This window comes from Larus michahellis, chromosome Z (genome assembly GCF_964199755.1).
Source record: "Larus michahellis chromosome Z, bLarMic1.1, whole genome shotgun sequence".
Taxonomy (NCBI): domain Eukaryota; kingdom Metazoa; phylum Chordata; class Aves; order Charadriiformes; family Laridae; genus Larus; species Larus michahellis.
The window spans coordinates 13,017,962-13,464,215 of NC_133930.1; the positions used below are offsets into that span (position 1 = coordinate 13,017,962).

Here is a 446,254-nt window from a genome sequence, read left to right on the forward strand (position 1 = left end):
TCCAAGGTACATATGTAAATTTGACTTTCCCTTATAAGGCATATTACTTGTACCTACAAATCTTTATTATGCAAAAGGTAAAAAGGAAATTTTTAAGTGGATTATGTCGACTTATGGCCTTAGAAGTAATTTTCCCCTAATGTATGCCTAACTGATGTAACAGGTTTCAATAATTCTTCCTGTTTGGTCCAGGAAGATAAAGCATATGTTAACGGATGGAACATAAAAAGTAAATCATGGTTCTTCCATTCTGCTCCCTAGAGTCTCACAAAATTCCTGTGAGATCTGAGGCAAATAACTTCAAAAGGTGTTATATTCCTAAAGGTGAAGTCTATAAGTTAATCTTTTACAATCCAATTTTCATAAGAAGGGACCAAGTCTGCGAGATGTCAGGGCACATCAGTCAGTGGCATTCTTGTACTTTACTATATTCCTTCAAAGAAACCACCTCATGAGCTCTGTCCTGAGAGCTATGTCTCAGGTCCCCACCTGTTCTCTCCCCACATATGCCTACAACTCTAGCTTAATATTTCAACTGATTTTAAGTTAAAATTTGCAATTTTCCTCTTCTTAGGCCTTTTGCAGTAACCATTGTCTGTTAAATGTTCTGCAGATCCAGTATGCAGCTCTTGGTGCCATTGAACAGGAGCATGTAGTGACCAAGCATCTCTCTAAACAGAAAGGCAATGTTCATTACCAGAAACATGATATCAAGCGAAGATCTATTTTTCCCTAGAATCATTCCAGCCCTTACAGGGGAATGAGACATGCTTGCTTTATTCATACACTTCCATCAGCCTTCCCTATTTAAGGTAATGAGCACCTTGCATGTTAAGCTTGGTCTTGAGCCTCTGGCTTTTGGTCTAGTGGCTGAATTTACTCTTCCCATCTGTAACTATAGTCAGGTGTGTGTCTCAGCTGTGATGTGGTAGCTCCACCATGCCTTCTCCACTCCTAGGAGGAAGCCTCTGGTATCAGATGAAAGATAGGAATAGCTAACAGGCGCATGTGCTCAGGTGAAGTTCCTTACCTGCCTTGTGGTTTGCAAAAAAGACTTTTTTTAGGGCAGCATGATCCAGCTGTGATCATCAGGCCTTACCCATCTTCTGTATTAGAGCTGGGGAGAAAGCCAACGGCTGTAGCATACATTTAAGTGCTTACCAGTCTGAGTGAAGGCAAATTTTGACCCTTTCACCTTGCCTTTAACAGATGGAAAGTAAACTCTTTCCACCTTTCATTCTTCCTCTACATGAATATTCAAAATCTTTCAGTTTTCAGGATTCCTTTCATCTGAATTTACAGGTCTTGACTTTCCTTAAATGAAAATAGGGAGACATCTGGACACAAAATCATAGAAACGTAGTAGTTTTAGTATCATTCCCACTCTTAAGTATTAGCTAATACATGGCTGTTAGGAGCCTTTCTCCTCCTTGACTGCGTTAGCCCCGCACACCTGAGTAACTGACACATTCCACAATGTCAGGAAAGTACAGTAACTCGATATTCATCATAGCCTCAGATTCCTGTTTATCATTACTCTACACTAGGCCCTTAACAAATAAAAAGGGAAACATCCTGTCTCAAAGAGTTTTGCAACATAAAACAGCAGGAAGAGCCCAAGAGCAGATGGCAGAGCATGCAGAGTACAAAGAAGGAAATCAGAATGCTAGTAGCTTCTCCTGTCATTAGATCTCACGGATGCTCTTGTGAACCTGTTTGCATGGACACAGATTGGGGCACGACAGGGACACAAGAAAAGAGAAGCAGAGTAAAAAGGTAAGAGATGACGCATGCAGCCCTGAGCACTGCACTGAGCTCAGCTGGGTAAAGCACATTCCTGGTGATCACACAGCAGGAGTTGTGAAAGACTTTTTACAGTTCCATGCATTTTTCAGCATGGGTTTTTCTTCTAGCAGTATGATGCACTTTGAAATCTGCTGGAAGCTAAAGCACCTGTCATCGATCGGAATGTTATTTTCCCATTGCAAGTATACCAAACAGAAGATTTCTTTGTTACAGAGGGGCTCTGTTGAGAAGAGAAAACAAAACAGAGTCAAGGGAGGCAGTCCAATCCAAAGGTTCCCATCCTTTTGCTCACCATCTGTGTAGTCAAAGATAGCAAAGGCTTCCTTGCCATTGAATAATGCAAACTTGGGGACTTCCTTGACGTCACTGTGAAGGGTGGGTGGTCTATGTGAGAGAGCTGGCAGCATGCCCGTTATCAAACATGTTAGAAGATCTTCAATGGTAAAGGATAAAAGGTAGTTCACAAAGAAACCAAGCAAGTCTTTAAGCAAACATGTGTTGTCCTTACCTTTTAAAAAAATATTTTACAGAAGTTTATGACTTTTCTAATAAATGGAAGCTCACATGCTGAGCTTGAAATCCATAGAGATGTGCAGACAATATTTTAAAAACCAAACAGGCATCCAGAGAATAAGAACTATTTTTTCATATAGATAGGTATAAAAAGACCAGTTTCTGTTTCTGAGTTTCTTTGAGTCATCCAAGCTCCTAAAACAGTGATGGAAATGCTGGAAGAATTACAATGTCTTTCTGTTCCAATTCCAGCCACAAATTCTGTGAGGAAGAGTGATATTGTCTAAATAATTTCCTGACCCTTTTCAGAAACAATGCAAGTTCTTGGGAGTTCAATATCTGAGAGTCTCCTAAAGCCTGAGTCTAGAAAAATGACATTATTTTTTTCTAAGCTAGTTGGCACCAGGATGAGACTGAATGCAAGAACAACAAATACTAACTGAGCCATCTCTGTTCAGGGGTTTTCATGGCTTTATCTGGCATCTGATTCAGCATTTCTAGAAGTCAGGGGAAGGGTTTTTCACAACATGGGAGTTAAAAGAGATTCTTCCATTGGATTCATCTGCTAACAGAGCCTCCTTTCTTTACTTTGGTGCTGCACAGTCCTAAATCAATCCTCCTTCACACTAACAGTTTCTGGAAATATATTTATCCTTTCCCTTCCTTCAATTAATTTTAGATTTCACCTGAGGGAAATGGGGAGATTAGGCAAAGGTGGACACAGAGCGAAAGAAGAAATGGTAGGAAGGAAAAAGAGAATGAATTCCCTGTGATCCAGTCCTTTCCTTCAAAAAAGGCACCCACCAATTAATGGAAAATTGCTTGCAGGGGTCTGCAATCTTTGGTGTTAACTTCACCAAGGACTGATACCAGATCTACAATCTTTCCCCACAGAGAAAGGTCAAGACTGTAGGCCAGTGTATTCTTACAGGTGAAAGTTGGCAGGTCTGTCGTCCCCAGTTTTTTGATGTGTTCAGAAGCACCACGAGGTAGCAGTTGTTCTTTGAAGAACTTGGTGAAATGGCTCAGAGGTTTTGCTGGTGGCTAAATAATTTGATAATAAAGTAAAATAAAAATTGACTTCAGCACAGAAAATGCAGATGGCTATTTTTAGTGTTTACAAGTATATCCTGAAAGTAACAAATGAGACAGAATGTCTATAGATAAGGTTACCATATAGGGATTATGAATATCTCAAGTACATAAAAAGGATGGTTTCCAAAACCACAGTACAAATTACTTTAAACAGGTGGTATCAGCACTAATAACCTGTATGGCTATGCAACTCTCCCTGGCATAACCTTGCAAGATTGTCCCTGGAAGTTTGTCAGTAGTGATATCCTAGTCATCCTTTTTCAGTGCTCACCTCAAACTGATCAGGATGTGAATGTCATAGCAATTATATGGCTCCCTCACTGCTCTCATGGTATATGTCAGCCAGCCATTTGTGAAGCAGCCCTCAGATCAGAGAAGATCAAAGTAGCCTTAAGCCATCCATACGCACATTTCTGTGATTTGTGGCTGCACGCAATCTGGCCCGCAGTCTCCTCAAGGCCCAAATTTGAGATGTATTCAGCCTCTTTATTTTCCCTGGTCCTCAAACGATTTGCGTCTTTAAAAGTCAGGTCTTGAGCAGCTGACATTGTTGTCCCATACACTGAGTCTTCTGAAATTATAGCACCTGTGGCTAAAATCATGCAAAGAAAAAAGTCAGGCACAAGTGGAATCTGTAAGGAAGAAGATCTGAAGATGGATGAAGAAACAGAAAGGAGTCAAATAATATTCCTTAAATAGTAATGAATGACTAACTCAGCTACCGGCACCTTTACAGGAATGTGACATAGTACAATCCAAGTGTCATCTAAAATAGTTTATGGAGTAGAGAAATATGTTTAAAAAACATCTTAGAAATGTACGGTTCAAAGATGTAGAATGATATGTAAATCCCTTGGCATTTTTTTATTCAGCCCAATCTTACAGCCTCCTGTTTCACAACTAAAAATCCTACCCTCTGTCTCTCAGTGACAATGAGTATCACTGAAAAAGTCATAATTCACCATGCCCTAGAATTTGTCCTGTCCTGCTTGCTGTTTTTGCTAGCCTCAGTGGAAGACAAAACAGAGAAAAAGGCTTTTATGCTCTACCAGAATACAAACTGACTTTCCAAGAACTGTTGTCAGACGTAAATCTCTCATGATCTCACCACTGTATTTATCATAACAACAAAAATATAAATAGCAATGAAATAATATTTTATATCTCTGTGGCGCCGTTTAGTCGGTGAGACCAAATGTTTTGCAATTAGACAATATGTGCACTTCCAGTAGCTTAAAAAAATGAAAGACATTGGTTTGATATTGGTAATGCAAAGAGGTCGTATGTTGGGTGTAAATAGTCGCTTACTCACATTTTTAAACAGCTAGAGTAGCAGAACACCTATTTTCACCAGAAGTTATCAGATGCATGAGTGACTCACTCTGGATAGGAGAGTGGACGGTCCTAAAAAAGCTAATAACCAAGGGAAGACAGATTTTATGGTAGACTCTGCAGGAAAAAGAACCCTTGAGACCTCAAACAGTGTTTAGAAAGTCAAAGCTGCATTTAGTGTGGGAGCTATGAAATTATGCACACGTATAGTAAAACAGATGGAAAAATCTTACGGTATAAATAATCAGAAACAGCAAGAAGATGGGAGAAGGAAAACTATGTTATCTCTACTCCACAGATGGAGGATTAGAGAGATTAAGGATCTTGCCCAAGGAACCAAAGCCTAGATTCAGGCCTCTGCTTTAACCACTCAGTAGACTTGAATGTGCAACATGGATATTGTTAAGTTCTGTTCCCTTGTCTCTGCTATTGTTCTAGGAGAGGAGATAAAATTGTCATTGCTGTACCACCAAGAAACTGAGAAATTGGGGTTTTTTTCCACATGGAAATTGATAGGTCTGCAGTCTTGTGTCTTTTCAGCTCCAAGACTGAAGAATAAAAGTTAAAAAGCTTATCCAAGGTCACACAGCACATCAGTGGAACTGAGGCATCCTGATTACTTACATCCAACACTAATTATGGGCCCATAGGACAGTGTGTTTAGCTGCTACATCATGTCATGTACAGGTGTGCTACTGGGTTAGAACAGTGAAAAGTCCACATAACTCAGGTAGTTATAAAATGCATTTCATCATCTGATAAAAGAATATACAGTATTAAAGTAAGGAAAATATTAAAACAAATATATGGACAAAGAATGAGCCTGGTATGAAAAAAAGCAAGTTTTACATATACAAAATACCAAGTAAAACACTCCATTTCATATTGGAAATGCTTCCTGAAAATTTTAGAGAACATAATCCTGTCAAAAATATCGGCTTTGCAAATGAAACAGAATACCGTTTTGAACAGCAGTATTCCCTTAAGCTTCAAGACTTTCTAATAACCCCTGCACTGCATTCTGTCTATATACTTCATCATCTTCTTCACATCCCAGCATAAGTGACCATGCGTTGAACTTAACCCTGTAAAGAGAATGACTGTAAGGAACAGGTTTCCTTCAACATATCTGTAAAGATAAATGATGCTTTTCTGTTGAGTATGAATACTACAACAGCAAAAGGCATGAACAGAAAACAGAAACAAAGCAAACACAAATAGCAACTCTATAGAATTGACTACAAACTGAGTCAAAAAAATTCCCTCAAGAACACAACACCAAATGTAAGAAATTATCCAAGCAAGTTTGGGAATTTAGAGCTGGGTGGAATCAGGCTTACTACAGTAAGTAAAGTGTGGTCTCCCGTCTCATGCAGGAAAATGCTTTTTGTAAATAAAACCACTTGAATCTATCATCCAATTTCCTTGTAGCTGAAAGAGCTTACAGGACTCTAAATCAGCTAACTGTTTGTGATAGAAAGCAGAAAACAAAGCAGAAAGAAAAAACTGCTCTTTGGCAAATGGGCTGAGGGATTGGGGGGGGAGCGTGACCATGGGTTTGACATTAACTGTCATGAAGAAATGCAGAGCAGGCATTTTTTCACTAGTAGTTTTACCTGACCAGCAGCTCCTCTTCCAAAGCCTGCTAGCTGGTAACAGTGGTGTCACACGGACTTGTCTATACAGCCTAGGCTAGGTAAAACAGTAAAGGACCCATTTAAAGACCAGTCATTCCTTTGGAAAAGTCATAGCAAAATGGGAATAAGTGCATTTAGATATACTACAGGCCACCTTTTTAAAAAACAATTTGTATGTAACAGCTAACCTTAGCAGAATTCTCAATGTTTTAATGTACATTAAGCTCAGTAATTGTATTAAATACAATTACACATACCTGTATTAACTCTTATAGATAGTATAGCCTTTGATAATTTTATCAAAATGATCTTATGTATCAAAAATGGTATTTTTTTAGGGCACATTCAAGAGAAGGAAAATCCTGAAGGAAAATGCAAATTCACAGCAAAGTCATACAGACTGAATCCAATTTTAATTTGTTCACTCTGTTAAATCTGAAGCTTCTGGTTACTCACAAGTCTAACATGTCATAGGTTGGGCTCTGTTTTGTACTTGGAAATTCACAGAGTTTTTAAAAATGGAATAATATTTATCAAGCATAATTAAATATTACAAGCTCTTAAATGTGTAAACATTGCTTCAGGTTTTTGGTAAGACCTTAAGATGAGTTCCTGAACGATTTGTGATTTCTTGGTAATATATGACCCATGATTACTTTATCTATTTCTGTCACAGAAAAATTATGGGAAAGAAAGGAGAAAAAACATAAATCAGGCTGATTTCTTTTTAAGATGAAGTAACCAGTTGCTTTTTCTATTATTATTTTCTTGTGCCTTTTTTAGAAAGGAACATTGCCAAATCATGGGATGAATGCCACTGACTTCAGCAAAGTTAATCCTGCATATACTGTGGTAAGGCTGATCCCATAAATCACATATTCACTAGGAATGCATTAACAAAAACAGTGATTTCCAGCCTTTGCAAGTCAGGCAGGTAGACAGAGCCTGAACGTCACTGTCCTTTCCCTGACATATGACTCAACCTACTGAACAAGAACAGATCCACGGTATAACATGCATGCAGAAGACCCAGCAGAGCTTAACATGCGTGTGCTACAGAATGCACGCACACGAGTAAACCTCCTGAGGGGCTAACAAGAAATAAGGCTATTACAAATTCCGCTTGGGGCATAGGCCAGAAGAGTTGCTCAAATGGGCTGTATTCAGGATATGGGGTATTGCCTCAGCATCCATTCATAGGTTATGTGTTGTTTTAGGGAATCATTACCTTTGGGGACAGAAAAATTTATAAAGTTCCTGAACTGAACTGAAAATATTTGGCATACTTGTAGAAATGGTTGCCATGCTTCTACTGTTCTCCAGATATCCGCTTATGATGACAGTTAGCTTGGATAGATGTTGGGCAAGATGGCTGTTCTGTTTTTGGACATCTGATCATGCAAGACCACGATGAGTTAAGTTACAATAAATCAGCTCTACCCAAATATTAACCTGTTTGGATATCTTTGAATATAGTTTCAATTTCCCAGCCTTATATCAGTTATTCTGTAAACTTAAATAAAGTACCACAATATGATAAAATAAACTTCTATTTGGATGTATGCGTAGGTGTTCTCCGTGTTTCCTCCTACTTTTTTCAGTAGATCTGAGATTTCAGTCCAGCCTGTGTCAAGGAAGAATTCACAGAGAAATGGCTAGGACCTTTTCCTTCTAAGATGCTGATTTTGCCTTACCAGTAATTGATTAAGATGAGGAAACATGGAGAACACCTACACTTTTCAAAATATAATGGTAAGAGCGTTTAGAAAACCAGTCTGAGCTTAACCTTGGACAGCATTCCCTCACAAATACAACACCAACTGTCTGGTATTTCATGGCATTTATGCACCATACAGCAATATTTTCAGAGGGGATGTGGTGTCCATTTTTGAAAGAGATTAGATTTCCCATTTAGATATTTAAATAAATAAGTTGTTCAATATGATGTGCAGCCACAGAAAAAATACTCATTCACAGATTTCATAGCAGAAGCCTAAAACAATCGGATATTGAATACAACATTCTTTGGTAGATGAAGCCCTAAAATCCCAATTTAGCTGTATTTAAAGGATTAGCTCTATTCAAAGGGTTAGCTCTATTCAACATGTCTGAAACCCTATGCATACTACACAGAAAACTTAACTGAGGTACAGGTAAAAGCCATGAACTCCTGAAACAATTAATTGTTGTTTATGTCCTGCTGTGGGCAGAATGGCAGAGCCATCACTCAGGTTTTCCAAGCCAACTGATAAGACAACCTTCCCATGCCAATTCTGAGGCTGAAGATACGTCAGTGTGGAATCACTGAGGTCACTTCTCTCCTTTGTTATTCTCCTTTTTGGCCCTCTCCTAGATTCAAAATTGTTTTAGAGCTAACAGGATTTACAATCGTGTAAATAAAGGACATTATATTAGCTTGCATATCAGATATGTTTGTTTATTCTGTCCAAGGAAGAGCTAGTAATAGCATTTTCATGACATCAGAGGCGAAGCAAAGGAAGCCATTCCAACTAATTAATCTCAGTATTGTTTATAAAGAAATATATGCAACTGATCTGTGTAATTGTTCTAAGGAGTCACAGTTTGCACAGTATGTTTAAACAACGTATGACTATTAAGGGCAACTTTGAGGATGCATTTTTAATTTATCAGTGCAGGGTACTTTCCAGAGTTTATCAGAAGTGTGAGGCCTGCAATGGTGGAGATACAGAAAATTTTCAGGCTTGTCTATACTTAAAGCACAGCTGAGTTTGTGGAGTAATGACAAACCTAGTCTAACACCCAGTAATTTATGAGCTGCATAGCAAAGAGTTAAGAGCAAGCATTAACATTAAGATGATTAAGATACCAGATTTCCACTGCTATTCTAAAACTTTGGGCAAGAGACAGTATATACTGTTTCGATTTTCTTCTACCTGATTTTCACTTGAATATTTGCAATTTCTAATCAGTGATTTATTGAAACTACAATACATTGTAAGTGTACAAACACTGAAAGCATAACTAAAAAGGGAGATAAGTGTGGGAATTAAATGAAATAACATTGTTTCATGTGAAGAAAGCTAAGTGTCTGTCCAAAATTCACCTTTTTTAGTAAGTCAAGATTGAGTTTTGTGAGCATTTGGGAGCAGATCATTTAAGTTAAAATTAACTTAATTATTTCTTACCCTTCTAAGAAATTGTATTTCTAAGCTTCATTTTTTCTATTTAACAAACATTTTTACTAATCCTTCATAGCAAATCAGTAACAGCTCATACCATTACCACCACAACTTTTTTCACCACCTATACTTTGTCAAACAGTCACTGCGTATTTTCTCTAGCTTGCCTTCTGTCAATTCTGTCAATAATTTTTAATTGATTTTTACATGTACGCTGGGTAGATAGGTCAATTCATGTTTAACTGATAGTTGTGTTCGTGATGCTACTGAAAACAAGACTTGGCTGGGGAAACTTCAGGGCTATGGTGTGGAAAGGATGTCTGTTATCTCTGTACTGCCTGGCTTGCTCTCTGTTTTGCAGGGGCAGTGCTATGCTGCTGTAATGCTGCTTTGCTATCTAGTAGTTAAAAACTAGATGTGCCTTTCACCTTCTGTACCTTATAAACTTCTCTCACTTCCCTACCCCATTGCCACCCCTGAGCCTAAGCCTAAGCTGCCTCCAGGTGACCCATTTTCTCCTCCGTGTCTGCAAATCAGCCACTCAACCCTCCTTAAGGCCTCCAGCCTTTCAACAATGCCCTTCGGTGGGAACACTACTATCATTTGCAGCTTCCTCTGCCTCCATTCTGAGGTCTTCAAATCCCTTTCTCTCTCTCTTTACCCGGCTTCCCTGCAGCAGCTGACCTGGCATCCTCGGCCAGCCCAATTGCTTCACCAAAATACTTTTTGCTGTCTGGTGAGAAGAGAGGCAAAATATCTGAGACAGCTGATTTCTTATACCAGAATCCAGAAAAGAACAGGCTTCTTTTTGTTGTTGTTGTTGATTCCAAAGACATCTTTGAGCTTTTTTTCATAATGTTTGAAGCACACCAAAAATAATTCAGAAAAAGAACCCTTTGTTAGGCCGTTGCCACCAGCGTTTGAAACAACACTGCTCATGACTGCTGACCTCAACAGCACAAGAGCATCAGCTAGGCCTCCAACAAACAGAAAAAAAAGTATTAAAAATCACTGCTGGTATGATAAATTAATCTATTTTTAGGGCTTTTCATTTTCTTGCCGGCAGTTGAGTTTATAGTGGAGGATACCTCCAAAGTCTCCACTGACTTCTAACGTTAAAATCTAACCTTGAACACCTGCGTGGCACCAGCAGGGATGGCCTTCCTTCACGCTGCTCAAGGGGGAGAAGGGCTGCCAGCCCAGCCCGGGTGTCCCACTGCCTCCATAAGCACTTGCAGCCCTCACACTTCACCCACCTCCTTCTCCTCTGTTTTTCTGCGCTTCACTTTGGCTTGTTGCTCTCACACACTGTGAGGGGCAGGGGTGGCCATTTTGTTGGCTTCCAAACCATTGGCAGCCAAGGGAGGTGGCAGCCATTTTGTGTGTGAGGTGGTTCATGTGTTGGGAGCTTTCTCTTAGATCTCCAAGAAAAATTTTAAAAACCAGGAACAGTAAATTCTGTGAATGCTGCTTGTGTTGTGACTTTCCAGATAATTTCTTTTGGCTGCCAGCTGAGCTAGGTAAGAGACCTGCTCGCACTGACCTGTGGCCACCACACAGCTGCTGGAGCTGTCACTCAGCCAGTCTGTCCTTGCAAAACCTGCTGAGGGTAAGGAGCGGGGATGACAGTGGAATTCCTGTGTTTATATGGGAGCTATTTAATCGAAATAAAGTTTTGCTGTCGTATCTTCCTGTTTTCAGAAGTTATCCAGCCGTTAGCTTCCTAATCAAAAGAGATGTGGCAGCATGCCACAGAAATTGGGTCTTCCTTCCAGTGTGTAGCCCAAAGTATTTCCAAACCCCAGACTGTGCCTAGAAACACACACCTCAGGTGAAAAGCTGCCTTTTACACTATATACATCAGAAAATACATTCATTTAGAAGAGCTATACCCAGAAATAACAAGCACTGAGACCAACAGAGCACTTTGGAGAAAATCCCAACAAGGAGTGAAGCCAACAAAAAAAACCCCCACGGGTCCATGGTTTCACCTGCTGTTCAACAGGTAGATACATGTCAATCAGGGAAATATCACACAAAATTACATGGTAGGATCCTCGTGTTTTTAAACTAATATCAGAATTTCCTTTACAGCATACTGTAAATTCAAAGGCCTCGTACATACAGTGTTATAAATGTCTGTTTTACTATACAGTAGAAATGAGTTAAAGAGGTCCTCTGGGTACTTTGGTTAGTGACATAAGTGATCCTTGTCCTGTCACACCACTTCTCAGCACAATAGGAAGCAGAATACCAAATACACTGGATATCTGACTGCCTGGCATTACTTACTGAGGATTAAAAAGGAATTTTTGTTCCTCTAGATTTCAGTTTGGGATTATTGATAAATGATGACTAATGCAATGTCTAGGAGGCCTATCAGCAATCTTAAGAAATATTTTATGAATTTCAAGGACCCAAGTGTAATATTCCTGACTCAGAGCTGATTGAAGGCTTCTTAGCAGCCGTGGCTATACTGTTCTTCTCTGCATTGTAGGTGAGGGGCATGCTCCTGACTTGGATGAAGCTGCTTATGTTGTGGAAGGGGAATGGTCAGAGGAAAGAAGGCAGAAGGCCAAGAGTTTGAGGATCCTGCCATGAAAAGGAGACGCTACAGAGTGACTGTTGTTGCTGAGAGGTGGCAATGGTTCCCTTAGATGCAGCTGCTGCCCCATGAGTTCTGGCCCTCACCTCTGGCAGCAGGAGTGTTTAACAGCTCCTACAGCATGGGAAAGGTAAACAGTGAGGCCATGGCCATTTTTTCACACCAGCAATCCACTGCCCTGGTCATCTGCCAACTGTGCTAGGGCTGTCTCTGGACCAACTTCTGCAAACAATCCTTGAAAATCAAGAGCTCCTCATCAATAAGGATATTTTCCATGATAATTTGACAATAAAAAGTAATCAACTATATTGGCTAAAAATATATCAGCTCACTGAACTCAGTGGTCCTTTTCTTTTAATTCTTAAGTGAATCTGAATCAGATGATCATGACCTGACTATGCTGTGTTATCCAGGATGTCAGGGTTGAGGCTCACAGCAATCCTTTCTGGCTTTAACATCTATGGAACTACAATTCAACTCAATATTTATTATAATTAAATGTCATGTGGGTGTGGATTTGGCTTAATTTCAGGGAACATTTCAAGGCAGTATAGTGGTTTGATGTGTCTGTGAGCTTCATCCTCGTACATATGGAACTGCAGTTCAGCTGAGGTCATAGGCACAGTGCAGAGACTGGCAAACGCTGTAATCCTTCCTGCCTTGCATGAGTCCTGGATTCGCCCATATGTGCATATCCCAAAGGTCAGCTGAACATGATTGCTTCTAATCAAATTTCAGGCTGCAGATTTCTACCCATGTCAAGTATCTACATGTCTCATTCCAAAACCCTTTTGTGAAATGATTTGTTTTGTATAGATGCAACCTGAAACCGAAGGAAATGTTCATATTAAAGTTTGTACCAAACCACCAAGATTTACTTAATCTAAAGCCAAGCATGAGCCTTGTCGTGGTTTCAGCTGGGATGGAGTTAACTTTCTTGCTTGCAGCTGGTAGATGTACAGTGCTATGTTTTGGATTGGGATGAGAAATGGTGTTGATAGCACAGTGGAGGTTTTAGTTGTTGCTAAGCAATCAAAGCCTTTTCTGCTCCTCACACCACCCCGCTAGCGAGCAGTCTGGAAGGTCACAAGAAATTAGGAGGGGACACAGCCAGGACAGCTGACCCCAGCTGACCAAAGAAATCCACGCCATGTGATTTCATGCTCAGTATGTAAAGCTGAGGGAAGAAGAAGGAAGAGGGGGATGTTCAGAGTTATGGCGTTTGTCTTCCCAAGTAACTGCTATGCATGATGGAGGCCTGCTTTCCTGGAAATGGCCTGCTGATGGGAAGCAGTGAATGAATTCCTTGTTTTGCTTTGCTTGCATTTGTGGCTTTTGCTCTACCCATTAAACTGTCTTTATCTCAAACCCATGAGTTTTTCTCTCTGCCTATTCTCCCCCATTGCAACTGGGGGAAGTGAGTGAGTGGCTGCGTGGTCCTAGTTGTCAGATGGGGTTAAACCACAACGATCCTTTTCTCACAAGTCGGCATATTGACCTTGATATTCGGATCATATCTGAGAATGGATGTCACCTTATGCATAAAAATGTTTTCCTCATAGCTAATGATGGATGCTAAGTGTGCAGTTTTTCACTTCCTTTCCTGGTGCATGACCAGACGCTTACATTTACCAGCCTGAGGAGTTTTGTTTTAATCAAAGGAAAAGTGGGGTTTGGGTACTGTCACACCTTTATTGCGTGGTAACGAATATCCATGACAGGGGTTGTTGGCTTTTTATTGAAAAAGACATCAGCGATGTCACCTCTGTACATTTCATCTCTGTAATTGTTCTTGCCCTTGAACACAATGCCATGGATATAATAACCTAAAAATGAATGAACAGCTTTTAGAAAAATTATGACTGTTAAAAAATGGACCTCATTTGCACATACAAAAGCAATGACTACATGCATTTGCTGCTTGTCACATGTCCCCCCAGATAACTTACATCAAACATCAACAACATAACATTTTTCCAAAACTAAAAGCATATTTGTAAATTTAAAAATAGAGAGAAACAGAATCTTAACTTGATTAACTAAACCTTACCTCCTACTCTAATTGTATCAAGGTGTAGTTCTACTTTGTGTTTTTCACAGGAGTCTTTGAGGTACAAAAAAGGCTAAGAAATGTTTCTTCTTTCCATACTAATGAGGAGCCTATATCTTTTCTGTGCACTCAAGTGAAATCAAACAGAAATGCCGGCCTAGCCAACTGGAAAACCAATTATTTACACAGTGCGATATGCAAATATCTAGAATCAAATTTTTCACACCTGAATTGTGAGCTTAATTGCATTCATTTTTGAAAGCCTAGGAACCTGAGCTCCAGTTTGTAAGGTATTTATACATAGAAATTAGACAACTAGCTTCATGCTTAATGCTAAGAGAAATTTTTGCAAGGTTCATGGATCTTTAACAGTTGGGACTTTATTTCAATATCTGTCAGCATGCCTGCATCAGACTGTTTGCCACATTTACTCTTCCTGTAGTACTTGATGTATTTTTCTTTGTGAATTTACTTACCTGTTGATGTGACTTTTCCTGTCTGCGTTGAAAAAGGTTCCAGTTTCTTGTGTTTGGCTGACTAGTGTTTGATGGCTAATGTTTGCACGTATGTATCTGCACTTCACAGCAGTCCTCCAGTGCTTTCTCATTGTCTGCTACCTTCCTACTTGGTTAACTATGCACATACCAACGACTCTTCTACTTTTCCGCACTTGGGGTGCTGGAATCTCAGATTGTGGAGGACAAAGATGAAGGAAGGAAGGAAGGAAGGAAGGAAGGAAGGAAGGAAGGAAGGAAGGAAGGAAGGAAGGAAGGAAGGAAGGAAGGAAGGAAGGAAGGAAGGAAGGAAGGAAGGAAGGAAGGAAGGAAGGAAGGAAGGAAGGAAGGAAGTTAAGCATCTGTCTGATGGCTTGTTTTCACACTGAGCAGTGCTGTTCTGATATTGTGGCCTGCCCTGCAATAGTACCCACAGGGCAGAGGCAGCCAGAGGCAGCTCTAGGAGTTGATGAAGAGACAAATGATTACACACAAGTGCATGTTATTACTTTTGGTTTCTCAGAGACCACAGTAGCCTCAGGCAGTGCAACGATCCAGTGATATACATTAGTCACAGAGAATACTGCCTGCTCAGAGGGAAAATTTTCTATGCAGCACCTTCCTCTGTGCATCACCAGAACCCTTCAGGGCACACAAAGCTGCTGGTGACAGGACATGACCTTCTGCTTGAAAGTGAGGTTTTGAGAACACTGCTCAAAGAAGATGGAGACTCCCTTTTTACAAGGAGCCACATGGAAAAGACAAGGGGTAATGGGTACATGTTACTTCTGGGGAGATTCCGATTGGACACAAGAGGAAAATTTTTCACAATGAGAACAACCAGCCATTGGAATAATCTCCTCAGGGAAGTGGTGGATTCCCCAACATTGGACACTTTTAAGATTCAGCTGGACAGAGTGCTGGGCCATCTTGTCTAGACCATGCTTTTGCCAAGAAAGGTTGGACCAGATGATCCTTGAGGTCTCTTCCAACATGGTATTCCATAATTCTATGATATTTTCAAGTTCCATGTAGGAACACTAATCCTCTCTGAATTTGTTGTCCTTACCAGTTGCCATCTGGGAACAACTCTTGTTCTTTGCCTCCATTAGAAATGCTTTACTTTCTTCTCATCAAGTAGAATTAATTGAAACTAGAGCAAGCAAGCAAACACTCACAGGGGACATACAGTGTTCAAAGTTATCCACTTAAGCACACCCTTTTCCTTCTCAGTCCCTTAAACGCACACTCCACTGTCAACCTGTTGCTTCTCAGGAAAAAATAATACATCTTACTGTGCAGGACTCTTGCTGAAAGGCTTCGGTGGAAGGGGAATGGCAAGTAAGCTTTTTTTTTTTCCAAAACAATAGCAACAATTTAGTCACTGTGCGCATCCACCATGGTTTTTAGAGCAATGTCCCTTTTTTTTCTACGTATACACGAGTTTGTGACTCTGGTGTTGGAGAAGCTCCTGTAGTGAGCAACCAGGCCAGTAAAGACACCAGAAACGTCTCTTTAACCACATTTCTTTAGAACATTTCATCCTGGTGCAGCAGGCAAAGTATGGTTGCATAAGTGCCATTAATACATTAATATCACATGGGAACAAGCAGGTAAAGCCACCAAGAACCTCCCATACCTTCTACGTTTTATGGCCCACGTTGCTGTGCTGCTGCTATAGCCGTAAGATTGGCATGGCAGAGATCCTAAGATCATCACAGTTTTATATTTTTATCATCTCCATTAAACATGACAGATCTGCAGCACAGTGCTTTCCCAGCATGTTCTGCCTTTTTCCTGTGCTCAGAAAATGAAATTATTTCAGAAACAGTTCATTCCTTGTTAGTATTTTTGTCTTCTTCCTGGTGCCATCACCTCATTTGAGCTGCTAAATGACCTGTCAAAATGGTGTGTGCTTTCTATAGATAAATCCATTCAGTGTGGAGATGTCAGCCTCTTTGTATGAGAGGCTCCTAGGGACTTGGCAGACAGAAGTGTTGCCTTCATGCTAGCTGACAGCAACTTGAAAATGCTTTGGTACACCAAAAGGAGATGAACCAGTGAAAATGTGTAGTTTGACCACAAGTCCTTCAATTCTGGCTGATTCCAGCTGGCTCTGCTATGTAATCACAGCACACCACAAGAGAGGATCCAGAACACAAGACAGCTAGCTCACCATCTGGAAAAAGCACCATAGGATTCCTGCCCAGAATGCTATGTGCTTACTTTGAAATAGGCCCCTGCTGTCTTTATGCCATTGTTGTAGAAATTAAGTAGGAAACAGCTGGCCATGTGGACACAGTTATTGCAGAATATCACTTCTGCAATAGGGTAGCAAAAAAGGTCACTGAAAATGTCCATGTGAAATGAGCTCTCCATATGCACATGACTTTGTCAGCTTGCAACATCTATTTTGGAGGTGGAGCTCAATTGCTTTCACTGTTGTCTTTTGCCTCCCTAGTAAGTTAAAAATCAGCAGCAATGTCAAGAAAAAATCTTGCACTTGTTGCAGGGCTAATAATGGAAGATAAAGATAATATGTTAAACTTTTTGATGATTGTGCATTCAAATGGCCTTATAGAGAACTGTTGCTCAGGACAAACTAGTTCTTCATGTCTGAGCTCCCCAAGACATAAAAATTAAACAAAGTTAGTCAGCTTGTCAAGATAAAGTAAGTTATAAAAGGAAATATTTATTTTTTTTTCTCGTGGACATTTTAGAGTATTTTAGAGAAGAGCTCGTTTCAACTCTGCACTTTGACGGAAAAGTCAAACTTCAGTAGGAAGGAGAAAATGCTGAACTCCTTAGAAGAGTGACTTAACCCCAAAGAATGCTCAAGTATGAGGAAACTGGAGCAGGCAAATATATACAGATGGCTTATTGTTTGTCTGGATTTCGGTATCACTTATGCTACCAGAAGTAAAGATTAACACATTTGGATCTTTTTCAAGGCCTCTGTCTGCCTGCTTCCACCATCATGCGTCCCTGAAGACATGAACTGTAAGTCAGACTGCCCGCAAAAGGGAACTCTGTGAAGGGTTATGCTAAGACACTGGGGAGTCTGTGGCTGCTGTACTAATCACAGTGTCTAAACTCAGGGACCACAGGCTTTCAGCTCTCAGAAAGGGGTGATTAGGCACTGAAATCAGAGCGAGGAACAGAATGATCATTTTACTATTCTCAGCAACCTCAAGAATGTCCAAAAGGGGTGGCTTGACCACTTTGCTGAGGACACACACTTAGCGTAAGTCCCATTTTAACTCTAGGATCAGCCCCTTTCATTTTTTTTAACGAAATGAAAAGGATGCTTGCAAATATGTAAATGCGTTGTCAGATTTGCATTGCCTGATATAGGGATTTTCTGGTTGCACAATAAGGTAATAGCTTTTGATCAGTACTCAGTAAATCTCTGCCTGAGGAGAAGGAGCTAGATGTTTTTTTAATAGACTCAAGTTTGGCTCTAGGGTTGATTTAGATCAGTACTGCTACAAACAGACAGGCCTGCCTAATTGCTATAGGATGTATTTTAAATGCTCATGAATGAATACACAGCAGATTTGAGAAACAGCTATACATTGGAGTCTGTGTACCGTAAGCGGTGCCTGGATGATTTGCATGCACTCACACTACATAGGAAAATAACTCATAAGTATTTAGATGCAGGTATTTATATGTGGAAATAATCATAGAAAAGGCATTTCCTTCCTCAACAAATGTATGTATTTGTGTTGTGCAGCAATGTACGTATCACAATTCTAACGTTAAAAGTGTACAATGTATGCATTATTTCTCCAGCCTCAGTATTTTAGTCTAGTTTCTTAACCATCCATAACATCTGTCTGACAGTCCATTTGACACTCCACTAATAGCTTTTGAATCTGTTGGATGATTTCAAACACATTTTGTAATTCCTCTTCACTTCCTAAAAATCAATGGATTAGTGCTGCCACCACCAAGAGAAAGGTTGCAGGGCAATACCTGTTTGGATTTCAATGCGTTACAGCAGGCATTAATTTCTGCATAAGAAGGCATTAGAGAAGATGGGAAAGAGAGGAAATACTGGGAAAAATGAATGAGATGCTTTAAGGTAAATACGAGAGAGCAAAGAGTGATTTTGTGAAAGGGTCAGGGAGTCGGGGTTATTAAAAGGGTAGCATAGCATACTGTATGCTGTAACCAACATTTATTAGTTCTCCTGTTTGTGAAACAATTTTTTTCAAAAAAGCTGAAAGCAAAATAGACATGTTTGGATTAAATTCTGTATTTTCTGCTATCTGATAGCAAATGTTCTGTGTCACTTTTTATACAAAGCAAGCCTCCTAGACAACTTAAGGTTTTTCAATTAGAGCAATATACCAGCTCTCTATTAGTGCTGTGGGAATACGTTCAGGAGACAGGAAATAATTTCTATGAGAAATGGTTAGCACTTCAGCTTGATTAAGGGTAGCACTGTCAGGGTCAACTTTCTGTTGCATGGCTTGCTGTCCTCACTATCATTTTCCTTCTACTCACATGGAAGTGAGAAGTATTTTAAAACTGTAAAACTATGTGAGAAATAATCACCTCCAAAATTCCTCCTGGAATGGCTAGACAGATTTCTTATGACACAAGGTGCTGGCAAAAATCGAGATGCATTGCTTCATGTCCATGTACTCTTGTGAAAGCTCTAAATCTGGCTTAAAACCAGGTATTTTTATCTGAGTGAGGAACGCATCCTTTACCAGTTAGACTTTGCATCTTTGTATTCTGCCCTGGCCCTCTTAATGAAATTGCAGGAGGGGTTCTCACCATGCTGAGATAAAGCGGTATGAGGAAAAAGAAATTGCAGGAGATTTTGCAGGTGAACTAGATATTCCAGCAATGCCAATGCAGTCAGCAGTAGTCCCGCAGTATTCCCATCTCCAAATACAAGTTTTCAGAGCTGTGCAGAGTCACAAATGAGTTGGAGCAGTAGGAAGCTGACAGTAATCTTCCCTGGGGCAGAGTTACGTCTGTGGTCATTGCCAGGTTCATGCTGTTGTTGTTACAGCATTGAAGTATCTCTCTCAGGAAAGTTGTAAAAGCTATGCACAACCTGCAATTTTCCTTTTGTTATTCTTCATGTTAGGTGTGCAATGTATTATGCAACATTCACTTTGGCCCACTGTAGTGTGTTGGCATAGGAAAAAATTCCAGAGCGCCAATTTTTTAATTGCGTCATGGCCCATTTTCACAGATTGACTATGTAATGGGTTCTAATTTGCTTTTCAAAAGTACCCAAGACATAGGAATATTTGACAGAAATATTCTGGAAACCCATTGTAAAAAATGCTATTTTTTTCACAGACACTGCATGAATTCAAATAGGAATCTGGCATTAATATAGGCATTGTGCTTTATGGTTATGGTTAAGCTTTTGCTTCAGGACACAAAATAATCACTTAATAATATAGATAGTAAAAAATTCCTCCTCTGGGAAGATTTTACCTGATGAGATTTTTCTCAGCTTTCTTTATCTGATCACTGCAGAACACAGAGTAAATGATATGAACTAAAAAGATCCCCTGGAAAATCTGTTTTCTTTCTCATTATTATTATTCTCCTGAGTAAAGCAGCTATAGTTACAGAACTGATATTAACCCAACATCCACATCCAGGCTTAAAAATGAAACCTTGTTTCAAGTCAGTTGAGTGAGCTTATTGACTTCTCTGTATTCCTCTTACTGCCTTATACCAGGGAAGAACTGAAACCCCAGACAAATTAACGTTCCTTAGTTTTGTCTTTGACGCTGAATACCAGTGGTCAGACAGTTCGGCTGGCATGTTTTTCTCACCTTTAAAAATGCTAAATATCACCTTCTTTAAAAGTCCACCCTTCCTCATCCCCCCACCCTCCTCCCCAATCCCAAGATTTCCTCCAACTAGCTAGTAGAGTGAATTTTCTTTCCATTGCAAGGAGGAAAACAACTAAACAAGGGTCTTCCTGTCCACTTGTCAGAAAGCATTCAACAGAGAACTCCCACCAGAGACCAGATCCAGCAACTGTCCAGGACAGCTGCAGAAAACTGAAGAAGCAACTGAATTTTGAAGGCCAGGTTATGGTCTCCACGTCAGCAACATAAATCCTAAAAATTGTTTCAACTGGTAATACTTAGCGGTTTCATAAGCTCTATGCCTTCCAGAAGTGCTGAGTCCTTTTAGCATGCACTCCACAGGCCAGGAAAGCCCATGAGGCACTTGCTGCTCCTCTGTTTGCAGCACTACTATTTCAGTAACTAAAGACTGGTCATCAAAATCTCTTGAATGTGCAGTTCCTAGATGTGCTTTGTTAAGTAAATCAAAATAAAACTGATGATTCCTCTCACATGCCACTTTTACTCCCAGTCAGCTCCATCAGTTTCACGGAGGGAATGAGGATAAAAGTAGCATTCAGCCCTGTGCCAAAATCAGTTAATAGTATGTGTAGTTTTTTCTTAATTGAAGAAGTTAATTTAGTTAACAATGTACCAAATATTTTGCAGCATTAATTTATTTATGTCAATTCAATTTTAAAAGTCTCTGTTAGAAACAGCTAAATCAAGTGTTTCTCAATTAAAGAAGGCTCTAATTTATCTGCAATTTAATATGGCTACATATTATTAGCTTCACTTGTGCTTATGTGCATACAAAGGAGTAGGCCTATGGGAAAAATCGTTGTTGGGTACGTTTCATGTCTTCTCTTCCACCTCTGTGTCAGACCAGCTACAATGCAAGCAGGGGATTTTATGTGTGAGTTCAAAAAAGGTGCTTCTCCTTTTTTTTTTGGTGTGAGTTTTGGACCTTTTCAGACCAGAAAAGAACATCAGAAAATACCTCTTGTAAACAAGAAGTGGTTAAGTATTTTGCTTGGAGACAGAGTTCCTATGTCTTTGGGAACAATGTTACTTGAAACGTTTGTTATCTCTTCCTCTTTTAAACAGTTCGGTAAAGAGACCTTAAACCCAAGGTTCACAGTGATATCAGCAAAAGGTTAAGATAATATTTTTAGATTATTTTTTTCATCAATGATTTCAAAGGGGAAAAGCAGCATAATTTAATTTTAATTGCTGGTCCCATTTCCACAGAATGGTGTGTATTGATAAAACAGATGTAATCACACCCTCTCTGAACACCCTTACATACTATAGTTGTGGACAAGGGTAAATGAACCAGAACAGAATAGGAGGAAGTATGGGTTACATGAAAACACTATAAACTGGTGTGTAAATACTTTATCAGAAATGTGCTTTTATACAATGCTGTTTGAATCATTTGGCAGTCAGTCCTCCAGAGGCTAATAGCTTATTTGCTCTTGGTCCCCCACAGTCCCAGTGAGGCAGCACTGCAGGTGTGCTGGAGGTCTGTGAGGAAACGAAGGCATCAGCTGCATCAGCAAATTACCTCCATCTTCTCTTACCTTGTGCAGGAACAGAGGCACCCTGGAGGATCTTGCAGGGCTTCACGGTGTTGTTAGCTGCAACAGCTCCCCTCTGGGCCATTGCTTAGGTGTGGCTTGTTGGAATACAGCAAAGCTTTAGCCATTTTCTTTCTGTCCTAAAGTACATCTCACCCTGTGAATGCAAGACCCATCTCCATGATGAACAGGCCTGCTGGAATGGTGTCTGAAATCATTTGCAATGGTCTCTTGGTATTCAGGGATGAGTCAAGTTTTGGTGTGTCTTTCAAAAAGACCAATTTGAATATGTGGCTTTAATAGTATAAAGAAAAGGCTATAAAGGATGGACAGATGAGAAAGCAGACATGAAAGAGTAAGAGGGAAAGACTGGAAGCCACTGATGTGAAAAAAAAGATAAAAGATCCAAGCCAAGTAATCCAGGCAGCCAAAGAAGCTATAATCCTGGGACAAAGCATAAAGGAACTTACTGAGCTACGTTTTCATAGTACTGGAAGATTCTGAATAGTTTCTAGTCAAAAAAGAAGCTGATTATTTTTCCCCTGAAAAAAAATGGCAACATTTTAGATGTTTTGTGAAAGAAAGGGAATAAATGATACTGTAATATACAGCCCAATATAATATACAGCTGTAATATGCAGTTTTTTCTTTATTAGTGGTTAATTAAATAAGCTGAAAACATCCACATATAGATTCAGATTCAGACCAAAATGAAATGAAAACAGGTTCTTTTCCCAGCAAAAGATCAAATAAAAAACTCAAAAATGTTCCAGGTTATCTGACTTAACACAAGTGTTTGCTTAACACAAAATCAAATGTTTCATTTGACGACTATTTAGTTCACCTTTTTCACCCTGAAAACCTGAAAAGTTGTAAGTATTTTGTCCAGCTGCACAGCTGATATAGGCATTTGACCTAGAGGACAAGTAGTACATTTAGAAATAAATCCAAGAAAAAAGCCAGGAACAAATGCTGAAATATTTTCTGTCCCTTCTATTTTTCTGTGTCTCGGATAACAAAACAATTGCTTTAGCAATTCTACTTCGAAATCCAGAGAGAAAGCTATCTGGTGCAAGGAGCTAACCTGACATCTTTTTCAGTGTTTCAGATCGCTGTTGCTGCAAGAGTAACAAAGAAAAGCATGTATTTGAAAATGCCTTTAAAAATCTTATAATGGGTCTGTTCTCATAAGTGGATGAATTAGAATATAGAACTGGACTGAAAAATTCCTTATGGGTTTACAAGTTGCAGCAAGTCTCAGGGGAGTTAGATTCTGAGCTATAAACCTGCCAAAGTACACAGATCTATGTGGTGTAGACAACATTTGGAAGCTGACAACTTTCCACAACAAAGACACCTCTGATACTGAAAACCAGACCCCTCTGGTTTTGTCTCCTGTGTTAAATCACACTGAGCATAGGCTTAAATGTAAGGTAATAATTAGAATTTTAGGAAGAAGGAAAATTCCAGATAACAGTAGAAAACCAAAAAGAAGCGTAGTTGGTCTCAGTTTAACAAACTTAGGAGGGTTTCTTCCTTGTTTCCTTTGATTTGCAAACTCCTGTAGAAATGATTTAATGTTCATTAGTGTTTTAGACGTGTTTTGCAAAAATATTTATTCTTCCCTTTCCTTGTCCTTTTCCTCTGTTTATTTCAATGCCAAATGAAAAATAATGACTCCAACTTACGCTACCATTCAAAGCAGTTATTGTGAAATGGGTCTAGGACAACATGCTTGATTGTCCCCTCGCTGCATGGATTTATATTGGCTAGCATCAAGACAACAGAGATGGTAAAGGCTGAACCCAGCTTTGTTTCCTTCCATCGATAGACACCTTCAGCTGTTTCTCTCTCCCACCCACTCTTAAAGCCTCCCTATATTTAATCGTCCATTTACATGAAATCTCTGAACCCCAGATATCTTTCATACCCCTCCACCCCTCTGTCAAATGTAGCTGAAATTAGCCAGCTGTTTCAAAATTTGCCACTGATGGACAAACTATTGGAGTACATAATCCTATTCCTTTCATAAACCAGGCAAGCACAGGGGAAGGCCTCATGAGGCCCCTCATTACAGAAACTCTTCCTTTAAGTTTTAGCTTGCTACAAAACTCTTGCTTGAAACTTTGCATGTTTTTCAGTAAAAAATGGTCAAGGTAACATTATTTAATATATTTACCTGATGTTTAAGTAATTCCTTTGTGTTACATGCTTGAAAACAGAGCTGGTCAAAACAAAAAGGAAATGGACTATTTTCCTTGCAGAAAATACTGTTTGTTTTTTTAAAAAAAATACTGACAGAAAACATTTTTTTCAGTTCAATAAGATGTAACAGTCACTCAGAGGTTTTGAAGGAAAGAGTATTATGAGCAGGGCTCATCAGTCTTTTTCACAGTGTGGATGAACATCTTTCAATCAGCCTCACTTATAAAATTTTTCACATGTGATCATCAAATCAGGAGTAAGAATGGCAACAAATACAAAACATATCAAGAAGTTTCAGAACTTGGAATAGTCATTGAAAATTCTTTCACTCTTTAACATATTTTGTTTTGATAGTATTACTTCCGAGTGTTTGTGAAAAATCTTGCACATGGGTGTCTTAAGGGCTAAATTCAATGATGGGACAGTGGAAATAATTCTACCAAATTTATTTTGGTAGATCATGTCTTGAATGACTTCTAAAGGTGGTCCTTTATTTTAAGAGCTGTGCTTTCCTTTTCTGAATACTACAAACCATAAAGAGGGTTGTGCAAAGAAGGATGGTCAGGGAAGAGAAGAGAGCCCTCATTTCCATTAAAAACTGATGCTTCTTGACTATTAATTTTCCCTCTCAACTTCAGAGAAAATCTACAAATTTACAGAGGAAGCAAGATTTTTATAGCATACAAAGCACTTAGCCCTGACTCTTTGAAAATAACACCTAGATACACAACCTAGCTCTGTTTCCACTATATAGTGAATGTATACTCAGTATTTCCAATATATATATGGCATGCTCTAGCAGAAGACAATGTGTTGTGCATGAGAATGCATTGATACAATTTGGCTAGATTTATTAAATCAATGCAGTATTTAGCTGGTATAACATTACCTCCTTGATTTTTAAACTGTAACCACAATAGGGAACAATTTGCTGCATTGTAAGAACAAGACAGTTTGCAAAGCTGCCCAGCTTCCTGCCTCCCACCTAGGACAATAACCTTCTTGGGAATTGTGAAATAATCCCATTAGCCCTGCAACAACAAGGGAGCCTACGCAACATATGAAACAGAGCACTGGAGCAGTGTAAATGTAATGTCAATATGTGGGCATTTAAAATTACCAGAGCTGCAGACCTGAGAGGTGATGTTTTTGACTGGAAGTTCTGCTTCAGATTGCATATTAAACACAGGTGTGATTCAGGCAATGACTTCGGTTTGTTACATTCACGGGCTTGGTGGGGCTTCTTGAATTCCAGGAGCAATTCTTAACAGCAAAAAGGAAATTAATTAGGATCATTCTTGACTTTCTAATGAAAGGAGCACATCAGTTTCTGTATTAGTATTTAACTTTGTTAAAAATAATGCCTGTGTTTGGGTTGGGTTTTTTTTTCAGAATTTCAAACTTTCACATACAGTTTTCTTGCTGTTTGCAGTGTTTTCACCATATATGCATTTGTAAAACTACTAGTGAGAAGAAAGCACTTATCAGAAAAAGGACATAATAATCAGCTTTTTAGTGTAGTAACTAAGGATTTGGGGCTTGAAGAGGATTTGTGGACTGACTTTTTTTTTAATCCTTCTGTTTTCCAAATTATTAGTGATTTTGGATGCATTGTTTATACTTGGGCCTGCTTCAGTCAATCTAAAGCAGATATGACTTTCTCAGAATAAGGTTTTGCCACTGGAAAAGTCAAATTACCGCAAAGTACCTCAATTAGGCACCCCCCCAAACTGAGAGATTTAAAACCACCAGTCCTTTTTCATCCATAATCTGCATCTGGAAGCATTTTAACCCAACTAGCCTATTCTATTCTGATGCAAGTAAGTTACGGCATTTGCCCCACAGTCAGGTTCAGTCTTTAGCCAAATCAACAATAGAAACTCAAGGGCTGCATCGGATGCCTGACCTGTCACGGGACTGATTGACTTACGTAGAGTTTCAAAGAACTTACTCTACAATGAAAATTGAGCTGGCTTTCAGCCAAACCAGTAAAACATTCTTTGCGAGGCAGCAGTGCTCCTTGTCAATGCCCTGTGGTGGGTGGTGCTTCATGTCTGCGTAGGACTTTCTCACCTTTGTGAAGCCTTATGTAAAACGGAGTTACAATCAGCGTTCGAAGATCTTCTCCTGTCATGTAGCTCTCTTTGCTGCCTAAACACAGTACTGTAGGTCTACAAATAACACAGTCAGCTTCAAATTTTACAGGCCTGTAGGAATGGGAAGAATTGTGCTGGCATCATGGGATACGTACGGGTGTGTCTTTGCCTCCTCCCTCTACAATGGTACTATCCTGTTAACATTAGCCTGCCAAGTTAGGTACATTATGTTCTAGCAGAACACAACCTCCTAATAATGTTTGTTTGACAGACAATAAACTTTATTTTCAACAGGTGGTCTTGTATGGGATTGAAGGCTGCAATATTGCAATTGATTTTGATCGTTCTTCCAGTCTGGGAGGTTAGGCTCTGAGAAATCAGAGAGAAGCCAGTTATTTCTACCAAATATATATATATATATATTATTCAAAATGTCCTAAGGAAAGTTATGAAAAAAATAATCATGACACTGTGTGGTATTTGCTAATGGACAGGTGACATAAGCAATGTCCTCTGAAGGAATGCAGTTGTTTGTGGTTATTTACATTTCTGCCGTGAGCCAGCAATAAAATCAGAGCCCTGTAGCATTAGAGAAAGGTACTTTCTCCCTTAGTAGCAGTCCGTGCAGCAATAAGGGGGTAAAATGACACTAAGTGAAGGTCAGTAACAGAGGAGCAGAACACAGCACTCCTCCTCACCACAGCCTGGTGGACCAAAGGAAAGGCCCCTGGGCCAGAGGCTTGGCTGAGGCTTTTTTCTCCAGGCGTGGACAACCCAGGTGGACTCTTTAAAACAAGACAACAGCAATTTTTAAAATAGCTTTAAAGTAAGAGAAAGCAAGCACTTAGGAAAACTGGCAGGCAAAGGAAAGGAAGGAGGTTAGGTATGGAGTAGAGGGACTAGAGAGGACGATGGAGGAAATAAAGGGAAAAAATGACAAAGTGAAAACAAGCGATGAAAGGAGGGACTATAGAAAGGACTGACAATGTAAAGGGGTGAAATAAAACATGATCTCATGTGCAGACACTCATGATTAGGAAAAGTTATTTCTCCTTCATTTTTATTTCCTTGGCAGAGAAGGGTGAGCTGTAGGGAGGAGGAAATTAAGTGTTTGCTGCTGGTGCCGATGGAAAATTTCATTTCAGCTGAAGCTCAGGCAGGGGAAGAATGTCACTTGGTCAGACCCAGGTCAGGGTTTACAGAGCAGTGGTATCTGTGTTGGAGACAGAAGCCCTTAATACCTGTCTTAATTTTCAGGCCCTGACTAAGGAAAGCAATGTTAATGAGGCTTTAACATACTTGCTACTGACATGTGACATGCATCTATAAATATTTAAAGAATGATGGGATCACTTAACCACTCTTTCTTTGCTTCAGCCTCAGTTCCCATCCCAAACTGAATTGGAAAATTTTTTATGGACTTTGGCTTGTCTCAGTTAAATTAACCCCCCCGCCCCTCTTTCTATACCTCCTTTCCTGTCTACTTCTTCTGAATCATTCTCTCGAGCTGTGTCCAGGCTGCTTTCAGCTCTGGCATTGAACTGCAGCTTGTCACTAAAGGCATCCTGGCATGTACATAAAAGGGATCTGGAGGTGGAAATGACCACCAGTTAAATCACCTCATCCTCTAGTCAGTGCAGGATTGTTCCTGCAGCACACTCCCAAGGGCTTGGGGTTTTAATGCTTTGAGAAACAGAAATTCCACCACCACCCCCTTTGGGAGGGGTGCCTAAGAGCTAATAGATCACACTCTTATGCAATTTTTCCTGATACATAGCCTGCATTTTCCTTTGTTTGATGTCTTTACTCCGTTATTCCTATTTATAACTGGTGCTGGGTGAATCCCAGGTGGTTCTGAGGTTTATTTCTGTTTTAAGAAGGCATGCAAAAAGGTAGAGACTAGTCCACATTCTTTAAACCTTTTGGTGCCTTCCTGACAGGCTCCGTTATTTCTTCCCTAAAACTGCCCAGGACCCAGTAGAAGGCCTCATTTCTCTCTAACCCGGGAGGGTAGGTAGTTGGATACTGGCCAGGCCTCTGCTCTGGTAAATCTCTTCTGAGAACAGAGAACAAAGACCTGATATCCTCTATCTATAACATGCCTTTTTCTAGTCATTACCCAGTAGCCTAATTCCTTCAGTTTAATTTCCTGTGCTCATCTAGCTGTTGCCATGCTTTTTGTTCTTCCTGACGTAATTGAGGGGGTTTATCAATACCTTTTCATTGGACCAGTTCCTTTGATGCCTGAGCATGAAAGGTACTTCTTAAGTATTTTTTCTTAAGAAAGAAGGTATTTCTTAAGCTGCTATTCCGGTCAATATCCCACAAAACACTGCAGTAATCAAATGGCAGCAAGTGGGATCCTTTCCCATGTTCTGAAGAGGTCTTGCATGAAAGCATACAGTCAAAGGCTGGGAATTCTTCCTTTAGACCCTCCATCCTGCACAAGTGCAAGTACTGCAGAGGAGTCTCAGCATATCCCACACTTCAAGGTTGCCCAAGCAGTAGTTCAAAGTAACTGTTACTGGTGATCCTTTTCAGCAGGGGCATATCATACAGCGTGTAAATTCAATGACAGACAGTGCTGTCAGGACTTTCTCACTATCTGAAATTCTTCATCACAAGAGCAGCTTTCTCCTTCTTCAGATGTCAGAGACATTAGTCCAGTCCTTGATTCACACATCTAATTTGGCCAGGATACATAAATTACACTCAGAGGGTCTGTTCCTGCTGCTGTCCTTTTAATAAATACTAGTTGCCAGAGCTGTAACAAGCTCCACGTCATACCTATCTTCTGTTCGGTTTGAAGAGGGATTTAAATCCACAAACTAAATCCAGCAAATCCATTGCTGTCAGAATGGCCCCTGTGCTATAGTGTATAATTTGTCTTTTCACTCTTTCCCTTTGAAGGCTAAATGACAATAAAATAGTTGCTCTGCTGTAGCAAGAGAAATAAGAAGTGAGAAATACCTGCTGTAGCCCGGTAGTCTAGGCATTCAGATATGGGAAAATTATTTTTAAATGCCTTTACTTAAGGCATTTTCATCTTTTATACAACAGTAAATGAGTTCAGCAAGACACTGGTTCACAAATAGCATTAATGTTTAAATTATTCTCTTAGGAGGTAGAAAAACTGCAGTTCTATCCCTGATCCAAACCCAGGACACTGTTTTTCCCGCAGTCACACTACTACACTAATATTAGGCAAAAGGCAGGAGGAAGCAGCACAAGCACTGCTTCTCCTGTATGTTTTGTATGGTTTAAGTGTGCCATTAGCCCGCTAGATCGCAAAGGGAAACAGAAGGAGATATAACAGTTGTGAAGCTTTCTGGCTCATAGACAGCTCACTAGTAGTCGATCTTTGGTGGTTGTTCACACAGTGAGTAGTAGGAATAGAGTAGTGTCGTGGTTTAGCCCCAGCCCTGCCAGAACCAGGACAAGTAGGCTGGGGAAATTGCTTTAGTACTGTAGAAATGTAGATGGGAGAAGAACAGAGCTTCCATAGACATGGACTTCCTAAGTCCCCTTATGTCCTGGACAAACATAAATCCATGGTTACAATTTTAGCCATCTGGTAGTTTTTACACTATATACATATATATCGAAAATTTGAAAGCCAGGTTTTACTGTGTAAGTTGAATGGCAGTGTCAAGAAGTAATAGACACTGGTAATAAACCACTGCACTGCCAGAACAAATAGCTGGACAGAGTAATTACTCGTACAAATGGAAATAGGATCTTCTTTTTTCTGAGGCAGAGGAGTGAAGACCATCAAACCAACCCTAACGTGAGTCAGGAAAATTTACCAAGAGTAGTGTATGTACACAGGGAGACCCTTTTTGGCATTTGGCATTACAGACTGTAAATTATGGTTATTCCTACGAGGCAACAAAAGAGGTTCTGTCAGTTGTACAATTACTTTTTATTGGCAGTGCTCTTTCAACTCAAGAAAACATTGGCTGAGGTTCAAGACCAAGATTTGGCTCAAATGCCACCATAACTTTTCAGAAATGTGATGAATGTTCCCTAAGAAATAGTTTCCTAAGAAAGCCACAAGAATGTGTTGAGCTAGGTTACAGGATATCTAGAATGATATCCAAAAGTTGCTACCACTGAAGATCAATTGCCATAAGTAATTTCACCAAATGAAATTTTTACCTGTGAGACTGTCAGTAGTCTGACAAAAAGATACCTGACACACTTGGATGAATTGTTTTGTAAATATCAATGTATGTATATATGTACACAATTTATCACACGTACCTCAAGCATTCATGTTGAAGGATATTAGACAAGAAAATCTAGTGACAGTGGAAGAAAGTCCTGCCACTGTGAAGGTAATGACATGCACTAATAGCCTGAGGGTCATACACTGAACATAAATTGAGTCAACAATCGCTCGTGCCATATTTCCAAACCTGAGCGAAAACTTTATTTTATTGAAGCTGATGATATTTTTTTCCATTGCTGTCAATGAGGGCAAGATGTCAAAAGTTCCTCCTGCTGTCTTCCCTGACAACATATCCCTACAATATAGCAGCAGTAAAGCATGTATTATTACTGATCTCAGTTGTAGTGAACTTAGAATATTAGTAAACATTAATAAACTGATCTTTAGTTTATCCTGACTAGAATATTAAATTGCTAGAAGAGACTGGAGATGAGTCATGTAAAATGTGCACTTTTGAAAAGATCACAAAACACCTTTAATGATTACTGCAGTTATCAGGAACACAAAACATAACTTGTACAATTTTTTTCTACAGTGCTTTATATGGAAATACTGGAAAATTGCTAGGTATTTCCAGTGAATTCCTGTTTGCAATGGGATGAAGACTTAAGAACATAACCATCAAGCAAAAGCAGGAGAAATAGTAATTTCTACCTGTAAAACATTCATACAATTAGAAATGTATCTCTGAGGAGGCAGATTTAAAGTAATCTCAATTCTTACATATATCAGGAAGATCTTCTACAATTTTGAAAAGTTAATCTCTTTGCACCTTTAATCAACTGTACAAGCTGGTAATATTAATTTCCTTGCTGGGAGTATGGAGTTAATTAAATTTAGTGACAAATTTAGAGATTTACCAGTGAAAGGCATTGCAGCTAGGAAAGTAGCTCAACCCTCCCTTAACTGAATGGGTCTCTCCAAGCCTGTATTTTTGCTCTTTGCTTTTTTCTTTCCTGGGCTGCAGAAAGATTTTAGGTTCATAGTTAACCCAGAGGATGTTTCCATCTATCAACTCTCCAGTGAATTCTTGGTACTTGTGGTTTTGATACAATTGTGATCAGATATTTCTTCCTCACACTCATTTCCAAGTTATTTTAGATTATAAAGGCCTGGCACACTCTCAAGCACAAATCTTAAATTTGGCAACATTGCTACAACAGACACATGCACACAGAAAGAAGAGGGCTAGACACAACAGGATAATTTGAAGACTGTATGTAAAAGCACAGGAAAGAAACAGAATTGAGTTCCCCTGATTTGATAAGATTGCTGCAAAACGAACTTGTAGCTTAGTAAATCGTGTAAGTTTTGCCTCTCTGCAGGCCATAAAAATCAATGCTTACTAGTTAAGGTTCCAATGTATTTAAATAATTTGGTTCCTATTTAATTGCATTTCAGGAGGACTGAGAATAAATGGAAAAATATCCAAAGTTTGTTTATACTGATTAAAATCTTCCCCAGACCTTAAAATACCAGGGGGAATTTTCTTCCCAAAAACAGGTTAGATTGATTCCTGATTTAATCAGTTGCTAATCGTCATTAAAATCAGGGGTTTACGTGGTATCTTAGACCCAGAATAACCTTCCTGTTATTAACTCCATACCACCTGATAGAAGCCTCTATATGAAACAGACCAAGAACATAGTAAACAGGTGACAAAAGACACCACAGAAACAGGTGATAACATATTCCTACATCTTTAATGGAAACATTTTGTTACAATTTAGGTTATGTGATATTCTTGCATTTTTAAAATGTGTGAAAGAAAATGCACAGAATAAAAAGTCAAAGGACACCAATGAATGTAGATACTTTAAATGATCAAGTCGTAAAAGAAATAAAATACATTACACAAATAAACAAAGGTTATATCCACAGTCATGAATACGCACTCTCCTCTACACAAAAACAACAATAAATAAAATCACATTATATGCAGATAGTTCTACTTACATCAGTACAACATACTGTGCAGCTTTCCATTTGTTTTCTACTAGACTGGTAGTAGGTTTCTCTGTTGTCCAGTATTTTTACATTAATAACGAACAGTATCACCGAAAAAAGGGGACAAATTTAACGTCCACACCGTCTATCCTGAGTCCTCTTAGTTTTGTGATAATTACACCCTACGCACAAGAAACACACCAAATTCTACCCATTGCCTTCATCCTGCCACTCTACTGAAGTCTTCTCAGCGCTTTTAAGACCTGCACATCAAGATGACATTGTTAACAGGTAAATACCCGACCTAAGGGCACGGTATACCCTGAGCAGGTCCTATTCACCACTTACAGCCCGTTTCAATTTTAGGTAAGGGGTCTATGTGGGATTTAAAAGGTGAATAAGCTTTCTGCTGAGTCTCTGAGAAAGCAGATATTGAATAATAAATACAGGGTACTCTGCAGAAAGAGCCCGATTCCATCCCCTGTGCAGTCAATAGTATCATCATGGGAGTATAATCAATCTCTGAGCATCTTCCCCCTTCTCTCTCCCTTACTCAATTGCACAGATATTTTCCCTATATTCTCAACGGATCTTTTCATCCTTTGCATACTATACTGCATAAGTCACCACAACATCTGCCACAAAGCTACATCAGGGAGATACTAAAGATGGGAGGACACATTTATCATCTCACACGGCACAAAGATAAATGACCACTGATTAGTAACTGTAGTATTGGCTTTTCAGTGGTGGCTCGCTCGTTCCTCTGTCACACTGCACACACAGATCACAGAGAAAGAGAAGTCCAGATCACCACCAAGTATGAACCAACCTAGCCGTGCTCATTATGTCTGCTGACGGTTCATTAGGAAACATTGGCAAAACCTCTGTTCATAGTTTGGGGGGGAGAATTGTGTGTTCCCTGTGCATACCAGTTGAGATTACAAAAGAAACCATTAAAACAAGATTATCTTTTAAAATACCCTTTTTGGTATGCTTTCTTTGCTTGCTCAAGTGTCCTCTAGAAACATTCACATGACAGAAACACCAAGCAACAGTTCACACAGAGTGGATTTTAACCTTTCAAAGATTTAACACCTAATGAATCCACATAAGATTTCTGAAGTACTATAGCTTAACATACAAACTTTAACAGTGTTCTAATATTTAGAATATTTTGCCTTTGATGCAGAATATTAACTTAGTGGTTAGTGAAGCCTCTCGTTTCAAAAGCTAGTTTTGTATGCTGTAAATTCGGTGTATGTCAGTTAGGAGGCATTCTGAAAGGTAAATTCTGGAAAAAGTAACAGCGTAATAAAACAGTCTATGTAATGATACACTGGACATAACTAAACAGTAGCTCAAGAAAGCCTCAAAACCATGGCAGTGTTACCTTCTTGATCAAAACCAGCAGCAACCTCACGAAAACACCAACATTAACCTTTATCCTTTCCTCCTCTATGGGTGAGATAAACCGAGAGCTGCGTTTATGCCAGACTTAAGGCTTCACTGGGGCAAACCCCAGCACTTACGCTTCCTGTCATTCTCTAGGAGAGAAGAGACACTGTCAAAGCCTGCCGCACAGCTTGCTGACCGCTGCAGACAGCCAGCTCTGAGGTCTCTCACAAACAGCTATTTGTTTTGCTTTCAACAATCGTTTTCCATCAGTCTCAGAGCTCGGATGTTAAAAGGTATCTGAGAATGGAAAAAATACAGGCCTCAGGACATGTGAATTTATTTCTGCCTCTAAGCAGAGATATGCACAGTGCAAACACTTCTGTTCTTCCACTTGAAAGGTTTCACACACACACAAATCCTTTTGTGCTTTCAACAGCAAGAAGAAAGGGGAGGGCGGAAGGAGAGCAGACACATACAATGCATCTGAAGATGAAACTTTTTCCAGCATGTCCTTAAAAATGTATTCCAATAAGTAACTTTTGTGTTTCTTTGTTTCTAAAAAGGGCTAAAACTGCCTCCAACAAAAAACCCACTTTGCTGAAAGTTGTACCTTCACTGCTCACTGTTGTGAGGCAAGTTACTAGGGCAGGTTCCTAACCAACAGAAAAGGTAATGTACGTTTAGAAACTCGCATTTCTGTTCTGCCCTGCTCTGGGGAGTGTGGTCACTAGATTTGATGTCATTTTATAGCAACAACAATTAAAGTAAAAAGAAGAAAAAAAAAAAGACTGGCTGGCATCACCTGACATCATGTCACCATGCTTGGATGACTGCATTTTCTGTGAGCCCAGTGGCACCCAGTAATCATTTTAGCTTGAATGGAACTGCTTCTATAACCAAAATTTACAGTGCCAGCCTTGGGTGTTTTTAAAAGGACAGGATGCCAGCTGCAAAATTCAGATTAAACTTCACAAAGTTTTTGGTCAATCCGATTTCTCAACTTTGCTTGGTTAAAAGACAGGCAACGTCAGATGAGTGTGGGTCTAGATCTCAGATAGTGGCTGGTGTGGCCACGGGCCAAAGCAAGGTGTGCTTGGCAGCTGAGCAGCACTGCAGCAGTGAACAATGGCTGAAATTTCGTAAAAAAAACCACCTCTCACTGAAGCATTTCTGACTAAATGATGGAAAATGGCTGTCTCTTTTCAAAGTACTTCTGAAGCTAGAGAAAAGAGCATGAAAAAAATAGGGAATTCCAGAGTGTTCACTCTACCCTGGGAGAAAATGAGAAAAAATAACCTCAACTGCTTTATTTTAAGAATTAGACCAGTTACATGGCTACTCTGAAGCACAGAGGAGGGTAGTGAAGGATGTGGAACTGTCTTGAGCTCCGGAAAAGGTGGACTGGATTGCCAAAGAAATTTACGACCAGGACTATTAGCTTCCTGTCTTTGATGTCTATTCTTGGCTTTCCAGGAGCATTATGGCATTCATGAGGTGAAAATCGCACTGGAGCCAAGGTCAGCTAAGGCTGATGCAGCCTGTTCTACTGCAAAGCTGAGAAATTCACTCTGAACTGCTTCAAGATGCTGAGTTTAAAGCCCGAAGACACTTCATGTAGGGCCTGAGTTTACTTCCTCTGAATCAATGAGAGGGTTTTCTTGTCAGCTTGATGACAGTGTGATAGCACCTCCAAGCAAGAAAATGAATCAGAGATCAACCTCCCAGTAAAACATGCTGTCAGGGAGTACACTCTTATTTTGTCCAGCACAAATGTTCTCAAAGCATTAGCTACACCTTAATAACTCACCATTAAAGAAACAACAAAATAATTTCAATAATGCAATAAAACATTTCTTAAAAACAAATTAAAAATAGATGAATACAATTTATTTTCAGAAGTGAACGAATATAACTCTTTCATAAACTGAATTCTGGCCACAATCTTGCAAGGCGCACAGCACACTCAATCAAAAGTTTTAGCAATGAGTGAAGGTTCTCAGAACTCAGCTGGGTTTGGTCTTCAGTGAAGCACATCACAGAAGGAACTGGTAACTAACTGGTGATGGTGGTAGTCACAGACAACTCAGGACACACAAACTGTCCATAAACAAAACTTCCAGAACTACCAATGTCCCAGGACCAAGCACCTGATTCTAAAGTTGTGGGTCTCAGCATACTAAATCACAGGTACTATTGAAAGTTTTGCTTCGTCTTTGTCAACTTGCATTGGAAGTCTACGCATTGAAGATAAGAGGGTGGAAGTCAGGTAATTTGTCCACAGAATTCTCAGCTATTAAGCTGACAAATATTTGGTAAATTAAAAACCGCTGAATTAATTAGCAGAATTTGTCAAACTTTGACAAACAATAAGTATGAAGCCATTGAAGTTCAATTGCAATTTAACAGACACAACTGTAAGATTTAGCAATAAATATACGGCCTATGGGGACAACCTTTCTCTGATTCAAGCATATGGCAAGCTTCCTGTTGGTTCAGCCATGGCCAGGAGCATACCCTTTGGTCCCAAGTGAGCAAAGCACTTAGAAGCCAAAGTTGAACATATTTTAAGTGCATTCTAAAGTGCTGAGCTGAGTCAAGGCCCTCCTTGTGCTGCTCTGTAATACAGACATATGTTTGTAATACGGGCAATTTGTTGAAGCCAAAAATGTAGGTTTTGAAAACTCTTTTGAGAATCAATTATTATTATTATTTTGATTAGACATTCCCTTACAAAGTTTGAAGCCTAAACATTGTGGCATTGAGCTAATGCAGATGAACCAGAAAGGAAAAGTGCATTAGCTGGTAAAGAATCTCTTTGCTGAATAATCTAAACTCAAGGCAGTTTTTGATCTATGGTCCTAGAAGACCTGGGAACTATTAGCAAGAGGCCTGTGAAAGGCAGCTAAGAAGAGCAAGTTTATTTATGCTATACAGGAATCTACTTATGTGAAACGTCCTAAATGATCTCCACACTTCCATGGGAAAAATGCACAGGTAGGTGTGCACCAGTTTAGGAAGATTAAAGTCCATTGATCTAAAATGTTTTAATGGGCATGAAAGGGTCACCTCTCTTAGGAGGTGCTGGGATGTAAAGCTGTGGCTAGGCCTCCTCACTGTCCCAGCCACAGACATCTCATAAAAACACTGCCTGAGGCCATGATTGAAAACCCTACATAAAATTGGGTATCAGAATTATTATATTTTTAATTAAAAAGTGACCTTGCACTATACTTTTTTTTCCAAATATGTTTAGTTATAGTACGACGACATAATAAAAAAATTGTCTTAACAATTTATTGTCCCAGACAGATCTCCTGGCTCAGATCTTCTGGTCTGACCTGACTGTGCATGGCACAGGAAAAATGCAGATCTACGCTACTGTCTTGCTCCCTAACTAGTGACTGTTTGAACATTAGTTCATGCTGCAAGGCAAGTCATAACAAACATAATTTTGAAAAAAGTTTATGCTTCAATCATGCCTTCTTTTCTTTACTTATTTAGAAAAGTTCTTACCCTTTTTCTGTGGCAAAGCAGTCAAATGGAGAAAAGAAAGTAAAAATGCTGAAAGGCATATTTGCAAAACTAGAAGCAGATCAAAACCCCCTTGGAAATGATTTAAAAAACACCAAACCTTAGGCATGCCCAGGGGCTTGACAAACTCAACTGCTTGAAACAAATTCCAAAAACTAATCAGGAAGCCTTTTTTTCTCCCCAGCTCCACAGCACCATGAATGCTGCTCTAGCCTACATTCTTCTCCAGTGCCCATGAGATAAGGAGGCTACTTCAGAAAACTGTCCATTGAATGCAGTGTTACTTTGGCTAAGGCACCTTTGCAGAAGTCATACGGGCCCAGACTGGGAAATGGGATGACGGAAATCTACCATGTGAACAACAGCTGTTACAGTGAGTCCTAAAGACACCAAATCTACCCAGTCTACAGCCACCACCTACACTGGAGATGCCCTCAGAGTCAGGAAGCCCTGCCCTCTGGCCGCCTGGGACACGGGACAGTATTTCACAAAGGTGGGTGGTGAACCCCTGCATATGCTAGGAGATAAGTGAACCATAAGAAAAAAAAAGTCCAAGGAAATACTCCGTGGGGTATTTCCTCATCAACAAATAAAAGGCAGCCGAAAGAAGACAGAGCCAGATTTTGCTCTTCATTCACTTTGAGCTATCCCAAAATGGTTTCTCTGAACTGGTACTCTGGCTTTTCAGGGCCTGGAAGTTTTGTAGAACACCGGCTTCAGTGTCAGTTTTGAGATTAACTTTCACTATGTTTTTGAGATTAACTTTCACTATCTTTCACTATAACTGCTGAGACCAGAAAGTTCTGCTTACGAAATCAGAATAGGATAAACCAAAAGATTTCACGCACTAGAACCACAGTCATAGCTAAGTTTTCCCAGACAATATTTCTATGGGTCCTCCTCATCACATTTATAATTGGTACTGTTTATTTCCATTTGTTGACTAGAAAGCGCAGAGGTCTCCTTCGTCTAGTAAAAAATAACCTGTCAGCAGCTGACTCACCACAGATCCAGTTTTGCTCCTGGTAAAATCAATGGCAATAGTCCCAGAGACATCGATGGCAGCAGGATTAAGGTCAGCCCTAGAGCAGTGTTTTACCACCCTGATTCCTGAAGGTAGTTCCTTTAGTCTCACTGACTAATGCAGAGCTATTTAACAGGTGAAAAGTTCATTATTTTCAGGATCAGGGCCACCATCACACAGACAATTCAGTAACTGCATTTACATTGTTTAAATAACAATTTGAATGTTGCACATGCCTGGAGAAGAAAGTGGGGCAAAAAGTCCATTACTATCCATAAAGTCATTTCTCCTTCCCTAAATACCGGTTCTAAAACGTATTTACAGCTGTTGACTTTCCCTGCATGTTACTCCTATCTTAAAAAAATGTCTTCAAAACATTCTCTCCCTTAATTTTTAATCCTACCAAAGCAAAAATAGATACTTTAATAGAAAAATACAAGATAAAAAATATCCTAAAAATAAAATGGTAGCATGGAATGTCATTTTTACACAAAAAAGATCCCCTTTTGAGTTGCTTCAGCTATACAAACACTTTCATATTTACAATTTTGGATGCAGTCCTGTTCTCACTGAAGTTAATGGGATTTTGCCATTGACTTCACCAGGAACAGGAACAGGCTCTACATGGACTATATTTACCTCTCTGAAAAGTCACGGCAGTGGAGAGAAAAGAGCATGATAAAACACATATTAGACTGAAGACTCAGCCAGTCCTCTCCAGAGACCTGACTGTCTTCTCTCTCACTGTTTCACACCAGTGAAACTCCTCCTCCTTCACTGGCGTTCTACCTAACTCCCAGCACCTAAGAGTGAGAATCAGTGCTTTTGATTGCGATACTACACAAACAAGGAATGTTTGTATGTATTTCCACCCGCCTGACTTTCTCAGTGGAGTAAATTAGACCCCAGTGGAGTTAATTACACCCAAGTGCCACTTCCCTCCAAGAACTAACTCCATACACCCAATCTTGTATCCCCTATAATCAATGGCAATGATTCAGTGATGCAGGATCATACCCCAAATGAATCCCTTTTTTCCTTTTGACAGCAACCAGCACCTGTGCCTGTGAAAGCATGTTTGATACCCATGGGTGAGATGCAATTAAGGAGGTGGTAGAAGCTAAAAAAATAAAAAAGGGAACAGAATGAGGCATTCCCCATCAACTAAACCCAGATCTGCTGCCCTTGATATATGCCTGAAGAAATACTGTCTTTACACATTAAGTACATCCAATAACATCAAATTGCATCATTTTCTTTTTTCATGAGATGAAAGGCCATGCGGCATAATGTGATTAATAAATCATTCCTGAGCTTCTGAAAGAAATTAAGACAAAATTACGGCTTAAAAGAGTGAGTTCTTCAAGAGCCTCCTCTTTTTACACTGATGTCTTTGGTTGTGTCCTTTTCCCTAATTCTTTTTTTCCCCAGGAAGAATGGGATTCTTTTTCTTCTTATTCTTCTTTATGCAGCAGAAAAATGAGATCTAATGGAGTCTTCACGTAACTGCCGATGTTTCCCCATGTTACAGTCCTCCTGTCGAGTTCGTCTCTCAATAGTTATTCTGTATTTCTTTCTGCATGAAAGGAGAGAAACAGAGTGAGAAATCCTTCTCCAGCTATAGAATAACAGGACGTCCCTTATAAAGAATGCCTGTAGGGGACAGCTGGGTGCCAGTTGAAAAATGAAATGTGGCAGAATGTGAAACCCTGGTCAAAGATTAAAGTAGTTTGCCTTGAAACATTTTACCCAGGCTCAAGAATGCCTGTTAGTTTCTACACGGCAGTCTCAAAGCACCAAGACACAGACATTTGCTTCTTTGAAAATTTCTGATCTAAGTGATTAGGAAGTTTTTGTGAAGTGTCATGTGAACTGTGTCACATCACTGCCTTATATTGATCAAAGTCAAATTTCTTTCCAGTATACGAGGGGACACTTTCTGCAGAGTTCAAACAACAGATCTGACTCTTTATTCAGTTGTGTTTCTCACTGAAACTATCTACTAACTAACCCTCCCATCTCCCTCTGAGAAAGCTTCTATGTTTGTAATGTCAGAGGAGGTAGTATGATGAATTAAGAAGAGGGATGTAGAAGACAGATAAGAAGTAACTACAATTGCTCATGCATCAAACGGTTTTTCCTGTGTGTCTTCCTCTAGGACGTTTTGAAGAATTCTGTTATGTTACTTTATACGTCAAACAAGCCCTCTGTCTGTCTTTCAGTTTGCCCTTTAGTACTGAAATCTCCCCCCAAAACCATAAGAAGATTCATATTTCTATTTTATGCACTTACGCTTCTACTGAGTTTCAGGACTAATTTCTCAGAAGGGCATTAGCCCAGCCCCATGCGCACACGGTACTGCTTGTGCAGATGCATGACGAAAACCTTGTATGCCAAGGGAAGCTCTGCTCTGCTCGCATGTGTAGCAGGAGTAAGAGCTAGGCATGCAGCAGTGGAAGAATGATTTTTCAAAACACCAAGGTTTTAATTTGGCTAACATGGCTCATTAGGAAGTGGGAACCTACAAGTTCTGAAAAGATTCCCCAATATTTGTGTCTGTATCAGTAGGCTCCAAAATAACTTGAAAAACCTATGTTCTTTACTTCATTTATGTATTTTTAAGTCAGATCCTTCCACAGGTCGGAGCATGCACAGTAGCAGCTATGCATGAGGACAGGTCCACATTTTAGAAATGTAGTGCTCTAAGTTTAAATCCTTTCAAAGCTATGTATTAGAACTGCTACACAGATCTTTTAACAGTTTGCATGCACACTTAAAGCCGTGTTTGCATGCTCATTCGTGGTAATTACACATCCAAATTAGATGTAATCAGAAAGTACGTATGCAGTCTGAAAGGTACAGAAGCTGCAGATACAAATTATTTCCAGGACCACAATTCCTAGACCTGCATTTTCTGAAAATCTGACTCATACATCCTGTATATGTTTTGTTTCACATATTTACTGTAATGGTGGAATTAGAGAGTTGTCCCTACTCCTGCTTTCACTGGGTGCAATCAGATCTCCAGGATGAAATTCACTCCTGTGTCTTTAGATGTCTTAAATGCGCACAGCTATCTGACAGAGTACCCGCAAATTCCTTCAGTCGATGGAGAGAAACAGGAGTTTCTAAGAGGCATTCTTCTGACCTGGTTTAGCTTTTACATAAGGACGACATGAACTGCACCCAAAAAAATGCCGTAAATCCAAAGACTGGGTGTTGAGTTCATGTGTGTACATCTACTTTTACACACTCATTTTTGCTCACACAGATTTCCAATCCAAATCTTTGTGTCACGTGACTAAAAGTTCAAGTCCTGCTCCTACAATGATGATTTGCACAGTTTCATACCAGCTCAGCATGTCTTTTGCCTCATTCTTGTCCTCATACACCAAGTCCCTCCCAATATCAGCCATGCTAAAAAACACACCTAAAAACTACCACCTCAGATTGAGAACGTATAAAAGATGCAAAAACCTCTGATGACATACACTATAAAGGCAGACTTGTGTTTTCTTTTTCTTTTGTCTTTTAAAGACAGTCTTTAATCAGTGCCAGCTAACTTATCTTGTTTCAAACCCAAATAACATACTATATAAGCACCAGACACATGCAAGACTACAACTGATGTGCAGAATTTCAGCTGTAACTGCTTGGATGAATAATCCTGAATATCTTTTGAAACCCTGGAATTGTGCTGGTGAATTGAAGCAGTTTTTGCTTGTTTAATTTTGTTAACATTTAATTATAAACAGGTATTTTTATTGGATAAAATTATTTGATTGTTATATGCAGAGGTTAATTCTATTCTTCTACCTACCTTTTCTCTTACCATAAGAGGATAAATTATCATATATATAAAATGCTGAACATGTATAACTAATTTATTCTGTCAGTGTCAGATCAACTCTCAAGACTTTAGATTTGCTGACTAGCAGTGTAAGAATTATTTTACTTAAACAGGAATAAACCACCGGTCACCCTGCATTGACTGCAGCTTATTAAGTTAAATGCACAGCTTTGAAATCCAAATGCTCTCTGATACCAAACCAGAAACCTTTCTATATTCCAGCACAATTCCACACAATACTCAAAAACTAAGCATGGTACCAGGCAAGTCATATAAATCTCTCGCACAATCACAGCCTGCACAATTGTGCTGGCAAGGAGTACCAAACAAAGAAGGCTTTCAAGGCCAGGGCACTTTAGTATACTAAAGAACTGTGAATGACTGGAAGGAACTCACAGGAATTACTTCCATGAGTAAAGTTACTCAGAGATGTACATGGTTACAGGACGAGGCCCTGAGTCAGTAAAATGATTTGGATGTACACAAAAGGACAATCAAAGTGTGTTCACTGTCTTTGGTGGGAATGTTACTACAGATTATCATGGCACCTCTCTGTCTCACATCAAGGATGTGCTGCCAGAAGCTGAGAAGTTTGCGTGATGAGTGAAGAGTTTACAGAACTTTAAATGAATTGGACTAACCTGAAAAAGTAAAAAGCCATAAGCAGTCCTGCTCCGAGCAAGGCGCCCACAACTATTCCTGTAACTGCTGATTCTCCTAGACCACCTGCTTGAAAAGGGGAAAAATAAACAATCGCGGTTCATATTGAGAACTATTTGCATTCGCATATTGGAAAATACACACAACTAGGAAATGACTGCCCAGGATCAGATAATAACTAAAGCCTTTCAGAGCTCAGGAGTCTATGGGAACCTCTTCCTTAGTTCCAGTTTCTGCATGTTTATTTTTTGTCCTTGCTTTCTTTGGGGTTAAGGAAGCCCCCAACATCGGTGTCACATGAAGACACAATTCTAGAAACGTGAAACACAGGAATGTTGTCAGGAAACTGGTCTGGACGGCTTGGTCTGAATCATAACACAGACTGAGATTACAATGACGCGCATAATAGGACTCAGCACTGAATACACCCTGAGTCATTATAACAGAAACAAACTAATTTCACCTGGTTTAGCATCATAACCCTCTATCACCCAGGTTTATTAAAATGACTGTATGATTAACCAAAAGCTTATCAATTATTTTTTTTTTTTCTGAACCTATGCTGTTCCAAGTTAAAGCCATACGTGCTGTGCATTGTTCCAAATCTCAACAGAGGCAGAGCAGGGACACAGTAGCTAAGGGGAGCCCAAGTAGGGACTGTCGCTCCACAAAGCACAGGGCAGCTGAAGAACAATGGCATTTTCACATTTTTCAGCCCACTCCCCTTTCCATGCCTACCTGAGTTTGCGGAAAGGAATCCAGAAATATTAAGGAAATTAAACTGCTCGCTCCCCTTCATTTATCCTTGACCCCCGTGGGGGAATTCTGTCTGTACATGAGGATGTGCGGAAGGAAGAAGGTGCATAGCTACACCATGCTGGTAAGGCCTGGAAACAGCGTCTACAGCATGTGTGTAGGCACAGGTTTTTCAGGGATCGGAGAATTATCAGGCTGCAGATACCTTTTCACGGTAGGACTAGCAAATTTGTTTCCTGTGGAAAGCTGAGACCACCCTTTGCCACTGAGGCACCACTATCTTCTCTCCCTTACCTCCCTGCAATGTCTTGCTCAGTACAACATGGTCTGCAAAGTCAGTACACTGGACAACAAGGACACCTTCTCTATGGAGGGTAGTCTCTGCCTTCTGGATTCACAGGCGTTGCCCCATTCAACTGACTTCACTTCTTCTTAGCCTACTGGGCCCCTCGCAGTTCCTTCTCATAGCATTGAAAATCATTCTGCGCTGGTAGAGCACTGCTCCCATCAGCACTGGCCTCCCCAGCTGCTAATTATCAATATGATTATTCTCTGTTGGGTGTTTCAGTTATATCCATCTTTCTGGCTAAAAGAGATTTTACCTTTTAACCCCTGGAAAGTCCTAAAGCCTCCAGGGCCCTGGGCTGTGCATCATGATTACTGTCATGCTTAAGCTGAGGGAAGTGAGTCAGACCACATACTATCCACGGCTGCCAGACCTTAACTTCCCAAACAGTCAGCAGAGAGACACAGTCACGATGTCTCAGTTGTACAACTGTGCTAAGCCATCTAATAGGGCCCGTTATGTTGCATCACCACGTGGATTCCTCTCTCTGTCAGCCTGGGCAGAAGCATTAAGTCACTAAACTTACATGATTTACATGGTGTATTGTTTGTGTGCTCCGAAACCCGACTTTCATCTAGCCGCAGCCTGCCGTGATTCCAAGGATATTTCACATTTGATCGAATTTCAAAACGCCCCTGCTTTCCATAGTAGTCCCCGATCACCTATGCAAAAAAGAAAGGAATGAAAAGATTTTCCTATCAACTTAGGGAATTAAAACAAACAAAGAGAGCAGCATCACTCACTTGGACTCCTGTGGCAGGATGCTGAATCACAGCAGTGGAGCTGAAGGGGTCTGTGGGAGGTTATGTAGTGCATGCCCTGGCCCCAGGCAGGATCAGCTGAACAAAAGCATTCCTGACAGATGTTTATCTAACCTGTTGTTAAAAGCCTCCAAAAATGGAGGCTAGACAAGTTCTGTAGGAAATTATTCTGGAATTTAGCTATCCTTACTGTCAGTGGTTTTCCCTAACATGTAACCTAAACCTCCCTTGTTGCAATTATCCACCACCACTTATCAAATTGCCAGTGGTCACAGAGACTCTTCCTTTCCCAAACATCACTTTGCATATTCACAGCCTCTTATCTGGTCTGCCTTCAGGCTTCTCTTATATGTTCACACAGAATATTCCTCCTGCTGTCCCTGGGCTTTCCTCAATTGCTCCATAGTGGGTTGAGTGCTCAAAACTGACACCCAGATAAGGGAAAGTATCATTTCAAGTACTTTGTGTGCTGAGGCTCCCAACTACACACTCCAGCCTGGACTTTTCTATTTTGCAAGAATCTGGAGGTACTTGATCACGTTCAGCTAAAATCTTCAAATCTTCTGAAGAACTACAACAGAGCCTGTCATTCTCCACCTTGTATTTCTGCAGTTGTTGATATACACAGAAAGGGCCTTTCATGCTTATTATTCTGGTAACGTGGACTATTATTTCAGACCAATTCATTAAGATACTTTAGAATTTCAGTCCTGTCCTCAACAATAAATCCAGGCTTTTTTCAAGACAACATATGCTGGGTCTACTGCAAAGTCACAGGACTAAATTGTGCTAACAGTAGTAAGTCACTCATGTAAAATAATTCCAAAAAAATCTTTGTACAGTGATAAAGGCCAAATATCATGACACTGAAGTAGTCAGAAGTGATGGCAGAAGCACATCAAAAGACATATTTGTCCTATCATGGATAAAAACCATAAATTAATATACTGGGTTTAGACTTCAAGCCACTGATAGCCTGTTCAAATCTTTCAGCTAAATTTCATTTTGAAGGGAAAGAGTTAAAAGATAACACCTGCCCTGATTAAATACATAGATTTCCTGCTAAATCTCTCCATGGAGATAAATCCTTAGAAGAAAGACTTTTTTCAACTGTTGTTCAAAAATAAACGCATATTCAGTAAACTGGAAAAAGTAGAGGGGAAAAAACCTCAGAAACCATTTGCAAGCAGCAGACTATTCATAAAGAGATTGTTTAATTTATCAAACAGGAGTGGGAGAGTCCTCTACTAGCAGGGCTTACTAAATACAAAAGCACAGAGAAAGGCTCAAGAAGGACAAACAGCTATAAGCCGTGGCCAAACAGATTCAGATCAGAGTTAGGATATGGATTTTTAAGGAGCAGGAGTGGTTAAACAGGGGCACGCACACTGAGTCAGCAAGCAAGGCAGTCCCTGTTCTTCAGTGTCTCCAAAAGAAAAGCGAATGCCTGTTGCAATGTGAGCTGTACTCACATGTAAACTACAGGGCTCCAAACAAGGTAAGAAACCTGCCTGCCTGTAACACAGCAGGGGTCAAACTAGGTAATCTGCTGTTTTCCTCTAGCTTTAAACTTCGTGAACGGACCTGGGAAAACAGCTCTGCCATTCATCTGGCGCAGTTCAGCTGAGAAACATTCTGGTACAGACATAGAAAAAATTGTCAAAATGAATAAAATTAGGCCTCAAAGAAACAATGTTTTTAGAGTGAGGCATGAGGGTAGAAATGAATATAGAAGACACAAGTAACAAGTAATCACATGTAACATATGTTAATTGCATGTATATTTACATACATCATAAACAAAGCAAAGGGAAATTAAAATTTGCAGTATGTTAAAAGCAGAAATGTAACATCAAAGATATAAAAGACAGTTTAAATTGCAAGTGAAAGAGCAATGGAAGGAAGGGTAGGAGAGGGGTATTAAATTGATAAATGACATAAAAAGCTAATGGACTGAAAGAACAGAAGAGATACAAGTTGTTTCAAGCCAAAGTTATCCCAACCAATTTCTGTGCTTGGCTTCAATTAATGATGATTACTCCTACCCCTGGGAGTGTCTGCAGTTTACTGCTGCAGTTTTTCAGTCACTTTTACATACCAAAACACACTAGACATCCTCATCCTCATGCTTTTAAAAAGGCTTCTTGAGTTTGTCTCTGCTGCAGCACTGACAGGAACAATATAACTTCAATGGATTCAAATCCACACGTAGAAATGTCCAGCTCGGCTCTACTGCTGCTTTACGTTTGGGCTTGATGAAATAAGGGAGGCCAGCAAAGCTTAGCTTGATGCTGACTTCGCAACTAACAGAAGCTTTACACTGCAGCTGGAGTTAGGGCAATGTACACATGAAAAAACCCAGCCCAGTCGTGCTATTCTCTACGTGCAGCTGGCGCTATGTCTCATAGACTGTTTTTCACAGTCTGGCTGCCTCCACTCCTGATGCGTCCAGTGCAATTACCCACATGGTGTATACGGATCCATCTGATTAAAATGTCTCTTAAAGACTGAAAACAAGGCACTCAGATCTTACTGCCTGATAAACAAGGTGAGGCAAGGTCTGCCCTCCTGCCTGTGGTTGACCACAGGGTAAGATTAAAATACATATACTTGCTGTGTTTATACACCAGGGTAACTTGTGCATCCCTGTTGCCGTAAGATTAATCTTTCCTCTTACCAATGAATCTTGCTCATTTTAAACAATGACTTATAATATTCAAAATTTATCAGTGCTTAGCTAGCTTGTGAGATTTCACTCTTTAAATTTTAAAGACTCTAGTGACATGTGAAGAAAGACGTTGAAGAAAAGAAGTTAAGAAACTTTACAAAAACTTAATGATAACTACTTCAAGATAATTATTTTACAGAAGGGATTTGGTCTCCAGGTTGGTAAGATTAAGCAATACCATTTTCATGTGTATATTAAATAAAGAGATGCCCACCAAATAAACAGATGATACTGTGTTACATTACACTGGCTAATTCATCAGCGGCCAATTGCAATGGTGTCTGTTTCCTTACCTCCTGTGTGCCTGCCTCTGGGTCCGTCATTCCAATCACAGAGAAATCCCCGTATCTGTCTCCATTGGCATCAATGGACACCTGCCCTGCAATGCCTGAAGAATGGCATGTGAGGAATTAGAAAATTAATTAGTTAAAATACCAAGCCCTTCCAAGAAAAACAGGAAAACAGTGCACAGGTTTTTACAGACCGATATGACAGGAAATCTCATCAGTCTCTCAGCATTTTTGTTGGCATTCCAAAAGAAATTGTAATTTCATCTCGGTGTCTGCATTCCTGAATTCTTAACATTTCTCCTTTTAAATATCAAATGTGTGAGACTGTTTGGGGAATACGTGAGAAAAATCTAATCCAAAAGCCAGCACGCAAGAATAAAACACAAATATATTTAATGTGAATTATTTACAGAAAGCCTAACCCTGAAATATCTAACAATGACTCAAATAAGGAGAGTCCAGCTCATGTGCTGCAGGGGATGCAGGGGCACAGCCCGACGTCCCGCAGACTGATGGGGTTGGTGCACCTCTGAGGGGATACTGGAGGGGGCATGGACAAGGGGCAACATGTGCACTATATGTGCATTTACATAGGATCAACTGCATAATATGGTGCTGTTTGTTGTATATTTTAAGATCCCCAGTTCAGTTCCTTCTTTACAAGTTCTAGGAAACTTTAGGGAAACTGGCAATCATAGACTCATAGGATAACTCAAGTTTGAAGAGGCTTCAGGAAGTCTCGAGTCCAACTTCCCGCTCAGCGGTTGGCCAGGAAGTCAGAATAAGAGGATGCTCAGGGTTTTATCTGGTCTTCAAAACCTCCACGGATGGAAACTGCACAACCTCTCTGGGGCAACTTGTACCAACTGTCACAGTGAATAAACACTTCCTTGTATTCGGTCTGAACCTCTCCTTTCAATGTACGCCCTTGTGTACAAAGAACACGGCTCCAACTTCTTCCAGTGTAAGTCAAACAGGTTCTTGAAATCCACCAAGCCATACCAATTAACTATGATGAAGACACTGTAAGACTTTCTCCCTTCAGATATTCTCAAATGTGATCTCCCACTGCCTGACACCAAACGTAGCCATTTACACCAGAGCAAGTCAAGCAGGTACCATTATACATCCATGTTGCACCAACTACATGACTAGACCAGGCACAAAGCAGTAGAGAAATCAGGTTCTCAGTTACTGTAAATCAGAAGACAGAGGTCAGATATTCAGCCAAAGTATAAATTCCCCTCAACATACCTAATGATAGTAAACATGCAACAGATTAAACAGATTAACACACCTCCATTTATCTTGTCTCTGCTCCCATTTAGCGATGCCAGGAATGTTTAAACTTACTGTGATTTTCAAAACATGTAGCGGTCATAAAAAAATTATTGTCAAGCATCTGTTTCACTGTAACAATAATCAAACAATTGCAAATTTGATTTTGCAGGAAAACAGAATGGGTATAAAAACCACTTTGCTGCGAAAGCACTGGAAGAGGCCACTATGAAGAGCTGCAATGCCCTTGCCTACATGGCAATTTGGATTCTGGTTCTGACAGGAGGCGTTAATTGGAACAGACACCATTGCTGGCCTAATAAAGCCAAAGTTCAATTTTTGGAAGTAGGCACTAAAATTTGCTGAAACTGAGAATTCCTGTTTGTTTGTGTTTTTTTTAATGGGAAAGACTAATTTTAACTTTTCCATCTGAATCAAAACAAAGAGTTTGAAATGTCGACATTTCCTTCGATGTTCTTCCTTAAGAAATGTATTTAGGAAATTCTGAAACAACCTCAATGAAGAACTGCATTTGGATGAAGGTGGAAGGATTTTATCTGTACTCTCTTTTTGTTCTATTCTTTTAGATACCTACATACAGAAAATTTTCCTACTTTTTCAGAGGAAATGCCAATGAATAGAAAACATTCTCCACAAAATGTGCCCTGCAGTCATAGCAGGGTATCTCTAACAACCCAAGCAATAAGAAATCCTTTTGATCGTCTCAGCCCTATCCTTTCCTAAGCACATGATGCCTGTGCAGTTGCGGCTGGCAGACTGTGAACACTGCAGGAAACAGCATCCACATCCCGTTGGAGTTCTGATGGGTCACCTATTCAGTGCAGGCTGTAAAATGAGGTGCCCAGGCAATTAGATACCTAGACGTCAGCGGTTAAATTAATGCCATTTAATGAAATTGGAGTTCTCATCATCAAGGACTGCAAAATTTTAAGTGAATTATAAAGCTTCGCTCCTGCAGTGGAGCCTGGTGGGTGCATGCACGGACTGTACTCTGCGATGCTGCCTCTGCTTCAGAGAGGGGCTTACAGGCAGAATCAAGGGACGTGATCTTCATAAAAGGACTGGCTTGCAAGACATCAAGTTACAAGACTCTTTCAAAATCAGTTTTATCCCTGCAAATTATGTCCAGTGAAGTACTGCCAGAAGGGAGGAGAGGGTATATGACTTATGTGGCATTTTGACCTTTTCAACTGCACCCTCACAACTCAGTTTGACAGTTACATTTTCAGAAGAGCTGTGACAGGGCAGCCAGCAACAACAAACTGGTTTTCACAAGTCGGAAAAGAGAATATTTTTTCCTCCTGTCTGTTTTTACAAGAAAGGTGTGAGAATCAACCATGTAACGTGCATAGTAGATTCTGAACACATGGTACTATGAAAGACTTGAATGGGCACACCAGCTGGTGGCCTCCTGGAGCAGAGAAGTAGGAGTAGAGAAAAGACAGACACGCTGTGCTGGGGTATCTGTTCGTACACAGGATAGCCAAACAGTGAGGCAAATCCAAAATCCCTCTGTTAAAACTGTGTGTTTTGGGAAGACATGGATGCAAGGGAAGTAGTGGGACATCAAGCACAATCTCTAGCTGGTGCAGGGCTCCTTATGGAACAACTGCAACCAGCATAACTTGATGCAATCCCTGTGTTGCCTTAAGCTGCCCTGCAGACCTTTTTTGCCTTGTGTTCAGGCCACAATTTGAAAACAGAAAAGAGGTTTGGAGTTGCTGTCCTTCTTGCCATCCTCCGCTAAATCCAGTGTGTTCTTGGAGCAGAGAACCTGGACACTGGGGTTCTTCCTACACGTTCAAATTAATCATTCACTTCTTATCTAGGGGAAATGTTTCCTTCTCTTAGGCATTTTCATAGGAAATCTTGCCAATCCTACACCAAAAGAATGGATATAATCTCTTATAATAAGAAAAGACTAGGAATATTCTAAGAGATGACATATGAAACCAATAATCCTGTTTCTTTATTATGATTCCTACCTGTCAAAAGCACTCACATTGCTTTGCATCAGCAGGGTGACACACAAGTGCCAGTTGCACTGAGGGACTGCAACCTACCGGATTCGGCACAGAAAGGCACAGTGCTGTTCAGCTGCTGCCTCTGAGATAACACACACAGCTCCTGAGAGTAGGCTGGGGGGAAATCCTTCCAGGGCCCAAAGGAGCCCCTTCAAGAAACAAAAAAAAACAACGCTGGCACCTGCTTGCTTCTGCTTGCTGCTTGCTTGCTGCTTGCCATTCCCAGGCTTTTAAGATAAAAAAGTCAAATGGAAAAAATGAGGCAATCGCAGAGCTAATAGATGCACAAGAGTAAAGTGAGCAGCTGTAATCTTTTTAAAAACAAAGAAGGAGCCTGAGAAAATTATTGGCATTTCTTTAGAACATCAGTGAGGGTCATTAAATTGTTCGGAGTTTTTTGAGATGAATAAGACCTCAAGGGTTGGTGCAGAAAATAGTGTGACCAGTGAGGTATGTGATGTGTATGGTTTCAAATGGCTATTTTCCTCTCATTTAAGAGTGGAATGGGCATGAGTCCTTGCTCTGCACACAACAAAGACCCGTGTTTTTTGACTCTGAAAGCTGGAATTCCACATTGACTCTTACCTTCATATGTTCTGTTTCGTGTTTGCTGAACAATTTTTTCTCCATCTTTCTTACTGAAACCAAACTTCAGAACTTCCTGTAAAGCTAGAGCATAAAGAAGAACAGCATCATGGAATCCTTCCACAAACATGTTCACCTAAAGAAAAAAAAAGAAAAAAAAAAGCAATGGTAATTGACACATGAAAAACTTTTCTTCCCTATGGAACTGGTTAAGTAGAGGGAATCTCCAAATTAAACAAAATGACTAATTTGGAGGGTTATTTTCTCAACTGCTGGAACACAAAGGAATGTGTCTCAAAAAAACCCAGGGGAGAAAATGGCAACTTTTGACCTGTTCTTAAGAACAGTTAAGCACTATCTGGTATTCTGAACATTCAAATCACACTTTAATGTTGTGTCTGAATAGCCCTGCAGATAGGGGAGAAATGTGCAGATCACAGTTCCCATGCCCAGATGCACAAATGCTGCAACTGACCACGTGAGATTCTGTAAGGTGCTGAGCACCCTCATCCCACAGCACCACATACGTCCTCCTCGCCCTGTGCAGGAGACTTAGCACCTCTCAGATTGGGAAGTATGTTCTGCCATGATTTTTTTGGAGAGCACCACTGGTGGATTTGCTTGTTTAATGATTACCACTTCCATTTCTGGCCCTTGTTCAGCTGAGCATCTCTCCGCTAGCAAAGGAGCAATGGAGGAAACTACTCACCCTCTACAGTAATGCATTCTCTGGAACTGCCACAAGAACATTTTCCTGTCCTTTACAGTTTTTTTCATAAGCAACATGAAATGAATGCAATGTTGCTTTCTATCCCTAATATAAAAGAAGACTGCTGCCAACCAGCTCTGCCTCCCACGAGTCTACATAGGCAACCTACAGCTTTTGGTCTACATCACTGTAACAAGAACAGCTAACAGCAGATTGCTGCAGGAACGTTACAGGTTTGTTCACAGGAGACTGGTGTGCTTCACTGATGAAGCAATAATTATTTTAGGAGCTGAGTTCAGTTGGATACCCATCTGCAGAAGCAGACACACATGGCTTGAGCAGCACAGGTATTTCTCTTCTGTAAGCAGCAACTCACATCTCAAGAGTGCAATGCACCCTGGCTTGATGCACAATAATTCAGAATGAATTATCTTTCCAGTTTGCAAGAAAGATGTTCCCATTTACTCACAGTTTCATTACAACGGAAAAGCTCCTGACATCCTAGCAAAGGTGTAATCAACACGTATACTGCATTACGGGATCTCTTATTGCCATTTCCAGTGAACAAGCCGCCTCCACAAATATTCTCCTGGATAGAAACAACATTTAGTTTATCTTCCGCTTCAGTGTATCTACACTATTTAAAATGTTGGTAAATAAAGTGATACTCTAACTCTCACAGCTTTAACTGGACATTAAACATGTTAAAAGATAAAACATGTAGCCAGTTAAGTAAATAACTGCTCCATAGATAAAAAGTATTACATAGTTGATTGGCTAAGCTGAACTATCCAAGCCCCTGCTAATGTAATTACATGCAGGACATTCCTTCACTCTTAAACCAGTTGCCAACAGTAAGGGGAATTTTGGAATTATTTACTGATAATACAAGAGTTTACATTGCTCTCACATTTAAAATGGGAGGTTTAGATAACTCCAGCCTATGTTTCATTACGAAAATGCATGAACAGTTTAGGGGAAGAGCTACAGAAGGCGCAGAACAACTCAGCTCAGTCTGACAGCCAAAGACTAAAAGGCAGCTGCAGTTATTTTGACCGAGGAGAAAGCATGAAAGAAAAGGTGAAAGTCAGGCTTTTGGTGGAATAACAAGATCTGATGGCCAGAGTGCACACTAGGACAGGCTTTGCCAGCAGGGGGCTTAGTTTTTTAGAATTGAAAAAAAAACCCAAACCAAGAAACCACAAAGTTTGACAACTGCTTCATGTGCCAGCGTTAGAGTCCAAGTGGCCTGTGGATGATCAAACATGGGCTTTCTTGATGTGACACTCATTCTCTCAGGAGAGAAATGAGTCTCTCTAGTTGCTTTATGTCCTTCTGGCTGATTTACAGCTTGTGGCTGGCATCCATTTCAAGGAAAGCTATTTGTCACTTCCTTTGTCCATGGCAAAGACCTCTCAGTGTAACACAGCAACCTTCAAAATCCATTTTGTCAGCTAATTTGCTCAATCTGAAATCTACCCGTGCCACCAGCCTGAAAACTTTCCTGTAGACACTGCAGATTTGCCAGATAAGCCCTGTCAAAACCCACTTGGCAGTTTGGGAGGTTACTACCATAGCCCCTCGCCTTGACTCTTGGCGCAAAGCCCTGATATTACATACAAAAAATCACATTAGAAAATAATCAGAAGGTCTCGTGTGCCACCTCTCAGCTCCTTATGCACAAAACCCAACATTTTATCTTATGTTGTCAAGGAAGGTGAAACTGATGGTAATTTACGCCATTTCAAATCTTTTTCTAAAAAGAGTGATATTTACTGTTTGCAGGTGAAACCACACCTACGCTCCCCAGCCAAACCATATGTCGGGCACAATGGCTACTTTTCACATTATTCCAGGAACATGTTCAAGCACCGGTTCAAGATGCCATCAAGGGCATAAAGTTTTCCTGCATATCATCTTGCTTGATCATTTAGAAGTTGCCACAATCCTACAGAGAGAAGGGGTTGCACAATGTGTAGGGCTGCTCTAACCGAGAAAGGAGAAAACATCACAGGTGGGAGGAATGCTACAATGTGAAGTAACAGCTGCAGATAATTCTGAAGGGATTGCTCTTTATTCCATTTTCACCTGTCCTGAGTTCACTCATGTTCGCTTTGCAGCCCTGCTGACTACAACAGATCCTTTGAATAAAAAGAGTGTAAAATTTGTTCCATCTGATACCTCTCCTCACATATTAGAACAGTGTCCCAAGCCGTATAATCCCAGGACTTCCTTTCTGGACAACATTAACTCTGCTAATGATACCTCATGTACCTCATGGCTATGAAGCATTTTCTTTTTTCTTCTTTCTTTATTATTTCAACATAGCTTCTGTTCTACATTCAGTCCTATCAGAAATGATGAAACAGACTGACACTATATTTTCCTCAACAATTATTACACTTTTTGACCTGTGTTTATTTGAATTTTAGAACGCCTGACAGTCAGAATAAATAATACTTAACAAAAATGCCCATCCTTCCTTTGCTGCAGGAAAAGAGTTAAAAAGGGCTAAAAGAAGTATATGTTCCATGACTGTTTCAAATAGGGATGAGAGTAAATAAGAAGATGTCTTCACAGGATGCTTGAAGGTCTCCACAGTAATTAATAATGTGTGGTTCAACATAAGAGAGCCCTCAGGACAAAACTAAACAGATCATTAAAGGTATTAAAGATCCACTAATCCTGTAGGTAATTAACAGTTCTTTTAGTTGAGCTATAATAAAAAGCAGAAATTTTTGATTATAGCTTTTTTCATTTTAATTTATGTTGTCTTTCTAATTACAGGTGAGAGCTGAACTCCAAATGCTGTGATCATAATTTGCACATCAGGTCCATTGAAATGTAGGTCACCCTGACCCACACCGCACAGCAGAGCCACCCCTCACCGCGTGTCATCAGGAATGCAAGCTGCAGCAGAGAAGCTGACAGGTTTGCTGAACATCTTTGGAGGCTGCAATACAAATATGTGGAAAACGCCCTGCTGAGATACCTTCGGTATTACTTTCACATCCCATTCAAGGCACCATATAACTAAAGAGCAGGTAAAGCTACCCGCGTAGCTGGATGAGATAAGCATACATTCACACCTTTTATTTTCCTACCTTTCTACTCTAATTAACCATCTTCCACCAGAAAAAAAAAACAAACCAAAAAACAACCAAACCTCTCCATGGAAATCACATAAATAAATTTTACACAGTTCAAAGTTATAGTTCCCCAAGCAGCTATAGTGCGACCACACTATTCATATATACCAAGGTGTTAACAGCATACACAGTAACGCAAAATACTACCGACATGGAAGACGGCCAAGCAACAGCTATGCAGGACCCATAATTTTCCATATCCTGCCCACTGACTGTTAAGTAAGCTTATTCTCTTCCACCTGGAACTGACCGGCTCTGAATCACAGCAATTACAGCAATTCATACCACTTCGATGCTAGGTGTGCGGGATCATCATCACTTTTTCTCTACTGCAAAAGCAAACAGCTAACATTCCCCAAACTCGGCCTCTGCATCTACTTCCCAGTCCATCCGCAGTGATCATGCAGATCACTAAACTTGGGTTCAGTCATCATGAAATGGTCAAGTTTTCAATTCGTAGTGACGTTAAGGAGGGGGGTTAGCAAAACCTCCACCTTGGACTTCCAGAGGGCGGACTTTGGCTTGTTCAGAACACTGGTTGAGAGAGTCCCTTGGGAGATAGTCCTGAAGGGCAAAGGGGTCCAGGAAGGCTGGACACTCGTCAAGAAGGAAATCTTAAGGGCCCAGGAGCAGGCTGTCCCCAAGTGTCACAAGTCTAAAGGGTGGGGAAAATGGCTGGTCTGGATGAACAAGGAACTTCTGATGGGACTTAGGAATAAAAGGAGGGTTTACCACCTTTGGAAGGGACAGGCAACTCCGGAGGAGTACAGAGATCTCGTTACGTTATACAGAGAGAAAATTAGGAAGGCAAAGGCCCAGCTGGAGCTCAACTTGGCCACTAACATTAAGGACAACAAAAAAAGCTTTTATAAATACATCAACCAAAAGAGAGCCAGGGAGAATCTCCATCCCTTACTGGATGGGGGGGGGAAAGTTGCAACTAAGGACGAGGAGAAGGCTGAGATACTTAATGCCTTCTTTGCCTCCATCTTCAATAGTCACACCAGCTATCCCCAGGGTGTTTGGCCTCCTGAGCTGGAAGATAAGGATGGAGAGCAGAACAACCCACCCATAATCCAGGAGGAAGTAGTCAATGATCTGCTTCTGCACCTAGACATACATAAGTCTATGGGGTCAGATGGGATTCACCCAAGAGTACTCGGGGAGCAGGTGGGAGAGCTCACCAAGCCTCTCTCCATCATTTATCAACAATCCTGGTCAACAGGGGAGGTACCAGATGACTGGAGGGTGGCTAATGTGACACCCATCCACAAGAAGGGTCGGAAGGAGGATCTGGGGAACTACAGGCCTGTCAGCCTGACCTCGGTACCAGGAAAGATCATGGAGAGGATCATCTTGAGTGAGCTCTCACGGCAAGCGCAGGGCAGCCAAGGGATCAGGGCCAGCCAGCATGGGTTTAGGAAGGGGAGGTCCTGCTTAACCAACCTGATCTCTTTCTATGACCATGTGACCCGCCTTCTGGATGCGGGGAAGGCTGTGGACAATGTCTATCTGGACTTTGGCAAGGCCTCTGGCACCGTCCCCCACAGCATTCTCCTGGGGAAGCTGGTGAATCATGGCATAGGCAAGTGTACTCTTCGCTGGGTTAAAAACTGGCTGGATGGCCGTGCCCAGAGAGTTGTGATTAATGGGGTAAAATCCTCTTGGCGTCCAGTCACCAGTGGTGTCCCTCAGGGCTCAGTTTTGGGGCCAGTTTTGTTTAATATCTTTATCGATGATCCGGATGAGGGGATTGAGTGCACCCTCAGTAAGTTTGCAGATGACACCACACTGGGTGGGAGTGTTGATCTGCTTGAGGGTAGGAAGGCTCTACAGAGGGACCTGGACAGGCTGGATCGATGGGCCAAGGCCAACTGTATGAGGTTTAATAAGGCCAAGTGCCGGGTCCTGCATTTCGGTCACAACAACCCCAAGCAACGCTACAGGATTGGGGAAGAGTGGCTGGAAAGCTGCCCGGCAGAAAAGGACCTGGGGGTGCTGGTGGACGGCCAGCTTAACATGAGCCAGCAGTGTGCCCAGGTGGCCAAGAAGGCCAACAGCATCCTGGCTTGTGTCAGGAATAGCGCGTCCAGCAGGAGCAGGGAAGTGATCGTGCCTCTGTACTCGGCACTGGTGAGGCCTCACCTCGAGTGCTGTGTTCAGTTCTGGGCCCCTCTGTACAAGAGGGACATTGAAGTGCTGGAGCGTGTCCAGAGGAGAGCTACCAGGCTGGTGAGGGGTCTGGAGACCAGGGCATATGAGAGGCTAAGGGAGCTGGTCATGTTTAGTTTGGAGAAGAGGAGGCTGAGGGGAGACCTCATTGCCCTCTACAGCTACGTGAAAGGAGGGTGTAGAGAGGTGGGTGTTGGCCTCCTCTCCCAGGTGAATAATGACAAGACCAGAGGAAATGGTCTGAAGTTGCAGCAGGGGAGGTTTAGATTAGATATTAGGAGGAATTACTTTACTGAAAGAGTGGTCAGGCACTGGAACAGCCTGCCCAGGGAGGTGGGTGAGTCACCATCCCTACAGGTATTTAAGAAATGTGTAGATTTGGCACTTCAGGGCATGCTCCCGTGGCAGAGATTGTAGGAGTTTGGGTTTTTTTGGTATGTGTATGGTTGGACTTGATGATCTCAAAGGTCCTTTCCAACCATGAAGATTCTACAATTCTATGATTTTCAAGTTGTCAAAATATAGTCCCAGCCAAAACCAGTGAGGACCCTGGGGGACTGCATAGGGTGTACCCACAATTTTTGCAAAATACTTGACTTGATGCTCAGGTGAGCTAATGCCCACTGAAAGTCCACTGATATTTCACCCTCTTTCAGATTAGTCCATAGGGATGAAATTTTAAGCAATCAAGTATGGAAGTTTGATCCTATAAGCACATGAAGCTCATCTAACCTCAGGACTATGAATACTTCATGAACCCTCATGAATTTTAGCAGTAGTGTTATACTGTATAACTATAGCACGACACAGTAAAATTATGGCAATGAAGTTCAAAGACAGCAACACATCTTTACAGTTTAGGTAGATGTTTTTCTACTATCTCATGCTCTTTCAATGCATCTCCATAAAATAGTCTTTTTTCTAAGCAGTTGTAATTTAACTGTCAGTTCTCTCTTTTTAATCCTTCTTCAGCAAGCCGACTATAATTACGGTCCTTCCATTATGAGCTTTTCCAAGAAAACCTGACATAGCTAACTTTTTTACATGCATTTCTTGACCTGTATCTTCAGTTGTCTTCTGTCAATTGACTCACTACCCAGCATTAAACTCTTCACCTACTTTTGGAGCAGGGACTTTTCTCTTTGATACCATTTGATGATGTTACATGCTCCCATTCAGGACATCGCCACTGCTGATGCTGTTGTTACAAGTATTCCCTTATGTTCCTGGGATGCCCAGGGGCCCTCAGGAGTTCATTGATGATGTTGCTATGCCCTTGCTCTGAGCTGCACAACTCCAGAACAACGTGCTCATGATCCCCATACAGTAGATGACAGGCAGATACAAATGACTTGGTTTTAATTTATTTTTTTAAGATAAAATATGATCGTTACAAACTGGTTTTCTGCTAAACTTTTAGTTTGCATAAACTCAATGAGAAAATGTAGATGGAAGTGAGATGTAGACTGAGAATGTGAAGCTGGGGGAAGAATATCCTTAAATCTAAGCATTACCTGGCAAATAGGTGAAGTGCATTTCAAACCAATAATGCCATGTCCAGTTTCAGCTTTGCAGTAATTTAGTGCAATAACACTATCACGTACCATCCTGCATGTTACCATCATATCAAGATTATCACAGCTCTCATTAACTCACCATCCAGCTCCCAAGATCCTCACATGATTCCTTAATGCCATTATGCAACAGAAACTCACAGAGTTCCTAAATCTCACCTGTGGATAACAGGTACTCCCAGGCATCACTAATACCTAATCTAAATCTACTCTCTTTTAATTTAAAACTGTTATCCCTTGTCCTAACACTACAATCCCTGAAAAATAGTCCCTCCCCATCCTTCCTGTAGGCCCCCTTTAATTACTGTAAGGCCGCTATAAGGTCTCCCCGGAGCCTTCTCTTCTCCAGGCTGAACACCCCCAACTCTCTCAGCCTGTCCTCATAGAGGGTGCTCCAGCCCTCTGAGCACCCTCGTGGCCCTCCTCTGGACCCGCTCCAACAGTGCCATGTCCTTCTTGTGCTGCGGGCTCCAGAGCTGGAGACAGTACTGCAGGTGGGGTCTCACCAGAGCAGAGCAGAAGGGCAGAATCACCTGGCAAATCAATCTGTCAAATCACAAATGGCTACAGGACTGGTGCCCTCTTACCTTTGACCAGGAGTATTACTGAAAAAACTACCTGACCCAACCTGTTTCTGCAAAGATCACATCACTGTGAAACCAGCCCCGCAACTGGAAAGACGGATAAAGCTGTAAAACAGTTAATCACCTAAAACTAAAAATACAGCCTGTTCGCTTGGGGAACCAGACTGCTTCCCTAACGGAGCTGGACCTTAGTGGTCCAAAGAAACAGGAAGGGAAAGAGAAAAATAATAGAAACACATGCCTTCTCCAGAGAAGGTCATTTCCTCAATATTTAATTCACAACTGAGAAAGAACATATGGCATTACGCCAAATTCTGGGCAACGCAGCTGTAGCCAAGGATAGCCTCCTACTGTATTCACTGATACCAACTCTCTATAAATACATAAATACATAAGCTGGTACCTGCTCAAGAACATGTCAGGCCAGAGCTCAGGACCTGGGTTTCTAAATGATGGATAACTGTACCAACACTCTTTTGTTATTTGGGGATGGAACCCACATCTCTTCCTAGAAAACAAGGATGAGCATTCCCCAGCATAAGAAGATGTCACATAATAATAAATCCTTGTGCATATTTAAGAGAGATTTATTCAAATTGTTGCATCAATTTCATCCTTCACAGCAAGCCAGTGTGCACGTGGAAACCCATACTAGACTTTTCTTACAGGGGAGCAGGTGACTTTATGATGTGAATTCTGCAAACTGAGGCTTATAATCTGCTTTAAAATTACAGTTTAAAAGTTCAGCACTGCAGTTGAACAAGACGTCAGTTCCCTTTAACTTTAAGGAGGCTTTTGCCAACAAGACTGCCTGCTTGTGTCCATCTCCTCACCGCAATTTATTGGTACAGCAGTAATGCTGAGCTGGAGATGGAGGAGAGGAGATGGAGACCTGCCCCCCACCTAAGCACTCTGCACAGCAGGTAATGCGGCCCCAGCGTGAGGACTTCGCAAGGGCAAGTTGAGAGAGAAGGTACAGGCAGAAAAACCAGGGCGGTGATTACATCTGGGGAGCAAGCAGCAGTCACAGCCCATCAGCTGCCCACCTCCCCCACAGAAAAGCCTGCAAGCACCATTTGAAAGACAAGATGTATAGAAAGATCCCAGCTTTTACTGCACTTTCTGTTTGATTTGGACATAAAGACGCTCTGCCGCAGCTAAGTCCTTTTCCTTCAGGGTGAGACCGTGCCTTTGCCTGGCTGCACTGCTCAGCCATGCATCTGACCAGCTGGTACAAGAGCTGATGTGCACCCCGAGCATGCCAAACCATTGCCACCCTTGCTCCACATAGACAAGAGGATGCTTACTGCAACAGGACTGGCATACCACCAGTCACAAACTCCCATCCACTTTAAAGCCAGCTGTAGACCAGAAGCCAGACCTTCGTTCCACAAAAAGGTCTGCTGAAATAAAAGAAATTAACAAAAGGAAAATAAAAGTAAATTAACAACCAATATCTGGGATTTACTTTAAAAAGGCTGCCAATTTCAGGGAGCTAAGGGATTTTGTCAAGTGAAGGTTATTTTCTTGCTAGGGAAAGAAAACTAACCACAAAGACAGCTCCTTTGCTCTTGTATCTCATCCTCATTCTTCATGCTCTCTTCCTTGTTTTTCTTAATAACCCACTCTTGAAAAACTGGTAGATTTACTCACTGTCAGGTGGCTGGGGCAGCCACAAGTTGCTCTTTTGTTTCAATGGTGAATTGAAGCAGAAACCTATTCAGTCCCAGGCTGCAGGGGAGCTGAGCTGTGAAATGCCAGCTAAAACAGGGCAGGGCACAGCAACAACCAAGATGCAAGGGCACAGAGGAACCCTTCCATCCCACTGCCTGCGAGAGCTGCTCATTCTTTGTTTGTTTATTGCTTGCAACACTCTCCTGTGATTATCTAGAAAACAGCTTTAAACCCCTCGTGCCTGCTGCCAACAGGCCAGGCAGAAATCTTTCAAGATACAGCCAAAATTTGCTCCTTCCATTAAACACAGAAATGGGAATCGCCACCTCAGCAGATTTAGAGCCTTACCCACAGTCAGCTCACGTCAAGGGGCTCTTACAGTCGCTGATTTGCACGAACTTTGGACCAAACCCACAGCCTGACATCACTGGGTCTCAGGTGCCTCCAGACCTCCAATGGTGCGGGCAAAGCAGGAGGGGGATGAGCTGAAAGCTGCCCTGCTCCGGGAACTGGGGGCACCTCTGGGACCAGATTTTCCTCCTGCAAACCTGTGCGGGATTTATTCCTGGCTCTATCTAACATGCTCACTGATTCCTTCTGCAAGTTGGTACCAGCCACTTTATCCCGCTGTGGTTTCAGTTCCTGTATTACCTTTTAATATTGGTCTCAAAGGAGTGCAATCCATGTAACTAAGGACCAGCACTGTTTTGCACCAGAAGTGAACTACTTACAGCATAATCATTTAGGGGAATTTTTCCTTTACGTATGCTTTACACACATACTATTCACCATAACGTAATTCAGCTCTAAAGGGCTCCAGGCCCTATCAAGGAAGAGAACAGAATTAGAGAATGCGTTAATGTGCTCCTGCAGTTAAGGTGAAAACCACCTTCCCGTGTTCGTAATACACCTCTAACTCCAGATAAATGGCCAATGCAAAGGATTGGCACACAGCACTGTATTATCATTGCTTGAATACTGAAGGGATCTTTTCTGTAAAAGGTACAGCTGTCATTTAAAAATGAACCATTCTACTTTTTTTAGGATTTCCTGCCTCCTAACAAACTCTGTAGTGATTCATGTGATGAGTTACAAAACTATGTTCAGAAATCACACTTCTAGTCACAGTGGTGAAACACAAGAGATATTAAAGAAGTTACTCTTTTCAGCTGAACACACACAGAAATTAAAGTGTGCTTGTTTTAAATAGATTTTTCTAAGGACCCCATTGGTAGTCTGATGATAACCTGCTATACAGTTGTAATGAATGCTTACATTTTAAGTTAGCATTATGCAACCGTTGGGACATTTTAATTGCAGATAAACACCTAGTAACCAAAAAAACCCTCCAGTCCTTTCATTAGATATTAAGTTGTAAATGTCAGTGAGCAAGTTTGTTTTTCAAGCAGGAAAATATTTCAGTTTTCAGGATGACAGAGTCACTCATCTGAAAAAATCAGTTCCACTTGCTAAAATAAGCTAACTGGCTTAAATAAATGCAGAGCAAGGACAAACAGGAAGGACATTTTTTGTTAAATGTTTATCCTTGTACAATGTGCAATTGTTTTGGGTTCTGGATTTCTAACATTATCACCAAACCACAAAAATCATGGAAATATTTTATTTTTTACACTAAAAACTCTCAAGATCACATCAGTTCTCATGCAAAACTCAGAGAAAAATCACTATATCATCACTGGTGAGAAAACTCACATGTTCAAACTGAATTTACCTGCACTACACCAGCTGGTGAATAAATAGCATGAGGGTGGGCTAACGGAATCTTCAATGGGGTAAAAAGCCATTTAATGAAACAACCATCTGCTTTCTGCTTTGCAGCAGGTTAGCAAAGGCTACCTAGCAGAGCGTTTGCTTTAAATACAGTCTTAAAGTCTGGATAAACACGGATGATTTAGGCACAGCCAAAAGCGGTGCTTAGCTCAAAAGTATGCTCGGAGCTGGGATTAGTCATCTAAGCTCCTTATTCAGTACCAGGCAAAAATGAGGCACACAAAACAAGGATTCATAAGCACCAGCACCCTGCCTCACCCTTACCAGCAGAGGAGAATGAGGGATGGATGTGACCCCGTTGCTCTCACGCAGGCAGGTAAGGAACTCCCCGCTGCGGAGACGCAGTCAAGCCTTTACGAAAACCCCACAGGGAGCCAGTCCCGTCAAATCCTCTGCCCCTTTTATCTAAAAACCCCGGGGGCTATGACTGCTGTGCTAGCATGAGAGAAATTCAGGATCAAATCCTTGCTTTCAGGGAACCTGAACTCCACCCTTCCCCTGCCCTGTCTGCAGGGCATCCCAGGGTGCGCAGCCCCGGAGCTGAAACCCAGGTGCTGGGGGAGAGGGGTGACCTGCCAATACCTGGGGTACCTCTGGGCTGGGAGTAAATCATTTGCCAGAAGAGCCCACCTGAGGCTGAGGTTGCCATGACGAATGATCCTTTTATTAAATACCAGGGTAAATGGGCATACAAACTTGTAAACCTTGGCATGGAACTAATGCAAACCCTTACGCTGCTGTTAATCATGGTTCCATTCCACATAACTTAAAAACTAATGACTTGTTTTTATTATTTTCTTTCCGATACTGGATATTTGACAAGAGGTGTTCAGCTGGTTGATTAACCATCCCTTCGCTGGCATACCTGCAAGGATCCCACTAGCAAGGGGAAAGGAAAGGTACAGCAGCTATCTTGAAAGGTATTTATGTGTACCTGTCAGCAGGCAGTAGTGTTCCAGCTACACACCCGCAACCTGTCCTCCCACCCTCCAGCAGCAGCACGGTAGTTAACACCTCAAAATCTGAGGATTTACAGTCCCTCCAAAAGGCAAAACCCCCACTCGTTTAGCTTCTTGTTTCCTTATTGACTGTCCAATCCCCGAGATCCTGCTTCATTTCGCTTTCTACAGTATTTTGTAGTCTGCAGTCTGGTGGGCTAACTGGATGCATTGCACAAATGTGGGTCCCATCAAATGTAAATGTCCTCCTGCCTACTGAATGTTGCCTTGTTCCCAGCCACCGAGCAAAGGGTGCCCAGGGCTCCTCACCTACCCTCCTCCCATTGTCCCGCGCCCCTTTCTCATGCCCCTCTTATTCACTTGCTCTGGGACACAGACAGTCCTTGTCTTTTCAATATGCCTTGATATATTAGTTCTTCTTGGAATGGACTAAACCTTTTGATTTTTGTCTCAGGCTTCTCTTTCTAATGAAAAAAATATCTACTATAGAGAGAAGGCAAGTTGTGAGTATCCTCCTGTGGGTTCCTATGGCTCCATGCGTGCACAAGAACACCACTGCCTTTATTCACACAACCCATCCTCACAGGGTAGCTACATTAACCCCTCTGCAATAGAGGAATTGCTAAATATCCACTGGGGGGAAAAAAAAAAAAAAAAAGAGAGCTGGCAGAGCAGTATGCTGATCTTCTCTCACAGCCCAGGCAGAGCATGCCTAAGCCCTGCTGCCTGCCTTTGGTCTGCCAGCGCTGACACACCTGAGTGACTTGACTCACCCTCCTCGTAAAAGATTTGTCCCTCTGGAGAGTGGGTCATTCTCAGAGCTACGTTCATGTTATTTAACCTCCCAACAGCCTTAAGAAATGGATGTGCTAATGTAGCAAGAGACCACACAGTTGAGGTGTTACTGATTGCCACTTATACTGCTCTTCCAGGAAGACTTGTCACCCAAATGTCATAAAGTTAGACCTGGCCCAGCTGTCATTCGGGATCATTTTTACCATTATCAATAGCTCAAATGAGCACAGGAAAGCTTCCCTCAACCACCTCACTGTGGGATCTGCCTCTATGGAAGCAACACCTCATCTGCCCTGGAGCTCTCAAACAAGGAATATGCATTTCTGGCCTTGAAGAACTGTCCTTCCTTTATGCCCCTAAACAAAACGTGGCTCCTTCTCCTCAACCCTTGCCACCCTCCCGATCAAACTCTCCGATTAAACTGAGTAAGCCAGACTTCAAACACTGAACTCTCAATTCAGTCCATGTTACCGCAATGTGAGGCCACCAACGCAGGTGAACCCTCCCGCAGCACCCGCAGTGCCGAGGCTGGAGCATCCCATCAGTCACCTGGCAAACACATCACTCCCATGAGAAAACTGCTTCCAGCTGCCTGCACAGCACCCTGCTTTTGGCTGCAAGGGCATCCTGACACTGGACTGCCTCACCTGAACCTCCCACTTCCTGCCTTGTTGAGCTGAAGGCTTTTTCCAGTTAAAAAGGAAACTTTCAACTGAGAGCTATTCTCATAAGCTACTCAGGGAACAAGGCTTGTAGAAGAAAGTATTAGCTGCTAGAAAGTCAGTTTGCAAAGGTCTTTTGGTTTTTTTAGTGACATTTTGTGCAAAACAAGGTGTATAGTGTTCCGTTGCCTTCATTCGAACATCTCAGAGCCAAACCTGAGGACCATTTAATACCAGTATCAAAAATCCTACAAAATTTACATAAAAACAAGACCTCAGTGGGATAAATTAGCTTTTGGATCATTAGCAATGCAAATAGCATGGAGAGGCATTAAAAACAAAAACAGGTTATGAACTTTGCTGGAAGATATATATTTCACACTTTATTAATGGAAAATAAGGTGTATTTCTAGCAAGTACTTCAAAGGGAGAGTGCCTTGCCTGTAAATGTCTGAGTGTCTGTTTAGTAAAGTGGAATGTGAATATCTGTGAAACCCAAGTGAAAACATGGGGCTATGGAAAATATACAACATATATAAGAAGATCAACTCTTAAACTTCTACATTCCCAGAGAGTTCAGATGTTACTATTTTCAGATATACCTACAGTTTTATACTATCTTCTCCATGGTTTAAGACAGCTTCAAAAATGTGCTTAGACAGGCTAGAAAAACTAAACAGAAATCCACTGGAAGAGAGAAGTATAATTCTTTCTTTCTTTTACTGTCTTTTATGACATCTGTTAATGGCAAAAAACATACTATTACACTGTAGTTTTGCCTAAGAACCCAATGTGGAAGACACTAGTCTTTCACATCACGGAGAAAGCATTAACTTCAGCAAAAAAAAAAAGCATCTGCTGTATTCAACAAATTTAGCAGTCCAGAGTTCAACACTGCTCTTACAGAAATTGAAGAAACTCTCATTAATTCCAAAGGGTGAAGGGCTGGTTGCGAAAATCCTAAATATGTTTTACTAATAGAATTCATCTTGTTAATAAGCTGGCATGTGAACCCGTTTTTTCCGGCTGCTGAAAGCAGCTTGTGGTTTGCTTTTATTCTTTCGAACACAATTAGCAAAGCACTCCAGCAGCTGAAAAGACCTATTCATTTGAACAAATCATTCGTTGGGAGGGGTTTTTGTTGGCTTTTTTTTTTTTTTTTTAAAAATCTCCTTAAAACTCTCTCCCATCCTGGTGTAGTCAGAAGAGACACAAAAGCCTGCCTGTCATTAATCTTGCCTGCCTGTGCCTGAAAAAAGACAAGCGGGACGTACACTGCTGAATACGTTACATTTTCAGTGGCTCTCTCAGTGACAGGACTGAATTGCTCACTTCTCCCAACTCTTATCTTAGCTGGTGTACAATCCTAATTAAAAGGCTGACGTAAGGAATACACACGGGAAAGAGTCTGGCACGGATGTTATGGATGAGATGATAAACTTTATGAGCACAGCTACCCCCCACATAGCTTTTGTAGTTAGCTGTTGGAGCTCGAACAGTTGCTCTTATGCAGATTATTTCTCATTTCAGAGGGCTGAAAATGTTAAATAAAACAGACTTGCCCTTTCTAATAGGCAGTAGCATCTCACTGATCTAATTAATCTATGTAGCTCATTCTTTCACTGAGACAACTTTACAGGCAAATTGAGCTCCAGTTCCCTTCTCCTGCGGCTCATTTTCGTGTGAAAAGGGCTGTGGATAGGGTAAAACCCACGCATCCACCTCGCAAACAATGCTGTCATGTAGTTAACACAGCAGAAATATTTGTTTAATTAGTTACATTTTCAGCTTTTAAATGAGAAACAAAAACAAGCCATGGGTGGTCTGAAACCTCAGAAGAGCAAATATCTCAGGCTGTAAAATCATCCCAGCTCAGAATATTGGTCTGGACATAAAAAAAGCATTTATTGAATCGTAGGCCTGAGTCAGGAACAGAAGGTGCATTAAGAGCTTCCAAACTGCAGGCTACTGCCAATTCATTAAGTGTTCGGCATTATTTAATAAAAATGGCTTATGCACATACTTTAACTGAAACACTATTTATTCATAAACATTTTTAACTAGAGTATCTGTTGGGAGTTACTCACACACCAATTCAGAGACAGTTTCAAATTCTTCCTTCACATAAATGCATGCAGTTCCCATTGCTGCCTGCCTCACATAGGCTATAGGTCTGCAAGCACAGCTTGTGCTGTATTTTGCAATTAAACCAAGGATCTCAGCTGGTTTATAGAAACCAGGACATGATGTTGTTAATGTCTTGGTAAAGCATTAGCACTACAGATGTAAGAAAACTGCTATAATTTGTGTAATATTATTAAAGTGATTCTACCGTCCTTATGCCTAAACTCCATATCTGAATGGATTTCTGAAAAAATTCCTCTTTTTTTGGCTATTTTGGCAGCGAAGTCAGTCTCCAGGTAGGCATGAGATAAAATGGTCAGGCTGTCTACAGAACTACAGGAGGTATCTTGAAAAAAAAATCATGACACCATTAAATGCTGAAATGAGGGCTGAACAGATCTGATGCTTCAGCCCACAGTTCTTTGGGTTACATTAGCATGACAGTAACTGCCTTCAGACTCTAAAAGTGATGACCAAGCAAACTAATAATATTTGCTGACGGACTCAGGCAGCTGTTGCAACGGGATGTTGCAATGGGACATTGCAGACAGGGAACGTCATCATTTTTAGCCCCATTCTGTGCAACTACTACCTACCCAAACCCTTCTAAGATGCTTTCTCAGAACCTCTCTGCCACTCTTATTTTTGATGCTGTTTAGTTAAAAGGGGTTTAAGGAAGCTTTTCCCTTCACAAGGGAGATTCCTGGAGGAGTCAGAGAAATCGCCCTTTCCACACTTTCCTGCTCACTCCCAAGGCGCAGGTTCTTCTGCCTTCCCCCCTGCAGAAGCACAGCACCCATGCAGAAACAGCAGCAGTTTCTGACCTGGGAAGGACATACCCACAACAAGTTTTTCGCTTTTCCGTGTGATTTCACAGCTGGAGATGAAGATGGCCAACAACAATCTTTGACCTGTTACTCATCCAAGGGCCATATGTGTTCTCCATTCCCGCAATTGGACAGCTGCTGCTTTAGGACTTTGCCCTTTCTGTCTCCCTTATCTTTCCTTCTGTCATCTGCTTATTTTCCATTTTTATGATATTCTTTTTTGGTAGATAATAATGCCTTTAGGAATACTGCTGGCAAAAGGCCAGGACAAAATGGCAGCGCTAACAACTTTTGTTTGAGTTAGGGTCACTGCGAGATAATTTAGACCAGGGACCTGGGGCCCCATTTTCCCATGACACTGGAAGAATCCACGCAGAGAAGCAGAAACACTGAATGCTTCAAATTCAAACCTCCCTGAATTCATCCTCTTGGGACACAGCTTGCAGAAAAGGATGAGGATTATATTTCAACACCCGTGGACAGGACTTGAGATGGACCGTACCACCAACTATCTTTGCGCAGTTTTGTTTTCAGGAGCTGAATCCAGCAGAGAAAAATCCATCTCTGTCACTTCCCACTCACTCAGCTGAAGGACCTCTCCCAAGTTTCCCTTAGAGGCCACAGCCTTGCTTAGCCAACACCCAGGACAAAACTGCCACTTCCACCATGCTGCCAAAAAAAAAGCACTGTTAATGAGGTGCCCACTACCCACATATATTTCAGAGAGGAACTAGCTGGCCCTCAGTTTGGCTTTTTATTTTTCCCCATTAGTTTTTAAAATGGATTTTTTTCTTAAGCCTGAAGGCTGCCCCAAAATGTTTCCTTTACAAACACAGCAGCCGGACAATCAGTTAAGGGAGTATGAAGCACCTCTTTCCCACTGTCTGAAGTGGGGAAATGTAAAATTCGTCATAAACAATGAAAAGCAAACCTCGTTCCCCCACAACCATTGATCTGTAGCTCCTCCACAGGGAATCTAGATCCCTACAGCCTCCACCACGAGCTTCCCGTGAGTCAAGGATTGCTGTTTCAGATGGCAGGAAGCCATGGTAGATGTCCATAGATCACAAGTCCTCCATCTGCCCTGACAAGAAGAGACTGGGAAGAGCGCAGAAAGCCAAGTGGGAAAGGAAGAGCAGGAAGAGGAGCAGGAGAGGCAGCAGCAGCAGGAGGGGCGCCATGCTACTGCCTGGCCCTAGCAAACACTAACATTTTTGGGTGAGGGAGTGCTTGGAGCAAGATGAAAAGCTCTGGATCACAGGTGGGAACAGGATATAGGGAGAGGCAGCCCTCAGAACCAGGCAGAAGGTGGTCAAGGACAAGGCAGTAGGGAGCAAGGCACCCACTCTGGGACAGCCAGTACAGATGGCTGATTGCACAATCAACCATGGAGCAAGGAAAGAGAAAAGAGAACTTCTGGCAGTGGGTATGCAACTGTGCAAGGAGTGTCCCCAACAAACACATTAGCCTGCAAAATCTCCCCCCTAATGGCACAGGGGGATTTGCTCTCTCGTGGATCCACTGCTGCTTGACCTTAACAGTGCTTGCACCTATCCATGTCTATCAACGCTGAACTTGCATAGGGTTTGCAGTGAGTCCGCATCCTAAAGAACAGCAAAGCATCCCGCCCTTGCCTGTCTCCAAACCACCCACAGGCAGCACCCTGAGCTCTCGTCAGTTTAACATTTTTCTCATCTGAGGAGATGTCACACTGCCCAGACTAGAAAAGCCACACAGCTGTGGATGACTGGCTCTTTAATATTCAAAATCACATTTCTCACCAACCACAACCAAGAGCACATGGCAGATTTTGAAGGTACATAGCTTGCTAAGTGACACCTGCAAAAGGGCACATAGAGGGAAAAGGGAGGAACAGCACAAAGTACAGTCCTCTGCCTTGTTCAAAACTCATTTAGCAGGTTCTTCAGAAAGCAGCTCTTTGAACTTGGCAGCTGGGGTTTCTCCAGTAACTCAAGGCAAAAAATGCCAACAAAAGACTATTTCTGCCTGCCTAGACTTTGAAAGTTTCACAAGAAAAAATATAAGCTAGTGATGTGATTCAAAAACCACTTTAACTAAAATATTTAAATAAAATACATTCAAATTCTAAGAAGCACAGGTTTTCTGAAGACAGCTAAGGTTATACAATGAACTGCAGGAAAGGTCATTTATTAACACAACATTCAAGTTCATCAGCTTGTGCTTTGAACTAAAATGATGCCTCCACCTGTGAGGGACACAATGCTTAAAGCAAAGAGATGAGGTAGGTGCCTCAGTGGGAGCTGGCAAACGAGTGGTTTGGGTTGCTTTCTTGAGTTTCAGGCATAAATTCCTAGCTCTCATTTCCTACAGGTAAAGACTGACCAAACTCTTCAAGCTTTTTTTCTTTATAAGCATATTTGGAAAGTTTACTCCCCATCATGGGGAAGGCTGACTGTCTGGGAAGTACTTGTATCAGCATGCAGAAATCCCTATAGGTATGTGCTATACATTCTTGCTTTCACAGAAGACTTTTCTATGAAAACACCTGATGAACTAGCTTGGTAGCTCAAAAGCAATTTTCAGAGGCATCTTCCTCCTACATTTAGAGAGATTAAAAAAGATAAAAAAGAGACATGCTTTCCCATATCCATCTCTGAATGACAATGGCACTCCCCTAGGCTTAAAACAACTCTTAAGGACTATACTGATATTTTATACAGTTTAAAATAAACAGCAACAAGAACCTAAATATGCTTAGTTGGGAAATAAGACCACTTTTCTCATTCACATAAAGAAAAATTTCATTGGATGCAATACAGAGAGTGTAACTTGCTGAAATTTGATTCTACAAAAAAAATTATTGGGAGAAAACAAAAAAGAATATAGTTCTCTGCCTGTTAAAAAAAGACAAGTGCTTGGTGGGAGAGGGAGAGAGACACAGCAATCTGCCTTTCCCCAGCCTTCCTGCTGATGAGCAAGGGAACAAGCACAGGACAACTGGTCATGGATGGTGGTGCACCTTGACCATGTCTATTCTTGCTATTTGCATTATCCACAAAAAAAAAGGAAAAAATGGAGAAAAAAAAAAGAAAGATATTATATAGTGAACAGTGGGATTTTACAACTGAACCCAGGTGACTGTCCTGATAAGGTCTCACTGCTACTTTTGCTTTAATTAGGATGATGTTTTTGAAGATGCTAAGACCTGAAGCCTGTCATCAAGCACTTACGTAGTCATCCTCGTGCAGACCTTGCTTCTGAACAGAACTTTTCACCTCCAGGGAAAACTTCTCAAACTCAGGCTTCACGGTCCTCAGCAGAGTGACAGTTTGGAGGTATGAGTATGCCTTCTTGGCTTCAAGGTCATGTTTGTCTCCTCTTCTCCAAGAGCCATTTCCTAAGGGGAAAACAAGAATATTTCCAGCTCCAACTTAGGTACCATTACAGGATTGCCTTCCTTTTTCCACCTGGAAGTCCCCTGTCCTGCACTATGGGGAGATGGCAGAGTAAAAGGGAGAACTGAACCTGTTCCAAGATGTGCAGGAAACCAGGCAGGGAGGAACGGCTGGTGGGAAGTAAATGTGCAAACAGAAGGACAACTTTACTCCCATGCTGTGCTTGCTTATTTTTAAAGGGTGGGATGAAGCCTAAGTGTGAGAAGACATCTTAGAGCAAAAAACATGTGCCAGATCTCAAACGCAGAAATATTTAAGTTAGAATAAGTGAGGGAGGATTCGACCACAAAGGTTTTTGTTACATATCACTCCACCAGCAACACTCTTGGACAGTCAGAAAGGCACCAATAAAGTCAATAGTATGATCGTCACCAGGCATGGAAGGCAGATGGTGCAGCTACTTCTCCGACAGCTCTCCCACTGCGGTCAAGGAGCAAACCATGTGTGCAGTGGCTGCCAGACCAGCCCTGCTCTTAGTGGAAAAGAAACACTTAGAAATAAAACGGGATCCTGTGCCTACGCTGTATTTACACGTGTTTCATGTCACAGCAGGGAACAATTTAACTCAGACCACCAGTAAAGTAATCAGATTTTTAAAAATCAGGATAGCTGACTGGTTGTTAATTAGCAGAGGAGTCCTGCCTAACAGGGCCTGACCTTAGCAGGTCCTAAGACCCCGATCCAAAGCGTTATGAGGTTAGTGGAAATGCCCATGTTGCTCTGCACCAGGCTTTGTGCTATTCTACATAAACAATAAATAAAAGAGGCATAGAGGGAACATTAATAGCCCTAAGCAGTGTGCCTCTAAATGCTTACAAATAATTAAAAGCTAGACAGTCTTTTTTCAACAACAAACCCCATCACGGCTAAATGAGCCAAGGTAAAGACTAATCTTAAGCTCCCAAGGGCAACCTGGAGGCACACGGGACCCTGAGATGAGAGAGGACGTGGCTGCTTTGCTTGGGTTGAGGACCATGGTGTCATTTAGACTAAGAGAAGCAAGTGGTTTGGGAGTGGAGATGCTAACGGAGATGGAGTCCAAGCATCAAAGCCACGGTGCTCCTTGCACAGTACTACCAGCTGCATCGCACACCTGTAACAGCAAGTTAACAGGCAGACAACCTGGGTCCCCCCAAAGCAGGTGAACACAGAGCCTGCGCTTTGTCCTCACAGAACTGCTGCTGGGACTTTTTTTTCCCCCCCTTTTTCTTTTTTGACAACAAATGTAAATGGAGAATTGCTCTGCTTCCTCAGGGCGCACAGGGGAAAGAACAAAGGACCTGCACCTCTCTGGAGGACAAGTCTTTCCTCCTGCTGCTTTTGGCTCCAGGGCAGCTCCTGTCACTCCCAGCACAGGATGGGAGGCACAGGACCACCCAAGCCCTTTTACCTTTCTTTTCTACCCCAAGAAAGCCTTATTTACTGCAGCTCGGCACCAGCTAGGACTGTCATCTTTATAAATACCATGAACCTTGCTAATTCTTAATTTACTTTCTTTTTTCAGAAGCGATTTCATTCTTTTAGGAAGAAATTGTACTTTAACTGGTCAAAATTACTTGTGCCAGGACCCTGTTCATCAGACCTGATGGAAACACTGCAGCACAACTAACATCCCACCATCCGGTTTTGCCCCCAGAGGCAGGGCTCTTCCCTCCAGTGCCTGCACGCTGACCTTGTTACTACTTTTGAAAAAGAAAGCGACACACTTCTGGCAACTGTAAGCTAGCACATCTTGCTGGCTTCCCCGCAAGAGGGTACAAGCCCTGCCAGAGCCTCAAAGCTGAAAAGCCTCTGCCCCAGCTGCGTACCTGCATTTCGGAGGTGCAGTATACAAGAAGTACAGCAGAGACTACAGCACAGAGGGCTTTGCTATATCTTAGTAGTTACAAATGGAAATGGCTAAAAAGAGTGAGATCATAGACACAAAAAAATGGTAGTGCTGGTAGAATGTGAATAGGTTTCTGTCCTGAACGCCATACATATTTATTTTAAAAAAATCATGACACTGGGAGCAGGGAAGGTACACTTGCATAACAGCGTTCCTAGAATATTTCACATATTTAAATTCCTTTATGGATTATTTTGCAGGAGGTTGTCTTGCCACAGTACTTATGTGCAATTATTGCAGCCTTGGCATTTAATACTTCTGCTCTTCTGAAAAATTAAAAATATTCAGAACAGAGGGCAACAACAAACTGCAATATGGTCATCTGAACTTGAAGGCAAAGTGCCAATTTGCCAATCACACCCCCTCTTCGATTTTGTACCTTTTATAACATAGATAATCTAGTATCTCCAGCTACTGGGAACAAGGAATTTTGGGAGAATTTCTCTACATTTCTCTTTTGTGCTTGCTTTCCACATGTGATGACCACCTGCGCAAAAGTCAACTCCTGATGCACAGTCATTTCACTCCTCATGGGAAACACACCCCCAAAGAAACAGAAAAAATTGGTTTAAAAGAATTATTACTTAGAAATGTCAGGATATGCCACATCCTAACTACACTACATCCAAAGACAGAGAGTTTTCATTAATCCCTTGAAAAAGCTACAAGAAGACTGTGATGCAAAGGAGGATGGAGCTGAGGCTCCCACGTGGTATCGCCCCCATCACTGTGAGGCTGTCCGCGGGTGCTGCATTCCCTCCTGTGACTCCAAAGGGAGCCCAGCTCACACACAGACTTGTTCCTGAGGCCATATGAATCACTTCTGATGCACTTCTACTCTGTGAGATGAAATGCAGTAGTAGCGCAGAGGTAACAAGCCACCACTGGCAGCCACAGGGGTTATTTGATCAGTGGTTTCTAGTAAAGTCAAGCCTGCAAAGCTCCCAGGGTCTACAGAAGGGTCAAAACTTCAGGGTTTTGTGATTGCTGATACGTGTTGACCTTGAGCTTTTTGCTTTGGTCCCGATTAAGGCTGCAATGCCAAATGGTTTTGCTTATGCCACAAGGGATACAGTCACTCCAAATTCAACTCAGCAAAAAGAAAACCTTGATTCGAACCACTGGCTTTGATCTTATTCTGCAACTTTGTCTTTTAGTTATTTAAGTAATTTCCTTATTATCCTGAAAAACTTGGCACTTCTTTACCTAACCTATACAATACATGTAGCAGTATCTGTACTTCTGTATGTATCCCCATGTCTGAATTCAAACAGTTACACAGATTCATTATAGAGCTTTTCAACAAACCACACTGCTTTACTGTGAAATAATCCCAGAGGCTGTACATGGATAACAAAAAGTTTATGCACAACTTAACAAATGATTCATTAAACAAAATACATCATCCTTTTGTGAATTCAGTTGGTCCTGTTCGTCAACATTTTGAGGCTTGAAAGAAAGCAAAAAACCCAAGTTTTCGTTCTTTGTCAACTCCCACTTGATTTTCAATTTGAAATGAATTTGGTTTTGTAGTGGATTAGTTAATGCAGCCTGCAGGGGGGGGATTATTTTCTCTGCACCTGCAACAGAGGCTGCTCCTTTCAAAAGCCATGTTGACACTTCAACAAAACCTAGTTCTCAGGCATGAACTTGCTTCAGCTTCAGTCATCTGATGTTGTTTAAAATTCAGCAAATACGTTGCTACAGTATTAGTTCGCTCTGTAGCGGCTGAGAGCAAGTTTAGTCCCTGACATGCACTAACATAGTATCAAATGTAACTGATAGCAGTTATATTCCAAAAAGCAAGTGTATTTGATTTATATCTTAAAGTCATGTTTTGATTTGACAACTCATATCCTTTTTACTTAGGAGTGGAATCAGACACTTTTATCCATGCTACTCTAGTAAATTTGGACTGTCTGTGTCCTGTCCAGTGATTTCCCTTCAACACAACACCGCTGAATGTTTTTGCAGATGTAGTTTCTGATCAAAAGCTGCAGCGGATTAGACGTGTGAACCGCCAGCACAGAGATGACTTCTGGAAACCCAGGTCCTGCAGCTGCCCACAGCTCCGGCCACTGCTAGTGCTTCCTTCCAGCCATCTGCACCGACTGCAGGCCACCGGGCAGCCAGGAATAGCCCTGTCCTGAGATTTGGTAGTCACAAGGCTGGGGATGGTCCAAGCCACCTAGAGCTGAGCACACACACTGCAGCATGGAGTATCCACACCTGGCTGATGTAACCAATGTCTCCGTCTGGTGCTGCTTCCCCTACAAGTAACTAAATAAGTAATGCCTATAGTGCATTTGGCATTTTGTGATCCACCCAGTGGCAACTACAGCCACAAGATCCTTGCCAGCAATACCACAGCCAAAGTGGAAGGTAACTGCAACAACAGGGAGACGCAGTGGTGTATTCTGGACTCCATGTGGCATATTTTGAGGCTAACAAATCTAAAAATATTACCAGGCTTACAGAAGACTTTGCAACATACTTGGGCACAAAAAGCATTACCATATGACGAGCTGTTGAAGAGTTCAATATTGAAGAAAGCGTAGTCCCCATTGGTCATTCCTTGCCGATGAGCAGCCAACATGATGTTCCTGATTGTGTCACCGCTGGCACACATGATTACAACTGGTGGAAGAAAACAGAAAACACAGATAAGAAGCAGTTCAAGAACTTCAGGGAACAGCCTGTTAAGCATGAAAGCTGCCAGAGACAGTGACCCCAGCTGTCTTCCCAGTGTTGCAACAAACATGACAACGCAGATGGCAAACAAAACTGACTTCCCAAACACCTGACAGAAGACAGGTACCAAACACAAGAGGGGCTTCCTACTGCCTTGTCTCCTCTGAAAATAATTAGAGCCTCTGTGTGATCAAAGTTTTTTTACCCCTGCAACATGTGGTAAGACCTAGCTTCAAATTTCTTCAACTGCATGTATTCATAGAGTCAATTGCAACCATAAGCCTCTGTTGCTACTTCTAACTGGACACAAGACCATCTGACGAATTAAGGTGATACAACAACATTACCATTTTAATTTCCATTCCATTGAACAGTTTGGTGTAGATTTACCTTAACTAAATTTTAGACATCTGAGGTGTAAGTATCTGGACTAGAATCTGTTGCCTCTCTACGGTTAATGTAGAGCAGCATCTCTGCAGCTATCCAGGGACAGTGGTACGAATCTCTCCAGAGACCATATAATAAGCCTAGGAAACAACCTTTGATGGGATGCTTAATATTCAGAAATGGGAAAAGCGAGTGCCACTTTCTGAGCATTAAGATTAAAGGTGGTTACAAGATTAAACGCCACAGACCCTCATTTATCACAGACCAAGAGACAAGCAGGGGTTCTGCTGCTACAACGGGACCTACAATCCCAGAGGTGTCCTCCATGTGGACACGATGATCCACACTGTGACAACAGTGGTCAAGAGGTCTGTTCCCCAGCCTGCTGGGCACGGGGAACTACTCCCCTTGCTACCCCTTCTCTCTGCAAGGAGAAAGCAGGAACTCAGGTGAGGTCTTCAGCCATGAAGACACCTCCCATACTGAGCACTTTATACCATAAATTTTTATATAGGTTCACAGGACTGTGGGTACAAAGCTACTGACATCAGAGAGAACAGTAAAGCATTCTATCAGTGAATGCTTTGGGGTTATATTCCACAGCAAAGTTGTAAGAGATCCTGTTGGGACGATGACTTGAAACCAACTGCACGCACATTTCCAAGAACACCGTCACGCATGGCAGGGCTCAAAAGCTACAATAATGTACGCAAATATTTTCACCCCAACAATAAAACTGAATCAAAACCACATTCAGCTTTTCTGGGTAGAAGTGTTTGCTATTATAAGAAATGAAAAGGCCAAACAGGCCAAATCTTTTCGCACACAATGAATCTTCTCCCATCGCTTTTTTGGTTGGATGCCATCACAGGCATAAAGCTCCAGATGCGCTGCCGGGGTGAGTCACGTACGGTACATCCCCACACTTCAGGAGAGTTATACCATGCATAGCTCTGTCCTCCTGATTACAGCAGAGCAATATAATAATTTCCAGAGCAAGAGAGCAAGACATATTTCATGACCATTGTGAAGTATATTAGCATGAAGGAAAAGAAGAAAAATAATTTTCTTAAAATAAAATTTGGATCAAATCTTTTCCAGACACACATCAGGAACAAATTTGTCTCACTGTTCCTAATTTCAGTATAGGTGAGAGATTTCCTTTTGAAATGTTTCCTTGCTGGCCTCCCAATTCTCCCTTCACTTTGCCTTTATAATTCACATCTATCATAAAAATGTACTCTGTAGATGGAATCAAAGAGATTCCCACAACACCAGTAAAAGACCTCGAGCAAAAGGAATAAAAAAAAAAGTGTGTGGGGAAAAAAAACTACTTTAAGATACATTAAATCATATTTTGTAAGCCTCTAAAGGAATGTAAGGGAAGTAATATTAACTATTTGGATGTGCTTTTTACCCCAGCAGGAGAGCAGAGATTACATATTTCAAGATTTTGAAACAAATAAACTATGGGCATGTCTCTCAAAATCTTCCAAAAATGTGAATTAATCTGCATCTGTACCTCACTATTGTGTACATACAAGTGTGTACGTGCAAACACACACAAAATGTTCTCCCTCCAGTATAATACACACAGACCACAGTGATTCTAATACTAATATTCTGAATTTATTGACGAGGATTATTGACTCATCCTGCAAATACTTAAGAGTTTAATTCCAGTTAAAGGAATAAGCATTCCCTTCGCTACGCACATCCCTTGGACTATGTGTTTGGGCAGAACATGTCTAAGCACAGTCCTGAGTTTGTGGCCATCGTGGCTAACCTGAGCCTACCGCATCGAGTCTGCAGTGTGGCTAACGGAGCCTACTTGAACTAGGAATGAAATTCACTGAAGACACGTTGTTAACCTTTATCATTGTATTTTTCATCATGATTTTGTTGTGGCTCCAGGACTTGAGTCTTTTGGAATGGCTGCAGGGACTGAACGGGCAGCAGCTGGCAAATACGCGTACATGGTTGAGGGTCCCCTGCCTCTCAGGCCCCCAAGAGCTCAGCGCAAAGCCCCAGCCAGCAGCAATACAGTCCACGGGGCCAGCCTCTGCCCCAGCTCCCCACGGGACAGCTGATGGGGCAGCTTCTCTTTCAACCCTGGCAGAGTTTCAAGCAGGAATCCCGTATCTGCTTGAAAGCTCGCTCCCACTCCAGGCGACTCATGGAAGCCCCACCACTCAGGTGCGACCACCACTAACAGCAGTCTCTGGGGACAGAGAAGGTGCAGGGTCAGAGCACAGGATGGTGTCACAGTAGGTACAACACAGGAGCCCTTAAAATCTGGTGAGAAAATCAACCAACCACAAGCGTTTCTAGAAAGTGCTTTGGACAGTGCCCTGATGCCCACAAGCCCTGCTGCCCCGTAGGGGGGACCTCCAAGTAGTCTCCAGGACAAATGAAGACCTCATCTGGTCAGCTAAGGCACCTGGTGCATCCTTCACATGATAGATGACTTCTAAAGTACTGGGACAGCCTGAAAGGTGTTGTGAATGGCAGAACCACCCCCTCAGGCCCAGAGGAACGTGCCAGGCAAGTCCTGTGGTCAGTCTTTAAAGTCTGAAAGACACAAGTGGAAGCTGAAGGGCCCCACTTGCTGCATTTTGCAGCAGCAGCATGAGCCAGAAGACAAATGAAGAGGTGAGATGGAGGGAGGGAACCCCACAGGGCACAAGGTGGGGAATGAAATATGACAGAGGGCTGCTTTTGTTCAGTCATTTGCAAGTTACAGAACGATGTAAGACCAAAGGTCTCAGCTCATCAAAGCATTTAAGCCCAGGCTGAAAACAAACCTCTCTTCCCTGACTGTCAGCGCGGGCTGATGAGCCGGGTTTGCCTTTAACCACCAGTCATGCTCCCATAGCACAGCCACTGCCCCCTTTGACTAAGGGTGAACACTCATCTTTTCATGCCATAAGCATATTGCCGTGCTCTTAGCATCAGGAAAGCCAAACACACACACAAAAGTCAGGCTGATTAAAAAAGAAAAGCATCTTTCCCTACGTAGCGGTTTCCTCTGGCACTTACGCATGTCTTTCTCTCCGTTCAGTGTTATTTCCCTGAACGGTACTTACTAGGAAAGCTCTATTCTAAGCACCTGCTTTAGTGAAGAGAGAATTAAAGAGCCATATACGATTAGACCTCAGTTCTCTCACACATGCTCCTGCGCACATTAAGTATTTCACAGCAGTGTAACGACATCAGCAGCGCAAGGCTGCTCCGTCCACAGCCTTCAGCACTGCAACACCAGTCACGCACGGGATGATCTTTATCAGTCCAATTTTGATGCTATTTTTACATTCTACAACCAGGGATGTAAAAATCGTACAAAGCACTTTGTGCATCTACATCTCTTTCAGAAAACAGCTACGGACTTTCTTTAACTTGATCCTGCAGTCCACTCCTGGAAAACACCTTTTCTTTTTTTTTTCTTTTTTTTGCAATAACTTACCAGGGAAGCCTATGGCTGCTAAAAGCCTCTAACAAAAAACACCTTTTTGATAAGCCCACATACCCACACATTGGTCAGCAAGATCTCGCTTTGAAACACAAAATCTAACTACAAATTTGCACATCCCAAAGCACTTTAAGCGTTTTACTACTTCATGATGCAAAGCCAGTTCATCCAGCTCAGAGGTGACTTCCCAAGATGTTTTACAAGCCATTTATCTCCACACTGTTTTGCTAACAGTTGGTGGCAATATTACTGCACACACTCACAGGGTTTTGCATCCACACATCCCCTGAAATTACTGCTTCCCCTAAATGCATTTGTTATTTATGAAGCACTCGACAGGGCTCCCAACGGCAGGAGCGGGGAAAAGGATCCCTGCAGCAAGACACAGCAGGGTGTGAAGAAAACATCTTTGCTTAGACTTTGAACTTACAGAGAATCACTTCAAAAATCTCAGAGAATAAGCAACAGATTTGCTGCTCTGCAGATGCGGGCAATTTTGGGTAAGCCAGCCTGCCGCAGAAAGCTGATTTCTTACTATGCCACAAAACCCTGCCAGCGTGGTCCCCGAGGGTGAGCCTCCTCCCTCTCTGCCGCGGGAGGCAAAGTTCTAATGAACTTCTGTGGGCACAGCTTTTGCTCGGGGCAGCTGGCCCCCATCCGCCGGGGGATGCCTGGCCCGGGGATGCCGGCACAGCACAGCAATGAGTTTCCCCGCGGGTGGGAACGTGATGTGACTCCCCCCTCCCGCAGGACCTTCCCTCCCCGGTGCTCCCATCGCCCCAGCCACCACCGGACGCCGCCGAGGAGCCGAGCCGGCCGCCCCGCCGCTACTCACCCCTCTCGCCGGTCTGGAGGGTGCGGACGACGTCGTCGAGGTCGAGGTGGCGGCTGCTCTCGTCGAAGCTGTGCACGGCCATGTGGAAGGCCTCCTCCTGGAAGACCACATGGACGCCCTCCATGGCGAAGTAGCAGCTGCGCTCGGGGTTGCTGTCGCTGTAGAGCAGCGTGGCCCGGCTCCACTGGTGATGGCGGAAGAGGGCCAGCAGCATCTCGCCCATCTTGGCGTAGGCGGGGGCGACGCGGGTGAGGTGCGAGTACTCGCCGCCCTTGGCGCCGAAGCCGGCGGCCAGCGCCCCCGCCGACAGCATGGGGACGTCCCAGTGGGCCGCCAGCCGCGCCACCGGCGCCGCCGCGTACTCGCAGACGGGCCCCAGCAGCAGGTCGGGGCGCCGGCGCTGCAGGGCCACCATGTCCACCAGGCTGAAGAGGGCGCGGTTGCCGCAGGCCGAGTCCTCGTAGGTGAGCTGGAAGGAGTAGCCGGGGGGCAACCCGCCGCCGCTCTCCCGCAGGCTCCGCACCGCGTACTCGATGGCCGGACGCACCCGCCCCAGCGAGAAGAGGTAGGCGTCGTCCTGCGGCAGCAGCACCAGCACCCGGATCAGCTTCTCCTCCTCCGCCTCCGCGCCCGCGGAGCCGCCGCCCAGCGCCGCCCGCGCCGCCAGCAGGCAGCAGCAGAGGCTGCCCAGCAGCCAGGGCGGCATCGCGCCCGCCCCCCCCCGCAGCCGCCCCGGCTCCGGCAAAACTTTTGTGCTTCGTTCCCCCCGACCACCACCACCACCACCACTACTACTACTACTGCTAATACTACTACTACTACCACCACCCTCCTCCTCCTCCTCCTTTCCCCGCCCGCCTCGAAATTGTTCGGTCGTGCTTTATTTCTCAGGTGTTTGGCGAATTCACAACCTGCCCCAGCCGGCGGGTTACGGACGGAGCATCTCAGCTCTGCTTTTCTTATAGATATTATTATTATTGTTATTATTATTATCTTGCCTCCCCTCCCCCCCGCCCCCGGCCGGGGCTGCCGGGCTGCGCCCTCCCCGCTTAAGTAGCGCGGGAGCGGCGGCGGCTGTCCCTCCGCAGGCGCGGCGCGGCGCGGCCGGGTTTGTGCGCAGGGAGGAGCCGGCCCGGCCGCTCCCGCCCGCCCCGCCCGCCCCCTCCGCGCCCCCGCCCGCCCGCACACCTCTCCCGACGGCCAGGGCTGCGGGCACCGAGGCTGCCGGCACCGCGGGGCGGGCGGGAAAGGGGGCGGGTTGGGGAATGTCCGTGTCACATACAGAACACTTACGGACGGACGTCTGTACATCTGTCCGCCCGCTCGGCTGCTGCCCGACCCGCCGAGCGACTCCCCGGGGTCGCGGAGTGAGGGATCCCACGGCACTTTAATTTTTTAAAATATTTTTTTGGGTTGCGTTAGCTGCACTTTACTGCGTATGGGAAGCATTTGACACACCGTCCCCGTGGACTCAGGGGTCGGTGGTCGGCAGGGCTGGGGGTTTTGGGGAAGGGGGGGGTTGCAGCGTCAGCACTGGGGGATGCAGCAGCTGCAGTATACCAGCAGGGCTGCCCGGATCCCATCTCCTCCCCCCGAAAGGTGCCCGTGCTCAGGGACAGCATCCCCCCGTAACCCTATGGGGGGTCCGGCACTGGATCCCAGACCCCTGCCTGTATCCCTCCGGGGTCTTTCAGAGATCCCCATGCCAAGGAGCCCCAGATGTGATTTTATGTCGCTTCCCACTCGCTGTGTCTCAGAGACACAATTTCGTATCCCGAGCAAAGGTTTCCCCAGTGAAGGAGACAAGTCCCATTCTGAGATTATTTTCTGGGGGGAAAAAAAAAGGAAAACAACTTTCTGAATTACCTTGACCTCACTGGTCAGACCATGTTAAATGCATCCCTGATCAGCTCTACTTACTGGCCATAAAGCTGCTATGCTTAAGATTTTGTTAATGTCCACTTAAAATGGACACTCCTGTTCTGGAAAAAAGAATAAAGTCAATGCGAAATGTGCAAAATGTTTTGTGAAAGAGGCTTTGGAATACCTGATGTTTTTTGACAGCAAAATCCTGAAGGATAGCTCTCTGTGGAGTTTTCTGTGCCCCGTAACAGCACGCATCCTCAAACCCAGGGCAGGGCTGCGTGGTTTGATGTTTTATGGTTACTCAGAGAGTGCCAGGTTTGCATTCGAAAGGTGAGTGAGCTGCTCCCGGCTTTACAGAAGGGGTTTGTATAGTTCAGCACAGAGGTCGTTGTCAGGGCAGTCTGTGTAAACTTACTTTTGTTGCTGCCTTCGCTGTGCTGTCTATGAATGGGAACACTGCACTCCTGGGGTGACCATCTGCTCACCTTCAAAATGCCTCGATTAAAAAGAAAAGAGAGCTGGAAACGCTAGTGCAATTACAACTGAGAAGTGGAATAAAGAGAGCAGATAACGTGACGTACAGAAATAGTCGTCAAAAAAAATCTTTTTTTCAGGAGCGTGTATCTCATGGGGATCAGTAAAATAAAGAAGCTTAGAAATTCAAGGATGGGTAGCGTCTCTGAGAAATGTGCCTCTCATGTAGTTTTATTTGATTACTGAATCGAACTTCAGAGTGCTCTTGAAGATTACATAAACATCCACCCTGGTGAAGCTGGTTTTGTATGTTCCTGTACTGTAAGTTATGTCAGGCATTTTTTGTTGTAAATGACTCCATATAACATAGTGGAGATTAAGCAGAATGTTACAATATACAACATGCCAGCCATCTTCACCACAAAGCTTGCAAAAACATTTTCTTAAGACACATTTTGAAATGCTGACCTTTGTAGTCACTGCTTTATGGTGACCCTACAGATGTGTTTACAACACTGAAATCTGGACAGATCTCTCTTGATTCCCTCCTTCCCCCGCCAAAATATCTTTTTCATTTTACGTGTGAGCTCCATACTCTCCTAGCCATCTTATTTGAGATGTGTAAACAGAACGGAAGAGATAGTAAGCCCATAAATCACAGGGCTGCCATCCCTTCACACTGGCTGCGCCTTGTGAGGTAAAGTACTGCTGGGAATGAATACGAGTGGGAGAAGTAGGGCCAGCACAAGGGGAAAAAGAAATAAAAGGCATCTAACCAGCACTGGGTAGCAGTAGTAGCATAGAGACCAATTTTGATGCTTTCAGACAAAGATCTGGCCCGCAGTATGTGGTCCTTACTCGCCCAAGCAATTGCATTCAGCCTTCTGGGAATCACAGTGTCTCTGCGGGCCCAAAGTGTCATGAACATTTCAGTTGTTCCTCTTCACCCAAAGCAGTTTTATAAAGAAGAATCCCAGCCTGTGACTGATTTATTTTTCTCAGCCAGAAAGTTATGCATGAGCATGTACTTGTTAATCCCAATTCAAAATGTCACTTAATCCACTTCATCATTAGTTCACTTACAGTATTTTCCATAGCTATAAATCCAACATTTCTCCACAGACATTATTTTTCTCAGCTACATAAATGCTTTTTTAATTGGAACAAATCCTGCAGTTGTGAATCAGTAGCAGGCAGAATGCCCGCGGACTGCAGGGAGAGCAGGGATTTCAGACTGGCCCTTCAGGACTAAGGTCATTTCAGACACGGGCTATTTTCCCCCCAGGAATAACTCATACACCAATCAAGAATCACTTGACTCGCTCCAGCTAGCATTAGCAACAGTCTGAACAGCCTGCCACAGATTAAGAAAATTCTGCACAGACAGGTTCACTGAAAACATAGTCCCCCCTAGAGGTTGAAAAGATGAAATATTTTAATACCATCTGTACTGCAAATATATCCTGCCATTCAGACTTTCAGGTTCTTCCTTGTTTTTCGAGAAATCTATTCTCGTTTTTTTTATTTCAAGGAATCTATATGATTCTGGAACACACCTAAGGGATTTCTTACTGTGACATGATGTATTTGGGTGTCTCTTTTCGCAATTTGCAGTCTTACCACTGTACACTAATGCTATGTAAAAATGCAATGCAGCTTTTAGGTGAAAATACTTCAGCATGAAAACTCAAGATGAGGAGATCTGATGCTAAAAAAAATAAGTGGGAAGGGGACATATTTACTTGATCTTTTAATTGACACCGGGTTCTGTGTAGATACGTATACAAGAACTACAAAATGACAAAACTACAAACAGAAGTCGTGAGCATACATACGATACATACAGTGATAACACTGTGTGCAACTCATTACTCTTGCTATCTTAACAGCTTCCACTTCACAGCATGGAGTAAGGTAAAGGTGGGCAGGTGGATGTCATTTTTATTTTACAAATGGGGAGAACAGAACTCAGGAAGGCAGACTGTGATGTTCCAGAGGTCTAGGGTGATCTCGAGATCATCCCTCCACTACACTGCCTATCTTCACTGCCCCTGCTAAAATCATGGCTTGATGGTCCTCAACAGTCACACAGTGCTACACCTACCCATTCTTTCCCACCAATACCGAAAGGTGAGCTGAGATGCAGCCCTACAAGTGACGTGCTCTTCAATTACGTAAAAGCAGGTGCTAGGATGAAAAAGACTGACACCCCCTCCGCCCCAATTCATCGCAGATTCTGCTGATGTTCCCAGGGAGTATTTCAAAAGCACTTACTCTTTTGAAACATATAAATTATGGGGCTAAAACCCAACATGATATATATTTATATAACCCAATGTAACCCAGTCAGTACTTGCTGCATTTCTTCACATCTACAGGGTAATATTGAATGTGAGGTAACAGGGTGAAAGACAACAAATTACAGAATCTTTGCAGAGACAAGACATTCAAGGCAAAATGCAGGAGAGCTGCCATGGCTTACAGAAAAATACTGCTCTCACAGTTGTCTTAGGAGGCCCCAGTCTGGTGTAAGAAGAATTATGACAGATATGCATGCTAGGGACATACCCTGATTTATCAAAATTAGATTACTGACAACTGGTATGAGTTACAGGAACTTCAGGAGGGCCCAAATTAATACCTTGGGACGATACAAATCACAGTCAGCAAGTGTGTCTTCTAACAGTCTTATTTCTGCGCCCCATATAGTTATAGCAAAGGAACTGGATCCATACCTTCATTTCCATCAGAAGACTTTGGAGACGCCCTGAAGCACTGCCCTTCACTGCATGCAGGAACAACATTAACGACCTTAAACCAGAGATGTCTCATTAGTTGTTCCATGATACACTTTCAGCCACCTCACTCCTTCTTCCCTTCCTTTTCAGGTCAATCCATCTGGCATTATAGCAGACATAAAACAGTTTTGACATGTTTTATGTAAGAAAAAGCTGAAGATAGGCAATAGATTTGCTTGTGATGTTGTGAGAATAGCCCTATTTTACAGTAGCAGCCCATAAAGACAGCACGTTGGAATTACATTCCATGTTTCTTTTCCAATGAATGCCCTAGTCTGTGTGAACAATAACTGTCCATCTTAGTAATGAATGTGTCTAAATGTATGATATGTTGCCAAGGAAATACAGAATCATTCAGATTCATGTTAATTTTAAAATATGAAGAAATAGTTTTTCATTTCTATGATGCCACTAAAATTGGCCTGAATTGTATATAGCATTTTTCAGTTTCTAATAGTTCATCACCCATCTCAGTTATCCTCTGATAACTGCAGGAAGAAACACTGCAAGTTCTACGAGGGACAGGCAAAATCATCTTTTGAGTGTTTTGAAATAAGAAAAGTGTGCACAAGATTATATTTCTGTTGGAAGTTAATCTCTTCAGTAATCCTACCACTTCCAAATTGAAGTAGTTGCTTTAGGGATTATTACAAAGCACATTTTTCTTTCTCTCCCTATGACTAGTATTAATGAAAAATAATTGCCTGTACTTCTGCAGTCAAGGCATGTACGCAGCTGCAACAGTAACTTTGCCACACCTATGCTTTCATTTCCAAGTTGAAAGAAAGCTAAAAAAGACATGACTACGGAAAAGGTGCGTAGTTTTCAACAAACAGCAATAAGAATCTATCTTAGCTATTGTAGTGTTGTTAGGTCTACCTATGCTAGCCTGCTTGATACTGCCCTTTATGTAATGGCATTACATACAGCCATTGTATATAAACTGACACTGTTTTCAGTTGCCTATCATTTTAGTTGAACATTAACAGTTTGGGTTCAAGTTTTCAGGATGTATATCTACCATGACGTTTTTTTCTTGTTCTTACTCTAAATTTAGCTGGAAAAGCTTATCATTCCTCAAGAGAGTAAGGAAATATTTATTGCCTTACATCTATAAAAAACTCTGGCAACTTCATTTTGACTTTGGCCCTTCACTTTCGGGGGATGGGGGTCAGGGGGAAGGAAGCTTGTGGGTGAGGGACAGGGACACGAAAATGTGTTTGCGTTTAACCAGGTGTGAATTCTAAGGTTAGAAAGATGTTCCTACAAGCAGCAAAAAGTTAACAGCGTAAATACATGGTTTCACCTCCCCTACATGCACACCATCCCCTTGCAACCTGCTTATCACATTGCACCTGCACTGCCCATCCCCAGCAACTGAGCTTTATCCCCATGCCAACCCTGTACCCAACTGGTGACCCAACGGCATGTGCACTGCACCATGGGGATGAACACACTTGCCCTCAGCCAGGACTTGGAGGGACCTCAGCTGCTCCAGACTGCTGAATGAGGGTACCAGAAATAACACCGGGAAGCCTCATTGTTTTTTGTTGTATTGCCCAGGGCAAAGCTGGACTGATTCCTCTGCCTCCTCCAGAGACATCGCGGCACTGGCAACTCTCCAGGGACTGCTGGGCACAAAAATTCCTATCTGTGTCCTACCACAGATTTCCCAAAGCACTTCACATGCTTCACAGAAAGAACACACCCCGGGTAACAGGAACCAGGAACCAATCCTCACATTTTATATTTAGTTTGGACAACATTCAGTTTGGACCAATTTTCTAAATCATTCTGATTAATAATAAGATAGTATTCTATATTTGCTTGGTATTTTAATTACAAAACTGTGCTAGGGAGAATTTAGTCTTCTTTTTTTTGTATAGATGTGCATCTACAGAACCCAATCTCAGACTGTAGCCTCTGAAATAACACTGGCAGCAAGCAGCAGAATAAGTAAATTTGTAAGAGTTCAAAGGCCTAGCAGGAATCATGGACTCATTTGTTAACGTGGCCTTATTAAAAAGAACCAGCTGAGCATCAGTTGCCAGCATCGGCTTTGAAGGTCATTAGCTGTCAATAAAAGCCAACACAAAAGAGGAAATTTGAAATGACTGATCAGGCTAAGCATAACCCAGGTCACAAGTGGAAATAAGAGATTTAGGCCTCAAGGGCAATGGCATTACTCATAAATCCACAAATGAAAAAGTGCACTGATTGTATAGCACAGTTATTGATGTGGTGCTGGTGTCATTTCTGTACCACATACAAACAACAGCCAGTGCTCCTGTGGGTTTATTGCAAATCTGTGAATACTACAATGCTCTACTGTGAAATTTGTTTTGGAGTGGTGTTGAAAACTGTTAACAGAGGCTGTAATATAGAGATCTTAATTTTGAGCCAGTCCCAGGTGTTGGTCAATTGAGTTTAAGTTTTTTTCTTTATTTATATGGGAATTACTTGTAAAATTCTTAAGTGTAATTGAAGTATAAATTCAACCACCAACAAAGTTCAGGATTTTGATTTGCTTTATCTCTTGAAAATATTTAATGTGCTACTGCCATTGGAAAGCTATGCCTGATCAAGTGATTTGTGATCAACTGAACTTCAAGAAAAAAGGAACAGAATTCCCCAAAAAGGTCGAAAAAAAACAAAAGATTTTTCTCAAAAGGTCGAAAAACAAAACAGTCAAGTTCCACCTCTTTGCAGCAAGACTAAAATTACCAAAAAAAAGGCTGAAGAATGTGGATTTTTCCCATGAAATTCTTTGCAAAAGGAAGTCCTTGCTTTTGAGTCTACAGACTAAACCTGTGCCTGAAACTTTGAGAGCAATGATGAAATGTGAGGAATTGTTGCATTATACTTCAGATGAAACCTTGTCTAGCTCCTATTGCTAGGTGAAAAAAAAAACCCTGTTTTATCTTTTGCTCTAAAAGTCCCTGAACAACAGCAAAATGCCGGGCACAGCAGGGCTTACATTGTCATTCTGTAAAAAAAAGGGACCAATATCCTGAACAACTGGAAGCAGGTGCCTCCAGTAAACAACGTGTATCTCCACAGAAATGAGAGGCCAGTTCACCAGACTCCACTGACTTGATCTGAACTCTATAAGGTTACTCCTCGGAAATGTTGGGTTTTCACAGGGTGAAAATTATCTTTCCTTGCTCTTCCATAAATCGTAAAGACTAAACTTCTTGTCATGGCTGTTCAAGGAGGAATAATACTTCTTGCCCGCCACCTGCCACCACAGACAACATACAACATGGGCAAAATGCAGCTTTATGCACAGCAACAGTTATTTATATTAGTGATTAGTCTCTTACAGCACATGCATGGTTCCACTGAAGCCTAGGGAACGACATACTGATCATTAGTTGACAACAAAACCTTCATGAGAACTTTTATTTCTAAGAAGAAAGATGTTTTTGTATTTATTTTCAATTTGAACAAAGTACCCTCACACATCTTCTGTTTTTCCAAGTACTTTCAGAGATGACAGAAATATTTAGAAAGCAATTATTGCATTCTTTTTAAAAGTGTAACCTTATAAAGTACCCTTGACTCATATTGCCTCTCTCCAAAATGCACCTTCCTCTTCTGCCTAGGCTACACTGGAAAAGATTCACTTTCTTTAGGCAACCAATTTCGATATTTATAGGTAATATCTGGGTTTAGGGTTTAGATAATATCTGAGGTATACAACAGACCCTTTATGCTAACTGCACTAAATTAGGATAAATCATCTTGGTTTGGATCAAAGTGATGCTGTTATTTTTGCTTTTGTTTTCATTTCCTTGTCTTAGAAGAACACCTGCAAAATTTTCCTCTGGGATTTTGCTAATGTAAATACTTGGCACTCTTTCCTGGGCTCAGTTCAGCCTTGAATGGTCACCGCTGAAGTGCACAGGACAATGGCCACAGGACAATTTCTCCTCATGCGTATTTGTCTCCACCAAAGAACCACATCATAGTTTGAGATAAGTAGTAAGCACTGAAATACAAACCTCTGTTGGGCCTTACCAACACCGTAGCAATTCTATCCAGAGGACTTAAAAAGCTTTGGAGAGCAAAGATCATTTCTGCTTGAGATTTAGTAACTCTACAGTAGGTACTCATATTCCTTGCAAAAGAAGTGTTAGAAATTTGTCATGGTGTCCTGCAAAAACAGAGTTTGGATCAGACAGATCCACTGCCAAGCAAAGGGTTGGATTGCTGTTATGTGTAATCTCAAGACAGGAACTACCCTGATGTGCTACTTTCACATGTATTTCCATATAAATGGAAGAGAAATCTCATGACATAAAGAAACCAGATATCTACACTTTGTCTGGATATTCACCACTACAGGCAGCACCCATTTACATAGTAATATTAGCCCAGGAACTGATTAATCTTTAAGAATATTCCAAGGGAAAATGTGGATTATTTTTTAAGATAGATCAGTACATTGATATAGTTTCCAGTTGTGTTGGTATGGCAGAGCGAGAGATCTGAACAGAGAGAAGCAAGCTGCCAGAGACAGGAGGCAGGAAACCCTTAGAGATGCCATTAGCACTGAGGTCTCCCTATGTCTTTTTTTTTCTACATGTCAATTAATGAATAAATTATGGGGGAAAAGGGGGGGGGCAATTTTTAATACTATTGACAGATCTTGTTCGGGTGACTTGATTTTTCTTTTTCTTGATTTTGGGATATTGTGTTACAAGCTCTTGAGCGATCATTGGCTTTTGAGGGAAAGAGAGAAACACTTTAAAGTCTTTTTAGGAAACACTGAGTTGAAAAGGTCTCCAAGTTCATCACACCTCTCGCTCTGCTATTAGCAGCAGTCATATGGTCCTCCATACAAAAAATGCACCCAAAGAATGCCTTTTATGGATGGATCCAGCTCTATTTTAAAACTTGTTCTTGTTTTGACCAGCTAGCCCCTCTTTTGGACAGGATTTCTGTAGTACAGTGCTCTGACTCCTAGGGACTGTCTGTAACTTCAGTTCATATGAAAGTGAAAAAGAAACCAGGTCCTTTTTCCCTCTTCAGCTGAAAAGCACCCACTTAACTGTTGGTAAATATACTGTATACAATTTTATCAAATGTCATTCCAGATACAGTAAGAAGTAATGTCATTTCATCTATCTCTACATGGGAGGAGGTGGGGTTTCCATAAACTTTCAAGAGATTAATGCAGGAAAACCATATCAAGTCAGGCTAAAAACGGCTTCATTTTGTCTACCCCCTGTTATCAGTAGCACAACGTAGTGAAACATTTGTATTCTAGTTCCCACCCAGGCTGGCAGCCTGGAGAGCTGCAGCTATGCAGGTAAGATTGTCCTTGTGCTACTTTCAGCCGTGATGTGAGGCTCAGATGAAGGACTGATTTACAAGCTATCAAGATCTAGGCCCATCAGGTCATCATGCAGTTGGGCACCGTGTGTCAGAGCCCCACCTGACAGATTAAAATTGTTTGCATAATCCCCACAGAAGCCTTCAGAACTCAATTCAGAAATCTGCCCGAGATGTAGATATTATTGCTACCCATGCATAAAAGTATGGAATAAAATAGCTGCTGTTACAAGAAGTACAGCTTTCTATTAAAACAACAGTTAGTGGCTTAAAATACTAAATTAAAATATTTAATTAAAAATAAAAATATGTTCTTCAGGAGTTCTGTCATTCTCAGTTTATTAAAGCCCTAATGCAATAAAAAATTAACACATGGATTTGGGGGAATACACATTTTTCATTTGTCATCACATCACGGGAAGGGGAACAAATGAGATTTCCAACAGAGAAGGACAAAGGCCCCAGGAACAGATGGGTGGATGGAGGAAGACACGGTAGAGTAATGAAAACAGCACAGAGCAAAAAGTGGGACAGCAGTAGTCAACAAAGTGTTATACACCAAAGCAAGTCAAAACAGGAGCTCTTACACTTAATGAAGAACCGGCCATTTCATGCATTAGGTTAATGTCACAATTTGACTGAGCTGGGTAAGAAGTCAGCAAACAAAATGGACAGAGGTTCACAGGTTCTAGTTGCTGCTGGAAGGCAGGAACGCGGCAGGGCAGAGCAGATCACTTCTTCAAGCTGCCAGAAGCAGAGGAAGAGGAAATGGAGGTGTCCTTGTCCCCTCTGCAAAGACAGAGCGGACAGTTTTGGAAGTGTGGTTTCCTTTGCGCACTGACAACAGAGACCTCTAGGAACAGACGTCTTCTTTTTGTGTGCAGTTTACCATGTATTTCCTAAGAGCCTACTTGTTCTTCCATTTAGTTGTGTATTTTGCTTTTGCTGACAGCATGAGTATGTCAGCATATGACATACACACACACAAAATTACTCCTTGAAAACGTTTAACTCATTCCCCTGTATGTACACTTGCAGACTAAGGTCAAAAGGACAGAAACATTCCTTATACTTGTAAAAAAACACAACCCTCTTCCATGTCTTTTGCTGCCAAAGCAGACAGAAAGAGCAAACATATGCAACTGTGGAAATGTTAGCAGGAATTAGATCTCTTTCTGAAGAAGTAAGCAGTTTTACACTTCTTTTTTCCTCTTAAATTTTCCCAGCAGTTTTCACATTAGAAAAGAAGGACAGAATATATCAGGTTTTATTTCTTCTTTCTTCAGCTTTAATTGTTACACCATTCTTTTTTAAATACCAGACGGATCTTTTTAGGAAGATGAGTTTGGCCAACTTTGTTCTCTCAAAGGCAGCCAGGAGCTGGTCTGATGTAGGACAGAGCAGAGCAAGATCCCAATGTAATTTGTAGCTGAAGTGGGACTGCTCTGGTTTTTGTGTACGACTGTTCTTTCCAAAAACAACGGGACTGCTGTGACTCAAAAGAAAAAAGCGCAAAAAAGAATGGCTTCAGGTCACATCCATTCTGGCAGCAGCAGATCTGAAAGAAGGGTCTTTGGGGACTGGTCTCCATCCCCTAGCCAGCTGGCTGGCTTGGGTTCTGCTGCCAGACTTTACCGTCCCTCCAGATGTGCCAGGACACCTGCACGTGTGATTGCTATTTATCCCTGATCTGTCATTATGATTTGAGTGTAAAAGGTGTTTCTACTAAACTAGGCCTTTTGACAGAACCAGGCTAGGGGGCAGCTCCACGTGAAGTAACTCCAAGAGACTGGAGGGGGTGTTAATTTCTGGCGTAGTGGAGAAAACAGCTCCAGGTGAGCTGCAGTAACAAATTTGGTATTCCAAAGCAGCTGCAGCGAAAATAGTATATTTGGCTCAGGTGATATGGAGAATAAAATAAACATGTATATAAACAATATATATTTTTTTTTACTATTTTTCCTTCTTCTCTCATGGTTTACCCTTGGTGCCAACATTAAACTACACCTTTGTTTAAAAAGCTGCTTGATCCTGTGATGTTTGTGAAAGAAAAGCTTTACGTACAGAGCCTAGCCGCACAGGCTGCGTTAAGTATGTGCTGCGTATGATTAACGTTGCAGTGCTTTCTAGGTATGGGAGAATCGCGTGAAGACAGAGCAGAATTGTGACAAAAAAGCCGGCAGACATTAGAGAGTCATGAGAGCAATGAGAGGTGCAGCTAGCCGTGACAATAATCACTCTATTGAAACAAAAAGGTCTGTACTAGTATAGGCTGCACTAGTTTACTGAACACTTGAGTGATTAGGTGAAACTGGCATACATGTTTGAAAAAAATATACTTAGCAAGCAACTATCAGCCAGCCTGTGTTAAACCAGAAGGACATATCAAGCTGATTCTATCTTGTGTTTGGTTCTTGTCTAAAAAGTCATTAGGTGTATGAAGGAGGAAAGAGTACATGTTAAAAGTCTGTGTGCATGCCCAGATGAAAGAGGGCTGACAAAGACCTCAAAATTGTTGATGATCATAACAAACTGGAGAGGTAGTTTGAAGTCAAACAATCAATTTAATAATGTTCAGTGCTTTGCCATTCAGGAAAGTATATAGGAAAGCAGAATACAGCACAGAACAGCTCTGCAGAAAAGGTTCTGCTTTGCCCTAAACAAGCCACAAACTGAAGGCGAGCGAGCAATACGGCGCAGTTACATTAGCAGAAATGTTGTATGTCAGGTCTGAGCAACAGTCCTCTCCACTCTGCAGGATATTCCTCTCTATACTTTGAGCATTATTGTTTTGAGAGAAATGCAGACAAACTGGAGAGTTCAGAAGGGAAGGACAAGAGTCTGGAAACATGTCCCCCTGAGACAGGTTCAAAAGTTAAGTTTGCTTAGTCTAGAAAAGAGAAGACTGAAAAGGGATGTTGTGGTCCCTCCATATGGAGCAGATGTTTTAATGATACCGATCAGCTGTTTTTGCTGTTCCATGCTTTGCGAAGGTGTCCCCTATCCCATTCTTCCAGGTAAACTGTGAATTAATAAAACTTTGTTTCTCCCCTTGGAATATCTTTTTCCTCTGATCAGCATCTAACAATGGAGTCCCTCAGGAATCCATCTTCTGGCAGCTACTGCTAACTAAGGAGAGTTTTCTGTCCTCTATCCCTGCAGTTATAAAACCTTGAAATGATTTAGCAGTTTAGCATTATTTTTAGTAAGATTCCAAATACTTCTAAGGGAAAAGGACACAAAGAAAAAAACACTTTATATAACTTGTCACAAGTGGTTTGACAAAATTCACAGTTAAGATGTCCTTGTTTTCATCAGCTTTCATGTGTTTCTTTATCTGAAGCAATGTTACTGGATTGTGTCCATGAAACATCATTAAAAAGGGATGTTAATGAGACGATCACCAGAACATTTGAGTCATGGCTAAATAGAGACACTGAGCACATACTTTGCAAATAAAATTTCACTGGAAATGTGTGAAATTAAGTCATAACTGCAATGAAAAATATGGTCAAAGGAAACAAAACCCTAGAATGCAACATCTGCTTTCCCTGTGTAATCTGCCATTTCCCCAAAAAATTGCCTGACAGAGCACTTGCAGGAGAAGCTAATGCAAGAATTTTTTTTGTCCTTTGCTATTTGGAGATCATTTCCAGTGATGTGAGGTGTGATGGAGATTGCTTGGAGTAAGAAATTGAATTCAGAAAATCAGTGGTTATGGACTGCACCAAATTAATGACTCGGAAATGCATTTCTTGCTTCCAATCACATTATGTAGGAAATTCCTCTATGTGTCACATTGTGCCATGGTGTGGAGGACTCTGCTCACAGAGAGGATGAAGGAACAGTTTGGTCTCCGTAACGTGCAAATCACTGCTTTTTCTGGCAACAGCATCCGGAAGGATGTCTGATCGGCTAATTATTTTTTCTGCTAATTATTTTTTAAATTTCATAAATTATTAAATTTAACTTTTCATTGTATAGATGTTATGTAAAAATATCTGTGGTCTGCTGTTACAAGCACAGAAAAGACTATTATCAGGGAAAAAATATCAGTGATAGGGATATATATAGGGAAAAAGCCGTTCAGAAACTGGAATTTCATTATTACAAAAATATCTGAAATAAACCACACTCTCAGACTTTAAATTCTGAAAGACGCACTAAAATGAAGCATAATAGTTTTTTGTTAGGGAAAAAAACTTACCAAAAAAGTATTTTGGATTCTGGAAAATTCCCTATATGGGCAAAAAAGTTTTATGTAATAGAATAGCTTGGTGATGTTCAGTTATAGTAAAAGTTAGTTTAAATTTAGGTACAAAACCCAAGGGTATGTCCAAGAGCCAGAAGTTCAGGAAAAATGTTGTATCAATTGGATTTTTAGCATTAGTTCATTGTAATGGTTTAAGTTGTGATTCAGGACAGTTAAGGACATATGATTTTAATTTCTTCAGTTTATCACCCCTCCTCCTCAGTATATGAAACTGCTAACATTTTATTTGCCTTTTTAAATGACTGCTGCCTCACTGTTTTATCTTCCATGAGGAAATGGAAGGCAGGAGCTCTATATCGCTATCTCACAGCCCACTCCTAAGACTGAGAGTGGAGACCAGAGTGGGAGTCACAGATCTGCACAACTGCAGACAGCACATCTTTTTCTGAGACCAGTAGCCAAAAAAAGACTTTAAATTAAAAACATGCAATGTGCTGTAATACTGGGGGTGGGGGTGTGCAGTTTATCCTGAAGGAATCTTAAAGTATCTAGATACGTCACTTGGGTTAATAATGCCCCCCAAAGATGACACATATGAGCTCTATGAAAAGAACACAGGAAAGATCTGAGTTTAATTGAATGTATGCACACCTACTACTTTTCACGATGTGAGATAACAAAATATTGTTGACTCAGCTACACGTATGCTACAACTTATTATGCAAGTGAAGTAGGGGTAAATCTGAGATGCAGAGGAAAGACATAAGTTAATGGTATGTTTTTTGTGAAGAAGCAGAAAGCCAAATCTGATTCTATTAGTGAACAAAGCAGGGAAAAAAATATCACCCAGCATCTCACTTCCTTAAAAGGCCCAAGGGTTCCTAGTAGGAGTCTAATGCTAGTCTGATTTCAAAGAGTGAACCCTGGTTTTAAGTTTCACCTAGAATATCTAACCTGTGATCCCAGTATCTGTAACTATCAGAACTGAAACTGGGTATCTCCTACATTTGACCAAATACAACCTTATTGTGTTTTACTCAAAAAACCTGCCTGGTAGTAGAGAGCAAACTGAACCTGAGTAATTTGAATGCATTATCTCCACAGTTGCATGTATGAAGGAATGGTGGCAAGAGGGGCAAGTGAAGAGGACCTGCACCCTGGGACACAGGTGGGACATGGCCATCACTGCGCAGTGTGCTTCTAATCTTGAGAAGGTCAGTGGGATTTATGCAGTTAGTAAGGTTTTTCTCCCTAGCAAGCACAAGCATGCATCTCTTCTGGAAGCAGAAAAGTGCCCAGTAGGTATGGAAAAACCCTTGTCACCATGAAGACTACTGGACTACACACTGTACAGGCTGTACATGAAGCTGTCATGGATATAGAAACAAAAGAAAACTGGTTTCCTTCTTTGCATGAAATATCAGTTATTTTCTTATCCTCAGATAACTATTTTCTTTCAATAATATGGCCACAAAAGTTGAAAAAATATCAAAAAGCCAAGGCTTAAATTCAGTTTTCCTAGCATGTTCCTGCTTGAATCAGGGCTTCATTTATTTTCACAGGTATTTTAATTTAATGTCATTTTCTGTATTTTTTTATTTAACTTCGCGTGTTGTTAAATTTCTGAATCTGCACTTCTAAACTTGCTATGCCGGACTTCTAAAAAGTCTACTGTTTTGTTTTACCAGACCAGCTGAAATTAACACAGCAGAAAATGGCACAAAAAGATTTCAATTCCAAAGCTGATGTTCCCATATTTGCATGATTTTGTAATAGAAGCTGATAGCTCTTCACTTGATGTGGGCTTATGGAAATCCACTAGGCCTTTAATTCAAAAGATGCATTTTGAAACCTGCATGTACATGAGTGGCTTTCCTCCAACTAATTTTCAAACTAGGTGGGAGTTCGCAAAGTTAGCAAATACTCTACTGGGAATAGAGTTGATGTAGTGTACCCCAAATATAAACATACCCAGATACTTTATTGAGTGTCTTCCCCTTCCCCAGTTCCTTGTATGTTCACTTAGTTTTGTTTCTCACCCTTTTTCACTCTCTTCTCCTTTTAAAAATTCTCGTTAGCTTTTTTTTAAAGATTTTCCTTTCTGAAATTTTGATTCATTTTAAAAAATTTTTATTTTCTTTTTGATTTCATTTTGAGTTTTAGTTTTCCTACATGAAATATAAGCCAATATGACATTGCAGTTCCAACCAAACTTTCCAACCACATTTTTTCCAACAAACTTCAAATGAAGCAGAAAATCCATTCATTCACTCGGTGACAATCATTAAAGCACACTGAAATCAATTTCATCTGGCTTAAGAGTCCGGTTGAGTTCAGTTACACATTTTTAACTGCGCTGCTTAAGAGTGAAGCCAGTAAAACAGTCATTTAGTTTTGTATTTTATGCCATAAATCCTGTTTGCCATAAATCTAAAGCCAGGAGCAGTGAGCAGGGCAATCTGCAGGATTAGTCTCTCATCAGCACAGCGTGTTTCGCTGCTGCCATCTTCCGGCAAAAGCGACAGTTCTCCCGGTTGCTTTTGAAATATTTAATCATCTTTTCTCTCTAACAGTATCGGTATAGGGTTTTGTTCATTTGGTGGTTAGATAATTTATCTATAAGTTTTGCAATGTGGTGTCTCTTAGCCAGTTGCAATTCGCCCCCACAAAAAGATTTTAGAATTTATTGCAAATCTAAAAACTAGTATTTAAAAGCAAATATCCTTTGTATTACCAAACATTGCAATGCTGACCAACATCTCACATATATTATTGAACGTACCTGTTTCAGAAACGTTTTTGACAATATTTATGCTGCTTGTAGTTTAGACAGCAAATAAATTATTTGGATCTAGACCTGATTCTGTCCTTAAGTTCATATTTACTACACCTTCTCATTTTACTATTTAAAGATATAGAAAAATATTTGTATTATACATCCTACATTTGTGGTCAAATAAAGTGGTGGTGTTCTCTCAACCATCCTTCACCCCTACACAACCAGTATTGGAAAGCTATACAATACTGCCTATTTTTCCTGAAATTTTTTCTTACAGCACTTAAGTCTGTGGAGTCTGAGGTGCTCTGATGTTCACCTAAGCACATTTTAGCTGTATTTAGCACTCCAAAATCCCAAATAGTTGCTGCAGATGAAGAGGAAGAGGCTGTTACAGGAGGCAGAAGTGTCAGGGGCTCTGCAGGCCAAGCCAAGCCATAGCTCTGACCCCTGATTTAGTCTCTTCAAAGTAATGACGCTATGACAGGATTTCTTGAAAACTTGAAATCTTGTAATAAACACCCTTCTTACAAAGAAGAAAGGCTACTGTAGGAGTTCACTGAACACACCAAGGCCCTTGGGACAGACCACTCTGGGAGCCCAGGCCCACCATGAGAATGTGCTGAGAGAAAGCAACCTTCCTAAATGAAAACATGAGTTATTATCATATAAAAACAACAGTGGGCAGAAAAGGGGAAGAAAGTTACAAAGCAAAAAGCTGCATCTGAATATCACATCCTTTTCTCAGAGATGTCGGTAGCCTCCGGCCACACTCCAACTCCCGTCCCCCCCGCGCCCGCCGGTGCCGAGCCTCCTCTCAGGGCAGGGCTCAGCACAGCACTCCTGCCGTCCAGGTGTGAGGAACAAGTTCCGGTCCGAATGAAATAGGCTCAGGCAGAATCCTCTGTGAAGCACATTTTTATTTACTTTGTTGCAAGAGCGGGTGACCTAGCAAGTAGGCACACTTCCAGTTCTTGAAACACACCTTTTTATTCCCTAATCCCGGCCGAATTTTTCCCTCCCCTGTTTCCCATTGGTTGGGTACTCCAGGGTTCACAGGCTGTCCGAGCCGCCTAAAATTCTTCCCGCATGTCCTGCCTCTGTTTACTTCTCTTTATGCTACACCTAAAGGGATGATCTGACTAGTTTATTTCTTTCCTTTTTGGTAAAAGATTGCTCAATGTCATTAGCCCTGGTTAAATGTTTGACTGCCCTTCTAGACACTAATCCAGTAGGAATCAGTTTGTCCTTTTGTCTGTGTGATAAGAGATGTTCTACGAGCCTTTGCTGGAGCCTCTTTTAGTCATTCCCTTATCGTGTCACCTCTGATGGAAACGGCTTTTCTCCTCTGCAAAAGCAATACCTCCCTTTCTTACACAGGTCTGACAGAATTTCCTCAGAATATCTTCCACTCTTCTGCCCCCTTCCCCTCTGAGAAAACAGACATTGGTCAATGCGATTTTTATTTTATTATATTTTTGCCTCCTTTCTGAAGATAGTCCCATACTCAGTCCCCGGGTGCCACCCCGGCCCTCAGCTCCTTCCCACCCCCTCGGGGCCCTATGGCCCTGACAGCGGGGGAAAGCTGGTTAAGTTTCTCCCTCAGGAGGGAGGTGAGCAGGGATGAGCGCACGCAGGCCCTCGCTGCCCCGTTTCCCGGGTGCTGACAGGGCTTCCGCCATCTTGAGCTGCTGGGTCCCCTCGCAGGCGGCGTACCCTCCCGCCTCCCCGGCCGCACACACTGAGGAGCCGCGTCCCGTCCCGGCGCGGCCCTCCGGCCCCATTGGCCCGGATACGGCAGTTCAGGTCAGGTCGGTCCGGCCGCCCCCGGTTGCATCAGCTGCGGCGGCCGGGACGCGCCTGCGCGGGGCCGTTCCCGCCCCTTCCCTGCTGCGCCGCGAGGCTCCGCGTGTGGCAATGGCGGGCGCTGACAGCCAGGTGGGCCCGGCGGCGGCCGGGGGTCGTGCTGGAGCACCGTCTGTCTCCTCAGCGCTGCCCCCTCTCACCGCGGGCCGGGGGGGTGTCCTGAGGCGGGGCCTCCCCTTGTCCCCGCGTCAGGCCTGGAGGGTGGGCGGCTCCGTCAGGAGGACGGGTCCTGGCGGCAGGAGGGAGCTAGGCCTCTTCCCCCTCGCCCTTATCGCGGGTGGACGGGTGTTTCTCCAGCGCCGGGGGAGCAGGGTGGAAAGGCGGTGGGGTTTACTTGAAGGTAAAAGAGCAGGGGCTGGGCTGCGGGTTCGTGGGGCGAAGGGGTCGGGTCTCTTCCCTGTCGTGTGGGGCGGACAGGGGGGTTAAAGCGCCTTAGGTGTGAGCGACCGCTGGAGGATGAGGAAATTGTGCTCGCCCTCCTCAGGTAAATGCTGGGGAAGAAAAAAAGGCGGACTGCGGAAAGAAGAAGATGAAGGAGGTGGCCGGCGATGGAGGGCGGACGGAGGTGAGCTGTGCTTGGGCCGGGGGGGTGGGGGGAGTTGAAGGTGCCAGTCTTCTGGTTTTATTCCATACTGATGCAGTTCATCTCTCTGAAGTATTTAATCTGGAGTTGCAGTTACCTTTTTTCCCGCTATTATTTTACTAAAGTTTGCCATGAAGTGACTTCGTTGCTTTTTACACCAAGTTATGTTGGTTTAATGGGAGAGCGGTTCTGATTTCGCTCTTTTCACCGTGCCTCTGTTTGCACCAGGGGGTAGGCAGCCGTTCTCTGGGATGAGGAAAGCTGGCTGAAGGTCCTCTGCCTTTTCTGTCTTCGTGGTGGGTAAACACAGATCCCTCTGGCTGTGCACAGAGAGGGCCAGCTGCCAGCCAGCACTAATCCTGAGCCAACCGTATAGCTGTATAACCTTGGTTATGCCCACTGATAGCCCTGATGTCATTACATGACGTGTGAGCTGGAGTCAGTTCCTGTCCAGGTGGCTCAGAGTAGAGGTGTTCCTGGAGTTTTTTGATCTAATAAGAAAAATCTGGTTTTATGTTTAACTCTTACAGTGTTTTCAAATTGATTTTTGTTCTTGTGGAGCTTATCAAACAAGTGTTTAATAAATGATGTAGTAGCTTATTAACATATGTGTAGTTTATTGAACAGGTGTACAGTGGTACATTTTAAACTAATAATTTTCATTAAGCTGAACTCTTATTACTGTATAATTAAGACTACAGAATTAATCTGTAATAATAATGATTAATTATAGATATAGCACATATATAGATATGGTCAGCAGCTCATGAAAAGTATATCCATTCTATTTGCATTCTTGACATAATGTGATATTGGATTACTGTAATAATCTGTTGATTTTTTCCTTTCTCTTTATTCATTGTACATAGCTGAATCCTTGGCCTGCATTTATCAATGAACGTTTGGAGATGTACAATAAACTTAAAGCTGAACATGATGCACTCCTTGCAGAAAGAGCTGCAAATGACAGTAAAGCCATTAAAGTTACATTACCCGATGGCAAGCAGGTTGATGCTGAATCCTGGAAGACTACTCCTTATCAAATTGCTTGTGGAATTAGGTATGATTCTATTCTTTGATACACTCAATCCTTTTTAGACAGCTCTATCAGGAGGCTATGGCTGTGAGGGTATGGGTAACGTGTAATTTCTCTCGTAGTCATTTATCTCAGCTCTTCTCAAGGCATCTTGTATGTAATAAACTGGAGGTAACCAATAGGGTTTTAGATTTGGAATGCAATTTTTTTAGCCTTATGAACATACAGTTTCAAAATTAAATACGAATATAATTGAGATCTTTTGGACACATACTACTAGCATATTTTTCCCTGCAAATACTGTCATTGCATTAAGAAATAACTTGCTAATAAATTTACTCTCTCAGATTGAATGTTAGTACATGGAAACTAGTTCTCATCGACCTGGGGCAGATGACTGCTGGGTGATGTTTCAGTTGATTTCAGGGAGAGTTAGCAGTATAAGTATCTTCCACTTTCCTGCATTGTTGCTTGCATGGGAGAGTATTGCACGTCTCTGAGCTACTCAGACTTGCTGTGGAGTAGATTTGAACAATGCACACTGGATACCCTAGCAGTTAAAACTACAAAAACTGGGTGATTCCTAGAGGTAAAATGCATTTTTTTCTTGCTTAGGTGCCTTGTCATTGCAGCCTTCTTTGCTTTTGTGATTTGGGATGAATGAAAGTGGGTTTTTGCCTAGTGGAAACAAAACTGTAAAATTACTACATCAAAAAAGGTATTTGATAATTTTTAAAAGAGAAGGTGTGTCTACTATTGCAATAGGATTTTGAAGTCAGGTTAGTACTTTGAGGTGGCTGCCTCTAGGTCAAGTATGTTAATGAATATATGAATGTTGAGTATACTGCACAGCTTTCTTCCCTCATCTCTGAGATGTGAGCAGGATTTTAATGAATTTTCAAGACTGACTGCTCATTTATTTGGATTTTGTTTATGACATTGTACCCCCTGAAAATCTTATATCAACATGGAGGGCAAATTTGGGGAACTTCTACTTGCTGATTTCAGAAGATTATATACCATGTATTTATTCTGTAGTCAAGGTCTAGCTGACAACACTGTTATTGCCAAAGTGAACAAGATGGTTTGGGATCTAGACCGGCCTTTGGAGGAGGACTGTACCTTGGAGCTGCTTAAGTTTGAAGATGAAGAGGCTCAAGCAGTGAGTATCTTCTTCCAAAATTTGTTTGCATTAAAATTTGCATTAAACTCAGCCTCAAGTAGTTACTTGCGTCTTTGCTGTGTTCAAAAGAGGAGGAGATGGGAACAGGTTTGCTGTGTGTACATTTGCATTTTCTAATAGTTCCTTACAAGGGAGTTGCGGCACTGCAGATAATGTACATTCTGCTGTGTATTTGTAGCCAAGTCTACTAGCAGTTGCTGTAGTTTATGTCAACTCTGTTCTTGTTAAAATTTTATATTTGCAGCCTTGTTGTTAATGTAAAGTAGGTCTTTTGAACTGATCTCTTCAGCACTGACTTTGAAAACAATAGTGCAAAAGTACTGTCTATATACAATCAAAAAAGTACTGAGTAGGCTGCTCTTTTACTTTGTACATTTAAAAGTATGTACTTTTGTCGTGGTTTTGGCCAGATTGGACAATCAGAATGACAGATGCCTCCCACCTCCAAAGAAAGTAGAGAAAGAGATAAAGAGATTTATGAGTTTAGAAAAAGAACTAAGCTACTTTAATGAAAATACTAATAAATAATGGAATAATAAATAATAATAAAATAATAATTTTTTTTAAAAGTATACAATATATACAAAACCGTATCCAGCTCCCAGGATAATGATTGCGTCACCAGCAGGCACAGGGAAAGTCCCAGACTGGAGTCAGCAATGGACAGGAGCTGGATTCTGGATCTGAAGTCAGGAATGCTCGGATCGGGATCAAAAGCAGACGAACAGACAGGGTCCTCATGAGATGTTGGCCATTGAAGAAAGAGAATTGACCTTTTGATCCCTTAGCTTTTATACTGAGCGTGATGCAGATGGGATGGAATATCCTGTTGGTCAGTTTTGGGTCACCTGTCCTGTTCGCTCCTCCCTGCGGGTGGGACCCCTCTATGTTTTTCTGTTTCTGACCCTCTAAGGGGCAAATAACGAAGTTAGCTGACCTTGGTTGTTATAGCAGTAAGTATAAGCAAGAGCCTCTCTGCTTACCAGTCCTTGGTATAATCCGGTCCTATCACTCTAAGAGTGAACAGTTTCTGAACAATATGCCGTATTTCAGACTTTAGTCAGTTAGAAGAGGCCCAGCTAAAGAGTAAAATTACAAAACAGAAAAATTGGTTCTGTTTTTCCTCAGACCAGGACAACTTTATTTTGTCTGCTCATTCATATAAATGTGGATAACCAGTAAATTTGTAAATACTCTCTTTAGAAAAAAATCATTTGGTACAAGAAGCCATCAGTCAAACTCATCACAGGGGTCTTGCATTCAAACGTAGGTTTTTTATATTGGCTAAATGATGCCTTCTGTGAGATTTATGTTTCCTGGTCTGTGCAAGCAAAAGCAGATAGAAGTCCTATAGATTTGGTTTTAATTTGTCAAAGCTTTGGGTGTACTACAAGATAGAGTGTAATTTCTAACTTTGTGAACAGTTCTACTTCGGCGCAGGATTTCCCACGCATAAAATCTTTGGATTAGGACCACAGCCTTATGTTGAAATCTGATTGAGTGAAGTTCATAGAAAAAAAAGTTTCTTAATTAGTTTCCCAACTTCTTGACAATAATTGAATCATTTCAACAATAGTTGAAAACAGAAATTACTTGCTGCCAGGCTGTAAACAATTTTCCAGTATTACCTTTTGGAAATATTGGTGCTTAGGATGAGAGTATTGCTGTTCAGGTCACTTCTGTTCTGCAGACTCTAATGTGGGATCTGCATCAAGTATCCTTAAAAGCAGGTGTTTCAGAAAAGGTTTTAAATAAGATACTCAGAAACGCATTGTGCATGTTCAGACTGATCCCCTCTGTTTTTTACTTCCACTAGGTATACTGGCACTCAAGTGCTCACATAATGGGTGAAGCTATGGAGCGAATCTATGGTGGCTGTTTGTGCTATGGCCCACCAATAGAAAATGGATTTTATTATGACATGTTCCTTGAGGAAGGGTAGGTTTTGTATTCTTTTTAGGAGCGGGAGGATGGCAATCACAGCAAAGTTTCTGTTATCTGCTTGTTCCCAGAACAAAGTCATCTGCATTACTGCAGATGGCTTTGTTCTTTGCAGTGTCCCCTATTCACAAGCTAGTGTATTGCAACTGGATCAGAAATTGCAAGTGAAAGCAAGTATAACTCACTATTGTGTGTGTGTGTTTATTTTAGGGGTGTATCAAGTAACGACTTCTCCGCTTTGGAAGCGTTATGCAAAAAGATAATGAAGGAAAAACAAGCCTTTGAAAGACTGGAAGTTAAGAAGGAAACACTACTTGAAATGTTTAAGGTAGGCTGTTGTAAGAGGTTGTTTCTAGCACCACGCAGTTAATTCTTTAGGTATTTGTAAGTTTAGCTGCATGTTCTGTTAGCAGTGGAGGAAGGTCTCTATCAAATTAACTCTGTAAGGTGGTACGTTCCTATAACCTCATTTGTGATATTTAACAAAAAAAATGAGCGAAGGTGTAATTCTTAGGTTCTGGGGAATGTGCGTTAGATTTTCTGCATCTGTGAGAATTCTCATTCTTTCCCTGGGTGACCTTGGCAAAATCTCTGAAGCCACACTCTTTATTCATTTCCAACAGATGTAAATTTGCAATATGTTATGTGCATTTATGTTATATGCCTATAATATATCAGCTGTTAGTAAAATGCTGTGGTGATACTCTAAGTGCATGTGCTGATGCATTCAGAAAGCTTCATAAAACATTTTTTAGAATGAGGACTTCTGAGAAAGTCCAAGCAACACTAAAAGCTGATCCTTTCTCTTTAGCACCTAGTTGCATGTAATTTTCTGGCATTCCTGAGGTAGACGTTACTTGGTTTTCACTCTCATCAGGAGAATTACAGTGTCATTGGGGTTGGAAGGTATCTCCATAGCTCTCCAGTCCAATCTCATGCAGAGGGCATGGGGTCAACACTGAAATCAGACCAGGTTTCTGAGTGCTTGTCCGGTTGGGCATTCAAAACCTCTAAAGATGGAGACTTCACAGCCTGCATTCTGGGCAGCTTGCTCCACTACTTGACTATCTTTCTGTCTGTCTTTTATAATCCTCTTTTGATACAGCATAGCATCAGGATTGCAAATAATTTAAACTGCTTTCCAGTTCTCTTGCTTCACAAGAAGTTAACAAATATGTATGCTGCTTTTCTTCTCAGTATAATAAATTCAAGTGTCGCATCCTGAATGAGAAGGTCAATACTCCAACTACAACGGTATACAGGTAATTACACGTGCATCGTAATATTACTGGATATATCTTTCTGTGATGGAATATACCAAATGAATGTTTTCCTATTCTTAGGTGCGGTCCCTTGATAGATTTGTGCAGAGGGCCTCATGTCAGACATACTGGCAAGATAAAGACCATAAAAATTCATAAGGTAGGTACTGAAAATGTGTTGCTGTCTTTGGGCAGTACGATGGTGGTTTATCCAAGAATGTACCGTAAAATGGGTAACCTGGCCAAAACTTCAGTGTAACAAATTGGGAAAGGGTTGTGTGCTAGAATGATATTCAAATGGTCTGAAGCCCAATAAGGTTTCCAGGGCAGATGGCAATGTGAGTGGGGCTAAAGGCTTCGTTGAACTCGTATCAGAGTTTATGGTTTTTGCTCAATTGATGGTTATAGCTGAGTGTGAATAAACAGTTGGAGTAGGATGCCTACAAAGAGACCAAATAGGCATAAAAAAAACCACGGGAGAGAGCTTGAAACCATTTTTACGTATTCTGTTCACCTGTTTTTTTCTGGATTTTTTCTTAACCAGTGCTCTGAATTTAAGATTAAAACTCCTTATGCCTTAGTTGTTCTACATTAAGTATACTGATTTATTAATAATAGCATGTCTTTTCATAGCAGGCAGTACTAGTAAAATGTGGAGGCTCCTCTTCTTCAATGTTTCGTTTATTTTTGCGTGCAGAATTCTTCTACCTATTGGGAAGGCAAGGCTGATATGGAATCCCTCCAGCGGATCTACGGAATTTCATTCCCAGATGCAAAAATGCTGAAGGAGTGGGAGAAATTCCAGGAGGAGGCTAAAAGCAGAGATCACAGAAAAATTGGGCGGGTGAGACAGTTTTTCTGGTGAATGTAACCCCTTAACCAGAAGCATCTTGAGGACAGCATATACTTGCTGCCACAACCAAGATGTGACACGATTGTATTTTCAGTCGAGTTGCAAAGTCGGGTACTTTTCTCTCAAAGAGCATCAAAAGTCCTGAAGGAAATAACTTCGTTTTAGAACTTTTCACTGCTTTAAACATGATGACATGCTTATTTCACAGATCAGTCAGGACAGAACATCAGCACTTCGGTCTGCAAAACATGAAAACTTCAGTGTGCGAGCAGTGGTCACTTCTATGCAATTTGCCGCAGGCTGTTGACTCACAGTTCTTTTCTTCTGTGTCATTTCAGAATCCATTTCTGTGGTTTTTTTGTTGGTTGGTTTTTGGTTTTGTTTCTTAGATGGAAACCCGTGTCAGATAATTGATACTCCTGGACACTGTTAAAGATTGCTGCTTTTTTGCAGCAGTCCTCAAGCATGTGCACAGTTTGTCACAACATGAGTCCATTCATACATTCAGTTCATGTGCAGATAGTTAGAGAGCTGTAGAAGCAGAACTAAACGTTATGTGTCAGTGTACAAAGGGAGCTATGTGGGCACCATTAGGAATTAGACATAAACATGAGGTTTTGGAGCATCAGTAACAAAACAGGAAACTGAACAATCTCCCCTCTAAGTACTGATGGAGATATAAATACTAGTGGAAATGCATCTGATCTATTGCTTTTCTTTTTTTGTTTGTTTGTTTTTTTAACTTTGATTAGTGATGCCTAGTCAGTAGTAATTCATTTGTGAAAATTAAGTGAAAAAGGTGGTGTAAAAATACTAAGTTTTTCAAATACTGTTTTTTTGCAGGACCAAGAACTGTTTTTCTTTCATGAGCTCAGCCCTGGTAGCTGTTTTTTCTTGCCAAAAGGAGCTTACATTTACAACACGTTAATTGAATTCATCCGGGTAAGTAATGTCTTTTGGAAATCTTCTGATAGAAGAAACTGCTTAGTTTTAGAAAAATACATAACAGCATATTACATACAATGGTATTAACAGCCCTTCATTTCAAGTTAGTTTAATCTCTTAAATCTGGAAGCCACAGAACTATAGAAACCTCGTTTCTGAATTGGTCTTCTCACAATCTTTGCTAATTTATGTTTTTATCAATATTTTATACTTGCAGTTAAAGCAGCGATAACGATGCTTTATAGTATGAATTCTTTGACATCTAATAGTACAGCAAAGCTCACACTATGGCTTTTCCACTGATTCATATTGATTTGTTTTAATAAACTTACTAAATTTGGCCTTGTAGAACTATTTGTTATGAAATTATGTGTAGAGAAAAAAAGTCCTATCTTCTTGTTGTAATATTTAAAGTCGGTCTTATATATTTGGGCTGCAATGTACTGTCAGGTGTCATTGAATAATTAGAGACTGCTGCTTTGCTTGCAGGGAAGAAACATGTTCTTCTTGCTTACTACAGGGGAATTGTGGGGGGAGGGGTGGTGCTTGTGAAAGCAATGTATCCTAGCATGTCCTACTTGAATTTTTCTGTTCTTTTCTCGAGTCATGGACTTTTGTAGGGCAGCATTTGGATATTTTAATGGTTGCAGATTGAAGTCTAGTATCATTACTTTTATTTGCTTTACTATTTTTTTTTATGTACTGGGTCTTTTGTTTTAGAGCGAGTATCGAAAACGTGGATTCCAGGAGGTTGTCACTCCAAATGTTTTCAACAGTAAACTATGGATGACTTCAGGGCACTGGCAGCATTACAGTGACAACATGTTTTCGTTCGAAGTGGAGAAAGAAATCTTTGCTCTGAAGCCTATGAACTGTCCAGGACACTGGTAAATATATAGCAAATCCAGTTTACCAAAGATGGTGCTGATTCAAAGAAAAAAAAAATACTGTTTCTTTTGCTGGCTTAATTGTAAAGATGGCTATGTTCAGGTATCCATATGTGACATGCTGTCAGGAAAGATGTAATTATGAGTCGTCTTGTCTACTTGCTCTCTTTACTTGAGACACTGAGAAATGTCATTTTTCCATCATTACAGTGACTGTGTTTTAAACCTGAAGCTTACTTTGGTACTGCAAAATCTGGTGTGTTGTCAATTTTGTGGCAATTTAGGCATTCCAGTTTTAATACTCAGTTTTGGGAGCTGTTTGATCTTCTCTCTGTGAGGTGGGGGAAATCTAGCAGCTATAAAAGGATATCTGTATTTGTTTTCCTGACAAAACTAGATATGAATTATTGTTGTATTCAGATTACATCGTTGGCATTATGGGCATCTGCTTAGGTACTGGCTCCTTCTCATTGGCTATTGTTTGCAGAATTTTGATTCTGGATAAGCTTCAAGTAATAACCTTTTTCTTCAGCCTTATGTTTGATCACCGTCCAAGATCATGGCGTGAGCTGCCATTACGGTTGGCTGATTTTGGTGTTCTGCATCGCAATGAACTGTCAGGAGCTCTTACAGGACTCACTCGAGTACGCCGATTCCAGCAGGACGATGCTCACATATTCTGTGCTATGGAGCAGGTATGGGCTGCTGTTAAATGAAATTGGTTATTAAAATAAGATTAACTGATTTTTCCATGTTTGAGACTTTATTTCTCTTCTCATAAAGATTGAAGAGGAGATTAAGAGTTGTCTGCAATTCTTGCGTACCGTGTATGATGTCTTTGGATTTTCCTTTAAACTGAATCTCTCCACTCGTCCTGAAAAGTACCTGGGAGATATTGAAGTGTGGAATCAAGCTGAAAAGGTAAACAGTAGTTTTATTAACTTTTTATATGAAAGCAGGGCTGCAGCTGGAAGTCCTGTAAGAACTTATTGCCTTCTGGGAGGTACAGTGACAGCTGGACCTGAGCAATATAACTTTAATAACTGTCTTCCATTCAGTCTGGCTGCTGTAAATAGCTTACTCTCCATACAGGTGCAATCTCCATGTCGGAATCAAATTACCTGTATCTTCTTAAACTTTTTGATCATTAAAAAAAAAAAAAAAAAAAAAAAGGAAGAGAATAAATTTTGGCAGCCCCTGTAATAAGACTTAGAGCTATCTTCCAGGAGCCAGGTTGCTTTCACGATGAAAGGGATGGGGTTAGCCCCTGCAGGTGCAGTGCTGGGGAGAAGGAATAGACATTAAGTATATCAGGGTGGATCCCCCGTCAATATTATCTACAAACTTTGAATCTAGCATAAAAAGTTCTTGCATCTTAGATAATGCTGCGTGTTTGGCTTCTTTCAAAATGCATGCGTTAATTTTGTTTGTTTAAATTTGAACTAAATTAATTTGTTTTTTTTGTCTGGGGCTCCTCCAAAAATTTCCTTTTTCAGAAAACAAATGAGTTGCAGGAGTAACTGAGAAGTACTGAGAATCTGGTAGTGTCACATATCTGTAGCAGCAGGCTGACCTGATTAGAAACAGCAAATGGTTGAGAAACACTGAGTGTATGTGTCCTTTATCTCTAGCAACTCGAAAACAGCCTCAATGACTTTGGTGAGAAGTGGGAGTTAAACCCTGGCGATGGAGCTTTCTATGGACCTAAGGTTAGTATGTTACTAACCCCTCGCTGGGTCAGGCTTTTAATTCTGTTTGGATGAGGCAGACAAAAGTTATAGAATTCCTTGCTTTCCATTGATACTACCATAATCTTGGCAGTAGACATAGGATGCAAATACTGTTCTTTGCAGTATAGCGGATGAACAGAAAAAAAAAAACAGTTTTCATGTGTTTAAAAAATGATGCTAAATGTCATTTTTCCCCAGGAAGACAAGTTTTTGGCATCTATTTGTGCACAATGTTTGCCAGATGACTTCAAATTTATATATATATCTGACCAAGACAAACTCATTCTGATTAATATTCTGCTCTAAGTTGATTAAACAAACACAGATGGACAGTAAATGCTGTTAATACATAAAGAATGTTTTTCATGTCTTATTATGAGCAAGGGGGAGAAAATAGTATGGTGATGCTCTTGGGTTTTATTCATTATCTTCTTGGTAAAGACAACTTCTATTTTTCACTTACTGTCATGCACATTCCCTTCCAGTGTAACATTATAACTCAATTTTTTCAATGTCAGTATGCATTTCTAAAGCATTGGTGCTGTTTAGGTTTGACTGGAGGATATAGAACAAAAACTGATTCTTAAACTGATGACCTGGTACAAGCTGAGATTGTTAAAAACTAGTATCGGGAAGAGGGCTTTTTTTTTTTTTTTTTTTTTTAAGTTATCTAATACCATTTTAAGATGCTGTACAGCTGAAATTTTGTTTTTTTTTTTTTTTCCAGATATGTAAACTCTGACATACTTGAAAGAGAAATAATACTCTGTGATCTTGGTTTTCACATAGATTTAATACTCATTTCATTAATTAAATTCAGTTTACATTTATGGACTATTTGTCTGCTGCTTAAACAAAGCTGATTGGTTTAGTGGGAGACATGAACAGAAGGTGGCACTGTAAGATCTGCATTACCAGAGAAATTGCTGCATTAGAAATAATCCTTGCAGCAATAAGTAAATCCTAATTCATGAGAAAAACAAAAATAAACTTACTAGTTAAAAGAAATTCTTGAAAAATATTGCCTTTACTGACATAGTTTTGTAGCTGTGTTGAGTTGCTGGTGAGTTTTGGTATTTTAAGATGTCCCTTGCATTGGTTTTCTGGTTTTGTTGGTTTTTTTTAAAGCTGTCTCTTCAGTTTGCACAGATTAAGCAGGGCATTCTAGAAATTTCCTGATATCTTTTGAGCATAAGGACAGACAGCCTTACAAAATTACTTGTAACTCTTTCCTTAATAAACCTACACTACATTAATCTCCGTATTCAGTCATCTAGTAAACTGATTCTGATTTCTCTCTTTGTATGCTAATTGAATCAATTTCATTTTATGGGTTGTAGGTGAAATGTGTTATAGCAGCTAATCATTCATAATGTGAAATGCAAACAACATTTAGTAATTTCCTCTGTTGATTTGAAAGAAGGCAAATATCTACAGGAACCTTTGTTAACCTTAATTAACTTTATACTTGCTGCTAATACACTCTAGTCAAAGTAAGGTGAGCAAATTCGTATATTTTGCACTGGTTTTAATGCAAACTAGTTAAATTAACGTTTTTAAGTTAAGCTCTACATCTAGGGTACCTTAAACTACTTGGATTTTTTTTCCAGTCTGTGAGTGAGTGATTTGAAATTAAAGAAGGTAGCAAATAATTTATTTTGATAGAAGCTCTTTGGTGAGTAGCTGAATGATGATAAACTCTGGCATCTGAACGCAAAATTGAAAGACGTTTAGAACTTCAGTTAATAAAACTGTGGTCTGTTTGTTTGATGTATAAATTAAAGTAAGGCACACAGCCCCAACATATAGCTGTACTGGTAAACATATGAGTAAGAGAGCAATGTGATAGATAAATAAGGTCAGGACACTATAAATCTACTGTTTTCTGTCCATCTCTCTGTCTAACTTGTATCTTAAGCATACTTAGGATTAAAGTGTAAGATGGAATAGAAAGAATAGGCTTGACTGTAGATACTCAAGTCAGATCAAGTGTCCTTGATTAATATGATCCCTACTGGTAAGTGGACCGTTTAACGGTAGGATTCTCATCCTGTGTCCGTGCCCAGAATTCATAACATAGGCTACAAGGTATTCAAGTACTGCATAATAAAGGAGCATAAGTTTGCCAGTTTGAGGTTGAAGAAATCTCATTTTTGTCGAGAGATGTTCAGTTCTGATCTTGCACTTGCTCTTATGTGCTGCTGAATTCACTTGGTGAAAAGGCCCATGAAAGTCCCAGATTGAAACTCATAAAAAATAGCATGAGGTATTAAATGTAGTTCCTCCCTGAAGTAATGTCTCTCCACTTGCTCAACCTTTTCTTAGCTCTAACATTTTTTGCATCCAAACCTGCAAATCATTTAAGTCCTAAGGCAGGCTGAAATAAAAGTATGTTGCCTAAAACCAGCTATAGTTCCTCTGCATTGAGTGAAACCTTCCATCTTAAAACAGTGAGTTTGCTTTCAGAAGGACATGCTTGTATCATAAACTGTAGTAAAACTTGTGCCTTTTTGTTTCGCAGATTGACATTCAGATTAAAGATGCCATTGGCCGCTACCACCAATGTGCTACAATCCAGCTTGACTTTCAGCTGCCAGTCAGATTTAACCTCACCTTTGTCAGGTAAGCACAGAGGCTGGTGGTTTTAATAGCTACATAATCTAACTTTCCCGTCACCCAAAGGCGTAAGTTTGCATCAAGAAAAAAACTTACATTTAAAAAAAACACCCCTTTCTTTGCAGCCATGATGGTAATGACAAGACAAGACCAGTTATCATTCACCGGGCTATCCTGGGATCTGTGGAGAGAATGATCGCCATTCTAACTGAAAACTATGGAGGCAAATGGTAACGTTGAAAAGTAGATTTATTATTCCAGTATGAGCAAACACTTTATGTAGAAGAGAAATTAGTCCCAAGCATGCAAGAATCAAGAGGGTTTGTTCAACTTGCTTGCTACTACAGAGGTGTGCTGTAGATGTACAACAGGCCAATTCCTTCTGAACCACCTTCTGTAGCTATTAAATAATTCTTGATCTTGTAGCCTCTACATGGTACCACTCATGCAGGTACAGCATACAGCTTGTCTGCCCAAGGTGTGTATCTCAACTTTGCTCTTGCAGCTGGGCTGCCTTGCAACGAGTCGTTTGTGTAGGTCATCTCCTTTACTTGGTGCAGTGTAATACCTGATGGGGATGACCCCTCTAATTGTAAACAGACTCAAAAGTAAATGTTTTCCCATGATTAGTTAGTAATAAGCTCAACAACCCAGTTATGATTTGTTGTCTGTTCTAAAACACAACTTCAATCTTCAAAAGTATTTTTGTCCACACTGCAATTTATTTAGATACTCAGCTCTTTTTGGGAGATAAATTTTAATGCATGTGGGGCTGTCATTGCTTGTGAACCTAATCTAAGCAGTTGGCTTTACAAATCTCTCGTGTATATTTTAGTCCTATCTGTTAATAGGATTTTTCATACTAAAAAAATACTGAAAGCTATATAACTTGTTTTCTTTGTTTATTGAAGGCCGCTCTGGCTGTCCCCGCAGCAAGTAATGGTGGTACCAGTAGGACCAACATGTGATGAGTATGCTCAAAAGGTGATGTATATGGTTTGGGGCGCTTTTTTTCAGTGTATTTTATTTAGTTGAGATACTAAATTTAATGATTAATAGTATTTATCCCAGATAAATATTGTAAGTCTTTGCATATAACATTGCATCATTTTTATATTACAATTAGCTGCTGAAGTGGTAGACATATATTAAAGAGGACCTGAAATAGATTTCTAAACAACAGATGCTGGTCTTTGTGAGGCTTTTATTTTCAGAAAACTTATTTTTTCACTCTAGCTCAAAAGTTGTCTTACCCTTCAAGTTCTAGTCTCCCATGGCCATGTGCATCTTGCAAAAGCAGTAACGAAGATGAAGATGGGTCTTTGCATATTTAGCATCCAGCAAACCACCTCCTCTATTTCTTTCAAGCACATTATACATAAATAAAGTATGTATAATGGGAAAAAAGAAAAAGTAATAAAAATGAATTTTCTAATCAGAAAGCCCCACCACCTTGCTGTCTTTCACAATATCAAACTCAATTGCTATTCAGCCCAAAACATTAGATTCACATCACTGCTTACTTATTTAATGTGTATGTACTTGCATGATAGCTGACCTGTTTCCATTTCTTGAACTGGGCTCATCTCCAATGCCTGAGCCAATGAGGGTGCCTTTGTTTTAGGGGTCAGACGAGCTTAAGTGGCTTAAGTCTACAAGTCATAGTTCATTGTTGTGAATGAACTCCTATAGTGAGTGGAATGGAATTCCAATGAGTTCATTGGAATGAACAATTCCAATGTTGTGAATTGTCTCCTATAGTGACAGTTTAAATACTTTTCCTCCTAGGTCAGGCAGCACTTCCATGACGCTGGATTAATGGCAGATGTTGATGTAGATCCTGGGTGCACACTGAACAAGAAGATCAGAAATGCTCAGCTTGCACAATACAACTTCATTCTGGGTAATGTATAGTGCATTTGTTACCTTATCCTGGCTGACCTGTTGCATAGGTTATAGGATTTGATCTTTCTTCTGTGAGCAAGGCAGAAAATGGTAGTCTGTTTTAGGTCGCTTTGTTCCTAAGAGTCTCCATCCCAGAGAGCCTCTCCTGCCTACATGATAGGCATTCCTGGCTTGTATAGCTTCACTGAAATGGGGTCACTGTGGCCCAAGGCATTACTGCTGCTTTAGAAAAATGTCTTTGCTGTCTTCCGGTCAGCAATGTGGAGACACGTATAAAATCTGTTGCCCTTTGTCAGTCAGATTGTTAAGCGATTTTATGTTCCCCCAATAATTTATGCTCGTTTCAAGTGTAGCAAAAGAAGTACCGTATTTTCAGTGCATTCAGCTGTGGTGCACTTCTGATCTATACGTGCATGTATGGAGAAAACTGTTCCACAAGAGGGTGGTGTAGGGAAAATCAGAAACTGACCCTGAAGTATGTGATCTGAAGCACCACATTAGTCGTGTCATGTAATTTGAGTCTCTAGCATTGACCCTAAAACTCTCTGGGTTCCATTATAGTAGAAATAGCCTTTGACAGAGAAACGCTACCCTCGGAGTAATTGACAGAATCATGAGTAAAGTTCTTTTGTTCTTTAAAACTTTAAGCATATGATACAGATAAGACACCATCACATTTTACCATCAAGACCATACACAAATGATCAGCCTATCAGGAAAAAAATCTCACCTAAATTTATATTAAGAGGTTGTTTCAAAGAGTTGTCCCACTGAATGTAGGTTGGCTACCAAAGAAATGCAATCTCCTGTAGCTACCTCCAAGTATATTATATGAAATCTATATTAGTAGTGAGACATACATATATTATCTTGGTATCTGTATCTTTATGTTTAACTAAAATAGCTTTAGGATTTTCCAATAAACTGTCTTGCTGTTTCTGTAAAGAAAACAAAAGCTATTGGTTACTTACAACAAAGTTGTCTGTCTTATCTTTGTCTGTGGAGTACTCTGTGTTTATTTCTCATTTTGACTTTGTGGTTCTCTCTAAGAAGTCAGTCAAGCTAAACTTACTAAGTTTACTTTTCTCTTTAGTCATATTTTGCTAAGTTGCTATTCATAACATACTAAAACCTATTAAATGTTACGTGATTAAGTAAGGCTATTGGCTGTTACAGATCTAAATGGGGGGAGCTGGGAGGAGGGCAAAGAAGGATTTGATGCGTTGGTGAGCTTTTTAGAATTTTTGTTCAGTGTGCCTAAGTTTTAAGGGAGTGGGGGAAAAAAGAGCTTGCTAAAGGTTGAGTTCATTCCTTTGCATGTTGGTTGCTTCTAGTTGTTGGTGAGAAGGAGAAGGCAAGTGAAACGGTTAACATCCGCACCCGAGATAACAAGGTGCATGGTGAGCGTACAATTGCAGACACCGTGGAGAGACTGCTGGAACTGAAACACTCTCGCTCCAGGCAAGCTGAAGAGGAATTTTAACACCATCTGTTCTACCTGGCATTAAAAAAGATACTAGTTTTCTTAATTCAGTTAACCACAGAGTTCTTGTTCTGAACCAGATTTGAAATATATTTCACATTGGACCTCTTGCTCATTTTAGCAGAGATTTTTCTTTAGTCAGAAATGTCTCTTTTTGTAAAAATGAGTTTTTCACACACCTTGAAGTAAAATTTTCTGGCCTCTGACCAATGACAGATGAAGCAAGATGAAGTGACTTTCTGTGACTGCAAGGGAAAATGGAAATGGTAATCGGGGATACCTATAGCATTCTAACTACCCTGTTAAGAATAAAATACATTCTGGTAACAAATGTGTTTTAAGAGAAGACCTCAGACTCAAGAAACCACATAGTAATCATGTGCTGCAGCAGCTTTTGGAGTGTCTACTTTAGCAAGGAAAGTAATACCTTGCAGTCTTGTATGCTGGTCTTACACCAGTTAAATGCATTGACTCTGAACAGCTCCCAGTCACATGAAGGGGGAAGCGAACAGAGGTCTCCCGTTTCCAGTGTGGTTGGTGCCTCTGCGAGTGTCTCAGCTCTCACTGTGTGACACTCCTGCCTGCCACAGAGCACCGAGCTGCTAACTGAAGCCAACTAATACCCTTTTCCAAAGGCAGCATCTGAAATGTGCTGGCTCTACGGGTAAGGCCGTTGAAGCTGTAAAAAGGGGATAAGACTGTCTGGAAGAGGTCGGGGATAGCAGGGCCAAAACAGCAGCTAAGAGAACCAGGATTCTTGGGAATGGAGAAGTGTTTCTTTTCATATCCTTGAGCTGTCCTTTCAGTAGCACTGTATGTGTCACAGCAGAAACAAGAATGTACTGAACTAAAAAGGGTAATGATTATTTTTTTAAGAAAAGGGCTATATTTTTCAATTTCACGGGTATAGTCCCCTTCAGTAGAACACTTCCTATGCGAGCCTCTAGCCCAGGGCATCATGTACTCAATTAGCAGCCCTTTCTGTCTCACAGTTGAGGGATCTTATCAGTTGGTGGGGGGTTTGGTTTTTGGTGTTGCTTTTTTTTGTGTATCTGGCTCACAAGAGGCAAATGTCTGTTGCTGACAAAAAATAAAATTAAGGTCTGAGGTTTTTTGGTTTGGTTTTGGTTGTTTGGTTTTTTTTGTTAACTGAACTGAACAGCTTCCGAAGATCATTGATAACTGTTCCTTTAAAAAGAAAGCTATTGCTACAGCCTTAGCAAAGATCAGACAAATCTGAGGAGACGTTTGAACCATGCTGTCTTTGGAGAGCCTCCACTTCTCTCCATTTCCTTTATTATCTGCATAGAGGCATTTCATCTAGCCTTTTCTCATTTTTCTCAGGCGTGATGGTAACGTTATATCAGCACTTGAACCAATTGTGAATTCAGTCTCACCAGGCCACAACCCCAGGAACTCTGAGGGCAATCTATTTAGTCATCCTTTGGTTCATTCAGACTAAATGTTCCATCTAACCTCTGTGTGAAAAAAATAAGGGGGGGAAATTACTTTTCACCACCTTTCTGCTTTCAGAATTATTTCAGTGAGGGTTAATGTGTTTAAAACACCTTAATCTTACTTTCTGTATTTTACTGTATTTTGCTGTGGAGTGAGTGTTCATGCAAAACAGCAGAATCAGATGTCATCCATCTCTGGGGCAGAAAGACTTCATCAAATGTTGAAACAAAGCCGGAGTAGATACCGGTCCCCTGGGAGAAGGAGCCACGAGCCCCGTTTCTCTCTAGGAATCGTGCCTTAAACCTTTCCACCAGGCTGGCGCATTTGTTGACTTCCACAGAGGGCTCTGCCTTTTGTTTTGCAGGGATCCATCCCTAGGCACACTAGCATTAAACCGCTGTAGTCACGTAGTGAGATAACAGTGCTGTAAAACACAAGCCACTACTATGCATGACTCAGTAGGTGTCTGTCTTGGACCTCCTACAGAAACCTCACTTACTTAGACCGTGTTTTTAAACTTCTACATACACACTTCCACAAATGGGCTTTGTCAAACTGCTGCAGCAATTACACCTGAAATGACCGAGGCCCGTGTGAGTATGACCCAGGGAGGCTTTTCCAACACCCCAACCCAGGGTCTACTGAGCGACTTCGGAAAATCCGCCCAGTTGCAATGTTCCCTTCCAGCCTTCACCTGGAGTCCCTGGCTAATGGAGAACCTCCTGCACAACTGCCTCAGCTATGCTACCAAATAACATGTCAGGAATTGTTGTCTGGTTCCAAGGACAAAACTCTCTTTTCCCTCCACCCCCCTGCTGAAGGTGCCGCGTTCGGGCTGCCTCCTGACAGCGGTGTCCTCCAGCTGCCTCCCCCGGCCGTGCCTAGCCGTGCTCTGCAGGGAGTTACAGCCTCAGCCAACGTGATGAGCATGGTTTAATTACCGTACATCCACAGCTAATCAATCATGCTTGTTCAGACAAGTATTTCTGGGCTTGCTGTGTCAGGGGGTGCTAGGAAAGCACAGGTGCCTGCGTGAGGGCTCATGGGGTGGCAGGTATTTGCTGTCCCCGCTCTGCTAGCTCAGATGCCACCTCAGATGACAAAGGAAATGGCGATTTGAAGTTCAGCTGCACGTGTCAACTCCAAAGAGGGACAGTGAAATCCTTGTTCTCATATGTGCCAAGAGCTGCCAAGTGGGGTCTTTGCAGCTCCCCTCTCTTCCCTGCCGCAGCCCAGCAGCCTGTTCATAGAATCATAGAATCATGGAATGTGTTGGGTTGGAAGGGACCTTTAAAGGTCACCTAGTCCAACCCCCCTGCAGTAAGCAGGCCTGACCTTGCTGGCCTTGAATGTCTCCAGGGATGGGGCCTCCACCACCTCTCTGGGCAACCTGTGCCAGTGTCTCACCACCCTCACTGTAAAGAACTTCTTCCTAATGTCTAATCTAAACCCACCCTGCTCTAGTTTAAACCATTGCCCCTCGTCCTATCGCTACATGCCCTTGCAAACAGCCCCTCCCCATCTCTCCTGTAGGCCCCCTTCAGGTACTGGAAGGGGCTGTAAGGTCTCCCCGGAGCCTTCTCTTCTCCAGGCTGAACAACCCCAACTCCCTCCGACTGTCCTCATAGCAGAGGTGCTCCAGCCCTTTGATCATGTTTGTGGCCCTCTGCTGGACCCGCTCCAACTCTTGTCTGAGGGCTCCAGAGCTGGACGCAGCACTGCAGGTGGGGTCTCACGAGAGCAGAGTAGTGGGGGAAAAATCACCCCTCTCGATCTGCTGGCCACGCTGCTTTTGATGCAGCCCAGGATGTGATTTGCCTTCATGCTCAGCTTCAAACCCCTGGGAGAACACCATTTGCTTCTGAACAGTAATTGATACCGCCTTTTTTATGCATCCTTTTTTCGAGCATGATACCATGAGCTTAAATGGATTATCTGTGTCACAGTCAGAGAGAAGTAACAGCAGCAATGGGGCAATCCAAAGAGAATTTGTACAAATCATAGTTCACTGATGGCCAATCTGTGCAAGCCAGGGCTTTATGCCAGTCGAAGGAACAAATGCTGTGCTCAAAATGACAACAGAAATCCAGACTAGAAATTTCAACTTCCCATCTTCAGCTCTGCCCCTTCATCGCAGGCTCATTCCTCTTAAAAACTGTCCCGGTGATGTGGCAGCAAGTCACATAACATGATTAATATAATAGTATTAATGCAGTGCCAAGGGACCTCAAACAAGATCAAAACCTCGTCGTTCAAAGCCATGCACAGGCAGCCTCTGCTCTGAGGAGCCGGCGATTTAATTAGAGGGTGCACCAGGAGTGCAGAGCGCCGCAGCGACTCGCCCTGTGTCATTCTGCTAAAGCCTGCAAGAATTGGACCTTCAGCCCGGGAAACCAGGGCTCTGCTCCCCACCCCGCGCTGCTGCTCCTCTTTGCCTTGCCAAGCAGCATTTTTAATTGGATTGCGCTTGTTAGGAGAAAGGGCGACCACGCACGTGTGCGTATGTACGCATGCGGGGTCTGTGCGCACCAAACAGGCACGGCACAAGGGGATCACTGTTTCTTGCGCTGCTCGTTTTTAGCAGCTGCCAGTACTCACTGTCACAGATTTTCACATCAGAGCCGTAAGTGAACTGCGCCATCAGCCACGGGAAAAAAAAAAAGAGATATGGTCAAAAGTTTTTATCTTTTTACCTCGCTGTTTACATTGCATCTGTAAAAAGCCCCGCTGCGAGTCCATGCGGCATTTGGTTTGTGGGTCGAGACAGTGACTCCCTGTTCTCAGTGGCACCACCTTCACCTCAAATCTCAAACGCCTTTTCCCCCAAGCCCTGAAGGGCTGTCCTGGCCCAGCAGCCGCACAGCATTTCTGGATACTCACAGTACCCCTTTGAGGCTCAATTCGGCAAAGCTCTGGGGCCCTACGTTACCTCTGCTAAGGCTGACAGCAGCATCAAGCCTTCGCCTCCTCCAGACACTTGCTGACCAGGTGTTTGACACCCAGTCCCGACTGTGTCACCCACTGCGTACAGCTCTGCGCCACGGGTTCCTTCAGACTGTACTGGTTCTGTCTCAGGGTCTGCAGGAAAGCACTCTCACAAGGGCCACGCTGCCCCAGTGGCAAGAGGAGCCCTAGGAGCCCAGCGAGGTGCTGCTTCAAAAGCTGCAGAAGGAAAAAAATCAATCAAGCCCTTCTCTGCTCTACCTTGGCTTATGGTATTTCAGGCCCATTATTGATGCAGTGCTCAAAATACCACCAGTGCCTTTAAACAGTTATCATCTTCAGTTCTTCAGAATACGACAGTCTTCATAAACTATCACAGATAACCAAGTCCAGAAAAAAAACCAGACCAAAAAAATCCAACCCACTGTTTGCTTCTGCCCCACGGCTGATCAGCAGGGCTTTCAGACCTGGTACACCCACCAAGCAGGCAGTTTTCATCAGACATCATGATCAAGCGTAATTCTAGAGGGAGATGAATGTGTGCTGAGGCTTTGCAGCCCAGTTTGGGGTTATTTCTCTAGACAACCCTGCACAGTGTTTAGGCACCAACTTTGGTGGCTGGGAGATCTCTCCAAGCTACTCGCAACAGCTTGATCCCTCTCCCCAGTAATTTATCAGCGACTCTTTTTCTCCTTTCTGCTCTGTTCTGTATGAGCAACTTCAGAAGCTGGGTGAGTTGCTACACAGCTCTGGAGTGTGCAGGAAGATCTCTATTATACACTTGAAAAGGCAAAAGCATCAAAAGCCCGACAGCTAGCAATTTACTTTTTCCCTCCCTCCAATAGTTTTCAGTCTTTATGGTGGAGGTGGGAAGATTTTTATCTCCACAGCTCTTTGTTATTGTTGGGTTTCTGTAGCATCACAACAAAGGCATTTACACTTGACAAGAACCATTGCTGCTCAGGAAGCGGGAAGAGCTGGTGGCGGGGAGGCGCCGGGCGGGAAGGGAACATCACAGCCCTTGGCAAGGATCTACCCGCTGTCATAGCAGCACAAGGATTTCACAAAAACAAATCTCAATAAAGAACTGCAGCCCAATAGTCATCATCCTCAGATACAATTCAGTGCAAGATAGGCTGGTTTTGTTTTCTCCACCTCAGCTGCAAATAACATTTGGGTCTCAGTTACCCTTTTGTAAATGCGGAGTGAGAAGACTGAGGACTGAATTTCCTCTAAAAAGAAATTATTTGTTTCAGTTACCCACATTCTGTAAAGGGCTTAGCTTGCTGAATGTGTTCCTAGCCTGTACTTGGTTTTGACAGCCTTTTTGCTTTGGGTTGCAACCGTGGTCACCATCAGTACATCTTTAACTGCCCCAGGCAAAGTCTGGCAAAGTCTGCTGGGCTCCCATCAGTCAAGCAAAACTGTGTTTTGAATTCACCTACCTGCTGTCTATCTCACCTTTAGTAGGGCTTTTGCTACTGACTTCCGTAACATCCTTATTGACAAGTTGATGAAGACTAGATAAATGGGTATGAGGTAGACCGAAAAGTGGCTGAACTGTCAGGCTAAAAGGGTTGTGATTAGCAGCACGAAGTCCAGCTGGAGGGCAGTGACTAGTGGGGTACCCCGGGGCTGACAATGGTACCAGTACTGTTTAACATCTTCATTAATGACCCGACGACGGGGCAGAGTGCAAGCTCAGAGGGTTTGCACTGGGAGGAGTGGCTGATACACCAGAGGGTTGTGCCACCATCCAGAGGGGCCTCACTGGGGCTGGAGAAACGGGCTGCCAGGAACCCCAGGCAGTTCAACAAAGGGAGATGCAAAGTCCTGCACCTGGGGGCAGATAACCCCCAGCACCAGTACAGGCTGGGGGCCTGTTGAGTGGAAAGCTGTCTGGGGATGCTGGTGGACAAGGTGAACAGGAGCCAGCAATGTGCCCTCATGGCAAAGGCAGTCCACAGCATCCTGGGCTCCATTAGGCAGAGCACCACCAGCAGATCAAGGGGGCTGACCCAACCCCCTCTGCTCAGCATGGTGAGACACATCTGGAGTGCTGGGTCCAGCGCTGGGCTGCCCAGTGGAAGAGACATGGACATACGGGAGAGAGTCCCATGAAGGGCCACAAAGATGAAGAAAGAAGTTTATTAGGGAGAAATCACTCACATTGCTCCAGATGTGATGGAAAGTAGCAGGTGGCTAGAAGAGTGAAGGTGAAGGCTGGCAGGGATATTGTGAAAGGATGCACACACAGATGTTTGTCAGAAAAAAACCCTGCACTGTTATCAGAACAGTTTTCGAATTGGGAAATTACAGTCATGCAAATTTCATTCCAGGGATACTTAGCTGAACATCTGAAGCTTCATTCAAAATTATCCAAAGCTTTGTAAAGCCTTTTTTGCGAAGATGGACTGAATTTCAAGAAAAAATACGTTGTAAAGCAATTATGGTTTTGCTTCTCATTTGAAAAATGGGGAAAGGGCGAGCTTCTGCTGATGAAAATCTTAGGAATTGCTGTTCAGTTTCATTCAGCTGCCTCTTCAAAGTTGCACGACTTGGTATTTGAGGTAGAAATTTTATTCAATGCATCATTTTAGGACTCTTTACAGATCACAGAGATAGCAATTTCATATGAATCATGATTTGAAGTTGCATATGTTAATAAATAACACCCAGTGCCATATAACATATAGCACATAAAGGCTATTTAACAGTGAACAACAATAATAAATGATAGCACAGCTCATCAGTTACCACGCAGTATCCCTCCAATCTTTATGGGGGGGAAATGTAGGCACAGAAAGGAAATTAGACAGGACATCGGAGTTAACAGCATCATTTCAGAAACACGTTGTTACTTCTCAGTACTTGCCAGGAGCGCACACAGGGTCAAACAAATAGACACAGGTCAAGGTTTTGATTGCTTGTCAGCTTTCCACTAACAACTACAGCTTTGCCAAGACTTTACTTTGAAAGGAAGATGTTAGCTATGGCAATATTCTTCTTCTTTTTTTTTTTTCACCATGGAAAAAAAGAAATCACTTTCTCTAATAATATGTCATTTATTCTAAAATATTTCAGTTTTAAAAACGAATTCTGAGCTTCTCACAGTCGAACAAAATATCTTTAGTGAAGTCTCTTTTTATCCATTAAAAAACTGCTGACCAGCTCCAGTTCTGAACTGTCTAGAGATTCAGAGTCCAGCTATTATTTTATAAGCTAGAAACCGCTGACATTTGAAATAATATCTGATATTATCTCATATAGAAGGTGGCATTTTCAGTTATAAGATGGCTAAATAGACAGTGAGCTCATATCATTGAAGATAAGCATTCACAAAATTGTCAATTCAAATTATTCCTTGTTCACAAGCTTACACAGTGGTAGCACAAGGGGAAAGTGGCAAGTCCTTCTCTGCAACAACGAAATTCCTTCTCTTAAGAAAATTGCACACATTTTGACTTCGTTTTACCAGTCATCAATAATTACCACTGCTTTGGAGTGGTCCATGGGCGTTTTGCCCGACTCCAAACCTATGGCTGTGCTTTTGGGATCCATCCGGAGGGACCACAGCTCAGCACTACACAGAGAAATCCGGGGCACCTGGATTTGTAACAGGGTCATGGTCACCTGCCTCCTCTCACAAATTTCTGGCACTCCAAGTTGCCACCTGCTTTCCCCTCCAAACCAGCAGTAGCTGGGTCTGCTTATAAAACATATACTTTCCCTTCTAAGCTGTCACTGAGCAAAACAAGAGTAGTCTCCTCAGATCAAAAGCAGCTCTGTTCCTGGCTTCAGCTATAGAGATCTTTAGGATTATTTGCTCAATTAAGGCAGCGATAAGGACAGCCAGCTCCCATGCCAGCCTTCCTTCCTTCCTCTATTTGGTTTCACTCTGTATGAGCCATGGCCAACCAATGGCCCCTGTGGATGAGCAGGAAAGCTCTGGATTAACACCCGTGTGCACCAAGGTGGCAGCCTGGGCTTGGGCGGCACCTTTTCCAACACGAGCCTGGAGCACAGCATCTCCCACAGCAGGCTCCCCTGCTGATCAAATCTTCAGGCACATGGCAGTATTGCCTCAGGAAGGCTTTCAAAACCAGGATCTCCCGCATCATAACACCCTCAGATGTGCTAAAGTGTTGCTCAGCCTGGGCTCTGCAAGGAGACAGTGCTCCTGCCTGGGTCCAGAAAAGCAGCAAGCCCACAGAAATCCCTGCTGGTCCCTGTTGCTGCTGCCACACATCAGAAGCAAGAGACTTTTTTCTGCTGTGTCTCAGCACACGGTCTACAGAAACATGGTGTGTCACCTCCGGGGACAGGTCGGTACCATCCTCACTCCATAAAGTTCAGTTGCTTCCACAGCCAGGCTTCACCCAGCTGTGAACACTGGGCCTGCAAGCTCCTGGCAGACAGCTTCAGGGGGTGCCCTAGGAACACCTCCCGGGTGAAGCTTTACAGTCAGCACAACAGCCACTAGTGTGAAGAGAAGCCAGATGGAGTTTTTTCTCTGCCGTAACGAATTCCTGGAGTCTTGCTGTTCCCATGTGCTGGTCTGTGGCTGGTTGGAAGAGCAGCTGATTAAGTTTTCAAAATTCCTATGATTTCAAATGCATAATTAGAAGTGTCAAGAGGTAACAGAGAAGCATGTCATGCAAGGCATCTCCTCTACAAGTCTCCTGTTTTGCTTTCTTCGCATTTTGGATGCTTAAGACGGCAACCGGCCAGCTGACCCCAAGATGTCTCAACGGTTATGCTAATCAAAAGCTGAGATCAAGGACATTTCAAAGCTGCTGTTGAGCATGTTTTGAGCGTGCCTTGAGGTTGAAACTTCAGTAAGACAAAGGTTAGGGTTGTGGCTTTTATTAGGCTGGTTTGACAAGAACCAACCCAGTAAAAGCTACAACCCTAACATAGCTTCCTTCCAACAGACGACAAGCTTGGCTGGACTGAACAAAAGATACCTGTGAAAAAATTCATTCCGCCCCATAAAATATTTTGATTGTATAAGCTACCACTATGTTAAACACAAGCACATTCAGAATTCATCATAAAAATAATACACAAGGGAAACATTAACCAAGCACTTTCATTCCTGTAGAGGGATATTCCTGCCATTAAATGTCTTTATTGGTGATCTGGAAGAAAACAGAAAAACAGTGCTGAGAATATTTGCAGATGACACAAAAATTGGCCAGACAGTAAATGAAGGAGATAGATTGGCTAGATAGGGTGAACTGGGTCACTTGCTAAAGTCAGTGGAATTTAAAGATCTGCTTTCATAAAGGAAGAAAAACTAAAATCAAAGATGAGCGTTCACACAGAAGAGGGGGGTTGCATGCTGAAGTTCATGATATTGGAAAACAGCAGGATGGTAATGGCAACTGAATTTATGTTTATAACCTAATGCAATAAGTAAAATTTGACCCTAAATAAATAATAAATACTAACGTTGCGTGCAGTGACAAGGCCAGATTTGCAATACTGTAGCAAGTTTATGTGTCTGCACATGGAAAGTGAAATTTTTAAGGGTTCAAAAACAGAACAGGAAAAAAAATGAAGTCCATGACATATGCCTTGGAACAACTGGAGAAACTCGGTGCATTTATTTCCTTTAAGGGAAGGCAGAGAGGTGATCTGACCCAAGTTTGCAAGCACCTCTCTGTGGAACAGACTTCTAATGGGGGCTGCACCCATTCCTGGCACTGAAAGAGCACAGTCCTGAGGTGGGAAGCAGAAGGTACAAGAACGGCAGCTAGCAAAAGGCAAAAAGCTTGAAAACATGTAGTAATGAAACATGACGTTAATCATGAGTTTCCATCATCCTAGCAGCCCAACTCCTGAGCAAACAAGATGTTTTGATTTCACTGGGACACAACCCCCACATAGCTCAAATGAAGAATATACTTTTCCTTTGGTCAGAACAAGTACTGTCAAGGATGCAACGCTCTTCTTTTACCAGCAAACTTAATTCAGTAACCTAGGGTAAATATTTACAGTCATTCACCAAATGTAAAGGAAACCAATAAACAAAGACAATGAAAGAGGAGAAAGAAATCCGGTGCCGGTGTAGCTCTAATCTGCAGTAGATTATGTGCTCCATACACGGCGTACTTTCATCTCAGCAGGCAACTCCCATCTGAGAGGGAGAGGTGGCATGGGCTACTGCAGAGCACACACAGTGTTCTTTCCTCGGAGACTTATTTTATTGTTTCCCCTACAAAAGGTCTTCAGGCCCAAGCACATGACAGCCCTCTGTGTGCAGAAACAAGGGGAGTCGGTCAGACAAACCCTATAAATCTGTTTGGGGACTGCTGGTAATTGCTTCCTGAGCCAATTCAGCATCAACTTGCCTTTGCCGTTGGCTGGTAAAACACACTCGGTGAAACCAGCAACTTTTGGCTTTGTGCTCAGCAGATTTCCTGTATAAAACCAACACAATGTGCCTGGCCACTAGAAAAATAGCTTTTCTGAGTAACTGTTTCTTTCTCAGCTGACTGATCATTTATTTAAAAAAAAAAAAAAAAAAAAGACCATCCAGGTTCAAGATGAAACTGAGATGTTTCCCTCTGTGCTGGAGAGGGGACTGCTCCTTGCTCTCAGCTGACGGCCTGAAATATCACATTATACTGTCTGTGCTGACAAAATTGTCACTCTATAGTGGAAAACTCTGCCAAGCGGAAAGACTGGAAAGGGAAAGCTCTGGCATCCAGCAGAAACCTGCACTTAAGGCACTCACACCACGCTGCAGCTAGGTACCTGAATCCAGGCACGTGGCAGCTGACGGATGAACCAGCCAATACAGCTTCTGTCCTGTGAACAGCACCCACCTACGTTCCCCAACAGAAGCATTTCACTTCAGAAATATCAAAATTATCACTTTTGACATCAGTCATGATTTCTCATGGACCCTGACATAATGTGCAAAATGTTTCAAACACTCCCAATACTCCACTTCTCAGCAGCTCGACTTTCTAGCACAGCTTGTCCCCGTTGATGCTCAACAAAAACTTCACACTTACGCAGACAAACTCATTCTGCGCCTAGGGCAAGGGTGACTGGCTGTAGCGGATGGAAATTTTCAGCTCCAGTCTTGATTACCCTTCTGCAGTTTCAGGCCCAATAAGGGTCACAGCCACGGCAGTCACAGCAGCAGGATAAAAGCTCCCCAGGCAAAGCTTCCTTTGTCTTGGCAGGACACTTCTTGCCTCCTTACATGCTTGTCACAACAGCAGCCAGTGAACCCAGAGACACGGTTTGCTCAAGGGATTTGTTGAGCTCGGCAGACAATGGTTTTGTGTTCCCCATCTCACCACTCTTTTGGATACTGTGAGTCCTACAAGGGGTGAAAGACACATTTCCCATTTGGAGGGTGACTGCAGGTCAAGCAGACTGAAGCTGGGCCTGAGTGGGTGTTGAAGAGGCAAAGGAACAGCAGACCAGAAGCCCCAGCATCTTTGCTCAGGTTTTACGACCCTGCCTGCTCCCAGTAGGGTCCCCATATAAATGAGGGTACCCTCATCAATCCCACCACGTGTCCCTTCGGGAGGGGAGCATGAGCCAGCAGGAAGCTTCAGCCAAAATCACGTTAGTCGAACATGTAACTACAATAATTACCAAGACCCATTTCTTCTCCCATTAGCTCTAGCAGGGTCTGGCTGCTGCAACATCCCCTCTGCCACCTTGCCTAAACACACACTTGGAAGACGGGCATGATGAGAAATGGAGTGACCCAGGAGCAACGGGGGGCTGACAGGTTCCAGGTCACAGGCAGGGAGCCCTGGCGAACAGGGGGGGACGTCTGCTGTAAGCAAAATCCTGCTTCATCCTGGGCCCTGAGGATGCTCACGGCCTCCCCTCAGCTCAGGTGCAATACCTTTAGTTTTGTGTGGCTGTGAAGCCAAGGCCAGCGGGGCTCACAGCTCATCAGACGGGCAGGAGGAGTAAAGTCAGTCCCTTTTCATCGAGGTCGATGGCTGCTGGGTCAGGGCCTGGCACAGCTGGGGCCAGAATCTCACCGGTATCTCAGCACGTTCGTTATTCCAGTGACTTGCTTCGACTGCCAGGGCCAGGGCTGTGTCCCGTGAAGGCTGGGGCTAGGGACGGGTAGAAACGAATTTGCAGTTTTCCTCTGGAGAAAAATGCCATTCAGTTAGCTTTCAGATAGCAGGCGTTGCAGCAAAGGACAGTAATTTTGTAAGCCAGCACTTGTTACAAGTCTGATTCAGGCTCCCGTATATTATAACATGACAATGTATTTTTACTTCCAGAGCCAAACAACCGAATAATACACTTCCAAGTGAAACACATTGGATAAGAGGTAATTTAATCTCCACCTTCATTAGTTCACCTATTGTATGAAATAGATAACATGCAGAACACACAGAGAACAGACTCTCCATGGCTGCCATCTGCGTAGATAAGCAGGCGGGGAACTTGAAAATTCACCACACTCCCTTTCACAGAGAGTCCTCATGGGTTTGTAATACAGCGTTCCCTCTCTGCTAGTTCATTAATTGGCTTCCCTCACACTGGAGCTTTCCTTATGGTGGTTTCCCATTAGTTTTTCCATCACTCCAGCATGCCAGCATTCCCGGTGGGAATCTCCCCTGACACCAGCGCTACAGTGAACAGCCATGCCCTTTGCCCAGGCAGTCCGGCAGGCAGGACCACAGACGCGGCATTAGGAGAGAGCAGCCCCGGGCGGCTGTTCACATCCCAAGGGTTACTGCTGCAGCAAAGCCGTGCACTGCCTTGAAACGCTCCCACGTACGGTGACCTTCACCTGCCTGGGACTCCTCGTTCGCAAGGAACTGGCTTGACCTCAGATGCAGCCTCTTCTTGCTTCCAGCTTCCCCCAGCCTCTACACATGCAGCACGTTCTCTTCTTGCTAGCAGATAGTATTTACGCAAATCCAAGACAACCCTGAAGGGTTTAAAATCCAAGATTCACCCTTTCTTTCATTTATTGAGACTTCATGCTGAACGAGCGGGAATTCAGGGTTTTGTTCTGCCTTTATGGCATAATAAGAGCTGACTCTTACACCGTGTCCTTTGCTCAGTGCCTTGAGCACTATATTGGTCTATTAATTAGGAAGCCGGGTTCAACCCCTTCCCTTTCGTATCTGGAGGGAAGTCAGACTGTGGCCTCTCACAGTCTAGGCTTTGGGGCAGAACTCTTTGACTGATTAGCCTTCATGAGCCTCAAAAGTACTGCTCTCCAGCCAATATAAGGAGAAGGGATACATCATGTCTCAGCCCCCAGCCAAGGCCATTGAATCACTGAATCCAGCTGAGGACAGCTGCCAAGGACCATGTTAGAATGACAGAATCAAAGAATTGTCTAGCTTTGAAGGGACCTTTAAGATCATCAAGTTCAACCATTAACCTAACACTGCTGAAACCACCACTAAACCATGTCCCTCAGCACCACGCCTACCTGTCTTTTAAATACCTCCAGGGATGGAGATGCCATCGCTTCCCTGGGCAGCCTGTTCCAGTGTTTGATAACCCTTTCAGTGAAGAAATTTTTTGCTAATATCCATCCTAAACCACGCCTGGCACAACTTGAGGCCGTTTCCTCTTGTCCTATCTCTTGTTGCTTGGGAGAAGAGACCTCCACCTCCAGGCCAAAAAAGCGCAGTGAGCCATGCCGCACAGCGCAGCAGAAACTGCTCATCAGGCTGCATGCTGTGCTGCAAGTCACCCAGGGAGTGCCTAATGAGCCTTTGCAAAGTCGGGGGAGCTTCAACTCTGTTCCTGCAAAGTCGGGGGAGCTTCAACTCTGTTCCTCTCCCTTAGAGTGCCTGTGCAGGGATGTGGGCTGGAGATCCACACTTGCTTTGTGAAGTGAGAAGGAGCAACTTCCTGCAACGTAGGTAGGGTGTTACGAGGCTGAACCCACAGATGGATGCACGGGTGGAGTTCGGTCAGTGAGTGCAAACTGATGGTGCTCACTACCCAAGCATATATGCCTAACTGCGATGCCTGCGCTCCTGGGCTGGCACCTCAAGGAACTGGGTTAGTGTGGTTAAGTTTCTGGGCATCAGCATCAGCAGTTCTTGCAAAACTTGAGTATTGAAAAGATTCCAGAGGCTGGGGGGCTGGAGGAGCGGGCACGATCATATTGTATACAACTCTTCAGGAAAACAAAGATATCCCACAGTAGACATGCACACATCTGCTGCCAAGGAGCTAAGGAGCATCTGCTGGGACTAGAAGTGGCAATATGTCATCTAATTCATAGGAAATATCTAAGTCTATTAACGTATATTTTTACTTAGCAGCATGCTTTATACTACTACTTTTTGCCTCACCCTTTTTAACGATCTCTTTTATGTTGCAATACCAAGCATCAAAATAACTCAATGATGAGGATTCCCCTGTAATAGAAAAGATACTATTTAAGCTTTTTTTTTTCCTTGGAATTCCATCTTATGAATCTTCTTGCACTGGAAACATAAAATACCAGAGACATCAGACATAAGCAATGCCATTTATTGAAGCTTGAAAAAAATATGTTATTGTAGTTTGCTTTTTAAACCTTGAAATGTTAGAACAAGCAGTGAATGTGCGAAATACACATTTTTTTTCCTGAGCAACCTGTTGAAGCTGATGTGTCTCAGGCTAATATGATAATATAATGACATTGTGCCTCTGTGCTTAATACTCTATTCAGTTTTGAGAATAGTAACCATGTGGGTTAGGATCATAAATCCATCTTTACTTAAAAATAGTTATGTCATAAGAAAGGAATCTTGCTAAATGGACGGGAGAGATGACTGCACATATTATTAGCAGAGAGGAGACATTAGGCTAATGAGTGCGATGTAGGAACCTATGTAAAATACTGCAGTGGCACTGCTCAATTAAAACAGTTCATGTTGTGGTCACAGCCTTTTCCCTAAAGTTTTAAGCTGAGCAACAGTGATGACTGTGCTTCCCTGGGTAGAAAGATTATTTTGATTAATGTCCATAATATAATTCATTCACTTTTATCCATTTCAAATGAAATTACAACTCCCTGAAGAAAACAATGAAGCCAGAAATGGTTTTATTCCACACTAGCCATAAGGAGCACCAGAAGGGACAACTGTCCCAGGCACTTTTCCTCCCACCTGCCCCGTATGCACTCAGTCAGCTCCTTTTTCATTAGCGGACATACGTGATGGCCCACTTGGGCTGACCTCTGTGGATACAACATTGCAGGTACCTCTGAGCACAGAGGAGTCTGACTCTGAAGTGAATCTAACTTTGTCCTGCCCAAATCCTAGAAGGTGCTTCTGGGAGCACCAGAAGCATCTGCATTGTCCACCAGGCCAGGGCGTCTGGCCACCGGAGAACTGCCTTGGATGCAGCAGTACAGGCTCTGCTCTAGACAATGCAGCCCGAGGCCAAGCCCTGACAAAATGCTTCCTGAATCAGATGGGACACCTCCATTGCTTCACATGATTTAATATTTTTGTGTCCAGTGGAATAAGAACTGCCCAGATTTCTATTGCTCCAAGGGTCAGTAGCCATTCAGGACCTCTGAAGGATCTCATAAGCATGCTGTAAAACTTAAAAAAGCATTATGTCTGGCATTGGCCAGCAACACCATATACACGTATTATTTATAGAGTATGTGCATGTATGCTATGTACACACATGCATGCACATGCACCATTGTAAGTCATCCCCCACATCTGTTATAGTAGCACCATATTTTTAACAGTGGATTTTAAGTTTTATCAGCACCTATAACTGGGGTTATATCACCACCACAGAGGTTAATAAATCTAACCTTACCATGCTGCATAGCCTGAACTCCCAGAGACTTCAAGTGATGAAGTGAGCCTTTAGCCAAAGGTCACAAACCTATGAAAAAGGACAATTACACTTGTGGCCATCATTAGGTTAATATGTTATAGCCAGGCCAAATATTTCTATTAACTTTCATAAAGGTCTGTCTAGAAATAGGGCTATTGCTAGTCACAGCTCTGTAACCATAGTGACACTTGGATTCATGGCTATGTGTCTCACTCTACACTGCATAAAACGTGACATTTCCCTGTATTACAATCTCAAATTGTCAAGTAGCTAGGGAGTAAATCTGAGATTTTCAAAAGAGCATGAAGAACCTAGGTGTCCATATCCTACTGAATTTCAAAGGAATCTAAATGTCAGACTCTGTACAGCTCTTTTGAAAATGCCCGGCTTTGCTTCAAAAGGTCCAATCTAGTCTACCTAGAGTTTTTTTCTGCCATTTTCTTAAATATCAAAACAGATATGCTGTTTGGCTAGTGCTCTCCTAATGCCTGAAGCCCAGAGCTCCACAGACCCTCTGGGTCTCAGGCTCCTGCCCCAGGCACCCTCACCTTCACTACGATCAAGGATTTGCACTGGGGGAAAAGTTTGCTGTGAGTGAGGTGACAGAGTACTCATGTGGATGTGGGCTTACACTCTACTGGGAGATACTGGATTAAATGATAGCTCTATCACTCAACACAGGTGTGAATTACAATCTATCTGTTAAGATGGTAGATGCAAACAGCTTTGCTTTCATGGTACCAAGAAATGCTGCTTAAAATGTATTCAGGAACTTAACATCCCATATTTGGTGGGGTTTTCAGGTTACAGCAAGACATTTGTAGCAGAAGAAAACTGGCCAGGACAGGCTATTGCTGAGGTATCCTTTAGAGGTTCAGTCAAGTACTAAAGGAACATTTTTTCTTTTGAAAAACCCAATGTTTCAATTTGGCCTACGTATCACAATCAGTTATGATAAAACTCTGCTTTTAAATTTATGAAGTGAGCAAACAATTTAGAGAAACACTGCCACTTCACCTTGATTCCCAGGAACAGAAAAGTGAGTGAGCATAGAGGGATCTGGCCCACAGCACAGGTCTGTGTCTGCTGCCCCGTCGGCCGCCTTCACCCAGCACTCTTGAGTAAGCGGTGCTGCTGTTTCAAGTGGCATTCGGAAAATAAATGGAAAAAAGAACAAGTAAAACATCCATTTAAAAAAATAAAAAAAAACTTGCAAGCTTGTTTCTAGCCTCTATGCACGCCTAATAAGTACTAGCTGCTGGTACATTGCAAATTACGTTATGAATTCTGGACTATTACAGAGACAATTTGAAGGAGTAAATTAGGACTGATAACCCTAAGGGATGTGTTTTCCCAGTTTTGATCACAGATTTTCATTTATGTTGGGTGGTTCAGGAAAAAAAAAGAAGAAACATAAAACCTGTAAACAGAAGCCCTACTCAAAGCAACTAGATCAAAACCAGCTAGTGCTGAGCAGCTTGGTTGTTGTTTTCTTGGTTTTGAGGTGATTTTCTTCTAGATTTAGTGTAATTTTGTTGTTTGAGGCCTCGTTGATCCCAGTATCTTGCTTTGTTACGAATTCGGGGCTGCCTACACGTGAAGCAGCACTGAGTCTGTATTGATGGCAGCGTGCACTTCCCGATGCCTTTCAGCCTCTGGCAGAAGTGAGGCGACAGCTGGTCTTTGCCGCAGGGTAGCCCTGTGGTGGAGAAGATGAGAAGAATGAGCTATATTTTGCTGACAAATTATCTGTATTTCTAGAATTTTAATGCTTTATGCCAGACAGGCATGCCTGTTAAGTCTCTTACTTATTATGGCTTTCTCTTCCTTTGTATTATGGGGTCAGCTTGATCCCACTGAAATTTTAGGACTTTTAAGCGAGCGGGTCCTGTTAAACTTCACATGACCTTCTGTCTTGGAAAGCACAGCAGTCTTTTATTACTGTGCAGTGAGGCTTTGCTTCTGCAGCAGACATAGCTGATCTGCGTTTTTCACTTTAATGTGTCTGCTTTTAAGAACCGCCAGAGAAAGCCTAGCAACAGTGATTTGCAAGCCTGGTATTTTTGCGTTCTTGTAATAGAATTCTTCTTTAAGAGAAGCGCAATGGGCCGGCGGCGTGCTGCGGAGCCACGCGGGGCAGGCAGAGGGGCACGTACAAGGCACGTGTAACTACGTGTTCAGCTTGACTACGCTTCAATTTCTGCAGCACCAGAATAAGCCAGGGACTGGAACTGCGTGTATTACTGTGCTGACAGGCCCGTGGCAGCTTTAATACACTGAGATGTGTCAGATTTAGTTAGATATGACAAAATGGGGGGTCCTCAGCTGTGAGAAGAGATGGCTAGAGGGAGAGTCAAGGTTTACCAAAGGTGGTGGATTAGGCGAATGCAAGGCTGTTGTTCAGCAAATCTCTCAGCACCAGAATTAAGGAAACTCAATGAAACTAGTATGAAGGTAGTTTAAAACAGATAAAAGCACTTCTTTTCACAGCAGGCTGTGAAACTCTGGAACTTGCTGCCACAGGAGAGGGTGGAAGCAGACAGCATTGCAGGGTCAAAAAGTGATGCAACATATTAATGGAAAAAGATCCATAAATTTAAACTAAAAGGCACGCCTTAGTAGTCCAAATATGTCAGTTGGGAATGCTGGAGGAATACCACAGAAATGAATCAAACGAAAGGATTAAACTCCCGCATTCTCCCTCACTAGCATCTTCTACTGCATTGCTGGAGACACAATATTGGGTTGCCTGGACCCCTGATCTACCTAAGAGGGCATTCTTAAATTTACTAGCACCTTGAGCTTTTCTTCACAGAAAGAACTATTATTAATCTGCGTAGGTAATATTTATCTGAGTCTGTCTTTCTGAACATGAGAGGGACAAGAGATAAGCAGACCAATTCAACCCTCGGGCAATACATGTGCCAAAGACCTTTGAAGAGCAGGAGGAATGATGGATCACTCCCAAGTGTATGCCAGATCTGCACTGCCCTCAGGAGTCAACCTCTCGTCTCATTGCCAGATGGGACCCTTACTACTGACTTGCTAAGAGGGAAGAATCTTCCTCCCAAAGGCCTTTGAAGGCTCTTCCAGAGGGACTCTGAGCTGTTGGTGCTCTTACCTGAGGGTAGCTGCTGGATATCACAGTACACAGACTACAGACAGCCTTCAGTAAGCTTCCTCCCTCCCTGCCACTTTGCCTGCCACATCTACACAACTGGACTCCTGGGGCCTTGAAGGAGAGAGGTACAGGACACCCTGAGTCACAAGAGGACTTCTCTCCACCTCTTCGTTTCAGAGGCAGTCTCACCCTGTGGGACACTGAATCCATAGTGCAAACACTGTATTTGGGTTCCCTGCCAGACACATTACAGTGTCTCACTTTGCTTGCTTGCCCTCCCAGTTCAGAATTTGATATTCCATAGGGCTATCTGTCTTAAGAAATGGCATCTGTTCAGACTCACAGCACATCCTTCCACAGCCCTCAAAGCAGCCTGTGAGTTACCTGAAACAGGTCAATATGAGCAAACCGATTCATTTAGTTGTGGCACCATAAATTAGGACGTGTGTTTGGAGAACTCCATTCCCCATCATGGCAACTCAAGGCCAGTAGGGATGGAGAACGTGACAACGGGATTCTGCCAACAGTGCAGCTGAGCAGTAGCGAGCTAGCCTGACCTATAATTACTGAGCCTGTAGTATTCACAAGCTGATAAATAAGGTCAGCTTCCATTTTTTACAGAATCTCAGCAAAAACGGAAAGTTTTTTGGAAACTGACTGATGCAGGTGTATTGTCATACCTGTACTTTTCCTACAGTCTTGCTGATTGCATTTCTGATACTCTGTGGGCTTGGGTTTATTCACACACATACTGTCATCTTCAGTTTCATTAGTTTCTGTATTCATGCACTTCACAGTTCTTCGCTGAATGCCCCCTCCACAAGAAACAGTGCACTGAAAGAGAGTAATTTTAACATATATAAAAGTCTTTTACATAGAAATCGTGTAACATGCCAGTGTTTGAGCTGTTATGAGATGGGAAGCTAAAAATGCCGTATGATCCAGAACCAATGACAGTAAAGTACTTTATGTACTGTATTCTTCACCCAGGCACCTCCATGGGGCATCATGGCCAGATTTGGCAGGATACAGTGGAGGGGTAAATGGTATAAATACAGCATCTTGGAATGTGTAACCAGGGTGAGATGGCTGTTTTCTATAGAGGAGGGTGAGGATGACCTGAAATGCCACTCCTACAAAGTTAGAGAGTAGTAATCCAAATTAGGACTGCACACTGGCATTTTTTGTTTCCTCTGTTTTCTCAGCATCTAAACTAAACATGAATAATCAATTGCAATGTTAGGTCTAGAAATGACCAAGCTGAAGATTTAAAAAAAAAGCTCAGTGAGATGCTTTTTCTTTGGTGACATTTACACTGTGGTTACCCTTTCTTTATGACCACAAAACAACTGCCAGATGCTTGTTCTGGCTGCACACAGATGGCCATAAAAGAACATTTTTCCGTACTATTCTGTAAATGTACTTAATTCTTCTGACATCCCAGAGCACCTGAGAACTCCAGTTAATTTTAAATTCTCTTTCTCTTCAGATAAATAGTGGCCAGCAAGATAAATACTGCAACAGATAGAGAATGCCAGCTAATGAAGCATTAGGAGATGAAGACAGGACTAACTGCAAATTATCCTCTCTCTAATGTACATCTCTGTCTAAGACACAATATTACTGGTGTGAAGTACATTAAAAGATCTTAGGTACTCTTGTGGCAACTTTAGATTACTGTTTAAAATAGGTTTCTTATAAAGTAAAATAAATGTGATTAATAAATCAGTACAATAGCTGATATACATTTTGTATTCAGTTGCTTATTTTATGCATGTCCCAACATTTTCACTTCAGTATTTAAGTGTTAGAGTTACACTAACTCTACATTACATTACACTCATATTCCATCTAATGGCTTTATGTCAAAAACAACTCGTTAAATTTTCTGGGTTAAGTGACTCTCCATTATTTTCTTATTTGTGACACCTGGCTTTTGGTGTTCTTTCAATGTTCTCTTCTGCTTTGAGGGCTATTTGTAATGTAAGAATAGGTTTATTATGGAAACTGTAGGGCACATTTTATTAGATATACAAGTTTCTTTATAACTAAACATGTACTGAAGATACTGGAAGGTTCCCCAAAGATACACCCCATATTTGTCAATTAGATTTCCAGAAGCCGAAGTAGAGGGCTATTGGTCAAAATTCAAAATTTCTGTTTGTGTGGGCAAACGCAGTATTGTTGGATTTGCTTAAAGGGTCACCTCCCTGCCCCTTCCGCCTCACTCAATAGTCTTGAACAGTAAAACATTATGATGACTGGAGAGGCTCTGGAAGCACAGACAGATCAAACAGACTGGTTGTACTTGGAAGAATTCAGATAGGCATGTAACAGGGACTTCAATTAGCAAGTCATACTTTTCTCTCCCTCTCTAAAGATGCTCTGTCCTGTCATCCTCTTGAAATGTTACCTTATTCTATATCTAACTGAACACAGTTCAATTTACTACCCAGTAGCCTCTTCCAGTGGAAGATTTCAAATGAGTACTGGAAGAATGTCAATAGTAACTCCATTTTGTTAGAAAAGGAAAAAATAAAACCAGCTGTCCATCCAACAACATCTAACACAGCAACAAATGTTTATCACCTGAAGAAAAAGAGATGGGCTGGATCTGAAATGTCTAGTAATATTTTCGAAAGATCTTCTTGCGTAGCTCCAGTTGTGCATAAGAAGCTATACTTTCCATGGGCACTGAGATTCACAGAAAAGTGGGTAATACGACCAAAGAAGGTCAACTCATCACAACAAATAAACCAAAAAAGAACTGAATCCTACCGAGCCCCATGCCTGGCTAATCCACTTCGTACAAGGTTGCCTGTTACATGATGCAATGCCATTAGGTCTTTTTGTCCAGTCACAGTAGCCTTCTTGTGGGCAGTAGATACGTCGCTTTTGCTGGCCACCACCACACGTTCTCGAACACTAACAAAAGAGGTGCACAAACCCATGAGGAGGGAGGTGGGAATGGAAGAGAACCCAGAAAGAAACCACAAAGACAGTAGGAAATGTTCTTAATTTAAAAATGTGGAGCCACAGGTAACAAGAAGCATGTCACTGACCCATGTGATTTAGAAAGATGTACGGGGCAGCTTGCATACCAAGTCTTACAGTCCACATATGAAGAAAAGCTCTGCACTAAAACATTTATTTCATCGTATGCTTGGAAAGAGACAGGGAAGAAGCCATTATTGGTCCAAAATATTTGGTATAAAGCTGCTCCTGACATGTATTAATGCAAGGAATATAGGACAACACAGATGTGGCAACATAAACAGGCAACGCAGAACTGCTCATGCAGCACCATTAGCCACAGTAACTTCCCCAACAGGAATGAGATTGGAAGTCACACGTCTGCAGGATTAATCTGCCATATTTACTGAAGACACTAAAAGTTCATGAGATGCACCATCTCATTTTTATGAGGCAGCTGGGGACATTAAAATTCACCCGATGCATACAATAAATTAACTATTTGGTAATAAAAGTGTCATACAAAGACAGTGTCCCAGGCTATTTTTAAACATTCTTTTGTCCATATTCTATTAGTCTATTATTATTTACCAATTGATTTTTTACCAGTAGACCTTGAAATACACCAAAATTTTCATACTCTGACATGAAATAAGGTGCCAAAGGCACCAGATATACTTTGAATAATGCATTGTTCCTATGAGGAATTGCATCCCTATGGACAGAGGACCAGAGCTGACAGCTGATAAATGAACCTTTTCAATTCAATTCTACCCAGTTTCCTCAGCATGAACAATACTGCCAGGGTTGGACAAATGGTTTTGTAAAACATTTTAAGAGGCAAACGAGCACAATCATTTGGCTACTCTTATTTTTCAGCCTTTTCTGGCTGCTGTGACAGGAAACCCACATACTGCACACAGGTCTCCTCCTTATTGCAGGTGTGACATTGCCATTGTGACAACGGTCTGTAAGGAAGCAATGTGATTCCCTCCTTTGAAATCCAAAAGCATCAGGTCCACAGTCCTGCAGACACTGTGCCGCTTTCTCCAAAGCTGCTTTTAGTGGGAGCAAACACTGAAATGTGATCAGATCACATGCTTTAGCTGACAGAAATATGTGCCTGGCTGCCTATGAAAGTTTGTTGGCATAGATTTATATTACAAAGTGACCCAAAAGTCAGATTTATCTTATGTCTGACCCATGTCTCTGGCCCCATAACATTCCAGCATGAAAATGTAAAGGAAAATTCTAAATTAATCATAATGAGAAAGCAAGACTAAAACGGCAGCAAAAGGGATCAGTCTGAATGAATCACATTTACTGATCCAGTAGGATAGCTAAACCAAATCTTCCAGGCCATCTGCTTCTCTGTTTTACGGTATGGTCACTGACAGCTCTACCTGTGTATCGCATGCAACCTCAGGAATGATTTTTGGGAAATCTTGCAAATGTCTGTGATAATTTTTGCTGTATCCATACACAAGGAACTGTAGAGCCTCCAAGCAGCATCAGCTGCATGTCCTCCTCTGAGCAAAAGTTTACCAACAGCATGGGATCTAACAGTCACTGTTAATTCACAGCTAACTGCTCATTCCCAAAGCTTCTTTTATAGAACCATACCTCATTCCAGGTCTCCACACGCCACTGCAAGCAAGGCTCCATGTTACAACTAGTGTTGAGTTGTGGCTTATATCCAAGTAACTGGCAATGGAAAGGCCTGAGAAGTCGCTTTTCACGAACATCAATGCAGTGAACATCTCGGGTCTTGAAACCGCCGCTGCAGTTAGCAGAGCACTGTACAGAAAACAGAAAGGGGCACATCTCCAAATGATGCTCTGCTGAGGGGCTGTCCCCTGCCCGGCTGCAGAGGAGGAGGAGAAGGACAGGCTTGAGCTTTGAGCATCCTGACTCACCGAGGAAATTTCCAGGTTACCCCAACAACAACCTGTTGCTAGGCTTAAAAGCTGCGGTTTTCACCACAGCAAATCAGAACACGCCATATAAATATTTCCCTTTCTTTACTGGAGTATCTACTAATAACACAGATGCATATCTAATTAGGAAATCTTGCCAGCTACTTAAAAAAATGTCATAGTGAAAGAATCATAATGCAATAAATACAAAAAAGCAAATTCTATATGCAGGGAAATTGTTGGTTCTTTACTTGTTTCTGAGGGAGAGAGGGAGGAAAGAGGCATGGTTGCGTGAGCTGATTTCTCGTTCAGCCATGGAAGAGGCAGGTGTCCATGGCAGAGGACTGCTCAGGCTGGCAAGACTGCCCCTCGTCTTAGCCCAGATCCTGGAGTTGCTGCTGATACCACTGGGAGATGGTGGACTTGTCCCACAGTAGCAGCTCCCACCCTCACTCTCCTCGCTCCTCCACAGCACCAGGAGGATCCGTACCCCAAGAGCAGCCTGGGCGTGAGAGAACGGGACAGGAGAGACACCCTGAGCCTTGCTCACAGCCTGTGAAATCGCTTCTCAGCTTGGAGGACTACTGGTGAGCCACGCAAGCCCCTCAGTCTCCTCTTTCTCCCCAGAGCTTGCTCCAAGGCCTCATGTAGCAGCACCAGGTTCTGTCCCCACATACCAAAGCCTAGGACCTCTCCTGCTCCTGAGGATGAATTAAATTTGCTACCCCAAGGATAAGGAAAAATATACGTTTAATTATTTTGTTTTCATCCAGCATTAAAGCAAACTCTGACTACACCACTGAATAACCTTGGATCAGGTTTCATGACGCAATCTAACAACTGATGCTGTTCTCCTTTGCATAAGGCATTCTTCAGTTGAGCAAGGAATCTAAATATAATACTGAAGGACGGATGAAAGGGGAGTCCATACTCTTGTTCATAGAAGTTTTTGTCCTTCTGGAAAGAAACAATGGACAGAAGTGACTGGGTAAGAAACTGAGTACAAACAGCCTCAAAATACGTAAAATTATATTTGGTATTAAACTCAGACTGCAAGATCTAGTCTGAAGCACTTTTCTTTTAGGGGAAGGTAAGAATTAGATGTGAGTAAAGGAACAGAGAAAGTTTTACTACACCAGCAGGGGAATATATCCACCTTGCTGTGATAAGGTACCTTAAAAATGTTAAAATGAGTAATAAGAAAAACAACTGCCCCTTGCAAAAGCAAAGAAAAATAGCCATTTTTATATATGAAATTGTAATTAGGTTTGTATAGTTCAATTGCTGGAAAATAAGGGTACCTAACACAACAGAAATCTGCTAGGAAAAGCCTTTTGTCTCAAACTGACCTCACAATTGGACTGGCACTTTAAAACGTTTGTTTTCCGTAATATTTTATCGTTAAACCTGATTTCTAGCTACTTTCTGTGACACAACTATCATCTACTTGTTCCAAGAGGAATAACATTTATGAAGAAAAAGTGAAGGTGAAATATGCCCTACCGCAATTGGGACTGCAGAATATCTATGTATCATTTTAAATTAATTTTGAAGGCTTAAATGTGGTTATATAATGCCTTGGCCTTGCCTGGACTTTCTAAACAAGCATGTATTTCATGTATGCATCAATTCTATGGCAAAGAGCTCAATAATATAATGCAGGTTTTGTAACCATAACCTTTTCTGCAGACTCTTCCTTGTATGACTCTGCCCTCTAGTCCAAGGGTAACAACATTGTCTGTAAATATGACACATATTAAGAAAGTTTGAGAGATCTTTTTCTTTATTAAATCAACATTATTTCTAATAGAATTTTGCAGTTTTTCTCTTGTGAGTCTTTAAAAATAACTCACTTTGAAACCCCGATTTTAGATAGCACGAAGACAAAATGTAACAAGTTTCAAGAAGTCACCGAAGTTGTTCCAGGTATTCATCACACATCTTACAATACCAAAAAAGAACTCAAACGCTATTTATTGGGTTCCACTTACCACCTTGGACACTCTTCTGTGTCTTGCTTGCGTACACAACAAGCACCAAATAAGACCCTAGACATAACAGGCATTGTCCCCAATACACTTTTTCTTTAGTTTTTGTAATGTAAAACTTAAAGAGATTATATGAATGGGGAACAGACCATGTCATGTAAGAGATGAATACACACTGGCAAGGGTGAATAGGAACACGCCTAGTCACTCTCCCAAACTCCCGTCTGCTTTTTAAAATTAGGATAAACCCCTGGAGGTGGAGATCAAAAAGAAGCCACATGCAAATACGTAGAGCTTTGCCCTATGATCACAGAATATGGATGGTGAGCCCTGCTTCAGCTCTAGACGCCAGAGTTAATGAGCATGACCCCCCCCCCAGAGGAAGAACAAAATTCACAGCAGATGCGTTTCCATAAATAACTTGTTCAGGAAATTAGTCAATTAGTGTTAAATGTTCAACTGGAAATCATGTATGCATTCACTGAGTAAATAATTATTTTAAAAATGAAGTATTTAGAAATCCCTACTCTTTCAAGTTAGCAAGTTTAGTGTTCACACACAGCTATGAATGAAGTTACCTTGCTCCAATTTCCTGTTTTCCAGCTAGCGCATGGGCGAAGATAACATTTTCTTGCAGGATCAGGCTTTTTTGTGTGCTGACAGTGAGATGTGCTCCCGCTGCTGCATTCCACGTGTCTCCAGAAAGCCCCTATTCCACAGGTGGTAGAGCACTGCGCAAGGGCGACAGGAAAGCCCAAGCGCCAACGCAACGTTAGTAAATCATTCCAGAAACAATCCAGGAACCTAAATATAAATATCTAGAGCCATTTCAGATGACCTAGGTCATCTGAGATGCCCCAAAGAAGATTTCAAATTCACCTAAATCTTACTTAAGGTTCTGAAGGAGGGCTTTTTGTTGATTTGTCAGGAAAATATCGATTATGATTTATACCATGCACTGCTCTTTGGCAAACTCCTGCTTACTGAAACATACTAAATCTGTACCAGCTGTTCTACTGTTTCGTTCTGTGATCTCTGGGGATCCAACGCAAAATGTCACTGCATCCAGTCTTCATCACTGTTCCCTCTCTCTCCCTAATGCTGCTGATGAGATATTCAGCAAATTGAGCGCATGACGCTGAAAACCAGAAATAAATTGTGCGAGACTCCTGGGAAAAGTGTGCAGGAAAAGGATTCTTGAAACCAAGAATTCAGAGAGTGGCTAAGTGTTTCCAACATTTGGGAGGGTTTTAGTGTCTCAGGTAAGAGAATATTGATCATGCCAGTCCAGATCCCAAGAGTGCACACTCTTCACTAAAAAAGTCACTGTCATTATATTCTGAAGCAGGAAGAGGTGAAAAGTGGCTGGAGACACCCACTTACCTTTTTCTTTCTTAAAAAGGGAGGGACAGTGAACTATACACATAGAGTTAAAAACAACACATGCCAAGATGCCTGCAGTTGGTATGACAAACAGTATAAATAATCGTGGATTAAACAGCATAATAATGAAGACAACAACTGCTATTGCGTGGTTTGAACCACCTAAACAAAAGTGGGAGAGTTAAACAGGGAAAGCTGAATAAGTGTCCTCGGAAAGCTGAAGTTAAGGCAGGAAAGAAAAGACCTTTGACGACACAGAGCTGTTACCAGATTCAATCAGAGAAATGGAAAAATGGTTAATGGTAACAACAGAGAATTCTTGAAAAACCGGACATTATGAAGAGTGTGAATCTGCAAGGCCTCTGCAGCATGCTATCTCCAGCTTCTGAGATTCCCAGGCCATCTGCCCAAGAGGCCACAAAGATCCGGTTAAAGGGGACTGTGTCCAGTTCTGGGCTCCCTGTGTCCAGTTCTGGGCTCCCCGGTTCAAGAGCATCAGGGAACTGCTGGAGAGGGTGCAGCAGAGAGCTACCAAGATGATCAGGGGACTGGAACACCTCTCTTATGAAGAAAGGCTGAGGGATTTGGGTCTTTTCAGTCTGGAAAAAAGACGACTGAGGGGGTATCTTATCAACGCTTATAAATACTTAAAGGGTGGGTGTCAGGAGGATGGGGCCAGGCTCTTTTCAGTGGTGCCTGGGGACAGGACAAGAGGTAATGGGCACAAACTTGAGCATAGGAAGTTCCACCTAAACATGAGGAGGAACTTCTTTACTTTGAGGGTGGCAGAGCCCTGGGACAGGCTGCCCAGAGAGGTGGTGGAGTCTCCGTCTCTGGAGACATTCAGAACCCGCCTGGACGCGTTCCTGTGCAACCCAATCTAGGTGACCCTGCTCTGGCAGGGGGTTGGACTAGATGATCTCCAGAGGTCCCTTCCAACCTTATGATTCTATGATTCTATGACTGAGTACCGCTCTTCAGTTTGGACAGTCACATATCTATCCAAGACAACCTGTCTCTTCAAGAGGATGGTGTGTCCTTGCCTTGGTTGCTAACAGTTTGATGGGTCCCTCAAAACCTGTCTAACAATAAAATTTTATTGAAGGGCTGCTTCGTCTTTGACCGAAACCCCATTCTCAGCATTCAAGCTCCAGGGATGATGCCGGGCAGATCATACTTACAAAGCTTTATGTTCCTTTTTGAGGGACGTGAAACACAGCAGGATCCTTTCCAAAAAATGCTGTGTGCAGGAACAGAGACAAGAGACAAAAGCATGATGCTGTAAATAACACTGAGAGAAAGCTTTAGCTTTCCTGACCATGGTTTCATATTCCACAAAGGACGATGACTGGAGGATGTACAGATACGTGCTTGCTCTGAAATCCAGGAAGAGTTAAGAGGCAGGCCTACTGCTTTTCCCTTTGGTCATTCAGGTACCAAGAGTTCCTCTTGTCACAGCTGATGTCTCTCACAGAGGAAGGAGGTGCAGGCGACTTTTCATGACCAAGAACAGACGTGCATAATGAGAAGATTTGACTGTAATGGAGTATCTTTGGTACCCAGAAAACTCTTAGAAAGGGAAAACGACAGCCCAGAAGACCTGGGAAAGTGACAGGAAGAAAGGTAAAAGTTACAGACACAGGCACCAGTGTCACTGGGCACTGTTTTGCCTTACCCTAATTAGCACTCTCCCTTGGGAGGTAGCGTGTCAATAGTGTTAGGGGACATGTCACAACATTCTGTCTCAGTAATTATCACTAGTTTTGGGAGCTATTTATGTACTAGTACAGACATACTCTAAGGAGCAAAGAAACATCATTATATTGGCAGTCACTAAAAGAGAAAAATAGAGAGCATAACAAGAGATTTATCTATGTAGGTACAGTGGTCTTGATATATCAATGCCTTGGAGAGATGCCATCTAAAAACAGGCACAAAGTTTTACTAAAGACGGTAAATGGAATGCGCAAAAATAAACTCAGAAAACTGTAGACTAAAAATGAATTAAAAGTAGCGAACAATAAAAAATGGTTCTGTGAAATGTTAGAATCAAGGTGTGGGGGGGAAATACAAAACTTTTATTTCATGAGAAAGATAACAGCTGCCTTCTTTACAGAATCACAGAATGGTTGAATTTGTAAAGGACGTCCGGATGTCACCTTGTCCAACCGCCCCTGCTCAAGCAGGGCCACCTACAGCCAGTTGCCCAGGACTACGTCCAGGTGGATTCAGAATATCTCCAATGACAAATTCTCACCACCTTTTCTTCTTTGAACTTGAAAAATAAAAAGTCAAATGTGCCAGGCTTCACATAAAGTTAATTTTAACAAGGAACAATAGCTTGAACAAGAATAGAAAAAGATTACTAAAACATTAAATAATAGTAAAGTTAGATGCATTAAGTATCCTCAAATTGATTTGATCAGCTCTGTGAAACTGAATGTATTGACCTTACCTAAATATTCATTCAAGTGTTCTTGAATAATCTTTGAACTGTTGAGAATTATTTTTCACTATACATTAGGAAAGTCCCAGAGGATTAGAGAAGAACATCTTCCTTTATCTTTAGGAAAAGAAAAAGGAGGATCTGTGGCCTAATGGAACGCTTTGTCTAACTTTACTTCACAAGAATATACAAGAGAAAATTATTAAACAATCAAGATCAAAATGGTAAATACTAACGAAGATGATAAAGCAATAAAATAGCCCACGTGGACCTATCTAGAACAAATTGTTCAAGTCAGTCTAATATTCTTCTCTGACAGGAGTCCCTGTCTTAATGAAAATAGAGAGCCAGCTGATGTGATACATTTTGACATGATCTCATAGAGCATTCTTTTAGCAAATGATGGAAACACAGCCTAGGTGAAATAATTACAAGATTGGTGCACAGCTAACCAAAAAAATGTAATAAAGTGGTTCTCAGTGATTCAGTGTCAAAATGAAAAGACATTTCAAATATGGTCCTGTGGGGCTCTGTTCAGAGCCAAGCTCTCCTCAGTGTTTTCCTTTAACTACTTGAATGATGAAAGCCAGCATGCACTTACAACATTTGCAGATGATGCCAAGTTGGAAGAGTTGGCAGGAATGTTGGAGGACAGAATATGAATTCAAAAACATCTCGCCAAGTTAAAAAATTGTAAGAAAACAGTAACCCGTAATTGAAAAACATCTGCAAAATACTACATTTAGGGAGAACTTCTTATACATACGTACATATATATACACACATATACACGACAGACAAAACTGAGAACATCCACTGATTTAGAATTACTAGATTCAGGGATCCAGAGTTTACAATGGACCACAAATTTAATATATCAAAGTGGGATGGTTATAAAACAAGAAAAATCTCATCCCAACATTCATAAAGAGGGTCATATATAAAGTGATAGTAATTATTCTGTTTTATTTGCCAAGTGTCAGCTGGGGCCATAATGAACATCACTGCTGAAGAAATGTATGATGAAACTGAAGCAAGTCCTGAGGAGAACAACAAAGTCACCAGATATTTAGAAAACAAGGAAAATCTGGAAAGCGGCAGATTGTTTTGTTTAGAAATCAGACACCAAAACAGTTATTAAGAAGAGAATTCTCTTCCATGGCTGTATATGAAAAATAGAATCTTCATTTTCAGTGCAGAAGATGTTGGTTATGTATAAGGAAAATACTTCTAATGGGGGTAATGAATGACTAGGACAGATGGCAGCGTCTCTGCATTATAGACTTCTGGTGGAGACGTGCTGTGCTTGGGAGCACAACCTTTGCCTGGACTTTCTCTCGTAGTCTAGCTGTGCTTTAACTCCACTGCCATTAGATACACTAAGTCATCTCTTGCTGTCCTTTTTATCCCTACATTTCTGCATTTCCATAAATGTGCATCATGCCAGGCAGACCCAAGAGCAAATAGGTACAGAGAAACAGACCTTTGATAGCCTTCTCCATCAATACAGAGACACAGAGGCAGATCCGCACAAGGAGGTTTCCACATCTGGACCCTTGGCTGTACTGATTAGCTTGATTAAAAAAGGCCATCAGAAAAATGAGGTAGCTGGTTCAGATACCAAAGTCTCTCACCCTAGTACCACGACTTGAAGAAAACAACATCCATTAGCATGTTTACATGAAAATAAAATTTTACAGTGTGAAGGATATTAAATAGAAATTTGTTAAATGTGAGTAGGCCCCCTGATGACTATATTGTTTTATAGTTGCTAGAACTGCGTGGCTGCCCCCTCACCAGCCCTGATCCCACAGTAACTACTGTCTCAGGACACAGCAAGGCAACAGGACAGAAACCTAATGGTCAAAAAGCCTGGTGCTGCGTATTGGTAAAGGAAAGTCAATAGTAACATACAAAAAAATCATAAGGACTTCTCGGGGGCCACAGAAAACTTTGACATCTATTTTGCTCCTGCACAGAAAGCAGAAGTTACCTAAGTATTATAACCATTCAGTAATGACCAGGCATCAGGGGAAACTCGGGCAAGTCATCACCTTTCAGACCAAGTATCTTCCAAATGCTTTACACCTCAAAAGAGTTTTCAAATGCCCTGTAAGCTGTGCTTCTTTCATTTAGTCAGAAAGTTAACACCTGTTAACACCTGGTTGAATTTCATTACCTTTTTGATTTCTAAAGTTCATTTTGGCACAGCCAAATGCAGATAAAATAATGGTTCATGTACATTCAAACAAGACAGAGTACAACACTGTAATTACCAGCTGCTGGATCCAAAGAATACCGTGCGACCACAACCACTCACCTGACCAGGTTCCAACACACAATCACCTAAACTTCAAAGGTGCAGAAATCCACATTATAATATCTCCCCATGCACATGCGGTGGACAAATTATGAATCCCGGATAAAACAGTTTAACTTTGGACTAATATTCCTATCTTTGTAGATTCAAACTGGTTTTACCACGCTGAATGCTGCAATGAGTTTGGAGGCATTGGCTTAATGGTGGATACAAACGCTGATGGTGGGATGAGATAGAAATGCACAACAAAAATTTCTTACGTTAATAGCCAACTCAAAATATGTTTAAGTATCCATGGTATTAATGTGCTTTATACAGTAATAAAGCTAGTCTACCCACATGAGCCTGGGCACATACTGAGTTAGAAAACACATGTAATTTAGGGAGAAATGGTATGTAGCTCCTTCTCTACCCTGGGATGAATCCCATCAGGCCCCATGGACTTATGAACATTCAGTTGATACAGCTGGTTCCTTACCATTTCAGTGTCCAATTATGCATAATTTTGCAGAATCCATAGATACAGACACATTCTATGTAAACAATCTAATATTTGATATTCCAGGTTATAAATTTTTTTGTGTGAGAAGTATTTCATATGAATGTATGACACTCATTTCAGATAACCATTACAAACAAGAAGCTTTATTTCCTTAGCGGTGTTTCAGACAGCTGTTCACCCTTTTCAATTCTTACGAGTTAAAAATAACTTACCTCACTCCAGTTGCCTACTATCCAGTAGGCATCACCCGGCAAATCATTGGGTGTTATTAGGTGGCTGTTTTCTGTGGCATTCATTAAAGCACCCTCAGATGTTGCACTTTGGTTCCTGAGAGCATGAGCAAGAGCTGACGACTGTGTGCCGGAGGTTACGGTGTCAGGTAGCTTCATTTCTCTTCTGTTGTCAGTCTGGTCTCTTGGTACATGACCAAACACTGTGGGCATAACTGTAACTGATGCTTGTGGGGTAGTTACTTCTACAAGAGGCACATTGACTTGCAGACTGATATAGTTTGCTGTTGTTGGAAACACCAGCCCTTGTGCTGCTTTGCTAACAGGGAGGAGTGTAGAAGGCTCTTGGTGATGAGATGCTGGTGGGGGCTGAGAAGTCACGCTCTCATTTTGAAGGACAGGAGAGCTGGTATCTAGGGTTGTGCTCCTGGTTCTGATTTCAAGATTGAGTTCTGTGCTGTAAAGGAGATCAGTTGGTTTCTCACTGCCTGCAACGGACCCATCAATGTCATCAGATTCTTCGGTTAAGTAATCATAGTTGGAAGTTATTTCTGGACTACTGGTAAAAGAGGAGACAGGAGTGTCCTCACTTCTTTGCACCTCACTCTCCACCGTAGAAACTAGCTCATTGTCAGAAATACTTTCAGTATGCCTTATAATTTCAGTACTTAAGCTATTATGAAAAGGCCATGAAGTAGTATTTTTATGTGAACTATTTTCAGTAGAAACAACCAGATAATTGTAAACATCACTTGGTCCAGCAGAATGATTTTCTAATGTTTTGTTGGCTGTTCCTTCTTTTTCTGAGACATTACCCAAACCAGAGGATGTAGGCAAACAGGGAGTTACATTTTCAGGCTTGGGTATTTTTGTTGTTGTATGGGACCTTGGGCTTGGCACAGGTGTTCTGTGAGGAGGACTCCGTTCAGGATTAGTAGTTGTTTTTCTGATTATGATCTTTCCTCTTCTGGGTGCCAGTGGGGGTATCAGAAATCTTCCAGTAGAAGGACATTGCTGGAGACCACACAGGGCCTTAGAGTTTGGTCTCTTGGAAGTATCACATGGCTCATCATTATTTTTGGCACAAGTGACATTACGAGTCCTTATTCCACCACCACAAGTAACTGTGCACTGCAAACGGAAGAGAATGAATGCATCTCCCCTCTTTATTCTGCTGCACATACCAATAAAAATAAATATCAAATGGCATCTGTTTATAATAAAGAAGCATTGCTATAAATAATCAATAATAAAGCTTTTTCTGAGGAACAAGCCCTTCATTCTAGTGATGTTCCGCTATCATGGAGCTCTTTCCAAATTTTTAGAACAGTAAATGTAACTTTGGGGAAAGAGCAGTGGAAAAAGACTACATGATAAGGACAAAATATGAAAGGAATATGCTAGAATTTGATTTCTTCAGCAAATCACGAAAGTTGTTTAGCCAATACCTTTCCACCAGCATTACAAAGAACAGGCTAAAAACCTGCCATCAAAACCATAGCTGAGTGCCTCAGTGCTGGCTACTCACACTGCCACAGACCCGCTGTGATTATCCATGCAGCTCACAGATCCTTGTTGACTTTATGGAATGGATTTTTCATTCAGTCTTAATGCAACCAGCACACGCTGCCAGGGCCGCTAGCATGTCTCTCCTAAATTACAGACCACTGAAAGCAATTAACCTATCTGGCTTCTATTTAAATGGATGCGCTGTTTTGTATAAAGGATGCTGAAAGCTAAGGAGAACCAGTTTTTCTGGGACGTTTTTCATCCTCAGCCCCACAGGCACGGCCATGCCTTCAGCAGCTGTCGCTCCACTGAGGACTTTCTGAAATTTCAACGCACTTCTCTGGTTTGAGGTACTAAGGCCGGATGACTGGTTATGTGCGAATGGAGAAGTTACGTGCAACCTCCTTGGTGTGAATGGAGATGTTACATGCAACTTCCTCAAGGAAGTCTTCCTGGCACGTGAGGGAGCCTGACCACCTAATTCAGCTGGCTTAAATCAGGTGCTCAACATGAAGTGATGAACACTCCTATTGCCAGTACTTCAAAGCTCCTGGGATACCTAACCCTTTTTAGAGCTAGCCTAGGTCACGGGGCAGTACAAACACCAGTGATGTTGTGTTACTGGGGTCCTCTCTGTTGTTAACACCTGTAAAATAACATCAGCTCTGCATCAAGAGCAGGGAAGAACGCAGGGTAACCTCAGAGTGGATAAGTTCCTTAGCTATTCTGTCTGTCCTCCTTGCACTTCCAGCTGTATAGCATATTTAAAGCACTCAGAGCTATGCAAGCTTACATCAGCTGCAATTTGACCTCTGAAGTTATTCAGTACAGTATTTTACCTACTGAGGAAGACAGCAACTATTAACACTATTTTGCTCACACAAAAATACAACACAGTTATTTTGTCAGACTTTGCCACTTGGATGATTTAGGTTAGCATTTGCGTGAGTTAAAAGGAACATCCAACCTCATTACGTTTTGGGGTAATGGCTGTCTCCCAGAATTAGCTTTGAAAAATCTCTGCTTTAGATTATGGCAATATACTAATAAGACATTTCAGAATGGCTACAACATTCTATCCTCATTATCTGCCTAACTAAGTATATTCAGTTTATAAGATACAGAATTATTTTCAAACAGCCAGATAAGCTCAGAGCAAAAGGAAGTTTTGCCGGTGTAAAATCTCTCCCATACATTTACCAATAAAGAAGATTCTGAAGTTACAAGTCTCCTGACAATCTTGTCATTTGTGCAGGTGAAATAGTTTGTCCTACACTCCCTCCCGAATTTCTACAGATGTAGAAATTTATTTTTGTCAGTAACTTGCAAATATATTCCAACAACATACGAGCACTGGCCGTATTCTGTAACAGCATACCACTTCTATACAATTGTACTGCTAGCCATGTAATTCTAGTCTATTTTTTCAGAGGCAGTTAAAACATGCTGGCTATTCACAAAACAATCAACATTCAGTGATGAAGGTCTGTGAGCATCATAAACTGAATACTGTCACAAAATTCTACTACTTCTTTATCTGAATCTGCTTCCCCAACACCAGGGGAGGGGAGGGGAGAAAATTTTCAGTTGGAAGGGACCTACAATTATCATCTTGTCCAACTACACGAGCAATTCAGGGCTGACCAAAAATTAAATAATATTATTAAGGGCATTGTCCAAATGTCCTTAATAGCTTAATTTTTTGCTGTGGTCTAAACCAAAACTCTTGAGGTATTTCTGTTTTTAGTCAAACCTGAATTTCAAGGAAGGGGAAGGGGAAAGGGAAGGGGAAGGGGAAGGGGAAGGGACCTACAGTGATCACCTAGTCCATCTGCCTGACCACTTCGGGGCTGACCAAAAGTTAAAGCATGTTATTAAGGACACTGTCCAAATGTCTCTGAAACACTGACAGCCTTGGGGCATCGACCAGCTCTCTAGGAAGCCTGTTCCAGTGTGTGACCACCCTCTCGGTAAAGAAATGCTTCCTAATGTCCAGTCTAAACCTTCCCTGGTGCAGCTTTGAACCGTTCCCATGTGTCCTGTCACTGGATCCCAGGGAGAAGAGCTCAGCACTCCCTCTCCATGTCCGCCCCTCAGGGAGCTGTAGAGGGCAATGAGGTCTCCCCTCAGCCTCCTTCCCTCCAAACTAGACAAGCCAAAGTCCTCAGCCGCTCCTCACAGGACATTCCTTCCAGCCCTCTCACCACCTCTGTTGCCCTCCTCTGGACGCATTCAAGTCCCTTCACATCCTTCTTAAATAGAACTGCACACAGCACTCCAGGTGAGGTGGCACCAACGCTGAATACAGCGGGACAGTCCCCTCTTTTCACCAGCTGGTTGTGCTGGGCTTGATGCACCCTGGGATGCGGTTTGCCCTCTTGGCTGCCAGGGCTCAGTGCTGGCTCACATGGAGCCTCTGCCCACCAGCACCCCCAGATCCCTTTCCCCAGGGCTGCTCTCCAGATGCTCCTCTCCCAGCTGTACTTGTGCCGGCGTTACTCTGTCCCAGGTGCAGAATCCGGCATTTGTTCCTGTTAAATTTCATCCCATTAATCATTGCCCAGTGCTCCAATCTAAATCCCTCTGCAAGGCCTGCTGTCCCTCAAGAGAGTCAACAGCACCTCCCAGTTTGGTGTCATCAGCCAACTTGCTAATGGTGCATTCAACTCCTGCATCCATCCAAGCTCATTGGTCTTGGAAGTTTTGAAAAACTTAGTAAACTACATTTTTATTGGGACCTGAAATGGAAAATATTTGTTGTGCATTCATTGTCATGATTGTTGGCTACACTGATAACTGAACTACCTGTTTGAGGACAACCATGACCAAGTCGTACCACAACAGAATCATACTAAAATAATTTTAAAATTTCACATGACTCGAAACCTACTTCTCCCCACTACAGAAGAAGTATCTCAGTGCATTTTTAGTTTTCATGGAGAAGTAGACTTCCACATGTTGGGGACCCTGAACTCTCCTTGCCTTCAATGGGAAGTGAAGTTGTGAAATACCTGTAGATACCAGCAACCTAACATAAAGAAATCTAAGAAGCACAAGGTCCTTCCACAGATTAAAACCTATGATAAAGCGCATCAAATGAGTGCTCCCTACTAACAAACACTGCAAAATATGTTGCAGTGTATTTAAATAAATTTAATATACTGCAGCCATCATTTTGATGACCTCACATTCTGCTGTTCATCAGCTGCCAGTGAAGTAACTACACAATATTTAATTAACTCTTGAAGGATTCTAGTGTTTTTCAGGGCTTCAGATTAATAGTAGAAATAAAAGGCTCGCATGCTGTGGCAAAATCAGCAGAGTTATGAATGCAAGAGATATGAATGTAAAGAATGTAAAAATGTTTCTTTGTAGGCCTAAAGACACAACACAGAACCTCCTCCCATCTGGTCCATAGCAGTAATGAGTATTACACAGATTTTTAGCACACAAACATGTTCTGTTCTACAGTCCCAAAAGCTCAGCAAGCCAAACTTCTAGAAACAGCCAACACGCAACACTTGCCAAGGTCTTTAGCAAGCAAAGCATTTTTTTCTCTTCTGCCCAAAGGTTTTCTGAAGACACCTTAACAAAAACAAATTTTAAAAAAAGGCAGATAAGCAGGTCATTGGTCCTCTCTGCTGACTATAATAGGTCAATTTGAAAAAAACACTCAATATTACAGCTGACATTAATTTACCTCAGTCCAGTTGCTCACTGTCCAGTCAGATGGGCACAAGACATCTCTGTTGCATGACAGATGGGTCTTTGGTTTAAGCAGGTGCTGGCACTCTGTGACAGCCAGTGCCTGCTCATCAGATCCCACCGTCTGGATGCAAAGAACAGTTCGCTTCTTCTGGCCTGTTGGGCCACACGTGGTTGAACACTTCTGCCATTCTCCTGCCCACCATCTGAAAACCAGAGGGGTAAGAAACATCAGAAAACAACCCATCACAAGCACGTTAGGAAAAAGGTCAGAGATGACAAAGAAAAAGAACTACTAATTTAAATTCTGGGTTCAGATATATGCTTTTCATATTAAGTGCAGATCACTCAAACTTTCCCATTTGCCCCGTGTTCCAGTACCAGCCAGTCACTAAAAGATGCCGATTCCCAGGCAACAGTAGGTACCAAGTATTATGTTTCTACAACGCACAAGAATCCACTGAGTAGATAGATGGTCTTTCAAATACAAATTTGAGGAACTGCTAGCAAGTTTAGTAATCTATTTACTCTATCCTATTTTTTATCTGCTTATTGTGACCTCAGTACAAAAAGAGTAAACAAGTAAGAATCACTGGAGGGTGTATAATGACAGCATAGAGGTGGAGAATGTCGCCTCACACATGTCTATGAAGCCAGTACTGCACGAGTGCTCAAACTGGCCATGTGTTAACTCTAGAAGGGGAAGTGGCAAGGCACACACACACAAAAACCAGGCTAGTCAGAGCTCTGCTGCATGTACCCACATGGGATCAGTGCTCCGCTGTGGTGTACCTCTGGGCCTAGTGTCTGTGTCTGCACTAGGCTGGACTTTTCTGTACTTTGTTCCTTCATTAAGTAAAAACGATCCACTTATGCGCCTCTCTCCTGATTAAAGATGGTCTTCCCTAGTGTGCTATGCAATGTTCCTCCAAATGAAAGACAAATGTTTCCTCTAGTACGGTATGAAACACCTGACTGACAAGAGCCATCCCCTTTATACTTGGCTTACCTTAGCCTTTCTCCAGCTTCATCCACCTATTTCTTCTCATACTGACCCAGAGCAGATCAAATATCTGCATGCCTGCCTTCCATGATAAGAAAGGAGGGCAAAAATTTCTGGGTTTCTACTATTTGAGAAGAGTTGGCATCAACTCTAATAGGTAATAGCCTAACCAGAGGGGATGTGATACTGGACCTGTTCGTCACCGATGCAAGTGAGCTAATTCGTGACGTCAAGACTGGAGGCTGCCTGGGCTGCACTGATCATGCACTGGTGGAGTTTGTAGTCCTGAGGGATATGGGTCAGGCGAAAAGTCATGACCCGGAATTTTAAGAAAGCAAATTTCCAGCTCTTCAAGGAGCTAGTCAACTGGACATCCTGGCAAACTGCCCTCAGCGACATGGGAGCAGAACGGAGCTGGCAGATTTTTAAGGACACTTTCCATAGAGTGAAGAACTCTCGATTCCCAGGTGTAAGAAATCAGGAAAGGAAAGCAAGAGACCAGCATGGATTAGTTGAGACCTGCTGGTCGGCCTAAAGGGCAAGAAGGAAATGCACAGGCAGTGGAAGTAGGGACAGGTATCCTGGGAAGAGTACAGGGACACTGCCCAGTTGTGTAGGGATGGGGTCAGGAAGGCCAAGGTGCAGCTGGAGATGAACTTGGCAAGGGATGCAAATCAAAATAAGAAGGGCTTCTACAGGTATGTCAGCCAGAAAAGGAATATCAAAGAAAGTGTACCTGCCAGCCCTGATGAACATGACTGGCAAACTGGTAACAACAGACAAGGGAAGGCTGAGGTACTCAACAACTTTTTTGCCTCAGTCTTCACTGGCAACTTCTCTCCCCACACCTCTCGAGTGGATGGACCACAAGACAGGGACTAGGGGAGAAAAGTCCTTCCCACTGTGAGAGAAGATCAGGTTTGTGACCACCTGAGGAACTTGAACATATGAGCCCATGGGACCTGACAAGATGCAACCCACAGTCCCGAGGGAAGTGGCTGATGTAGTTGGAAGCCATTCTCCATGACATTTGAAAAGTCAGGGCAGTCTGGTGAAGTCCTCGGTGACTGGAAAAAGGGAAACATTGCACCCATTTTTAAAAGGGGTAGAAAGAAGGACCCCGGGAACTACTGACCTGTCAGCCTCACCTCTGTGCCTGGGAAGATCATGGAATAGATCCTCCTAGAAGCTATGCTAAGGGACACGGAGGACAGGGAATTGATTTGAAACAGCCAGCATGACTTCACCACGGGCAAGTCCTGCCTGACCAACATAGTGGTATTCTATGATGGAGTGACTACATCAGTGGACAAGGGAAGAGCTACGGATGTTGTCTGTCTGGACTTCTGTAAGGCCTTTGACGCAGTTCCCCACAACATCCTTCTCTCAAAATTGGCAAGATAGGGATTTGATGGGTGGACTATTCAGTGGATGAGGAATCGGTTGGATGGTAGTGGTCAATGGCTCAATGTCCAGATGGAGATCGGTGATGAGTGGTGTCACTCAGGGGTCTATACTGGGACCAGTACTGCTCATCATATGTTCACCAAGGACACAGACAGTGGGATCGAGTGCACCCTCAGCAAGTTTGTGGATGGCACAAAGCTGAGGGGTGTGACTGACACACCTGAGGGGTGGAATGCCATCCAGAGGGACTAGGACAGGCTTGAGCAGTGGGCCCACGTGAACCCCATAAGGTTCAACCAGGCCAAGTGTAGGGTCCTGCAACTGGGTTGAGGCAACCCCCGGGATTAACACAGGCTGGGGAATGAAGGGATTGAGAGCAGCCCTGCAAAGAAGGACTTGGGGGAACTGATGGATGAAAAGCTGGACATGAGCTGACAATGTGCACTCACAGGCCAGAAAGCCAACTGCATCCTGGGCTGCATCAAAAGCAGCGTGGCCAGCAGGTCGAGGGAGGTGATTCTGCCCCTCTGCTCTGCTCTGGTGAAACCCCACCTGGAGTACTGCATCCAGCTCTGGAGCCCTCAGCACAGGAAAGACGTGGACCTGTTGGGGCCAGTCCAGAGGAGGACCACAAAAATGATCAGAGGGCTGGAGCACCTCTGCTATGAAGGCAGGCTGACGGAGTTGGGGTTGTTCTGCCTGGAGAAGAGAAGGAAAACAAAACAGGGATTTATTTATTTCCACCTTTCCAGACAAAAAGGTGGAAAAAATTGGTTTTGGCTTACAACCAACACCATTCTATTGTATTTTTTAGCTTTTAAGTTCAGTAAACTTGAAGCAAAATAATCTCATTCTGATACATACATCAAAGTTCAGTGTCCAGTTTTATAACAGGTTTTGCTCCTTGCTTTGTTTCCCATCTTACTGCACTTCTGGCTTCTTCAGTTTACTGACAATTCACCTCCCCTTACCTCTGTATTTTCTATGTTCCTTCTCTGTTTCCTGATTAATTTATTCTTCAGTTGCAAATGAGCTGTCACTGATCTGGAAGGCACTGATATCTATTCCTAATAATTTAAAAAATAATAATAAAGACTCAGAGCAATCAAGCTATGCACACAGCTCATTTCTGCAACCACCTGGTCTTCTCTGGGGAGCCTACACCTACGTTCCTTCTCTTTACATACTGTATTTCCTTTTAAATTACCCTAGAAGCCCCCTGGGGCACAGACTGTTTTGCTATATGCTCTAGAATGCAGCCTGTTGCCACCACAACCCTGTGTGAGGCCTCTGGACATTGCTGTAATAAAAGAACAAATTGTTTTTCTCCTTCCCCCGCCTGCCTTTGGGTAGCTTCTTGCTCTTCCTGGCTTCTGTAAACAACAAAGGAAAACTAAGAAGTGGTTAAAGACAAAAAGCGAGCACACCTCAGCAGAATACAGCAATAAAAAGATAGAAAAACATATTACCACAACCTGAACCAAGCCATTTCAGGGTTGTTTACATCTTTGGCATCTTCTTTCCAATTTTATAATCTCCAGTATCTTGTGAATTGCTGACGCTTTGGCACAAACGCAACTTGAAGTAGGTGAATTGCCCTATTAATTTTAATGCAACCTGATCACATATTTCAAGCTACAGACATGCTAACCTGACAACCCCTCCCTCACTGCTTTCAAATGGCTCTGAGTGAGGGTTCGACAGTTTGAAGGTTTAAATACCGAACTCCTACCAATATATTATCAGAGATATACATATTGGTGTATATATATATATTGTAATATATATATATTACAGAACCTATCTTGATCAGCATTAATGGGGCATGATTAACTATTGCATGCAAAACATCTTTCAAAAATTATGGAAGAAAGTAAGGTGCTCCAAAGTAGTTAGGAAATCCCAGAATCAAGATTTTTCTATACGAGTCCTTCCTCATTCAGTGCAGGTAACAGACGGTACCAGTGAGCCAAGCAGTTAATTGCCTGGCGCCTTGTTTACCACATACACTTCAAAAAACTTGCTCTGACTGAAAATTTATTCTTATCACTAACTGGAGTTTTTGACAGTGCATTTTCCTATTTCCATTCTAGGGTACACGCACATGCCTTAAACACTCAAGCATGAGAAACTTAACGTGGAAGCACCTGCACTCTTGTCTCTTCATGTTTGACACTAAGGACTTTTGAACTGTGGCATCCCAGCCAAAGGAGAAGAAAGGCAAAGCAAGGATGGCAGAACACCTACCATTTGCCTGTACTGGTACAGGATGCCCCAAAGCAGGTCCTGGACCACACAGAAGGGAGCAGCACCCAAGTGACTGCTTTGCCAAACACTATCTCAGAGCTTCTGCTGTCTCGTCATGCTGCAGAGTCATAACCAAAACTGGAGGTGAGTGCTGATTGCACATCCAGAATTGACGTAGCAATACGAAGTCCAAGCATGCAACTTCTAAGCTGAAACAACCAAGCTGTTGGACCTCCCAAGTGTCAGCTGGAGTGGAGGGCACTGCCAGACAGGCTTAGGTTTCGGCAGGTTATAAACAAGGCTTTCTTTAGATCACACACACAGAGAGATGCTTGGCAAAGAAAAGGATATGGGAAAGAAAGCTAGTGGGCAGCTATGCTGATTGTGCTGACAGACTGGGATGAGCTGGTGGAAACTGAAGCTTGATGGCAGCCACTGTTCAGTACTTGTTCCTACCCCTGGTTTCCGTTGGCATTTACCACTACAGCAGCTGAGTGGTTCTTAAATAATAACGCAGCACCTAGTCCCTGCAAAGTGATGGGAATGTCTTATCTCCACAGCCAGGCACAGCATGGAAAAATTGTGGTAACAAACAAACAAATAAACAAAGAAAGAAAACGCACGACTTGGGTAATTAGTTTGTGTGAGCGCTAATTTTCCTGAGGCAGTCTGAACGGTGAAAGCATAACCTCAGTTAGCTTTCATCTGCAGCTGTGAGCGCTCAGCTCTTCTGCAGTCCAGCCTGGGACAGAGGTCGGGAGAAAATCTGATTCTCGCAGGTCGCATTCAGCTGCCTTCAATGAGACCCATCTCTTTTCCTCCCACGCTGAGTTTACAAGGTCTGTAACAATTAAGGCAGGGCCAAACAGCCTTGTCCATTATGCAACCCTCATCTATTCCTACATGACGTGTACTGAATGAGGTGTGGACCCTTGCTGAAAAAGTAGTAGCATGGGATTTTGGAACCAAAGTTTGCTATATTCATGCCAATGGGGCTCAATGTTCCCTCCTTCCCACCACATTGTTGGAACACCTAAAGAAAGACTGTCGTTGCTCACTATGTATTTGTATAGCATCAGGCACAGCAGATACCAACAGGGCACTGATTTTCACTCCATATATTACAATAGAAACAAGGTCTCCTATTCTTATTATGCTGTCGGAGTCTACTAAGTAGTCTGAAAGCAGGACAATACAGTAACAGCAGATAAAAAGCAGGAGATACCAGGTACTCATAAAATAATCTATTTATGGTTACTCTGTTCAAGTGGGTAGTCAGGTTAAAAAGGCTCCAGGCAATTTGCTTTACAGGGGAGAGCAAAACTTTTATTCACAGCACTGCAGGTAGTTAAAATCTCACTCTTTTTCGTCAAGTAGTATCTGTTGATTTTTATCATTAACACCTATGGAGATAAACACCTGCCTACCAAAAAAACCATACAAATGGAAACCATATTCCATAGCATAACGTGGAAAAAAGCATGCATTTATGCCACTGTCTTGTTGCACTCCTGCTAAGCAGTATCACTCAACCTTTATATAAGTGGTTATATGACACAACTCTCAACTGTTCAGCCATCTTTATTTTGTTCTGAGTGTGACCCTGTGCTCCACCACCAAACTGACCTTTATCTCCTGTAACCCTGCCCAGGCGATAACCACCCGTGGTGGTCATAATGGCTGTGTCTGGTCGGGATGGCTGCATCCAGCCCAATGCGGTTTCAGGGAGACAGACAAAACAACAGCCGAAGGCTATCTTGAGAAATACGCCCACCTAACTGCAATACTGGTACTGTGGCTGATATGCAAATATGACTACAAGTCAATCCTCTTTCTCCCATAAATAGGGAACAGCCCAAGAGCCCTCTGAGCTCTCCTGCGCGGCAGAGGGCTGCACACCAGGGTCTCCCCTTGAGTAGGGACGCCTCTCAAAGTTACTTCTCAAAATTAAGAGATTCTTGGCCGCAACAGATCCTTTCTAAGTGGTTTATAGCATGCTAAACTTTGAAACCTTAGCTAAGTGATATAAAGGACTGATTGTGCATATATAATCCTTTAGACATAAACCGTTGACCTAGTCTGGGGCTAGGATTGGGTACAGCCGCACCTAGACACCTCCCTAAGAAGAAGTTTAGAAAGCAAGGGGTTTTTTTCTGAACCTTGACTTAACAGGAAGGTTTCCCTGACAGCTCTGTCTGACCCCGTCCCCTATGTAGTAAATAACCAAGTGTGCCTTGCCATCGAATCTTGTTAAAACACTGTCACACATTTACTATCAAGCTTTGTTAAATTGCTGTTTTATAGCAATAAAACTGCTTCTCTCTTTGAGTGAAGTGCATCACTCCATCTGCGACACTGGGTCAACATGTGGCATACATGTATTGCAACATTTTAAATATTTTGTTTTGCTCCAGATTCTTCTAGCAGAAAGTGTGGAAAAAATAAATGCAGACCAAATCAGGTAACAAACAAGAATGTTATGACTTGGACTTCTCAGAAGCCTGTCATTTAAACAGTTTATAATTAACTTCCTGAAATTATTAATGAGATAAGATCTGGTTTATGAGAGTCACAAATATTACAGTAATGTTATTCAAAGAATAGCTATTGTTTGATAAATTATCTAATTCTGATTTAGTGGTCTAGTAGCTAGTTTCATGGTAGCATGTTTTCCATCAGTGGGATTTAGCAGATCATAGGAGGGAGGGTCATGCAAGGTAACATCCTTTTTGTTTTAGATAGGATGTTCCCATGAAGAAACTGGTTTGCTGTTGGGAAGCGTTAAGATCATCAAACAGTTTCAGTCCTGCGGCTACAGCACTAGCCAAAGGTCCTCTGCAGTGCTGTGTTTGATAACACCATCCTCAACCCTAGCACAGAATTTAGCCACCTCTCTACAGAACACTTGTTCTTCCGCAGCTTCCCGTGAACTCTCAGTTATGCTGCATCACGCTGTATGGGACAGTCACACCTTCCTCCAACATTCAGATTTTCTTTAGAACCAACAACTAACCAAACTGCGCTAAGTACTGTCTTGCATTTCAGATGGAGATGTGTAACTATCTGTCTGAATTAGAGGTGACGCATATGTCACAGAAAGTAAATACCAACTAAGTCCCATGCTCGGACAGCGGCCTGGAACATAGACCAGATCTACAATATGAAGGGGTTGGGAAGGGTGGGTAGGAATTCATTCTTCACTGCCATCGCTTCCAACAGAACTCAGGGCCACCAGCAGAAGCTAGTGAGAGACACAGTCAAAATAATTAAAATGAGGTGGTGTTTCATACCATAGGCATTAAAGCTTTGGAACTTCTTGCAGAGGAAGTTGTACATGACGGAAGTTTCACTAAGTTGCAGAGGAAGGCTGGAAAAGTACTTGGAAGTGAGGTTACTGACTACAGACAAGTCACAAAAGCCTCTGGAAATGCTTTGAATTAAAACCAGCTGGAAACTGCAAGAGCATTAGAAAGAGATATAATGTATGCTTGCCTTGCCTTTACCCTTCCTTAGGCATGCAGGCCCTGCTGGGAGCCAGAACAGGGACTTAGACAGGCCCTTAGTCAAACTACTACAGTCACTTTTGTGTTGCTAAGAGAAAAACAAATACACAACGTGACTCTAGAACTATATACGTATGGGTTTCCTTTCCTACACTGCATTTTGTCAGTATTTTGCTGTCCTCAGAAGGATAACTAGTGCTTTCCTCTGCAGCACAGAAGGAGCTTGCAGCACCACTCAGGCTGGCAGAATAGGAGAGCTTTTCCTCCTGGCCCACGGAAGAGCTTGGTTCACATGTCACATAATTCTACAGTCTGCCCAACAAGGGACAAATTCTGCCCCCACGTATGTGGGTAGCCTCAGCTCTTAACTAGTCAGCTAGTTAATAATCCTGATATACTGTCAATTGATTTCCTAGTAGTCTACAAAGAATTATGAAATGCTGGTAGTTTATGCTTTTAACGTCATTTATAGGGGCTGCAAGTGCAAAGATGTAACTCCCAGAGGAGCCATCATATACTGTTGTGAAGATACTTGCAAACAACTAATAAAAACAACAGCCATGCAGAGTTTTTTACATTAAGCCTTCATGAAATTCACTGCTGGCAAATGTAACGCGATACACTTTAAGGGAATCATTGTAATGACTTTGATTTGATTATGATTTAACTAGAATTGCTAGGAAAAGACTGGTATATCATTGCAAACAGCATAATAAACAATTTCCGAAGACAATGAAAGACAAAAGCAAGATGTTCTAGTACCTAAAGCATGAAAGCAAACCCAATATTGATCCCTTCCAGCCAATCTGTGCCTATTTTACAAGCCCGCAGTTCTGCTGTCACGCAAAATGTTCCCTGTGGTTAGTCTTCCTAACCCTTTTCACTAAAATGGTAGAACAGAAAAAATAGAGATGAAGATGAATTAAAATAATGTTACGGGAATGGAAAAAATTATTCCAATGTGATCACAGAATGAAGAAAGCTGCATTTTCCTGAAAGGAAAAAATAAGAAGGGACATGATAAAAAGATGCTAAATAAGTGTTATAAGTAAGGTATAATAATTAGAGTTATAGAAGTGGGCCTTTCCACTCATCCTCCCTCACAAAAAGGACAAAGGAGTACCAAAAAGTACTGAAAAACAGCATCAAAAGGCTTAAAAAACCCCCTCCGCAAGTTAGTTTTTGGAACACACAGTAATACATTATCACTCGAGCTAAGACAAGAATAAAGTTTTTAAAATAAATAAGAATTTATGCAGTTTTCAAGCACACCTGCACCTAAACTGAACAAAAAGAGTGCCTACACAGATGAGAGAGCAGCCTCTGCCATTCCCAGCATAGACTGCTGAGTACCTTGCATTGGAAACTTCTTAGGGCAGGTCACTCCTAATCTGTCCGTTACTGGGTTCCTGCCACCTTGCTCTGAAACGCTTGGGAGCTCTCACCGCCACAGGCCGTGGATGCTGCTAATCTGGTATTAGAACCAACATTTTCCTATAATAAATAAGGCTGCTATTTAGCATTACCAGAGCCCCCCCAGTATCCGTTACCTGGGCGGACAGTCCTTTTCGTAGCATTTCTTTTGTCGCCCGTTTGGCTGTGTTGCAGGGTCACAGAAGGAGTTTTTGATCGCCCCACCTCCCTTCCGCATGCAGTGGGCAATCTGACGCCGCACCCCTGAGGGAGAAAGACACACAACAAATTAGCAGTAATCCATACAGGCTGGGCATGAACTGTAGAAATCCTTAGCATTGAGGAGCACACACTGGTTGTATTCCGCATCCCAGAATACAGCATCAGCCATGAAAGTCAGTTCTGCTGAATATCTGGGCTAAATCAGGTATAAGCATCCTCTCATCAAACTGAAAGGGTGTTGAGCAGAGCTCTTTTGGATCAGATAGCTCAAGCAACACATTAGAAAGCACTTTTCTTAATCTCAATTTAGTTGTCAGCTGCAGAAAGGGCTCCTGCAGGAGCAGGTTTAAAGGGTTATGAATGGTTCTTGACATTTCCCACAGATAAGGAACATCACAGCGTCAGGCTATTCACAGCAAGGGTATTTTTGCTAATCTTTTATTTGTACTTCTGGGAAGGCAGTTTAAGCAGAACACAAACTGGACTGTATCAGCAAAACTATAACCTTGTGACTCTTAGTGCTGATTTCCACCTTTAAGAATTTTTGGTACAAATCTTGACTGAAAATGATGATGCCGTAATACCAGAGAGAAAATCTTCTGTTTTCTAAATCAGTAATAATAGGTAATGATGAGAAACACAGAGACATCCCATAGATAAAATTTGGGTTCTTTCACAACAGTTCCACTTACAACCAAAATACTGCATTACCCTACTGTGAATCTAAAGAAAATCAGTTTCCAGGGCCCTGCATTCCACACAGTTTAGCAATAATTTGAGGTCAGTCCTGTGCTGCAAACACAGTATAAAAAAGTATTGCAATATAACAGTTTGAAAGGTTGTAGCTAGACCGATACAGAGGTATTAAAATAGTCGCATTAGGCCCAAACAAGTCCCAAGACTGAAGAAACCTTATTAACTCCAGTTAAATTAATTGCGCTGTTATTAATTCACAGCAATTAATATGCAGATGGTAGGTCACTGTATCTCTGTGACTTTTATCTTCCTCCAGGGAAGCAAAGAGCCGAACAGTGCTGTTACTATGGTGTCAGGGATAAGTGTTAGGCTATTCTGCAGAATATTTAGGAATCAAGTTTTTCCTTGCCTCACACCTCCTAATAACTAGTGAGGGAAACTATCTGGAAGATAAGAACAGTAATCTGCAGATTACAGGTCCATAGATACTTGGGAAATATGAAAATATTGCTCTTTACTACACATACTTATGTTCCTCTATACAGCAATGTCCCCATATACGGCAATTAAAACATATTTCCTAAAATTTCATGCTAGCATTATGGTTATCTTGCTTTAAGTAATTTCACAGCATTGAAATTTCTTTCCCTTTCCAAAATTTAACTATCTACTTATAAAAATAAATACAGAAAAACCAGAATACCAACTCTAATATGGGGAAATCCAAAGGTAGCAGCAGAGGTAGCTTTTGTTGGAAGAACTAGGCATGGACTGCGAGTGTGAAGGGGAGGCTGTAGTCCAGTATTACTGAAAAAGGCCTCTGCAACACAGGGAAATTAAAAACTTTCTAGGCATATTCGAGTGATTCCATAGAAGCAGATGGAAACCTGTACCTCATTTTTCTTGCACTTCAAGGCATCAGGTCTGTAACACTGTGAGGAAATGCTATAGATTTTAGGGTACTTCAAGACTGGCAACTGAGACATATAGGACAATTTCCAACAACAGCACAGGCTGTGATGACTGAGTCTCCTCCAGTCATACGTGAAAGCTGACTTACTAGAACAAGGATTAGTTGCACCTGGAAGGGAGGATTAAGGGACTGCAGCCCTGTGCTCCCATTAATACTCTTCGCCGAGGCATTCACACTCCAGGGTACCTGATGTGGAAGGAGCTGCAGGACTCTGCAGCGCGGCTGGATGTGGCTCTCCCCTGTCCCTAGGGGGCTTGGAGCAGCAGAAAGGTCTTTGGCTCACTGCAGGATACCCACGGAGCAGGGCTCTCTTTTATACTATGAAAAATGTAACTGGAATAGTTAGCTACCTTCCTGCTAGTTTTTAAACAAAGCAGTTCACAGAAATATGTTTCTGTCCCTTTCAAAATCATGATATGTTGCTGTTGCGAGTGCAAATAAGAGAAGTCTTTTGCCTTGATAAATTTTTTGTTGTCATTTCAGCTGCTGTAATTCACTTCAAAACCACTACAAACCTTTGCAAAAGTTTTGCTTCGGGGCTGTACATTCTTATAAAATACTTGCTGATCGCTGGCACCAATAAACTAATTTATTCACACAGACAATTTTTATTATGGAAGTTATGTGAAGTCCCACTGCAGTTTCAATATCTGGAAAGTTCTGTGCTGGATGTATATACTTATAGAAACCATCAATGCACAGATTTTTCATCATGACTGTGTATAGTTCAGTTCCAAAGTTGGAAGGAATCCTATATGCATATATTGATAGACACATATATATGTCGGCATACATATAATGACAAAATGAAACACAGCTGTTTTTTCAGCTTGAAGAAGTTGAACAGAAAATATTGCAAAAGTAGAAAACTAGTCACCTCACACTGACCTTGCCCTACCAAACATTTACACAGTTGCATAATTTAAATATGTAATATCTTATTTATGACACAGATTAAAAATTCTAAATATACTTAAAAGCTCACTAAAATTGGAAACCTAAATCTGAGAGGGTAGCTGTTTTTCTCCCTTCACCTCTTTTACTTCTCTCTGACCTCAGCATTAACTAGTCCGTCCTGACAACTGTTTTGCACCCACAAAGATGCTGGCCGTATTCTTCAGGACATGGTCTCTCTGGTCATAATCCCACTGCAAAGATCTTGCTTTTTCCTCTGGAGTGGGAACATCCCATTCCGTTCTGCTCACCTCAGCACTCACTGCACTGTAGGCATCACCACCATCACTTCACCATCTCCCTCACACTGACTCACTTGCAAGTAAAAACATAACGTTAGCTGAAGCGGCCCTTCCCACACCCATGTTTCTTTAGGCAGAAGTGTACCATCTCAGCTCTGTGAAAAAAACCCTACAAATATTTCTGGGGGGAAAAAAAAAAAAAGAGAAACCAAGAATGACAACAGCCAGATCAAAAAATGGTCTTGATTTCACCAAATCTGCTGAGAGATTGCTTCTTCCTCTCTGTGCCACCTCACCCCTACTGCAGGACCTTTTAGATGGGAGGTTGCCCCACTTGGCTCCTGATTTCTCACTTAGATTGCAAAAAAAGGTGTCAGTTTAAAAACATTTGGGTTTGGAAGGTTTTTGAAATCTGTTGGCTGAATGGTCCTCATTTGGGGCAAAATTAGGCTGAGAACAATAGAAATGAAGGACCAGATGCAAATATACAAAATGTGTATTCAAAAGAACATTTACATTAGATTGTAAATCTAATTTGAACATGTAATTGTCACAGTTGTGCATCAAATCAGATACTCATCAAGGAGTTCATTTTGGTATTATTCACTCAATAAATTATATGCGGTGCATGCACATGTACACAATCTTTGCATTCTTGGTGTTATAAAACACGGACCCATAATAGCAAAGGAAAATAGAGTTACCTTTGTTTTCTAAAATCAGTGCTACAAGTTTAGCACTATATTTCAGTTCAGGAACACCTGGAGGTAATTTTGCAAAGTAGCCCTGAAAACAGTTGTGAAAGATTTAGAGGGCACACAACAATTAACACCCAAACAAATCTTACTGTTAAGTCCTTTTGCAAAGCTTTGAAAAATTGCCAATTACTGATGTTATCTATAGAGAAGTAAATTGTTGAAGTTGCCTAATATTCTCCCTTAGTTGCAGCTGTGTTGCACTTGCCTTCTTGTTAGGTTCAATGCCACCCAAAGCTAGTTCTAAGAAACGTGATTAAAGCCTTCAGACAAGGATAAAGGATTTATACTTGTAATTCCTAATTGACCATTATTTAAAGAAAAAATAATGGGTAGTTGGTCTAGAAGAAAAACCTCAGCGAAAAAAAAAACCTTAGTCTTCCTATAAAAAAGCTTAACGGCTTCACATGCTGTCTTGACAATAGGCTCTGGAGAGATGAGCTCTTGGCCAGAGGGTGCAGCAGTTTGGAGGATACCATCCAGTTTCCACACATCCTGACTGCAAAGCAATTTCTTTCTGCATAAAGCCAACGGCAGGCAGGGAGTCAAACTGCCCTGCGGTGAGGACAGAGCAAGGCTTATGATTTTTACTATAAACTATGCCCTTCAGCATTTCCTTGCTATGAAATGGATTGCAATGTAATTACTGAACTACTTTCTACATTCCTAATGGCTATCAGGTGTTGCAGTGTGTTCTTTTCCCTGCATGCAGTATTACGTGTGTTTGCTACAGAAAATACCCTGGAGGTACTTAAAAGACGTGTAGACATAGTGGTTATGTAGACAGGTAGACTAAACCATGTAGACACGGTTTAGTGTTGGACTTGGCAGTGTTAGGTTAACGGTTGGACTTGACGATGTTAAAGGTCTTTCCCAACCGACATGATTCTATGATTTTTCACACAATATTTTTTTCCCTGTTAAATGGTGTTACTGTAGACTGGCCAGACCCACTCTTCAAGACTACAAAACACAGGGGCACATGAAAGAAATGAAGGAAAACATGAGCACGTTTGCATCTTCTCTTTCTCAGCTGTAATGGAGCTGGGGAAGGATATGGGTTAGGGCACAGCGTGGTGCTACCTGGAGGCCATGAATCTTTTGGAAAATACCTTTAGGGAGCTGCCCTGGGTTAATTCTGAGAAGGGACAGCTTCACGCTACAAGACATTATTCATCATTGGGATTTCTTCCAGGTATGTCTGCCTTGGAGAAGGAGCTGTATCATAGGGATAAACCCATATTTTTTCCCTAGGACAGACAACGTTTTCCTGCATCAGCCCATTCCTGTGCCTGTAGCCCCGTTTGTCACTGCCTAACTCAGCTTCTCTCTCTTGGCTCCAGAAAGCATTTGTTTGCATTGTCCTGATCTCTGAGGCTACAAAAGGCCAAATTGCCCTTGGATTTACTGCTACCTTATTGACCAGTTGTGATGAGAAGCCCTGTGCTGAATCTTTAGGCAGGTCCATGTTTGCCAAGACAACAAAATTCCAGGTAAGGATCAATTTCTCCTACTGGCTGTGGCCATCAAAGTTGGTTCAATAGTTCACCTTTCATGGCCCTCCCTTTTATCCTGAAAAACTACTATTGGTTTCTTATTTACCAATTGATAACTTAAAAATTCCTGGAAAGTTATTTTAGACCTTTAGTCTAACTCAATGCAACTTTTCTTATCTCCTTGACCCCCACTGGAGGCTTGTCTACAGTAAGACTTCCCATGCAGCACACTGATAGCAGAAGATGATCTTGCCTACTTCAGTGTGCTTAATCTTACAAACCTTTCAAAACACTTCAGCTCCTGAGATTGGGCACAACAGGTCTGTTGCTGCCCACAGCAAGGAATTCTTAATCTAAGCAGAGTGTACATCCAGATAAAATCATCTCATCATTCAAAGCCAATGAATGATGAGAAGGCTGCGGAAACAAGAGAAGGCTGTTGCTTAATCCAGCAACATTGGGGACATTCAGTTCTGCCTTTATTTTCCCTCCCGGTCCTGAACTGAACTCAGGGGGATCAAACCACAATAACACATGAATGTGTGAGGCTTTCTGATTCTAGGTCAACAATCACTACCATTCCCATATTCCCTGATAAATGTAGCAATACTTTAGAGTTTCCAAATTTCCATAATGATGGAGAGCTAACATTTTCCAAATACACCTTCCCTTCTGCTATGTCTTTTTTTTCTTATGCAGTAAAGCTCCAGGTATTTCTGCTGATGTGTTTCTGTTCTGATCATCCGGGCACAAACCTGCTATATTACTGCACCGGCGTGGTGCTCAGGAGGGCCAGCTAGCTCACGTGCAATGCCAAGCTGGTGTAACAACAGCACAGCTGGTCCACATTCAGACAACCAGAGCACAACCAGATTAAGCATCCCGTACCTGCAGAAGACTGCAGACAGACTGTAGTATCAGAGCTCCCCTGCCTCAAATGATGTATTGAAGCTCTGTGGCAGGGTTTCCCTTTTTTGGGCAGGGATAAGCAACAATGCCCTGATTACATCCTCCTTTAAACCTGTTCGGCTGTTTTTATAGATGTGTGTATCTCAGAGGAAGGAGAGCAAAGGGTCTATTCATTTCTTTTCTCCTGCCCAGGAAGGAATGGAGGGAACTGGGAAGGTTTCTGTGCCCTTTTTGAACTGTGATGCACCTCTTGGTCCCCCTGCAAACTCACGGCAGTAAATCCACAATATGGCCCAAAATATAATTTCTACTTATGCAAAGAAAAAGCCAATGAGCTCAAGAAATATTTATTAAGAGCTCAAAGACAGTAAACAGGGGAAGCCACTTATTAAATAAAACCTGAAAAAAAAACCATATCCTGCAGTCCTCTATTTAAGTAATCCATGTGGCAGTTAGAAATCAAAGCGAAGTCACACAGTTCTTTAGCCAGGAGGTAGTACACAGGGTTATAATTTACTTACTGAGAAACAGTTCTGGGAAAAGTGCAGCTGATGTAAAAAACCCCAAAACAACATAATAAACAGCCTCATAACACTTCCCCCTTGCCCCCCTTTCTGTCATCATACCAATTGTCACAACCAGGTATCAGAACTAAAACATACAGCATGCAATCAAGCAAAACACTTGTTTTGGGTACTATTTAAAGATAACGCTTTGAGGTTTGCTAACCAGAAAGCACATGGTGCCTTGTGCTGAGAAACTCTTGTCAAAAAAACCAAACCACACAAATATTTGCACAAACATATATACATATATATATATATATGTATGGATGTAGAAACATGTCTATAACACGTCCATTATATATATATATTTTTTTTTCTTTTTTTAATATAATATAGGAATATTATTGGGATGGGGTAATTCATACTATTGAAAAATTCTTCTTTTAATCTTCTAAAATTAAGGTTATACAATGCCTTTTGTTCAAACCACTGAAAATGCACTATTTTAGTGTCTTCCCTGACAGGAAAGATGAAAAAAATTTTACTCCTGTGATCACCACTGCTTCTAGACTACCAATTGGATTTGTTACATTTGTTTGTCTTTTCCTTCCCTTCTGGAAAGTAGTTAAAGCAATAATTATCAAAAAACATAAAAAATACCCTAGCATTAGAAAGAGAAAAGGCTTATTTCATGTTGCTTGTCCAGTGGCGTTAACATTGATCTTCTACTGCTCTGTACAGTTTTCACACAAGTGGTCAAAGAACAAGGTTTGTGTCCTATCGCCAGGACTTCTGTCCAGTGAAATGCAGGAACTGATTCACATGGGAAGGCTGCAATCTCTTCCCCCTAAGTGCAGACTTCCTTTCACACACAACATTTTTATCATATTTTAAAAATTATTCCCACAAAGGATGGATAAAAACCTTTACTTTTGTGAAGAAACCTTCAGTCTTTTTATCATTATTGTTGGTTTACTGAGAGCATTAACTTCATCTCATTGATCTGTTAACTACTTTAAAGAAAGTTTTCCCACTAGCTTTTTCTGTGTGTTACCAAAGGTAAACTTCTAGACCTGTTGTTAGATCCTCCTTCAGGGTCGTCATTCTGCTTGTCTGGTTTAATATGCTGCACAGAACTACAATATAACTGCAGCTGCTCCCAAGCCATTGTGCTGAGAGTGGCAAAGACATAGAAGTTCTCAAGACTGATTTAAATAAAGTAACTATTGAGAGATGCACAAAAAGCACTGTTGCTTATCGAGGCAGGGCAGAAACAATATTTTTTGTAGCGAACATACTGGAAAGAGTTGGTAGGGAAACAAGAGTAAGACTTTTATGAGTATTGCTGGGAAGCAGGGTTATTGTGAACAATATTGACAACAAATTAGAGGAAAAGAAAACTGTAGTTTTTCATTTTGGTTCACAGAGGTTGAGAATTTTAGGGCATGAGCTAGAGAAACCTAGTTGCCTTAAGTGATTTAATAGCATTTTATTTTAAAGTCAAAATACATAACTGTAACCGTGTGATTTGATTTCCTGACAAATGCAGATTAAAGAACCTTACCTCTTTGAGAACACTGTCTGGATAACTGAAGGATGAGATTTGCCAGTAGCGCAGAAGAACAGTAATAGAAAAAGGAAGTGAGGAATTACCTTTTCCACAGGTAACACTGCAGGCTGTCCAGTCTCCATACTGCCAAAAATACTCTGGCTCTCCAATCTCATTCTCATGACTTTCTTCTTTACGTATGGTATATTCATACTTGACTCCAGGGTTAGTTTCTTGAAAAAGTAGCTGGACAATGAGTGTGGTTTATTTAATTACTTATGATTTTAATAACCTACTGGGCCAAAGCTTTCAAAGTGTGAGAACAGAAAAATCAACAAGGTTTAAAGTAGCACATTTTGGAGCCTACTACCACTTCAGAAAAGCAGACTGGCAAAACTTCCATTTGTGCGTTAACAGTGGCATACGTGTATCTTTCTAAGACACAGCTGTTTGCCATGCACTTCTGGAAGCACAGGTGGGAGTAAGCAGGTCAGCATAATCGGTATCCTATTCACTGTAAGAAAAGATAATGCAAAGTCCATCCAAGGCACTGCCAAATGTGCTGCTGATTAAGAGCCATTGCCTATCACCATTATAAATTATAATTTCCCTACCCTTCTGAAACAGATGTTACAAAACAACCAGCAGATCAGAAAATTACAGACTTTATTCAGACACTGCTTTAGTATTATTTTTCAGTATTTCTGGAGTAAGAAAGAAAATTCCAATTGAGAAGAGCCACTAAAGAAACTTAGTATTTGGCTGATGAGAGGGAGAAAAGAAAAACATCATCAAGAGATAAGACTTCAGCAAAAAGACTTCTACTATTTCTCCTAATTGTGTCCTTGACCTTGTTACTGACAGTAAACACTGAGCACCTATATGTGCCTCTTCACCAGACTTTCAAAGTGTGAAAGCAGCTCCCACCTTTAATACTTTTTTTATACTTTTTATATTTTTATACTTTTTAATACTAATAAAAAAGCTCACACCTTTAATACTTTTTTTAATTGCATGCTGCATACACAAGTAAACAAGCCAGGAAACATACATTCAGAGAACAAAGGGGCAATTTAAAACTATTTTTGCAGACTTAACAGAAGCTGTTAAAGTAACATAAAGTAACATAAAAGAAAGGGAGCAACCTCAGTGGATGCTAAACGGATCCATTTCACCTACCACAAGCTATTAATCCATCAACCTAATGCTACGTTTTCTTGCTCAGTGTGAGCAGTCACTGCTGTCAGCCTTCCCTAGCTCTCACTGCTTGTTCACAGCCTGACATCAGCTCCCTTTTTGTGATGAATAGTTACTTTTCATCTGGCTCCGTTTCACATCACAGCCACGTGTTGGTCTAAGGTGGCACAAGAGACAGGGAAGTTTGGGCAAAGGCCTGACCAAATACAGGTGTCAGGATCCCTGTCATAGTGTCAGTACTGGATAATACCAGCCTTTAGTAATCATCAGACTATGACACTGGACATCTGTGTTTAAGCAGGATGAACAACCCCCTCACACAAGGTGTTTATTTCTCTCCAAAAAAATCAACTGATTTTTTTTTGTAAGGCAGCATGCTAATAGAGTGATCTATGTACAAATATAAGTATTTTTCCAGCCTCAGTTTCAAAGGCCCAGCACATTCTGCTGCCATTCAAACCCAACAGGTTCTGCTAGCGATCTCCTATTTACCTGAATCCATATTGATTCATTGGTGGGTCCTGGAGCAGTCAGATTTTCTAGATCCCCTGTTCTGTCATACTGAAATATCGTGCCTGCCACTTTGTATTCACCGTTCCACTGGATGATAAAGCCTCCGTTCAGGTAATATTTTTCTGGGTCTTTGCTTCGCACTGCAAGGAAATTTCCTGCTTCTGCAACTTCCATAACTTTGATTCCCCTCGCACCTTTTGGAATTAGCCCAATATCAACGTACCCTAAGAGAAAAGAAAGGTACATAGTGGTGAAGAAAAAAAATTTCATTGCATTTTACTTATGTATGAGATTATTAAAATATCAGCTTTGCTTGAAGATACACACAAATGTGCTATCACAGAGCTTGTATTTCGGTTAGTTAACAGTGCGACTTTCCAAGCCAGGTTTTCCAGGATCGGTTGGGAAATACGAATATGCCCTGTGTTTAGGCAATAACAGTGGCATTTAGAAGGGATATGGGGCTGCACCAGGGGAAATCTGCTCCACAGATGAGCCTCAACATCTCCATAATCATACCCAAGGGCTGTGGCATACTGCAATGTGAGTAATCTGGAGAAAGACCAGGGAGTCCCAGCAAGTTAACAGTCTATTGTGGGAAAGGTTTTTTCAATTTGCAATGAATGTTTTCATCTGTCACCAACATACAGGTATATACATAATTCCATGTACCTTCTCTTAAGTCATTTAACTTCTCCATGGCTGTTTCCCATAGATAGGCTGGCTACGAAAAACTGAATATTATTGAAATGCTTCTAATTTACTATGATAAGTTGAACACATTTTTATAAACTACTGATTTTCACAAGGAAGTCCAACAGCTCTTCATATACAGAGTTATCTGCAAAAAGAGATTTTTGGTATGCGTGTTAAGAATGAACCCAGAACACCTATTACAGAATTTTGTTTGCACCACACGCAATACAAGACATCAGGCTCTGTGCTTCCCACCTTACAGGGACCTGCTATTGCTACTGAACTGTAAAAATAGGAAGTTCACATAGAAAATTAGAACACAAACTCAGACAGCTTCCTTGCTATTGCTCCTGGCTGGGCTTTAAAAATTGGACGGATGACAGGGATGGTGCCCTGGAGTGTGAGCTGCAGTTTGTGATGGTTTACTTCAAGATTGGAACATATGTGGTTCCCAAGTTCTCATCACACACCGCTGAGGTCATGAATTAAATTCTGAGACTCGCATCCCATTCACCCTTCTTGTGGAACAAGCTTATCAGCTTTGATTACTCACTCACATGAGTGAGAGAAACCACACTGGGCATACTAAGTGATCTTCAGTACCAATGCCCTCCACCTACCAGAAGTACTTATATGCTGTACAACAACCTGCTGTCATAAATAAGTGCCCCAGAGTCTTTAACATCTGAATTTTCTTTGCTGCTCTCAGTATTGGTTCTAATGTCATAAGTTGGTTATGGTACAAAAAAGGATCAGTCTACTTCAGGCCCCTGCTAATTATATTAATAATACATAATTATATATCTTTTTTCCCCATTAATAATTAATGTTCAAAAGGGAGAGTTTTCTGGATGTCACCTTTGCTAGTTTACTAGACTGAATGCGGAAATCCAAACTTTTCAGTCTTTAATAAGTGAAGGGAATAATAAAAGTGGAGGATTACGGAATAACTTCTATTATAGGAAACCAGCGCTCTAGGTCTATTACAAGTAACCAAGGTCTAATGATTCTCCCAAACGTTCTATTCATTCAATGCAGAGGAGACGTGTTATGAACACAGTGTGGGATTGTGTAACTAAAGACTTGATCAGAAGGCATACTCACAAATGGGCCAAATTAACACAGCGTGGAAAATCTTAATTGTGTCACGTCCTGACAGCTTGGCTTTGCAATGTTGGTGCCCTTTTCCAGTAGTTTTTTTTCAGATGTAATTAGAATAACATTTATTCAAAACACAAATTATATGAAAAGCAAAACATAATTTTCTTTCTGTTTTAAGATAAAAATTTGTATCCTCTCAAGGTTTTGCATAATTATTTTTGTCTGAATCACCTGCTGTTGCTCATAAACCTGATTTTAAATTTATTGCAACTGTCTGGTGATAGGCGTTGCCATTTGGTCAATGTACCACGCTTCTTTCTCCCCGGCCCTCTCTTTTTTTACTAGCTAAACTACCTCCTGATTTCCCACAACCTCATGCTAATCCCCAATGGATGTTATCTGCTTTTGAAAGCAAAGCTAATCAGCAGCAAGCTTTTGAGTTTGTCACTCAACATAATAAATTTTTGTTTAAAAATGATGCGGATGGTGTTTATATAGTTGTTCCTGGTTATATAGTTTCATCTGATAAGGATCTAGAGATCTGAGATTCAATAACAGTCAAAATGTCAGCTACCTAACCTAGATGCCGGGCTCATTAAATCCCGGAGCATCCATATTGCGGGTGCTACCACACACCCGTGAAATGGCAACTCTCAGATGTTATTAATCTTTCCCTTTTTAATTAAAATTAAATCTATATGCTCCTTACACGGACGAGAGTACAATGTGAATAATTCATGCAACCCTTGTTGTAGGCACAGCTCTACCAGGACTGAAGAGCTTGTTTCTCTTTTCCCATTGCTGTGAGAGAGGAGTAATTTCACTCAGGTGGTTAGCACAGTATTGCAGATCGGATGATAATCAGATTTGGCTATTTCTCCTTATCACAACAGCTCTCATCCTGCTCTCCAGTTGGTTGTATCTGCGAGCTGCTCTCTCTTAAAAATACACATTCCTGAGGCACAGTTTTTCTCTAATCCAGGCTCTAGGCACTACCAGAAGAATATTATGTGGAAAACTGCACAGGTTCCCAGTGGCATATTGGGTTTGCAAGTCAAGGTATGGTTGCACACAGCCTTCCCATGGAATAGAGGGAGCACTGCAGTGTGTGATGATAATGGGAAAAAAATTATAGTCCAGAGACAGTCTCCCAGGTGATGATCCAGGAGACCTTCCAGTCTCTCAGACCAGTACTTGCATCATGGCTGTGTCCAGTTTCCATCTCAGGGCTAGGTCCCAGCACGTACCACATCTCTGTCTGCACTTTGGCTGCATGGAAAGGAAACAGGGGTAGCAGAGAGACCATGGCCATTCAGTCCCAACCAAGCTGGTCAGCAGATAACTGGACCAGGCTAAACCTCCAGGTTCAGGTGAGTACAGCCAGTTTCCTTGTTTGCCCATCACCTTGCTAAAATTCAGCCCTTCACAGGAGTGACATACACCTAAACTTTCCTTCTGACTGGCAGAATAAAACACCTCCACCCCTACTGTACAATCCCTCATTTCCTATTTTTCATAAATTTAAATGCATTTTCCCCTTGCTACTGAAAGTTGGAAAATTCATTTCCCCCTACAACACAAAAGGGTGAAGACAGGACAATTACCCATCCTTCTGACCACCACTTGCTTCCTAGCCACTCCTTCCCAAGCAGATCCCTTTGTCTGCCCCTTACAAGATCATTCTCCTTTTTTGTTACCCATTTATCCCACTCTCCCTTCACTTGCCACACTCTTTGTCCTACCCCAGCACTTCTCATCCAGCAGCACAATTTATTCTCCTCCCAAATGAGCCTGCACAACCTGCAAATGTCATATTCCTTTGCAGTCATCAACAACATGAATAAGAACAGGGATTTCCACTTTTAAATACTCCACCTCAAAATAAAAGCAGGCTCTTCTACCTTAAAAAAGGGAGAGCTTGTGACTTCTTTGTCCAGGCCTAGACCTTGTTTTTCAATGCCCTGCTCATGTTGCAAGCTCTCTGCCATAAGAGTTCATCTGACGGAACTTAAATGACTTTCCAGTGAATCTCCTGAAAATGACAGGTGCAGACCAGGTACTTGCTAACAAGGAGCAGACCCAAGTACTCGCTCATATTCATGTCAACAGCTGAGACCATGTGCGCACATCAGACGTCTTATTTGTTTTCCATCATGAAACTCCAACTGAATCCATTACACAGATGATGCTGCCATTCCTGCAACTGTATTGGGAGCCCCTGGACCGCTACTCCCATTTTGCATCCACAAGAAAGACAAAGAATTTTAAAGAAAATCTAAGTAATAATACAGATTTTAAAACTTTTCTTTCTGAACATGAGGCAGTAAGACTTCAGGTAAAACCGATCACTGCAGTGAAAGGCTGAATTATTAAAACTCTTTCCTAGTGTTTCATTAATCTGACCTGGCAACTTAGTCAACTTGCAGACAGAATACACGTTGCTGCAACACCAGACCCAAGAAAGGCCCTGCTGCACTGAGGGTCTGAATAAAGCTTTAAATCAAAATATAGTAGCTTTGATTTTATATTTCTCTGTGCCATTAATCATAGAAAAAACTCTTGAAATCTTCCTGCCAGCAAGTTTTGGTCCAGTTTTGTTACCTATACATAATTTATGAGCCTGAAGTCTTTGTGTTTACATAAACTGTTCAGTAGCCACTCTTCCATAAATCTGTACTGCAAGACAGAATACCACAGCACCCGTCAGAGACAACAAGAAGCCAAATATTGTGAACAAAACCACTTTCCTATTCTCAGTTTAACACCTGTGAACACCAGCGAGACCCACACGTTGTCTTAAAAGCTGAGGAGCTCACCAACCTCTGCCTTTCCTGACACTTTTCCTTAGTTTGTCTGCAATGGAGTCAACGTCTGTAGAAGGGAAAGAATCTGCAGAATCAATGCATTTTTTACTGAATCTAAGAAAAGCGATGAAGTAATTTTACTTAACACTGAGTATCCCTCTGCATTATCTGTCAATGAAGCTTATTGAATCTTCGGGAAAGGAAAAACCAAGTGAAGATGAAACACAAAATGAATTTAAACAGAATAAGAGGATAAGAGGCACTTATCCTCCTGCGCGTTACAGTACTGGACTTTTTTAGTAAAACTGTTATTTGAAAATAAACTTCACATCATCTGCAGCCTTGGAAAATCCATACACAGTCAAAGGCAGAGTGAAGTTTAGAGTAGCAGAAGCAAAAGATCAGAGGCTGGAGGACTACTGTAGCATTGGAGGAGAGGGAGCTCTAAATTTGGCTTTGTAAGTCTCACGCATGTACACAACCAGCACTGCTGCATGATTGCAGGCATCTTCACAGTTCACCTGTGGGATCCAGAGGGGAGGAACGCAAATCCAAGTACACAGTACAGAAAAAAACCTGAAATATGAAAAGTGCTTTTCCCCCCAACTTTGAAAAAATGTATCAAACCAGTTCTAAGTTATTAGCACGAATCATATTTGTGCACAACAGAGTTACTCTTTTTAAAAAACTCACAAAGCCAAAAGCCAGTTAAAGCCATGCTTCATGGCAGTTTCTCCCTCCTCACTAGCACGGTACCAATTATTGCTCTTAAGACTTCTCATCGCCGCACCAGCCTCTTTCTTCAGCCGCAGACCTCCCTCTCGGCACACTCCTCAGTGCCCCATCTTCGCACCTCTCTCCCTCCTGGCATGGTTTCCCATTCAAAGCTCATCCTGGCTGTCTCTTCCATGTCCAGCTCACTGCTGTGGTTCTCATTAAGTTTTAGTCTCCCACTCCCTGTCTAGACTCTCTGGCTCCCATTCGTCCCACACAAGGCAACTTAAAGCCTGAATGTCTCACTGCCCTCAGTGAAGAAAGGCTCAGTCCTTGAAGGGCTCATTCAGACCACCTTAACCCTGCAGGGAGTTACTCTTCTCCCCTTTCAAGCTGTAGGCATCCTGCAGAAAATTCTAGAGCAACCAGAAGTGCGAAGTTCTGCATGGACAAGAGGTGGCACATGGTCACCAGAACCAATGGTATCAGATTGAAGACACTCAGAAATGAATCCCCAAAACAATCACTCCAGGATTTTCTTGGTGCTTTACACTGTTCAGAGATTTGGTCCAGATTTTCCAAGATGGTAAATTACATTCGTTTTTTAAATGCACTTGCTGTTTTTGGTTTTATTATTCCTGAGTAACTTGTGCAGGGCCTGTTGGTCTCTGACATAATTTTTATTAGATAAGGTGAACTTAAAAAGCACAGACCACAGATCTTTTCTGGCAGAAGCATGATTCACTGCGAAACATCCATTTACAATTTCCTACGCAGATCAATCACTCAGTTTGCAATGAGAAGCACTTAATCCTTTTTATGTAGAGAAATTACTTCTGCAACTGAAGAGTTTAAAAAAGGACCCATTTTACCAAATCCTTCACTTTGATTAAACGTCATCTTCACTGTACGACAAGCAGAGCCGTCTCCCAGGCAAACTCCACACTGGTCTTCAGTTGCATTGGAATTTATCTCATAATCACAGCCAACAGCCTAGAAGGAAAAACAGTTTCAGAATAAATGTGGCTTCCACAATAAAATACTCACAGCTCACATATCGCTGTCTTCAGTGTACCCCGCTCTTCTAAGAAGGGGGAGAATCAATTTTGTGGAAGAGTATATATCCTACATAAACAAACTAATAGGAGAGATTGTTATATCTAGGTCAAACTCATGTGCATTGCAAGGTGAGAAACAAGCAAACAAGCAACCACCACCAGCATGTCACGAAACATACAGAAGTGACCAGCTACTTCAGATGGAAATGTGCCACCCAAATGGACTCAAAATCCAGGATTGGCCAATACATCTAGGATTTGTGTCTGCTTTCTTATGTCATAGAAGGATCCATGGATTCCCACGAATACAATGCAGTATCAGAACTGAAATCTCTGTGTCAGCTTTTTGTGGCTGTCGGACAGTGCAGAACCTCTAATGCAGTCAAACCTCTGGGCAAAGAGAAGCTCTTCATCAGGCATCAATTTTTATACACCTGACAGCTGCTTCTTCAGCTTGCCGGGATGGGGGAAAAAAGAATTCTAGTAAAAACTGATTTTCCAGTTCATGCTTGCTACAGGGAGAAAGTGAGAGAAAAATTTATTCATACTGAGTCAGGACAAAACTTCTCCCTTGCCCAAACCAAAAATTCTGTGCATTAATGCTTTTTAACTTCAACAAAATCTTCATTTGGTTTTGGTGTGTTTTTTGCCTCTCCTTAAAAACTAGCAAGGTTTCAGAACACAACCTGATGTTCAACACTTCATTGTTGTTAATAGTATCTAAGATATCCGGAGGCCTGTGATTTAGACAAATAGCCATAATTCTGGTGGTATGTAAAGTTTTTCTCATCTGATTATTCTCAAAATAAACTTTCAAGCGAGATACCTGCCAATTTCTCTAACACCCTCTTGATGTATGAAAATCTGGGTATCCCCTCTTTTGATTCTGATTTTATTTTACCACCACTAAAAGGTAAAATACATCAGGTTCAGTAAAACGTAAAATACATTTAGCTCAGCTACGGTAATCTTCTGTAAGCTTCTGACAGGAAAATCCATCTATTAGACTACTCTAGGTATAAAGGCTCCTGCATTTTCTAATATTTTTCTGTCATTTTCAGCTCAAGAAACATCTTAACTTTGCCTCTATGCGCCAGCCATTTAACGAATAGCTAGAGAAGCTGCAGAAATGGAAGCAAGGAAAGGTCTCAAGTTACAAAAGGTGTTAAACTACGTCGAATGCATTTCTACAGAGGATTCAAAAAAGACTCATCCATCAATTCATGGCCAACACTTAGCCTGCTCTGAAAAACAATGGCCAAAAAGTTCTGCAGCAGCCTTAGCTTCTCTCTCAGTGAAGGCTACTTTCAGAAAAGGGAAGTTTTTGTAAAGTCTTTCACCCTGACACATCTCGGCACCAAGGATCACATTTATGAGCAGTACAAAACGTTACAGAGATAAGCACATGTTAAGAAGGTGACTACATTTTTTACCCCAAGCATGTCACTATTCAACCAAGGATGGATTTAATGAAATATTCAAAGTACACAGACGCCACTGCGATTAAGTGCAGGATGCTTATTTATCTTGCCAAGTTCAGATCTGACTCATCACCTGCTTTCTACAGATGCACTGCAGTTTATCAATTCCTAAGAATTTAAAGAAGTAGGTGTGTGGCTATTTTCTTAAAGTGATGCATTCTGCAGTATATTTACTATACTATCAGTATGTTTGTTAATCATTTACAAACAGTTTTTAGAGTCATTGTTATCAGGTTTACTATTAGACCAGAGGAGTAACCAGGCTCTCTGGAGAGTCCTGAAAATTGACATTTATTTTGTATTCCATCCACATACTCACTATTCAACAGAAAGTTGGAGAAAATCTGGAAAGGGAACCCTTGCACTTAACGTTTTGCTATCATATAATATCACTAATGAGTGTTCTGGATCTCCTCTTTTGAACTTCTTTAAAACAATTACTTGTCTTCAAATTGTACCACTTTTGCCAACTTAGCATTTTCTGGTAGAAAATGCATGTTCTTGAAAACGTTCCTGTTCATCTTTATTTACTGTTCATGCTTGTTTGGGTGGTTGCACCCAGAAATAATTTATCTAGTTCAGGCTGTCAAATAGACATTTTGAAATGAACATCACTGAGCATATTTCCCTTCTGAGTACTGTGTAGTGTAAAAATCCCCAAATGCTGAACAAATTAGTCCTGAACTGCTGCACTGGCATTAGCAAATTAGTCTGGTAGCCAGCACCATGGTATCATCAATTTCCTGCCTTTGGGGTGCCAATTAGCGTCACTGCATGGGCTGTACTCTGTACCAGCTCAGTCAGGGTCAGCTCAGATCTTTCCCATTTGGCCACACATTTTCTTTAGCAACACATCCGTGGCATCAAAATATGACATCACTATGACACGAAGGGAATCCCTTTGTCCTTTCCGGTAACAACAGAAGCTTGTATTTTGCCTTTCCTCTGGTATTTGAAACATCGTTTGTGTCTGATCAGACATCACAGCCTTACCTATCCATGCGGCAGGGTGGGGTGCAGGGGTGCCCAAGAATGAGGCACCGCAGACAACTGTGGCAGGGCAGGCAATTCACCGTGTCTCAGTCAATAAAGCCTTCATCTCATTCCCTAGCTCTGGGGTGCTGCTGGTGTTGCAATGACCTTTATGCAAAGACCATTAATGACCCCCACAAAGTATATATTCTCAGGTGTCAGAATAAACAGCACCAGCAGTCATTCATTCTAAGTACACTTACATGAGCTTTAATTTCCAGGCCATGTTTTACTTTCCCGGTCCAGTGAATATCACACTACTTTTGTCATCCATTAGATTCATTTCTAGATGCTTCCTCCTCATTGCTTTCCTCATTCTTCTGATTCTTCTAGATACGCACTAGCCATATTTTCTAAAACCGCCTTAAATAACATGCCACAAATTTCTCCCAAATTGCCTCTTAAAAGGGATCTGGAGACTAAATGCAGGTTACAAAACAAGAAAAAAAAATCAGTAGCATCTTTTGCACTCCTACGTCCTTGTGCACCCTCTGCCAGCGAAAGCTGCTGTGCGACAGCACAACCAGTGTGTGCCATGGCACGTGCAGCGCAAATCAGCATCCCTCCACACAGCCCTTTGCCGTTGCCCCATTCACCAACAGCCTTTCTGACGCACCTGAGACGAGCTTTATTTCTGGTCCCAGTACACAGTGCGGAGGCAGAAATAATGACCTGAACTGCATTACAGGAAGGAGAAACAATTTATTTCCTGCTGCTCAGTGACTAAAGGGAACACAGCCAGCAATATTACCCTTTTGTCACTTCCAGAGGGAGAGACTTTTGTGTCAGATTGGCAGCAGGGGGCGGATACAAAAAGACCTTGCTGTCACTGAAGGGTACAGCCTGGACGTACTGCCTGAATACCAAAGTTACGTGGATGCTACATTGTGCTGTTAAGCTCTTCCTTCTGTTTGTCTCCCCAGCTGCCCTCCAAATAAAGAAATTACGGTCATGTCACGTTGGCCATGACGTTGGCTTGAATGGGGAGAAACGTGTCCCGATTTGCCTGTTTCTCTTATAATTTGCCTAGATGGGTCTGAATCAATGTCCTGTTGGGGTAGCAGTCTGAGGAGGAGATTGAACCATAGGTAGTGAGAGGTAGAAAAGCTACTACAAAAAAAAAAAAGAAATGTGTAATCTGCTTTTCAGCAAGGGAAAAAAACACCTTCCTCCCTAGTACTACACAGCTGTGTACTTCTCCAATACAATGTTAGTCTCTCAACGCAACAGTTGTGAATTACCACAGAGAACAGCTCACAGATTTGCATGATCGAAGGTCATTTAAGCCTATTAAAATTCTGTGCAAGAGATGAATGCTTGTTAGAAACAGCAGAGACCCAGGACCTGCACCCTCAGCGTCTGCACACTCTCAGTGCACATACCACGTTAAGCCTTCACTTTTAGATGATGCCATGGCTTGTATTTGACCAAATTCCTCAGTCGTGTACGTATCACTGCTCAACAAACATACTCTGGTGGCAATACCTTTGCTAATCAACACTGGGGGAGCAACTGACTGTTCTAGAAAGAATTAAGAGTGCACTTGTAATGTATAATTTAAAACACAGGAAGACAGTATATGTGCTTTAAAGATCTTCTAAAAAAGGGGAAAAAGTAACACTCAAAGAAAGGATGAGCGTGGAGGAATATGGTGAAAGAGCAAACTAGTCATGGTATATCTTGATGATTTTAGATTAAATTACTGACAGATCATGTTGACTCCCTCTACTCAAAGCTGTTTCTAAGTCGGGTATCATGACAGGAGGGGATCTAAGAAGGTACTGAAGGAAGGCAAATACAATAAAAGCATTAAGGGAACCGCATCTCTCATCTCCTTATTAGCAGCACCTAGAAGAAAAGATGGTTGCAACTGCAGGCACGTAGCTTTGAGATCCCACTTTGCAGGCGCTGGCTCCAGCACTGAGTGATCTAACAGCCTTACATGTGTTTAGGGAACTCCTCTTCTGTGTACGGACAAAGCTGAGAGGACCTAACTATTTTACATGCCAGATCCTCAAATGAAGCTTGTCTTTGAAATAAGGCAAGTTCTAAAGGAATACCACACCAACACCTGACCGGTAAGGCTTCCTTCTGCACTGAGGCATAGGCAGAACTTCTAAAAAATTAGGACACATATATTGAACAAATTGCAAGGGCCAACTGAATCAGTGCTAAGTCTGTACTTACCCACTTGCAAATGCACAGTATGGCTTTGCCAAGGTGGCTAGGAAAGCAGTGACATTGAATCTGAGTCTATTTTGTTTGACATATCCACTAGGAAAACTCTGAACTCTGTTGTTAAAAAAGAGGTACTCTGCACACCAAACACATGAGCAATACGGATAGTGGATCTAATGTATAACATCTCACCATTTTAATTTTTTGCTCAATTTCAGACTTAAGTGAGGCGTTATTTTAGTACTCAGAACAAATGTGAAGTGCTTTTGTGAGATATAGTACTGAAAACCAGAACAGGGCTTTAATAGACGTTGCCATTAATGTTTGTGAACTCCTTTGTCGTATCATTAGCAACATGCTGCTACTGGAGTACAGGAATGATGTACCAGACTAATTACATTAAATGCATTTTCAGATTTATTCACTGTAACCTGTAATGTATGTATTAACTAGCTGGACTAAAACACTAGTGAATTATACAGAGATACTTGAAAAAGCTTCTTCTCAAGTGTCACGTTGGATACCTATTTCAGATAAAATCACATTGTCTTTCAGAAATGTGAGCTATTTGGCTAACCTATACATCATTTGGTCTCATCATCTCATTTGGTGGCAGTTGCATGATTATATTGTTCAGTCTGGGATTCTGACTCCAATTAAATCTGTTTGTCAGAAGCAGTAGTCAACATGTGAAATGCTGACAAATCTGTGTTTAAGATAGCACCAGTGCCTTGGAGGAAATTTTTTAGAAAGGCTTTGAGTCCCCAGACTATTAATATTAAAGTATATCTAGTATCTACAAACTGCAATTAGATGGCACTTAGGCCTTTCACCATGATAATCAAAAGGCCCACCCTGGCTCTCAGCAATGTCAAGCAGAATCTCTTGACTGCAAATTTGAGCAGAATCTTGGTAATTCCCTTCCACAAATTCATGTCCTGCAAAGAAAGCTTAAAACAAACCTTTTATTGCTGCTTTCTGAGGCACTGGCATTCTACTAAAATAGAGTCTTCAAAGTCTTCAGAGACGATATACCAGTGACCTATTAAAAATGTGGACTTTTCATCACTAGAAATCTTTAAGAAAAGAATGTAAAAATGTCAAAAAATGAACATGATTCTGTAAAGGGACGAAACAGATGATTTCTTGAAGTCCCTTCTAGTTGCATTTTCACATGATTCAGTGACTTAGGATGTAAAATCTCAAGCTCCCTATGGTAAGCTAATCAAGTTTCCACATGGCACTTCTGTTTCCAAAGGTGTTAAAAACAAACAAAAAAAACTATCAGCCTTCTAGTGAGTACAGGATGCAAATGCCCAGTTTGAAGAAATAAATCGTCGTTGTAAATTCATCCCCTACAAATAAAGTACTCAATTTATTTATGAGAAATTCACTAAAACCAATGCTAAGACTGTGGGTGTTGCAGCAATTACAGAAGACACCTTCAAATGCCACAAATGCACACATCATCCTGGAAACCAAATATCGACATGCAGAATATGCAGAGAACTTCATACTTATTCTTCAGTAAACAGAACATTACTGAACTATACATTCTGTATTTTCCTGTTATCTCATTGTACAGCGTTATTCAATTTACTATTGCAAACTAAGAGAATTTTTACTGCCCTCAAAAGCAAACGTCTGATCCTATTAGAAGTCAGTTCAGAACTGCTACATAACGTGTAATGTTAAACTGCATTTTCATTAAAAAACCCACAGACAGTGGTGACATCAATTACAACCCTAAAGCTACATCTCATCAGAAACAAACAGATTTTCTTAAAACTGATGTTTTAAAATAATGGAAGAAGAAGAGAGAGGAGTTAAAAGGTACCAAAAGTAATTAGCACTCACTCTAATAGATTCATTAAAAAGGATGGAAACGACTCTTATGTCTACTTGGAAAAGCTGTTTCTATAAATTTGTTTCCATGATCATTAAAAATGTGATAAAATGGAGTGCTTTGCCTTGATCCTCCAAAAAATTGTTAAACATTTTCTCATAACTTAAACTTCATCCATAAAATAAAATTGTAGAGAAAGAAACATGCAAACATACCCAATACCTTACACATGCCATTAATACAGATATCTCGGCTGTGCCTCCCTTCAAAGCAAGGAGTACCATCAGTGACTGCATCAAGCATCTTCTCTGAAAAATGTCCGTCTATGGGGCGACAGTGGAGCTCACAGGGGTTTGCTGAAAGGAAAACAAAGACACTTTCTGAGAAAATACTTCAGAGGGACATTGAACTGTAATGCCCCCAGAATGTCTTTACAGCAGCATCCACTTGCTTTCCCTGGCATTTGCTGACAGAAATGGCCTAATTAGAAGAGTTAGCGGAGCCAGGGTCGTATTGCTAACAGAGTGACACAAGACTGATAAATGCCACTCGTGGACTTGTAGGAAGGAGCTGGAGGCTGGTGCTCTCACGCCTCCATGCTCCCATGTTAGCAGCTGTCTGGCTGAGCCAAGGAATAATGAGGCCGGCAGCTGTGATGGAGAATGGAATGGGAAACCAGCAAAACCATCTGTCATTAGTGAGGGGAAAGGAGGAATGTGGGGGTGAGATTGCCAAGGACACTGACAAGCAACAGTTTTCCACCAGCTGATGACTGAGTGACTTCAGAGATAATTTATAACTGCTCATCACCACTGCCAGCCTCTCTCAGAGAGCCGTCAAATGGTTGCTTCTCATCTTCTGCATGTCAGTAGAGTGTCACATCACTGCTTATTTTCAGCTATCTGCTGGCACTTAATAAATTATTTCAAACACTGGACCTTTTTCCTGCTTGGCAACTTATGAAACGGGAATAATATTGGTGGGTCTGACAGATCCAGGCTGTTCTTGAATAGATGTGCACAGAAGCAACAGGGAAGAGAAAAGCTGTAGCAAAAGCAATCTGTGGATCTCTGAAACAAGATTTTCTGCAACAGACGAGCATTAGTCCGTTCCATCCATGGAGTATGAAGAGGCGAGGGCACATTTCCCTACCTCACAGACACTGGCCCTTGGGAATGGGAAATTTTAAAATTCAGGCTTAGGAGAGTCAAAGCACACAAGTTTGGTAAATAAGTTGTGTACATGGAAGATGAGTTAGAACTGAAACCGAGGTCAAAGCAAAGACAGATATAATCCCTGCCATTATATCACTCCCTGGAAAGGCTCCATCAGAGACAGAGCTATCTGACCCAGAAAAAAAAAATCATCCACTGTCATGTCAATGAGGGACAGCAACAGAGGACCTGTCTTCTGGTTTTGGTCTATTCCAAGACTCCAGTCTGGCCAGGTGCTAAAGCAATTTGTTCAGGCTCAGCAAGCTGAAATGCTTTGCTGAGCAAGGCAGTGGGCCTTAAAACTGCCAGTCAGTAGGGCTTTCAAGGCACCATTATTGAGCCATTTTAATACAATCTCCCTGTGTGCTGCAGAGGTGCCTCTGCTGAGTGACAGTTTCATCCTGTGCCTGACAGAGACAACAAAAGCCGCTCCCTCAGTCTCAGAGGGATGCAAGGTAACTATACATCTTCCACATCCCGGCTAATGAATGTCTTTCTCCCTTTTCCTCCCCTTCCTCCTTAGTTGCCCTGGCTTGTGTTATACAAAGAACTGTGTTTTACATTAGAGGAATTTCTAGTAACAGGAGGAGAAATTCAAACTTTTGCTAATGCAAAGAAACTAAATAATCTACAAAAGGGTTTATTCTTTGGAACAGGGAAACTTGCTTTCATTGCTCTGGTCTGTATAGCACCAGCACATACACAGCACCATGCAGCGCGCAAAAGTGAGAGCAGCTCCTGCCCCCAAAGAGCTTGGAGCTCGAGGACTGAATCCCACACAGCCTGAGCTTTAAAACTGTGACTGTCATTCACGTAAACAGGATCTCTGCAGAACTGGGATCCAAAAAATAAACAAGGGACACTAAAGGAAATCCAAAACTTTAATGAGGAGTTTAGTGTTTTCCCACTTGTCAGTAGAGCCAAAATGGCATTTTAGGACTGACAACAATGATGTGCTTGTGGCTTCTCAAACAAAGATGCTTTCGTAAAGGGCAACAGAGTGATTAGAGGCAGAGGACCAAGGTTATAAAACTGGTGGAATTCAAAGTGATGTGAGTCATGATGAAGAACATAGAGGGAGATTCTACAAAAGAGTCTCAGGCAAGAACATAAAGTTTGTAATCCTTATCAGCTCTCAGTTCCTCTGACAAAGCTGCCAGCCGCAACATCCATCAGTTGTTCTGATAAGGGCTGTCATGATAAGCCATACAAGTAATTTTACTTCTATCTGCAGAAATCTTTTTCTGGCCATGTGGCTAATGTGATTACTTTAGTGCTCTAAATTTTGTTTCACCTTACTTATCTTCTCAACGCACCATTTTTTAAACACAAAGCACAATACGCTTATGGAAAGGAGAATCCCAGAATTCCAGCTAGTCTGTTACCTGCTCAGAATCAATCCTGATGGATACAGACTTTGTATAAAGCCACTTCAGCTTTTACATTGTTCATAATGAAATATGTAGAGCAGCGGTTTAATATCTGGATCTCCTCCCTTGCTGTGTGTTGACATAACGAGCAAGATGGTATCCAATTTCATTTCAGAAACCACTGTGCAAGAAAAAGCAGGTAGTGCTGACTGCTGACATCTTCCTGTCATAACTATGATGCTCTCCGTATATAACTCAGATAAAGTTTGCAGAGCAAGGTAACCCCCTTACTAAGCCAAAATAAAAAATTATATAAATAACAAGCAAACTTTCAGACTTGCAAAGGTTTGTGATGTAAAGAAGGGCTTTCTAGGCATGAAAGCTTTCCTGGTTTTCCTAATTGTAGTAGCTGATCTAAAATTAGATCCTACCTGTACCCACAGATTTTGTATTGATTTTCTTCCCGTTGGTTTTCTACTGAGCCCCACTGGCAGTGAGAGGATATTGCTCCCTCCCCACAATCTCAATCCTATACAATATTTAGACTACTGCCATCATTCTCAAAGTTATTTTGATATTTCATCTGCACAGAACGGTGGTTAGGGCACCACTGAGGAAATTATCCTAGCACTGTATTAGCCATTCATTTTCTCAAATTATTTACTTATCTATCTTTATTATCTTTTTACAGCTGAGCTCAGGGACCTGACAAAAGAACAGGGCTCCGTTATTCTAGGACTATAAATAAACGACACCAGAATCAGCTGCTGTCCTCAAAAAGCCTAGCATTTTAAACACAAAACAGATACAGATGTAGAAAGTTCTTTTAGCTCCTATTTTCAGATAGAGAACTGACACACAAGGAAAATAAACAAATTTCCCAAAATGATGGAAGAACTTGAAAGAAAGGCTGGCATTGAATTCAGATTTTCTAAATCTTGTTTCAGTCCTCAAAATCTAAATAGACTAAACTGACACCAACATGAGTGCTAGGGTTGCTCAAAAGGACCTCATTATATCAGCTGGTTTAGTTTCATTTACTTCAGCAAGTTTGGTTACTTCATGGTGAGACTTTAACAAAAAGGCTGTCACCTTAGTAACTTTTAGGCCAAAATATACAGAAATTTTTGCAATCCGGCATATGCATGAAATACTACATCCAATCTGTGAACTCTCAGTATATGCATGCTATATACCCTTAGAAACTCTCTTCAAGTAGTTGTCATCTAACTCACTCCACCTTCTCTTTTCTAGAGTAAAACTTGCTTTTCTCAGCCTTTCCCATAAACTATGTTTTTCAAATCATTTGACTCCCATGTTGCTTTCCTGTAAACCTCCTCCAGCTTGGCTGCATCCTTCTGGCACTGCATTGCTCCTATCTGGAGAGAAGATTTTAGCTGATCTGCCACCAACACTCAGCAGCCTAGAAAAATTACATCCTGGTTTTTATCCATAGTGCCCACAGCCTGAACCAAGATTATGCTGCCGATTTGAATAGGGACAAGATCAATCCCCTAATACATAGAAGAAACCCAGACGTAATGAAATTCCAAGCCACAGAACTTCCATAAGTGCCCCAGTGACTTACTTGTAATCAGAAGGGGACTGAAGAAGCAAGCCAGCAAAGCTGAGTAAAAATCCCAAAATTCAGGCATATGATTTTTTTTCCCCTGTGTGTATTATAATGGATCTCAGATTCACCAAGTGTAAACAGAACAACGTGAAGATAACTAGAAAGGGACATATTCCCTTCCTAATTTGTATTTGTTGCCCTCACAGCTGACTCCCATGAGTTCACATGCAGGAAGGATCCAGCTTAACCTGACTGAGAAGGATGTGATTAATGTGTCTGCCAGCAGATGATAAGGCTTCAATATTTTTTCCTACTTCACAAGAAGAAAAGTGGTGGGCCTCTTCAAGCTCTCACCTCTGTGAGAACTCAGAACTGGATGAGGATATACAAAACAAAGAAAATTAGAAAACACAATTACCAAACACAGATAAAACAGGGAAAAAAAGGCTGAGGTGAAGCTACTTCATCACTTTAACAAAGTTTGGAACTCCAAGAGAAATTTTAATTTCACAGCAGTGGCAGCAGAAACACTATCTCACGTTAGCTCAGCCCCTGTGATGGTACCAGTATAAATCTTACTTGATACACAGACATATTTTAGAAAAAATATGAAATGTAAAACACTTTAGCAACATAACCCCTATCTGCCAGTACATGAGATGATCCTGGCACTGATTGAGAAAAAAAAAAGTATTTATATGGTTCAATGAAGGACTCATACTTATTACATGGAAGTTAAGCCCTGAGAAGCTATCAGATTCAGATAAACGTAATTTGTCAAAAGATATGAAATAAATAAATGTGGGGTCAGCCTGATGGCAAGAGAAGTAGATTACCACCAAAGTCTGACTAAAGTGTAAAAGCAGGGGCCTGGGTCATGAGAACAATTCAGAAAATCCAGAGCTGTGGGATGCTTTGAACCTGGAACCCTTGAACCTGGAAGTCCCCTTCATGTTGAGACTCCCAGGGATACTCAGGTGTTCCAGCTTGAGCACATGGGTTTCTGTGGTCCGGGGAAAAACCACAATGGGACTATGCAAGTTCCCCAACAGGCCCAAACTCACATAAAACAGAAGGGAAAAACTCAATTGGAACCTTAAATATAGTTAGCCTGGGTAACAGCCAGATGTCATTCACGGCTTTTCTGCCCGGTTGCTTGTTAAAGTTGCTTGTGGCATCTCACCTTATATTAAATCATAAGCTATTCAAAAAAGAGTCTTTGTTCTCTTCTGAAGGTACAATTTACATAACAGAAAAGAACATTACAACAGCGTTTAATTATGTGACATTCATTAGAACTGGCTTATGTAAGCTATGAAATTAAAGCCAGGAGACAGAACTGTGACCATCTAGACCATTTATTGTTTTTCCAGCAGGATGAAGGAACACAGAATGTCTAAAATGTCACAAATGTCTAGCTCAGGGTTTCATCTCCTCAACTAGATGCTTCCAGACAAAAACCGTTATGTGCACTGTGGGTTTGTGTTTCCCCGTATACCTCATGTGCAGCACAAGATTTAAAATGCGTGATAATAAAACAGAAGCCAAAACTTTCTTGGCAGCAAGCTAAAGTAGCACCAGAGTGTTGTGAAAAGTCTTTGAAACTGAGGGAAAAAGTAAGCGAAGCCAGTGTACACCGATGAAGACTGGTGGACATATGGTGGACACGGTGATTAAGTCTCCAGAGCCCTGAAATACCATCTCTTTTTTTTGTGGGGGGTTTAAAAGAGGCTGTTGGTTTGTTTCTGTTGAAAGTCTTGGTTTGTTTAGGAGAAACACTCACAAAAAAGGCTCAAAATGCTCCATCTCACAGCGACAGCACTGTTTCATGAGTCTATTTGAAGTTGTTTTGCCCAGGATACCTTTAGCAACCAGTGGAAGGGGAAAGAAAACTTGAAAATGAGATGGGAAGAAAACTCTCAGATGTATTTCAGTGCAGTAAGTAACACCGGCTGGACAAAACTGGAAGCAGTGTGCCCATGATACACCCCCACCCTCAATCATACAATGATGATGTCAGATGAAGGATCAGCACAGCGTTTGGCCAACTCCCTGCCTAGATGAGTGCTCCTAGGAGAGGCTGCCTATCTGAGGAAGCCAGGACTTTTGTACGTTAGAGTTTAGCAGCAAGAAAATACTTCGAATGCTGTTAATGGAATGTAAGAATGAAGTTACAAATGTTAAGGACCTCACAGATCATGGGGTAGACATGTAACTCTAGACTGAAATTCTGGCTGCTGAGAAAACAGGTGAAAGCAGTCAAAAAAGCTTTTTAAGCCACAGAAAAAATACTTGCATGGTATTTGAAGGATTTTTCAAAAAGTCACTGAAACCCAGGATTTTCCAGATGAAATATATCAGGGTCAACAACCCAGCATTGTAAAGATAAGTGGTTTGTCTGTAAAGCTCCAATAAGCTGTATTTATATATGGCAGGGACATACCACTGGCCTGCCTTCCAGTGTGCAGGAAGCATTTGATTCATGATTCTTGATGCCCTTTAAAAGCAGACCTTCTGCAACAAATGCATATGCAGAACTACCAGTTCTGTAGCACTGCCCTAGAGAGGACATGAACAGTAAGGCTGTACTCTGCGGTGATACATGTGAGTAACAGAGAGGGCTAGAATCCCAATTTCAGTGACTGGTGACTGCAGAAAATGGTTTATGAGTTTGTCTTTGGACTAAGTCTTAGGCTGCTAGCATTTACCATTTTTGTTTTACTGACAGTCCTTCTGAAAGTCTTTTTCTATCGCCCATATTTTCTTTCGTGAAAAATTTTCCTGGAAGCCTGTCTGCTCCAGGTTCATCTTCGATGGCGTATTTGATAGATGAAATTGAAACTGTAGCTGAAATTTAGGAAACCCATTCAGACCTGCCAATAACTGTGAAAATGCAATGAACATGCTGAAAATACTGTTGGCAAACAAAATTGAAGGTTGAGTCTTGAGCTTCACTTCACTACCTGGTTAATATTTTCATTAAAAAAAAATATTGCTGGCTTCTGCTGGAAAATCTACTCCTTACATTTAGGCATACATTGAGAATCAAACTGCATGGTAATAACTACTGCCCCTGTATTTAGTAGCTAGCTGGTACAAAGCAAATTATAAGGAAGAGGCATCAATTCTGTCTCTACAATACAGGGCAGTACAATATCGAACGTGCTGAGGCATTACTTCCTCTGTGTGGTGCCAGGTACACTTACCACGTAGAACTGAGTTTGGAAATAGTAAAGCCACGTTTGTGCAGCAGAGGAGCTCTGCTTACTGGGTGCAGTGATGCCTGCAGGCCCAAACATGCGGCTCTATGCTACACACTGTACTTCTTGTTCTGCAGTTGATACTAGAAAAGATTTTTCAGGTCTATCCCAAACAATTAGTATAGATGTGACTTCAAGAGCGTTTCTTAGTGCAGTACCTCTCCAGGAACTGGGTAGTTACACTCACAGCCATTATCACTACACTTTTGCAAAGACATCCATGAGTAGAGGATGACCACTGCCTTTGTGTATACACAAAAGGTACACCTGCATATGCAAGCACACCAGATTTTTCTCGCTAATTAATTACAAGACTTATAATTCAGTGACTTCTTGCCCTCATAGAGGTTTCTCATAGGCCTGTAATTCGACTTCTTGTACAAGACACTAAAAAAATTGTAGCTTCGTACCTGTGTTATAAACGGGCACCCAGTGGTAGAATTCATTCTGGTAGGGAACTGTATCAAATTCACTGCACTGCATCTGACGAAAGGTTGGCAGGCCTTTGCGACAGGGGCTAATGTTACACATGCGATAGCGTTTCCTTTCTCCTGTGCAGTAGTCTCCTCCAAACTGTGGTCTAGAAAAGGAACATTGAGATTGGGACATAAGATTCTGGGTAAAAAACAATGTTAAAAGAGCAATGTCTTGCAGGTTCCAATGGGATAACAAGGTGAATCTGAATCCTTGACAAGGTAGAGATGCCATTCACGTGCTCAAGTGCCTAAATATGTCAGTAGGGAGCACAGAGATTTAGACAAACCTTGTATCCCAAAGAAGTTCTTGGTACATTGCCTGGTTTAGCTCACAATAAATTACCTTATCAAATCAACTCTCCCAAAATACTGTATTTTCCAGAATGTTTGACAGTTCTTCCAGAAAAGCCAAGTGATTTCTGCTGTTAGGCACCCTCTTAGCGATTTCTGAAAATGAGATGTAGGGTCTTCACAAACTCAGATATGTTTTAGAAAATTCTGCCTTTCATGTTCTTTACCTATGAACTCATATGTCTGAAGTTCAAACAAAGCTGATGACTAGAACAAAACATGAAAGGTGAGTCCTTGATTTCCCTCAGGAACAGATTCCTAGCTATTGTTCTCACCCAAAGTTTGAGGACATTGATTTATTCATGGCAGTACTATTAAAGCAACGTTTCTATTATTTTGGCAAAGCCTGAATGCTAAATAACACGATTTTTTTCATTTCGTGTAGAAATAAGCTCCATGGAGGGTAAGGATTAAAGAAGAAGATAATGATAAAAAGGTGAGCCAACTGAATTTCACTCAGATATACTTAACTGGGAAGGAGAGGTGTTCAGTGTCTGTCTTGCTGTGGCACCTGCTGATAACAGTCTCATACAAAAGAGTTTCCAATGTCGTAAGTACCTCAAAGATCTTGAACAAAAGGTAAGAAAAGATTGTGCACTCAGCTTACTCTGGGTTATCGCATGGTCTCTCTGCGCTCTGAACTCCTGCCCCACATGTCCTTGTGCAATGGGACCAGGACGACCAAACACCCCATCCGCCATGGATTGCTTCAGGAGTCTTGCCTACCGTAATGCACTCACCAGAGAAGCACCACTGAAGAGAGAAGAGAAAGGACAAACAGCTTAAGATCGCTGTTGCAGGAAAATGTTATTGTGAATTATTTGTTGTTTCAGTCCCTGAAGGTCCACAAAAAACTTAAGTGGAAATGTGGAAATGTAAACGGAGATGTCACAGGATGCCCCTCCTTCATGCTAAACAATGGCAGAGCTACTCGCGGTTCCTCCACTGCCCTTCGCAGGCAGTGCAGCTTGCAGGCAGTGTGGCCCACACCGTCACCTTGTTTTCTCCGCACCGAGTTCCATCTGCAGCTGCATCCAGTTTGGAGCGGCAGGAGCCTTTCACCGAGCACCAGAGTGTTTGGCAAAGGTTCTGGAAAAGAAAGAAAACTGCAGCAGTCTGAAGCAGAGTTGAACTCCTATGGCCAAGGTTCTCAAAAGTCTCCCACAGTTCTGTACATCCATTTACACAGCCTGATTTTCTGCATTTCCAGAAGCAGATGTTCAGGGTTATCCACAAGTTAGGCCCCACCAAGGGTCCAAATTTAGGCACTCCTCATTAGTGTACAAGGAGGGAGTATTTGACAAATACGAAATGGTGAATACTTTCTATCAAGTGAATCATCTGAACTATGTGAGTTTAAATATTCTCCTCACTGGCTGCTCAGCTCCCAGCTACACACTGGAAAAATGGCTTTACAAAGTTTGCGCGCTACTGTGTATAGTGGACTACTGTGAACAGAGCTTGTGTTATTTTCATTTAATGAGTACTAATGAATACAATGTTCAGTTTTGCATTGCTGTCTGCCTGAAATAATACATTGAAATCAAAGGTTAGAGAAGCTAGCCAGGTAAGTAAAAACAATGTCATGTCTCCAAGTACAACAGCCAGCTTAATATGCATGGAGGTCCCAAAACCGGATGAGGAAAAAGAGAGCAAAACACAGGTCTCTTAAAACATCAGCCAAGCAGACGTCAAAGAAATGACCTAAAAGAAGAAGTCCAAGCTAGCTGGCAGAGAAAAAAGCCCAGTGGGCTGGGCAGAGTAAGGGCTCTGGTTAGTGAATGCTTCCATATTAAGTTACTGAGAAACTGGTGCCGGTTTAATGCACTACATTGCCAGTAAAGCACAGCATTTCAGCTGCTGCTCTGCACGCAGCGGCCAACTCCACAGAAGGGAGAGAAACTCCTGAGGGTCACCCAAACCAGCAGGGCAAGAAACATTACAGCTACCTTATAACAAGTCTTCTTCACTCAATCAGAACTGCTCTCTAGGGAGCGAGGAGGACAGACACCCAGGGCTATTCCCCCCTCCTCAGTTCACATGCACACCCGCTTCTCTTTTGGTTGACACGCAGGAGCCCTGCATGCTTGGAACTCCTGAATGAGCAGGGCTTTGTGTGCAAGACCACTTCCAAATTGGAGAAACCAGGTGTGTCGGAGAGACTGTGCACTCCCAATTGGAACAGCAGAAGGAAAAGCCCAGGGGGCTCTGGGCCAGCTCTTGGCTGAGGGTGTTTGAACTGTAGAGCTCAGCAGTGGGAGAGGGAACAGAGCTGGCAGCACCTACCCATGAAGCAGGGACGCAAGTGTCATCAGAGAAAGGGGCCAACAAGAAAGATCCCATTAGCAGCTCCCGCTGGGATTCTCAGAGTAAACGACGTGCCAGGTTTGGCAGCCAACCTAGAAACTGGGCACTTGTGAAACTCCATCCCCAGTGAGCTAGCAGCAACATTTGGCTGAGTGTGAAATGCAAAACTTGGCTGCTGGTTTCTAACCTGCTTCTATTTAAAACAGCTACGCTTGGTCATGGTCCGTTTTGAGAGAGTTGCCCTTTATTTACTTTCTGCATTGTGTGTTCACCTTGGTTTTCATCTAGAACACCCAAAAGCAAGATGATAGTACGGAACATCTCAAAGCACTTCAAATCTCCAGTTGAAATACAAGGGCTGAGGCATGGCATCTCGGCTCTTTTAAGCTGCTTTAGGGCAATGTGTAGAAGTCAAAGGTTGTTTCACAGTTCCCTATTTATAGTTCAGGAGTAGCATTACTTCGCAACTCTTTGTGAAGCCATCGTTGTCAGGTTCTTCTGGCAGAGCTACCCAAGTGTTACAGCTGATGAATTTTCTTTCATTATGAAATTAATCCTTTATTTTTAACACTTGTATATAGCATACATTTTGTGCTTTTTAGTGTGTGAAATGCACTCCTGCACTGTGCTTCAGATGCCAGAGAAAGGCACAGAAACCAAACACAGCTTTCCACTGACAGTTACATTTTTATGAGGTGCACTCACAGGTTTCAAAGTTCATGGAGGAAATTCTTTAGCTTTGCAAGATTTTTTCCATATTGATCTCCATGTATCAGAGCTTTTTTCCATCTTTAACAATACTGAAATAACAACAGCACAAGGAAAAGCACTGTTTACTGTGTGCTTTTGGAGGTAACAGCCAGAAATTCATGACTCTACCATGGACTCACTGCAGGGCAACTGATTTTTATCATCAGCAATGTGGTACACACTTTTCACCCAAGTCCAAAAAGCACACTTTCACTGCAGTCAGTGGAAGTTTTAGAGACAGAGGGCAATAAGATAAAGATTTTGAGCTCCTACAAGCTGCCCTATAGGAAGCTATAGATCTACTTACCACTTGGAAAATTGCTCCCCCTAATCTGTATTTTGCTTTTCTTTTCCTTAATAGAGGGACAATATTTATGTACTTCACAAGATGCTTGGAGGACTTCCTACCTAAATGGTTTGTGGAAACCACTAACTGAATTCTAAAACTCACTCTTTGTAAGTGTTATCACTGAACCCCTGGGCATCTTCAGCTAAATGTCGATTCTTCTCTCAAAAAGAATCCACAGATCTAATTCGGTCAGACATTAAAAGTTACAGAACAAACGTAGCCTGATCAGTGAGCAAGTGTTAAGTTAATCGTGGAAAGGCAAAGAACAGTCAGATCTCTTAGATGAAATGACTATAGTGATCATTCAACATGCCAGGCAGGCCATACTATTCATAATTCCTTTCCTTGACAGTGCAGCTACCTGCAAAACACAGGCCTTCCCGTAAAATGCAAAATGAGGTGATATCGATTAATTTTCTGACATATGTCTAGCTGTAAAATTGGTTAATCAGGAGACATTGAATGTAAAGGTCTACTAGGTTCAAACTCAAGGAGAGAGAGAATGAAACAATACTGCAAAATTATACTTTAATTTTCTGTCTGTACCAACAGACAAATTGCAGTAACTGAGGAAACTGGAACAGCAGATAATGAAAGCAATCTTTCAATCCCTGCTTCAGATTCACCAGTTGCAGTTCAACATTGGTAATCATGTTATCTATTAAGGCTGAGAAGATTAATCAGAAATAATCTCCCTAATAGAAGGGTAGATAATTATCTGAATGGAATAAACAGTCAACATCAGCAGTCCCCAATCCACAGCTGTGCACAATACTTTGCCTAAAAACCCCTCCAGCTCTGCTGATAGCCATAACACCACTTCTGCCACAGCCCCGTTTAACATGTGGAGCAAGCTGGATGCTCTCTACAATGTTTACTGTATATTGCTGCCCAAAACACAGCAAAAATTAGTGATCACTTAGCTAGACTAGCACTTGAAACCACTGTTTCTGAACTGTTTGATGTAGAAAAATGCTGCATGGAGCCAAATAGCTCTGAAAATGCTAGGTACACTTAAAATACCACACCTGTGCACCTTAGCTAATATAGCCTCTCACTCTGCAGTGGCTCCTAGCTCGTGTAGAGAGTTGTGCTGCTGTGATTATACTGCTCCCGTGCATCACCACACAACACTGTTTTGCTGTACTGTGAGAGAAACCCCAGGGTACTTTGTAAATTATGTATTTCCACATAAAAACCTCATGTTTCATGGGAAAATAAAGATTCTTCAAGGTACACAGACTGAAATTTCCTTTAAGTAGTTAGACCATCAGGAGTGTGAAAAATCAGGACATATGGGAATAGAGCACAACCCTGATTTCTCTTTTCCTGAGTTCTCTTCCAGGAACTGAAGATTTGTTCCCAGAATGATTTGGTCAGTTGAAAGCTATAAACTTGAAGCATCTTGATCTCTAAAATGGGATTTAAGCTGCACTGATAATTTGCCTAAGATCAGCATGCAGGTCTTGCAAAATACACGGCAAACAGTGCAAAAACTCACTTCCAGAATCTGCAGAGCAGAATTAAAACAGTGTTTTCAACACTGCATATCTGGCCTATGAGACTCTGAACATGCTGCATCTGTAGTTAGCAACTAAGGTTCGCTGGCTGCACTTCCACCCTCTTCAACAAGCTTAAGTTCTTATTAGGAAAATGAAGAAAAACATATAGCACTTACGTCCACATCTTCACAGAAAGTAGCATTGGAACCATACTGAAGCTGGCACTGGTGATGCACATCATAAATCACTCCAGGAGCAATGACTGGGGACTTTAAAACTTCTTTTTGGGGGATATCATCCAGACAGAATCCCCATCCACGGCTAAAAGAACAAAATTGCATATCAAAAAAAACCCAAACCACAATGACACTTTTTTTGACACTTCTATACAGACTTTCAGTATCTAATTCTTAACGGTAATTTTTTATACGGCCTTTGGAAATAGTCCAGATTCCAGCTAAGAGATGCTGAAGTGCTGCTAACAAACAGCACTCCATCTAGTTAGGGAGGGTTACAAAGGCAAAATATAGCTTGTAGAAGTGGAAATATTATGAGGTCATTATGGTTTGCACAGTGGCTTTAGAACACACTACAGCCTCTGCTTAAAGATATACCATATTGCTGCTCTTAAAAAGATGATAATGAATTTGAACAAGTCATTGAAGTCAAGAACACATCATCGTGGCCAAAGGCAAACTTTATGATGTTCCATCAATGTCCTTGATGGAAAGGCTTCCTTCTTCCTGATAACTGCGAAAAGCTGCAGGTTGCACCAAACCTGAGCCAATACGACAAGATTTGACTTCAGTTCCAGAAAGCAATAATACAATGGAGCTTTTCCCAAATACTAACTGAGCAATAAGCTTAGGGATTCAATAATACAGGATTTACTTTAAACTCCACAGAAACACCTCATACACAACCGTACTCATTTCAGGGAAATGCTACAAACTGATCACTCACTCTAGGAAACGTGTGATGTATTCCTTGCTGCACTGCGACCAGGTGAGTGGAGTAGGATCATACTGCAACTGTCGGGACATAATATACGGGCGCTTTCCAACAGGCTCGCAGTCATTCTCTTTTCCATCGTGCTGGATACCAAAACTGGAGATAAAATTAACAACATCTAATAATTCCAGCTGATTGGCCTTACCACAACACTCATCTATGGGTTCCACACTGTGCTTAAAAAGACACTAAGGTTGCTTCTTCCCCGGTGGGCTGTAGATACCCTTTGCTAAAAAAAACATATAGAAGATACGACCCAAAGCCTACAAAAAATTCTACACTCCAACAGGCTTTCAAACATGTCTGTTATGCACAGCAATATTGTCTGGCACAAAGTGAAGAACAGATTGCCACAGGCTACATTCTGGGGTATTTTTAAGGGAGTCAAAACACTATTGCACAGTTGGGCTGGGAGTCATGGTTTAAACCTCAGGTATGGTTAAGCTGCTAAAGCTAAGAGCTTCCTAGATCGTGGATCCCAGTTACTTCAGACTCGTACACTTTAGCTAAGATCAGGCTTTGCTACACTCTGTCTTACAATCATGTCTCTATTGCTTGTTTCTTCTTAAATCTCTTTTGAGACAGAGATACTGTTTTCCAAATTACCGAACGTTCAGTGAATTAGCCTCCAACCACCAGTCCTTCTTCCTATTTAGCTTTCTTAAACTATGCCTTACAAACAGACCTCCACGGCAGGTCTTCCCAACATGGTTCTCTCCAGCTTTTCTGACTTATTAAGGGATTTCTTTATTCAAAAACTTGTAAAAGTCATGAACATTAAAAATTTCGGGTGGGATTCAGCTGATTAAACACACATGCCTCTACATCATCTCATCGTGAAGCAGATTATCTGAAATAATAATATACAAAGATATTGATACATGAGGATGTTGACACCTACACTGTTAACATCTGATGGTGTCTAAGTCCTTTTATGAAAACGCAGTGAAAACTAACTCAGGTCATGATTCAATCACAGATCAGACAAAGTGAATTCAAACCACTGAAGACTTCGTTTCTGGAAAATGTAATTGTACTATGACTCAAATGTTCCAAAAGCAGGGCATGACTTTGGTCTGAATTAAATTCAGTAATGGGTCATAGCTATAAAAGCAAGTGTGTCCCCTTCTTGACAGGCTCTTTTCCACGAACAGGGTTGACACAGGGGACAGCGAATGTCTAGAAGGACAGTATGGGGAAGAGGTCACTTTCGGCATCGTCCAAGGAATGGGTACATGGCTTTCTTCTCATTTTCTGTTCACCTGTTCTTACAGAGTTCTATTGTGCATATTTGAACTTTTTACCGTACTTACTCTAATCTGGCTTGAGGGAAGGAGGGTTTCATGTTAACAACAAACCCTAGAGTTTTCAGTTTCCTTTGTGGAGACAATTCTGACAGGCACAGCCCTGCACCGCTCCTGCCTCTGAGGAAAGTATAGCAGTACGCTGTCTCGCAGCATCCAAAGTACAGTGAGCTACCAGACACCCAGGCTAGACCAGGAGGTCACACACAGCTCTACCGGGCAGTATCTTCTGATAACTAGCATTAAGGAAAAAAACTCCCTGTCAGCAAGAGGTTGTGGGAACCAAGTAACTAAACCCAAAGCACCCAGATCCAACCGTAATGATTTCAGCGTTATTTACTTATTCTATTTCCTTTCTGGCAACAGAAGGGTTGAATAAAGAAAGGCCAGTTAATGGGTGATAGGATCAATACTTGAGTAATCTTTGTGTCAGATTATTATTATTATAATTCCATAAGGAAATACCAATTCATCCTGACTGGTGGTTGGCTGCATAATGAAAATAATGTGATTGTAGATACAGCAATGAACATGTCACCTAGCCAAGCAACTTGGTCCAGCTGAAAAGGGCAGGCATTATAGCCAAACTGGAACATTCAGGAGATAGACTCTACCCTGGGGAAAACAGCCCAGTGTCAAAACTGATTAAAAAAACCAGATTTTTTTTCAGGTGAGTTTAATAAATGAATTAACCAGCCAAAACACTCGTAGAAATTGGTAATACTAAGAAGTCTAGTTTCAAGCAAAAATATCCAATCATAAAAAAAATTTTATGTATGTCCAAAACTAGATGCCCAGGAACTTTAGTTGACTTGACCTAAGCATATCCATAATAGCAATATTAATATACAGAAGATACCAGTTATTAAGAAATGCCCCAAAGTGACTTTATTTGTTTGTTGGAAAGGAGAACAAAGATTTGATATTTCTCTGAAGTCTGACTGCTTGAATTAAAAATGGTTTCTAGCTAATATGCAATATTGAAATACCTTGATATAATGAAACAGGGATGTTTTATGTAAATTATTTGTACTGATTTGGAGATCATCTAAAGCAATTGCACAGTAATTCAGTATACGGTTGAAAAAATTAGCACGATTAAGTGATAATTCTTTGTAGGTTGATTATTTCACCCTGATTTATTACCCTAGCCGACTCTGTTAAAAGGGGCAGACTGAATAGTTGTAAATATAAGCAAAGGTGTCCTGGTTTCAGCTGGGACAGAGTTAATTTTCTTACTAGAACCTGGTATAGTGCTACGTTTTGGATTTAGGATGAGAATAGTGTTGATAAAACACTAATATTCTAGTTGTTACTAAGCAGCCAAGGACTTTTCAGCTTCTCATACTGGCCTGACAACAAGAAGGTGGGGGGCACCCAAAAAGCTGGGAGGGGAGACAGCCGGGACAGCTGAGCCCAACTGACCAAAGGGATATTCCATGCCATATGACGTCATGCTCAGTGTATAAAGCTGGGGGAAGAAGAAGGAATGGGGGGGATGTTTGGAGTGACAGTTTGTTTTTCCAAGTAACTGTTACGTGTGACGGAGCCCTGCTTTCCTGGAGATGGATGAACACCTGCCTGACAATAGGAAGTGGTGAATTAATTCCTTGTTTTGCTTTGCTTGCACATGCGGCTTTTGCTTTACTTATTAAACTGTCTTTATCTCAACCCATGCGTTTTCCCACTTTTAGTCTTCCAATTCTCTCCCCCATCCCACTGGGGGAGAGTGAGCAAGTGTCTGTGTGGTGCTCACCTGCTGTTTGGGGTTAAACCACAACAAAACCTCAAAGGCTTCAGAATTCCTTTTTTATTCCTTTGCTTAGAAAAAACAAACACAGTTTTGATTCTATTAACAGAGAGTTAACTCACTCCTTGTTTTGTTTCTGTCTGTCAATTTGAGTATTAACGTACAAATAATAAATTAAACTCAGCTGGGTCGCCCCTTCACTTTCAACTATACCTGTGTCCAAGTTCATGAGCAATAGTGAAAGCCAACGGAAGGCCAGAATCTTCATTGATGTTACAGCTTCTGTGAGGTTGACACATGCCCGACAGATGAGACAAACCTAAGGTTTCACACGGACGATTCATGCCAGCACAAATGTCCTTTCTAGAATCACAAAAGAGACGTGCCATTAATAGATCTTAAAACCAACTGTAGAGCATCACTTACATTGGGTGGTAAGTCTCCACTGTGTAATGTATCAGTGCTAATTTGCATTTTAAGCAAAGTATAGTGTTAACTTTTTTACAAATATATATGCAACAATAGCATGCACTCCTTCTGCTACTATGATATACTGCTATAATTTGTAGCCAATATTTATGTTGCTGTAGTGTCTAAATACATACGTTCATTGTCAGCTTGCATAAGAAAACGTTTTAAAACCTCCACCTCTGACAGCATTTTGAGGTATGTTTTATTAAACTCAACCGTAACTCAGTTTCATTCAAGTTAACTATTTGAAGTCCGTTAATTTGGAGAGGTAAACCATGCATCACTGTGAGACTTCTTTTTCTCATTTTAAGATTTGTTGACTCTTTTCTTTACTCCACTATTTGAGGGGTGCGTTTTGGTTGTTTTGGTTTGGTTTATTTGTTAGTTTCTTTTTGTTGTTGTTGTTTTTTTGCCTAACAGACTTTAACTTAAAACTTCTTTTTGCAGACCTTAGACCCAATCTTTTCTCTCAGTTGTGTGACCTCAGACATCACCTTCAAGTTTTCCGTGCCTCCCTTGTTCACATGTAAAAAAATATTTTGTCTCTCATTGAATACGGAGATAATATTCAAAAATCATACACTTTAAAGCTTAAAAATAAATGGCACTGTGTTCACAAAATACTCTTCCATCCTGAGCTGCACCTGTATATTATTACTTCAGGATTTGTCATTATGGAGATGTTCATCTACATGCTGTGTTGTTTTGGTATATTGCCTCAACAAAGAATAGAGAAGTGATTGAGAGGATCAAGTCGGGAAAATAACCTGAGGTCTGCAAATTGGTAACCTCTTGGGATGTACAGATCCCAATTTCCTGACTAAGATGCTTCTCTAATAAAACACCCACACGCATACATACAGTGTTATACTTACTTTGAAAACAAACGGAAAACAATCCCTTTCAAAGGTACAGCTGTTATAACTTTACCCACATATTTTTATAATATAGCTCATATTCTCTTCCTGTGTTAGTGTCAGACACGCTCACACTAGGTGATTTTTGCATTAACACTGTGATTCAGAAACAGCATGTTTTCATCATACCACTTTACTGGGCTCTATGCAGGATGAACTAAATGATGGTATGAGCCTATAAAAACACATCATCACCAAAAAAACCACAACGTAACAACAGCCAGTCACAGCACTGAACTGCCGTCATACCTGGTGAGAAGGACGGCCACATCGTGGTGTGTAGGGTTGACGTCGCTCTTGGGATTGACACTCTTCTGCCATTTGCAGAAGCTGGCTAGTGTCTTATCAGCATGGTGAACTATCTTCAAGCCTTGCTAATGGGCAATGAAGGAAAATATTATTGTAAAGACCACACCACATTGCAATAACATGTCAGTGATGTTAGCTGTGAAGATGGGTAATCTTTGAAATGCAATTGATTATGCTTTTGCCTAAAGCTAGAGACATCATTAGGAGCAATGACATCTATTTATCTAACATGCTGAATATTAAGTTAAAATGTTGACATTTTCATAATTGGTGCAGCTAAAGAAAAAATGAAACGCAGAAATGTACATATTTTTTGGTCTGTGAGATTCATAAGATCCAACACTGAACTGAAACGTTCAAACAAACATTTTATATTCTCTTGAAAGCAAGTTTTCCTTTGCAGAGAAGGTAAAGACTAAGTAACATGGGACTTCATGCTGAAGTTTGTCACTCAATGTTATGTGAACAATGTCATGCTCAGGGAACATTTAGGCTTCTAAGGGTGTATTTCTTTCACAATATTTTTCGATTCCAAAGAGAAACAATGCAGTCATAGATGTTTCTTCCACATCTTATTATTATACAGTATACATGCGAGTTACTGAAATTTCTTCTGAAATAGAAAGTATGCAAAATAAATTCATTCAAAAGCAGATTTTCTCATTTCTGGTTTGGGCATTCACTGTACCTTGTCTCAGTTACTCTATTTAAGAAAAGTGAACTTTTTACAAAGCGTCTAAATAACATTGTTACCAGACAGTAATTTCTGGGCAACTTAAAATCAAATTTAGAAAGATACCCAATACTGCTGCTTCCAACATTGCCATGCTCAACTGAACAGGAATCCATGGTTTATTATCAAAAAAGCACAGAAATTTAGCAAGTAAACTTTACTGGAGGTCATCATGGACTTAAGGTCCTAATTGTCCTGTTAAGATGAGAACCACAGTTTTTGGCCTGCATGCTCTTACACTGAGGCTTATAAGGATAGAATCTAGTCTAACAGTTATTTGAGAAGACCCAGCCTGGCCCCATGGGTTGGTTCACTGTCTTCTACAGTACTGGGACCATCTGGCCTGTGGTCATAAATCATAATGATTTATCATATGATTCTACGATAAGCCACTGAGAAAATCCCCTTACTGTGTTCCTGCAGCCAGAGCAAGCCATGTCATGCATGGTGTTTTAAAAACTATAAAATGATGACAATCAGCGTGTATTTAAGCATGTAGCAACATATTTATGGATGAGAGACACTGGAACCTACCAATATATAGCTAGTTTACAGCAATTAGCATCTACTTAGTCCTCATTTTTTCTGTTTTGAAAGAAATCTAAAAAGCTAAATGTGTGTTTGAGCTACACAATAACAGATTTACTTCTTCAGAGACCTCCAAATAATCTAGCATTGCACTTTTTAATACATTTCAGGTAATTCTACGTAATTAGATTATGAGTGAAGATGCACACATTAATTTCTGTTTCTCATCTAGTCTTCCTTGGCATCCCATGTTCTTTTGACAGCGGGGAGATTCCATTTCCCTATTCTTAATCTGCCTGTTTTAATTACATTTTCCTTGGCAATTTTTTGCAGAAATACCTGAAGTCATCAGCTAAATATTTTGCTATCCAGGGCAGCATTTATTCTAAAAACAGACATACCAAAGATTATTAGAAGAGTAAAATGAGCACATTATTTTAAGCAAATAAACCCTCCTCTCCATAATTATGGCTCAATGCATTAAAATCCCAAGTTTTATAAGTGACATTCTGAGGAAAATAAAAACCTTACCTCCTCCTCCTCAAAGAGGATGAGCCGGACCAGCACAATGTGAATTGCATTGCCAATGCTTGGATCATGGAACAACCCTGTGACCTGTGCCAGAGCCAGGAGGTATGAGATTAACTGATTCCTCTATAGAAGAACAGGACTTTAGAGAGAAAATACGACATTTACTTCAAGCACACTGTTCGTCTTGGGATGGGGGTGTTGTTTTGTTTTTTAAATCCTCAATGCACTTCATTGAAAGTCTACTGAAATGCAACAAATGTTAGAACTGCAAAGGGCACAAATCTTACCGCAAAGGGCAGCTCTGCCAAATGAGTGATGATACAGGATTTGGCAAAAGTTACTAAACTAAAGAGCAAAAGCACAAGATTACAGAAGATTATTTTATGTCCATTTCCCTTTCAAGAACTGCAGAGTTCTTGAAAAACACAAGCAGAAAAGAACACAACATCTAGAGTGACGTATCACTGATGGAGAGATCCACTCAGTGTGCAAAAAAACCAGCACATCAAATCATCCAGTTTTGATTTGACAGCAATCAGCTTCTACCACAACAAAGCAAAAATTAGTCAGTACTAGGCAAAGAGAAATCAGTTAAATGATAGACACTTGTGTTTTCACAGCACAAAGAGGATGATAAGAACAAAAGCAAAGATAATGAATCCATTCAAAAAAATCCAAATAAAAAAAGAGTAAGAATTGAACTTGGCAAAAGTTTGACCCCAATAACATGTCATAGACATCATATGACATCAGCAGTAGATAGTCATAATCTATCTATATGTGGGCTATGCCATGTATCACAAGAAATATGAATGGACTGGTACGGATTGGATGTGAATGGTTTGGGTCAAAACTGTCTTGGAGAAGACCACTAAAGAGAAATTACCAAATTGAAGTGGAAATTGTGTTTGCAATGGTCTGATTTTGATATGGGTGTTTTTCAAGGTATTAGACTGAAAGCTGAATCATTGTGAGTAACCCTAACATCTCAGGTACATACATACCGCAGAAAAAATGTTAAGACTTGTTTGTTCATGAATCTGATCATGACAGGATTTTATTCCACATATTTTCCCTGCGTGGACAAAACCTCACGTGCTCAAATCATCTTTGTGTCTGTTTAATCAGGCTAACTGCCTGAGTAGCTAGCCAGACTGCTTGGGGCACAGTCAGGAACATACTGTATAAACATAAGGGACAGACTGGTTACCATGGCTAGAATTACACTGTGATTAATTTCACATATATTACACATGTACCACGATAACAACGTACAAGACATTCTCAACAGACTCTCCAAGGTCAATATCTACCGTGATACAGATAGTGACAGAAGATGTATCTGTAGGCAGTCTCATGAAACTCTATTCCTTTTTCCCAGATTACATTTTGAAACTTGACACACAGGAAAACATTGAAAGTTAAATTTTTCTTTATTTTGCAATGTGGACTTTGTATTATAGGCAGGATACTTATTGGGAAAAACAGTTGTATTGGTTTTAACTGGGACAGAGTTAATTTTTTTCATAATAGCTCATACAGTGCTGTTTGGATTTGTGACCAAAACAGTAATACACTGATATTTTAGCTCTTGCTAAATTACTACAATTTCAGTGGGGTCCTGTGTGCCTTTCTCATCCACAGACATAGGAACGAATCCATATACTTAAAACTGTAGAATTTCTCTCTGCTGCTATAGCCACCAACCTGAAATCACCAATAAGCAACAGGTTCCAGGGGAAACAGGGCATTTCAGTGGAAAGAAAATTACTGCTAGCATTTATAGCTATGAAACTTCTCTCACTTAAAATCCAGAGAAAAATTATGCTTCTGCAAAATATAAGGTAAAAAATGCTTTAAAATACAGAGTTTCAATGAATATATATGAATGATAGGACATTTCTGTCAGAGAACAATGTTACAGACTTGTTTCTAGGTGATCAATAACATAATGAAGTTAAAATTTGCTTCATTCACATATCTAAAAAAGGGAAAAATTGTACATACCATATTCATTATAGTGAGGATATATGATTCCACATGGTGACTTCCATGATATTCAACCATCTTACTGTCTGCAACCACAAGCGTCTCCACCCATCGCTCCTTGCTAACAGAGCGTCGAGAAACCTTTCTGACAGCCATTTGGTTTTCTTGCCATCTCTCCCTCCGATGCTGCTGCTGTTTGAAAAAGCTGAGGGTATCTGGAAGAGTGAGAAGCATTGTTGACTAGACAAAATTTTCAAGCTTGATTTGAAGTGTGTGGCTGTAACGCTTGCAGACAGAACGTCGGTATCACAGAATCACAAGATGATATAGGTTGGAAGGGACTTCTGGCTGCCACCAACCTGACCCCAAGCAGAACCAAGTCCAAAGGGACACCAGCCTGCTGAGGACCCCGTCCAGTAAAGTTCTGAATACCCAACCCTGGATGGATTAAACATCCATCCAAAAGTTACCCCTACTCCAACACCAGGGATTACGGTGCAAGACAGAGCCAAGCTAAAAAAAATGAATTGAGAATGTCATTTTCAAGGAATTTCTCTTCTGCAGTTTTGCTCCAAACTCTCTAATGACACCAGTTCATAGCTTAAGATAAGGGACCTGCTTTCTCCACACGCAGCTCTTACTCTCAGCAGGATGGCACATTAAGCCCAAGTGCTTTGGCACATCCATGAACCATTTGTTCTGTGCATGGAAAATATTCCCAAAGAGTGGGAATGCTCCACCAGTAGGTGTCACCTAAATACCAGCCAGGCAGACCTTCGGGCTCCTCAGCAGCTGTCATCTTGTCTGACTGACAGGCAAGACTTGCTTAGAGCTTCCCCCATAATTCGGGGACCTATGTATCTAAGTCCTTTCAGGAAAGCGTGTTTGCTCTGTTGTGAGCAACCTTGCACTGAGCTCAGTGGGGCTAATTCCACTCATTCTAGCTTTGAAGGCCAGCTGACTTGTGTTACCGGGAAAATATCGGGAATGTAAATACCCCTCGGCCTGAAAAAGAAGTGAGAGATGCCATTTTGACAGCAATTGGTGGTAGTTTTCCAGCCTCAAAGCCAAAGAAACACTTCTACAGTGCTGGGATTCCCTTAGCCCTAGGAAGGATCAGGAGCACCGGTTGCTATTACAGATACTGCAATAGTTCCTTGGCATCTCATTCATGGAAGAGGATGTCCTTATTCCAGACGGGCCAAATTCACAGGCCAGAATGACAGCTCCTGCCTCAAAGTGCTTACAGCCTGCCCAGTATAAGCCCCACTACTGTGGGGCAGGGGACAGTTATCCAGCATTACCTCCATCTCCCAACTTCTAAGTGTTGAGGGGAACCAGTGTTGAGGTTACACAGACTACTCTTCCCTTGAAAAATGGATGACCTGGCAGCTAGGTCCCAAATCTTGTGCTCACGCACGCAGAAGATCTGTTATGCCTTTGTCATGAGCGCACTGTTTGCCCTTTAGAAGACCTAAGTTCAGCCAGAATGTATCATGGTGTCTTGCTTGTATACAAAATGTGGCAGCATTGCACTATTAATGGTGTGTTTAATACATCTTCTAGCGTAAAAGGTGATCAATAACTTGGTTTATCGTATATGTGCAACAGAAGATGCATGTGTTTTTAGAAATGGGTTCTTTGAGGTCAGTCCAAAAGACGCCTGGAGAAAGAAATGCTGGTACTGGTGACACATAATGTATAAAATTGAAATATCATCACATTAATAATCAAAACTACACCAGCCACATTACACATTCAGAACTGAGTTGCAGTGCACAGCAGCTCCATTAGTTGGCACACGCCGTGACCAGTTAGCCCTGCATTGCAGTACCAGTTCAGGATTTCAGCCAGCACCAGGCACATACCACTGAGAAGCCCAGAAACCTACAAACCTACCCCAGGTTCATCCTGCTAGACCGATACCTGTACCCCTCTGAACTACCATTTAAAGTATACTGTACAAAGCTGAATTAATATGCGAAGCAGCATGTCACGTATTTGATGTTGCAGATTTCGAATATAATAAATAAATAAATAAATAAAATTAGTTGTAAGTAGATTTCTTTTTGCATGAACTTGGCATTTACATTTTAAAAGATGCTGAAAATACTACTTGTGAAGGATAAAGAACTGTAAAAATTTTGACCTGTGTGGCAAGGCAAACAGCATAAAAATATACTCGAATGTAAGATAAGTTTGAATAAATGTAAATAAATTCCAATGGACATGTAAGCTTCTGATTTTTACTATCCATACACTGTTACAATAAAAAGCCCAAGAATATCCATTTCCTTTGTGCTTACCAACCCATATAGAATCATAAAATCATAGAATCTTCATGGTTGGAAAGGACCTTTGAGATCATCGAGTCCAACCATACACACCCACACAAAAAAAAAAAACACCCAATACAAACAACCAACCTACAATCTCTGCCACTAGAGCATGCCCTGAAGTGCCACATCTAGACATTTCTTAAACACCTCTAGGGATGGTGACTCAACCCCCTCCCTGGGCAGGCTGTTCCAGTGCCTGACCACTCTTTCAGTAAAGTAATTCTTCCCAATATGTAATCTAAACCTCCCCTGCTGCAACTTCACACCATTTCCTCTGGTCCTGTCTGGTCCTGTCATTATTCACTTGGGAGAAGAGGCCAACACCCAAGTGATATCACTTGCCAGTGTCATCTTGTGCACACACACAAGCAGACTCTGTCCTGTAGATATGTCTACCAGTAAAAAAAGTTAGTCAGTAAAGGAAGTTGCCTTCCCACCAAGCCAAGGGACTCAAAGAAAGGCACATGTTTTTGTATCTTAACCTTGAAGAATGAGCTGCATGGAAAAACAGCTTGTCTACATGGAAGAATATAACTTGTGAGTAAAGACAAAGAAAAGAGAGTGGGTGGTTTATTTAGTTTTGTTTGTTTGGGGTTTGGTGAGTTTCGCTGTGAGAGAAGGGAAATGGACTACTACTGCTATAACCTCTACCCTAACACCACTAACGCAGGCTGCAGCATCGCTCCTGCTGATTCCCTCAATCTTGGTTCAGTTACTGCAACAGCCACCTCTATCAGGGGCTATTTCTCAGCTGCATTCATTAGTCTCTCCTGTACATTTGCATGGCTTTCGGTATTCTTCTTTCTATGAAGCAGTTCTCAATATCTATATTTTAAGGGTTTTGTTCTGAGAAAAACCTTCCCCACACCTGTCTGAACAAAAGTTCTGTTCAGGCTGCTGGTTAAGTGATTGTTTATGGCCAAATAAAACATCACACCAGCTGTCAGGCTTTGTATTTACCTCTAGCAAAGATGTGTTTTTATTGTAAGGACAGGTGATAGCATTGAATGTAAAAATGTTTAAAGCCATAGTCTGCAATGGTGAGCAACCCTCAGGGAAAAGTCTGGAGTCTTGGTTAAGCATGAGGCTATGTACCGCGGGAAAATCTCAGAAGAGATTCAAGTTGCGCAAATTAACGCCAGGTAGCAAGGTGATTTTGCAGACAAAACCCTCTCCTCAGTGACTGATCCCCCCCAGTGCAGGGATCTAACCTGGAAGGGCGATGTCTAAGGACCTGACCTCTGCTGTGTTAAGTCTCCTGGCAACTTTTTTACTTAGATGAAGCAGAGAGGGAGAATGTCTTGGAGCTACACTAACATACAGGTAGCTATAAAGTATGGTTCTACTTCTGCTTTTATGACTCTCCAAACAATGATTGTCTCTGTTCAGCTTTTCATTCTGAAGTAAAATAATCTCACCGCACTTTTACCTTAAATTAGCGAAGTGTTGGAAGTGATTTCCCATTTGCTGAGAACCGAGGTGCCCTGTTGCCCAGGAATGGAAACCTTGACCAGCAACCCACCAGTTCAGGAATAGCCAAGAAGTGATGGAGGGTTTGAGACCCAGTAACATACAGTGCTGTCTGAGAAAAGCCTGTCTCGCCATGCTCCTCCACCATCACTGCTGAGCAGAGCACACTCCACAAGTAGCAGAAGAGAGAAAGGGAGTACTTGAACCCTGAGGGTTTCCATGCATTTTTGAGAAAGATGTAACACAGGTAGGTATAGTGCTGGAGTCCTTAGGAACAGAAATGAAGGTAGCGCTAAAAGGATACCCAGGATATTCTAAGACTAAATAAAAAGAAGGTTGGCAAGAGATTCAGCTAACAAACTGCGTGAAAGACAAGAAGCAATACTCAGAAGCTTCTCTCTGTTGTGGGAGATAATTTTGCAGATGCGAGGCTTTTACTAGAAAACCTGAATCTGCCAAATGAGTCACAAACTATGTTTCGTAAGTTGTAAGTGATATCCAGCCATATCACTGCATAACCAGAAGGAATGGTGTAGATGACAACATTTAGTCATCTTCTAGTTAGAAATGGTAGATGAATTTCAGCAAAATGGTTGGTTTTTAAAATCAAAATCCAAATTGCTTTTAGTGAAAAATAAAAACGTCCCCTGAAACTATCTATACAAATCCTACCTGACTAACTCAACAACATATAGGACCCTTAACTCTCATGGCTGCATGGCTTCTGTGTAGGAAAGAAGAGTTATATTCTGTCTTTTAGCAAACCACTTTCATCTTTCATTGGGTGGCAACAGAACTATACCATTATTTGCCAATCCCTAATATGAAAGAACTTTCAATAGTCTCACTACAAAAAACGTTTTAGTTCTTCACTTAAAACAACTCATCCACTCAAAATGTTGCTTGATGAGGGTTTTTTCTTAATTTCCGCTTTTTTTCCCCGGAAATGCTGTTATTGAGCTGATATGACTCACCTCACTTAAAGGCATTATGTGAGATTTCTACATCAAAGGCCTTTTTTCCACCTTTGTTTCCTGCAGGTGTTGCTCAAGGAAGAGTAAAGCACACAGTGCAAGATAAGAGGACCTCAAAGTGCTAACTGCCCAGAGCCACCTTTCAACACCTTTGGAGATACACAGGGCTCTGAGGAAGCAAGGTGAAAATGTCTGGAAATTCCCAGAAGAGGAGAATGCAGCCTACGACTGAAGGCTGCCAGACAAAATATGGAAGTACCGATTTATGCCTTCACTTCCTATCCTCACCTCCTTTCTCTTTGGGCAAGAGCTTTCATTTTTACCACACTGTATTATTCACAGTCAAAATGGTATGTTCTCCAGATAGGAGGTTTGAATGATGCTAGGGATGATAGACTAATTAATCTCACACTGTTCAGAACTTGCTACATTATGATTTTTCTTATAACGTTCACTTTGTCTTTGTTTTAAGATGTGCCTTTAGTTTAAGTATTAACAAAAAGACTACATTTTTGGGGTGAGTTCTTCAACAGGTCAATAAACTCTGTCGAAATAGAGGGGAAATTAATAAACATATGAAATCATCATTAATAACATTAACCTAGCACTAAAAAGTATACAGAAGTCCAACCATAGACTAAATAAAGGAAAGGCTAAGGAGTGACTCAGATAATAAGAATTAAAAGGATAGTAAGGCAGAAAAAATCAACAGTTTTCTGAAAAGTGATTACTACCCCATCAGCTTTGGGCTAGATCTAGTAAGGGACTTGGGATTTCCCAGGACAGTGCTCTAACCATCACACTTCTCAATAAAGAAAGTGGGACCTTCTCCTCTTTCACTCATGATGGAGGAGAGCAACTCTAATATTTACAAAACTCAAACACAGTAAGTGAACCTCTTCCCCTATTCTAACTATCTCTGCTGAAATAAATATGACAGCTATCTAGAAAAGCTCAGTGAAACCAAATACACTACAAATTTTGTACACATAGTATCTTCTTATACATACAACTGTGGTTACAAATATCCATAACAAAACTAAGCCAGGATGCTGACAATGTGAGAGTAAAGGCTCACATCCTACACGGAAAAACTGTTGTAAAACAAGGAAGAAAGGATGTGAATTTAAAACAGAATGGGTAACCAAACCAGCTTTTTTCCTAGGCATTTCTGAAACAGTCTAAGCTAAATCACACAAATGCTTTCTGAGTGTGAAGCAGTGTTCACACAGGAAACTACTACAGCTATTTAATCACGTACTTCCCCATGTTGACAACCCCCAAGTCACAACAAAAACAAGCACAGAGAAAGAAAGCTTGCAACTTTGCAGGCTTTGTTTAACTTTAACATTCCTGCTGTCAAAAACATGAAGTATCAAACAGTGGAGTCACAACCACTCTAATGCAGAATGAAGCTGAAATTGGACCGGTGTTGACTGATGCACTTAATTAGATACTGCTGCTGAGTGTGCCTGCCCCTCATTAGTACTTACGCTGGGAAGGATGGAATGATAAATGTTCTGGGCCACTGACATCAGGAGGTACATAGAGAACAACATCATGGGAAACAGCTATGCCTGGAGTTGCCTACATTCTGCAACCACGATTTTCCTTCTGCCTGAATGTTCTAATTTTTTTTCCCAGGGATTAAACCCAAGTCAATAAGGGACAATAAAAATTATTTTTTAATTGAAACAGGCTGCCCAGGGAAGTGCTCGAGTGGTATTTAAAAGACATTTGAAAGTTATGTAAAAAGACATGTAGACTTGGCACTTAGGGACATGATTTAGTGGTGGACTTGGGAGTGCTAGGTTAATGGTTGGACTCGATGATCTTAAGGGTCTTTTCCAACCTAAATGATTCTATGACTCTGCTCCCTAAGGTTGCATGCTGCGGGTAAGTTTGTGTAGGCATTACAGAATTCAGCAGTGAAAGCAAGCGCTGAAACTCTTGAAGGATACATATTTTGTGGAGCTTCTTGGACACATGGACAGGAAGACAGTTATGAACCACAGGATCCAGAAACTGGCAGCACAAGTCTCTGGAGTGCCCATTAGTTCTTTGGAGTTAATTAAGTGATTTCCACTAATTGCAGGGTGTCCTAATGTCATGGTTTTGGTCAAATTGGCCAATGGCCAGTGACAGATGCTCCCCCCCAGCCTCTCGTACAAAGAAGGAGGAGAGATAAAGAGAGATTTATGAGTTTAGAAGAAACTAAACTACTTTAATGGAATATTAATAATAAAATAAAAAGGAAATAATAAAATAGGTACAGTATATACAAAACTGTATCAAGCTCCCATGATGATGTCACCGGCAGGCACTGGGGAAGTCCCAGACTGAACTCAGCGACGGGCGGGAACTGGATTCCACAGCTGGAGTCAGGGACACACGGATGGGGGTCAAAGGCAGATGAACAGACAGGGTCCTCCTCAGACATCAGACATTGAAGAAAGAGACCTGACCCTTTGATCCCTCAGCTCTTATACTGAGCGTGATGCAGATGGGATGGAATACCTCCGTTGGTCAGTTTTGGGTCACCTGTCCCATTTGCTCCTCCCTGCAGGTGGGACCCCTCTACAATTTTCTGCTTCCGACCTTCCAATGGCGCAAATAATGAAATTAGCTGACCTTGGTTATTATAAGTATGAGCAAGAGCCTTTCTGCTTACCATTCCTTGGCACAAACTGTCTTATCACTCTGAGAACAAACCATTTTCAGCACAACATGCTGTTAATTTCAGAGAGTTAGAAGAGGTCTAGCTAAGAAATAAAATTACTGAACAGAAAGTTGGTTCTGTTTTACCTCAAACAAGGACACCTAATGCCAAGCTTCAAGAATTGGTGAGAACGTAGGAATAGTGGACAGAGAGTATCAATGCAAGGAAAGGCGCCATAAAAAAGCAAAATGATGCTGGAAGAGGTAAAGGACAAGAAAGAACTACTAAGGGTTGTAATTCCAATGATTTGGGCAGTGTGAGTGGTTTAGACGGAAGGTTTGCTCTTTCCACATGGCTGGTACAAGAGTGCAATGTTCTTTTCAAGCTGTACAGATTGCAACCAGCCACTACTGGGACTTGAGAAGTAGCTAAAACAAGCCTCCACCTCCTGGGCTTTAACAAGGGACAGGGACTGAGGAGAACCATTCCTCTTGGGCAAGTCATTAAGGCAGCTTATGTACCCACAGTTATACATTTACATTCACAATACCAACTGCATCTAAAACTGGTGAACATTAGCAGTCTCTTCAAGAAAGAATGACTGAGAATGATCACATTTGATTCAGGGATTGTAAGTAAACTGGTGCATTTCCCTGCGCAAACATTTTACTTCAGAAATGTGCAGCTCCTCTTTTATCAGACGCCAAATTCTGCATGGTAGACATAGCTATCAATGTCCTAAAACAAAGAAACATTTTTTTCTGTTCCCCAACAGAACCACAAGCTGAAGTACAGCAAAGAAGGCAGGTATGTCAGCACAATTCTCTCCCCCAGTCCATAACATATGCTTCCTTCCGTACTGGTCCATCCTCCAGCCAGGGTATAAGTTTCCTGTGGTTTGACCAGGGACAAACAGCTGCAGAGCAGAAGGGGAGGGTTTGGGATTCCCCTTGAGGCCTCTCTTCCCACTGGCTGTCTTGCTCAGCTCTCTGCAAACACCTCAAGATTTCCCCGCACCTCCCCAGAGAGGACAGACTGCTGCTCTGTACACTCGAGATGCTCAGATTGGCTTTTTCAGTCTTGCAACAACTGAGGAGGGACTCCCTCCACACAGATACCGTTCGCAAAATCCTCCTGGTACTATAATCATCCCCACAAAACCAATGTGCCCAGCACAATTTTGCCTGTTTATGCTCCCCCACGCAGAATCAGAAATGTTGGGTGGGTTTAAAAGCCTCCTCTAGGTCCCCAAGAGCCAACCTGTGTACCACAGGAACTCCTCTCTGGCTCATCATTTCCCTTCATTAAACAGCAAAACCAGCCGCTCGCACCTCTCTGTGCTTGCAAATGATTAGTGCAGAACCAGCTGGGACCAGCTGCTCCCGTCTCCTCTTGCAGAGGAACAGGAAGTCAGAGGCAAACGGAGACAGGCAGCGCAGAGCACCCGCGAGATGCCACCACTCCCATGTTGACCCAGCCTGTTGGGTGGTCCCAAAACAGGATGCTGCTTCCCCGTGGGCTGCAACACAAAGAAACTTCCAAGTTAACAAGTCTCACCCGCACCAAGAGACTTCCAAGTTAACAGGAACTGAATCTCAGCCGTTTGATTTGCAACTCCCTGTGAAAAGCACGGTTACTGAACTAAAGATATTTCATGTCACCCACCTCTGTCCTCCTGCCTGGCCCCAATCTCTTTGCGTTTTTCTGTGCCTGTTGCCCTAACTGCACCTCTTCCCGAAACAACAAATAGCTGCTCTGAGGCAATCTGTTGTAGTTAAGCAAGGAGTTTCATGTTTTCTCTATAAAGCTTGCTGTCATGAGGAGGGCTCAGAGTCTAAATAGGCTCTGTAAACAATATTCCATAATAATTGACTGTCTCTAGCTCCCAAGTAACATTGTATGTTAAAAACACTCAGCAAATTTGCTCTTCATTATCTCCATTGACTTCTGGAAGTAAATGGCAGTTCTTTCCATCTCAGCTATTATTACTTAAAAATAGTAAGTTTACAGGATTTTTTGCCCTTGGGCAATACTACCAGTACACTGGAACTCTACCTTATAGATAATAATCTCACTGTTTTCTACACACAGCACTTTAAAAGACATTACATTTCACCTCTCTTTATAATTCTAGTATTTACTTCTTTCACTCCCAGGCAAAAAGAGAACAAAAACTGAAGGTGTTTGTGTGATAACAGCTTAGGAAAAATGTGGCAAAAGGCTAAACTTAGCAATAGCATCCATATAGCTCATTTTTATTATTTAACTAGTCTTAACTATTGAAGTTGATGCCCTTAAGTTACAAACTGTCTGAAGTGTTCTGTAGCGGTGTTTCTTGACCACTGATGATCTGGAAAGCATCTACAAGACACTTCAAGAAATTAACATTTCTACACATATGAGCAAGCCAACAAAATAAGAGCCACAAATGATCACTCAAAGTTTAGTAAATTTTTAGCTGGACATAAATGAAAACTGTACAAAATACTCATTTTTTTTCTCACCCAAACCAACTGATCCTGCAACTAAAAAAAAAGGCTCAGAAACACAACATTCTGTAACAGTGTTTAGTAATGACTGGTATTCTTGCCTTGCTATGAGTTAGCAGGGACAGGAATCATCCAAAAAACTACTACAGCATTCCTTTCTGACATCACTACAACGTTTAACTGGTTGTCTCTGTGGTTGTAGATGCAAGTGACTGAGAAAGTGCTATTCTGACATATGAACACCATCCAGAGCTGCAAGAAGATTTTCAGTCTGATATTTCTGTCACCAAAAATGCAGAGTCAGGTCAATCGAAACTATTCACAAATTAATGTTGATACCTTAAAATTAATTCAGTCACAGAAACACCACAAAAGTCAAATGAACAACACCCTGGTCATGCCTCAGCAGCTGCAAGCAGAAATCACTCCTGAAAACGAACTTCCGTATTTCCATATGGAGAAGCAATCATCATATACTCCTATTTGATTTTTATATTTTGGAGTGACGAGAAAGTCCACTACTCTAATACAACTGGCTTATTCGTACTTGACGCTCAGCTATAAAAGACTGACATCTCTGGCTCTCTGTGAATGGCATCCTTACCTTTCTATGCCATCCTTGCTAGCAGAGCTCAGCAGTCTCGCTGTCCCAAGAGAGATGCTCTGCCGGGGCACAGGGAACCCACCACTAACTTGGTTCTTCTCCAGGTGATGTGCTTTTTGTGTACCACAGATATATAATGACACTCCTGAAGCTTCATGGAGCAAAACGGCACTCCATCCTCTCAAGTCCTCTCCTTCTCACCAAAAAAAATTACAAGAACTTGACCTATCAGGCTTTGCCTACTCCCATAAGTTAAATATAGACAGCGAACAAATACACCCAGGCACTGGAACTTGTTTGCCTACTTTATTAAGGTGGACGGTTCCCAGCACAGCTGCTGTATGGGGCAATGAGCACGCTCTCCGTCAATTCCTGAGCATGGCACAGGAGTGGACGCAGGTCAGGAATCCCTCTTGGTAGCCAGATCTGGCCACCCTGTTCAGGAGGCTGAGAAAATTTCATGTATGCACACAGACTGTTCTGTGCTACTTGGCAGCAAGGACAAAGAATACCGGCGTATTTTATTTATTAGCACAAATGTGGTCTCATTGTGTTTGCCACGAATATCTTCGGTGTTACAGCACAAGAGTAAATCCCAGCTCAGCGCTCAGTTCACAGATAAAAAGTAATACCATAAAACAGAATACTTAGTGTTTGCAATACCACTGGCATCTTGTAAGCAAATTTTTTCAAGCAAAGTTATTAAAGATGATGTCTATTTATGTTCATCATATAAACTGACTGCTTTTGTGGCTATTCTATATGTTTACAATGTCAGGTTTTTGCTAAACACTGTGGCATTGGATTAGTATTTTCAGGGTATTTTTATCATTCAGTTACTCAAATATGTTCACATTTCTAAGAAATAAAAGTTTCCAGTTCAGCTTTCAAAATGTACAGCTTAAACTGTGTATCTTTCAAGACGTCAACAGAGAGGTTACTGGGATACCCATACGTGTGGGAATTGGTGAACTCAGCTGAAACCACCCCAGCTGGAATCCCCTTATTATTTGGCACTGCCACCACAAAAACCTTGGGTAGATTTCAAGAAGACAGATTCACCTACTTTAACTTTTACAGATGTGAAAATAAGTCAAGAATTCAGCTAAAAATACCTTTTCAAGACTGGATTTGAGAGAATGCTCCAGCTGTAATGTCACAGTCCAATTATAAAGCACTAGACAGAAATAAATTATTTAATGTCCAAACATAAAACAGGTAAAAAAAAAAAAAATTAAAAAAATGGTTCTAAAGAGATCTTTGTCTTCATATTTACAGAATTGACTGGTTAAGAAATATTTTGACCCTAGGTCCTAAATATCTAAGTAAAAATGTATAAGGATGTATTTACTTATATAAATTAATGAAGCATCTGTTAAAATATACATGGGATTTTTTCACTGAGCACTGACAATGAGAATTTCCTGGTCTCATAACCAATGGTTTAAAAATTGGCTCCTAGCTGCCTTTTAATCCTGACTTATAACACAAAAGGATGGGAAAATACTAGGAAAATAATCTAGATTACACTTTCCTTTTTTTCTGCATTTTAGTTTAGGTCTACTAATGCAGAAGACAGAATCCCACTTTTTTCAAAACTTACCAGAAGATAGCCTCTATGTCAGCCACAACACTAGCTACCGTATGTCGTAGCCACATCAGAGAAAACGTATCATACAATATTTTAGCAAAACACATAGATGGAGAAGGAGGTGGAAGAAAAATACCCTAGAACACAACATAAAGTATTTGGAATACCCCTCATAACTTTTAAACAAAACTTTTGCAATCATCCAAGGAGCTGAACGGAAGGTCCATTAGTGTTCCTTATATAAATTGCCAGGCTTTGTTTTAGCACTGCGTTTCAACATTTTATTAAGCTCATGGATATAAACACATTCCTTTTCACCTTTTTTCCCCCCAGAACACTTTCTTACAGTTAATAGGTAGTGTACACTAACAGGATTCAAAAGGGGTTTTAAAAGATAAAAAGCAAGACAGTAATCAGTGCTTTCCAAATACTCCAAAACCCCATTGAAAAACTAGTGTCCTAGTGTTAGTAAAGCGAAGATGAAACCCCAATTTGGTATTTGTATTAGCTCTTTTTATGTGTTACTGCTATTCTCAGGAATCCTCCAATGCTCTTGTTCTACAAACTGTACCTGCTCATTAATTCAGCTCAAGGTAAGTTTACACAGGATAAACCAGAACTTGCTGCAGCACACTGGACATGGCACAGCAGATGGGCTGAGACACCACAGAATTCAAGTCACAGTGCCAGACCCGCCTGAGAATTGAGAAAAATTAGCGCCGTATTGGCACATCCAGACTGGCAGTGCTCACAGCGCCCGTCACCCACAGCAGCTCTGCAGGTCGGCAGGTCTAGAAGGAAGAACTACCTCCAGGCCTTCCCCGGCGAGGGGGTATGAAACATACCCTGGTGGATCGCACCACACGATTTGAGAGCAAATAAAGCTGACCCGTGCTTCCAAAATGAAGCGCAATCCAACACGCCCTGGCAAACGTGTCTTAGCTGACAGTTCTGCTTCACCTCTCCCAGGCTGCCCCTGTGCCTGTCTCGCTCCCATTTCGAGAGCTCCAGATCTCTTGGAAATAGGGCAGTATCAAGGCAAAACCCAAGCCTACGGGAAAATCCAGAAGCATCTCTAACCATTTCACACACTACCATTGTGTTTTACTACGTAAAAGCCTAGAAATGACAAATCATTCTGAAGAGACCAATAGATAGCAATAGTCAGAAAGCGTTTATCTGAACTAACAGAACAAATATGTAATGCCATTAATTTTATAACAGAACTAATTAGCTATTGTAATGGACTGCACAAGTCCTGATGTTTGCCTTCTAACATTACACCATTTTTCCCTTCCTTCCTTCCTCCCTTCCTTCCTCCCTCCCTCCCTTCCTTCCTCCCTCCCTCCCTTCTTTCTTCCTCCCTTCCTCCCTCTAATTATGGAGAAAATAATACTTTTCCCAGACATCACTCAAAGCTTTTATGACTTATTTTCATTATGAGGGGACTGTGAGGAGCAGGATGAGCATGAGCTGTTACTGGGGAGCGAGGGTGAAAGCTGGAGAGAATGGCTGGATCCTATTCCTTTGCTCATCGGCCATCCTTAGAAACAGCCAAACCAAACAGATACCTCCCTAAAATACTGTAGGCCATTCAATCTTTCTGGCACCATCATATGAGAAGAAATTTGAAAGGAAGATGAGGGAGTGGAAAGCACTGGGTGACAGTTGCCAAGTCAGTGAAATTCTGTGGCTCGTTATCCCCATCTCCCCATCTTCTGAAGACCTTCATACTAGAGGCACGCTGCAGACACAGAGGCCAAGTTCTCATGAATGCACTGTCCATCAGTAAGTGAACATTCCTTGCACTGCAGTTTGTTATACACGGAAAATAGCCCTTACGGTTCACCCATAATTCCAGAGATTTGAATTGTTTAAACGAAATCTGAAGTTTTAAACACTCAAAAGACAGTTTAAGAAATGTAAAGTACCCCAACTAAACTAATGCATGATGTCTGTGTTGTAAAAGAGAAATGGCTACTCTCAGAACAGGTCTTTGAAGTGGTAGTTAAACTACACTTTTTAATTAGTTTGGTTTAAATTCACATTACTAAGGGAAAGAAGAGAAAATCTAGAATTAAACTTGAAACAAAATGCTATTCTTTCAAGGTTTGATATATCTTTAAGAAATGCTGCATATCCTATAACCTTCTTATCTCCGTGCTTATACAACAGAGTTTATTTGCCCCTTCTCTGGACCAGCTGTTGTTTTTTCCATTCCATTTCTCCACTGTATTTAAAATATACCAATCCCACTAGTGTGCTCCAAGGAATTAAAACATGCTAGCACTTTGAGGGGCCTGCTTCTCCTTGGCTGAGGCCAAATGTCTTGTATTTCAGATGATGTTACTAAGCAATACAGCCTTCAATGCATCAGCCCCAAACCCTGCTGTGCTTCTGCAGCAAGTATCAGCAGTGGAAGAGCTGCTCTTGCAGGTGAGGACTCCTCCTGAGCCTGGGCCTGAGAAGGGGTTGGTCAGTCTGGGAGTTAGCAAAATGAATTATGCTAATACAGCATCTTGAAAATCTCAGACACATACTGCTTTTAATGTTTTCTGTTCCTAGAAGCAGGTCCTGATAACCATGTTCTCCAGCTTCATCACATTTTGAAAGATGACCGCAGAGGTTCTCTTGCTCTGACTCAGCACACAGGATTTCACTTTGCCTGATTAAGCCCCTGAAGAGACACCCATGCACAGACACCAGCCGCTGAAACGGCAGAGCAGGGACAGCCCATCACCCAGCTACTCCATCCTGCAGAAGGCATCTGTAAACTGCTAGAAGGAGCACGGGGAGGAATGGCACAAACAACATCGGGACATCTCAGGGGAGGCAGCCAACAGCGTCTCTGCACATCAGAGGTTAAGGACTCCTGCCAGCTGGCACCTCGAGCAGTCCTGTTAGGATAATACTGTCTTGGGGTGACCCGTGCCATTCTCAGCCCTTCATGAGTACCACGGCATGGGCTAAGGATGTTTCCAGTTTTAGCCAGTCCTGAGAGTGAATTTTTCCTGTGTGTTCGGTTTCCTATCAGAGACTAGTTACCAGGGTCATTAGAACCTGTTGAATGTCACAACCCCATTAATTCGCTTCCATTTTTTTCACGCGTAGGGTGAAGGTTCACCAGTAACACCAGCTATAATTAAGTAGGCTCCCTGTGGTTTGCTGTCAGCTATACCAGAATCTTTCACAGACAGGAGCTACTGGGGCTCCCGCACTAAAGCGCCAAGAAGTTTGAAAGTATTAGCTTAGAACTGGGTTTGAGCTTTGAAATTTGCACTCCCATGGAAAGAGAATCAAGCAAAGTCCCGTCAACAGACTCAGCCTCTGTTATTTTCTAAATGACAATAACAGTTTTCATTTGCAGAAATGGCTCCTCTTATCTCCAGGTAGCCTTGAAATTATAAAGGTAAACGCATGGGACCAGAGAGAGAGAAAAATGCAGATGAGTTTGCCTGAAAGAAACATCCAGTTCACACACATCATAAGACAGTATGATTAATTACAGCTTAAGGAGCCAAAAATATCCCAAAAATGCATAAGAATGAATAAAACCAGGTTACTTCCATCACCTGGGGAAGGAGCTGTTCAGTAATCCATTCCCCAATGTTAAGGCTATCTCTGCTTGGACAACTTTCAGCTGCCTGCCAATGTTACTGGCCCAGACTTTGCAGGAAACTCCCTTCTTTTACTGCCCTTCTTCGCCATTATCTCCCCGGCAGATGAAATTTCATCTCTCTTATCTTCCATCTCCTCTGAGGAAGACCTGACCAACAGAAGTACCTCACGATGGGCAACGGGTGCAACTGGGACAGTGAAAAGAAAATACCATAAAGCAGAGAGTGGTTCAGTGAAGATTTTGCCTGGAGAATGTCAGGCAAATAATACAGAAAATGTCAGGAATGATCCCCTGTTAAAACTGCAGCACCTGAAAGAAGACTTTGATCCAAATCCAAACCTCCACAGAGCTGAGGGGAATCCAGACTGGAGGCTCAACTGACAGTAGTGCAAATCAGAGGGGAAGAAACTTGATTCAGCTTGTTTTAGAGCTCAGGCAAGCAAGAAACTCTGCTGTTAATTCTAATTTTGGCAAAGAGGAAGACAGATTGAGGCTGTGTTTTAACTGTGTTTAAAAAGTACTTAAATTACAAAAATCTATCTCTCTGCAGCTTCAACTCAAACATTGTTTTGGAGCTGAGCAAAATATTAATAGACAAGATCTTTTTAAAATGAGATAAACCAGAGACAGCATGGAACTGGACCTTTTTTTTTTTTTTTTAAGAAATGAATAAAGGACATCAAGGCTTTGGACCTCCTATTTTGCATAAAGATCCATTTGGGGCAGAGGTTCTTGAAACTGATTAGAACAGCTTAGAAGAGACTTTCTCTAATTTAACCGTCTAATTTATATGCACAAACACTTCACTATTAGCTGTTTAAAGAGGACAGGAATATGTAGCTTTTTCAGCTAAAACACCTGATTACATGTTGTTAGCTGAAATAAGTTTAACTTGAATATTTACAAGAGAAAAAAAGCAGAAAGTGTAGAAGATATCATTGCAAAAAAATCAGTATTCTCTTTTTATGCTCTTTCATATAGAAACCTGGACATGCAACAAATGGTTCCACAAAGTCTTCAAACAAGTACAGTATTTAAGGGCATCAACCAAAAACATTCTCCAGTGGCATGGCAATCTTTTGGACACTGTTGGGGTTTTTTTTGCCTGAAGGTGGATGCCTACTTCTGTTGGACAATTCCTTTCTCTCAAAAAAAAAGTGTGTGCAATTCGGTATGATCTTTAAGTGAATAGTGTCCCAGCAGTCTGTTATTTACATACATTTTTTTCAGGACAGTTCAGAAATAGCACACAGTAAAGAGGTATTATTTGCAAAGATAGCCTACAACAGGTAATCTTTACACAAGCACCATGAAAATGAGGAACAAACCTCACCATACTAGAAGTCTTTCACAACAAATCAAATACAGCCAGCAAGTCCAGTAGCTCACCTAATTCATGTTGAGGCAGCTCTTTGTTTTCAGCAACCAAATGTAAAAACAGTTCAGATATAAAGACCTGTGTCAGAAATGACATCCTGGACTCCAAAAGATGCCCTTTGCAGACTACTGTCTAGTGAAATTGCATCTACTAAACGCAACATCCCAGGCTACTCATTATGAGAATGGTCCCCACAAGCACCCACCACTGGAGTTGAGAACTCCACCCTACACTCAGCGGATAATCAAGACTGTAGAATAGGATCTGTGCACCCAGAACATGCTACTGAGTAATTAATTATGTGTGGAGTGGGGTAAGTCTGGATATGGCTCCACTTCTCCCTAAAAAGGAGAGAGTTTACAGTTCTCTACACAATGACTGGAGAGAAAAATTCTTATAACGTCCTAAGTTATGCAGTTTCCCTTGTTCACAACTAATCATAAAGCCAAAATCTATGCTGAGAAGAGTATTACAATCTCCTTTTAAGTACAATTCTTCCAGAGGAGTCTCTCCAAGTACACAAAATGCATCCAAGTACACAAAATACATCCAAGTTCAAGCAGATGCCGGGAAGATGGAGTGAATACCACCAACCCCAAGCAAGGAGTGGACAGGCTGCAAGGACACTGTGTTTCATGCAGAGAAACTGTGCTCAGACACCTGTTTAAAGTGGGTCACATAGGAGAGGAGGTTGCCAGAGGTTCATCAGGGACACCCAGACTTCAGAGAAAGTAATTGTGAACACTGAGCCCATATCAGTGCATTAGCCCCACAGCAGAAGTCCAGCACTTCCAGAAGAATTAGAAATCTGTGATCTGCCCAGAAATAATAAGGTAATTGTAGTTTCTTTTTTGAAAGTTCACAGAGAGTTCAGTATGACTGAGAAATCTGGCGCTAAGCAGACTGAAGGCTGAGCAGCTTTGCCAATACTACTCCATTAATGGGTCAAGTGCTCTGAGCATATTTTTCAAACTGCTGCAACAAAAATGTTTCCTAAATGCAGCTTAGCTTTCTGAGTTTCCTATTTCAACTGTGGAAATCAGGTTTACAATTGTTTAAGGCTAATGTTATCCTACAAAAGAGAAAGGCGTGGCATGTAATACGTAACAGTTTAAAGCTTACTATTGCTCTCCAAATCAATACTGCAGCAATTTAACATTTACATTACCACAGCATTTATTTACACAGTCAATGGCAATACTCAAACAGTGGAACAGTATCACACACAGTTTGATGAGGAAAGCTGTAGGGATAGAGCAGGAGCAGAAGACATTCCTCTACTAGAATACATAGTTAGAAATGCTGAACTAAATTCAGTCTGGATCCAGACGGAGACTCCTCAGTCTGATGAGTGGTTAAGCAAACTGTTTCAATGAAGACATGAAAGATTTCATAGTCTACCCTTTAAACTACAGGAAAGCAAGTGCAGTAAGCAAGCAATAGCAAACACAATTTCTCTCCAGTGGCACAGGGACCGAAAACAAAAACTGCACTGAAACACAGTGATATAGTTTTGACTCACATTATTTGGAAAACGGTCTGTCACAGAACTTTACATTTTTTTTCAGTCATTGAGTGAGGAAGCATATCGTATTTCTCATGTCTTTTGTGGCAACAAGTGACTATTATCACAGTTTAACAACAATCTCCTGTTTCCACATTTTTCTCCCTTACCTCCTGCACAACACAAGTACTTATGGAAAGTACCATGTCTCAGTTAGTAGGAGTTAGTGAAATACTGAAGGTTAAAATCCAGAGGAGAAGAAAAGAAGATGAGAAAACAACCAGGGACTGGGAAAGCAGGTGTCAGCACTCTGCCAGCATCGAGCTTCCTCTGGCCCCTGTTTAGCACAGACTTCAGATCTACTTGGAGAAAGTTCTAGTTTTGACTCTGCACTGATTTAACTGGAGAGGGAGAACTGCACAAAATCCAGAATTTTTTTCCTTTCTCCTTTACCAATATTTCTACTAGCCTAGGCATATCCCAAGGACAATTCATCCCAAAAGCTGAAGACGACATTTTTGGATAGGATGAATCAGCCTTTGACAATGACTGTTCTATTCCACTAACTATAAAAGGAGCTTGTAACACAACTAGCTTAAACTCAAGGATTTAACTGCTAGGCTACTCAAGAGATAAGAACTTTATCCTGTGCCCTCAAAACCTGAAGTTCAAGTAATAGTTGGCATAGCTATTAAACATCTGTAAGCTAATGAAACCTAGAATCCTTTTTATTGCTTAGCAAGGCTAGACATTTGTGCCTGCTGATTTGTTAGAAATAAACGGATTTTTGACAGCAAAGTGAAATGACCAGAGAAGTCTTCTTAAATTCATATGTCAGATGTTAGAAATTCAAAGCTGAAGAATTCTTATCTCCCCAGCACAGAATCCAAAGGTTTTAGAAACAGAAGAGGACTCTTCCTTTTTCTGGAGAAGGAAAGCACAAGACAATGAAAAAAAGTCTTATCTCTGATTAGCTTCTAATAAACTCCAGAGAGCAACTGAAAAAAAGAAAAAAACGTCTTCCTGAAACCTGAAAGAAAGTTAGAATCTCCTGCTTTTATTTCATCAGATTCTTGGGGGCTGGGAGGGTTGGGGAGGTGAGGGGAAATCTCTCGATACCAGTTAGCAGCAATTGTTTCATCCACTGCTAGAACAAACCAGCTCCCATGTCTTTGTTCCCCAGGTACCCCACTCCTGAAATGTTACATCTCCTGCTGTCTGCACAAGCAGGCACTCGCTGTTTTCAGTTCAACGCCAACTGTTCCAGAGATGACCGATACTATGTGTACTCCTGCAGGCTGTGTATTTTGTTGTTCCTGCTTCAAAATAGAGGTCTTTCCACCTGAATGTATCTATTTGTTCTTTTTCCATGGCAAGCAGCTTTTAAATGGGTTAGTAGACCCTGTTCATAGGCAGCAGAGGGATGCAGGGAGAAAGATTCTCTTCCCTTTGCACTGAATTAATCTCAGTTATTGCAATTCAATGTGTGAACTTACCATCCTAAGAATAATAGTCTCTGTGTTTTGGAGACACTAGGCAAATTAAGCTGAATAGTAAGTGATGTGGTTAAATACAGGATAAACAAATACTGGAAAAATGTCAGCATCATTCTTTAAAAGATATGGAAGCTACACAGCATGTACAAGGGGTTCTGCCAGCAAGCAAGGCTGCTTACATTGGCCACAATGTTCTTCCAAAAAAAGATAGGTTATCCTTTGAGAATAAAACAGTGTTTGGGGCTTTTCTTCCCTCTCTCTTCCAAGTGGTTACACAAAGGACTTCACTGTCAAAAGCCAAGACTAACAGTTTATGCTGTACGCTTGCAGATAGTAAAATTGCTCTTGCAGTATCAAGCTAATCATCAAAAAGCAAGACCACGATTCCATAAAATCTGGCACTCAGGCAGAACCCTTAGGAAGAAAAGCAAGTAATACTGTCTGAAATGGCTTAATGGCATTCTAGTCATCTGTTAAATGAACCATGCTACCAAGCCATCATTCAAAAGACTTGAAAACGAGTTTTGCATATGATGTTGCTCTGCTCCTTCAGCTCCCCTCATCCCTCTACTCATATCACGCAGCACGCAGTCTGCTTCCTCCCTCCCACCCCAGCCTTATCCCACCACAGCTCCAATGCAAAATTGCTCCAAATGCAAATTTTTCAGTTGTAAGATTTATAACTCTTCTGCAGTCAAGGAGCTGGAGGTCCATGTACAAACCAAACTAATCCTAACTTCTGATCTGCGTGGAACTGATCTATCAAATCTTTTCAATGCCAAAATGAGGGCAAAGCATATGACAACTTCTATACCCATAAAGCTCCAATGAAGTGTTCTTGGAGATCCGCTCCAATACTCTAAACCTTTCCTTCTCTAGTTATACATTACCACCTACCGCAGCAAACACTGGGCTGCTGTCTGAATAAACTCAACTACCCTCCTTCTAAATGACAGCGACCTGACCACCCTGACCACCTCACCAGGCCAAGAAAAAGAAGTCTGATTATTCATATCTTATCAGTCCCCTCTGTAGCGCTGAGTCAGGAAGGGCTAAATTACATCGCAGCATTTTCATTCACAAATTTCACCAAACTTCTCCATTTTGCAGTTCACAAACAAACCAATATCTTGTGGCAGACAGCACAAAAACAGAAAGAAATGAGAGGAAACCGTATTCTGAAGAAGGGAGGATAATTCCATCTCTTCTGTGTTATATCTTGGAGCACTGTAAAGTTTTTAAGATAACCTATTTAGAAAAATAAAGCAAATCGCCAATCCTTTGTTTCCTCTCCTACAGGCACAAATGATTAGAAATATTATTTATAAAGCTTAGGGACACTTTTCATTTATCATTTTTGCTACTTCTCATACAGTTTTCAAATGATACAGTAAAACAGAACTTGCAATGTACAGTATCATAGTGGTGCTTTCAGTGCTTTCAAGATCAGCATTCATTTTTGCATGCAGCTAATGACTGAGCCATCTGGCAGATGCCCAAGCAGCAGTGGAAGTGTAGAGCACAAACCTAAGTTTTAATTTACATCATTTATCCCAATGATTTTTCTGAAAATACCTGAAACTGTTAAGGAGAATGCAAATTATAAGCTAATTAATATAATCACTGCAAGCGCACGTGAATGTAACTGAGGCTGAAGTATTACTGTACGTAATGAGATGAGACAGATGACAAGCAGGCTGGAGCCTGGAGATTCATGAGGGTGTTGCCACAGTGCACGTCGTGAGCACGCTGCATGGGGCTTCTTCCAAGAGGTGACATGGTCCTTGCGTTAAAAAAAAGCTTGACAAGGACTCCACAGGAGGTCAGCATCCTCTGCCTATTCCCTTCCACACCAATTCCTCTCTTTTGATTTTCCCCATACAACTAGTCTTTATACTCCTCGCCTGACAGACGCTTAGTTCTGACTAAAATATTACTAGTATTACTACCCAACTTTGTGCACTGACTTGAAAGCATCCACATGGTTCAACTTTTCCAAACAAAAATCTCCACTGCATTTTAGCCTGGGCATACAAAGGGTTTCCCAAGTCTGAAGAATGACTCAATTGTCTTAGCTTAAGTTTAAAAACCAAACAGAATCAGAGCTCAAATAAGCAAAAGCAGACATCTATACGATGAATCTCAGCCTACGAGGTTGAAATATTTGATTCTGAAAACGAGTTCCTAGAAGAGATATGGCAGGCAATTCTTCACCAGTTAAGCCCCAGCCCAGTGGGGACAAAGCTAGGGCTGAGAATACAAAATGGTCATGATGTTTAATCTGGTAAACAGAATATGTTTCTAGAATTAAATGTGACTTGTAAATCAAAACTGTTTTGCTTTAAAGTGATCCCAAAAGGCATTACTCTGGGCCACCTGTGATATCATGTGGGTGTACCAGACTTCTGGCATCAAACTTAAGAGCATGAAGTGCTTGAGGTCTTGAGAAGGGGGAAGAGTCAACTTACCTTTAAAATTTATTTATGCACCAAGTATTCCCCAAAGCCTGTGGAGTGAATATATTTAGCCCAGAAAGCAAGAATTAACTCACTTTCCTTTTTTTGTCCTCTATTTCACTCCTAACAAGAGCAATTGCTTTGACAGTGCATAGTGCAAACAGGAAATGACACTGACTTTCTTTTTTTCTACCCTCCTTGAAGAGCTGGCTACAACAGAAGTAAGATAACAAAACTTAATACACAAATTAAAAGTTAAGGCATTTAGAGGAACCAATTATTGTTATATCCTGTAACATGAAGGGCAAAAATGTAATGAAGGAAATGCTTTTTTCCCTCATGCACTTTTTCACACTGATTAACTTTTATGACAGCCAAGCAGATTACTGCTTGACCAAAAGCAGACATTACCTCTAAAGGCTGATCGAGTCAGTCAAGCACAGAACATAAATGAGAGTATATTACTTCGTTAGTTCGTAAGACACTCCCTTTGTTAGCCTGGAATATCATGAACATATTATTACCACTAGGAATAGTTCTGTCACATTAGAATGAACAACATCAGACAAGCCATTTAAATTCAAAAGCCTGTTAGAGCAAACTTAGCTAGTCCCTCAAATCTCAGGGAAGTTATGCTCAATTTTTCCCGGCATCCGGGTACAGCCAGTCTTTTCCCGCCTCATTCTGCAGGACTTTGAAGGAAGATACAAGAGGTTAAAAGTGAGAGGTAGAAAGAAAATAAGCAGGTGACACAAAGCAAATGCACAGTATGATCCCTGGTATCTCCTATCTCCTCTCCATACTTTTTTAAGTATTTTTGCCTAAGTATTTTTTAAGTATTATTGCTTACAGACGTTATTTCATCCATAAAAGAAACATGGAAGACAGAAGGCAAGAACATTCCCTCATTCTTCACAGGCAAATCTAACGTAATTCCTTCTCACTCATCCCAGCAGTCATCAGAAGAAACAGAAAATCAGGGAGCTATTTTAGATTTAAGTTAAAATAGACATCAACTTTAGATGTTCACGGCTCTTCAACTTCAGCCTTATTTGTCTAAGAAGGAGATATATTTTTATTTGATGAAAAATAATAAGGAACAGCATTCGTATTAATTCTTATGACTTCCCCTTATCCGCACGTTTCTGGTATCACAGAAGATTGAATAGTTCCCCACAAGCCATAAGCTTTCTAGTTTCCCCCAGATATCATTTCACACTCCTCTTGGCCAGGAAGGAAGAAGTGCAAAGCAGGTCTATGACCAGAAATACAGTGGGGCTGACTTGTTGTTTGCTTCTTTAATTTATCAACTCATATTCCACAGCAGTAAAACTTCAGCAGCAGTTATGACTGCAGATTCAAAATTCCTACATTCCTCATTCTTTTTCCAACCCTGTAAAACAACCAACTACTCTTTAACCATTAACCTGTGAATGACAGAAACATCTCCCTGTGTATTCTGCAGATAACTTGGGTCTTATGTCATTTAGGTTATTATTCATTCTCCCTACCAATACTGTACCTTTTCTAAAGTTTGGTGCAGCCTCAGCTTGAAGGCCTCAAACATCAGAAAACCAGTGCAAGATCTTTAAATTTTTTATATGAAGTCAGTCAAATAAATTATTTTACTAAATAAAGGAACTCATTTTGTAATTACGAGATGCCAACTACCATCTACATAGTGTATTTCCAGGATAATGTATTAGTTTATTTTCCAAAGCAACATAATGCTGAATATTACTGAGCCAATATTTCAGTTATTTTTACTTCTACAAAAAACACCTTGCTGTTGCCCTGCACTCCACTTTCAGAACAACCAAATAAAAGTCTTTAAATATTCTGGTAGGTATCACAGAGAATCTAGAAATCCTAAATTTAAACCATGGATTAGAGGATGGATATTTTATGTTGAGGATGGCATTTGCATGGAGTGAGACTATTTTATTTAAAATAATAATGACTGCAATTCCTGTCATCCCAGAACTACTCAAGAATTCAAGTCAAACTCACTGAACAGTTCTGTTTGGAGAAAAAAGTGAGGGGTAGAAAGGATCAATGGTGTGAAAGACATATCCCAGCAGTCAAAAGGGGGATTTAAGTTTTCAGAAAGGAACCCAGATGGGTGGCTCTCAAGGTGTTTTGACTGAGATGCTCTCATTTTGCATAATCTCTTTTTACAGAATTTAAAAAAGCCTGGCAGAAGGAAAGGCACATGCCACTGGAAAATAAAAGCTGCTTAAAAAGATGCAGAAAGCAAACAGGCAGAAATCCAGTAATATTGGTACCATTCAATCCACATGCTTGTTCTTTCTCCATCGGGATCGCCCGTCTTCTCCTTAAAGCATTTTGAAGAATATTTGCCCCATACATAATATGGGGATGGGGTGCTCCCTCCTTCTGTGGATGCTTTTTAATGGGCTCAATGAAGTAATCCCCATGGGGCAGATGGAAATATCCAGTCTGAAAATAAGCACAAAAGAGTTAATCTCTACTGTCCAGTACTGGAAGTCAAAAATAAAATAGACTCTTTTCAATGACCATCGCTGAGCTTTTCTCATAAGCCAGTCATTACACTGCAGAAATACAAAACCAACAGGTTTCCAGCATTTATTTTGCTGCATACATCAAGGTTCTTTTGTACCTCACAAAGGCGTAACAGTCCAAAGGGGAACAGAAAATATATCTTCTTCCTAATAACCTGAAATCCTGTATACTAAGGCAGAGGCTCCCACATTTGTACAAAGTCACTGAAAGGTCAAAAGTTAATTTGTCAAACATGATGCACTAGAAAGATTTGTGTCTTGTTCTTCTGGTGTTTTGCATTCATTCCCCAGAGAACAAGCCCTGAATAGAAGCTGTTTCTTAAGTGCAAAGCGTAATTTTGCTCCCAGCTGCAATTCCACAGACATATTACAAAATCCATCAGATGGGATGGGCTGCGTGGTCCACTCTCGAGGCAGACTACAAATCCCCCTGGCCCCCGGGGTTCCAATGGAAATAAGCAGCTTTTCATGAATTATAGCAAGCTATTGTGATCATACAATAGACCTGCCTAACAAAGGCTGTAACATTTCTCATGCTATAACTTCTCTATCAGCTTCCCAGCTCTGACTGAGGTACGGGGCCTTTGATATCCATCTGGACTACAGAGGATTAGTTTACATCTCCCTCTGCCAAGATCCGAGACGCACATGCAACAGGACACGGCCTTCCTTGGTCCCTTGTTCCTCACCATTTTTGCAGGGATTGCTAACATTGCAAAACCATTGAATAGCCCTTCCATTTCAACACATACAGAGCAGTACTAAATCTAAAGCAAAGGACCTCCTGACAGGAGATGGAGGAATCACACTCTTACGGCTTTGTTTCCTCTTAGTTTTCTTGCTGGGGTCAGCGCAGCCTTCTTAACTTGGTCTGCAGCAGGAAAAAAGCAGCAACGCTGTATTCCTGCAGATGCTGTATTCAAATTTGCAAGGATAGACAAATTTAAAAACCCTTTTGAAATACTCTAAGGTCTTACAGTTTCCCTGGACAGTTGGGAAAGCCAGTAAGAGGGTAAGGACAAGAGGTAAATCATACGAACAGAGGAAAAGCATTCTTAAAAAATAAGCAACCATGGTCTCTGTGTACTAGGAGCCTAAAGGCAGCTCAGTGAGATCGCCACACAATGAGCTTCGAAGTCCCCTCTACCAGGTACCTCCTGCCTCCATGCTTATCGCCACAGGCCCAATACATCCCACAGCAAACTTGTACAAACAAATAACTGTGGCTGTCGTTTCACAGAGTTTGCCCAACAGTTCTAATCAGCAGAAGCTCTTTCCTTCCAGTTTTCCAGTGCAAGTCAAAGTCTAAAAGCCAGAGGTTGGCCTTGGTTTGAAACCTTGGTTATACCCATAAAGTTTCACAGGTTCAGGATTCAACGTCACATATGCTTGCTCATCTGGGATTACAGTTACTGCCTGTATGTTTTTTGTTTAATTTTTAAGAAAAAAGAAATCAAGACTTCTAATTTTTAAACATGAAATCCCAAAGATGATCAGATTTCTTTTTACATTATAAATCGAGCCTACTTTTCACATAGGAGCCGAGACGCACTACAATAGCAATAAATCCCATGTTCAGATAGGATAAAGATGTCAGGCGAGCATGAATCTATACAGCAGGAATGCCTATAAAGAGGCTAGACCAGGGAATTAGTAGTTGTAGTTTTCCTCCTGCTGCTCAAGGAATCAAAGCACTGTCACAAATCTTTGCCCATTCCTTTTCATTCCACGGGATTTGGTCTGCCCTGGATATTCTGTAAGCCTGGTTTATTTGACCTTCTTTTCTTGTTGTGTTTCTTAACCCAGTTGGAACCAGGAAGACCATCTTCACTGCAGACCCTGATTTTATAGGGCCGGCTGATTAGTCACTGGACTACTGTGTCAACGTTGCATCTGTAAGAAGAAAGGTCAGGCAATCATATTATTAGTAGTGTCCTCATTTCCCAAGCTCCCCCAGCAATGCTTGCATGTTGAAATACAGCTCTCCATCCAAGCTATATGAAGCAGGAGAAAAAACAAAAATTCATCATCTTTTGTACTGCACATGCACACACAGAGATGGCAGTAAAGGTTGTTCCATGAGCCAGCAAACACTGGCCACTACAGCATCTGGCTTCAGATGTTCCCTTTTTAAATTTTTTTAAATTATTGTTTTCGTAACATTATCATTTTTCGGTATGGAATATCTACTTTCACAGTCTTACAGCTTTTTGCTATGACAACTCTATCCCAAGCCATCTCTGTTCCAATACAGCCACAACACCTCCAACCAGCTGGCATACTGTGGACAACGTTTGTTAAGTTCAGCAGTAGGACTGTACCATCCCACCCACCTGCGGCAGAAATCCTGCCAGTCTTCCTCTAAATCTGGGATGAAACCAGGAGTTGTCCCTCCTGTCCTCTGCAATAACTGCTTGTCTGCACCAGTTCATATCTGTCACTATCATTCTAGCACTTTCCAGGAGGACGTGTGGCTACTTGACTCACGTCTACTGCATGTGCTTCCTCCTTTACATTGACAGATAACTGAATGAGCACAGAAACTGAGTTAGCAGCACTGTCCTTCTCTGTGTTGTAATTACTGCCTTCCTGCTTGTCTCCTCTTTGTTGAGTGAGGCAAGGTCCAAGAAAAGCCTCCTGCACTTTGTGCAGAAAAAGTGGAAATTTTTTATGTCCTTTCAATTTCTGGAAGAGGCCATGTCTGTGTGTCAGATCTCCCCTGAAGAAAGCTGACTCAGACATGTCTAACTTCTATATGATAGCTTTAGCATTTCTTCTTTAAAAGAGGTTGGTAACAGCCAGAGCCTTCCTATTTGTTGGCTACAGTTTGATGAATCTTGGGAAGATAAAGGCTGCTCCTACACTTGACATCCAGACTGAAGTCACTCTAAAGCATGAAGAAGTCTGAGAGTCAATTTTACCAAGGAGACACTCCAGACTCTGCAGGGTGTCATCAACTTGCAGTTCAACTCACTACAAGAACTCCTGACACCTTGGGAATATCAGAAAATCTCTACTTATTGAAAGGCAATTAAGCCCATAGAGTAGCAAAACTAAGCTACAGCTAAAACTGCTGCGAGCTCAAAATAAAACAAGAAGAACCCTAGGTATATTTTCAGGTTACGCCCAACTCTTCGTGGTTGGCTTGGCAATACTCCTGGGTACACACACCCACAAGGCCACTTCAGGCTTTAATGCAGCAGTGGGTCTCCACAAACAACTGATGGGATGGCATTGAAATATATCAACCAGCTTTGTCACCAAAGAAAGTGCAACTGTACCCGTCAGCCCACTGACCAAGCTTTCCTGAATCACAGATGCAGCTTGTTGCCGTTTCTGTTTTAGCTCTGACCTTATGACAACCAATGAAAAACGCTTTTCACCTCAGCCTAAAAAGTGGTACAGGAGGTTATTTCCTTCATTCCTGTTGCTTCTTGCAAGGTTGAAAAGTATCAATATCATGAATTCAAGGCTACAAGTCAATAGGCCAGTGTTCTGCATCAAACTTTTGATATAACCCAACAAAGCATTCGGGAACAAGGTGTCCTTGCCTCTTGCCCAACCCCACCTACTTGTTCCTGCCATCAAATTATTGCCATGAATCCCTCTACAATGCAGTGTGAGGAGGGAGAAGGAGGAACAAGAGTACATTGAGCCTGTATTGCCACTAAGCTCATTGTAACGTGAACCCTGCATCTTGACTTTATTTATGGAACAGACCTGACGTTTGCCGTATGACTGAATGTACATTCAGCACCTGGGAATCTTCACTGAAAAATTAAGTTATAAATCATCACTGTTGTGTGAAACTTTCTCCTGTTTTCTGATGGTATACAGACTAAAGCCCAGGTCGACTCACAGTATCTAAAAAGACTACAAAGAAAAGGCTGGGGTGACACCATGTTACTGTTCTTACACAAAAGATCCAACAGAACATACAGTTTTCCAAGTACTACACTTCTAAAGAAGGTGACAGATTGCACGTTGTAGCAAAATTGCTCCAAAAGTTCTCATGGATCCTAAATTCTAGTACTGATAGAATTTATTTAAACAAAACTGCCTGCTCTGTCTGCAACAAATTCCCCAATAAAGCAAGATATTTATAAGGAATCTTTCCTTTCACTTGAACTTTGTGCTCTGGGAGTTTCTGAAAGAGTTTGAAATTTGGATGCAACTATCATCACTCCAATACAAAATAAAAGAAATGCCATTACATCCTACACGGCATTTTACCGCTATCTGTGCTCTGCCCAGTAAAGACAGCTGCCTCCACGTGTTCCTTGTTACAGGACAGAGCCAGGATATTGTACCCAGGCCAGACTGTCTCTCTCCGAAGGTTTTGATGTGTTACTGAATATCCCTGGGTACTTTCTCTTCCCTGACAGTTTCAACATATGAGAATTCTCTACCCGTGTTGATAGCCTGAAATCAGTGCATGCATTGCCCTGATTTATCTGGCAACTGCAGTTCTCCTGGTGCTACAGCATGTGGAGAAAGCAAGCTGGATGCGGGGATGAAAACAGAAAAAGCAAAATGATCGGAATAGATTTCTCTGCTCTGTATTACTACTCCCAGACACCAGTCCAAGAGGAGATTAGGGTTCTTAAGACCAGTGTCTTAAATACAGCTCTGTAAATGTGGTACATAAATGTTTTATGTCCTGTGTTATCTGAAGTAATGTTAAGCCAAAGCAAATTTAGGGAGGCTCAGGGACTGTAGACCTTTCTGCATAGACATATTATACTCATGACTGCAAAAGTAACTGAAGAGTGATACCAAAAATGTGCATTACTCCATACCCTCTAAAAATCCGTAGAACATTATGACACGCTCCACTTTCATTATCTGCAAATGGCTACACTGTGTGCCTAAACTTACCAGAGATCAGAAGAAGACATAACGTTTAGCTCATGTAAAAGATCAGTTCTGGAACCTGACCCAAAACTTTCCCCTAATTCTAGTACCATGTAATTTTTTCAACGTCTAAAAACATCTGCCAGTTCCACTTTTGCACTACAACAAGAAGAGGAGCTGATACTCCAAGACAAATGTTCTTCTCTTGGCTCTTCCTGGAAGTAACCGGAAGGTAAGGTAGGTATTTGTATATCTTCTAAATAAAAATCCTTTATCCTTGCTTTGTTTATCCTTAAAGTATTTTATTATTGACCGATTGGCTGTCAGGTAGAAACCAAGATTTTCATTACTGTCTAGAATCATAAAGAAGAGCACACACAAGTTATACTCTACATTATAAATTTAGAAAATCCATCAATTGCACAATCCATCGGTTGGAAGTGTAAAGGCCCTATACATTAGCAGTAGCAAATAAAATTAGCATGACTTTAACCATGGGAAACGTGGTTCTTTCAGAAATAGTCCGTTACTGCAAAAAAATAAATATTTCATATTTGAAATAGTAGTCTACTAGGGGATATAGTATTTTTTATTAACTCAATTTCCTGCTCTGTCTTACAGAGAAACGTGTTACAGAGATACCTGTGTAAATTTATGGGTAAAGCCAATTAAGGAAATCGGAGTAGGAAATGCACCACGCCTGCCAGTGCTGCTTGGGATGAAGAGACCATAAAAGTCCACTTCCAGCACACAGATGTGCTTTCCAACACCTCCTAGAGACTTCCAGATCTTACTGAACTTGTCCTTTGCACTTTGATCCTCCACAAGCTATACACCAAGAAATGAAATGCTGAGACCAACTGGAAGAAAACGCCACCAATTTTCACATTAAACTTACTTCAAAGCACTCAGAACTGGCAAAATTCTCTTTGCTGATTAAGTGCGTCTTTAGTTTTGCTCTTTTTATCTGTTCTTTTCTGACTTACAAATATAATAGCAAGAATTTGTCATTTAAAGTCCATCAGATTTCAAGCTTTGTATACATACAATATACGTACTTTTTCAGCAGTTTGAAGCGTCATCTGCTTTTGAGTGCATTCACACGGCCTCAGAATACACAAAGGAGCACCGCTATGAAAGCCTCATCGGAAATAAGCCAGCATTATTTATGCTCATTACAGAGTTTAGTTTTCACCACAGAAAAAAATGACTGCACACAAGTTTCCCTCATTTAAACTTCTTTATGAAACACCACCATGTATAACAGTAATAGAAAAAGCCAGAAAATAGGGGGTAAGGGTGTGTATGTGCGTGTCGCGTGGGTGGATGGGTGTCTGTGTGGTGGTGGTGGTGGTGGGGTGTGTTTGTTTCTCTCAATGCCTATGAGGAAAAATCTAAAAAATCTACCACAGATTTTTTTTCTAAATTGTTCTCCCATGCTTCAAATCTCTCCCTTCGCCCCCAAATTCTGACATATTTTGGCCGAAAATGTTTCCCAGATGTATTTGGAAGTGCTGCTACATGACTTAATGGGATTTTTAGCTTAAGTGCCTCATTATTTTGACACAAACAGTTCCCTGGACACGTTGCATCTCCCACACTGCATGTCACTTGCCAGGAGGAAATGGTGATCCTGGGACACTTCTGACTCAAAGTTTTCAACAAACTTTTATGATTTTCAGTGGAAATCTGTGTTTTCCAGTGGAAAGCAGGTATTTTTCTCATACTTCTTTTGGTCAAAAGTTCAGGGGTTTTGTTAAAATGTATTTTCTGGCAGAATTTTCTCAATCAATTCCATGTGGGAAGCTGAAGCCAAGTCCTGTGGGAAGGGAAAAGAGCAGCTTCAGCCTTGGCTAAGATTTTGCAATTGCAATGTTATCCCAGAAAGGAGGGTCTGGAATTAGTGGGTGTGCGTCAGGAGAAAAAGGGAGGGGAAAACCCAACAATTTGCAGTCTAAAGCTATATAACTGCATATGTCGACAACAATGCCAAAAAATAACACCTGTAATAAGAACAGTGTGTAACTCACTGAAAGCAGACAGCACTATTTCTGAGAACAGGGCAGCGATGGACTCTGGACAAACACAGCGAGTTTTTAGAAGCGACGTGAAACAAAACAAAGAAGACAAAACACTGGTGTTAACCTTCAAGTACTTTGCTGCAACTGCTTATTAAAACTGTAATGCATGGTAAGAGAAAAATCGGTTTGAGTAAAAGAATTTTCTAATTAAAGAAAAAATTGTGCTGTAGGAAACATGCATTACCAGAGAACTTCAGCCACAAATGCTCAAAACTGAACTAGTGAAGTAAATTATCCGTAAACATTACACATGCTAAGTTTATTTTCTTTTTTTCAGCTTATGACTTAATTGCTTTCTGTATGTCATTTCTTTCCCCAAGGATCTTTCTCTTTGAGTTGTTACTTGTTCCTGTCTCTGCCAGAACACAAACCCACTGACATGAGGGTCCAAATGAGATTTTCACCTATGTCCTCAGCCAGAGCTACAAAAAATGGACCTGCCATGCCATTGCTCAGGCAGAAAGAAGAGGCTGATTATTTCTTAGGTATTGAGGAATTGGACAAAAGACTTTTACGAACATCGCCCACAGAAAAGGACAACACTCTAGCTCTTACAGAGGTCTACAGAAAAAAAAACCAATGCTTTCAGCAGGTTTTCATGAAAAAGGTGCTATGACAGTGGAACACAGCCTTATAGTTCAACATAGCTTTAGTCAAAAATTTAAAAAAGGGGGTTTTAAGTCAACAAGATAAGGAAAAGAACAGGATACTATCATATCACAAGATTTTATACTCCTTTGTCACACTTGCTACCTCATATATTTTAGAAGCTGCCAGAAAACTAGCGAGAGGTGCCAAAAATGTGTGGAGTTCGGCCCTGCACGCTGTGGGCTCATAAAGACACAAAGAAAAGGAAGAAAAATATCAATGCAAAGCCAAGTTTACAGCAAGGTGGACTTTTGTGGAAGAAAATAAGGTATCAGAGGAGGAAGAAGTGTCTGATACCCTCCACTTCTCAGATTCTCAACCGTCACTCCTGGATACTTCAGACATAAGGGTCTTTCTGGTTGGGACATAACCCTCAACAAAGGAGAAAAGTCAAGTCTCTACGGTCATGTCGATCAGCTACCATGCTACTACTTAAAAAACATGATCACTCAGCTGAGAGACTTGGCAAAGAATCATTACTCTGGGTTATGGCATCTGCTTGCTGGTGACCACACTCAGCTTCATTTGTTCAAGGGCCTGGCAAGATCATGGAGCAGATCCTCCTGGAAACTCTGCCAAGGCACGAGAAAATGAGGAGGTGACTGGTGAGAGCCAACATGGCTTAACCAAGGCCCAGTCATGCCTGACAAATTTGGTGGCCTTCTGTGATGGGGTTACAGCATTTGTGGATAAGGGAAGGGCAACTGACATCATCTACCTGGACTTGTGCAAAGCTTTTGACACTGTCCCACACAACATTCTTACCTCTAAATTGGAGAGACATGGATCTGATGGATGGACCACTCAGTGGATAAGGAACTGGCTGGATGGTCACACTCAAACAGTTGTGGTAAACGGCTTGATGCCCAAGTGGCGATCAGTGACAAGTGGCACTGCCCGGGGGTAAGTATTGGGACCTGTGCTGTTCAATGACACTGTCAGTGACATGGACAATGGAACTGAGTGCACCCTCAGCAAGTTTGCCGATGACACCAAGCTGAGTGGTGCAGTCAACACGCTGGAGGGACCCAGACAGGCTTGAGAGGTGGGCCTGTGCAAACCTTATGAAGTTCTGCAAGGCCAAGTGCAAGGTCCTGCACCTGGGTCAGGGAAATCCCAAGCACAAATACAGACTGGGTGGAGAATGGATTGAGAGCAGCCCTGAGGAGAAGGACTCGGGTGTTGGTGAACGAGAAGCTCAATGTGAAGCAGCAATGTGCACCTGCAGCCCAGAAAGCAAATCGCATCCTGGGCTGCATCAAAAGATGAGCGGCCAGCAGGTCGAGGGAGGTGATTCTCCCTCTCTACTCTGCTCTCATGAGACCCCACCTGGAGTACTGCGTCCAGCTTTGGAGTCCTCAGCACAAGAAGGACAGGGACCTGTTGGAGCGAAACCAGAGCCGGGCCACAAAAATGATCAGAGGGCTGGAGCACCTCTGCTATGGGGACAGGTTGAGAGAGTGGGGGTTTTTGAGCCTGGAGAAGAGAAGGCTCCGGGGAGACCTTATAGCAGCCTTCCAGTACCTAAAGGGGGCCTACAGGAAAGATGGAGAGGGACTTTTTGCAGGGGCATGTAGTGATAGGATGAGGGGTAATGGCTTTCAACTGTAAGAGAGTAGATTTAGATTACCCATCAGGAAGAAATTTTTCACTACGAGCACAGTGAGACACTGCCACACGTTGCCCAGAGAAGCTGTGGATGCCCCATCCCTGGAGGTGTTCAAGGCCAGGCTGGATGGGGCTTTGAGCAGCCTGGTCTGGTGGGAGGTGTCCCTGCCCAGGGCAGGGGGGTTGGAACTAGATGATCTTTAAGGTCCCTTCCAACCCGAACCATTCTATGAGTCTGTGATTCATTTCTTCTTTTCACTTGAGCAAGACAGATTAATTCCTTTTCCCACAGTTTAGTGGAGATGGGGACTTGGATGAAGGTTATCTAGGATACCTTTAAGAAACCAAGGCCATGGGCGAGAGAAGTGAACAGTCCAAATCCTGTGTTCATTTGCTCCTGTGCTGTGCCCCAGAGACAGTTCATTAAGTAATATTGATAGCCAGGAATAGTTTCTATGGACCCCCAACTCACTGTGAGCTCTGCATCTCTCACAGAGTCTGAAGTACCCTGGCTACATTCATTTATACTCACAGAAATTCATTGTGAAATTAATCTTCTGTGGGGATTTGAGCATGAAAAAATCATTTTAGAACATGAAATTTCAAAAGATATCTTTTTTCATACTTCAGGTCATGCCATCCTCCACTATCAATCTTCATTGTCCATTTATTACTTCTTCCAACTATTTTCTGATTATCGTTAGAAGAAACAGTCCAGGTATCTTATTCATACATTCACTTGTGGGTGCCCTGTTGGCTGCAGCTATATTTGCATCATAGAAATATCCCATCTTACTTCTTTTCTTATGACAGAAGATCTACAAATAAAAGATGGTAACTGTGTGGCCGTGAAGCTGCTTAGAGCCTTGTTAGTCTCTGTACAGGCTTCTGCTTTGAAATCTCCAGCAGTTCATGAGGAACATGAAGCTGTGTTCCCACAGCTTCTGCATCTCTAACTATATCACAGTGCCCAGAAGCAGTCGCTTCATGTTGTCCAATTCCCAGAGAGCCTTTCAGCTGCCTTCCACATTCTCATTTTCTACTTTTTGAAATATGTCCCATTTGATCTGCTTAAGCCAGAACTGTCCTCCTTTGCTGCATCAGACACAAGCTCAGATACACTAATAAATTCCAACAGGGTAAGAATTTATTGTCTGTTAGAGGCAATTTAGTAATAGCAGTTTTTATGGTCTTAAAATACAGCAAAGATGGCATTTCATAAACCGTACACGGCTACCACTGCTGGTTGTATTAAGTTGGAACAAGCCTGTGTTCACCACAGGGTAGGCATCCAGCAGGGATATTGCACGGCACAGCTGACTCGTAATTCATTAACTCAGACACAGTTTGAACACTTATTCTTTACCAGTGTGATTTCCACGTTGCAGCTGAGAGACTGACTGAAGCCCGGAGCACTCCTGCGATTTGAGGCTCCTTTTGTCAGCGTTTCCCTGTCACTCAATTGCTGACAAGACTGTTGTGTCTTTGGAGAAGACAATCTTGCAGTCCTTTGGGCTGCCTTCTCTGCCCAAAGCCAGTGAGACGACACCCCACTGGGACAGGCTGGGTGGATGATGCCTACTCTGTGCCCTAAGCCCATCCACATGGCAAGTTACATCGCTCCTGAGGATAAAACACGCCCAGAAGTTTCTCCTCCACCAAAAATCAGCTAGGTCACAGAAGGCACTCCATCAAGCAAGAAGTTTGAAAAAGTAGTCAATATAGCCTCAAGCTCTACCTCAGGGTGAACCTAATAGCAAGTTAAATCTGAATTAAAAATCAATAAGCTTTGCTATCTAGCCTGAAGGGCACTCTTTGGTGAACAGTAACAGAATATTTTTCTGAGTCTTTAACTCTTCCTCTTATCCATGCTTTCTCCCTCCCCCTTCTCCCCTGTTTTTGTACTGGAAGTTTTAATGGCAACTTATGCTAAATAAATAAATAAAATAATAAAGAGCTGTTTCTCCAGGTGCAAGAGGCTAACTTTGACTACAGTCAAGAGAGGGTGAGACTCTTGCAAGTTTTGACTTCATTTGGGATCCAAAAACAACTTGGCAAGTGTCACTATTATGAGACAAAATAAAAAGTTTGCCCAATTCCTCTAAAAATGATCTTTAGTTTGGAAGAGTAGGAAAGAGCAACAGCTGTTTTATTCCTGGAAAATACTCTTGGAACATCTAATTCATATCTTTCTAATTAAACTTGTTCAGAAAGCACAGTATCCAGGCGGCTTACATTGTACAAGTAGGGTATTTTTCATCTCATTAATATCAGAACAGCCTGTCATGAAAATAAAAATAAACATTATAAAAATGGTTTCTACTACCCAACATTTGAAATCCTCTCTGAGACTTTCGATAGCAGGATAAGGCATTCTAAAGCTTTGATTTGGAAGTCAGTAAACAGTTTGCAAAGCAGATCAAGTTTGACGAATTAAAGCCTATGTAACACTGAAGAGTAAAGATTCAAACGCCAGATTTGTAAGAGGTTTCTTGCCTAAAATGTGCTTTCTATTAACAATAAAAACAGAAGCAAGAGGATCCACTGAACGGACATTATCTCTAATCCTGGAGACAGAAAGCACCATGGCTGTTTTGGCTTCCTGCTCACTTAATATTCTAAAACTAATTTCAAGCTACTGAGCATGACAATCTTAATACTGCAGGGCTCAAGCTTTATTAGAGAATAACCAAATGAAAATATTTGATCAAATGACAAGTGGCATTGTTTCTGTTGACAAGTATTCTTTGTATTACTGTGACCCACAAGAACCCTTGTCAACAGCCAGAAAAGAAGAGATACCAATGATGACAGCTGCCACAACGTGTGCAGATAGATGGAACAAAGCACAATTATCCCATTTTCCAGTGGATGAAAGCCTGGCAGGAGCTTCACTCTCCTCAAGAGCAGAGCAAGGAAGGTCACAGCCCAACTTCTTCCACTCTGCAGAAATTATTTTGCTTGAAGAAACAGAAGTCTGAGAGGAAAAGCAACGTTAGACTGGACTACACTGACCCATCTGCCGAAGCTCTTCTCCTAGCTTCATTCTATCCAGCCCAAAAGCAAGCAGAGATGTTAGGAGCAGACAGCATTTTAGGTCTGCAACTGTGATTATAGGTGTGCTGCGGAGAAGGCTTCTGTCCCACTTTTCTCCAAACATTGCCTCTGGCTGAACACCACAGATGGGACTTACGAATGAATTTCAGCATGCCTAGGAAGGATCATGCCACCACTTGTCATGAAAGTGTGGCATCAAGGTGGCATAAAGGGCACCCCATACTGATGCACCCAGTCTCTTCATCACTTACTGTGTATCCTTCCAACGCCTTCATAATGGGTGACTTCCCCACACTGAAGTATAACCTCAGGGCAGCACCACGACACGGAGTTTCAGCTCAGTGCTTACAGGAGGAATCACGGCTTCTGCTCAACAACTGCAGCTTGAGACACACTGCCCTTGTTTCCATAGGTGGTACAAGAAAAGAGCTGCTCCGTTTGCTCTGCACAGCCTTGCAGCAGGCTGTGGGCCATGCTCAAGCTGCAGCTTGCTGTGCTATCACTGGGGAGGAATGAAGGGGGAGGGAGCTCTTCACAACCAAATACCTTACAAAACCAGAAAAATTCAGTCCACAGTTGAAGGCAGCTGTGGCGCTTTAAGATATCAGTGTCAAGCGAGTGACGCGCTACACTGAAAACATTATTTTGCATCACAGCCAGTGGCTGTGTTGGAAAAGGACTGAGAGTAAGAAATGGGGTGTGGAAGGAGAGGGGAGAAGAAACGAAATGAAAGCGTAAGAACAAGGTTCACACCAAGTCTCAAAAATTAGACAACAGAGTGTCCTCTCTAGTATACAAGTCATGCTTAGCACCTGCAGTCTGGGAACCAGCACGATGACAACTGGTAATCACAACAGAAGTGCTAAACTTTTGCTGGCCCGAGGAAAATCCCATGCCACTCCTCTGACTGTCGCTGTTATTTCTGTCTGCCTGAGAAAGGAGGACGAAGTGATTTTATGACTGTAACTGGCACACCACCATAAATGCTTTTATAAATCTAGTACGAGTCTCAGCTACCATGCACACCAAAGCTGAAGGCTGACCAGATTCAGCACTGGGTTTAGGTCAGTTTAAAAGCATAAAGCACTTGAAGCTTGAATTCTGACTGAGCCCCCTTTCCGTTGATATGAGAGGTACAGTGCACACATTGATATATCATCAAAGTTATCTGCATGTGTGAGACACTACAGCTTGCAGGCAGAAAATTAACAATGTTTTCAGAGGTGCAGAGAGATGACCTATACTTTGAAATTCAAGTTGTGCAAAAAAACCCCCACAACAATAAGAAGAAACGCCTGCAAAACAAATGCGTCTCCATGTACTCACACTCAAGTTTCAGCTCAATACTTGGCAGGATGTATACTTAATAAGAACCAAATCAAATTCGGTACAAAACCACTAAGTGAGTAAACTACTTACGCTAAGACTAGCATAAAATCTCTGTTAATTCTAAGGTCCCTCCCCCGAAGGTTGATCTGATGAAATGTCAACTGTCTTCTCTAAGGTGCTGAATACTTCAAGGTCCTCCTGAAGCTTGTGGGAAATCAGCTGGTTCAGTGTTCTCCAGAGCAAGGCCCTGTATAAGAAGCACTTGTAAAGGCTGGAAATGAGACAACATGAGGAAGCAGCAAGCGACACAGAGAAACTGGAGAGTTTCTGCCTGTTTGCCATCTGCCCTAGCCCAAGTAGATAGCTCGAAAAGAAGTTGGCAGGCAACAAAACATTTCTGCACCCAAGATATACTTAAGCTGAAGGAGCATTTGCCACAGAAAATTGCAAATCGGAAGTCTTTTAGAGACGTACCAGGAGTGGATGGATAAATCCATGTAGGGAAGATTAGTCCACATTTTTGAATGGAAAAATGCCACCTACAGCTCAGAAAGTCACAGCACATAAAGGAGATGCCCCTGTTTCCCAGCCCTGTTCTTACACCTCTCCCCAGGAATCTGCTATTGACCATTATTTCCTTCTGAAAGTCCGCATGTACACAACAAAGCCAAGGGTTTGGCAAATTAACACCCTCCACCAACAGAGAAATCACAACCCGCTGCTTAGGTGCTGCCTTTGTAGGAGCTTTTTCTGTAGAAAAAGAGGCGTTCTGGGTTGGGTGATTAGCCACCTTGGTTGCTTTTGCAGCCCTAGGGGCTTGTTCCTACTGTGCCTTTCACCTCCAGGTTTCTGTTTTCTTTTAGCTGTAACATCAGCCCAAGATGCCCTTCTGGGACTTCACAGCAGGGCATGTGTGCTCCTTCATATCTCTTTAGACCAGCTCTTCTTGACCCAGACTGACTACAGGGCAGGCTGGACTTTGGGGCTGACCTTGTACTTCCATAGGCCTTAGCTCCTCATGCAAGCAGCAATCGCTTCCTTTAAAAACTGTCTTTTTTCCAAACCGTTCTTCTGGGCATACTTTTGTCTGCTAGCAAAAAGAAAATGTCTTAGTTGTGCAGCTCACCCATGGAGATCAAAGGGAGAGATTTCAGTCTAAAAATGATTAATATAGGATTTCAATTTTTAAGTGTTTTGAAACACATGTGTTTGTTTCTTTTGTAGAATATTTCTGTAAAAAAATCAGGTTTCTCTGTTGAAAAAGCTATTGTTTTTATTTGAAACTGACAGAAGAATTAGACTTTCCATCAAAATAATTTGTTGACTGCAAAGAGATTGCTTTTGCTATTTTGGAAATACAGCATTGTTTGGAATAAAAGTCCTTAATTTTGTCTTGCTTAAAAGCAGCAGTCAGCCTTTTAGGTTTGAATGTGGTATCCCATAGCGCACACACACACAAAAAAAAAAATAGACATATAGAGAAGAATTGCACTATTTATCTGGAAAAAAAAAACTGCAGTAAAACACATGTTGGAACCAGGCAGGAGAGGAAAAGTATTTTTCTATAGTAAAAGGACTCATTTTCTTCCTGTTATAGCTCTGCTGTCACCTCTTCTTTTGCTCATGGGATGTTAAAGTTTTTTCTTTAAAACTGTCATGTTTTGAAATCCTCATAATGTACCTTTCAGGAATTCAGAAATTATGAAAATCCCTTTTAATTTAAGAAAAGGCACAGATGTTCAGCATTTCTAAGAATTCAGCCATTTGTTTCTTTTGGATGTATAATGCTTTTTATGTGAAACCAATACAGTGATAAGTAGGAACATAAGCAAAAGAACAAGAAAATACTTTTTGTACAGATCAGACAGAAGATGTCTGCAGATGAAGCATCTTCCTGAAGACATGCTCCTAGTTCTGTAGAATAAAATGTTTTACTGAAGAAGCAAAAGTTTACTCAAACTGAAAAGATACTAAGTATCTTCAGCTCCCACTCAGCATGATTCTTGCTAGTCTAAGAATACTGAAAATTCAAGAACTTGATAACAATGGAAAGAAATAGAAGATAATAAAGACTAAATCATATACAGCCCTGACAGAACTCCAATGGACTTAAAGAGTTCTTTAAAAGAGGGGTATATTTGACCCATAAACTTCTAATAAGCTTTTGTATGGTCAGAGGGCTGTTTAGAAACAAATTTAGGAAAGAATTCAGGACTGAATCATTGATAATTCACAATTCACCCCTCACAAAGCTGAATTTACAAAAATAGTATGTACAATAAGCAATTAATTCTGCTCTCACTATTAGCCAGAGTTGTACAACTAAATACCAGAATTTTACTGCAGAAATCTTCAGAACTGAGAGGTGAGACTGTGGCTTTTTGAGAGAGACGTTTTTTCAAAACGAGGATTTTTGTACAGGATGATGCCAGATCATGACAGAGGCACTGAAACATCAGTAATGGAAATGCTGTCATTGAAAAACAATGTTCCTGCCCAAAACAATTCAGGTGAGATTTCCTCGAGCTGATGTGTTTATTTGTCAGTGATACATCTTTTTTCCTTCTTCCTGCCAACAAGGAAAACCGGAAAACAAACGCTGAACCAAATACATCCCTGGCCTAACCTCATTGATTTATTTGCAGCAGGAATGGATCTGACAGCCTACATCACAACAAACTATGTGCGGATTCCAAAGGCAATGAATAATCCCCTCTAGGCTCAGATGCAAAAACACATGCACTATTTCCATCCCTTCTTCTGCCACTTTAAAATAAGCTTGACCTTACTCTATGCTCAGTACTCAACACACGGTGGCACTTACAGATCCCCAACATGCATTTTTTTAAGAGAAGACTTTCAAGGCAAGTTCTACCAGAGCTGAGCTGGAAACAAAGAGGTGGTTTTTAGTGGAACTGGCTGTTAAAAATCACTTTCAGCAGGCTTCTTTCCCCAGTGCTGCTAGCTGTTTTGCAAGAGCTACACCACCTACTTCTAGACCAGGATGCATGTTCTCCATTCCTTCCACAGCCTGGCTCATCCCCCCAAAAAATGGTTGTTGTTTGGCAGCACATCTCTGGATTTTCTTCAAGACTCTCATGTGCCTTATTACAGCTTCAACAGGTCTGCTCAGGACTGCTGAGACCATAACAGCTGCCCTTCACTGCGACTGCCCATACAGTGTCCAGCTACCCTCCTCCTTAGGCTCTAGACTTCCCTATGAAGTTACTGCCCAAACTGTCCAAAACCCTGTGTTTAGTTTCCCCATGTAATCTGATTTGATTAATTTGTCACAGCCTTTGATTACCTTTCACTGAGAAGCATTTGAGGATATTTAAGATAAGAGCCGTGCGTAATTACCAAACAAGTTCTTGTCTTATCTTCAGTCTCTTAAGTTTTCTGTCTTTTCAGAAGCTTTTTTCCATAGTTCAAGTCTCAGCAATTATTTTGTGAGGCTCTGGGGAAGCTGTTGGGAATTGCTTGTCTGCCATCCTTAAACAATAATTCTGCTAATTCAGGAAGACTGTAACACAGCTGCAGAAATTAAAGATTAGCTCTAGCTCCAGCATTTGAGGTCATACCCAGCTCTCAGCCACAGCAGTGTAAAGCGCAGAAAGCAAACAAAGGAAGGATAAGCAAAGGGTGCAGTTACTCACACACTAGAAGAGTAGAATCAAACACCTATGAAACACAAGAGTTACAATGAAGACCTCAGCTGGATCCCTGCAATTACAGAGAATAAAGTTTGAGCAGCTCTGCACTACAGCTGGACTAGAACTGAGAACTCTTAGCACAGGAATTTTTAATTTATACTCAACTTGCCACAAACCAGACGACCTTTGTCTCATGCTATTGGCAATGCATAAACAAAAATAAGTCAGCTCAACTAAATTCGCAGCCCTCCAGATGGGACATCTGGTAGATAGATAGATAGAGATAGACAGACGGATGTGTTAGCCTTTTTCAAATTGTAGATAAAGAATTTTCCTCTACAGCCATAAATCCCTTAGAAATATCATATTCCAGCTTGCTACAAGCATGTGTGCCTGTATATGAGAAAGATAGACAGAGAGAAAGAAGTGCAAAGCCTATAAGCCGATTTTATTCATCACCTGCCATGGCTCCTTCACACACAAGGGATCTACAAGGATTTTCGGACAATACAGCATAAACTACAACTCCAAATTACCTGTAGGACTAACAGCAAACAAATAGCAGATTCTGGCCTGCTGACAGTAATACCCAGCGGGCAAACACTGCCTTACTGGTGACACACGCCATCTGCGTGTTTTAGGACAACTCACAGAATTGCTGGGATTTGCCAGCTGGGTTTCAGAACTGAAAGGCTGAAAAAAAAAAAATCTCGGAATCAAAAACTCCATTCCCTCTGATGAAAGGAAAAGGTAGAACATCAAAATGTATGTCAAAGGTACCATTACCCAAGGGAAAATATCCCTTTCCAGGGAATTCTACACTCAGTCTCACAGCAGTGAATAAATTTTGGTTATGTTTACACAGAACCCAGCACAATGCCTGTGACTCAGACACATGGCATTACTGCCATGTGAACTATTACTCTTGATAATAATAACAATAAAAATGAGTAATAGCCAACAGCAGTAAAATTTATTTTACTGCTTGGGCTCCCTATAGAGATACAGCTTAGAAAAACCATCTGACAAACAATACCATGTACGCCCACTTGCTGCAATGGGGTGCATGTGTGTGTTTACAGACCTCCCTCCGAGTCTCTGCAACACAAAACATCCATGTTACAGCCAAAGCCGCAAGATGTGACAGGCCCTGCTTTATCTCTCGAGGTACCCTTTGTGTGGTGTCCAAGACACTGTTCATCACAAAAACATGCTTCCTATGAATCTCTAGGACTAGACACCAATTAAGTGATTTTTTTTTTTTTTTAAATGCCTGACAGACTCCAGAACCTGTTAAACCTACACTAAATACAGAGGAATCAGAAGCTTATCAGAAAGCCAATCTCTAACGGAGGCAACTGTCTGAAGTTTGTCTGTGTACTGAAGTTTGTTTGTACTTCTGCAGACACTCTGACCCAGGCCACTTCTGGTCCTCCAAGAATAGCAATGTATCAGTTTTATTTCAAACTGTAACAAGGTCTGGAAGGTGAACTTTTTCATTTATATTGCTTTATTTTGCATCATTTACTATTTTTCAAACACAGTATTTTCATATTCCCAGAAAAGCTCCATAAACCTCATGCTGCAAGTTAAATATATTATCTTCCTGGGTAACTAACATCAGGCATCTCTGCAAAGAGTGAAAGAATAAGGATTTCATCACAGTCCCCTGCTGCCATGGAATGATTTCTAATAGGAATGCCCAAATGGAAACAGCAATCTGCAAGTACAAGTGCAAAATACACGTAAGAAGTGCATTTGGATTAATTTCCATCAGTTCTTTATCCAAATTCAGACCTGTCCATTTAAACCACAGTATGCTCCTGCCAACATCTGGAATTCAGAAAACACAATCATTTAGTAAATGGCACATCATGTCATTTGCCATCAAAGAAGAAGGTTGTATGTTTTACAACATTTGGAGGAGCCCATGGAAAACTTCATGATGTTCAAAGATGGTGTTGCAAAAAAACCCCCACAGGGTTTTCATTCCACTCTTCAGATGAGTCCTGCTTTCACTACTCCTTGATAAAAACTGGATCCCTTATGGTGCAGTTACCCTTCTGACAGACCTTCCTCCTCCTGCACTGGCTGTCTCAGTTGTCCATTTTGGTCACAAGGCAAGTGAAAAGGCGTGGGCAAAGTCAATGCTATTGCCATCACATGTTGTGTTTCCACACGAATTAAGTAACAAAGTCTTTGATTCTACTCAACTAGCTTTGCAGGTTGCTGTAGCAGAATTCTACCTCTGAGTTTGCCACACAAGAATCAACCGTAAAACATCCACTGAGCTAACTTTCAATCAAGGGAAAAATATTTTGGAAGGACAAAGACTGATTCCGAGGGATGACAGCCTGATGTGGTGGAGCCTTCACAGAAGGAAGGGTGTAGGCATCAGGGTGATCTCAAGTCTTGTTCAGGCAGGTCACCTCATGACAACAAAGATCTGATGGGAGGGGGGGGCAGATCTGGACTCTTTGTTGACACAGACTTCACCACACAGGCTTTACTGTGCTGTTCAGGCAGATATTCTGGACATCCTTATGTCTCAGGTGAACTCCGTAAATGCTTCTGGAGTCAGAGGTGCTGTGTGTGGGATCTCAGACTGAATTGCTGTGGAGTGGAAGAAGTTGAGTAGAGCTGGATAGGAGCCATAAGCTTTCTGAAAGGCCAATGCTTAAGCTGTGTTGGTCCTAGGAATATTCTTGAACTCTGTTTTCGTTTCTTCATGTTTACCTTGCTACTTCTAAAACTGAACTTCTCTGAACGATAGAGCTGCTTTAGCCTTTTCCCTAGTGAGACGCCAAAGCGTCTCTGAAGATTTAAAGGGGTGGGAATGGTGAAACCCACACACAGGGCTGGAGCGCAGAAAAGGGCTACAACAGAGTCCTCGAGCTCATGTGAAGTTCTGCTGCTTATTCCCTGAAGCAAACCCAGTGAGATTATTGCAAGTTGCGATGAATAGACAAGCCCACAGTTTGCGTATCATTGTGTAGCACTGGAAAGCAGCGAGATGTTTTGACAGGAAGGTCTTTTGCGTGCCACAGCCTACAGTCTCCTGGCTTAATGTCAGAGCCAGCAGTGACTATTGACTGAAATTAACACTATCACTTTGACAACATCATCAGAAGCTTTGATCTAATGTTTAAATCATCACACAAACAACTCTAAGTTGTGCTGTCTTTTATAACTTTGTGGAAAGAGACAGGCATCTCCCTAGGATGACTGAAACCATGGGCTAGAGAAGGACCAAAGTTTAAGCACATGGCTAATTTAAAATCTCAGTTAAGTAGGTGGGAAGACGGTAGAGCAAGGTATTCAGGGTAACACTGGATGGTAAAAGGAATAGGAATTAGCAGAGGTAGGCAGCAGAAATCAAAACTGACACCAAACTGTTAGCATTGCCTAATTTGTTCTTTATTTGTAACGAGCGTGAGCTGAGGTCTTTCAGCAAGGCCAGTAGGATACAATAACCGAGTCCCATGTAGCACCACTGCCCTGCACTCCCTGGTGAACAGGGAGAGGCAAAACTGGTAACATAAACAGATTTAAGCAGGCAGGATTGGGCAGCACAGATCAAAGGTTTTTCTCTGATCTTTTGAGAAACTATTGAGCCTCACAAGCCTAACTTCTGAGTTTGAGCATGATTTAAGAGACACTTAACACATTGAGATCCAATAATGACTCAAGAAAAAACAATTTAGCTTGCTAGAAGAAGTTGTCTGAAAATGATGTTTTACTATTTTTATTTAATTAATTAATTTTTAAATACTGGGTTCAGCCAATAGCCAGGAGGGAAAAACCCTTTCACGGTTGCTTAATGCACCAGTAGCCAGTCACTTGCCCCTATGTGGAGTACTAAATCACGAAGGTTCGAGAAAAGGACTGTCTTTGTCGATTTGGACTAGAAAGGCACAGTTTTCATCCCCAGACAGTGACAGCTAGGCCAATTTGCCTGTGGGCGGTTTAATTAAAGATCTGTGATCTCCTGGCACTGAGCAGCTATGTTTCCCCATCCCTATTCTTCCCTGATAAATCATTTGTTACCATCACGATCCGAAGCATCTGCCCTCCGTCTGAGGGAAAAACACTACTGTCTTTTAATTGGCAACATACAGAACGCAATACTAGAAGTGCCTTTTTTCATTCTGACTTGCACAAATCAGGCTGACTTGCATTTTGATGCAATATGTGCAGTAATGAATAACAGCACAGAGTTAAAATAAAATCAATTGCTCATACGCTCCATAACCAAGCTTCTAGCAATGACCTGAAACAGAAGGGAAATCAAAAAAAAACAAGAACGTGAATAGTCACTACATGTAGCACTACAGTAGGAAAAGCAAGTATATTTCCCAGTTCCAGCTGTCCACCAGTTCAAATCCTGGCCAAACACACTTATGCAGTTACTGCGCAATAGTGATCTTGTTTATGCTCTGCTTCTTGTCTAAACTATGGTTTCTGGGAGTTCAGTGTAAATCTAGCCGAGCACAAAAATTCACATCAGTGGGAACAGTGACTGAGAAGGCTTCTGACAACACTCAGGGGGTCAGTGTTCCCAAGCTGAAACACAAGACACAAGCACAAGTTTAAAAAGCATCAGAGCAATCAGATTGCTGGTTGTGAAAGGAGAGGAACTCACGCCATGTTATTGCAGCACGACGACTGCAGAGTCCTCAGAAGCGTCTCTGGAGTAACTCAGAAGATCCTATTCATCAGAGTCAGAGCCAACAAGCATCTATGGATTTTGTGGCTACATATTAATTGCTTACAGAACTGCTACCAATGAAACCTTTACTTTAATCATGCAAACCAATATTTACTTTAATCCTACATTAGGGGACAGGCCACATCTTGATTTATCTTTTTAGGGGACTTTTCATTGTTGCTTTTATCCCTTTAGACTCGCTCCGCGCTCCCCAGTGCCTCGTCTCTGGCATTGTGTGACTGGCAAAGCTGGTAAAAATGAATCCCAGATGTTAAACTTATTCTTACAAGCAGGGGAAAAAAAAAAAAAAAAGAAAAAAAAACCAGCACCACCCAAAACAAAAAACCAAACCTGGGCAGATTGGACTCAGTGAGCTCCACCCATAATTTAGTATTTTTCAAGGCCAAAATCAAACTCCAGATGTGGCATTCACCCAACCAAATGTAAATATATACCTCTAAGTTTATGCCCTCAGGATCTGTTTCATAATCAGTGAAGAATCGGCAAGTTCCTCTGATCTGAACAATCGATCTTGGGACGAATTAAACTGCACACAAGAAAGTGTCCTCTTCGTTGGCCCTGTAGGAGGTCTGGACAAGCTGAGAAGTGGACACCTATACATGAGACATTCATGTTTGGTCAGATACATGTTGTTTACAGTGACCTGGGATACCCCTAGACTGTAAGTTGTAAAAAACCTGACTGTTGCTAGGTCTGTATTGCTGTGCAAAGTTCAGACAGCTCGAGCGTAACATCTTTGTCTAACTCATGTAAAATTCAGCATATGTACATAGCACTGCAGCCCAACAAGCAGTACTGAGGATATTCTCCACTGAACAGAGATATTTCTAATCACCACATAAAGAAAGGCTAGAGATTCTGGAATATTTTTAATTTCTGAATTATGATCATTCGCAATAAGTCCTCACCTGTCTAACGAATAAAACACTTAAAACGCTTGGAAGCAAAATATAACAAGTATTTCATTTAGAAGCACATGCATAAATACTCTCAATTTATGTAACTGAATCTCTCTCCAACTGTGGACAATTTTTTTCCTCATCTTTCTGATCTTTTTTCCTTTCTATTCTAGGATTTCATTCTTTTGATTTATTTCTTTTTGATTATAATCTCATAATGTTGAAGTTACAGTGGCAATATCAGTAAATAAAATACTGGACCAGTCAGTGGATCCCCTGTGTGGTTTTTACGCTTCTGTGTAAATCTTTGCTGCTATGAATGCCATTACTCAGAAAATACTACGTCCCTCCACTGTCTTTATTCCTACACCTCACAAAGCAGACTGGCAAAAGATTCAATCCTTCAATCCCATTCCAACACAGCTGAATTACAGTGCTTATTATCATTAGCAAATTGTAGCAGTAATGAAATAAAAAAAAAAATAACAGAGCAGTTTGTAAAAATTACACTTCATAAACACTAAAAGATGTTACCCCTGAAACAATGTCATTTAATCAGTATTATTTTTACTAATTCATATAGATGATGCTTATTACACATTCCCTCTTGGATTGCTATATGGCACAGTGATGGGAAAGCTAGTTTAGAGCACAGAGTCCTACATACACTATATCACTTCCCAAAGCATAAGGAATAGGACCCCATGAAGCAAATAAAGTCAGGAAACACTACCACTTCAGACCATTTAGTTTTTTTAAGCTAGATTCTCGGCATTACAGCTGTGAAAGATTGGTGAAAATGCAGCCAGAGTCTACATATGAACCTTTATCTTCTGTTGAGACTTCAGGAAGCCTAAACAAAAGCTCTGAGATGTGTCCTATTTTGTTTAGAACTAGTGTTATCTCAGATACCAAGAAGGATACAACAGCCTCATGAAGCCTGTCCTTCTTCAAAGAGCATACAGATGAAGAGGAATTCACTGACAATGAACTCTGCCAGTACTTCCCAAAGCAAGTGTAGCCTGTGTTCAGAGGAGGGTTTAAGAGTACAGTTCTTGTCAACTGGGCCCAGGACAGATACGTTAAAAAAAAAAAAAAAAAAGGGACCAATGCTTAATTTCATGTGAGCGGAAAAGACAAGCATATTCTTCCCCCAAAGTATAATGCCAACATAATATAGTATAATGCTGTTGCAAATTGTGTGGCAGATAAAAATCATTCTTCTCTGATGTAGTTGCTCCTACAACGCTACGAAAATAAATTTTGGAGCTCAGCCCCATTTCTCCAAAGCCTAACTTGCAGGTCCTTATTGTCCTGCAGAATCCCTTCCTAGACAGCTGCAGCAGCAGCCAGAACTGCTTGTTTATTTACCCCTTCAGAGCTCTCTCCCTCACCCTTTCTAATGCTCTGTACCTGGCTTACAGTAATTGCAAACTAGAGGTAGCATGCAGCAGCTAAATTGGGATTACTCTAGTGCCTCACCTTCTGCTGTGTTTGCCTTGAATTTCTCGCTGCTCCTGGAGCAGCAGTGCTAATTAGGCAAATGGGACCTTTCCCAGCTGTTCAGGAATCCGTTACTGGTTTTAAACAGCAATATGGGTAAGACTGTACACAGACATAGAGACAAGGTCTTCACTGCCAGTTACATGCAACAAACTTTTTACAATACTACTTGCATTCTTCCCCTTAATTCCACTAGCTCTATTAGTGAAAACAGTGATCCTTCATCTGAAAACAGCATTAGTTTCAATCCCAATTACATCAGCTTTGCTCAGTCACTGTGACAACTTCACAGGCTGGTGCTGCAAGATCCTAGGAGAGTGTTAGAAACTCTGCTAAAATGGAGCGTAGTTTGTCCAAACAATTAAATGCTAGCTAACCACCAGAATGGCCTTTATGTGCTAATAACGTTGTTCATATTCCACATTCCAGTCCCCATGTGTAATCATTCCAACAAAATTGCAACTGATTGGAGCTATACCTAATATGGCATTGAGTTCCAAATTTTGGACCATGCTACTATGCTATGGGCTATTTCTGAATAAAATCTGTCTCATCAGCCAAGTTATAAAACCAACAGAATGAGCAGTGGCACATTCCACCTCAGTTTATAAAATAATTCTGCTTTTCCCCAATACAGTCAACAGTTCCTCAAGCCCCGTGCAACTATTTTACTGACACTTTTTAAATATCAATATACAATTCCTAGGTAACAAATGACCTAGCTGTTTAGGGTTTGGCAAAAGCCGAATTTTTTACCTGGCTCTCCCAAAGCGGGCTCTCCTCAATAGAAACAACAAGTACCTACTGCCTGATTCTCCTGCTCATGTCTAGTGGCACAGCTACAGGACAACGGGCAAAGCCAGATCCTCCTGTCCATTTCTGCTGCTCTACCCTTTTATAGCAAGTCACTGTGTTTTAGAAATAGGGAAAGAAAAAAGTTGCATGATTAGACAATAATTTGTTTATATCTGCAATGTGCTGGAAGAGAAAAAAGAACCTACTGTTAAAGCAATCTTTGATAATTTAATTCTACCACTGCATCTGTTGTAGCATTCTTACTTGATGTTGGGCACACAACTAACACAAAACCTCATAAGTGACCCCTAATAACATAGTATTTTTTTTTTTTATAACTAACCTGCAATGAAAGCTGGCTGGAGCCGAACATACAAAAACTTGTGATTTGATGTTCCCAGAGAAAGTATAAAAGAACTTTCTGATACTTTACAGTAAACATCTGAAAGCAGTGAACACATCTGATTTTAATCTCTCTGTACTCAAATTATAATAGGTACATCAGGGTAATACTATCACCTTAGCCACTTCAGCGTTGTGAAAAATACTTGCATTTTTGTGAAAGTCACACTCACGAGCACAGAAAAACACAGGAAGAACTATGTAAGTTTGTTGTGAAAATAAACACCACATTCTCATTAAACAAAACATGGGTCCACACAGCAAGCAAAGAGAAACAGTTAAAATGGCAACAACTAAGTGTCATTGGGAACACTTGAAAGGAATGAATACAAAAGGCATTTATAACTAAGTCTTTTAAAGATCTCACATCACATGCACCCTTGATTCCGTACTTGAGGTTGTAACAGCAACACTGCAGCAGGCATTTCTCAACCTTAATGCTGTTACAGCAGATTTCTTTAATAAAAACCATGTAACAACTCAATTTGCTGTGGGTTCTTCCCACACATGGCCACCTTTTGCAGGAGTGATGTATCTGACAAATGGACTAAACTAGCGCTCTGAAGTATCTCCCCACACCACAGCCATCAATAATAAGGATTACACATCAGAGTGTATTGCATCAGGTGGCATGGAGTGGTAAGTGTTAAACATTAAAAAAAAAAAAAAAAGAAAGAAAAAAAGAAACCACACACACAACATACAAACTACAGTGCTTTAATACAACTGCTTCTAGTTCTCAGTAATAAAATTAGAGGATTGTAGGGAAGTGAGGCAGTTCTTATGGCTTTCCGTTACCTGCTATTCACACACACACAAATCGGTAAAATCTTATTTTTAAAAGCTAAAAAGGATGCAAGAGACCGAGTGTTTCCTAGAGACTGAGCCTTACTTTGAATGCACATCCAGACACAGCTAGACATACATGATGTCCAACAAACTTCCAGATACAACAATCCTTTGGGATCCTTTTTGGGAGAAAAAGTATTTTTGTTGCTGTTTTGTATCTGTTCTTCCCTTAATTTATTTTGCATGTAATCAGCAATCTATTCCTGGAGCCTGAGGAGAGGGGTTTTTTTCCTAAATTTTTCTAGGGCAGCTAACATCTTTCAATAAAACCTCTCCTGAAGAAGAAAAATGAAGCAGTTCTCTTGTACCCTGCAGATTCACCTACAGTTCTTTAATTCAGTTTACTTTGAAACAATCAAAACCAGGAGAGTCCTAAATAAGAGCTTCAAGCAAAGTAAAGCCAATCTAAAAGAAATGGATTTATCAACTGTTGTATTGTTGCAGAGCATGTAATTTTCCATACTTTTTCTTTGTATGCACCTTTCCAGTGCTCAGACTACATATTGTACCATCTAACCATACACAGCGTGCAAGTCTTGCTCCAAGACAGCTTTCTCCTCTCCCAGTAATGCTAATGACTGCCTGTGAGGCTCAGGAAAGCCACTTCTGTACAAATTTACTACCTGTAAGAACGATAGCACTTGTCAGCCTCACACCAAAGGAAAACTGAGAGGAATAAACAGTGGAGATGGATGATGTGTCCTTAGTGAAAGAAACAGACTGAGCATCTTCAGATTTCAGATGCGATTCTAAACTCAAACCAGCTTCCTCTGACTGTCTGCTGACATTGGGAATGAGTCAGATGCAAATGAATCCTGGCTTAAGGACTAGAAAAAAAGGCTTCTCTGTTAACATCCTTCAGCAACAGCCTAATCAAACTTGTAGTCGCACATAGTTGTGGAAAAAGCCTACAGAAAACCGCCTTCAATGAAAATTTGCTTTTGGCAAAGAAAAACATAAGCTCAGAGGAGAAAACCCATCTGGGTCACTTGTTTAAACGCTGCAGAAGCAGCGGGAACATCTGCACAGAACTTGCCATCTTGCACCTACAGCAACAAGAAAATTGCAAAGCCCATTGAAAATAAGAGACATTACTCATTTTTAATGGTCTTATTAAAGAAGAAATGATTACATTTTGCATGAGTGGAGATCCCTTACCAGTTCTAACCAGCGGAAAGGAAAGAGTAAGTTTCAGTCAGCAGCATAGTCATCCAACAGATCATTAAAAAACAGCTGTCACATACGCAGAAACCCCAGATTTGCCAGACGTAGCAGGGAAATGACACATCTTTGATCTATCCTGTCGTATGGCCAACAGCATCCAAGGTCTGTTTATAACGTGCAATGCGTACATATTTAGGACTGTAATCTGAATATCTACCTAGAAAAAACACATCTCTGAAGTAAGAATGAGAGGACATTAATATAATCTGTGTCAGTAAATATTATCTTTAGATGTCTGACTAAAACTGTGAAGATTAAACTAATCCCCAACTGTGGGATTAGGATAGATCTTCCTCATATCAAACTGTTAGGGAGTACCAGAAAGGAGCCAGCAGCACCTTCTGTGACATGGCACAACTTAATTACCAGAATCCTCTGAACATACCAAATGATTTCCTGCCACTTACGGGATTTCAGGGATTTAAACTGCCCTTGGTCTCCCCAACTCATTATTAGCAGGACACTGAAGTTTAGTGCCCTAATGTTAAACACGGTCAAAACACAGCTAACTGCATGAAATTAAAGGTGAGAGATTGACATCTCGATTCAAATCGATAAGAAGTCTTATGCCTGCCTTTTTAGGCCACATGAGTTAATTGGTATCCCTTTGAGCTACAAAATAATCTCCATCACTGCAGTCTCACTATCATTTCAGTAAATAATTTCACAGCATGTTTCGTGCATGGGTTTGAAAATAATAATTCTGAAATTGCTAAACCCGAAGTAGTAGGTTGGATTCATTCGTTTAGGACCTAAACTCACTTTGAGCTCTTCAATTATTTTTTTTGGTGCTTAAACAGGCTGCCTTGCCAGAGGCATACTAGAGACTATCCTGTTTTCATGACTATACAAGCTGTATATGTGCATGCTCACAAATCCAATAAATTATACAGCCACATATTTAACAAGGCATAAAATATTTTCCTGTTAACAGAGGAAGAATTTACTCAAAATCAACAAAAGAACTCAGAAAAATAGTCAAGTTCATCTGCTTACTGCACTTGAACTTTAGGATTCGTCTAGAAGCACTGCTCAGATGTAACTTGCCTAACAATATAATCCACAATTCAAAGACAGAACTGCTGAAACTTAAATGAAACATGAAGCTAGCGTCTACGCTGATTTGCTTAAAAAGCTTCAGATAGGGGAAAAAACCTCACAAATAAGATTTGTTTCAATCATAAATTGCTGAGTACAGTACCAACACCAACAATGTTATCTTTACCAAAGCAATACAAAAGTAAGAGTTTGACTCAAAGTCTCTATTGACTTGAAACTGGATAGTACAAAAGCATTTTTGACTATACCAGAAAAGGCAAATATGTAAGTCTATTCTATACCAGACTCACCAGCATGGCATTAAATGATATTAAGTCCCAGAATAGCCTGGACAGATTTTCAGTGACAGAAACAGCAGCTAGGATTGTAAGGTCTTTCCAAATGCGGTTTTGATCTCTTGCTGCCATTTGTTTATGCATGTCAAAAATCTTTCTAAGGTCTAGGACACTAAGTGCTTAATGCGTTAAGAGAGGGACGTGGTGGGTTTTGGGGTTGGTTTTTTTTTGGCAGGGGTGGTGTGGGTTTTTTCAAATGGCTATGCCTCCCTCTTCATTTCCACAGAGGGAGTGGGTACCTTCCCCTAAATAGAGCAAGGACTGAATGCTATCTTGTCTACAGTGAGTGCAGATAAAGTAAGGAGAAAAACTTCCCTGTTCCTCCTCCCACCCTGGTTCCCCACCCTCTGCATATTTTAAGGGTCAGGCCCCACACGGTACTAAGGAACCTACAGTCAGTACTAGAGAAACAGTCTCATTTCCCAGTTTTATTACATCTGTACAGCTCCTGGTTTTGTACGTTCAGAAAAAAACTGAATCTGGAGGCTGAAAAATCAAGTTCTTTGCCTCTGTGATGTTAATAACATGTTTACATTCAGAAAGCTTGGAGATCTTTCTTTGAAAAGCAAATGAAAAAAGGAAACACAAAATTAAGTTTAAGACCCCTGTGGACTATCCCAGGGAAGGGCTATACAATGAAGTCCTTTCTCTCAGCTTAGTGGCTTTGAGTACTTCAGATTGAATCACACAGCCAATTTAGTCACCTATTTACGCAGATACACCACAGATTTAAGCACTTAATTCTAGGAGGTGGAGATCCACGGCTAAAGTAAGCCCTGCATTTCCTCCATGTGCCAGGAGGAAATGAAAACCTCTTGAGTTGAGTCTTGAAATGGGTCACATACTTGCTGAGCAAAATATTCTCACAGGTAGGCTATAACACAGAAAATGAATGTTATTTCCGAAAATCATAGCCAAGACCACAATTAACTTTGCATCACCTTTACTAGAATCTAGATCTGCAGCCAAGCTGCAGGTGAGATGTTAGTGCATAGGAGCTTTCAGTGTCAGACAGATCCAGAAAGTAAGCAGACTGAATTCTTTTGTGGGACCGTGCTAGGATTTTACATACCTGGCTTAACAATCAAATAGGATTCAGACAGGTTCTTATCTTCAGATCTCTGATCTCCCTCTTTTCCCTTCAACACATATATATATTCAAATACACATTGTAATAGCTTTTAAGCACTCATCACTTTGAAAAGTAGACCATGTCTTGAACCCACCAAGCTACTAATATCCATTCCAGTGTGCATTACAGACACTTTTGAAATAAAATCCATTACTTCTGTCTGTCACTAATGCATCTGTGCAGAGAAGTGAGTATTGTCCAAAACTCTGCATTAGTCAGTAGTCTCAAGTACATCATACCACAGCAACAGGTATTGTACAGAATAAAAGCATATCAAAGACAGGGTGACTATGCACCACCAAACGTGTATTTTTCAGATGCTTACTTTCACAGGAGAAAGGAGAAGTGGCTGGGTTTGGAGCTGCCACACCAAACAAAGGGAAATGCAATTGCTGATAACTGCAGGGACAGTCTGTGCTCCTGGCAAGCCAATTCTGCAAGAAGATACTTGAAACCTCAGACCTGACAGGTATTAAATTAAAAAAAAAAAAAAAAAAAAAAGAAGAAAAAAAGAAAGCAGCTGTAATGAATTTCAAGCATGCTTCAGCTGGAAAATCCACTCTTCTCATACATACCATCTCCATGAAAGCTAAAGAGCATTCACCAGTTTTCCTAAACTCAGTACATACAACAAGACATGGGACAAAACAAAAACCAACCAAACAACTACGAGATGTAACCTATAAAAATGCTTGAGAGATTACAGTTTCTCCAGATTAATTTTTACTTTTTCTTTTACCACAAGAAAAATAATAAAAAGGATCTTCTTTGAAGATGATATGCAGGAAGGCCAGATGCGTCAGTCATGCACATTCCTCCACTTTCTCTAACAAGCAGAGTTATGATTTCAAATACATTCCTATGTACCGCCAGGTGTGGAAAACCCTATAGCCCAGAGCCACACTGAAAAAGTCATTTCAGTTTCATTTATTACTTTCACACACCAGAGCTGCCAAACAGGCAAACAACACAGAGGGAGAGCTCTGGACTTAAGTTTTTAAACAGCAATGTTTATTCAAGTCAGGCTCCTGCAGAACTAAAGGTCCACATTGCCTTTAAAATTCAGGTAAGTGGTCGCACTTAAGCAACCAGAGTCACCAGATGTTAACTTAGCAGCTGCTGGTAACAAGAATAAATCTTGATACCTGGTTATTTAATATACTTTTGCATTTCAATAAGCTCCCTCTCATACAAGACATGTAACAGGACCTGTATTTAATTACAGCACTGCACAAGACAGCTGTGGGGTGAAACACCACAGTTGGTGCTGACTTCACCTTGTCCAGGACAGGACAGATCTGTCTGGGAGGTGGAGTTTGCAGGAGCTGGACCTCTCTCGTACCTGTGCTAGTTTAATCCTTGCTCGCGCATCTTCATGTTCCACCACATCCCAAAGTGCAGATGTAAGCAAAGACAGACAGATGCCCAGGCAAGCCTGCAGACAGCCAAGCTGCTACACGACCTCTTCACTACTCCCCTTCAATTAGCCCATACTTAAGGCCACTCAGCACTCTTGTCCACCTGAGCAGCACCTAAACAGCCCTTCCGCCTGTCGCCCTTGTCCAACTCTTCACCCTGGAATATTGCTACCAAGCCTGTTCCCTGACATGAAATAGTCCTTGAACAAAGCAGACTTACACCTGTTAAGTGGAGAACAAATGAAATGCAGTATCTTCTACTACACTTTTAGAGGCAATTCACTTTTTAGATATAAAAAAGTAACGTTATAACATGAAAGAAGGAATAAAAATGGTTTCTAAAAAAATAAAAGCATTTCTAAATAGAGCAGGAAGTAATATTTTTAGTGATTTGATACCCATGTCTACAATCTATGGATATCTCCAAACCATACATATTAAACTACCTCATAGGAGACAATGCTGGAAAGATCAAAATCACAAAAGAACACACAGTGCCTACCTCTCGTAATATAATTTAAGATAAGGCACAACAGGTTCGTGTAACATTTTACAGGAGAACAGAGGGGAGTGAGGGACAACAGTATTCCAAAATCAGCTCTCATTTTCTCTGTTAGCTATTGCTGAGTTTGATTGCCACAGATCATTAACAAGTTCTTAAACCAAATGAAAAGCAGTCAGAAATAAAATGAGAAAAAACAACCCCCGGGTTACACTTGACAGAAGAAAAATGCACATATTTTTAACCAGATGGTTTTCCTTCTGAGTTATATGCTTTTATAATATAAAATCTTTACTCTGCTTGTATTACAAAGGAGTATTACTACTCCTTTGCTTGCACGTGCTTTTTTTTAAATTCTAAGAAAACCTAACTGCTGCATCTCCTGCAGCAGAGAATTTCAGGAGATGTTAAGAATCGGGATAATAGTCCCTCCAGTGTCAACCTGTTTATTGACCAGCAGCCCAGAGCTGAAATCCCAATCAACTGTGCCATGGGGTCACACATACTCAAGGAAGTCAAATATTTGTCAAGATAACTTGCTTTGGCTGGGATGGAGAAAAGAAAGGAAAACAGACAAGATTATGAAAAAGGCAAAAAGCCACCATTTTGTCCAGAGAAGACATTAAATTATGGTGCCGTAGCCTAGACAAAACGTCTCATTAAACCAGTCAGTGAGTATTCAGAATACCCTTTTAAGAGCCCCTGGGTATGACATAAACCTGAAGTAAGAGCAGAGTAGCAGATTGAAAAACCCTGGCTGTAGTAACTTCATTCCTTTCTGAATGTAAAGGCCTAATCCCTGCTTAAATCAGGGATAATACCACAGATTCCCTCTGCCCAGCTTTAGGCAATCGAAATACCTATTCAAGTTATTAATGAAAGATAACCATGACCTGTGCTAGATAAGGTCTTTACAAAGCTACGAAGCACCAATAACCAGAGTTAAGAGCTCAGCTGCTGAAGAGCTCATGTAGAGGTCTTCAGAAGAACGACTCCGGCCTTTAGCTGGCTGGACCACCTTCCCAAGCAACTATGCTCCCAGCTCAAGATCCTTGGGTAGGTGTCTAAAATAAACCCATATGAATCCAGTTCTCAGAGCAGAGGTTTGAAGCATGAACAAAACTAAAACTGGTGTCCGCACATCTCTCTGAATGCACCCGTTTTCGTTCAGACTCTCTTTAAAATGTTACCAACAAAATCAGCAACATAAAACCATCAGAGAGTTACCCATCCTACTTAAACAGTCCACAGGAAAGCTGTTAACGTCTGTGACTTGATTTCTTTCAAAACAAAGACAGGACATCAGCCCTCATCAAAATGCCATATGGTGGTGCCAACCTATGTTTCATGTCTTTCTGCGAACCGGTTTCTCAGAAACAGGGGAACACAAATGTTTGGCCTTCTAATTCATAGTAAAAAATTATTTTATGAGACATTTCAGTAAACGAGGGTAGCACATCAGATAGTGTTTCTAAAAAGTACAAGAACCAGCTGCTATGTATTTTTCAGCAATAATTAACTGACCGTCAGCTCTGCAAATGCCACTTTCTTTCTTTCATATGAAAACTGCTTTATCTCTCGTTCCAATATGCAACAGCCTGACAGAACACAACTGCAAACAGCTTTCCGGATCATTGTCCTTGGACTCAAATACAAGCTGTATTAATGTTCTTTTCCCCAGTGTTAAATGTTTTTGATAGCTAAGAGAAAGGCTCCATAGTGTAAGAGCTAGTTGCTAGATGAGGGCATCCCACTGTGGGCTGTATTTGGCACTTCTTTCCTATAATGTGAAAGCATGACACCCATTAGTATAATTGGGATTTACAAGCCTGCACAATGAGGCAAAACTTATAAAAGACCCAAGAGAGTGAACATAAGCTATCATCAACAGGGGTGAATTTGACGCGTAAGCCATAATGCCGCTGCTAGGGCATTTCTGGCTTTCATGAAAAACAAAGTTCTTAGTATTGTTTGGTATTCACACAGTTCATCTATTTTGTGCTTTTATCTCACACTAGTTTTTAAAAATAAAAGTGAAAAGCCAAAATAAACAATGTCATCCTAAGACATGATGCAGCCACACATTAATAAAAAAACCAAAAACCAAAAAACAAAACCAAACCAAAAAAACCCACCCCAACTGTGAAAAGGAGAAATTTATGTAATAAAACCTGCAGGGAGACAGATGTGCAGGTCTTCTTTTCTTCTGCTTTCCTGTTAGCTAGTTTAAATGATCAACCTTATGCATATGGCACTGATTTTGTCTGAACCACACTTGTGAAAGGATTTTTTTTTTTTAGAAGAGCCTATTTCTTTTGAATGCTGTTCAAATTGCAATCAAAAGCTGGTAAATCCAAGCCATGGTCCTGCATCTGTCCAGTTGGCTTCTCTCATGTCCAAACTGAGTTCAAACACAACGGCTTTTCTGCCCAAAAAGCTGCCCACATACTGCTGTGTTATTTTAGCTCATATTGTCCTTGAAATCTCATCCTAATAAACTGTAACTACCTTACGTCTGTTTACATTCATGAACAAGTCATGCTACCTGACTCAAAGGCGAGGACTGGGATTTACAAGTTTCCCCTAGAAGTAACCCCAAGCAAAATGAACAGACGTCCAGAGAGGAAGAAATAAAGAACTATGCTGACATAGACATCTATCTTCTCTACATCCTTTCTACCTCTCAGATGGTGATTACAAAGCCAGTGAAACACGTATAATATGCCTATTGGAGATGAAACCACAAATGTAACTTCTGGTCTGTCATCAAATGGAGATGATCAAACTGTTGACACATAGAAGACAACCAGGAAAAAAAAAAAACAAACAAACCAAAAAAACCAAACTACTCAAAACCAGAATCGTTTGTCAAAGTGTTCTTGTTTTGTACATGGGAAGACAGTCCTGAAATGTAGTTTTACTATTTCTATTTCAAAAATAACTAAATAAGATGTTAAACAGCAACTCCTAAAACTTGAGGCTTTTAAGGCCAGCAAGTTTTGATAACTTGTATCCAAGAGTTGCAAAAGGGAAAGTCAAGAACTGTGTGGGAACTTCAGTGTTGTTCAATAAATTTTGGAACGAGAAATTTTCCCAAGAACTGACAAAAGCGAATGCTGGTGTTCTATCTACTGGGGGCACACAGCACAACACAGGACATCAGAGTCATGTCAGCCTGACATGATTCAGGGTGGGCAGGGAGGGAAAGAAAGGAAGGACAGCTGATACTAACCAGAGTAGTGAAGAATTAACAGCAGGAAATACGGCCAACGCCAACTTTATAAACAACAGATCCAACGTAATGAGATTACAATTTTTACATTTTCTAATCACATTTCCTAATGAGATTACAAGTTTGACCGGTAAAAGATACAGTATGCTTATGACACATTTAGGCTTTGTAAGGCATTTATCTTGGCACATTTTGATGAAGAATTGAGAAAATCAATACTATACACATTCCACTGATTCAAAACCTGGCTAACTGAGAGCGCTTAAGATACAATTATAAGCGAGGAGCCATTCTCAAGCAGGTACATTTCTACCAAAACCCTGCAGAGGAATCAATTTTGCCTCTCTGGCACTGAACATTCTTACAAAGATTTGAAAGTTCACATGAAAACAAACATTCCTGGTGTCATCTGTAGACAATACAAAGATCGCAGGAATGCATCTTTATCAGGTGACAGACACACAACCACCAGAGCCATTGGTAATCTGAGGTCCAGGAAATGGCACACGTTTCTGTATGTTCAAACAAAAAGTCACATAAAAGAAAAGTTTGTAGTCTGCAAAGCAGCAACTCTGAGACTCTTGGTGTCACCTTAAAGTGGTTGAACAGTAGCTATTAACAGACGTCTGCAGACAAAAGGGTGAATACAACCTTGGGAGACACACAAAAGGATCTCAGAGTCTCTCCCAGCACTGCCATCTATTGCTGCCGGGGCCTGCTTGCATCTCAGACAACTCTGCTTTGCCTGAATGATACATTTGCTCTAATTTCACGAATATCCAGGCTTCTCTCGGCGCAGAAAATCTTTGCTAGAAAGCACGTGCCAGGCTAGTATTGCTTTCTTTTTTTCAGAGCTGCCACACCAAATGACAAGAAAAAGTATATACTTCAAAATTAGATGTTGCTACCTACCATCATATGGTAAGCAGTATAACTTTTCATATTTTTCTCCATGGTCTTTTTTTCTCCAGCTGCCTGTACAGTTAGACTTTTATTTATGCAAACTATACTTACTCTTCCATCTGCCAGTGCTGGTTTGCTCACATCATCAGGCTAGCTCATGTTCCTTCAGAAACAAGGAAAAACGTATCTTTTTCTGTGGCACAGTGACTGCCTTTGCTTTACCCTTCTGTCCAATCTTTGTATTTTGGCAAATCCAATGCAGCATTTATCTTTCTTTGCAAAGGCACACACCAGGCTCTGAAAATCAATGATGCAAACCGTTTAAACCTGTCCGCATTATCGGCCCTTCAATTACTATTCATTGACGTGTGTTTCTGAAGTGACACGCATGTGGTATTTTTAGGACAGTACAGTGGGCAGAGGAAGAGGAAGGCACGTGTGGTAGCTCAGGAGAATATCCCTGTGAGTTTCAAATCAGGCTGTAGTCAGCCCAGCCCTGAGGACACGAACTTGCTATTTTTCCCAGTAAGCTCAAAAGCATTACCACACTTGCAGGAACAGCCTACACACAAAACAAACTGCTTGAAAATTAACTTTGATTAGAGTCCCAGAGGATTCTTCCCAGCTGCTTTTCTTATGGACTTGTTATTTCAGTAAGTATCAGCTGTGGCCTGCTGTAGTTTTATGTACGCAAAAAGATTCTGTCTTCCACCTTAAACTGAAAAATATATATTAGATTTTAAAAACAAACAAACAAACAAAAAAAAACCCCAAACAAAACCCAAAACACAACAAACCAAAACCAACCAACCAACCATTGTGGATGTGAACTCCATGTTCTGGGTAGGATGCAGTAATTAAAACAGCAAGCTGACTGCTCTGATAACAGAAGTGGGGAGTGTGCTGGTCTTGCATTCTCATGTCAGACTTCCAATTTCCACAGCCGCATAGGCCTCGTGAACCACGGCAAAACGGAACAGTCTGAACTGCAGCAAGCAGCCTTCCAGCACTAGCAGGTACCACCTTCACCGGTCGTCTGCACCTCTCACTATTGCTCACAGCATCAGGATACTATTCCCAGATGTTCCACTTTCTGCTCCGTCCCATCCCTGGGTTCTCCTGCCTGTCTCTTCTAGTTCCTTACAGAGCTTATCAGACACGCTTCCTGATTTCTCTCATGGGTTTGAAAACTTTCCTTCTATCATTAGTAGTTACATAGAGAAGTAGTTCACTTCAAATTTTCTACTAAGCACCAACTCCAGTTTCAAATGGTACTGAACTATATTTAGTATGGCCAACTAGATGCTACTTCTGCACACAGTTCTTGAAAAGACCACACAAGTAACCCAAGCTACATTGAAAATGCTGAAGTTACACTCTTCAATAAAACACTCAGATTGTAGACCCTGCCCTTTTGTGACAGCAGTGCTGTCTAATAATCCTACAAAAATAGAAAAATTGTTTAGAAGCACTACATTCTTGTTTCATTAAACACAGGGAAATCTGTATCAACATACAGCCAAAGATCTAAAGCTGCTCTGAGCGTATGAAAACATTCAACATCGGACTTTGGAGTTTACCCTTTTCTTGGCTGTGCAACAAGTCCTTAGCTGTGACTGACTCTTGCAAATATACTTAGGAGTTTTTATGGCTCATAAAATGTTGCTCTGATGATGACAAAAATCCCAGTTTTTCTCATACTCCAAAACCCCCTGGAGTTACTATGCCAAACTGCTGCTGCACTACTGCTTAACTAGCCCTTGTACAGAGTAAATTCATGTGCAAAACAAATACTTTGCATTTAAACAGCACGTCTAATTTGTATTTCATAACTGGATTGGGCAGGCAGGGGCTGGGGTGACTAGCAGAGTAGCCAGCTGGCCAGCTCCTGGGAGCCAGGAAACCTGACAGAGACTGACAAGACTCACCACTGGCTTCGGCGAGGTGAGCCAAGAAGACACTGCAAGGTCCCCAGCAGCCATGGGCACCCACTACACCTTCTCACCCTGCTGCCCAGCTGTAACTGGGCACCCAGTCACATCCCCATTCCCAGCCCTGACCCCAGCATCTCTTCTCAGCTCTAGAGGGAGTGGTTCTACCCATTTTACAGATTAAAAAAACTGGCACAGTCAACGAGTCAGGAACAACCCAGTATATTATCTAGGAGTACTGCCTCCTTTCCTACTGTAACCACAGCACGAAACGTCCCCTCTAGGTAAATCTTTGCTCTAATAACACATAGTACAACACGAAGAACTGTATTACAAGTCAGCCATTAAGCTTACAATGCTGCAGAAGACAGAGAAGCACATTTCATTCTTCAATGTTATAGTAATACAGAAAATCAGAGATGGTCTTTGTCTCAGCCTCTGTACGAGACAGATCTGGAAGCACTACCAGAGTATTTTCTGTGATGTTGTCCAACACTTACGCAGAGCCAAACAATTAGAATTTCTTGTCATCGGCATCAAGTTCACTTCTCTCTGTTCTTACCACAGTTCTTGGAGCACAAATTAGCCTTTCAGAGATAAAAAAAATGCAGAGATTACAGAGTAAGCACCATGTCTGCTGTCTGACCAAAACCGTTGCAAGTCTATGAAGCAGAAACAAACCCAAGCCAGAAAGTAAATAGTTCGCTGCCTCACACACTTGCCCAGTAACTTCTTAAAGTGAAAGGTGACCCCAAAAGCCTTTTCAGGCCTGGGAAACTCTTCAGAAAATAATACTCTAAATAGCTAATCTGGCTCTTATGTTGCAGAATTTAGCAGGCAAGTATATGATGCTCAGGCTTCTCTCTCTGCAACTCCGGTGTGCTGCGATCATATAACAAACCAATGTAAGAGACGTTATCTTACTTCAGCAACAGAAAGCAGTGCACTTGAATCCTCCATGAAACCAACACCAAAAAGACACGTGATACTACTAGAAACTGTAGTACTATTAAGCCTTCAGGACAAAGGGTTAGTGAGCTTCAGGGACTCTGGGCAGCACCTATGGTCATTCCCAGGTTACTCTGCTCTTGCTGACAAGCAAGGATATGGCCCTGGGAGACACCAACAAAAGACGGTATGCAGTAATTGGAGCCTATCTAATTACAAAAGTCAGAGGCTGTATTTAGAGTAACTTGTCCCCCCCGTCATTCCTTCATTCCCTCATTGTACGAGAGACCTCTGCTCTCAATCAGCCTTTCTCCTACAACCAAACATTTCTGATACCGCGCAAAGGCGCCACAGCACTTTCCTGAAAAGAAAAAAGGATGCCACCAACCATGGGTGGGGAAGGAGGTGCCCAGTCCACCTCCAAACCCATCACCTTCCTCGGTTTTGGACTGGAGAGGTCATGCAAGCAGCTGTCCCCAGCTCGAGCAGAGGTCAGAGGGAGTAACAAAAGCCAGCGCAAGCAATGAACAGAAGAGGCCTGGGACACACCACACAGAGCAGTGTACAGCACATGGCAGTCACACCAAAAAACTGGTATTATGCTACAGAATTGCACTCACAAAGCAACACGGCACCAGTGTTTCATCCACAAAGGGACAAAAGGGGTCTGGGACAAAAGGGGTCTTATGACAAAGTTATGTGAAGACATAGATGTTAATTTACTTTAGACATAGTATACTCTAGGGATAATGGATACAAAATACTGTAGCAAGTGCAGTAGGACCAAAGCAAAGGGAAAATTTTAAGAGGACCTTTTTCTTGTTTGGTATTTGTAAAAGCAACTATGGTGGACTCATGCTTTTTAGTGCATCCTGCCTGACTGATCCATCAACAATCACCGCCCTGTTCAGAAATTGTTCTTTTGAATGAAAATTGCCCAAGAGGATGAGACTGTAAGGAAGGGGGTGGGGGGGGAAACCCTTCTGAAGCTCTCTCCATTCAGCATCTCAAGAATGCTGACGCTCACAGACATTGCTTTTATCAGGCTGTGCTTGGCCGAGCATGGCAGAGCATATCACACAATCACCGCTCCCCAGGGTTTGCCATCTACAGCGGACAGGTATGAAGTGCATTTGCACAGGTAGGTTCATCTCAGAACAGGACAAAGGAAGAGTTATAAAAACCTCCTAAGCCCTGTCTGGAACTCACGCCTGCCTCCTCCCTTGCACTGCATCAAGTGCCAAAGAGCTTGCTGTTGTAGGCACTGCACCCTTCACATGCCAGTGTACTGAGATAGATACTCTCTCCTGCTTTTCAGAGCAGTGAGCAGTAACCTATCCTTGGTTCTCCTGAAGGAAAAAGGTTGGGCAAAAGCTTGATGAGGACCGGATGATATTTGATCAGGTCCAGAGGGCAGAGTCCTCATGCAAACCTCCTTTTCAGGATCCGTTTCATTTTTCTGTTGCTGTGTACCAGCACTGATCAGTACAGAAACACTTGATACCAGCAAACAGAACTGGCAGATTGGTCTGTCTGAAAGAACCTACTTTCAAATATACTTTTTGCCCAGAACAATGTTTTCTGCCACAACCAGCAGGAAAAGACGTTAATGCTATGTCAGACTCCACAGCTGCAGTGCTGTGGCATCCACTCCCTGCTGCCTGTGATTGAAAGGACTAGAGAGTTATGCTACAACATCCCAGAAAAGCAGGGCACATTTCAGGTATTTTGCTGTTCTTTTAAAAGGTCTTCAGCAGTTTCTAAAGTCCTGCTGCAGTCTCCCTAAATATCTGCATTCCCAAATAAAGCCACTGGCAAGTGGATGCTCCTGACGCATACCGGTGCGAAGCGCTCCCTGACACAAGCCCTACAGCAATACTGCTGTGCTCGCTCTCCTTTAGATGTATACACACCGCACTGCCTCAGCTTCTGGATGTAACAGATCCCAGGCAACTGAACTTTACAGCTGCCAAGATTTTTTCTCTGAGATCAGTTACATGAACAACACCCTCTCCTTTTTCTTTTTCTTTTTTTTTTTTTTCTTTTCTTAAAGTCCTGTCTCTTCTTTACTATTTCTGTCCTCTGTCCCCCTGTATTATCCACAAGCATGTTAATTTAGCTCATGTTGGGTATCTCGCTTGGTTCAGAAGTCTTTTGGGAATTCGGGGGGTTATACTTGGAAAAGGTGCTGGTTTTAATTATTTTATCAATTGGATTATCTGAACTCATACCAAATACAAGCACACTGTGCCCTGGAAAATTACCTTCACTTTAGCCTTTATATGCTTAAAAGAAAGATAAGGTTGAAGTCCACTTGTGAAGGAGATAAGATGTTTATCAACCAGATTTCAGAGTAGTCTTAAAAGGGAATGTCTTCACTTCTTGAAATCCCACCCTCAGATAGGTCCAGGTATGCCTGAATCATCTCCCACAGTTACCTAATCTCTTGTGCTCCAATTTCAAAGTTTATTTACTTTTTCTTAGTTTTCCAGGTCTTCCCAAGAATGTTAGCCTGCTTGCTCCAAGAAGAATCCAAAACAGTACTCAGGCAGCTAGAAACTGGATGTGAAGGGAGACCCTAAATCAACAGATCCAGTTGCCAGTTCTCCATCGTATAAACTAAATCTCACATAAGAAGAGCAAGAATGGCTCAGATCAACATCCCTCACCCCCCATCCTATCTCCCAGAACTGCCAAATGCAGACATCTGGAGAACTGTAAAATAAGACATAATACTTACCACCATTTTTTTCCCTGCCTTTTCCAAACTGAGTGACGAGAAATGCCCACTCTATTCTAAGTGATCCTTTAGACACATTTTCCCATATTTTTCTAATCTCTGCTCAATCCTAGTATCTTTTTTTCTTTCTTTTTTTCCAAGGTAACATCCTGCTAGTACAAACTATAAAAAAACTCAAACTATAAAGTAAGTATATTCATGTCTTGGTCTTACACTTCCAACAGATGAGCTTTAAAAAACAGAAATTCCTATTAGTTGCTATATTTATGACTTCACACTCCAGACTACGACACTTGAATTTTCCCCCAGCAGCTTCAAGTCTAACTTATCTAGTTTGGTGATACAACATCCTAGTCCTCCTCTGTAGTGATGATACTTTTCAGCTTTGCATTTTGAGCAAAGTTCATCACTTGCTCCTTCTTCTTGTCCCATAATTATCAATGAAAATTTTAATTAAAAGCAGCCCCAGAACAGAGACTTAAGGGACTACATGAACAGTCTTACTTCTCACAATAATTTCCCTTCATTTGATATTCTCCCAATTTATGAAGGCATGCAATTCAGTAGACCTACTTAAAATCTGTGCTGTGGTATTTACGGTTTTATTAGCTTCTTTCTCTGGTACTCCAGAATGAAAGCTGGAGTCTTGTCCAGGCCGTGTGGTACGTCTGTCTCACGACTCTGCCACTAGCCCTGCAAGTAGGTTTCTAGCACACCAGGAGGTTTCTGCTATCTGTTCTACACTGGGGTCTGTTACATACCCTGCCACAGTCAGAAAACCTCTACAATCACCAATTACTACCCCCTTGTCCCCAGGGGTTGTATTCAGGTTCCTCTTTACCACTGCCAAATTAGACAAATTGCATAACTATTCTGCAATCAGCCAGATATTACATCCTGGAGAGCAACGAGCAACCTGGATGAGCTGAGCCAGCCAAGCTCAGCTCCCTTTCCAGTAGATGGATAGACAGTGTTGCAGTGCCTAAAGCACAGCTCATGACTCAACACCAGAGAGAGAACAAAGCCATGTACCACTGACCTGCAGCCTGGAATCTAGAGTAACGCAGTGGTCTGAAATGCAGAGCTGTCATTACACTTGATCTGTGACAAATACTGGAGAGTAAATGCTACATACATATTCTTCTTGCCTCATAGCAAGATGATTAGCCTGCTCAGCTTGATGCAATTGGATGGGTAGAAAGGATGGAAGTTTGTTCCCAAATGACTCCTTCCAGTCAGTAACACAGCGGTGCTTCACCAACGGCAGATGTACCATGCAAGTATATAAATCAGTGTCCTGATTTAACTCTTCATCGGACAAACGACAGTGAAGAATACTCCTCAATTTTCTGTGGTACTGCTACAGATCTAACACAGATAAACAGTTCCATTTACTGCCATGAACAGGTTGAACACCTAAAGAGACGTCTTGTAATCAGGTTAAAAAAAGAAAGAAGAGAGGCCCTGAGCACTCTTGTTGAGATTTGGGGGTTTTGGGAGGCTTTTGGAGGTTTTCTGGTTTGATTTTTTGTTTTTGTTTTGTTTTTAAATCAGATCAGTCTGACCTCCTGACTTGGACACAAATGGGACCCAAGCGGCATGCTCAATCACAAAAATAGCCCGTATGAGGGCCAAGAGTCAGCAATGCCAGTGGCAGTCTGACAATTCACAAATTCCTACACTTCACAGAAATCCATCCACTTTGAGAGTCTGAGCTGTTATGTCTCATGTTTTTCTGGTTTGGACTTTTAACTCCCCCAAGCCCTACCCATTTACAGGCTTTATATCTCACTGCATCTCTGTGTTCTGCAACTTGAGTCTTCACACTGTAGCATCTGGATGAATAATGAATGACTTCCCACACAAGTGTTAGATGGGACTTCACAGTTCAAAGTATAGAAATTCTTAGTAATGGGGAGACAGAACATTTATCAAAGATGAAAAACACAACACAGTTTTGCTAGCTTCAGTCTCCATAAAGAAGCTTGACATACACGAACTTGGCCGGTTTATATTTTAAAATATCTAATTGTCATTCAAGCTCTTTACAAAACACATTTCTTGAGAAGTGTTATGATAATCATCTTAACTAGAAAAAATACCATATAAAGCAACATTCACAGCCATAAAATGAAGCGACTACACCAAAAGCTGCTCTGCTACCTTGCTGGAAGGAGACACATCCCGACTACAAGAAAATGGCCAAAAAGGTAGCACAACCAGTTAGGAGATCATATTCCTTTCTAATGACCAGAACAATTCAGAGCACTGCCACAAAGCAAATATGATGGCCTAAAACCTCACCTGGGTAAATCAATGTAGATGATGATCTGGCATTACATATTTAGTCTCTCTTTCAATACCCAGTTACCCCTTTTTCTGGAAGACAGTGATTATTACTGGAAGCAGAGCTTTGTGGTTACTTGTAACCAATTTAGGCACTCCAGTTCCCTCCATTCCCTCCTTAGATGCGGATTGTCTGCCACGAGACCAGTAATGGTATTTAGCTTTATAACTCTCCTTGGCACCTCTGTCCTGATTTGCTACTACTCTCAGACTTTTGAACTCTTCTCCAAAGCCAAGTGAAATCCATTTCCTCATTTGAAAGAGAACACTTAATTGGATAAACAAGTGGCATGTAGTCCCAGTAGCTTAGCTAGCAATAAAATAAGAAACATGCATTTCTCTGTCTAAGGAAAAACCTGTACTATTCTAATTTATCAAATATTTCTGGCTGTTGGGACTCGGGGTCCTACTTTGAAGAAATAGCAGTAGCTTCCTCTGTGCATTTTGATGCAAAAAAGGTTAAACGCACCTGCCATTTTTGGCAAGCATCTGCTGCCACGCTGTAATTTAATTAGATTACATAAATATACATCAAAAACTGTCAGGAAGTTCTGAGCCACATCTCACATGATGTAAAAATCTGCCAAGGGAAGAAATACAGCTTCTGCCTTTGGTTATGAGTTATTAGGAAAAAGTCAACAGCTGTTGTAAAATGTGTAGGCAATGCAGTTCAAATGCTTTGGTGTCATCTATAGACATGGCCAAGACTGTTTAATGCAGATTAAGATTTAATGAGACCCTTTGAGGACAAAGGGCAACAAAGGACATCCAGATTTTATACAGAAAACAAAGCCAGAAAGAACTTATTTTTAAAAGAAATCCTCAAATCTCATGGCAGTAACAGCAGCCAATTCTTGTTTTCTGTACCATGCACAGTAACTTTCAAGTGAAGGGCATCTATACTAACAAACAGATACAAGAAAAACACTCCAGGCTGGTGAAAACCCATTACATACCCTATGCTGTAAGAACATCAGAATGACCAGACTGGATTAAAACAAAGATCCCTTCAACCCCATAGCCTTCATCTGGCACCATACAAGACCAGGTTCTTAAGAAAAGGCTGTAAGAACAGTACAAGGATACAAGGACACAATCACTGACCTCCAGATGTTTGGCAATCTTCCAGTTAGGGAATTCTCGAATCAAAGGCTGCTTTCTCATCACTTTGCTGGAACTTTCCTCTCTCAGTTGCTCATTTGATCCATTTACTACTCTACCATCCAAGATAACTCATTGCCCACCTATCTACCCACTTTCTAAGGTCAATTTAAATGATAGGTTATGCCTCACAGTTAGTTAATTTTCATTTCCCCCACACACCTGATTATAATTACTAAATTTGCAAGAATAAAATTTTGGTTTTCCTTTTACTTGCTTTTACTTCTTACTTTGTTAATTCCCACCAATTTTTTGTCGTTTTCTTTTTTAAAGAATTAAGAAAATAATAATGAATTATCACTCATCTTGAGCTTTGAAAATATCATTAAACAAGTCCCATACAATTTTAGTTACCCTACCAGGTGCTTCTTTTTAAGCCTTCATCATTTTTAATCAGTTTCCTTTTTAAAAGTTAAGCACACTCATAGAGGACGCACACTAGATCTACAGGATTAGAAATCAGAGCTGCAAGCTCCAGCTCAAGTTAACAGTTACAAAATATTGCTTGTGATTATAGCAGATCTTAGAGTCCTAGTCTTGGATCTAGTACTCTGTTATATTCAGCACAGCAGTAACACAACATAAAGATGTTTTTCACCCTAGCAGAAGGATCCCTGACAGTCCCAGTGTGAAAAAGGAGAGATAACAAAGACTGAGAAACAAAACACTGTTTCCTTTTTTATTTTTTAAATAATGAAATACAATGCATCATTAAGACAAGCACAGTTTCATCTTACTATTTGTTCTGCACACCTTAACACAGCAGAAAGACGAGGGAGGGCAAATACTATGCATTTAATAGCTGTTTGTACAAACATTTAAAAACATAAATAATCTTCCTTGTCAGAATAAGACCACAGATGAAAGAAGTACTCACTGAAAGCTATGGCAATAATAGCTGAGTTGGCTAAAGAAACTTAGCCAGAGGAGAGTGCAAATGAAATATAGCAATCTCAAGGATAGGTATACTTTGGCAGCTGCTGTATTATGCAATGCTGCATAGCAGACAATGGTGGGGGGGGAAATAACAATACATCAGTGACTCTGTAAAGAGCAGTTTTGTTCCATTCGCGATTCTGTACTCCATTTAAGATGCCTGAGTACACAGCCGTTGACTAAGAAGCAAAGCTACTATGACAACTTTTATTGCAAAGGTAAAACAGGGACCACATGTAAGACATTGACTCCAGGCATCGGTCAGCAAGATTAACCATGATTATTTATGAATCAAGTTTGGAAGTCCTTTACTCCGAGACATTAAAGTTTCCCTTTCCTGAAGGAACAGCAGATTGGAAACCTATATACTCACCCCAGAGAGATCTCCACATGCTTTTTGCCTCCTGGACCCTCTGTCAGGCAGGCTGCTGGGGACCACTAGTTTTATTCTATATACTGCATTGCATTATACCACCCAGCTAGTCTGTCAGCCACCTGCCAGCATACTGCACTCTGTTAGCAGTGCTTCCTTATATGGCAACTCTGCTAAAGAAAACTTATATTAAAAAATCCACTTTATGAGAAAAAGACTCTTTCCCAACCACATGAGATGCAAGACTCAGCCCCATTCATACTAAATAATATTTTTTTAGTGTCATGCTGGTATATATGACAACACCTGAACTGTCGATCTCCAGTGCAGTCCAGAGCATTCCAGAGCGTCAGTCGGAGGTGGAGACCAAAGGAACAACCCATGTTTTGGCCTCCTCACTTCTCCCAGCTGAAGAACATTCTGATCATGCCATGTGTCCTGGAACCACCTGGCACCTTCACACCACCTAACCTCACCTGCCTCCTGTCTGACGCTTCCCATGCCTGGGAAGCAACGCCAAGCACCAGCGTGAGGGCAAGGGAGCATTATGATTCCTGGCTGCTCCACATGGCTGCCCAAACAGATCCAGTCACTTACCTGACTTCATGCAGCCCTCACATCCATCAGTGCACTGCAAGAACCAGGCCTGCGATGTGTGAAGTCGCTTGCTCAACCCTCTGACCTTCACAGAAATTTCAAAAAACTTACAGCCCGGTAGCATATTCATGACCTGAGCAGGAAGGTCTCCATGCCATGAAACCATACACAAAAGAGCAGTGACACTTATATTCATCAAGTAATCTTATTCAAGCTCTTTCTTCATTTAGCTACCTGCAAATGGGCAGAGTTGTGAGGGGTCAGAGCAGCTGAAGTACTGAGATTATCATACTGAACAGCACCAAGCTGAATTTTAACCTAAATGCACTCAAGTCTGCAACTTCTCCAAACATAATTATCATTTACATCTCAAGACACAGCCCCTCCAAGTCCCTCGCAGTAGTGACAGCACAATTAAAATGCTGCCTTTTAAAACTAGTTACCAGATTGTCTGGGGCAAACCATGGTATACTTGACCTAGAAAGATAGATGACTTCTGGCTTATTAAAATAAGACAGTAACAGTTCTAGAAAGAAGTGCAGACACAATTTCCTTTCACTTAAAGGACCTGAGAAAATAAATTAGCATAAATTTAGGAAATTACATGCCCAGCTTGTTTGTTTTCAATTTAAGATTATGTTTCTAAGCATTCACAGATAACAATATTTCTCTGCCAGTCTTGCAAATACAAATTTGATCTACTGTACAATACAAAAATGATTTGCAATGAATAGATTGCCACCACCGTGCAAATTGTAAACAGTAATTACGCAACACCCAAAACATCAAAAGACACTAGAAATACTTGCATGAGTGCACTAGAATATCATGTCTGTCATTCAACACTGATGGAAATACAGCCCAAAAGAAAATTCTACCAGTTCAGCTGCCTCTTACCCACTCCCTAAGTAACAGGCATCTAATAAGGGACTAATACAACAACATTTTTGATATAGGAACAATTGTTCGGGACTGGTTGTTGAACTACCTGGCATTCAGAAATATAAAGCTGAGGATTTTTTCTGTCAATTCACACCTCCACTTAAAAAAAAAGCAGATTGAGATAAACTGAAATAATGTAATGAACAGAGACAATCTTTTTCCAATTATTTCCATAATTCTAAAACATAAACTGTTTGACAGCTTTCCTTTTAGGAAATTGCCCAAAATTTCATATTAAGAGGCAAAATCTTAAATAAAAATTTAGTTTTGGATCCAACTAAAGTTCCAGTTGAAATCATACTATGTGGGCATGTTGGGAAAAGGGGGGTGCGGGTAAATGTTTTGTTCAGTGATAAAACTCTCCAAAATAAATGTAGTTGATCTGAAGTTACTAAAAGTAATTATTCATAGTCTATTTTTTGGCAGTGACATTTTTCTCAGGTGGTACACACAAACTGAAGTGTAATGGACTTCAGTAAGGGTGAAATACTACCTATAATGTTCCATCTCCATAAAGATCCACCAAGGAGATTTGTAGTAATACAAATTATTTATATTTCTCTTGCTAACACAGAATTACTTTAAGAATTAACAGAGGAGTTTCTGCAAAAAGAAAAGTAAATTACTTAGCAATTATTTTTTTGCCACTGTGCTCAGTGTTTGACTGCTCATTGTCTCCTCCAAGACAATGGCTCCAGGAAACATCAAAAGAAACTCTCTATTATTATGATTTATTCTTATGATTTTGACCATATTTGGTCCATGACTGTTCTACGTAAGGAAGCAAGTTAACATTGCAGCCAGATAAACAGATATTAAAGTTTGGACTGAGCATTTAGAATCATCTTTGTTTTAAATACATAAATTTTAAAATGGAAAAAGAGTGGAATTTGAACGAAAGGAAATTTCAAGTCAAAAACAGTGTCTGCGTGAGCATTGACTGTGTGCTGCAACAACTAGATCTACTCTTGGGATTTCCATGCATCAACTAGCCTAAGCAGTTTATTGTGGACTTGCTGTTTGCCATGAGAATTGGAATGCACAATGGATGTGTTTAAACACAGGCACTGTTTAGGCAAAAGAACCAGCTTTTTTAGTTACTACTTATTAACTTACTTATTTTTAAATCTTGCCATTTCAGATGAGTCTTTCTCCAGAGCACGCCCTGAAGCCAGAGTGTGTATAAAGCGCATAAACATCCCAGCCTGAATTACTAAATACGTGAATTCTGTTGCAACTTAGAAATGGGTTGGGAAAGTCCATTGTTAAATGTCTGGAAAAAACCAATATATTTGGCCATGGCTTGGTAATACCCAATAAATACAACAGCACAGAAGCCTTCTCAGCACACAGCATGGATCTTAAACCAAGAGCTTTAGCTGCAGTGTAATTGTTCTGCAATGACAGAGCTACATGGCATACAGATTTGCATGTGTGTTTGCCAAATATATATGTCTATATAACTGCACCCTGATGCTGATGCTGCTCAGGGACTGTGGCTGCTTCTCTCTGACAAACAAAGAGAACTGAAGAGGCAGGACCTCATCTCCAGGCTGCTGTTTTCCAGCTGGTGCCAGAAGCCAGGCTCACGCAGCTGCTATAAAAGTGCCACTAGCCCATCTACCCTCCAAGTGCAAGCAGCAGACACAGACTATTTGGGTCCGTTGTTTACATCACCCGTTGCTGTTCACCACCTAACATCCTGCCAATGTTTGTCTCCTCAGAACAGCAGCAAGATAGGCTTTCCTTGGTAATTTTCTTTTTTTTTTTTTTTTTGAACAGCTAGAAAATAAGGCATGCAATTGCCAAGATGTGGCCCTATTAATGTCACGTTATATGCATCACTGACTGGGTATGTAGGAAAGCTTCAGTTCTTTCCTTCTCTTCTGCTCATTATTAATGATTACGTACAAAGCATGTGCTGTGATGGGCAGCAGGTACAGCATGTTCTAAAGATGGCAACCAGTGCAAACAATTCTGGTTTATTTCCAAGCTGGACCCTTCCTTTCAGCATCATGAAAATGGATTAAAGCAAAAAAAAAGAAAAAGTTCTATGAACAGCAGAACTACGAAAAATTCGTCTCCCCACAGATTTGATTCTCACATGTGCTCAAGTTCCTCACTTTAAAGTCATTTTCTCCAATCTTTCCTGAATCCTCCAGCACTCCTCCCCATCAGCTGGGCCAGGGCTAGGACTGCACCCTGCTCAGTAACAACTTACGGTTGTGCTGAGCCACTGCTCAACCTGCTTGTGTTCATCTGTCACTTCACTGATCAAAAGTTCACACCTTTACCTGCAAAACCGTTAAGAACTTAATAGTTTTGATACCTCCGTTTCTCTTTCAGATCGGGCTGAACTTGGCCAACAACTTCCAAAGATACTAAAAGAAGCAAAGAACAGACCATCTTACAAACCTCACATTGTTACGAATCAAAACAGATGTTATGTATATTTTTTACTTATGGGTTCTGAACCTTTTAGACTAAAGTCACAATTCCCCAGTATTCCCTCAGTAAATGAGACATTTTTTATAAAGAAACACACTTGTGAAATCATGAGTGAAAACCTTCAGAAAAAAGAAAAAAAAAATACACACACACACACATAGAATATTCATTAAAAAGACTCATGAAAACTGGATATATGATTGACAGCTCCACACACTAACAATATTCCTAAGTAATTAACAAATAAGTAGGTACAGATTTAAGAGAGAGCAAAATCTTAAAACTATATTAAAAAAGCGTCTGTCTCTCATATTCTCAAAAAATAGCTACCTTAAAGGAGCATTCTAATCCTGGATACTCCATTCGAATCAGTTCATACTGACTATTCCTTATTTTAACATAAGCCATCAATGACTGGAACGTTAACTACATTATAAAAACTCCAGCCAAACCCAGCTTACGCGCTAACAACTTCATACTGGTTAAAGGTGACAAGGCCAAGACCAGGAGCCACAGACACAGCCGAATTCTCATGTATTGAGATCACTGATGAGACTCGTTTGACCTGTCAATTAGAGTATTTTTGCAGACAAAAGACTGGGGGAAGGGAGATGGCAGATGGATAGTTGAGGTTCAAACACAAAGAAAAGGGATGGATGTTAAAGTACTGCGGCAAATACTAGTCCAAGTTTGAATGATTAATCTCTTGGGGGAAAAAAAAACAAAAACAACAACAACAAACACCACCACACACCCTATCTTTGGATCATCTTCCAAAAAAAACCCACCAAAACCAAAAACACACAACATAATCACAACACTACTCAAGCAAGGAGAATAACCACATATTTATTATTATATGGAGAAAACAGGCAAACCAAGCACGATATAGAACAAATGCACAGGGAACACCGTGTTTACTTTCAGTGTAAATTTTTCTACTTACAGCATTTTCCATACTACTGCCTAAGAGAAGAAATGTACAAGAGATACACAACATAGTTCCTTCTTTACATGTGCCAGAACAAACAAAATCACAACATGTAGATTTGGAAAGATCCGTTATATCCAACCATGGAGCAATTCCCGTCCCCAGGGAAGAGGCTGGCAGCTTGCTTTCATGCTTGGCGTTCTCCAAACGCTCTATTCCTATATTTTGTTTCCAGCAGATTATCACAAGCTGGACAAACCAAAAGAGGCTGCTGTGGAGATGTAACTGACATTTAAATAAGAAGGTCCCAGATGGGGACATCTGCCATACTTTGAATCACAAGCAGTACCCACCAAGTACTATAATGCAGGGGAACGGCAAACAAGGAAGTGAGAGACTCTCTTAGAGGAGGCAAGGAAAGTTGAGCGAAGGAGAAGAGAACCCTGGAGAAGAACTTGTGTATTTTTCTCCCAGTATTCTTATTCCCAGAATGGAATTCATAGCACAACAGGAATGCACTACAACCCACCTCTTAAAATAACAGCCACCAAAACACAACTGTGCTCTGGGGCTGGACAATCCCATGTCAGGGATCAGTGCTGAATCCAGCTGCAGGTGGTCACAAACGCAACTGAAGAAAACGTTACATCTCCCCTTTCCTTAAGTGTATTTCTGCACTGCCACATACTTACCCACTTACCATAATCAAAATCCACTTGGATTTGAAGAGAAACAATTTTGTTGGCTGCAGGTATACCACAGGGGAATAGAAAGACATGGTCATTCTTCTGGGCTATAGGAGTGAATTGTATAGAACAGTAGCTTTGAAGAGCTTTGGTAACTACCTTTAACAACAAATTAACAAATTGCTAATAAGCAACCAATCTCACAAATAGGGAGATAAAGAAGCAGATAGAAATCCCTATTACAAGCTTAGCAATGTATTTTTTCTCACGCTACTTTAGAATAAAATATTATAAAACTGTTTTAAAGTAAAGATCCCTTAACCCCTAGCCTAATTTAAGGAAAACACCGCGCCGTCTGACATCCTGATGCAGGCTTTCCATATCCACAGGAGAAGAAAGTCTAAACAGCAGCGTCAGACCACTTTCATAGGGCACACTGCCACTGACATACTGTTACAGTACCTGGCACAGAACTGCTTGGGCTGGGACAGATCATAAAATGGTAACACGTGGGTCAGCATGGAAAAGACATCTCACACTACCTAGAAAAGTTTCTTGGCATGTATAGCAGAAGCAGATATCATGCTGAGTTCTCCAAAACTGAAGCAAGCCTGCAACAGGTAAAATGCCATTGGTGGATTTTATGCTGCATTGTGTGGACTGGATTAAGAACACAGACAACACTGCATAAGTACCAGAGCTCATTCTTAGGCTTCATATAATGGTGATATCCTGCAATAAGGAGAACAGTTACATTCAAGCAGAATTCAGACACCATTCTGCTTTTTGGTGACAAACTTGACACATGTATCAGAGAAGACCCACTTGGAGCATCTCCCACCCGCTGCCATATAATGAGAAATGGTCACACAGCCACCAATTAAATGTTCATAGATGGCTGCCCTGACGGTGGCTGGGCACAGAGGGAAGAACTGAGGTGGGGGAAACCTTTCAAAAATCCTGAGCACAGGCAGCAGACTCGACAGTTTTCTACAGATCTCCAGGGCACAGAGCCACCATGAGGTTTGGTGTGTATGTCTGTCACTGCTAAGAAACAGTGGGAAGGGGGAGGGGGGAATAAATACACAAACAGTGATTTGTGAATTTGCAGTGAGTTGCTGTTGCCTGAGCAGCAGACGGCAACAGCACTTCTACTAAATGCTGATGCCCATCAGGACAGAGACAGCCCTCTGACCAGCTGGAGACAGCCTAAGCACGATCTGCATCTGCCCACAGTGCTAGGCAAAGCCCAGCATGGCCAGGAGCCTACCAGGTACATGTGGACAGATCGTTCTCAATTTCCATACTAATGTTCTTCCATTCTTCTGCCATTTCCGTGCTGATGCTTGTATGGCCTTTGAAGACAAAAGTATTACTAGAGGCAACTGTCAATTGACAGCTCCACACTGTAAACAAGTGTCAAGGAAACAATGCCTTAATGATGCTCTGTCATCTAAAAATACTATAAACAATGTCTGTGTTACTGATGAATAAAAGAGGGCCTTGTTCCTAACAAAGAGGATAGACTATCAGAGAAAAATTCACTCCCCAGCTTTGTAGGGCTCAGTGCATAAACCTAGGGTATTCATTCAAATTCACCGAGCTTTGCTTCCTCCCAGCCCTACTGAGGGGACAAGATGACACTAACCCTGTGAAACAAGGGATCTCGGGACTAACACACAACTGAGAATTAAGACATTAGTGTTTGGAAAAGTTCTTTACAATCTTTCGTGGAAAGGCACTGTGGCATTATTAGAAGTGTGCCCTAAATAGCTTGCCAAGACAAACACAAATATTATTTCCAAATACTAAAGACAAAAACTCCCCTTTACTTCCTCTTGGAAACTTTCCTGTACCTAAGAGATTTCATGTCTGCTCTCTTCCCAAGTGCCACAGTTTGATCCATTTTTGGTGTTCCAGTAGTTAGTTCCAGAGTGTTCCAACTCTGGGGCTTCCTCCTCCAACTGTGACCCAAAATAAACAGTGAGGTCTGCCCCACTCTTGCCATGTTAATGCAGCCTCATGCGTTATTCTACAAGACCCAGAAATGCAAAAGACTTAATCAGACAACTGACTCAGAGAAGAAGTGACACAGCTTACAGCATCACGTTCTCCAACCCGTTAAGAAGATCATGACCTATTTAGCGTGAAAGGGAAACCAGGATATCACAAGGTGTTAAGACAAAAAATTGATTCAGAAATTAAAACTTAGCTCCTCCAGATCTCTGCTAGTTTGTCATCTTTATCCTCTTGTCTGATTCTGCCCAAATCCCCTTATGAACCTAGCCACTTGTTTCCGAATAAACTTCTGAAAATAGAGACTTATTTATGTTTTTAAAAATGAACAATGCTATACTATGACTATTCCCCCATTCTTAGATCTCAAATCTGTCACGCTGTTATTCCCCTTCCAGGCCATTTGGGAACATATTAACACATAGGAAAATGAAATCTGTAAGACATCAGTATACTTTGTTTTCAAAACAACTAAGGAAATGCTGCAATTCCTAGGTACAATGACATTCTAGCTGAAAAATCAACATGCTGTCAACCTGGAGAAGCACTAATGACAAAAAGCTGTTTCCCGCAATTTGAAAGTGCCATTTTTCTTTTTTAATCATTTGTCAATATGGTTTAGTCAAACTGATGCGCCTCTGAAAACCACATCTCAGCACCATCCCCTGGATTTATGCGCAAGAAATTTGATTTTGAAGAGTGTCACGAATAAAAATTAACAGTAAGAGTTATATCTTTGCTACATAAGTGATGCCCATGTAATGCCAATGGAAGCAGGAATATATTTCAAACTAAAAATGCAAGGGAGATGAAAATTCATTTCTAGACTTTCTATACTTTTAGTGCTGTGTGTGAGTGACCTTCATGACAGAACACAGATCTACACACACATCTTTGTTTTGTTCTTATACAGTGCTATTACCATGGAAATTCAGGGAACATATGAACCAAAGACTTCACATGAAAGGAATTAATTCCAGAAAGAGGATTAAAACCAGGATTCCCATCCCACAGCATCTTTACGATTTTATTTTGCTCCATTTCAGGCTAACGTAGTTTTTTTGTGTTGGGTTGTTGGGAGGTTTTTTTGGGGGGGAGGAGGGGCAGGGGGGAAGCGCAGTCTTGCAGAAGTTGAAATATTCTTAAGAAATTCACTTGGACATTTCAACCAATTCCCACTAAGTATGTCAACAAAGAGGATATTCCAGTAAAACATATTTATTTAATCATATCAGTATTTTCCAGCATTATCAATTTTTTGACCAGCTCCTACCATTAAGAAAGCCAAAAATTAGGAATTTAGGGATCACACACTTTCCTGTCACTCATTACCATGGTAAACTGGTGCTTCATTTACCATCTCAATGAAAAAAGAACAGTGTGTTTATCATTTTATAACGTACCTAAGCTGTCAAGCCAAAACAGCATCAGGAAGGGAACTTCGCTAATATTCCTGTTCCCCATATTTGAAGGCTAAGATATCGTTTCTTATCAGCTCTTGGGTTATGATGCTTGAGCCCATCAGCACTCCCCCAGCTCGCAGCACTGGGCTGAGGAGCTACATTTTTTTGGGACCCATTTGCAAAAGCGCACACTTACGAGTGTGGTCCTGACCCAGGCTGTCACAGGTGAGGACCTGTACAGCAGCCACAGCTGCCAAAGTATGTTTTGGGAAGCTGGCACCTTTCAACCAGATACATATATTTCATATAACTCTTTTTATCAAGTAGTTTAGAATTACTGTCCTAAAGTAACATGCTTACAATTTCTCCTCATGGAATGGGGTTTTAGTAACTCAAATAAATTGCCCTAATTCCATGGTGTTTACCTATTCTCAGTTCTACTTCCCTCCCTCATAACAAAAAACAGAAAAATTCTTTTCAGTGGAGAAACACAATACATCCCAGGAAGAAAACAAACAAAAAAAAAAAAAAAGAAAAAAGCAGAAATAGACATGGTGCTGAAGAACAAATAACTGGGGATCTACAGGATGGAAATAGTTTACCACTAGCTCAAGAAACAGCAGACCAACACAAGCAGTTTAAAGAATGTCAGGTTTTTATCCTGAAAACCAGATTGCTTTTCTCAGTCTGTCAAAACTGTTCATTAATAAATGTTTTCATATGACACTGGATCTTTTGGGAAACTTTCAGGGGGAAGGCAAGCTAAACCACTTTTCCCCAGCTTGCAGCACTCAGGAATTAAGACATTCAGACCAAACTCTTACTGCAACCTCTTCAGATCCCAAGAGTCATCACATCAAAAACACCATGTTTTTCGCCAGAGGTCACTTTCAACCTGATGTAATTTATGATTCTATATTTTCAAAGTTTCAGTTTAGGGTAGGGTGGGCAAACAAAACCACAACAGTATTTTTCTGATACAAGTGTTTGTCAAAAAGAAAGAATCCCCAAGCCTGTATTCTAACAAACATTGTTTCACAACCCGCCAAATTAAAGTAAACCTCAAAAAGTTTGTAATCGAAATGTAAGGACCACATTGAAGGATATTGCCAAGCTGAATTTAAAATGTAACTTGAATATTTTTTTTTTAATCCTTGTTGCTGACTAAATTCTTCAGAAGGCATAAATGAAGACGTAGCACCTCATTTTCAAGTTCTTCTCCTAATGAAAACTAAGGAAGACATTCAGGTAAAGCACAAGACAAACCAACCAAAGGAACTACTTGTATCATACCTCCTTTTCCTTACTGACCCTGTATGACCATACCATGTTTCAGGGAAGTTTTGATAAGTTGGTCCCCACTGAAAGAATTACTTAGAAAATCCCTGATCTTCATGCCTCTGGGACTGAAGCTTCTGACCTCAAGCAATGATCTGTTTCTCCAGGCAACGTGCCAAAAATGTTATCGGCACTTGCGTTAAGATTCCAAAGTTTCCCATTTCATCTACATCAGAGCTGTCTTCATGTTAGTTTTCATACATTGCCATGATATTTCTGTAACCCACTGATTTTCCAAATCTTCTGAAAGCCCCATGTTTCTCAATACCAAGGAACTTACTTTGATATTGACAGGCTGGCAGGGAAAGGATGTACTTTACAGACACCTTAGTGCTGAGTTCAAGCTCAAGAGTGAAACGTCAGTCCCCTGCCTGTTGCAGGCTGAGATGTGTTGGCCAAAATGCATCAGTGCACTGCGCTATGCACTTTCAAATACTACAATTTGCCACTCAAGGATCAAGGCACTAGAGCACATGCATGCCGCACACACTTCACCACCTCTGCCCGCACACTCCACAAACCCTTTGCGTTTTGCCTCTCACAGATTACACGTGCCATTTTACACAGCTCCCTACAGCATCCCCTTCACATGCAGGCAGTTTGTCTCTTCTTCCCCTCCCTGACAAGATATGTACAGCCTTATTGTCTAGAACTAGAAACCTAAGCTATGGTGGTGCTAAAAAATAAAGCACAGCAAAAACAAGGTTTCTACCTCTTTGTCTCAATCTGAACCACAGGCTACTGAGAAGTGTAAGACTTCAAGCTTGAGCCTTAGAAGTGGTCTCTTGAATGAGGGATGCCTAGAAGTGGTTCAGGTTTGAATTTAAGGTTGCATCTGTCCTACCATTTATTTCTGAAGCTGCATTACGGTTCTGAAGCAAATCTCCCAGTTTTCCCAACATACCTTCTGTGGGTTTGATTTGCAGAGAAGTTTTGGTGCGCCTGATCTACTTTCATTTTAGAGAAAAATAAAACAGAAGCCCACATCCAGGTGCATACCAAAGGCACCCCAACTCTTAGTGGGATCAAAGTAGCAACTGGATATTTGGATGGCTTCAAACCATATGAATGACAGAGATGTTCAGTCCAGACCACCAGAAAAAAAAGTCTAGCTAAAAGTAAACCCCAAGGACCCTCAAGTGCTGACCTTCTGATTCTCTCTTCCTTCAATGAGGAGACTCTCTCTTACTTCAAATGAGATCCACAGTATTAAAATATTCTTTAAGAGTGTTTTCACAGGAAGGTATCAGATTGGCTCATCCAGTTTCTTACCAGACTTATTCATACACCAATGCTCTAGCTCAGTCCTAATGACACCAAAATAAGCCCAGAACCCCAGTAAAGGTCACATCACTTACCAGGCCATTGCATGTGCTGATTGCTGCTGTCCCACTCCCGGAACCTGGCTGCCACACTGTGCCAATGAAGTGGCATGGAACTCCTGAGTGAGTTGCAATCTTCGCACTAGTGTGGTTGCCACGTCTCCTTTCTACTATGTAGTTATGGGAAAGAAATCCCACGTGGACAGTCAAGTTAAAAAACAGATCCTTCTCCTCGTGGTTAATTTTGTAATACACTGCATTTTCTTTTTTGCTGAGATTTCTCTTCTTCCTCGTGTTTGAGACGTGATGGTGTAAATTAAAAGAAAGAAAATGCCCGCTTGCATCTACTCTTGCTGGATCAACCACGTGGTATTCTGGCAACGTCTTGATAAATTGCTCTGAGAGGAAGGGGGAAAAAAAAGAAGCAAAACCAGGGTGAGTGCTAGCCTGTTCAGATCTCTCTTGATTTAAAGGGAAACTCAAAAGTGACAGCAATTCACCACACCATACTACTGACACAAAGGCAGGCAGTGTACAGAACACCATGCAAGACAATGCTCATTTGGGCTTTCTACTCTCCCATTATAGCTAAACATTCTCCTTTTCAAATATTTTGTCACTATTCATATAAAGGATTGACTGTAACACATATCCCTTCCCAATCCCACAAAAGCTGGAAACCCTCTCTTGTCCTAGGTCCCCAGCACACGATGCTCTGACCAAGATCATTCTCATACATCCAGAAAGCTGACCACCTGAAGCAGGAGACAGAGCCTCACGAATACAGATGGGTGAAGAGAACACTACTAATTGACTTGACAGGCTGTAGCAATAGCATCTCAGTAGCATCAGCTTTAGCAGATGTTGCAGCAGAGGAGGGAATTTTAAAGAAGGGAATGAAGTAACCATGCCCTTTTGTAAGGGGTTCCGAACAGGGTAAGCTTGGACACATTATCACTTATGCTTATCTAGCAGGGAAGAAAGCGTTACTGGCATTCTTGTTTCCTGCTATCCTGCAGAAAAAACACCACCTGTTCCCAACTTTATTTTTTTCAAATTAGTGTAAAACTCAAAAGCCTCAAGCAAATAACCTAAATCCACGTAAAACACAGTCCCTAAGAACTCATACCTTAAGGACCAGATCTTCTGCTTGCATACTTGACTTCAGCCCAAGAAATCGCAGTCTGAACATATTTCATCGAAAAGAAATTGTGAGGATACATACATGTCATTACAGTTCCTCTTTCCCCAGGGCTGTGCTTCATTCCCAAAGTCCCAGCCACTTATACACAAAGTGATTACACCTCATTCATTAATTAAGCTGGTTAACAAAGCAGTAAGCCTGCTCCAGGTACTTCCTGAGCAATTTACTCTTCCCTAGGACTGGTAAGACAACCCTTCTAGAGACACTTCTCTCTCCAATGCTTGCACCTTCAAAGCCACACAGCATAAATCGTGCCCAGACAGATAGCTGTCTGGATCCGTCCCCTTCGTGAAGGAACACATCTCCTTTGTCCTCATTAGCTGCAGTATGAGACGTGGCTGTTTGCATTTCCTCAGGACATGGACCCCTGAGACACATGCAATGGAACACTCCCAATTCAAAAAAATCCAAAACACACAAAACCCCCACTTCCCAGTACATATACAAAACTGCATGGGAAATGTGGCCTTGTCTCTGTAGCACCTTTATTTCAGAAGCAAGCCTATTCTCATACACAACAGATTTCTTTGTACACAAGCCTTCCCACCAGCCTAAAACGACTTTGTGCCTTTCCAGGACAAGCCACAGCAGTGGGCTTTAAGATCTCCACAGTGGCAGGTCTTGACAACACCAAGACTAACACAAGTTCTGAGACACCTCTTGCCCTTGTCCACATAAACACAGCAGGGACTGAAACACTGAAAACTCAGTCCACACCTTTGTGCCTGCAGTTTACACAGCCTGTAGGTACCATAAAGGGTGTCAGCTGTCTGACAATTCAGCAGCTGAAGTTAAACCGAGGTCCCCCCTTCCTCACACTCCAGAGCGAATTAAAAAAAAAGTGGCAGGGAGAAGGGAGGGGAAACACCTAAAAATATGGATTACCTGCAGAAGTTAAACTACAAGACTTCTAGGAAGTCCCACATCCCACATTGTGCTAGCAAAGACAGGCTAACAGAGAATGCTGCAAGACCAGACCCCCATTTCCATGGTTTTCAGCACAACTCATGAAATAATCAAATTAAATGCCTGAAGGAAAATTTACTCACTTGCTGTCACTGTGCAATTTGCCTCTGCTTGACGTCTTGAACTTAATTTGTTGTGGCTTAACAGTTAAGCTCCGTGCAAGACCCAAGACTTGCCATTTTGGACTTCACGTTATTCAAGGAAGTTTTTTATTTCATCACTACAGTAATTAGTGAGCAGAGGTTGAGGCAAATTAGACATCATCATCACTAAAAGCGAAAATAACGGCTAAGCATCTGGTAGCAACAGGATTATCAAAGCAGAGAAGTATAACTTTTTCCACCCACTCCCTAAATACTCATTTCTGAATGCTAGTCACTGGAGACAGGAACTACCCTGCAATAATAATGTACTGTAATGTAACTGCAGAAATTAATTATTAAAAACTTTTCAAAAGACCAGAGGGAATAAGATTACAACACAACAAAGTCAAACAAGATTAGGCTAAAAATATTTCTGCAAGTAATCGTTATCAGTTTTTTCTAGACTGTTGGGTAGAGGTTAGCAAAGACAATCCTACCAATACCAGAACAATTTACTGAGCTCCACATTAAGCCTAACATACCACTTGACCCTTCTAGATGAAGAAGGGTCTAAAACAAAGACAGGAGGTACAATTTTGGTGATATCTTTCTGCCCTTCTAGGATAACACTCAACTAGAAGGCAGAGGAAACAACTAGAATAACTTAACATGTGCAACCAAGGCTGCACAAGAATGAGGGTTCTATTCTTCAACACTGACTGCTTCAATTTTCCTGAAGTAATAATTAATTCATGTTAAAACACAACAGGTTCCCATAAAACTTAGTGCCAGCAAACATTAAATGGAGGCAATCTATCCCAGTGCCACTGAGAAGCCTTGTTGCTGGCATGTCACAGCGTCCTCTGTGGCCACCTTAGCATACTCTCCAGTCCAGGGAAGCCCTGCTTGTCAAGTGGCACTGCTCAGCATTTATAGGCCAGGAAAGGGAAGACTTCCTTGGGCAGCTTGTGTAGCTCCAGAGAATGCTCTATCTTTCCACAACTGCAGCTTGAGCACACCAGCCTCCATCGGTACCACGAGCAAGACCAAAACATCACACTGAGCAGGACACAGTCAAGTCAGTTCTTTGCCTTGCAACCACAGTGTTTGCAGAGGCCCTTCTGGCAACATGGGAGAAGCCACTTTCAGGCCCTTCATGCTTGTTTAACCAGTTTAAGTTACTGGAGAAACCTTCCCTGCAGACCCTCCAAATTGTGCATCACCCAAAACATCTGATAATATTCAAAACCACTGCTGTCTGTTCTGCTCCTCTGTGGACTCAAACTAGCCACACATGGCAGAGAACTGCCTATATTAAGAATGGCTGTACACAAAGTGAACAAATTAGGATAAAATCATATACAATCTGTCACACACGACAGGAAATACATAATTTCTTTTAGACAGATAACCCGTTTTCTGACAAAATTCCCTTAAGATGTGACACTTCATCATTTGCCATTGTTTCATCTCCATCTTTGTAGTTCATCTACATCTGCCCTTCAGACCCTCTGGCTTCTTTTCAAAGGACTCCTTGGGATAGAAAATAGCATTGCTCATCTCTGGAGGAAGCATCTTCCCGAGCCAAAGAAAGGCTCTATACCCAGAAAACACACCAAGCTGCGAAGCCCCACGGCAGAGAGCAGGCCTTCAACATTCAGCAAGGGCATCCTTAACTGTTTGATCTACCACACTCATTGTGGATGCAGAGAGAGCACAACACTTAGCATCATTTCAGCTATGTGAGACACAAATTTTAGTCCTTTGCACTTAGCACTGCATTCAATCTTATTTGCAAAAAATCAGCCAAATTTTGAACCGTCCCTTTAAACAAAGCTATTTGCAAACTCTCAGGAAAGCCTAGTTTTTCATGCCTAGAAAGTAAAATTAATTCTACACTCATTTTCAGATGCCTGACAATTAAACACCTACTACATGCTTACACAGCCGTCCCTGTTGTGTCCCATGTAGTCACTGAAACGCAATGACTGTGTGCATTCACTTTAAATGAATCCAGCAGGAACTAACTTCAGGGTAATTGTCCACTTTTTAGACAACTTAATGAACCACTTTTCCTTTCCACGATCTCTGAGGGCACAGAAGATCTTCTCCTCTGTGTTCGAGCTCTCCCACTGACAGCACTACAGCTGTTGATTGCATCAGGAACGTTTTCAGGAAGGAAAATTTCCTCCTACGCTTTCGGGTCTTCTACCACCAGGCAGAGTCTTCCAGCTAATTATAATTTTTGTTTCGTGAGAGCTGCTTCTCTTACTCTCCTTACAGCAGGCAACTGGATAAAATTACGGAGTTACGCTCCACCAGGGTGGCGTACAGCCAGCTGGGGCAACAAAGTTAATCCACCTGGGGGAGCAGCCTCAAGAGACTCATCCTGCAGAGGAAGACTCGCTCTTAATTTACTGCCCTTAACGAATATGGACAATTCACCGTGGGGTTTATATCCTGGTAACGCCAATCTTTACGAATGTAGTCTGTGCTGATGCAGTACAGAAGCAATCATTTGTTTAACAGAAAAAGTAACCAGGACAGTACACTTCTTCAGCTCAGTGGTAGCAAACGATGCCGTAACTTTGGGAGATGCCTCTTAAGGAGGAAGATGAGCAAAAAGCGGGGTTTAGCAATACCTTCCTCTACTCAGTGCAACTCGGGAAGCAGCAGGGAGGACACAGCCAGATCCCTGCGGCCCCACGGACAAACTTTAAAGCCCGGCGGGAGCGGCCAGTCCCGGGGGGCTGCGCCGCCGGCTCCAAACCCCGCCGGAGCCCGGGCAGTAACGCCAACACGCAACGCGGGGCCGGAACCCCACGGGTCGCCGCCTCTCCGGCCTGGGCACCGCCGGGGAGCCGCGACTCGACCGGCCGGCAGCACACCCGCGGCGGGGAGACCCCGCTGCCCGTCACGCCGTGCCCGGGGAGCTCCCCGCACCCCACTCACCTTGCCTCTCGTCGGGGAAGAGGAGCGAGCCGCCGGCCGGCGGGGCCCTGCCCAGGCAAAGCGCTTGGGCGTGAAGGACGAGGAGCCAGAAGGAGAGGTGTGCCGCCCGGCTCCGCGGGACACATGGCATGGTGCGGGGCGGCGAGCTGGCAGCGGGGGGCCGCGACCCCCGACGCCTAGCCGGGCCGCGGCATGGCCGGGCGACTGGGCAGCGGCCGAGCGGCCTCCCGGCGCCGCTCCGTGGAAGGGCTGCGCGAGGCCGTCCCGGTGTCTGGTTTCTGCCGGCGGAGGAGGGAGGGCTGTGGGGAGGGAGCCGCTCCCGGGAGCCCCCCGCCGCGGAGCCGCCGGGGTTAACGCGGCGGAGCAAACCGGGCCGGGGCCAGCGGCGAGGGGAGGGGAGGAGAGGCCGCCAGGGGCGGCTGCCGCCCCCCCACTCCGCCCTCCTCGGCGGCAAACGTGGGGCGGGAGCCCCGGCAGCCTTCGGGGAGGGCCGTCCCGCACAAGGCACTCTCCCGTGCCCGGCCCCGCGCCGAGCAGCTGAGGGAAGGAGCTCGCAACGGCTTCGCAGCCCCGCACCCGCCCAGGCAGAGGCGCGGTGTGGGGGTGCCTGTGACCCTACCTCGGCTTGTGGCGAAACTGCTCGAAGCACGCGGGTGTTCAGCGCGTTTTCCGCCATTTCCCGCCGCAGCGGCGAGGGACGGCGGGGTCCGCGCCCCGCCTGAGGCGCTCGGAGGGCGGGCGGGAGCCCATGGCTCCTGAGGGCCCGGCCGCGGCCTTTGGGCCCCGCGCGCCCGTTGCCCGGCTCCGCTGTGACCATTCCTGTCTTTTACCGGGGTGCTGACATGTTGGGGCTACATCTGAGTGTCCTCCCTTCATAGGGAAAGTCTCCAGTCGCCTTGGCGCCTCAGTTTTTAGGTGTGTGCCATGTGCTGCCTGCCAAGGATCCCCTCAGGTGGTCTCTGCCCAGGCTCCCGCCTGGCCACCGCAGCATGGCCGGTCCTTGAGACCTGTGCTGTGCTCCTTGACCACTTAGATAGCCCTCCGCTTAAAACTGACTGTAACATGTGTTTTTTGGATAGTTTCAGGGCGATCTGTCCTTAATTACACCCGTTCCTCCACTCAAACTTTCCCAAAGGCGAATGGCTGTCACAATTCCGCTGCCTTAAACTGTGAGAACTGTGAACCTCGAACACCAGAGAACAAAAACACAACAAAGAGTTAAAACTCCAAGGATTTCTAAATCAGATACAAATGTGGCTTCTCCCAGGCTTGAGACATAACTCTGGAAATGGAACATATTTATAAAAGAGTGATATTTGATTTATGAGTCATAATGTGCTCTCTTCTAGCTAATGGAATGACACAGACTATGCAACAGATGAATTTATGTAATATTTGATATCCAGCAACACTTGCCAAGAGGAGGTTTGTTCATTGCAAGGTATTGATTTTAATATAGCCATCTGGATGTTCTGCATATGGGTAACATTATCTCATCTGTTACGGCAACAAGTTCCCTGGTATGCTTGCCATGAGGACTCGTTAAATAGTCTAGTTGCACAGTGGCCACAGGACTGTTTTGTGACATTGAATTTTGTAGCCTGCTTAGGTGTTTATCAGTGCTTCCCTGAAATTAGTTTAAAGCTGTTAACACTTGACAATTATTGCATAGAACAAGCTACACAGTTTGACGTGAATATTTTGAAATAATTAAATTGGAGAATAAGGAAGTACCTCCAGTAAATGGGATAAAAAAAGAAAAGGACTGTAAAATGAGCAAAACAGGCTAGGACTCTTGGAAAGAAGGGGTGAAAGTTCAAGGGATGGGCATATGTTTACAAAGTACTAGTTTAACACGCTTCTTGAAGGCAATTGGAAAAACAGCCCTTCTGTGAGAGGCATTTAACTGTTTGCTTCAGTCATCTTTTGGGGTAGGTGTTCATTGTGTCTGATGTGAGGCAACTGGTATTTTGTGCAAGAATTCCATCTTGGTTTCTTCCTCAGCAGGAAAAGTTAATTCTCATTGTCTGTAGTTCTCTCCAAGCATGAGATGTTTTTCCTTCTGCCCGTTCCTGAGACTACAGAGTTTCTCATTCTGAACTAACTCCTTCAACCTGTTATTCCTGCCTGTTTTCTTCTATGTTATCCCTTCTCCAGACAGCATCACATAAGAGAAAGAAAAAAGTCAGGAAATGATGAAGAAATAAAAGCTTTAGGAATTCGAGGGTTTGTGGGAATGTGGGTGTTTTGTTTTGTTTTGATTTTTTTTTCCAAATGACCAAAAATTGTAGATGCAAAACTTGTACAGAATGGAGAAAGAGAACTGTGGGAATCTGATCCAAAACATCTATAATTCCCTGGGCTTTGTGCCAGCATGCACATACACAGAAGAAATGATTCACTGGGTGTAGTGTCAGAAAATACCCTGGGGGACAGTAAGATTCCTGCCTAAGGGATGCTGTGGCTGTAGCTGACTCAGTCACATACGCTTAAAATGTGAAGCAAAGGCACACGTAGAAAGCACTTTCCTGCTGTGAGGACATACTGAGGCCAGCTATTTAAGTGAATAGAATTTATGGCACTCAGTCTTCCCAGTACAGACCTGATTTAGGAGAGCATTTGTGGTCTACTAAAATAAGATGCCTATATATTAAGCTATTTGGTCACTCATAAAGAATTGTAAAAATGTAACGATAAGGAGCTAATTAGTGGTTTCCTGTTCCGAAAGAGACATAACCTGAGGTTTTGGAGACTTTCATGAATTAAGGGTTTGGGTTTTTTTTATAACACAACCTCAATTATAAAAAGAAAATGAATACAATACCACGTCAGTTGTGTTCTTGTGACTGCAAAGGTATTGCAGTTCAGTAAACGCACGTCAACACAGAAAAGCCTGTACAGTTACGGAAAGGAAGTCAGAAAAAGGCAAGGTATGTGATCAAGAGACACAGTTAAGCCTGGACTGACAATCCAGGCACAATCGATATCTGGATTCTTTTAAATTTAAATAGACTTCCAGGACAGCAGCAAAAGAAATGTGTGTATAGGAATTTATAGGCATGTGTAAATGTCTACAGAGAGATAGAAAAGCAGAGATTATAAGCAGTGAGGAACTGCAACATAAATTACATGATTTGTTGTTGAGGAGTTGCTACAAAATGAAGCCCGGCTGAAGACAGGAAATTTTCCTGTACTAGAAATGAGATTCTCCTGCCCGAAGTTTAAAGATCTAAAAGGCATTTAATATATGCTTGGTTGTCTGGTCCTCCAGTCAGTAGGGAGAGAAGATACCTCCGGAGGATAACACATCCCTTTCTGTCACATACAAGGTGAAACGCTGTCCAGACCTCACTATTAACTACACAGGCAGCTTAACAATTTGCCTGGACTAGAAATGTTAAGAGGAATCACACATAGTGTGGTGGGCTGTGTTAAAGGTCCTGAGTATTATCAGAGAGATGAACTGAAAGAGAATGACTCTGAATCCCAAAGACTCTATGGCGTTTGCTGGTTAATTCTTGATTATCCGTTCATTTTATTTTCTGAGACAGATTCAGATGGAATTTGGGAGTACTTTTTTTTTTATGTTACTCCCTCTTTCTCATTTAGAGATGCAGCCTCTTAACACAGCTAACTATTAGTAATTGAATCGGAGACACTGTTGGATTTCTCAACTTTCATTTCAATTAGTCTTTAAAGATTGTTGGAATTTCATAAGTTACTCATGCAAAAAAATATTTGCTGACATTCCGCTTATGGTATGTCTGCGGGCAGATTCAAGAAACAGAATTAAGCAGTCTCTAGTCAGTGATTTGGGATGCTCACATTCAGATTCCTGATAAGTGTTCAAACATGGATTGTTATTTGTAATTGGTGAACTAATTCACAAAATTATAATTTTGTGCTTGGACTATGTGAATTTAAAAGCTTATTTGGTCTTACTATCCATATTAAAAGTTTTAAAGCATGTTTCTGGAGCAATAGGTCACTGAAATTAACTTTTTATGAAAATTAGTGCCAGGAAAATATGTTCTCAGTGATTTACCTAGAAAACAAATGAGAGAATGTGAACGTGATTAAAGTAATTTTTTTTAAATTAAATTTTATATCTGTATTCAAATAATACTTTCTGGAGAATATGTCTGTGGTCCATGAAGCATACCAATGATGGTATGATCATTATGGTATCTGAGTGTGTTGGCTGTGTTATCTCACTGGGATTTTTGTAATGAAGACCTGTATACATTTCCTTCTCTACTTTTAAGAAAAGAATTGCCATGAAAATCTTCCCATGGTGGATACACACCAAGTCACACCAAACCTTCGCTGTCAGGATGGAGAAAGTACAGTTGTAAAATCCAGTTCAAAATGTAACTGTTAACAGTTATTGTCTGAGTTTAGTCAAAAGCATGACATTTTAGCCCTGAGCTCATAAAAAGCCAAAGGGAGACCGTATGGGTTCTAGAAATTAGAACTGAGAAAAAAAAAGAAATATGAAATGTCCCTTTTTTCCTATTTCCCTTTCCTTCTCCTGCTCCAAAATTTTGATTTAATAAAAAGAAAATGCCATAAAAAGAATTATTCATAAAACAGAACTCTACGGCAAGAATGCAACATTAAAGAATAATATAAAGCCCATTTACATAACATATATTAATAACTCTTTTTAATGAAATCTGTTCAAGAGCTTTACTATTACTACTCAATGCTTCAGTATGTGAAATAGAAAAAGATAACAAAATCTTTGGCTGCTACAAAAATGCCCCAAGAAATAGTCCTATGTTTCTGTATTTAAAATAACAATACATTCAATATTACAAAAATCTGCTTTAAGCTACGAAAATTACTTTCATATTGAAAACAGAACCCCATCTCCCTTGCCAAAACATTTCAGAACAGCGTACAGCTGGTTCAGTCACTATTGTAATCATAATCAATCTTTCGTTTGTGTATGAGGTTTGTGAAGGAAATGAAAAATGATAGGAATCCTTAGGTGTAAATTGTAGAAAAATTATCATTTTCGGCAAATGTTTATTTGGTGTATTTATCTGAAACATTTTTAAAGGCTATTTGAGAAATACTTGCAGGGACACTTTTATCCCTGATCCAATATCACCAAAGTCAATGGGCAGTTTCTGTTGGGGGTGTGAACTGGCGGAAGCTTTTTAAGTTTACTGTACAGATTGGTTCTGGCCAAAGGCAAACTGGCAATCTTAGCCCCATGGATATTTTAGCATAGTACTATAGAAACCCAAAAAAGCCTTTTACAAAACTCTACAGGACCTGTTTGAGATTTCCAAAAGTAAACAGATCAGCCATTTTTTCCCCATTATCACCAGAATACATCCCAAAAGCCTATGCCCATCAAGTTTATTACAGTTTTCAAAAAGATTGAGTCACTACCACTAATTACACTGCCAGTTTGCTAAAGAGAAGACTCCAGAAAGTTACATATTAGCAACAAGCCTTTGTCAGCATTGGTGGAATAAACAGGGAACAAATAGAAGACAATATTTTCCAGAATAATAACCCTTAGGTAATATATCTGATGAATTTTGCAATACTTTTTCAAAATAGCGGATGACTTTTTAAACATTTTTCCAGCTATGGAAATGTTCTGATGGTGTGATGAATAAATTATTCAGCGAATATTCCTTTTATTATTCATCTAGGTGTAGCAAGTTCCCTTACCTGCCTCTAAAACTTCTTATCCGAGATGAAGAACGATGAAAGAAAAAGGCAAACCACCAAGACAGAAAAGGAGTTTGTCTGGTGGTCAGAATATGAGCAAAAAACGTGGAAAAGCATTTCACACTTGCAACCCTGAGTTCAAAATCCACTAACAGCGTTACTGTGAGGTGCCTTAGTTCACACTCAGTTGCTTTCTCTGTGTGGCTAACCAAAAAAGCAATATATCTTCAGACATGATTTTCCTCCCCCTCTCCTTTCTGAATCAGTATTACTGCTCAGCCTCCACAGTTTATCAACAAGATGTGCCAAGCAGGGAAATATTAAAATAGTAGAAGAAATCATTTCGTGCAAGACACAGTTTCTGCAATTTTTCCAGTGAAATACTTCAAATTAGATGTGCAAGTAGCAATGTGATCAGAATGGGGCAGAATTTAATCTGGAAAATATCCATTTCTGCACTGTCCATCCTGCTAATGATTTACCAAGCGAACATGTCATAGTCTCTGCATGGCTCGATTACAGATGATTGTGGAAAGACTAAGTAGAGGGAGAAAATTGAACAAGAACTTGTTTATTTCAAATATTTTACTAACCTTCATTTTGGGTAAGTGCTGACACTACGTCTAAGGCAGCCAGCACTGCTGAGGGCTGGGGGGCACTTCACCTCCTGTACTGCTTGCAGAACCTCTGCAGTGGTGCGGCTCTGATTAAAGCTCGGCATTTTCACTTTGCTTGTTTAGATGGTTGTTGCACTACTGGTGTTTAAGGATCCTTGGCTTTCTCTCCTGCCTGTACCGTTTTACAGTCGCCTGTGCAACACTGATGGGGCTGATAGGGTTGGTAGTTTTCACGGGCAGGGATGGTTTACTTTGGGTGAGAGAATTTGAGAAACTGTTGCCATTCAGCAGGCTAACGGATGCAACTTAATGCCCTACTATTGAAAATGCCACCTGAATGCAACCCTAGTCAGTGATAACAAGGTCAAATGCAAGGTCCTGTATGTGGGTCGGGGCACTCCCAGGCATAAATACGGGCTGGGCAGTGAATGGCTTGAGAGCATCCCTGAGGAGAAGGACTTGGGGGTGTTGGTGGATGAGAAGCTCAACATGACCCAGCAACGTGCACTCACAGACCAGAACACCAACCGCATCCTGGGCTGCATCAAAAGACGTGTGGCCAGCAGGTCGAGGGGGGTGATCTGCCCCTCTACTCTGCTCTGGGGAGACCCCACCTGAAGTACTGTGTCCATCTATGGGGCCCCCAACATATGGGTGGAGGGCCAATAAGATGATCAAAGGGCTGGAGCACCTCTGCTATGAGGACAGGCTGAGAGAGCTGGGGTTGTTCAGCCTGGAGAAGAGAAGGCTCCGGAGAGACCTTATAGCAGCCTTCCAGTACCTGAAGGGGGCCTACAGGAAAGATGGAGAGGGACTTTTTACAGGGGTGTGTAGTGATAGGATGGCTTCACACAGAAAGAGTATGGATTTAGGTTAGATATTAGGAAGAAATTTTCACTGTGTGGGTGGTGAGGCACTGGCACAGGTTGCCCAGAGAAGCTGTGGATGCCCCATCCCTGGAAGTGTTCAAGGCCAGGCTGGATGAGGCTTTGAGCAACCTGGTCTGGTGGGAGGTGTCCCTGCCCATGGCCGGGGGGTTGGAACTAGATGATCTTTAATATCCCTTCCAACCTAAACCATTCTATGATTCTATGCATCTATGATTAAGAGGTATGGAAGCTTAGAAAAAATCCATAATTTGGAGGAAGTGGGGAAGAAATGTCAGGAGTCCATTTTTCAAGGCCTGCTACAGTCAGCTCTTCGAAGGCCCATTATTTGAATTTTCTTTTTCATTTCATTTTAGTAACAATGTATTTAATCTAGCCAGTAATCTGGAAGCTAAGCCTTCCCAGAGCATTGCATTGCTTATTCTAGTAAATTGTACACTCATTATGTACAATATAATGTATAAAACTTCCTAATTACTCTTGTTGCCCTTTAGCACTCCCCTGGTCTGGCTGATACTTTTACAGGGTCGCTGTAGATGTAAGCCAGAGTGATGAGTGGACTCCTGGCAACTAATGGCACTCACGGCGATGTCTTTGCAGGAATTGCAATAAGATAAATCAGTTTAAAGACTGTGGAGAAATAATTTACTTGTCAAATCTTTCCTTAATCTCCCCCAGACGGCTGATTCAAAGTGCTTTATTTAGTTATATTTAGAATCTATTTCGTTCTCAAAACGGGCGCCTATTTTGATCTGTTTAAAAGCCGAACGGGAGAAGGAAAGCCTCGGTTCCTATTCCCATCGGCTCTTTTCTCTTTCTGCCGCAAACCTACCTGGTGACAGAGCCAGCGCCGGGCACGGCTCAAGACTGGGACGGGAACGGCTGCCGCCGCCGCTCCCCGGCGCGCCGGGGCCCCCTGCGGGCGAGCGGGCGGGCGGCTGCCGGGAGCCCGTGGCCACCCCTTTGCCTGCCGGGCAAGCGGCTGATGCCTGCTTTTGCCTTCGCCCAAGCACCGCGTGCTGCCGGCAGCCGGACTTTACAGCTTCATTGTCCAGGCCGTTCGTTTTAAAATTAGGGATAAAATTCCCTGCCGTCTGACGGTGTCCCGAAAGCGGGAAAGGTGTTTGTCGGTCCCTGTCCGGAGCGTGGTCGTTTTGGGGACGGAGCAGCACGTCCAGGCACCGTGCCGGGGTTTCTCCGGCGGGAAAGCACAGGCTGTTTCGGGCTCGCCCTGCAGCTGAGGAGCCCCCGGCGCTTCCCAAGCGCGGGAAGGAAGGCGGGGGATTTTCTCTGAGAGCCCACGCGCCGGGCGGACTTTTCGGGAGAGGGCATCGCCTCGGGTGGGGCGCTTGCCCACCTCAGCCCCACGGAGACGCGGCCGCCCGGTTGGTTCACACGCAGGGACCGCAGCCGGGCAGGCGGAGCGGGAACCGTGGGCGAGCGGCGGGGATGGAGCCGCCGGGAGCGGGTACGGGGGGCGGGGGAAGGGGGGGAAGGCGGTGGTGGATGGGGGGGGCCGGGGGCGCGGCCGCCCGCGCTCAGCACCCGGGAGAGCTCCGCCGCCGCCTCCGCGCATGCCCCGGCCCCGCCGGCGCGGATATAACCGCGGAGCGGGGCAGGAGCGGCGCCAGCCGTCCGCAGCCGTCCGGCCGCAGGGTGACGCCGTCCCCCCCTCGCCGCCCCGGCAGCGCGCCCGCCGAAGAGAGCTGCCTGTGTCGAGAAAGGCTCCCCCGGACTTGTCGTCCTCCCTAGCATGGGATGGGCGAGCCCTGCGAGCGCAGTGCCTGCTCGCCAGCCGCCGGTATGAAGGAAGGAGCGGACTGGGAGTCTTGGGACTTGCCACTGGGTTTCCCGGAGGGTGCCCAGATGGACAACAGGAGCAACGTGTCCTTCCTGCAGCTCTTCAAGAACATCAACTTGGAGCGAGCCGATGGGATGCAAGGGGATAGCTCTGATGTGGTGCGAATTGTCATCTCACTGGTCTACTCTGTGGTGTGCGCCTTGGGGCTGGTGGGCAACCTGCTGGTGCTCTACCTGATGAAAAGCAAACAAGGCTGGAGAAAGTCCTCCATCAACCTCTTTGTGACCAGCCTGGCAGTGACTGACTTCCAGTTTGTGCTGACATTGCCATTCTGGGCAGTGGAGAATGCACTGGACTTCAACTGGCTCTTCGGCAAAGCAATGTGTAAGATTGTCTCATATGTGACAGCCATGAATATGTATGCCAGTGTCTTCTTTCTCACTGCCATGAGCGTGGCTCGATACCGCTCTGTGGCTTCAGCCTTGAAGAATCAGCGGCGAAGTGACCCACTGGGTGGCTGCTGCTCTGCCAAGTGGCTTTGTGCGCTCATCTGGCTGTCAGCTATCCTAGCATCCCTGCCCCATGCCATTTTTTCCACCACTGCCACCGTCTTTGATGACGTGCTCTGCCTTGTCAAGTTCCCCGAGGGTCGAGGCAACAATGCCCAGTTCTGGCTGGGCCTGTACCACATCCAGAAGGTGCTGCTGGGCTTCGTGGTGCCACTGGCCGTCATCAGCCTCTGCTACTTGCTCCTGGTGCGCTTCATCAGTGATAAGCATGTTGGCAGCACCTGCAGTGGCCCCAGTACCAAGCGCCGCTCCAAAGTGACTAAGTCGGTGTCCATCGTGGTGCTGTCTTTCTTCTTGTGCTGGCTGCCTAACCAAGCGCTCACAACATGGGGCATCCTCATCAAACTCAACGTGGTGCACTTCAGTACTGAGTATTTCCTCTCCCAGGTGTACCTCTTCCCCATCAGCGTGTGCCTGGCACACTCCAACAGCTGCCTCAACCCCATCCTCTACTGCCTCATGCGCAGGGAGTTTCGCAAGGCACTGAAGAGCCTCCTCTGGAGGATCACCTCACCTTCCCTCACCACCATGCGCCCTTTCACCGACACCACCAAGCCCGAGCAGGAGGAGCAGGCCCTGCATGCCTTGGTGCCTGTCCACCCCATCACTGCTTCTTCCCCTGCTGCAACCGTCCAGCCGGAGGTGGCCTACTACCCCCCTGGGGTGGTGATGTACAGCAGCCGCTATGACCTGCTGCCTGCGAGCTCCACGGAGCAGCGTTGCTGAGATGGGCAGGGGGCTGTGGAGGGCGGGACTGTGGGGTCTTGTGCAAGATGTTGCCCTGGGATATTGAATGCCTGTTAGGGACAAGGGGAAGAGGGATGGATAAAGGAGGGCTTCTGTGTGAGAGATGCTCTTTTGGAGTTGTGCCCGCTCTCAGAAACTTGTTGATGGGAATTGTTGTCTTGAAAATGTCCCCTGGACTGGAGAACAGAAGTAGGAGGACACAGTGGTGGTGCACTGGGGATTGGGATGTCTGTAGGAGATGCTTTTTAGTTCTTGCACCTGATCTGGGGAAGAGGAGCTGGTGAGGGTGATGGGACTCAGGGAAGATGCAGGATGTTCAGGGCACCATAGGGAGGACAGGGGCTGGATGGCATAGGTGGGGGCTGGGAGGCCTCAGCTGTGTTCCCCCTACCTGGAGGTGCAAGCAGCAAGGGGCCAGCAGCCCTCCCACCCCTGTGTGTGTGTTTGTGGCAGGGGGAGGGAGCTGGTCTGGTTTCTCACTGCTGTCTGGCATTCTAAGTGATGCCAGCCCGGCTGTGGTCACTGCTCCCTGGGCTCCAGTGAGGGCACAGGGACCAGGCAGCCTATGTCCTATTTTATATCTGTCCTGGTGGGAACAGCCAGGACAAGTGGGTACAAGGCTCCTGCTTCTTCAGGCTTGGCCCCTTTCCCCTCTCTTAGGGACCCAGGAAAGAGAGGGGAAAAGAATTAAAGTGCTTCCCTCCAGATCTCTGCAGGATCTGCTTTTCCAGCTCCTCTTATCCCCTCTGCCGCTGCCAGGATACAAAGCAACCCAGCCAGCCAACGAGAAACCCGAGGACAGGACTTGCAGCTTCGTGGAGAGGTGTTGCTTTGGCTGGGCTTGAAGGGGAGAGTGTGAGGGTACACTGTGTTCCCCAGCCTCTCTCCAGGCTGCTGGAGGGGGAAACCCACAGCCCCAAACTGTGTGTGGCAAGGCAGGCAACTCTCCCAGGGCACTGAGGCTGCAGGCTTTGTTCTTGCTGGACTTCAGACTGTTTGTATTTCACTCCAGGAAATCAGCACAACTGTAAATAAAAATGGGGAAAAGGAAACAAATCATAGCCACTTCAAGCTGCTTGCTCTGGGATACATCTGTGTTTAGCTAAAACCAAGCACAAAGGTTTTTGTTCGGCTAAAGTGTTTGTTAAAGGTCTGCACTGATACTTGCCAGTGTTTCAGTTAACTCCAGTTCAATTCCTCTGGTGTGAGCAGCCCTGCAGTTCAGTGCTTTCACACCCAGGAGAAGGGCAGGGATGATCAGTGCCTGTCCTAGCCTGTGTTCCAGAGAAATATCTGGGAAATAATTTGATGTTGATCTGAAACGAACTTTTAAGGGCATGAAAAAAGTGTAATTTTAAGCTGTGAAACTTTTTATGGTAAGGATATGTATTTACTTTATAATTTTTTTTTTTAATTATGAGGAAAAAATAATTTAAAATTGAAAGGTCAAAATATTTCTTTTAAAAGATGGAAAAATGCAACAGTTCTGATTTTGTTGCCAAAACGCAAGTTCCTTAATCCCAAATACTGCATATTTAAATACAATATTCAAAACTCGTCTCTATTTCCAGCCCCTTCCTGTGCAGCCTGACTCCAACATCTGCCCAACTCTGCTAAAAAAGCATTTCTTCAGAGGGCTGTTTGTCACCTCTAAGTACTGATATGCAGCAAACTTAGGTTTTTTTGTCCAGAGAAAATTGCAGTGCTGTTAGTGGCAATTATGCTTTGCAGACTCTGTTACATTTACTGTACATGTCAGTAACTCCTATTGTAAAATTCAGGTTTGGCCTGGAAGCAGCTGGTTCTGCTACTTGAAAGGAGAAACTGTTCTTGTTTTTTTCAAGGAAAAGAGACTTCTACTACAGCCTTGGGCACTTGATACCTGGGAATATACAAGTGCCTAGAGAAGAATAGCAGAAGTGAGCTGGCAGGTGATGGACATACTTACACAGATGCAAAGACTCTGAAGAAATCAGATCTATCCACAGAAGAACTTGAGCATCTAAGTACTGTACAACAGCCCCTCTAAGTTCCTAAATCCTGACTTGGCTGCCAGATGAAGACTGTAGGTACTTAAAGGTTTTTTCTAGTAAATTTTTTGTGCCTAGAAGTCTGCTCCTGAGCATGCCTAAATCTGCTTAAGCCTGTAGTGTTTACCTCTGTATTTAATGGGGATATCTCAGTCAGGACTGGCCGCAGTGTGTATCCTAAGAGAGGGAGGCAGCTCTGCATCCCAGCACCGAACACCCCGTGCCAGGCCACACTGTTATGAGGGGCTGTAAACTTAACCCATTCTCCCTGTCCCTTTGCATTTATCTCTAGATATGCTTCTCCTGTCCCACCTTCTATGCATGTGCAGATTATGCTCCTTCCTCTTTGCTTTTGAAACACTAATTAAGCGGGTGTGCTTTTTGCCCACAGCCTAGGAAACTCAGCAAATATGCTCAGATCCTCTGGCTTGAAACCATTCCCATTGCATGAGTTGCTCAGCACTGCTGGATCATAAAGGGAAAGCAAGCCCTTGAACGCTACTTAGCAGCATAGTGGTTAGGGTGTGAGCCCCAGAGAGGAAGTGCCAGGATTTTTCTTCCTTGTAAATAGAGAAAAGAAATTGGATCCAGGTCTGGATTCTAGGTCTCCCCTTTCCAAGAACAATGATTAACTTGCTCACAGGTCCTGGTTCAATTAAAGTTTCAGTATGCCATGTGAGAGCCTGAGAGCTTTCTAGACCTAGAAATCTAGCAGCCTAATGTGTCAAAGGATTTGCAAGAAATGCATTTGGTTTCACATGGTCTGGGAGAAAGCCCTAATACCTGTGCTAGCAGATGAAGAAAGCCACACTTGTGTGAGAAAAGGATACCATGATCACTTAACTCGAGTTCAGAGAGATCTAACCGTGTCTAAATTAAGAAGAGGGGGTGAATCTCAAAGCCAGTCTCTCTTCTTAGTGTTTGCTTTTGAACAGCGTAGTTCCTTGCTTGGCTTGCTGGAATTTTAATCCCTGTCCTGATGCTTAAGTGTCCTTGTGCATTACATAAAAAGCTATCCGGGTGTCTAAAGATAGCAAATTGCCTAAAAGACATCCTCTGCAGTGCTCAGCATGAAAAAAAACATGTGCTTTTGTGGATGTCAATGTAGACATAATTTTTTGCCAGCAAAACAACACAGTAAAATAGATGATGTTCAGAACAACCCCTAGTTAGCCCAGAATACTAGCAAAACACCATACTCAGAGGAAGCCCCAGGTACCTGATCACTAAAGATATAAAGACTTTACATTTGGCAAATCAGACAAATGGGAAAATACCTGGTGTGTGTAGGAACTGGACTGTGGACTTAGAGGGTGGCTCTCTCTTAAGCCACTGATCAACCAGGTGTACGTCATGGATCTGTTCAAAAGACCCATCTGCAATTGGCAAAATGTTGTTGTAGGCCAGAACATAAGTTCAGGCTGTGGGGGGTCAGTGTGTGTCCAGCATACCCAAAGAGCATTTCCCTTGCTGTGCATGAGCAGAGAGAAATTTTGCGTCCCATGTGCTGCAAGTCCCAACTATTGGTGCATGAAATGTGGGATCTGTGCTGTGTGGGCAGGAGTGACAGCCTGGGCATTGCGGGGGACGAGCGGTCACTCTGAGCGTGCACACAGCATCAGGCCTGCAGCCTGAGCAGAGGGTCTTTCTAGCTCCAGCTTTGAGACTACGTGTTAACAGTGTGTAACAAATCCTACTGGGTATCCAGGGGTTTCCTAAGAATTCAGCACAACGCCCTTCAGAAACACTCTTGTTGCTTCCAAATGTTCATGTCTTCATTTGTAACGATTGCCTTTTCATGATCTAAAATAAACACGGCTGAAGGATACAAAACAATACTTACAGAGTTCTTTATGAGAATTTTGTGATGGCTATCCTTCTGTTGGAGATTCCTGGTGGGGTGCTGGTAGAGAAGTGCACATTGCTACGGAATGATAGGGACCTGAAGGTGTAGGCTGACACCTAGTGACAAACTGAAAGAACCTTTAAAGCCCAGATATTCACATTAGGCACTGACTTTGATTGCCTAAGGACTTTTAAATAGCTCCTCCCCTCAGCTAACTAACCAAGCTCTTAATGTAATAACAACCTCCAATTGCATTTCCAGGTTTGCCTTTGAAATGCCTTTTCAGTAGAAATATTGCTTCACTTTCTCTTTTAGTTATTTCAGCACTCATTTTAGCAATAAAAAAAATCCAGTTCCCTTTGTTCCCGTTCATGACTGTCTGCTTTAAAACTTGATTATTCAATTGAGTGCCTGCGCAGAAGCTCTGATCTAATCGGTATCCCTGAGCTTGAACAGGCATAGGTATGGATGCGCTGCAGCTCAGGGACATTAGATTGGGAGCTTGGATCACCAATTTTTAGTGAGAGTTATTTCTCTCCTGCTTCAAAAGAGAATTCTGGTTAATCTGTTCAGAAGGGGTTATTGAAAATATCTTTTTATCATGATTAAGAAGTTATAAGAATCTCCTCCAAGTACATTCTCAGCATCAGTCAGTGCAGCAATGGTTGAGACGAAGTCTGCAAGAAAAGGCTGGGCAGCCAGCTAACTTGTTCCTTTGCTAAAGTGCAGCTGGTAACATGCCTTAGACATGTTCCCTAGTTGAGAGAGTTGTTTTCCTTAGAACTGTCTCTTTCAAATCCTACACATACGTGCAGGTTTCTCAGCGTATAGTGCATAGCCTCAGAGTCCTTCCCAAAATCTTAATTGCAAACTACACTCACAGGACACCTGAGCAAATTGGGCCAAAACCCCACCATTTATTTAGTCAAGCAAGTTTTTTGAAACCTTGACCTACCCGCTTGGGGAGTGCTAACAGAAAGTTAAGGTTAACAGGAAGTTAAGACTGCAGTCTATTCAGCGAGCAATATAACAAAATAAAGGTAGCTCACTCTTTCCCTCAGCCATTCATTCCTTGGGACAATGAGATACTATTTCTCCAAGGACCTGAGTTGTTCCTTGCACAGACCAACTGAATGAGTACACTCATTGCAGAATGATCAAATTGACTATTCAACACTAACTTCTATCATCATAGCTCAACGAACATTTCCGCTTTCATTCAGAGGTTGCATACAACCTAATGTTGGATAAAGCTGGAATCTTGCAGAAAAATTACTTCTTTCTCTCTGGAGTTGTGTAAAAGTCTCTGATTGTCTTAGACAAGAAGTCTGAACAACAAATACCTTCAGTTTTGTTTTCAGGCCAAATCTTAAAACTGAGATAATAAAGTTGCTAGCAATTCCTAGCTCCCAACAATCAGGCAGAGTTAAGATGATGGGGAAACATGTCTGACCAAGCTGGTAACCTTCTATGATGAGACAACTGGCTTGGTGGGTGAGGGGAGAGCAGTGGATATTGTTTATCTTGATGTAAATAAGATTTTGGTGCTCTCTCCCGTGACATCTCCATAGACAAACCAACAAAGAATGGACTAGATAAGTGGAAAGTGAGCTGTATTGAAACTGGCTGAACTGCCAGGCTTAAAGGGTTGTGATTAACAGCACAAGTCCAACTGGAGGGCAGCAACCAGTGGTGTGCCCCAGAGATCAGTACTGAGGCCAGTAATTAACATCATTAATTGTGGGAATAGAGAGCAGCATAGGTCTGTTCAACCTTGATGAGATAAAGCTGCATCCTTGAGAGAGGGTTTGTGAGAACAGAAAAACAAGTAAGAATCAGTAAGAAACAGGACGTGAGAATGAAGTTGTTGCTCCTCGTGGACAGACAGCAGAAACCAATTGGAAGAAGTAGAGAAGCGCGTGGCAGTTGACCTTCAACCTACCAGCAGGACACAACTTGCGCGTGGAGAGTGTGTATAGCTATAAAGCCTGTCAAATTGTTGCAATAAAGGTCTTTGGTCTGTACCCCGCCAGAGTCCGTGAATCCATGCTCCGCAAATGGCACCCGAACAGGGACAAAAATCGTAGGAACGTATGAGGGACTTGAATCGTAGGAATGTACGACCGGTGGAGCAGCCCAGCTAAACGAAAAAGGCAGCGGTATCGGAGAGCTGCAGTCCGGACGAATAATCACAAGAAAAAGGTGAGCAGCCGGGGACGTGTGAGTATGGGATCGAGAGAGTCCTCACAGTAAAAGGGAATTGTATGTATATTAGAAAAGTTTTTAAGTAGAAGGGGTATTCAATACGATGAAGGAACTTTTCAACTTTTACTGGCATGGCTAAAAAGCAAGGGTCTTCCCGCTGATTCTACAATGGCTTTCCAATTATCAAGTTGGGAGCAAGCGGGTGAAACTTTATTTGAGACTGCAACAAAAGGGGATGCGACTGCCACAAAGGTTTTGACAACCTGGGTTGATTAAAGATACTTTACAGCAGATAAAATCCGAACGAAATGTCACAGCAGCCGCCGTTGCAGCTATGGCACCGGACAGCCCAGTTACCACTCAGACAGAGGGGGGGAAACCTGAACCCCCAAGCTGCCCGGCTGCGCCATTAGCACCCCCGCTAGATGTGACGATGATACCACCGCGGTCTTCTGTGTTACTGGGTTGGGGCGATTCCTTGCCAAGTCCAGCACCAAGTCCGGTGGTCACTGCAACTTATAATCCTGCTCAACACTGGCAAAATTTACGTAAAGAGGCATTACAGGATGGCAGTATAGAAGCGGCTACTGCCGTCGCCTGTCCAGTACTGCTTAGTCAAAATGGGACGAACACCTGGGAACCGATGAAGTGGGAGCTGGGTAGAGAAATGCAGAAAACAATTATGCAGCATGGACTAACCTCCCCTTATGCACAAGGACTATTAAATAACATTATGAAAGGACACATATCAACTCCATTCGATATCGAGCAGCTAGCCGAAGTTATTTCTACCCCAACACAGCGAGTTCTTTTTATGGGTAGGCGTATATTACAAGCCTTAAAGAATCCAGGCTTAATAGATATGATAGAAGCTTGCAACTGAGTGGGATCTATCTCTTATCAAACCGATTGATGGCAAATTCTAGAGACGATACGGAAACAGGAGGATATCAGACAAGCTGCAAGCAATAACGATGCTGCTCTGTCTGGGGCAACTGCCGCACCTCCTAATTTTAAAGCAGACGATTGCCCCCCCGTGTTGCCGAGATCAGAACAAGCCGAAGGGAAAGGAAGCACTCAAGTTCACTCTACCCTATTCTGTAATAGCCCTGAGGATGATCCTGGGAGCCCCTTTGATCCTGGTCCAATAAATCTAGAGACTGAACCTGATTTATATCCACCTTTAACCCCAGGTAAAGCTATGCCTGCATCTGCTCCAACTGCGGAGATTTTACAGCAACAGCAACGAAAGTTGTTATCGCGCTCCTCCATTCTTAACCCTTCTCCATTTGCGCCAGGTACTGCATCTGTTCCTCCTTATCAACCGCTTATACGTGCACAGCTGGAATCGGGGTATTACGGTGTATTGTCAGAATGTCAGCAGAGAAGGACGGAGCCGGAGCTGCTTTGCTCCCACCGCCGCCCGCCTCGCCCCCTCCCCTCCCCAGTCATCTCCCTGAGGTAGAAGTGCTGGTTTTGTATGTCTGCTGTGTAAGTGTGTGCGGGCGCCAGCTTATACCTGCTGATCAGCATGTGTGCTACTGTTTGCTTTTTGTTGTGTGCAGTGTCATTAGGTGACTCCCCTTGAGCAGGTGTTCTGCCCGGTGTGGTACTGTTCTCATACGCGACTAGGGCTGACACTCCGTCAAGTGAAGTCTGTATATACACAATGTTTAGATGTAAGGCGAGCGTGCCCCAGGTAGATACACCAGGATGGGCTGTAGAACCGATGGAAGTCCTGAAATATTGGGGGAGTTTTCACCAGCCGACATGTTTACACTCTCGGGAACGGCTCGCCCGTGCAGGGCATATGGCTAGTTGTTTGTTGTTTGCCTATAAGATCATGGTCGATCGGGAAAAGGAGTTGAGCCAAAATCTATAGGATGCTCTGTAGGAAAATGAGAAACTTAAGGAAAAATGAGAAACTGAGCTCTTGTTGCAAAGGCAGACTTTTATGTCAGTTGTAAGTGATGGGAAAGGAAAAAAAAAAAAAAGAAAAAAAGAGACAAAAAGAAAAAAAGTAAAAAAAAAGAAAAAGAAAAAAGAGAAAAGGAAAAAAAAAAAAAGAAAAAAAAAGAAATCAAACAGGAACAATTAGATGGGAAATGTGCCACGTTAGCACAAAAGTATGCCATACGCACTAAGAGAAAGCATCAGAAAAAGAGAAATAGGACACGTGATTCAAAGCAGTACCATAGAGATATGTTTTTGGTTTTTTCCTATATGTGTATATGTTATTGCATGCCTTGGTAAATTACTCTGTGTTATAGCCTGCGAGACTAAAATGAACCCCAGCAGATGCGGTGTCTTGAGCAAGGGGGTGGAATATGGGAAAGCAACGGAAGATCGGCGAGGAGGATTGTAAATACACTCAAGGGACTCGCACCTGGGTGCTGGAAAACACATATATCACACCAATTGTTATTCAGTCTTCGGTGCTGGCAAGAAAAACATTTGGATGACATAAGCCTGTAATGGACTCACAGACACCTTATCTAGCTGTTTGAGAATCTTGGCCTGTTGTGGAAGAAGATCAAAGCACAGCACCAGCAAGAACAGGGAGTCCACATGCGCTCTTGCTAACAAGGACTCTTTTGCTGCCAAGGATTCGTGATAACAAGGACTCTCTTGCTGCCAGGGATAAGTTTAACAATGCTACTAGTACTGCTATGTCTGAGTTATTGCTAGATGTAGATAGTGTTCGATATGCGATGCTGCAAACCAGAGCTGCTACTGATTTTTTGCTTTCAGCTCACAGACATGGTTGTCAAGATTTTAAAGGACTGTATTGTATGCATCTAAGTGACCACTCCAAATCCATCCATGCCCAGCTGCAGGAACTGCACCGACCGAACCAGCAACTTGTGGAGACCACTGGGTGAAATCTCTTTGCTGGATGGACTTGGGGGTGAGGTTAGTTGAAGCAAATTATACTCATTGCTTGTGTGGAAGGAATTTGTCTGTTATGTTTAGTATGCTGTTTGCCGTGTGTAATAAGCATTATACGATCAGTTGTAGATGCTACTTTGCATCATACCCTTGTACGAGTTGTAGAATATGTTGCTCTAAAAACTGTGTGTGTATCCATGAGAACCTGACCTTCACAGAAGAAGATAACAAGAAGGGATTACAACAACGTAGTCACGTATCAGACAGCCGCTGTTAGCAAAGCTGGATCATGAGTTTGGTGAGGCTCACTGCATTCACTGACCACACGTGCAGCGACTCTAGCCTGTACTTCTCCACTCAATCCAGTGCAGGAGAGTCTGGTGGGACTTGCTGCGTGCACTGGCCATGCATGCAGCGGCTCGAGCCTGTACTTCTCCACTCAATCCAGTGCAGGATATAGGGGGGCTGTCTCGGGTCAGAGAGGGGGAGAGAGACACGAGCGCACTTTGAAGATACAGGGGATGCCCTGAAGCACTGTGTCTGGCCCCCCCCTGCTTCCCCCCATAAATTCTACATTCATTAACCCCAACAGCTCCGAAGGCATTACAGCATGTTGCAGGTAAGATATAGTCTACTACTGCTGCAAGACACATTGAACACCTTCCTACAAGAATTTCAAACTTACGCCCTGATAGGACAGTGGGATGATGCACTCGCAAAGAGCCTGACTGCATTAGAGTGGGTATTTTTGCCACATACCTTTTCAAAACCAGTAACTATGATGACTGAAATGTTACCGCGATTGTTTTTCCAGGGTCGTTTGTGCTGTCAGCAGCTTTCTGGAATGGATCCAAGCCACATACATGTCCCCATCAAAAAGGACAACGTTGACCCTTGGTTATCACAAAGTCTTAACCTACAAATAGCCTTAGTACATTATATTGGGCAAATAAATTATTCTTTCCCCTAGCACAGATTATTACAGTCACTTTCACAAATTCCTTTACATCCGCACATCCTGCTAGCGCCAAAGCCTCTTGATGGCACCCGTATGGTGTTTGTAGATGGTTCAGGGACACAGTAAAGGCTTTTGACTTATTTCAACAGGAACTGTTAAATGCAGGCAGAATCTCAATATGTTACTGGTATTGTTCAAAGACTTGAAGGAGCATTTATAAAACAACTAGAGAACCAATTGTTATTTAATCTTTTACTGCAATTAATGTTGCTTTTATGAAAAAGACAGTTTCCTTATTTTATTGTCCACATACGCTCTCATGTTTTAAATTTTCTAAACATGTCTTCTTTGTCATCCACAGCAGTAGAGCGACATTTCATAAGAACTGTTGAATGGCCTGAACAACTGAAGGTGCATTACAAGCACCTTAAATCGGGGTGCATGCTAACCACAGATAATACTACAACAAATAGAAGTTGTGAGCAAGACAATTCTGTAATGATTTGTACTTCTCATCTGTATGTTTGCTTCAGCTCAAAATGCAAGTATACAAGGATGTAATCAATCTTATTGTGTAAATTTAACAGGAATAATGTATGAAACAGCAGTAATATGGATAGGGGATTGGCAAAATGCATTAAAACATGTATTTCTCTGTACTGTGATTGGGAGTACAACTCTCGAAGACTTTGTGTTACATCTCTCCCCCGGAATACGTCACTACATGGCTGGGAAATGGTTAAACACCATCTCCAAGGTGCTTTTGACATGTCGTTGCAACAATATATTCGTCCTTTACATGATCAGCTAAAAGCTCAAATACTAAAGATTCAAGACTTAATGAACCGCAATGTATTTGAAATATTACAAAATAATTTCTCGTGGGTAAATCCAAAGAAATTGGCTTTTGGGGCTAAATTTAGGAATCTGGGTATTTATTGCCTTAGCAGGGTTCTTTTTGATTCTGTTTTTAATTGTGTTTAGTATGTAACCTGCTAAGAGTGTCACGACGAGTAGAAGCACAAGTCATGGCGACCTTGTTAATAAATGGTCTGGTGTTAAACAAAAAAGGGGGAGATGTGGCAGATCTACGAGCAGAGCACACAGTAACCACAGAGCCAAGAGAACAGTTCATACCTTCACTCCATCCTGTGACGACCATATAACATTCCCAAATCTCGGACAAAGAGTAGGGCTAAGTATTCTCCCTTCATAAGGAACAGCAACAGCATTAAATATGCTGAATAAAATAGGGTGTTGGCTGTCTAAACAGACCAATGCCACGTTGTTAGCATTAGGTGGGTTATTAGCAGATGTAGACTCTATTTGGCATGCTACGCTTCAAAATAGAGCTGTCATTGATTCTTTGCTTTTAGCGCAAGGCCACGGGTGTGAAGATTTTGAAGGTACGTGTTGTACGAATCTTTCTGACCACTCTGAGTCTATCCATAAAAGTATCCAGCAATTGAAAAAAGGGTTTAATCAGCTACAGATTGACACTGAATGGAACTGACCAAACAACTTGCTGCGCAGTTGGGGTATTTCTGGATGGCTATCATCAATTGCAAAAACTGGATTGTTGTTGCTATTCTTTGTGTGCCTTAATGCTTATTGTGCCCTGTATCTCAGGCTGCCTGCAGAAAATAATGCAAAGAATGATTAATCAAGCTTTTGTAATAGAAAAACAGAAAGGGGGAATTGTGGGAATAGAGAGCAGCATAGGTCTGTTCAACCTTGATGAGATAAAGCTGCATCCTTGAGAGAGGGTTTGTGAGAACAGAAAAACAAGTAAGAATCAGTAAGAAACAGGACGTGAGAATGAAGTTGTTGCTCCTCGTGGGCAGACAGCAGAAACCAATTGGAAGAAGTAGAGAAGCGCGTGGCAGTTGACCTTCAACCTACCAGCAGGACACAACTTGCGCGTAGAGAGTGTGTATAGCTATAAAGCCTGTCAAATTGTTGCAATAAAGGTCTTTGGTCTGTACCCCGACAGAGTTCATGAATCCATGCTCCACAATTAATGAGCTGGATGATGGGACAGAGTGCACCCCAGCATGTTTGTAAATGGTACAAAAGTGACAAGAGTGGCTGATACACCAGAGGGTTGTGCCACCATTCAGAGCATCCTCACTGGGCTGGAGAAATGGGCTGCCAGGAACCCCAGGCACTTCAATAAAGAGAAATGCAAAGTCCTGCACCTGGGGGCAGATAACCCCCAGCACCAGTACAGGCAGTCTGGGGATACTGGTGGCTCTGCAGAGAGACGCCTAGGAGTCCTCGTGGACAACAAGTTGGCCACGATCCAGAAATGTGCCCTTGTGGCCAAGAAGGCCCATGGTCTCCTGGGGTGCATCAAGAAGAGTGTGGCCAGCAGGTCCAGGGAGGTCATCCTCCCCCTCTACTCTGCCCTGGTGAGGCCGCATCTGGAGTACTGTGTCCCGTTCTGGGCCCCTCAGTTCAAGAAAGACAGGGAACTAACGGAGAGAGTCCAGTGGAGGGGTACAAAACTGATCAAGGCACTGGAGCACCTCTCTTATGAGGAAGGGCTGAGAGACCTTCCTCATAAGAGAAGACTGAGAGGGGATCTCATCGATGCTTATCAATATCTAAAGGGTGGGTGTCAAGACGAGGGGGCCAGACTCTTATCAGTGGTGCCCAGTGACAGGACAAGGGGCAACAGGCACAAACTGGAACACAGGAAATTCCATCTTTACATGAGGAAAAACTTCTTCACATTGAGGGTGGCAGAGGCCTGGCACAGGCTGCCCAGAGAGGTGGTGGGGTCTCCGTCTCTGGAGACATTCAAAACCCACCTGGACGTGTTCCTGTGCAACCTGGTCTAGGTGACCCTGGTCTGGCAGGGTAGTTGGACCAGATGATCTCCAGAGGTCCCTTCCAGCCCCTACCATTCTGTGATTCTGTGACAAGGTGAACGTAAGCCAGCAATGTGCCCCTGCAGCAAAGGCAGCCAACAGCATCCTGGGCTCCATTAGGTAGAACATTGCCAGCAGATCAAGATGATCTTTCCCCTCTGCTTAGCCTGGTGAGGCCACATATGGGATGCTGTATCCAATTCTGGTCTGCCCAGTACAAGAGAGAGATGAACTTACTGGAGAGGTTCCAGTACAATGGAGGGCTTGGAGCATCTGCCATGCGAGGAGAGGCTGACAGAGGCTGTGTTGTTCAGCCTGGAGCTCAGAAGACTCAGGGGGATCTTATCAATGTGTGTAAATACCTGATGGGGGCGAGGGTTAAAGAAGGTGGAACCAAACTCTTCTCAGTGTTGTCCAAGGAATGAACAAGAGGCAATAGGCACAAACTGAAATTCAATAAATTCCATTTAAATGTAAGAAAATGTTTTTATGGTATGTGTGGTCAAGCACTGGGACAGGTTGCCCAGAGAGGCTCTGGATTCTCCGTCTTTGGAGATGCTCAGAATCTGACTCGACACAGCCTGACCAGCCTGCTTTAGCAACTCTGTGCTGAGCAGGGGACTTAGAGTAGGTCACCTCGAGGGGCAAACTCAACTATTCTGTGCTTCTGTGTGATTCTGTGATGGCAATTAAATTGCTATGAATATGTCTTTGTTCTAATACAGTGGAATTAGGACGTCTGTCTGTCTTAACATTTATTCTGAAAAACCTCAGAAAATTTTATGCCCTCAAATCGTCTCCTAATGTGTATTTCAAATCATCTCTTATAAGTTTATGGTCATAAACAGATTTCAAAAATGGTTTTACAGCTTTTCATTTCTGCTGAAACAGATAAGGGGGCTCAGAGGAAATACACTCTTCTTCTTGCCCATCAAAAGGCATTTCCTGCTGAACTCCAGTCCCTTATTCATAGGCAAATCCAGGGATGCATAAAGAGGTAGAGAGTGACCCATGAGCTCCTGAACTGAAGGTAACAGGAATCCTACAGCACTGTATTAAATAACTCCTCAACCTGTACAGCCAACCATAAATAGTGAAAAGAAGAATCTATTTTGAATTTCAGATTTGGCATCACATTTTCAGAGACATAGACTGAAATCTTGAATTTTAGGCACACTTGATATACAGTCATTCAAAGTAAAATATTCCAAACCCCAAAATTCCTCTTCAGAGAAGAACACCCTTTGATAAGGTGCATATCTCTCAGAGATAACCATAGTTCTAACAGCTGTTTTATTGCCATGTTTTGCAACGTTATGGCAATCTAACAACATTTGGGATATATTTCTTAAAGGTCTGCCTAATGGGATTGGGTGTTGGAATTTCAGCACTTACTAAACAAGTACTTCCCTCAAAATCCCTGGAATCTGATAACTTGAAAATTGTATTGCAAGATAGCATTTATTTTATTTAAAAAAAATAATCAGATCTGAATGCTGAAAAGCAAAACAAATCATTTGAGACACACTTGCACTTATATGGTGATCATGCCAGCCATGCAACTCAAGGCTAGCGCTCCCAGCCTTTAACAGAAGGTGTCTCTGCCAGGACCTTTTTCTTTCCTTCATGTCATTCCTCAGACCCCACAGTTCCACTATTTGTCCCTCTCCTCCTCAGCACCTAATGAGCAGAGGGGCCCTGCAAACAGAGGTGTCTAAGACCCCAATGCTGCCTATTGTCCTCTCTATGCACTGTGACCACTGTCCCTGCCTCCTGATGCACCTTACCTGTTGGGAACCAATGCAACAAAAATTCATCTGCCAAAGTGAGGACGGCTGCAGTACAGGATTGAGTCTCAGCATTAGCACTGAAGGTTTTGAAGGTCAGATTGTACCATGAGTTGATGTCGTCACTGTCTTCATTGGCATCACGCAGTTGGGTTACAGCTGGTAACAAGCAACTTTCCTTTGTCGTCTATGCACAAAAAAAAGAGAACTGAACTGCAGCAGTGGATCACTCCAAGGAACCTTCAGAGTAAGAGAAAACAGAGAGGGGCAGGAGTGAGGTTAGAAAGCGATGCAAGGAAAGGCAGCTCCTGCGCCCTGAAGAAGTGCTATAATGTCATTGAACACCGGGGGGCAACGAAGCACCCAGCCTTCAGGGAAGAAAGTACTTGATCCTTAAAACGCGAGTAGCCCCCTTTCCTCTCCTCCTTGGAGCAGACATAGCCTTTGATAATCATCCTTTCAAAAAGCAGTACATTTTTTACAAAAGGTCACAGGTCTCTCTCCTTGAAAATAACAGGCAGGATCTGCTTATCTCAGTCTACTGTGCAATCCAGAGCGGAGAGCACTGAATTTTGTTTTCCCACTGCTGTGAGTACTTACCTGGAGCAACACAAGGCAATATTCTCTGGTCTGATGTCTCTGCATGATGTGAAGTCATTATCAGGTGAAGTGAAGTCATACACAGGTAAAATATTAATACATGGGAAGGTAAAAAAGTTCATTTCCAAGAAAAACCCTTAGGAAATACAAGTGATTAACACACCTTGCATACCTAAAGGAGCAATGTATGAAACTGAGTACACTGTAGAAGGCAACAGAATTACAAATCGCTTTTCACAGTTTAGTCTTGGATGAGTGGCCCCGAACATTTGCTGCTTAAATAAACAAAGAAGGAGCAGCTCGGGAATGAGAAATGAATGCTGGAAACTTAGAGGGGAAAGTTTTGTTTTATAGATCATTTTTTTATAGCTTTATCATGCCAAAAATCATTTGAAGACATTTTGCAGCAGACATTTCCACCCTATTCCTCCATGAAGCAATCCCTCTACAGTTTTCAAGTATTAAATGCCTTCGTTGCCACATCTCCTACTTACACCGCTCTCCCTGTCTTTTGACATGCTGCAGGGACTGGCACTGATTCATAGGCACCAGTGCTAAAGCTGTGAGTTATGCCAAGGCAAAGATATTTATGATTCATCCTGACTTGTGTAGTTTATCTGGAAGAAAAGTGTCTCCCACAGACCACCTGAGTTGCTTGTTTTCAAGGAAGTCAAAGCAACTGAATGAGATCACCATGAAAGAAACAATGAACATTGGGCAAAAAACCCCCAAACCAATTGTGACGTTACTAATACTGCAAGTCCTCTAAACAAGAGAACCAAAGCTTCCTTGAAGGGTTTGCTTGCATGACATGCCTGCTCATTAAATGGGAATAAATGGCAGGCATTTAAGCAAGAGAAAGAAAAAGGAAACTGTCATGAAGATAAGATGGCAGACTTGTTTCCTGCCTGTTCCATTCAGCCATGAGTAGCTCTGTTACAGTGGGAGGGAAGAGGGGTAGTTTATCTCAAGAACTCTCATCTTCATTGAAATGTACCATCTGCGTAAACGTGATACAGAGATCTTTATTTATTTGATTTTATGTATATGGAAATAAAACCAGATGAGAAAGATCAGACCCAGGGTACTTCTAACTCAGACCCAGGGTACTTCTAACTTTGAAACTCACATCATTGCAATAAATGCTGATATTAAGTACAATAACCGATCATGTTGATAACTCAAGTCCTGAACTAACGTAAAAGGACAGAAAAGGTGGAACTTCTTAAATTAATAGCACGACAGTAGAGTTTGTCGATGTCTTTGACATTTTTAGTAAGAAATACTTATTTTATCCTTTCTCATGAATTAGTTACATTTTATTGTTTTCAGTAACACCTGAAAGACACTTTCAACTTCAGAATGAGCACCACCATGATTTTTCAGGTTTAAACTCCGTTTTTCAAATTGTACATACTTCTTTGCCCGCTTGCTATTTTTGACCAAGACCCATTCAGAAAGATCTTAGAACCAATTATAGGATGCTTTTATGGAAAGATTTCCAAAGAAAAACTGGCTCTATTCTGTCCTGTGTTCTGTAGCATGCAGTGAATTTCAAAAGGAAAGATTGTGAGAAAGATGATAATGTGAGTATCTGAAACAGTTTCCTCTGAATAAATTCGTAAATAAAAGCATTGATGTAAGTGATGGCCACATGCCTCTTCTTTCTGCAGATTCACAATTCTTATGTTGCTACAGATCTACAGTCACTCTGTGGGCCTGGATGGATGCCAGCTTTCTCTTTGTGTAACAGAGCAGAGATAGCACTGACCATTCAAATTTTAATGTTCTGATGGCGTTAAACCACAAAGAAAATATTGACAAAGACGTAGGTAAACATTGTAAAGTTCCTATCCCAGACTCACGCTGGAAGTGGAGCTTTATGGCCTCACCTCCCAGAGCACGGGTTTAAACGGTGCTTCGAGTCCTGCAGTCCTGTAAAACCAGATCACCTCCTCCTTTCTCTATTTTTATGGCTCCACGGAAGCCTCGCTCATCCCTTAAAAAGTCCCCTCCCAGGAGATATTGAGTTAATGGAGGTTAGTAAGTTAACGATGGCATAAAGTCAATTAAAAGGACAACCATCCTTCATTTTCTGGCCTTCTGCTGTTTTGTCCTGGTTGAGACCCTTGTGCTCCAGCCATCTCAGCACCTACAAAGCGTTTCAAGCACAGTCCAGGGGCTCAGTCTTCCAAGATTTTCTCTTGCATGGGTGTGACATGAGAAGGATTCATGAAGTGCCACAAAATGAAAGAAAACATAAAACGTGGCTTTTTCATAAGGCACGATGAGGGACCTGTGAAGAAAGGTAAGGTTTGCCATGCACCGAGCCCCGTTTTGGGCCTACAGTAGAGACACAACCATCAACAAGAAAAGGCAGCTGAGCCTTCAATAGGCTTGTTATAGTTAATAAGAATTTACCTAAGGGAAAATCATTTTTTCTGAGAACAAATGACTCACTCTGCTCTTGAAAACAGAAAGGATGAAGTTGGTGCATCTCTGCGGAGGCACTTTATGCTCAAATCTAACCATTTATTTCTGGTGTTGTCAGTTCATATCATGCGGACCTTCTAAGAGCTGATCAGCTCAATGGTGCATTTGACTGAACAGTATTGATTATACATGTGCAACATTTTAAAAAAAAATACACACCATACCTGGCAACAGTCTCTCTCTGTCACCATCAATTAACAATATTGCGTTAGCAGATGGCTTCATGTGGCTTAGCGTACAACATAGCAAAGGGATATGACAGTTTTCAGAACAGAGGAAGCACAGCATAAATACAGCGTACCACTTTCACAAACACAGGATTTTCAAAACTCTGGCAATATTATAAACATAAGAATGAATCTTCATACGCAATTAAATACAAATAACTGGACTTAAGTACTTACTGTACAGTAATTCCTGATAGTGCTCTGCAGAACTGAGTTATTTCACAAAGTTCTGCAAAGAGCAAACCCCATTTCACTCAAAGCTAGATGCATGAAGGAAAATAGAGAAAACAGAGATACTACTTCAAGGTAAATACTGTCGTTTCCAATGTCAATACTTCAGTGGCTTACAACCATTCATAAAATTCTTATTTTGGTCAAGTTTATCTTTTCAGTTACAGTATCAGAGTCAGGCCAGCTTTAAGAAGGAAGAAATGGCAGCTGTCATGGACTTGCAGAGCAGCCTTAGGCGGACTCCCATGACAAGCTCAGTCAGTACTTTCATTTCATTTATACACAAGCAGCAGGATCCAATATAAAATAATTACTTTACAGTTATGATTTTAAACAATAGGCTTCAATCTTCTTTATACTCCAGTCATCTTTCATACCCAAATCTGCTTTTGATTGCAGCTGGAAATTAACTGATCCCATTTAACAGTACTACTAAACATGACACTATTGCACCCTACGTGGCCTCTGACACCTGTTTGATCCTCTGGCAGCTTTTGACTACCAGAGGGAATATCCCCAAGCTTAAGATACTTGAAAAACAAGATAAATAATTGCTTTCTTCCTAACTCTGTCTATTTTTATTACTTCTTCAATTTACTGCATACTTCATCTATTAACTGCCACAAATTGGTAATGAGGAGTTTCGTAATGACTTCTCATGGAGGGCGTCGAGATACCATGGCCATACACACCACCCTGTGTAATAGCGTGTTAATACACTGAGGTCAGTGGGAATGAAGTAATAAAGCAGACAAAATACAGAAGCTTTCAATCTGAGGCATTAGGCAACCAGTTTTATCAAGTCTCCATTTCGTAATGCTCTGGAGTTGCCGCCTCTCCGAGGAGGTAAGAGAGGAGGAAGTGCCAGCAGTATCATCATGGCAACTGCACCAGTGCTACTAATCCAGAAAGAAAACACTCCCTGGGGAAGATTTCTCCCAATTGCTTCAGACAGTCCTACTCCACATATCGGACACAAAAAGCAACAAAGCAGCAGCCGAAGAGTGCCACCATAGATGCCGAAATCACAGTGACTGTGCTGCCGGCAACGCTGACCAAGAGCCCCAGCCCCACACCAAGGATGATCTGGGCCAGCTGGACCATGCAGGTGAGAGCAGCGCAGTCAATACCCTTCCCTCGCCCGTGGTCTACAGATTTTTCCCGGTCCTGCAGCTTCAGGCACTGCAAATAAGCACAGAACAGAAGCCAGTGAAATGAGACGGTGCCGGCAACTTGCAGCTCTCGGATGCTGCACTGTCACGGCCCCCAGGCGCAGCAGGACAGGCCAGTCGCTCCCCGCTTCCTTTCTGGTTTCTCTGCCTGCCCCACAGATGTTGTGGAATTCAGAGATTTTTGCAAGTGATAATGAGTTTTCCAAGCTCCCCCCACGATTGTCCTCTTTCTCCCATCTGCATTTTTTCCCCTCTGTCTCTTCTCTCAAAGAAAGAATTGAAACTTTATCAGAAAAATTAGCCATTTCCTTCAAGTTCAGATCTATTTGAGCTCTGGCAAACTGATATTTCACAGTACAGGATACTCCGTCATGGATAATTTAGCTTCAACTCTCATGGTTGCAGGAAAGCCTCAAAGGGATATTAAGATGAATCATACTATGTCCCACACACATACACAGCAGAATTTGTTATAATGGAGCACTGTGCTCAGAAGTTATGGCTCAAAGCACATAAAGGAGTTCAGTACTAAAAATCTAAATTTAATGCTTTTTTATTGCTGTAGAAAAAAAAAATATCTGAAAACAAATGTCCAGACTAGGATTCTTCTACACTACTGAAGGCCATTATTAACTACTGATTATCTGTATATCTGCTATGACGTACATAGCAGAACAAAAGGCTTTCTTTATCATATACAAGCATTTTGTATATAAGCACCCTGTGAGGGTGGTTGATCACTGGAACAGGTTGGCTAGAGGGATTGTGGAGTCTCCACCCTTGGAAATATTCAAACCAGACCGGACATGACCCTAGGCAGCCTGCCCCAGGTGGCCCTGCTTGAGCAGCTGGGTTGGACTATATGATCTCTGGAGGTTCCTTCTAACTTCAGCTGTTCTGTGATTCCCTCCAGGAAGGAATTATTCTGTTCTGTTGGGGAATTATGTGGTAGTTTACATATTTATTATTCTTCTTGCATAGGCTGTTGAATGGACAAGGTTGTATTGTAACAGACAAGAGGTTTCCAGGCTGTAGGCTAGCTGCGCTGCTGTCTTCTGGTATCCAAACACGCTCAGCCGTCAAGATGCTTTTTGTTTTTTGCAAGACCTATTACATTGCCTTTGAGCTGTTGCCACACAAAGCTCTAAAGTACTGCAGACAAACAGCCTCTTCCTAATCCAGTAGACAAAATTGAATTTGGACCCTAGGGAACAGCAGCACGAAATAGACGTTGAAATGGCAGCATTTCAAAACCCAGCACGTGATTTTGGTAGAATGCACAGTGAGGGAAAATATCTGCTCTTTTTTTCTGGAATGATACGGTTCTTTCACTTGAAGCATTTAAAATTTTAGACAGATTTTTTTTGGAATTATGTCTATTTTGCTGGGCTGTGCCCAGTGTTCCTATGTGCCAGTAGTTCTGACAACAATTATGTGAATGTGTAAGTGACTGTAATCTTGCACTTGATGTTTCACAGAATGGTAGGGGTTGGAAGGGACCTCTGGAGATCACCTAGTCCAACCCCCCTGCTAAAGCAGGTTCACCTGCAGTAGGTTGGACAGGAACACATCCAGGCGGGTTTTGAATGTCTCCAGAGACGGAGACCCCACCACCTCTCTGGGCAGCCTGTGCCAGGCCTCTGCCACCCTCAATGTAAAGAAGTTTTTCCTCATGTAAAGATGGAATTTCCTGTGTTCCAGTTTGTGCCTGTTGCCCCTTGTCCTGTCACTGGGCACCGCTGATAAGAGTCTGGCCCCTTCGTCTTGACACTCACCCTTTAGATATTGATAAGCATCGATGAGATCCCCTCTCAGTCTTCTCCAGGCTAAACAGACGCAGGCCTCTCAGCCTTTCTTCATAAGAGAGGTGTTCCAGTCCCTTGATCACCTTCATAGCCCTCCACTGGACTCTCTCTGTTAGTTCCCTGTCTGTCTGGAACAGGGAGGCCCAGAACTGGACACAGTACTCCAGGTGCAGCCTCACCAGGGCAGAGTAGAGGGGGAGGATGACCTCCCTCGACCTGCTGGCCACACTCTTCTTGATGCACCCCAGGAGACCATGGGCCTTCTTGGCCACAAAGGCACATTTCTGGATCGTGGCCAACTTGTTGTCCACCAGGACTTGCAGGTCCCTCTCTGCAGAGCTACTCTCCAGCAGGTCAGCCCCCAACCTGTACTGGAGCAGATTTCCTGTTTATTCTTTCTATCTTGTATATTATAGAAGATTTGAGCTAAACCTAATTCTGTTAATATCAGATCTAACAGACAATTATATATCATTTAACATCTGGCATAGCAAGTACCATACACCAAACAAGAAACAATCATTTGCCTCACAAGTTACATTAGAATATATTGACCTATTAAATACCAAGTGGATGCACACTTCAGCATATTTTATTTCACTTCTGTCTTGGAACAGCTCTGACTACAGTTTTGCCCCTCTCTCTGAGTTGGCTGGTCTGACATTAGGATTGTGATCTCACCATAAACTGGGTTCATTCCCTGTCCTTTGTTAAATCTTTCTAAAACTCTTCATCGTGATACTTCTCTGATGGAAGGAACAGAGAAACTAACTTAAAAATTAGGAATCAGATCTATGAAACATTTAACTACATTGAGACATCATCCTAGGATTCAATGGAATAATAGTTTTCTTGTATTCGTCATTCAGCTGGTGATGCTTAAAAGTTGTACAGAAGAGTAGGACATGTTCTCAAGGACTTTTTCTAGCCCTGTGCTGCTCTCAACTATGTTTCTACATTGTTTTTCAATGGTTCAACATTTCCTTTATTAATTTCTTCAAATGTTCCTAGATATAATGAGAACTTTCCCTAAATCCTCCCATCTCTCCTTAATCCTTCTTGTTTCCAGCTATCTCATTAACTTGAGAGACTTGAGAGAATTTTTCCAGTAAAGAGCTCAACACTTTACAAAACATGAAGATCCTGCTGTGCCCAGTAACATGATATAAGGAATGTGACCTTTTCCATATTTTCCTTGGAAACAGGATTTCATGCTGTGGAGGACCAAAACCCAACCCCAGACATTTAGAAAGTTAATGAGAACATGCTATATTATTTAATACTGAACTATATGAAACTGTTTGTACTTGAATTTAATATCTTTATTAGTTAACAGTTTTTGTAACACTTTGCAGTTAACTAAAAATTCTGCCAGCCTTTACGGTGTGGTTATTAACCTTAGGAACTCAGAAGTGAAGCCCTCTGCCAGTACAGATGGAAGGAAGGTATAAAGAAGGTAGCACCTGAAGGCAACACAAAGTGGAGCCCTGTCATCTGGCTACTGCCTGAGCATGTACTGCGATTGGCTTTGTTTCAGCTGTGATGATAAATAGTTATTTGTCTCACTGCAGGACTGTTTGGAGAGTTTGGAGCTGGCACCTTCACTTTCTTTGTCAGAAACTTTCCATTCATAACATGTGCCATCATTAATAGTTTGAAATTAAAATTAAAAGCTGCTCACTAGTTCCATCCAGTTTCCTCCCAAAACAGACTAAACAGATATAAACCTACCCTTCCTTAGACATTGAACTCACCTCTTCTTCCCTGTGATACTCCGCAATGAGGTGGAATGGCACTGTGTACAGGGTGCTGGACATGACGCCAAAGAGGGAACACAGAGCCAGGGTGGAATAGACATTGGGAAACAAGCCAATTAATCCAGTACCCAATCCAAAAAGTAGGTATCCAATGAAATAAAGTCCCTTTAATCCTATGCATGGCAGAAGGATTTTCTGCAGGTCTGTGAAAAGAAAGTGAAAATGCTAGTAAGATTAAAACAAAACAGGTCACATTTCATCAGGGAGGTCCTTTAAGGGGTTTTATTTTGTAAAATGCAACAAGGGAGACAATCTTACTGATTTTGGAAGTTTCCTCAAATTATTGTAGGTATAAACCTGCCAAAGAATACTTTCTCTCTCTGGGGATTTTCTCATTCTGGCATAGGCAACTCCAGAGAAGAAGTAGTTAACATCCATTCTGGAAGAACTGCCCTCATTGACAATCTCAGACATTTCCGCTGTTTGATTACAATATGAACATTTGGCACCGATCTCTGTCTGAGCTGAGAAAAGCGCTACAGAGATGCCTGTAGTTAAGCTCGAAAGGGGAAAAGATTTCCCTCAAGCCTCTTTTAGATGCTCAGTTCAGCCCCCAAAATGCTACTCGTTTGAGTTTTTGGATCACAAGGAATTTTTTTAATCCTTGGTAAGAGCTATAGCAAAAGCTATCTGGGGAACTGTGCTAGCGTATTTACACACAATTTTGGAGAGACAGGTTTGTGCTTCTGGCAAGAACATTTAGTACACTGTGAAAAAGTTTATTTTATGAGGAATGCAGATGGTGAGAGACCATCAGACAGACCTTTGAGAACCTACAGCTACAGCACTGCTAGGTGAAAGAGCATCTCAGAATGATGCCCATGGCAGACATTTTAGTCTGGCATTTAACTTCAGGATGATTTTCAGCGTTCAGGGTTAGTTCACGTGCAGAATAACGCCTTACTCCCAAAGTGACCCCTCATCATGTGGTCAGGAACTGTTCATGCTAAGATACGAGTTTTTAACAATGCTGAGAATATAACATTTCTTAAAGTTTCAATTGGAAAAAAAAAAACCAAAACCTGTTAATTTGTCTTTGCTTTATTTTTTCAAACAATAGCAAATAGCAAACAGTTTAAGGCTGTTTTGAAACACGGTGTTGGAGTACATTCCTGGGTACTTACAAGAATAGACTGATGAAGAAATTGCATTGATGCACAGCCCCCAGCAACCCATCTCTACTCCTGTTTTGTAGGTAAGGTAAAGGGTGGAGTTATGAGGTGCATAAGGACTACCCTGGTATACAACCTGAAAGAGACCACAAAGATCACAGAAGGCAAGGATGGACTGCGTGTATATAATACCTCCTTCTCATGGGAACAAGGTACCCAACACAGGGCCTCATCCCTGGTAGGGGAGATAATTATCACCCAAGAAACCTGTTAAGCAGTGCCCTAACTGTCCCTTCACAGTTCTCCAGGTTTCACACTCAATTCTTTGAGATGCTCACACCCGGGCTCACCCTCATTTATTAACCTCTGCCTTTTCCTGGACTGTCCATTCTACACTGACTCATCTGCTCTTTTTCCTTTGGGTGTCTTATTTTCCACTCTCCTCCTCTTTACACTTCTGCCTTCTTCATAGAATCACAGAATGGTTTGGGTTGGAAGGGACGTTAAAAATCATCTGGTTCCAACCCCCCTGCCCTGGGCAGGGACACCTCCCACTAGACCAGGCTGCTCAAAGCCCCATCCAGCCTGGCCTTGAACACCTCCAGGGATGGGGCATCCACAGCTTCTCTGGGCAACCTGTTCCAGTGCCTCACCACCCTCACAGTAAAGAATTTCTTCCTGATATCTAATCTAAATCTCCCCTTTTTCAGTTTAAAGCCATTGCTCATCATCCTATCAGTACATGTCCTTGTAAAAAGTCCCTCTCCAGCTTTCCTGTAGGTCCCCATTTAAGCACTGAAAGGCCACAATAACTCTCCCTAAAGCCTTCTCTTCTCCAGGCTGAACAACCCCAACTCTCTCAGCCTGTCCTCATAGCAGAGGTGCTCCAGCCCCCTGATCGTTTTTGTGGCCCTCTGCTGGACCCGCTCCAACAGGTCCATGTCCTTCTTGTGTTGACGACTCCAGAGCTGGATGCAGTACTCCAGGTGGGGTCTCACCAGAGCAGAGCAGAGGGGCAGAATCACCTCCCTCGCCCTGCTGGCCACGCTGCTTTTGATGCAGCCCAGGATGCGATTTGCTTTCTGGGCCGTGAGCGCAATCTTCTTGCCTTAGCCTTTCTTTCCCTAATTTATCTACAGTTAATATTTTTCTTTTCTTTTTGAGGCTTACCCAAACACATATTTCTACCCAGTAGTTGTCTTATTCAGTTCCGTATCTAGTCAAGCAAAACTTTTTCTTTCAGCAGGGAACAAAAACTCCCTCTTGCCTACAGAGACAAAAAAAGGCAAGGAAATGGGAATACTGGGTGGAAACCACAGAAAAAAGGAAGTGGCAATGAGAGGATTTGTGCCAGGAGCATATTTGTACCTTGGAAGAAAGGAGGCAGATAGGATCATATATGCAAGAATCACTGCCAGGGGCACACAGTCTTACTGCCTGGGAATGGGGTGGGAAAGGGAGCGCTGGGTATCATGAAAGCAAAGGATTGCTGTCAGAAGGGACTCAGGGAAAGGTTTAAAGAGGTATGGCAGGGACAGACAAATGCGAGGTGCCGAGAGCCTGGAGCTGCCAAGTATCTCACAGTGTGCAAAGAGCTGCGGTGCAGGTGAACAGCCTTGTGCCAGGATAGGGCCAGCTGCACCCATCAGCGCTACTTCAGTTAGGAAACCTGCCCATCTCCGAGCAGCTCCGAAGCCAAAGCAGAGAATGGATGTGTTTGGAACAGCTCCGAGAGCTTCATTTGAAATTGTTAAGTAGACACAAATAGCCTTACAACTACTAAAACGTCTTCCCCCAAGATCCAACGGGCTGGCTCAGAACGAGAGATCAATTAGCAGTTTTACAAAACTCTTCTTCAGCCATCCAGATACAACTGGCTCTGCCACCACTGTCATTTCTTCAGGATGATAACACTGTCTCATTTCTTTTGGGTGGAGGAGGGGATGCTAAGAGGAAGGAGAACCGAGAGGATTTCACGCTTTTACCTGTCCCATGAAATCCGTGAAGAAGAGCATGTTGGACAGGAAAGCCATCCATCCAAAGAGGTGGCTCACACACAGATAGCGATAGTGGGATGGCATGCTTAAAAGTATCTTCAAGAGTGATTTAAGGGTCATCCGCCTTTGATCCTAAAAGCAAGTATTTAATAAAAACACCGTATTATTGCCCTGAAGGCTAATAAAATAGCTGACAGCAAATAAAGAAGGCCTCAGCCTCTTTCCATTGCTAAACTTCCAAAGTTTTTAATTTGTTTTTACTAGGAAGGGTTGCTTGGCTACTGAATGTTCTTTACTATGTATTTCATTTGTAGAGGCATTGCCTAATAAAGTCATCTGAAAGATTCACAGAGACTCTGGGAGAGCTGGGGTACATCAGCAAGGACCTAACATTTCTTGCTGTTATAATCAGTAGGGCTATTATTTACTCGTAGAACCAAGTGAAAATTTTCTACCAAAACCAATTCAGTGGATCTTCAAGGAAAAAAAAAAAAACAACAAACCAAACCAGAAACAAAAATAATTTATTTATAGAGACAATTAGTTTTCTATTGAAAATTTAAAGCTGCCACAGAAAAAATGAAACGCAAAACTCTTCCTGAGAATTAAAATGTATCATTTGTGGAATATGGCAGTTTTGAGACCTCATTCCCATTCCCTTCTATCTGCTAAATTACCTAGAAAACTTCACCTATTCTGGCATATCATTACCATGAGATTTCCACCATGTACTGTCCTCCCCTCCATGAAGCAGGGAAAGACTGTGATGCAGCACCTCTTCAAATCCTAGCACCCAGAGAACGTGAGCGCCGGCACCTGAACACCTTATCCCATGGGAGAAATAACTCACTTAAAAATCAAAATGTTTTTGGTGCTGGTTAGCACATCTCACTGATGGGGAAAACCAAAATTTCTCACCCCCTTCAATGCCCGACCTTATCTCCTTCCTCCTTGTGTGAGCTCTGTGCCCCAAAACTCCCTCCCAGTTTCTTTTCCAGTCACATTCACCAGATCACTTGTATCACTTGAATTCAGTGCTTGATGGCAGACATTTGTAACACACAATTCTTAGTGCTTTAAAGCTCCTGCGTGGTTCTTTGATTTTAAGGAAAAAAGGTATTATTTTATCCATGTGTGACAGAACACTCCTAGTTTTCATTATTGATGTTTGGAGGCAACAGTGTTGGGAGAGAATGTAAGGGAAGCTGTATGGTCATGAAATGTGGGAAAACTGTAGAAGTTATGTACATTACTGGAAAGTTGAATTTTGTCTTCAATTTGCTGCAAGATAATGACATCTTTTCCTTCCTTCAATGTTCTACTTACTTTTCACAACTCTGCTTCCCTTTGAACTTGGTTATGCTGCAAGCTACTTTACGAAAAATCACCACATATAAAGTTCGAAAATACTTTGCTCCAGTGGGAGGTTTTTAATCCTCATAGGAATGCCAAAATTCAAGTTACTGACTTTCACCTTGAACTGCATATTGTCCAAATCCCTTGGAATTTCTCTTGGCATCACTGTCTCTTTTAAACAGGGTAAGCTTTCTATTCTTCTACAGTTACAAAAAAAACCCCAAAAAATTCCACAATGTCTCATTAGTGTTATTTCAAGGATAATTACTATCTTTTGATTTGGCTTACTTGATTTGTTCAACTCTTCCACAGGGTTCTTTAAAACAGCCTTTCCAATCAAAGTGTTAACATAAGGTCAGGGAACTACAAAGGACACTGCTATAATTACAAAAAATAATTCAATAGCTAGATAGAAATGCTTGCTTTCTATTTAGATATTTTAGACAGTGGAAATGGAAACTGAAATGTTTAATGCGGACATTCAATACCCACCAACACAAAAACCTTGCACTGATTTAAATGACGTGCTGAAGTTTGACCCCATTTAGTTTCCTTGTCCTTCAAAAGCTCACAATACCCAATAATTTTCTCTATAAAATCACTACAACTCAAGGCCTCAGATGATTCATAAGGATGCAGAGTAATCAATATGACTTCAGTAATTTGGCACCAAACTAGAGAACAAAAGATGAATCACTTTGGATGTCTGTTCATACTGTAACAGGTCAAATATCATTAATAATCATGATAGCTATTAGCATGTAAGAGCACTGCTCTTAATTTAGGATATATAGGGTCATGATGCCTGCAGCAAAAAAAGAGACACAGAAAAACAGGAAGTCAAACCATTCCTTCAAGGAAGCAATTACAGTAATGAATGAACTTAGAAAAGATGTGCCACAAGAGACAGACCATTAAAGCCGTGAGCGTCTAGAATTTATACATGACCAGGGACATCAAAGGAACATGAGACAGATCAAAGCGCTGTGAGCCTCCCACGGGCTGTCCAGATAAAAATACAGAGAAAGGGCAACGGCACAAGCTTGCCCACAGCGGACGCCAGAGCCTCACCTCGGCTGCCAGACGTTACTGACTCAGTGGCATTAGTTCTCGCCAAGGTAGAGGCCACCCCAAACCATAGTCTGCTCGCCCCGTTTCACTGCATCCGCTCTCTCTTCTTCATTCACCTTCCTTTCCCCAGAGCCCGCACAGGCCAAGCGGTCAATGACACTCAGCATCTGGCAACGTGGAGGATGCTGAGGGTGAAGGATGCTGGCGGAGGATGGCGGCTGCTCAAGGTGGGCTACGGCGGGGCATCGCAGGGGCAGCACGGCATCGTGCTAGCCACATTCACCCCACAAACTGCTGCTTTGCTCTCTGCCCCTCTCTGTGTTGTTCTGGCATTCACAGCAGGCAGTGCTCATGTTTTATTCTACCTTTGTGTTGTATCTGGTGTAATAATATTTTTCTTCAGGTTAGGAATACCAAGTGCTATTGTAATACAAATGATAAATAGTAAAGGATAATAAATCCTCTTTATTTGTAGCTTAAACATGAATTTAGGTTTCTAACTTATAACAGTGTCCATATTCTCAGTATTTTTTACCTGATGGATCAAGATCCGAACCAGGGATAGATATACATAACACCAAGAGATCAGAAGTGAAATTAAAACAAGAAGTAATTGTTTCATCACTTACTGTTATACTAGGAGACAAACATAAACATTGGCCTTTGTTTACCTCGGGTACCATGAAAGTGCAGTGAGGATTTCTAGAACTAAAAGACATCAACAAACCCGTAAAAACTATTATCTGTTCCCAAGACCATTCTAGAAACGTGCTCTCCAGATATTTTTCAGGTAGATTCACTTTTTCCCAGTTTGAAGATTGAAGCAATCTCTCATAAAAAATGCAGCAGAAACAAAATAACAGTGATGATTTGAAAGTAGTCACTATTCTTTCCCACCTGAAAGTTCTGCCAAAGACACCGCTACAACATCACTTCAAAATAAAACTACAACTCCGGACGCGAGGTAGCATTGCTGTAGAAGTAGCAATTTTAAACACATCAGGTCTGTCAATAAATCCTCAACAAAATGTTGAGCAGCAGCAAAACCAAATGTTTACTAGACCAGGGAAGAAGCACTTCCTATGTATTAGGTATGAAAGTGTGAGGACCTCAGTGGGAGTTACAGATCTATATCAAAGATTAATGGGCTGTAGTCCTTGTCCACAATTTGGTGTTAATTGTCTCGGGACTGAAGGACAAAGTAGATCCTCCTGACAAAACTCACAAGAGGAGGATATCAAGAGATTGACACAGAGCAGAAACCTGAATCCAGTTCTCCCTCAACCCTGTGAATCGCTCAAAACATCAGTGCTAGCCACTATCATCCCTCTTGCTGGAAATACTTTATAAATAAATAAAGAGAAAAGACAGCAGACTTTCTCCTGACCCTGTATCCTGGCAGAGGATTATTTTTCTGTGTGTGTGAAAGGGCTCCACTCCAAATAGCCAACATTAGCTAATTAAAAGGTCTCCAAGGATGCAAAGATAGGGCTTACAAAACCATTTCTGCACTTACCTCTGTACGTGACACAGCAGCGCACTTCCCTGGTTTTGCCGCAGCCTTTATTTCAGTAAATGTTGATTTTAGGTAACCATTCTTGTTTTCCTCCTCTATGGAGCTATATTTATAGGATCGAGTCTCTTCCAACAAGAAATTTTCCTCTTCATTTTTGGATCTGAGTGGGACTTCAGGAATACTGCGCAGATGTACGGTAAGGCAGATTAGGAAAACCAAGGCTGCGAAGAAGAAAATCACCTGGAATTCCGATGCCAAGGAATATCCCAGTACAGTTTGACCCCAATCCATAGCACCTGTCAGGTAACCCAGGGCTCCTCCCAAACCTACAGGGGTGGGAAAAAAGGAGAAAAAAGATCTACTGGCATCAATAAAATAAACAGTACACAATACTCTCAACATCCCCTCTAGAAATGACTGAATAATCACTCTTCAGATATCAATCACAAGAAGTGGGAATACTGAGCTAATCACGTAGGTAAGCAGTTACCAAAACATCTCTTGAAAAATCTCTTCAGCGCTGATGGACAGAGGTCTCCAAAAAATGCCTGAACACGTAGCAACATGGGCCTCCACCTCTTTTCTTGACTCTTTGAAGCTTTATTTTCTTTGTAATACACAATAAAATTTTACAAAATAAAATTTATGGGGTTTTAAAACTTCACAGAACAAACAAACATTTTTTAAATTATATTGAGACTATCTATAGTTTAGACTTTGTAAAATGTATTTTATATAGTTGAATCTAAACAGAAATACTGTCTCCGTGTGAAATTTTTTAAAAAAGGGAAATAAAAAGCATTTTTTTGTAGTTATCAAAATCCAAGTACCTCACCACTCGGAAAAGAAAATAAAAAGGATCAAATACAAGTGTGTAATTTCTGATTTTCTCAGAAAAGTTAGAATAAAAGGTAAAATGAGCATGCTACCTTGTGTCTTGAAGTTAATAAAACCAGGTTTCACTCTGATTTTTTTTACAATTTCTTCTTTTTGTCATTAGTGCGCGCAGTTTCAGAAGCACAAGGAAGTGCTCGCTGCTGCGTGCAGCACGGAGCTCTGGCAGGAGAAGCAGCTTCGTGGAGACCCGACACCCTGTGAACCAGGAGGCTCTGCAGGACGCGGGAGTTGAGCAGGACAGAAGCGTTTGAAGGACTTGGGAGTATTCCTTCGCTGCTGCTTAGGAGAACTGAAGACTGTGTATGGCAGAACCATTCTGTCTAACAAAAAGTAACAGAGGTAACAGGACCTACACCTGCTTCACCTACAAAACATGGGATTTTGATTTCGTCCTGGGCTTTCTGTACTTTTTTCCCTCATGGGTCCTTCATTGTGTCCTACTGCGTTTTAAAGGGACTGTATTCTTGCTTGTTCTCATGAAAAACAATTAAACTGCTAATAGCTTTTTGAAGAAAACCTACACTAAATGTTTGCACAGAGTGAATGATATTTGAAGTCATCTTTGCATACTTTTCTGACAAAAAGCATTCATGGTACTGGAATGCAGTCTGAGTGTTGCGTGTTGGGTACCTGCACTCTTCCTTCCACTTGTCCCAGTGATGCCAAGTTTCACAACTGCAAAGCTATCAAGTTTCATGTTCAAACCTTAACTGAAGACAAACAAAAATCTTGGAGATATTTAGTACAAAAAAAAGGAACTAAATAGGGGAAACAAAGTAATACCTAAAACAGAAGCTAGAAAAGAAATGGGAGGATTGCTGTCTTTGTCTAATAGGGATAGGACAAGGAATGATAAATGTAAATTGTAGGGAACAGATACTAAGATTAGATTTTAGGTAAAGCTGTCTAACAACAAGGCCACTGTCTTGGGAGGGCTGCAGAACCCCTATCAAGGGAGAATTTCAAGAACAGGCTAGGTAATTGCCCATCAGGAAGGGTTAAGATACTGGTGATCTTGCTATAGAGGGCACATGGTGCTGGACCAAATATTGCAATCTGTTCCAGTCTCATTTGATGTGGTTTGTCCCACATCCCTTTTCACAGCTCAGCACACAAATGAATCAGCTAAATCTGTAGCTTCAAATTTGGAAATCAAGCCTTTTTAGTATCATCCAAGGAAAAATTGCAACCAGAGTTCTGTTGAAGGCAAGAATATAGAATCATAGACTGGTTTGGGTTGGAAGGGACCTTAAAGCCCATCTAGTTCCAACCCTCTGCCATGGGCAGGGACACCTCCCACCAGACCAGGCTGCTCAAAGCCCCATCCAGCCTGGCCTTGAACACCTCCGGGGATGGGGCATCCACAGCTTCCCTGGGCAGCCTGTTCCAGTGCCTCACCACCCTCACAGTAAAGAATTTCTTCCTGATAGAGACTCACTCCCTGCTCTGTCCAAGCGATTGTAAAAATTTTTACCTGTCGGTTTCTACGGATAATACTGATTTCATTCCCATGTGGCTTTAAGGTTCCCTTATAATCTGCTTTTCCTGGACACAGCTATTTCTTGTATCCAAAATCACCCTGCTGTCACTCCCTGCTCACCTAGAATCATTGCCACTGGATCTGCACGTCCCTGCTCTCGGTACAGCTCAGTTGCCACAAAAATCTGCCCCAACACAGATTGCACAAATTCTCATCTAGTCTGCTTTTTGCCTGGTCCTTTCACAGCAGCTGCTCCCAGACAGGGATCGAAGCTCCTCCCGATTCACATGGCAGGGATGCAGCCCTGTGTGTCTCCCCCCTGCATTTTCTCAACGCAGGGCTCACGTAGTACGGAGGTTTCCTTCTGTAACTCAGCAACATTTCAGACATGTCTAAAGGCAGATGAATGTCTTCCTTCATTTGCAAGAGCCTGGGCTGAACCACTTGGACTTAACTTTGTGGAAGTTGTGAAGCTCTAAATTTTACAAAGAACTCCTACACAGGAAGGCAGCACACTGCTGAAGGATGGCAATCAATATACTGTTCTGTGGAGCTCTTGCTCTGTGTCACATGCTGAGTCTGAAATGTTATTTTAATGTGCTACGGCAAGGAAACAAGTTACATCCCTTAATTTTTGCTTCAACAAAAACTTGAAAAAAAATCAGAACAAGCTGAATAAATACTACTTCAATTTTTAAAGTAATTAATTGCTCTTACTTAAATCACGGCTATGTTGCTGTAAACGTTTATGCCTGCAGCCTTCTGCAGCAGAATTCTTGTAGCAGCAATCACAAGTTGCTGTTGTCTGGAGTGGTGAAAACCCAGCAACAAAAGACTCGTGACTGAAGCGTGGGATCAGATGATCAGTTCATTCAAGATCAGAAACACAGTAAGAATAAAATCCATGCAATTACCTTCCCCTCCTTCGAGAGGCAGGGAGGAAAGGAAGGGATCTGAGTACCTGTAAGGAGGGCGTGGTAATGCAGACCCTTCTCTTTATCCTGATGAGAGCAGACATCAAACAAATATGCTTTGATGGGGCCATCAATAAAATCAGCTGCGAAATCAAAAAGCACTACTCCCAGCATGGTAATGACTATCGCCCACGTCCGCCGATTGTCTCTCTCATCGATGAAAGCTACGGAAAGAAAAACACCTTCATTCTGACAGCAGCAGTGCCACGTTCTGCAAAAACCGCACTTTGTCTTTCCCAATACCTCCAAATCTGGACAACGCTTAGTTATGCAAGAGCGAGCCGGGGTACCAGAATCACAGGAGAGCAGCAGGGCAACCCAGCCTGCGCAGCGCTGAGCTGGGCCAGGCTGACTTGCAGCCTTGGGTCAGCACAAGCTCAGGGCGCTCCAAGCTCCACGATCAAGAGCGTCACCAGCCTTAATCTACTCCATTGCACCTCCACAGCATGCAGGGGTGGCCTAACACACAAGCATTTTTTAGCACTTTTTTTGGTTTATTCTATTTGTCCCACCCTTCCATTGTTTTAGATAATGAAGGGTTGACCGTAGCATCTCTTTTTGGGCAAATGAATACCCGTATATTCAATACCGATGGCATGCAGGAAGAGAGAATAAGTCAATCCATAAAAACACACACCTCCCGCCTCTGCCAAGTCCTACTGACAGCAACAACTTTCCATCAAGAGTTTGAGAAGTTACATCTCAAGCTGAAATATAATAGCACTTAGGGATGACACTCCTATTTGATTTTGCATATTCCAGGTGCACCACAGTTTCCAAGAAGTTATGGATTTCTATTATTCACCATCATAACACAGTCCCGAGTCAAGCCAGGGCTGCAGTAATTAAAGACATATATTTTGAATGGTGATCCATTAAATTAGGGATTAACAGATATTTAGTTTACATCACACAAAGAAAATTGATCATTTAATTTAACAAGGTAGATTTTAGTTTGCAAAAACTTCTCTGGGCCTAAGCAGTGCTTTACTTGTATAAGCAGATCAGGCAATCACACCAACATACAGCGTGCTGCAGTCACGTGCGGAAACTACAGGACGCTGCGTACAGGGGACATCACATGCAGCATCAGGACGGAAGGTACATGAAGATTTCAGTGTTCCCCAGCTCCTTCAATGCAGCTGAGTAACATGATACCCGATTTTAACAACTTTAAAGCAATTTTAAGCGCATTTTAGCAGGGAAAAAAAGGAACACACACACCCCCTCCCCCTTTTCTTTCTGATTCAGAAGGCTAGGATGAGTTTTGTCTGTCAGCACAGCGCATGCCCCTCACTCACCTGAGATCATCACGTCCCCATTGAGGTACAAAGCCATGCCTAACAGCATTATGATGCCCAGACCCAGAATGTAAGGTCTCCTCCTGCCCCAGCTACAGGTGCAGTGATCACTGGCTGAACCTACCACGGGCTGCAGCACGAAGCCCAGGATGGGGCTGATGAGCCACACCAGGCTGTAGAGGTTCTTGGGCAGCCCTACACTGAGCAGCACTGGCGTGACAAAGGCGGCCTCCACGGCATAGCAGAACTCCCGGCCAAACATCGCCATGCTGTGCATGACCAGCCTTCCCACCGCTCGCCTCTTGGGCACCACCGCCCCAGTCCTCGTCACAGATTGCAGCAGCTCGTCCTCCTCCTCTCTGGTGCTGTCCATGATCGTCTTGGCCATCTCAGGAGCGGCTGGAAGAGCCCCGTGGAAACTCTCTTTTTGTTAACTTGCGCAGCGCTCCGGCAAGTCGGTGCTGCCTGCCCGGGCTGACATGGAGCCCAGATCATATGCCGGGTGGGATCAGTCTGTGCCGGGGGAGGGACTCACATACTTTCATGGCTCTGCGATCACAAGTTATGAAAGGAAGGGGGCGGGGAAGCGTGTTAACATGAGCAGATCTGAGCTCTGGGGCGTCTGCAAAGCTCCCAACCGTCCACAACTGAAGAACTACTGTTGAAGCACGACACACACGTATGACGGGCACTTACATCACATGGGCGAGGCGCAGGGCTGCTGTAAGACAGTGCTGACACCAAGAGACCTGAGCCCCCATCTTTCCGTACAGCAAACAAGGAGAGCACCAAACGGAGTGACGCTTTCCTGCTGACCGAACGGGGGGAAAGGAATCTATAATATAGATCCGGAAAAGGATTTCAGTGCTCTCCATGAAGACAAGTTATCTACTTATAATAAGCTTGACAGAAGTCTGTCAAACAGCAAATGGTGAATATTTTTTGTATCTATCTGCTGTGCGCTACCCTCAGTACAACTGATTATTTCCTTCGTTTCTGAAAAACAAAGGATATCAGGATAGCGTAAGGTTTTTTAAACAGTCTTACCTGCCAAGAGAAGGTCTTAAAAGAAATCCGTAGTGACATACCAGAACTGTAGCTTTCAGGTTAGCCACCTGAGTGAGGCAGCTGATCCAACCTATGCTGTATCATAGAATAGTTTGGGTTGGAGGGACCTTTAAAGCTCATCTAGTCCAATCCCCTGCAGTGAGCAGGGACATCTTCCACTAGAACAGGTTGCTCAGAGCCCCATCCAACCTGACCTTGAATCTTTCCAGGGATGGGGCATCGATCACCTCTCTGGGCAACCTGTGCCAGTGCCTCACCATCCTCACAGTAAAGAATTTCTTCCTTATGGCTAGTCTGAATCAATCCTCTTTTAGTTTAAAGCCAATAGCCCTTGTCCCATTGCAACAGGTCTGATTAAAAAGTCCCTCTCCATCTCTCCTGTAGGCCCCCTTTAGGTACTGAAAGGCCACAATAAGGTCTCCCCAGAGCCTTCTCTTCTCCAGGCTGAACAACCCCAACTCTCTCAGCCTGTCCTCATAGGAGAGGTGCTCCAGCCCTCTGATTGTCTTGATGGCCCTCTGCTGGACCCGTTCCAACAGGTCCATGTCCTTCTTGTGCTGAGGACTCCAGAGCTGGATGCAGTACTCCAGGTGGGGTCTCACCAGAGCAGAGCAGAGGGGCAGAATCACCTCCCTCAACCTGCTGGCCACGCTTCTTTCGATGCAGCCCAGGATGCGGTTGATGTTCTGGGCTGTGAGTCCACATTGCTGTTTCTCGTTCACCAACACCCACAAGTCCTTGTCCTTGGGGCTGCTCCCAATCCCTTCATCCCCCAGCCTGTATTGAATTCGGGGGTTGCTCTGACCCAGGTGCAGGACCCTGCGCTTGGCCTTGCTGAACCTCCTGAGGTTCACATGGGCCCACTGCTCAAGCCTGTCCAGGTCCCTCTGGATGGCACCCTGTCCCTCAGGAGTGTCAACTGCAGCACTCAGCTTAGTGTTGTCCACAAACTTGCTGAGGGTGCACTCGATCCCACTGTCTGTGTCCTTGATGAAGATATTGAACAGTACGGGTCCCAAGTACAGACCCCTGAGCTTACTCCCTGAAGTTAACATGAGTTTTTAAATTGACTTCAGCGATTTTGAGGTCAAAACTTAGGTGCACTGGAGATTACACTTGACAATGTTTATTGTTCTCCAAGATGATCAGATGCATTTGGGACTAAGTGAATTGTCAAGTCTTACTGTAAAGGTGTGTAATACTCAGTAATTTACATTAGAATGCTTATCAGCTGGAAACTTAAGATGCTTTTGTTGATTGTTTATCTAATTTGTCAGAACTACTAGATGATTTTTGCTTTCAGGCAGGTGTTTATGTGGTAGAATGTAAAAGTTTTTCTTATAGTAAAAATGCTGACATTTTGGCACGACACAAGTAAAATGAGCTAAAGAGTACCTCAGCTTTGGAAGTCTTTGTAAATGAAAAACTAATCTTCTGCAAGGTAAACACTGACAGAATTATCAAAAACCCCAACCCCTCATAGCATAATTCCTGACATGTTAGACTAAAGAAAACTGTATTAAGGCCATATAACTAATCCTTTTTAAAGGCATAATTTTTTTGCCTTGAAGGAGACTGTTTCAAATGACAGTTTAATTTTGAAAGAAATGAAAACCATCACGGAATAACCATTGTTTAAAACCTGTGCAGCAAATTTGCCTACCCTTTTTTCAAAAAGAGAGCAAAGGATTAATACTTGGCAGACATTTTAAAATAACAAATTTTGTTCTGAAGTTATTTTCTAGGCAAACTGAAATTCCAAATGTAATATAATCAGGAAACTGCGCTAGGAAAATGTAGTCAGGCTATTAAATAGAATTACTTTATGATAATAACTCTACAGCAGCACGTAAGAAAACAGAATTATTTTGATCATTGCTTTGGCATGATAAGGCAAATGAATTAATACGGTAAGATAGAGAAAAAAAATCCTTCTAATCTGTGAGTAAACAACACAATCACTTGTTTAGGAAGAATATATTTTATGAAAAGTATTGCCTTCATGTAATTACAATATATATTACAAAGCAACAGTGTAACTAAGAATTAAAAGAAACAAATATTTCACAGGGTACGATATTTAAAAAAACATTTTGAGTACTTACAGCTGCTTACTAAGCAAACTGTGTACATCTTCAGAACACAATTTTGGTATCATTCTAGACTGCAGACCATCCAGGTACACAAGTACGCAACTCCCACTGTTTTCAAGTAAATTTAATACTCCAATAATTTGTTAAAAAACTGTTTAGAAGCTGTATCATGCAAACATTTCTTTGTCATATAATTAAATTTTAATGCATAAAAATATACTACATCAGCCTGAAATTTGTTTCATCTGCATAGTTAGAGATTATAAATTAGCTTTTGGTTTATTGATTCCTATTATTTTATCAGAATAAAGTTTAGCAATCTCTTCCTTAGTAAATCCATATTCTAGAAGTATCTCTTCCGTGTGTTCTCCTATAAAAGGATCTCTTTTAAGTGATGGAACAGCAGGGGTCCTTGATAGAAGAGGAGCAGGTCTAGGACTTATCTCTTCCTGATCATTTTTGATAAAAGAACTTCTTTGTTTGTTATGCTGATGTGAGGCGACATCATCAAAGGATAAAACAGGGGTCACACAGGCATCAATACCATCAAATACACTGCACCACTCAGCTTGTGTCTTCTGTGCAAATATGGCTGCAAATTTTTTCTTCATTTTGGGCCAGTCAGAGTAACTCAACTGATGGGGAAGTTTATCTGAATCTAGTCCAAGACCTGAAAGAAGGGAAGCAAAGTTTAACGGTGGTATAGCTTAGATAAATTAAAATGCTGCCCGCAACTAAGTATGTTCCTCGAGAAGCTGCTGTGTTACAGGCAGCTCAACACAGCACAGCATATTAACTAAAAGTTGCTTCAACCCTTATTATGGTATCTATGATTGAGGATGAGGGAGCAGAAGAATAAAATGTTCTATTACTTGCAATTAGACTAAACTGCATCAGCTACAGCCTTTTAAGTAGGTACATATAATAAACACTCATTTGTATAAACATTTCGGAAGAGCAGCCACTACTTAGAGATAACATTTTGCCCTGAGAACATTTTCTATAATATGTATTGCATTCTCTACCTGGCAGTAGCAACACAAAAATCTGCTGAATGGGTCTTGGACTACAGCAATATACTGATCTCATAGACGCCAGCACATCTGCCACAGCTGGACATTCATCAGGCTACTGAGATTGTGTGTCCAACACGATCGGGTTATTTCTATGCCAGAGATGAGAAGATGGTGTGGACGGGTATACGCGCCTCGATATGCATGACGTAGCTCAGCTGCAGGTGCCTCCTGGCTCACTGACCTGCTTCTCGGCTCCCTCAGTCCAAATGGACCCCAGCAACATTTGCTGCTCTCCCCTCCTCGGCACACTTCCCCAGGTCCCACTCTCCACCGCTGCTCTTTTGGAAAAGTGAAACCCATAGCCCTTACAGCCACTAACTGCTTCAGAACCCTGCTCCCCAGAAGATCAGTCACATGGACCTCCTAGGTATGCAATATGCACATTCCTCCTGAGACACAAGAGCAGATGATGGACACGTAGCCTTTGTACTGAAAACTCACTGAACTAGGCATGTCCTAGGTCCTTCCCTTAACTAAGAGCCACCTTCCCTCCCACTGGGGAGTTTACATCTCTCCTGTGCAGCCAGGTTCCCATCTCTGTTTCTGTTCTTATGGATTCTGCTCTCTGCACTCCCTACTCTTCCATTCTCCTACTTCAAGGAGACCTGAGAATTTTTATCACATCTTGTAGGGTTTATCTCAAAAAGGAGGTAAGAAACAAGAAAGAGAAATGGCAATTAAACCACACTTTCAAAATGGAGATAGTACAGATGTACAGAGTCTATGATATCAAATAGAGATCAGAAGTGGTACATTGAAGGCTATCCAAACAGTCACATCTTGAAAATCAAGAGCATGAACACAGCAGGAAAAATTCAGAAAAAGCACGGATAAGAAAGAAGTTATCCGAGAAATTATAAAGGCTAGAGAACAGCTATCATCACAATGCTTCACAAACAACAACAAAAGGGGCTGCTAAGTAAACAACAGCTCTATGTAAAACGCAAGAGTAAATGAGGAGCTCTGCAAATATTTAATTTTAAGCATTCTTGTATCTTTGGATATTTGGTATCAGTTTGATGATTTGACCTGCAACTGCTAACAAGCTTGGCTATTGGATGCCTGTTTACAGGTAGAATCTACAGAGAACTCTAATATTTATCTGTAGATAGGCAGAAAAATCTTTCTGTATCTTCTATTTCTACAGTTTCCTTATTGCCGAGAGGGGCAGACATATAGCTACTAAGACATACCGAGGAGAAGAAAGGAAGATAATGCCCATTCTTCTGCTCTTTAAGTTCTTTCTTTCTGCTCATAATCTCTACTATGTGCACTTCACAGTCTCCCCCAAGTTATCACGATATTTAAGAATTTCACGGTTGATCACAAGATTCTTAAATAGTAGCTTTGAAAATGAATACATGCTTTGAAATCTTACTTTGGTACACAGAGAAATTGCCAACCTCCAGACTCAGAAATACAGCCTTGCAGTTGTTCATGTTTAAAAGAAAATCAACACAGTCAAAGACAGAATAAGCATTTTCACATCTTATTAGAGATGACTACGGATATCAGGATAAGTATTACTACAAGGTAAACATTAGTCCTCACTGAGTTACCGAGTCATGTGCACCTTAAATCACTAAACTTACAATCTACTCTTCATAAGCATTCACGTCATCCTAAAGAACATCAGCTGAAGATTACTCATACTGCTTGAATATCCATAACTAAAAAGAAGCTAACAATGCTTTTCAAAATTAATTTGATTATTAATCTTCAAAGTATAATACTAAAGATGAATAGTGCTACATAGTTTACTTAAGAACTTTGAGATGAGGCAAATTTACCCTCCACAGTAAGTAAAGCTAATTAACAACATGCTATCTGAGATTCTGTTTCAATGCATGAAACCTCGTCAGTTGGGAACATTGTTTCATAAGTATTTATTTGCTTATTAATTATGGTTTGGGTTTTAGTAGCCAGTCCAACATGAACAGAGCTCTATCATTATCCCATTACACAATTATATTTGAAGATCGTGCCAGATGGAAAGTTGGCTCAATGTAATTGTACATGCTCTAGCAAAATAAAAAAACATGCAGAACCTGGAATTTAGTATTACATGCTCATTTTCCATTGACCACTGAAGACTTCAACTTTAAATAGCATGAACTGACTGCATTTAAGCACCACAGCTTCTCATTTTCCAGCTTGTGCTAACCATTTGTGGTGCAGATGAACAGAATCACAGCAGGAGCGACTGAGTCAACAAGGAAACAATTACACAGCACCGAATTGTCTGAAACACCACAGGATGACAGGTTTGACCCAACATAATCAAAAGCAAAGTATTTTTTACACAGAATATCTGGTAAAGCAATCACAACTTGTTTCCAAGTTTTTTTGTTCAAATTTTGATCTAGGGATTTTTGTTTAGAAAAGCTCAGCTTTGAAATAACAGCTCTGAAACAAAGACTTCTGAAAAATGAAAAATTGTCTCCTTATAATGATATAGCTTTAAGTCTCCTTTAAATGCTGTAGCTTTATTGACATCTATCTGCATGTCATTTATTAATGCAACAAATTGAAATCTCTGTTTCGTCAGAACTTCTTCAACAAACTGCCATAAAATTAGGTACCTATTTCAAGACAGAGAAAACAGTAAAATTCATTAGATAAATCAGCAAAGTTGCTTTGGTGTGTTGGAAACAAACAGCTTCTTACTGCATCTCAGCCATACTATTTTAAAAGATTATTTAGGAACCCAAACAGAGCTTTGTTTGCAATTTTCTTGTTTTAGCTTGCTGATTTTCTTTTCAAAATTGTATGCTCATAGCACAGTAATTTTGAAATTGCGTTGCCACAACGTGACTGAATAGAACCATCTAGTATGGGAATCCTTAATTTTGGCTCAAACCACAGTCATAAGGCATATGCCATTGCTCTCTCTCTAAATATAATTCATTCTCACTCTAAGAGGGAATTGAACTTCAGAATATTCCAAGAAAGTAGTGAATTTTCATGAAAGTAACTACGTAACGTTTTTTCTCTGCTCAAAGTTTTTGAAACTAAATAATTTTTAAGGAAGTGACAGTTCAGCAAAAGGTTGATCAGGCCCAGAGTACTATCAGAGCATTGCTGCAAATGCATCCATAACTCTACTCCAAGTTTACACATTTAATTAGCATAATTGCAAATGTTTTGGTGCAGCAAGAACCTGGCCCTCTACTGTATCTGTACAGTGTTTAAGGCTTATCATGATAAATGAATTCAAATAAAACTTAACACTATGTGTAACTGAGGGTGTCTAAATCTTAATGGGGAAACTGACCACTTTGCACATCTTAATAACAACATTGTATTGAATTTGGCACATAGCAGATTTTTTATACAGTACACAATACTTTACAATTACAAAATGGAGAGCCCTGTGGAAATCCTTCATAATGACGTAAACTATGTTTTTCAAGTGCTTCCTAATTTTTTCTCTTTCTTTTTAAATATTAGTCACACAACATGGGAGTATCAAAGTAGTATGAAAGGAGTACTATTGAATACATGTCCAGAACTTTAGTGACTATTAGCGCTTTTCACATCAACATAAGCTGATACTAAGTTCATCTTATGTAACTGAGTTTACAGCACATGATAATGCAGAACCAAACTTTCACTTCTCACCTGATATACAAAAGTTATTGTGTTCTGCAGGCCTCCTGTAGCCTGGTTACAGCAATACTAACCACATATTGCTAAAAATGAAGAGAAACCTGCAGAAGCAATTTACAGGTCAGTTGGAAGACATTCTGTCTCTTTCTATCAAAACACTGAGACTTAACATCAGTAACACATGTTTCCTACATCAGATTTTTTGTAAGGTGCAAAGGTATTTTACTTATTTATTGGTTGACTTTCATAATAATAAAATTAACATAAGCAAAGGGATTACAGCATGTTTGTTAACAGCAAATAGTCTATAGTGAGCCCAGAATACAACTCTTAATACTACAGCTAATAGAGCAACTCTTTACCATATCTGTTTTATATAGCTTCAGTTTCTCATACAACTTTTTAAAAAAAAAAAAAAAATCATTAATTTGTGGCAAGCAGAAATTTAATTTTCCCTGTCAACAATCTTCTCAAACTGAGATGCGGTATTTTCTTAAATTTAGTTTGCCTCTGCAGGCCCCTTAAGAACTTTCCTCGCCATGTCATTAGCTGCACTCTGGTCCAGCTCTGGGTTCCTAATTCTATAGGGAAACACTGACGTGAACCAAAACCAAAAAGGAAATTAGTTTCACTTCTGCTAACCAGAATTCTGTGAGCAGTGACAAATGGTTCAGAAATCATGTTCCCTTCTCAATTCTGCAATCTTTAAATCTCCAACTCTGACATCTGCAACACACATATCCTTGTGTTTTCAGTATATAGGAGTGGCAAAAGTAACCTACTCTCTGAATATGGACAGAGAGACATAAAGTGGCTTTTGAATATATTTTATCTGGAACAGCACCAAATTGTTCACCAGCAGAACTGACCAGAACTATGGGGAAAAAAGTATGAAATAAATTTATGGAAACTGTAACTGGAACATACCATTTTAAAACCACTTCAAAGTAGGGAATTAATGCCTTGAACAGATGACTCAGCCTAAGTCAAAGCTCCTTGGGGTTGGGAAAGAGCAATACAATTCTCACAAGCAGCTTTTTCTTCCCTATAACATTCAAAGGCTTAAATTCTGAATTGAATTTCTGCAATAGATATCCCAAACAGGAAAGAATCCCTAAGCCAGAAGAAGGGTCTGCTGTTCTAATTTAGTACACTATTGCTTCAGAAAGCTTGCAACCATAACTACTGAAGGGCATAAACATTTCCTACGTGAAAATCTGAACAACTCGTAATTTGCACCTAAAATACAATGAAGAAAGACAACTTATTTCAAATGCAATATTGTGAAAAAATCTTGAGTTCTGTCTGACACTTTAAAAAACACACTTTTACAAAACAAAGAAAAATTATTGACTATGAACAAGCAAAGACTGTGACACAATTAAAGGCAAAAAGCAAAAATTTCCCTAGAAGACTGCTGTCTGCATTTGGGTTTTTTAAATACGACAGAAACAGAATGAAACACAGGCACAACTGTGACTGCAGTTGTTGTCTACTTACAAGCAGATACATGAGTTCTTTATTGCTGAAAACAACTACTTTTGAAACTTCTGCTGTTAAAATCAAGACATTTCTGTGCACTGTAAGCATAAGGAATGCCTTCAAACACGAAAATAAAGTTGTTCAATGGGGGTTCCCCAATGTAGGCATACGAGTTCATAGTTGGTGCTCCAACTACATGCTCTAAATTTCTGAGAAAGAGCTAAGAGGAAAACAGAGAATTTCAGTGTTTTCCTCAGTAAAGAGTTATCTAAATAAGACAGCGACCAAACAGTGATTATGTTATATTGCCTGACCACTGGATTCATCCATCAGTCTTCTTTCTAGCTAAGCTGGCTGGCTGGTTGAGAGAGAAAAGCCTGAGTCTCACCCTGTGGCAATGATCAATACAAGAAGGCTGGAGTGTCCAGTAAAGTTTCACCGAGAAGAAGAGTAACAAAAAAACCAAGTCCAGAATCCATTACAGAATTTGTTTTCTTTTTGAACAAATATAAATTCCATCCCACTCCTGTAGCTTAGAAGTAAGTGCTATTCAACTTTATCTCAAGAGAAGAATAAAATACTGCAGCCATGAATACTGCAGGGCAACGTTTGATCGCATTAATCCAAACATATGGGTATTTCAGTAAGCAGCTTTATTGTTTTCTTTTTTCCTTTGTATTTAATACAGGCATTCTCCCTGAAGAAATGTACTGGAATTCCAAATTCCCCAACTTCCAGAGCAAGGTCTTATATTTTACTTTGATAGTTTCATATTTATTTTTGTTCTCCAACTCTATTTCTTGCAAGCAAAAAAATCTCAAGGGATTGGATGAGAATAACATTTCAAAGAACTGCGAAGTGTGGAATAATCAACTATACTTTCTTTTTCAAGATCGCGTAGCTTAGAACTGGACTTCACTGGAGTTCAGACAATGAGGGACAAAGTACCAGCTTCTTCAGCCAAGAACATGGCTCTTCCAGACTTGACATCTGATCTGGGGGCACCACATATGCTGTACACGTCCCTGAGTCGCTCCAGGAGCCTGCCTTATACATTTCATGTGTCAGCATGTGCCAATTTGGATATTCTATGCAATTGCACATCCCTTTTTAAGCTACACAAAGAAGCAGCCATTTACTGCCACAGATGTGCAAGAACTTTGGGAGCAGCACAGGCTGCAAGTGAACAAAGGCAAAGTGTACAGAACAAGATCTCTCTTTGGGATCCTGCTCACCAAAGGCATACCCCCGCTTCCAACCCCGTACTTTCATTTCATTTCACCATGCTCCTGAATTTCAAAAACTCCTGGAAGTGCAGGCCCTAGGCACTGACTATGCACCTGTTAGCACACTGTAGCTGACTGGGGCTGAACTGGCAGCAACTGCCTGTGAGAGGAATTGTCATGGTTCAACCCCAGCTGGCAACTAAGCACCACACAGCTGCTCACTCACTCCCCCTCCCCTCAGTGGTGATGGGGGGAGAATTGGAAGTGTAAAAGTGAGAAAGAAACTCATGGGTTGAGATAAAAACAGTTTAATGATTACAAACAAATACTAATAATAAAAACTCTAAGGAGAAGGTGGGGAGGAACGTAGAGGAAAATAAAACCCAAGAAAGACAGGAGATGCAAATGAAAACACTTGCTCATCATCAACTGAACAATCCCCAGCCAGTCCCCAAGCAGTGTCCCCCCTGCCGGCCTCCCCCCCAGCCTTTATTGCTGAGCATGACATCATATGGTATGGAACATCCCTTTGGTCAGCTGGGGTCAGCTGTCCTGGCTGTGTCTGCTCCCAGCTTCTCGTGCACCTCCAACCTACTTGCTGGTGGGGCAGAGAAGCAGAAAAGTCCTTGATGCTGTGTAAGCACTGCTCAATAGTAACGAAAACACTAGTGTGTTATCCACACTATTGTCTGCACAAAACCAAAACATAGCCCCATACAAGCTACTACTGAATTCTATCCCAGCCAAAACCAGTACAGGTATCCATGCTACAATTCACGGAATAATCAGTGGGGAGAGTCTGAGCAAGAGTAAGGAGCTACTCCACCGTCACCCTCACTCAGCAAAGATTTATCACATGTAAGTCATGCACGCACAAAAGGGGTTCACCAACACTGCGTACATCCACTTTAGGTGTATCGTTTGTTCGCATCCCTTCCAAGCATTAAGCAAAACTAAAACTAGATTGAGAATGTTTTATATCCTTCATATTCAGAACAAGGGAAAGAAATATCAAGAAAATAAATATCAAATTCTTCTGTGAATTTTTTTATATTTTCATAAATTTGGTATGGAAAGCATAGCAATCTACCAAAGGAGCACAACAGAACAAATTATTTTTATATGAAATAACTAGTAAGAAGCTAAGAGCACATCTGATCAAAAGCTTGAAGCACACAAAGAGTTCATAGGTAGAGGAACCTGCAGATTTCTGTTTTAACTTCACACAACTATTTTGCATGACCCATTCTAATTTCTCAAACAGATAAATAATATTTTATAGTCATACTTAAAAAATCTTCAGTCAAATATAAAAATATATCCATAGATGGGCATTAAAGCACTCTGAAACTGTGTGACAGAAATTAATTTATAAAGTTGACTGTGCTTCTAGAAAAAGTCCATTCTATCAAGAAATACTATGAACTACTTCCAATGAACATTCATTTCTGAAACAATTTAAGTAGTTAATTAAAAAAAAAAAACATAGCACAAATAACTGAAATTGCTTGAAATTTTGTTTGCAATACAAAAGAATTAGGTCTCCTTTTTAAAGTATATTCAAAATCCCTTGAAAAAAGTGGTTTCCAACAATAGTTGGTTAGTGCTGCAGTCTCATAAGACTACCATTACCGTAACTCCAGCAGAAAACCTGTAATTTAAGTCTAGTTTCTAAGGGTAAGGTGAAGAAGGGACAAAAAAGAAAAAAATTAATTGCTAGAAGAAGAAAGTTAAATAAACTGTCACACTACTTCCCAATTAGTTTCAAGAAGCGTTTAGCTTTTACAAAGAAATCAACATAACCAATGTCATGAATCAAAATCAAGTATTAAAAAATTCATTCAATCATGCTTTGCCAATGTGAAACAACTGCTCCAAGCTACTTACCCTTTATTAACTGCTCATAGAATTGAGGCTCAATGGCACCAACAGCCATGAATTTTCCATCGGAGGTCTTGTAGGTTTCATAATAAGGTGCACCACTATCTAGCAAGTTCTCACCTCGAGGTCTGTCCCAAAATCCCAACTTTTGTGTTTTCCACAGGAAAGAACTTAGGTATGCTACTCCTTCTACCTTGAAGATTTACAGGAAAAAGTAACAGCTTCAATAAATTAGTTGGCACATTACCTTAATTCTACATAAAACAAAACAGCAAGAAACTACTACCAGTTCTGGCCTTCGTTAAGATTTTTAATGATGAAATCTCTGGTAAGCAGTTTACTTTCTTAAAATTTTCAATTACTGTTTATATGCGTATGTGAAGTCATCTAGAATTACAGAGTAAGAAGGAGCATCAGTGTAATAACGCAGCTTCAGATGCATAACAAACTTTCAACGCACAAAGTTTCATCTAGCATGTTTATAATCATTAGGAGTTCACAAAGAGAATGTAAGTAATTTTAGGTCATGGGACAAGCTTCTTGGCTCTGTAAGAACATTAAGTATCTGACAGCCGTCAGGGCTTTTAAACCTCTGGAAATCAAGACGCCTACACTAGTCCTGTAACTATAAAATTTTTATCTCAATATTAACTTCTTTGAATTTACTGATTATAATAAGACTGCTATTTTTAGAAGAAAACTGGAAGGAAATCAAAGGTTGAAGCTCTCTTATACGATGGGAACTGGGAAGTTCATCTCCATCACTAAACTGAAACAAAAATTATTCTCCCCCTCTCATCACTGGCAGGTACATAGACATAGCAAGGTAATGTCTAAATAGGCAAGTGTCTGATGAATACAGCACTAGAAAACATGATTAATCCTGTTCCAACTTTCCCCTTAAAGTTTTGGCTACGTGGAGTACAACCAGATGAAAATTCCGTTTGTTCAGCCTTCCAATAAGTATCAAGCTTGTACCAGTTTTTCCAAGTAAAATCACATCCTACAGTTTTGCTCACCAGCAGAATCCATTTTCTTCCAACTGCATTAGAAAAACTGTAAAAGAAGATGCAGTAACAGTATATGGCCAGAAACATTCCAGTGGAACAGAGAAAAACCTCAGCTGTATCATTTTGGGTATCATTTTGATTCAGTGTGTAAAGTTAACATAATATTGTCTATAGGGAAAAGCACAGAGATTGTAGCAAAATAAAAAGCTACTGAACTTTCACATGGAAAGATCTATTAGTTTCTACTTTTCAAAGCAAGAATTTAAAACAAATCATGAAGGCTTCTTCACTTAATGTATATTACTTGACCTCTTTCTCCAGTACCCGCCACAATGACAGGAATACTTCTGCCCTACTTGTTACATGTTCAAGTCAGTTAAAGTACTTTCATATGAGAAAATACTGTATACCTTCATGTACATGTTTCTAAAATAATTACAAGGATATCAAAATAGTGTTTGCTTTACTAATGATCTGATCTTGCACTGCTCGTATTAACAGAAAAATACACAAAAAAACCATTGGAAGTAAGGAGAATAATAGATTGGGATAATATCAGAATAAGGTCTAACTGCAAATTAGATCTTGGTGCTGACAGAACTACTTATAATACCTATGTACAGTGCTACATGCCCTGGAAACACTTAAAAAAACCCAAACACAACTGTTTTGGACTGGTATGGGGACTTTAGAAATATCCCTGGATGGGCAACTGTACAGCTAGTTTCTGCCTGAGGTCCACTGCAATTCAGAGGCAAGTAAAAATGTGTCTAACATCTGCACCAAGCCTTCAAGAGCACGCTCTAATAACACCACACACACAGAGTAATGTGGTCACTTTCTTCTAAAACATGAAAAGGACAACACGGGGAGACTCCACTTAAGCCTGATTACAGTAAGAGTTAACGTGTTTTCACTTAATGGCTCCCTCATCCTAAGGGCATCAGCAGTCCCTAAAGCAGGGACAACAATCCAGAGGCACCACCATGCTGGGTGACCTGTCTGCTCCGCAAGTCTTCTGTTCCGTCTGCAAATTGAAACAGTCAAACAAAACTCAGAATGAATCCCCACCAACCTAATCTTTATCCTTGTGACTGATGAATGCCTCTAGGATGTGGGAATTTTGGTTTTGAACACCTCCAGGCTGAGAAAAAGCTGGAACCCCAGTCTTCTGTTGGACAGCTAAATGCTCTTGCCATGAGACTATTATGCAAGTGATCATTACCACTATCCTCTTTTCACAAAGAGTGAGTCATGCTCGGTCAGATGCCTAACAACATCAGCAGAAGGCTCTGTGTCTGAATTTGGAGTGAACTTGAAGTGTGGCCCTGACTCACATGCCTCTATTCCAGTGTGGTGCAAAAGTGCAGACATACAATTGTGCCTACCGTATCATATTGCGGTGTCCACTCCACATCCTACTCAGCACATGGGAACTATCAGGCTCACTGTAAGATACCTATGATCCCTATAGAGTCAATGAGAAGAGACAGCAACTAACATGAATCAGGTCAGACCAGGTGTTTAATTCTTCTGAGGTAGACAGGTGAAATGCAGGACCCGGTGTCTACTTTTTACACAGAGAAACAATAACACTGGACACCATGAACAGGTGATGAAAATCTAGCCCTTGCCCTAATACTCCCTACCCTCTTTTTGAATCAGTTTAGTTTCACTAACTAAAGGAGTTCCTCGTGTATATTACTGATCATAAGAATGCTCCCAAGCCATTTTTCACCTTTCAGTATACTAATTAGAAATAAAAGATAAATAACAAATTATTCTATCACAAAAATCCAGATTTCAGTCTAGAATTACTAATCTAAAAGACAAGAAATAATTCTTTTAGATTACTTCAAAAAAATAGGCATTACAATAAAAGGAAAAAACAAATAAGTGGTCAGTAAAGCAATCGATGAAGCAAGATGAAAACTTAATAAAAGTCATCGTGAGGACACAAAGCTCCTAAAAAATAAATTAATTTTCCCTCTTCTACTGTAGAAAATTCCACTATGTGTCAGTCTTTAACATATTGAGACTACCTAAACTGTACAGCACCTTAAGTAACAGGCCTATTAAATAAAAAAGAATGTTAAAATGAAATGACACCTGAAATGCTGCAGTAGTGCGATTTTAAGAATATCTACTTCAATGAAACAAAATTAGATACAGAAACAGGCTCATCAACCCAGTCTATTTAACTGTCTTTACTGTTCATGATGCATGAATATTTTTTATAAACTGTCTCACTGAAAGTCTGTTCAAATGAAAGGAACTTAACAAAATGCCAGGTAAAGTACACCCAGTGATACTGGGCAATATTCCATCCATTTCACAGGACACCAGGAACATCAGCAGGGAACTGTAAATTCAACAATTATAAAAAAATTTGAGAGAAGTTTTGAGGGCTTAAAAAAACCCCACATAAAAACACAACACATTTTATTCCCAATGAGCCAGCGATCTTATTAGGGCATTAGTGAACTTACATTGATTCTTCTCATAACAAATTATTTTAATGACTTAAATTGAAAATAAGGTAATATTCAAAACTACAAGAAATATCTTTTTTAATATTTGAAGACTTGTCATAATTCTCCGCTATTCTTGATTCAATACAAACTCTTTCAATTTTCCATTGTAGGTCATGTTTTTGGACTCACGATCATTTTTGTTGTGTTTCTCAGACTTCTTCAAATTGGTTGGGTTTTTTTTGGAAAGATGATGGCCAGTGTCAGAAACAGTGATTTCCTGAGGCCTTATAAATGTTGAATAGATTAGAATTACTTCAGAAACTTTGCTGGCTCTATTTCCTGCTTATACATCCGAATACAGGGTGCATGTGTGTTTTACAACAACATGATATTGTTGACACATGTTCAGCTTGTGACTACTATAAACCTCCAGGATTGTACTTTAGCCAATTGTTCTCATACTGCATTTGTGCAGCTAATTGTTTCTGCCTAAGAGAACTACAGAGCAGTGGTTTCCATGAATTTCAGCCATTTTTTTCAGGTCATTTCTCCAATTTGAAAAGGTCATTTTCAATACTAATCCAAGTGTCCAACATCCTTTTAGTTCTTCCCACATGCATAGCATCTGTAAATTTACTAAACACGATTACTCATCCATCATTCAGCTTATTGAAGAAAACACTGAAAAAACCCAACACATGTTTGTGGAGCTCCAGTTGATACGTTTTTCATTTTGGCAATCAACTACTAATAACTATTGTCAGGGTAAAAACATTAGACCAGTTTTGTACTGATCTGACAGAACCTCCATCTACACCATAATGCCGTGGCCTGCTTCTGAGAATGTCATGTGAATTTGTCAAAAACTTAACTTGAGTCAAGATAGCGAACATCTCTTGCTACTCTCCTACCTTCAAGACCTCTTCAACAAAAGGATTTTTTCCAATTAGTATAATTGTTTTCTATTTATATTTAAGTCCAAATCACATCCCTCACTGTATCACACCACCTCGAAGGGAAGTAGTCAAATTTAAATTGCAACACTTTTTACAAATAAAATCAGAAAAAGAGAGAGACAGAGAGAGAAAAAAACACTTGCAGATAATACAGGTTTCAAGGATAAATGTAAATATGTATTTTCCTCTGTGTTAAGTGGGTGGCCTTGCAGTGAAAAATTCCATAGTACTCATTATTAAGCTAATTTAGCCTTTCTTTTATTTTACAGCACATTAACGCAAAGTGTTTGAAATTGACTCCTTGGAGATAATCCATAGCAATGTAATTTTTCAAGGGAACAGTGTCTAGTAACGCATGATCTGTCAGAAATTCATAAGCAGATGTATCTTGGATAAAGCTAATGTAATTCTTTATTTTATTAGGATCATCACTTTTGCTGTTATGCACGATGTGAATTGTTTATTATACACCCTATTTCCATACACCAAACTTACTCATCAAATATACGCAGCTAATATTTTTTTGATGAAGGCAGACTGCTACAAGGAAGATAGGGATCGGCACAAGGGAGAGTCGCAGTAAGTGTCACATGTCATAAGGATGTTATGGATACAGTGATATGTGAAAACTGCTTGCACATGAAGGAACAGCCATTTTACAAGATTACTTACTTTCCCATTTCCAAGTTCTCAATTTTAAATGTCATGAATAGTTCCAATTTCCTCCCTTTTACAGACTTAAAAGCAGGAAAAAACCCAAACAAGCAAACCTAAGAAACCCACCTTCCTTGAGACCAAACTTACCATACTGGCATCAATGATCTGCCCTCTGCCAGATTTGGTACGTTCATAAAGGGCTACAACAATGCCCAATGCACACATGACACCTCCACCAGCAAAATCAGCCAGAAGATTTAAGGGTGCATAAGGATTTTCATCTTTCCTACCCATCTTTGACAGCACACCTGACAGCAGAGCAAACAAAGCAAACATAAGTACACAATTAGTTCTAAACGTTAATTTCTACATTTCTACATTGAGAGTTTCATTCTTTTCAATCTATGCAAGTAAACAAGGGATAAAGTAAACTTCTATCAACAGCTTTCTGTCTCTACTCAGATGTGTCTTAGCAAATAGTTCCTCTTTAATTCACAAAAGAATATAATATATGAAATCATATTAGTGAAGATGCTATTAATGAAAGAGATTAATAAAAGTCTCACAGATAAACCATTGATAATTTGGCTATATAGGGACAAAACTTCACCCAAAAAAACTTGTGTGAAGTAATTCTGTATTACTACTTTGTACATACACAGAACCTCCCCAGTAACAATTCAATAGGCATTATGAACATGCCTGAAAGCAACTTTGGTAAATTGTTCTTCTTTGAATCTTTTAAAGAAAAAACGCAGATGTACAGTCTTCTGTGCACATAACCCATGAGTTAGTATTTATAACAAAGGATTTCACAACAACAACTGCACTTCAGTCCTATCCTGCCTATTCAACTACCTTTGCAAAAAAAAAAAGGTTGTGTTGAAGAGGAACAGGTGAATAACACAGAAAGGTTACCCCTGATTGCATGCAACACAGACACAGGGAACCAGAAATTATGCAGAAATGAAAGAGAATAAGCAACAGTTAAGTCAGTTTACTTCAGATGGAGCTTTGAATCTGTTAGCTTTCTCTGCCATCCTGAACAACCTCTTTACTGTCACCTTACTCTTTGTAGTTCCCTCATAGTGATTCCCTTCGGGCAAGCAAGAAACTGCAGTATGATCATATGTCTCCTACACCTGTAGCCTAAGGTCTGAGACTTGCAGCATACACGGCCAAAATTTCCAGAGAACTGCACAATTCTGATGCACCGTTTAGTTAATGGTCTACTGCACTTAGGAAATGCAAGCAACTGAGTGCACAGTATTAAGAAGTCTGCAAAGCCTGTAGTGCAAGCATAAAGCCCTGTCGCTGACAAAAACCTCATTTTTAAAGAGTCTAAAGGTCATCACAGGCACCAGCAAATTAACATACTAACTTATATCTGCACTTTCTAATCTGAGCCATTTTTTAGTTAAAGAAAGTCAAAGCTCATCACGAAAATTCTCAGGATATGAGATCTCATTTTTGAGGAATGATACCTCCCAAATACCTCATACTATTTCCTTTAAATAGGCAGAAAAACTTGACCTGTGCAATTTCAAGCACAATGATTTCATTTTAGGAAGATAGCACTAACCAAAATAGTACTGATTAAATCAGCTCCAGAGAATCAAAACACTTCTTTTTGTAAACAGAAAGCACTACAATCTAAGGTAGCGATGGACAATACTGTTGATGTACGACTTTTTCCCTATGGTAATATCCTCTGGACACGAAGTCAAAAGTGTTTCAAATAAGGCATCCTTTCTTTACTCTTTTTTATCCTCTGGCAATCTTACATAATGAGAGAAGACTGAACCCATCCCTGAAGAAACTTAATTCCTCAACGCAATGACTGCCCATAGGAGGTAATACCAGATCAGCACATTTGCTGTGCCTCTGCTCTGGCCGTTGCTGGGGCTAAAAGAAATGCTTTATCCAGTGAGAAGCCAAGAAGTTTTGGGCCGCTTTCTCTCCTCCCTCACAGGCTTGGATAATCAGCAGAGACAGCAGCAGTGTGAAGAGCAGTAGGTGGGGCCACCCATGACCCACTGACTGCTCCCACTAGAGTTGGGTAATTTTCTTCTTGTTTGTTACTGGATACTGGTACAAGCACCACACTTAAAAACAGCAGCATACTGCCTACGACACCTTAAGGAAGCATAGCATTGCCACTTTATTTTAAGGCTACTTTCCTTTCAGTTTTTACAGCAGAAAAGCACAAGAGCTCAAACAGCTTAGGCTGAGTAATTTTTCTTTGCTCAAAAAAAGCTGCTCACAAACACGCAAAATAATCTGCAGCCCTTTCAGGATTATAAGCATACAGATTTTCCAGGAGAGAGGCTCTGAAGAAATGCATAAAAACTTCAGTCCTCTCTTCAAAGAGAAAAACTTTATTCAGATAAAATAGCACAAAGCCTGAGAAGGTATGCTGATCCAGCCTAACAGCTGGCTGCTGCTGCCAAAGGAACAGCCCTTCCAGCCCATGTTTCCTCCTTTCTTGTGCTGACTTTTTTATGTTTCTTGGATCCCTTAATGAACTGCTTCACCTCAATAACCTGGCAGAAAAACATCCTCATTTCTCCTGGCCAGTTTTGACTTGTGAGGGACCTTAGAAGGGGTTTAAGCAAGCGCCAGAGCTGACTGGAGAGAATGGAGCTGGGAGAAGCACACAGAAAGAGAAACCCTCCTTTCACTGGCAGAGATGCTTCAGATCTGCTCAGCTGTTTCATCAGACTGCACCTCAGGAAAACTGAGCTATCTGCAAATAACCTTTCAATAAATTCTTGAGTCTTGATTTAAGGGGGGAAAACTTTATTTGACAGGAAATTTTACAGCGTACCTGATAAAGACAAATAATTGATGTCATGACCTGCAGACCTGGCATATTTTCCTGTCTGGCCAAATCCAGTAAGTCTAGCGTAGATGAGCCTGGGATTCTCCTGGAGAAGGACCTCTGGACCAAGCCCAAGTTTTTCCATGACACCTTAAAAAGATAAAGGCACAGAATCCTAATTCATGTTTATTTTTTACTTAGACTCAAAATATGCATGGTGCAAAGTTAAATTACACAACAAAGGAACTGAATTGCAATTTATCAAATAATACATTCTAATTCTGTATCCATAGTACAATGCGAACAGCCAGAATGTTATAAATTACTAACATACTGCACATATTTTGAATACAAGCCAATTAAGTGGAAATTAAGCTTTAGGGTCCTTTGGTTTTTTTTTCAGCTCTTTTTCCTGTTTTAATTTCCCAAAAGATTGCCAGCAAACATGCTGTAATCCATGTACTGTTGAATGAGAGAGAAAGCTACCAAAGGCTTGTAAAAAAAAAAAAAAGAGGAAGAGCAAACTCTTATGTTTTCTGCATTTAAATTACATGAAATTGTGTCCATCTTTCACTGGAATATACTTTCCTCACCATATTAACCTCTCAGTACCCCAGATGTTCCTGTATCTTTCAACTCACTGATACAAATGGGCCATGCCACTATTGCACAAATGATCTGCAACAACTGCACAAAAGAAAATGTGCTCTTTTGTAATGCAGAGAATAACAAACTTTTAGAAATCAATGAAATGTAGGTTTGGTCAGCATGCATTTACAGTAATCAAGGCTAAGATTTTGATCTTGCAGTTCTAAAATAGTGGTTTTAAAAGAAGCAAATTGAAGTTGCAAATAAATGATAGATTTTTATTGGTGCAGTGCAGCTTGGTCAGACTCTGCCCTATAATCTATATTGGCACTGCAGGGAGACACATTTCAGAGGGGAAGGGATAATAACTTCAATGCCTATTCCCAGAATCTATTACTGCAACTTGTTTCACAGACTAGTCCATAATATTACTACGTACTCAAATTCCTTAATATTTATTTCTATTGTATTACTTACTGGGCAGTGGCAAGTGATTAATACCAAGAAGAAAGCAGTGAAATTTGGTAAAGAGCAAGATTTTTCAAAAGCACAAGTGAGAACTGTGTGCCAAATAACCCCTGGTGTCACAAAGACGTGGTCGGAAGGTCAATGTGTGTTTAAAGAAACTCTCCTGCCTCATCTTCTTGTTTCACACCAGCTTCACGCTGGATCATAGACTGGCCTAGTTCAGTTACAGGCCCATAAAACCTAATGTCTAGTAACAAAACTACCTGCATTTCCAGATTAAAAAAAAAGCGCAAGTGCCTATAAAACCAAAGAAAACAGAAATTTCTATGATAAGAAAAAAAAAACCATTAGAAAATAGAAAACTTGCTACAATGAAAAATGGAATTTAAGGTCTTAATTTTGTCTGCACAACTTCTGAGAACAAAACTAAAAATTCTTAAGGTAAAAAACATCACAATCATAAAGCCCTGCTTTCAGAATGAAAAGCATTATCTGCATTATCAGAGCAGGGATACTGAAACAGCCTGTGCAGGAGCCTCAGATGAGTGCCTGTGCACGGTTCATGAAGGAAGAGAGCACATTCGATCTGTTAGAGGAATCATAAGCTCTGAGACTTGGTGCACTGTCTGCTGCATCTTATCCATATTACGGTTAGACTCAATGATCTTAAAGGTCTTTTCCAACCTAAATGATCTATGGTTCTATGCCAGCCTTCCAAATGTGGGCTGAATTATATCAGCAAGCCTGAAAATGCCCGTAGGACCGATGCCCAAACTGAAACACGACTCCTCGCCTCAGACACCCTCCGGAGCCGCCCAAGACCGTTTGCTCGGTGTCTCAGCCGCTGGGGCAAGGCCCTGGCCCTTCCACAGCTTCTTCCCTCCAGTGTTGCAGGGCTGCTGCACTTCCAAAACCCCGGCACCTCCCGTACCATTTCTAACCCGCACCAAATGAGCCCCAGAAGCGGTTCCCTTCCCTGCCGTGCACTTGGCGAGGTCACCGGCTGACAGGAGGCCCCTCAGCACGGCACCCCGCGGCCCCTCCACCGCCACCCCCGCCTCCGACTTAGCCCACCCCACCTCCCCGTTCCCCGGCCCCGTCGCCCGCCAGCGCCTCCCCCCACCTCACCGTGGCGGAAAGGCTCGATGAGCACGTCCGCCCCGCAGCACAGCCGCCTCAGCGCCGCCGCCCCCGGGGGTCGCTTGAGGTCGAGCGCCAAGGAGCGCTTGCCACGGCCCTGCGTGTCGGTGGACACGGGGGAGGGGGGAGTCCGGTCCACCCGCACCACCCGGGCCCCGAAGTCGGCCAGGATCATGCCGCAGAGCGGCGCCGGCGCCAGGCCGGCCAGCTCCAGCACCCGCACCCCGCTCAGCGCCATGGCGGACGCCGCTTGACGAGCGCCGAGGCATCGATCCCCGCCACCGCCCACACGGCCGCCGGCGGTTCCGGTGGCGGGCAGAGCGCCCGGAGGTGTCCCCGGCCGCCCGCCGGCTTTCCCCTGCGGCCTGGCTGTGCCGTCCGGCGGACGAGGCGGTGGGGACGGCCCCTGTCTCGTCGCGTTCCCCCGCGGCTGCATCTTCTGGGCAGCGGGCTGCCCCGAGGGCCGCGCCCCGGCCCCCCTCCAGGTTCCGGTCAGGCGACGGACCTTCCCTTGGAGCTGGGGGTCGGGCAGGCAGCAAAGAATGTGAAAATCAAGACCTACTTCTCAGAAAACATCCGCCATCGTGTTGTAGAGGGGAGCCAACAGCAATGCCAGCTGCCGGTTCGGCTGCCATGGGTGGCCAAACCCACGGGCACATCAGCCTCCACAGGTCACTCTGCAGCATATTAGATGACAAAACATGTGTTTTTTTCCCCAAATGTGCCTCTAAACTAGGCTGTCTGGTGCTGTTGCTCCTGCCACAGCGGCAGCAGCCTCTCCCAGAGGGGCAGAGAGCCCCGCTGGTGTAGCCATGCCTCAGGTTGACCTGCTAATAGTCGGGGACAGGGCTGCTCATGGAAAGTGTGACACAGGGATTTTAAACGCATATAAATTTTTAATCAAGATGTCCATGCTTGCAGGTCATCCATGTGGAGCTGGTTAGCTTGGCGGTGCCACAAAGGGACGACCATCGCCATGGAGGCCGTCAGCCCCACAGCCGTCTGCCAGCCAGGAGCATCCTGGAGCTTCAGACAGAAAAGTCTCCTCTCTGCCTGCCGCTTCCACCGCTTCCCCCGCACAGAGCGCAGTGGCTTGTGTGTGGTTAAATCAGATCCAGTTTAATAAAGCTCGCATTCATGCACAGTCGCTCTTCTAACGCAGCCTGCCAGAAAAGCGGCCACGTCTGACTGGAGGCCATGGTTATTCTGTTTTTGTTTAGGCTGCTCACATCCATCCAGGGGAGGTGATGAAAGAGGCATTGGATTGACACAGCTTTTCAAACTTAGGTCCTGCTCACAGTATTTCAGGTTACTGCATATGAGGCAGAGCAGAGACGCCCTTACAGTCAATTCCATGCTCATTTTATTTATTTCTTTAAATTAGTTGGGCTATGAAAATGTGTAAAGGCTGCAAATATGAATGCAGAATTTGTTCTAACTGCAGTACTAGACAGAAGAGGTCTATTGCCAGAATACCCTTTATTTTCCAGGCAGATACTTGGTCCTATAATATGGGCATTGATCGTATCCAATGCTATGCTGCCACCCACAAGAAATGGTAGAAAGAAAAACATGTGCATTCTCATGCAAATGAAGCTGGCTTGTTTTGCATGTTCCATACACTATTCCATATGAAGGTTTGTTTCCACAGTTACCATTGTGTTACTGGGACACTGTATTTCTTTAAATGATCCTGTTTCATTTGTCCCCTCTTACCTTCGGGTCTCAGCGTTTGTGTTGAGTAGGAACAGGCAATTTCTGTTGCATCGCCTTCTTTCGTTTCACCTGATGCTTTTCAGTTTATCACATCCAAATAACACCATAATCACATGCTGGATAATGCCTGGGGTTTGCTATGGTTTAAGCGAATAGCCCTTTGCACCTGCTTTTTTGCTGTCATCCACCATTACTACGGGTACTCTGTGGCAGAAATATTTGAGTCAGGACCCTGTTAAATGATTTCAGTTTCAGGGAGGTAAGGGCGTTATTTTATAAGCATTAAATCCACTTTGATAAAATGGATTTTAACAAGAAATAAACAGGTGTGAGAGATAAACAGATATTCTAATTAATCAAGAGATGAGGCTAATGATCTGAATCCAGCAAACTCTCCTGAAGCAGCAAGCTGGCCAGCAGAAAATAAATGTTAAAAACATGGAGCCGTCCCCTAGCATTGGCTTGCAGTAAAAACAGTGAAGTGCTTATATGTGCAATACCATTTAATATGCACCATTAATATGCAGCAGCAAGTAGGTGGCTGTATGAATTCAGTGCTGCAGAGGCAATGGGTGTAGGAAAGGAGGCTGTTTTGAGGTTGAAACTCCAGTGTGGGTGGCAGGACGGAGGGTTGTGTTTCACACCTTGTCAGACTGCTTTCGTGAGGTTGATTAAATTACGTCAGAGAATTGCTATCTGTGTCGTCCTGTGAAATGTATATAATTCCTGTACTGACATCAGTGTATTCCACAGTCAGTGTTTAAAAAATGAAATGATATATACTGTGTGTTATATCAACATTTCTTGCAGAGGTACAGGCACTTCTGTGCTACAGGCTGGCCACACTGCTTGCCAGACTTCTACAGTTTGTATCAGATTTGTTGTTTACAGTTAATCTTACTTTTCAGCCCTTTGGAAAAATACCAAGCCAGGAATGTGAAGTTATAGCTGTACACAAAACCTTGATACGCCCCTTTTATGTGTATATTTTTTACAATTTGGTCCATCTTAATACATGGTTAAAGAGAGACTGGTATCAGTAAAGTTTATATTGTTTTTGTTAAATGAAAAAGCAAGAAGTGCTCACATCTCATAATATTTCAAATCTTGATAATTATAATTGCCTAAACATGCAAGTTGTAGGTCTCTACTTGGGGTGAAACTTCTTTAGTCAATTCAAAGATACCTGCATTAATCTGAAATTGAGAACTTCATGGATTCTCATGAAATTTATGGTGGTATTTTTATTTCCCAAGTTTATCAGAGCTTTCAAGCATGGATGCTTTGTCCTGAAGCCTGCATTTATGCCTTGCCTGAATAAAAGCAGTGCTCCATTCATAACACTTCCTGGTGTCCACAAAGACGGTGTAGGTCATAGTCCACATTTCTGACCTCTGTGCTGTTGTGACACACTGTCCCTGGTACAAAACAATTGTCAAATGCAGCAGATGAATCTCTGCAATTTCAATAGGTTCTTTAGCTTGGAGCATCTCTTTGCCTTTCTGTGTTTCTCTGCCTCTGTGTGAGTGTGGACTTGCACATTATTGCTCATTCTCTTAACTGTACATCCCACCATACACCAGAAAAAAGCTCCACAGTGAATCTGTCCCGAGACAGATACATCCGTCTAAAGTAGCTGTGAATTCATGCTGCTTGAGAATCTGGCTATGTCTGCCTGAGATTATGAATTATAGATTTAGGAATGAAAGCTCAGTCTCATACACAGGAAGTAATTGTATAAGATGCCTTGTGCTGCTTCATTAAAATTGACATATCCTAGAAAAACCACTTTGTGAGTCCAGTCAGTTATTGGGGTGATGGTCTGGCCTTGCTGCAGTGAACAAGCTTTACCATTAACTTTCACAGTGTCAGAAGTTTGCCCCCTGATACTCTGTTAAAGTAGGACAACACGTTACTGGTGCCTGTGATGGTGATTTCTGTACTTTGGACCTTTACCCTTGTACCTGAACCAAAATACTCATCTTTTATTTCCTTTGAGTCAAAGCTTATGGTATTACTGTGCTTCCATGATTTAGATGAAGAGACTGGCAAGTAGCTTTATATAGCTAATCTTTATATTGGCTAATCAGTAGAAAATAAATATTTTCCTACGAGTTTATTATTAACTGCTGTTGTAGGGACTGGAAACTGTAGGCAAGGGTTATTCCCAGATTTTGTTTGCCTGGATACAAAGCTTCAGCTGTGTGCTGGGCACCACACATACTACCGCTTGGCCATCCTGCCCTAACTTATTTCCAGCCAGCCATTCCTGCGGGATAATGTTGTCCACCACGTTCATGAAGGACGATTTCTTCTGCATTACTAGTGCGATGCATCAATAAGCCTTTGTTTTTACGAACTGTTCCCACCACCTTGCCCATGAGCCATTTATTTGTGCCTTAGCTATGACATACCTAATTCATGTTCCTTACTTTGCATGCCTTTGATAATTTGAGAAAGCAAACATGGACCATTCTGAGAAGAAGGTAGTCTTGGAGGGAAGAAAGCATTGATCTGAAGTGGTGCAGTATCTGAAAGATTTTATTCAAAACAATTATAGTCTTTTCTAGTTTAAAAGATAAAACAGGGGACAAATTAAATTCCAACCGGCACTTTCAGCTGCAGACCAGGACTTTTCACATGGCAGAATAGCATAAACTCTGAATTCCCATCTCCTGGCCTGAAGTTCCAGTCCTTACGGACTTCACACAGAATCACAGAATGGTTCAGGTTAGAAGGGACCTTAAAGCTCATCTAGTTCCAATCCCCTGTCCTGGGCAGGGACACCTCCCACCAGACCAGGCTGCTCAAAGCCCCATCCAGCCTGGCCTTGAACACCTCCAGGGATGGGGCATCCACAGCTTCCCTGGGCAACCTGTTCCAGTGCCTCACCACCCTCACAGTAAAGAATTTCTTCCTGCTATCCAATCTAAATCTACCCTCTTTCAGTTTGAAGCCATTACCCTGTGTCCTATCACTGCACTCCCTGATAAAAGAGTCCCTCCCCATCCTTCCTGTAGGCCCCCTTCAGGTACTGGAAGGCCACTATAAGGTCTCCCTGGAGCCTTCTCTTCTCCAGGCTGAACAACCCCAGCTCTCTCAGCCTGTCCTGATAGCAGAGGTGCTCCAGCCCTCTGATCATCTTCGTGGCCCTCCTCTGGACCTGTTCCAACAGGACCATGTCCTTCCTGGACTCTCATCGACTTTAGTGTGCTGTGGGAGCCTGGAGTGGTTTTCTTTCAAAGAATTGCTAAGACTGAAAAATGAAGCTCTTAGAAACATAGGGAATGCTAAAATGAAGGTTGCTGCTATTAATTTATTTCCTCTCTACTTACATATTAGTATGCTGTATTTTGTATAGTAAAGACGCTTCATCAGCTGTACATTCGGATGAAGTTACTGGATGAAACTGTTTTATATTCATCTCTTGCTATCCCATTCCACTATTTGGCCCATGCTTTATGCAGCAATCATCATATAATTGCTGCTGGATGAGGCCAAGACGTAACACGTGACTATATGATGGGAAGAACATACTGAGACTTATTCACAGGAGGCAGGAACTAAGATGTCAAGGATGATTTTAGCACGGGTGTTTCCATTCTTGGTGTTGTAACAATGTGATTCTTTTAAAACATTTATTTTTATGGGTTTTTCACATCTGCTGGATTGTTTTCAGAAGAGCAGACGGATAAAACTCCATTTGTGCAATTTTTCACCAGTTGTTAATGCAAGAATTCTCTTTGTTAATAAAAGCCTGCATCACATGGCTTTTATTATTCTGTGGATGTGTTTGTGGAGGATGCCCTGCCCTATTTCAAGTGTTGATGTACAATATTGATCCTCTCCCATGGTCATCTTTATAGTCTTCAAATCTATATGCTGATTTCATCAATATAGGGGCAGAAAAGAGTGACCTAGCCAGTCACTCCTGTTGGTACGAATTTGTAATGTCAAGAAGCCAGCATAGTCTCTTCCCACACCTATTGTCGATCCTTGTTCGGCCTGCAAGGTGATCAGGGATGATGTACACAGTAGTGAACTAAACAGCAATAGGAATGTCCATGTCTGGTAATTGCTGAATTGTAGTGTTGCATTACCAAAATTGATGGGTTATACAACTATGTGAGCAGAACAGTCCTGAGAATGCCTTTAGCCCATGACAAGGAGCTATCTCTGCAGCTTTTTTTGAGTACTACTTGAAAGTTATCAGAAGCCAAGGATCAGTTTTGCAAGCAGACACCCTGCTATGGAGGCTGAGAGAGTTTAGTTAACAATAACATAGTCAGATGATAACTCTGGGCCAGAGAGCAGAGTCTGTCACTGTTCTGGTTTTTAGTATCAGTTTAAGCAGAGAGCAGGGGGATGAGGGGTGGGAAGTATGGCTGTTCTCTGCTGCTACTCCTGTGCTGCATAATTCCCTTAAGGAAGCTATTTGATAATGAAAATTAACATGGCACTGCAGATGCTCTAACTCCTCCTAGGACTGTGTGGTTTGGCCCAAAGACTAAAGGAGCTGTCGCCCTTTGTTATAAGAGGAAACCTGGTCATACTAAGAAGTGTGTATTGTATTGAGTTCTTTTAATTTATGGAGATAGTTTCCAGAGTTTGTGTCTTTCCTCACTGGCATCCAAGTATGACACCCAGAGTGGAGCACTGCCTTTCGTAATTCCTTTTGTTACCTCAGACTTTTAAATCCAAACTGCTCACTGTCAGTTTTTATTTCCTTTGGTTGCTGAAGCAGAACTGATGGCAAAATGGAGAAATTTTGCTACTGATTCACCAAAATGAAGAACTGTGTGCCTTTTCACACACCGCTCAGCAACTCCCTGCATGTTTTGTCCTTGTGTGATTTTTTTGTTTCTGAGCACAAAACGTCATTTAAATATTGTGAGCTCAGTAGGAAAAAATACAGTTTTAATAAAAAAAAACAGTTTTATTAAAAACTTCTTCAGAAAGCAGTAGGGTGTAGTATAGGAAACTCAATGCAAAATTTCATGGGAAAGAAGAAAGATCTGACTGAAGAGTGGGTTCCTTATTTTCCCTTTAGCAAACTGTTACTTTCTTTAAAGCCCTCCCTTTGGCTCACAAGGTTTTCAGGGGATGGAGGCTGCAAACTGTTGTCAGTCTAAATTGCTTCCTCAGAATCAACTCGGTCACCCTCAGGCCATGGACTAGCCTCTGAAACTAAAATCATAGATGGATTTTTTTTTCAAGGATTTCTAATTAGATTTAACTGAGCTGCTTTCCACTTTCTTTAAACGCCGCTGGTGAAACTGGGACCCAGACCTATGATGTTTTCCTTCCATTAGGTTTCATTCTAGTTCATGTTTTTCTCCCACAGATGTTGTGTTTTACCTCTGCCAAGGGGGGGTCCATCCAGCATCTCTCAAGTGGCACACAGCCCCATTTTGCAAAATGCAGCCCTTAGTGCTCCTAACAGAGCTGGGGATGGGACCTGTGATTTTGCAAGGGCGTCGTGGGGAAGGACAGCGTTCCCTGGGTCTCAGGGGAAGGGAGGACCGAGAGTGGGGGCTGGTGTTCCACACAGAGCAGAGCTCAGCTCGTCTCTGTGTGAGGCAGTGTTTTCTCATGCTAGGATGCCAGCTCTTACCACAGAGGCAGAGTATCACCTGCTCAAGCCGCAGCTCCATGGCAGGCAGGGGCTTGCAGCTCTTGACAAGTTTTGGTTGAATCTGGGAGCTCATGAAGTGGGAGAGGGAGATAGAGACGCAGCTTAGCAAAGGTGAGAAACCATTAGGTAGACTCCAAATTGCATCTTTTGCATTTACAGAAGGTTTCTCACTCATAACACAAATTCCAAGATACCACCTATTTTATAACAGAGGACAAAAGTCTCTGACAGCAGACATTTTGTCTTGAGCATCTACTAAGCAAGAGGCTTTCAGTTATCATCAGCAATGGAAAGGTGACTACATTTCATAAACATTTCTGAGAAAAAAACATACATTCCACATGACTTACTGAATATAAAACGTCGTAATTTTGAGGAACAGGAACACACACACACACAGATTTTACATCAGCTGCTATATTTTGAAAGATCTTTGAAATTCATATGCAAGTTAACAATTTATTTATAAGGTATTACAACACTCAGTCATCAGAGATTGTATGCAATAACTTTGCGGAGACAAGACTGTGGAGATTTCATACAAAAACTAGGAAGTTTCAACCTTGATGTAAAAAACCTCTTAGCTTTAACCTTGGAACGGGGACCCCGGTGCTGTTGGTTTGTTAGAAGCTTTTGTGGTGATTCTTAGTTGTTTTCCACTCTTAGCAGGCCAAGTTGCATAAAACTTGTGAAAACAACATAAAATGAGAATGGCAAAACTTGGCTTTCTTTTATGTCATGGCCATTACGAGACATAATGTAAAGGAGCTTAAAATGAGTGTAATAGTTTCTAAAGTGCTTTATTGTGATCAAAATGGATTAAAATGTCCATGCCATGCCATAAAGGAAAGTTAAGTCCCCGAAGGAAACCTTAAGGATTTAAATTTTATATGTATATATATACATGTAAAATAAATGTATTTTGACCCTTAGTGCTGACTTTCTCCCATTCAGTAGCAAAATGACTGCTTAGAAAAGACATATTAAGAATACATCTCCGTGGTCTCCAAATGGTAAGGTCCTTGGTAAATATAGATACGAACAAACCAGTGTAGTTTTATGACTATTAATCTTTATTGGATAAATGTATGTGTTACAAAGTAAGCAAACATTCCTAACACAACAAGAACTAGTACTTTTTTTTCAAGATTTTTCCTACTGTGAACATTAGCTTATGATGCCATATATCTCATACAACTTGTGCACTTATTCCAAAAGAATAACATTGTCTGATTACCTGGTTGGATGGGTTTTCGTTTGAAGACACACCAGAATTTTACTAAAATGCTTATTAAAATAACATCATCTCAGGTTTTGAAAACCTATATGGTGCAAACCTGACCCAAGTTCATAAAGAAACAACAAAACTCGTCGGATGACAGTTCATTAAAGCTAATATTTTCAGTGGTTGATGCATAAAACGAAAAAATCACAAGTCATAATCATCAAGTATCAACATGCATTTTTCATCGTAAGACGTGGTTTACATACACTAGGAACGTGTACAAGGACATACAAATTCATAGGGCAAATTTTTATTCATTTGCTCTATGCTTGTGCTACTGGTATCTGTATCCGGTATAGAAGAATTTCAAATAAATGTTTTCCTAACCCCGCCTGCTTGTTATACATTAATGGCAGATACTGTCAGGTTAAAATGTAATGTCTGTTAAAATGTAATTTATATTTCATTAGCTTGTGTGTGGAGAGCCAGAATGTGCAGAAGATAGATTCAAACAGTATTGTCTTAATATATTTGGTGCTGATTCAGATGAAAAGAAAATAGCAAGGCAGGATTTCAGGTACCCAATTTTTGAAAAGCCGGTGGCAAATATTAATGCTGAAGAATGGCCTGGTTTACTGTGACCAGAACTTCTGAGCCAGCCAGCGTTTGCTTTCACCAGTTAAATATTGAACTGGGTTAGCTGCTGCTTTGCCAGGCTGCAGTGTCCTTTCCTGAAATATTGGTTCTTGGAAGGCTGCTAGGAAAACTGTATCAACAACTTCACCGTTAAGTAAATATGCAATATTAAAAGGTGCATCCTTCTAAGAGAGCTCCCAAATCCACGAAGTGTGTGTTTCTCTATTTGTGCTGTTGGCGTATCCCCACTTCTCCAACATACATACCTCTGCATAAACACCTTGCATTCAGTTCCATGAGGTTTTAACAGTTTGAAGGCTAGGAAGAAACATTGCAGTTCCCCTGTCTGATCCCCTCCCTGCACACTGCAGGCTACGTTACCTTAGCTTCAAGCTGCTACTAAGGCAAGAATTACTGGCACTCTTTTTCAAGAGAGAGAGTGCGAGCATAAATATGTGCTAAAAATCTATGCAAAAATGACATCAAATACATCTTCAGAGGTTTGAGATGGGAATGCAATAAACCTGAATCCTTGACATCTTTATTTTCACATTTTTAATTCTATTTGTAAAGTTCATTCTAGTCCAGTAAAAACTTCTTCCTTTAAATTTGGTATCAGCTGAGCCTACTTATAATTCATTCAGGCTTGTTTCTGTGATGCACACTTAAATGAACGGGTAATAAGAACTGAATAAATGAGCAGAAAAGCATGAATCAATTGTTCAATTCCTGACATATACTTAACTAAAGTATATTTACAGACAAAATAGACTTTACTCCGTGAACTGCTCTCTAGATTATTTAAATGCCTTTTTCTTTGTTTTCAGTCCCTTTGGAGAAGAAAGCAATAGCAACATTAAATGATTCACTAGATACAACCCATCTTCCATAAATCTGTGTGTCAACTACCCAATGTATTTAGCTCATCTCTGATACACAAATAGCAACGCATTGCATCAAAACAAGCCTTCTTGATCTTTCAATGTTGTAATGCTATTCCACAGTCCGGAGAAAAATACCAGTTCCAAAAAAGAAGTTTCCCCAGGTAAACATCTATTGGTTTTTGCTTTCTTTTTTTACTTGGTTTCAAAAAGAAGAAACCCAGCAAATGTAGAGAAGCGTTGATGGTCCCCGTGGAGGGCTCCATTTCCCATTCGCAGCCAAACTTCATCTCCCTTGGCAAGTTTTAGCACTGCACTGTTTCCTGAAGTGTCTGCTTTCCCTTTTGATTCATAGCTGAGGATGAATATTTTAACAAGTCAGCTTTTTGTTTCTCATCAATTATCAAGCAAACAACTTTAAAAAAAAAAAGAATCCAAGAAAGCACATTGTTATCCTGAGCAAAACTTCCTTGAAAGGCTTGCCAACATATTTTCAGCTTTACGAGGAAGTGTTGACATCTTTCTCCATTTGATCTCCTAGTCAAATTTTGCACCTTACCTAATTGCATCATTTCATTCCTTTCTGAAATTCTGGGAGTTTAACTTTTGCATTTTTTTTCCAGGGCACAGGAACAAATTTGTTTTTTGAAATAAAACTCTGCTCATTCATCGCAACACTCCAGATTTCCTGTGATGCTCTTTTCCCCTTGGATTCGTCCCAGCTAATTTTAAATGCCTCCAGGTCAGGAGTCTCAAGTGAGATTAGCCGTTGTGCTCCTGGCACATGCAGTGGGCAGAGACAGGCAGCTCACTGCGTCCTGAGGCCTTTTGTTGGAATGTAGATATGTTTGATGTGGGCTAACCTGCTGGCTTAGCATGAGTCTTGGTTCACTTTCTTCCAACTGTTGCCTTTTCTGACATCAGTGCGTCAAGGGGAAAAAGAAAAGGGCCCTTTTCTTTTGCAGGAAAGATCTACTGGGAGTGAAGCACCCTTTGGTGGTGCTTCAGGTTCAGGCTGTGGAAAAACCTTGACAGCTTAAAAGAACCATAGAATTGCCTGGGTTGGAAGGGACCTTTCAGATCATTGAGTCCAACCATCAACATAACTCTGACAAAAAACATCACTAAACCATGTCTCTGAACAGCACATCTACCTGTCTTTTAAATACATCCAGGGATGACGATTCCACCACTTCCCTGGGCAGCCTGCTCCAATGCTTGATAACCCTTTTGGTGTAGAAATTTTTTCTAATATCCAATTTAAACCTACCCTGGTGCAACTTGAGGCCATTTTCTCTTGTCCTGTTGCTTGTTGCTTAAGTGAACCTGCTAAAATGACAGCTTAAATGAATCTGCTATCATCTAAGTGCCTAAAATCCAGTGTGATCAACCTAAGCTTTTGTGTCTGTTTATTCAGGCTTAGGAGAGAAGCATTAGACCCCTGGTTGGTATTAAAGAAATAATAGATTTTTCCAAACACATTGTTTTTTCAGATACCCATCTGGCTACAAGCTTGTTGACCTGGTCCTTATAGAAGTTGATAAGCTAGAAGTAAATCCTATTCTCAATGATCCTCCAGATAAAATAAAAAGTTCAGAAACCTTTTTTTTCTAAGTGTGCTAATGATGACAAAGCCAGTAAATGGAGGACCTTTGCTTCTTACTTATCCTTACTGCTGCAGTTTAAATGCTCTCCACCTTTAAAGTAAATTGCTCTCCCCTTAATCTTTAACAAGACTGTTACGAGTATGACAGACAAAATGAGGATAAAGATAACGTTTTAGCAGAATGACAGCATGTTACCACTGGACTCCAACCCTGACTTGCAGTGCTAATTCCTTTCCCCTGAGCTTTGAGGAACTTGTGATCAAGGCTAAATTTTAGGTCCGGGATCTGTGGCAGGTATGGTCCAAATCTGCAAGTTGAGGAGGGTGAAATGCAATCGTTTTTCTTTGTTGATTATTTTACCCTACAGAATTTCTTCTTCTTGAAATGTGAACAAGCTGTCACATCTGTGCAAACATGTCTTTTGCGTTAATATAGCCTGGCCCTTCACTTACCTATATAAGCTGAAAACAGTATTACCATTATGCATCAGGTACACATACACTTCCTCCACATCTTCATGTTTCATCATATTGAAGGTGAAGAAATACACCCCTGAAAAGATTACCAAATACAATGTGTTTACTTCATAGAGGGAGGTAGTCATGCTACAGACTTGTGCTTCTTGCTTAGAAAACAAAGTAGCTGAGGCCAGAATTACCTTCCAGTTGTCAGTGGGTATATTGCTTCTGCTTATAGTGTGCCAAAATCTGATTCATTTTTATTCTGCATATGGCAGGGGCTAAGCCACATGCTGTTCTAGGGAAATGACTGTATTTGAACATGGCAGGACTGCTCATCCCTTCCTTCTCACCCAAAGGGAAATTCCCAGAGGCTGAGTGTAGTGACCTCTCTCTCACCTCTTTTCCTTACCTTCTTGCTCCTGCCCTCTCCCAAAAGGGCAGCCTCCAGGCCAGCCAGGGCTCAGCCTCAGGGGCTGTCAGACAGCCAGCATCTCGCCCAGGTCAGGCAGGGCATGAGTGGCTTTAGCAGCACCCACTGCAGCTCACCTGTCCGTACCACACCCTGAATAATGCAGACACAGCCACCGCTTCCTCTTCTTGCACAACACACCCTTACCATCACCCTTTTTCTTTTTAGCTCTTTCTCTGTCTGAGAGGCACCAACAATGTTGTCAGTACAACCATGTTAGGTGTCATGAGCTCTACAAGGCTCCCCCAGGTAAGAAGACCAGCTCCTGGTTCCTGAACGGTAATCTATGGCACTGACCCTGCAATGGGAGCTTGGAGTTTGCATGAAAGTCATTAAATCATTGTGGGTCAAAGTTTATGGACATCCACATACACACTAACCTCAAAAGGAAGCAGCTATGAGGACACACGCCCCCAGCTGTCAGTAAGTTGTGCTACAGCAAGCTTGGAGGGCCTGACTTTTGTTTATTTTAATACCATTTACCTTAGCAGTGAGTAAATGAATGGCAGGGTGAGAACGACCAAGTGAAGGAAGGTGGTTTCAGACTTTGCTTAGACATGGTTTTAGTTATGGCCCTGCCTCCCCCATCTTCTATTGTTCTTCCTGCGCCACAGCTGTGTAAGATGGGGGATTGATGCAGCTGAAAAATAACTCAGGAAAAAAAGTAATGCCTCATTTCCAGCCACACATCCATTGCAGGCCAGCTCACAGCTGAACTGGCATGAGGGAAGATGGGAATGAAGAGAGTGACTGGAGGCAGGAGGCAGAGGAGCGAGCTGTGAAGATGCTGCTGCTGCAACATCAAGGCCACGGTTATCTCATCACTGTGGCTGAAGGGCTAAAGGTCTCAAAGCAGATAGATAGTTCTGCTCCCTCCCCAGCTCTGGCCATGCCTCTTCCTCCCACCTTTGTGCCAAGCACTAGTCGCGCTGGCTGGCAAGCCCTCTCTTGGCTTGCTTGGTTTCCAATTTAATTTTTCTTGAAAGTACGTGGCAAGAGCTATGCTGAGTGAGCCTCATCAGTGCCTTCTGCAAAGGCAGTGAACTAGTTTCTCATCATTATTGACCACACTTCTCCCTGTAGCTCCCAGAATTGCATTATTTTGTTTAGCAAACACTCACCATTCACTGGAGCACCAAATCTCCCAGTCATGACATCGAAAAAATTCCCAACATTGGTTTCGACACTGCTGAAGATGATCCCACTGTTCTGGTTGCTGAAGTGAGTAGCCATGGAAGCCATGAATGCGACCTGGAAAAATAGGTTCTTATTCAGGTAGTCGTTCACAAAATGCACACGTGTAGAGGAATCAGCTACAGATTTTTTTTACTGTATTTGCGGTCTGTTTATTTTCCCGACAGAGATGTTCTTCTAGGGCCTGCTCCAGGGCCATTAAACACCAGTAACAAAACTCCCATTGAATGAAACTGGAAGAGGACTAGGCTTCTTACATTCAATTGGGCTATTCATGACTGTAAAAGTAAGTGTATGGGCAAGTGTTCGCAGGTCAGGACCTTCGTTTGGGATTTTATTTACTTTCAAGTCTCTCTAGAATGATGAAACGGAAAACTGGTACTGAAAACTTGATGGCGTTTCCGACAAGAGTGATTTAATTAGTTTTTATATATTCCCCAATGCATTTAGATTGGATATTGCTTTTAACTGAATGTGTGTAATAAATAAATAATGCTTGGTAAAATCCATGCACATTAGTGTTTCTTGCTAACTACCTTCAGAGATACATTAAGCATTTTTATTAGAGGTCCTCTAGAAGTGCAGTTGCTGGGACTCAACATTCAGTGCTTTTTCTCTTACCAGTTGCCTGGTATCCTCAGTCATGACAATTAGAGGGTGGTGGAGACCAAAAGAGGAAACTAAGTGTAAACTGTTCTTCAACTTTGTGTTAACACTTCTTGCAGTGAGATGTATTGGCCGTGGAAGATGTTTTGTAGGAGACAGTGCAAAACCTCCCACATTGGACAACTGAAGTTACCCTCATCTTGCAGGGGCAGGGAAGGGGGAATCCCTTAGCTCTGAGCCTGTGATCCCCCCATCTGACTGTCAGTAAGCTGGGCACTGGCAGAATTGCTGCACCTGGGTGCCACACAGTCAAGTCGTGACTTGGCATTTTATCTCTATCTCTTAACTTCTGAAATGAGAAGCGTTCAATTACACTTTTTACTGCCCCTCAACAAAAAAAGGACATTTTTCATGAGATTCCAGCTATACTAGTATTAAAAGAAAACACTCCAAACTTCTTTTGATTTCATCTCCAAATGAGAACAAAACCAAAAGAGGCAAAATCAAATGCAAGTCCATGTCCAACAATGGAAATCATTAGCCACCTGCCCAGTAATCTGAGGAGCTCCAGATGTGAGCTGAAAGCTTGGGCTGATTTTCCTTATCCCTGCGTGGATGCATTTTCTGTGACAAAAAATTGTTAACTTCTTGCTTCTCAGCCAGGATCACATCAAAGTTCATCATGTGTTAAAGGAAAGCAGCTGCAATGGCAGCTTGATGGAATTTATTGCTTTTTGTCTAGATTCCATTTCACATTCTCTATGACCCCAAGCTACTTTTCTTGGGTTGATCAGAAGAGTTGAAAAAGACGTCCCTTCTCCCTAGGTCTCATTTTGAAATAGCAGATGAACATAGACACGCCAAGTTTTTCAAAATAATCCTGTACTTAAAACAGTAATGTATTCACAAGTATTTTCTCCTCCACCTGCCCCTGCTCTAAAAATCTTAAGTGTAACGCTAACAAGGAATGGTATGCTTTACTCTGTAAAGAATTTTTAAACACATCTGTTAAAAACAGTGATGGAATTTTACTTTAAGATAGGTATTGCAATATGAACCTTTGTTGTTCATCTTCTTTCATTGTTCAGTTTTTAATTAAGTTACTACCACTATCTTTATGTAAGAAAAATATGCTGATAGCTTATTTTAAAATTGCAAAAGGATTAATGTCGAATGTAATTGCAACAAATATGTTTTTAAGATATTCAGCTATAATGTTAATTACGATCAATTCTTTAAGAATACGTCTAAAATAGTTCTCCTTTATTACAAAAGTCTAGTAATTTTGGAAAGTATTTTAATTGTTAATTTTATTTTGTGCAATTATCCCATCTTCATGCAACCTAGGGTGGAGAATTCAAACATAAACGATGACAAGAAATCAAAAGCCATTTTCCCATACTCCACACTTAGGTTGTACCGTTGATTTTGCTGTTAATTTGCATGCCTTTTGTGAGGATATAAAGGCATATATAAATGACTGTTATTGGGAAACAGTATTGTTCTGCTAAAAGTTGTAGATGTGTAAATAAATCAGAACTTCAGTCTCCCCCGTAGTCAGAGTGTTTGGATGTGGGATTTCTTTTTGTACATGTTTGCTGTGTCCCATTTTTTCTCTTCTGTGTTGAACTGGGTTTAGGGGGTACAAATCAGATCAAGACTAAGGCACTTCCATTAAAGTGTGTACGTGTGAGTGAGGATGTAAACCCCCTTATAGTTTCTGGAGATCTATATACTCTGTGGTGGCTGAAGTTGCATTTGCCCCAAAGCAGCCAGTGACTGTCAGATTGAGTTGCTCTTCTAGATCCTCAGTGATTGTAATGGGAGCCTAGATGCTTCCCTCACATGTAGGCTGTCTGACTCCAGTCACTTGCCCACAGAAATGCACCTAGTGCCGTCTGAAGTGCTTTAGGATCCCACGACACAGGGCTGGCTGATCCGACCTACAGAAGCCCCTTCCAGAATGGCAGCTGGAGACCAGGAGGGATACACCTCAAAGGCTTGCCATTCACCTAAATCTTGCCTTTTATGAAATTCAATAAGGGCAAATGTAGGGTGCTGCACCTGTGGGGGAATAACCCCATGCACCAGTAGAGGTTGGGGGCTGACCTGCTGGAGAGCAGCTCAGGTGAAAGAGACCTGGGAGTCCTGGTGGACAACAGGATGGCCATGAGCTAGTAATGTGCCCTTGTGGCCAAAAAGGCCAATGGCATCCTGGGGTGCATCAAGAAGAGTGTGGCCAGCAGGTCGAGGGAGGTCATCCTCCCCCTCTACTCTGCCCTGGTGAGGCTGCACCTGGAGTACTGTGTCCCGTTCTGGGCTCCCCGGTTCAAGAAGGACAGGGAACTGATGGAGATGGTGCAGCAGAGAGCTACCAAGATGATTAGGGGACTCAAACACCTCTCTTACGAAGAAAGGCTGAGGGATTTGGGTCTCTTCAGTCTGCAAAAAAGACGACTGAGGGGGTATCTTATCAACACTTACAAATACTTAAAGGGTGGGTGTCAGGAGGATGGGGCCAGGCTCTTTTCAGTGGTGCCCAGCAACAGGACAAGAGGTAATGGACACAAACTTGAGCATAGGAGGTTCCACCTAAACATGAGGAGGAACTTCTTTACTTTGAGGGTGGCAGAGCCCTGGCACAGGCTGCCCAGAGACGTGGTGGAGTCTCCAACTCTGGAGACATTCAAAACCCGCCTGGACGTGTTCCTGTGCAACCTGCTCTGGGTGACCCTGCTCTGGCAGGGGGTTGGACTAGATGATCTCCAGAGGTCCCTTCCAACCCTATGATTCTATGATTCTATGAGATAGTCAAGTCAAGTCTTCCTGCTATTTCAGATGAACCACTGCAATATACAGTGTGGGCAACTCTTAAATCGCCTTTGCCACAGCAACCAAGGGTCTTAGTTAGGCAAGTCCCATTTACTTTTAGTTGCCTTAAGAACAGGACTACACCACATCTCCACTCTACTGTAGATATAGATATACGCAAGCTCTTGGCCCTCTGCCAGATTCCTGTGATATGAAAAAGCTCTTAGGCAAAAGCTATGGGACTATGCCAACACAGTGTTGAGCCCAAACAAATATACCCCATCCCTCAGTAGAGCTTATCAGATCAGGCTTGAAACCATGTTTTAATACTCATCTGGCTTTTGGGTGATTCATTCACAGGCAGAACCTACATGCTTCTCAACATATTTAAGGTATCTAGACATGCAAAAACTACTGAGGCGTATTTTTCAAAACCAGAGGACTTCTGTCTGCACTCAGAGGCTTTGACCCCATACTTTGAGGAGTTGGGTACATATGCTTCTGAGAATCTCCCAAAGTCTGACTGACCTGAGAGGCACGGGCCAGAGTGACTCCTTTACTCTTTTTATATCCTGTAGGAAGCGTAGTTAGGTATGTGATAAAGCTTTATAGAAAAATGATAGTCCCCACTATTCTCCTTTAACGACCCAGATACTGGCTTTCTGCCCTAAAAGTGAACTATATATGTTTCTTCTTTATCAGCTGGATTCTTACTGTAAAGAAAGACTAATCCCTGATGTCTTTCTTTCCCAGGAAGATCTGGCAGAGCACATTTGTCAGTCATGACAAGGGCTACATATGTCTCTGACTGTATTAAATTACAGGGGGATTTGCTTCTTAAGTAGTTAGGTGCTGTTTTTCAGAGAAGAAAACCATAACCTGAGAACTGATGCAGCCAACACAAGCCAGAGATTTTGTACCTGTAGCTCTGGGGGAATCCCAGGGTAACCCTTCTCGCCTTTGGGTCCATGATGGCCACGCTCTCCCCTTGGTCCCATATCTCCTTTGTCTCCTTTCTCACCTTTGGCTCCTTCCTGGCCAGTTGCGCCATTATTTCCATTGTTTCCATGATTTCCTTAAAGGAAACAGAGCTTTCTGTTTAACTTAAATACTTTCATGTAATGGGTTTTAAAACAGATAACTGTTAAACTCTTTTTCCACCCGTTTGCAACACATGGACTTTTCAATACCATAAACCCCAGGCTGAGCTGTGACGGATAAGAAACAGCTGTATGGTTAAGCTGAAGGTGACGGTTTTGATGAGCAAGTTTCCAGAAGAATGTAGATTGACGTTTAAGAGTTAACCCTCATGCTATCTTGGTGTTGCTGCATAAAGTGCCGATGTCTCAAGTCATTGCATTGTTGGGGAGTTGTGCAAGGACAAGACCTCAGTGGACGTGAGGCTCAAGGAAAGCGAAAGCCACTGCCTGTTGACACATACCAGGTAGCATGCGTAAGCACTCTTGCTTTTCCTTTTGTGTAAAAACTTTTTTCCTGATATTTTAGGTTAATTAGGATAGGGTAAGATAATTTTGAATAATGTTTTGCTATCTTTAAAACATGTGGACACAAAGGAAAGAATGGCTGCAGACTTAAACTAGCCAAATGACCCGTCTGTGCCAAACCCAAGAGAGTGTGCATTCTCAGGGTGCTGGTTAGCTTCAAGGGGTCGATTGACTGTATGTTCCTAAATTTAAAGAAAGACAAAAATTTTATAATGAAGCTTTTCTGAGATGGTTTCTTGTAAAAGAGGTCATTATAAAAACATATTCCTTCATCTGCAGTATTACTTACTTTCTGATGTTTACTGAGGAAATTTACTCAGCAAATGTCAATGCGACTGACAAAATTTTGGAGTTGGCTAGAATCACTGAGCAATTATTATGCATACCTGAAGCAAAAACCTGACCTTTCAATTAATTACTCAGGGGATTAATTAGTGTCATCATTGTTCTAAGTCTTCCTGAACTGAAATTAGATTCTTTGCCACTCTGCTTGTTCTCTGATTAGTCACTGTGGTTATGAATTTACAAGAATGGTGGTGTTTGAGGTCAAGTCTAATGATTAAGTGATTCTTCAGAGTTTTTGTATAGAGAAAAAAAATTCACTTCAAACAAGGAAGCTAAATGGTGGAAGAAATTAAGCAAACTTGTTTGGGTAGAGAAATCGATAACTCTTAAAAATAACAAGAATGTTTACTCTTGTAAAGTATAGCCAGAAGAAAAGTACAGCCAAAGTGAAGCCAGAACTACTTCTCTACCAGTTCAGAACAGAAGTCTGCGAGCGACATTTGATTCAATCAAGGGAAAAGCAGCTGTTGTCGTTCCCCCGACGGGCACAGTGATACGAAATGCAGCAGATGAAGGAGAGAGAGAAATTACAAGGTGCAGAAGGTGGCTGTCGGCCGTATGTTTGTGGCATCCTGCGGTGACAAGAAGGTGTGACTGAGATACATCCTCGCATCAGGAAAGGGCAAAGCTGGGGCTGGGCTGTGCCCCAGTAGGTCCACTGCAGCCTTGAACGTGTGGGCCTCATTCAAAATTGTGTCCCACTTCTAAGAAGCCAACAGTTTATTACTATGTAATGCAATATTTCTGCACAAGAGGCCTCACCATTAGACTTTTCTTTCTTCTGTAATGGTCAGTAGTATTTTTATAAAGGTTGATGCATGAATATCTTACATCAGGCTAATACCAAATACACCTATGACCTTATTTTGCTGAATACCCAAAATATGTTGAAGTAACAATTTATTTTAATATTTTGCTAGCTGAAGGTAGTTAGTGAAACACTTCATTCACTCAGATTTAACTTCATAACAGACAGATTTAACTGTTACTGCAAACTGTTTCTACCAAAAATCACTACATTAATTTTTTTGTGTGTGTGTCGTTATGTCATGTCTGTTACTGTCAGTACATTTGTGAGACAGAAGGATTATGAAATTGCATTTTTACTGTGATAACAGAAGACGTAAGCTTTTGAAGATGAGATAAATCTGCCAGTCAGTGACATGTTCGTTTACATTATACATCTGCTTTAGGAACCGTGATTTTCAAGTCCCTGAAGGTAGCTGCTGTAACAAACCTACACCAAAATGCAACTAACTATCTTTTTCCCTTCTCTAGGCTCTTCTTTTTCCACACCAGTTATCAGATAGAAGTATACCCCTTTCTTGTGTATCCTGTTCTTCTGTGTGCATTTCTAATGGAAAAAAAAAAAAAGGTACTTTTTATTATGGAAGAAAAGAAGAAGGAAGGAAAAGAAGGCATTTCTACGACAGAACAGAAGCATGTGTGTCTGTGTAAAATATTGGCTAGCAGTATGCTAGATGAAAAAAAGCTACTGAATACAGTACACAATAGCGTAGCCAGATATTCAAAGGTAACCGTAATAATCAACTCCAGGGAACAAGTTCTTCCAACTTTAATGGAGGCTTCATGCTGCTTTGAGAGACCAATTTGCCGTAGAAATGTAATGAGATTACTTTTAGCATGAATTTGTGAAAGTTGAATTTTAATAATAAATGCGTTTTCACTGGAAAAGACTTTAGAGTCTAACTGAAAATCTCTGAAAATCTCCCCAGAAGTTACAGGAAGATCTTGCTTCTGAATCTGTCCCCAAATACTGATGTTTGGACCATTCTCTGATATTTCATAGAACAGCCTGTAATTTATAGCCTGTAATTAGACTGATCAAAAAATCAATTAAACTTCATCTTTACCTGGCATCCCAGGGGGCCCAGGAGGTCCTGGGGGCCCTTGGTAGAGTCGAACTCCAAAGTCACCACGGCAGCAGGAACTACAGTCTGGATTCTGCGGTCCGGTTTGTGGGGGCTAAGTGCACAAAAATAAGCTTTAAATAGCTCATTCACGGAGGGCATCAATCATATGCATGTCGGTTACAGGGTCTTCATTATATATTCTCTGTTTATATATTTGCTAAGTTTTCAAAACTCTTCTTATCTGGCCTGAAATCTCCCATATTTGGGTTGCCCCTGAAGATGTTATTTTTGGAAGATTTAAGGAAATAGCTCATCAAGTGTTCTAAGAGCTGTATGAGTATTAAAAAAAAACAACTTGTCCTGTCAAATAATGAGGGGTTTGAAAATAAAATAATACCAAGTAATGAAAGTTAGATGGATATTTCAGTTAGGTTCGTATCCTGCTTTTCACTGATCCCACGTTTCAGCTGAACTTTCTTGACAAACAAGCCTATGTACAACGAGTGGTAGGACACAAGGGACTTCATTGACCTTCAGCAATGAAGTATCCTCCACTAAACATGAATAAAACTGTGTTGGACCACCCAAAGGAGATGTTAAAATGTGCCCATGCAGCATATTCCTGTTCATGGCCCCAGCCTTGCATATTTACGACCTACTGAAGTTGGGAGAACCTAAAAAAGTGCCAAGACACATGACAAAAATTTGAACTGACCACAACCACCTGGTGTTATGGACGTTTGATTATTTGTAGTTGTGGGTTTGTAACGATGAAAATCTGTTACTGAAACTATGAATATGCTGAAACTAATATAGCAGCATAAACAAACTAATGAGTTTATTATACACAGCTCAGCTACTATAATAATAGTTCTGTTTCAGTGCTTTGCTTTCCCAAATTATTGTATTTATACTAATGGAGTCTCATTCAATCCTGGCTGGATTTCATAACTAGCCTGTTGCGATGATTTAGCCCTCGCAAATCTTCTGATTGGTCAGCCAAGGTAGAGGTCCATGGTTTGATTTTATTTCTCTACCTCCTTCTCATTTCTAATTCTTTGTTTCTTTTTGCCTACAATTCTTTGCTATTATCCGGAGGTGCAAATCTGCAGTTCTCAAATTCTGGCGGGGGGATAGTTACACCAGTCTGACTGCTACATTTCTCTAATCATTCTACTGTTTGTTTTCCTTCCCTTTCTTTTCACTTGTCTTTATTGTCCTTGCTTAATGCAGACCTATTGGTTTAACAGCAGCAAACCAGCCTCTGGTGGGATGGGAGCTGCCAAATGAGATGTGGTGTATTCCTGCCCTCAGGGTCATCAGCTGGCTTGATCTGAAACACTAAAGACTCTGCCCACGTTTTGAACAATACCAAGCACACCCCCAGACATTAATTTTGAGAGACTTGGGACTTCATGTTTATGGATACAGAAAACCCCGTTCATATCATCAAAATACTGCAACTCCTCCAGTGGTACAGACACATGCCCTCTCCAGCTGGAACCACAGCCAGTGGAGCTACCATGGGAATAAAGGCTGACCAGGCAGCTCAACAATTATGCTTCATATTCAAAGAGTTATGGAAATGTTAAGACTTGACAGTGGGCAGAGGGCTTTATACTTCTGGGGTTTTGGTCAATGCTATGCTTTTTACCATATTCCTTGATAAGGTCTATATTTTATGAGAAAAATGAGTTCTGCCTCTTGGACTGTTTGTTCCTAGAGAACCTGTTTGTATCTTTCTTGCTGTTTTATCTCTCCCGGTTGTTAGGAAGAACATAACTGACAATCACCAGATATACAGTTTAAAGCTTTCCTAATATGAGGGAAGAAGTAGCCCTAGTTTTGGCTCATTTTCAGTCCTTGAAGGGAACAAAGTACAAGAGGGGCTGGAATGGTGCAAGCATTTTGCACCACCTGAAATGCTAATGTTGAGTGTTGCACTGAGATCAAAATCTCCATCTCTTTTTTGATAGTGCTCCATATTCATATTAAATGAGAAGGCAAACTGTGTATGTATTTGTCAAGAGCAAATAAGTCATATCAGTCTAGAAATATCCGAAGACATAGAACTGTGGGTTACAGGTAAGGGAAGGCATGACTCCAGTAAAATGGATGGTATGTGAGACCCTCTCTATGCAGGTAAGGTTTGAGTTTTTTCCCAATTCACTGAAATCCTGAATGACGTTATTAGCTAACCAGCTATGTTATCATAAAACAGATTCTAGTGCTGGTCATAACCAAATGCTGTTTGACATTGTTACCTCTCAAAAAGCTCAGCAGGTTATTACACGTGAAATGAGGCAAGTCCTGCCAGCCTGGTTGTATGAGAACACTTCCACTGACTTCAAAATAACTACTTATGCAAGTCATAAAGTAGTATTAACTTATTATCTTTACTAATCCTTTGACTGGGAGGGAAAAAAGTGTTCACAGTTGGCTGCTAAGAACAATGAATATTCAGGATAACTCTTTTAATCTCTAAAAACAGAGAATTTCATGAAGAGTACGTTTAAAGGAAAAACCTGTTCCTAAAGTAAAATTACACTCAAATGGGACAAAGGGATTAATGACGATCTACTTGCCAAAGGTGTCCTATGCAGCCATTTGTACATAAATTTTATCACACAATGAATCTTTGGCATTGCTCTCTGAACATGAATATGATTTAGGAGCTTGTGAAATGCATCTGTCACTTTGATTTCCTAATACAGATAGAAAACTGGAAATATTTCTGAGGCTGTTTGCTGAATTTCCTGATTTAGTATGTAGGAGGCAGTCATAGGCAACAGATAGTCTATAAAATTCCCTTAACTTAAAGGTGTGAACAAACCATAACTGGAGACCCAGCCCTTTTCCACTTCCTTTTTAATTTTATGGGTTTCTGTTATATTGTCTAAGACAATGCAGGAGACAAGCATTGTACATCCACTATTCTTGGCTCCCGTTCTGAATGCAAAATAACATGTCTCTGTGGGCACTAAGGCCCCTTTTTTACCAAAGAATTAAACAAACCAAAATTGCAAAAATGAGGGTGAAACACCATCAGGTTGAGGGGTACTTGAAGGTTCTCAAAGAGCAACCTCAAAAGAAAGAATGTGTCTGGCATGGCTTTCCCCAGGCACTAGGAGTTCTTGTGCTTCAGAAATGCACATTATATTTTACATAAGTTACTAATAGCCTGAAAACTGGCCTTGTACCCAGTGCAGCAAAACCAAATGCTGTTGTTTCTATTCCATAACAAGGAATGGGACTGTTAAAACCCTTTAGCAAGAGGGTGAAATTCTCCAGCCAGAGCTAAGACAAGTAAGAAACTAGGGACTTAGGGGTGAAACAGCTTTCAGATATCTCAAGGGGAAGAGAAAAGTTTTTTACATGAACTAAAACATGTCTGTGCCACCTTCATTCCTCCTCTGCCTCGAAAACCCTGGAGTCTAGAGATGGAAAATACCTATTGTGTCAGCCACACTGTGATGGATTATCCCTGTCAAGCATCTGCTAGTGCTCCATTTCATTTCAGTAAGCCAAAAATTGCATCATTTCCCCAGCAAAGATTGCTTCTTAGAGCAGGTCTGGCAGGTAAATGACTGCCATCAGCTGTACTCAGACTCGCTGGGCTCAGTTTTAATGTCACAACCTCTTTCCCCAGCAGATAACTCCAAACATGTTGGATTAAACTCTCTGATGAGAGACACATGCACCCCAAACACAGCGACACTTTCTGAGAGGGACAGCTTGACCCCTAAAAGAGTGGTAATTTTGTATTCAATCCTGCATTATTGGAAATTATATTGAGTTAAAGGGGAATCTTCTTTAAGTACCAATAACACACAGTCTGTAGCATGCAGCTGCACAATTCTCTCTGCAGTAAAAAGGTACACATACACTAGCTGGCTCATTGGACTATGTGCCTGATGGTTTACACTGTTTATATACTGCAAATGCAATTTAACATACCTACAGTTAAATATCTATTTTGCTGAGTGCACTGGAGGAACGTATAACTCCTGCCCAAGAAATATGAAATGCAAAGCACTATACAATTTAAAACCAGGGAATATAGTGGTATATTAAACCTATTCCCATACTTGGATATGTTTCAGTTCTTCAAGCCTAGGACAGGATTAAAATCAAATCTCCCCTCTGCTAATCATGAAGTAGGTTATTATTCAACACTTGTCTGCATGTCCATGATTTTTGGAATTCAAAATATCATAGTATGATCTGAAAGAGCTTTAAAGCACAAATGATGAAATGTGAACTATACAGGACTCAAACATTTGTATCAGCAATAGGAAAAAACCACTCATGTTCTTGTTTCTGAAAACATTAATCAACGAAAACTTTGAGTGGAATTTTGTTTTGCCTAGTGCTAGAAAAAGCTTCATCTTCTGCCCTTCAGATTTTTCCCTTTAAATTGAACTGCAATATTTTATGTATAATCAAATGATGCCATTTTCCCTTTGCTGTGAGCTAATGACTATAATATCTAAAATGCCATATAAAAGGTATAAAAAGATTCCCAGTTTAAAATGCAGATACTAGGGATGATTTAGAGTTTCATTTCGAGTCTTTTTTCCTCTGAAACTGTCAAGTTGATCTATATTGTTGAATTTACTTATTACATTAGTATCTCTTTTTTATAAGCTATGGCTTAGAATAAACTTTTTGAACACTCAGACTTTCATTGTTTGTCTCAAGCTCAAAAGAATATACTCTATATACATCATTTTCAAGTAAAGTTATTCTCTGCTAATTGAATCTTTCCAAATACCATTATAAATCCTGTAATTTTCCTTCACATTCAAATGAGTTAACAGAATCTAAAACTTCAATATATTAAATAAGTATTACCTTGAAATAATTAGGAGACTGTATATCAGAACATATGATTGCACAGGATCACAGTTTCAGCAAAACAAAGGGCTGCTGTCTATGTTGAAACCCGTGTCCCCAACCACTGCTGGTTCTACCAGCTCATTAAAAGATCCTATAAAGCAACCCAGCAGGATACAGACCAATACACAGCTTTAATAAAAATAATTTCATAAATATATCACTAATACTCTTAGCAAAAAAAAAAAAAAAATCTCATTAGCTTTAAATATATCTTTAGAAGATTAATTCAGAGTACCTGGACTCTATCTGAGGTAGTCAGTTCTACATCATCTACCTCTGGTCTCAGGACTTTTTGGTCTGTAGAAGTGCTATTATCAACAGTCCACTCTATAAGTTGACTCCGCTGTTTCAATATTTCCCTGCTTCTGGAACCTTTATGGCCAGTCTGGTGGTGACTTTGCAATACTTTGGCCACTGGTTTATAAGATCTTCTGCTCACCTCCATGTATTCATCTTGACACAGGCAAAATGGAAGAAAAAATAAAGCCAGTAGATGCCAACTGATGAAATCCTTCTCTGCCATGTTATTCAAAATAAATTTTCAGGAGTCCAGCAAATGCCTTGCAGAAGTAGAACTTCTTTGCTGCACCAGGAGTTATGTGGTCCTTTCAGCTTTTCCACTAGTAAGCCTGGCACTGAGACCAGTACCAGGTTTTATATGGTTGCGTGCAATAAATAAAACTGAAAATGCCAAAGTGACAGGATCCTTCATCCAAAATCAGTCATGCTCCTTTAAACAAACCAGGCATTATTCACCACTTCACCACCACAAGGAAAATTGATTTGTATGCTGGAAATGACCACAGCATTTAACGGACTCCCGTGGTTCCTATTTGGGGGCATTAAAAAATGTAGCACCTTTTCTTTGGCATGTTTTTGTTTAAGTGTGAAAAAATGTGATGGAAATGGAGAACATGTGGCTAATGGTTTACGCTCCTTGATTAGACATGGAAAGGCTGTGAATTCACACTCTTAAATGTCTTTTGGACACAGTCACCTTCCTTATTTGCCAGGAAATTCACACACACAACTGCGTCAGCCCAGTCCGAAAAATCCTTCCAAGAGCAATTAGGAAACAAAAGCACAAGAGGAACTTTTGCATATGATCCTGACCCAATGGCTGTTTCTGACTATGCTTTTCATTCACTAAAAGAAAAATATTGAATTTCTGTCAGTTGGCCAACGGTGGAAGGAGACTGAGTAAGTAGCTCTGAAAAACTGGGTTGAATCCAGATTCACAGAGCCCCGTTTCTCAGCATTAGTTCAACCTACTCAGTCAGGCAATATTTTTTCCCTTGAGTTCCCAGTGTTTTGCTAAATGCAACTGCCAAACCAAGTTTCATGTCTTCGCTGCCAAGTAAATATAAATGTACTGGGGGCTTATTTCAGACTAAAAGAATCGAATTATATATGTATGATAATATCCATATTATATTTTTTTGAACCACCCACTAGTATCCTCTAGAAAGCCACAGATGCAGAATGCAGCTCTGTAAATGCATCCACATACACATGCACACCCAGCCTTTCCAAGACCAAATATCTCCTTGGTCTGTGAGAAACACTTCACCAGTACTACTGTTGGCTGCAACAACATTACTGAAGGCATCGGCCCCAGGTAGTGATCCCTGGCCCCTCAGTGTGATGGACTGGTCATACTCAAGTTGTTCCAGGCTGACCAGCCTGCTTAGCGTTTGGCTGGGGCTCCTCTGTGATCTCTGGGGGTGTTCTGTGGCCCTAAATTATCCCTCATTTTTCAATTTTCTTTTTCTTCCTGCTCAGTTGTCTGACAAAACATGAGGGCTTTGGTGCAGTGGTTGTTTTCAGAGCATGAGGCTAAGGCTGCATGAGCACAAGGGGCCTGTTGGGCTGGTGATGAAGGTTTCATCCATCCAGAAGGTATTCTCTGAAGCTAATGATCCACAGATATTGCCAAAGCTTAATTTTGGGGAGGAAAACAGACAGTGCACTCCAAAAGAGATGCTGGGAACAAACCAGGACGTGACTAATCAGAAGGCCAAGACCCACCAGTGAAATGAGGTGCTAAGTTATTCGATAATGTAAAAAGCCTTAAGCACACCAGCATGCTACGGCAGCAAAGCATAACACCGCAGGCACTGCTAAACAGGGGAAATGAGTTATATCTGCTAAAATGCCCCAACTTCATTGACTGCAGCTGCAAGGGACAGTCATTATGTGACTTTACTGCCTGGCATATTACTGAGATGGGGATGAGGTATGGAGCATCTGAAGAAACAAAGCCTAATCTTCCTTATAAAATCCTAGGAAATGTTCTTTTTTCACCCCACGTAAGGAGAATACGGCTCAAGCAGCAAGGATTTTGAAAGGGGCTGTGGCTCTCCTGTCTAAATGGAAGATGAGCCCAGCAGGGAGATCTGTGATGTGAAGGCTTTTCGTTCAAACCCTGGTAGGTGCTGGAAGGGGTGGACAATCGGTGGTTGCTGAGTGATGGTGAGGAAGTGCTTGAACAATGGTGAAGCTGTAACAGCAGGAATCATAATGCAGTTTCAGTGAAATCTTGGATTCTTAAGTCAGGTGTTCAGGATCATTGAATAACGATTCCTAGATTAGCTCTTAAGCCTCGCTTCAGTGTATAAATATTAATTAACTAAATAGCCTTGAAGAAGAGACTTGTTAGCCTATGCTTTATAACTACTGAAAATCCTGATTTAAAAACAAATGTAAATATTCCAGTTATTTCACTGGGCAAGGAAAGATGAAAGGGAATTTACTGGAGAGTGAAGCAAGACTTCTGAAAACACAGTTCCAGATTTTGGAAGCTGCTGCCACCAAAATGGGGTTGCTTTTTCAAGGAGAGAGAATTTTCTTGGTAGGAAGAGAGTTTGAAAACCCTGGACTCTGTAAAACTGGGAATGACTCAGAGACAAACATTAATTTATCTTGGCACTTAATAATTTGATTCAGCAAGTACTGGACAGCACTGATGTTCTCAGCTGCCATTAGGGCTTTCATGGCTTTCCAAACTCTGTTCCAGGAGCTTCCTGTGGCAAATGTTTCCACCGTGAGTAATGAACATCCACAGCACCCATATCCCAAAGGGAGGAGGAATAAAACCAAAGAGATTTGGGCTTCAAAGCCCCCATCTATCATTTCATGCAAAAGCTGAAACAAGCATGTTTTTTGGCAGCTATTAGAAAGAAGAAAGATTCCCTTCCTCGCTTTCTAATAGAGTCCACCTGGTTCCTACCCATCACGGCTCTGGTGGTTTCATGCTACACACATTTTTTGGTCCAAATTAATAATAGAGTTTAGACTTTGCTCTTTCATTTCCAATCTTTTGAACGGAATCCCATCTGCAGAAATCTTTGCTGCCCACCATTCCCCTCTGTGCCTTCATCAAGGAATAGCTGGCCCACAAAATCATTGTCAACAGGCAGAAATTTTGGACTCACAAGTAAAAAGCCATGGAGGAACCGATTCTTGATCTCTAAACTGTGAAATACACTTGTCCAGATGTGTGAACTGAACCTAAAATAAGAGGACATCAAAATAGCAGTGCTTTGAATTCACTTTGTACCGGAATAAATCACTGAAAATGCTTGATGCTGAGAAGAACAGAGCCTACTGATCGGGAGATGAGAAAAGGACCGACCTAAAAGGCTTGGTTTTGCTTTTAGCTGCAGGGCTGGTGTGCATTGCAGGCATGCTGACAGAGAGAAGAAAATCAGAGCCCTTCCCTGCCTCTTCGCTGTGTCTTTGCACACCCGGCATCACCCTTCCAGCCTTTGATGGCTGAGATCAAGCTCAGCCGTAATTACCTTTCGCTGGTCGGTCTCTGGCAGCAGGGTATACCTCTATCTGGTTATCAACAGCTTAACATGAAATGAAGCACATGGATCTGTTTATGTCAGATAATGAGATATCAGCTAAAATGCAATAACTGCTGGGTGAAAGCAGCTTCCCACCTTCTCTGCAAGCAAAAACTCTGCTCTGTGAGAAAGGTGACTATTATTACTGTGTTATTTCATATTGGTATTGGGAAAGTGGGTTATTAGTGAGGTTGTTATGTAAAACTGCAGGCCACCATTTCAAGAGGCAGCAAAAAAAAGCGATTAAAATTAAGAAATAAAAAAGCCTGCTGTGTCCCAGGCAGGATTGTGTCTGTAATTAAACATTTACAGTTCCTTCACATAGAAATAATCCTGTTTGCAGTGATAACTCCTCCATACTGGTCACGGAGATAATCTGCACCTGCTATTTCACAAGCAATATCCCCTGAGACATACTCAGCGTGATGGGAAGAAATCATAGAAAATCATAGAATGTGTTGGGTTGGAAGGGACCTTTAAAGGTCATCTAGTCCAAGAAAATGGCTTTGAAGCCTCTTCCCACTCCGTGCTGACCACTGCAAACCCACAGGAACAAATGAAGTATTTTCATTGAAGGCTTCCTTGGTTCTGCAGGAGTTTCATTCAGTAACACGAATCCAGGCAAAATCCACAACCCTCCTCCCCAAGGGAGCCTCCAGAAATGGGCTACCAAGGGGAAGGCAGGTTCACAGGTCTTTCCAAGTGTTGTGCACCCAAAAAGGGTTTACACTCACAGTCTGTGCAACATCTTCTCTGTGGCCGAACATTTTCTTCTCCTGCAATGTGCTACCACGGAGCTCTGCGGATGGCGATGGTCCAGTGAGTGCTTTGGGCGGTTTGTTTTGTGACACCCAAGCTGTGTGTAGTTTGCACTTACACCAGTTCCTTGAATGAGGTTGTGTTTTTAGGTGTTTTCCTCACTGGTTATAGGGAGCTGTCAGTTACTGTCGGAGGAGGAGAATGGGGCAGTTCCAGCTCCATTACATGGCTTCTGCCCTCACCTGAAGCAGATGAGTCTCCAGAATGGTCTGGATCCTCCCTAACTTTGACTTTTACATCAATCAGGAAATCCTCTATGCCTTGCTTGACACTGACATTTTCTTTCCAGTATGAGAGCTGGGGCTGAGGTCCTGTCTCTCTGCCACCCAACACCTGCCCTTAGTCCCCCACTGCCCAGGGAGGTACCCTGTGGCGATGTGCTCCAGCAGCCCTGGGCTGCCGCTGATATTTCATCCCTACACTTTATACAGCCTAAAAAGCACCTTTCCCACCCTCCATATGCCTAAGTTAAGGGATCCCCTAAACAAAAGGATCAGCAGCGTGCAGAAATTCAGGCCTGAGCTCCCAGCTACCAGCAGAGCCGCAGTCCAAGTCATCCTCCACAACACAGCGTAGCCTCCACCAGCCCATCTGCGCAAATCCTCACTCCAAAATATGCTCTGGAGACACAGATCCCTTCAATCCGTCAATGCCATTTTCAAGGGTCCGTGACAAACTGCCTGGATCAGGCTGTCGACAGTCCCAGACGGGATAGCCTGGTGGTTTATCCAAGACTCTTTCAAACTTGCAGAAATAGATTTCACAGTGGTGATAGGGCTCCAGTGGTGGAACAAATAATGCAGCGTGATAAGCTTTTTCCAGTCTGCATTGCATCAATTATCCATCTCTAATTGAAGAGCCAGAGCACAGTGACTTCCAAGAAAGCAGGGCGGGGAGGGAACAGACACGGTGCCAAAAAAATAGCCGTGGTCGACATTTTTGTCAGGGATGGATATCCTGGTTTGGATTAAAAAAGATCTAAACTGAATCTTTGGCTTCATCTTAATTCACCTTTTTTTCCTCAAGTTTCAAAATGTTTAAATTTATTACTTGAAACATGCTCTTCTCTGCAGTTCCTCTGTTCTGGCCAGGACCAAAAGTGTAACGGCTAAAATACCACAGAAACAACTGCTCATTATTTTATCCACCCAACCAGCAATAAAGAACGTCTTGTGAGAAATCCTGCTCTGACCGCATTCCCAGCTCAAGCTTTGCACGTGCAGGAGAGGCGGGTCATTCAGGTAAGGTGTGCTTCTTTTGGGTGGGAAGCCGAGGCACAGTTTCAGGTCCACCGATACCCAAGGGTGTTCATCTGCCCTGCACAAGGAAAGGCATGGAGACAAAACAGTCTCAGTGTGTTCTCATATCCAGGAGAGGTCAACAATAAACTGGAAAACATTTGTCTGGGGACTGTAAGCAGAAATCCAGAATTCATATGACCTGAGGTCATATAAAGGTTGGACTCGATGATCTTAAAGGTCCCTTCCAACCTCAACAATTCTATGATTCTAATTCTATGATGCCACATAAATAATTTTTAAGGGCACAGATTTAACAGAGTTTCTCAGATTCCTAAGACGTATCAAAGATCTTATGTCTTCGGGGAAGTGTGCCATCAACTGAAAAATGGGGCTTACATAAATGGTGAAACTCTGCCAGGCATTCTCCTTACCCTAGTTGGGCACTGGATGAAAATGAACTGTGGCTGATCCATAGTCTCTTAACCCGGTAAGATCTGGTTGCAGAGATAGTTCTTGCCTGTTCGTATCAGACTGTTAAAGTCTTTGTTTTATGCGTGTATTGAGACGCCACCGATAAGAGTGGGGCTGTTTGTTAGAAAAATGGCAGCACTATAGTTTCGGATTGCAGCCTTCTGCTCTACAGAGATCATTAGGAGAAAGGTCCAAGCACTTGCTTGTGAACACACTGTGTCCAGGCTCCAGCCAAACTGGGAAAACCTCTGTCACCATGCTTGGGATCCAAAAGTCATGAAACAGATAATATAAATCACGCTGTGGTAAGAGGAGGGGTGTCCATCACCACCTGATTTTGCTAAATTACCTGCATCTCCTACCAACAATGCACACCCTGAACAGGCCAGCTTGCAAGGAGCTAAGAAGCAGAGAAAAAATGGTTGGGCTTATCAGAACAACCCAGGCCAACCGAGCATATAAAACACGCAGCTGTGGTAAGCTGCAGGCCTAGCATTTTCGTTTCTTCCCTTTCTAAAAGGTTTCTGATAAATACCCCATCCACAGGCATCTGATTACCCCAGAAGAAGCAGAAAATGGATAGACTGGACAGAATTGAGAGGGAGGTCTGACACTTTCATTCATTGCCTGCCTGTTTGAGCTAAAAATATTTTTAAAAATATATGCTGTAATAATAACTGGGAAAGAGCCACATGGAATGGAGACCAGTAACCTCTCTTAAAGAGCTGGCAGCCCTTGCTGGGTAAAAGCCCAGCCAGCTAGCACCATTTATAGCAGAAAAGAATGAGCTTCCTGCAAGGAAAAGCTGTGTTTGTCTTCCTAATTTGGTTTCTAAATATTTGCTTTCACAGGGAAAAGAAAAAAAAGGATCGTTTGAAAAGGAAATTATATCACCATGGTGGGGTTTTTATGGCATTTACAAAAGATTATGGCTTTATACACTTGAGGAATTCCTTATTTGTCGATAGGAAAGGATGGATGTTCCTACAACGCTCCACATGCTTACAGACTGCTCCTAGGCCTGTTACCAACCACATCCAGGCCTACAGTCTCAAGACTGTCAGCAATGACCTGCTCTGGTTGAAGGCATGGCTTTTGCTTGGCTTGCAGGAGTTTGTCCAGTTTTTGGCCGCCACATTTGTTGCCAAATGTTCATCCCCTTATGATTCATAGTGAGTGAAACAAGCTAGACACCTCAGTTCTCCTGCAGTGCCATAGGCATACCTACTTCTTCTGCAGTTTCCAGGGTCCATGTTACTTGAAGTTTTCACTGTATCAAAGACACAAGAGCAGTCTGACAGCCCCTGGGCTCCTTGCTGCAATTAAGGACCCGAGCAACCTATCTATGGCTATCTATCACGTGAGTGAGGTTGTAATCTGCCAAATCTATCAGTATAGTCTCTCCAGGAGACAGGGGTGGTAGGAATAGGTGCTGTACAGAGCCAAGGGTGCCTCTGAGAGCTATGATATCATTTCAGCCTTAGCCAGGTGATGCAAAGGGCATCCGCCAGGCCTGGAGAAGTCCCTTCTCCTGTTGGCCAGGCCCAGTGAGGCAGCGTCTCCAGCCCGTGCTGTTCTGCCCTGGAGGGAGGATGCATCATGTGAGTCGATTTCCATTGAGCACAACCACGCACACTGACAAGATGAACAAAATGTTCTGTCATGGCGTAAATCAAATACAGGCTGCAGTTCAGCAGACAGTGTGAAAAATAAAAGGAAAAAATAAAAAATAAAAACCTAAGGTTTTTGCCCTTTAAGCCTGCAAATGCTGAAGGATTTCCCCAAATTCTTTCTGCTGGCAGCACTGGAGTAGTGTCCTGCCACTTTCTTGGTACGGCTGGTGCTCTGGGATAACCCAAAATGGGTTAGAATGGCCTTTTTGGCTGCGGCCCAGCCACAGACAGTGGTGTTTCCATCTGAGACGGCCGTAGGGATGTGGGATCATGGATAATTCCTTCACAGAGCAGTTCTGGCTTTCCCTGAGCTTTCGTAGGTGGGGAAAGCAGTGAATTCCCTTGAACTGGACAATTTCTGACATTCTGCTCTCACCCCTCTTTCCCTGTCTGGCCCATTGCTTTTAACGAGGGCTGGTTGTTTCCCAAGTCTACAGTGGCATGATCCACACAGCGCCAGATACTCCACTAATTGCTCTGTACCCTCCCGCCGAGGACAGTGGGATCCCTCGCTTTGCTCTTCCCGTGTACAGATCCTGCAGCAGTTCTGTCAACAAATAGGATAGCCAAAAAGCTTCTTTTTGCATGACATGAAACGAGAAGTCACACGAGTGGCTGAGGGCCTTGTATACACAACTCATCCTCTACAATAGGGTGTAAGGCGCACACAGGCAGTGCACCCAGAGGCAGGGCAGTGAGAGGCTGTCAGAGCTGCCCCATCGGCTGTTTCAGGTGACACCGACCCTACCAAAGGTGCAGGCTTAGGTACACATCTTGAAGTTTTACTTTGGGACATTGACTCCAAATAACAAGTGAAAAATATTAGACTAGTTTAAAAAGTGGATGGACACTGAGCTGGTATCTTTGCTATTCTCTCATGACAGAAGGTTCAGTTTCAAAACCACCTTCCCTGTCAGCCTGTAATTGCTGTGTTAAGGCCACCCACAGCACTGCTATTTCTATTTACTTTGTTAGAAACACATTATGGAGAAATACGTTGCTTTTCAGTTTTAAGATGCTTTCTGGAAAGAAAACATTTCTTTCTACAAGCCTTACCAGGGCAAAACAGACAGACATAAGGCTGTTTCCCTAGATCAATTACCCCTTAGATGCATACAGTATTTTGGTTTCTTGTTAACTCATTGCTGTTTCTATTTAGGAGAAAAAAAATGGCTTCAGTATTATTGTCTTTACAGAAGTCAATCATCTTGGCACCTTTGGCAATTCAAAGCTAACAAGTGCAGAAGTTTGGATGGGTTCATAGGAGGTGTAATTTTTTTCATACAGACCTCAGCTTCATTTAGCCAACACAGGCTTTGGAGAGAAATTTTGGAGAGACCTTATTTCTCTCACACTTCTTTAGAAAAGCCTCAGAAACCTCAGGACACAGAAGCTGCTAAACCAGACGTCCAATTTACTGATCTGATATTAATGTTGCTCATCAGTTCATAAGAAAAACAGATGGGACATTGAGTTATAGCCAAGAGATCTTCTGCAATGGGACACACTTGGCTCAACAAGTTTCCCCCTGCACCTGCAATTTCTATTAACTTCATCAGCAGTGTCAAATTCAATTTCTGGTGGGAAAGAAACCTGAGTGTTATTATGAAAGGCTTAGCCACAGGATTGTTAGCAAATCTCTGAGCAGAGACACTCCCGACGCAGAAGGCAGCAAGCCCAGCCTACACCTTCCACCTTTAGGCTGAGTTGTAAGGATGGTATGTAGGAAAAGCAGTGCTGTGATTGTGGTCAGCACATTTATTTCACTGCACCCTGCGGCCAGCCGTGGGCGTGGGTGAAGCAACTGCCAGGGCGCAGCCTGGAAGGCGGCAGCAGCATTGTGGAGGTGTGCAGGGGAGAGAAACTCTGCACCCCATGGCAGCCTTGGGCCATATATCTGCTGTCGCAGCAGCAAAGCCAGGAGAGCCTGCCTGCCCTGGGGGAAACTGATGGACCACAACCCCTCCACAGCAGTAGGGAACTGGGATGGGGCTGGCCAAGGCTGGACCCCTCCTTCCCCACTGGCTGAGGAGGGATGGGGGAGTGGGGATGGGGCAAATCTTCATTTCACCCCCTCTCCCCAGGGCAGCAGCTTTCAGCTCCTCTTGGAGATTTAGTTTCACCTGTCTGCTCATAAAATTGATGCAGGAGACTAGCTACAGATGCCCCTTTAAGCAATTTTTTTTTTTCAGACAGAAAGTGTGCTTCTCAGGGAGCCTCTGAAAAATTAAATTAAATCCTTTCAAGTAACTTCTGAAAGTCTTCAAGGTGATATTGTTACCGTGTGCTCCAGCTGATGAGTTTTTCTGCTCTTGGTCCTTACCCCATTTCCCCCTGCCTCCTGAAACATACCACATTGCACAGCTTACCTGTGGCCTAGGCAACAGGCAAGCTTGTGTTTTCCTGAAAACCAGGGAAAATCAATCTCCACCAGCAGAAGTATGCCAGGAGGTTACACAGGTAGAGCAAAGACGAGCAGTAGAGACAGAGGCTAAATGCATCCACCGAACCTGGCAGGAGAGAAGCGCTTGTGAAACTCAGAAACACAGATTTACCATCCCACAGCACCATATGTGGCTGGAGCTGGGAGGTCCAAAGTGACCGGCCAAAGTCTCAAGTCTAGCTGACCACAAAGAGTTTGCTAGGCTCACAGCTTCTGTCAAACAGGGTTTGCACAGCTGTCCCAGCCCCCTCTGGCACAGCAGCCACTGGGGAAAGGGACCTCATCTGCCTCCTTCCTAGTTGCAAGCCTGAACCGAGCCCTGAGTGTATGCAGTATCAGCCAGAGATCACATGTCCATCACATGTCCGAATGTCATTTGTAATGTGCTTTTCTGGCTGGCTTGGTCTGGGGTCTTGCTGCAGATTCATTTCTGCATCTAAACTGTTCGCACCCCGCAGGAACCTGCAGTGCGACATGGGGTCCAGTGCTGTGATGGGCACCGCAAAGGGGAAACATTTGCTTTGGGGGAGGGGAAGCCCCAAAAGGACCAGAATTTCTAGTGGTCTGACCTTAGTTTACTATCAAAGCAACTGGGATGCTATGATGGCAGTGAGCAGAGCGGCAGGAGCTGCCATGGGGTCGGTACTCCCCAGCCCTGCCACGTGCAGACCCCCTGCAGTGGAGTGACACACTGGGGACAGCGGAGGGAGGGCGAAAAAGGGGAAAGGAATATTTCAGCTGAGGCCAGACTCAGCTAAATAAAATACTCGTATTTGGTGTAAGCTCTATCAACAGAGAGAGGAGGCAGCCCAGCTTGTCTCCATGCCCAGAGAGTATAGTGTGCGTGCAGCTTGCTGATGAAGGAGATGGATCCTGCCCGGTGCTACACATCCCTTTTAATTGAGGAAAATCTGGAGCTGAACCTGGCGTCAGACGCAGCAATGGGGTCTGCAGGAGGATGTCGCCAGGGAGCCTGTGCCAGCTGGAGCCTGCTGCCGGCAGCACCACAGGCAGCTGCTCTCCCCGCGCCAGCTCCACGACCTGGGCTTGGATGAGTTATCCCCAGTATCTTCCTGAGAGTCCTTCCTTTCTAGCTTGAGAGAAGCTGTCTGGAGCAAAAGCTACAACACTGTACACCTGTTCATGGCAGTGGGATTAATTAGTACCAGGGGAGGGATCGAATGTATTGAAGTTAGGGACAAACCCAATTTTGATAGCGTGGGAACGGAATGTTGCTTCTGTATGAACCACCTGATACTCTGGAGTGCCTTCCAAATGTCAGACTGCATGTGTTCAAAGGAGTGGGATCAGGGGAGCAGCACATTCACCTGCTGAATAACCCTTATTCCAACCCTGGAGGGCAGAAAACTAGCATTCAGATTCAGAAACTTTACATGAAGCCTCTAATCCATATCTCGTCCATCGGATCCCATTAGTCAGGACCCTGCAAATGTAGCAACAGCAGTTCTTGCCATTCATCCACCCACACATCCATCCACCCGCAGCTTTAATACCTTACTTCAGAGATCCACATTGAAAGCTGTAGATAAAGTGTCTTGCTCATGGTTCATGCTGTGGCTATCATGGATCTGAATTTTATCTCTTCTTCATATATTAAAGTTAAGACGAGAGCCTAAATCCAGGAAGGACATAGTTTTTATGTGACTGTCTCCATTGCTCTGTGATACAGGTCACGGCCATTCCTGTGGAAGCTGGACAACCTTTGAACATTTACAGACCATCACCAGTTTATACGTTGGCCTGAGCCCCAGTGTGAAATAGGGCTGGAAAAATCACCGCAAAACTTACTTGTATTTTTCTACTGTCACAAGCCAAATGCTCATGATTTAATGCAAGTTCACAGACCTGAACACTGAGTTCATGTCAAAATTTTATTAACTCATGTATAGCTCTGTGATAAAAAACATGCAAAGCTCAAGCAGACTGAAGTACTTCATCTCCCTCACACAGACAGCAGAGCCTTCTCCTGTGACCAGGGCAATATAAATGGCTTTTGAGGTAAGAGAGAGCCCCACGAGTGCACAGGACCTTGGTGGAGTGACACCTGCAGCATAGTAAAGTGGGTGGTGGTTGTGGCAGAGCTCCATTAAACCTGTGTTTCCATCTACCTTAACACAGCAAAGCATTTATGTTGCTTTCCTGCCTGGGTGCTATACCAGGAGCCCTCACTCTGTGCACAGCAGGAGGATGCTGGAGGGGCTGAAGAAGCTGCTGCTGGCCCCACAGGCCATGGAGGATTTGGGGACTGGACACTAAGCCGCATCTCAGAGCTGCTTGTGAAGGTCCTTCAGAAACTGCCTTCAGCCAAAAAGAGGAGGATGTGAACAAAGACAGGGAAAGAGCAAGTTTAGAAAGCACACAGAGAGATAACAAGTCTAGACGACCAAAACCATAGATGAATAGCTTGACATTCTCCTTTACGTGGGAGATTTCCTGCACGTCAGGATTAATGGGGCTTTGCTTGACAGTCCTGCTGTGTTTTGACTGCGCAGAAAAAATGGGGTGTAGAAAATACATTCTCTGGGAAACACGAAGTAGGAACTTGCTGAGCACTTTTTATCTAAATTACCCAGATGCAGTATTCCCACTTATGCCACTCCATGTCAAAGTAATATCTATAATTACTCTGGATACCCACTTGAGCAACTCTAATTTACGTTGCTCTTGCGAAACTTGCCAGTCTTTTCAGCCTCCCACGTGTGTTGCATGGTCGCTACGCAGTGGGTGATACCATTAATCCTAGCAATCACTAGGGAGTTTTGTACCATGAGTATGTTGCTCCGCACTGCAGCACCCATGCTGACGCTTGTGCGAGAAACAATCTGCTTTTAAACTTGTGAGAAATATCGGTAAAGAACGCAAGCCCAGAAATGTTTTGTTGTTTGTTTGTGGGTTTTTTTTAATGTAAAGTTTGTGTGTATCTGAGTGCTTGAGTTAGAAGGTGTTGACAGAGTTCATCTCCAAAAAAGGACTTTGAAGAGATAAAGTTAAAGACACTGAATAGGCTTATTTCTCTAGGTCTCACTTGAACAGAAACGGCACCATCTGTTGCTCTCCGTGCTGTCAATCACAGCAGCTTTTTCTCTGCCCAGATGATGATTAGGAGAAATGAATCATATGCAAGAGAAATTAAATGAAAAGGAAAATGTTTATTTTCAAGGTGGGCTGAGACTGGAATAATTTAACCTGATCCATTGGTTGTGCAGGGCTGAATCACAGCTGCTTTTTCATTTTACAAAAACAATGCCCAATCGATGAGGCTTTTTAAAAAACCTGGTAAAAGCAGTGCTGATTTTGCATTTCTCCAGCAGCCTTTCAGTGCAGGAATGACCCTCATAAAATTATAACCACTAGGGATGGAAAATTCTTTCTAGGTTTAGTCTGATCCCTAAATGTCAGCTCAAGTGTATTTCTCAGGCTGCATCTTGTCCAAGTAGCACCACCAATTCTTTGATTGGTTGAGGCACTGCGTTTCTCCGGACCACTTTCCCGACACTTGCTCCCAGAAGGGTTAGATGACACCGTGCTGAAATCCTGGCTCCCAGCTGGAAGCTGTCTCACAGTAGGGCTCTCACACTGCTGCGGCTGAACCCTGATAGCAACGGCGGAAACTTTCTCTGTGTTTTCCTCGGTGCAGTGTGAGCCAATATATGAAAGAGCGTCTGGGCTCAGCAGCAGACGCAGGCAAACCATAGCAGAAATCTGAACAGGGAGCTCCTGGGCTGTGATTGCTTGTGCCGTTTATCATTTCGCCGTTCCTCCTCAGCGGTGGAGATCCTTGGCCACAGCTTAGGAGGCAAACACTGCTGTTTGTGTAGGTTTTTCAGCTCTCTCTCAGGTGTGAGATCTTCCTCTGGGGAGTGCAGACAGTGCCAATGGTGACAGGAGCCAAGGTGAGCTGGGCAAGCTCTCTGCACTCATACCCAAACTTGGGAGAGAGGACCTTTCATTTCAATTGGTCTGCTGTAAAGAGGGTCTTACAGTCAAAGCTATTCAGAAAAACATTTGGCGGTTTTATTAAATAAACCTGAAGAATAAATCTTCAGGTTTTATTGTTATTTGCATGGCAAGGAATGTGCTTTTTTTGCAGGCGGTGGAGTAATGCAGTTGCTAATGTTCTTGCTGCCCACGTATCAGCAGGGCAGAGCAGCATCGCTCAGGAGGTCGCTTCGGGCCAAAGCACTGCATCGGTGCCCAGCCTCATTGCTCGGTGACACCAATGACCATGAGGCCTTGAGGTCACGGTGGCAGGTCACAGGAGAGCTACCGGGAGCTGCACCCCACCCCCTGCTGCAGCCCTTGCCTATTGCCTTGTGCGGGCCCAGCGCCAATAATTTCCTTTGTCTGAATATTGAAAATGAGGTGAGGAAAACAAATTACTCCATTCTGAGCGATCGAAGGAGGGTGCTGAGCGAGTCAGCGGAGAACGGCAGCTGCTGTTCTCCTTTACTTCAAAGTTGTGTTCGGAAAATTGGACATCAGCGTTACGGTTGAGATGCCTTAGGGGTGCCTGATGGAAAATGTGACTTTTTCCCCACACTCAAGTGTTTGGTTTCTCTACATAAAATATCAAACTAAAACTGACATTTGTTTCACATCAGGCCCCAGTTTTCACTTCAAGTTTTAAAAAGTGAAGAAAAAGAAAAAAAAAATTTGTTTGCTTTTTGCTCTTTTGGAATGGTTTCTCTTGTCATCCCACTGAAAAAGTGAGAAGATATTAAAAAAGAGGGGGAAAGTAGAGATCTAAAAAAGCAGAACAGAGTAAACTAAAGAGCACAGTGAAACCAAAAATTTCTTTGTTCTTCAGCTATTTTTCAGAACTACACTAGGTTACTTAATTTGCGCTTTTCATGCTAAGGTTTTTGCCAAAAATCAAAGTTATTTTACAAAAGGTTTCAACATCAATTACATTACAGACCTTGATGGCAAAATATTTGTCAAAACTCTTTGAGGATTTATTCCCGTGCAGAAAGAACATGTGGGGACTGTCTGAAATTGGCAATAATCATTCAAAGAGTCCGCAGCACTTGATAAACACAGGCTAGCTGGAGGTGGGTACATTTTCTAGCCCCTTGCATTAAATTCAATGGTGAAAGTTGAGGAATTTATCAACCCCTCCGACTGTGTTCTCCTTCCCTTATCCGACCTCTTGGTGCATGAATTACGTTCTGCAGCAAAGTCAGACCAGATGGGGTTTCCCCTCATTCACAGTGGCTGCTACAGCACACAGGGCACAGCCACGGCTGAATGACACCCTCCTAACTTGTCCCCATCTAGATGAGGGAAGCAACTGCTGCTGGAGGAAGAAATAGTAAATGCAAAGTTAGGATATCACAGGACTTCAGTCAAAGTGTGTAAAAGAGAAGGGCTACCAAGATGATTAGGGGACTCGAACACCTCTCTTATGAAGAAAGGCTGAGGGATTTGGGTATTTTTAGTCTGGAAAGAAGACGACTGAGGGGGTATCTTATCAACACGTATAAATACTTAAAGGGTGGGTGTCAGGAGGATGGGTCCAGGCTCTTTTCAGTGGTGCCCAGCAACAGGACAAGAGGTAATGGACACAAACTTGAGCATAGGAGGTTCCACCTAAACATGAGGAGGAACTTCTTTACTTTGAGGGTGGCAGAGCCCTGGCACAGGCTGCCCAGAGAGGTGGTGGAGTCTCCGTCTCTGGAGACATTCAAAACCCGCCTGGATGTGTTCCTGTGCAACCTGCTCTGGGTGACCCTGCTCTGGCAGGGGGGTTGGACTAGGTGATCTCCAGAGGTCCCTTCCAACCCCTACCATTCTGTGTGATTCTGTGATTCTGTGAGTGATTCTGTGAAGTGCTGATGCTTCCTCTGTGAGATCTGGGAAGCTACAGAAAGCAAATATATATATCAATGCGTGGCTTTTGTCTATTCTGGGGTTTATGGTCAGCTAAAATAAAGGGAATAGCTCAGAGAAAGACAAAAACGTTACACAGAAATCCTCCAGTCTCCAGCGGTGTGGCCTCCAGCTCCACAGAACGGGAGGCTACAGCTGAAGAGGCTCTGTCATGGCAGGAAACATCTATTGAAGAAAAAATTCAAGTGAGACTGGCCCGCAGAAGGAGGCACCAGACCAGGAAAGAGCACGGTAAGCTCCATGTAGGAGTTAAGGGTGCAACAAGGTAGTGTTGAAATCTGAATAATTTCTGACCAGCAAGGCCACCAAGGTGGAATCTTACATGCTGAATAAAGTAGAGATCACATGACTGCCGGGCAGAGCACTTACGAGTGCATAAGCTGGCAGAAATGCCCGGATAATATCGTATACCTAGGAGGCAGAAGATTGCAAAAATCTGAATGCAACAGCCCATCACACAGCTGCTTTTCAGCTCTGGGCCTCGGGTACCACATGACACTTACATAACCCCAAAGAAACCCATTATTTTAACTAAGTGTGGTAACAGCGGAACTTGTCCTTGTTTCGGTCCGAACACAGAAGCCTGAAGAACAGCAGTAGACCGGCTTCAACACCTCCACCCTGCTTCAACGCCCCTCAGGGACCTGCCACCGTGTACTCAGGGTCTTCTGAGCCAATGGTGAGGAGTGGGAGATAGACTAGCCTGAGGGAAGCTTCCACCCTTGTCTCTTTGGTTTCTTTCTTTGGGCACTGTTTGCAGTGTGACTGGTGATACTCATGCCAGCCTTCTCTCCATCCTTTACCTTCCTCTTTCCCCAGCCCTGTGGGAAATGTTGGTTAGATCCCACAGAAGAAATCTCTTTTTTCAAAATAACACTCAAAGCAAAAAAACAAAGGTAGATGGAGAGCTGCTTGATTGCTCATAGCTGTCGGGACACTTATCAGCACTGTTTGCATGTTTCCAAGTCTTTTTCTCTACAATATGAGCCAAGGCCCCTTACTCGCCAGTCACTCAGCACTGTTCGCCTCCACATCAGCATATCTGACAGCAAGGGAAACCGTAACTTCAAGGAGTCCCACAGAGACCAACCACAGCTGCAGGTAAACCTAAGCCAACCTTGTTCCTCTTGCCAGCTAGGGCAGCTCCAGTCGCCCTGCCCAATACGACGATCTCGAGCTCCAGCACACTCTCCAAGGCAGCTGCATCTCTGAAGATATCGAGGATGGTCGCTGATGGAGAGACCCCTGTGATGCTAGTCCAAGCACCGTCGTTTCAGTACTTAAATTTGGATGCACGCACTTCACCATTTACATCCAGGGCTAACATGTTCTTTATGTCCTGAAAATAAATATAAAAATCATTCTACAGGGTGATAGAAATAGATTCTTAAGGGGAAAAAATATATTCTTGAGTTTCATCTTCAAGTGTTTTCTTGTACTGTGAAGTCCAAGTCACTGGCCACTTGTTTCTTACGTGTATGTTCTACGTCCTGGCGTGATGAGGCCTGCAGTTTGATACCAAAGTCAAAGGCCTTAATGCAAACAAACAAACAAAAAGGAATAATACTCAAACTGATGGCACTGCAGTGCCTGAAATAGTATAGGAAGGAACCAAGAGCAAAATTTGGCTGAAAGGGGAGCTGTCTGCAAGATCATGTTTGCTATATTTTTGGTCCTTTCACTTCGTTTCCTTTTCATGCTACGACACCCTTTCATCCACCCTCTTGAGGGAAAGATTAATTGTTAACAAGAGCTGTTCATCACCTCATGTATCTCTGTGATGACACAAAGGTACTTCCCCAGAAGCTTTCACACACAATCACAGCAGAAAATCAGTGTCAAAAGGGTTTGATGCAGTAGTCCTGAGAAGTTCATATAGTCTTGAAGACTGACTGGTGAAAAAACATCCCTCTCCCTGCAGCAGTCTGGGCACTGCAAGGAGCCACTGTGCTCATTCAAACTGACCTTCGGACTCCTGCAGGACCGATTTCCACCAGCCATCAACACAGTAACTCTCAACAGCAGAGACAAGCTCAGAAGGAGCTACGAGCCCATGGAGCAGCTCCGTGAAAGAGAGTGCTAAACACCTCAGTGCCAGGGTCAAGAAATACAAAGTACAACATAGAAGACTTGGTCCTACCCTCATAGTGAAATATAGAGAGGGACGGGGATTCACATGACTTGGCTGGCTGAGAGCAGCACCGATGTCCATCCTATATATGCATGTAGACAAACGCTTTAGGCTTATACATGCAGCCCAGCTTTTTAGATGAAGTTGTTACCTCCAGGCTAATCTCTGAGCTTCTGTTTTGAGAAAATAGTCCCTTACAGCTGTGAAGAGAAGCTGGAAAATGTGAGCTCAATACAAGCAAGAACAGATGTGCCGCTTGATGGGGCTGCATTAATAACTCTGGGATACGTCTAACACAGATTGACATTGACACAGATGCACCCACCTGAATACAGGAGCAGAATGGGGCAGTGAGCTTGCACAGCTGTAAGCGTCTTCATTTATCATTATTAATTGCAAGCCTAATTGCTTTTACCTCCCAAACAGGAGTGCCACTGAACCTGCTGCTGCTGACCTTACAAATAGCGGAGAGGTGAAGTGTTTGTTTTAAAAGACCACAAGGTTCATTCCTTCACTGAAAGCCTCTCGGGCAAACCATTCCCCTGTCTCCCATGCCTCTCAGGTTCCCTCCACAGACCGTCCTTTGCCCAGGTTCGGCTGACACGGCTGCTCTGACGGGAGTCAGCGCTCGTGCCCTGCGTGCTCTGCAGGGGTTATTCGGGGGCTGCCTCTCACCCACAGGCGCACATGAGGTAATCTGAAAGACAGAGAAATCCTGAAAGCTGGAAGAAGCATTTCTCCCATGTTTTTCCACCTCTGCAGTGGATGGAGGGGACCCTACTGCTGCCTTTGCTTGTGTTGAAGAAAAGGGAGACTTCTTTGTCTCGCCCAGTCTGGGAAAACCACTGGGAAAACTCTGTGTTGCTGAAGCCATGGCTGTGGCTGAGGGCGACACCAGCGCCCAGCCTGGGTCCCGCCACACTTACATTCACCCCTGCGGCACAAATAAAACCAGAACAACTATTTCACGCGGCTGTGGTGTGTGTTTTTAAAGGTTTCTGGGGGAGGAGAGGAACGTTGTGTGTGAGCTTGCATGGGAAGAGTTAGCTTTTGGGGAAAAGTCTGCGGGACTGGTTTGGTCAGAGCATGACATGGGCTGGATTAGTGAAACCTAGTCGTGGAGAATCAGTTAAGTAATCAGTATAGTATACAAAATGAAGTGTAATTTATACAAGGTTTATAGGTCTGTTATGAAAAGAACCGTGATGGAAGACAAGGCTTTTCTTGCTTAAATTAAAGCAGTAACTTTGCAAATTCAACAGGAATTTGACTGACCTCGGCATTGCTTACCCTTGTGCCATAAAGAGCCCAGAAAAATAAATAGGGTTTTCTTTGTGAAATGAAGATATGCTTCTTCAGCACCACACACATGCACAGGGAGGGGTGAATGGCTCAGCAGACGGTGTGACCTCCTGTTCCCAAAAAGTCATGTGGGAACATGGAGGGGCACGGCCAGAAATGCCGACGTGGAGGAGAATACACAAGGAAACAGGAGGAGAGGCTGGGGGAGGCTGGGGAAGGAGCTGTCTCAAGGGGGTTCATGTAGCAGAGGAGCCCATTGTGTAGGTAAGTATGCAGACGATTTCTGAATGTGCAATATTCGCTTGATTAATCGCAACAGATTCCTTGGAGTCACGCCAGGCTCTGTATAAATACATGCATTTTGGGTGAGATGAGAAACACATGCGAGGACCAGGGAGGCTGTAGCTGCCGCTTTGAAACGCGGTGCCAATGGGGAATTTGGAGCCATCAGTTAAGAGCGCATTTCTGGATATTCCAGTTGGTACTTGGAACAGGCTTATGTTATGAAAATATTGTAAAATAATGTGCTGTTCATATGCAATAAGGTTGGATAATACCCTTCAGTGTTTCTCCCTTGCTACAGCAAACGCTCTAAGAAATAATAACTCCCTAGATCATAGATCTGTAGATAAAACATACAACTATTGTATTATCAATAATGAGTTACGTTCATTTAGAAACCTTTTCCCGTAGTCAATTTGTGCATCACAAGATGCAGTGTTCAAACCAAGGGTCATTTCAAAATGGCAAGAATGCAGCACAAGCCTAATTGTGAATGAAAGCTACAAAAGAGCTTTTGTGCCCTGGAATCTTGATATTTTAACATTTGTCACAGATTTCCACTAAATGTAATGACGGTGAATCATAAGGCCTCCCTAATTAGGAGAGATGGAGCCAAGACCAGATATTTGCATATGTGTTGAAAATAATAGAAGCAAATCCATGCAAGTACAGGGCACATGATGTCCTTCATACAAGTTAACTGCTGGAAGAAGACACACAATAGGCCCGGCTTATACTCAGTGCATGTAGGTATCTTACTGTAGGGGTTATTAACCCATGGGTTAATCTCATGATTAATACGATGTGTCTGTGTTGGGTAGGTCACAACAGCTGCCAGGCTGGGGCATGACTTGGATTTCTGGTGGGAGAATCTAGCAGAAGATGCCGCAGACCGTGAAAACACTGTGTGTGGTGGGGCAAAGGGGTAAAGCGGACACCACACGCAACAGAAGAAGGGCTAAGCAGGCCACCTTCAGCCAACTCCCATGGGAAGGGCTGGCGTTCATCCAAACTGGGAGCGCTAGGAAGGTCAGCAGGGGTGAAGCAGACATCCTGGGGCTTTTGGGGAGCACGAGCTGCGCACCCAGGGATCAGAAGGACCCGTATGGGTGACTCATTGCTGCAAGTGCAGCAGGGAGGCTCATGAGGACCTCAGCCAAGGAGCCCTGCTATTGCCCAGCATGAGACGCTGTCGTGCTTCAGAGAAGATGTCTGGAGAAAAGCTGGGGCCTGGTCTAACCCAAGCAAAACCACCTGCGGTGCTCTCCTGTAACGGCAATGTGTCCACCCATTCTCCGCATCCCCTGGCAAGTATTTGAAGCTGCTCAGCCACATATTGCCAAAGGTAGGCAGGTTTGGAGAGAAACAACGACTTGCAGCTGTAGTGCCCCCATTTTGATTTGCAGGCTGAGCAGAGATCACCCGTGGGGGACAAAATTACACTGTGACATGCATAAAAAGGCTGGCAGTGGGCTGTTATTTGGAGGTGATGGGAGTGTACACGCTGGCTGCTGCTATCCGTAATGCATGTATCGATCCTGGGTATTTGGGGACAGATGTGTCCCATACCCTCTCATCTCCATCAATATTCCTCCTGGGAAATAGGCATTTATTTCTTCTTCTTCTTGGACCTATCACATTACTGCCTGCAATTAGGATGATCAGTGATACTTGGGTCCTTATTTCCATTAGGAGGAAAAACCTGACTATATGATTCAGCTGTCTTTCCAGCGTACTACAGTTTATTAGCATGTAACGTGACCTCAGTCCCATGTCCCTGCAAACAGTTGAAACAAACAGAAGAAGAAGCAACTTTGGTTGTCTCAACTGTGGCCCCCTTGTTCCAGCCTGGCCAGTGCCTCAGGCCCCCTGGCAAGGTTGGCATTTGCTCGTGGTCAGTGACTTGCCGGCACCTCTCCAAGTGGGCCAACATGGCCACAGGCTCACATAGCTGTTCTCCAAGGGTTTTAATTCAAGACAGGCATGAGCAAAAATAAGAAAATGTCTGAACGTTCTCTAAATTTGGACCGGTCTGAAATCACAGATAGGATCTCAATTTCACAAATGCTCTGTATCTTTTGCTGCGAGATCCCTGGATGCAACCATCTTTGAATTTCAAAGGGTCTTAAAGCATGAACCAGCTGGATTTCTGTGGCACGCAGTCCTGACAGGCAGGGAGCTAAAGGTGAAAAAAGGCCTGAAGGAAACAAGATGGCTCTTGGGCACAGAGCAGAGGGCAAATGCAGCAAGAGACACAGTGAGAGGTGGGAAGGGGAGAACTGGAGCTCTAAGAGGAAACAATGAGGGGCATGAAGAGCCCCTAGCATGGGCAGAGATGGGAATGGGAGGCACGGAGGAGAGCTGTGTCACCAGCAAAGCATGTCAGGGTGTCCCCGCATTGGCCCTGACACAAGGCAGGAAACAGAAGGGTCACGGGTGTCCCAGAAATAAAAGCGGATGCCAGAGTTACTCGCAGTGACTCTGGGGGGTGAGCAGAAAGGATCCACAGGAGCAGGTTATGGATTTGACCCGTGTGAAGGAGCACCGATGGCTCACTGTCTCTCAGGGATTTTGAACAGCTGGGGAAGAGTTTGAAAGTACAATCTTAGTACAAGGGATCTGGCCACATCTGTGAAATACAACATCCTGTGCTACAAGGAGCATCATCTGAGGACTCTCAGCAGGAGCATTCCTGCTTGTCAGATTTTAAATATTTTATGTTGCCCCAAAAGTCATGTTCAGTCATGGGCATTTATGCAAGACCTGTAGCTCTGAGGCACAGATCCCATATTAACTAGACTTTTTGTCAGGACTGTTCCACCAGGATTCAGAGAAGACTAAAGGAAATACAATGGTTGCTTGAATTTGCTCATCCTCACTTATTTCTTAGAAAAACAGAGAAGGGGAATTGCAGCATTTTCTAAAGAGTTCACCACAACACCACCTAGCATTCAGACAGTGTGCACTGGGAGGGGGGTGTCTGGCTGTAGTCTTTCTTCCCTTTCCTCCCTTTCCTTCCTCCCCACAGTCTAGTCATGCATCCTGACACCAGGAGTGAAGCTGTGCATGTGGAATATAACCCCATCAGCCTCTGCTCAGCTTCTGCTGTTGGGGGAGCACAGCCAGTACAAAGTACACAGCTTACCCTTGGCTTTCCACTCCTTCAGACCACGAAAATTTTGGGGTTTGGTTTTTTTTCTTTTTCTTTCCTTTCTTTTTATTTTCCTCTTCTTTTTTTCCCTTTTCCTTCTTCTTTTCCACTTTTTTCCCCCTTTTCCTTTTCTTTTTCTTTTCCTTTTTTTTTTCCCTATGTCTAATGACCCAGTCTGGCAATTACATAGCTGATCATTTGTTTAAAGATACAACGGAGGTGGTGATCAGGAAGGAAGCAGTGGGAAACAGCACGCAGAGCAACACCAGCTACTTGCAGAGGGCTCTGGGAGGCTGCAGAGGTTCCACTCGGCAGGGAAGGATGGAGGGCTCTGTTTATCCAGGTTGGCTGCCAGGGCTGGAAGAAGGCAGGCTTGCAGTGCCCCAGCCTTTTGAATGGTCTCTGGGAAAGCTGGGAGGTGGTTTTTCGGGTCCCTGGGGAGGCAGGGATTTCTAATGATGAGAAGTTTGGTTTGACAGCAGGAAGGATGCTGCCGTGCCCTCGGGGAGCTCACACAGCCTGGCAGGGTGGGTGGCCAGGCCCCGCTTAAGGTGGAGGCTGTGAAAAGTTTGGTGTACCCAAAATGGCAGAAGTGACACTCTCAGAGGAGAGCAGGGGGCGTCTCTGGCCAGGCCAAACAGCCTTTTGCAGCTGAAGGAAGGTCGCTCCCTCCTGCCGCCAGCCCATCTGGAGCATCCCTAGTCGGAGTGTTCCTCAGAGCAGAGCTGTCTGTTCTCTGGACACTAACACTCCTGAAGATTCACTGCTGCCCCACTGTAGAAAGGGACTTTTTGCCCAGGACTGTGATGGCAATATGAGAAAAACTGCTTGCATTTTGCCAACCTTTCACATGCGTGTTCATAGCTGATACAATTGTTTCTTTCTAATCATAAATCTCTGCTTATAAATGTATTTTCTGTCCGTAGGTCTCAAATAATTTTATAGGATATAGCAGTACAGCAGTTCAGTCATCATTATCTGACAAGGGAATAAATCAAACAGAGAAAGGAGAATTGATTTACCCACTGGTAAAAACCAGCACTATAACCTAGTCCCCAATTCTCAAACATCTCCCACTTCCAGTCCTGGGGCTGGCATTTCTTATTTTCAAAGCTTGAAGGAAACACAAGAACATCTCAAACAGAATCTGTAGCAATTTTATACATGAAGGAAACACAAGAACATCTCAAACAGAATCTGTAGCAATTTTATACATAAGACCGTGTTACACCAGCAGTGACATAAATTTGAAAGTATAATGTACCAGAGAAAAATAACTGCTGAGAACAGCATGATAGCTGGATTTCATGCTGTTTGCTATAATCTTCTCATATAATGTGGTGTACATATTTCAGAATGTGAATGCTCCAACTTGCTTAAGTTTTGGACTGGTAATACAATCCACATGACAAAGACTAGGAAACAAATGTTTGAGAGACATGGATTCATCTGTATCTGCACGTCTGTCCTGAGAAAAAGGCAGGAGAAGGAGGTACATGGAAAGCCAAATAGTGAGGACACAAGATTAACCTTTCCCAAAAGCACTTGTTTCATCAAATAGAAAAAACATGGGGCAAAATTTCCAATACTACTGTATTTATCTTGGAAGCATCCTGTAAAAATGTACTTCTAACACAACCGAAGCAAATTTACAAAGCTGTAGACAAAAGTATCAGGCATATATTATGGAGCCTCTCCTAGGAACCTCTGGCAGTGAAACAACACAACAATCACAGCGGTTCAACACCTCAGCAAAAGCTGCCAGTGTGGTGTGACAAAATTGAATTTGTACCCAAGGGACAAACACATGTGATCAGGGAGGTGATTTCCATCCTGTACCTAGGCTTGATGAGCCCGGCTCCAGAACCAGGCAAACTTTTCTGCTGGCAGTGTTTTTGAAAGATTTTTAAAAAATTGGAGAAGGTAAGTGTAACGAAATTATTCAAAATGCCTTTAACAACCTCTTCCTTCATCTCTTTACCAAAATGTAAATTGAGAGAGCATTTGAGTGTAGTGATTCAATAAATTAATGGGGAGAAAACACTTACCAAGAGAGAAGCAAACTGCAAGAACTTGTGAACATTGCTAGAACCTAAACCCAGGTGAATTAAAATCAGAAATTAGAAAAGCTGTGCAAGTAGTGCATTGCTCAGTCCTTGATATGCTAGGCAGGCATCCTGCTGGAAGATACGTTTACTTATGCTTGACAGAGGAGAAACAGATTGGTGTGGAATGGGCAAAGATGCACGGTGGATCCAATCAGAAGTTATGCTTGGTCTGCCCAGCACAAGCCAGCAATGAGGCAGCTCTTCTGGGTGAGGTGTGTAGGTTCCTTCTGTAGCCAACAAAGACAGTAAACCAAGAAAGTGAATCACACCATTTATGTCAGTCCCAGGAGGAGGTGAGCTGCCTCTTGGGGGTGTCTTTCTCTGTTGTTTGGACTGGGGGATGAGACAGTTTCCTCTAGACACTTAACTTGCAGACAAAGTTCTGTGAGGTGGTAGCTCTGCCTGATTGTCCCTTTCGACCTGACGTGACCAGGCAGGAGTGGCTGCAGCCACCTGCGGTCCTTCCTCTGGCTTCACTCAGCTCCCAGACACCAACTGCTTTAACCCAAGGTCAAAGCTATCTGAGGAGTGGTCGTTCCTGGCTGTATGTGTATAAATATTGCTCAGTAAGAACAGATTTCTTTCTGCAAACCCTGCCTTTTTTGTGCCATTCAGCCATTCTCAGCTCCTTGTGTCCCCCTCCACTATCATTTACACTTTTACTTCGTGGGACCTCTTGCTGCTTTTCCCTTACAGTGGTCCAAGCCCCCGACTCTTCTTTCTCATGTCCTCCTAAGCAGTCAGTATAGACCCTAATACAGACGCTGCCTCGTAGCTGCTCTACAGGCTGGGTGCACTGATGTTGGTGCAGGCTGCCATCACAGGTCTCCGTTCCCCGCTGTCGGCAGGGGCAGCCCCGCAGGGTCCCGGCAGAAGGTGTCGAGGGCCCAGCGAGTCCGGCGTACTCCGCCATGTCGTATTTCCAGCAATAATCTCAAGCAGAAAGAAAAGGCAAGGAAAATGGGGCTTAAGGAGCTTCTCCCGGGCAGTGCCACAAGACAGTGCTCCGTCTCCCTCTAGTGATGCCTGGGCGTGGGCGGGCGGGTGGCACAGCTCTCATTGGACCATGGCTCATATTTCGGTGTGTCTCATGCCTTATGGTCGAGCCCTGGGAGGGCTCCTCACCCCTCTGGGGACCTCTTCCCCCCTCCACAGCTTCACTCTGCATCTTCTTACCCCAATGTCCTCCCCCAAAGGGAAAGACCTCAGCCAATGAAGACACAGGAGGGACAAGCAGGTACAGTTAATTGAAATAAAGCAGTTCCACCCTCAGGCTGTACCACAGACATAGCACAGAAGGGGATACATAGTGACAGATGGACCCAGTCCCTGTGTCCATGCCCAAACAGGCATTTCCCTCCTGCAGCACATGGTGGGAAGCCCAAGTCTCACACCTGACCAGTGGCTCCTGTCTCTATCTGCAGGACAGAGCTCTGGTTGAGGCTAAATACATCATTCATTACTGTGGGAAGCCATCGTATGGAAGAGTTGCAGTCCCTCAGGCAGCCCAATCTATCAGGGTCCATGTTAGAACTTGCACCATCCTGCTGCTGCCAGACAAGAGTGGTCCTCTACCTCTGGAGACGACCAGCCATGTGGGCAGTTTGTAAAGAGAGAAAGTGGGAGCTTGAAAAAAGGTCTTGTACCCCAGGGGAGTGTATCTGGTCTTGGTATAGGCACTGCTCAGAAAACACCCCTAAGGGTAAGGATCACCTTACAGTAGCAAGAGACCTCCCAAACCGTCTCTCTCTGGATAGCATGATGTGGCAGGGGATACATACAACGTCTTGGGTCATGCAATGAGAGGACACCTTGGTGACACATCCTGGCTCAAGGGGCAAGTGTGCATTCTCCGGGGCTCCTCTGAACAGGCCCTGCTGTGCCCTGCAACTCAGCCGATTGCTGGCCACGGGGCTGGGCAGTGGGATGGCAGCAACAGCTTCAGCTGCACACGCTGGTGGGTCAGAGCAAGGAGGAACACACAGCACTGAGGAGATAGGGCAGGACCTACCATCCAGCAAATGCAGGAAAGGACACAGGGCATAGGCATTTCCAGCAAGACCCTCCAGGAGGCACCGACCTCGCTTGAGCTTGCAGGAAGAGCAAAGCCCGCTAGATGGCAATCACAGGTCTAGGATGTCCAGGATCCCTGTGAAGCTCCTCTGGTTTAGCTCTCTGGAAAAAGCGAGTAAAAGATAGTCTAGTGCCCTGTATCGTGAGCACACTGGTACTTAGCGCTCCTAATATTTGCTGTGAGTTGCTTAGGGATAATCGTCCAATAAATGTGAAGTTGCATCGCCACATGGCGTATACCGCTGGAATCAGAAGTGCTGTGCTTTTTCAACTGGTCTGCATCACGGACACTTCACTGGGGTGCAGTTGTATGCATCAGCTTGAGCTAATCAAACAGGTCACCATGGCTGAAAAGAGAAGGCTCCTTCTCTGCCACATCCCACCTGCTCCAAACGCTGTGACCACCCTCGCTCTGCTGGGCCTGACTTGCCCTGAGCCTGTGCCACCCCTCACAGCGCTCTGCCAGGCTGGGGGATGGGGTGGCCCCACAAAGCCCAACAAGGACTAGAACAAATATGAGGCAGAGGGCAAGACATGTCTGGGAGCACAGAAGAGAGGGAGGGGGGCAGGACTGCTCTTACTCTTTGTGGGAAATGTTAGATGTTATCTGTAACTTCAACTTTAGGGACTTTTTCCTTGGGAATCTGCTTTTCTTTGAGGGTTTCAGCTGTTTACATTAATAGAATCATTAAAAGTAATCATTTTGGGAGGTACACCCAAGTGGAGGTCACCCAGTCCAACACCGTGCTCCCACCAGGTGAGATCCTGTTGCTCAGGGACTTTTCCGGATATGTGTTGGAGATCTCCAAGTATGGAGATTCCCTATGTCTTCAGCCCTGCTTCAAGATTTGCCTACCCACAAAATGAAAAAGTTTTCCATTTATCTAATGCTCCAGCTTTTGTCTATTGCTTCTTGTCCTACCACCATACACGTCTGAGGTGAGTTACCTGGCTTGGTCATACTCTCCCATTAGATAACTCTAGACAGCGATAACATTGCCTTCATTTTCCAAAGAACCCAGTCCCTGAGGAGTATTACACTTACAGAGTTTCGCTATCAAAAACTACTGCATTTTGTTTAAAATTATATTTTTCTAATAGAAGACACATTGCAAAGCACTGGGGAGTTACATCCATAGTACCAGGCGATACATGGGTCCCGAAGTTAAGATTTTAAAGCGGCTTCACAAAAATCAGTGCCTGTGGTTCCCCCTGTGTGGTTCACTGCGCCCGTTCAAGGAAGTGCAGTTTGCAGCGCTGGCGGTTGACACCCACATTTGCATTATGTATCTGATTGCCAGAGACACACGAAAGCTTTAATGACTTCAGCTGGGGTGAGGGCTCTGAGTCACCAACCGGCTTGTGACGAGTCTGGGAGAGATGACCTGACCTCCTGCCCCCTCTCTCTATCCCACCCTCTCTTGGAGGTTCCCACCCCACTTGTAGGCATGGCTACATGTCCTTTATACGCTCCTGAACTGCCATAAACTATAACCTGGCATGTTAAGGTAAACCAGTGCCAATTTTGGCTCTCTTTCATGCACCAGGGCTGTAACTTGTAATTTGTGAACTGCTTCTGCCATTGATTATCTGCAACTTGAGGATATGGAAGGCTTCATTTCCAAATTCAGGGAGCTCTGATAATCAGAAAACTGAATCGTACAGGCTATATTGTGCTCACAAATTATTTCAGCTGCAAGGAAAAGGAGAGGTTATCTCTGCACTCACAGGCAATGAATCAACAAAAAGACATCATTAAAGAACTAAAGCTGAGGGAGGAGAGCAATGCGAGTTCAAAGTCACATAAACTCACTGGCCGTGTTCAAGCTAAGCCACCTGGGATGTGGGAAATTCTGCATGACTTTGAATTAACCTTGACAGTATAATATTCCTTCAAAAAAACAGAACACAAGAAAAATAGTATCGTCCAAAAAGCCACTGTTGTTGCCAAGTATCACATTTAGTGACTTAAATACTCAAGTCTCTATATACAAGTACAGCAGATCTGCAGAAATATCAGTATAACTTTTAAACCCTTTATTCTCTATTAATACTAAACTCCCATTGAAATGTAAAGGTCTGACTGACCATAACTTGTACTTAAATATTTCCACAGCCAGTTTGCAAAGTAAATACACTCCAAACCAGGGAAGGGACACAAAAGTCTCCCTTGACTCCATTAATTTTCTGTAATTCATACGATGACATCATGATTCCAGGCTCTAACCTTTGCGCCCGCTATCACATGCTGGATGCCATCTCACCGCCCCTTCCCGATCCCTTTGATCCAGGCAGGCACACCAGCTGCTGCAGCTGCTGACATATGTCTGGAGGAAGAAAATTCTGTTCCGTGGAAGTTTTCAGCATTTTCCTGGTTGATTCACTTGAAGCTGGAACAAACCTTCTGAATTTATTTTATGAAGAGAAACCTTGTCTCAAGCCTATGATGATTTCATTTTGACAAAACATGAGTGTTTGTATTTTGTATTGTATTGTACAACACACCATTTAAAAATGTTTGAATATTAAAAAATATTGAAGTGAAAGCAGTTTAGTATATAAACTAGAAACATATGTTGGAACAGGACTTTTTCTTCCGCCTTGTGAGTTGAAACCTCAGCAAATTCAATTCCACTTCTCAGTACAGCTCAAATTCCTCAGATGGGCATAACCTAGCAGCCTTTTCCATCGCTGCTTGTTTCACTGCTCCCACTGCTGGTATTTACACCAGTTTCAGAGCTGCTTTGCATCAATACTGAAGTTACAGGAGTCCTATCACAGCATTTTTATATGTGGGGCCACATTTTTGGGGGGTTGTTTTGAGCACAGCTGTACAAATCTGCTTGAAAAGGCAACCTAGCACAGGTCTGCTCGGGACACCGGCCAGCTCTGCCTGCCATGTGGTGAAACACAAATGGAGGTTTTTCTCAGCTCTAATAATCACAGCCAGACCTGGTGCTGCTTAATTTAACAGCAAGGCTCGGAGGCCAAGATTTTCTGTTAGCAGAATCACGTGGGAATTGTAAAAGGCTCAGAATGTCTGAAAATCAGACAGCTTATTCAGATGGCTGAGCAGCGGGCTTGGGGACACAACCTGAGGCAGACAGTTTCTAAAGTCTTGGCTGTACCATCTGTAGGAAGGAAGATGATGAGAACTGTACCTTTATATTGGGTAGAGATGAAGGTATTCAAATAACTAAGTCATATTGCAAGGTTAAGAAATTTGCCTCTAATGTAGTGCATATTATATTGCCCCCCCTTTCATTTGGGTATTCATAACTTTATTATGCAAAAGTCAGTTTTTACTAGTGAGTGGAAAAGAGATCAGATTTATACTCATAATTGTCTTTTCTTTAGACAGGGGGAAAACATTTTCACTGGTATATTTTTGCCTAGCAGAAACTAGAAGGGATATCATGGAAATGTGCTGGCATGGGAGCACTGGTGCTCAGACAGATCGGGACAGAGTCTCGGGGCAGACACAGTGTCCTGGTTTGAGGTAAAACAGAACCAATTTTCTTTTCAGTAATTTTACTTTTCAGGTAAGTCTCTTCTAACTAACAGCAGGTGCTGACATAAGCAGTAAGAGGGCCCTCCTTTGGTCACCTCAAATGTAAGTCCCAGAAAAATTTTTCATCTGTCCAGGTCATCTTTCCCCAAGACCCATTTGAACTGTGCTGGCAGAAGCCCACTTCCAGCTGTCCCCATTTCCTCAGTCCCCCAGATGAGCAACCATGTGGCCACAGACACGAGTCCCTTCTCCTCTGACGACCTGTCGGCTTGTTGATTTGACACTCAGTCCTGTGACACAGACTGGGGGTGATGGACACATGTCCAGCTGCCCAAGGGGATACACAACAGCCTCTGGTCACAGATGAGCTAGTCCTCCTCTGGAGCACATCTGATGAGATGCTGCAGGGAGGACATGGCACGTGTCCCTCAAACACCTGCCGTGGCTGCGTGGCCCATTGTAGCTCTGAGCCTGGCTGCTGTGTCTTCTGAATCCGACACTTTTGTTTGACCGCCATTTTCTTCAGGGAGGAAATGTTGGTGTCCTGGGAGCAACAAGCACATGTTCATGCAACAAGCACATGAACAAGAACGTGTTTAGTTATTGTCCCACATCCTTGGCCTAGCAAAAACTGTCCCTGGTTCATGCTACACACTGACCCTGCTGTTGTCCTTGAGAGCGTGAGATGTGAGCTCATGATTAAGCAGCAGCGAAAGGCTGTGCAATCCCCTGCCCTGTAGTTCACAGCAGCAGATGTGACCTGGATGCAGAGTCCCCCTGTATGAATCCCTCTCCTGCCTTAAGGCGAGCAACAAATTGTCTGGGGGCTGCTTGCAGTGACCCTCCATACCCTTCACCGTGGTGTGAATGGATGCTCTTGGGTCACTGCGAGCTGCTCTTACTACAGATTTCTTCTCTTCCCTGCCAGGTACATTTTTCCTTGAACGATATCTAGGTCTCTACCTTAGCAATACTCACCTGCCACTTCACTAGATGTCAAATGCCTGTTCAAGCACTAAAACAACAATGTCCTTGCAGAGTTTTCATTTACCTGGTAGCAAGTACATTGAAATTACTGGTTACATGCCTATCACTGCTACGCAAAGGCCAAGGAACTTTAACTCTTCACTCATGGCTAACGAAGGCTGGCAGAACTCTTGCCTCTCACCCCTCTGCACTCTCTCGCCTCTGCCCTATGAAATCGCTGCAGCCCTTGTGTGCTTGACTCATGGGGTCCAGATCATTAGAAAGACCTGGTAGAGCACACAGGGTTTTGATCTCTCCCGGACACCAAATCATTCTAACATCCAAGTGTAGGTCCAAGGCCTCCATTCCTGTTACGGGAGGGTGCCTCCAAGAATGGGTGCCTGGGGATGTCTTCAAGTAGCACATTTAAGAGGGTTTCCTTGATAAGAGACAAATGCAATTGCCACAGGGCATCCCACCTAGACACTGGACATTTCTCAAGTCCACAGCAAGACCCAGAGCTGCTCAAGGCACCAACATTTTTTTCAGCAGAATGGTATAATTTAATTTTCTCTGGAGGAAAAAGGAGCACATGGAGGACAGGGAGGTGATTTGAGACAATTGGCATGGCTTCACCATGGGCAAGTCCTGCTTGACCAACATAGTGGCATTCCATGATGGAGTGACTACATCAATGGACAAGGGAAGAGCTATGGATGCCGACTCTCTGGACTTCTGTAAGGCCTTTGACATGGTGCCCACAACATCCTTCTCTCAAAATTGGAGAGATATGGATTTGATGGTTGGACTATTTGGTGGATGAAGAATTGCTTGGATGGTTGCATCCAGATGGTAGTGATCAAAGGCTCAATGTCCAGATGGAGATCAATGATGAGTGGTGTCCCTCTGTATTGGAACCAGTACTGTTCATCATATCTTCATCAATGACACAGACAGTGGGATCGAGTGCACCCTCAGCAAGTTTGCAGACAACACCAAGCTGAGTGCTGCAGTTGACATGCCTGAGGGGTGGAATGCCATCCAGAGGGACCTGGACAGGCTTGAGCAGTGGGCCCATGTGAACCTCAGGAGGTCCAGCAAGGCCAAGTGCAGGGTCCTGCACCTGGGTTGGAGCAACCCCCAAATTCAATACAGGCTGGGGGATGAAGGGATTGGGAGCAGCCCTACCCAGAAGGACTAGTGGATGAAAAGCCAGACATGAGCCAACAATGCGCACTCAGCCCAGAAAGCCAGCCACGTCCTGGGCTGCATCAAAAGAAGTGTGGCCAGCAGGGTGAGGGAAGTGATTCTGCCCCTCTGCTCCGCTCTGATGAGACCCCACCTGGAGTACTGCATCCAGCTCTGGAGTCCTTAGCACAGGAAAGACATGGACCTGTTGAAGAATGTCCAGAGGAGGGCCACAAAAATGATCTGAGGGCTGGAGCACCTCTCCTATGAAGACAGGCTGAGACAGTCGGTCTTGTTCAGCCTGGAGAAGAGAAGGCTCTGGATGGGACCTTATTGCAGCCTTTCAGTACTTAAAGGAGGCTTACAGGAGAGAAGGGGACAAACTTTTTAGCAGGGCCTGTTGCAATAGGACAAGGGGTGATGGCTTTAAACTACAAGAGCATAGATATAAGGAATTTTTTTTTTACCACGAGGGTGGTGAGGCACTGGCCCAGGTTGCCCAGAGAGGTGGTAGATGCCTCATCCCTGGAAACATCCAAGGTCAGGTTGGACAAGGCTCTGAGCAAACTGATCTAGTGGGAGGTGTCCCTGCTCATTGCAGGAGAGGTTGGACTAGATGACCTTTAAAGGTCCTTTCTATGATTCTAAAAAGATCGGTGACAGAGAAGTTGAACCCTGAAATATTCACCTTAAAACCCAGAAGCTGCAATTCAGGTGTTTCCTAAATAGAAGCTTATCAAACTGTAAATACCACCATCATCCATCATGATAAAGGGAGACAGTTATATTGCAGGAAACAAATCACAGGAGATACAGTTCAGCTGAGAAGCCCGAGTACAGAAAAGCACAGAGGTATAAAGAAACCTGATTGCACCTTTTCCCAGAAAACACAAATGCAATGTACAAACTAAATAATTTCAGTGTATGAATTAAAGAGAAATTTTTTGAAAACACCTTTTTTTTTCAGAAAACATGTGCAGTGAAAATCCATGTTTTTCAGTAGTAAAACAGTTTAAATAAAACAGTTTAAATAAAACAGTTCAACTAGTTTTATCAAATTATTTTGTTTATAATACTAAGAGGAGAAAACTGGCTAAGAGAGCATGAGAAGCCACACCACCACCAGCAGACATATTTCCTACAGGGAGCAAAACAGTCTGAGGGCTCTGGGTGGTTCAGATTTCCTAGTACAATCTAATCAATAATCTTGCACACAAAACTTGTCAATAGCCCTCCTCAGTGATAAACACGTGACACAAACACTGGCTCTTCAGAGGGAATGAGTCACCTCTGACTGTCCAGCACAACCCACCGCAGACTCGTTCCTCCATGCACATCTGGAGCCTCAGGCAGTGAACTCTGAACTCATCCATAGGGATTCGGTATTTGTCCCAGCTAAAACCATTTCAGTCTAAAAAGGAGCATGTGAGTTTCACCGTGACTCCTGCTACCCAAATTAGTCTGCTACAGAAGGTTTTCAAAGCTGTGGTAAGGGAAGGTTCTCTTGGTAATGCACTGCTAGAGGACTATACGAAGTATTCACAGTTCATTCACTGTCTTTTGGACAAGGAGTAAGTTTTCTGGGAGCACTGGCAGATTACCATCGTGCCATGTGCCAGCAGTGCCATCCAGATGCACAGATTACACTGGGATTTAATAAGTAAGACGCAGAAAGTAATAATTCACCCTCAAATCAGCACTGGTAAAGCTTCACCTGCAGAATCTGAGTCTGTTTTGGGGAAATATTCTTCAGAAAGGTGTAGACCAAGATGAATAAGGATGCCAATAAGAATGATCAGCTGTCTAGAAACCATTACCTTCCAGAAAAATTGAGTTAATGGAGCAGGTTGCCTTGGGAAGCTGAGATTTCTAAAAATAGGTTAGAGAATGTCTGTCGGAAATGGTTAAATGATATTTGATCTTATCTTGTAACAGGGGAAGAGATTAGCTGGCCCTTCAACATCCCTTCCAGAGCTATTTTTATGTTTCCATGACAACTCTTTTGCAGATCCACTTTTTTATTCTATCAAGGCACCAGGGTACTCTAAGGTGACTCATGGAAGCAGTTTTGGGGGGTTCACACTTAACGCCCACATGTGAATTGCTAATAACAGTTTTTCCCTAGACTGATCCTCCTATTAATTATTTGAGGACACTTTCATATAAATCTGTCGTGAAACCATTTTGCACCCTCCTATTGAAATTCAGCCAAGGATGGGATGACAGCAGCGAGATCACACCCATTTTTGGTAGGACACAGAGAGGGAAGAATAACATTTCCCGTGGTCACTACTAAAGGAAGTTCTTTTAAGCAAGATTTTCCATCTGGAATTTTCCCAGGTACCCCAGAGCTCACATCATTGCTCTTTTAAAAGCAATATTGGAACAAATGGCCAGAGAGAATTTGAATTTGCACTGCCTGGCTACGATGGGACTGCGCAGCTGCAGCAGGGGGAATGGATCTGAGGAGGAGCAAGACATAGTGCAGAACCAGGGCAGAAGATGCTGCCAGTTTGGACATATGGGAAAGGGAGCCGAAGAAGAAACTGCAAACAGCAAGACCACAAATCAGCCAGTACTGATCAAGAGATACTCAATAAGCAAATATTTTTGGCTAGGGAATGAGCTCTTACAAGAGGTTTCCACAACAGCACTAGCACAGAAGATGAAAGCAGCTATTGAGTGACAAGTGAGCTGGTGGTACAAGAGGGGAAGGTGAGGTCAGATACAGCCAGTGAGATGGGGGAAATTCACTTTGCCTTTTAGAGACAAGCTTAAATTTTCCTCCCTAACTAGTATTCTACACCCTCCTTATGTAACTGTAGGAAAATGTTATTTAAACAGACTCTGGACTGCTACCCTGAGCGATCTCTTAACCAGCTTGGCGGGCGGCTTGGCAATTGCCTAGGACTCAAGCCTGCATGGAAAACTCTGAAACAGAAGCTCTCGCCACGTAGCACATTGGCATCCTGCGGAAAAGACCTTGGCCTGGGACCAGGTACCTCTCAGTAACAAAATCAATCCCTAGGACAAGCTAGCATGCATACTTTTTAATTGTAGTTTACACACTGCTTAAACAATTTTAGCCAGTGATAGAAGCACAAGGCTAATAAGACCATACAAGCACCTACACAAACATAAAGACAGCAATTGCAGAGTGATGTTACACGCCTGTTAAAACAACAACCACTTGCCTCTCCCTCCCTCCAAGCTGTTTTTCTTTAATTTTTTCCTTTTGCTGCACCCCACTTCAGTTTCACATGACATTCCCACAGGGACAATCCAGGCCACACGCACATAGGGGGGATCTGCTGGTCCCCCAACATATATCCAATGCCCCTTCACAGACCTTCTCACCTGGAGGTGCAGCCAGACAGCCATAGTCAAAACTGGGCCACCTGAGCCAGGCAAGGTGTCTTACCCCATGGCTGCTCTTACTGAACCAGGAGGCAACAGGAACATAATGAGGAACTGGACCAGATTCACGTCTCACTTGGACTAGTATTTAAGTTGGGAATATGTTGATGTGCAGCTGTAGTGACTGAGGTCAAAGTGAGCTCTCATGCACAAAATGGAATACGGAGCACAGGCAGCTCTAGGTCAAAGTCATAGGAAAGGCACTATGATGCTTAATTGTATTTATAGTTACTCTATATGTTATATCATACATTATGTTCTTCCTGCTGCTGCGGCCAGCCAGCAATCCAGGACTAGGTCACTGAGGAAATGGCTTTTAGTTCCTCCACCTGTCCCCTGTGTGGCTTGTGGGGGGCCTCCCCATCGCTGTCGGGGCATGTGGGACACTGGCTGGGACAGCTGGCATTGCTGCACCCAGTCAACCTAGGTGCAATCCTTTCACCACACAGGACAACCTCCAGGCAGCAGAAAGGGTTCTTCAACTGTGCTTCTCAGTATTCCCAAGAGTGGGTGATTCTAGCTGTAACTCTAGCTACTTCAGATTAGGTATCTCCGATCTAGGGGATTTGTTTTGATTCCTTCTGTAGTCAACAGATAGAGAAAGTCAGCTGCAAAGGGGTGATTCACCCCACCCTAAAATAGATGGAATGAGTCATCCCCAGACAGGCTTATCTCCTTCCACTGATTATAGAGACAGACCAGACAAATAGCTTCGGTGAGATGCCGTGGCTTTTAGATGGCTAAAATTAAATGAGTGGTATCCCACTCTGTAATCACAAAGATCTTTAGGTTCCCTGGCCCCAGTGATTTTACCAAGAGACGGAAGTTTTTCCATCTTTCACTTGCGATAAAGTGATATCAAGTGTACTTGTGTATTGGAAAAGTGTAGTCCAAACAGACGTTTTAGCTCTCAGTGAATTAGCAGAAATTCCAAAGGAGGATAATTAGGGCTCTAGGCAGCTGGACCCGAAGAAAATCCAGGCTAAATTATGTGTGCTTCATAGTCACTTAACAGAATGGGGAATATTTATTATTAGAAAAATGCATTTTGTGGTCCCCCAGCACCACTTGGTGTCATAGCTGGACACACCACGAGACACTTTCGGCAGACACTGAACAAGGAACCTCACTGAAACGCTGGAAAATGAGAAGATGCCTAAAACCAGGCTTTCCTCTGCAGGCATTTTTTGTAGAGTCTGCACCAGAGCTCTCCTCTCCTCCCCTCTCCCTCTCTTTCTCCTGCTGTAAAGAGTGCACATGTCAAGAAATCTCTGACCTCCTGACGGAGAAGAGGAGCAAGGTTTGCCACAGCAGAGTAGAAATGTAGCCGTGTGCTTTCTTAAAGCTTCAAGACGTTTTACAGAATAATAAACAGTGGCCCATTGCATAGCTCAGGGCAAAGCTGCTGAAGACAAGTGAGCTTTGCTGGATAAGGTATGGAGCAGGACAGTTACAAAGGCAAAATGTCATGGCCCAGAAAAGACAGGGGCAGCGGGACGGAGGGAGAGAGCAGAGCTCCAGGACCGAGGCAGAGAGCAGAACGATGTCTTTGCACTGCCAAACACATTTCCTGCAGCATCAGTATTTGCTTTGGTTGCATTTTCCATGTGACGTATGCCAAGGTGGCAGAGCTGCGGAAGGATGAAGCCTACAGACAGTGACAGTTTTTCTGGAGCCTGTGATGGAAATTGAAACATCCCAGCATAAGCAAAAGGCCTGTGATTAGTGCTGCAAGGGACACAGTGTGGGTATAGACTTAGACCCCAAGAAACAAGGATGAGCTTGGGAGGGTCTGGAGCACAAACCAATGCAAAGCTATTTCAGCACAGCTGTACTGAAGCTGGGGAGACCATATAGCTAAAATTTCTAACAGCTGCCAGGGCCTGATTATTTCTGGAACAGCTGTAGTGATTTACGGTGTTACCTCCTGTGATGAGGGAGGTCTCCATCATGCCTGAGAAAAGGAAGAGTTAAATAACCGCATCCCAGAATCTTAGAGCTGCCTGACTTGGGAGGCTTAGACCACCTGGTAGGTAGCTACATGAGGGAGCAATCCACGGATCAGTTGTAGCAGCAAGGAGTTAAAATCCTTGCTTCCCCTTTCTTTAGACAAATAAATCTTTCTGTGGTTGCCTTGAAGGAAAAGCAGGCTGTGGTATGCGGACCTCTGGGAGAGATTCAGGCCACCCTTTGTGGTGGGGGAAGAGACCAGTGTGGCGGGGCTGCTGCGGGCCATCTCCTGCCCTGTGCTTCTTGCTCAAGTCTGGCTGTGGCCTTGCTCCTGCCGCAGCTGTGCTGGGATGTGATGTCCTCCAGCAGCCCACAACTGAGGGACATGGGCTTGTCCGTGCCAGGTTATTCTGTATTTACCTTCCTATCCCTGGAGTCTGTGGTTTGCCAAGAAAATAGGTCACTGAAAAACCTCATGGAATGGGAATACAGGAACCATGAAAAAAACAGCAGAATAATGAAATGAGTGAGTTAATAGCTCCTGGAGCTCCCTTTCCAGCAGCGCTGGGTGTGCCTTCCTATCTATATTTGACAGTGTTTTTCTCATGCCATAAGGACAAGGGCAGTGGCACAGACTTTGCTGCTCTGCATGGAGGCACCGAGGAGCCTGGCAGAGTCACACCCCATGGAGATGCTCACAGGAGACTGCGCTTTCTGCCGAGAGGTCCCAGTCTGAATAGTCTCCCTGTATGTCTCCTACTGAGACTCCAGAGACAAAGCAACAGAAAAACACTCTGTGCTAACACTTCCATGCAGAGAGTTGTTTCGGAAACTGTCGTCCCTGCCAAGTGTAAAAAAAGGCATTTTACCTAAAGGAAATGACTCCTGCCAGACAACGAGCTATCAGATCCCTTCCAGATGGAATTTATACTTTGAAGAAACACTGTGCCCTGAGGAACCATGTTACAGAGCAGGAGGCACCGACCTTGGAGGAAACGGAAAGGTTTGTGTGGCTCCTGCACGCCGGCCGCAGATCAGAGCTGAGGCTCTTTTTAATGGACGCACAAAGTTTTCATGGACAGGGTCAATGGCAATACAACAACAGGTAAGCACTGAAGGGCTCAGCGCTTTTGGAGATAATTTCATTTCTCCCAAGATGAAACAGGGGTAGTTAAATACATTACAGGCATAGGCAGGAGTCCCAGATGCAAGAACAACATATCATTGGGCAGTAATTGCAATTCCAAATGCAATGAAACCCAGGAATATTGAAGTGATGCTGATACCAGCTTTATGCACCATGCTGTGGCATTATATGGCCTGACAGCCATTTTCTGCATCGTCTCATTGCACTGCCGCTACCTCAGAGCTGGAGTCGTGCCTGGCCGCTGTGTTCCCTGGGCTGGCAGCACTCATTCCTCTTCCCTGCAAAGAGCTAGAGCAGAGCAGGGCTGCCTGCATGCTGTGGAGCCCCAGAGTGGGTTTATGCTCTGTTTTCAAAGAGGGATGTAGGAAAAAAAGCCATCTTACATGGTAAGCTGCTCTCTGGAGTCACAGTCCCGGGGATATGTCTTCATTTCCTAGGTCAATCAAATCACAAGGGGAACAGAAGGCTTGTGACTGTTTAAGAGACACAGATGCACAGCCCGCCCTGACCCTCACTGCCTCTTTGTCTGAGACTGGTGGTATCATGCTATGAGGTGAATCATAGCGCTGGTTTCCCTTGTTTTTGTGAAAGATGCAAGTGGTATTGCCCATGGCTGTTACATGATCTGCTTCCTCTTTAAAATGTTCTTCCAAGAACAACATTCCTTCCCTATTATCTTCTCTTTTCTCTCCTCTCCCCTTCTTCCTAATCCCTTCTCCACAGACTGGTCATTTGTCACTGTTTTCTCAGACTAAATTCCCATCAAAACCTCCTCCACCAGAGGTGGAGAAAAGGGGCTGTAAGTGTCCTGCATACCAGTCCGCAAAGCTTCGCAATGCCTTGCACAGACGAGCTGCAGCTGCCCCCTCAAAACCCTCCTGTCCTGAAACACACATCTGAGGGTATTAGGTGGGCAGTACGGTGACTTGTAAGTGCCAAGAAAGCTTAGCGTGGAGTGCTTGAGGAGCAGTGAAAGATCTTGTTCTGTTCATCCATCGTTTATCCAGGCTTGCCACATGCTGAGCAGCCGGTAGTTTTTTAATCAGAACAACCACCTCACAACCTCTATTTGGTTTTAGTTTTGCAGGACGGAAATTACCAGCAGGATGCTGTGAATAAGCTCATTAATTTTTACAGGAGGTCAGGTATGTGGCCTGTTCACTTTGACGAACTCAATCATACCCATTTAACTCAAGCATTTTACTACAGGATTTTATATAGGTGTTTTCAAACAGCTGAAGGCAGGGGAGTCTCATCTACCTGAGCTTCAGGTCAGCCTCAGCGTAGAGCAGTTTGTCAAGGGAAAGAGGGCAGGGAGAGAAGGGAAACCAGACTGTACACAGTCCTGCTGTGGTTTTGGTCTCTTAGTATTAATTAACTTCATTAAGAGCAGCCAAAACCAGCTCTAATGTACACTGCAGTGTACAGGCACAGATTGAGGAACATGGAGTTGCCACTACTCCTTGGTAGTCACATGCCTGAAACCAGTTGCCATTGCTCACAGCTAATATCTGGAGTGTGCTTTCACTCATCTGCCTCTGAACAACCGCCACCAGGGGCTAAGAAATGTCCTTGGGCAGGGCGCGGAGGAAAAAAGCCAAAGGCTCTTGCTTAAACCAGTTCTGTGCTTGCATTTGCTCTGGAGGAGTCACCTCAACCACATGCACAAACCAGAGAACAAAGTTTTAGACCCTCAGGACTGGATCCTGTTTCCTGGGAAGGCAGTGACTAATCCCCCAGGAATGGCTGCAGTGGGAGATTGCTGCTGTGCAGTCCTGCTGCCTCACAGCTCGCCAGGACGTATGGCTGAACAAGGCTCAGCTAAGGAGCTCCACAATGAGCACACTCTTTATGTCACCCAGTAACTGTGCAAACTAAGTTGTTTCTCACACTGATCCTTCCTATCCACCCTTGCCAGCCTGAGCACCTCATCTCTGGCTGAACTGATTAAGTATCACTGAGATAATGGATGAAGAATAGTTGGAGACACAACAGGGCAAAGGATGGGGTGAACTCTCCTGGCAATGAAATTTGAAATTTCCTCTCCAAGAGAGCCCTAGCTCTCTCTGTCCTGGGAGGAAGTGTCAATCAGGAGCTGCACACTCCCTGTGGTGCAGAGAGCCGAGACCCTGAACGGATCTGCTTTAATGTAAGAAATGACAGCAGAAGAGTGGGAAGACACAACTTGTATCATACCATCTTTGATACCCTTCATACTTGAGGACCTGAATTCACCTAAAACTGGGGATTTAAAGCTCACATTTCACCTTTTGAGGCACAGTCAGGCTAAAACACTCACCCCCTTCAGCCTTCCTTCTGAGTCAGTGTCGGAAATCAGAGCCTGCATGTTGGAAAGCCCCTTGTGCTCCAGCAGTGACAGCAAAGGCTGGAAGTCTTCCCCATTCCTGGAAATCCCCCATCAGCTCCAGCAGCCCTGAGCTGGGCAGTTGAGCCAGAAATGACCAGGGTCATTTCACACTCCGGGAAAGCCTAACCAGGCTGTGGAGCTGGGCAGGGGCTGCAGAGAGCATCGCAGGCAGCAGGGCAGAGCAGCACATGCTGCAAAACAACAGCGCCGGGAGCTGCAGGATGGTGAAGGACAGTAGGAAATGGTGGCAGAGAGGAGCCTGGGCTTTTTCAGCAGGGAACAGCCCAGGAAAATGAGGGTGACTGAGGGGATTTTTCCATCCTTCCCCAGCCTCCCATGTGGGACAGCAGTTACCAGGGGTCAGCTGAGACTTGGGGGGGGACACACCAGCATCTGCTTCCTCTGCCTTTTCACTTTGTTTATATATGTATATCACTGGCTGGAAGAAATGTCTTCTGCATTCCAGACAGGGATAATGAAATCCATTCAGGGAAGGGGGAATGGGGATGGCGGGTAAGGCAGCACAGGCGGCCCAGGCCAAGGCCTTGGATGTGCACAGGCAACAGCCCAGCAGTTCCACACCATTCCCCTTACACACCCTTACACACAGGAATCATCTTCCTTCAGCCTCCTCCCCCTTCCTCCCACTGCCCCTTCCCTTCCCCTCTGTCCATTTCCCGAGGGAAACAAAGTGCACTTAGGAAGACACAACTCATCAGCCTGGGACTTGCTCAGAATATTCAAAATCCCCTTCTCATTAGGGTTTTTTTTTCACATCAAATTGGTTTGATAAACGTTTTGACCTCTGCATACCACTGATAAACTCTGAAGGCTGCTCCCCTCCTCCCTCTACCCTTACTGTAAATATCTTGCAGATGCTCTGCTCATTTTTCTTCTACTATAGCCAGCTGGCAACTTTGTTGGCACGCCAAAGAATTCCAGTCCTCATAGCAAAGCAACCTTTTAGTCTTTAACTCTGGGTGTTTTCTCACCAATATGCCAATCAGTTGATATTTTTAAGATTTCTATTTAATTTTGCCATTAGACCAGTGGACAGAAAGTGTAACCTAGAATAAGTATCTTCAGAAAATGCTGTCCATCAAAATTAGAAGATTAAACAGATGCAGCTCAGAAACGTTATGGAAAGGGCCAAGTGAATTTCACAGAAGGTTAGTGCCTTCGTACAAAATATTTAAACCAGTCTGTAGCATTTCATATGGATAGAATTTTCTATTAAATTCCTTAGGTGGGGCTAAAAGTTCGCCTGGAAGGATCTCGCTCAGTATTGAATTTTCATTTGTTGGGTATATCCCAGACATTTCCAACTTTGTTTCTATATAATACTATTATTTTCATCCCTATTAAATGCCAAATGCTTTTCCATAGAAGAAGCAGCGAAGCAGCTAGCAGGATCTGCTAGGTAGTACCAATGTAGGCATCAGCATGCACAAACTGTGTTAAGTCCATGAGGCTGACATCCAAGGAATGCACACAAAATGACGGGAAAAATGTGCTGGACACAGTTGATTTGGAGCCCCTGTGGTGCTGTGTGCTGCGCGGGGAAGAAAGCCAGAGAGAGAGGAATTTGGTTTTGTCCATGTCAGTGGTGAGAAGAACAGATGAAGCGCAGGGGAGTCTGGTTTGAGACTGTTTCAGTATAACCTGTCTTTAACGGAGCGGTCTTTAAACGGTCTTTAGCTCGGACTCTGGGACACAGTGACACAGCTTCCAGGCAGCCCCAAGCGCAGGCAAGGCAAGACTCTTTCCACTCACCATACACCGCACAAGGCAGATGCCCAGAGCAATAGGCTTGTCTGAAGGAAGCCAAGTTAAGCCTGTGGTTTCCGAGCACTCCCAGCGCTCCTTCCTCTCCCATCGCTGCCCCCGTGTTATTCCCATGCAGCAGCCTGAGGAGCGCTGAAGTGAATTGTGACAGGCAATGCCTTTTTCTCCTCCTCCGCATATGCTTCTAGCATAGAGGAGTTCGTTGACCTGCTCCAACATGTAACATCACATGTGGCACCACAAAGAGTTGTTTTAGCATGAGTAACAGGGAGGTGTGAAGATGACACAACCAGAAGCGTGGGTAGGAACTGGTTAGGCAGGTGTAGCTGCTGGGAAAAGCATCAACAAAGTTTGGCTCAGAGATGGAGAGGTTGATCTGCAGGTAAGTGGGCGAAAAACAGAAGGGGTAATAATGTGAAGATCAGCCTGATATAGTGGAGAGGGCAACGAGGGGCACCCACAGGACAAGAGTGGAAAATCAGGGAGGCCTGAGGAGTGCCAGGAGAGGATGGAGCAGTGAAACCAAAGGAGAGCAGCATTTTGAGTGTGTCTGGTGAGTGTAGTGGAAGGAGCAGAAGCCAGACTGATGGCATGTCAGACAGTTCTAGAAGAGACACATTTGAGATGAAGTTAGGGATTCTGCTTCCAAGGCAGACATGATTGATTTGTTCATCACCATTACTTTTATCCAGCCTACGAAATGAAAGGTTGTTTGCTGTCACAGCATGATTCAAGCATTTTCAAGGACCAGGTCTGTAAGACACTTAAGTACAGTGAGCAGTTGTGCCTAACTCACTTGAATGGATGCACTGGTAAAAAATCCAACACTGGCTCAAGATCTTTATGGATGCTTAAATGAAAACTGCTTGCACCCCTGCTCCCTGCACACACAATATTTCCACCTTCCCCTTTCCCCTCCAAATCCCCTCTTTTCCTTTGACTTGCAGTCTGGATAAAGAGGCGATCACAGACAGCCAGGAGACAAGAGAAATAGGAAATCTGACTGACCAGCTGGCTACTGATTTGTGGCAAGAGAGAAGGTTAAACAAAAGGATTCACGGGCCGCTTGTGCAGAGTGAGACTGAAACACAGCTGAGTTAACTCGCTTCCCCCAGCTCAGCACCACCTCTGAACCACAGCCCAATTCATCAACTCCTGACAACTAAAACGCTATCTTTGAACTCTCCTGGGATTAATTCCAGCCCTGCTGCAGCATCAGCATACAGCTACCCTGCCTATCCCCACCAGCATCAGCCCTAACCCTGTGCAGTCTCTTGGGATGAACCCCATCCCAGCCTCATCAGCCTGATCAGAATTTCCCCTTCCCTTCACAACTAGTGTCAAACCCAATCGAGGTCTGAGAGCTTGAATTTCCCAGCTCCACCATTACCCATCTTCGCTCATTAGCCCAACCAGACCTCAATGCAGAGTTGCCTTCCCCCCAGGTCTAACCACACAGCTCCTGCCTTGCTCCTTTCCTATTTTCTCCTTCCAGACCCAGTGCCAACTGGGTGATGGCCTCAACCAGCTTGAACCCAAGTCCTTTGCAGTGACCTCTTCACCTGTGACGCAGGGAAGTCCTGCAGCTCACAGCAAGCTGGGACAGAGGTCGCTTAGTCAACGTGCCCAGTGGCCTGACCTGCCTTATGGGTGTGAGATCTCCAGTAGCAAACCAAAACTACTAAACAAAATAGAAGTGTTTTACAATGAATACATAGCAGAGTGCAAACACAGCCGAGCTGAGAAGGATTCTCCAATGTATATTATGCTGCCTGGAGAAGGAGGAGTTGGAGAAAAATGTAAGACAGTGACCTTTCTAACAGGGAAGGACAGGCAGGATGGGAACTACGATCTCCACAGGACTTGAATATCACAGTCCTGATAAAGGCATGGAGCTTTTCCACAGGCATGAAAGGGCCAGTATAGCTAGAGAGCTGTAACTGTGGGGACAGAAGGGAAACCTGTGTCTCATTGGAACATCTGGTTGCTAAGGCAGGGGATGCCAGGCACACATGCCCTGGCATCTGCACTACAGTGCAGGCCAGAAGAGTTACAGGTAAAGGACAGGTCAGTGAAGCAGTGAAGAACGAAATTTTCTCTTTTGTTTACTTAGTGTAACCTTTTTTCCAGCCTTGTAATACAAAGCTAGATCCTGCTTCTTTCTGAGTAAACTATTACTTTCTTTTTTCTTCCTACATTCCTCTGCAGCTGGAGGTGGTCCAAGTGGGACTCTTGGATTCAGTGGCTTTTTTTTCTTTGAGATAACTAATGCAAATAAAGTGCTGTGTACCATCCCTGTCTTGGGTGTTTGCACTATGACATCTGCTTAGCTTCATAAAATACAAGGACTCTCCCTTGACTCCTTCAAGCTGAGTGAAATGGGAAGTAGACATCACGGCAAACAAGTTAGAGAAAACCATGACTGTATATACCCAGATATACTCAGTCAGAGGTCGCATACATCAGGAGCTGCTCCTTATCAGTCCACAAGCACACAACCAGGTTGTCGTAAAAGTTGCTTGGACATAGACACATAACTGCAATATCTGCAAATGCCGTTTTGTGATTACATGACTATGTGAAATTGCATCTGTAGTTACTAAAAACCTGACTAGTAAATGTGATGTTCAGTTTGACATATACCTACAATATGTGTATAAAAAACCCCAACAATTTCTAAAGCTGCAAGCATATGTAAATCAGGCTCTCAGGCCAAGTATTTGAGGCTGTAATACAGGATTTACTACAGTTTTAAAATTGTGACATTTTGCTCAACTATGTTGGGCCCAAAAGAGTTATTTCATTCCAAAAAGAAGGACCTATGCATGGAGCAAAAGTGAGATTAATCACTTTGGTGAATGAGTGTTTGCATCTCTCTTCACTTCCCCTGTCCCTTACCCTTCCAGGTCCTCAGAAACCAATGATGCCTTTAACCTGTAGAGGCCAGCAATGGTCCCCATGAAGACATTGAGGCAGTTATAGACCACCGATGTGGCTACCGTCCAGATATGCCTATTTCTCCCCAATAAGGCAAAGTGTAACAAGTCCTGCAAAAGTTATTCTGCTCCCATTTAGACAACATTCTTCAGAAAGAAATCTGTATCTCTTCTATATTCCTGTAACTTATGAAGCAAAAAAAAAGCATAAAGCAAACATATATTTAAATGACCTGGATATGTGCCTCACTGGAAAAATCTAAAATGCTTCTGTGGTCACAAGAACAATTTTCACTCCATGTTGTTGGACTTCATAACACACCACCAAAAGCACTCGATATTGGAAAAGTAAGATCTCTTAATGGAAATATTATAGACTTGTAATTTGCTTAGGCAGCAGTTTCTGTAAAAAGGTTTCTTACTATTCTAAGGAAATGAAAAACGTATGTTTTGTGCTCATATAAAAAGCACAGCCATTAACAGAGAAAGGCCAGTAAACAGCAAAAGTGTCACAGGAAAAGTCTTGGTGCAGAGCTATTTTAAGGACAGTTGGAACCAAGTATAGACTGCTCTGCTGAAAGACTGTAACAGACTTTTATGGGCCAGACATCTAGCTTGAAGTGTAACGGACAGCATAATCAATAAGTACTGAAACTGGTTTAACTTTAAGACGGACATCACTTTGGGCTTCAGTTCTGTTGCCATTTACACAAGAGTAATTTCCTTGTCATCAGAGCTGTAGTTCAGAAGGCACAAGTCAGAATAAAATTTATCTTTGGCCACGCTTAACTGTTACAATACCATTAGACCAGCGAGCTCTGTTGAGTGACATTACCTTCACCTTACCCAGCTTGCCAGAGAGGAACATCTTATCCAAAATGGTAGATGGCTTGTTTTTTCAGGACACCCTCCGGATTACAAGCCAAAAGCTCAGGATATATCTACTTGTGGTGCCAAAATGCGGGGACAGCTACATGCTCACAGGATTTACTTAGTGCATATCGATGCGTAAAACCTCAGTGGACATCTCTGAGTGAATGATACAGATTGTATTGCTGGCAAAGTTATAAAGTGGAAGCATAGAGTTGTACACATTGAATTAGATTTCCAAATACTTTAAAGTGTGCCAGACGAGTTAGTACATATAGAATCACCATTCTTCTGTTATTAAATCCATTGGATAAATGTGAGACAATCAAATCCAAGTAGGTCCTGGCCACTGTTAAACAGTTCTGTGGAGGAAAAAGAATTTAAACAGTGATAAGTGATTTGACGTATAAATCTCTCTAAAATAACTGGATATTCAAAATGTTTCAAGCACCCATATTAAAAAAAAAAAAAAGACATCCTTAATTTTATCTTGTATCCAACACCCCAAAACGGAGTCACCCAAAGTCACTATTTTCTAATGATAGACGTGGATTCAGCTCTTTGCAAGCTCAAGCTACATTGTTTAGACCTGAAACTGAATCCCTTTGCAGTTTCAGCATGTCCTGATCAAGGGTTTAGGTCTGGTCTTTTTTATAGAAAGTGGCCCAGCTGAACTGCTTTGAAAATAATTGAAACATGCCCGAGGTCAGAGTGTTGGTGAGGATCCAGGTTTCTGATTCTGGCTCCTCTCTAATTTAAACTCTTTATTTGATGAATTTACTCAGAATAACAACGGCTGAAGGCTAAATGGGCCTGTGGTCATGCCTGGAAAGCAAAACAACATTTTTTTTTACTGTGAAGAATTTATATTCATCATAAAGGAATTTAGATTGACTTCTATCATTTTTAAGTACTGCTGTGTCAAGGAAATGGGACAATCTGAGAATGGTACCGTACCTCTAATAAAGGATATCTGACAACTGAAAATCAGCTTAAGCAGGGATTATCTAACCGTAATATTCTCAGTTAATAGTGAGTACATTCATATTAGACAGCTAATGGTTTTAAACAGCAACTCACTTGCACGCCCACACAGCCCTAAGAAGTGTTTTTGCACACTTTCTGGCATGTCTGCAGTCCTGCCAGGGCTGCACTGAGGATGAGTTTCCCTGTTCACAAACGCACGGTGCCTCACTGAAGCAGCGCGGGATGAGCTGACCTGCCGTGTGAACTTTTCACGGTTGTTTCTGTGATGTCTGGACCCTCTGGAATGTGAAAGTTTCCTGTTTCACCAGTGTACCATGACTTGCATTTTGGGTAGAGAAACATGTAAACATAATTAGATGGCTGGCAGCTAAAATTCCCTTTGAAAATGCAGTCAAGCTTTGTAGCTTTCATTTCTATTTTATTTGGGACGGATTAATCTGATATCGCTCGAGACTAACTTGCCTATTCCCTTAAGAATTTGGGAGTTCTCCAACATATTGTTTATGGGTTGTGTGTGCCTGTCTCTCCAGAGTAAAGGTGAAGAAAAAATTGTATGATTTTCACAAGTCAAGCACTCTCGATTGTAAGCAATCGGAAGATGCAGTGTGTCATTTAGCTTCCTCCTGGTTTTCCTCCCAAGTATCAAGATACGCAGCTTTTAAATACCCACTAGCAGCTGGGTCCAGGCTCTTGTAACTCAAAAAACATGTGTATTTCCCAGCTGAGGGTGATGGGCTGAAAACAGTTATTCTGCTTCCAAAGCAGCCTCCTCTTCTATCAATGCTGCTGTTATCTGTGGCGAGGCTGAACTGAATCAATGTAAGCTCAATACATTATTGATCGCCTTCTGGGTAGGCGTGACAAGATGTGGAGCCTCAGGGGCTGTAGGAAAAGAAAAAAGGGACTGACAAAGGGCAAGGTCAGTAAGTGAAGGTCAGCAATTCCCTCCTGTAATTAGACAGACACACAAATACCTGATTTTGCTAGAAACTACAGACAGTGAACTCCCTTTTCACCCACCTCCCACATGGTCTGTTAGGAGATGCAGACTCCTGGTGTCAGTGCCTTTTATGTTTCTTGTAATATGAGGGCACTGGAACTTGTAAGTATGCTAAAAGTGGTTCTCCATGGCAGGTCTCTGGAACCAAATCAGGATTTACTGTGCTGTTTGTGATGGGGGAGGAGTATCACAGGCAGATTGATTTCAATGTGTCAGGAATTTCTGTCTATGGAGCCTGTGATTGCAATGAATGAACAGAGAAGCTTTTCGAAATTGCTTTTCCAGAACATTAAGGAAGGACTTTTAAAAACTAATATGCACAATGAGGATATACAAATTTATCTTCAGTCTCTTGCAAAGCACTTGTAGGTGAGCTCTAGAAGCCAGACTGTGAGAACTGCTTCATGGCTGGTGCTGGGAATGTGCATTAACACCCACGAAAGACAGCAGAACAACATTCCCTTCTTATGCTTTTGTTGCGTAGTATTTTCCCTTTTTATGGCACTGTGTTCAGTAGAAATGCCACATGTACTGTTTTATTCAATCTTTAATATCCATTTTCTCCTTTCCATGTGTCAATTCTGCACACTTATTACGTCTACATCCCCTTTGTCTTGATGCTGACTATAGGTAATAGATCAGCTCCAGCTCACTAGTTAACATGGGACTCTGTACAGTTACTGGCTGTGGCCAAGGTTTTTTCCTCAAGCAATTACCAAAAACAAAGAAACACTTGTTGGTAAAAAAGCACTAAAATCTTTTGACCTCATTAAGTATACATTGCAGGAGTATGTTTAAGAAACAAGCAAACAAAACCAAGGCAGAAACTAGTTGGTGTGAAATCTGTAATCTCATTACATATTTCCATCCAGAAGACAGGGATGTCCCTTATGGTTTAACTTCTGTGAGAATCTCTTGCACACACTTTGCATCCACTCTGGATATAAGGGTCAGCAGGGAAAAACAGCAATGGGCATTAACTGCACCTTGAAAACAACTCCTTCTGCACTCCTGCAATGTGGGATATTAGCATTAGTAAACTAACCACGGCTGAAGCTCAGACCTCAGCACTGGACCAAAATCTTCCCTTCTGTTTCAGTGGTTGCATGGCTTCAGCATATTAACAAAGCTCTATGGCAGGCCCTGTTCACCCTCACGCAGGTGCCAGCACCGACCAGCCACCCACCCCCAACAGGCACCTTGACCATGAGCTGCTTCAGGCACAGCACACTGACACACATGCAGTGACTAGAGGGTGCTCTGTAAAGTCACAGACAGCCCAAGGGAATGGAAGAAAGCGCAGGATGTGTTAAAAATGGTAGGAATTTACGGTTATGTGGATCTGACCAACCTATTTCTCTGTAGTTGTATTATTATTTTAAGAAGAACACCTCTAGCAAGAGGTAATGAGAGAAATACAAGGAGGAAAAGGAGGAAATTGGACAGCATGTAGGAAAAATATATAAAGACGGGAGAAGGACCCAAAAAGAAAAGCCATGAAATGTGATTAGGGACAAAAAGAAGAACAATTTTGAAAGGGCCCATCTGGAAAGCAGAAAAACAACAATAAATGCTGACTCTGTGTTCAGTGCACACTTATGAACTGAGACATCATTTATATTTTAAAGAGTATTATTTGTTTTTTCACACCCAGAAAACAATCTTCAACACCTACTTTATAACATGTTCTCAGTGTTAGCTGGATACAGCTATACTCACAAACTGCAATAAATTTTTGTTCGTGTATGCGCATAAAACAAAAGTATTTGCTGTAAATTTTCTCATTTTGCTGACCTGCTTAAATGTTAAGGAGGTTAAAAATTATTAACACAAACTATACGTTTTCAAACTTCCCCTCCACCCTCTTCCCTGCCCCAAAATTTGTGCAACAAGTTTTCATTTCAAGTTCAGGCTGATTATGCTGTGTTCATAAACCAAACATAACACACAGCTCAAAAATACACACATAGCTCAATTTTTAGTTACGCATCTTTCCTATTTTTCCTTGGCGATAAGGTCAGCATAAAGAGTCCCAATTGCACACTCCACTCTGGGATGTGGGCTCAGCTCACAGCTTCCCCAGCTGATCTGGTACAATTGGTTGGGAGGCCATGCTGCACATATTTTTGCAGTATTTATGGAAATCATCGAGGTAAAACCGTCCCTGCTTTTCAAAGGCAGAACGCTTTTTCAGTCCAACATGGAAGTTTTACTGGAGTATGACCTTTGTGTTTTTATAACTGATCCAGATCAGGGTTATCATTAGCTTGAGGGTTTCCAAACATGCTCTCCCAACCCCTTCTCCTCCTCCCAAGCAATGAGCAGTCTGCAGAACCTTGTAACAGCCACAGAGGGATCTTTTATTTCAGGCTGTGCAGGAGAATTTTCTGATGCAGTCCCTAGCTAATAACATACTCACTCTGCTTATCTACCCAGGACGAAAACTTTAGGAAATCCCAGTCTAGACCTAAGTTCCTAAGGAACTTCATTTTCTTGACAGAAAAAGAAACCGCATTTGAGTGACGTCTTTATAGCAGCAAGAGAGGGTTTCCAGAGCTATCTGATGTTACTCGCACATTTTTATTATTGCTTTTAAAAACATTTATAGAGCATTGAGGCCACAATCACAGAGTTATCAAGTATTCCCGTCTCCCACATCATTACTCCTCAGAGACAGAGGAAGCTGGGGTGCAGGGACAGGGGTAGATCTCTGCCAAATGGCAAGGACAAAGAGCTGTACCTCACAAAACTAAGCTAATCAGAGCACCTGAATAGTAATGGGTTTTATCAGTGAGCTGGGTATAAACACGAAGTTTTCATTCAAAATCTGCTTTGGAACCATCAGAGTTTATAGATGCAAAACAAGGCTATCAAGCTCAGATTGACAGTCCCTCATGCAATTTTTCCTCCTATCAAAAAGTTTATTCATGATCTTCCATATACTGTTCAAAGGTAACAAGTAAACCACATAAAGGACATTACTGTAACTATATTCTCCTACTGTTGCAAACATGCTGTATCTTTTAGAGTTGTTTGCAAGCAAGCAAGCAAACAAAAAGATAAAGATCTTCTGTAAAAAAAGCAGAGATTGATGGATTTTTGTGGTTATAAGTGACCACTGTGAGCACTCGGTCTCATCACAAGCATAGCTTGCATCACAGAATTTGACTCAATTAATCTTTTACCCAGTTCAGTATCTTGCAACAGCTAAAGCTCATCTCCTGGAGAGGCATCCATCTGCTCTTGAAAAATCCTTTCCAAACTTGTGCTGAATTCCAGCCGCCAGCAATTACTTTCCTCTAATGCCATGTTGCATCACTCTGAGATATTAATATAATTCACAGGTACTCAGACGTTCCCTTTCATTGGCAGAGCAATGTAAAGAAGGTTTAATATGAATGCAGCTGAGTTCCAAATGCATAAATAATTAAAATTGCAAGTATACATGAGGTCAGCTACCTGATGAGCTGGTGGGGAAGCCCAGTGGCAAAATGTGTTCTCTTCATCCCTGGAAATTGTGCCCACTTTGGCCTGGTAGATAGTGGGAATTTATCATCAACTTTAGTATTTTGTTCACATTTGTTTGACCTTCAGGGCATGCTCAAGTGCCCTTCTGCTTTCCTAGGTAATTAATGGGGGGAAGCAAGGAGATCTAGGCTCCAGGGAGGTACTATGCTCTGGGAAGGTAGTACGTTTTGAGCTGGATAATTAGTCAGATTAGCTGATAGACAGAAGGTTTCTTTTTTTCTGGTTGTCTGCTCTACAACTTAACTGTTCTCATTGTAGAGGTACCCACGCTTGGGTATAAATCTAGACATACTAATTAAAATGTTGTCTTTAAAAA

General features: G+C 42.2%; 7 protein-coding genes across 10 annotated transcripts; 2 read left to right on the forward strand and 5 right to left on the reverse strand.

Moving 5' to 3' along the window:
* Positions 1–37,226: 37,226 nt before the first annotated feature.
* Positions 37,227–82,367, reverse strand: NPR3 (natriuretic peptide receptor 3). Of its 2 annotated transcripts, none has more exons than XM_074569305.1 (8): positions 81,563–82,367; positions 76,695–76,817; positions 72,068–72,234; positions 51,836–51,971; positions 47,931–48,025; positions 44,675–44,810; positions 43,028–43,112; positions 37,227–40,112 (listed from the first exon to the last, which is right to left on the reverse strand). In XM_074569305.1, exons 1-8 carry the CDS (start codon positions 82,266–82,268, stop codon positions 40,001–40,003), a joined length of 1,560 nt encoding a protein of 519 aa, XP_074425406.1. In that variant the 5' UTR covers positions 82,269–82,367; the 3' UTR covers positions 37,227–40,000. The 2 variants fall into 2 exon arrangements, with proteins under 2 accessions (XP_074425406.1, XP_074425405.1); XM_074569304.1 differs by having other exon boundaries at positions 43,028–43,115; positions 81,563–82,268.
* Positions 82,368–100,634: 18,267 nt separating this feature from the next.
* On the forward strand, positions 100,635–118,428 carry TARS1 (threonyl-tRNA synthetase 1). 2 transcript variants are annotated; one of them, XM_074569301.1, is made up of 19 exons: positions 100,635–100,964; positions 101,377–101,457; positions 102,345–102,535; positions 103,550–103,673; positions 105,511–105,632; positions 105,846–105,963; positions 106,833–106,897; positions 106,979–107,057; positions 107,595–107,741; positions 108,594–108,692; positions 109,416–109,582; positions 110,115–110,277; positions 110,366–110,503; positions 111,214–111,291; positions 113,834–113,934; positions 114,054–114,158; positions 114,840–114,912; positions 115,717–115,831; positions 117,168–118,428. In XM_074569301.1, exons 1-19 carry the CDS (start codon positions 100,650–100,652, stop codon positions 117,314–117,316), a joined length of 2,430 nt encoding a protein of 809 aa, XP_074425402.1. In that variant the 5' UTR covers positions 100,635–100,649; the 3' UTR covers positions 117,317–118,428. The 2 variants fall into 2 exon arrangements, with proteins under 2 accessions (XP_074425402.1, XP_074425404.1); XM_074569303.1 differs by having other exon boundaries at positions 100,926–101,232.
* Positions 118,429–132,197: 13,769 nt separating this feature from the next.
* ADAMTS12 (ADAM metallopeptidase with thrombospondin type 1 motif 12) lies at positions 132,198–299,821 on the reverse strand. Of its 2 annotated transcripts, XM_074569923.1 has the most exons (24): positions 299,469–299,821; positions 294,300–294,661; positions 235,676–235,850; positions 210,830–211,026; positions 208,823–208,906; positions 206,971–207,095; positions 205,547–205,696; positions 202,232–202,375; positions 201,445–201,589; positions 197,357–197,449; positions 196,968–197,113; positions 195,944–196,113; positions 188,339–188,472; positions 181,394–181,514; positions 175,186–175,430; positions 173,601–173,742; positions 165,332–165,458; positions 155,617–155,827; positions 150,390–151,538; positions 144,105–144,257; positions 141,246–141,419; positions 139,428–139,574; positions 137,330–137,483; positions 132,198–135,227 (listed from the first exon to the last, which is right to left on the reverse strand). In XM_074569923.1, the coding sequence occupies exons 1-24, from the start codon at positions 299,596–299,598 to the stop codon at positions 134,992–134,994; spliced, it is 4,914 nt and encodes a 1,637-aa protein (XP_074426024.1). In that variant the 5' UTR covers positions 299,599–299,821; the 3' UTR covers positions 132,198–134,991. The 2 variants fall into 2 exon arrangements, with proteins under 2 accessions (XP_074426024.1, XP_074426025.1); XM_074569924.1 differs by lacking the exon at positions 144,105–144,257.
* Positions 299,822–308,302: 8,481 nt separating this feature from the next.
* RXFP3 (relaxin family peptide receptor 3) lies at positions 308,303–313,634 on the forward strand. Its single transcript, XM_074570808.1, has one exon. It carries the CDS (start codon positions 308,422–308,424, stop codon positions 309,757–309,759), a length of 1,338 nt encoding a protein of 445 aa, XP_074426909.1. The 5' UTR covers positions 308,303–308,421; the 3' UTR covers positions 309,760–313,634.
* A 12,635-nt stretch (positions 313,635–326,269) lies between these two features.
* Positions 326,270–344,838, reverse strand: SLC45A2 (solute carrier family 45 member 2). The gene is made up of 7 exons (XM_074569499.1): positions 344,418–344,838; positions 343,104–343,280; positions 339,766–340,091; positions 335,811–335,954; positions 333,838–333,961; positions 332,651–332,856; positions 326,270–329,101 (listed from the first exon to the last, which is right to left on the reverse strand). Exons 1-7 carry the CDS (start codon positions 344,803–344,805, stop codon positions 328,877–328,879), a joined length of 1,590 nt encoding a protein of 529 aa, XP_074425600.1. The 5' UTR covers positions 344,806–344,838; the 3' UTR covers positions 326,270–328,876.
* A 2,609-nt stretch (positions 344,839–347,447) lies between these two features.
* Positions 347,448–367,440, reverse strand: AMACR (alpha-methylacyl-CoA racemase). The gene is made up of 5 exons (XM_074570007.1): positions 366,955–367,440; positions 364,777–364,920; positions 362,097–362,257; positions 356,859–357,045; positions 347,448–348,248 (listed from the first exon to the last, which is right to left on the reverse strand). Exons 1-5 carry the CDS (start codon positions 367,400–367,402, stop codon positions 347,839–347,841), a joined length of 1,350 nt encoding a protein of 449 aa, XP_074426108.1. The 5' UTR covers positions 367,403–367,440; the 3' UTR covers positions 347,448–347,838.
* A 7,936-nt stretch (positions 367,441–375,376) lies between these two features.
* On the reverse strand, positions 375,377–393,458 carry C1QTNF3 (C1q and TNF related 3). Its single transcript, XM_074570367.1, has 6 exons — positions 393,066–393,458; positions 387,932–388,043; positions 385,128–385,282; positions 380,718–380,847; positions 379,119–379,218; positions 375,377–377,414 (listed from the first exon to the last, which is right to left on the reverse strand). Exons 1-6 carry the CDS (start codon positions 393,351–393,353, stop codon positions 377,255–377,257), a joined length of 945 nt encoding a protein of 314 aa, XP_074426468.1. The 5' UTR covers positions 393,354–393,458; the 3' UTR covers positions 375,377–377,254.
* Positions 393,459–446,254: the final 52,796 nt, after the last annotated feature.

What these genes read in the sequence shown, in the direction of transcription:
- AMACR (XM_074570007.1), bottom strand. Translation starts at nt 367,402, where the DNA reads ATGCAGCCGCGGGGGAACGCGACGAGACAGGGGCCGTCCCCACCGCCT. An exon ending in AGATCATTGATGCCAGTATG is followed by an intron (nt 357,046 to 362,096) that starts GTAAGTTTGGTC and finishes TAAATCTTCAAG; the next exon opens with GTAGAAGGAGTAGCATACCT. An exon ending in CTATGAGCAGTTAATAAAGG is followed by an intron (nt 348,249 to 356,858) that starts GTAAGTAGCTTG and finishes CCCTTCTTTCAG; the next exon opens with GTCTTGGACTAGATTCAGAT.
- RXFP3 (XM_074570808.1), top strand. Translation starts at nt 308,422, where the DNA reads ATGGGCGAGCCCTGCGAGCGCAGTGCCTGCTCGCCAGCCGCCGGTATG.
- NPR3 (XM_074569304.1), bottom strand. Translation starts at nt 82,268, where the DNA reads ATGCCGCCCTGGCTGCTGGGCAGCCTCTGCTGCTGCCTGCTGGCGGCG. An exon ending in CAATACACCATGTAAATCAT is followed by an intron (nt 43,116 to 44,674) that starts GTAAGTTTAGTG and finishes CCCCTTTTCAAG; the next exon opens with CAGGTGGTCTAGGAGAATCA. An exon ending in ATGGCTTTTTACTTTTTCAG is followed by an intron (nt 40,113 to 43,027) that starts GTTAGTCCAATT and finishes CCTTTCATGCAG; the next exon opens with AAAGAAATACAGAATAACTA.
- SLC45A2 (XM_074569499.1), bottom strand. Translation starts at nt 344,805, where the DNA reads ATGGCCAAGACGATCATGGACAGCACCAGAGAGGAGGAGGACGAGCTG. An exon ending in TTACCACGCCCTCCTTACAG is followed by an intron (nt 340,092 to 343,103) that starts GTACTCAGATCC and finishes CCACCCCTGTAG; the next exon opens with GTTTGGGAGGAGCCCTGGGT. An exon ending in TCACGGATTTCATGGGACAG is followed by an intron (nt 333,962 to 335,810) that starts GTAAAAGCGTGA and finishes GGTCTCTTTCAG; the next exon opens with GTTGTATACCAGGGTAGTCC.
- TARS1 (XM_074569301.1), top strand. Translation starts at nt 100,650, where the DNA reads ATGAGCGCACGCAGGCCCTCGCTGCCCCGTTTCCCGGGTGCTGACAGG. An exon ending in TGGCGGGCGCTGACAGCCAG is followed by an intron (nt 100,965 to 101,376) that starts GTGGGCCCGGCG and finishes CGCCCTCCTCAG; the next exon opens with GTAAATGCTGGGGAAGAAAA. An exon ending in GACATGTTCCTTGAGGAAGG is followed by an intron (nt 105,633 to 105,845) that starts GTAGGTTTTGTA and finishes TGTTTATTTTAG; the next exon opens with GGGTGTATCAAGTAACGACT.
- ADAMTS12 (XM_074569923.1), bottom strand. Translation starts at nt 299,598, where the DNA reads ATGCCATGTGTCCCGCGGAGCCGGGCGGCACACCTCTCCTTCTGGCTC. An exon ending in TCAGCACATGCAATGGCCTG is followed by an intron (nt 235,851 to 294,299) that starts GTAAGTGATGTG and finishes GCTTATTTTCAG; the next exon opens with ACTGGATATTTCCATCTGCC. An exon ending in ATGAATCAATATGGATTCAG is followed by an intron (nt 173,743 to 175,185) that starts GTAAATAGGAGA and finishes CTCATTGTCCAG; the next exon opens with CTACTTTTTCAAGAAACTAA.
- C1QTNF3 (XM_074570367.1), bottom strand. Translation starts at nt 393,353, where the DNA reads ATGGCAGAGAAGGATTTCATCAGTTGGCATCTACTGGCTTTATTTTTT. An exon ending in GGATTCCCCCAGAGCTACAG is followed by an intron (nt 380,848 to 385,127) that starts GTACAAAATCTC and finishes CTATTTTTCCAG; the next exon opens with GTCGCATTCATGGCTTCCAT. An exon ending in ACTGTTTTCAGCTTATATAG is followed by an intron (nt 377,415 to 379,118) that starts GTAAGTGAAGGG and finishes ATTCATCCTCAG; the next exon opens with CTATGAATCAAAAGGGAAAG.